The sequence below is a fragment of the Ranitomeya imitator genome, chromosome 1, assembly GCF_032444005.1.
Source record: "Ranitomeya imitator isolate aRanImi1 chromosome 1, aRanImi1.pri, whole genome shotgun sequence".
Taxonomy (NCBI): Eukaryota; Metazoa; Chordata; class Amphibia; order Anura; family Dendrobatidae; genus Ranitomeya; species Ranitomeya imitator.
The window spans coordinates 1,130,902,673-1,131,479,388 of record NC_091282.1 but is presented as its reverse complement, the minus strand read 5'-3'; the positions used below and the strand labels follow the sequence as shown (position 1 = coordinate 1,131,479,388).

Genomic DNA, 576,716 nt, shown 5'->3' with positions numbered 1-576,716 from the left:
TCCCATGCCCATATACTCATCACACATCTTCCATCCCATAGTCCCATGCCCATATACCCATCACCCATCCTCCATCCCATAGACCCATCATCCATATCCTCCATCCCATAGTCCCATGCCCATATACCCATCACACATCCTCTATCCCATAGTTCTGTGCCCATATACCCATTAAGAAATCATCCTCGCCATGTCAACCATTCTGACATCATCGTCGCCATGGCAACCATTATGACACAACCATCACCATTACAACCTATTATAACATCATCATCACCATAGCAACCATTATGACATCACATCACCATTGCAATCTATTATGACATAATCATTGCCATGGCAACCATTATGACATCTTCTCCATGACAACCTTTATGATATAGTCGCCATGGCAACCATTATGACATCATCCTTGATACACAAATACACTCGTTTTTATATACAAGCTTTGTTATACTGAAAATGTCCTTTGTTGCCTATATTAACCAATCAGAGCTCAGATTAATTAACTGGAGGAAAATAGAAGCTGAGCTGTGATTGGTTGCTATTGGCAGCCTGATAAATCCCCAGCCAACAGGAAGCCCCCCCATTGGGAGTATATATTAGCTCACACATACACATAATAGACAGGTCATGTGACTGACAGCTGCCGTATTTCATATATGGTACATTTGTTGTTCTTGTAGTTTGTCTGCTTATTAATCAGATTTTTATTTTTGAAGGATAATACCAGACTTGTGTGTGTTTTAGGGTGAGTTGCGTGTGGCGACATGCATGTAGCGACTTTTCTGAGATGAGTTTTGTGTGGCGACATGCGTGTAGCAACTTTTTGTGTATCAAGTTGCATGTGACAGGTTAGTGTAGCAAGTTGTGTGCAGCAAGTTTTGCGCATGGCGAGTTTTGCGCCTGGCGAGTTTTATGTGTTGGTGCGTTTTGAGTATATGCAAGTTTTGTGTGAGGCAACTTTTGCATGTGGCAATTTTCCATGTGTGCAAGTTTTGCGTGTGGCGAGTTTTCCGTGAGGTGAGTTTTGCACGTGCGGCAAGTTTTGCGTGAGCCTAGTTTTGCATGTGGCGTGTTTTGTATGTGGCAAATTTTGCACGTGGCGAGTTTTGAGTGGCGACTTTTGTGTTTCGACTTTTATGTGGCGAGATTGGTGTATGTGTGGTGAAATGTGTGCTGAGGGTGGTATATGTGTTCAAGCACGTGGTACAACCCCTGGCAAAAATTATGGAATCACCGGCCTTGGAGGCTGTTCATTCAGTTGTTTAATTTTGTAGAAAAAAAGCAGATCACAGACATGGCACAAAACTAAAGTCTTTTCAAATGGCAAATTTCTGGCTTTAAGAAACACTAAAAGAAATCAAAAGCAAAAAATGTGGTAGTCAGTAATGGCTACTTTTTTTAACCAAGCATAGGGGAAAAATTATGGAATCACTCAACTCTGAGGAAAAAATTATGGAATCATGAAAAACAAACAAACAAAAAAACACTCCAACACATCACTAGTGTTTTGTTGCACCACCTCTGGCTTTTATAACCGCTTGCAGTCTCTGAGGCATGGACTTAATGAATGTCAGACAGGACTCTTCATCAATCTGCCTCCAACTTTCTCTGATTGCTGTTGCCAGATCAGCGTTGCAGGTTGGAGCCTTGTCATGGACCATTTTCTTCAACTTCCACCAAAGATTTTCAATTGGATTGAGATCCGGACTATTTGCAGGCCATGACATTGCCCTTATGTGTCTTTTTTTCAATGAATATTTTCACAGTTTTTGCTCTATGGCAGGATGCATTATTATCTTGAAAAATTATTTCATCATCCCCAAACTTCCTTTCAATTGATGGGATAAGAAAAGTGTCCAAAATATCAACATAAACTTGTGCAGTTATTGAAGATGTAATGACAGCCATCTCCCCTGTGGCTTTACCTGACAAGCAGCCCCATATCATCAATGACTGTGGGAATTTGCATATTCTCTTCAGGCAGTCATCTTTATAAATCTCACTGGAACGGCACCAAACAAAAGTTCCAGCATCATCACCTTGCCCAATGCAGATTCGCGATTCATCACTGAATATGACTTTCATCCAGTCATCCACAGTCCACAATTGCTTTTCCTTAGCCCATTGTAACCTTGTTTTTTGTCTGTTTAGGTGTTAATGATGGATTTCGTTTCACTTTTCTGTATGTAAATCCCATTTCCTTTAGGCGGTTTCTTACAGTTCGGTCACAGACGTTGACTCCAGTTTCCACCCATTCGTTCATTTGTTTTGCTGTGCATTTCCTTTTTTGGTGACATATTGCTTTAAGTTTCCGGTCTTGACCCTTTGATGTCTTCCTTGGTCTACCAGTATGTTTGCCTTTAACAACCTTCCCATGTTATTTGTATTTGGTCCAGATTTTAGATACAGCAGACTGTGACATCTTTTGTGACATCTTTTGTGACTGTGACATCTTTTGACCAACATCTTTTGCAACATTGTATGACAATTTACCCTGTTTTAAGAGTTTGATAATCCTCTCCTTTGTTTCAATTGACATCTCTCGTGTTGGAGCCATGATTCATGTCAGTCCACTTGGTGCAACAGCTCTCCAAGGTGTGATCACTCCTTTTTAGATGCAGATTAATGAGCAGATGTAATTTGATGCAGGTGTTATTTTTGGGTATGAAAATTTACAGGCTGATTCCATAATTTTTTTCTCAGAGTTGAGTGATTCCATATTTTTTCCCCTATGCTTGGAAAAAGTAACCATTACTGACTACCACATTTTTTGTTCTTGATTTCTTTTAGTGTTTCTTAAAGCCAGAAAGTTGCCATTTGAAATTACTTTAGTTTTGTGCCATGTCTATGATCTGCTCTTTTTCTACAAAATTAAACAACTGAAAGAACATCCTCCAAGGCCGGTGATTCCATCATTTTTGCCAGGGGTTGTAATGTGTGGCGCATTTTGTGTGTGTGTTCATATCCCCGTATGTGGGGAGTATCACATGTCGGGGCCCCACCTTAGCAACTGTACGGTATATACTCGTTGGCGCCATCGCTCTCATTCTTTAAGTCCCCCTTGTTCACATCTGGCAGCTTTTACTTTCACTTTTTCCCCATTATGTTGATAGGGGCAAAATTGTTTGGTGAATTGAAACGTGCAAGGTTAAAGCTTCACCTCACAACATAGCCTATGACGCTCTCGGGGTCCAGACGTGTGACTTTGCAAAATTTTGTGGCTGTAGCAGTGGCGATGCAGATGCCAATCCCGGACACACACACACACCTTTATATATTAGATATATATAGATACTAGATGGTAGCCCGATTTTAACGCATCGGGTATTCTAGAATATGTATGTAGTTTATTTATGAGGATTTTAGAATAATACATTGAATACACAGGATTCGTCCACAGGATTTCAACCACAGGAAGCGTGGTTGAAATCCCGCGCCAATTCACGGCCGGACTGCGCCTGTCGCTGATTGTTTGCAACCGGCCACGTAGAATATAGCACCGCCACGTAGTATATAACAGCCCACGTAGTATATTGCACAGCCATGTAGTATATTGCACAGCTCACGTAGTATATTGCACAGCCCATGCAATATATTGCACAGCCTATTGCACAGCCCATGTAGTATATTGCAAAGCCCACGTAGTATATTGCACAGCCCACGTAGTATATTGCACAGCCCACATAGCATATTGCACAGCCCAGGTAGTATATTGCCCAGCCAACGCAGTATATTGCACAGCGTATCGCACAGCCCATGTAGTATGTTGCACAGCCCATGTAGTATATTGCACAGCCCACGTAGTATATTGCACAGCCCAGGTAGTATATTGCCCAGCCCACGCAGCCCATGTAATATATTGCACAGCCCACGCAGTATATAGCAATGTGGGCATCATATCCCTGTTAAAAAAAAAGAATTAAAATAAAAAATAGTTATATACTCATCTTCCGTCGGCCCCGGATCATGGCGAAGCAGTTACCGACGCTTCTCGCGCGCTCCGGTCTCAAGATTGCATTGCGGTCTCGCGAGATGATGACGTTGCTGTCTCACGAGACCGCTACGTCATCATCTCGCGAGATCGCAATGCATGGAGCGGTCACCGGAACGTCGTGAGGAGCGGGAAAGGCCTGTTCTGGATCCGAGGGGCCGACGGACGGTGAGTATAAAACGATTTTTTATTTATTATTATTATTTTTAACGTTAGATCTTTTTACTATTGATGCTGCATAGGCAGCATCAATAGTAAAAAGTTGGTCACACAGGGTTAATAGCAGCATTAACGGAGTGCGTAACACCATGGCATAACGTGGTCCGTTAGCGCTGCCATTAACCCTGTGTGAGCGCTGACTGGAGGGGATTATGGAGCGGGCACTGACTGCGGGGAGGAAGGAGCGGCCATTTTGCCGCCGGACTGTGCCCATCGCTGATGGGTCGTGGCTGTTTTGCCGCGACCAATCAGCGACTTGGATTTCCATGACAGACAGAGGCCGCGACCAATGAATATCCGTGACAGACAGACAGACAGAAGGACAAAAAGACGGAAGTGACCCTTAGACAATTATATAGTAGATATATATATATCATATATATAATCGTCTAAGGTCCACTTCCGTCTGTTTGTCTGTTGGCTGTCTGTCTGTCTGTTTCTCTGTCGCGGAAATCCCGCGTCGCTGATTGGTCGCGGCCGGCTGGGCACGGACAGGCCCAGTCTGGCTGCGAATTGGCCCATCCCTACTCCCCTCCAGTCAGTGCCCCCTCCATACTCCCCTCCAGTCAACGCTGTAAGTGTGACCAACTTTTTACTATTGATGCCTATGCAGCATCAATAGTAAAAACATATAATGTTAAAAATAATTTTAAAAAATCATTATATTCTCAACTTCCGGCGTTCGAGGAAGCCTTTCCTGCTCCTCGCGATGCTCCGGTCCCAAGAATGCATTGCGGCAATGACCCCAGATGACGTAGCGGTCTCGCAAGACCGCTACATCATCACGGGTTATTGCCGCAGGCATTACTGGGAACGGAGCGTTGCGAGGAGCATCGCTAAACGCCTGGGCTGGATCCGGGGGTCGCCGAAAAGTGAGTACAGTTAGGGCCAGAAATATTTGGACAGTGACACAAGTTTTGTTATTTTAGCTGTTTACAAAAACATGTTCAGAAATACAATTATATATATAATATGGGCTGAAAGTGCACACTCCCAGCTGCAATATGATAGTTTCCACATCCAAATCGGAGAAAGGGTTTAGGAATCATAGCTCTGTAATGCATAGCGTCCTCTTTTTCAAGGGACCAAAAGTAATTGGACAATGGACTCTAAGGGCTGCAATTAACTCTGAAGGCGTCTCCCTCGTTAACCTGTAATCAATGAAGTAGTTAAAAGGTCAGGGGTGGATTCCAGGTGTGTGGTTTTGCATTTGGAAGCTGTTGCTGTGAGCAGACAACATGCGGTCAAAGGAACTCTCAATTGAGGTGAAGCAGAACATCCTGAGGCTGAAAAAAAAGAAAAAATCCATCAGAGAGATAGCAGACATGCTTGGAGTAGCAAAATCAACAGTTGGGTGCATTCTTAGAAAAAAGGAATTGACTGGTGAGCTTGGGAACTCAAAAAGGCCTGGGCGTCCACAGATGACAACAGTGGTGGATGATCGCCGCATACTTAATTTGGTGAAGAAGAACCCGTTCACAACATCAACTGAAGTCCAGAACACTCTCAGTGAAGTAGGTGTATCTGTCTCTAAGTCAACAGTAAAGAGAAGACTCCATGACAGTAAATACAAAGGGTTCACATCTAGATGCAAACCATTCATCAATACCAAAAATAGACAGGCCAGAGTTAAATTTGCAGAAAAACACCTCAAGAAGCCAGCTCAGTTCTGGAAAAGTATTCTATGGACAGATGAGACAAAGATCAACCTGTACCAGAATGATGGGAAGAAAAAAGTTTGGAGAAGAAAGGGAACGGCACATGATCCAAGGCACACCACATCCTCTGTAAAACATGGTGGAGGCAACGTGATGGCATGGGCATGCATGGCTTTCAATGGCACTGGGTCACTTGTGTTTATTGATGACATAAGAGCAGACAAGAGTAGCCGGATGAATTCTGAAGTGTACCGGGATATACTTTCAGCCCAGATTCAGCCAAATGCTGCAAAGTTGATTGGACGGCGCTTCATAGTACAGATGGACAATGACCCCAAGCATACAGCCAAAGCTACCCAGGAGTTCATGAGTGCTAAAAAGTGGAACATTCTGCAATGGCCAAGTCAATCTCCAGATCTAAACCCAATTGAGCATGCATTTCACTTGCTCAAATCCAGACTTAAGACGGAAAGACCCACAAACAAGCAAGACCTGAAGGCTGCGGCTGTAAAGGCCTGGCAAAGCATTAAGAAGGAGGAAACCCAGCGTTTGGTGATGTCCATGGGTTCCAGACTTAAGGCAGTGATTGCCTCCAAAGGATTTGCAACAAAATATTGAAAATAAAAATATTTTGTTTGGGTTATGTTTATTTGTCCAATTACTTTTGACCTCCTAAAATGTGGAGTGTTTGTAAAGAAATGTGTACAATTCCTACATTTTCTATCAGATATTTTTGTTCAACCCTTCAAATTAAACGTTACAATCTGCACTTGAATTCTGTTGTAGAGGTTTCTTTTGAAATCCAATGTGGTGGCATGCAGAGCCCAACTCGCGAAAATTGTGTCACTGTCCAAATATTTCTGGCCCTAACTGTATATAACTATTTTTTACTTTAATTCTTTAATTCTTAACAGGGATATGGTACCCACAATGCTATATACTATGTGGGCTGTGATATATATTGCGTAGGCTGTGTTATATGCTGCATGGGCTGTGCTATATACTACGTGGCTGTGCTATATACTATGTGGCTGTGCAATATACTACGTGGCTGTGCTATATACTATGTGGCTGTGTTATATACTGCTTGGGCTGTGTTATATACTGCGTGGGCTGTGTTATATACTGTGTGGGCTGTGTTATATATGTCGCTGTGCTATATACTACTTGGGCTGTGCTATATACTACATGGGCTGTTATATACTGTGTGGGCTGTGCTATATACTATGTGGCTGTGCTATTTACTACGTGGCTGTGCAATATACTATGTGGCTGTGCTATATACTACGTGGCTGTGTTATATACTACGTGGCTGTGCGATATACTACGTGGCTGTGCTATATACTACGTGGCTGTGCAATATACTATGTGGCTGTGCTATTTACTACGTGGCTGTTATATACTGTGTGGGCTGTGTTATATACTGTGTGGGCTGTGTTATATACTACGTCACTGTGCTATATACTACGTGGGATGTGCTATATACTACGTGGGCTGTGTTATATACTGCGTGGGCTGTGCTATATACTACATGGCTGTGCTATATACTACGTGGCTGTGCTATATACTACGTAGCTGTGCTATATACTACGTGGCTGTGCAATATACTACGTGGCTGTGCTATATACTACGTGGCTGTGCTATATACTACGTAGCTGTGCTATATACTACGTGGCTGTGCAATATACTATGTGGCTGTGCTATATACTACGTGGCTGTGTTATATACTGCTTGGGCTGTGTTATATACTGCGTGGGCTGTGTTATATATGTCGCTGTGCTATATACTACTTGGGCTGTGCTATATACTACATGGGCTGTTATATACTGTGTGGGCTGTGCTATATACTATGTTGCTGTGCTATATACTACGTGGCTGTGCAATATACTATGTGGCTGTGCTATATACTACGTGGCTTTGTTATATACTATGTGGCTGTGCGATATACTACATGGCTGTGCTATATACTACGTGGCTGTGCAATATACTATGTGGCTGTGCTATATACTACGTGGCTGTTATATACTGTGTGGGCTGTGTTATATACTGTGTGGGCTGTGTTATATACTACGTCACTGTGCTATATACTACGTGGGCTGTGCTATATACTACGTGGGTTGTGTTATATACTGCGTGGGCTGTGCTATATACTACATGGCTGTGCTATATACTATGTTACTATGTGGCTGTGCAATATACTACGTGGCTGTGCTATCTACTACGTGGCTGTGCAATATACTATGTGGCTGTACTATATACTACGTGGCTGTTATATACTGTGTGGGCTGTGTTATATACTGCGTGGGCTGTGCTATATACTACATGGCTGTGCTATATACTAGGTAGCTGTGCAATATACTACGTGGCTGTGCTACATACTACGTGGCTGTGCTATATACTGTGTAGCTGTGCTATATACTACGTGGCTGTGCTATATACTACGTTGGCTGTGAGACTCTTTCGCTCGGGGCCCTCATAAACCTGGAGCTCGCCCTGGCTTCACTGATTGATTGTGCAAACAATCAGTGACAGACACAGTCCGGAAGCGAATTGGCATGGGATTTGAACCACGCTTCGCTAATTGGTCACGACCGGCCGGCCGAATCCTGTGTATTCATTGCATTATTCTGAAATCTTCATAAATAAACTACATACATATTCTAGAATACCCGATACATTACAATCGGGCCACCATCTGGTATATATATATATATATTTATATATATATATATACTAGCTGAAGAGCCCAGCGTTGCCTGGGCATAGTAAATATCTGTGGTTAGTTATAGCACCTCACTTCTCTTATTTTCCCATCACAACTTTCATTTTCCCTCTCACATCTCTCATTTTCTCCCTCACACCTCTCATTTTCCCCTCACTCCTCTTATTTTCCCCCTCACTCCTCTCATTCCCCCCTAACACTTGTCATTTCGACCTCACATCTGTCATTTTGCACTCACACCTTTTCATTTTCACCTCACACCTCTCATTTTCACCTCAGTATATACATGTTTGTCGTCTCCCTTATATATAGTATTCAAGATTCAAAGAAGCTTTAATGGCAGGACCAAATACTCATAAGTTTTGCCAAAGCAAGTGTATAAAGGCAATAGGGATAGGTGTTGTGAATTCTGTTGTCGGGCTCCCTCCTGTGGTCATGAATGGTACTTCGGCTGGTTCTGTCCATGGACTTCCTCTGGTGAGTGTTTCTGAGTTTCACAGGTGACTAGGTTAATTCGTTAGCTGCTGCTCTATTTAACTCCACTTAGATCTTTGCTCTATGCCACCTGTCAATGTTCCAGTATTGGTCTAGTTCACTCCTGGATCGTTCTTGTGACCTGTCTTCCCATCAGAAGCTAAGTTCCAGCTTGTATTTCTTTGGTTTACTATTTTTCTGTCCAGCTTGCTATTTAATTTGTTGTCTGGCTTGCTGGAAGCTCTGGGACGCAGAGGGAGCGCCTCCGCACCGTGAGTCGGTGCGGAGGGTCTTTTTGCGCCCTCTGCGTGGTCTTTTAGTAGGTTTTTGTGCTGACCGCAAAGTAACCTTTCCTATCCTCGGTCTGTTCAGTAAGTCGGGCCTCACTTTGCTAAATCTATTTCATCTCTGTGTTTGTATTTTCATCTTTACTCACAGTCATTATATGTGGGGGGCTGCCTTTTCCTTTGGGGAATTTCTCTGAGGCAAGGTAGGCTTTATTTTTCTATCTTCAGGGCTAGCTAGTTTCTTAGGCTGTGCCGAGTTGCATAGGGAGCGTTAGGCGCAATCCACGGCTATTTCTAGTGTGTTTGATAGGTTTAGGGATTGCGGTCAGCAGAGTTCCCACGTCCCAGAGCTCGTCCTTATTATCAGTAACTATCAGGTCATTCCGTGTGCTCTTAACCACCAGGTCCATTATTGTCCTGACCACCAGGTCATAACAGTACAGGTGGCCCAAAGTACTAATGCATCTCAATAGAGGGATAAGAGAAGTTCTGAGACCATTTTTTTTTCTTTGCAGTGTGTTTTGTCTCTATTTTCCCCTTTACCTCTGGGTGGTTCAGGACACTGGTGTAAACATGGACATTCAAGGTCTGTCCTCTTGGATGGATAATCTCACTACAAGGATACAAAACATTCAAGATTTTGTGGTTCAGAATCCGATGTCAGAGCCTAGGATTCCAATTCCTGATTTGTTTTTTTGGTGATAGATCTAAGTTCTTGAATTTCAAAAATAATTGCAAATTGTTTCTTGCCTTGAAACCTCGCTCCTCAGGTGACCCTGTTCAACAAGTAAAGATCATTATTTCTTTGTTACGTGGTGACCCTCAAGACTGGGCATTTTCCCTTGCGCCAGGAGATCCGGCATTGCGTGATGTTGATGCGTTTTTCCTGGCGCTTGGATTGCTTTATGACGAACCTAATTCAGTGGATCAGGCAGAGAAAATCTTGCTGGCTCTGTGTCAGGGTCAGGATGAAGCGGAGATATATTGTCAGAAGTTTAGAAAGTGGTCTGTGCTCACTCAGTGGAATGAATGTGCCCTGGCAGCAATCTTCAGAAAGGGTCTCTCTGAAGCCCTTAGGGATGTCATTGTGGGGTTTCCCATGCCTGCTGGTCTGAATGAGTCTATATCCTTGGCCATTCAGATCGATCGACGCTTGCGTGAGCGTAAAGCTGTGCACCATTTGGCAGTACTATCTGAGCATGGGCCTGAGCCTATGCAATGTGATAGGACTTTGACCAGAGCTGAACGGCAAGAACACAGACGTCGGAATGGGCTATGTTTTTACTGTGGTGATTCCACTCATGCTATCTCCGATTGTCCTAAGCGCACTAAGCGGTTCGCTAGGTCTGCCACCATTGGTACGGTACAGTCTAAATTTCTATTGTCTGTTACTCTGATTTGCTCTTTGTCATCCTATTCTGTTATGGCATTTGTGGATTCAGGCGCTGCCCTGAATTTGATGGACTTGGAGTATGCTAGGCGCTGTGGTTTTTTCTTGTAGCCCTTGCAGTATCCTATTCCATTGAGAGGAATTGATGCTACGCCTTTGGCCAAGAATAAGCCTCAGTATTGGACCCAAATGACCATGTGCATGGCTCCTGCACATCAGGAGGATATCCGCTTTCTGGTGTTGCATAATCTGCATGATGTGGTCGTTTTGGGGTTGCCATGGCTACAGGTTCATAATCCAGTATTGGACTGGAAATCTATGTCTGTGTCCAGCTGGGGTTGTCAGGGGGTACATGGTGATGTTCCATTTTTGTCTATTTCGTCTTCCACTCCTTCTGAAGTTCCAGAGTTTTTGTCGGATTATCGTGATGTATTTGATGAGCCCAAAGTCAGTGCCCTACCTCCTCATAGGGATTGCGATTGTGCAATTAATTTGATTCCTGGTAGTAAGTTTCCTAAGGGCCGATTGTTCAATTTATCTGTGCCAGAACATGCCGCTATGCGGAGTTATATAAAGGAATCCTTGGAGAAAGGCCATATTCGCCTGTCGTCATCACCGTTAGGAGCAGGGTTCTTTTTTGTGGCCAAGAAGGATGGTTCTTTGAGACCTTGTATTGATTACCGCCTTCTTAATAAAATTACAGTCAAATTTCAGTATCCTTTGCCGCTGCTGTCTGATTTGTTTGCTCGGATTAAGGGGGCTAGTTGGTTCACCAAGATAGATCTTCGAGGGGCGTATAATCTTGTGCGTATTAAACAAGGCGATGAATAGAAAACCAAAGAAATACAAGCTGGAACTTAGCTTCTGATGGGAAGACAGGTCACAAGAACGATCCAGGAGTGAACTAGACCAATACTGGAACATTGACAGGTGGCATAGAGCAAAGATCTAAGTGGAGTTAAATAGAGCAGCAGCTAACGAATTAACCTAGTCACCTGTGAAACTCAGAAACACCCACCAGAGGAAGTCCATGGACAGAACCAGCCGAAGTACCATTCATGACCACAGGAGGGAGCCCGACAACAGAATTCACACCAGTACCCCCCCCCCTTGAGGAGGGGTCATCGAACCCTCACCAGAGCCCCCAGGCCGACCAGGATGAGCCAAATGAAAGGCACGAACCAGATCGAACCATAATGTGTTCCATAGGTCGTTATTGCGGAGATACGTGGCGCCTGTGGTTCCATCCGTTGATCCTCCTGCCCCGGTGTTAGTTGAGGGGGAGTTGGAGTATGTGGTGGAGAAGATTTTGGATTCTCGTGTTTTGAGACGGAAACTCCAGTACCTGGTCAAGTGGAAGGGTTATGGTCAAGAAGATAATTCCTGGGTTTTTGCCTCTGATGTTCATGCTGCCGATCTGGTTCGTGCCTTTCATTTGGCTCATCCTGGTCGGCCTGGGGGCTCTGGTGAGGGTTCAGTGACCCCTCCTCAAGGGGGGGGGTACTGTTGTGAATTCTGTTGTCGGGCTCCCTCCTGTGGTCATGAATGGTACTTCGGCTGGTTCTGTCCATGGACTTCCTCTGGTGGGTGTTTCTGAGTTTCACAGGTGACTAGGTTAATTCGTTAGCTGCTGCTCTATTTAACTCCACTTAGATCTTTGCTCTATGCCACCTGTCAATGTTCCAGTATTGGTCTAGTTCACTCCTGGATCGTTCTTGTGACCTGTCTTCCCATCAGAAGCTAAGTTCCAGCTTGTATTTCTTTGGTTTTCTATTTTTGTGTCCAGCTTGCTATTTAATTTGTTGTCTTGCTTGCTGGAAGCTCTGGGACGCAGAGGGAGCGCCTCCTCACCGTGAGTCGGTGCGGAGGGTCTTTTTGCGCCCTCTGCGTGGTCTTTTTGTAGGTTTTTGTGCTGACCGCAAAGTAACCTTTCCTATCCTCGGTCTGTTCAGTAAGTCGGGCCTCACTTTGCTAAATCTATTTCATCTCTGTGTTTGTATTTTCATCTTTACTCACAGTCATTATATGTGGGGGGCTGCCTTTTCCTTTGGGGAATTTCTCTGAGGCAAGGTAGGCTTTATTTTTCTATCTTCAGGGCTAGCTAGTTTCTTAGGCTGTGCCGAGTTGCATAGGGAGCGTTAGGCGCAATCCACGGCTATTTCTAGTGTGTTTGATAGGTTTAGGGATTGCGGTCAGCAGAGTTCCCACGTCCCAGAGCTCGTCCTTATTATCAGTAACTATCAGGTCATTCCGTGTGCTCTTAACCACCAGGTCCATTATTGTCCTGACCACCAGGTCATAACAGATAGGGACTGTGGGGATGTTGGGTAGGAGCTGTAGGGAGGGTGGATGGGGGCAGATCCATTGTGGGGGCTATAGTCCATGACATAGGGGAGGTGGATGGGGCAGATCCAGGGTGGGGGCTATAGTCCATGGCATAGGGGAGGTGGATGGGGCAGATCCAGGGTGGGGGCTATAGTCCATGGCATAGGGGAGGTGGATGGGGCAGATTCAGGGTGGGGGCTATAGTCCATGGCATCATAGTTCTCTTTCTCACAGAATACAGTATACACCTGTATGTCATCTCCTGTATATAGTATATACTATATGTCATCTCCCCTGTATATAGTATATACCTGCTGTGTGTCATCTCCCCTATATATATATATCTGTATGTCATCGCCTCCTATATATAGTATATACCTGTATGTCATCTCCTCCTGTATACAGTATATACCTGTGTCATCTCCCCTGTATATAGTATATATCTGTGTGTCATCTCCTCCTGTATATAGTATATACCTGTATGTCATCTACTCCTATATATAGCATATACCTGTATGTCATCTCCTCCTGCATATAGTATATACCTGTAGGTCATCTGCTCCTGTATATAGTATATACCTGTGTGTCATCTCCTCCTGTATATATATATACTTGTATGTCATCTCCTCCTGTATATAGTATGTACCTGTATGTCATCTCCTCCTCTATATAGTATATACCTGTGTGTCATCTCTCCTGTATATAGTATATACCTGTGTGATATCTCCCCTGTACATAGTATATATCTGTATGTCATCTCCTCCTGTATTAGACCTCGTTCACACGTTATTTGGTCAGTATTTTTACCTCAGTATTTGTAAGCTAAATTGGCAGCCTGATAAGTCCCCAGCCAACAGGAAGCCCTCCCCCTGGCAGAATATATTAGCTCACACATTCATATAATTGACAGGTCATGTGACTGACAGCTGCCGTATTTCCTATATGGTACATTTATTGCTCTTGCAGTTTGTCTGCTTATTAATCAGATTTTTATTTTTGAAGGATAATACCAGACTTGTGTGTGTTTTAAGGCGAGTTTCGTGTGTCAAGTTGTGTGTGTTGAGTTGCGTGTGGCGACATGCATATAGCGACTTTTGTGAGATGAGCTTTGTGTGGCGACATGCCTGTAGCAACTTTTTGTGTGTCGAGTTGCATGTGACAGGTTAGTGTAGCAAGTTGTGTGCAGCAAGTTTTGCGCATGGCGAGTTTTGCGCGTGGCGAGTTTTATGTGTGGTGCCTTTTGAGTATGTGCAAGTTTTGTGTGAGACAACTTTTGCATGTGTTGCAACTTTTGTGCATGTGGCAATTTTTCCGCGGGTGCAAGTTTTGCGTGTGGCGAGTTTTCCCATGAGGTGAGTTTTGCACGTGTGGCGAGTTATGCGTGAGCCTAGTTTTGCATGTGGCGAGTATTACGCGTGGCGAGTTTTGAGCGGCGACTTTTGTGTTTCGACTTTTATGTGGTGAGGTTCGTGTGTGTGTGGTTAAATGTGTGCTGAGGGTGGTATATGTGTTCAAGCACGTGGCAGTGTGTGGCGCATTTTGTGTGCATGTTTATATCCCCGTGTGTGGTGAGTATCCCATGTCGGGGCCCCTCCTTAGCAACTGTACGGTATATACTCTTTGTCGCCATCGCTCTCACTCTTTAAGTCCCCCTTGTTCACATCTGGCAGCTGTCAATTTGCCTCCAACACTTTTCCTTTCACTTTTTCCCCATTATGTAGATAGGGGCAAAATTGTTTGGTGAATTGGAAAGCGCAGGGTTAAAATTTCACCTCACAACATAGCCTATGACGCCAGGGCTGCCACTAGAAATTTCGGGGCCCCATACTGGCAAAATTTTCGGGGCCCCCTTGAAACTCCGCCCAGGCTCTACCCCAGCCCCGCCTCCAGGCTCCACCCCACGAACTGTCCACAGTCCCACCACTCTCTCTTGGAAAATCTCCACTTCTCACCTATCACACATTGACAGTTCCCATCACCAGATCACACATATAGCCGGCAGCTTTTGTTTTGGCCAAAAGATTTTTTAAGCCGCCACCACAACAAGGTAGACACTTTTGGCCGGGCCCTACTCTACTGTAACCTACTAAATATTTGTTAAAATATGCAATACAATTTAGGTATATTTTTATTTATTTTTCAATTTTTAAAATGACCTATAATACTACATACAAGGAACAAATACCACAACACTATGACCAGATGACATATTACCACCACAGTGATCGAATAATATAAAATACAAGGAACAAATACCGCTACACCATGACCAGACCACATATTACCTCCACATCATGACCAGACCACATATTACCAACAATGACTGAATACTACAATACTGATCAGTAATACAAAAAAACCCACAATACTATCACCATCAGTGCCATTATGCACAGGAGATCTGTAATTAGTAAGCAGTGTCTGTGTACAGGTAATACAGTGATCACTGGTGACATTACACACAGGAGCTCTGTATATAATGTATAGATAATACAGTGATCACTGGTGACATTGTACACAGGACCTCTGTATATAGTATACAGTGTATAGTGTAAGTGTATAGGTAACACTGACTCACCAGTGACGTCTCTAGGTGAAGTCCTTCATCTTTCATCCAGCACAGACCGCCATCACTTTATCCAGCCAGGACTCGTCTCTGCAGGAAATAAAACAGTTATCTCGAGTTCCGCTTGTAGAACACATTACTTAATTTTCCCAACTTCTACATTACACCACATGAAGAAGGCAACATAGTATCACTCTACACAGTAACAGGACCGCCCCCCCCATTTAAAACAGTATACTCAAAAAATAAAATAAATACATCACTGCAATAATAATATCCCTTAATTAGCCCCTATGGTAATATTCGCCATCCTGGCCACCGTGTGTCTCATTTCAGGCTCCAGCCATATGTTCTCTCATCCTGCCCTCATGAGTATCCATTCTACCCCATATGATCTCCCCATCCTGCCCCATCTGTCTCCATCGTATCCATCCTGCCCCATCTGTTTCCAATCCTGCACCATCTCTGTCCAGCACTCTGCCCCATCTCTGTCCAGCACTCTGCCCCATCTCTGTCCAGCACTCTGCCCCATCTCTGTCCAGCACTCTGCCCCATCTCTGTCCAGCACTCTGCCCCATCTCTGTCCAGCACTCTGCCCCATCTCTGTCCAGCACTCTGCCCCATCTCTGTCCAGCACTCTGCCCCATCTCTGTCCAGCACTCTGCCCAGCACTCTGCCCCATCTCTGCCCAGCACTCTGCCCCATCTCTGTCCAGCACTCTGCCCCATCTCTGTCCAGCACTCTGCCCCATCTCTGTCCAGCACTCTGCCCCATCTCTGTCCAGCACTCTGCCCCATCTCTGTCCAGCACTCTGCCCCATCTCTGTCCAGCACTCTGCCCCGTGTCCAGCTTTCTGCCCCCCATGTGTCCAGCTTTCTGCCCCCCATGTGTCCAGCTTTCTGCCCCCCATGTGTCCAGCTTTCTGCCCCCCATGTGTCCAGCTTTCTGCCCCCCCCCGTGTCCAGCTTTCTGCCCCGCCCCCCCGTCCAGCTTTCTGCCCCCCCCCCCCGTGTCCAGCTTTCTGCCCCCCCCCGTGTCCAGCTTTCTGCCCCCCCCGTGTCCAGCTTTCTGCCCCCCCGTGTCCAGCTTTCTGCCCCCCCCGTGTCCAGCTTTCTGCCCCCCCCCGTGTCCAGCTTTACTGCCCCCTCTGTGTCCAGATTTACTGCCCCCTCTGTGTCCAGATTTACTGCCCCCTCTGTGTCCAGATTTACTGCCCCCTCTGTGTCCAGATTTACTGCCCCCTCTGTGTCCAGATTTACTGCCCCCTCTGTGTCCAGATTTACTGCCCCCTCTGTGTCCAGATTTACTGCCCCCTCTGTGTCCAGATTTACTGCCCCCTCTGTGTCCAGATTTACTGCCCCCTCTGTGTCCAGATTTACTGCCCTCTCTGTGTCCAGATTTACTGCCCCCTCTGTGTCCAGATTTACTGCCCCCTCTGTGTCCAGCTTTACTGCCCCCTCTGTGTCCAGCTTTACTGCCCCCTCTGTGTCCAGCTTTACTGCCCCCTCTGTGTCCAGCCTTCTGCCCCCCCTGTGTCCAGCTTTACTGCCCCCCTGTGTCCAGCCTTCTGCCCCCCGTGTCCAGCCTTCTGCCCCCCGTGTCCAGCTTTACTGCCCTTCTGTGTCCAGCGGTCTTCTGCCCCCCCCCCCCCCCCCCGTGTCCAGCTTTACTGCCCCCGTGTCCAGCGGCCTTCTGCCCCCTCTGTGTCCAGCTGCCTTCTGCCCCCTCTGTGTCCAGCTGCCTTCTGCCCCCTCTGTGTCCAGCTGCCTTCTGCCCGCTCTGTGTCCAGCTGCCTTCTGCCCCCGTGTCCAGCTGCCTTCTGCCCCCCTGTGTCCAGCTGCCTTCTGCCCCCTCTGTGTCCAGCTGCCTTTTGCCCCCCTGTGTCCAGCTGCCTTCTGCCCCCGTGTCCAGCTGCCTTCTGCCCCCGTGTCCAGCTGCCTTCTGCCCCCTCTGTGTCCAGCTGCCTTCTGCCCCCTCTGTGTCCAGCTTTACTGCCCCCGTGTCCAGCTGCCTTCTGCCCCCCTGTGTCCAGCTGCCTTCTGCCCCCCTGTGTCCAGCTGCCTTCTGCCCCCTCTGTGTCCAGCTGCCTTCTGCCCCCTTGTGTCCAGCTGCCTTCTGCCCCCTCTGTGTCCAGCTGCCTTCTGCCCCCCTGTGTCCAGCTGCCTTCTGCCCCCTCTGTGTCCAGCTGCCTTCTGCCCCCCTGTGTCCAGCTTTACTGCCCCCCTGTGTCCAGCTGCCTTCTGCCCCCGTGTCCAGCTGCCTTCTGCCCCCTCTGTGTCCAGCTGCCTTCTGCCCCCCTGTGTCCAGCTGCCTTCTGCCCCCCTGTGTCCAGCGGCCTTCTGCCCCCCTGTGTCCAGCGGCCTTCTGCCCCCTCTGTGTCCAGCGGCCTTCTGCCCCCTCTGTGTCCAGCCTTCTGCCCAAACCCCCCCCCCCCCCCGATCGCCGCTCTCCGCTCTCCATAGAAAAAAAAAAAAGTTCTACTTACCTGCCGCGCTCCTCTCTCCACGCAGCTGCACTGTGCACTCGCCGGCGACTGACAATGACGTCAGACGCCGGCGACCTGCACGCTGCGGCTGGCGGCTGTTAACTATTGACGTGCGGGCGCGGGCCCGCATGTCAATAGCGTACAGCTGCAGCGCCGGCCGCCGCTAAGGGCCCGGTTCAGCCTGCGGCTGCCGGTAGGGGCCCGGTGAGCAGGTAAGAGGGGGCCCGATGCGGGCCCCCTCTGCTCACCGGGCCCCTTACGCCAGTCACGGCTGTAATGCCCTGATGGCGGCCCTGTATGACGCTCTCGGGGTCCAGACGTGTGACTGTGCAAAATTTTGTGGCTGTAGCTGCGACGCCTCCAACACTTTTCCTTTCACTTTTTCCCCATTATGTAGATAGGGGCAAAATTGTTTGGTGAATTGGAAAGCGCGGGGTTAAAATTTCACCTCACAACATAGCCTATGATGCCCTCAGGGTCCAGACGTGTGACTGTGCAAAATTTTGTGGCTGTAGCTGCGACGGTGCAGATGCCAATCCCGGACATACAAACACACACATACACACATTCAGCTTTATATAATATATATATATCTATATATATAATTGCCTAAGGGTTTTTCCGTCTGTCTGTCTGTCTGTCTGTCTGTCTGTCTGTCTTTCTGTCTGTCTGTCTGTCTGTCTGTCTGTCCTGGAAATCCCGGCTCTCTGATTGGTCGAGGCCGCCAGGCCTCGACCAATCAGAGACCGGCACAGCATCGACGTAGAAATCCCGCGACTCTGATTGGTCGAGGCCGCCACTTCTGTATTGATCAGTCCTCCTGACACTTCTGTATTGATCAGTCCTCCTGACACTTCTATATTGATCAGTCCTCCTGATACCTCTATATTGATCAGTCCTCCTGACACTTCTATATTGATCAGTCCTCCTGACACCTCTATATTGATCAGTCCTCCTGACACTTCTATATTGATCAGTCCTCCTGATACCTCTATATTGATCAGTCCTCCTGACACTTCTATATTGATCAGTCCTCCTGACACTTCAATATTGATCAGTCCTCCTGACACTTCTATATTGATCAGTCCTCCTGACACTTCTATATTGATCTGTCCTCCTGACACTTCTATATTGATCAGTCCTCCTGACACTTCTATATTGATCAGTCCTCCTGACACTTCTATATTGATCAGTCCTCCTGACACTTCTATATTGATCTGTCCTCCTGACACTTCAATATTGATCAGTCCTCCTGACACTTCTATATTGATCAGTCCTCCTGATACCTCTATATTGATCAGTCCTCCGGACATTCTATATTGAACAGTCCTCCTGATACCTCTATATTGATCAGTCCTCCTGACACTTCTATATTGATCAGTCCTCCTGACACTTCTATATTGATCAGTCCTCCTGTCACTTCTATATTGATCAGTCCTCCTGACACTTCTATATTGATCAGTCCTCCAGACACTTCTATATTGATCAGTCCTCCTGACACTTCTATATTGATCAGTCCTCCTGATACCTCTATATTGATCAGTCCTCCTGACACTTCTATATTGATCAGTCCTCCTGATACCTCTATATTGATCAGTCCTCCTGACATTCTATATTGATCAGTCCTCCTGACACTTCTATATTGATCAGTCCTCCTGATACCTCTATATTGATCAGTCCTCCTGACACTTCTATATTGATCAGTCCTCCTGACACTTCTATATTGATCAGTCCTCCTGACACTTCTATATTGATCAGTCCTCCTGATACCTCTATATTGATCAGTCCTCCTGACACTTCTATATTGATCAGTCCTCCTGACACTTCTATATTGATCAGTCCTCCTGACACTTCAATATTGATCAGTCCTCCTGACACTTCAATATTGATCAGTCCTCCTGACACTTCTATATTGATCAGTCCTCCTGACACTTCTATATTGATCAGTCCTCCTGACACTTCTATATTGATCAGTCCTCCTGACACTTCTATATTGATCAGTCCTCCTGACACTTCTATATTGATCAGTCCTCCTGATACCTCTATATTGATCAGTCCTCCTGACACTTCTATATTGATCAGTCCTCCTGATACCTCTATATTGATCAGTCCTCCTGACATTCTATATTGATCAGTCCTCCTGACACTTCTATATTGATCAGTCCTCCTGATACCTCTATATTGATCAGTCCTCCTGACACCTCTATATTGATCAGTCCTCCTGACACTTCTATATTGATCAGTCCTCCTGATACCTCTATATTGATCAGTCCTCCTGACACTTCTATATTGATCAGTCCTCCTGACACTTCTATATAATAATAATAATAATAATTTTTATTTATATAGCGCCAACACTATATTGATCAGTCCTCCTGACACTTCTATATTGATCAGTCCTCCTGATACCTCTATATTGATCAGTCCTCCTGACAGTTTTCCTGACACTTCTATATTGATCAGTCCTCCTGACACTTCAATATTGATCAGTCCTCCTGACACTTCTATATTGATCAGTCCTCCTGACACTTCTATATTGATCAGTCCTCCTGACACTTCTATATTGATCAGTCCTCCTGACACTTCAATATTGATCAGTCCTCCTGACACTTCTATATTGATCAGTCCTCCTGACACTTCTATATTGATCTGTCCTCCTGACACTTCAATATTGATCAGTCCTCCTGACACTTCTATATTGATTAGTCCTCCTGACACTTCTATATTGATCAGTCTTCCTGACACTTCTATATTGATCAGTCCTCCTGACACTTCTATATTGATCAGTCCTCCTGATACCTCTATATTGATCAGTCCTCCTGACACTTCTATATTGATCAGTCCTCCTGATACCTCTATATTGATCAGTCCTCCTGACATTCTATATTGATCAGTCCTCCTGATACCTCTATATTGATCAGTCCTCCTGACACTTCTATATTGATCAGTCCTCCTGACACTTCTATATTGATCAGTCCTCCTGACACTTCAATATTGATCAGTCCTCCTGACACTTCTATATTGATCAGTCCTCCTGACACTTCTATATTGATCAGTCCTCCTGACACTTCTATATTGATCAGTCCTCCTGACACTTCTATATTGAACAGTCCTCCTGATACCTCTATATTGATCAGTCCTCCTGACACTTCTATATTGATCAGTCCTCCTGATACCTCTATATTGATCAGTCCTCCTGATACCTCTATATTGATCAGTCCTCCTGACACTTCTATATTGATCAGTCCTCCTGACACTTCTATATTGATCAGTCCTCCTGACACTCCTATATTGATCAGTCCTCCTGACACTTCTATATTGATCAGTCCTCCTGACACTTCTATATTGATCAGTCCTCCTGACACTTCTATATTGATCAGTCCTCCTGACACTTCTATATTGATCAGTCCTCCTGACACTTCTATATTGAACAGTCCTCCTGATACCTCTATATTGATCAGTCCTCCTGACACTTCTATATTGATCAGTCCTCCTGATACCTCTATATTGATCAGTCCTCCTGACACTTCTATATTGATCAGTCCTCCTGACACTTCTATATTGATCAGTCCTCCTGACACTTCTATATTGATCAGTCCTCCTGATACCTCTATATTGATCTGTCCTCCTGACACTTCAATATTGATCAGTCCTCCTGACACTTCTATATTGATTAGTCCTCCTGACACTTCTATATTGATCAGTCTTCCTGACACTTCTATATTGATCAGTCCTCCTGATACCTCTATATTGATCAGTCCTCCTGACACTTCTATATTGATCAGTCCTCCTGATACCTCTATATTGATCAGTCCTCCTGACATTCTATATTGATCAGTCCTCCTGATACCTCTATATTGATCAGTCCTCCTGACACTTCTATATTGATCAGTCCTCCTGACACTTCTATATTGATCAGTCCTCCTGACACTCCTATATTGATCAGTCCTCCTGACACTTCTATATTGATCAGTCCTCCTGACACTTCTATATTGATCTGTCCTCCTGACACTTCAATATTGATCAGTCCTCCTGACACTTCTATATTGATCAGTCCTCCTGACACTTCTATATTGAACAGTCCTCCTGATACCTCTATATTGATCAGTCCTCCTGACACTTCTATATTGATCAGTCCTCCTGATACCTCTATATTGATCAGTCCTCCTGACACTTCAATATTGATCAGTCCTCCTGACACTTCTATATTGATTAGTCCTCCTGACACTTCTATATTGATCAGTCTTCCTGACACTTCTATATTGATCAGTCCTCCTGACACTTCTATATTGATCAGTCCTCCTGATACCTCTATATTGATCAGTCCTCCTGACACTTCTATATTGATCAGTCCTCCTGATACCTCTATATTGATCAGTCCTCCTGACACTTCTATATTGATCAGTCCTCCTGACATTCTATATTGATCAGTCCTCCTGACACTTCTATATTGATCAGTCCTCCTGACACTTCTATATTGATCAGTCCTCCTGACACTTCTATATTGATCAGTCCTCCTGATACCTCTATACTGATCAGTCCTCCTGACACTTCTATATTGATTAGTCCTCCTGATACCTCTATATTGATCAGTCCTCCTGACAGTCCTCCTGACACTTCTATATTGATCAGTCCTCCTGACACTTCTATATTGATCAGTCCTCCTGACACTTCTATATTGATCAGTCCTCCTGACACTTCTATATTGATCAGTCCTCCTGACACTTCTATATTGATCAGTCCTCCTGACACTTCAATATTGATCAGTCCTCCTGACACTTCTATATTGATCAGTCCTCCTGACACTTCTATATTGATCAGTCCTCCTGACACTTCAATATTGATCAGTCCTCCTGACACTTCTATATTGATCATTCCTCCTGACACTTCTATATTGATCAGTCCTCCTGACACATCTATATTGATCAGTCCTCCTGACACTTCTATATTGATCAGTCCTCCTGATACCTCTATATTGATCAGTCCTCCTGACACTTCTATATTGATCAGTCCTCCTGACACTTCTATATTGACTAAGGGTTTTTCCATCTGTCTGTCTTTCTGTCTGTCTGTGTTGGAAATCCCACGTCTCTGATTAGTCGAGGCCGCCAGGCCTCGACCAATCAGCGACGGGCACAGCATCGACGTAGAAATCCTGCGTCTCTGATTGACACTTCTATATTGATCAGTCCTCCTGACACTTCTGTATTGATCAGTCCTCCTGACACTTCTATATTGATCAGTCCTCCTGATACTTCTATATTGATCAGTCCTCCTGACACTTCTATATTGATCAGTCCTCCTGACACTTCTATATTGATCAGTCCTCCTGACACTTCTATATTGATCAGTCCTCCTGATACTTCTATATTGATCAGTCCTCCTGACACCTCTATATTGATAAATCCTCCTGACACTTCTATATTGATCAGTCCTCCTGACACTTCTATATTGATCAGTCCTCCTGATACTTCTATATTGATCAGTCCTCCTGACACCTCTATATTGATAAATCCTCCTGACACTTCTATATTGATCAGTCCTCCTGACACTTCTATATTGATCATTCCTCCTGACACTTCTGTATTGATCATTCCTCCTGACACTTCTGTATTGATCATTCCTCCTGACACTTCTATATTGATCAGTCCTCCTGATACCTCTATATTGATCAGTCCTCCTGACACTTCTATATTGATCAGTCCTCCTGACACCTCTATATTGATCAGTCCTCCTGACACTTCTATATTGATCAGTCCTCCTGACTCCTCTATATTGATCAGTCCTCCTGACACCTCTATATTGATCAGTCCTCCTGACACTTCTATATTGATCAGTCCTCCTGACACTTCTATATTGATCAGTCCTCCTGACACTTCTATATTGATCAGTCCTCCTGACACTTCTATATTGATCAGTCCTCCTGACATTCTATATTGATCAGTCCTCCTGACACTTCTATATTGATCAGTCCTCCTCGACCAATTAGCGACGGGCACAGCAACGATGATGTCATAAAGGACGTAGAAATCCCACGTTTCTGATTCAGCGACGGGCACAGTATCGACGTAGATGTCATAATGGTTGCCATGGCGACGATGATGTCATAAAGGTTGCTTCGACCAATCAGGGACGGGAACAGTCTGACGCGAATTCTGGAATCCTCATTGTCCATATACTACGGGGACATGCATATTCTAGAATACCCGATGCGTTAGAATCGGGCCACAATCTAGCCCTGGCGGCCTCGACCAATCAGCAACGGGCACAGTATCGACGTAAATGTCATAATGGTTGCCATGGCGACGATGATGTCATAAAGGTTGCCTCGACCAATCAGCGTATCAGTGTATATATGTATATAGTCAGTATATATGATGTATACAGCTGAGGACACCACGGATAGTGTATATATGTATATAGTCAGTATATATGATGTGTACAGCTGAGGACACTATGGATAGTGTATCTATCTATATATATAATTGTCTAAGGGTTTTTCCGTCTGTCTGTCTGTCTGTCTGTCTGTCTGTCCTGGAAATCCCGGGTCTCTGATTGGTCGAGGCCGCCAGGCTCAGCAACGGGCACAGTATCGATGTAGATGTCATAATGGTTGCCATGGCGACGATGATGTCATAAAGGTTGCCTCGACCAATCAGCGACGGGCACAGTCTGCCGCGAATTCTGGAATCATCATTGTCCATATACTACGGGGACATGCATATTCTAGAATACCCGATGCGTTAGAATCGGGCCACAATCTAGTATATATATATATATATATATACATATACATACATATACACTGTGTTCAGAATTATTAGGCAAGTTGTATTTTAGAGGATTATTTTTATTATTGATCAACAACTATGTTCTCAATCAACCCAAAAGACTCATGAATATCAAAGCTTAATATTTTTGGAAGTTGGAGTGTTTTTTTTTTAGATTTGGCTATCTTAGGAGGATATCTGTTTGTGCAGGTAACTATTACTGTGCATATTAGGCAACTTATTAAAAACCAAATACCGTATATTCCCATCTCACTTGTTTATTTTCACCAGGTAAACCAAAAACATGCAAAAACAAAACCCCCCCAAAATTAGTGACCAATATAGCCACCTTTCTTTATGATGACACTCAACAGCCATCCATCCATAGATTCTGTCACTTGCTTGATCTGTTTACGATCAACATTGTGTGCAGCAGCCACCACAGCCTCCCAGACACTGTTCCGAGAGGTGGACTGTTTTCCCTCCCTGTAGAACTTACATTTTATGAGGGACCACAGGTTCTCTATGGGGTTCAGATCAGGTGAACAAGGGGGCCATGTCATTATTTTTTTTAGACCTTTACTGGACAGCCACGCTGTGGAGTAGTTGGAGGCATGTGATGGAGCATTGTCCTGCATGAAAATCATGTTTTTCTTGAATGATACCGACTTCTTCCTGTACCACTGCTTGAAGAAGTTGTCTTCCAGAAACTGGCAGTAGGTCTGGGAGTTGAGCTTCACACCATCCTCAACCCGAAAAGGTCCCACAAGTTCATCTTTAATGATACCAGCCCATACCAGTACCCCACCCCCACCTTCCTGGTGTCTGAGTCGAAGTGGAGCTCTCTACCCTTTACAGATCCAGCCTCTGGCCCATCCATCTGGCCCATCAAGAGTCACTCTCAATTCATCAGTCCATAAAACCTTTGAAAAGTCAGTCTTAAGATACTTCTTGGCCCAGTCTTGACGTTTTATCTTATGTTTCTTGTTCAAATGTGGTCGTTTTTCAGCCTTCCTTCCTTCCTTACCTTTCAGCCTTCCTTTTTGTTACTCCAGTAATGTTGCAGCTCTGAAATATGGCAAAACTGGTGGCAAATGGCATCTTGGCAGCTTCACGCTTGATTTTCCTCAATTCATGGGCAGTTATTTTGCGCCTTTTTGCCCAACACGCTTCTTGTCACCCTGTTGGCTATTTGCCATGAAACGCTTGATTGTTCAGTGATCACGCTTCAAAAGTTTGGCAATTTCAAGACTGCTGCATCCCTCTGCAAGACATCTCACAATTTTGGACCTTTCAGAGCCCGTCAAATCTCTCTTCTGACCCATTTTGCCAAAGGAAAGAAAGTTGCCTAATAATTAAGCACACCTTGTATAGGGTTTTGATGTAATTAGACAACACCCCTCCTCATTACAGAGATGCACATCACCTGATTTACTTAATTGGTAGTTGGCTCTCAAGCCTGAACAGCTTGGAGTAGGACAACATGTATAAAAAGTATCATGTGATCAAAATACAACTTGCCTAATAATTCTGCACACAGTGTATATATACCTAAAACAGAACGGAAATGTGTCATCTTCAACTTTAGGGCATTCAGAGACCAATAACAGTTAGGACAACAGGGTTGTCCTAACTTTTACATGCCACTGTATATATAATTAGCTAGACAGCAACATTGATTGTGTACAGTATATATATATATATATATATATATATATATATATATATATATATACTAGATGGTGGCCCGATTCTAACGCATCGGGTATTCTAGAATATGCATGTCCACGTAATATATTGCCCAGCGACGTAGTATATTGCCCAGCGACATAGTATATTGCCCAGCGACTTAGTATATTGCCCAGCCCACGTAATATATTGCCAGGCCCACGTAGTATATTGGCCAGTGACGTAGTATATTGCCCAGCCCATGTAATATATTGCCCAGCCACGTAGTATATTGCCCAGTGACGTAATATATTGCCCAGCGATGCAGTATATTGCCCAGCGACATAGTATATTGCCCAGCGACGTAGTATATTGCCCAGCCCACGTAATATATTGCCCAGCCACGTAGTATATTGGCCAGCGACGTAGTATATTGCCCAGCCCACGTAATATATTGCCCAGCCACGTAGTATATTGCCCAGTGACGTAGTATATTGCCCAGTGATGCAGTATATAGCCCAGCCACGTAGTATATTGCCCAGCCACGTATATTGTGCAGCCACGTAGTATATTGCCCAGTGACGTAGTATATTGCACAGCCCACGTAGTATACAGCACAGAGCCACGTAGTATATTGCACAGCGACATAGTATACAGCACAGAGCCACGTAGTATATTGCAAAGTGACATAGTATACAGCACAGAGCCACGTAGTATATTGCCCAGCGACATAGTATATTGCCCAGCGACTTAGTATATTGCCCAGCCCATGTAATATATTGCCAGGCCCACGTAGTATATTGGCCAGCGACGTAGTATATTGCCCAGCCCATGTAATATATTGCCCAGCCACGTAGTATATTGCCCAGTGATGTAATATATTGCCCAGCGACGCAGTATATTGCCCAGCGACATAGTATATTGCCCAGCGATGTAGTATATTGCCCAGCCCACGTAATATATTGCCCAGCCACGTAGTATATTGGCCAGCGACGTAGTATATTGCCCAGCCCACCTAATATATTGCCCAGCCACGTAGTATATTGCCCAGTGACGTAGTATATTGCCCAGTGATGTAGTATATAGCCCAGCCACGTAGTATATTGCCCAGCCACGTATATTGTGCAGCCACGTAGTATATTGCCCAGTGACGTAGTATATTGCACAGCCCACGTAATATATTGCCCAGCCACGTAGTATATTGGCCAGCGACGTAGTATATTGCCCAGCCCACGTAATATATTGCCCAGCCACATAGTATATTGCCCAGTGACGTAGTATATTGCCCAGTGATGTAGTATATAGCCCAGCCACGTAGCATATTGCCCAGCCACGTATATTGTGCAGCCACGTAGTATATTGCCCAGTGACGTAGTATATTGCACAGCCCACGTAATATATTGCCCAGCCACCTAGTATATTGGCCAGCGACGTAGTATATTGCCCAGCCCACGTAATATATTGCCCAGCCACGTAGTATATTGCCCAGTGACGTAGTATATTGCCCAGTGATGTAGTATATAGCCCAGCCACGTAGTATATTGCCCAGCCACGTATATTGTGCAGCCACGTAGTATATTGCCCAGTGACATAGTATATTGCACAGCCCACGTAGTATACAGCACAGAGCCACGTAGTATATTGCACAGTGACATAGTATACAGCACAGAGCCACGTAGTATATTGCAAAGCGACATAGTATACAGCACAGAGCCACGTAGTATATTGCCCAGTGACGTAGTATATTGCCCAGTCACGTAGTATATTGCCCAGCGACGTAGTATATTGCCCAGTGACGTAGTATATTGGCCAGCCACGTAGTATATTGCCCAGCGACGTAGTATATTGCCCAGTGACGTAGTATATTGGCCAGCCACGTAGTATATTGCCCAGCCACGTAGTATATTGCCCAGTCACGTAGTACACAGCACAGAGCCACGTAGTATATTGCCCAGCCACGTAGTATATTGCCCAGCCACGTAGTATATGGCCCAGCCACGTAGTATATTGCCCAGTTACGTAGTATATTGCCTAGTTATGTAGTATACAGCACAGAGCCACGTAGTATATTGCCCAGCCAAGTAGTATATTGCCCAGTTACGTAGTATACAGCACACAGCCACGTAGTATATTGCCCAGTGACGTAGTATATTGCACAGCGACGTAGCATATTGCCCAGCCACGTAGTATATTGCCCAGCAACGTAGTATACAGCACAGAGCCACGTAGTATATTGCCCAGTGACGTAGTATATTGCCCAGCTACGTATGTTACAGGTTAAAAAATAAAAAATAAACATACTCACCTAACAATCCGATGGCCCCTTGTAGTTTAACATACTCACCATTCTTGTCTCTGCTCCTCAGCGTCCGGTCTCTCCGCCTCCTTGGATCCAACGGCGCTGTGTCAATGGGCTGCCGCCATCTTCCGTTCCCAGGATGCATTGCAAAATTACCTAGATGACTTTGCAGTCTCGCGAGACCGCTAGGTCTTCTGGGTAATTTCGCAAAGCGTCGCTGGGAAAGGAAGATGGCGGCAGGCGCGAGCGGACAACGGAGGGTGAGTATAGCAGGTTTTTTGTTTTTTTACTATTTTTAATATTACTTTTTTTACTATTGATGCCGCATAGGCAGCATCAATAGTAAAAGGTTGGGGACACACAGGGGTAATAGCGGCGGTAACGGAGTGCGTTACCCGCGGCATAATGCGGTCCGTTACCGCCGGCATTAACCCTGTGTTAGCGGTGACCGGAGGGGAGTATGGAGCGGGCGCCGGGGACAGTGACTGCCGGAAGCATGGAGCAGAGCGCCGGGGACACTGCGGGGAGTATGGACCAGAGCGTTGGGGACAGTGACTGCGGGAAGCATGGAGCGGAGCGCCAGGGACACTGCGGGGAGTATGGACTAGAGCGTTGGGGACAGTGACTGCGGGAAGCATGGAGCGGAGCGTCGGGGACACTGCGGGGAGTATGGTGCGGAGCGCCAGGGACACTGGTTGCGGGGAGTATGGAGCGGAGCGCCGGGGACACTGACTGCGAGGAGTAAGGAGCGGCCATTTTCTTCCGGACTGTGCCCGTCGCTGATTGGTCATGGCAGCCATGACAGGCAGCTGGCGAGACCAATCAGCGAATTAATAACCATGACAGGAGGACAGACAGACGGAAATGACCCTTAGACAATTATATAGTAGATAGATTTAACTAATGCATTATCTATATTCTCTGATGATTCCCCAGTGAACCATGAAAGCCATTATCATCAAATGGAAAGAACATGGCACCACAACAAACTTGCCAAAAGAGAGCCTCCCACCACAACTCTTAGCCTGGGCAAGGAGGGGGCATTAATCAGAGAGGCAGCACAGAGACCAAAGGTAACCCTGAAGGAGAGGCTGAATTCCCAAGCAGAGACTAGATTAATGATAGAGATGACATTTATGGAAGAGTGGATAGAAAAAAGCCTTTATTTACACACAAAAATTGTATGGCTCATTTTGAGTTTCCCAAAAAATGTGAGACTCCTCAAATATATGGAGGATGGTGCTGTGGTCAGATGAGACTAAAATTTAACATTTTGGCTACCAGGGTAAACGCCATATGTGGTGCTAAACCAACACAGGTCATTACCCCAAGAACACCATCCCTGCAGTGAAACATGGTGATGGCAGCATCATGCTGTGGGGATGTTTTTTGGCAGCAGGGACAGGGTAAATGGTGTAAATCAAGGGGAAGATGGATGGTGCGAAATACAAGGATATTCTTGAGCAAAACCTGTTTCAATCTGTCAGTGATTTGAGACTGGGGCAGAAGTCCACCTTCCAACAAGACAATGACCCAAAGCACACTGCTAAAGCAACATTTAAGTGGTTAAAGGGGGACGTGAAAATGTTTTGGTGTGGCCTAGTCAAATCTCAGACCTTAATCCAATTGAGAATTTGTGGTGAAATATGAAGATTGGTGTTCAACAGTGGAAACCATCTAACTTGAAGGAGTTGAAACAGTTTTGCCTTGACGAAAGGGTAAAATCCCATTCCTATGATGTGGAAAGCTCAGAGATTTATCCAAAGCGATTTGCAGCTGTAATTGCCATAAAAGGAGTCTCTACAAGGGACTGACTTTTTAGGGGTGAATAGTTATGCACACTGAAGTTTTCAGTTACTTTGTCTGATTTGTTGTTTGCTTCACAATAAAAAGAAAACCAAATTTTCACAGTTGTAGGCATGTTCATTACATGAACTGATGCAAACCCTCAAAAAAAAAAAAAACTGTGAAATTCCAGGTTGGGAGGTGGCAAAACATGAAAAATGCCTAGGGGATGAATACTTTAGCAAGCCAGTGTATAAACATACAGTTGTGGCCAAAGGTATTGACACCCTTGCAATTCTGTCAGATAATACTCAGTTTCTTCCTGAAAATGATTGCAAACACAAATTCTTTGTTATTATTATCTTCATTTAATTTGTCTTAAATGAAAAAACACAAAAAGAATTGTCCCAAAGCCAAATTGGATATAATTCCACACCAAACATAAAAAAGGGGGTGGACAAAAGTATTGGCACTGTTCGAAAAATCATGTGATGCTTCTCCAATTTGTGTAATTAACAGCACCTGTAACTTACCTGTGGCACCTAACAGGTGTTGGCAATAACGAAATCACACTTGCAGCCAGTTGACATGGATTAAAGTTGACTCAACCTCTGTCCTGTGTCCTTGTGTGTACCACATTGAGCATCGAGAAAAGAAAGAAGACCAAAGAACTGTCTGAGGACTTGAGAAACCAAATTGTGAGGACGCATGAGTGATCTCAAGGCTACAAGTCCATCTCCAAAGACCTGAATGTTCCTGTGTCTACCGTGCACAGTGTCATCAAGAAGTTTAAAGCCCATGGCACTGTGGCTAACCTCCCTAGATGTGGACGGAAAATAAATATTGACAAGAGATTTCAACGCAAGATTGTGTGGATGTTGGGTAAAGAACATCGACTAACATCCAAACAAGTTCAAGCTGCCCTGCAGTCTGAGGGTACAACAGTGTCAACCCGTACTATCCGTCGGCGTCTGAATGAAAAGGGACTGTATGGTAGGTGACCCAGGAAGACCCCACTTCTTACCCCGAGACATAAAAAAGCCAGGCTGGAGTTTGCCAAAACTTACCTGAAAAAGCCTAAAACGTTTTGGAAGAATGTTCTCTGGTCAGATGAGACAAAAGTAGAGCTTTTGGGGCAAAGGCATCAGCATAGAGTTTACAGGAGAAAAAAAGAGGCATTCAAAGAAAAGAACACGGTCCCTACAGTCAAACATGGCGGAGGTTCCCTGATGTTTTGGGGTTGCTTTGCTGCCTCTGGCACTGGACTGCTTGACCGTGTGCATGGCTTTAGTCTGAAGTCTAAAGACTACCAACAAATTTTGCAGCATAATATAGGACCCAGTGTGAGAAAGCTGGATCTCCCTCAGAGGTCATGGGTCTTCCAGCAGGACAATGACCCAAAACACACTTCAAAAAGCACTAGAAAATGGTTTGAGTGAAAGCACTGGAGACTTCTAAGGTGGCCAGCAATGAGTCCAGACCTGAATCCCATAGAACACCTGTGGAGAGATCTAAAAATGGCAGTTTGGAGAAAGCACCCTTCAAATATCAGGGACCTGGAGCAGTTTGCCAAAGAAGAATGGTCTTAAGTTCCAGCAGAGCATTGTAAGAAACTCATTGATGGTTACCGGAAGCGGTTGGTCACAGTTATTGTGGCTAAAGGTTGTGCAACCAAGTATTAGGCTGAGGGTGCCAATACTTTTGTCTGGCCCATTTTTGGAGTTTTGTGTGAAATGATCAATGTTTTGCTTTTTGCTTCATTCTCTTTTGTGTTTTTTCATTTAAAGGGAACCTGTCACCCCGTTTTTTCAGATTGAGATAAAAATACCGTTAAATAGGGCCTGAGCTGTGTGTTACAATAGTGTATTTTGTGTACCCTGATTCCCCACCTATGCTGCCGAAATACCTTACCAAAGTCGCCGTTTTCGCCTGTCAATCAGGCTGGTCTGGTTGAATGGGCGTGGTGACATTGCTGTTTCTTCCCCCAGATCTTGCTCATCTTTCCGTTGGTGGCGTAGTGGTTTGCGCATGCCCAACTGCCAAATCCACTGCGCAAGTGAAGAATCTGCGCTATTCCCCTGGTTATCGGTGGGGGCGGCCATCTTCCTGAGGCCATGCGTGCGCAGATGGAGTGCTCTGCTGCCCGGGGCTTCAGGAAAATGGCCACGGGATGCCGCGCGTGCGCAGATGGAGATCGCGGCGGCCATTTTTCTGAAGCCGAGTTCGCATCTCGGCCGCCCCCACCGATAACCAGGGGAATAGCGCAGATCGTGCTGTTTTTCTTCACCTGCGAAATACTTGTATGATCTGTGTTGTAACCCAACCTAAGTGAATTACACTGAATCCTGTCCAGACAAGATCATGTATTGTAGTGACATAAGAAGCTGACACAGGATTGTGGTTAGTGGGGACATTAACTTTTGGGAAGGGGCTGTAGACCAGCATGTCATGTCACCCCCACCACCAGAGAACCAACCACATCAGGTAGTGTAAGACAGATACAGGAGTATTATCCCTGGAAGCCCTCTGACTAGCTAGCTACGCTAAAACAATTGGCTGACCCTGAGAACAAACCTTTCCCATTTTACAGACAAAGACAATATGCTGGACGTATAAGTGCACCTGAGCAGACCTAGAGAGTTGGTGAGCACCAAAGCAGGTGACGTACTAGGATGCAAATTAAGACTTTTACAGATGTGGCAAAAGGAGAGAGTTTAGAGATGTACTCTGGACGATTACAGCTGAAATGGGTAGACATGGGGTACAGTCCAGTAAACCCACTCGATGTTAAAATATTGGTAAATACATTAATTGACGGTATGACAAAAGGCTTACGAGACGCAGTTGAAGAAACTAGGACAATAAGACGACGTGTCATGTATGCTGGAGCACAAGGAAAACAGTAGAGACGTAGTAAGGGACCTAAGGACTTAGAAACAGTGAAGTGCTGGAATTGTGGAGAAAATGGACACTCAGACCAATCTTCCACCTCCTTCACCTTCAGACTAGGAAACTGACAACCCAGTGACAAATGTGTGCCCTGTTCTTGTCCCCTCCGGACCTGGTCCTGCCTTGATGACCACCATACCAATGCTGGGAGGGAAATAGAATTCTTGACCGACACTGGGGCAGCAGGGACTAGTACACAAAGACTTGATACTGCCAGACATGATTACTGACGAGACTGTGGAATACATGAGGGTAGGGGGACAAGCGACTGAAGCCCCTATGACTAAACAAGAAAAGACTAGAGTCACGAGACAGCCAAGAGGTGCTTACAAACTTAGTGTTAGTGACAATACCCCTATGAATTTGCTGGGAGCAGAGTTGAGTGCTGTCTAGGCACTATACAGTGCTCTCCTGAGGGTATTACAGTCACAAGTCCCCTTTTCATATAAACACTTGTGGCAGAGGGACGCCAGGGTCTTCCACGTGCACATTATACCACAGGTAAATCATGCCCTATTACACTTAATTCCATTCATTTGCCAGTTTTAGTAGTTTCCTTACACAAGATGGTATAGTTACTGTGTATTTCTAGGTTGTCTTCATATGATATATAGTTTTTTAGCCATTCATTATATTGGCTCAAACCATAGTCACTGTTTATTTGTCTTTTCCAGTTCTTATACCTTATCGCAAGCAACTGGCATTGATATTTGGCATTTTTCAAATCCCTTCTTTTTGTAATTGGAACTGTTAGTTATGGATTTATATAGGGCTGCTACTTTCTTAGAATAAGCTTGTGCTTTGCTGTGGCCTATGGCATTGTGCTCCCCCATTTTATGACTCAGTATCTTTCGTAATTATATGTATAATTTTCTTTTGGTAACATTTTGTGAATCAAATTTAGTTTTTTTAAGGGATACTCTACCCAATCAAATACGGGTATAAATATTCGGACATTAATGTGTGACTTATATAAACACTTGTGTAATATTGCAGAAATGGTGTATATGGCAAGAGTAGTGAAAGTAACACCTGACACCAGAATGTCTGAGGACAGGGAAAAGAGTCAGGTACGAGACACCGTTTGGGCAAGGGGAAAATCTGATATGGGTCGGCTGCCCATTCCCCCTGTCATGATAAATCACGAGAAGTAATCACTCCTCTTTGGTTAAGGCAATACCCCTTAAGTCTAGTCAAATCAATGGCCCTGAGCAGGAATATTAAAGAGTATGTTAAGGCAGGGGTTCTAGTGCAGAGATATTCCCCCTGCAACACCCCTTTGTATCCCATTAAGAAAAAAACAAAGACCCAAGGGTTCCCCTGACACTTACAGAATAGTTCATGACTAACGAGCTATTAATGAGGTTACAGAGAGTATGACCTTAATTGTCCCTAACCCACACACCTTACTGTCCCAGATTCCAGCAACGTCAAAATGTTTCACAGTTATTGATTTGGCAAATGCATTCTTCTCTGTACCACTGCACTTTGACTGTCAGTATCTTTTGTCTTTCACTCATGAAGGTAAACAATACTGTTGGACGGTCCTCCCACAAAGGGGGAAAGAACTCCCCAACCATCTATTCAACAGCGATGGTAGGGATTCTTGAGCAGTGGCAACCACCTCATCCACAGATTGTACTATTACAGTACGTGGATGACCTCTTGCTCTGCTGCCCGGACCAGATGTCCGGAAGCTACAGTTTCCTTGCTGTGTTTTTTTTTTTTGGCAGAAAAGGGTTGCAGAGTCTCACGTGACAAATTACAGTATTGCAAACAAAAGGTGACATTTTTAGGACATTGTATTGCTGAAGGTACAAGACACCTGACTGAAGACAGAAAACAGGCAATACAAATCTCCCTTTACCCAGGTCACACCAGTATCTACGCACTTTTCTAGGTTTGGTGACCTACTGTAGGCCTTGGATAAGGTCTGCTTCACAAATGATGCACCCACTCTATGACTGTTTGCCATCAGAACCCTACAATCTCACTCAAGAAGCAATTGACTCCTTCCACTCTCTCAAGCTGCTCATTGTGTCAGACATTCCAAACTAGGATCAGCCGTTTTTCTTATTTTTCACAGAGCAGGGTGGACATGCTACCGCAGTACTGACACTACAACATGGAAAGAAACAGAGACCGATAGCTTACTAGCACAATTAGACCCAGTGATTAGAGGCTCTCCTACATGAGTCTGTGCTGTAGGAGCTGCTGTATTACTGAAAGGCATGTGAGATCACACTGACTTTTTCTTTTTGACAATTTGTTCCCCACGTGACATTAATGCCATACTCGTACAAGTTCAACCAAAACACCTGTCTATGGATAGACAGATCAGACTTGAATGTGCTCTAATACTAATCCCTGAATATGTCACCCTCAAAAGACATAATGTTCTGAATCCAGCCACTCATCTGCCTGTGGATTCAGAAAAGGGGGAATTGGTGACAGCATTGGCAGTTGGGAAAGAGAACATGACATGACGTTGACATGACGCACGAACATGACTGCATAGGAACTGATGAGTCAGGAGACAGTGGGTTTTAGATATGTTCGTGGGAAGAAAAAAAACCTGTTCCTAATGCATATTTTGAGGTTTTTTATTTTTGTAGATGGCTCCAGATACCACCAGAATGAGCGACTCTACATTGGATATGCAGTAGTATCCTCACATGAGGTAATCCGAGCTGAACCACTCGCTCCTCACATGTCGGTGCAGGAGGCAGAGTTGAAGGCACTCACTGAGGCGTGTAGAGTTGCTGCAGGTAAAGTCGCTAACAGTTACACAGATTCGAATTGTGCATGGGGAATATCCCATGATTATTGCCCTATCTGGAGAAGCAGAGCGTTTCTTACATCAGCCGGTAAGCCCATTAAAAACGTAGAGCTGGTGAAACAATTAGTGGAGGCATTGACGTTATCAGTCCAGGTTGGCATCGTCAAGGTAAAAAGCACACACGGACGGTGACTCTGTGGAGGAAAAGGGCAACAGAAGGACAGACGAGGCTGCTAAAGTAGCAGCAAGGTGGCCTAGGGAGCAGTGGACGGTGGCGGGGAGTCAGCGTATTCCAGCCACACTGAGCCTAGATGTCCTGAAATCCCTCCAGCTGCCCAAACAGAGAAGGGACACTGGGAGAATGGGAGCTGAGCTGAACTCAGAAAGAGTATGGGAGAATCAGGATAAATCGTATATACCAAGGTCCCTGCTCCCAATCATGGCGCAAGCAACACAAGATGCCTTCTGGATCGCTGCTGGTTTCAGTTACGCAGCCACAAAGCTCGTACAGTCATGCCTCATCTGTGCACAGCACAACCCAGGTAAAACAGTAAAAATCCCTAAGAAAGCGACACCCAGGCCTCTCTACCCGCTTCAGAGACTGCAGACTGGCTACATACAGCTACCCAAGGTAGGAGTGTGTGAAAAATATCCTAGTATGTGTAGATCTCTTCTCTGGTTGGCTGGAAGCCTATCTGGTAAAATGTGCAAATACTAAAGCGACTGCAGACAAACTGATAAAAAAACTGATCTGCAGGTAGGGTGTCCTAGAAACCATAGACAGCGATAGGGACACACACTTCACAGGAGAAATAATGAGGGAAGTCATGCAGGTCCTGGGAGTACAGCAAGCATATCATGCACCATATAGACCACAAAGTAGTGGGAAAGTGGAGAGACTAAACGGGACACTTAAACTGGAAAATCAAAGGCCATTGCAGACAAAGGAAAGAGCGGGGTAGAGTGCTTGTCTCTTGCACTCTTTTCAGTCACACACACTCCAAATAGAAAGACAGGCTTGTGTCCTTTTGAAGTCCTGTTTAGTAGTTTGCCAGAGGCTGGTCTGTACTTCCCACAGGTGCTACAAAAGCAACACGGTGCTATGACAGCCCATGTCCAGGCCTTACAGAAAAGACTTAATGTGGTGCATAAACATGTGTTTTCATCCATTCCAGATCCTAATGCCAGTGCAGATGTACATCAGCTGAATCCAGGTGATTGCTGGTCATACACAGACACGTGAGAAGGAGCCTAGATCCACGGTTTGACGGCCTGTTTTAAAGTCCAGCTGACCACATTCACCTCAGGGAAACTTGAGGGAAAGCACACCTGGATCCATGCCAGTCACTGCAAAAAGATCTTTTCACCAGCAGAATGACTGTTGTCCTAATCACCTTGCTGGCAGTGGTAGGATGTTTGCGCCTTACAGAGACACTGGATAAACAAACTTATTCAACATCTTGCTTTTCTTATAAAAGACGCGGAAGGACAAAAACTGCTGGACTGTTGGATCTGTGCACACAGCCCAGTATCTGCAAGGACTATGCTGTGCTTAGCCTTACCCCAGGACCCAAGGAAGGTATTAACACCACACTGCATGCACAAGTGAGACTTGGACTCAGATTTTCGTGGTTCCTTAAGGCTCTTAATGAGACTAATACAATATAGAGACTCCTTTTTAAATCCAGCCAATTGGCTTAGCGGCCTAGCGGGATGGATTATTTTTGGTGTTTTACAGACTTGTATGCAAATTTTGTTGCTTTGCTTATCCTTTTATGTAGCCGTAAAAGCGCTAATATATGTATTACCTAAGCTATGGAATAATGTAGGTGTAGAAAAAACCCTAAGGCTGAACCTTCTGTAGTGTATCATAGGCCCCGTATGGCCACTGTTGACGGGGGAGGTGAGTGTCCACACTGAGGGTGGATGGGTGAAGCAAGTAGGAAGTCCCCTTGTGGGTATTAGACCCATGAGACAGGAGCTCCTTTGTGGATATCAGATGACCCCGTGACAGAGGTTATACCATTTACAAAAGGGGGAAATTGATATAGAAGGGTTAATAGTTTGCCTTTAAGTGCCTCTTGCCTTTAATTGTTAGAATTACTAGAATCTGTTGATGCAGTAGTCTTAGTGTCTCCGCTTCAAGGAGACCATACTTCTTATCATGTATGTTCCCAATAGTCAGTCACAACATGTTCCGGGTACGTGAGAGAATAAAGGTCAGTATGACCCTGGGTGATGGTGGGGGCTGCATGAATTGCATTGAGAATTACATTTGTTGTAAATGGTATAAAATATTGCTTCTTGCTGTATTACTTCAGATAAAAGTGACTTGCTCACAGGATAAGTGTGAGGTGTCTTTTTGTCTCCAAGCGCGCTTGTAAAATGACGGGCGTAACTCCACAATTTGGTCTCACTGGTGATCTGTAAGCTGACATTTGGGTCAGAATGGAAAACAGCTACAACAAGATAAAAATACCGTTAAATAGGGCCTGAGCTGTGTGTTACAATAGTGTATTTTGTGTACCCTGATTCCCCACCTAGGCTGCCGAAATACCTTACCAAAGTCGCCGTTTTCGCCTGTCAATCAGGCTGGTCTGGTTGAATGGGCGTGGTGACATTGCTGTTTCTTCCCCCAGATCTTGCTCATCTTTCCGTTGGTGGCGTAGTGGTTTGCGCATGCCCAACTGCCAAATCCACTGCGCAGGTGAAGAATCTGCGCTATTCCCCTGGTTATCGGTGGGGGCGGCCATCTTCCTGAGGCCACGCATGCGCAGATGGAGTGCTCTGCTGCCCGGGGCTTTAGGAAAATGGCCACGGGATGCCGCGCGTGCGCAGATGGAGATCGCGGCGGCCATTTTTCTGAAGCCGAGTTCGCATCTCGGCCGCCCCCACCGATAACCAGGGGAATAGCGCAGATTGTGCTGTTTTTCTTCACCTGCGCAGTGGATTCGGCAGTTGGGCATGCGCAAACCACTACGCCACCAACGGAAAGATGAGCAAGATCTGGGGGAAGAAACAGCGACTTTGGTAAGGTATTTCGGCAGCATAGGTGGGGAATCAGGGTACACAAAATACACCATTGTAACACACAGCTCAGGCCCTATTTAATTGTATTTTTATCTCAATCTGAAAAAACGGGGTGACAGGTTCCCTTTAAGACAAATTAAATGAAGATAATAGCAAAGAATTTATGTTTGCAATCATTTTCAGGAAGAAACTGAGTATTATCTGACAGAATTGCAGGGATGTCAATACTTTTGGCCACAACTGTACGTATAGTGCATCTCCCAGTACTAGTTGTACTAAAATCTAGCTGTTAATATTACCTGTAGGCTGGAACAACTTCTTCCTTTCTAATAATACTAATTTATTTCTGACAATACTTATCAGGGTGGGATGCATAACAGTTCTGATAAACAAATTCATCTTTTGGTACCTGTGAATGAAAAGCATGACCCCAGGAATCATTAGTTGCCTGAAATCCTGTCCCTTCTATTTGTGCTCATGCATCGGAGATAAATGACAAGGAAACACAGATGGGACTTAACTCCATCACTTACACCAGCTCCACAGATGACACACTGACAGCACTTGCTGCATTACAAAGCTAGAACATTTATTTCATGGGGTTATTTTACTACAGAACAATTTTCTGCTGTCATATTTCTGGAGATTAACTGGCCTCTGTTTGTCGGAATCTTCCTATTATCCCTGTCAGTGCTAAACTACATTCAAGTCTCTCCACATCAGCTGATAATCAAATTTTAATTTTACAATTTAAATACAGAGGATCAGAGGAAGCGCGTCCGTCTGTAACCAAACATGGCCGATTCGTTTTAATTTTTAGTAAATATTGTAGGCATCAGTGTCCAGACAGGACGCATCATCAATAAGTTATTTGTGAAGTCAGGCACAGGAAGCTCTGACCATATCAATGAGAACATTTTAACCACTTAATGACAGTGTCAATTTTGACCTTCCTGATCAGGTCAAATTTTACAATTCTGGCCAGTGTCAGAATGTAATTTCAATGTATCCCACTGACTCTGAGATTATTTTTGACAAATTGTACTTCATGATAGTGGTAAAATTTCAATATGACTTGCATTTATTTGTTAAAAATGTTTGCAATTTTCAAAATTTTAATCTTTATGCCCTTAAATCGACAGTTATGTTGCACAAAATAATTAGCAAATAACATTTCACACATGTCCACTTTACATCAGCACAATTTTTGAAACATATTTTTTTTGTTAGGAATTTATAAGGGTTAACTGTTGACCAGCAATTTCTCTTTTTCCCAACAAAATTTACAAAACCATTTTTTTTAGAGACCCCATCACATTTGAAGTGACTTTGAGGGGCCTATATGAGAGAAAATACCCAACAGTGACACCATTCTACAAACTGCACCCCTCAAGCTGCTCAAAACCACATTCAATCAGGTACTTCACAGGAACTCTAGCAATGTGGAACGAAAACATTAACATTTACCGTATATAAACGAGTATAAGCCGACCCAAGTATAAGCCGACCCCCCTAATTTTGCCACAAAAAACTGGGAAAACTTATTGACTCGAGTATAAGCTTAGGGTGGGAAATGCAGCAGCTACCGGTGAATTTCAAAAATAAAAATAGATGCTCCATACCGTTCATTATTGCCCCATAGATGCTCCATAGAAAGCTATGCCACATATAATGCTCTGCACCGTTCATTATGGCCCCATAGATGCTCCATAGAAAGCTGTGCCATATAGAATGCTCTGCACCGTTCATTATGGCCCCATAGATGCTCCACATAAAGCTGTGCCATATACAATGCTCTGCACTGTTCATTATGGCCCCATAGATGCTCCATAGAAAGCTGTGCCATATATAATGATCTGCACCGTTCATTATGGCTCCATAGATGCTCCATATAAAGCTGTGCCACATATAATGCTCTGCACCGTTCATTATGGCCCCATAGATGCTCCATAGAAATCTGCGCCATATAAAATGCTCTGCACCGTTCATTATTGCCCCATAGATGCTCCATAGAAAGCTGTGCCCCATATATATTGCTCTGCACCGTTGTTATGGCCCCATAGATGCTCCATATATAATGCTGCTGCAATAAAAAAAAAATCACATACTCACCTCTCTTCGCTAAGGACGCCGGTGCTTTCAATATTTACCTGCTCCTCGTGTGGCTCTGTCTCCAGCACTGACGCTCAGCAGAGGGCGCGCACTGACTACGTCACCGTGCCCTCTAACCTGAGCGTCACTGCTAGAGGACGCTGCAGACAGAGCCGCACCGGAGCGAGGAGCAGGTAAATATCGCGCAGCGCTCCCCTCCTCGTATACTTACCTGCTCCCGGCGTAGTCCCTGCTTCTCCCGGCGCTGCATCTTCTTCCTGTATTGAGCGGTCACAGTTACCGCTCATTTACAGCAATGAATATGTGGCTCCACCCCTATGGGAGGTGGAGCCGCATATTCATTGCTGTAATGAGCGGTACCATGTGACCACTCAGTACATGAAGAAGCTGCAGCGTCGGGAGAAGCAGGGACCGCAGGGACCGCGCCGGGAGTAGGTAAGTATAACTAGACAGCCCCCGCTCCCCCTCCCCTGCTGACCCCCGGGTATGACTTGACTATAAGCCGAGAGGGGGACTTTCAGCCCCCAAAAATGGGCTGAAAATCTTGGCTTATACTCGAGTATATATGGTAATTTTTGTTCACAACAAATTTACTTTAGACCCCAACTTTTTTATTTTCACAAGGGTAACAGTAGAAAATAGACCCCAAAATGTTGCAATTTCTCCTAAATACGCTGATACGCACGGCAGGGCTCAAAAAGGAAGGACTGCCGTTTAACTTTTTGAATGTAAAATTTGCTGGAATAATTAGCGGCTGCCATGTCGCGTTTAGAGACCCCCTGATGTGCCTAAACAGTGGAAACCTCCATCAAGTGACCCAATTTTGGAAACCACACACCCATCAAGGATTTTATCCAGTGGCATAGTGAGCATTTTGAACATACAGGTACAAAACAGAATTTGATAATATTAGGATGTCATATTGAATATGTCGTCATTAGTGCTGAGTGAAAGTGGGCTACTCCAGTTTGCATCGGGTACTCGTGTATGCACCGAATATCTCGGGTGCTCGAGTGACATGCTCAAGTCCCTGCCCCGCATGTTTTGCGACTGTAGACACCCTAAAAAAAAACCGAGGGAATCCATGATACGCCATGCATACCCGAGCACCCGATGTAAACTCGAGTAGCAAGCACTTGCACTCAACACTATTTTATAATTTTTATCTAACTAAGAAATTGACAAAGGGGGATTTGATTTACTATTTTCTTTTCATTTTGACCACTGTGATAAGGTCTAGCACAGTGATCAAAAGTAACCAATGGGAAACATTTCCTATTGTTGCCAGGTTCTGGCCGGCAGATCTCGACAGGCGCACTGTGCATGTACCTGCCATTTTTGTTCCCAGGAAGTTGACGCCAGGCTGGTTGACTGCTCAAGAGGGCCCGGGGATGGCGGGGGAAGGGTACCGGGAGTTATCAGGGGGAATCATTTCTCTCTCCTCTGACATGTATGTCATGTCAGAGGAGAGAGAAATCATTAAACAGTGGGCACACTTTTTTGTGATCACCGTTATTCGCTGAAAAACAGCGATCATGTGATGGGGAACTGACGATCCGGCCCTGATTATGTTCTCTGGGGTCTCAGCTAAGATCCAGCCCTGATCATGTTCTCCAAAGTCTCAGCTACCCCCAGTAGCCGAGACAACGGAGATTTTCAGACTCTGGGGGACACTACAGCCTTATTAATAAGTACCTTTAGCGGCCACCGCTTTAATGCTTATCGACAGTCGCTAAGGGGTTAATTATGACATCAAGGCTGCAGCCTGAAAACAAAGACCAGAGCATGTACAGACACATACACACATATACTATGTATACACATGCACATTAACATACTACAGTATATATATTGTAGTGCAGCGGAAGCACACTATGCAGTGATGAGGCAGTGACCCAGCAAAGTTCAAAGCAAAACGTCTCTTTAACATTCAACTCAGCAAAATACAGCACATGATATCCTCCGGTTCGCAGCCGGGAACCATATCCTCCAGTTTACAGTCACTAAACGCACCAGTCTTCCACTGACCAGTTACCGTTTGCGAATGCACCGCTGTGTACATTGTGGGTGCCAGGCTTGTCAGCTACCTTGGCTGTTTGGCTCCACTGGCCTGTGCTGCCTCACACAGGTGGAGCTCTGCAAGAGCCTTCTGCTCTGTACTCCTCCAAACACTAGACAGACACTGACCCTGAACCTGACATACCCAAACCCTATACTGCAGGGTTTTTAACTAGAAACCTGTGGCCTTCAGCCACATGGAAAACCCATCCAGGAGTGAAATAGACTGCATCACTACCATCTGCAGTCTGTTTCAAACACAAAAGCCCAGAGCAAGTTTTCCCTAAATCTGCCTTGGACAACTATCATGTCCAAGATCTATCCTCACTTTAGTCTGCATTGCAATCACAGCTACGCCTGTGGCTGCAGTGCCCTCTCATGGCTTATACACCTCCGTGCACATCCTGGGGGGATCATACAGTGACACTCACATTTAACACCAGTCACTGCCTCACACATATATATATATATATACTGCTGAAAAAAATAAAGGGAACACTAAAATCCCACGTCCTAGATATCACTGAACGAAATATTCCAGTTGTAAATCTTTATTCATTACATAGTGGAATGTGTTGAGAACAATAAACCTAAAAATAATCAATGTAAATCACAACTAACGTCTGGAGTTGGAATGATGCTCAAAATCAAAATGAAATGAAGTTACAGGCTGATCCAACTTCAGTGGAAATGCCTCAAGACAAGCAAATGATGCTCAGTAGTGTGTGTGGCCTCCACGTGCCTGTATGATCTCCCTACAATGGCTGGGCATGCTCCTATTCAGGCAGCGGATGTTCTCCTGAGGGATCTCCTCCCAGACCTGGACTAAAGCATCCGCCAACTTCTGGACAGTCTGTGGTGCATCGTGACGGTGGATGGTGCGAGACATGATGTCCCAGATGTGTTCAATCGGATTCAGGTCTGGGGAATGGGGGGCCAGTCCATAGCTTCAATGCCTTCATCTTGCAGGAACTGCTGACACACTCCAGTCACATGAAGTCTGGCGTTCTCCTGCATTAGGAGGAATCCAGGGCCAACCGCATCAGCATATGGTCTCACAAGGGGTCTGAGGATCTCATCTCGGTACCTAATGGCAGTCAGGCTACCTCTGGCGAGTACATGGAGGGCTGTGCGGCCCTCCAAAGAAATGCCACCCCACACTATTACTGACCCACTGCCAAACTGGTCAAGCTGAAGAATGTTACAGGCAGCAGATTGCTGTCCACGGCGTCTCTAGACTCTGTCATGTCTGTCACATGTGCTCAGTGTGAACCTGCTTTCATCTGTGAAGAGCACAGGGCGCCAGTGACGAATTTGCCAATACTGGTGTTCTGTGGCAAATTCCAAGCGTGCACATGGAAAGAAGAATCCAGCTCCAGGAATAAAAAGTATCAAAAATTTATTTAAACATATTAAAATATGGAAAACTGCTGACAAGTGAAAAATTACATCATTTGGATGGAAGCTACCATGTAGTCGCTGGACGCGTTTCGAGCACAAACGGCGCTCTTAAGACTTCAGCATAAGACTAAACAGACGAACCCAATATATAACCAGTAAAAACAGGTGAAAATAATTCAGCTAAGTACTTTGGATCACTACCATGCCAACTTTGCGGGAGGGAAAGAACCAAAGCAAAAACTGCAATGACAACAAGACATGTAAAATATTCATGAAAGAAAAAACACATAACAGGCAAAAAATAAAAAAATAAAAATAAAAAAAATGAATAACTGAATACGAAGTGCGGGATAAACACAAAAACACAAGTATGAGTTAATAATGCAACATAGCTTCTTTTCTGAGATTTAACCCTGATGGAACACGAGTATTTAGCAAATAGATCCAGAATGCTTATCTGTCACGTAGTTTTTTCTCTCTATCTCCCCCCCTGATATCTTGGTATATCTCTTAAAAAAGTTGTTTGTCTGTTATGTATTCTGATAAAGTGATTAGAAATGTTGGAAACGTGTCTGACTGTTGGTTGCAATATGTCATGAAGATGTTCATGGAAACGATCTTTTAATCTTCTTATAGTGGATCCGACATAAAAAAGTTTGCAATCTGTGCACTCAGTGATATAAATTACGTAATTTGTATTGCAATTCAAAAAACTCTTAATAAAAAATGTTTTCTGATTTTCAGAACAGGAGAAATTAGCGCTTTTTTTTAGTCTAGGGACAGGTTGTACAAGGGTGTGACCCGCATTTAAAAAACCCTTTAGTGGATAACCATCCAGTTGGATTCCTGGCACTCATAGAATCTAAATAACTAGGGGATAAAACATTACCCAAAGTGGGAGCACGTCTTGATTCTATTTTTATACCATCCTGGAGAATAGTATCCATAATATGGTCGTCCCTTAATATGTTAAGATTTTTATGAACAATATTAGATAAAGATTTTAAAAAAAGTACTATATAGGTTAGTAACAAAACTGGTTGATCACTAGAATTTTTATTAGTGATGTTTTGTTTTTTTAGAAATGGAATTAATATTGATAAGGTCCGATCTGTGTTTAGTGTCAGCAATATCAAAAGCACGTTTAATGCTCCAATTGGGATAATGTCTGGTGGTCAAACGTTTTTTAATGATGTTTTTTTCACGATTAAAAGCTGAATTATTGCTTCAGTATCTCTTGGCTCTGAGTACTTCGCCCAATGGAATAGATTGTATAGTATGAGGCGGGTGGAAGCTCTGAGCGTATAAGATTGTATTGCCTGCGGGTTTTTTACAATAAGTTTGACTTTGAATGATTTGCTCCTGAGTACCTGTAAGAGTCAGATCCAAAAAATTTATGCATCTATCATTGTGAGTATAAGTAAATTTTAAGTTGAACAGATTATTATTAATGTAAAAAATAAAATGTGATAAAGAAATATGATCACCAGACCAGACAATGAGTAAATCATCAATATATCTGGAATAATATTTTATATGTTCAAAAAAAGGGTTATTAGTAGAATATATGTAACTTTCTTCCCACCAAGCCATCACCCAATTAGCTACAGAAGGGGTAAATTTGGCCCCCATAGAAACTCCCCTGCTCTGAATGAAAAACTTTTTGTCAAATATAAAATAAAAATGCCAAGCATCCTGCATGGTGTTGGGCGGTGAGATCGTCGGGCACTCAGACCATCCTCATGAGTCGGTTTCTAACTGTTTGTGCAGACACATGCACATTTGTGACCTGCTAGAGGTCATTTTGCAGGGCTCTGGCAGTGCTCCTCCTGTTCCTCCTTGCACAAAGGCTGAGGTAGCGGTCCTGCTGCTGGGTTGTTGCCCTCCTACGGCCCCCTTTTGTCTCCTGGTGTACTGGCCTCTCTTCTGGTAGCGCCTCCAGCCTCTGGATGCTATGCTAACAGACACAGCAAATCTTCTTGCCACAGCTCTCATTGATGTGCCATCCTGGATGAGCTGCACTACCTGACAGGGCTGCCAGTAGAAATTTCGGAGCCCCATACTGGCAAATTTTTCAGGGCCCTCTTGAGACTCTGCCCATGCCCCACCCCAGCCCCAACTCAATGCTCCACCCCTCGAACTGTGCACAGTCCCACCGCTCTCTCTTGGAAAAACTTCACTTCTCACCTAACACACATTAACAGTTCCCATCACCAGATCACACATATAGCCGGCAGCTTTTGTTTTGGCCAAAAGATTTTTTAAGCCGCCACCATAACACGGTAGACACTTTTGGCCGGGCCCTACTCTACTGTAGCCTACTAAATATTTGTTAAAATGTGCAGTACAATTTAGGTATATTTTTATCCATTTTTCAATTTTTAAAATGACAAATAATCTCACATACAAGGAACAAATACCACCACACCATGTCCAGACCACATATTACCACCAGTGACCGAATAATATTACATACAAAGAACAAATACCACCGCACCATAACCAGACCACATACAGTTAGGTCCATATATATTTGGACAGAGACAACATTTTTCTAATTTTTGTTATAGACATTACCACAATGAATTTTAAACAAAACAATTCAGATGCAGTTGAAGTTCAGACTTTCAGCTTTCATTTGTGGGTATCCACATTAAAATTGGATGAAGGGTTTAGGAGTTGCAGCTCCTTAACATGTGCCACCCTGTTTTTAAAGGGACCAAAAGTAATTGGACAGATTCAATAATTTTAAATAAAACGTTCATTTTTAGTACTTGGTTGAAAACCCCTTGTGGGCAATGACTGCCTGAAGTCTTGAACTCATGGACATCACCAAAAGCTGTGTTTCCTCCTTTTTGATGCTCTGCCAGGCCTTCACTGTGGTGGTTTTCAGTTGCTGTTTGTTTGTGGGCCTTTCTGTCTGAAGTTTAGTCTTTAACAAGTGAAATACATGCTAAATTGGGTTGAGATCAGGTGACTGACTTGGCTATTCAAGAATATTCCACTTCTTTGCTTTAATAAACTCCTGGGTTGCTTTGGCTTTATGTTTTGGGTCATGGTCCATCTGTAGTATGAAACGACGACCAATCAGTTTGGCTACATTTGGCTGGATCTGAGCCCTCAGTATGGCTCTGAATACCTCAGAATTCATTCGGCTGCTTCTGTCCTGTGTCACATCATCAATAAACACTAGTGACCCAGTGCCACTGGCAGCCATGTATGCCCAAGCCATCACACTGCCTCTGCCATGTTTTACAGATGATGTGGTATGCTTTGGATCATGAGCTGTACCACACCTTTGCCGTAATTTTCACTTTCCATCATTCTGGTAGAGGTTGATCTTGGTTTCATCTGTCCAAAGAATGTTCTTCCAGAACTGTGCTGGCTTTTTTAGATGTTTTTTTAGCAAAGTTTAGTCTAGCCTTTTTATTCTTGATGCTTATGAGTGGCTTGCACCATGCAGTGAACCCTCTGTATTTACTTTCATGCAGTCTTCTCTTTATGGTAGATTTGGATATTGATACGCCTACCTCCTGGAGAGTGTTGGTCACTTGGTTGGCTGTTGTGAAGGGGTTTCTCTTCACCATGGAGATTATTCTGCGATCATCCACCACTGTTGTCTTCCGTGGGCGCCCAGGTCTTTTTGCATTGATGAATTCACCAGTGCTTTCTTTCTTTCTCAGGATGTACCAAACTGTAGATTTTGCCACTCCTAATATTGTAGCAATTTCTCGGATGGGTTTTTTCTGTTTTCGCAGCTTTAGGATGGCTTGTTTCACCTGCATGGAGAGCTCCTTTGACCGCATGTTTACTTCACAGCAAAACCTTCCAAATGCAAGCACCACACCTCAAATCAACTCCAGGCCTTTTATTTGCTTAATTGAGAATGACATAACGAAGGTATTGCCCACACCTGTCCATGAAATAGCCTTGGAGTCAATTGTCCAATTACTTTTGGTCCCTTTAAAAACAGGGTGGCACATGTTAAGGAGTTGAAACTCCTAAACCCTTCATCCAATTTTAATGTGGATACCCACAAATGAAAGCTAAAAGTCTGAACTTCAACTGTATCTGAATTGTTTTGTTTAAAATTCATTGTGGTAATGTCTATGACCAAAATTAGAAAAATGTTGTCTCTGTCCAAATATATATGGACCTAACTGTATTACCACCAGTGACCGAATAATATCACATACAAAGAACAAATACCACCGCACCATAACCAGACCACATATTACCACCAGTGACCGAATAATATCACATACAAAGAACAAATACCACCGCACCATGACCAGACCACATATTACCACCACAGTGATCGAATGATATCACATACAAGGAACAAGTACCGCTACACCATGACCAGACCACATATTACCACCACAAAGTAACCAAATAGAACATACAAGGGACAAATACCGCAACACCATGTCCAGACCACATATTACCACCACATAGTGACTGAATACTACAATACTGATCAGTAATAAAAAAAACACAATACTATCACCATAAGTGCCATTATACACAGGAGATCTGTACTTAGTATGCAGTGTCTGTGTACAGGTAATACAGTGATCACTGGTGACATTATACACAGGAGCGCTGTATATAGTATACAGTAAAACTCAATTCCACTAGGGAACAATGATGTACTAGTCCAACAGTCAATTTAATATACAAACTTTATTGAAAACATTAAAAATACAGCATAACCAGGTGTGTATAAATCACAGCTTGAGACAATATATGCCTACGACCCCACACTCCCCATTAATAACCCCTACAAAAAGTAGGTGCACCCTGTCGAAGGAAGGACCGAAACGCACGTTGGGGTGGGCACACACTCCCCAGGTACCCCAAGTTTGCTGCGCACTCTGCACTTTGTTGTGAGTATACAAGAACTCTTGATTTTGATATGAGGTCTTATATTGGGATGTATTGCAGCGAGTTATATATGTGACAGACATTCGGTGTAGGTGTACTACTACTCGGGCTGATACCCTGCAGTTGTACATAATAGAATAGTCTGTTATAGCACTTTTTGTAGGGGTTATTATTGTGGAGTGTGGGGCCGTAGGCATATATTGTCTCAAGCTGTGATTTATACACACCTGGTTATGCTGTATTTTTAATGTTTTCAATAAAGATTTGTATATTAAATAGACTGTTGGCCTAGTACATCATTGTTCCCTAGTGGAATTGAGTTTTATGCAAACAGATGTGTCCTTAGGATAAAGTATCCACATGGGGTTTTACAATTTACAATAATTATGTTGAATAATCTACTATCCCCTGGAATATGTGGTGGCGTTGTTTGTTTGTGAGTTATATAGTATACAGTGTATAGTGTCAGTGTATAGGTAACACACTGACTCACCAGTGACATCTCTAGGTGAAGGCCTTCATCTTTCAACTTTCATCCAGCACAGACCGCCGTCACGTCTTCCAGCCAGGGCTTGTGTCTGCAGGAAATAACACAGTTATCTCAAGCTCTGCTTGCAGAACACATTACTTAATTTTTCCCAACCTATACATTACACCACATGAAGAAAAAAAGGCGACATAGTAACACTCTACACAGTAACAGGACCGCCGCCCCCCCCCCCCCCCCCCATTTAAAAGAGTATCCTCAAAAAATAAAAAAATACATCCCTGCAGTAATAATATCCCTTTAATTAGCCCCTATGGTAACAATATTCCCCATCCTGGCCCCCGTGTGTCTCATTTCTGGCTCCAGCCATATGTTATCACATCCTGCCCTCATGAGTATCCATTCTGCCCCATATGATCTCCCCATCCTGCCCCATATGATCTCCCCATCCTGACCCATCTGTCTCCATCATAGCCATCCTGCCCCATGATCCTGCACGATCTGTCTCCAATCATGCCCCCATGTCTTTCATCCTGCCCCGCATCTCCATTCTGCCCCGTATCTCTATTCTGCCCCCAGTGTCTCCAGCATTCTGCCCCCAGTGTCTCCAGCATTCTGCCCCCAGTGTCTCCAGCATTCTGCCCCCAGTGTCTCCAGAATTCTGCCCCCAGTGTCTCCAGGATTCTGCCCCCAGTGTCTCCAGGATTTTGCCCCCAGTGTCTCCAGGATTCTGCCCCTCTGTCTCCAGCATTCTTCCCCCAGTGTGTCAAGCATTCTGCCCCCAGTGTCTCCAGCATTCTGCCCCCAGTGTCTCCAGCATTCTGCCCCCTGTGTCTCCAGCATTCTGCCCCCTGTGTCTCCAGCATTCTGCCCCCAGTGTCTCCAGCATTCTGCCCTCAGTGTCTCCAGCTGCCCCAGGGCCCCCTGGATCGCCGCGATCAAAAAAAAAAAACATGAGGTGTTCTTACCTGGCCGCGCTCCTGCGGCGGGTGAAGCTCCCAAGTCCATGCAGCTGAAGCGCGCTGCAGCTGAAGTCAGCTGCTAGCCTCCAATTGGCTGGCGGCTCTTAACGATTGACATGCGGGCGCGGGCCGGCACCCGCATGTCAATAATGTTAAACTGCTGCAGCGCCTGTAGGGGGGGGACCGGTGAGCAGATGAGACGGGGCCCCCTCTGCCCACTGGGCCCCATACACCAGTCAGGGCAGTAATGCCCTGATGGCGGCCTTGCTGCCTGAGCCACTTGTGTGGGTTGTAGAGCCCGTCTTATGCTACCACGAGTGTGCAAGCACAACCAACATTAAAAAGTGACTAAAACATCAGCCAGAAAGCATTGGTACTGAGATGTGGTCTGTGGTCCCCACCTGCAGAACCACTCCTTTATTGTGTCTTGATAATTGCCAATAATTTCCATCTATTGTCTATTCCATTTGCATAACAGCATGAGAAATTGATTGACAGCGTTGCTTCCTAAGTGGACAGTTTGATTTCACAGAAGTTTAATTTACTTGGAGTTATATTCTGTTGTTTAACATAGTTACATAGTTATTAAGGTTGAAGGAAGACTATAAGTCCATCTAGTTCAACCCATAGCCTAACCTAACATGCCCTAACATGTTGATCCAGAGGAAGGCAAAAAAAACGCATGTGGCAAAGAGTAAGCTCCACATTGGGGAAAAAAATTCCCTCCCGACTCCACATACGGCAATCAGACTAGTTCCCTGGAACAACGCCCTATCAAGGAATCTAGTATATATACCTTGTAACATTATACTTTTCAAGAAAGGTATCCAAAATACCCAAGTGTGACACCATTCTAAAAACTGCACCCCTCATGGTGCTCAAAACCACATTCAAGAAGTTTATTAACCCTTCAGGTGTTTCACAGGAATATTTGGAATGTTTAAAAAAAAAATGAACATTTAACTTTTTTTCACAAAAAATTTACTTCTTATCCAATTTGTTTTATTTTACCAAGAGTAACAATTGGACCCCAAAAGTTGATCACATCGCATTGCTCCGAGGGTCTCAGGGAAGCATGCAGGGAGCCCCCTCCCTGCGCGATGCTTCCCTATGCCGCCGGAACGCTGTGGTCATGTTTGAATGCAGTGTTCCGGGGGTTAATGTGCCAGGAGTGGTCCGTGACCGTTCCTGGCAAATAGTGCCGGATATTAGCTGTGATAGTCAGCTGACACCCGGCCGCAATCGGCTGATCGCATTAGACATATAATCCCATCGGTGGTCATACGGGCCCATACCACCTCGATGGGATAGTACGTCTAATGTCAGAAAGGGGTTAAACCTTCTTTCCTCCAGACGTAGAGAATGTTCTCTTGTCCCTGTATCAGGTCTATGAGTAAAAAGATCATCAGAAAGGTCTTTGTACTGTCCCTTCATATATTTATACATTAAAATAAGATCACCTCTTAGTCTTCGTTTTTCCAAACTAAATAGCCCCAAGTGTAATAACCTCTCTTGGTATTGCAGACCCCCCAGTCCTCTACTAACCTTGGTCGCTCTTCTCTGGACCGGCTCTAGTTCAGCTATGTCTTTCCTATACACCGGAGACCAGAACTGTACACAGTATTCTAAGTGTGGTCGCACTAGTGACTTGTATAGAGGTAAAATTATGTTCTCCTCATGAGCATCTATGCCTCTTTTAATGCATCCCATTATTTTATTTGCCTTTGTAGCAGCTGCCTGACATTGGCCACTAAATGTGAGTTTGTCATCCACCCATACCCCCAGGTCTTTTTCAGTGACGATTTTGCCCAGAGTTTTACAATTAAGCGCATAGATATACATCTTATTTGCTCTACCCAAGTGCATGACCTTGCATTTATCCCCATTAAAGCTCATTTGCCATTTATCAGCCCAAGCTTCTAGTTTACATAAATCCTCCTGTAATATAAAATTGTCCTCCTCTGTATTGATTATCCTGCAGAGTTTAGTGTCATCTACAAATATTTAAATTCTACTCTGTATGCCCCCTACAATGTCATTAAAAAATATGTTATAAAGAAGCGGGCATAATACTGACCCCTGTGATACCCAACTGTTAACTGTGACCCAGTCCTAGTGTGCTCCATTAATAACCACCCCTTGTTTCCTATCCCTGAGCCAGCTCTTAACCCACTTACACATATTTTCCCCTATCCCCATTGTTCTCATTTGATGTATCAACCTTTAAGCGTTTGTGGAGTTTGGTCAGTAGTTGGACCGATGCTTCATTAAAGGGGTCCCCTGGGGGATGTTGCGGCAGCACAGATGTTACACTTCCCACAGGTGAAGCGGGGTCCCCAGGGGTCCTATGGTGTAGGGCATGGATGGTATAGTCAGTGAAAAAAAGAGAGGGGATAAGTTGTAAGTCTTTACCTGGTTTACTATGGGTGACAGACCACAGTCCAGGGCACCGGCAACAGGTGAATTAGGAGTCCAGGCAGTCCAGAGACAAGCGGAATCCCCTTGACAGGTCAGGTAGATGCCTTCCACTCTGCTCTTGCTGTAACTGAGGTCCCTGCTGCCACTAAGTGTTCCCAGCAAAGTCCTAATTCGTTCCCCTGTCCTGGGACAGGTACCTGTATGGTAGGCAGCTTGAGCAGTGCTTACTAAGGTCTTTTCACGGAGACTCCAGGCTCCAAGGTGCTGCTGTACCACAGCTGCATATGTGCAAAATCCATGTAATCCTCTGCCCTCCAGTTCTGCTCTGTGTCCTGTTGTGAGTTCTGTTTTTGGGCTCCCTCTGGTGGTTACTTATGGTACTGGGTGACTTGTCTTTCCTGGGTTTCTGGGTTCCACCTGTTCCATCAGCTTATGGGAGTTTCCTATTTAACCTGGCTTTGCTGGCATTTCCTCGCCGGTTATCAATGTATCCAGTGTGTCTTGTTACCTCTGCTCCCTGCTCCTAGAACCTTCTGGACAAGCTAAGTTTGGATTTTCCTGTTTTGTGTTTTGCTTAATTTGGTTTTTAGTCCAGCCTGCAGTTATGTGATTCTCTGCTGCTGGTTGCTCTAGTGGGCTGAAATTGCTTTTCATGTACCATGAGTTGGCACATGAGTTCAAGTAATTTCAGGATGGTTTTTTGAAGGGTTTTTCGCTGACCGCGCAGTTCACTTTTGTATCCTCTGCTATCTAGCTTTAGCGGGCCTCATTTTGCTGAAACTGTTTTCATACTACGTATGTGCTTTCCTCTCATTTCACCGTCATTATATGTGGGGGGCTGCTATTTGCTGTGGGGTATTTCTCTGGAGGCAAGAGAGGTCTGTGTATCTTCTGATAGGGGAAGTTAGATCTTCGGCTGGAGCGAGACGTCTAGGATCATCGTAGGCACGTTCCCCGGCTACTTTTATTTGTGTGTTAGGTTTAGGGTCGCGGTCAGCTCAGGTTCCATCGCCCTAGAGCTTGTTTGTATCTGTGCTTGTCATTTTTGTGATCCCCTGCCATTGGGATCATGACAGTATAACTGGCCCACAAAGTGTTAATTGTATTGGCTGAAGTAGGAGGATAAGTAGTCTGAGGAAGTTTTTTTTTTTTTTTTTCCCCTTTCCCTCAGAGTTTGCTGCCTAGCCTTATTGCAGCCTGGCTACTTCCTCCTCCTCTTAATCTTTGAATGGCTCTGATCTCAGCTGTTTATCATGGACGTCCAGAGTTTGGCTTCCAGCCTGAATAATCTTGCCGCTAAGGTTCAAGATATACAGGATTTTGTTGTACATGCTCCTATGTCTGAACCTAGAATTCCTGTCCCAGAGTTTTTTTCTGGAGATAGATCTCGTTTTCTGAATTTTAGGAACAATTGCAAGTTGTTTCTTTCTTTGAAATCTCGCTCCTCTGGAGACCCTGCTCAGCAAGTCAAGATAATTATATATTTCCTGCGGGGTGACCCTCAGGATTGGGCATTTGCATTGGCACCAGGGGACCCTGCGTTGCTTAATGCGGATGCGTTTTTTCTGGCATTGGGTTTGCTCTATGAGGAACCTAACCAAGAGATTCAGGCTGAAAAAGCTTTGTTGGCCCTCTCTCAGGGGCAAGATGAAGCAGAAATTTATTGTCAAAAATTTCGGAAGTGGTCGGTACTTACTCAGTGGAATGAGTGCGCTCTGGCTGCAAAGTTTAGAGATGGCCTTTCTGAGGCCATTAAAGATGTTATGGTGGGGTTCCCTGCGCCTGCTGGTCTGAATGAGTCTATGACTATGGCTGTTCAGATTGATCGGCGTTTACGGGAGCGCAAACCTGTGCATCATTTGGCGGTGTCGTCTGAACCGTCACCTGAGATAATGCAATGTGATAGAATTCAGTCCAGAAGTGAACGGCAAAAGTATAGGCGGAAAAAAGGGTTGTGCTTTTATTGTGGTGATTCAGCTCATGTTATATCAGCATGCTCTAAACGCACAACAAAGGTTGATAAGTCTGTTGCCATTAGTACTTTACAGTCTAAGTTCATTCTGTCTGTGACTCTGATTTGTTCATTATCATCCATTTCCGTCGATGCCTATGTGGATTCAGGCGCTGCCCTGAGTCTTATGGATTGGTCATTTGCCAATCGCTGTGGGTTTAGTCTGGAGCCTCTGGAAGTCCCTATTCCTTTGAAGGGAATTGACTCTACACCTTTGGCTATGAATAAACCTCAGTACTGGACACAAGTGACCATGCGTATGACTCCCGTTCATCAGGAGGTGATTCGCTTCCTGGTACTGTATAATTTGCATGATGTTCTAGTACTTGGTCTGCCATGGTTACAAACTCATAATCCAGTCCTTGACTGGAAATCAATGTCTGTGTTAAGCTGGGGTTGTCAGGGGGTTCATGATGATGCACCTCCGATTTCTATCGCTTCATCTACTCCTTCTGAGATTCCTGTGTTTTTGTCTGACTATCGGGATGTTTTTGAGGAGCCTAAGCTCAGTTCGCTTCCTCCTCACAGGGATTGCGATTGTGCTATAAATTTAATTCCAGGCAGTAAATTTCCTAAAGGTCGTTTGTTCAATCTGTCAGTGCCAGAGCATACTGCTATGCGGGATTATGTTAAGGAGTCCTTGGAAAAGGGACATATCCGTCCATCTTTGTCCCCTTTGGGAGCAGGTTTTTTTTTCGTGGCCAAAAAAGATGGTTCCTTGAGGCCTTGTATAGATTATCGTCTTTTGAATAAGATTACCGTAAAATATCAGTATCCTTTGCCATTGTTGACTGATTTGTTTGCTCGCATTAAGGGGGCTAAATGGTTCACTAAGATTGATCTTCGGGGTGCGTATAATCTTATATGAATAAAGCAAGGTGATGAGTGGAAAACCGAATTTAATACGCCTGAGGGCCATTTTGAGTATTTGGTAATGCCTTTTGGACTTTCTAATGCTCCTTCAGTCTTCCAGTCCTTTATGCACGATATTTTCCGTGAATATCTGGATAAATTTATGATTGTGTATTTGGATGATATTTTGGTTTTTTCTGATGACTGGGAGTCTCATGTTCAGCAGGTCAGGAAGGTGTTTCAGGTCCTGCGGGCCAATTCCTTGTTTGTAAAAGGCTCAAAGTGTCTCTTTGGAGTCCAGAAGATTTCTTTCTTGGGGTATATTTTTTCCCCTTCTACTATTGAGATGGATCCCGTCAAGGTTCAGGCTATTTGTGACTGGACGCAGCCTACATCTCTTAAGAGTCTACAGTAATTCTTGGGTGGTTGCCTCGGATGTTCATGCTGATGATTTGGTTCGCGCTTTTCATAGGGCTCATCCTGGTCGCCCTGGTGGTTCTCGTGAGGGTTCGGTGACCCCTCCTCAAGGGGGGGGTACTGTTGTGAGTTCTGTTTTTGGGCTCCCTCTGGTGGTTACTTATGGTACTGGGTGACTTGTCTTTCCTGGGTTTCTGGGTTCCACCTGTTCCATCAGCTTATGGGAGTTTCCTATTTAACCTGGCTTTGCTGGCATTTCCTCGCCGGTTATCAATGTATCCAGTGTGTCTTGTTACCTCTGCTCCCTGCTCCTAGAACCTTCTGGACAAGCTAAGTTTGGATTTTCCTGTTTTGTGTTTTGCTTAATTTGGTTTTTAGTCCAGCCTGCAGTTATGTGATTCTCTGCTGCTGGTTGCTCTAGTGGGCTGAAATTGCTTTTCATGTACCATGAGTTGGCACATGAGTTCAAGTAATTTCAGGATGGTTTTTTGAAGGGTTTTTCGCTGACCGCGCAGTTCACTTTTGTATCCTCTGCTATCTAGCTTTAGCGGGCCTCATTTTGCTGAAACTGTTTTCATACTACGTATGTGCTTTCCTCTCATTTCACCGTCATTATATGTGGGGGGCTGCTATTTGCTGTGGGGTATTTCTCTGGAGGCAAGAGAGGTCTGTGTATCTTCTGATAGGGGAAGTTAGATCTTCGGCTGGAGCGAGACGTCTAGGATCATCGTAGGCACGTTCCCCGGCTACTTTTATTTGTGTGTTAGGTTTAGGGTCGCGGTCAGCTCAGGTTCCATCGCCCTAGAGCTTGTTTGTATCTGTGCTTGTCATTTTTGTGATCCCCTGCCATTGGGATCATGACAGTGTCCTATAGTTCCACAAAACTGAGGGTGCCCGGTCACAGTTCCCCTCTGAGCCCTGTTCCTCTCCTGTGCTCCTTCCCTTCCGGCTACTCCACATTCAACCCTTCAGGTCTTCCTCCTTCCAGAGGCTGCAGCTCCCTCGTGGCTGCCAGGCCTCTCTGTCTCAACTCAGTTCCAGACTTTCTTCTACTTCTGTGTCTCTCCCAGACTAACCTAGCTCCTCTTCCAGGTCAGGATACATATACCATAGGGAAGCTCCCCTGAATCTGGGTCTTGAGCTCCCCCTCCTGGCCTGGATTTGGAATATGTTGTGTGTGGGTGCCTTACCTGGTGAAGAGAACTCCATTGCCTCTGAGCATGACATTACCCTCCCCGAAGGAAAAGCAACATCACTGCAGCAACCGGTCACCTGGGGTGCTGTATATGTATGTATATATATATATATATATATATATATATATATATATATATATATATATAGTGGCGAAAAAAAATTTAGTCAGCCACCAATTGTGCAAGTTCTCCCGCTTAAACAGATGAGAGAGGCCTGTAATTGACATCATAGGTAGACCACAACTATGAGAGTCAAAATGAAAAAAACAAATCAAGAAAATCACCTTGTCTGATTTGGCAGGATTTATTTTGCAAATTATGTTGGAAAATAAGTATTTGGTCATTAACAAAAGTTAATCTCAATATTTTGTTATATATACTAATTTTTGACAATGACAGAGGTCAAACTTTTTCTGTAAGTCTCCACAAGGTTGACACACACTGTTGGCAATTTGACCCATTCCTCCATGCAGAATTCCTCTAGGGCAGTGATGTTTTGGGTCTGTCGCTGGGCAACACGGACTTTCAAATCTTTCAAAAGGTTTTCTATGGGGTTGAGATCTGGAAACTGGCTAGGCCACTCCACAACCTTCATATGCTTTTTATGAAGCCACTCCTTCGTTACCCTGGCGGTGTGTTTGGGAACATTATCATGCTGAAATACCCATCCATGTTTCAACTTCAATGCCCTTGCTGATGGAAGGAGTTTGCACTCAAAATCTCATGATTCATCCTTTCATGTACATGGATCAGTCGTCCTGGTCCCTTTGCAGACAAACAGCCCCAAAGCATGATGTTGCCACCCCCATGTTTCACAGTAGGTATGGTGTTTTTTTGGATGCAACTCAGCATTCTGTCTCCTCCAAACACGACAAGTTTTGTTTCTACCAAACAGTTCTACTTTGGTTTCATCAGACCATATGACATTCTCCCAATACTTTTCTGGATAATCCAAATGCATTAGTGCTCAGTTCATACCAGTTCATAGCACTACATAGTACACGGCCTTATATGTTGCAGACACTACACACGTAAGTCCTCCTCTGACTAGTTTCCGTGGGTGTCCTGCACTGCTGTATCACAGTCTCTTTACTCACACAGCCGTACACAGTCCAGGATATCCTCCGGATCGCAGATGGGCACCATATCCAGCTGTTTGCAATCGTTAAACACGCCAGTCCTCCTTCAGGCACAGGACATCCACCTCTGGGCACAGGACATCCACCTCCGTGACCAGTTATCGTGGACGACTTGCATAGCTGTGTATGCTGCGGGTGCCAGTCCTATTGGCTCCGCTTTCAGGCCGTGCTCCGCAACACCAACTGCTCTGCACAGTAGCATGCACCATCTCACTCTGGCCCTGACACACCTGAGACTCCTCAGACTCACTAAGACCTCACTAACCCTTTCCTGCAGGGATTTTAACATAGAAACCTGTGGCTTCCTGCCACATGGAAAACCCGGACCGGAGATGAAACAGACTGCACCATTAACATACTGCAGTCAGTTTCATAGCACAAAGCCCAGAGCCAGTTTTTTCTTCATCTGTCTTGGACAAACAGTATGTCCAAGACTAACCTTATTTATTATTACATTTAACCTGCATTGCAGTCACCGCTACGCAAGTGACTGCCATGCACTCCTATAGACTTCATATGTCTCCATACACAACCTGGGGAGAGCACACAGCGACCCCTACCTGTGACATTGGTCACTGCTTCACCATTGCAATCACAGCTACACCTGTGACTGCAATACCCCCTCATGGCCTCAATACGCCTCCGTGTGCATTCTGGGGAGCACAAACAGTGACCCTAGCCACTTCCTTGGCCGGTGCCAGAAGGTTCCCCGTGCGTATGTCCCCAGTCACCTCGGTGACCACACACTCCCAGTTCTTCCCAGCGTTCTTTCTATTTGCACGTTTCTTATACCTGCATCTGTGTGGGACCCTGGATCTGAGCTGTCCCGAACTTACCAGGGAACACCTCCAGTTCTGGGGTCAGTGGGGTCCCCATGACCTGTACTGCCACAACCTCTAGGGGGAGCATATCGGGGTTACACTCTATCCCTAAATTGGGGACTCCTGTGGCAGACATCTTAGCATCTTCGGGTTCTACACCCAAAACAACATTTTCAGTTTCTCCTGCCATTACCTCTAGGGGGAGCCTATCAGGATTACACTCTGACCCTAGGTTGGCGACCCCTATGGCAGGTATCTCACCATCTTTGGGTTCTGCACCCGGCACAACATTTTCCGTGAGAGGGTTCACCCTGGTCTCCCACAGGGACCAAAACGGGCAAGTCTCTGAGTCGCCCTCCAGGGCCGTGGGGTACTCGATACCGGGTCCAGTACTCAAAGGAGGATGTCACGGTGGTGGTGACCCGGTCCGTGGCCCTGAGCGCTCATGTAAAAGGGAAAGTCTTTAAAGGGGTTTTGAATACAGTTTCTGTTCATGACGCCACTTGTGGTATTCGATCTGAGGGGACCGACGCTGCTTAAAGGAGTCCGCTGGGGTGAGGTTATGGCAGCTAGATGGTATAACTTCCCACAGGTGAAGTAGGTCTCCAGGGCTTCCGGTGTATAGATGAGGATGGTGAGTGGTGCAGTAAAGAACAGAGGACACAGGTTTGCAGTCTCTTTACCTGGTTTACTGAAGACTTCAGGCAGCCACAGTCCAGGGCACCAGATCACAGGTACAGGCAGGGTCCTGCCGGCTTGGAAGCAAATTCAGAGTCCCCTTTACCAGGTGGAGTTAAAAGCCTTCCTCATGGCGCGGTGGTATTGTAATCCCTTACTGCCTATGGCTTCTGGCAAGGTCCTCATAGTTCTCTCTGTCCTCGATAAGGGTGGGACACAAAACTGTATGACAGGTGGTTCGAGCCTTTTTACAGGGTCTCTATCATGACCGGGGCTCTATGTGCCACTGTGCCTCCTAGGTATTATGGCAGACAGGTAATGTGTAATCCAGCTGTCCTGCCGGTTTCTGATGTGGCTTCTAGAGTTTGATACAACCTCGGTCTTCAGGCTACCAGATCTGCGCTCGCAGATGTCCTCCCCAAATGTCATTCTCCTGTGCTTCGCTCTCCTGCATGCTCACTAAACACTGTTTTTCCTTCTGTATTCTCTCAATCCTGGAACTGCAGCACCTCTGGCTGCACGGCCCCACACAAGTCTCTCTGCCTCAGACTGCTCCAGTCTGCTGTCTGGCACTAACTAACTTTCCCTCCAGACCATAATTTATATATATAGGGGAGCCACCCATAAGCTGGATAAGAGCTTCCCCTTCTGGCCTGGAGTGTGAACATGTTGTGTGCATTTCGATTACCCGATAAAAGGAATCCTTCATTGTTTCCAAGCGTGACATCACTCTTCCCGTGAGGAAAGTAATGCCACTGTGACAACCAGGACCCTGGGGCATCACATCTCTCCCCAACACAGTCCCATATGGAAGGGTCTTTTCCACTCCCACCACCTGTTTACAGTCCCCACATGATGTGGAAAAATTAACCTCTGTGATTGGGTACTACCGGATATCCCCATGGACACCCATCACCTCCAATTTCCGTTGTTTGGGGTTGTCCCCGGCAACAAGAGACATATGGACCAAAGTAACATTGCTCTACGTGTCCAGGAGAGCCTCTGTTTGGTACCCATTCACGAGTACCTAGCACAACAGTGGTTTGTTGCCAAAAGTGCCCATAGTAATGGTACATACTGGCTGGTCATACATAGACTCAGTGTTCCCGCAGACCTTGGGCTTAGATGTCACCGAACAGTTACTAATCCCATGCCTGGGCTCTGGTACAACGTCCTGAGAGAGTTTATACTGCTCATTCAACTCTATCAGCAGTTCCCGGGTGCCTAGGTCCCTTAGCCCGACCAAACGCTGCATGATGGCCGGCAGAGCCCGCACCATCAGATCAACCATGATTCTCTCCATCATCTCGTATGGGGAAAAAAACTCAGGCTGGAGCCATTCCTCCACCAACTGCATTAAGTCATTTGCCTGAGACCTGGTGGTTCGAGACTCTACATAGGACCACTGGTACACCCAATGATCGCCCTTACCTTTGGGGTCTCTTCATGACTCTGCTGATCACCCCATTAACATACTGCAGTCAGTTTCACAGCACAAAACCCAGAGCCAGTTTTTCCTACATCTGTCTTGGACAAACAGTATGTCCAAGACTAACCTTATTTATTATTACATTTAACCTGCATTGCAGTCACCGCTACGCAAGTGACTGCCATGCACTCCTATAGACTTCATACGTCTCCATGCACAACCTGGGGAGAACACACAGGGATCCCTACCTGTGACATTGGTCACTGCTTCACCATTGCAATCACAGCTACACCTGCAACTGCAATAGCCCCTCATGGCCTCACAAACAGTGCCCCCTAGCTGTAACAGGGGTCACTGCCTCAACATGTTTATTTTCTTTGTGTGTATTGGAACAACACAAAAAGAAACAGAGAAAAAAAGGCAAAATTAGACATAATTTCACACAAAACCCCTAAAATGGACTGGACATAATTGTTGCCACCTTCCCAAAATTGTGGGTAAACAACTTTGTTCCATGCATGTGATGCTCGTTCAAACTCACCTGTAGCAAGTAACAGGTTTGGGCAATATGAAAACTACACCTGAAACCAGATAAAAAAGGGAACAGTTGATTCAATCTATGCATTGTGCGTCTGTGTGTGCTACACTAAGCATAAGGAACAGAAAGAGGAAAAGAGAAATGTCTGATAATTTCAGAACCAAAATTGTAGAAAAATATCAACAATTTCAAGGTTCCAAGTTCATCTCCCGAGATCTTGATGTTCTTTCGTCCATGGTGTGCAACATAGTCAAGAAGTTTACAACCTATGGCACTGTCCCTGGACATGGACGGCAGAGAAAAAGTGATGAAAACATACACAGAAGGAAAGTCTGGATGGTGGATAAGCAGCCCCAATCAAGTTCAACAGAAATTCAAGATGTCCTGCAGGATCAGGGTTCATCAAAAATGGGCCGGACAAAATTGTTGCCACCCTCAACTTAATATTTGGTTGCACAGCCTTTTGGAATAAATAACTGCTATCAATTGCTTAATGTAACCATCCACAAGATTCTTACACCGCTCAATTGGAATTTTGGACCACTCTTCTTTTGAAAACTGCTCCAGGTCTCTCATATTGGAAAGCAGTTTTAAGATCTCTCCACAGCTGTTCAATGGGATTTAGATCTGGTCTCATTGCTGACACTTCAGCAATGAGACCAGATTTAAAGAGCTTTGTTTCCATCCATTTCTGGGTGCTTCTAAAAGTATGTTTGGAGTCATTGTCTTGCTGGAAGACACATGACCTAGGACACAAACCCAGTTTTCTGACACTGAGCACTACATTATGATACAAAATCCTTTGGTAATCTTCAGATTGCGTGATACCTTGAACACAGTCAAAACACCCATGCCAGAGGCAATGAAACAACCCCAACCTTTGAACCTCCACCATATTTGACTGTAGGTACTGTGTTCTTTTCTTTGTAGGCCTGATTCCATTTTTGGTAAACAGTAGAATGATGTTCCTTACCAAACAGTTCTATCTTGGTCTCATCTGTGCACAAGAGGCTTTGCCAGAAGGATTTTGGCTTACTCATATACATTTTAGCAACCTGCAGTCTAGATTTTTTATGTCTATGTGTCAGCAGTGGGGTCCTCCTGCATCTCTTATCATAGCATTTAATTTCATTCAAATGTTGCTGGATAGTTTGTGCTGATGCACCCTGATTCTGCAGGACAGCTTGAATTTTTTGTAACTTGATTGGGGTTGCTGTTGTGAATTCTGTTGTCAAGCTCCCTCCTGTGGTCATGAATGGTACTTCGGCTGGTTCTGTCCATGGGCTTCCTCTGGTGGCTGTGAGTGGAGCTGCTGCTTCTGAGTTTCCTTCCACAGGTGACGAGGTTAATTCGTTAGCTGGCTGCTCTATTTAACTCCACTTAGATCATTGCTCCATGCCACCTGTCAATGTTCCAGTATTGGTCTAGTTCACTCCTGGATCGTTCTTGTGACCTGTCTTCCCAGCAGAAGCTAAGTTCCTGCTTGTTTTTCTTTAGTTTGCTATTTTTCTGTCCAGCTTGCTATTTTGATTTTTGTCTTGCTTGCTGGAAGCTCTGGGACGCAGAGGGAGCGCCTCCGCACCGTGAGTCGGTGCGGAGGGTCTTTTGCGCCCTCTGCGTGGTCTTTTTGTAGTTTTTTGTGCTGACCGCAAAGTTACCTTTCCTATCCTCAGTCTGTTCAGTAAGTCGGGCCTCACTTTGCTAAATCTATTTAATCTCTGTGTTTGTATTTTCATCTTTACTCACAGTCATTATATGTGGGGGGCTGCCTTTTCCTTTGGGGAATTTCTCTGAGGCTAGGTAGGCTTTATTTTTCTATCTTCAGGGCTAGCTAGTTCCTTAGGCTGTGTCGAGTTGCATAGGGAGCGTTAGGAGCAATCCACGGCTATTTCTAGTGTGTGTGATAGGATTAGGGATTGCGGTCAGCAGAGTTCCCACGTCTCAGAGCTTGTCCTATATTATTTGTAACTATCAGGTCATTCCGTGTGCTCTTAACCACCAGGTCCATTATTGTCCTTACCACCAGGTCATAACAGTACAGGTGGCCCAAAGTATTAATGCATCTCAATAGAGGGATAAGAGAAGTTCTGAGACCATTTTTTTTCTTTGCAGTGTGTTTTGTCTCTCTTTTCCCCTTTACCTCTGGGTGGTTCAGGATACAGGTGTAGATATGGACATTCAAGGTCTGTCCTCTTGTATGAATAATCTCACTGCAAGGGTACAAAACATTCAAGATTTTGTGGTTCAGAATCCGATGTTAGAGCCTAGGATTCCTATTCCTGATTTGTTTTTTGGGGATAGATCTAAGTTTCTGAATTTCAAAAATAATTGTAAATTGTTTCTTGCTTTGAAACCTCGCTCAACAGGTGACCCTGTTCAACAAGTGAAATTCATTATTTCTTTGTTACGTGGCGACCCTCAAGACTGGGCATTTTCCCTTGTGCCAGGAGATCCGGCATTGCGTGATGTTGATGCGTTTTTTCTGGCGCTCGGATTGCTTTATGATGAACCAAATTCAGTGGATCAGGCAGAGAAAATCTTGCTGGCTCTGTGTCAAGGTCAGGATGAGGTAGAGATATATTGTCAGAAGTTTAGGAAGTGGTCTGTACTCACTCAGTGGAATGAATGTGCCCTGGCAGCAATTTTCAGAAAGGGTCTCTCTGAAGCCCTTAAGGATGTCATGGTGGGATTTCCCATGCCTGCTGGTCTGAATGAGTCTATGTCTTTGGCCATTCAGATCGATCGACGCTTGCGTGAGTGTAAAGCTGTGCACCATTTGGCGGTATTATCTGAGCATAGACCTGAGCCTATGCAATGTGATAGGACTTTGACCAGAGCTGAACGGCAAGAACACAGACGTCGGAATGGGCTGTGTTTTTACTGTGGTGATTCCACTCATGCTATCTCCGATTGTCCTAAGCGCACTAAGCGTTTCGCTAGGTCTGCCACCATTGGTACGGTACAGTCGAAATTTCTTTTGTCCGTTACTCTGATTTGCTCTTTGTCATCCTATTCTGTTATGGCATTTGTGGATTCAGGCGCTGCCCTGAATTTGATGGACTTGGAGTTTGCTTGGCGCTGTGGTTTTTTCTTGGAGCCCTTGCAGTATCCTATTCCATTGAGAGGAATTGATGCTACGCCTTTGGCCAAGAATAAGCCTCAGTACTGGACCCAATTGACCATGTGCATGGCTCCTGCACATCAGGAGGATATTCGCTTTTTGGTGTTGCATAATCTGCATGATGTGGTCGTTTTGGGGTTGCCATGGCTACAGGTCCATAATCCAGTATTGGATTGGAAATCAATGTCTGTGTCCAGCTGGGGTTGTCAGGGGGTACATGGTGATGTTCCATTTTTGTCTATTTCGTCATCCACCCCTTCTGAAGTCCCGGAGTTTTTGTCGGATTACCGGGATGTATTTGATGAGCCCAAATCCAGTGCCCTACCTCCTCATAGGGATTGCGATTATGCTATCAATTCGATTCCTGGTAGTAAGTTTCCTAAGGGCCGACTGTTCAATTTATCTGTGCCAGAGCACGCAGCTATGCAGAGTTATGTAAAGGAATCCTTGGAGAAGGGTCATATTCGCCCGTCGTCGTCACCATTGGGAGCAGGGTTCTTTTTTGTGGCCAAAAAGGATGGTTCTTTGAGACCTTGTATTGATTACCGCCTTCTTAATAAGATCACAGTCAAATTTCAGTATCCTTTGCCGCTGCTGTCTGATTTATTTGCTCGGATTAAGGGGGCTTGTTGGTTCACCAAGATAGATCTTCGTGGTGCGTATAATCTTGTGCGTATTAAACAGGGCGATGAATGGAAAACAGCATTTAATACGCCCGAGGGCCATTTTGAGTACCTGGTTATGCCATTCGGGCTTTCCAATGCTTTATCAGTATTTCAGTCCTTTATGCATGACATCTTCCGAGAGTACCTGATTGTATATTTGGATGATATTTTGGTCTTTTCGGATGATTGGGAGTCTCACGTGAAGCAGGTCAGAATGGTGTTCCAGGTCCTTCGTGTGAATTCTTTGTTTGTGAAGGGGTCAAAGTGTCTCTTTGGAGTTCAGAAGGTTTCATTTTTGGGTTTCATTTTTTCCCCTTCTACTATCGAGATGGATCCTGTTAAAGTCCAGGCCATTTATGATTGGACTCAGCCGACATCTGTGAAGAGTCTGCAAAAGTTCCTGGGCTTTGCTAATTGTTATCGTCGCTTCATCAGTAATTTTTCTAGTGTTGCTAAACCGTTGACTGATTTGACCAAGAAGGGTGCTGATGTGGTCAATTGGTCTTCTGCAGCTGTGGAAGCTTTTCAGGAGTTAAAGCGTCGTTTTTCTTCTGCCCCTGTGTTGTGCCAGCCAGATGTTTCGCTCCCGTTTCAGGTCGAGGTTGATGCTTCTGAGATTGGAGCAGGGGCTGTTTTGTCGCAAAGAAGTTCTGATGGCTCGGTGATGAAACCGTGTGCCTTCTTTTCTAGAAAGTTTTCGCCTGCTGAGCGCAATTATGATGTTGGCAATTGAGAGTTGTTGGCCATGAAGTGGGCATTCGAGGAGTGGTGTCATTGGCTTGAAGGAGCCAAGCATCGCGTCGTGGTCTTGACGGATCACAAGAATTTGACTTATCTCGAGTCTGCCAAACGGTTGAATCCTAGACAGGCTCGTTGGTCGCTATTTTTCTCCCGCTTTGATTTTGTGGTTTCGTACCTTCCAGGCTCTAAGAATGTGAAGGCTGATGCCCTGTCAAGGAGTTTTGTGCCCGACTCTCCGGGTGTTCCTGAGCCGGCGGGTATTCTCAAAGAGGGGGTAATTTTGTCTGCCATCTCCCCTGATTTGCGGCGGGTGCTGCAAAAATTTCAGGCTGATAGACCTGACCGTTGCCCAGCGGAGAAACTGTTTGTCCCTGATAAATGGACTAGTAGAGTTATCTCTGAGGTTCATTGTTCGGTGTTGGCTGGTCATCCTGGAATCTTTGGTACCAGAGATTTGGTGGCTAGATCCTTTTGGTGGCCGTCTTTGTCGCGGGATGTGCGTTCTTTTGTGCAGTCCTGTGGGACTTGTGCTCGGGCTAAGCCCTGCTGTTCTTGTGCCAGTGGGTTGATTTTGCCCTTGCCGGTCCCGAAGAGGCCTGGACGCATATCTCTATGGATTTTATTTCGGATCTCCCTGTCTCTCAAAAGATGTCGGTCATTTGGGTGGTTTGTGATCGCTTCTCTAAGATGGTCCATTTGGTACCCTTGTCTAAATTGCCTTCCTCCTCTGATTTGGTGCTATTGTTTTTCCAGCATGTGGTTCGTTTACATGGCATTCCGGAGAACATCGTTTCGGACAGAGGTTCCCAGTTTGTTTCGAGGTTTTGGCAAGCCTTTTGTGCTAGGATGGGCATTGATTTGTCTTTTTCCTCGGCTTTCCATCCTCAGACAAATGGCCAAACCGAACGAACTAATCAGACTTTGGAAACATATCTGAGATGCTTTGTTTCTGCTGATCAGGATGATTGGGTGTCCTTTTTGCCTTTGGCTGAGTTCGTCCTTAATAATCGGGCCAGCTCGGCTACTTTGGTTTCGCCGTTTTTCTGCAATTCTGGTTTCCATCCTCGTTTCTCTTCAGGGCAGGTTGAGTCTTCGGACTGTCCTGGTGTAGATAATGTGGTGGATAGGTTGCAGCAGATTTGGACTCATGTGGTGGACAATTTAACATTGTCCCAGGAGAAGGCTCAACGTTTCGCTAACCGCCGGCGCTGTGTGGGTCCCCGACTTCGTGTTGGGGATTTGGTTTGGTTGTCGTCTCGTTTTGTTCCTACGAAGGTTTCCTCTCCTAAGTTTAAGCCTCGTTTCATTGGTCCGTATAAGATTTCTGAGGTTCTCAATCCTGTGTCGTTTCGTTTGACCCTTCCAGCTTCTTTTGCCATCCATAATGTATTCCATAGGTCGTTGCTGCGGAGATACGTGGCGCCTGTGGTTCCATCTGTTGATCCTCCTGCCCCGGTGTTGGTTGAGGGGGAGTTGAAGTATGTGGTGGAGAAGATTTTGGATTCTCGTATTTCGAGACGGAAACTCCAGTACCTGGTCAAGTGGAAGGGTTATGGTCAGGAAGATAATTCCTGGGTCTTTGCCTCCGATGTTCATGCTGCCGATCTGGTTCGTGCCTTTCATTTGGCTCGTCCTGGTCGGCCTGGGGGCTCTGGTGAGGGTTCGGTGACCCCTCCTCAAGGGGTGGGTACTGTTGTGAATTCTGTTGTCAAGCTCCCTCCTGTGGTCATGAATGGTACTTCGGCTGGTTCTGTCCATGGGCTTCCTCTGGTGGCTGTGAGTGGAGCTGCTGCTTTTGAGTTTCCTTCCACAGGTGACGAGGTTAATTCGTTAGCTGGCTGCTCTATTTAACTCCACTTAGATCATTGCTCCATGCCACCTGTCAATGTTCCAGTATTGGTCTAGTTCACTCCTGGATCGTTCTTGTGACCTGTCTTCCCAGCAGAAGCTAAGTTCCTGCTTGTTTTTCTTTAGTTTGCTATTTTTCTGTCCAGCTTGCTATTTTGATTTTTGTCTTGCTTGCTGGAAGCTCTGGGACGCAGAGGGAGCGCCTCCGCACCGTGAGTCGGTGCAGAGGGTCTTTTGCGCCCTCTGCGTGGTCTTTTTGTAGTTTTTTGTGCTGACCGCAAAGTTACCTTTCCTATCCTCAGTCTGTTCAGTAAGTCGGGCCTCACTTTGCTAAATCTATTTAATCTCTGTGTTTGTATTTTCATCTTTACTCACAGTCATTATTTGTGGGGGGCTGCCTTTTCCTTTGGGGAATTTCTCTGAGGCAAGGTAGGCTTTATTTTTCTATCTTCAGGGCTAGCTAGTTCCTTAGGCTGTGTCGAGTTGCATAGGGAGCGTTAGGAGCAATCCACGGCTATTTCTAGTGTGTGTGATAGGATTAGGGATTGCGGTCAGCAGAGTTCCCACGTCTCAGAGCTTGTCCTATATTATTTGTAACTATCAGGTCATTCCGTGTGCTCTTAACCACCAGGTCCATTATTGTCCTTACCACCAGGTCATAACAGGTTGCTTATCCACTATCCGGACTATCTTGCGTTGCAACCTTTCTTCAATTTTTCTCTGCCGTTCACGTTCAGTGAGATTAGCTACAGTGCCATGGGTTGTAAACTTCTTTATTATGGACTGTGGACAAAGGAACATCAAGATCTTTGGAGATAGACTTGTAATCTTGAAATTGTTGATATTTTTCAACAATTTTGGTTCTCAAGTCCTCAGACAGTTCTCTCCCCTTTCTATTCTCCATGCTTAGTGTGGCACACACAGACACCCAATGCAAATATTAAGTCAACTTTTTGCCTAGTTTCAGGTGTGATTTTCATTTTACAATACCAGCAAAATCTATGAGATTTCACAAATTTCATGCACATAGCTTGTTTTTTTGTCCTCAGTGTGCTTTCCTGGTGTTTGCAGAATAGAGCATGTCAATTCTTTCAGTGTTTTTCAGCGTTTTTTGTGGGAACTGCCATCAAACACATCCATAAGGAAATATCCTTATTAGCCCACTGCATGCCAAACCTTATGGCCTTTTTCAGCCTAAACTGCTCATTGTATCTTAGCCATGTCATGCCACTGTAAACCCTGTTGCCTCCCCTATCGCATCCCCTCCAATCACATTTGCTAAAATTGTGAACGCCTATAATCAATTTGGAAATGTCCTCAGAATTAACTGATACCTACACTTCTCTTCAACATCCTTTCCTTTTTTGAATCACTAGACTTAACATTATCCAAATTGAATTTTTCTCGCAGAAGTAAAGAGTATTTTTTTACATACTCCCCTTTCCAAATCTTTTTCTTAACCTCTTTCTTCAAGTGTGCCTCCAATGGACCTTCAAAGTATGCATAGACCTCACTCATGGACCTATTGTCCAAAGGCACAACCTCATCTTCCTTCTCCTTTTCACAAGAATTTTTTTCCGACACTACACTAAAAATATTTGCATGACTACCACAACCTTTCCAACTCCCAACCCATAACCCACAGGGTCCCCGAAACCACGGATCATTAACTACAGCCCACTGTGATGCTAAACCCTGCAACACCCTAGTATCCCAAAAACTATCCCCGCAAATCAGGCACTCCCATTTTTAACCCTTGACTATCTCTAGCAACTACCCCAACATTACTAACACATTACCAAAGCCCCCCACAAGTAAATTAGCAAAAATCGACTTCTCACCAGGCTGCCACCAAGAAATCTCAAACCAGCCGCGACACCTCCCGATGGGACTCGATCATGCTGTGATGTTCCTGGAGAAATCTTGCCTTCTTCCTGACTGGACTCAGCGTGCTCTACAATGTCGTCAGGCCTCAATAAGGTCACAGGAGGAACCGCCCGGAACCATCTATGCTCCTCTATGGTCATCATGCCTTGCTCCTCTTCCACTCTCTGTTTTCTTCTCCTGGCCGATCAACTGCAAACGACTCCATGGGACTGGCTGCCCTCGTGGGTACCGGCTAGATCTAAGGACCCGTGGAACTTCGCTCTCACCTCTGGCCGGCTGCTGGTTCAAACCACCCCTACTGTCTGCAAGAGAGAAATTCACAGCCCTCTGGACGTCTGGTTCGACCCTCAGTTGATACCTCGGCACTTGACCCGGCCCTTCTCTGTTGAGGCCTAGCAAGCTGCAACCCTCCCTGCAGTCAACCTCCTGATCCCTCAAGCTTTGGGTTTAACTCTCAACTATACCCTCCAGCAAGCCACACTCCAGAGGAGGGCCTCAACCCCTCCTTGCGGGCCACAAGGGATCTGACCACCGCTCTCCCGCCCCTAGGTTCAGCCCCCAGTCGGGACATCACCAGGGGCCACCACCATAACACAGATTCGGGACCTGGCTGGCTGCGAACCAGGAGTAGACTGCAACTCAGGAACTCCCACTTCCAATAGGCAGTGGCTACGATGAGAATTCCTCCTGGGGAACGGAGAAGGAGCCACAGACTCGAACTGCTCACACGGCCCACGAAGGTTGCATAGGGGGATCCTGGAGTGTCTTCTGTGCTGTCTCTCATCTCTCATCTTTAGGTGAATAATGCTCCGGCGGCCGGGACCGCTGAGGATACGCTCTGGACCCAGGTGGACACAGAGGCGTAGCTAGAGCTTTTGCCGCCCGGGGCTGTTCCCGAGTTTGGCGCCCCCCCCCCCCCCCCCCCAGCTCAATACACACAAAGGTTACCAAAAATGGTTTTCCTGTTTTGTAGAACTGAAACTGGGCCTAATGGTGTCACCCCCACATGCCACACCTGTGACTTAATACCACCACACCATGACCAGGCCACATAGTGACCGAATAATACTACATACAAGGGACAAATACCACCGCACCATTTCCAGACCACATATTACCACCACATAGTGACTGAATACTACAATACTGATCAGTAATAAAAAAAAAAACCACAATACTATCACCATAAGTGCCAGTATTCACAGGAGATCTGTACTTAGTATGCAGTGTCTGTGTAGAGGTAATACAGAGATCACTGGTGACATTATACACAGGACCTCTATATAGTATACAGTGTATAGTGTCAGTGTATAGGTAACACTGACTCACCAGTGACGTCTCTAGGTGAAGTCCTTCATCTTTTATCCAGCACAGACCGCCATCATTCCTTCCAGCCAGGACTCGTTTCTGCAGGAAATAACACAGTTATCTCGAGCTCCGCTTGCAGAACACATTACTTAATTTTTCACAACTTCTACATTACACCACATGAAGAAAAAAAGGTGATATAGTGTCACTCTGCACAGTAACAGGACCGCCCCCCCATTTAAAACAGTATACTCAAAAAATAAAATAAATACATCACTGCAGTAACAATATCCCTTAATTATCCCCTATGGTAATAATATTCCCCACCCTGGCCCCGTTTATCTCATTCCTGGCTCCAGCCATATGTTGTCGTATCCTGCCCTCATGAGTAGCCATTCTACCCCATATGATCTCCCCATCCTGCCCCACCAGCCTCCATCGTATCCGTCCTGCCCCATGATCCAATCCTGCCCCGTGTCTCCAATCATGCCCCGTATCTACATTCTGCCCATGCCTCAAGTCCTGCCCCCAGTGTGTCCAGCATATTACCCCCATGTTGTCCAGCAATCTGCCCCAGTGTGTCCAGCATATTACCCCCATGTTGTCCAGCAATCTGCCCCAGTGTGTCCAGCATATTACCCCCAGTGTGTCCAGCAATCTGCCCCAGTATGTCCAGCATATTACCCCCAGTGTGTCCAGCAATCTGCCCTCAGTGTGTCCAGCAATCTGCCCCAGTGTCCAGCCTTTCCCCAGTGTGTCCAGCAGTCTGCCCCAGTGTCCAGCATTGCCCCAGTGTGTCCAGTATATTACCCCCAGTGTGTCCAGCAATCTGCCCCAGTGTCCAGCATTGCCCCAGTGTGTCCAGAAGTCTGCCCCAGGGTCTCCAGCATTGCCTCAATGTGTCCAGAAATCTGCCCCAGGGTCTCCAGTATTGCCCCAGTGTGTCCAGCAATCTGCCCCAGGGTCTCCAGTATTGCCCCAGTGTGTCCAGCATTCTGCCCCATAGTCTCCTGTACTGCCCCAGTGTGTCCAGCATTCTGCCCCATGGTCTCCAGTATTGCCCCAGTGTGTCCAGCAATCTGCCCCATGGTCTCCTGTATTGCCCCAGTGTGTCCAGCATTCTGCCCCATGGTCTCCAGTATTGCCCCGGTGTGTCCAGCAATCTGCCCCATGGTCTCCAGTATTGCCCCAGTATGTCCAGAAGTCTGCCCCAGGGTCTCCAGCATTGCCTCAATGTGTCCTGAGATCTGCCCCATGGTCTCCAGTATTCAGAGTGTCCAGCATTCTGCCCCATAGTCTCCTGTACTGCCCCAGTGTGTCCAGCATTCTGCCCCATGGTCTCCAGTATTGCCCCAGTGTGTCCAGCATTCTGCCCCATGGTCTCCAGTATTGCCCCAGTGTGTCCAGCATTCTGCCCCATGGTCTCCAGTATTGCCCCAGTGTGTCCAGCAATCTGCCCCATGGTCTCCTGTATTGCCCCAGTGTGTCCAGCATTCTGCCCCATGGTCTCCAGTATTGCCCCGGTGTGTCCAGCAATCTGCCCCATGGTCTCCAGTATTGCCCCAGTGTGTCCAGCATTCTGCCCCATGGTCTCCAGTATTGCTCCAGTGTGTCCAGCATTCTGCCCCATGGTCTCCAGTATTGCCCCAGTGTGTCCAGCATTCTGCCCCATGGTCTCCAGTATTGCCCCAGTGTGTCCAGCAATCTGCCCCATAGTCTCCTGTATTGCCTCAGTGTGTCCAGCAATCTGCCCCATGGTCTCCTGTATTGCCCCAGTGTGTCCAGCATTCTGCCCCATGGTCTCCAGCATTGCCCCAGTGTGTCCAGCAATCTGCCCCATGGTCTCCAGTATTGCCCCAGTGTGTCCAGCATTGCCCCAGCCCCAGACAGTCAGAAATAAAGAAAAAAAAAAAAGTAAAATCCTCACCTCTCCCGTTCCCAGCGCAGGTCCGGTGCAGTCAGCGTCTCTCCGGCTCTGCGACGCTCAGGACAGAGAGGCAGAGCGGCGCGCACAGTAGTGACGTCATCGCGCCCTCTGCTCTGAGACGTCGCAGAGTCAGAGGAGGCTGCAGCTGCCGGCGCCGCAGGAACCAGGAGAGGTGAGTATAGAGCGGGGGGCGGGGGCGGGGGCGGGACCCGGGGGTGGGGGGAGATGGCCCTGGTCGTGGCGGCGGACGGCGCCGCCCGAACATTTAAAGGGGCGTCTTTTTTTTTTTTTTTTTTTTTTAATCTTCTTCTGCAGCGCCGGCCGCCCCCAGCATTGTGCCGCCCGGGGCGGACCGCCCCCCCCGCACCCCCCTTCCTACGCCACTGGGTGGACACGTCTCTGCAGGTGGCGATGTGCAGGCTGCTTGAAGCTGCGCCTGCACCAGCCTGGAACAGTGGATCACTGTGGCAGTCCTCACCAAATCCATCAAGACGGCAAGGACAATCATGGCTCCTCATCCTGTTCTCATGGACCTGCAGCTGTGTCTGAGAAGGTAACCATCTCATTCATCTGGCTCCCAAAACTTCTCATCCAATCATAAACCCCCACGCATATTTATACTATCCAATTCAAATTCCTTAAAGAAGTTGTCCACTACTATAACTTTTTTTTCATAAATCTTGCTATTATGTGCCCCTGAAAACATCCACTGTGTTTATTTTAGCAATATTACTTTTTATCATGCTGTAGCAGCACATCTTCAGTGCTGGATCCAGCTCTCATGGAGTTAATCGACAACTTCCTTTCTCCTGACTTATTGTGCTCTAATACTACAAGTTCCATGATGCATTGCACTGGCCTGTAAGCCCGAACCCTAGCACACCCACTCCAAAACACACCCAAACCCCTCCCTCCTTTCCCTCCTCTCTTCAAAAAGATTTGTGATGTCATTTTTGTCCAACCTCTTTTTTACATTTGTCCAACCCACACTCCATTACACACAGATGGATGGATGGATAGATAGATAGATAGATAGATAGATAGATAGATAGATAGATAGATAGATATGGGATAGATAGATAGATAGCTAGATAGATAGATAGATAATAGATAGATATGGGATGGATAGATAGATACATACAGAGATATATCTATATATACAGTATATATCTATTTCCATAGATATGTCCATATCCATGTTTCTTAACCCCTTCACCCATGGAGCTTTTTTCCAGAGCCATAATGTTTCCGTCAATATGGCCATGTGGGGGCTTATCTTTTGCGGGACAAGTTCTACTTTTAGTTCTACTTCTACTAGAGAGGGTACAAAGGAGGGCAACAAAATTAATAAAGGGGATGGGAGAACTACAATGCCCAGATAGATTAGCGAAATTAGGATTATTTAGTCTAGAAAAAAGACGACTGAGGGGCGATCTAATAACCATGTATAAGTATATAAGGGGACAATACAAATATCTCGCTGAGGATCTGTTTATACCAAGGAAGGTGACGGGCACAAGGGGGCATTCTTTGCGTCTAGAGGAGAGAAGGTTTTTCCACCAACATAGAAGAGGATTCTTTACTGTTAGGGCAGTGAGAATCTGGAATTGCTTGCCTGAGGAGGTGGTGATGGCGAACTCAGTCGAGGGGTTCAAGAGAGGCCTGGATGTCTTCCTGGAGCAGAACAATATTGTATCATACAATTATTAGGTTCTGTAGAAGGACGTAGATCTGGGGATTTATTATGATGGAATATAGGCTGAACTGGATGGACAAATGTCTTTTTTCGGCCTTACTAACTGTGTTACTATGTTACTATGTTACTTTTGAACGACACCATTGGTTTTACCATGTTGTGTAACAGAAAATTTGAAAGAAATTCAAACTGCGATGAAATTGCAAAAAAGTGCAATCCCATACTTGTTTTTAGCTTGGCTTTTTTGCTAGGTTCACTAAATGCTAAGGCTGTGTGCACACGTTGCGGATTTGATTGCAGATCCGCAGTGTTTTTTGCCGCGCGGAATTGCATCAAATCCGCAGTGTAGTGCACAACTAATGTAAGTCTATGGGAGCCACAGACTTGTTGTGCACATGCTGCGGAAAAAGCTGCACCGAAACGCAGCTTTTTTTTCCCCGCAGCATGTCACTTCTTTTGTGCGGAACTGCAGCGTTTCTGCACCCATAGACTTGCATTGAGTCGGGCACCGCAGATGTGTGAAAGATCTGCAGTTTTGCTGCTGATGTGGGTCTGAGAAACGCTGCTGTTCGGGAGGAGGGAAGTGTGTGGGCGGTGACCGTGCGATTGTATGTGTGTGCGGGCGGGGTCTGTGGGCTGTTCGGGTGTGTGTGGGACTGTTCAGGTGTGTGTGGGACTGTTCGGGTGTGTGCGGGACTGTTCGGGTGTGTGCGGGCGGGGTCTGCGGGCTGATCGGATGTGTGCGGCGCTGTGCGGGACTGTTCGGGTGTGTGCGGGGTCTGCGGGCTGTTCAGATGTGTACGGTGCTGTGCGGGGCTGTAAGGGTGTGTGCGGGGCTGTCAGGGTGTGTGCGCAGTATCCAATCTGCAGCTAATCCGGATGTAATTCGGACAGTGGACACACACTTTACACTATCCATACATCTATCAATAGATATATCTATCCATAAATATATCTATCCAGATATATCTATATATCTATAGATAGAAAGATATATGAATAGATCGATGTATGCATCTTTAGTTCTATCTATATGTAGATCTATCTATCCATCTCATCTATCATCTATCTGTCTATCTGTGTGTGTAAGGCCTGTCCCACACGTCCAGATAATTCCGGTACCAGAAAAATCAGTACCGGAATTATCCGTGTGTCCGTGTGCTTACGTAGCACATCAGTGTGGCACACGTGCGGCAGCCGTGTGCCGCCCTTGTGCCGACTGAGAACCACACGGACCATGCAGGAGACAGCGCTACAGTTAAGCAATGTCCCCTGCGTGCGGTGCTGAACCCGGTATTCATCCCTTCTCTTCCCTTCTTCCCAGCAGCGTTCGCTGGAGAGAAGGAATAAAAAATCTTTTTTTTTCTTTTCCCTTAAAAATAAAGTTGGTGCGTCCCCTCCCGCCTCACATCCCCTGTGCGCCCCCCCCCCCCCCCCCGTTGATGGCTAGGAAATACTCACCGACACACAGCTCCAGCGATGTCTCCTCTCAGCGCCGGCAGCAGGCCCTGTGTGAGCGGTCACGTGGTCCCGCTCATTACAGTGAGGAATATACGCACAGGCTGCCGGCGCTGAGAGGAGTCATCACTGGAGCTGGGTGTCGGTGAGTATTTCCTGGCAAGCGGGGGGGCGCACAGGGGATGGGAGGCGGGAGGGGACACACAAACTTTATTTTTAAGGGAAAAGAAAAAAAAAGATTTTTCATTCCTTCTCTCCAGCGAACGCTGCTGGGAAGAAGGAATGAGTTCCGGCTTCAGCACCACACGTGGGGGGGACAGCGCTTAGTGTAGCGCTGTCTCTCCTGCGGGCAGTACGTGCACACGGAGGAGAGTGTACACTGTTCTCCGCGTGCACGTGTGCGGGACGCTTTGCGGACCGTGCTGCCGGAGAAAAATGGCTATATAAAAATAAAGATTATTATTAAAACAGCTGACATGTTGCGGCTTTGAAGTGGGCTCACCGCCGGAGCCCACCTCAAAGCGGGGGATCCTGCCAGCTGACATACTATTCTGTCAGCTGGCAGAAAGGGGTTAATGAACAATATGTTTCAATTAAAAAAAATGAAGAAAAAAAAAATGCTCCCACACAATTTTCTGCGCCAGAAGGGGAAAGCCGACGGCCAGGGGCCAATATTTGTAGCCTAGTAAGGGGGTAATACCCATGGCCCCTCCAAGGCTATGAAGATCAGCCGGCAGCTGTCTGCATTGCCCTTACTGGCTATTAAACTAGGGGGACCCGCCAAAAAAATGATGTGGGGTCCCCCTATATTTTATAGCCAGAAGGGCAACGCAGACAGCTGCGGGCTGATATTCATAGCCTAGAGAGGGGCCACAGATATTGCCCCCCCCCCCCCGGCTACAAGTACCAGCACCCAGCCGCCCCAGAAATGGCGCATCTGTAAGATGCTCCAATTGCGGCACTTAGCCCCTCTCTTCCCACTCTCGAGTAGCGGTGGGATATGGGGTAATAAGGGATTAATGTAAGGTGACATTAAGACCGGTTAATCATGGATAGGCGTCTATCCATTATTAACTCTAGAGTAGTAAAAGGGTTAAAAAATATATAGACACAGCCATAAAAAAGTATATTAATATTCTTAATTTAACCCCTTTACCCCCAAGGGTGATTTGCACGTTATAGACCGGGCCAATTTTTACATTTCTGACCACAGTCCCTTTATGAGGTTATAACTCTGGAACGATTCAACAGATCCCGGTGATTCTGACATTGTTTTCTCGAGACATATTGTACTTCATGACAGTGGTAACATTTCTTTGATATTACTTGCGTTTATTTGTGAAAAAAATGGAAATTTGGCGAAAATTTTGAAAATTTCGCAATTTTCCAACTTTGAATTTTTATGCCCTTAAATCACAGAGATATGTCACACAAAATACTTAATAAGTAACATTTCCCACATGTCTACTTTACATCAACACCATTTTGGAAACAAACATTTTTTTTGTTAGGGACTTATAAGGGTTAAAAGTTGACCAGCAATTTCTCATTTTTACAACACTTTTTTTTAGGGACCACATCACATTTGAAGTCATTTTGAGGGGTCTATATGATTGAAAATACTCAAGTGTGACACCATTCTAAAAAACTTCACCCCTCATGGTGCTCAAAACCAGATTCAAGAAGTTTATTGACCCTTCTGGTGCTTTACAGGAATTTTTGGAATGTTTAAAAAAAAACATTTATTTTTTTTTTTCACAAAAAATTTAATTCAGCTCCAATTTGTTTTATTTTAACAAGGGTAACAGGAGAAAATGGACACCAAAAGTTGTTATACAATTTGTTCTGAGTACCCCGATACCCCATATGTGGGGTAAACCACTGTTTGGGCGCATGGCAGAGCTCGGAAGGGAAGGAGCGCCGTTTGACTTTTCAATGCAAAATTGACTGGAATTGAGATGGGACGCCATGTTGCTTTTGGAGAGCCACTAATGTGCCTAAACATTGAAACCCCCACAAGTGAAACCATTTTGGAAAGTAGACCCCTAAGGAACTCATCTAGATGTGATGTGAGAGCTTTGAACCCCCAAGTGTTTCACTACAGTTTATGACGCAGAGCCGTGAAAATAAAAATTCTTTTTTTTCCACAAAAATTATTTTTTAGCCCCCAGTTTTGTATTTTTTCAAGGGCTACAGGAGAAATTGGACCACAAAAGTTGTTGTCCAATTTGTCCTGAGTAGGCTGATACCCCATATGTGGGGGGAACCACCGTTTGGGTGCATGGCAGAGCTCAGAAGGGAAGGAGCGCAATTTAGATGGAATGGTCTGCAGGCGTCACGTTGCATTTGCAGAGCCCCTGATGTACCTAAACAGTAGAAACCCCCCACAAATGACACCATATTGGAACCTAGACCCCCAAGGAACTTATCTAGATGTGTTGTGAGAACTTTGAACCCCCAAGTATTTCACTATAGTTTATAACGCAGAGCCGTGAAAATAAAAAATAATTTTTTTCCTACAAAAATGTTTTTTTAGCCCCACAAATTTTTATTTTCCCAAGGTTAACAAGAGAAATTGGACCCCAGAAGTTGTTGTCCAATTTGTCCTGAGTACGCTGATACCCCATATGTTGAGGTAAACCCCTGTTTGGGAGCATGGGAGAGCTCGGAAGGGAAGGAGCACTGTTTTATTTTTTCAACGTAGAATTGGCTGGAATTGAGATCGGACGCCTTGTCGCGTTTGGAGAGCCCTGATGTGCCTAAACAGTGGAAACCCCCAATTCTAACTGAAACCCTTAACCAAACACACCCCTAACCCTAATCCCAACCACACCCCTAACCCCAACTCCAACACACCCATAACCCTAACCACACCCCTAACCTTGACACACCCCTAACCGTAATCCCAACCGTAAATGTAATCCAAACCCTAGCCCTAACCCTAGCCCTAACCCTAACCGTAACGCTAGCCCTAACCCTAACGCTAACCCTTACCCTAGCCCAAACCCTAGCCCTAACCCTAGCCCTAACCCTAATGGAAAAATGGAAATAAATACATTTTTTCCCCTAACTAAGGGGGTGATGAAGGGGGGTTTGATTTACTTTTATAGCGGGTTTTTTTAGTGGATTTTTATGATTGGCAGCTGTCACACACTAAAAGACGCTTTTTATTGCAAAAAATATTTTTTGGCGTTACCACATTTTGAGAGCTATAATTTTTGCCATATTTTGGTCCACAGAGTCATGTGAGGTCTTGTTTTTTGCGGGACGAGTTGACGTTTTTATTGGTAACATTTTCGGGCACGTGACATTTTTTAATCGCTTTTTATTCTGATTTTTGTAAGGCAGTATGACCCAAAAACAGCTATTCATGAATTCATGAATTTCTTTTTTGGGGGGGATGGGGGGGATGGGGGTGGGGGGAGGGCGTTTATACCGTTCCGCGTTTGGTAAAATGGATAAAGCAATTTTATTCTTCGGGTCAGTACGATTACAGCGATACCTCATTTATATCATTTTTTTATGTTTTGGCGCTTTTATACGATAAAAACTTTTATAGAAAAAATAATTATTTTTACATCGCTTCATTCTGAGGACTATAACTTTTCTATTTTTTTGCTGATGATGCTGTATGGCAGCTCGTTTTTTGCGGGACAAGATGACATTTTCAGCGGTACCATGGTTATTTGTATCTGTCTTTTTGATCGCGTGCTATTCCACTTTTTGTTTGGCGGTATGATAATAAAGCGTTGTTTTTTGCCTTGTTTTGTTACGGTGTTTACTGAAAGGGTTAACTAGTGGCATTGTTTTATAGGTTGGGTCATTACGGACGTGGCGATAGTAAATATGTATACTTTTATTGTTTTTTTTTATTTAGATAAAGGAATGTATTTATTGGAACAATATTTTTTTATCGTGGTTGTTCCTTCCCGGGGAAAGGGGGAAAGGCCTGGCTATTCATTGCTTGCGTCGAGAAACACGTGATGGTGTCTCCGCAGCTTCTTTACATGCATCTGCATATTTCCCATAAGGGATGGGGGCAGTGTTCTGGAATCACTGCGTTGAGAAACACGTGATGGTGTCTCCGCAGTGTTGGATGTTTTGGTCTCCCCGAGGCCAATCATCTGTGCCTTTATAGCCTTTTTACTAGGCACTGCTCCTAATAGCCAGATTCCTACTCCACACTGATGAGGGGCAAAAACCCTTAAGCAGCTGTCTGTGGATGGATACCATGCTTGGCATAGGTGGCTTTCCTTCATAGGATGCTGCCCTTCCCGGGGAAAGGCCTGGCTATTCACTGCTTGCGTCGAGAAACACGTGATGGTGTCTCCGCAGCTTCTTTACATGCATCTGCATATTTCCCATAAGGGATGGGGGCAGTGTTCTGGAATCACTGCGTTGAGAAACACGTGATGGTGTCTCCCCGAGGCCAATCATCTGTGCCTTTATAGCCTTTTTACTAGGCACTGCTCCTAATAGCTAGATTCCTACTCCACACTGATGAGGGGCAAAAACCCCGAAACAGCTGTCTGTGGATGGATACCATGCTTGGCATAGGTGGCTTTCCTTCATAGGATGCTGCCCTTCCCGTGGTTGTTCCTTCCCGGGGAAAGGCCTGGCTATTCACTGCTTGCGTCGAGAAACACGTGATGGTGTCTCCGCAGCTTCTTTACATGCATCTGCATATTTCCCATAAGGGATGGGGGCAGCGTTCTGGAATCACTGCGTTGAGAAACACGTGATGGTGTCTCCGCAGTGTTGGATGTTTTGGTCTCCCTGACGCCAATCATCTGTGCCTTTATAGCCTTTTTACTAGGCACTGCTCCTAATAGCCAGATTCCTACTCCACACTGATGAGGGTCAAACACCCCGAAACAGCTGTCAGGAGTGAGGTTTTCTGGAGGAATCCAGACTCTTTTGCAGAGAATTCTGTTTTTTTTGTGGTAGTTTATACCGACAGCTTTGAAGATGAGTTATGTGAAGAACACCATCCGAGTGACGTTGGAGCCATCTATCCGGGCAAGGAACAGCGTGGTCTTTATCGTTCGTGACGTTTCCTGGAGGAAAACGGGAGAACATCTATAGTATCAATGAGTTCCCTAATCAAGGTAACTACGATGTTACTTTTATGTCGGAGCATTATTGCCTGAATGTCTATGAGTGGTTTCGGAATCATGCCGGAGATCCCTGTTTGAAGGGAGTCAAATGTGAACCACTGTTTGGTCTTCAGGAAAGGCAGGTGACTATCACTGTCTATAACCCCTTTACTGAACCTGCATTGTTGGAGAGCTTTCTCTCACAGTACTGTGACTTTGTTTCAAAGGGAGAGAAGCAAGTGAACTGCTTAGGAATCTTCAATTGTCGATACAAGTATCGTGTAAGGTTTAGTAGAGATCCTGGCAGTGTGGGTGGGTTCAGACACCCTCCGGCGAACTTCTCTGTGGCAGGGCATAGGGGTTTTCTCACGTACCCTGGGCAGCCTCTGTTTTGCAGGAGATGTTTCTCTTTTGGACATGTCCAGGCAGACTGCCAGAAGGGGCAGTGTTGCCGAAACTGCAAGAAGGAGGGGCATATGGCTGGTGATTGCCCGATGGCTAAGACCTGTGACGTGTGTGGTAGTAGTGACCACATGTATAAGGATTGTCCGCGGAGGGCGCCTAGACGCTCAGAGAGTGAATGGAGAGAGGAGGAGGAGAGAAGGAGGAGGTTGAGGATTATCAGAAAGGAATCTGAAAGAATGGAGAGAGAAGAAAGGAGGGGGAGGGAGAGGGAAAGACGCTCTGTGACTCCAGATGACATTGTGCTAGCACCCCGTGGTGCTATGAGTGATGCACAGAAGGAAGATAAGGAGTTTTGGTTGGAGGCAAAAAAAGTAGAGAAGGGGTTTAATAAGGAAGATCAGGAAGAAGATGAGGAAGAAGATGATGACTCTACTGTGCCTGAAATGTTTTCTCTTGAGGAAGCAATGGATGCAATGGAGGAAAACGTGCGTATTTCTGAAGCTGAGAGCCCTGTGCACCCCTCAGATCCTCAGAATATTGGAGGGCTTTCTTCAGATGAGGACAGGGGTGGGAATAAGTGTCAGAGGGAGAAGGATGGGGAAAGTGATGAGGCATGCAGTAGTATGCCTAAGAGGAAAATTGTGCCAGTTAAAAAAAAATGGAGTGAGCACAAAGGGGTTAGTGGTTCAGAGACTTGCTGTTCAGTCCGAATGGCAGAGGAGGACAATGGTGACACTGGGTAAAATGAAAGCTTAGTGGATCTGTTGTTTTTTTTCTCTCCTTTCTGTGAGTCTTGACCTTTGTCAAGGGCTTTTTGTGTAATGTGTGTAATTTTGTGGTAATTTTTGCATTGTGTTTTTTGTTTTTGCAGTATGGGTTTTTCTATAGTTTCTCAAAATGTGAGAGTTTTTAAGAAAGCGAGGAGGAGAGCAGCAATTTTGGATTTTTTAGCTATGCAGAGTGCATCTATTTTTTGTTTGCAAGAATGTGGGATTGTGGATGGTGTGAAAGGGGATGAGTGGTCTTATGGTGCGTCTGTATGGTCTGGTAGTGCAAATAATAGAAATGATGGTGTGGGTATTTTAGTTAAGGGGCAGGAGGTTGTTTTGAATAATTATTTGGTGGTGGAGGTGGGGAGGTGTATCTTAGCAAATTTTGAATATAAAAATGTTAAGTTTTGTGTTATCAATATTTATGCGCCAGTAGAAAAAAATGAGCGTAAGTTATTATTTGAAAAAGTGAAGCTTTTTGTTCCAGGAAGAGTGCCTGTGGTGATTGTGGGTGATATGAATTGTGATGTGGGGGGAGTGAATGTGGATGTGTCTGGAAAAGTTTTGCTGGAGTTAAGGTACCTTCACACATAACGATATTGTTAACGATATCGTTGCTATTTGTGACGTAGCAACGATATCGTTAATGAAATCGTTATGTGTGACAGCGACCAACGATCAGGCCCCTGCTGGGAGATCGTTGGTCGCTGAATAAAGTCCAGAACTTTATTTCGTCGCTGGACTCCCTGGAGACATCGCTGGATCGGCGTGTGTGACACCGATCCAGCGATGTCTTCACTGGTAACCAGGGTAAACATCGGGTAACTAAGCGCAGGGCCGCGCTTAGTAACCCGATGTTTACCCTGGTTACCATGCTAAAAGTGAAAAAAAACAAACACTAGATACTTACCTACAGCTGTCTGTCCTCCAGCGCTGCGCTCTGCACTCCTCCTGTACTGGCTGTGAGCCGGAAAGCAGAGCGGTGACGTCACCGCTCTGCTTTCCGGCTCCCAGACAGTACAGGAGGAGAGCAGAGAAGCAGAGCGCAGCGCTGGAGGACAGACAGCTGTAGGTAAGTATGTAGTGTTTGTTTTTTTTTACTTTTAGCATGGTAACCAGGGTAAACATCGGGTTACTAAGCGCGGCCCTGCGCTTAGTTACCCGATGTTTACCCTGGTTACCGGCATCGTTGGTCGCTGGAGAGCTGTCTGTGTGACAGCTCTCCAGCGACCAAACAGCGACGCTGCAGCGATCCGGATCGTTGTCGGTATCGCTGCAGCGTCGCTAAATGTGAAGGGGCCTTAAGTTACTGACTTTGATTTGAGTGATATGCAGCGTGTGTGTAAGGTTAACCCCTTGTTAGATACCTTTTTTTCTGATAGTGGAAGAGCACAGTCCAGGTTGGATTATTGTTTTATTTCTAAAAACATTATTCCTGGATATAAGCAGGATAGGGTCGTGTATGAACAGTGGTGTAAAAGTAAGGAAAGTTTTGGGAATGTTTGTGAGTGGTGGGATTGGGTTAAGAGGCAGACAAAAAAGTTTTTTAAAAGTGTGGGGTATGAATTTGCGGCAATTAAGAGGGGAAAGTTTGTTAAGCTGAATGCCCGTTTATGTTTATTGTATAAATTGAGGGAAGGAGGAATGGAGGTGGAGGAGGGGATAAAAAAGGTTAAAAAAGAAATTAAAGAGTTTTTGGAAGAGAAAGGGAAGAGTATTATTTTTAGGGCAAAAATTGATAGAATGGAGCAAGATGAAAGGTGTTCGAGGTTTTTCTTTAAAAAGGTTTTTGGGAAAAAGCAGAGTATGGGTGTTTTGAATGCAGTGGATGGAAGAGAGGTAAGTGGGGAGGATATGTGTGAACATGTGGCTAAGTTTTATGAGGAGCTGTATGCAGTGAAGTGGAGGGATGAGGCTTTGGAGGAGGATGTACTAAGTGTATTAGAAAATAAATTGAGTGAGATGGAGAGAGAGAGAGTGATGGGTCAGGTGACAGGTGATGAGGTATGGAAGGTAATGAATAGCATGGCGTTAAATAAGACTCCAGGAGAGGATGGTCTTCCTATAGAGTTTTATAGGGCGATGTGGCATGTGATTGGTAAGGATTTTGTGGATGTGTGTAAGTATATGTGGTCTAGTATGGAGGTGGCTGAGAGTATGCGTGCAGGGATGGTTGTGTTAATACCTAAAAAAGGAGATTTGAAGAGTTTAAAAAATTGGAGACCGATAACGTTGTTGAATTGCGATTATAAGATCTATGCGAAAGTAATAACATAGTAACATAGTAACATAGTTAGTAAGGCCGAAAAAAGACATTTGTCCATCCAGTTCAGCCTATATTCCATCATAATAAATCCCCAGATCTACGTCCTTCTACAGAACCTAATTGTATGATACAATATTGTTCTGCTCCAGGAAGACATCCAGGCCTCTCTTGAACCCCTCGACTGAGTTCGCCATCACCACCTCCTCAGGCAAGCAATTCCAGATTCTCACTGCCCTAACAGTAAAGAATCCTCTTCTATGTTGGTGGAAAAACCTTCTCTCCTCCAGACGCAAAGAATGCCCCCTTGTGCCCGTCACCTTCCTTGGTATAAACAGATCCTCAGCGAGATATTTGTATTGTCCCCTTATATACTTATACATGGTTATTAGATCGCCCCTCAGTCGTCTTTTTTCTAGACTAAATAATCCTAATTTTGCTAATCTATCTGGGTATTGTAGTTCTCCCATCCCCTTTATTAATTTTGTTGCCCTCCTTTGTACTCTCTCTAGTTCCATTATATCCTTCCTGAGCACCGGTGACCAAAACTGGACACAGTACTCCATGTGCGGTCTAACTAGGGATTTGTACAGAGGCAGTATAATGCTCTCATCATGTGTATCCAGACCTCTTTTAATGCACCCCATGATCCTGTTTGCCTTGGCAGCTGCTGCCTGGCACTGGCTGCTCCAGGTAAGTTTATCATTAACTAGGATCCCCAAGTCCTTCTCCCTGTCAGATTTACCCAGTGGTTTCCCATTCAGTGTGTAATGGTGATATTGATTCCTTCTTCCCATGTGTATAACCTTACATTTATCATTGTTAAACCTCATCTGCCACCTTTCAGCCCAAGTTTCCAACTTATCCAGATCCATCTGTAGCAGAATACTATCTTCTCTTGTATTAACTGCTTTACATAGTTTTGTATCATCTGCAAATATCGATATTTTACTGTGTAAACCTTCTACCAGATCATTAATGAATATGTTGAAGAGAACAGGTCCCAATACTGACCCCTGCGGTACCCCACTGGTCACAGCGACCCAGTTAGAGACTATACCATTTATAACCACCCTCTGCTTTCTATCACTAAGCCAGTTACTAACCCATTTACACACATTTTCCCCCAGACCAAGCATTCTCATTTTGTGTACCAACCTCTTGTGCGGCACGGTATCAAACGCTTTGGAAAAATCGAGATATACCACGTCCAATGACTCACCGTGGTCCAGCCTATAGCTTACCTCTTCATAAAAACTGATTAGATTGGTTTGACAGGAGCGATTTCTCATAAACCCATGCTGATATGGAGTTAAACAGTTATTCTCATTGAGATAATCCAGAATAACATCCCTCAGAAACCCTTCAAATATTTTACCAACAATAGAGGTTAGACTTACTGGCCTATAATTTCCAGGTTCACTTTTAGAGCCCTTTTTGAATATTGGCACCACATTTGCTATGCGCCAATCCTGCGGAACAGACCCTGTCGCTATAGAGTCCCTAAAAATAAGAAATAATGGTTTATCTATTACATTACTTAGTTCTGTTAGTACTCGTATGGCGAATAGGATGCGTGATGTGATAGAGTGTGATTGGGGATGATGTTATGAACAGGTGATTCAGAACCACAATGGACCTAGTGGTTAAGAGCACACAAAGTGACCTGATAGTTACTAACATAGGACGAGCTCTGAGACGTGGAAACTCTGCTGACCGCAATCCCTAATCCTATCATACCACACTAGAGGTAGCCGTGGATTGCGCCTAACGCTCCCTATGCAACTCGGCACAGCCTGAGAAACTAACTAGCCCTGAAGATAGAAAAATTAGCCTACCTTGCCTCAGAGAAATTCCCCAAAGGAAAAGGCAGCCCCCCACATATAATGACTGTGAGTTAAGATGAAAATACAAACACAGAGATGAAATAGATTTTAGCAAAGTGAGGCCCGACTTACTGAATAGACCGAGGATAGGAAAGATAGCTTTGCGGTCAGCACAAAAACCTACAAACAACCACGCAGAGGGCGCAAAAAGACCCTCCGCACCGACTAACGGTACGGAGGTGCTCCCTCTGCGTCTCAGAGCTTCCAGCAAGCAAGATAAACCAATATAGCAAGCTGGACAGAAAATATAGCAAACAAAAGTAACACAAGCAAAACTTAGCTTATGCAGGGCAGACATGCCACAAGAACGATCCAGGAGAAAGCAAGACCAATACTGGAACATTGACTGGAGGCCAGGAACAAAGAACTAGGTGGAGTTAAATAGAGCAGCACCTAACGACTTAACCTCGTCACCTGAGGAAGGAAACTCAGAAACCGCAGCCCCACTCACATCCACCAGAGGAAGCTCATAGACAGAATCAGCCGAAGTACCACTCATGACCACAGGAGGGAGCTTGACCACAGAATTCACAACAGGATGAACAGTGTTGTGCAGTGCCTGGGAGACGTATACATGAGTGTGTGTGTATGTTGAGAGATTGTTTGTGGAACTGTATGAGTCGGAAGAAGAGTGTATTTGTTTTGAGTTTGGACTTTGAAAAGGCGTATGATCGGTTAGCACATAGTTTTTTGTTCCGGGTATTATTGAGAATGTGGTTTCCGCCTGATTTTGTTCGGAGGGTCAGGAGCTTATATAAAGACATTTATAGTTGTGTTTTGATGAATGGTTCTGTGGGTAGAAGAGTGAATGTTTTTTCAGGTGTGCGACAAGGTTGTCCTTTGTCTCCTGTGGTTTTTATTTGTGTGATTGAACCGTTGCTTTGTATGTTGAGGAAAGATAAAATGATTAGAGGTGTACAAGTGCCAGGAGGTGGAGGGAGGGAATGGAAGGTTAGTGCTTATATGGATGACGTGTGTGTGTTGTGTGATTCAGAGTATTCTGTGAGGCGGGTGAAGTCATTAGCGTCTATTTTTTGTGGTGCGTCAGCATTTAAGGTGAATTTGGAGGAGAGTGAGTGTAAGGTTTTTGGGGGAGGGGTTTTAAGCAAGGATGTAGGAGTGAATGAGGTGACTGGGTCTATTAAGGTTTTGGGTGTAAAATTTTCAGAGAGTTTGGATGGGAAAGAAAGTTGGGATGATGCGAAAGGAAAGGTTGAGCGGAAGTTATGTTTTTGGAAGATGAGAAGTCTTTCGTTTTTTGGAAAAATATTAGTTATTAAAAGTGTGATTTTGCCTATTTTCTTATATATTGCAGTGGTGTTTCCGCCGGGGTATATGTGTATGAGAGGGTTAAATAGAATTCTGTTTGTGTTTTTGTGGAATTCTAGAATGGAGAGGGCTAGGAGGGAGGTTTTGGTGAAACGTTTAGAAAAAGGTGGGTTGGGTTTTCCAAACCTTGAGGTGTTTTTTGGTGTAAATATTGTGATTTTTGTGTTGAGGGTGATTAGGATGGATGGGAAGTTTTCTTGTCTGTGTAGGTTTTTGTTTGGGGCGTATTTATTTCGTTTGAGGTGGCGAGAGAGGGATCTGAGGTATCCGGTTGCTTTTGACGTGCCTAGATGGTATGTGTGGGTTTATAAATTTTTGGTGAAGTATGAGTTGTGTGATGTGGATGTTAGGTTGTTGAGTAATAAGAAGGCTGTGTATAGGATGATTGAATGTAGAGAGACAGAGTGTGGAATAAACATGGTTAGAGGGAATGATATAGAAAAAGTATGGAAGAAAGTGCGGTTGGACGGTATGACGAATAGGCAGAGTGAGATTGTGTGGCAGTCTTTGCATGGAGTGTTACCAGTTAGAGAATTTCAGAAGAATCGTGGGTTGGGGAGAAGTGATAGATGTCCGAGAGGTGGGTGTGGTGGAAGGGAAAGTGTAATACATGTGTTTTGGAATTGTCATTATGCTAGGGAGGTGATTGGAAGAATGGGACCGTTGTGTAAAGAATTGTGTGGTGTGAGCTTGTTATCATTCGAGTTGTTCATGTTTGGCTTGGGAATGTGTGATGGAGTGAAGGAGAGAGTGTTGTGGGTAATAGTTGAATGTATAAAGGAAGTATTATGGGATGTGAGGAATGTGTATGTTTTTAAGAGAAAGGAAATTGTAGTAAAGAATAGTCTAAAAGTGATTTTGGGGAAGATGTATGTGTGTTTTCTATGGGATAAAAGAAGGGGGGAGGTGGAAGGTGAAGAAGTGGAGATACCTTGTAAATATGTCTTTTTTCTGATGTTGTAGTAAACTGAAATTTTCCGATGATGATGGGAACAGCTTTTGTGTTTTGGATTTGACGCAGCTGTTTGGGATTTTTCTTTGGTCTTGGATTTCTGGACCGTGGATTTTCCCATCTGAGGAAAAAAAAAAAAAAAAAAAAAGAAACAGCTGTCTGTGGATGGATACCATGCTTGGCATAGGTGGCTTTCCTTCACAGGATGCTGCCCTTCCCGTGGTTGTTCCTTCCCGGGGAAAGGCCTGGCTATTCACTGCTTGCGTCGAGAAACACGTGATGGTGTCTCCGCAGCTTCTTTACATGCATCTGCATATTTCCCATAAGGGATGGGGCAGTGTTCTGGAATCACTGCATTGAGAAACACGTGATGGTGTCTCCGCAGTGTTGGATGTTTTGGTCTCCCCGAGGCCAATCATCTGTGCCTTTATAACAATATTTTTTTATTATTATTATTTATTAATTTATTTTTTTTACACATGTAAATATTTTTTTTTTAACTTTTTTACTTTGCCCCAGGGGGGACATCACAGTAAAGTGACAGATCGCTGATCTGACACATTGCTGTGCACTGTGTCAGATCAGCGATCTGACATGCACAGCAGGGAGGCTTCCCGGTTCCTGCTCTGAGCAGGCGCTGGTAAGCCACCTCCCTGCAGGACCCGGATGCAGCCCCGTGGCCATTTTGGATCCGGGGCCTGCAGGGATAAGAAGGTAGGAGACCCTTGGAGCAACGCGGTCACATTGCAGTGGCCACTGCTGCTAGTTCACAACTATATACCTTTGCATATTTTTCCTTTTGTACTTTAGATCCTAAACCTTTTTTGCTGCTAGTCTTATTGCAATATGCATAGTTGTACAACACGGAGCACTTTATATAGTGCCGGTTGCCATTGCTGCTAGTTTACAACTATATACCCCTTTTTTTGCACAGCACTATGCACTTCATATTCACTATTTTAGAATATATATAGCTTTTTGCGTTGCAAATATCATTTAGGCTAAAAGGAAATATCTATTGGTAGTCGGCAATTTTCCTTCTGTCTTGCCCTCTATATAATTAATTTTTTTGCATTATGCATTATATTCAATGGGCGTTATAGACTTTACATGGTGTATTAGTTATATGTATATATTTATTTATAATGATATATTTTTCTGTAATTGTTTTTGATTGTATATTCCCAGAGTAGCCAATTCTTGCACATGTGACCATCAGTTATTTCAATTTTGAAACTTCCTTGTCTTGTTTTTATGTGAGATTTTATATTATAAATTTTCGTTAATAAAAGTATATATATTTTATTTATCTGTGCCGAAGCCTTTGTGTTTTGCCAGTTATCTACCTGGCAAATATGAGTTGAGTAAGATAATTTACTGATAACATCACACAAAATACAGAAAAAGACACTTGGAGAGATGATGGGGTCCACCAACTAGGAGCATTAATTGGATGATAATATCATGCAGCACACAGGTCCATGACGTACCCTGGAATAATAATTGATCTATAAATACGATGCTTTCATTCATCACAAAGCAGGAAGATAATGGACCCAAGAAGAACATGCTGCATAAGGAAATGAAAACGTATTGAAATAATCAGATAAAAGCAAATCAAATGAGAACACAAGAAGATATATAAGCAGAGAACTGTGATCAGCCATAAATTAAAGATTCAGACTTGGAAAATAAAACAATTGCGTCCTTCAACTATTGTGACAATATCTGTTTGGTGATTGTATTAACTATTTTCATTGACTGGTTTCTATTTGGTTGGTTAGGCAACATGATACAATGGTGACCCCAGGAGTTACTGTCATGACCTGGCTGACTTCAAGAATGATCCATCAATGTAGACCTGTGAGGGACAAGAGAAAAAAGGGCCAAAGATTGCTGCCGATCATGAAATTCAATAACTATCCTTATTAATATAGACATCTTAAATTATGATAAAAAAATGCAATTGTCTTATTAAATTACTATGATTTATTCTGCTGAAAAAATTGACAAAGCACTTTTTTTAAAAACACTGACAAGTGAAGGTATTAGAATTGATTATCCTGCTACAATGGCAGCTGAAAAGATGTGGAATATGTTAGGCAGCATGTACTCCGTTATGGAAGGATGTTGGCTGTCCGTTTTTTTACGTACTGGTGTCCTTTGAAAAGCCGGTAATTCATATCTCGCTACTGTAAAAATCACACGGACAGGTTATAATAGAAAAGATAGAATAGATATACACACATAGAATACATATGAAAATGAACTGGTATTTTCCCACGCTCCCAGTTCAGGCTGTGAGGGAGCGCAGCTTCAGTGACGTCACCGCTAATCACTGAAGCTGCCGCTTGAAGCCATGCTGAACTGAGATGACCTCTGGAGGGTGGGAAAATGCCAGTTCATTTTCCCACGCTCAGGAGTTCACCGCCAGTCAAGCTGTGAGTCAGCGCAGCATCAGTGACGTCAGCGCTAGTCACTGATGCTGCCGCCGGCAGCTTCTCATTCATTCATCAGTGGATTACAGCCGGGGCGGTCGCATTAGCACCGCTCCCAGTTGTAAATTGTATATCCCCTAAATATGTATTACGGCGTGGTACTGAACGCCGGACAGGTATGGTATATTGTTGGTGTTATTTTTTCATTTATTACAGGAGATCAAGGGTGTCGCATGGATTAGCAGTAACAATAAAATGGCCAAACTGCATTTAGTGTTTTATTTCATTAAAAAACGTTATTCTGGCTGTGCCTTTATTTAACCCTTTACCAACTATATGATTAGTAATGGATAGGTGTCTTATTGACACCTCTCCATTACTTAGTTGGCTTGATGTCACCTTACAATACAAAGGTGACATTAACCCCACAACTATTACCCCACTTGCCACTGCTACAGGGCAAGTGGGAAGAGCAAGGCTAAGTGCCTGAATTTTCAGGGGTGGCTGAGTGCTGATGTTTTTAGCCGGGGAGGGGTAATATCCATGGTCCCTTCCTAGGCTATTAATATCAGCCCGAAGCTGTCTGCATAGCCTTTGCTGGTTAATTACAGGTGGACCCCACGTAATTTTTTTTGGGGGGTTAGCTATTTTAATAGCCAGTAAATGCTAAGTATACAGCTGTGAGCTGATATTAATAGACTATCTATCTATCTATCTATCTATCTATCTATCAATTATAGATATATGTGTGTGTGTTTTGACTAATATTTCCTTTGAAAACGATGTGTAAATGACAGAGAACTGCTGTATGTAAAAGCTCATGTTAAAATCGCATTGCAATCGGATAGCAATCGCAATGCACTCGGGTGTAAATCAGATGCTAGGTGTGAAAATCGCATTTTACTCGCATTGCACTCGCATGACACTCGCATAGCACTCGTCCGTTTTTTCAGGACCGTTTTTTTCCTCGCAAATAGGTATGAGCCCTTACACTGCTGCTCGCTCACTACTTCCGTTTTTTTCCTGTTCATCTTAAGAAAGCGATTACGCAGTATCCCAATTGCATCCACCGAATGGCTGCTGGGCTCACGTGGCATAACAACATCACGCGAGCATCGGGAGACCCAGAGCCGGTGAGGGAGATGAGTATATTCTATTTTTATTTTACAAGGAGGACTATTTTATTTAAAAAGGGTTGTCCAGGTACTTGGCAGCCCTTTTAATATTGAATGAGATTTTCCCCCTTAGGCCTCATTCGTCTTTTTTTTTCTGTACAAGAAAACCCAAAAACTTTTTCATCAGTGTGCTAGATCCAATTTTCATTCAATTTTTCATCCTTTTTTTTTCTAATAAACAATAAAAATAAAATCAATATTTTTTTTCCCATTAAACAGTGATGACACAAAGCATCCATATGATGTACGATTTTTTTTCACAGAACCATTGATTTGTAAGGGCGAGTTTGATGTGCGACTTTGATTAAACTACACATATATGAAAAATGGATGTCTGAATGAGGCCTTACTGTTTAAAAAGAAGTTCTAAGCTGGCAAAATAATTATTATAAGTAGAAATGAGCAAATTTGTTCGGATTCGGTTCCGAATATGATCGGATTCGATTTTTGATGTTGCAATATTTATCGAACACAGCCGAACGTCATTAGAGTCAATGGGAGTAGAAATTGCCGAATATGTTCGGAACCGATCATAAGACATACATTCAGCACGAATAGTGTTCGAATATGGCCCAAATATGTCAAAATCAGATTCGGGGCCAAAATACTAACAAATTTGCTCATCTCTAAAAGGAATAACATTCTGCTTCATGGACAATCATGGTAATGGAATTTCCAATAGTCTTATCATTTATAGTAGGAAGACCATTATTCCATACTATGATTCAATAGTACACAATATTATTACAATTACTATTATTGATGCTGCTGCTGTTATTACATGTATTATGGTGCTTATTAATCATATTTTATTATTACATTTAGCATTATTGTTATTGACATTTTCCAGATATTGTAACATTGTCACGTGGTTTCATAAGTGTAACAGGCTTCCTCAATGAATTGTACAATTTTTTACTTTCATAGGATGGTTACATATTGAATCTTTTCACCATGTAGCATAGAGTATTTTACATGGCCATCACTTCCCTGCTAGCAGGGGTTACTTTGTCTCAGGACCCTTGCAGCTGCTGACAATAGATCACATAGTGAATTGCCACAAGCACAAAGACAAATGACAATAATGTTATTACACTGTGGGGCACTGCCAACATTTATCATATGGGAGTCCCTTTGTTAGGAGCAGGCAGTGCACTGAAGAGGAGACATCAGTCTGAGCAGGAGGTTGACCAGACTGGGATGGACCTTCTCCTGGAGCTGCTGTGAGGAGGGGTGGTGAGAAGGGTGAGGTTGGACGTCTGCATGAGATGTGATAGAGGACATTACTGCCTGGCTGCTGCTTGAAGATGAGATAGGGGCAACCTGCCTCCTCCTTCCTCCTCTTCCCACCTCCTCCTTCTTCACTAATATCAGCTCATTCAGAACCAAAGGGAGGAAAACTGGTTTATAAAATGGCAAACTCAAGTGACAGTTCTCTGGATGGACCTAATTCTACAATATGGAACTTTGGGGAAAACTTCACAGAAGGGTCACTCCTGGATGACACTTATATCTTTGGAGATAGCAGAACAGATCCAAGCATCATGACTGCAATACTTGAAGGGGCTCTTCCTGAGATACCAGCCACCTCTCCACCTTTCTGGGATAGCCCACTGAACCATGGGCTGAGTGTGTTTGTTGGATTGGCTCTGTGTGTCACCATGTTGGGCTTGGGCTGCACTGTGGAAGTAAGTCAGATAGGACAACATCTGAGAAGACCCATTGGGGTCCTCCTGGCTCTCATCAGTCAGTTTGTCCTCATGCCATTGATGGCTTTCCTCCTGGCTTTAATCTTCAAGCTGGATGAAGTAGCAGCTATTGCTGTTCTGCTGTGTGGCTGCTGTCCTGGAGGAAACCTCTCCAATATCATGTCACTTCTTGTGAATGGAGACATGAATCTCAGGTAAGGGACCTCAGCTCTGGGAGATATGGAAGGTATGTGTGTAGGGGGTGTTTAGCACAATGCATAGTCTTTCTATCAAACAGAAATAGTTGCTTATAAGGATGGAAGGCCACCTGTAGCCCTCATCATAGTACTACAACTCTCAGGATGCAATGGGAGAGACACACAGGTCATCCAGTTTGTAGGATGAAATCAAGATATCCAATATTAGAAAGGGACAAAGCATTACACTACAGAAAGCATTGGGGGTCATATTAAATAAATTGCCCAAGAAAAGTGATATACTCTTAATATTGTTCTGTGACATATACAACAAATATACAAAAAAAGATGTCTCCGTGGGGTGCGACTAGGTAACATGCCATTGCCAATCTTGAATGCAGGTTACTAGTGTTATATTTGTCTGTATATTAGTCTGTCTCCAGGCATAAATACATTGATAGAGATGATGAAAATGGGAATAAAAATAATCTTTTGTTAATGATAATGATAAAGGACAAAATGTTTAAAAAGGGGAAAAAATATTAAATACATGGCTGCCATGGAGAATATGTGACTACATAGGACAGAAAGACTATAACAATGTTGGCACGGACATAGTAGATTGACTGTGTGATACAAAGTTAGTCATCATTAGTACTATAGTCTGATTTGGTCACCGAGTTAAATTTTGCCTTAAAGAATTTATGTTTTATATTAAGTATGACAAACAGTGTGCTGATTTATTCATATGATTATCTCATAATTCACTTATATAGAAAGAGGGAAAGATAAATAAGAGTAAGGTGGAAACAGGGATTAGACCACTGTCTTATAGCCAATGAAATGGAAAACAGGTCAGAAGCCAAAAGGGAGAACACAGTCAAGATAGATAAGTATAATAATGTTAAGTCATACAATATATAGCATATATACCCATCTGTGGGAAAACAAACCCAACGCCCGTTTCACTGAGGCTTTGTCTAGGGCCTGTTTTTAGCCTTTTTAAAGTTGTAATTCCATAGGGTGGAGCTATCTAGTTTTTATCACTAATGAGATTTCTTACTATGACCTCTTTGAATGTTTTTCTTTATTCCTATAATATGTTAATATGTTTGTCATCTGAAACATAGAACATTGATTTTACATAGATAAGCTATAAATAAAAAAGTAACAGGATAGAAGTACAGAGAACAAAAACAAGAACATACCTAACAAAATAAAGATGGTGGCTGTGGGGTAGTCAGGAGCTGCGCACCTATTCTTCCAATGTGGAGAAACTGTCCTCGCACACAGCACAAACCACAGATTGCATTTTGGAAAATTCTCATTACAAAACTTCATTGTAAAAGTGGAGGGCTAGACGGAGGCAATTGGGAAGGCAAATAATATATGGCATTTACCAATTTACACTTCACATTATTATCAATATTAAAAATAACCTATACTGTATATTTGATTTCTCAATAGGTTATGTCCATGCTGCCGTCATATAATCCTGCCGATGTACATAGCACTCCGGATATAACGCTGCGTGTCTTCTCAGTCACAGGATCATTGGTCCTGCCCTATACCTGTGCATACTTATTTATGTAGTATGCTTGCTTATATAGGGCCATCATATTCCGCAGCACTTCACTGACATTCTATACCACTGTGGCACATGCCCCTAGTAAATAACGTGCATTATTTGTAATTGGCATACCTGGCAGCTTTTGTGACAGAAAACCAGGGAGATTACAAAAAAGGATGCAGAAAGCAAAATGTTTCTTATGTCCCACTCATTTATAAAGGACATGCCCCCGTCCATGACATTTCATCACTAATAGTACCTACGGCCGCTTCATTATGTGGCAACCTGACGTCGTTCTGTAAAGAAACTTCAGACAGAATAGCCAAGGTAGGTTCCTTATAGATGAGCCTTACTTTTACAGACCATCATGAAGGTTGACTATACGCATTAGGGCTTGTTTTCACTTGCGAGGAACACGTCCGTGTCTCGCATGTGGAAACGAAGCGCTAGCGCCGGCACTCCGGAGCGGAGCGTGCGGCTCCATGTGTTGCTATGCGGCCGCACGCTCCGCTCCACAGTGCCGGCGCCAGAGCTTCGTTTCCACATGCAGGAATCCAGCGACGGGTCCCGTCTTTTCAAACTGAGCATGCGTGGAAGAATTTCCCGTCAGGGAAATTCTCTCTCGCTCGCTCTTTTTCTCTTTTTACTATTGATGCTGCCTATGCAGCATCAATAGTAACAAGATATAATGTTAAAAATAATAATAAAAAAAAAAATCGCAATATTTTCACCTACCGACGTCCCGCGCAGCATCACTGATGCTCCCGGCAGCTAGCATTCCTAGTAATACATTGTGAAATAGATTTCTAGGAACGCTAGCTGCCGGGAGCATCGCTGCGCCGGACGCCGTTAGGTGTGAATACTGCGATTTTGTATTTTTTTTAACCTGGTTTGTGTTGTGTATGCATTTTCGCAGCGGAAAACCGCTGCGAAGACACACAAGAGGTGCACATAGCCTCGATGGGTCTGTCAGAAAGACGGGCCTAGTGCACACGTTTTCCACAATCTGCACAGGATCCGTCATTTCAACGTCTTGACGGATCCTGTGCAGATTTGGAAGACGGAAGTGTGAAAGAAGCCTAAGAGGAACTTGTGTAAAGCTTCAGGCAGCAAGGGACAGAGAGCACAGCGCAAAAGGAAGGCTTCCGCACCCACATGTGCAAGGTGGATCCCAAGAAGTTCCCAGGCTGCCCGGACCCATCAACACCTGTAACCTGTGCTCCGGACTGCACCTGCAATTTCACCAGTAAATGTAAATGAAACTGCAATGCCTGTGTCCTCCAATTATTTCCTGCACCCTCAGTCCTGCACCCCACCATCTTTCATCCCTTACCAACTGCACCGGTAGCCCTGGGGACTAAGCTCCACCTGTGGAGAGCTATACCAACTTTGCTGCAACACCCTCTGCCCCAGTGGTCCTCTTTAAGCAACATTGGCCATCCCTGGCCGAGTACCACAGGTGGCGTCACGAACATTTCTCCATAGACTTTATTTGCCACTACACTTCATCCCCTTTAATTGGACGCCCAGGACTATGGACCGGGTCACCGCTGCTTTGACCTTCCCCTTTAAGTACAACCAGACCTGGCCCGAGTACCCCATGGTCCTAGCGGGCGCTCCAATTACACCATAAGTCTAATCCAGAGTACAGGCCTCAGCCCCTAAACAAATACAGATGAGAATTGGAGAAAGCTGAAATATTGCGCTCCGCCCTTCTTATTGCCCAACATTTTGGGGCACAGTATGTGTAGCACCATGAGTATAATACTGCGATCAAACAATTATTTACTGCCTTATGGTTCAGATGTGGAAAATGTTACATTCTTTATATTTGTAGATGGCCATTAAGAGCACTATAAATCCATTTGTTTCTGAGCCATTATAAAAACGTTAAAAACTTTTCCATAAACAAAGTAAAAATAAGAATAAAGTATAAAAAGAAAAATAAGTTTCACAATTGGATGTGGTAAAAAATGTTCCTGTGCTGAGATAATCTTATACATGTGCCCCTGCTGTGTACTGTGTAATGGCCGTGTCTGACCGTACAGGACAGGACAGTATGGGATCACAGCTGATTCTTTCTGATAGGTAAAACATTTTTTGTCCGTTTTTAAACATGTTTTACCTCACAGAGTCAGCTGTGATCCCACGCAGTCCTGTCTGTATACTCTTTCTTCCTCCCCTGCCCAGGAGCTGTGGTGTGATCAGACCATGTCCCCGTACAGTCAGACACGGCCATTACACAGTACACCGCAGGGGCACATTTATAAGATTTGAAAACCAATTAAGATGCTGCGCTAAGTAATAGATTGGGACTGGTACTGAAAGATAAATGTATAAATACCTCTGTGCAGTGTGGCTGATGTGCAGGAAATGGCATAGGCAAGTGTGTGCCTGAAGTAGTTGTTCTGGTTACAATTGTTCAGTCCGTTCTGTTGAGGAAAATCTAGCGCATGCAGCCCAAAGTAAGGGAGCGTCCTCCCATTAGTAAAAAAATCCCCCACGCGTTCGTAGCTGTGGTGTTCAGCGGTCAGCCTCGGCCGATGTCGCCGCCGTGTAGTAGCGTAACGAGTGGGGGGGTGGTTTAGTGGTGTCGTCACGTGCCCCTGTTAACGGACATACACAGGGCCCAATTCCGATGCGTTTTGAGGGACCCGTCCCTCTTTCTCAAGCTTCCTTCAGGCACGCACTTGCCTATGCCATTTCCTGCACATCAGCCACACTGCACGGAGGTATTTATACATTTATCGTTCAGTACCAGTCTGATACTTAGCACAGCATCTTAATTGATTTTCATGACAACTGTTTTGGTTAGCAGGGATACACACGTTACCTGCCATGGTGCCAGCGGCTTTTTTAATAGAATTTTAGTTAAGCGCCAGTGTGTTCTTGTGTTCGTACATTTATAAGATTATCTCAGCACAGGAACATTTTATTTAAACACATTCAATAGTGGAAATTATTATTATTCCAAGATCTATTGATTAGCATGTACTTTGTTCTTGGAAAACCCCTTTAACCTTTAATTACCATAATAAAAGCTAAATAACAAATAGTGTCCTCTATATTCAATTAATATCCCAGGGATGTATGTTTTAATTAATGAATGTATCACAATGCATCGCTATGTATATGAGTGTATATCTATATATACAGTGGGGCAAAAAAGTATTTAGTCAGTCAGCAATAGTGCAAGTTCCACCACTTAAAAAGATGAGAGGCGTCTGTAATTTACATCATAGGTAGACCTCAACTATGGGAGGCAAACTGAGAAAAAAAAATCCAGAAAATCACATTGTCTGTTTTTTTAACATTTTATTTGCATATTATGGTGGAAAATAAGTATTTGGTCAGAAACAAACAATCAAGATTTCTGGCTCTCACAGACCTGTAACTTCTTCTTTAAGAGTCTCCTCTTTCCTCCACTCATTACCTGTAGTAATGGCACCTGTTTAAACTTGTTATCAGTATAAAAAGACACCTGTGCACACCCTCAAACAGTCTGACTCCAAACTCCACTATGGTGAAGACCAAAGAGCTGTCAAAGGACACCAGAAACAAAATTGTAGCCCTGCACCAGGCTGGGAAGACTGAATCTGCAATAGCCAACCAGCTTGGAGTGAAGAAATCAACAGTGGGAGCAATAATTAGAAGATGGAAGACATACAAGACCACTGATAATCTCCCTCGATCTGGGGCTCCACGCAAAATCCCACCCCGTGGGGTCAGAATGATCACAAGAACGGTGAGCAAAAATCCCAGAACCACGCGGGGGACCTAGTGAATGAACTGCAGAGAGCTGGGACCAATGTAACAAGGCCTACCATAAGTAACACACTACGCCACCATGGACTCAGATCCTGCAGTGCCAGACGTGTCCCACTGCTTAAGCCAGTACATGTCCGGGCCCGTCTGAAGTTTGCTAGAGAGCATTTGGATGATCCAGAGGAGTTTTGGGAGAATGTCCTATGGTCTGATGAAACCAAACTGGAACTGTTTGGTAGAAACACAACTTGTCATGTTTGGAGGAAAAAGAATACTGAGTTGCATCCATCAAACACCATACCTACTGTAAAGCATGGTGGTGGAACCATCATGCTTTGGGGCTGTTTCTCTGCAAAGGGGCCAGGACGACTGATCCGGGTACATGAAAGAATGAATGGGGCCATGTATCGTGAGATTTTGAGTGCAAACCTCCTTCCATCAGCAAGGGCATTGAAGATGAAACGTGGCTGGGTCTTTCAACATGACAATGATCCAAAGCACACCACCAGGGCAACGAAGGAGTGGCTTCGTAAGAAGCATTTCAAGGTCCTGGAGTGGCCTAGCCAGTCTCCAGATCTCAACCCTATAGAAAACCTTTGGAGGGAGTTGAAAGTCCGTGTTGCCAAGCGAAAAGCCAAAAACATCACTGCTCTAGAGGAGATCTGCATGGAGGAATGGGCCAACATACCAACAACAGTGTGTGGCAACCTTGTGAAGACTTACAGAAAACGTTTGACCTCTGTCATTGCCAACAAAGGATATATTACAAAGTATTGAGATGAAATTTTGTTTCTGACCAAATACTTATTTTCCACCATAATATGCAAATAAAATGTTAAAAAAAACAGACAATGTGATTTTCTGGATTTTTTTTTCTCAGTTTGTCTCCCATAGTTGAGGTCTACCTATGATGTAAATTACAGACGCCTCTCATCTTTTTAAGTGGTGGAACTTGCACTATTGCTGACTGACTAAATACTTTTTTGCCCCACTGTATAATTGCCTAAGGGTTTTTCCGTCTGTCTGTCTTTCTGTCTGTCCTGGAAATCCCGCGTCTCTGATTGGTCGAGGCCGCCAGGCGACGGGCACAGCATGGCGACGATGATGTCATAAAGGTTGCCTCGACCAATCAGCGACGGGCACAGTCTGCCGCGAATTCGCCTCGACCAATCAGCGACGGGCACAGTATCGACGTAGATGTCATAATGGTTGCCATGGCGACGATGATGTCATAAAGGTTGCCTCGACCAATCAGCGACGGGCACAGTCTGCCGCGAATTCTGGAATCATCATTGTCCATATACTACGGGGACATACATATTCTAGAATACCCGATGCGTTAGAATCGGGCCACAATCTAGTATATATATATATATATATATATATATATATATATATATATATATATATATATATACACACACAGTATATCTCAATTAATCACACTTTGGACACACTATTCTTCATTTAAAATATAATCAGCCTCTCCAACATGTTTCACCAGAACACTGGCTTTGTCAGGGGACATGAGCCTCTTTTTCCACTGAGACATGATGGGGAGACTAGATATATTTTACATCAAGACTAGCATGCCAAAAATGTCAAATGTCAATTAATTCAGAGAAATGAGCGCAAACCAAAAGACATGTAAAGCAGACTATCTACATGGTTCTCCTTTGCCTATAGTAATAATGATACACGTAATTTAGATTGTGAGCCCCAACAGGGACAGTGATAATAATGTGTGCAAATTGTAAAGCGCTGCGGAATATGTTAGCGCTATATAAAAATAAAGATTATTATTATTATTATTATTGAATCCACAATATATCAACACTTTCTGATACATTCATACACTAATTGTTTCACAAGTCCTTTGGATATTAATTATATAGCGATCCACAATTGATTTGTCATACAGCTTTTATTATGACAATTAACAGCTTTGTTTTATTAACTGTTCTAAAGCAAATGGATTTATTGCGCCCTTTACTGGCATGTAGGAATAAGATAATCATGATATGATCCACACACTTTGCAGGGGAATTTGTCCCCACTAGAGATGCAAGTCACCTGTTTGGAAACATAACGTTGCTACTTCTATTGGAATGGATTCACATGTCTCTATTCCCTTGAGCCCATTTACCTCAGATAGTCAATTGGGACATTTGTCGCCAATTCAGGTGTACGCATTTGTTTAGGCTTCCGGTATGCTCCTGACTGCAGCTTAGCTTTTACTGGTCCACTTGAGCACCTCATTCATTTAGGGGGCAATTATCCCTATCTCTGGCAGTATCGATTGGGCCCTATATTACAGATCCTAACTCTGCACAGACATAGATCCTGGGCAGTCGCTCCTCATCACTACCCGAAAACTATAGAGGACTAATACTGCTTAAAGGGGTTTTACCCAAAATCACAAGATAGGGGATAACTTGCTGATGGTCTAACTGCTAGGTGCCAGCCTTCCTCAGCATGAACCTTCAGAAAGGGCTTCTAGAGCCAGGTCTTCAGTGGAGTAGATGTTCTCGTGTTCTACTTCTTCATTCATTGTCAACAAGGACTGCTGTAAAAAGCAGAGAACATACTCCAACAGTTCTACAGGTGAAGGATAAGTTGCAATTTCGGAAAACCCATTTAATCCCAGAGAGGGAAAACCTTCTATGTACAACATCACCACCATCATATATTTATTTATTTTACTCACTTATATATCGCCATTAAATTCCATAGCACTTTACAGACATCATCATCTCTGTCCCCATTGGCTCTCACTATCTAAATACCAGTGTGTCTTTGGAGTGTGGGAGGAAACCAGAGTACCTGAAGAAAACCCACAGGGAGAACATATAGACTCCTTGAAGACGTTGTCCTTGATGGGATTTGAACCCAGGACCCCAGCCCTGCAAAACAACAATACTACCCACTGAGCCACCATGTTCTAAGCATTAGTGCATCATGTACTGTATATTTCCATTCACACAAGGGATCATACATCTGGAAAAACCCGATATGGAAAATCAGAAGATATAAACTCCTTTCAATTATTGTCGTTGGTGGGATTCTATCACAGGACCCTAGAACTCAAAGATAACAGTGTTGCCTATGGATTTTCCCTGCTGAAAATTTACTTCAGGGCTCCAGCCCTCCCCCCATAGTGTGAATGTCTGTCCAGTAGTCAGCATCATCAGTGGTCTACAGGTTCAATGAAGCTACAGGTTTATTTCTGGCCAAGCCTAACTCTCCCTGTTGCCTGCAGGATGCCCCTTCATTGCTTTCATACTATATATGAATTGTAAAAGACTAGAATATCTGCAACCTCTCAGATCTGATATTTTTACACTGGATAGTTCTTTCGCCTCTTTGGACTTAGTCTGATGCCATCAGCCAGATGAGAAATGAATTTATACATGTCGTCAATCCTTGTCAATCACAGTGGTTGGCCAAAAGGAAAACTCTGCAGAAGAGAATCCAGTGCACAAGCTCCAGATACTCAGCTTCATTAAGTCTCTCGATCTGAATTTATATAAAATCTTCCATCTCACATATTCAATATATTCAATATTCCTTAAGTGATGTGCAGAATAAAGGTACCGTCACACTGAGCGACGCTGCAGCGATACCGACAACGATCCGGATCGCTGCAGCGTCGCTGTTTGGTCGCTGGAGAGCTGTCACACAGACCGCTCTCCAGCGACCAACAATGCCGGTAACCAGGGTGAACATCGGGTTACTAAGCGCAGGGCCGCGCTTAGTAACCCGATGTTTACCCTGGTTACCATCGTAAAAGTTAAAACTACATACTTACCTACCGCTGTCCGTCCCCGGCGCTCTGCTTCTATTCCCCGTACACTCCATAGAGGTGGCCTTTATGGAAAGGTGGGCAGAAAGAAGTCTTTACTTATGTGGGAGACCCCCAAGTATATGGAAGAAGGTGCTGTGGTCAAATGAGACCAAAAGTGAACTTTTTGGCCACCTATTATATGCTCTGTCCTGAGCCAAACCAATGCAACTCATCACCCCAAGAACACCATCCCCACAGTGAAACATGGTGGAGGCAACATCATGCTGTGTTTCGGCAGCAGGTACAGGGAAAATGGTCCAAGTCAAACGAAAGATGGATGGTGCAAAAAACAGGGATATTCTTGAGCAAACCTGTTTCAGTAGTGATTTGAGACTGGGATGGAGGTTCACCTTTCAACAAGACAATGACCCAAAGCATACTGCTAAAGGAACACTCAAGTGGTTTAAGGGGAAACGTGTAAATGTTTTGGAATGGCCTAGTCAAAGCCCAGACCTTAATCCAATTGAGAATCTGTGGTCAAACTTGAAGATTGCTGTTCATCAGAAGAAACCATCTATGTTAAAAGAGCTGAAACAGTTTTGCCTGGATGAATGCCCAAAAATCCCAGTGGCAAGATGTGGAAAGCTCATATAGAGACTTATCCCAAGCCACTTGTAGCTGTTATTGCAGCAAAAGGAGGTACTGACTTTAGGAGATGAATAGTTCTGCACACCAAAGTTTTCAGTTATTTTGTCCTATTTGTTGTTTACTTCACAATAAAAAGAAAACCAAATGTTCATGGTTGTAGACATGTTTTTACATGAACTGATGCAAACCCTCAACATAAACAGTGAAATTCCATGTTATAAGGTAGCAAAGCATGAAAAAGTGGTTACTAGTTTTGCAAGCCACTGTAGGTCCACGGCGGCTTCTCCCTGCTGCTTAGCTAGGCTTATATGTGTGTATATGAAGAGACCTAAGGAGAATATGTCAGCCTGGATGAGCGGATGGGGCGAAGCTGCCAGGACCCTCCTGTTGGACTAGTCATTTAGTCTCCAGCCATACTTTCTATTATAATTTTTCTTTGTACGCCACAGCATTTCAGACTAAAGCATGCAGGTTTGGAAAGCAGGAGCTGATCTCAGATTTATGACTTCTGTGGTTTGGGCAGACTGAATCATGTCACAGGTTTCCTTTAAGCCGCCTTAACGTTCACTAAAATATTTGCATTACTTATTGTTATACTAATAATGGCAATCTGTTTTAATCTACTCCCAGCATCATCATGACCACATCCTCTACACTCCTGGCACTACTGTTGATGCCGCTCTGCCTGTGGATTTACAGTCGCCCATGGATTAACACTCCACTTGTACAGTTTTTACCTCTCGGTGCTGTCACCCTCACCCTCTGTAGTACCCTACTGCCTATTGGTCTGGGGGTGTTTGTACGTTACCGCTACAGCAGGATTGCAGATATTCTACTTAAGGTAAGTAGATGGCAATTCATTTTAAGATAGTGACAAAATCTATGGGGCATCGCTGCTGTCACTCACCCTGCTTCTATCACCATCCCCTGATAATGTTTTGTTTCAGTAAGTGAGGCGATAGGCACAAAAGAAGTGTGGACTGAAGATGTGGTGTGGCGGGGACAGAAGAAGTGTAGCAGAGGATGCAATCACTTCTCAATCACCACTACTGGAACAGGACGCCTAATTTAAGGGTGGAAAAGAAAGGAATGGGAGTGATAGCAGCCTCAGTCTCCGATGACAATCAGTTTCAGAATCCCCAGTGCATGCTGAAAGACTCAAATAAATGATCATCGGAAGAAAAACAAAGACAGAAATGATATTAGAAAAATGGGTAGATTATTAAATTAAAGAGAACCTGTCATCAGGATAATACATGTTAAACTAAAAGTATGGGCATAAAATATCTTCATACTATTAAAAATTTCGGTGGGCTTCAGGAAAATGGTGCCGGTGTCTGCTGGATCCGTTTTTTTTAAATTAAAGTCTGTGGATCCGTTAAATAGCCATCCATTTTTCTTTCATTTGTAACAGATTCATATTTTGCTTACTGGATCCAGTAAGCAAAAAATGGATTCATTACAAATGAAAAAAAAATAAAAGCGGATGGCTAATTAATGGATCAATTTTCCATAGACTTCATTGTTAAAAAAGACGTATGTAGCAGTGATCAGTTAATTAAAAACGGACTAAAAAGTTGTGTTTGCACAACTTTTTTGCCAACGGATTTCTGCTGGATCCGTTCTAACTGATCACAACTGGACATGTGAACATAGCCTAACTCTTCAGCATATAAGAGGGAGATAAGGGATGGGGAGGGAGGTGAGCAGCTCACTGCTGTATAGAAATAAGTGGACTACAGAGAGCTGACTGGGATGTTGAGACTTAATCCCTCTTCTGTAATGTAACTACTGCACACTAGGCAGGGCACTAGAGGTCGTGCTCCATGGAAACAAGCTGTACGCTAGAAAAGATAAAAAGCTCTCATTGCAGTGAAGGACAGCACATGGAAAAAGCAAGTCAATTGCAGACTTGCTTATTTTAATGCTGTCTAACAAATGAAAGCAATTTAAGAACTTCCCTTAAAAAGCTGTTTCTGTTAAAAGATTAAGGAGATTGAGATTGTGTAGCAAATTAAAGCTGGCCATACACATCAGAAAACTGTCATTCGGCTGACAGCCATCTCTCCCAGCTTCCCACACACGGGAGAACTCAACTCAGCCAAGCGTTCTTGTATTCTTCATGGGAACAGCCACTGCCAGATTCATATTGTTCGCATGCAGGTCAAAGTGATCGAGCAATTGAATTCCAACTGTCCGATCCCTATCTCCTCCAACATAACATTTCAGTGTAGGGTCAGGAGACCCCCAATACACATTAGATTGACAGCTTGTCTTGCCTGTCAACCAACTTTTGTCTATAGGTGAGGGCCTTAAGACCTTCTTTAGTAGATACATTGTGTAGTCATGTATTGCATTGTTATAGGCGGACTCCAATCATCCCCATTTATATCTGACTGGGATAATGTATTATTGGTAAGTGCAGCTGCAGCCATATCCCTCACTTGTCAGTAAGAGACACTCCCTGATTTATAGATAGCAGACATAGAACAGGCACGTCTATGAGTAATGGAACTCCCTGCTCTCTATATGGCGATGTGATATATCCATCCTCTCTTCTGCCAATTTACTGAGAGCACAGACACTCTCCGTGTCACAGCCAATAACACATAACCCACCAGTCCTGTAATCAATGAATAGCATCATCACAGAATTCTCCTTATTTTTCTCTACTGAAATAATAATTGTATAGAGTTTATATTGCACCATCTAGTGTAAGACTCTGATTTATCATTCTTTTTGCACCTTTTTACAGTTTGAATTTTAGGCATTTTTATCTTGTGTTAAATTCATACCGAATTTTATGCCATGTTTATGCTAGTTTTTTAAATCCTAAACAGCAAGAGCACAAGAAGAGGATTCAGAGATCCTCCAAAAATTAGAAAAAACAGCAAAACGAGGCAGACATGCTTACCTGCCTATGCCTCTAAACAAATGCACTATCAGGATGCAGTGGACCCATGTGGTTAAGATGGAGACTACACAGGTGCAGCATAACCGATGAGGCAGTCACTCTCAACCTACCAAACTAATGGAGGGGGTGGCTGCTTGGCACATTACTGCACATAAAAGACTTGTATGCGGCGCTGTTCACACAATGGAGATGCACAGCATCCAGGCAGGCCTAGTAGTGACACCCTTCTATTAGATCAGGCGGGCCTGCCCAGCGCTATCCAAATGCACCCCATGTGAACAGACACCACAGTTTACGAGACAAAAATGGGCCCAACTGCACCCCGAAAAAAAGTGCAAAAAACACAAAAAAAATATAAAAATTTTTTGTCTTGTAAACTGTGGTGTCTGTTCACATGGGGTGCATTTGGATAGCGCTGGGCAGGCCCACCTGATCTAATAGAAGGGTGTCACTACTAGGCCTGCCTGGATGCTGTGCATCTCCATTGTGTGAACAGCGCCACATACAAGTCTTTTATGTGCAGTAATGTGCCAAGCAGCCACCCCCTCCATTAGTTTGGTAGGTTGAGAGTGACTGCCTCATCGGTTATGCTGCACCTGTGTAGTCTCTATCTTAACCACATGGGTCCACTGCATCCTGATAGTGCATTTGTTTAGAGGCCTAGGCAGGTAAGCATGTCTGCCTCGTTTTGCTGTTTTTTTCTAGTTTTTTAAATCCTCAAAATTTTGGGATGTTTGCTTAGAAATTTTGGTTTTTATTATCCAGATTTTTTGGGCGAATTCATAATTTGTAACTTTCCATAATGCTTGAACAAAATCACAAAGCCTGAGTACATGTGGGGGTTGCCTGGTTGCTAGGGAATCCCCACATGTAATCAAGCAGGCTAATAGCTGTAAATCATTCAGCTGCCGTAATGAAAACTAAATCTCGAACACTAACAAATACTCGGAGATCACCCGAGCGTGCTCTGGAAAACCCGAGCAATGAGTATATTCGCTCATCACTATTTTTAATCCGTGGATTGGGGTCGTGGGAAAAGTGCATGCCACCGCAAGGTCCACTGTAGCCCGTCAGCTATGGACCAGGGAGTCAGAGCACAGTTCACGGTCACGTGCTCTTTGGGGTGGTACGAGCGTGACACAAATAGGTCCACAGTGTTCGGCACTCGGTTTTGAGAGAGCCAGCGGAGGCACTCCAAGTCTCTGCCCACTGTCTCCGCGGGTGGCCGAGGGGATTCTTGGGCGTGGGACTCCGCTGCTCCAGTACTGCAGGGACGAAGCACTCACTTCTCTCTGCTCTCTGTTCCTGCCAAGACTGACTGTCTTTGCGCACACTCCACTCTCCCTGAGCTAACCACGCCCCCTGCTACTAGGTGCAAAGGTCAGTCCGGTTGCTTAAGCTTTCCCCTGGACAACAGAGGAGACAGTCCTGACAGTTCCGGCCCCAGCGCAAGAAAGGTACCCCCAGCCCGCTCCTTCTGCTTACAAAACCACATGGACATTAGAAAACTTAGTATGACCTAGAATTAAAGGAATGTCCTGTCTGTTCCGCAGGACTGGCGCATAGCAAATGTGGTGCCAATATTCAAAAAGGGCTCTAAAAGTGAACCTGGAAATTATAGGCCAGTAAGTCTAACCTCTATTGTTGGTAAAATATTTGAAGGGTTTCTGAGGGATGTTATTCTGGATTATCTCAATGAGAATAACTGTTTAACTCCATATCAGCATGGGTTTATGAGAAATCGCTCCTGTCAAACCAATCTAATCAGTTTTTATGAAGAGGTAAGCTATAGACTGGACCACGGTGAGTCATTGGACGTGGTATATCTCGATTTTTCCAAAGCGTTTGATACCGTGCCGCACAAGAGGTTGGTACACAAAATGAGAATGCTTGGTCTGGGGGAAAATGTGTGTAAATGGGTTAGTAACTGGCTTAGTGATAGAAAGCAGAGGGTGGTTATAAATGGTATAGTCTCTAACTGGGTCGCTGTGACCAGTGGGGTACCGCAGGGGTCAGTATTGGGACCTGTTCTCTTCAACATATTCATTAATGATCTGGTAGAAGGTTTACACAGTAAAATATCAATATTTGCAGATGATACAAAACTATGTAAAGCAGTTAATACAAGAGAAGATAGTATTCTGCTACAGATGGATCTGGATAAGTTGGAAACTTGGGCTGAAAGGTGGCAGATGAGGTTTAACAATGATAAATGTAAGGTTATACACATGGGAAGAGGGAATCAATATCACCATTACAAACTGAACGGGAAACCACTGGGTAAATCTGACAGGGAGAAGGACTTGGGGATCCTAGTTAATGATAAACTTACCTGGAGCAGCCAGTGCCAGGCAGCAGCTGCCAAGGCAAACAGGATCATGGGGTGCATTAAAAGAGGTCTGGATACACATGATGAGAGCATTATACTGCCTCTGTACAAATCCCTAGTTAGACCGCACATGGAGTACTGTGTCCAGTTTTGGGCACCGGTGCTCAGGAAGGATATAATGGAACTAGAGAGAGTACAAAGGAGGGCAACAAAATTAATAAAGGGGATGGGAGAACTACAATACCCAGATAGATTAGCGAAATTAGGATTATTTAGTCTAGAAAAAAGACGACTGAGGGGCGATCTAATAACCATGTATAAGTATATAAGGGGACAATACAAATATCTCGCTGAGGATCTGTTTATACCAAGGAAGGTGACGGGCACAAGGGGGCATTCTTTGCGTCTGGAGGAGAGAAGGTTTTTCCACCAACATAGAAGAGGATTCTTTACTGTTAGGGCAGTGAGAATCTGGAATTGCTTGCCTGAGGAGGTGGTGATGGCGAACTCAGTCGAGGGGTTCAAGAGAGGCCTGGATGTCTTCCTGGAGCAGAACAATATTGTATCATACAATTATTAGGTTCTGTAGAAGGACGTAGATCTGGGGATTTATTATGATGGAATATAGGCTGAACTGGATGGACAAATGTCTTTTTTCGGCCTTACTAACTATGTTACTATGTTACTATGTTACTATGAATGAATAGATATCATGTAATAGGTAAGTAAATAGTAGTCATTTATGTAAAAAAAATAGGGTACTTAACTATCACCTTTTTTATAAAAAAAAAAGCATAAAAGTCCCACCACGACAAGGTGTATCTAAGTAGGAAGGTCCCTAACTCTAGTATCTCACCTCTCCATGTGCCAGCAGGCCTCAAAAGAGAAGGACCTAGATCTGACTGCTCACCTTGTCTATTTAGCTTTCCACAAGCAGGTGTAAGACAGAGTCCGGTCCAGGTTCTGCTCTGTCCCTGTCTGTTTTGAGGTCAGCTGGCACATAGTCTGGTGAGTTACTAAAATTAGGGACCATCCACATTTGGTACAACTTGTCATAGTGGGATGGATTTTACACTTAAAAAAAAAAAGTCAACTAAGTATCCTATGTTGTTTTACTACTCTTTATTCAATTACGGCAGGGAACACGTTAACTGTTATTATACTAGGTTAGATTTGTCTGTTAATTGTTACAGTGTGAATGTGAACCAACATATTACACTTATTCCAACAGGTGTGCTCACCCATGTTTTTGGTTTTGCATAAAAAAGCTTAGCCAGACTTTTACGAGAGTGTTGTAGGCATAGTCTGTGACATGAGAAGAGGTGTGCAGGAAGGAGGAGGAGGTGGACTGCATCCAGCGTCGGACTGGAGCACCTTGGGCCCACCAGAGAAAATCATTCTTGGGGCCCACTATGTAGCTACATAGAAATAGATGCAAGACCAATTGTGCAGTAAAAAGCGCTAATATCAGGGTATAATGTAAGGTAGTTCCCTTCTTAATTATGTAGCAAGGGTTGGGGTAGCCCCCTCACAGAATATAATGTAGCCCCTTCATAAAATATAATGCAGTCCCCTCTCATAGAATATAATGTAGCACCCCACAAAATATAATGCAACCCCCCCAGGTATAGCGCAGTCCCCACCATAGAATATAATGTATCACCATCATACGGTATAATGCAGCCCCCCTCATTTAGTATAATGCAGCCACCACAGAATATAATGTAGTCAACTGAGAGAATGCAGCCCCACCACAGAATATAATGCAGCCCCCCTCATAAAGTATAATGCAGCCCCTCTCCACCCCATCATTGTCCTCATCACCACCTTCATCATTGCCTTCTCCCGCACCACCCCTATCATTCTCCCCCACCACCTCCATCACTGCCCATTCCACCACCTGCATAATTGCTTCCTCCCCACCATCATTGTCCATTTCATCACCTCCATCATCACCTCCATCATTGCCTCCCCCCACCAACATCATTGCCCATCACCTCCATCATTGCCTCCCCCCGCCACCATTATTGCCCATTTCATCACTTCCATCACTGCCTCCCACCACCAGCATTGCCCATCACCTCCATCATTGCCTCCCCCACCACCATCATTGCCCATCACCTCCATCATTGCCTCCCCTGTTATGATCCGGTGACCTTGGAGCTGCATGGGAACTTTCACTGGAGAAAGTGGCCACTATACTGACCGCAAACCTGAACTTAACACCGCAACTAGAAGTAGTCGTGGAGTGTACCTAAAACACCTAGACACCTCGTCACAGCCGGAGGACTAAATACCCCTAAAGATGGAAATCGGAATACTGTCTTGCCTCAGAGAAAATCCCCAAAGGATAGACAGCCCTCCACAAATATTGGCGGTGAGTCGGAGAGGAAAAAACATACACAGGCAGAAAAAACAGGATTTAGCACAGGAGGCCACTCTAGCTAGATATGACAGGATAGGACAGAGTTCTGTGCGGTCAGTATTAAAACCCTTCAAAAAATCCACAGCAGAATATACAAAAAACTTCCTACATCTACTAAAAGATGTAGGAGCGTAAATCTGCAACTCCAGTGAAACCAACCAGACTGAGAAAACACAGACACAGTCTAATCTGGACGAAAGAAAAACAAACGAACAGTACTGAAAATAAGCACACTGCATGTGTGCCACAGGAAAAGAAACAGACACTTATCTTTGCTGAACTGGCAGATAAGCAGGAGAGGCCAGGCAGAGATCCAACACTTCCAGAGAAACATTGCCAACTGGCAGGGCTAAAGGATCCTGCGCACCTAAATATCCCAGTCAGAATTGTAATTATTCGATACACCTGGCCAGAACTGCGAGTCAGAGACAACTGCATTCCCACCAACAACCACTGGAGGGAACCCAAGAGCAGAATTCACAACAGTACCCCCCCCTTGAGGAGGGGTCACCGAACCCTCACCAGGGCCCCCAGGACGATCAGGATGAGCCAGATGAAAGGCACGGACCAAATCAGCAGCATGGATATCAGAGGCAAAAACCCAAGAATTATCCTCCTGGCCATAACCCTTCAATTTGACCAGGTACTAAAGCTTCCGCCTCGAAAAACGGGAATCCAAAATCTTCTCAACAACATATTCCAACTCCCCATCAACCAACACAGGGGCCGGAGGATCAGCAGAGGGAACAACGGGCTCCACATATTTCCGCAACAAAGATCTATTGAAGACATTATGGATAGCAAAAGAGGCCGGAAGCGCCAGTCGAAAAGACACCGGATTAATAATCTCAGAAATCCTATGAGGACCAATAAACCGAGGTTTAAACTTAGGAGAAGAAACCTTCATAGGAACATGACGGGAAGACAACCAGACCAGATCCCCAACCCGAAGCCGGGAACCAACACACCGACGACAATTAGCAAAACGTTGAGCCTCCTCTTGAGACAACACCAACTTGTCCACCACATGAGCCCAAATCTGCTGCAATCTGTCCACCACAGAATCCACACCAGGACAGTCAGAAGGCTCAACCTGCCCAGAAGAAAAACGAGGATGAAAACCAAAATTACAAAAGAAAGGCGAAACCAAGGTAGCAGAACTAGCCCGATTATTAAGGGCAAACTCGGCCAATGGCAAGAAGGCCACCCAATCATCCTGATCAGCAGACACAAAGCATCTCAAATAAGTCTCCAAGGTCTGATTAGTACGCTCGGTCTGGCCATTTGTCTGAGGATGAAATGCAGAAGAAAAAGACAAATCAATGCCCAGCCTAGCACAAAAGGCCCGCCAAAACCTAGAAACAAACCGGGAACCTCTGTCGGAAACAATATTCTCCGGAATACCATGCAAACGAACCACATGCTGAAAGAACAACGGAACCAAATCAGAAGAGGAAGGCAATTTAGGTAAGGGCACCAAATGAACCATCTTAGAGAACCGGTCACAAACAACCCAGATAACAGACATCCTCTGGGAGACAGGAAGATCAGAAATAAAATCCATCGAAATATGTGTCCAGGGCCTCTTAGGGACTGGCAATGGCAAAAGCAACCCACTAGCACGGGAGCAACAAGGCTTGGCCCGCGCACATGTCCCACAGGACTGCACAAAAGAACGCACATCACGTGACAATGAAGGCCACCAAAAGGACCTACCAACCAAATCTCTGGTGCCAAAAATGCCAGGATGACCGGCCAACACGGAACAGTGAACCTCAGAAATCACTACTAGTCCATCTGTCAGGAACAAACAATTTCCCCACAGGACAGCGGTCAGGTTTGTCAACCTGAAATTCCTGAAGAACCCGTTGTAAATCAGGGGAAATGGCAGAAAGGACCACCCCCTCTTTCAGAATACCGACCGGCTCTGAGACCTCAGGAGAATCAGGCAAAAAACTCCTAGAGAGGGCATCAGCCTTAATATTCTTAGAACCCAGAAGGTACGAGACCACGAAATCAAAACGGGAAAAAAACAAGGACCATCGAGCCTGTCTAGGATTCAGCCGTTAACAGACTCGAGGTAAATCAAATTCTTATGATCGGTCAAGACCACAATACGGTGCTTAGCTCCCTCAAGCCAATGTCGCCACTCCTCAAATGCCCACTTCATAGCCAACAACTCCTGATTGCCGACATGATAATTGCGTTCAGCAGGCGAAAACTTACGGGAAAAGAAGGCACACGGTTTCATTAAGGAACCAACAGGATCCTTCTGAGACAAAACGGCCCCTGCCCCAATCTCAGAAGCGTCAACCTCAACCTGAAACGGAAGAGAAACATCCGGTTGGCGCAACACTGGAGCAGAAGTAAATCAACGTTTAAGCTCCTGAAAGGCAGAGACAGCCGCAGAGGACCAATTTGCCACATCAGCGCCCTTCTTCGTCAAATTGGTCAAGGGTTTAACCACGCTGGAAAAATTAGCAATGAAACGGCGATTAAAATTTGCAAAACCCAAAAATTTCTGAAGGCTCTTCATGGATGTGGGCTGAATCCAATCATGAATGGCCTGAACCTTAACCAGATCCATCTCTATAGACGAAGGAGAAAAAATGAAGCCCAAAAAGAGACTTTCTGCACCCCAAAGAGACACTTAGACCCTTTCACAGACAGGGCATTGTCACGAAGGATCTGAAATACCATCCTGACCTGTTGCACATGAGACTCCCAATCATCGGAAAAAATCAAAATATCGTCCAAATATACAATCAAGAATTTATCAAGATAAGTCCGGAAGATATCATGCATGAAGGACTGAAAACAGATGGAGCATTAGAGAGTCCGAATGGCATCACAAGGTATTCAAAATGGCCTTCGGGCGTGTTAAACGCAGTTTTCCATTCATCACCCTGCTTAATACGAACAAGATTATATGCCCCTTGAAGGTCAATCTTGGTAAACCAACTAGCTCCCTTAATCCTAGCAAATAAATCGGAAAGCAAAGGTAACGGGTATTGAAACTTGACCGTGATTTTATTCAAGAGGCGATAATCTATACAGGGTCTCAAGGAACCATCTTTTTTAGCAACAAAAAAGAACCCCGCTCCCAACGGTGAAGAAGATGGCCGAATATGCTCTTTCTCCAAAGACTGCTTAATATAGCTCCGCATGGCGGTATGTTCAGGCACAGATAGATTAAAAAGTCGACCCATAGGAAACTTACAGCCTGGAATCAAGTCAATAGCACAATCACAGTCCCTGTGCGGTGGAAGGGAACTGGACTTGGGCTCATCGAATACATCCTGAAAATCAGACAAAAACTCTGGAATTTCAGAAAGTGAAGAAGAGGAGATTGACATCAAAGGAACATCATTATGAACCCCCTGACAACCCCAACTAGTCACAGACATGGACTTCCAGTCCAACACAGGATTATGTACCTGCAACCATGGAAAACCCAGCACGATAACATCATGCAAGTTATGCAACACCAGAAATCGACAATCTTCCTGATGGGCTGGCGCCATGCGCATGGTTACCTGTGTCCAAAACTGGGGCTTATTTCTAGCCAAGGGTGTAGCATCAATGCCCCTCAAAGGAATAGGGTTCTGCAAAGGCTGCAAGGGAAAACCACAACGCTTGGCAAACTCAAAATTCATTAAATTCAAGGCGGCGCCTGAATCCACAAACGCCATGACAGAAAATGATGACAATGAGCAGATCAAGGACACAGATAACAGAAATTTAGGTTGTACAGTACTGATGGTAATTGAACTGGCGATCCTCTTTGTTCGCTTAGGGCAGACAGAAATGACATGAGAAGCGTCGCCACAATAATAACACAACCTATTTTGACGTCTGAAACCTTGTCGTTCCGTTCTAGACAGAATTCTATCACATTGCATAGGCTCAGAAATTTGCTCTGAGGATAACACCACAGCGCGCACAGTTCTGCTCTCCCGCAGGCGTCGGTCAATCTGAATGGCTAGAGACATAGAATCACTCAGACCGGAAGGCGTGGGAAACCCCACCATAACATCTTTAACGGATTCAGAAAGCCCCCTTCTGAAAATTGCCGCCAAAGCATCATTATTCCATTTAGTCAATACAGACCATTTTCTGAATTTCTGACAATAAAATTCTGCCGCCTCTTGACCCTGAGACAGGGCCAACAAGGTCTTCTCAGCTTGATCCACAGAATTAGGTTCATCATATAATAGTCCTAAAGCCTGAAAAGAGTCAATATTAAGCAAAGCCGGATTCCCAGATTCCAGGGAAAACGCCCAATCCTGCGGGTCGCCACGCAGCAGGGAGATTACGATTTTTACCTGCTGAATGGAATCACCAGAGGATCAAGGTATCAGGTCAAAAAAACAGTTTACAGTTGATTTTAAAACTCAAAAATTTAGACCTGTCACCAGAAAACAAATCAGGAGTAGGAATCTTCGGTTCTAAAGCAGGAGTCTGAACAATATAATAAAAAATACCTTGCACCCTAGCAGCAAGCTAGTCTACACGAGAAGCTAATTCCTGAACATTCATGCTTGCACCAGGCTCCTCAGCCACCCAGATATTAAGAGGGAAGAGAACACAAAACAGACTGGAGAAAAAAAAATGGCTCAAGAGCTTCCTTCCCTTCTTCTGAGATGCATTTAACTCATTGTTGGCCAGTTGTACTGTTATGATCCGGTGACCTTGGAGCTGCATGAGAACTTTCACTGGAGAAAGTGGCCACTATACTGACCGCAAACCTGAACTTAACACCGCAACTAGAAGTAGCCGTGGAGTGTACCTAAAACACCTAGACACCTCGTCACAGCCGGAGGACTAAATACCCCTAAAGATGGAAATCGGAATACTGTCTTGCCTCAGAGAAAATCCCCAAAGGATAGACAGCCCCCCACAAATATTGGCGGTGAGTCGGAGAGGAAAAAACATACACAGGCAGAAAAAACAGGATTTAGCACAGGAGGCCACTCTAGCTAGATATGACAGGATAGGACAGAGTTCTGTGCGGTCAGTATTAAAACCCTTCAAAAAATCCACAGCAGAATATACAAAAAACTTCCTACATCTACTAAAAGATGTAGGAGCGTAAATCTGCAACTCCAGTGAAACCAACCAGACTGAGAAAACACAGACACAGTCTAATCTGGACAAAAGAAAAACAAACGAACAGTACTGAAAATAAGCACACTGCATGTGTGCCACAGGAAAAGAAACAGACACTTATCTTTGCTGAATTGGCAGATAAGCAGGAGAGGCCAGGCAGAGATCCAACACTTCCAGAGAAACATTGCCAACTGGCAGGGCTAAAGGATCCTGCACACCTAAATATCCCAGTCAGAATTGTAATTATTCGATACACCTGGCCAGGACTGCGAGTCAGAGACAACTGCATTCCCACCAACAACCACTGGAGGGAACCCAAGAGCAGAATTCACAACACTCCCCCACCACCATCATTGCCCATTTCATAACCTCCATCATTGCCTCCCACCACTACCATTGCCCATCACCTCCATCATTGCCTCCCCCACCACCATCATTGCCCATCAACTCCATCATTGTCTCCCTCCACCAATGTCATTGTCCTTCACCACACACACACAGCTCACCGCAGCAGCTCATCACACACACACACGCAGGTGCGCGCACACACACACGCAGGCACACACACACGCAGGCGCGCGCACACACACTCAGGCTCGCACACACACACACACGCAGGCTCACACACACACACGCAAGCGCACACTCACACACGCAGTCACACACATGCAGGCGCACACACAGCACAGCTCACCTCCCCACAGCAGCAGCTCATCCCAGCAGCCTCTTACTCGCTGGATTCCTGGAAGCTTTCTGACTGAGACAGCAGCACGCTGAATGATGATGTCATCCAGCTGGGCTGTCTCAGACAGGAAGCAGGATGCGGGAGGTGAGCTGCTCTGTGAGTCTGTGTGCCTGCATGTGTGTGTATGTGTGCAGTGCAGTGCTGTGTGTGTGTAGGTGTGCGGTGCTTTGTTAGTGTGTGTGTGTGTGTGTGTATGGTGGGGCTTTGGCTTTACATGCGGGCAGTGTTAGCTGCACCCTACAGCTAACGCTACCCGCTATTAAAAAGAAATGGTATTCACACCTCTCCACGCCCATAGTGGCATGGGGAAGCGTGAATATTCATTTTACTTTAGCAGCGGGGACAGGATCCTGTCTCCAGTTGCTGCTACTGGCACAGGGCGAGCCCCCTTTACTCAGGGGCCCTATAGCCACTGGCAAGGAGCCCCTGGAGCAGTGGAGCCCTAGGCAGCTGCTAGCCAGTATGCCAGCAGGTGTCAGTGCCTGGGCCTACCGGAGAATCCTCCGGTTCTCCGGTGGGCCAGTCCGAGCCTGGCTGCACCTACTGTCAATAGTGGATCCCATATTTTCTACCTCCTCCTATGTAATAAAGGTGTTATTTTTATTGTAATACTACCTAGGATGAACATGAAGTTGATGTAGAGAGGGGATCTCTAAAGAATAGCAAGTGTCAGTCTATTGCAAAGAGCAGTCTTTAGAGTGAAAACTGCAAGATTTCAGGATGTACAAAATAGGTAATTTTCTAATTATACATTCCTTTTCACATACCTGATGTTTTCAAGCTAAGTGGTCTGTTTGACAATTATAATCTCCCTACAGGTTGTGATGTCCTTGGTGAGGTTATTTGGGAATTTCTGTTCCCTTTTGTCTTGTTTGTGTTGATTCTGGGGTATATTTTGAGTTGTGCATTAGGGGCACTGCCTCTGTGCCAACACATTTCTATCTATGACCGTTCTTGCCCAGAATATATTTCCAATATTTGCAGAATGTCATTGTCGTCTCTTGTTCTTTTCCTTCAGGTGTCTCTTTGGTCTCTCCTGGTCACCTTGGTCCTTCTGTTTATTCTTACTGGGGCAATGCTGGGACCAGAACTACTGGCTACTATACCCCCCTCTGTGTATATTGTGGCAGTGATCATGCCCATGATAGGCTATTCAATGGGATATGGGCTAGCCACTCTATTCAAACTGCCCCCCAACTGCAGGAGAACGGTGTCTCTGGAGACCGGGTGTCAGAATGTCCAGCTATGCACAGCGCTCCTGAAGCTTGCCTTCCCAGCACATCTCATAGGAAGCATGTACATGTTTCCACTGCTGTACGCACTATTCCAGGCCGCCGAGGCAGGGATATATGTCCTAGTATATAAACTGTACCGGAAGGAAGTTCTTCACAAGCCAGAACCTATGGACGAAGATGACGACACGGATATTTCTTATAAAAAGCTGAAAGAGGAAGAAATTAATGAAGTGTCCTATGGGACAGTGACATCAGAAGACCAAAATGCTGTACCCTCGGAGCCTCCATCACATCCGCACTAGTCCTGTGTGACCCTTTACATGTCTATAGTCAAGTTTACATGAAAGTTCTCATTGCCAAGACATTCATCAGTAGCTATGAATATATATATATACAGACATACAGTATATAGTACAATTCCTTTAATTCAGCATCAATAGGATCCTTTATGTGCCAATTTATCAGATATTCCAAATTATTAGAGAGGTGGCAGAATTGTATGCAAAACTCATTTGTATTCTCACTGCTCATTCTTCTGCTACAGGTGCCAGATTATCAGAATATCTGGATTATATGGTGCTGCATGAAACGAATTTCACGGTATGCTTACCTTAGATGTACGGTATATCTAAATGGTCATATATAAACAGACTGACAGCTTTGTCTGCTTTAGAAAGAACGGTCACCTCCAAAATGCAAATTAAACATTTATATAGTGGCCATGGCCTCTATCAAAATAATACCAGCTGTGTACAATCCTGTGTTTAAGTGTCAGAATTCAACTTTTCTTATGGAAATGAAGGCGCTTTGGTGCCGCTATGGTGGGATCCAGGTCTCAGTGCAATCAGCATATCGATCTTGATTGACGGCAATCGCTTGCCCAGAGCAAGCTCTACTTGAACTCAGTCTCCAATTCTGTGCATTTACACTGACACTTTAGGAGCCTAATGGTGCACACTCGGTGCAGGGTTGCTCTGATTTCTCTCCCCATCTGAGAATTGATTTCTCCACCATTAAATCTCTAAAATGTACAAATGCTAGTGCTATTTTTTATAGGGGCTAAGTTCCCTTTCTAAATGTTTAAATTGTTTAATTTTCATTTTGGGGGCGACAGAGTCCTTTTAAGAGCAATTTACCCAAATGCCATAAATCACTCGCGTCTTCTTCTATCAAATGTTAAAAAGGTTTTCCAACCCCATTAAAATGACATACCAATTGTTTATGATGATATTAAATAATCACTTTATCAAGCTCCTCAAGTGTAGGAAAGCCGGAAACACTGCTATAGAAGTAGTCATGCTCGACGGAAGGACAATAGTCCTATAATACTGTAGCAAAGACCTTAGCACCAAAATATATTGGGTGTACTTGGCCACGCTCTCTCCAACCCAACATTTCCACTTTTTAAAAACTCGGCAGCGTTGCCCAGGACTAATGTAAAACGCAATAAGTCACAACATTTTTGCAAAATTAGGAGTTGTACAATTGTTATATTTCAAGCAGTTTTACACTATAAAATTAATGTAAACTACTTGATGAATCGGCCCCAAAGTATTTACAAAGTTTCCTAAAGGGATTTTCCAAGTTCATAAAAAATGTGGCCAAAGGAGGCAGCATAAGATGATAACCCGAAAAAGCGTATATATTCCCCCGTGAGATCACTCGCTACTGTGGCACGGGTTCTCAGGTGAGAGTCCATATTTGTTTACCAAGTTGGCTGCAGTGAAGCTGCGCCCATCTACTGATGTGACCGCTGCTGCCAATCACTGGCCCTGGCTGCTTCCCACTACTCATGTGATCGGCCGATCGGCGCATCTCACTCCAGCGCACACTTCAACAAGACTGAGGTACAAAACGCCAGCCTTGGTGATTTGGGGCTTTGTGTTCCTTGAACTGATATGAAGCAACGGGTTATTTTCCTTTTTCAGTCACATATAAATGAAAAAGTCCTGCTTTTCCTTTATAGGAATCTGTATGTCGTTACCCATGATCCCCAGAAACTCATGTGACTACACATCTGAGCTTTAAGGGATTTATCGCTTGCGTATTTTTGGCTTGTAATTATTACCATTCTTTTTGTGCCAAATTGTTCAAAATTGTGAATCATGAATTTTCAGCTACCGTAAATTAAAAAAAGTCATTCTTTTTGTCTTTTACTACTTTTTAGAGCAAAAACTAAAAAGTTGCTTGCTCTGATAAAACGTCTCTAGCACTTGTGGAAAAATTTCTGGTGTACAAGAAAAAAAATCACTCTGTGGGAGTGGTGTACCGGAGAACATTCACACAAAAAATTTGTAATGAAGTTGCAAATTATGAATCGGACACAAATATTTGGATTACAAAATCCATGCCCACAATGGCACACAGGTAAAAAACAGACAAAAAGAACAAGAAAGAAAGTACTGAAAAAAAAAAAGACAATATGGGTGCAACTTAAAATTTGGCAAAAATAGGAATAAGTGAAATGTTTAACTGCCATTTAATCTTTGCCAACTGTCCTGGATTTCCCAAAACACCTGGGTTGAAGCTTGGGTATGGTTTAAGGAAACATGTCCCAAAAGTCAGTCTTCCAGGGCGGGTCTGTGATGTTCCCGGAAGGGGTAGGACACTACTGAGAAAGTCGGGAAGGTTGGGGCAGGATTTACATGACTCCTGAAATGTTTGCAACTATTGCACCCACGATCCACTACTCTCTGGTTAAAGATGTGTGACCCCCCAAAATAAAACTAATCTGACAGTATAAACCAACATAAAATTATACTTATCTTCACAAATATGTTGTGTGAAAGTGGAGTTTGCGTAAAATATGGAGAAGGGGACGAGTGACATTATTTTTCGTACCAAGTTATGTATTGAAGATTGGAGATTTTTGGGGACAATTTCTGGATTCAATTGGCATCGGTGTATGACTAAAATGTGACTAGTGCTGTATATATGAGGTGGTCTGACTACGTGACAGAACGCAGTATTACCTGCACTCGCTAAGCCTAGTGCGGAGAACAATGTCAATGTTGAATTATCAAATCAAAACTGTACCATTACTGACTGTCGTGTGTAAGCGGGGGACGCGCTGCTCCAGGAGGTTAATGTTATTCGGTCTGCATGCTTCAGTCACCACCCAGAATCCCGAGCTGCCCAGGTTGTACACTGAGTGACGGGTTTGTGTAGAGGTGACAGACGTGTCTCCAGCATGCGAATGTGACCATAAATATCTTGAATCATGTCTGCACTCAGACGAGGGATGGTGTCATTTATTTCTCTAAAATGCCATCTTTTATTGAATTTGGGATAATATGAGTCCATTACTGCACACTACAGCCACAGAGTACTAATTCTGGTATTTATGGGAGTCTGTCATCTTTAAGCCACGTAGTATATTGCCCAGCCACATAGTATATTGCCCAGCCATATAGCATATTGTCCAGTCACGTACTATATTGCCCAGTCACGTACTATACTGCCCAACCACATAGTATATTGCCCAGTCACGTACTATATTGCCCAGTCACATAGTATATTGCCCAGTCACGTAGTATATTGCACAGCCCGCGTAGTATATTGCACAGCCCGCGTAGTATATTGCCCAGCCCGCGTAGTATATTGCCCAGCCCGCGTAGTATATTGCCCAGCCCGCGTAGTATACTGCCCAGCCCGCGTAGTATACTGCCCAGGCCGCGTAGTATACTGCCCAGCCCGCGTAGTATACTGCCCAGCCCGCGTAGTATATTGCCCAGCGCGAGTAGTACATTGCACAGCCCGCGTAGTACATTGCACAGCCCGTGTAGTACATTGCCCAGCCCGCGTAGTACATTGTCCAGCCCGCGTAGTACATTGCCCAGCCCGTGTAGTATATTGCAATGTGGGCATCATATCCCTGTTAAAAAAAATAATTAAAATAAAAAATAGTTATATACTCACCTTCCGTTGGCCTCTGGATCCAGGAAGCGTTTACCGACACTCCTCGCGTGCTGTGGTCTCAAGAGTGCATTGCGGTCTCATGAGATGATGACGTAGCGGTCTCGCGAGACCGCTACGTCATCATCTCGCGAGATCGCAATGCATGGACCGTTCCCAGGAGCGTCACGAGGAGCGGGAAAGGTGCTGGAAGGTGAGTATATGATGATTTTTTATTTTTTAAATTATTTTTAACATTATATCTTTTTACTATTGATGCTGCATAGGCAGCATCAATAGTAAAAAAGTTGGTCACACAGGGTTAATAGCTGCGGTTACGGAGTGCGTTACACCGCGGCATAACGCGGTCCGTTACCACCGGCATTAACCCTGTGTGAATGGTGACTGGAGGGGAGTATGGAGCGGGTACTAACTGTGGGGAGGAAGGAGCGGCCATGTTGCCATCGGACTTCGCCCGTCGCTGATTGGTCGTGGCAATGGTCGTGGGCGTTTTGCCACGACCAATCAGCGACTTGGATTCCATGACAGACAAAGGCCACGACCAATGAATATCCGTGACAGAAAGACAGAAGGACAAACAGAAGGACAGACAGAAAGATGGAAGTGACCCTTAGACAATTATATAGTAGATTTTTATAGTGCCATTTATTCCATGGCGCTTTACTGTACATGTGAAAAAAACTGGATTACTTACTGGTAATGCACTTTAATAGAGTCCACGACTGCACCCACTGAGAGAGGGGATCTGCCCCTAGGAACAGGAAACCTACAGAGAGATAAAAGGGGCGGCCCCCCTCGCTCAGTTGGATTACAGAGAATGAGAGGAACCGCCACACAAGCATTAGTCAATTGCTCCGCAAGTCATTTAAAGTATGAACCTATTTACATCTCTAGATATGCACAAACTGTATATCCTTTTCTATATACAACTAATCCATCACCAATCGGAGAAACCCATGTGAAACCACAACCTAAGGGAGGGAAGTGAGTGGATGCTGTCATGGACTCAATAAAAGAGCATTACCGGTAAATAATCCGTTTTTTTCTCTTCGCCACGACAGCACCCACTGAGAGATTTTCAGAGACAATCACCTGGGAGGGACCACCGTGTCAAGGATTGATCTACCAAAGGTTAAGTCTGAAGAAGACAAGTCAAGCCTGTAGTGACTGCAGAAGGTGGAGACCAGGTGGCAGCCTTACATATAAGGTCAATCGGGACGTATGCTCTCTAAAGGTACCGTCACACTACGCGACGCTGCAGCGATACCGACAACGATGTCGATCGCTGCAGCGTTGTTGTTTGGTCGCTGGAGAGCTGTCACACAGACAGCTCTCCAGCGACCAACGATCCTGAAGTCCCCGGGTAACCAGGGTAAACATTGGGTTACTAAGTGCAGGGCCGCGCTTAGTAACCCGATGTTTACCCTGGTTACCGTTGTAAATGTAAAAAAACAAACACTACATACTTACATTCCGGTGTCTGGTCATGTCCCTCGCCTTCAGCTTCCAGCACTGACTGAGCGCTGGCCGTAAAGTATAGCGGTGACGTCATATTTTACTTCATTAGATTATTTTCACAAGTATAGGGTGCAAATCTGTCAAAAACCTGTGTGAGTTTTGCTTTGAGACTTGTCACCGCACAATATATATTGATGTGTATGCAATCTCAGGATATGTTTATGCACTCTAGTTTGGTGCAGTTTGGGGTTGCCATCTAAAAAATAATAAAATAAAAATATCAGTCTAGTTTTGATGCGTGGATTCTCATGGCTGTCTGGACATTCTGAATTATTTGTCGAAAATTATTACAATTTTCTTAAAGGGGCTGTCCAACCTAGAATGAAAAGTCTGCAGTCATTCTATGTGATTCTTGCAGTCACGTGTCAACTAGACTCATCAGTTCTCTTCTACCGAGAGAAGCTGGATGAGTCTTATTGGCATTTTTCATTTCAGCCCAGACATCCCCTTTAAGGAAGGGGAGACCTTGGTAATATAGAATAAAAAGGTGTGCATTTTATAATTATGATTTTCAATCACATTCAGTTCTCAATTGTACAGAATCTCCTTTTATTTTTACAAACTGCATTTAAAGATTTGGAACAGAAATGTCTTCAACAAATGCTGCATGTGAATATCACCTTATAATTGCAGTCACTTGTTGCATCTGTCCATTATCAGCACTAACAGCGTCCATGGTCATGTCACCTGTGTATTAGTTACATTCTCATTCTACAGGGGCCATTGATGTACTATAACCGTTTCCTCGCTGCCGGCTAGTGATGGTGAAGTGCATCAACAAGAAGCGGTTCTTTTAGGATATGTTCACACAATGTTTTGTACATGGGCAAAACTAACAAAGTTTTCAAGCAGAAACCTCCTTCAGGTAACACTCAGGGTGTTTTTTCCTGCGTTTTTTGCACTTTTTCAGGCATTTCCTAAAGTGATTTGTACACACTTTTTAAGCATTTTCTTCAATATTTTTAAGTTGTTCCTTGAGAGTTTTTTTTTGTGTCATTTTTGCAGCTTTTCGTGGGCATTCTTTTAAAGGGAACCTGTCACCTGAATTTGGCGGGACTGGTTTTGGGTCATATGGGCGGAGTTTTTGGGTGTATGATTCACCCTTTCCTTACCCGCTGGCTGCATGCTGGCTGCAATATTGGATTGAAGTTTATTCTCTGTCCTCCATAGTACACGCCTGCACAAGGCAAGATTGCTTTGCGCAGGCATGTACTACGGAGGACAGAGAATGAACTTCAATCCAATATTGCAGCCAGCATGCAGCCAGCGGGTAAGGAAAGGGTGAATCAAACACCCAAAAACTCCGCCCATATGACCCAAAACCAGTCCCGCCAAATTCAGGTGACAGAGTCCCTTTAAGTTCATTTAGCACATTCAGTATTTAGTCTTTTTTTTTACCTCAGTATTTGAAAGCCAAAACCAGGAGTGGAACAATCAGAGGAAAAGTATAAGGCCAGAGTCAAACATGCGAGAAACACGTCCGTGTCTCGCATGTGAAAAGCAAGCTCTGGCGCCGGCACTTGGGAATGGAGCGTGCGGCTCCATGTGTTGCTGTGCGGCCGCACGCGCCGCTCCACAGTGCCGGCGCCAGAGCTTGCTTTTCACATGCGAGACACGGACGTGTTTCTCGCATGTGTGACTCCGGCCTAATAGAAACACATAATCATTTCTGCATTTATCACAGACTCCTGGTTTTAGATTACAAATATTGTGGTAAAAGACTCACCAAATACTCAATGTGTGTACATGGCCTAAAATTTGAGCATTTTTGAAGGTAAAAATGCTCAAAAAATGTTCCCAAAGTAAAGTACGGAGCCGCTTCTTAGCAGAAAATGTCTGAAGAATGGACCGGTCGCATCAAGGTTTCTTTTCAGGAGTTTTTGGAGCAGAAACTCATGGTTTTTTGAGCGTTGTTTCTGCAAATGCTGAAAAACAAAAATCAGTGTGAACATACTCTTATGCCATGTTCACACAGTTGTTAGAGCCTCTCCAAAATCCTCATTAAAAACTGCTTAAAAAAATCTTGAAAAACTCTCCCAATTCATTTCGAACACATGTGCACACACAGTCTTTTAAGAAGCTTGAGAACCCACCAAGTTTTTCAAGGTGAAGAAGCTTCAAGAAAAACTCACGTGGTCTTTTTCTCTGAAGCATCTTCTCTCTTTTCTTTTCAGTTGTTTTTTTTTACTGATGGCTCCACCACTTTGTTTTATAATTTAATCAATAAATAGCAAGTTGCTTCCAAGTGGAAATAACCTGAAGAATATCTGGTTACTTCTTCTAGCCACTCCAAAAGCCATTTAAAGCCATTTAAAGAAGCTCCACAAGACTGAACACAAGTGCACAGAAAGTCTTTTTCACGCGGCTGTGTATTATGTTCTCTGTAATGGTTCTTTTTCTAGCCGGTTTCAAGCTAAATCCACCTGAAAAACACATTGTGTGCACATACCCGAAGGGACATCCATCCACCTTGCTGTTCGCATGAGAATTTTTTTTTTAAGCTTTTTTTTTTCCCTGCAGAGATTTAAAAAAATACCTGATGGGAAAAAGAAAGTGCACATCAATTCTTTGAAGCGGATCTTGAACAAAACCTCTCCAAACCAGGCAATGTTCAGTCAAAAGGCTAAAAAGAACCCTTCAGGAAAAAAAAACCCTTAAAAAATGCTGTAAAACTGAAAACAAAAAACTTCTTCCTGATGCGGTTTTTGCTTATAAATCTCAATTTTAAATGGCCCCAAAACTCTGTAGAAATAGATCTTAGCAGGAAAGATCAGGCTCTCTCTATTGTTGGCCATTCTTATACTCAGCACTCGCTCTATAAATCCATTTGCTCAAGCCCTATTGTGTAACATTTAATAGAAAATGGTGGAAAGTGGTCTTATGGGAAATACTAAAAAATCGCCACATGACGGTACAATTCTCGCTGGTTACCTCCTGGATTTATTGTTATGGCGGAGGTACGTAGCTAAGGCTACTTTCACACTAGCGTCGGAATCTGCCCGTCGCAATGCGTCGGGCCGAGATTCCGACGCTAGCGTTTGATGCGCCGCACAACAGGTGCAGCAGATGCATTTCTCCGGCGCATCCGCTGCCCCATTGTGAGGTGCGGGGAGTTGGGGGCGGAGTTCTGGCCGCGCATGTGCAGTCGGAAAAAGCGGTCCGTCGGCAGCAAAAACGTTAATTTAACGTTTTTTCTCCCGGCGGTCCACCACAACACGGCGCAACCATCGCACGACGGTTGCTACGTGTGGCAATGCATCGCTAATGTTAATCTATGGGGCAAAAACGCATCCTGCAAACAACTATGCAGGATGCGTTTTTTTGCCATAACCGACGCATCGCGACGTATTGCAAAAAAACGCCAGTGTGAAAGTAGCCTGACTTTCCTTGGATATTTGTATGTTGAACTCCATCAGCTGCGTCCAATCCACAGATTCATGGCCAATCAAGTCAAACACTATTTAAGCCACCACCTGGAGCTGAGCTGTTGGCCAGACATTATGGCTAGCTTCACAGATGAGGCAATGGATAACTACATGTATTCCACATACAATCCTTACTCCTTCAGGTATCTTAATCCTAAAAATAAAGGGATGAGCTGGAGGCAGAAGAACTACCTGTCCAACTATGGTGACACTGGAGAATATTTTGATAACTACCAAAGAGCTCAGTTAAAGGCTATCCTGTCTCAGGTGAATCCCAACCTTACCCCAAGACTAAGGAAAGCCAATACCAGAGATGTGGGCATCCAGGTGAACCCCAGACAGGATGTGTCTGTCCAGTGCTCCCTGGGCCCCAGAACACTAATCAGGAGGAGGCCAGGAACCCTCAAAAAACCTCAGCAAGTTCTGTCTGACCAGGAAAGTCCTGCATCTCCCACTAAGACTGTACGCTTCCCCAGAACAATAGCGGTGTACTCTCCTGTTGCCGCTGCTGGAAGACTGCCATCTTTCCAAGAGGAGGATGAAGAAGCCCAGCAGAAAACTGGAGAGGCTACGAAAGATGATGTACCTTCAACTGCAAGTGATAAAGAGGGCAAAAAAACGGCTACTGAAGGCAAGGAAGCCAAAAAAGCGGATGAGAATGAGACCCAATCCGCCCCTTCACCTGGGCAGACAAGACTAAGATTCCAGGTAAGCGGCTTCTCCTTACAAGATCACTGTAACCTACATAACACTTGGGGCTTATTCACACGCAATTTTTTTTTTTTTTTTTTGCTGAAAAATGCATTGTCTGGTGCCAGCAAAGTAATTGAAACTTCTGCAATCTCTTGCTTGCAGACTTGAACCATCAATGTATGGGTTGCCATGTATATTTTATCTGCGGCATGTCAATGCTTTCAATTTTTCGTGCATTTAATTGAGACAGTAGAGAGGGAGGCGCAAGGGAGAAACTAGTTCACTTTCCCTGCCAATACTTTAGCTTCTGGTGCTGTAAAAATGCAATGTGTGAACATGCCCTTATACACTAAAGGTTATAGCTGTGCTGCCATGTGCACAAGTTTTTCTTATATTTTTCCCTAAGCATAAACTGCTTTAAAAACTGCATATCCAGTGTCTAACTGCACAGGGGGCATGTGTCCAAGAAATCGCATCCACTGTGCTTGAACTGTTAAAGTAGACTTCTACACACAAGTGCAGTGCTTGTGCTAGGTGGGGATTATGTCCTGGGTCGGGGGGATGACACATGAACCTACCTGAAACTTTACAAAGGATCCACACATCTACAGTGTTTTTCGGGAAGTGTTGCACTTCCATGTCTCCAAATTCACATGTACAAACTTGGTTGTTTTTGAAGCCATGCAATGTCATGATGTGACTGGCTTTGACAATTTTCTTGATTGTTGCTTATGTCATGATGCACTAATTCTTCTTGGGTAAATTAACAATTACTCTCCTTCCAATTAAAAAATAACGTACAGGTGCACGAGCTTGGATTAGGCTTGCTAGACACTACATTGGCACAGGTCTGTGAAACCTACATGATTTGGTGTTTTTTATTGCGTTAAAAAAAAAAACCCCAAAATAAATATATTAATTTTTAAAGCCCATTTGGCAGTAGATATAGGCAAGGGGAAATATATATATATATATAATTTTTTTTTTTTTTTAGTTCCTAGAACAAAAGTATGGCTATTACCACTGTAAAGACTGCAACATCCGCTGGGAAAGTGCCTATGTTTGGTGTGTGCAGGGGACCAACAAGGTGAGTGGCATTTAGTGCACGGTGTGGGGGGCGCACTGTGGCAGCATGGTGGGGTGATGCAAGCGGTAGGACATCTCACTAACTTTTGCTTCTGTTAGGTGTATTTCAAACAGTTCTGCAGAACTTGTCAGAAGTCCTTTAACCCTTATCGAGTGGAGGACATCATGTGCCAGGTAAGTGCCTGCCCCAATAATTCTGTTCACCTAATTAGGGCACCTTTTGGCTGGGCTCACACCAACCCCATTTATGACTCTATAGGTCTCACACCCTCCCCCTCTGGAGAAAGTGATTAGGACAGTTTCCAACAGAGCCATTGACTTCAGACCACACAATAGTGTGGTCAACTACACTATTGTCTGGCTAAAAAGAGACATGGCGTCAGACGTCTCATGTTCTTGTCAGTTTTCCTCATTGGAGTCAATGGCGATATCGGAATACTGTTCTTTGGATATTTTGACAACACTCAAGAGTCCCAAAAAGACAAAGACCTCTACAGCTGTAGGCTGTATTATGCATTTGGTTAAAGTGGATGTATAATGTGTCTGGTATTGAAGTGGAATTCATGTGATTACATCAATTTCAGATCCACTTTCCTGATGAGGATGGTTCACTTTCTAGAATAAAAGCAACCATGTTTTGTTTTCTATGTTTTTGGGGCTCGTGCACGTGACCAAATCATCATGGTCTGCTACAATTTGTTGTATGTAGGCAAAATTAATTTAGATCTAGGAGTTCTTCATTAAACTTTGTATTTGGGATGTTTTCTCTCCTATGGTTCAGTTGGCATGAATCCATACATGTAAAAGGCATGGTTCTGGTCAGGAAATCTGGAGTTGGGCTCTAACAAGTCCTGTAAAGGCTCCCTAGTGTGGACGGTGACGCCTGCACTTCTCCTGTACCCAAACTGAACAGAATCCTATTTGCCTGGGAGAGTTCTTAAAAGTGTAATAAGCCAAGTAACAGTGGTTTTATCTCAGGGTTATAATCAGTTATATTTAAATCCAGATTTATTCACAGAAAACTGTTGGGAAACATAACTCTTGTATCTGTAACAATCTTTTTGCAGAGCTGCAAACAGACAAGGTGCATCTGTCCTGTGAAAGAGCGTCATGTAGACCCTAAAAGACCCCACCGGCAAGACCTGTGTGGAAGATGCAAGGGCAAGAGGCTCTCCTGTGACAGTACCTTCAGCTTCAAGTACATCATTTAGTTCAGTCTTATTCCCCACCATTAGGCAAGATATGTGCAGGTTTTTGTTTTCTTTTTGGCGTCATTAAACATACAGCATGTAATGCAATAAAAATCCACACAGCACAACGGTCATTATACTGAATAAAATATCTGGGTTAAGAGAAAGTTGTTCGACTGACTTTGTGTGCATTGGATTACACCTCTCAGCCAACTTTTTAAAGCCCTGCCATCAACATGTTTATTTTCTTCCCCCTAAACTTGTGTATATCTAGTGGTCAATTCAGTATCTTGAGTGACCTCACCACTCCTCAGTCTCTGGGTCACACAATGATCTGTTTGATCCAGAAGCAGCTTTTAGAATGAAAGTCTATGGAGGCAGAATGTCGCTCTGTAGGTCTACATTGTGGTGGAAAATAAACTTCAGGCTCAAAGCATTTGTCACTTAAGGTACAGTCACACTCAGCGACGCTGCAGCGATATAGACAAGTCGACCTAAACTAGATCGCTGCAGCGTCGCTGTAGAGACGTCAAATACAGCAACTCCAGAACGATGCAGGAGCGATCCAGTGACGTAACGGCGACTCGCTTCTCGTTCTCGCTGGTTGTTAGCTCCATGTAAAACGTTGCTGGCATCGTTGCTTTTGATGTCAAACATGACGATACATGCCGACCTGACGACCAAATAAAGTTCTGGACTTCTAGCTCCGACCAGCGATGGCACAGCGGGATCCAGATCGCTGCTGCGTGTCAAACACAACGAGATCGCTATCCAGGACGCTGCAATGTCACGGATTGTTGTCGTTCTCTTTGCAAAGTTGCTGAGTGTGACGGTACCTTAAGGGGAACTGAACTGTGTGGGACACCAGAGAAGATGGCAGTAGGTAAGTATATCAACCAGAGCCGGCTCCAAGTTTCTGTGGGCCCCTTTAACACACAAAAATTTATGATGAACAGATATGGCAAAGAAATATAGGTATAGCACAATGCCAAACATTTGACATTTCCATTCTCCCATGACCGCACCACCTGAAGGTATCTGCCCATTAAGGACAAGAAACCTACTGAAAAAAGGTTGTACCTCTTCTGCATCAGTTGGATTCCTGTCCTTATTTCACTTATCACTTAGGTAATGTAAGTAGTATTTATTGTAAAGTCCACAATACATCCATATGGTAGAATGTCCATGCCACAGTCCTCCATATGATAAAATGCCTAACATGTAATTGCTGATTAGAAAATAACTCTCCTTCTATCCACTTCCCTGCCACAGTGCCCTCTTCTGAAGCTTGCAGCTGACTGCAGCAGGCAAGTGATGGAAGTGCATAAAGTTGCTGCCATGCACTTCTGTTCATATCCAGTTGGATGTCAGCTGCAGGCCTCGGATTGGCCAGCAGGGTGTATTGCTGCTCTTGGATCTGATTGGTCTGTGTGCTGCAATATACTTCAACTGAATGTGTCTGAGGACTCATCCATTTAGTATTTGCTGGCATCAGCGGGCCCCTCACCAGCCAGGCCCAGAGGGTTGTTACCGTAGTTATGCCCCTGCTGACAGAGTTGGCTCCTCATTTGTACAGAGCCCCAGCACTTGCCCGCAGGCACTGATATCCATATACATAGGTTTAGGGAGGGGAAGAGCTTACTTAAATACAAAATGTTAGCTGCTGCAGCCTCTATGCATCACTGTACATGGCAAAACTCAATGGTATTAGTTAAAGGGACACTCACCTGAATTTGGAGGGAACAATCTTCAGCCATGGAGGCGGAGTTTTTGATTCACCCTTTCCTTTCCCGCTGGCTGCAATATTGGATTGAAGTTCATTCTCTGTCCTCCATAGTACATGCCTGCACAAGGCAATCTTCCCTTGCGCAGGCGTGTACTATGGAGTACAGAGAATGAACTTCAATCCAATATTGCAGCCAGCGGGTAAGGAAAGGGTGAATCAAAAACCCCGCCTCCATGGCTGAAGATTATTCCCTCCAAATTCAGGTGACCGTGTCCCTTTAACAGTTCACTCTTCTCCTAAGGCCTGTGCACATGAGTGAGTTTTTTAACTTCAGTATGTATATGCCAAAGCCAGCAGGGGTGCACATGTTTATATTCTGAGCTCTTGCTACAATTTCCCTCCAATCCATGCTGAACACAGGAGCAAGGGTTTTATATCTGTCCAGCTGCTGCACTGATGCCACTTCCCTGTGCCAGTCATTGCACTGGTTGAATCCACTCCAGACTACAATATAAACATCTCCCTCATCCACAAGGCTCTCCAGTTTTGAAACACTATATCTCCAGCATCCTACCCTCCATTCTGCAACTTATGTATGACTAACATCCTCCAGAAGTCAAACCTCTTAATTTTGCCTCCAATACTTCTCTCGTGCTGTGCCAGTTATCTGGAATACACTTCCCCCAAATAATCCGATTAATACCTAGTCCACAACATTACTATGCATGTTTTAAAAACATTTAGTCCAGCCTATCACCTCATTTCACTAATCAACTTTTCCCTGTTGACACTTTCTAAGTTTCCCACAGAATAAGGTCCCTTCTATTCATCAGTCTAAACATACACCCAATAACTCTACTTGGATACTGGCTGATGACCAAATCATGCAGCTTTATCATAACCCATATTTGTTGGCTAGGCCATAAAATGGCAAGAGTCCCCCCATTTCCTCATAGTGCGAGCATGGCCCTTATTGCTCCTGTAACTGCTGAATTGTTACTCTGTATTTATCTGTACAAGTCCCCACTTAAATGTAAAAGTGTTGCAGAATATGTTGGCGCTATATAAAATTATTTGAAAAGTTGCAAATGTTGGTGGAACTTAGAGATTTTCCAACAATTTATATCTTTTGGCCATTTCATGCCAGTTTCTATCAGCTGCAACAAAATAAGCAGAGTTGGAGGGCCAAGAAAGCCAATCATGAATTAGACTGGAGTGAGGTTTCTGGCAAGGCTTTAATTCATGGAGTGTGAACCCCCAGCACACATCAGTCTTGATGAGTCAAACCTACAGTTTATACTAAACTGCACCAGAACTGTAGGCTAGTAAAGAAAACTAAAAGACATGCTACGCTCATAAGGTGCACACCTCTTCATGAGTGACATATCTTACTCCAGTGCATTGTTCCTCAGCACTGCCATGCAAAATTTCAGTCTCGATAATTTGGGCCTTTAGGTTTGTAAATTTGCTCAGTAGATGAGATACAGCCCTGTAGAATGTAAGTCCGCAAGGGCAGGGTCCTCCCCCCTCTGTACCAGTCTGTCATTGTTAGTTTGTTTACTGTTAGTGATATTTGTATTTTGATGTAACCCCATCTAATGTACAGCACCATGGGATTAATGATGCCAAATAATTAAAACCCAGACAGTGAGCTCAGAAGCAAACAGTCAAAAGTTTAATTGACTAGTGTTTTGTTTAATGCCATAGCTAAATGTTTGCTAAAATTATTGTGTAGAATAGGCAAAATAAAGTCTTTGCTAAATTGAATATAGGCCTCTAAATTTGCTGCATCGTTTTGGTGTTGTGCCACTGCAAGACATGTAGCCCTGTGTTGGTATTTGTAGAGAACACACTCTTGGATAGACTACACTCTTATAGGGGCGCGCTGGCACCAGATACTTCCACAGCTGGAGGAGGAGTGATGATTCCATGAATGGCAGCCTGGTCTTATGAATAAATCAGGTCCAGTACACCCGGCCGGCACCTGTTGATCTGTGCCAATGCAGAATCTTTAAGACCTGGTTGGACCTAGTGTCATTGTGCCAATTTATTTCTGTAGGGTACAATCCAGTCAAATATGGAGTAAGGTCTTAAAATACACAAGTACTAAATGGAGTGTGTCAGCACAAAGTGACAGTTCATATCAAACTCCACCACCAAATACATCTTTCCACAGACTTGTTTTGTCATTTGAGAGCAGTCTAATTTTTTACACGAACTCATTGACTTACATGGCAGAGTGCGATCCAAATATTGGATGGAAATGATGCATTTTTCCCTTGGTCAGACTTTCACTGCAGAAAAAAATGGACACGTGAACGACTCCAAAGTAATCCTACTGGATTGCACTTTGAAAATCACGCAGGTAAACATGACCGTATTTTTGGTCAGAGTTTGATCCGATAAAACACTGGATCACACTCGGACCAATGTTAGTCTATGGGGCTGTGCACCTGTCCGATATTTTCCTCGTGAAGAGAAAAAAAAATCACAGCATGCCCGAGTTTCATCCAATATTTGGATCCCAATCTGCCATGGAAATCAATTAATCTGTGGAAAACAGACTGCAGTCGAATGTCATCTGAATGCAGTCCACTGGAGACATCTTATCTCCATCTTCTCCCCATCCAAGTTTGATCAGTGTCATTTGCATAATTGGTTAATTCACTCAAATGAATGCATCTACACCTGAAATTGGTCAGAAATTTAGTGCTAAAGAATTTATTCTGACCAGAAGACACCAAAGGAAAAAACTCTTGGGATTCTGGTTCCGGTGCTTGTCCCAAGAACTCGAGCTGCGATGTCTTGCGATCCATTGAGCGGCCGGATAAATAAATGTCCTCACTATTTTCTTTCTAGGGGATGGTGACGATGCAATAGGAATTCACGCTTTATGACCTTCACAATAACAGACAAACAAGGTTGTAACATTATACAGTCTTTTATTTAACAAAAAAAGAAACGGCTGGTAGGATGTAAGGAATAATGCACTGCTAAATAAAACTACTCGTCCCCGGTAAGTATGTCTTAAATTAGGGAAATCGATAAGATCATCTAAAGTACCACATGCCCTTCTGGGGGAAAATAAAATAGTGATTGCTTAGTACTAATGTGCCATGATGACGGGTCAGATTGGCCGCTCCGCTGGGGTCCTGTGGCTATTCAGGAGACCGCTCCGCTGGGGTCCTGTGGCTATTCAGGAGACCGCTCCACTGGGGTCCTGTGGCTATTCAGGTGACATGGATCCCTCTTACAGGTTCATACCTGCAGTCTTTTAGAGTGCAGACAGTTTAACCTCTTCAAAGCCAGGGCACCTACGGTACATAGGTCAGCCGGTTCCAAGTGTTAAACAGTTAATATATACAGAACTTAATTTTGTTTTTCGGCAGTCCAATGAAAAGGTGATGCCAAGTAATGCGTCCTCTATAAAGAATACATATCCTCGCGTACAGAAATAAATATATACTTTCTGTTTTCTTTCTTTTAATCACAGTGGGTAAAAGGCGTATAAAAATTGCAGAGTATTCCTTCTTCGTCAGGAATCATGGGGCTACATTCATTTCTTTTTACAAAATATGTAATCAGTATATATAGACACCTGTAATCTTGGTTGTGCTGAAGAACGTGTCCTTTATATGCATTTCTTTTGTACAGTGAATGTAGATTTTTGGTAGCTTTTCCCATTTAGTCTTTTCTAGATCAGTTTCCTAGTAGAATAATTTATGGATGACAGCAAGGAACTGTCAATATATTCTTGGCTACCTGACGCGTTCGCCGATGCGTGGCCCTTCCAGAATTCACTATGTACATAGACCACCCTAATAGACTAAATTGCACACATTTACAAAGAAAAAAATATATATATATACAGAATAAAATAAGTTATCTGGTCTGTCGAAGGTTGCTGTTGGCAGCAAATATCTAAATATACATTATTAAAGTCTCTGCAGGCAGCTACTTTTTTGGTTAGTTATCGATATTTATACCATAAGCACTGGTCAGAGAACTGAGCAGCAATCTAATAAAATTAAGATATATTATTTCTTTTAGAAACCCTGGGGAAAGCCCAGTTTAAAATAATTAGAGGCCCTAACATTTACAAGCTATGATATGTTAGATCTAATAAAATAAAAATTTATCCAAAAATAATGTCATAGTACTCTTCTTTGAGGCATGCGTGAAGACTATGTACAAACATTCATACCATTAGATACAACCATGCGTTCCTTCGGTCACCCATCATGTCAGGCCAAAAAAATAAACACAAAACAAAGACACCAAGAACAAAAATGGCGACATAATAAAAGTTCAATGGTTTCCAAAGTCTTTATAGGTCATCTCCTGCCAATGCCGTGGGGCATTCATCAGTCATATTGACTCTCGTGTGACTAGGAACCAAAGGCGGTCCTTTGGGCGAGTCACTACAGTCCATCATCAGACCGCTCTGGTTCTTGCCGTCTCCAAGGCAGAGGGGCCGTATTGCAACTGTACATCACGCTAGCCCTTTAGCTTTTCGGTGGTACAAATATAACAAAGAAAAAGAAAACGACTTTCACTCTTAAATCTACTGTACAGAACTAAAGTCCATTTTCTCAACTTCTCAATCTGGGCTCTGAATGTCCCATTTCCTGGAGCTCAGACTTACGAATCAAGAAAAGAAAAGAAAAAAAAAAAGGCTGCAGCTCGAAGGTATTTTACAGTAATAATGGAAGGTGCTTCATAAGATCAATAGACGTCCAGTGCTTCAAGTCTGAGGCCTACTCAGCAGCCGGGCTCAGAACTCCGTGCTCACCAGACCAGCGCCAGGCTTGGCTTTAGATAAGAGCTGGTATGACTGCACCAGGCGCAGCGACATGCGGATTTCTAGGTTTAGCTCCATCAGCTTAGAGCTGGCTTTAGACATGTCCTGCTTGCAGCCAACAATGGCAAAGCTGCCAGTCTGGCCCAGAGTCTGATGTCGGAAATATATGTGCAACAGGGTTTGGATGGGATCGTCTTCTGAGCTGCCAAATATCTCATTGGGCCAGATAGTCCTAGAAAGCAAAAAGCAGAGTATACAATTAAACACACCAGCGTTACAGAAAGAGTTAGACATTAGATCACAATATTTCTTATTAAACAATGTTTCTAATCCCAGACATCTTGATTTATTTCCCTCCCTTTATGAAACAATACCACCCTTGTCCGCAGATTGCATCTTTTTGTTTTTACTGTAATCATGTATTTGGGGTCATAAAATACATTTTGCTACCAAGTTTCATTAAAACGTTTGTACAGTGTTTCCTTCTATAGCCTATTGCAGGCTGCAGAATGAGTTCACTGAGAAAATGTCGGTGAGCTTGGTCTGAGTGTTTGTCTTTTCCTGCGCTCGTCTCAGCTCATTTATAGCCACAGACCGAAGCAAAGTCTGTAAAAGACACAGTGCAAAATTTTTAATGACACCCAATTGAAAAATTCTTGTAAGCCCCATAGTTTAAGAACAAACCCTCTAACCATAGTGCCGAAACACCTGACAGCACAGGCAATGCTATGAAGTTACTATGAAAATGCACATACCAGCTGCTAGTGTAAACAACCCTCGTTTTGTTAGGATTTGTTGAGACCACCATAGACAGCTTTCATTACATTTAGGATGGATTTTGGACAGTGATTGTCTAGAATCATTCCTAAAGCTTTAGTCACCCACATGCCCCCCGCTCACACGTTACCTGAATGCCTTGACCTGAGTTATGGCAGACACAAACTCTTTTCCTCTCAGGGCTTCGATGAGCGAGTGGACAGCAACATCTGTGCTTGCTTGGTAGAATTCAGAGAAGTCGCAGTCCTCGATGCCGATGCTAGACGTGGCCTCTGCCTCCTTCAGGGAGGCCTCCAGCTGGCACAGCTCATCTGACATGTTTATGACCTAAAGACATGGACTTCATTACAGCTCCAGTCACTACTCCGAATATTACCACACTGTACAGTGGTGGGGACATGGGAGATCATGGAACGGCCGCTTATCCAGTGCCGTAATAGATTAGGATACCCTCCTCCAATATGGATTCCCATCGTGAGCACAGGGCTATATGGGACATGGCTGATGAGGGAGCACAGAACCATTTCATCCAGGTCTGCTTATGTGTGAAAGAATTCACAGAACTGGGTGCAGCTGGCAGGGTGGGTAATGGTAGTAGTGGCGGGACCAGTAATGGTACATACGGGAGAGGTGGCTGGACCAGTAATTGTACACACGGGAGCGGTGGCGGGACCAGTAATGGTACATACAGGAGAGGTGGCGGGACCAGTAATGGCACATTAGGGAGCGGTGGCGGGACCAGTAATTGTACACACGGGAGCGGTGGCGGGACCAGTAATGGCACATTAGGGAGCGGTGGCGGGACCAGTAATGGTACATACGGGAGCGGTGGCGGGACCAGTAATGGCACATTAGGGAGCGGTGGCGGGACCAGTAATTGTACACACGGGAGCGGTGGCGGGACCAGTAATGGCACATTAGAGAGCGGTGGCGGGACCAGTAATGGTACATACGGGAGCGGTGGCGGGACCAGTAATGGCACATTAGGGAAAGGTGGCGGGACCAGTAATGGTACATACGGGAGCGGTGGCGGGACCAGTAATGGTACATACGGGAGCGGTGGCGAGACCAGTAATGGCACATTAGGGAGCGGTGGCGGGACCAGTAATGGTACATACGGGAGCGGTGGCGGGACCAGTAATGGCACATTAGGGAGCGGTGGCGGGACCAGTAATGGTACATACGGGAGCGGTGGCGGGACCAGTAATGGTACATACGGGAGCGGTGGCGGGACCAGTAATGGTGCATACGGGAGCGGTGGCGGGACCAGTAATGGTACATACGGGAGCGGTGGCGGGACCAGTAATGGCACATTAGGGAGCGGTGGCGGGACCAGTAATGGCATATACAGGAGCTCGCGGTGGCTGGACCAGTAATGGTACATTCGGGAGCGGTGGCGGGACCAGTAATGGCACATTAGGGAGCGGTGGCGGGACCAGTAATGGTACACACGGGAGCGGTGGCGGGACCAGTAATGGCATATACGGGAGCGGTGGCGGGACCAGTAATGGTACACACGGGAGCGGTGGCTGGACCAGTAATGGTACACACGGGAGCGGTGGCTGGACCAGTAATGGCACATTAGGGAGCGGTGGTGGGACCAGTAATGGTACACACAGGAGCGGTGGCGGGACCAGTAATGGCACATTAGGGAGCGGTGGCGGGACCAGTAATGGTACATACGGGAGCGGTGGCGGGACAAGTAATGCTACATACGGGAATGGTGGTAGGACCAGTAATGCTACATACGGGAGCGGTGGCGGGACCAGTAATGCTACATACGGGAGCGGTGGCGAGACCAGTAATGCTACATACGGGAGTGGTCGCGGGACCAGTAATGGTACATATGGGAGCGGTGGCAGACTTCTGGAATATATAGGGCACCTAGCAATGAGTCCCTCTCATTCCGCCATACATCGGATGGTGCTCGGTGTACTGTACCTCCGCCTGCTTCTTTATCGTATCCACTTGACTGATGAGCTTGCAGTAGGCCTGGAAGAGCAGAAGAAGCTGGAAGTGAAGCTTGTAAAGCCTCCGACAAAGCTCCAGCTCCTGTAAAAAAAATAAAAATAAAAAATCACATGGCATGAACCAAGGTAGCAGCGTCCATACAACACCTTGTGCAATCGTATGGGTTACTGGTTTAGTACAGGAAAGGAAGGTCAGGCTTCTATTAACTACACACTGGCGAGAATGGTGTTAAATGGTAAACATGGAGGACGCAATCACACGTGCTACTTAGAAACAAGCAGCCCAGAAAATTCATTTTAAGAAGGAAATAGCAAGCAAACAATCTAGAGATATCGATCTTTCTGGGAGAATGTCTGCTCTACTAGATGGGGAACAATGCTAGACATAAGAGATGTGTGGACTGCCTGCCGGTAGGCTCACCGGTACTTATCACACAATGCTAAGCACACAGAGAGGAGCCACCTATCATAGATCCTTACGGAATGATCCTCCATGCGGCCCCTCACACATGCTAATGGTTGGGACAATTATTGAGGTTTTCACAAGGGGCACATGTATGACCGTGGCTGTGGATCATGGACACCAAATCTGCTATGTGTCTGAAAACAGCTATTAATATACAGTGGGGCTTACAAGTCCAGAAACGCTGCTTACCTGGAGAAATAGGGTTAATCTGCAGGTAAATATCACTTGAATCCTGTGTGGCTGACTTACTGTAGCAGTGGCTACAGGGAGAAATAAAGTTTTATCTCCCTGCAGCCACTTGTTTCTAGTCATCAGGAAGGGAGCTGTTACAGTCATCACTCCCGGCACTATGATTGACAGCCTGTTCTTCAGCGTGTGTGCAGAGCAGGCTGTCAAAGTGCTAGAGAGTGAGTTAGTCCCAAGCACCTCCACAATGACCGGAAGCAAGCGGCAGCACGGAGAATAAAACTTCATTTTCTCCCTGTAGCCGCTGTTCCAGTTAGCAGGGTACACAGTATTTATCTACGGATTACCCCAATATCTGCAGGTAAGTAGCATTCCTGGACGTGACAGATTCACTTAGGACAGCATCAAGGATGGTTGAAAAATTTGGTGCAAGCTGCTGTTCAGAAAGACAGGCCTCATTCAGACTAATATAATATGTCACTTTTATGTCTGCAAGTCCCAGAAGGTTCAAGCAAACCAAACTCAGGTCATCATAGTGTTCAATGCGACTTGTGGCCAAAATATGGACCCTAAAGCCACACCGCATTGCTGCCATCTCAATGAGGTCTTCTAGATTTAAAAAAAGCTCTTGCTGCTGGGAACATCTGGGCACTGCTTGAAGGAACTAGAAGGTGAAGACCCCGGCATTACCCCTACAATCCCATTCTGTAAGTACTGGTGCCAGTTCCTTCCCACCAAGCAAATACATGCAAAGTTTCTATTATTATACTTCAGTTTTCTCCCACGCTCAAATGGTTACCATGATATTTGCCCGGGAATGTCTGGTGTGATGAGGACTGAAAGCTCCATGGAAGGAAAGGACGAATGTAAAGAAATACAACCAGGGGGGACATGTAGGGGTCTTACATATATTGGATGTTAAATAAAAATGTCCTAAAATGATGTATCGATGAATTTGTTGCTATGAAGTGTCACCTGGTGCTTTTCTATTACTGGCAAATCCCGTACACTTGTACATGGACATGAGAGGAGTGTCAGTATCCGGCCATGGACTGTTTTGTGGACACTAAGACTTTGGAAACACAAACTGCTCAGTATGACATTTCTATCTTCCATCCTTCCTAGTGAAATCATATTTCACGGATTCTATGTTCTTCAGACAAGTGATCTGACGGTAAGGGAATGGCACGATTACACTAATATACACCCAGTAATTCCCGAGCTACAACATATTAACGAGCGGTCACCAGTTCATGGACAAACGCTACGTGGAGCCAGCGCACACTGTAATCTTACAACGGCAGCACACTGCGAGCTCAACAACCGGACAAGACAGGTGAAAGCCAGAGGCTTGGATCTGACATGTTTAGTATTGGAGAAATCAAGAACCATCACTTACTGCTAGAACTTCCATTTGCTAAGCAAGAAGGTGAGCAGGTCACAAAAACAAAGGAAGAAAAAGATGGAAAGTTAGTTATAGACCAAGTTCTGTAAAACCTCAGGCAAACAGTCACAATGACCTGACTCAGGTTCACTTTAGAGCATCATTTTCCTCCTGGATTTAGGTTAATGCACTTTTGCTTTCCTAATCTCACATGACCTGGAATTGATCTGGTCGCTGTCAGTCGGCAGACACATCCCTGTAGCTGAGCTGTGTGGCACAATGCTCTGTACTGCGCTCATCTTCTCTGCAGCACATTGACCACGTTCACTTCTGAGTTGGGTTTGCACTTTTTTTCATTATCAAAACAGAAACACAGAATTCATGCATTGGACGTATCAATCAAATGACAACCACCAGTGGCATCAGTAAGGAGCCCACTGACTGATGTCGGTGGCAGAGGGATACGGTATTACATCAGGTCTGAATAAAGACGGAAATGAGAACAATAAGCCGTGCTACAACAAAGGATAGTTAAGTAAATCACACTACATGTAACCTTCCTTAGCTTACTATTCACACTGAATGAAGTTGTCATCTGTCACATCATGTAGCCCTGTAAGGGCGAGAAACATCCCTGGCCAGTGTGTTACATAGGACTGCGGTAATAGCTCACCAGGCCACGTATGATAAGCAGACAACTACAGCACAAGTTTTGCTGAACTCCATAGCATGCAGTAAAAAATGCACATATTTTATGCAAGGTTTTTCCTGCCAAGAGATGCAGAAATTCCTGCGCCAAATACCTAACGTGTGCACATACCCAACACAAGCAATATGTCGCCACTTTCTATGGTCGTAATTCCCCTTTAAAATTTTTAAATAAGCTACAGTAAAAGGAGTTGTTCCAAGAGCATTAAGCGCTCTAAGAGTAGGGAAAACAGCAAACATGGACGACATCAATAATGCTACTGCGTCATATGAGGCGTAGAAGCATCGGCTATAATTGGGGGAAAGAATCATGGTGGGAAACTAACTACAATAGTGTGTGGCAAATGTGCTTTGTGGCAGGATTATTGCTCTCGCGCCTGAAGCCGGCACACATTAGTAGTAGTGTACGAGGAGCGTGCAGCAGCTCGCGGAGGCGCTCGGACACTATATGCCATATTCCTATAGGTTTGTTATGGGCTGGCTGGGTTATTACAGGTCATTGCACATCTAAGCATGGCATATCCTGGCCTTACTCCAGGGGTATTACACACACACCCAGCCTGCGGAGAATGCAGCGCATTAGAAAGTATTTAAAAGCTTCATTACAGTAACATTGTTATAGCAGGTGACGTCCGGGTAATTAGATTACATCTTATCAGCTGGCAATACTTATTAAATCTTCAGTCACTGTGAATTCATTTTTCTGGTAGTCTGTTCATCATCATGTGGGCACAATCTACTGGAAAGATGTACAGTATATACAGAGCGGAGGACTGGAGGGCATTTACCTGGGCTTCAAAATTCTGTGCATGACGGCCGTCTCCAGAACTGAAGGTTTTCTTGCAGTTGTCCAACCACTGTGATTGAAAAAAAGCACACAAAATGATAAGGATAGGAGAATACCGATAGTCACTTCTACAGCTCATCAATTCCTCAATAGCTACAGGGTGCAGTCCGAGCGCCACATAAATAAAAGCCGTCTACACCATGGTGGCCATTTTACAACCCCTGGCAAAAATTATGGAATCACCGACCTTGGAGGATGTTCATTCAGTTGTTTAATTTTGTAGAAAAAAAGCAGATCAAAGACGTGGCACAAAAATACAGTCATTTCAAATGGCAACTTTCTGGCTTTAAGAAACACTACAAGAAATCAAGGACAAAAAAATGTGGTAGTCAGTAATGGTTACTTTTTTAAACCAAGCAAAAACTATGAAATCACCCTGTAAATTTTATACCCAAATATAACACCTGCATCAAATTAGATCTGCTCGTTAGTTTGCATCTAAAAAGGAGTGATCACACCTTGGAGAGCTGTTGCACCATGTGGACTGACATGAATCATGGCTCCAACATGAGAGATGTCAATTGAAACAAAGGATTATCAAACTCTTAAAAAAGGGTAAATTGTCACACAATGTTGCAAAAGATGTTGGTTGTTCACAGTCAGTCTAAAATCTGGACCAAATACAAACAAAAAGCGAAGGTTGTTAAAGGCAAACATACTGGTAGACCAAGGAAGACATCAAAGCTCAAGACCGGAAACTCAAAGCAATATGTCTCCAAAACAGGAAATGTACAACAAAACAAATGAGGAACAAATGGGTGGAAACTGGAGTCAACGTCTGTGACCGAACTGTAAGAAACCGCCTAAAGGAAATGGGATTAACATACAGAAGAGCTAAATGAAAGCCATCATTAACACCTAAACAGAAAAAAAACAAGGTTACAATGGGCTAAGGAAAAGCAATTGTGGACTGTGGATGACTGGATGAAAGTCATATTCAGTGATGAATCACGAATCTTCATTGGGCAAGGTGATGATGCTGGAACTTTTGTTTGGTGCCGTTCCAGTGAGATTTATAAAGATGGCAGCCTGAAGAGAATATGTAAATTTCCACAGTCATTGATGATATGGGGCTGCATTTCAGGTAAAGGCACTGGGGAGATAGCTGTCATTACATCTTCAATAAATGCACAAGTTTATGTTGATATTTTGGACACTTTTCTTATCCCATCAATTGAAAGGATGTTTGGGGATGATGAAATCATTTTTCAAGATGATAATGCATCCTGCCATAGTGCAAAAACTGTGCAAATATTCCTTGAAAAAAGACACATAAGGTCAATGTCATGGCCTGCAAGTAGTCCGGATCTCAATCCAATTGAAAATCTTTGGTGGAAGTTGAAGAAAATGGTCCATGACAAGGCTCCAACCTGCAAAGCTGATCTGTCAATCAACAACAATCAGAGAAAGTTGGAGCAAGACTGATGAAGAATACTGTTAGACACTCATAGTCCTCATAGTCCATGCCTCAGACTGCAAGCTGTTATAAAAGCCAGAGGTGGTGCAACAAAATAATAGTGATGTTTTGGAGTGTTTTTTTGTTTGTTTGTGTTTTAGGATTCCTTATTTTCCTCAGAATTGAGTAATTCCATATTTTTTCCCCCCCCGCTTGGTTAAAAAAATGTAACCATTACTGACTACCACATTTTTTGTTCTTGATTTCATTTAGTGTTTCTTGAAGCCAGAAATTTGCCATTTGAAATGACTGTAGTTTTGTGCCATGTCTGTGATCTGCTTTTTTTCTACAAAATTAAACAACTGAATGAACATCCTCCAAGGCCGGTGATTCCATAGCTTTTGCCAGGGGTTGTACTACATGCCGATCCAGATAACACATGGGCGGTCAGATCCATAAAATAGGGAGACGCTCCTTGTTTGCAGCCATCTTCAGCTCATGGAGGGGTTTCCTTCTACGACATCTAGGTGTTGGATATATAGGGCATATGGAAGTAGGTTGTCATAATCAGAACTACTAATGTATGCACATGCTTCTATAGAATACATAGCAAACAGATGTTGAAAACCATGAAGTGAGAGTATACTAGAGAGGCGCAAAACCTCATATTGCAAAAATTAAGGGGAATGTCACCAGGTTCTACCACCTATTTTGAGACCATCATGATTTAGGGATTGAGACCCCGATTCCAGTGATGTATCACTTACAGGGCTATTAAACCTGGTGCCAGGTAGTCAGCCACACTCATGGGTTGTGTCTAACCCCAGCATAAGCTCAGCATTCAGAGATCTGCAGCAGAGAAAACAGGGATTTTTATCAAAACTGCACCAAGCAGCCCAGTAAGTGATACATCGTTGGAATCAGGGTCTCTGTCTTTATATTTCACTGCTCTGGGAAGCGGCAGCAAAAACCAGCTGATGGATTCCCTCTATGCTTTGCTCACATAGGCCCGGATGTATACATTAGTGCACATGGCAGGTTTCCACAGGGTGGATGCACGCTGCGTGCACGCCAGGGTGCTGTAGGCAGTAAGTGCTGCAGTGCGTGTCTTACAGGAGGACGAGATGCTTTATAAGAAAGCAGTTACGTCCATTCATTTCCAGCTATTTATAGACTCCTTGTAGTAATCAGTATAACCTCTGGCCAACCTTCAAGTGCAGCAACAATGAGGAAAGAAGAATGTGTTTGCCTGGCCGGCTCAATTTAATAAAGGCTACTCAGTGAATTAACTGTAGCGATCTGCATTAGCGAGACGGGGGTGGGGAGGAAAGGCTCTCTGAGGAATACAGTGCCAGATTCAATTAGTGACATGGACCCAATGTCCACTGTAAATCTGATTTTCCACTGACAGTCGTGGCTGCAGGATAACCTGTTTGCGGCAGAACGTTCCGTGCTTGCAAAACAACAAAATTCTGTAATAAAAAGTTACTAAATGACAATCCCAGGTTACAGCGATACTTTACTCAGTAAAAACATATTGCACTGGTTTATTAGGTGTAATCTAGAGAATGCAGCCTAGAAAAAATGGGAAACCAGTTCATATATTAAGCACTTGCACAGTCAGTAACTAGAAGAGCAGGGTGCTTGAGGGAAACGGGGAATCCTGATGGGGGCACAATCACACCAGAATCGCAAGGCTGACTGCAAAGTATACTGTTTTATACACACAGGATAACTGGCTCAATGTTTGTCACTCTGTGCCTATTCACTGATTCACTGGCACAAGATGGACCAACTCTGAAAGTCTATAGAGCAAGGGGTTGACTCATGACAGACAAGAGTGAACTATCCCATTGCAGTGCATGAAGAGAACGGCATATTCGCAGCCACCTGTCCTGTCACTGCACCAGGGCACCAGTCACAATGGTGTTTGGGGGATTTCTGTTCTAAGAGACATACTCATAGGGAATTTCGATTGTGAGCCCCATCGGGGACAGCGATGATAATGCCTGTAAAACGCTGCGGAATTTGTTGGTGCTATATAAATAAAGAGATTATTATTTATTAAGAGATACATCTATATGTTATGCCATTATCCAAGTGTCTGTCATGAGACTACCCCTTTCAGAAATTAAGTTTAAAATCAGAAGTAATCGATCCACCTCAAAAATACTCCATATTGGTAGGTAAATATATAACTAGCCCACTAGAGATCACACCATGGTATCTATAACCCCCGACACTTTGGCACAGTGTGGATATTAATTGTAATAGCAATTTATGATCAAATTGAAGGATACAGGACACCATATCTGACTACGAAAACATCCCATGCACTAATATTACCAAACTACACAGCTAATGGACAGCCGATGTGCATGTGAATCACTACAGTGTAATATTATACAAGAGGCCGGAAAGGAAGAAGGACTGCAGGCCAGAATGACTGTGGACATTAGGACTTTCCATGCCACTGGCTGCACCTTGACTCTTCTCCTCCTGCTCTCATTGCTTTGTATGATCACGTGTGAAATTCTAATAGTCTCCATAGTTCCCCATGATCTCCTATACTATACCTAGTCTACAAGGGGCCATGTAGTAATAAGACAAAAAGAAGCCGTAAAGTCGTCACACATACTATGACCATTGCCCTAAACCTGACAATTTCGGACAATCACAATGTAAATGTGGGTTTCCCCAACTCTCAATCATCATAAAATGGAGAAAAGAAGGGATGGGACTTTTGGATTACAATATGCCCATTTCCTTGTTCTAAGGGAAGATAATAGCATAAACTTGGCACTTAGGTACAGTAAAAGCGAAAACAGATTTATTTGCAATCCATATATATATATAAACGTATCGGTCTATTCAGACTTTCATCGGAAACGATTGTCGCCTGTAAAGTTCTTAGAATATGTAGATAGCTCTGTCTCAAATACGATCTGCGTCTCTGCGATCTGGCGCTAGTGTCATGTTTCTGCTATTATTGGACTACGGGTTGGAACCCTACTTGGGCACCTTATCCTCTCACCTGGAGTGCCATACATCCTTCTTCAACATCTAAAGGGAGATAAGTCACCGCCATGAGTGTCTGACATCAGCTTATTCTCTATGGCCACCTCAATTCAACGGTTTATGGAGATTACCTGCTCTGCTGCCTCCCGCTTGGAGTTATACGTGTCCAGATGTTCCTGCAGTTCTAGCACACTGAATTTCAGGGTCTCCAACAAGCCACTCGACATGAGCTGCAGACAGAAGACACTTTTTGATGTTGGTGACATAATATAATGGCTCAAATAAGGAAAAAAAATACAGCACCTAATGAAAAACATCTACAGATAGCCACAGTAGTAAGCCATTGAAGTTTTCATGTCATGTTAAAAGCCAGGAAGAGAATGGCAGATAGTGAGGAATTAGGCAAGTCTTCAACTTACTTGCTGCTTTTAGCTTTTTTTCCCCAAACGCTCACTGCTGCCGACTAGTAGAGGTGCTGAGCACCCGCACTTCTTGCAAGTTCCTCTCTACTGAGCTTGTGGTTCCCTGAAGCCGGCGAGGATGGCTGGAGCACAAGGCCAGCATCTACTGATGGGCAGCTTCAGCCTTACAACTCTTCTGATATGGCAGCCCTGGAGTGCACAGTTCACACCAGCTACGTGACAATATTCCCACCTGATCTTTCTATTCAAGGAGTTTCTGAATTGAAATGTTGTTGTCACCCTATTCAGTTACCGTTCACAAAAAAAATATACAGACTCTTGCCAAGAAGGTAAAGCGGACTTCTCCATGTCACACAACCAATGCTGCTTAGTGCGAGTCATAATATCCGGCAATGCTCAGTACATACAGCAAGGAGGGGACATGGGAAAAGCTCTGAACACCCCTCACCGTATCTGCATCCACAAAGACTGTGGGGCACTCCGAGCACGCCATCATCACCTCCAGGGAACTGCTGAACTTTAGGCCTATTCTCTGCAGGCTTTCTCCCAGGAAAGTGATGGAATCGTTCGTTATCGTCCCAAACTTTCTTTGAATACTCTAAAAAACAAAACAACCAAGTATTAGGACAGCTGACAAATAATATCCATTATCTGTCCCCTAATCAGCCCCATCCTACAGTGCCTGGCCGAATTTCCACCCATAATTTGTCATTGAGGAGACCAATGGTCCAATCATCTGTGACGTTAATATAAAACGTCCATTAAAGGGACTCTGTCACCTGAATTTGGCGGGACTGGTTTTGGGTCATATGGGCGGAGTTTTTGGGTGTTTGATTCACCCTTTCCTTACCCGCTGGCTGCATGCTGGCTGCAATATTGGATTGAAGTTCATTCTCTGCCCTCCATAGTACACGCCTGTGCAAGGCAATCAAGGACTAGAACTCTAGTAGCAATCCTAACAGTCAATGTCAACCCTTTAACAAGCCTTGCAATATGACTTAGAATAAAAGCCAAACCAGAATCTCAATTTTTAGACACTGTTTCGAGCCACTGCCCCTCGTCAGTACAATGGTTTAGCATTGCAGATTTAAGTCTCCTCATCTCAGCATGCTTAACATGTCACTCTCCGCAAGAAGAAATGTTACTTTTTGGTCAGACGCCATCACCCAGCTAAATCACATCTCACACTTTGCACTGACGAGGGGTAGTATCTTGAAACACTGTTTCTGCAAATTGAGATTCTGGTTTTGGCTTTTATCCCAAGTCATGTGACAAGGCTCGTTAAAGGGTCGACATTGACTGTTCGGATGGCTTTGTCCTATAGGTGGCACTAGAGTTCTAAAAACCCAGCAGTTCTGATTTTTTTTCTTTTTTAGTCTATTTAGCGTTTACTGTGCATTAAAAATGACAAGTTGATTCTGTAAGTTATCAGTATGATTACAGAGTTAGCAAATGCATTAATTTTTTTATGATTTACTCAACATTAATTTTTACCAATTGAGCTGAATGAGAGCTTGTTTTTTTCCAGGACAAGCTGAAGTTTTCATTGGTACTATTTTGGGAGTGCATATTTTGTAGTAAAAATTTTTTTGGGGAAGTGAGATGTACATAAAGGGTTTAGTGTTAATATGCATTTCACATGTGAGATAAGCGACATGTTAAGGGCACAGACTGTATTACTTGTGCAAGGATCGCATTGCAATGCTCGGACTGGCCACCGGCTCGCCTGACCTGAGTGTGACAGCTGCATAGAAATCCAAGCTGTCACGCTTGTGTCTGGAGAGTCAGCGGCCAGTCCGATCATTGAAATGCGATGCTCACGAGTACTGTGGCTGTCTGACTGTGCCCTAATAGCTCGGATCTTCAGGAATTATGCCAATTATGATTACTTACATTTTTTGTATTTTTATGTAACCAATAGTAAAAAGCAAGGAAGGGAGGAGGTGAGGGTAAGCCATTACATTTTGGGCTTTTACCTTTTCTGAATATTGAACATTTTTTTATTTTACATTTTCTTTTAGTTAAGGATAGTTTAATCATTGATACAATACATAGAAATACTTCTGCATTGCGGAGCCGTTCGTGTTCTTCTACCAAGTCCTACTTCATAGGACATTGGGGCCTTACATACTGTGATCAACAGCGATCACAGCATCTAAGTGGTTAAACTGCGGGAATCGCTCATCTCTGATCCTAGCAGTTGCAGGCGGGAATTAGCAGACACCGCCAGAGCCCATCACGCCAAACTTCCCGTCCGCATATACTTTGCATTAAGGAGTCAACCATACCAAATGTATCCCACTGGTCCATATAAAAGGGTTCTGCGATCTGATCCAAGGGGTTCTCCGCTTCTGATCAACCCCTTATTAATGGCACCAGTGTGTTGTATATATTAAAAAAATATCCCTATCCTTACCTTCCAGGTCAGCTCTGCTACTCTGCTCTCAGCCATGTGCCCCATTGTTGAGTGACCGCTGCAGCCAATCAGCGGTCGCTGATAGACTGCAGACCTTCACTTTTTCATAAACTTTCAAGAGCTGTTCTTCCACTGGTTTAGAATTGTGAAGGCTGCAGCGGATTAGTGACTGCTGATCGACTGTAGCGGTCATATGACATTAGTTTAGGACCCCGATGGATGACACAGGGTCGGAAACAGAGGAGCATCGCCACTTCTGGAGGAAACTATAGTTTATTTTATGTAGAACCTTGGGACCATTAAAATGCTATGATTTTAAACAACCAAGCCCACCTTAGTTCAGATTAAACGATCGGTGACTTTTTTTTTTTTCTTATAGTGACTGCTACAATGAATAATCCCTACTTAGCTCATATTAAAGCGTGGACTGACCTGAAACAGCCGGGAGAAGATATGAAAGGTATTGACAGCACACGAGCCATCTGTCTCAGACAACATCTGATTGACGTGACAGCGCCAGGCTTCCTCCTCATCCTCATAGGCCACTGGCTGGAAGGCAGCTAGTATAGCAGAGAGAAAGGGGGATGGTGGAGGAGAAGCCTGGGCCTCTGCATAGCCATCCGGTTCCCCATCATCTTGGCTACAAATAAAGCACAAGGTGTGATTATCAGCATGGATCGCACAGAGCACCTGGAACACACCCAGAAATAACCAGCATTGCCTCCATCGCTTACTTACAGGCTCAGATCCCCAAACAACCTCACCACACAGGCCGAATAGAGAAACTTCAATGCTTTCTTGCTTATCAAAAAGGAAGACGGCATCTCCATAGAGGAAGTAAGACATCGCACTGCTAAGTGCCATCTACACGCTATCTTCTTGGTAGGCTGATCTCCAGGACATGCGAGCAGAATACACAATGACTTGCTGGAGATCGGCCAAGGGGTGGCTGCTGCAGACACACTTTTTTAATTATCTAAAGTAATATCTGTGTATAGAGTAGAGAAGAAAAAGCCTAAAGAGCATTCATTTCTAGGGCGATCAATTTAATGATCTGTACAGCGTGTTTTCTGCCAAAAGAGCGGACGGACACGTGATGCGGCAGCTCAGCAGACAAATGAATCAAAGCCTTCACCCATCTACAGCAGGAATCCTGGGACACGCGACGAGCAGCATCTGCTTAATGCAACGCAGGCGCTAAGTGCGGGCTACGGAGATCCGCTGGGAGGGAACCTGTACAACAGGAGCCTCTTATAACAGCGCACTGCTGCCCTAGCTATTAACCCCGCTATTCTAGGAGAAGTACATGCAGTCTGCACTACAGATCTGGAAACAGAGTTCAGGAGACATCACAGGAAGCCAGATTCTGCGCAAGTCACAAACAGCCACTCCAAAATGTAGTGTTGTCCACTATTGCAAAACCCCTCATCAATAGCAACAGAGTGGTGGGTACAGTAATAATAATAAAAAAAAATTTATACCTCTCAGAACAGCACCGATGCAAAGCAGTTTCATCAACTGAATAGCAGCCGGGATCTGCACATCGACTCCCTGTGCCGCGGCCACTATTCAGCTGAAGCTGTGCAGCTCCGCAAGCAGCGCTTCCAGCCACCAGCAGCACAAAAACAGCTGATTAGAGGGGGTGACAGATGTCATGCTCCCACCGATCATAGGCCAACATTGTAAAAGTCCCAGACAACCCCTATAACAGAACGCAAAGTAAGCATTTTTGTGTACTCACCGTAAAATCCTTTTCTCCAAGCTATTAATTGGGGACACAGACCGTGTGTGTATGCTGCTGCCAATAGGAGGCTGACACTAAAGGTACCTTCACACTGAGCGACTTAACAACGATATCGCTAGCGATCCGTGACGTTGCATCGTCCTGGATAGCGATATCGTTGTGTTTGACACGCAGCAGCGATCTGGATCCTGCTGTGACATCGTTGGTCGGAGCAGAAAGGCCAGAACTGTATTTTGTCGCTGGATCTCCCGCAGACATCGCTGAATCGGCGTGTGTGACGCCGATTCAGCGATGTCTTCACTGGTAACCAGGGTAAACATCGGGTTACTAAGCGCAGGGCCGCGCTTAGTAACCCGATATTTACCCTGGTTACCATTGTAAATGTAAAAAAACAAACAAACACTACATACTTACATTCCGGTGTCTGTCCCCTCGCCATCAGCTTCCCGCCCTGACTGTGAGCGCCGTCCGTCCGTAAAGCACAGCGGTGACGCCACCGCTCTGCTTTACGGCCGGCTGGCGCTGAGATAGTGCAGGGAAGCTGAGGCCGGGGGACAGACACCGGAATGTAAGTATGTAGTGTTTGTTTTTTTTACATTTACAATGGTAACCAGGGTAAACATTGGGTTACTAAGCGCGGCCCTGCGCTTAGTAACCCGATGTTTACCCTGGTTACCAGGGTACTTCGGCATCGTTGGTCGCTGGAGAGCGACCACACAACGACGAAACAGCGACGCTGCAGCGATCGGCATCATTGCCTATATCGCTGCAGCGTCGCTTAATGTGACGGTACCTTAAGTGATACAAAAAAGTTAACTCCTCCCCAGCAGTATACACCTTCCTGCTGGCTCTCAGCTAACCAGTTCGGTGCAAAAGCAGTAGGAGATCAATAACAATATATGAGAGTATAGTATGTCAAATTACAAAACAAGCAGAAGCTAATAACAGGGTGGGAGATGTGTCCCCCCAATGAATGGCTCGGAGAAAATGATTTTACGGTGAGTACACAAAAATAGGGATTTTTGTGTACTCACCGTAAAATCATTTTCTCCGAGCCATTCATTGGGGGACACAGACCGTGGGGTGTATGCTGCTGCCAATAGGAGGCTGACACTAAGTGATACAAAAAAAGTTAGCTCCTCCCCTGCAGTATATACCCTCCTGCTGGCTCTCAGCTAACCAGTTCGGTGCAAAAGCAGTAGGAGATCAATAACAATATATGAGCGTATAGCATGTCATATTCTAAAAAAACAAGCATAAGCTAATAACAGGGTGGGAGCGGTGTCCCCCAATGAATGGCTCGGAGAAAAGGGTTTTACGGTGAGTACACAAAAATCCCTATTTCTCCTTCGCCTCATTGGGGGACACAGACCGTGGGACGTCCCAAAGCAGTCCCTGGGTGGGGACAACAATAGATCAGGCCCTGTGTAACCGCTACTTACAAGTGCGTCACCGCGGCCTGCAGAGTCCGCCTGCCCAGACTCACATCTGTGGAAGTGTGGGAATTCTAGTGCTTCAAGAATGCATGCGGACTAGACGAATCCGCAAGCTTGCAGGCGTGCCTTGCTGACGCCTGGTGCCTAGAACCCTTGATAGACAGGGGGGATAGGCTGACATCTAGCACGGAAGGACTCCTGGATGGTGAAAAGAATTCACCATGTTATCATGGTCGATGAAACGGCTAAACCCTTCCTGAAAATGTCAGGAAGCCTTCCTCTACAGTCAGGAAGCCCAAATAAAATGTCCAACCTTCAGAAGGAAGCTGTCCTCAAGACGTACCTACTCAGAGCACTCACTTCGTCCAGAATATGGGGGATCTTATTCCATTTTGTGGACTGGAGCCAAAAGAGATGAGGGAAGAACTATGCCCTCATAACAGTGGTAATACAGTACCACCTTGGTAACAAGGGATGGAGATGGCCTGAGGACAACCTTGCCTCGAAGGTAATAAGGGAAAAAAGTCTGATAGAGCAGAGAAGCTAGCTCCGAAGACTCGTCAGAGTGAGAATATCGCAGAGGAGAACGGGACGACTTTCCCTGATAGTAAAGTCTGCCCGGATGAAAAAGGAGCCTACTGTAAGGCTCCTAGGAATAATAAGGTCCCAATGATCTAACGGTATGCGATAGGGAAGAACTTCGTGTGAAAACTCCCTGTGAGAAAGTCCCTACTTGCAGTTGTGCTGCGATAAGGCGTGAAGATACTAGCTCCGCAAACAAAAAAACGGACGTGGTCAGTGCGGATCTCTGAGGATCACTGGGGCCCCTTTCTGCTTCTGAAAGGCTTTCGAAAGCAGTGGAAGGGGAGAAATGGAAACTGGTACCACGGCAGAACCAGAGCATGGAGAGCGATGGCTCTTGGATCTCGAGGCCGAACCACGAACTCGAGTACATTGGCCTTCAGTCTGGATGTCATCCCACCTACAACTGGAGAGCTCCAGTAAGGACAGATCTGATGGAAGACTTCGGGGTGAAGTTCCCACTGACTTGAGGCGGAACCCTGACGGCTGAATTTGTTTGCCGTTCAGAGTTCTACTTCTGGGATATATACTGCCGAGATCACCGAAAAATAGACTTCGGCCCATCAGAGAAAGTGAGGTACCTCGGTCATGGCGCCTGATCGTGGGTACCTGCTAGATGACTGACGTAAGGCACCGCCGTGGCATTATCCAATTGAATTCGGATAGGGTGACCCGCCAGAAGGCAGTGGACCTGATGTAAGACTACCGTTCGGATCTCCAGAACAATGATGGGGAGAAGAAGACTGGCATTGGTAGTTACTAATAACCATTGAACCGGGAGAAAGGGCCTGGATAAAGAAGGAGCTCAGAGACTATTGTCTGAAAGGCTATTTGACTTGCTGAAAACGAGCGGAGCAAAGGAAACCGCTTCCATTGTCATCACCATTTTTCCTCAGAACTCTCTTAGCAAATCGAATGAAATGAGGGGTGAGTAATCAAGTCCTCAGAACTCTCCTTGCGCGAGCTCCCTGTTGAAGGGCCATGACCTTGTCTCGAGGAAGAATTACCATCCTTCTAGAAGTGTGCAGGATCATCCTCAAAAAGGATATCTGCTGGGCTGGAAATGAGGAGAACTTGTCTAAGTGTAGCTGCCAGCCCAGGAGAGAAGGTATCGCAAGAGATATAGACGACTCAGCGTAGTCCTGGAAGGGCGGCTAGACAGACCAAACAGGGCAGGACGAGCACGCCTCTAGAGTGCAAGAGAAACATGACATCCGCCATGACCCGAGCGAACACTCTGGGTGCGAAAGCAAGGCCAAAGGACAAGGTTGTGACATGAAAATGCTGTTGACGAATGGAAAGGCGAAGGAATTTTTGCAGAGGGCAAGCAACCCGAATGTCGATGGATGCCGGAAACTGCACCTTTTTCTGTTGAAGTAATGGCTGAGCGGAGGAACTCCATCCAAAGAAGGAGGACCATGTCAAAGGTTGTTAAAAGTTTGAGGTCCAGGGTCGATCTTACTTTTCGTTCCCCTGTTTGGAACCAAGATCCCTTAGATCTAGACTGTGCTGGACAATCCTTATACAATCCTTTGTCAGTCTCCCGCTCAAAGGATTTGATTGGCCAGTTGTTGCTGGTGTGAATCAAGGTAGTTAAGGTCTCCAGCCAGGAGACCATTGCTCTAGCAATCCATACGGCCGCTAGGGAGGATAGAGCGCTGGACTCGAAGCCGCAACAAACCAGATTTGCTATCTGACAGTCCGTGGTATTTTTAATTGATGACCCATCAGGTAGGGATACTGGTAGGAATACCACAGGAGATTCTACCCGGTTAATCTGCCCCATGGCAGAATGTGCGGCTGCATCCAGCAGGTCATAGTCTCTTGCCATCTCCTCTTTTCACGGTGCAGAGATAAAAATTAGGAACCCTCGATCCATCAACCACTTAACAGGGAAGTGGAGAGGAATTGTCCGCCTTCTTGCATCATCCACTAAATAGTGGTGATGCAGAGGGGGGAGCTCGTACGCCAAAAAAGGGTGCCTCTATATGTCCACAGAGTACAGGTCTCCAGGTGGACAGGACAGGTTGTCTGGCGTTAGGCCTGGATGCAGAAGAGGAAACATGGAGACGACACTCCGTGTGCTCGTCTGTTGATGGTGTGGGGAGATCGGAGCCCTTTAAAGGACCCGTCGCCCTTAAAAAACAGGCCAGGCAAGGCATCCCACGTAGAGGCTTCTGTCCAGTGAATCGCTTCTCCGAATTGAATGGCAAATGCTCTCGAGGGAGTTTAGTCTCTGAAGCTCTGGCAATATCCAATCCATATTCCTTGTTGTCATCAAATCATTGGTGAGGGAGCAGGAAACGAAAAACTTCAGTTTTCTAGATGCCTGTATGTTTCTAGACACCTGCACGTTTCTAGAATACTTGCGGCCCCTGCTAGCCGATGGCTCCCATGTAGGATAGGGACCATGTATATTGGTCCTGCGAGCACTCCAAACACAGAGGGTACACAGAGGGATTCAATCTCTTGGTCAGAGAACCATGGATTTGTCAGTGAAGAAGTCCACTGAGGGGAGCTAGAGAATAAAGCTGGGGTCGGCGGCGGAGGGCTCCTCGGACTGATCAAGCGCCTTTAAGACCAGGAAATATTGGTCATACGCCTTTAAGACCAGGGAATACTGGTCATGCGCCTTTAAGAACAGAATACTGGTCATGCGCCTTTAAGACCAGGGAATACTGGTCATGCGCCTTTAAGACCAGAGCATACTGGTCATGCGCCTTTAAGACCAGAGAATACTGGTCATGCGCCTTTAAGACCAGAGCATACTGGTCATGCGCCTTTAAGACCAGAGAATACTGGTCATGCACCTTTAAGACCAGAGCATACTGGTCATGCACCTTTAAGACCAGAGAATACTGGTCGTGCACCTTTAAGACCAGAGAATACTGGTCATGCGCCTTTAAGACCAGGTACTTCCTTACCTGGGTACTGATGTAGAGTCGATGTGCCCCTTTAATGCAAAAATACTGTCACCCCAGTGTGAGCTGGCCGGGTGGACCAAGATGGCCACCGGGAGCTGCAGAGTTGATAAAATCTCGCAGAGAGCGAGAAGCGCCAATTTGGGGGGCGGAGCCACAGACACGATGTTGAATAGGCCCAAGCCGGGGCCTAAATTTCTGTAGCCGGCGGGCGACACCAGCGGGGCGTTCCAGGCAAGACTTCCAGGATGCGGCCTACAAATCGGCCGAAGCCGGGGACTAAATTTTTTGCAGCCATCCAGAGCGTTACCTCAGAGAGGTGGGCCACAGGGAAGTGGCTGAGGCGGCCTGTCAGAATACTTCCTCCTACAGACACTAAGCAAGAACTGGTTAGCTGAGAGCCAGCAGGAGGGTATATACTGCAGGGGAGGAGCTAACTTTTTTTGTATCACTTAGTGTCAGCCTCCTATTGGCAGCAGCATACACCCCACGGTCTGTGTCCCCCAATGAGGAGAAGGAGAAATCCCTATTTCTCCTTCTCATTGAGGGACACAGACCGTGGGACATCCCAAAGCAGTCCCTGGGTGGGGACATCATCAGATTAGGCCCTGTGTAACTGCCACTTACAATAGCGCCACCGCAGCCTGCAAGTCCGCTTGCCCAGACTCACAACAGTAGAAGTCTGAGAATTATAGTGATTCATGGCTGCATGCGGACTGGACGAGCTCGCAAGCGTGCTTTATTGACGCCTGGTGCCTAGAGCCCAAGAAACCTCGATCGACAAAGTGAAGTGGCGTTAGGCTGACGTCTAACCCAGAAAGACTCCTGGATGGTGTAACGAATCCACCAGGCTAACATGACCGATGAAATGGCTAAACCCTTCCTGTAACCGTCAGGAAGCACTCCTCTGACAGTCAGGAAGCCCAAATAAGGTGTCCAACCTTCAGAAGGATGCCGTGCTCAATACGTACCTACTCAGAGCACTTACTTCGTCCAGAATATGGAGAACCCATCCCCCTTTTTGTGGACTGTTAACAAGGGACGGGGATGACCTGAGACAACCTTGCCTTGATGGTAATAAGAAAAAAAGTCTGAAGAACAGAGCGTCTAGTTCCGAAGACTTGTCAGCATGACGAGATCGCAGAGAAAAAAAGAAGAGACATTCCCTGATATTAAAGTCTGTCCGGATCAAAAAGGAGTCTACTGTAAGACTCCCAAGACCATTAAGGACCCAAAGATCTAATGGTATGCGAAAGGGAAGGACCACATGTGAAAACTCCCTGCGAGAAAGACCCTACTCGCAGTTTCGTTGGAATAAGACGGAAAAGTCCTAGTTCCGCAAACCAAAAAACCTAACGTGGTCCGAGCGGATCTCTCAGGACCACTGGGGGCCTTCCCACTTCCAAACAGCTCTTGGAGGTAGTGGAAAGGGGGTTACGGAAACTGGTACCACGGAAGAACCAGAGCATTCACTGCAACGGTTTTTGGATCTCGAGGCCGAAATATGAACTTGAGTACATTGGCGTTCAGTCTGGACGTCATCCGATCTACATCTGGAGTTCCCCAGAGAAGGCAGATCTGATAGAAGACTTCCGAGAAAGGTTCCCACTCACTTGAGGCGGGACCCTGACAGCTGAAGAAGTCTGCTGTCTAGAGGTCTACTTCTGGGATGTGTACTGCCGAGATAACCGAATGATAAATCTCGGCCCATCAAAGAATGTGAGGCACCTCGTCCATGATGTCTGACCGTGGGTACCTGCTAGAAGATTGAAGTTTGGGACAGCCGTGGCATTATCAGATTGAATTCTGATGGGAAACCCACCAGAAAGCAGAGGACCTGCTGTAGGACTAGTCATATCGTTCGGACCCCCAGAACAACAATCGGGAGAAGAAGGCTGTCAACGGCAGTTACTAATAATCATTGAACCGGAAGGAACTCCCCCCGATGAGGAAGGAGCTCAGAGACTACCCTCTGAAAGCCTGTTTGACCTACAGAAAACGAGCAGAGCGAAGGAAAACAGCTTCCATTGCTGTCACCATTTTTCCTCATGACCCTCCCAGCAATCGAAAGGAATGAGGGAATGAGAGGTCAAGTAAGAGTTCTGAGTTGGAGAGCCACGACCTTGTCTCAAGGGAGAATTACCAAGCCCCTGGAAGTGTCCAGGATCATTCTCAAAAAGGATAACTGCTGGGCTGGAAAGGAGGAAAAACTTGTGTAGACGAAGCTGCCAATCCAGGTGAGAGCGGGTATAGACGACTCAGCGTAGTCCTGGAAGAGCGGCTAGAAAGTCGACCGGACAGGGCAGGACGACCACGCCTCTAGGGTGCAAGAGGAACATGACAGCCGTCATGACCTTTACGAACACTCAGGGTGCGGTAGCAAGGCCGAAAGACCAGGTTGTGACTTGAAAATGCGAATGGAAAAGCGAAATGGTAACGTGAAAGTAAGCATCCCCAATGTTGGCGGATGCCAGAAACTCCACCCTTTTCCGTTGAAAAAATAGCTGAGCAGAGAAACGCCATCCGAAGAAGGAGGACCTTGTTAAGCTTGGTAGAAGTTTGAGGTCCAGGATTAGTCTTACTTTTCAGTCCCTCTTTTTTTTTTGAACCAAGATCCCTTAGATCTAGACCGTCCTGGACACTTTTTGGAAGTGCATTTGAACAGCAAGGTGGATTGCTGTGAGGGGAACTAGAGAAAAAAAAAATCTATAAATCTTCAGCATAGGGAGTGTGAGCTGAGTGTAAGTGTGAACGGCGGTAAGTGTGACTTGTGATTCAGTGACTTTGGATTCAGGGAGTTTCCAAGGGAGGAATTACTGAATTGCTGTCTGTAGTTAATTAATACTTTGTATTTATTTTTTGTTTTTTATTTAACTTTTCTGTCTGGTGCAATCCCCATTAGGAAACGTGCTCCACTATTGTTAATGCCATCCAGTGCACATCTTGCCACATGTATGCAATCCTTGAGCAGCCGATCGAGGGTGCATACTGCTGTGCGAGATGTGAGCACGTTGTGCATTTGGAAACCCAGATTCTGAATCTAAATGTGCAGCTGGCAACACTGAGATCCATAGACAATATGGAGAGGAGTCTTCTGCTCACTGCTCACTGAGCAGACGCTCAATGGGATAGATGAGGGGGGGGGATGGTAGGATGGAGCTGCAGGACGGTGAAGTAGCAAGCTGGGTGACAGTTAGGAAGCGGGGTAGAGGGAAGAGTGCCAGGGAGACTAGTCCTGATCTGACACACCCCAATAAGTTTGCTAAGTTGGCGGATGAGGGGGGGTGCCAGTACAGGGATAGCACTGCTGCAGCCAGGCATGTCCTCTGAAAGCCGGAGGAGTGACTGCTCCAGTAAGGAGGGAAATAGGAGAACAGGGCAGGCCAGACAGGTGCTGGTAGTGGGCGACTCAATTATTAGGGGAACAGATAGGGCAATCTGTCACAAAGACAGGGATCGTCGAACGGTGTGCTGCCTACCTGGCGCTCGAGTCCGACACATCGCTGATCGGGTGGACAGATTACTGGGAGGGGCTGGTGAGGACCCAGCTGTCATGGTGCACATTGGCACAAATGACAAAGTTAGAGGTAGGTGGAAGGTCCTTAAAGATGATTTCAGGGAATTAGGCTGCAAGCTGAAAGCAAGGACCTCCAACGTGGTATTTTCCGAAATACTGCCTGTACCACGTGCCACGCCAGAGAGGCAAAGGGAGATTAGGGAGGTTAATAAGTGGCTCAAGAATTGGTGTAGGAAGGAGGGGTTTGGGTTCCTGCAGAACTGGGGCGACTTCTCAGTTGGCTACAGGCTCTACGCTAGGGATGGGCTGCACCTCAATGGGGAAGGTGCAGCTGTGCTTGGGGAGAAAATGGCTAGAAGGTTCGAGGAGTGTTTAAACTAGGAATTGGGGGGGAGGGTATTCATTTTATAGGAGGGGAAGATAGTGCAGATAGAGACCTGGGCACAAATAAGGAAGTTGGGGGTGGCGGCGGCATGGGGGGTGGGGTTAGAACAGTTAATAATTTAAGAAAGAATAGAGGTACAGAGAGGAACATCAAGTGCATGTATACTAATGCCAGAAGCCTCGCCAACAAAATGGACGAATTAGAACTAATGTTGTTGGAGCATAATTATGACACGGTGGGGATATCTGAAACATGGCTGGATGAGAGCTATGACTGGGCTGTTAACTTGCAGGGCTATAGTCTGTTCAGAAATGACCGTACAGATAAGCGAGGGGGTGGGGTGTGTCTATACGTAAAATCGTCCTTAAAACCCATCCTGCGTGATAATATAGGTGAATTTAATGAAAATGTAGAATCCCTGTGGGTGGAGATAAGGGGAGGGGGAAAAATAATAAATTACTGATAGGGGTTTGTTATAAATCTCCAAAAATAATGGAAGCAATGGAGAATATCCGCGTAAAGCAAATAGATGAAGCTGCGACTCAAGGAGAAGTCATTGTTATGGGGGACTTCAACTACCCTGAAATAGATTGGGGAACAGAAACCTGCAGTTCCAGCAAAGATAATCTGTTTTTGACAACTATGAGAGACAATTACCTTTCACAACTGGTTCAGGACCCAACAAGGAGAGGGGCACTGCTAGACCTAATATTAACCAACAGGCCAGACCGCATATCAAATATAAGGGTTGGGGGTCACTTGGGAAATAGCGATCACAAAATAATAAGTTTTCATGTATCCTTTAAAAAGATGTGTAATAGAGGGGTTACAAGGACACTAAATTTCAGGAGGGCAAATTTCCAATGGATGAGAGAGGATCTTGGTGCAATTAACTGGGACGATATCCTGAGACATAAAAATACACAAAGAAAATGGGAGACGTTTATTAGCATCCTGGATAGGACCTGTGCACAGTATATACCGTATGGGAATAAACATACCAGAAATAGGAGGAAACCAATATGGCTAAATAGAGCAATAAGTGACAAAAAGAAAGCATTTACAGAATTAAAGGAAGTAGGTAGTGATGAGGCATTAAATAAATACAGAAAATTAAATTAATTCTGTAAAAAGCAAATCAAGGCAGCAAAGATTGAGACAGAGAGACTCATTGCCAGAGAGAGTAAAAATAATCCCAAAATATTCTTTAACTACATAAATAGTAAGAAACTAAAAAATGATAGTGTTGGCCCCCTTAAAAATAGTCTGGGTGAAATGGTGGATGAGGATGAGGAAAAAGCCAATATGCTAAATGACTTTTTTTCATCAGTATTTACAAAAGAAAATAGCATGGCAGACAAAATGACTAGTGATAAAAATTCCCAATTAAATGTCACCTGCTTAACCCAGCAGGAAGTGCGGCGGCGTCTAAAAAAAAATCACTAAAATTGACAAGTCTCCGGGCCCGGATGGGATACACCCTCGAGTGCTGCAGGAACTAAGTAAAGTCATTGATAGACCATTATTTTTAATCTTTAAAGACTCCATAATAACAGGGTCTGTACCACAGGACTGGCGTATAGCAAATGTGGTGCCAATATTCAAAAAGGGGACAAAAACTGAACTCGGAAATTAGAGGCCAGTAAGCTTAACCTCTACTGTGGGTAAAATCCTGGAGGGCATTCTAAGGGATGCTATACTTCAAAAGCTTTTGATACGGTGCCACACAAAAGGTTGATACATAAAATGAGAATAATGGGGATAGGGGAAAATATGTGTAAGTGGGTTGAGAGCTGGCTCAGAGATAGGAAACAAAGGGTGGTTATTAATGGAGCACACTCGGACTGGGTAGCGGTTAGCAGTGGGGTACCACAGGGGTCAGTATTGGGCCCTCTTCTTTTTAACATATTTATTAATGACCTTGTAGGGGGCATTCAGAGTAGAACTTCAATATTTGCAGATGACACTAAACTCTGCAGGGTAATCAATACAGAGGAGGACAATTTTATATTACAGGATGATTTATGTAAACTAGAAGCTTGGGCTGATAAATGGCAAATGAGCTTTAATGGGGATACATGTAAGGTCATGCACTTGGGTAGAAGTAATAAGATGTATAATTATGTGCTTAATTCTAAAACTCTGGGCAAAACCGTCAATGAAAAAGACCTGGGTGTATGGGTGGATGACAAACTCATTCAGTGGCCAGTGTCAGGCAGCTGCTACAAAGGCAAATAAAATAATGGGATGCATTAAAAGAGGCATAGATGCTCATGAGGAGAACATAATTTTACCTCTATACAAGTCACTAGTTCGACCACACTTAGAATACTGTGCACAGTTCTGGTCTCCGGTGTATAAGAAAGACATAGCTGAACTGGAGTGGGTGCAGAGAAGAGCGACCAAGGTTATTAGAGGACTGGGGGGTCTGCAATACCAAGATAGGTTATTACACTTGGGGCTATTTAGTTTGGAAAAACGAAGACTAAGGGGTGATCTTATTTTAATGTATAAATATATGAGGGGACAATACAAAGACCTTTCTGGTGATCTTTTTAAGCATAGACCTGAAACAGGGACAAGGGGGCATCCTCTACGTCTGGAGGAATGAAGGTTTAAGCATAATAACAGACGCGGGTTCTTTACTGTAAGAGCAGTGAGACTATGGAACTCTCTGCCGTATGATGTTGTAATGAGTGATTCATTACTTAAATTTAAGAGGGGACTGGATATATTTCTGGAAAAGTATAATGTTACAGGGTATATACACTAGATTCCTTGATAGGGCGTTGATCCAGGGAACTAGTCTGATTGCCGTATGTGGAGTCGGGAAGGAATATTTTTCCCTAAGGTGGAGCTTACTCTTTGCCACATGGGTTTTTTTGGATCAACATGTTAGGGCATGTTAGGTTAGGCTATGGGTTGAACTAGATGGACTTATAGTCTTCCTTCAACCTTAATAACTATGTAACTCTTCCACTGCTGGTTGGGTCTATAGGAAACATGTGATCCCAGGGAGTGATGTCAGAGGTTTTTTGAACGCAGAGTACGCTTCCATTCTCTGAGCTATAATACCCTTCTGGATGTAATGGTATTTGCTGCTGACAGCGCCGCGCAACTAGCTGCATCCGAGAGGCGTGAACCGGCTAGTCTCCTGCTCAAGAAATTCAATTGACCAGCTGTACCGTCTTCAGGAAAAGGTTACGGTTGTGAATCAAAGTAGTAAAGGTCTTCGACCAGGAGACCATTGCGCTAGCAAACCAAGGGGTGGTTAAGGAGAGCACTAAACCCGAGGCTGCAAGACGGAACGAATCAGATCTGCTATCTGATAGTCCGTAGTAATTTTAATTGATAACCCCTCGGGCAGAAATGCTGGTAGATATGCCACAGGAGATTTTCCCCCGGTTAATCTGCCAAGTGGCAGAAAGCGCGGCTGCATACAGAAGGTCAGAAAAAGCAGTCTCTTGCAACCTCCGCTCTCTTTTGACGGTGCGGAATTAAAATGATGAACCCTTGATCCACCACCCTCTTAACAGGGAAGTGGAGAAAGATCGTCTGCCTTCTTGCCTCCTCTGCTAAATAGTGGTTATGCAGAGGGGAGTGCTTGGATGCCAAAAAAGGGGTGTCATTGTACATCCACAGAGTTAAGGTCTCCGGGTGGACAGGGCTGGTTCCGGTGTTACGCCTGGCTACATGGAGGAGATACTCCATGAGCTCGTCTATTGATGGTGTGGGGAGATCGGTGGCCTTTAAAAGTACCTGTTGCCCTAAGAATCAGACCAGGTATGGCATCTCACGTTGAAGGGAGGTATACGTGGTGCGGATACCCCACATGTTTGCATATTGGCTGAAAAAAAAAAAAAAAGCATATGTTGGTGTCGACTTGAGCCTGCCTCCAGATATTTGGCCGAAAATCTGTGGGACTTAGATCCCCCTGATTTAGGCTGTTGGAACTGCGTTTTTCCCAATGGGTTGTCTCTGTAAGAGATCTAACGATCTCTGTCCTGATTAGGTCGACCTGGGCCAGTGTGGTTTGCCGCTGTGGTCCACCCGAAAAGACTTAAAACGTGCCTGAAACTGGCGATGAAATGCTGCCTAAACCTTTGCTGTGGTAGAAAATTACTTTCCCCTCCTGTGCTATCAGAAATGAGCTGATCCAATTTTTCGCCAAATAATCAGCCGCTCTGAGAGCCAAGCAGTAAGAGACTTCATCCAAGAACGCATTAATCAGATAGTTACCTGCTAAGGCGACCTGATTCGAAATCTCGCTCATTTCTGATGGCAGATCCCTATACTGTTGAGCTCTCTTCAAAGACTGATCAGGATATGGCCTTGGCCACCCAAGACGCCGCAAAAGAGAGCGAGAGGGTTGAGCCTGAGGCTTCAAATACTGAACGCTCCAGGCCTTCTATAAGTCGATCGGTTGGTTCCCTAATAGAAGAACCATTGGGAATGGATAATAACGTCTTTAGAAGCCAAACGAGGTACGGGAGGGTCTACCGAAGGGGATTCCGCCCACTTCTTACGGAACTCCATGGTGAAAGTATATCTTGCATTTAGAGCCCTCTGCCCCGAGAACGCCTATCCGGCCGCTCCCAGAGACGCTGTACTAAATCCTCAAACTCAGGATGAGAACAAAAAAACTCTATGGGGCTGTTTGGTCCGCTTGAAAGACACCTTATGACCGGAAGCCAAGGTGGATACGTCCTCTACCCCCAGGTTTTACTTGACGGCTTCAATTATGCCATCTACTGACTCCTGGTAATCAGACGCCTCTAAATTGAGGGACCCTTCGGAATCGTACTCCGAACCATGTTCACTAATCTCCGCTGGTGAGGTGAACGAGAGACGGAACTCAAGGATGCAGGTGGAGTGGGTTTGTTTCCCCCGCGTCTGCCTAGTGAGAGAGCGGCCCCTGCAGGCCGGAGGCTCCTGTGAGTCGGGGGACCTCTCCAGGACAGGCGAACTGCTGCCCCTGGACCCAGATGGGGTCTGAAGGGACTCGATTGCCTTTGTTAGGGACTCCATAGATTGCGACAAAGAAAAAGCCCATTCCGGGGGGAAGACCACGCTTTCTACTCCTGACACACTGGGCTGAGTCGCAGGGGAGGGCTCCTGAGCGTGCTCCGAACTGCAGGCCTCACAGAGACGAGCACTCTGGGCAAGCGGAAAAGCGGTATATAGAACCGTATAAGCCTTGGTCCTTCTAGACATGCTGAACTACCTGCCGGTATAATTTTTGCATAAAAGGCAGGTAAAAGCAAGAGTATCAGCCAGGCTACAGGAAGTAGCACTTACCCCAGACCTGAAAACCCAGACCGGCCTATTGAACACGCCCCAGAGCGCAGCAGGAGACTTTTCCTGACACAGGCTACAAAAAAGCGCGCCCTCCTGAAGGGGCGGATCCGCTGACACAAGTATGTGGGCGGAGATTCTGAGGCCAAATGAAGCAGACCCCAAACCCTCCTCCCCCCGGCGTTAGCCCAATAGTAGAAGGCTGCAGAACCGCCGGAAGATGACACGGCGAGGAGGGCGGGGTTTCCGCCTGAGGCCTAGCGCCCCAGAATCCAGGGGCTAAATTTACCAGCGTCCGTCCGCAGATAGGGAGAGCTGATGCGGCGAGTCTAACCTTCCGGAGCCCGCCCGAACTTACTGGAGCGGGGCCGGAGATACCGCTAGAGAGCCGCAGATCCAGAAGCCTGGAGCAGGTGAAGCGCTGCGGCAGGAGCCCTCCCAGCCCCATGATCCAAGGTTAGCAGGGGGGCTATAATACAGGACGGCGCAGGCATCCTAACTCCACCATCCCTTCAGGAGATGAGGAGAAGGACCGTCCGCCTCCTTCCATCACCGCAGTCTCAGCATTGGTGATGCAGTGGGGGCCGCACAGACTCCCATACGAACCTGTACAGCCTAGGGTTTCACTACCTTAGGGTGGTCAGAGCTGAGTCTGGCATAGTATCCCACGTTGTGGGAGAGGATACGTGGAGGCGACACTCCACGTGCTTGCCCGTTGATGGTTTGGGGAGATCGGACCCTTCAAACGGGTCAGTCGCCCCTGTCTCATCTTCATAGTAAAAAAAAAAAAGAATCTGGGGAAAACCCAGAGATGTGCCTCCTACGGACACAAAGCATGAACTGGTTAGCTGAGAGCCAGCAGGAGGTGTATACTGCTGGGGAAGGAGCTAACTGTTTTTGTATCACTTAAGGTACCTTCACACTAAACGACGCTGCAGCGATCCAGACAACGATCCGGATCGCTGCAGCGTCGCTGTTTGGTCGCTGGAGAGCTGTCACACAGACTACTCTCCAGCGACCAACGATGCTGGTAACCAGGGTAAACATCGGGTTACTAAGCGCAGGGCCGCGCTTAGTAACCCGATGTTTACCCTGGTTACCATCCTAAAAGTAAAAAAAACAAACGCTTCATACTTACCTTCCCCTGTCTGTCCCCGGCGCTGTGCTTCTCTGTACTGGCTGTGAGCACAGCGGCCGGAAAGCACAGCGGTGACGTCACCGCTCTGCTTTCCGGCCGCTGTGCTCACAGTGAGTGCAGGAAAGCACAGCGCCGGGGACAGACAGGGGAAGGTAAGTATGAAGCGTTTGTTTTTTTTTTACTTTTAGGATGGTATCCAGGGTAAACATCGGGTTACTAAGCGCGGCCCTGCGCTTAGTAACCCGATGTTTACCCTGGTTACCAGCGAAGACATCGCTGAATCGGTGTCACACACGCCGATTCAGCGATGTCAGCGAGAGAGCCAGCGACCAAAGAAAGTGCTGGCCCTCTAGCCCCGACCAGAGACATCACAGCAGGATTCTGATCGCTGCTGCGTGTCACACTGAACGATATCGCTAGCCAGGACGCTGCAACGTCACGGATCGCTAGCGATATCGTTTAGTGTGAAGGTACCTTTAGTGTCAGCCTCCTAGTGACAGCAGCATACACCCACGGTCTGTGTCCCCCAATGAGGCGAAGGAGAAAAGAGAAATCTTAATGAAACTAATATGTGGTGTGACCGCCATCATATAATACTATCAGGGAGGCGTATGTTTGGCTCCATATTTATTCTGCAGCAGTAAAATGACCCCAAACATACTACCAATGTCATTAAGAACTATCTGTGCGTAAAGAACAAAGAGCCCTGGAAGTGATGATATGGCCCCCACAGAGCCCTGATCTCAACATCATGGAGTCTACGTGGCATTACATGCAGGAACAGAAGGATTTGCACAGTCCTACATTCACAGATCTGTGGTTAGTTCTCCAAGATGTTTGGAACAACCTCCCTGCCGAGATCCTTCAAAACCTGTGTACATGTGTACCTAGATTCTAGGGGAGGGGAATCTTTTTTCTGACAAGGGCCATTTGGATATTTATACCGCCCTTCGGGGGCCGTACAAATTACTTGCTAACTCTGCCCACAAAGTACGTCCTGCCGATGGCACTGGTGTCAGGACGTAATTTTTCATTGCACGTGCCTCATTGTTCAGTAGTGAATACTGTGTGTGCGTGCTCACAGAGCAAGAAGAAATTAATGGGCCAGCGGATCTCAAAATACAGCTCTCGGCCCAAGCACTGCGGTTCCCGGGGCCAGATAAAAGGTAATCAAGGGCTATAAATGGCCCGCGGCCCGGAGGTTCCCCAGCCTGACCTAGTATAATTGATGCTTTTATGAAGGAAGGGGCGATCACACCAAATGTTGATTTGATTTAGATTTCTCTTTTGTTCATTCACTTTGCATCCTGTTACCGGTTAATGAATCACTTGTTGCATTTTGACGCTAACCTTGATAAATAAGAGAAGTCAGCTTCTTCTTCCTCACAGCGCTCATCAAGCTCCTTTAAAGCCAGCGTGACATCATCTTCACAGACAGAGTCTGGGGGGCTGTCGGGAACGGTCGCCTCCTGTAGATCACATGGCTCTTCCACTTCTAGGGGCTCTTGACAAATCAGCGCTTCATGCTGGTCTGGTGCCACGTAGGAGCCGGTGTCTTCACTCGCTGTGCTCAACTGTTCATCTCTTACAGCTGTGCTGCCATCCTGTGAGCAAACAGGCTCAATCAACACTGTACACACACAATGAACGAGACTGTCCCTAATAAGGCGAATAATGAAGACGGTAATTACTGCAAATGCCGGGCGGCTGTCCAACATATCAACACAACTCAACACTGCAGAGAAGGACTGCTGTGCACCCAGCCCGGGAATCGGTGAATTCACTTAATTTGTCGGACTCTGCCGAGCCTGCCTGCACCTAGACACTCTTACCTTTATATTCCACCATGCTTACAAATCTAATACTAGTTATTAATTAACATCATTCTCTTGAAAGAAAATAAGAAAACTTATGAAAACTGTTTTACTAAATAATACAAGGCTTGTCAGGCTTTGTAAAAGCAGCCTGATGTAGAGGCAGAAACCCTGAATCCAGTGACGTATCACTTAGTTTACTGGGTGCAGCAGTTGTGACAGAGTTTTTAGATGTAGCAAGTAGCAGAGTTCAGAAAGCTAACACCCCCCACACCTAAGCTTTCTGTGTACACTGTCAGTACTGGAGCAGAGATAGACCAGGTCTCACATGGTCACTATTCTGTTTATTGATGATTTCATGTTGATAAAACACTCATTGTATTGAAACAGCACAAAGCCTAATAAGTGACACATCCCTGAAATCAGGCTCTCAGCTCCTACATCATGCTGCCCTCAGATTACATAGTAAAAACCTGCTGACTGATTCCTTTTAAGCATTGAGTGCACTGACAGCTGGTTGTTAGCACACCAAGAGAAGCCCCTCCAACTTTGGACTTTGGTGCAGTATTTAATATGGGGTACTTCTTGTCATACCGCAATACCTGTGCAAAGGATTTGTATAGAGGAAACCGGAAGACAAGGAACACAAGTCACTTACTTGTCTGGATTGCTTTGAAAAGTCTTGAGAATTGGAATCTCCCAAACTAATCAGGTTTATCCATTAAAATCTAAAGTTTACAGGGAGCTGGTGGGTCACAAGGATCATAAGAAGCAGATCCCGAACAGAGGATTAATCCGGACTTTATTTCTCAAAAAAGGTCAGGTCCCCACATAGGAGAAGCATGAGCGCACCTTACATGGTGGAGATCAGGAGAGTGAGATCTTTCAGTAATCGGCAAGAAACAGAGCGATATAAGAGCAATGCTGCCTTGTACGTTACTGAATACGGGGTATCTAAAGGTAGCTTACATGTATTCATACATAGCGGTGAGGAGCAGGGTGGTACAAGACAGATCTAAGCGGTGTCCACATCTGTGGGGGAGTCGCGGGGTCTCATACACAGGTCACAGATGCAGAATGACAACCTCTGAGCCAACACTACAGTAATTACTGGCTCTAGATTTCTGGTGGGAAGATATAAACAAAATACAAAGCAAAACCCCTTCCACATGCATTACAACATGTCTACACCAACCTCAGTGTATGTGGTGGATTTTATAGACCCTATTGTATATTATATCATTTTGTGCTGACAGCTCCTCTGCAGACTGATGAGTCGCTATGGTTACAGACTACAGACAAAGCCTCAGCCGCCTGATCCTGCAGCCATGTTCCCCTAAGTAGTAAGGTATGGCTACAAGATCAGAGTACATAAGTCTGTCCAGGAGCTGTACACACAAAGCAGGAGGACATTTTTACATTAAGATTTCTGACCAGGCTGCCTCCACTCTCTAAACCGCGGTCAGCCCATTGTGGGGAGAGTTAGGCTATGTTCACATGCAGCGTTTTTGCTGCGATTTTTTTTTCTGCAGCCAAAATCAGCTCTCGTCAGTAAAAATGCTGTGCTCAAACGCAAGTTTTGATAGTGTTTTTTCAGCTGCTTTTTGTTTGTCCACAATACATGTTTAATAATGTTTTAATCACCATAAATGCAGTAAAACCGTTAGTGGCATTTTTTTCGTACCGTTTTTCCATTCTCTTTGCTTTCTATGGGAGGAAAATGCTGCAGGAATAGATGTGCTGCAGAAGTCAAAACCGCTGCAGTTCTCAAACTCATGGACACATTCTCTGGAGCAAAGATCCATTTCCAGAGTAAAGAACAGAACCGATAAATAAAACCAATCAACTCTTTACTGAAAAAAATAGAGTAAAAAATGAGATTAAAAATTGTATCAGAATGCCCAGTCAGGGGGACACCACGGCATCAATAGTACCACACTGCTATATCAACAGAATATCAGTACACTAGGAAAATGCAGAATCTGATTGATAATATACAGTACAGACCAAAAGTTTGGACACACCTTCTCATTTAAAGATTTTTCTGTATTTTCCTGACTATGAAAATTGTACATTCACACTGAAGGCATCAAAACTATGAATTAACACATGTGGAATTATATACTTGACAAAAAAGTGTGAAACTGAAATTACGTCTTATATTCTAGGTTCTTCAAAGTAGCCACCTTTTACTTTAATGACTGCTTTGCACACTCTTGGCATTCTCTTGATAAGCTTCAAGACGTAGTCACAGGGAATGGTTTTCACTTCACAGGTGTGCCCTGTCAGGTTTAATAAGTGGGATTTCTTACCTTATAAATGATGTTGGGACCATCAGTTGTGTTGTGCAGAAGTCTGGTAGATACACAGCTGATAGTCCTACTGAATAGACTGTTAGAATTTGTATTATGGCAAGAAAAAAGCAGCAAAGAAAAACGAGTGGCCATCATTACTTTAAGAAATGAAGGTCAGTCAGTCTGAAAAATTGGGAAAACTTTGAAAGTGTCCCCAAGTGCAGTGGCAAAAACCATTAAGAGCTACAAAGAAACTGGCTCACATGAGGACCGCCCCAGGAAAGGAAGACCAAGAGTCACCTCTGCTTCTGAGGATAAGTTTATCCGAGTCACCAGCCTCAGAAATCGCAGGTTAACAGCAGTTCAGATTAGAGACCAGGTCAATACCACACAGAGTTCTAGCAGCAGACACATCTCTACAACAACTGTTAAGAGGAGACTTTGTGCAGCAGGCCTTCATGGTAAAATAGCCGCTAGGAAACCACTGCTAAGGACAGGCAACAAGCAGAAGAGACTTGTTTGGGCTAAAGAACACAAGGAATGGACATTAGACTAGTGGGAATCTGTGCTTTGGTCTGATGAATCCAAATTTGAGATCTTTCTTTCCAACCACCGTGTCTTTATGCGACGCAGAAAAGGTGAACGGATGGACTCTACATGCCTGGTTCCCACCGTGAAGCATGGAGGAGGAGGTGTGATGGTGTGGGGGTGCTTTGCTGGTGACACTGTTGGGGATTTATTCAAAATTGAAGGCATACTGAACCAGCATGTCTACCACAGCATCTTGCAGCGGCATGCTATTCCATCCGGTTTGCGTTTAGTTGGACCATCATTTATTTTTCAACAGGACAATGACCCCAAACACACCTCCAGGCTGTGTAAGGGCTATTTGACCAAGAAGGAGAGTGATGGGGTGCTACGCCAGATGACCTGGCCTCCACAGTCACCAGACCTGAACCCAATCGAGATGGTTTGGGGTGAACTGGACCGCAGAGTGAAGGCAAAAGGGCCAACAAGTGCAAAGCATCTCTGGGAACTCCTTAAAGATTGTTGGAAGACCATTTCCGGTGACTACCTCTTGAAGCTCATCAAGAGAATGCCAAGAGTGTGCAAAGCAGTCATCAAAGCAAAAGGTGGATACTTTGAAGAACCTGGAATATAAGACATAATTTCACTTGTTTCACACTTTTTTTGTTAAGTATATAATTCCGCATGTGTTAATTCATAGTTTTGATGCCTTCAGTGTGAATTAACAATTTTCTTAGTCATGAAAATACAGAAAAATCTTTAAATGAGAAGGTGTGTCCAAAGTTTTGGTTTCTACTGTATCTAGTTGATCACATGGAACACGGCACTGAATGGCCCAAAGCATAGACCCCTACAAAGATGATATATCACACAATTGAATTATGAAAAAACCCTTCCACTTTAGCAGTGTAGACTGACACCAAAAAGAGGCTCACAATAGAATATACAACACAAGTTAAATCTAGCAGAACGGACCAATAATCTTTATGAAATATATACAGGGATAATCATGAGTAATCCAACTCTAAGATAAAATCATAACCCAATAGGTAAGTGATTCATGCAGGTGATACACGAGTCTATAACGCTGTGGACCATGCATAAGGGGTAAATACCTGAAAATATAATACCAGAGGAGCAGGTAAGGCAAGGCAGGATGCAGGTGGCGTACCCCTCACCCTGATGCGCGTTTCGCAACGTTGGAGTGGGCTCCTCCGATATTATATTTTTCAGGTATTTACCCCTTATTTATGGTCCATGGCTTTATATAGACGCGTGTGTAACCTGCATGAATCACTTACCTATTGGGTTATGATTTCCTCTTAGAGTCCTTATTCCATATGATCAGCTAGATATATCATTAATCAAATTCTGCCTTTTTCTAGTGTACTGACATTCTGTCGATATAGCAGTGTGGTACTATTGATGCTGTGCTGTCCCCCTGACTGGGAAAAAATTTTAATCTCATTTTTTGGTCTATTTTTTTCAATAAAGAGTTGATTGCTTTTATTTAATGGTTCAACTTCTCTTTACTCTGGAAATGGACCTTTGCTCCATAGTATGTGTTCATAGTCTTGTCTGAAGTGCCGTTGACATAATTCGGACACCTTCTGAGGATAGTTCTCAAATTCATTCAGAAAAAAAAACACAACAATCGTATACATGAGATTTCTTTGGCCGTTAATCTAAAATCGGCTTATTTGCATAAAAATCACTACAAAAAATGAATGCTCCATGTGAGCACAGCCTGCGAACACATGAGACTAGGTATACACTTCACTTTGTAGTAGGTTCTATTATTTTTATGGTGGTGAAAAAAAAAATCAGCCTGCTGCACCATTTTTTCTGCTAAGGTGACAGCCTCCCATACTGTAACTAAATGGATCCTATGGTAGTTATAGAGGACTGTCTTAAGTCGTTTGGGAAAAAGAAGTGAAGGATGAAGGCTCTCCGCCCCTCGATCTACTATGATCCATAGAACATAAGCCGTGATCACAGTCTGGGACAGACCAAACCATAGGCCGCGCTTCCTATTCCCACATGCTGACTTATAAATACAACTTAAAATGCACATTTTCGCAAGTGCCGTGGTATTTTGCGCTATTCTAGGCAATTATGGTACTTGAGTTTTTGGTGAAAAGTAAAAACCATACAGAAGAGAAACAGAAGTACTTACAAATGTTTGGTCGCCCATTAGCTGCCTTCTCACATCCACATAGTCCCTTTAACACTGAGATCCTGAGTTTGGCTTCTGAGCGCTCACCATTGATACTAGCAGAGCTGGCCTGAGGTCCTAACCCCAATTACAGCCCAATCACACAGACTGAAAGCCAATCAACTACAAAGCATCACCAAAAGGACAACACATTGTTCTAGAATCAAATCAACCATGCCCACAATTATAGAAGAAAAAATAAAAATCACCCAATTCACCAAAAACAGGAACAATATTTGTAACCTTTGGGGTGTAGGCTTTTTTTTGTACAAATAATACTGCAGATAAGGGACCCAAAAAAGGTTAGAAATATTAATATGGAACAGAAAAAAAACAAACAAATCACAATCTGATGTAGAAGTCATCTGCCCTGAAATCAAAACATTCATCTACGAGACAGAATTAAAAAGATCCCAGATCAGCCATGCACCAGCCCAGATTTCTCCCCACCTCAGGCAGCTGACTGTTAGCGCTATCTGGAGGAGTCACCTCCACACTTGGGGTCTCAGATCTGGTGTGTAACACTTCCTCTGGCAGAGTGCTACCAATGGAGTCTTGAGACTGGAGGAAGTGGTCCACGTGGTCAGCCATGTTGTCCTCCACTGCAGAGTCATTCTGAAGCTACAAAAAAAAAAAAGCAAAAGCAAAGCGTATTATCAATAGTCATCCACTAGTGGCGCTACCTTAGTGACTATCAGTAGGTATATAGCAGGACATCTAGAAGATGGAGCAACACTGGAGGAGAGCACCCGACTGACGCACTGTGGGAGCAACGTCCTGCACCCAATTCAGGGAGCGGTGCGTCGGCTTTGAACCCTTTCTGGGCCCCTTATGAATGCCACTGAAGTGCCACTGTCTGGTGACAATAGATGTTGCACATGCATTTTAATAATACTGAGCATCAGAAATAAGGAAAAACAAAGAAAAGAAGGCCGACCTTGAAGTCCATGCGTAGTTTATTAAAATGACTTTACATCAGGTGAAAATGACAGAAAGAACACATCAAGGTACAGTACAGACCAAAAGTTTGGACACACCTTCTCATTTAAAGATGTTTCTGTATTTTCATGACTATGAAAATTGTACATTCACACTGAAGCCATCAAAACTATGAATTAACACATGTGGAATTATATACTTAACAAAAAAGTGTGAAACAACTGAAACCTAGAATATAAGACATAATTTCAGTAGTTTCACACTTTTTTTGTTAAGTATATAATTCCATATGTGTTAATTCATAGTTTTGATGCCTTCAGTGTGAATGTACAATTTTCATAGTCATGAAAATACAGAAACATCTTTAAATGAGAAGGTGTGTCCAAACTTTTGGTCTGTACTGTACACAAAAAGTTAAAAACAGGGCCGGATGGCGTCCACCTCAACGCGCCTTTCGGCACGATGCCTTTCGAAGGCCGCATGCCGAAATGCGCGTTGGGGTGGGCGTCATCCAGGAGAGGGAGCTGCACACTATTGTTGTGAGTACCATTATTTCTTCATTTCTGACCTTAGGCTATGTGCACACGTAGGAAATGTGGTGCAGAATTTTCTGCACTAAATCTGCATCTGCAGATTTTATGCAGTTTCTGTGCAGTACAATGTAAATCAATGTGAAAAGAAAAAAGCTGTGCACATGGTGCAGAAAAATCTGCGCAGAAATGCACAAAAGAAGCGACGTGCACTTCTTTGAAATCTGCAGCGTTTCTGCGCAGATTTTTCTGCACCATGTGCACAGCTTTTTTCTTTTCACATTGATTTACATTGTACTGTAAATCACAGTGCAGTTCTGCAGCGTTTCTGCTGCAGTTCTGCACTAAATCTGCATCGTGTGCACATACCCTTACACTATTACATGGCTCTTCCTTTATTATTTCTTGAATACACAGCTAATATGTTGTCTCATTGTGCCCTAACAATATGATTATATACAGCAATACCATGGATCTATAGTGACCCCTACTGGAGCGGTCTTAAACTGGCACTTTATTATTACTTATAACACTGGGTACAGCTGCTATATATAATCTTTGGTCTCGTTATACACTTGTATCCTTGTAGATTTATTGAATTATTCGCAGTAATTGGCACTCAGCATTTAGCCCTTTCTCTCCCTCTTGACTACGGTCATCCTCATGTCTGGTGTGCGGCCCTGTTTTTAACTTTTTGTGCACATTGATGTGTTCTGTTATTTCCACCTGATGTAATATAATTTAATAAACTACCATTTTTTTTTTTTAACACATTACACATGGACTTTAAGGTTGGTCTTCTTCTTTTCGTTATCCCTTAGTGCATTTCCGACTGTCCATATATTTCCACTTACATCAGTTTTTTGGTTGCAGGATTATTATTTTCACGTGATTTTTTTCACTTATTAGAACAAGGGCACCCTGCTACCGTGAATATTCCTTTGTGTAATGTACGTCCCCTGCGTTTTTTGTCCAGCTCCACGGTAAAGCAACAAGCTGCTGATTTCCGGCAGTCTTCAGTCTGGGAAGGTAGCCTTGGGGAGTATGCATTTCCGATGAGGCTAGCTCTGCAGCAGACCATTAGTGAATTTATATTCAAGAAATGCGCTAATCCTTGCAGAGATGAAACTATGCACTTATTACAGGGCATCTACAGTATAAAAAGAAAGTTTCCATTCTAATTATTTATTAGGGGCTTTTTGGATAACAGAATGAAACCTTCTGCAGGTTGGGAGTTTTCAGCAGCTGAATATCAGCAGGTCTTCTGCCGTCACTGAGCGGTGATGCCGGGAGCACGGGATGTGGCCACTAAGGCCCTGGACTGGCTGCACTGGAAATGCTGGCAGCACGGAGCGCTCGAGCGTCAGTGAGTGGGGTTTATTTCTTCAGAGTGTTTGTGGCTCCTCTTTCATCTCTAAGGAACCGGACAGCCCCTTTAACACTATACATTCTTATAAACTCAAAATTAGCAGCAATAATGTATTGACCAAGCAAGAAAAAATATCAATACTAATCTGATCAGCTCATGTGTCGAAATCCATAAAGATTATCTGGCTGTGGTCTTAGCAGCCATGTTTCTATGCACAGATGTGAACCCCAGACAGAAGGACGCCATACCATGTTTGAGCGGGACAAGATCTGGCTGACTGTCAGCGCTTCTTCCTCCGAGGACTCGTCCGTGTCTTCCTGGTTGGTTAGGTTCAGGCTGGGGGTGCTCCCGGAGTACTGGCATTCTTGCAGAGATGGGGTGTCCCCTTTGTCAATACTGTCCAATGAACGTCGGCGGACTCCCCAATTAAAGTTATCAACGCTCTCACCCTAAACGGGGAGAAAAAAAAAAAGTAAGCAAAATATGTAGGACTCGTCTCTAGAAATCAGAAGTCAATGCAGATCCACACTAGAGGATTATTCTTATACACAGAGGGAACAGCGCATGTCACTGGGTACAGGAATACAACATGGGACAGACTGGGCCACCATACAACCATTACTGAGACCTTACAGGGGTTATGTACGGCACGCACACATCACAAGGGCTGAGGGGAACATGCCTCTCCACCAGGCTGCAACTTACCTGCAGCTCCTGGTTAGCAAAAAGGAAAACACAAATCATCATAAGTAACGAGGACAAACACAGAGGCAGGAGAAAACATACAACCGTGTCACATTTACATTACAGTGTAAAGATATGGACCACGAGGTGTAGATGGGGGAGCCGAAGAAGATGTGGTACAAACAACCCAGAGTAACAAACGCTCCATCAGAAAAAACCTCAACTAAAGGGGAGAATGTGATACGACACGGAGGCGCAGCACGGAGGCGCAGCAGGGAGGCGCAGCACGGAGGCGCAGCAGGGAGGCGCAGCACGGAGGCGCAGCAGGGAGGCGCAGCACGGAGGCGCAGCACGGAGGCGCAGCACGGTGGCGCAGCACGGAGGCGCAGCAGGGAGGCGCAGCACGGAGGCGCAGCACAGAGGCGCAGCACAGAGGCGCAGCACAGAGGCGCATCGTAAAGAGCACATCTACAGATAAATATTGTGAAGATACGCTGTGCAATGCTAAGTATCAGTTACAATTACGGTACAGAACTCACTCCATGGACGCACGATTTGTTATGTGCACCGTTATATATACCAGATCCCTGAAAAACCGGGTGAATATATCACCCTGGCACATAGCACAGAGACTTAATATATTTTGGAGTTTATGGACAAGTAAGGGTGAAAAGATAAGGCACAAGATCTATCAAGACTAGAGTAAGAATAAAATTAATGACTGGGTTAAAGATAAAATACGTACAAGCGTACAGTCAGAAAAAACCACTGGGTGTGTTATAAACGCCGGTTGTGTCCGGTCCCTTTGGCATGCTATAATGGGCTGCACAAAAATACTGCAGTTCATTGCGGCAAACTGGATTGAACTGAGATCAGTAGTTTTGCGCATGTACGTGGTAAACCTCAAACATCATAGCTGCAGTCTAAACATACGTTTAGGCTGGGATCCCAAATTTTGGGTTTGTTACATATTTTCTGAATGTAAAACCTGCTGCAATTTGCAGTGTCAGCAAAGTTGGAGGAGTTTAAATTTAAAGGGGTTGTCTGGTATATCCATAAGATAGGCAATAACTTGTTAATCGGTGGCGGTCCAACCGCTTGGGCCTGCATTAAAATCGGCAAAATGGAAAAATATTATCCCCATTAGAATGGAGTGCGCATGTGTGGTGTGTGCTGCAGTCACTGCTGACAGGCCTGCCGAGCGCCACACACTGCGTTTCCCATAGACAATGAATGGAGTTGAAGTCAGGCGTTCAACCCATTCTGTAAGGAAGATAAACGGCGATAACTGGTTTTCACTGGATAATCTCATCCACATGCTGGGTTTTGTTTTATTTTGATGAAGAATCACAGCTTTTGCTGTGTTTTACTATATCCACACCATGGCAATTTCTGTTGTGGAAGCAATCTTTTTAATAAGATTTTCCTTTTTTTTGTATTTTATTTTACATATTCATTTTGATGGGGGCCCCAACTCAACAAACTAAACAGCTAGTCTGGTATTGTTTCGATTCAGTTCTAATAATCCCCCTAAAAAACATATATAATTGTGGAAAACGTGCAGATTTTGTTGCGTAACCGCTGCAGATTTCAGTTTTGAAATCCACAAGTAAAATCATCACCAAATCGGTACTGTGTGCATAAGCCAAAGGTTGATCATACTTTCGTTCTGAAATGTTATATCTGTCGCTAGGAGTCAATCAACAAGATACATTTTGCTTCTACAGAACAAGAAATTGTACAAGCACTAAATTTCGCAAAAACAAGTGATGGACTTAGATGCTGATTGAAAACTGTTCAACGAGGAGAGCCTGAGAGCCAACAGGAAAGCAGGATCTCAAAGTCAGAAAAGTTCAGGTCATATCAATGTTGTGTTACACAGTCACGGGTTTTGATAGGAGGCGGACTGCAGTTTTAGCTTTGGCATTTTTGGAGACATAATTACTGTTGTAATTTTCAATTGTCATTAACAGTCCTGTTCTAGTGTCTACACTTGGGAGACGTTCTGTGAGACGATTGGCGGACATTAAGACTTAGACACAGGGGTCTCACCTCAGCATCTTCCAGCTCAACATCCAAAAAGTCAAAGTCCTTGAAAACACCAAACTGCTGTTCGCTGCCAGTGTCCTCCACAGCGACCTCCTCCTCTTGAATGGCCTCCTCTGTGCTGGAAATAAGACTGGTTTGCTGATCTCCAACTTCAAGATCTTCATTTGATGAGAAGACCACCTGTAGTGGGAAGAAATTGGAAGAGAAACCATCTAAACACTCACATTCTCCGTGTGGGGTCAGCTCGGCGCAATTATCAGACGCTGACAAGTGTTTAACAAGCCAGAGCAGAAACGTAAAAAAAATTATTAAATGGTTCATCAATGTCTCGGGGGGTGGGGAGAACAAGGTGCACTTACGGATGGATTTTTGGGAAGACCAGAGTCAGGGCCACACAGAGAAAGGACATTCATCAGCTTCTCCCGTGTCCTCCGCTGAAACAGAAAAGGTCACAGAAAAAGGTTAAATTTCTGGAAATGGTAAATGGCTATTCTGCGAACATGAGAAGCAAAGGGACAAAGCATGGATACGGGATCACATCCTTCAATTCTAAACATATGAGGTTTGTGTGCATGAATGCAGAGACTAACGCTAGGATATGATGTACGAGTGCGGGGTCGTCAGGTAAGACTGGCAACATCCCGTGTCCACACCGGCCCTGACCTGATTAAGCAGGATATTACATCAATCAACAAGAGCAGAACAACTGTACAAAACGTCAGGAGGGCGTCATCCAGACTGTCAGGAAAAGCACCCCCTGCATCAGACACCCCAAGAAAAATGGCTAATTATTGCCGGCTTTTCCAAATAACTTCATTTTGTGAAGAAGAAAAATGTGAAATGAGACAAAATTGAGATATATACATAAAATGTTCTGGGAATAAAGTATTACAGTACACATGACTGCCGTAAATGTAGCAGCTTGTGAACAAAGTTGTGACATCACCAGACGGACAGCCCAAAAACACTTTGAAAAAAAGAAAAAAAAAGAAAAATGCTTTAATACTTTTGTGGCTGCAAAGTACAAACCGCTGGGTGTACCCTTCTGTCAATTTCAAGGATATGTCCACTTTTAACAACATTTGACGTTTATCCCCTTCCTACTGAAGACTGTTTTCATATTCCTGACCAGGTAACATTTTTCAAATCTGACGTGAGTCACTTTATGCGGTAATAACTCTGGGACGCTTCGTCCCATCCCCATGATTTTGTGACACATTGTACTCTATGTTAGTGGTAAATGTAGGACGATATGATTCGCAATTATCCAAAAATCTGAAATTTAATGAAAATTTTGCAGCGATTTTTAAGTGGGTCTCTATCAGAACCCCCCCCCCCCCAAAAAAAAAAGCCCCACTCTTCAGTATTCAAAACCACATTCTAGAAGTTTTTAACTCAAAGTGCTTCACAACAATAACAAAGTGGAATGAAATTTTTTTTTCTAATAAAATGTGCCTCAAACCTACATTACTCATCTTCACAAGGGATAGGAGAAAATGGGATGCCAACGTATGTTACCCAATTTCTTCTTAATGTAGCAATACCCCACATGTGATAGGAAACTGTTTGAACACATGGCAGGTCTCCTGCTATACGACTTTTGGAGCGCAAATTTGGTTAAAATATACACCATGTCTCATTTCAGAGCCCCAAATCATTAAAGATTTATGTTTTGAGGGCAAATGGCGGTCACACCAATATTCAGTTGATTTAGGCTAAGTTCACATGATGATTGCGTATCATCTGCATACACAAACACAGGCCAAAATGCATGCAAACGCATGTTTATGCTGCGTTTTTGTCTGAATCAGCTTACGCATGACGGAAAAAAACGCTGCATGTGCATGTGGTTTTTATGCGCATGCGTTTGATATTTCCAGGAGGGCGCGTCTCAATCAGTTTCTGGACATGCGCAGTCCGAAGTACGCAAGCGCATTGAGCGCATGTGTACACAAAGACATGCGTACGCATGTGTTGTCATAGACAGTATTGCGTTTTTAACGCACTCATCCACATGCGCATGCCTGCGCATATTTGATGCCTCCAAAAATGCAACATGTTGCGTTCACCGGACCCCACCACACACCGCGAAACGACGCATGCGTACGCAGAAGTGTGCGAACATATGTCCATCCGTACACCATGTATATATATATATATATATATGTATATATATATATATATATACACACTCATGACTCATGCGGATCTACGAGGATCAAACGCTGCGCGAACAGACACAAATGTGAAACCAGCCTTAGATTTCAGTTTTGTTCACTCACTTTGCATTTTATTAACTGTTAAAAAAAAAACTATTAAATATTAGTAATGAGCGAACGTGCTGGGACAAGGTGTTATCGGAGCATGCTTGGGTGCCTTCTACATGCTCTAATACTATGTTCAAGTCCCTGCGGCTGCATGTCTCCCAGCTGCTCAACATGCAGCCGCGGGGACTCAAACATATAATTCGAGCACATAGAAAACACTCGGATAGCACCCGAGAATGGTGGGATAACACCTTATCCAAGCACATTCGCTCATCACTATTAAATACCTGTTTCTCTGAAAGCCTAAAACTTTTTCACTGTAGGTTATCAATTAAAACTATGGCCCAATCAGGTTCCCATCATACAAGTAAATAAACATAAGAAAAAAATGGATTCTAGGAATAGAATGCAATTTTACGTTACAGGATTCTGGTACCTGCGATAGCTGCGGCCTCTTCCAGCTGACAGGGACCAGCGCATTGGAGTTGGATCCAGAAGACGTCGATGATGTGCTGCGAGTCACAGCGATGACTTTTGGCTTTCCATTTCTTCCAGCTGCACTATGCTGGTCTCCATATTTTTGCCCGATTATGGGTGTCTACATTGAAAAACAGGAATGTATAAGAACAATATCACCTAGAGGAATGTGGGGAAAAGTCTTTATCGATGGGTGATCTGGGAGAACCTAATACTCTCCGAAATCATTGCATGAAATATTCATCATCTAACATCGTATGAGCATAGGGAAATGGAAAAATAGCCCAATATATTTCCAGTGCTCCAGGTAAGGGCTCCCTTAATCATTAGGGCTCAATAGTCATTCCCACAATCACATAGGGTTCCAATAATCATTAGGGCTCAAAAGTCATTTCCACAATCACATAGGGTTCCCATAATCATTAGGGCTCAATAGTTGTTCTCACAATCACATAGGGTTTCCATAATCATTAGGGCTCAAAAGTCATTTCCACAATCAAATAGGGTTCCCATAATCATTAGGGCTCAATAGTTGTTCTCACAATCACATAGGGTTTCCATAATCATTAGGGCTCAAAAGTCATTTCCACAATCAAATAGGGTTCCCATAATCATTAGGGCTCAATAGTTGTTCTCACAATCAAATAGGGTTCCCATAATAATTAGGGCTCAATAGTCATTCCCACAATCACATAGGGTTCCCATAATCATTAGGGCTCAATAGTCATTCCCACAATCATTAGGGCTCAAAAGTCATTTCCACAATCAAATAGGGTTCTCATAATCATTAGGGCTCAAAAGTCATTTCCACAATCAAATAGGGTTCCCATAATCATTAGGGCTCAATAATCATTCCCACAATCACATAGGGTTCCCATAATCATTAGGGCTCAATAGTCGTTCCCACAATCACATAGGGTTCCCATAATCATTAGGGCTCAATAGTCGTTCCCACAATCACATAGGGTTCCCATAATCATTAGGGCTCAATAGCACAGGTCTGCGACTAAAAAGCTGTTTGATTATTTTCATCTAATTTCCATGTATTTTGGTGTGCTGAAAACGAAAAAAAATATTGAAAAAAATCCTGGACGTCAGGATTTGCCACAAAATGCAAAATTCTCTTCAAATTTTGTATATTTTCCTCAATTTTTGGTATTTTTTTTATCTTAGGGTTTTGAAAGTCAAAATTACTATTAATTAATTCACATCAATGCATTGAAGATATACAATGCCAAAAAAATATAACTTTCAAAGAAAAGAACTTTCAGAGTGAGCTAATGAAACCAGCATCAACGTGTTGCAAGCTGAACGAGCAGGCTATGACATGCTCGGGCTTGATTCAATGGTTTTATCGTGGTTCTCGCCTGTTCACACTTTTTCATCTCAGTTCGTGTTAGCTCGTCATATTCAACCGTGTTTCCCAAAATTAGCATTATGGCTCAGCGGAAGTGTATTAATTCGCCTGACAGTTTCTGTTACATTTGTGTTGAATATCCTCAGAAAGAAGGGTGGTTTGCATTTAAAGAGGTCGTAGAGAAATTTTTAGGCAATAAAGACTGACTACAAAAAAATCGTCAAACGAATGCTGAAAGCATTTGAAGCTTTAGGTTGCCTGATGAGTTTGAAAGTGCATTTCCTCCATTCCCACCTTGACAACTTTCCTGAGAAGTTGGGAGCTGTGAGTGAAGAGCAGGGTGAACGATTCCACCAGGACGTTAGAGATGGAAAGAAGATACCAGGGAAGATGGAGCGTTACAATGATGGCAGACTACTGTTTGACGCTTCAGAGAGACATTCCAGATGCTACTCACAAGCGTAAATGTAACAAGAGAAGCCTCACAGGGAAGAAGAATCCATTTTTGTGTGTGTTAGTGAGCTCATTGCAGTTAAAAAATGATTTTCATGAAACATTTGTAATGAAAAATTAAATTTATGAGTCTATTTTCATTTATTTTGAGGTATTGTCTTATTTAACATAGTTACTTAAATTGTCAGAAAACGTGATGTCCTATGACAAAACGGAGGTCATTTTCGGATTCAGCGCACTTAAAAACAAAGATTACGTGGAATAACCAAAACAGCATTTGAAGACATTTTTTTTGCAGACCGGTGTAGTCGTTCCCACAATCACATAGGGTTCCCATAATCATTAGGGCTTAATAACCGGCAATAAGCACACGCTGTATGAGCGGTTATAATTTACAGCAATTTGCAGCTCTCGATCTGACCACTGACCAGTAAAATATTTCTCACCTCCGATATGTCAAAATGAAAATCCAGTGTTTTTCCTGGAAGTTCCTTTGAGGCGCAGTTAAATATTTTTGCAAAAGAGATTTCGGGCGAGCCTAAATCTCCATAGGATTTAGGGGCATCATTTGGCACAACCAGGCTGGCAGAGCGAGACACCACAAGTTTTAGGATATTCAGTGCTTCTCTCCAATACGCACTCTGTTGGGGAACACAAAAGGTATTAATACAAAAAAATCAAAAATCAAATGTCAACTAGAATGCTATACATGAAGAAAAATATACACTAGCCAATGGCAGCACCAATAAGGGGAAAAAAGCCACAAGCATGATTAAGGCTCAGTAAACCAAGCAAATTTCTGCCCGTAAATGAGCAATTATCGACTACATATATTGCGGCCCATTTATATGCACTCACATATCTATATGGGGACAGAAAAATCTTTACTATGATCCTTCTTTCCCCATACAGCATTCATATTACTGGAAGTGCCGTTTACATGGGGAGATGTGCTCTCGAAAACGATAATGTCATCAAGAATTATAATCCAATCAGAGCTTTGCTCGTACGTAATGGTTACACGGGCTTAAGATGGGGAATGAGCTTTTTCTGAATGCCTGACGGCCATTTATAGGGGCATTTATACAACAGGCTGGATGAGACGGCAGGCATAAACTGGCAATGTTTTTTATTTTTAACTTGCGCATGCTCCAGGAATTCTTTTCCCCATGGCTCCATGTAAAACCCTTCGGGCCGGTTCACACCGTGTTTGGCAATGCGTTAATCTCTCCGTCTGCGGCTTCTTTTTGAATTCCAAAAAATGGGATTCAGGCATTTCCTTAATGGAGCCATTAAAAAGAATAGTCTACACTGCCAGAAAGGAGCAAAGATTCAGGCTTTGTGCTGAATTCGGGTTTTCAGGCAGAAGGCCAGAATGGAGCCATTAATACCCTGCCGAATGCCGTGTGAGCAGGTCTAAGGCAGCAAAGACATGAGTGTTGTTACGGTCATTCCTCTCACTATTTCACACATTCTCAGTCTCTGTGTGAACCGTGGCTGTCAGGCATTTTTGCCAGATGAGGCTGCACGAAGGCATACAGTCGAATAGTGTCGCTGGCACGGCTATGCTGGCCCGACTTTCCTTTTAGTATTCCTAGCCCAGCATAAAGACAAGTCGGATGCATGCTGCAGGCCATCCCATAAAGGTTTCAGATCCATAATGCAGGTTTTTTTTTTCCATCAACCCAAAAAAGAAACATTGCTGTTAAAGCAGGAAATTGGAATGCAAAAATAAGTCATAAAAAGTCTGGCTTTTATGGAAGAAGTAATAAAGTGAACACTCGGCACATTGGGTACAGAAAGTAAATGACAATGAAATCTGACACAAACCAGCTCCTCACTCAGGGGCCGAGGTCTCTGTCCTAAGGAGGAAACATGAATTACAGGGAGCAGCTGTTCAGCATCACATAGGTGAGGTAGGAGTACGGAGCGGACAATACGGAGAATCACAGGAATGGTAAGTGCAATGGGGACGTACTGTGCAGTGAACCACGTTACACCCACAAACGTAAGCTGACACTAGCCCAAAAAGAGCATTCACACGGCAGTCACAAAGCTTCCCGTGAATCCACAGTGGAATGCGGATTTTGTTCTACATGAAGACTAATTATATGTGACCATTGACGAGGAAAGGACAGCGCGAAGGACTGCGATGATAGAAGGATGGCACGAAGGACTGCGATGAGAGAAGGACGGCACAGACGACTGCGATGAGAAAAGGACGGCACAGATGACTGCGACGAGAAAAGGATGGCACAGACGACTGCGACGAGAGAAGGACTGCACAGACGACTGCGACGAGAGAAGGACGGCACAGAGGACTGCGACAAGAGAAAGACGGCACAGAGGACTACGACAAGAGAAGGATTGCACAGAGGACTGTGATGAGAGAAGGACGGCACAGACGACTGCAACGAGAGGACGGCACAGAGGACTGTGATGAGAGAAGGACGGCACTAACGACTGCAACAAGAGAAGGACGGCACAGAGGACTGCGACGAGAGAAGGACGGCACAGAGGACTGTGATGAGAGAAGGATGGCACAGAGGACTGCAACGAGAGGATGGCACAGAGGACTGTGATGAGAGAAGGACGGCACAGAAGACTGCGACGAGAGAAGGACGGCAAAGGACTGCGACGAGAGAAGGACGGCACAGAGGACTGCGACGAGAGAAGGACGGCACAGAGGACTACGACAAGAGAAGGATTGCACAGAGGACTGTGATGAGAGAAGGACGGCACAGACGACTGCAATGAGAGGACGGCACAGAGGACTGTGATGAGAGAAGGACGGCACTAACGACTGCAACAAGAGAAGGACGGCACAGAGGACTGCGACGAGAGAAGGACGGCACAGAGGACTGTGATGAGAGAAGGATGGCACAGAGGACTGCAACGAGAGGACGGCACAGAGGACTGTGATGAGAGAAGGACGGCACAGAAGACTGCGACGAGAGAAGGACGGCAAAGGACTGCGACGAGAGAAGGACGGCACAGAGGACTGCGACGAGAGAAGGACGGCACAGAGGACTGCGACGAGAGAAGGACGGCACAGAGGACTGTGAGCAGAGAAGGATGGCATGGAGGACTGCAAGAGCCAAGGATGGCACGGAGGACTGTGAAGGACCACCCAGAAGACTGCGACGAGACAAAGACTGCATGAAGGACTGCGACGAGGCAAGGACTACACCGAGGAGTGTGATGAGTCAAGGATGCAGAGAGGACTGCGACGAGCCTCGGACTGCAACAAGCCAAGGACTACACAGAGGATTGCGACGAGCCAAGGTCTACACAGAGGCTTGCGACGAGCCAAGGACTATACAGAGGCTTGCGACGAGCCAAGGACTACACAGAGGCTTGCGACGAGCCAAGGACTACACAGAGGCTTGCGACGAGCGAAGCACTGCTCACCTGCACATATTTCCCTATGATTTTTATGATTTCCAGGTTAAACTGCTTTACTGGAGCAGCCGAGAGGTCGATGTGGCTGAGCAGGCTGTAGATGATCTGCAGCAGTGACTGCTGCATGCTGGCCAGGCCTTTCTCCAGGAGCTGGAACAACAGAGAGATGTAGTGATCGAAAAGGCAAAGCCACATATTAGTCTCTAATACTAGGTAGACAGGAAACCATACCAAATTACTAATTCTAATACAATGAATCTCATTAGAAAATACTTCTACATTAACATTCTGATCCAGCCAACAGCCAAATTACCAACAGGACAGTGACCCTATAACTATCCCGGCTGTTTAGACCCTCATTACCCGACTGCTACCCTGAAAGCAAAAGACATTGGCACAAGTGCTCAGATGAGCATGAATTTGTGGATATTCACAAGTCCACACTAAGGGTTAGCATCCTGCACTGCACACTCATGAGGTTGTGAAGCTACAACTCCCAGCACGCCCTGATTTTTGCAGGCTTCCGATGCATACTGGTATTTGTAGTCTTACAAGAGCTGGAGTGCTGCAGGTCGCTTGCCCCAGCTCTACAGGCTGAAGCCAATGTCCCTAAGACTATGTGCACAAAGTGTTTTTGCTGAAACTAAAGCAGAAACTAAAATTTTATGAGGATTTTTACATTTTTGAGGAAAATTTTAATTGCAAATTCCACTTGAGTTTCTGCTCAAAAAACTCCTTGAAAATCTGTGTGAACATGGCCAAAATGGCCCCAGAAGTACGGACGAAACCAAGTACATCAAACACTTAGTAATAATCACATGCATCCACAGAGTGCAAAGAAACGTAGCAGTTCATACTTCAATATATTCAACTGTTCGTTTTTTCCCCCACTTTTTTGTGAATTCTAACAGTAATAATAAAAAATGGATATTACCGAAAAAGAAAAGTTACATTTCAAGGGGTAGTGAAACTGGCCGAATCCTTCAAAGCAGTGCTGAAAACCTCTAAAGCAATGAGCATGTAAGTGCTGCGCTCCTTGCCTAGGTGACTGGCCACCACTACAACTACAGAGGTGGTCGGTAACCTAGTTATCAAAACAAAAAAATAACACCCTCCATTCTTCATACGGAGAGGATTTTTGGAAATCGTAAATCACAAAGATGCTTGTTTTTACCATTTGCAATTTTAACAATTTATAATGAAACAAAGCCTTTATTAACGGTAATATTATGTGGGTCTCACTCACCTCAGCAAGATAGGTGACCAGACTGAAGGTGATATCTGAAAAGGAGTCATGTAGGTAGCGGCATACAACATTAATCCAATTGGAGCAGTCTCGGGAGTAGCTGTGCGTGCTGTACAGACTCATCATATGTGCCAGGTTGGTTAATGTGGCCGACTTCTCCTCGGCACAAACCTACAACACAAGAATGATGCATTCATTTATTAGGACCATGAGGACAGTGAGCAGATCATGACATGGGAGCTCATTTTACAAGTTTCTACCACATAATTTAAGTGAATTATGAAACACTAGATTGTGGCCCGATTCTAACACATCGGGTATTCTAGAATATACATGTCCCCGTAGTATATGGACAATGATGATTCCAGAATTCGCGGCAGACTGTGCCCGTCGCTGATTGGTCGAGGCAACCTTTATGACATCATTGTCGTCATGGCAACCATTATGACATCTACGTCGATACTGTGCCCGTCGCTGATTGGTCGAGGCCTGGCGGCTTCGACCAATCAGAGAAGCGGGATGTCTACGTCCTTTATGACATCATCGTCGCTGTGCCCGTTGCTGATTGGTCGAGGCCTGGCGGCCTCGACCACTCAGAGGGTCGGGATTTCCAGGACAGACAGACAGACAGACAGAAAGACAGACAGAAAAACCCTTAGACAATTATATATATAGATGGTTGTCTGTTGTGCGACCTTTATGACATCATCGTCGCCATGGCAACCATTATGACATCATCGTCGCTGTGCCCGTTGCTGATTGGTCGAGGCCTGGCGGCCTCGACCAATCAGAGAAGCGGGATGTCTACGTCCTTTATGACATCATCGTCGCTGTGCCCGTTGCTGATTGGTCGAGGCCTGGCGGCCTCGACCAATCAGACACGGGATATCTACGTCCTTTATGACATCATCGTCGCTGTGCTCGTCGCTGATTGGTCGAGGCCTGGCGGCCTCGACCAATCAGAGACGCGGGATTTCTACGTCGATGCTGTGCCGGTCTCTGATTGGTCGAGGCCTGGCGGCCTCGACCAATCAGAGAGCCGGGATTTCCAGGACAGACAGACAGACAGACGGAAAAACCCTTAGACAATTATATATATAGATAAGTGATTTTGGGCAGTATGGTGCCCCTGATCCTACAAAAGGGAAACCTCAAAGCCAAAATACGCAGTTCTAAAAGATGTTACCCTAACGCTTCTTTCACACCTCCATCTTCCACATCTACACAGGATCCGTCAAGACGTTGAAATGACGGATCTTGTGCAAATTGTGGAAAACGTGTGCACTGAGCCCATCTTTATGACGGACCCGTCGAGGCTATGTGCACCTGTTGTGTATGAGTCTTCGCAGCGGTCTTCAAAAACGCATACACAACACAAACCAGGTTAAAAAAATAAATAAAAAAAATCGTAGTATTCTAACCTACCGACGTCTCGTGAGATTTCTCAATGTATTACTAGGAACGCTAGCTGCCGGGAGCATCGGTGACCCTGCGCGGAAACGCCGGTGGGTGAGAATATTGCGATTTTTTCATTATTTTTAACATTACCGTATTTTTCGGACTATAAGACGCACCGGACCATAAGACGCACCCCAAATTTGGGGTGAAAATTGCAGAAAAAAAGATTTTCTTATAAGATGGGGGTCCGTCTTATTGTCTGAATTTACAGTATCTTACCTGAGGGCTGGTGGTGGCATAGCAGGGTCACAGGAGGCATGGTGTCGGCAGAGGTGCAGTGTTGCGGTGGGCAATATGGCGTGCACCTGAGCAGGGTCCCTTCCTGTTTAGGTGGGCGACGCCACGGCCTGGTGTCCATAGGGGGTTGCCGCAGTGCTGTGGCGGCGGAAGAGGTGCAGGGATGATGAGGCGCAGTGAGCGGTATGGCATGAGCAGGGTCCCTTCCAAAGGTGAGGTGACGCAGCGGCCCCGGTAAGCAGCAGAGCCGGGTGAATCATGGCTTTATCGCTGGCGGCGGCCATCTTCCTGAGGCCGCGCGTGCACAGATGAAGTGCTCTGCTTCCCGGGGCTTCAGGAAAATGGCCATGGGAGGCCGCGCGTGCGCAGATGGAGATTGCGGCGGCCATTTTCCTGAAGCCGAGTTCGCAGCTTTAGATCTCGGCTTCAGGAAAATGGCCGCCGCGGCCTCCCACGGCCATTTTCCTGAAGCCCCGGGAAGCAGAGCACTCCATCTGCGCACGCGCGGCCTCAGGAAGATGGCCGACGCCACCGATAAAGCCATGATTCACCCGGCTCTGCTGCTTACCGGGGCCGCTGCGTCACCTCACCTGTGGAAGGGACCCCGCTCACTGCGCCTCATCATCCCAGCACCTCTGCCGCAGCCACACCTCTGCCGGTAAGCCTGCACCCCAACTATAAGACGCACCCCCCCAATCCCCCTCCCCTTTTTTGGGGGAAAAAGTGCGTCTTGTAGTCCGAAAAATATGGTATATCTTGTTACTATTGATGCTGCATAGGCAGCATCAATAGAAAAAAAGAAAGGGAGCAAGTGAGAGAGAATTTCCCTGACGGGAAATTCTTCCACGCATGCTCAGTTTGAAAAGACGGCATCCGTCGCTGGATTCCTGCTTTTCACAGTCAGCAACTACAGATTTTCCGTCGTGCAGAAAACACGTTCCTCTGAACGTTTTCTCTGCTTGACGGACCGTTTTTTTTTACGCAGGATCCAGTGCACGACAGATGAAACGGATGGCCATCCATAACAATCCGTCGCTAATACAAGTCTATGAGAAAATGCAGGATCCTGCATTCTCAAAAATCGACGGATTGTGACGGGAGCTGAAAGATGGAAGTGTGAAAGAGGCCTAATGCGTATAGTCAACCTTCATGATGGTCTGTAAAAGTAAGGCTCATCTAGAAGGAACCTACCTTGGCTATTCTGTCTGCAGTTTCTTTACAGAACGACGTCGGGTTGTCAAAGTGTTGAATTAGATGAGGCAATAAGCACAAGATGTTTAGAGGAAACCCTGTAAGTAAAAAGCAGATAAATTTTACTTTCAACACAAATAAAGCAAAAAGCTTGAAGAAACTTCATTTTTATTATTACCATGAACTATATCAAAAGGAATAAGCCTTCCTGGCTCCTGCCCACAAGAGCATGCTGTAACCTGGGTGTTATAGCGCCTACAGTTGTCAGCAAGCTTCCCGATGACGTTACGGCACAGATATAGGCACGATATAGATGCCAAGTGATTAGTGAACGTACTCGGGTAAGGTGTTAAGGCGTCATGCTCATGTGTTAACCGCGTGACTTCGGCGTGTTCGAAAAATATGTTTGAGTCCCCGCGGCTTCATGTAGGAATGCTCGGACCTGACACCTAAGATGGTGCACCACCACATTATGGGTGTCAGGTCTGAGCATTCCAACATGAAGAGTTTCCTGGAAAGTGGATTGGTCGTCGTGGGCCAGTTGAATGGCCACCAAGGTCTAGCGATCTGACCCCTTAGACTTATCTTTGGGGTCATCTGAAGGCAATTGTCTATGCTGTGAAGATACGAGATGTGCAGCATCTGAAACAATGATACTGGAAGCCTGTGCTAGCATTTCTTCTGCGGTGTTACTATCAGTGTGTCAAGAGTGGGAGAAGAGGGTTGCATTGACAATCCAACACAATGGTCAGCACTTTGATCACATTTTATAAGTGGTTATAAACTTGTAAATAACTCATGAAAGAATAAAGTTACGTTAAAACCAAGCACACCATTGTTTTTCTTGTGAAATTCTCAATAAGTTTGATGTGTCACATGACTCTCTTTCCTTTGAAAAAAATAAAGTTGGATCCAAAATGGCCAACTTCAAAATGGCCGTCATGGTCACCACCCATGTTGAAAAGTTTTACCCCTCCCATATACGAATGCGCCATGAACAGGAAGTTGATATCACCAACCATTCCCATTTTATTTAGGTGTATCCATATACATGGCCCACCCTGTAATTTCTGTGGCTTTCATTTATTTCCTTCCCTTTTCCCAAGAGCCATCACTTTAGTATTTTTTCAGTATGGCCATATGAAGATTTGTTAATTTTTTCCCAGATGAGTTGTAGTTTTAAATGGCACTATTCATTTTAACAGATGAGGTGCCAAAAAATGTGAAAACAAAATCAAAGTGAAGTAAAATGGTAAAAGAAAAATTAAAATCCAATTCTGCCAATGTTTATCTGGATTAGTTTTTATGATGGCCATTGTGTGGTATAAATGACCTGGCAATATGATTTCTCCAGGTTAGTACAATTAACACAATAACAAACCCGAGTTTGTTATTTTTTTCATTGCTGGAGCTCGTTTTTTGTGTGGCAAGATGTAGTTTTTATTGGTACCATTTACGGTATATATAGAATTTAATCATCTTTTTCCCATTTTTTGGGGATATGAGATGACAAAAAAAATGCAAGTTCCAGTAATTACTGTATGGGTTAATTCATTTTATGTCCTCATGTAAAATTAATTAGCGTTGATTTAGTTCCACTATCGGACCTGAACCTGCAACGGACTGCTAATACTACATACTGCTGTACTTCAGTATTGCACTATATTGTAACAATAATCCTTAGGCAGGGTTTCATTAGAATACAAAGATGGTAGCCCATCGGCACACTGGGATCATGTTCGGACATGCACTAGTAAAGGAACCGTTTAAATGGCGCAGCTAGAGACTGACAGCAGCATCTAAGCTGGTAATCGCCAAAGCTGAGCGCTAGCTCCGGTTACTGCTGGCTGTATAATACCGCCGACACTCATACACACATACCAATACATGAAACTGTGTGTGTGTGTGTGTGTGTGTGTGCGCGTGTATCAGCTGTTATTTTTTTTGGGGGGGGGCATGGGGAGCTCTGTAAAGAAACCTGGATTGAATAGTGTTTTAATAATGGGTCAGAAAGAGCATTTCAAAAAAAGTGCACAGATTTTTTTTGTTTCTGACACAGATTACGCAAATTATGACTGCACCTTAGAATATCCGTTTGAAGTATTTTCTACACCGTGGACTGTAACTATAACGAGGCAGAAGGTTTCCACCCGAATGTACAAGTCGTATCTTTACTGCAAGAGCAGTGAGATTATGAAAGTCTTTGTTGGGAAAGGTGGTCAGGATAATTCACAAAATTATAAGAAAGGATCTGAATGCCTTCCATAAGTATAATAGCAATAATCCTGGATCACTAGATATGTGTCGTTCATCCAGGGACTGATGTGGATTTTGTAATCCATGCAGTACTACTTACTTTTCACATTGCTATAATCATCTATTAAATTCGCCCTGCAATGTGTATATACTATAAACTGTGCACTCCAGATAAGTGAGAAATTTGCCCCTTACCGGCCAGCATGGCAGGGTCCACCAGTGTATGTTTGGAGATGGTGATGAGTTTGCTGAGGAGATGCACAGTCATTTCCTGGGTGGACACAGAGGTAAAACCCTTCAAGAAGAGCTGCTGAAGACCCGGAAAGTTATTCCATTTGAGTTTGTCCTGCACAGTCTCAATCTTCTCTCGGCTCTCAGATTTATCCAGAGGCATGTGAGTAAGCAGCTTGTTGAGTAGCTTCAATGCAAGTAAGTACTCATACTCGTAGTCCGATTCCAGCAAGGACGCGGCTATCCAGAAAATGGTGGCCATTAGGTTGGTTGGATCAGTAGTTGGCTGCAGATCATGCACTCCTCCCTCTCGAAGAGAGGAAAGGCTTCTAGTCCTTGCTAGGCTGCCTCCGTGATTTATCCTGCCATCCATTATATCCAGTGTGTTACTTCGACGCCGGTCTCCTCTACGGTCAGCCATTAAGCTTAGCCGCAAAGAATTGCTTCTTGTGTTGTTGCAATAAGCCATAAAGTTCCCACTACTTAAAGGACTTGTGCTTAGGTTCAGCTGGCCGGTGCTCTTCCGGTTCAGAGCATTCTTATTGCCCATCATCGGTTCATGGTTGGATGTCCTAAAATGCAATATATTAAATACATGTATGAATCGAAATGGCCTTTATTATAGATAAATAGGACTTAAAATCATAATCTGAAAAGCAATATAAAAATAAATCCAGACTTACTGAGCAAGGACAGACAGGAGGTCATAATGCTTCATGCTTTCCGACAGTGTGTCTATGGCTGACTCCAGTGTTAGGAGAAGCTCAATGACAAAACCCTGGAAAAAATTATAAAATAATACAAATTTAACAAACCGTTCTATCTAAACCAAATTTCATTAGTTGCACTAACTTCTGAGGCAGTATTCAGAATAAACTTGTACACAGAGTATAATGACCGTTCTTTAGAAGCACGGTATCTAGTGTGACTACAGATCAGGACAAGATAAGAACTTTACTAAAGGTACCGTCACACTAAGCGACGCTGCAGCGATACCGACAACGATGTCGATCGCTGCAGCGTCGTTGTTTGGTCGCTGGAGAGCTGTCACACAGACAGCTCTCCAGCGACCAACGATCCCGAGGTCCCCGGTAACCAGGGTAAACATCGGGTTACTAAGCGCAGGGCCGCGCTTAGTAACCCGATGTTTACCCTGGTTACCAGCGTAAACGTTAAAAAAACAAACACTACATACTTACCTTCAGCTGTCTGTCCTCCGGCGCTCTGCTTTCCTCTGCACTGTCAGCGCCGGTCAGCCGGAAAGCAGAGCGGTGACGTCACCGCTGTGCTTTCCGGCTGGCCGGCGCTGACACAGGATGCAGGAGGAGTGCAGAGAAGCACAGCGCCGAGGACAGACAGCTGAAGGTAAGTATGTAGTGTTTGTTTTTTTAACGTTTACGCTGGTAACCAGGGTAAACATCGGGTTACTAAGCGCGGCCCTGCGCTTAGTAACCCGATGTTTACCCTGGTTACCAGTGAAGACATCGCTGGATCGGTGTCACACACGCCGATTCAGCGATGTCAGCGGGAAGTCCAGCGACGAAATAAAGTTCCTGACTTTCCCCAGCGACCAACGATCTCCCAGCAGGGGCCTGATCGTTGGTCGCTGTCACACATAACGATTTCCTTAACGAGATCGTTGCTACGTCACAAAAAACAGGATTTTTGGTTGCTTACCGTAAAATCTGTTTCTCGGAGCCTTCATTGGGGGACACAGGAACCATGGGTGTATGCTGCTGCCACTAGGAGGCTGACACTATGCAAATAAAAAAGTTAGCTCCTCCTCTGCAGTATACACCCTACCGACAGGAAGTAGGATATTCAGTTAGTGAGAAAGCAGTAGGAGAAGCAACGTGTAAAAGAGGAATAATAATAATAATAAACTTTATTTACATAGCGCCAACAAATTCTACGGCGCTCCATAGATTAACAGTTTCAAACACTCGAAGAGTGTTCAAAGAACTCAAACGTATACAGTAAACAGAGCTGTTCAACTTGGGAGGGTGCTGTGTCCCCCAATGAAGGCTCCGAGAAACAGATTTTACGGTAAGCAACCAAAAATCCTGTTTTCTCTATCGCCTTTCATTGGGGGACACAGGAACCATGGGACGTCCCAAAGCAGTCCCTGGGGTGGGAAAAACAGACTTCCATCAAGTCCGAGGACTCACCACTGCCGCCTGCAGGATCCTTCTGCCCAGGCTGGAGTCCGCCGTAGTTCGGCGAAACGTGTGAATGGAAGACCAGGTGCCGCTTGCAAAGCCGTCAGCGATAACCCTGTGACGTACCGCACTGGAAGCGCCGACTGCCCGGGTAGAGTGAGCCTTTATCTCAGGAGGGGGCACTCTTGTTCTTGACCCGGTAAAGCTTCCAAAATTGCCGATCTGATAGAGCGAGCAATAGTCGCCATTGCCGATCTGATAGAGCGAGCAATAGTCGCCTTGGAAGTCGGCAGGCCTCTACGCACGCCATCAGGGATGGCGAAAAGAGAATCCATCTTTCGGAAAGCGGCTGTGCTAGCTAGGGAGATCCTCACTGCCCTGACGAGGCCCAGCCTGTTCAACGATCACTCCAGAGGATGAATCGGAGCTGGACAAAAGGAAAGGTATAACGATGTCCTCGTTGAGGTGGAAAGATGAAAACCACCTCGAGAAAGGAAGGAAGGCAGAGGCCTGGGACCACCTTGTCCTGGTTTACAATAAAAAAAGGAGGTCGGCAAGAAGCGGCCGCCAACTCAAAAACGCGGCGGATCAAAAAGATGGACCTGAGAAAAGCCACCTTCCGAGATAGAACTGACAGGGAAAACTCCCTGAGAGGCTCAAAGGGGGGAACCCCTAAGCACAACCAATCCAACCTTTAAATCTCATGAATCCACAGAGGCCCTGTACGGAGGGACAGCGTGGGCTACTCCTTGAAGGGAGGTCTTAACCTGTGGCTGAGAAGATAACGTCTTCTGAAAGGGAAGAAGAGCGCAGGAACCTGGTCCTTTAGGGAACTAAGAGCGAAGCCCGAATCCAGCCCTGCCTGAAGGAAAACCAAATGGAAGGCAGGGAAAAAGGACATAGGTGAAAAGTGGTTGGACTCGCATAAACGAAAGTAAGCCTTCCAGGTACGATAGTAGATCCTGGAAGACAAAGGCTTCCCAGCCTGGATTATAGAGTGACTCATCTGGGCCGAAAGGCCGGACGCTCTTAGAACTGTGGAGTCCACAGCCACGCCGTTAAACTGAGCGACCGATAATTCGGGTGGCAGATCGGACCCTGAGACAGCAGATCGGGTCCGCCCGGAAGACACCAGGGGTGTCCGCGGAAGATTGGCGATGTCTGCAAACTAAGACCTCCTGGGCCAATCCGGGACGATCAGAATGACCGGCACCCATCCAGCCTTGATATTTTTCGACAGCTTGGAAAGCAAGGGAAGGCGTGGGAACCGATAGGGGAGCCCGAACTGCGACCGAGGAATGGCCAGAGTGACAACACCACTGTGAGAGGATCACGGGACCCTGGGCCGACCCGAGGGACCTCCTGTTCAATGGGGACGCCATGAGGTCCACCTCTGGAGTCCCCCATCGAAGAGCAATCCGATAGGAAACCTCCTGAAGTACCATTCCCCTGCCGCGAGGCCCTCGCGGCCGAGGAAGTCGGCGGCCTAAATGTCCACGCCGGGGACATGCACTGCGGAGCTCACCAGGACCGTTGCCTCTGTCCAAAGGAGGGTCCTGGAATCTCGGCCGAGGCCAGCGAACGCCGAGTCCACCCCTGGTGGTAGACATATGCACTGCTGTGTCATTGTCTGTCTGGATTCGAATTGGCAGGCTGCTGAGAATCCTTACCCAGTGAAGGAAAGACAGAAAAGATGATCCGGGACTCGAGGACATTGATCGGCAAAGGAGGCTCCTGCACCGACCAACAACCCTGAAAAAACAGGAGACAAAGCCCCGTGCCTCCGCGAGCGGACGGGCGTCCGTAGTCACCACCTGCCAGGGAACTGGAAGGAAGGATATGCTGTGAAGGATCTACTCTGGGATAAGAGAAGTGACCTCGGCCACCAGTCGAGGAACCATTTGACCTGGGAGAAAGCCGGATCGGACGATGCAGGGAGAAGACAGACCTGTACCCTGCGATAAAATAGCCTGCTGAAGAAGTCTTGAAAGAAACGGGCGAAGGGCAAACTGCTTCCGATGTTGCAACCAAACCTCCTTAGGGCCGAGAACCCTGGAGCAAGCGAACTTCCTGACAAAGGAGGGATATCCTGTCCTCGGGAAGGAAGACTCTGGTCCGACAAGTGTCGAAGAACATGCCCAGAGATACGAGACGCTGAACAAGACGGAACATCTTCCTGTTGATGAGCCACCCGCAACGGTTAGAATGTCGGAAAAGATGGATAGACTTTCGGGAGCCTGAAACCGAAATTCCTGAGCCTCCATGAAAGTGATTACTGAACGAGGGAATATCATCCTGAAGTGTCTCCGACGAAACTTCCTGTACAGCAAATGGAGATCCGGACTGGGACGAACCTTGCTGTCCTCTGTCAGTACAGAAAGATTCGAAGAGAAGCCTGTGAACCGATGAACCATTCCTGTTCTGGGACGGGAACGTTTACCCCAGATTTAAGGAGGGAAACAATGGCTGTAGAGAAACCCGGGACTAGAGCGGGGTCTCTTGGAGGTTGGGATTTGAAGAAAACGATCCCAGGACCGTGAAATGAAGATTTTGTATCTAGAGGATACAAGTGCCCTGGCCCATGCGCCCTCCACTGAGGAGACCCAGACGTCCCTGAGGAACAGGAGACGGTTGCCCGGTCTGAGAAACGGGCTGGGGTCTAGTCGTGGGTCATGCCTAGGTGGAACTTCCAGTCCTGGACCTGGAGAATCCACCTTAGGAGTAGCAGGCACGCCAGGAAAGAGTGAGTCGAAGAATACCTTCTTCTATCTAACGTGCCAGTGGCCTCTGCTGTTACGAAGAGGAATCTGATGCCGCAAAACTACGAAAAAGGTCAAAAAGACCGAAGTAGCCGCCTAAGGGGAAGTAGGCGAGGTCTGGAGAAGGGGACTGGTGCCGCCAGTGTTGTCCTTAATAAATTTGGTCCAGCTTGGAACCGAAAAGGACGTGAACCCTGAAAAGGCAGGCTCGTAAGGGACTTCTTTGATGACTCTTGAGCCAAACAGTGCGACAGCTGGCAACAACATTACTGGGCGCCTGTGCGGCAGAAGACGCGACGTCCAGGGCACAAATTATTCCCCGGCGTGAGAAATCTGGGAGGCAAGTTCCGCCAGCCGACCTGATGGAGCTCCAGCTTGAATGCCCCAACGGAGTTGTTTAGCCCCTCGGATACAGACTTCGAAACCCAAGTGGAAGCCCAAGCTGGGCATTGGGATGATGCGGCAGTTTTGAGAGCCGACTTCACGAAGGATTCCATGATCCTATCGATGGAATCTTTCAGAGCCGCCCACCGGACAGCGTAAGGACTGTGTTGGTGGCAAGTTTAGCAGTTCTCTAACGCCTCTCATTCCGGTTGGCAATGAGATCCGGAGGAAAGAGATATGAGACTCCAAGACGCTTGTCTCTTTGAGAACGTCTGGTCGAATTCGCTCTTTCTCTGGACAGAAGCTCCTTGAATTCAGGATGAGGAGCAAATACCTTGGGAGGTAGCTTGGACCGTCTAAACGAAACCGCCTGATCTGCGGGTTTCGTAGAGGAATCTTTGATGCCACAGGTCTGATTGGTCGCTCCAATGAGGCTTTGAACCATATCCCTCATGTTAGCGATTTGGTTCGAATCCGGCCCCAAATTATCCTCCGAAGGCGTATCAGAGAAAGCCTCGCCTGACTCAGGGGAGGAGGATCGGGAGGACGCCGACTGCAGAGGAGGACCGAGTGTCGAGATGGAGCGAGAAAAGGACTCAGACTGGCATTCCTGTCTGGACCTTTTTCAGCTAGCCTTGGAGGGCTCGGACGGAGCTTCCTGCGACCCGATGGCTACTGCGGGGGTCTGCAGGGGTAACCGATCCAGCACGGACACCAGGGTTAAGACACCCGTGTTAGATTGGCCACCGATTGAGACGGAGAGGAGGCCCAGCCTGGGACTGGGGAATCACTCTCGGGCGGATCGGCCGGGGGATCCTGGGCGGTGGGCACAATCGGGTTGCTGCAGGAGTAGGAAGACGAGAATGGCCCCCTTTTTTGCCCGAGTGGATAGAGGGCGGGGGGGGGGGGGGGATCCGGAGGACGCTGTTCGGCTTGATAGGATGGGCCTCCGGTAAGAAGTCGTCTTTTAGGCAGGAGGGTGATGTGAGCTCCTGCCGCAAATTGGACCGATCTGCGGATGTGACCGCGGTATGGGCTCCTGAGATGTGGCGACGGATGTCTGTCATGGAGGAGAGGTGCATGTAAAGGAGTCCCAAGATGGCGCCAGTGGGCGGAGAGAAGGCGGGCCGCAGTGAAAATGTCGGGCGGGAGAAAAGCCCGCCCGATGAGAGAAGAAAGGGGGCGGAGTCCGGCACCGGAAGTAGGCCCAGGCAGAAGCCGGGGCCTAAATTAGCGATCGGTGCCGGCATGGAAGGGCCGCAGCGGTGAACAGTGCGCCGCAGAAAGCGATAGGTGAGCGGCCGCCTACAGCGGCGGGAGTAGCGCAGCCGCTGGTCCAAAGCGGTGAGGCGGTCTGGCAAGCCGCCACGCTGAGGGAGGATGCGCGGCGCTGTAGGCGGCCAGAGGGACGCAGCTGCAGGGGGCCCGATTAGCGATGCGGCGGCCGCGCTGAAAAGAAATGAACAGCCGCATACAGCGGCCGGAGCAGGGAAGCCGCAGCGATGCGGCGGCTGGTAAGCCGCCGCGCTGAAAGGAAATGAACGGCCGCATACAGCGGCCGGAGCAGGGGAGCCACTGAGGGCCGCGCTGAAGCTGGGGCTGGATAGAGGGCGGGGGGTGGGGGGTGGGGTGTGGTAAGCCTGCAGGACCCGAGGCGGGAATGTCCCCCCCTGAGCACGGCCACGCAGATAGCGTGCCCGGACAAGAAGCGGCGCGGTGTTCCATAAAGGCAGCCGCGCCGGAACAGGGGACAGGGAGGCCGCATCCACGGAAGTGGCGCGGCTGAAAAGAGATGCGATTCGCATCAGAAAACCCCTAAATAGGAACCCCCTTTTTAGGATCCAGGGAAGCCACAGGGTGGGGAGGGAAAATACTCACCTAAACATCCCCCGCCGGTACTAACCTGGAAGGAATGAGACGTCCACGGAGCTGATGGACGTCCTCGTCTCCTCCGACCGACAGGCACTGGTGGGCGAGTGGGTGGGGGACGGAGCCAGGACCGGACTTCTAAGCACGCTTGTGTGCTAGGATCTTGGTCCTGGTGAGGGATCTATGAGGATACGGGGTGGCAGTACACGCCGTACTCATAGTCCACATTGTGGGACTACAGGTGTGACTGTTCACCCTGTATCCCTCCGGAAAAACCTGAAAGGAAACGACGCACATTGAGCTAGATAAGGGTCTAATGAAAGACCCGTGTCCACCTCCTACTGACACTAAGCTAAACTGAATATCCTACTTCCTGTCGGTAGGGTGTATACTGCAGAGGAGGAGCTAACTTATTTATTTGCATAGTGTCAGCCTCCTAGTGGCAGCAGCATACACCCATGGTTCCTGTGTCCCCCAATGAAAGGCGATAGAGAAAGCAACGATATCGTTAACGATATCGTTATGTGTGACGGTACCTTAAGTTACAAAAGTTTGGATTTAGATTAAAAAGAAGGATGTTCAGGATTAGGGTACCAGAGACATCCTTAAGATAGATCAATTTTAGATCTGTAAGGGTCCAACTGCTGGCCAGTCTTGTGGCTGCAGAAGTGCACATAATACATAAAAAAAACAATGCAGATCCCTATGCTGAGTAGTAGCTGTTCCCAAATCACATTTTAAGGACCTGAGCTACATAACCTGAGAGCGGACAGTACACCGTGCATGGAGCTCTGATGTTCCAGCTCTGCGCACTGATTACATCTGGGGGCCACCAGACCCTCTAATAGATGATCAGTGGGAGAACCAGCAGTCGGACCCCTGCAGATCTGATATTGATGACCTATCCCAGCGACAGGTTATCTAGATCAATAGTCCTAAACAGCATTTTTAATTCTTATTGTAAACTGAAAAGTGGTGCTGATCACCACACAATGATAAATTCTCCTCTGACCCATATAAAATATTGGTTTTCATTACAAATCATAGTAACATAGTAACATAGTTAGTAAGGCTGAAAAAAGACATTTGTCCATCCAGTTCAGCCTATATTCCATCATAATAAATCCCCAGATCTACGTCCTTCTACAGAACCTAATAATTGTATGATACAATATTGTTCTGCTTCAGGAAGACATCCAGGCCTCTCTTGAACCCCTCGACTGAGTTCGCCATCACCACCTCCTCAGGCAAGCAATTCCAGATTCTCACTGCCCTAACAGTAAAGAATCCTCTTCTATGTTGGTGGAAAAACCTTCTCTCCTCCAGACGCAAAGAATGCCCCCTTGTGCCCGTCACCTTCCTTGGTATAAACAGATCCTCAGCGAGATATTTGTATTGTCCCCTTTATATATATATATATATATATATATATATATATATATATATATATATATATATATATATTAGATAGCTACAAGATGAAGCCCCATGTACATACCATGGTTGCATAGTACAGAAAACTAAATGTATCACAAAAATAATTAAAAAAAATTAAATACAAGTTACCTGAGCCTCCTCCCCTGCGTCCCCTACAGTTTCTACCAATCTGGAAAGGACATCTGAAAGTGTTTGTGCAGAAAGAGGCTGCTTGAGGGCACGGAAAATCTGGAAGGACCTTCCAGCATAGTGGCGAGATGAGCAAGACAGCGCCGTCTGCAGGGACACCTCACTCAGATGTTGTTCTAGCTGGAAACCTGAAAGGAAATAAAATAAGAAGCGATACCCCCATCCATGTAATAACTGCAGCACCCCGGTATCACGGACGAAGGGCAGGGAATGATTCCGGTGTCTTCCAATACTAGATACTATAGAAAAAGTCCCGACACTGGACTGATACTATGGTGGGGAAAATAAATATTTGATACACTGCCGATTTTGCAAGTTTTCCCACCTACAAAGAATGAAGAGGTCAGTAATTTTTATTATAAGTACACTTTAACTGTGAGAGACTGAATATAAAGAAAAAAAACCCCAGAAAATCACATTGTATGATGCACACTAGTGCATGCCCTTATCATTTCCCGCCTTGACTACTGCAACCACCTACTCTCTGGCCTCCCCTCTAACACTCTGGCACCACTCCAATCCATCCTACACTCTGCTGCACAACTAATCTACCTGTCTTCTCGCTACTCCCCAGCCTCTCCCCTATGCCAAGCCCTTCACTGTCTTCTAATCACCCAGAGACTCCAGTTCAAAACCTTTACAGTGACATACAAAGCCATCCACAACCTGTCTCCTCCTTACATCTGTGACATGGTCTCCCGGTTCCTACCTACACGCAGCCTCCGATCCTCTCAAGACCTCCTTCTGTACTCCCCTCTCATCTCTTATTCCCACAACCGCATCCAAGACTTCTCCCGTGCTTCCCCCATACTCTGGAACTCTCTACCACAACACATCAGACTCTCGCCTATCATTGAAACCTTCAAAAGGAACCTGAAGACCCACCTCTTCTGAGAAGCCTACAGCCTGCAGTGATCCTCAGCTTACTGAACCGTCGCACAACCAGCTCTACCCTCTCCTCGTGTATCCTCACCCACCCCCTGCAGACTGTGAGCCCTCACGGGCAGGGTCCTCCCTCCTCCTGTACCTGTATGCCTTGTTTTTCTGCTCATGTTTAATTGTATGTCTATATTTGTTCCCTTTTCATATAAAAATGTATAATAATAATACTAATATATAAATTAATTTGCATTTTATTCCATGAAATAAGTATTTGATCACCTACCAACCAACAAAAATTCTGGCTCTCACAGACTTGTTCGTTTTTCTTTAAGAAGCCCTCCTACTCTGCACTCATTACCTGTATTAACCTGTTTGAACTCGTTACTTGTATAAAAAACACCTGTCCACACACACAGTCAATCACACTCCAACCTCTCCACCATGGCCAAGACCAAAGAGCCGTCTACGGACACAAGGGACACAATTTTAGACCTGCACAAGGCTGGAATGGGCTACTGACCAATCGGCAAGCAGCTTGGTGATAAGGCAGCAACACTTGGCATAATTATTAGAAAATGGAATAAACACAAGATGACTGTCAATCTTCCTCGGTCTGGGGTTCCATGCAAGATCTCACCTTGTGGGGTAAGGGTGATTCTGAGAAAGGTCATGAATCAGCCCAGAACTACATGGGAGGACCTGGTCAATGACCTGAAGAGAGCTGGGACCACAATCTCAAAATTGCAAAATCGGCATTGCATCAAATACTTATTTTCCCCACTCTGTAATTTACTGAAAACAAAACAAAACAAAAAAAATCAGGAAAGCCTAGATACCACCCCCAGGTTAGACACATACCTGACCTACAGTGCTTGAAGACAGTGACCACATGTTTTAAAAATGCAGTCAGTTGCTCTGCACTTTTAATTGTTGGATTTTTCGCAGAAACATCTTCATGGTTCCATAGAGGTCCTCGTTTCCTAAAATGCAAATAGTAAAAATAATAAGTGCTTTAACCCTTAAACACAATTACTTATGTCATTAATATGTTCCTGGTCAGGGTGCTTGTACACAATACAAGATTTTCCTGGAGCATCAAACAAACATTAAAGGACGGATCGCCCATCAGTCATTTAACACAAGGTGCGTCTTGGTAGAGAAATGGGTGTTTCTTTGAGGTTCTGGGGCTTTTAATATACTGGACTCATATTTTTGTGTGTAAAATTACAAAGCCCTGAACCCATTATACATTAGAAGCAGATTTTTAAATTGCACTACTTAAACACTAAGCATATTTATACCTTCCAACTCTTCCCTCGCACCACCGCTGCCGCCAATCAGTGGCTCGTGGTATCTATATTAATAAGGTCCCTGAGATCACTGATTGTTTTAGCGGTGATGTCCACTGTAGTTGTGATGTCACTGCCGAAGCCTAAATATAGGACCTGGAGCAACTTGAAGCTTTCGTTGGGCCCATAGAGGGCGAGTACTATTGGTCTGCCATTTTATGTGATTCCAGTCCTTTTGGGGACCACGTTTTAGAAAGTGAAAACTCTCTTTAAAAGGCCCCCCAAATATATAAGGTAATTTACTAAACATGGCTATACTAGTGTGCAAAATGAGAAGATGCATACCTTGATGTAATGAACTCGATGAGCGTTTTGACTTTCTCATCCTGCTCCACGGAGAGATCTGTCTCGTTGAGGATGCTCGTATGCAAGTGAGGAACAGCAGAGCTTGTATTCCCCAAGCTGATGCTAGAAGAGGTAGAACTTGAGCTGAGCCCTGAGTCCGTCATGGGGGAAGGCTGGTATTCAGGAATAAAGTCATTAATACCTGAAAAAGCAAACAAAATAAGAGAGATGGCTCAAAATTGTGCAACTGAACGCGTCCTGCTGGTGCCGTGCACGATACCGGACACGTATGTATTGCTTTACACAAAGGATGGCGACTTACCGGTGCAGGAGAATTCTAGATGGGCATTGCTTTTTACCGTCAGCACCCGAGGTTCATTGCACTCCCTATTCCTGAGGAGGATGGAGGCCACACTCTGCACGCTGCTATTAGATCCCACCACAATCAGCAAGTGTAAAAGCAGACGCTTGCAATGTTCGTACACTTCTGGGTGGTAGTGGTCGAAACCTAATAATGATAAAATCGCAAACACATCAGAAACTAGCAGTGATAATTATAGGTTTCTCTTCACCCTAGTCTAATCAGCAACTAAAATCTACACCCTAAAAGCACAAAAAGCCCCTCCATGCATCTAGCATAAGAGGAGCTTGGAGAAAGCCCCCGTTAATGGCTTGAGATTATGCAGTTTGAGGTGCACAGGAGCCTGTTATTAGGTTTTTGGAATGGAAGAATTAAATGAAGGCCTGATACTTCTCCTTCCTGCTGGTTATCGCCCGATAATCACTATGTGATGTTCCAGTCTAAATGGCCATTTACACTGCACGAATATCACAACAGAGCTCTTAACCTCTTCCCGACCTGTGACGCCACGTAGGCGTCATGAAAGTCTGTGCCAATCCGACCTGTGACGCCTATGTGGCGTCATGGAGGGATCGCGTCCCTGTAGATCGGGTGAAAGGGTTAACTCAAATTTCACCCAATCTGCAGGGACAGGGGGAGTAGCACTTCAGCCTAGGGGGGAGGCTTCAACCCCTCCCCCTCCCCCCGTAGCTACGATCGCTCTGATTGGCTGTTGAAAATGAAACTGCCAATCAGAGCGTTTTGTAATATTTCACCTATGAAAACTGGTGAAATATTACAATCCAGCCATGGCCGCTGCTGCAATATCATCGGCCATGACTGGAAACCCTGATCTGCCACCGCCACCGATCTCTTCCCCAGTCCTCCGTCCTGTGCTCCGCTCCCCTCCGTCCTCCTGTCCGCTCCCCCGTCCTCCTGTCTACTCCCCCCTGTGCTCCGATCCCCCTCCCTCATACTTACCGAGCCTCCCGATGTCCGTCCGTCTTCTCCATGGGCGCCGCTATCTTCCAAAATGGCGGGCGCATGCGCAGTGCGCCCGCCAAATCTGCCGGCAGGCAGATTCGTTCCAGGTACATTTTGATCACTGTGATAAAACCTATCACAGTGATCAAAGTAAAAAAAAAAAGTAAATGAACCCACCCTCATAGGTAGGAACAATAATAAAATAAAGAAAATATATTTACTTTTATTTTTCCACTAGGGTTAGGGTTAGAACTAGGGTTAGAATTAGGCTATGTGCACACGGTGCGGATTTGGCTGCGGGTCCGCGGCAGATTGGCCGCTGCGGATTCGTAGCAGTTTTCCATCAGGTTTACAGTACCATGTAAACCTATGGAAAACCAAATCCGCTGTGCGCATGGTGTGGAAAATACCACACGGAAACGCTGCATTGTATTTTCCGCATCATGTCAATTCTTTGTGCGGATTCCACAGCGTTTTACACCTGTTCCTCAATAGGAATCCGCAGGTGAAATCCACACAAAAAACACTGGAAAACCGCGGTAAATGCACAGGTAAAACGTAGTGCCTTTTACTTGTGGATTTTTTAAAAATGGTGCGGAAAAATCTCACACAAATCCGTAACGTGGGCTCATAGCCTTGGGGTTGGAATTAGAGTTAGGGTTGGAATTAAGCCTAGGGTTGGAAATAGGGTTAAGATTAGGCTTGTGGTTAGGGTTATGGTTAGGGGTGTGTTGGGGTTAGGGTTGGGATTAGGGGTGTGTCGAGGTTAGGGGTGTGTTGGGGTCAAGGTTGTGATTAGGGTTATGGCTAGAGTTGGGATTAGGGTTAGGGGTGTGTTGGGGATAGTGTTGGAGTTAGAATTGAGGGGTTTCCACTGTTTAGGCACATCAGGGGTCTGCCAACGCAACATGGCGCCACCACTGATTCCAGACAATCTTGCGTTCAAAAAGTCAAATGGTGCTCCCTCCCTTCCGAGCCCTGACGTGCACCCAAACAGTGGTTTACCCCCACATATGGGGTACCAGCATACTCAGGACAAAATTAGCAGCAACTATTGGGGTCCAATTTCTCCTGTTACCCTTGCGAAAATAAAAAATTGCTTGCTAAAGCATAATTTTTGAGGAAAGAAAAATGATTTTTTATTTTCACGGCTCTGCATATAAACTTCTGTGAAGCACTTGGGGGTTCAAAGTGCTCACCACACATCTAGATAATTTCCCTGGGAGGTCTAGTTTCCAAAACGGGGTCACTTGTGGGGGGTTTCTACTGTTTAGGCACATCAGGGTCTCTGCAAACGCAACGTGACGCCCGCAGACCATTCCATCAAAGTCTGCATTTCAAAACATCACTACTTCCCTTCCGAGCCCCGACGTGTGCTCAAGCAGTAGTTTACCCCCACATATGGGGTATCAGTGTACTCAGTACAAGCTGGGCAACAAATATTGGGGTCCACTTCTCCTGTTACCCTTGTGAAAATAAAAAATTGCTTACTAAAACAATTTTTGAGGAAAGAAAAATGATTTTTTTATTTTCACGGCTCTGCGTTATAAACTTCTGTGAAGCACTTGGGGGTTCAAAGTGCTCACCACACATGTAGATAAGATCCTTGGGGGGGGGGGGGGGGGTGTCTAGTTTCCAAAATGGGGTCACTTGTGGGGGGGTTTCTACTGTTTAGGCACATCAGGGGCTCTGCAAACGTAACATGATGCCCGCAGACCATTCCATCAAAGTCTGCATTCCAAAACGTCACCACTTCCCTTCCGAGCCCCGATGTGTGCCCAAACAGTGGTTCCCCCCCACATATGGGGTATCAGCATACTCAGAACAAACTGGACGACAACTTTTGGGGTCCAATTTCTCCTGTTACTCTTGAAAATAAAAATTGCGGGCTAAAAAATAATTTTTGAGGAAAGAAAAATGATTTTTTTTTATTTTCACAGCTCTGCATTATAAACTTCTGTGAAGCACTTGGGGGTTTAAAGTGGTCACCGCACATCTAGATTAGTTTCCTGGGGGGTCTAGTTTCCAAAATGGGGCACTTGTAAAGGTACCGTCACACTAAGCGACGCTGCAGCAATACCGACAACGATCCGGATCGCTGCAGCGTCGCTGTTTGGTCGCTGGAGAGCTGTCACACAGACAGCTATCCAGCGACAAACGATCCCGAGGTCCCCGGTAACCAGGGTAAACATCGGGTTACTAAGCGCAGGGCCACGCTTAGTAACCCGATGTTTACCCTGGTTACCAGCGTAAAAGTAAAAAAAAAAAACACTACATACTTACCTTCTGCTGTCTGTCCCCGGCGCTGTGCTTTCCTGCACTGACTGTGAGCACAGCGGCCGGAAAGCAGAGCGGTGACGTCACCGCTCTGCTTTCCGGCCGCTGTGCTTACACAGGGCAGAGGAGCAGAGCGCCGAGGGACAGACAGCGGAAGGTAAGTATGTAGTGTTTTTTTTTTTTTTTTAAACTTTTACGCTGGTAACCAGGGTAAACATCGGGTTACTAAGCGTGGCCCTGCGCTTAGTAACCCGATGTTTACCCTGGTTACCAGCGAAGACATCGCTGAATCGGCGTCACACACGCCGATTCAGCGATGTCAGCAGGAAGTCCAGCGACGAAATAAAGTGCTGGACTTTCTGCAGCGACCAACGACATCACAGCAGGATTCTGATCGCTGCTGTGTGTCAAACTGAACGATATCGCTAGCCAGGACGCTGCAACGTCACGGATCGCTAGCGATATCGTTTAGTGTGACGGTACCTTAAGGGAGCTCCAATCTTTAGGTACACATGGGTTCTCCAAACGCGACATGGTGTCCGCTAACGATTGGAGCTAATTTTTCATTCAAAAGTCAAATGGCCCTCCTTCCCTTCCGAGCCTTGCCATGTGCCCATACAGTGGTTTACCCCCACATGTGAGGTATCGGAGTACTCAGGAGAAATAGCCCAACACATTTTAGGATCCATTTTATCCTGTTGCCCATGTGAAAATGAAAAAATTGAGGCTAAAAGATTTTTTTTGTGAAAAAAAAAGTACTTTTTCATTTTTACGGATCAATTTGTGAAGCACCTGGTGGTTCAAATTGCTCACTATGCATCTAGATAAGCTCCTTGGGAGGTCTAGTTTCCAAAATGGGGTCACTTGTGTGGGAGCTCCAATGTTTAGGCACACAGGGTCTCTCCAAACGCGACTTGGTGTCCGCTAAAGATTAAAGCCAATTTTTCATTGAAAAAGTCAAATGGCGCTCCTTCCCTTCTGAGCCCTGTCGTGCGCCCAAACAGTGGTTCCCCCCCACATATGGGGTATCGGCGTACTTAGTACAAATTGTACAATAACTTTTGGGGTCCAGTTTCTCTTTTTATCCTTGGGAAAATAAAAAAAATTGTTGCTGAAAGATCATTTTTGTGGCTAAAAAAGTTAAGTGTTCATTTTTTCCTTCCATGTTGCTTCTGCTGCTGTGAAGCACCTGAAGGGTTAATAAACTTTTTGAATGTGGTTTTGAGCACCTTGAGGGGTGCAGTTTTTAGAATGGTTTCACTTTTGGGTATTCAAATGTGAGGAGGTCCCTAAAAAAATGGTTTTGTAAATTTCATTGTAAAAATGAGAAATCGCTGGTCAAATTTTAACCCTTATAACTTCCTGGCAAAAAAAATTTTGTTTCCAAAATTGTGCTGATGTAAAGTAGACATGTGAGTAATGTTATTTATTAACTATTTTGTGTCACAAAAATTATCGACCTAAATTTACCACTAACATGAAGCCCAATATGTCACGAAAAAGCTATCTCAGAACCGCTAGGATCCGTTGAAGCGTTCCTGAGTTATTACCTCATAAAGGGACACTGGTCAGAATTGCAAAAAACGGCCAGGTCATGAAGGTCAAAATAGGTTGGGTCATGAAGGGGTTAATAGCGCTCACTTCCTGACAATCATGCATTGTAAACAGTTTACCCAATGAATAAGTAAAACTGGTTTGTTGGGCAAAATGACATTTTGTACTGCACAACAAAAAATCAGCATTCTCGCGAAGCCAACGCATCGTCTTGTGTAGGCAGGATTCACGATTCTGAGAAGAATGGCATCCTATGTGCGCATCAGAAGTGCGGTCTACCTGAGTAAACTGGCTTCTAATACCTGCTGACTGGCAAGCAAGTCGCTGGTCGGCATCCATTTAACATTGCACATCGCGCAGTGCAAGCAAACCGTAACATTTCGCAAAGAGCGGTCAAAAAATTGCTAAAATTTCACTACTGGATCACTCCAGACCATAAATATGAGAGAAGCCAGTAATTAGAATATGTGGGAATTATCTTTGCTTAATTGCAAGCCTAAGTGGTTCTTCTCATGATAGCGGGTCAGTAGCGCACAGCTCCTTTGCCTCCAGCTTGCCGGGGGCTATACGCTCCAGAATGACTGACAGTTCAGGTCGGCGGCATGGCTGAAGTGCTGGCCTGAATGATGCAATCTCCCATAACTGCAAGTAGAGGCAACGTGGCCTCTTCAACATCAGAGAAGGATAGGGGCACTGAAGCAGGCAGGATTTAGTTATCCAACTAGCTTCAGAATAGCACTTGCACGCTCTATAGCAAAGTGAATGCAAGTGCATGATTTTTGCCTAGGAGACTGGCCACTGCTGATAAGCCTGCAGAGGTGATCGGTGGCCTAGGCAATGATCAATTCACTACAGAATTAAAAGTGACTATTCTTGACGACAGAGGATTTTTAATAAGAGGTAAATTGGAAAACAGCTTACTGATTTATGATCACGAGAAACTTCCCTTCAAATTCACAGCTGACAATTCCAAAATTAAAGACAACCACCGATGTCAGCAAAATATAATAAAATCAACATCGATGTTACATAGGGATTTTTGTGTACTCACCGTAAAATCCTTTTCTCCGAGCCATTCATTGGGGGACACAGACCGTTGGTGTATGCTGCTGCCACTAGGAGGCTGACACTAAGTGATACAAAAAAAGTTTGCTCCTTCCCTGCAGTATACACCCTCCTGCTGGCTCTCAACTAACCAGTTCGGTGCAAAAGCAGTAGGAGATCAATAACAACATATGAGCATATAGCATGTGAGATTATATATGAGAGTATAGCATGTCAAATTATAAAAACAAGCACAAGCTAATAACGGGGTGGGAGCTGTGTCCCCAATGAATGGCTCGGAGAAAAGGATTTTACGGTGAGTACACAAAAATCCCTATTTCTCCTTCGCCTCATTGGGGGACACAGACTGTGGGACGTCCCAAAGCAGTCCCTGGGTGGGGACAACAATAGATCAGGCCCTGTGAAACCGCTACTTACAAGTGCGCCACCACGGCCTGCAGAGTCCACCTGCCCAGACTCACATCTGTGGAAGTGTGGTAATTATAGTGCATCAAGAATGCATGCGGACTGGACGAATCCACAAGCTTGCAGCCGTGCTTGCCGACGTCTGGTGCCTAGAGCCCTCAGACAGGGAGATAGGCTGACATCTAGCACGGAAGGGCTCCTGGATGGTGAAACGAATGCACCAGGCTAGCATGTCTGATGAAACGGCTAAACCCTTCCTGTGATAGTTAGGAAGCCTTTTTCTTACCGTCGGGAAGCCAAAATAAAGTGTCCAACCTTCGGAAGGACGCCGTCCTCGATACGTACCTACTCGGGAGCACTCACTTCGTCCAGATTATGGAGAACCCATTCTGTTTTGTGGACTGGAACCGAAAGAGATGAGAGAAGGACGATGCCCCTGTAACAGTGGGAATATGATACCACCTTGGTAACAAGGGAAGGGGATGGCCTGAGGGCAACCTTGCCTTGATGGTAATAAGGAAAAAAATCTGAAAGAACAGAGCGGCAAGCTCTGAAGACTCATCAGGATGACAAGAACGCAGAGAAAAAAGGGAGCGACTTTCCCCTGATAGTAAAGTCTGTCCGGATCAAAAAAGGAGTCTACTGTAAGATCCCCAGGACGATTAAGGTCCCAAAGACCTAACGGTATGCGGTAGGGAAGAACCACAGGTGAAGACTCCCTGCGAGGAAGTCCATATTTGCAGTTTTGTTGCAATAAGACGGAAAAATACTAGTACTACAAGCAAGAAATTCTGAAATGGTCAGTGTGGGTCTCCGGGGATCACTGGGGCCCTTCCTGCTTCCAAAAGATCTCGGAAGTAGTGGAAGAGGGGTTATGGAAATTGGTTCCATGCACTGCGATGCTCTTGCATCTCGAGGGCGAACCATGAACTCGAGTACATTGGCGTTCAGTTTGGACGCCATCTGACCTACATCTGGAGTGCTCCAGTGAAGGCAGATCTGATGGAAGACTTCCGGATGAAGTTCCCACTCACTTGAGGAGAAACCCTGATGGCTGAATATGCCAGCCGCCCAGTGTTCTACTCCAGGGATATGTACTGTTGAGATCACCGAATGATAGATCTCGGCCCATCAGAAAGTGTGAGGTACCTCGGCCATGGCGCTTAACTGTGGGTACCTGCTAGATGATTGACGTATGGCACAGCTGTGGCATAATCCAATTGAAGACGGATGGGGTGACCCGCCTGAAGGCAGTGGAGCTGCTGTATGATTAGCCGAACCGTTCGGATCCCCAGAGCAATGATCAGGAGAAGAAGACTGGCATTGGTATTCACTAATAACCATTGGACTAGGAGAAGGCCCTGGATGAGGAAGGAGCTCAGAGACTACCGTTTGAAAGCCTGACTGACTTGCTGAAAAGGAGCAGAGGGAAGGAAACTGCTTCCATTGTCGTCACCATTTTTCCTCAGAACCCTCCTAGCGAATCGAATGAACTGAGGGGATAAATGATCAAGTGCGCGAGCTCCCTGTTGAAGGGCACCGACCTTGACTCGAGAGAGAAAGAATTACCATTCTTCTTGTGCAGGATCATCCTCAAAAAGGATCTGCTGGGCTGGAAATTAGGAAAACTTGTCTAAGTTTATCTGCCAGCCCAGGTGAGAGGGTATCGCAAGTGATATAGAGGACTCAGCGTAGTCCTGGAAGAGCGGCTAGAAAGTCGACCAAATAGGGCAGGACGACCATGCTTCTAGGGTGCAAGAAGAACATGGCAACCGCCATGACCCTTGCGAACACTCTGGGTGCGGTAGCCAGGCTTAAGGGCACGATCGTGACTTGAAAATGCTGTTCGCGAACGGAAAAGCTAAGTGATTACTGTAGAGGGGAAAAATAGGAATGTGAGGGTAAGAATCCCTAATGTCGATGGATGCCAGAAACTCCACCTTTTTCTGTTGAAGTAATGGCTGAGCGGAGGAACTCCATCCGAAAAAGGAGGACCTTGTCAGAGGTTGTTAAAAGTTTGAGGTCCAGAATTGGTCTTACTTTTCATTCTCCCTTTTTGGAACCAAGATCCCTTAGATCTAGACTGTCCTGGACAATACTTCCACTGCTGGTTGGGTCTGTAGAAAAGATACGATCCCTTGTTAGTCTCCCGCTCAGAAGATTTGATTGGCCAGCTGTACTGTCTTGGGGAAAGGTTACTTGTGTGAATCGAAGTAGTTAAAGGTCTCTGACCAGGAGACTATTGCTCAAGCAACCCACAAGACGGAACGAACCAGATTTGCTATCCGACCGTCTGTGGTATTTTAATTGATGATAAATCGGGCAGGGATACTGGTAAGTATACCACAAGAAATTCTACCCGGTTAGTCTGCCAAGTGGGAGAATGCGGGGCTGCATCCAGCAGGTCAGGAAAAAAAAACGTCTCTTGCCATCGTCGTGCAGAGTAGAAAATTAGGAACCCTCGAGGGTCCTTAATGGAAAGGAATCGTCCGCCTTCTTGCATCATCCGCTAAATAGTGGTGATGCAAAGAGGGGTGCTCAGATGCCAAAAAGGGGTGCCTTTGTACATCCCCAGAGTTGAGGTCCCCGACTGGACAGGGCAGGTTGTCTGGCGTTAGGCCTGGATGCAGAAGAGGATACATGGAGGCGACACTCCAATGTGCTCGTCTGTAGATGGTGTGGGGAGATCGGTGCCCTTTAAAGGACCCGTCACCCTTAAAAATCAGACCAGGTATGGCATCCCATGTAGAGGCTTCTGTCCAGTGAATAGCTCGTCAATTTGGTTGATGATATAAATAAGCGAGTCCATCCTTTTCTGAAGCTCTGGCAATCCAAGGCAATATCCAATCCATATTCAGAGCCTTGTTCTCAGCAAATCATTGGGGAGAGATCACGAAATGAAACTTCCGTTTTCTAGATGCCTGTACGATTCTAGACGCCTGTACGTTTCTACAATACTTGCGGCCCCTGCTACACGACGGCTCCCATGTAGGAGAGGGACCATGTGTATATCGGTCCTGCGAACACTCCGAGCCACAGAGGGTTCACGGAGGGGTTCAATCTCTTGGTCAGAGAAACCATGGATTGCGGTTAGTGACAAAGTCCACTGAAGGGGACTAGGTACTCTGGGATAAACTGGGATTAGCGGCGGAGGGCTCCTGAGCTCATTAAGGGTGACCAGCTTCGGATTGATCATGTGCCCTTAAGACCAGTGAATACTGGTCATGTGCCTTTAAGACCAGGGAATACGGTCGTGCGCCTTTAAGACTAGGGAATACTGGTCGTGCGCCTTTAAGAAGAGGGCATACTGTTCATGTGCCTTTAAGAGCAGGGCATACTGGTAATGTTAAAAACCAGGGCATACTGGTCATGTGCCTTTAAGACTAGTGCATACTGGTCATGTGCCTTTAAGACCAGGGCATACTGGTCTTGTGCGTTTAGGACCAGGGCATGCTGGTCATATGCCTTTAAGACCAGGGCATACTGGGGAAGCTCCTTTAAGACCAGGGCATGCTGGTCATGTGCGTTTAGGACCAGGGCATGCTGGTCATATGCCTTTAAGACCAGGGCATACTGGTGAAGCTCCTTTAAGACCAGGGCATGCTGGTCATGTGCCTTTAAGACCAGGGCATACTGGTCAGGTACTTCCCTACCCGGGTACTGATGCCCTGAGTCGTTGTGCCCTTTTAATGCAAAAACCGTCGCCCCTGTGTGAGCCGCCCGGGTGGACCAAGATGGCCACCGGGAGTTGCAGAGGTGGTAAAAACTCGCAGAGAGCGAGAAGCGCAAATTCGGGGGCGGAGCCAGACAAGATGTGGGCGGAGCCTCAAGACTTCCATGAATAGGCCCAAGCCAGGGTCTAAATTTATGCAGCTGGCGGGCGGTAGAAGTGAGGGGAGTTGTAGTGGCCGAGAAAATTGAGTGTTCCCGTGGCAGGCGAGAAGCGCCAGAAAAGCAGGCGGAGCCACCTTAGCGCACCATAGTGCGGGCGCGGCTTCCGGGTGAGGTCGGTGCCTTTCAAGGGACCCGTCGCCCCTAAGAATCAGCCCAGGCCTGGCATCCCACATCGCAGGAGAGGGTACGGAGAGGCGACACACTCCGTGCTCGCCTGTTGATAGTTTGGGGAGATCGGAACCTTTAAAGGATCAGTCGCCCCATTCGTTTGCGGCCTACACATTGTCTGAAGCCGGGGGCTAAATTTTTGCAGCCAGCCGGAGCGTTACCTCAGGGGAGGTGGGCCACAGGGCAGCTGAGGCTGCCTGTCAGCATGTGAATATCCCACTGCAGAGGCCCATCGCTGACTGGATCCACTCACCATCGGTGCGCGTCCCGGCATGGAGCCGCCGCGGATGACTGGGTATTAGCGCCGAGGAAAGCGCTCTCTATTGTTCTGCTGCAAGTCAGGTATTGCAGCGTGGACGGTGCAGGGATAAAGGTGTAAGCCTCAATCGACCATCCCTTTGTTAGGGAGGTGGAGAGGAACCGTCCGCCTCCTTGTGCCATCCGCTTTCAGTGGTGGAACAGTGGGGGCTGCTCGGACGCCATAGAGGGGCCTCTGTACATCCACGGAGTTCAGCCCACGGGTGGATAGGGCCAGTTGTCCGGCATTAGGCCTGGCTGGGGAAGAGGGTACGTGGAGGCGACACTCCATGTGCCCGTCCGTTCAGGTTGCGGGGAGATCGGTGCCCTTGAAGGGACCCGTCGCCCCTAAGAATCAGCCCAGGTTTGGCATCCCACGTCGCAGGAGAGGGTACGGAGAGGCGACACTCCGTGCTCGCCTGTTGATGGTTCGGGGAGTTCGGAACCTTGAAAGGATCCGTCGCCCCATTCGTCTGTGGAAAAAATAAAATCTAAAATAAAAAATGTAAAAGATAAAAATAAAATAATAAAGAGTTTTGGGTCTGAATAGCAGACCTGTCCGTGTCTGAGAGCCAGCAGGAGGTGTATACTTAAGGGGAGGAGCGAACTTTCTTTGTATCACTTAGTGTCAGCCTCCTAGTGGCAGCAGCATACACCCACGGTCTGTGTCCCCCAATGAGGCGAAGGAGAAATATTTGTCGCCCACTGATTTAAATAACATAATATTAATCGAGCACAACCAGTGAAAGGAGTGGAATTCCATGTTGGTAAAAACAAGCAGTTACCTATAAAGATGGCATGGAGTAAGAGATGTAGGTAGCTGCCCCACTCCACCTTCACACTATGGTCAGTGATCAGATCGGTCAGGAGGATCACAGCTATGTTGCACCTGCAAAATATTTTAGGTAGTTAAAGTAAAACAAAATCCCTCAGCCATAGATTCAGACTGGGACCCAACAACAGTACAGTCTACAACTAATGTAAGAATACAGAACATATGACTGGTAAAGCTGGGACTAGTACCGATGCAGTGATGTGCCAGGGCACGGTCTACAACTAACTAATATAAGAATACAGAACATATGACTGGTAAGGCTGGGACTAGTACCGATGCAGCGAAGTGCCAGGGCACGGTCTACAAATGACTAAAGTAAGACTACAGAACATATGACTGGTAAGGCTGGGACTAGTACCGATGCAGCGATGTGCCAGGGCACGGTCTACAAATGACTAATGTAAGACTACAGAACATATGACTGGTAAGGCTGGGACTAGTACGGCTGCAGTGATGTGCCAGGGCACGGTCTACAACTAACTAATATAAGAATACAGAACATATGACTGGTAAGGCTGGGACTAGTACCGATGCAGTGATGTGCCAGGGCACGGTCTACAACTAATATAAGAATACAGAACATATGACTGGTAAGGCTGCGACTAGTACCGGTGCAGTGATGTGCCAGGGCACAGTCTACAACTAACTAATATAAGAATACAGAACATATGACTGGTAAGGCTGGGACTAGTACGGCTGCAGTGATGTGCCAGGGCACGGTCTACAACTAATATAAGAATACAGAACATATGACTGGTAAGGCTGCGACTAGTACCGGTGCAGTGATGTGCCAGGGCACAGTCTACAACTAACTAATATAAGAATACAGAACATATGACTGGTAAGGCTGCGACTAGTACGGCTGCAGTGATGTGCCAGGGCACGGTCTACAACTAATATAAGAATACAGAACATATGACTGGTAAGGCTGCGACTAGTACCGGTGCAGTGATGTGCCAGGGCACAGTCTACAACTAACTAATATAAGAATACAGAACATATGACTGGTAAGGCTGGGACTAGTACGGGTGCAGTGATGTGCCAGGGCACGGTCTACAACTAACTAATATAAGAATACAGAACATATGACTGGTAAGGCTGGGACTAGTACCGGTGCAGTGATGTGCCAGGGGATGTCGTCTCTGGCAAATAATCCACAAGGGGTGACCAGCAGCCTCCAGTGGGAGGGAAGGGCAGCGGCTCGGCTCGGTTGTGTTCCATCACTTTTAGGCGCCAGCTGGAGAACAGTGGCATGGAGTCACCTGCAAAACAAAGGGGGAACCCAACTAAAGTGATGAATGGATCTGACGGACGCATCCAATCCTGGCTTCCAGAAAGTAAAGGCACTGCAGTAGATTTTCTTTGCCATAAGTGCTCTATAGAAGCTTTTTTTCCTGGAACATTTTGAGTAGATTTAGTCATATTTGTTATCGAAATTTTTGCATCTGGGATCAACACTATAGGACTGTAAAAAAAAGGCATGTATTAACCAGAAAGTAAGTGGCATAATTACTTTTCTCCTCCTCATAAGACCCCCCAGAACTGCTGCTGTATCGCGACTCCAGTCTGTGATGCTGGCGGTTTAGGTTGCTGTTCACACCACTGTAGATATCAAGATGGGCATAGCTGTAAAAAAAAAAAAGGAAGCAAGAACGCAGTGTAAGACTTCAGCCACACAAATAAGAAAAAAGGAGATGATAATCAAAAACTAACACCATCATATACTACACCTTCCATGGAAACACCAGCCATTTACAGATTTTCAGATATGTGATCCTTGATCTGCTCTTCCTCTGAACACATATTATCGCCATTCCCAAGACTTGTGTAATTCCCAAACTGCATAAACATCTTGCCTTGTAGCTGAGTCTCCGCCTTGCGATGGCAGGTAGTTTACTTCGGCTTCCAGTGACATCACATCGACAGAGCAGCTCCTTCTTCCCTGATCTGTCGATGGGGTGTTACTGCTGACATCAAGCTGATTTGAGGCTATCCAGTGCCTATCAGCATGACATCAACAGTGACACCTCATTGACAGAGCACAGCAGAAGAGAAGCTCTGTCAGTCACCAGAAGTAGAAGAAACACCAGCTGATTGATAGCCGGCTCCCCGCTGCCTATCAGCAGGACGTCTGCAGTGATACCCCATCAAGAGACCACAGCGGAAGAGAAAGAACTGCTCTGCTGAGGTGAGGTCAAATGAAGCCAGAGATTCACCTCCTGAACCGGGAGAGATGTCACAGAACAGAAAGGTAGACAGCAACTGCCTGATGGTAAATTCTTAGTTGCATCACAAAAAAAATAAAAAGTCCCGGATAACACCTTTAATGTCAGTTCACATGGTGGTATCTCAAGAAAACCTGATCAGAGGTGAACACGGCATACACATATATACTGATATATGAGAGTGCAATGCTTACTTCTCCTCTACGCCATCCCTTGCATGCTTGTTCTCGTGACTGCCGTCAGTGGGGGCCACCATAGTATTGCTGCTGGACGTGGTTCCTGCCAGGACACAATTTACAAGAACTGAAGACTATGAATGCATCATAAGAAACAACTGCGTTCGGATCAGATCTCCTGCCCAGGACCTGTGTATAAGAGGAGCTCCGACCCCACAGCTAACAGACTGTTAGGTTGTGGAAATACATAGATGGTGGGGTTCATTTGTGCAAGATATTTACTATGCAAGTAACCAGAAGTCTAACATTTATTATTTATCTAAATGAATATTAAATCACTTCGTATTGTAGGTTCTTTATAGCGGGTGGTCCATTGGGGTCTGCTCACCTGAGGTGACTGAGGGTATTTTATAGCTTGATGTGATGCGGTAATATGGAGGACTGTCCATGTGTGTTACTCCAGAACTCACGGGGTCTGTAAGCTGCAGCTCACTGACCAGCTCCTCCAGAAGCTGCATGGTCTTATCTCTGCCCAGATACACAATAACCTTCTTCACCTGAATGGCAAGGAAATTTGTTAGTGCACAAGGTTAAAATCAACATTCTGCAAAGTCCAAGGGTTGGGTGTTTATAATAAGATTGGGCTGAATATACTCAGTATGTCCAATCTATATTTGTCAACTGAACTTCAAATTAGGGCAGATAAAAGAGTGTATCATCTGACAATTATCTACTGATTAAATCACGTCTTTAGGGCTAATGGAACTGTACAACGAGGTCAACCATCAGCACTCAGACAGGGGATGCACGCTCCAAAATCCAAGGATCCAATCGGACAAAACGCATATAAAGAAGAAAGAGCAGCATCCATACCAGGTGATGTTAATCCAAAAAAGTTCTTTATTCCGCCATGATAAAAATACAACGTTTCGGCCTGGTTGGCCTTTGTCAAGTATACACATTGTCCAAAGTAGCCATCTTAAATAGTGTGAAACCCACATGAGCTCCAATCACCATCAAGGGGCGGCCTTTATTAAATATACATTTAATGTGCTTAAATATCAAATACTATACATATATCTACTAAGTAATAGCTAAACATTTTAAATATCAATAAGAAAAAAAACTTGCAATTTTCACACTGGCCACCATGCCCAAGGATGTCTTCACACTGCTTTTTGTCTATGTCTGGATTTCAATGTATGCACCGACGGGTGCCATAGACTATAAAGGTGCCGACAGAGTGAATCATTTTCAGGCTCATGTGCAGATGTCTGGGTGTCCACCTTCAGTAGGCAAACATGCCCGAAAATGATGCTCGTCAGAGCACACGTTGTCCCTGTGAGCACCATTATAGTCTATAGCCCCATCGGTGCATATATATGTACACAGTACAGACCAAAATTTGGACACACCTTCTCATTTAAAGATTTTTCTGTATTTTCATGACTATGAAAATTGTAAATTCACACTGAAGGCATCAAAACTATGAATGAACACTTGTGGAATTATATACTTAACAAAAAAGTGTGAAACAACTGAAATTATGTCTTATATTCTAGTTTCTTCAAAGTAGACACCTTTTGCTTTGATGACTGCTTTGCACACTCTTGGCATTCTCTTGATGAGCTTCAAGAGGTAGTCACCGGAAATGGTCTTCCAACAATCTTGAAGGAGTTCCCAGAGTTGCTTAGCACTTGTTGGCCCTTTTGCCTTCACTCTGCGGTCCAGCTCACCCCAAACCATCTCGATTGGGTTCAGGTCTGGTGACTGTGGAGGCCAGGTCATCTGGTGTAGCACCCCATCACTCTCCTTCTTGGTCAAATAGCCCTTACACAGCCTGGAGGTGTTTGGGGTCATTGTCCTTTTGAAAATAAATGATGTTCCAACTAAACGCAAACCGGATGGAATAGCATGCCGCTGCAAGATGCTGTGGTAGCCATGCTGGTTCAGTATGCCTTCAATCTTGAAAAAATCCCCAACAGTGTGACCAGCAAAGCACCCCCAAAGCATCACACCTCCTCCTCTATGCTTCACGGTGGGAACCAGGCATGTAGAGTCCATTCGTTCACCTTTTCTGCGTCGCACAAAGACACGGTGGTTGGAACCAAAGATCTCAAATTTGGACTCATCAGACCAAAGCACAGATTTCCACTGGTCTAATGTCCATTCCTTGTGTTCTTTAGCCAAAACAAGTCTCTTCTGCTTGTTGCCTGTCCTTAGCAGTGGTTTCCTAGCAGCTATTTTACCATGAAGGCCTGCTGCACAAAGTCTCCTCTTAACAGTTGTTGTAGAGATGTGTCTGTTGCTAGAACTCTGTGTGGCATTGACCTCGTCTCTAATCTGAGCTGCTGTTAACCTGCGATTTCTGAGGCTGCTGACTGGGATAAACTTATCCTCAGAAGCAGAGGTGACTCTTGGTCTTCCTTTCCTGGGGCGGTCCTCATGTGAGACAGTTTCTTTGTAGCGCTTGATGGTTTTTGCAACTGCACTTGGGGACACTCTCAAAGTTTTCCCAATTTTTCGGAATGACTGACCTTCATTTCTTAAAGTAATGATGGCCACTCGTTTTTCTTTACTTAGCTGCTTTTTTCTTGCCATAATACAAATTCTAACAGTCTATTCAGTAGGACTATCAGCTGTGTATCCACCAGACTTCTGCACAACACAACTGATGGTCCCAACATCATTTATAAGGCAAAAAATCCCACTTATTAAACCTGACAGGGCACACCTGTGAAGTGAAAACCATTCCTGGTGATTACCTCTTGAAGCTCATCAAGAGAATGCCAAGAGTGTGCAAAGCAGTCATCAAAGCAAAAGGAGGCTACTTTGAAGAACCTAGAATATAAGACATATTTTCAGTTGTTTCAAACTTTTTTGTTAAGTATATAATTCCACATGTGTCAATTCATAGTTTTGATGCCTTCAGTGTGATTTTACAATTTTCATAGTCATGAAAATACAGAAAAATCTTTAAATGAGAAGGTGTGTCGAAACTTTTGGTCTCTACTGTATAGATAGATAACCAATTCTCCTGCGTTACAATCATTTTACGGCATAAGCTGGAGTTACAATTTAATGACTGCCATAAATAGTAAATCGGCAGTCATTAAAGCTTTGCAAAAAATAAAAATAAAATCAATGATTTTGATGAATAAAAAGGAGCCGGGTTCTGTGCAGATACTCACATACGGTAAGAGGCTGGGCTCACTGTTCACACCACAAATGCTTATTAGGAAGTGCAAAATAATTTTTAAATTCTTTGGCCAGCCATCTGCGAGAGTGGTCCACACGTTTTCAATTTCTGACCATGCCACTTCATCGCCATACTGGAAAATAGTTAACACATTCAGGTGAAGGTCATACTCGGAAAATATTAATTCTTGGCATATTTAAGCAGTCCATATTTTTTTTTTTTTTTTTTTTATAGACCAACCTTTTGAAGGATTATTATCTACACATTATATCATGTCTGGCTTGAAAGGCAAATGTAAAGGTAATTGTATGAATATTAATGAATTTTGTGATCTAATTCACGCAACTTTTTGTGTGATATTGTGTGCCAACGTCTGTGCGACGTACAGCCGTGTCCCAGTGTAGGACTGTGCGACGTACAGCCGTGTCCCCGCGTAGGACAGTGCGACGTACAGCAGCGTCCCCGCGTAGGATGCTAATGACTGTGCGACGTACAGCCGAGTCCCCGCGTAGGACTGTGTGACGTACAGCCGAGTCCCTGCATAGGAATGTGCGACTTACAGCCGTGTCCCCGCGTAGGACTGTGCGACGTACAGCAGCGTCCCCGCGTAGGACTGTGCGACGTATAGCCGTGTCCCGTGTAGGACTGTGCGATGTACAGCCGTGTCCCGTGTAGGACTGTGCGACGTACAGCCGTGTCCCGTGTAGGACTGTGCGACGTACAGCTGTGTCCCGTGTAGGACTGTGCGACGTACAGCAGTGTCCCGTATAGGACTGTGCGACGTACAGCCGTGTCCTGTATAGGACTGTGCGACGTACAGCCGTGTCCTGTATAGCAGGGGTCCCCAACTCCAGTCCTCAAGGCCCACCAACAGGTCATGTTTTCAGGATTTCCTTTGCATTGCACAGGTGATGCAATTATTACCTGGGCAAGACTAAGGAAATCCTGAAAACATGACATGTTGGTGGGCCTTGAGGACTGGAGTTGGGGACCCCTGCTGTATAGGACTGTGCGACGTACAGCCGTGTCCCGTGTAGGACTGTGCGACGTACAGCCGTGTCCCATGTAGGACTGTGCGATGTACAGCCGTGTCCCGTGTAGGACTGTGCGACGTACAGCCGTGTCCCGTGTAGGACTGTGCGACGTACAGCCGTGTCCCGTATAGGACTGTGCGACGTACAGCCGTGTCCCGTGTAGGACTGTGCGACGTACAGCCGTGTCCCGTGTAGACCGTGATCTGAAAGTTCCATCAATACTTGATGTTAATTGTGTAGACTGCTAAAAAAAAAAAAATACTGGTGAAATGAGAAACTGTTCTCACGCCTCAACAGCTACCACGTCATCATTATTAATCCATGGTGGCAAATGTGTTACCTTAGCTGTCATGTACAGCAAGTTATTCAAGACCATTGCTGTAGCTTGCGGTGAGCCCCATCCCTCTCCTCTCAGCCAGCGCCTGCTGTTCACCATCACGTCTCGGTCTCGCAGCGACTCCTCTTCGTCCTCATGTCGGCGGACTGTCGGCAAAGGCTTCATATCTACCAGCTCAATGTTGTTCATCCAGGGGAGTAAATAGTGCAACATCACCTGGCGGCCAGCAGGGTGCGCCGTCTGTATTCGCTGACTGATTTCTGCCAAAAAAGAATGTAGAAAAACTTACAAAGAAATACAACAATCACATTGGGGTCTTACTCCTACATCTAGGTTATTGATGTCTCATATAACCCCAATTGGTGGCTCTAACTAAGATTAAATAACCTGTTTGTACTATGGAGAGGTTCCATAGCTCTTTATTTGACTATCTTCCTGATATGCTTAGTTTCATGGGTCCCGCGCCATGGTCACGTGTTCTATAAAAAAATCGATTTTTCTTGCAAAGAAAAGAAAAACAGAACTTGACTATAATTCATTATCTCCACATTCATTTCCTTGCCACATTGAGACTTCCAACCTAACAGACTGCATAGTACACTGAAAACACTTGACCAGACAGAAGGCATAGAAAAAGCTCAAGCTGTTATCCAAAGGTGAGGGGTAACAGGCCAAGAAAGGGGGATCAAGTCACTGACGGGCATATCATAGAGGGTTTTAGGTGTTGCCCCAGAATGCATGTCAGCACTCAGCCCGAGGATGGGAGATAAAGGTCTGACCACTGAGGAACACGCAGCTGGACCCTCGCGGATCACTAGAATGGGGGGTTCAGAGACCTCCATATCTCCTGACTGCACACGCAGATTCACAGGAGCAGTGGTAACGTGCGCCCTGCCGCTATATCCAATGTCTAGGGACAACGACAGCTGTAATCAGATGCACTGTATCAAGGTGCCATGCAAGTTACAGTCCTGTATCTTCTGGGTAAGTCAGACATGTCAGCTATACTAAATACCTGAGAAAATGGCAAGGGTTAGCTCTGGGTAGGTGCGAGCCAATTCTTCAGAGAGCTGGTAGTAAGATACGGAGTACAGATGTGGTAATGGGGACGGGTGACCTAATATTCCATCCGTTCTGTGCACCTCCAATTTATGAGCATAGCGAAACATCTTCGGTTCCAGAATCTGCAGTCAACGAAGAGAACTATTAGCATCCAGTGTAAGCTCAGATATTACCGATTCACACACGTAACTACTGTACTAAACCAGCCAAAAATCGCTTCTGTGACGTCCCTATATTAAGAGAAAGACTAAACACCACTTCACACCTAAGGGTTATTGGGCTATTTAATTAATAAAAAGTAGCAAAAATGTGTTAAAGTGTATTTGTCTCCAGACTTAACAATGCAGCTAACGTAACCAGGTTATGCTGGTGTACTTACTGTGAAAATTCATGTAAAAATAAGTGTCCCCCCCCCCACTAAATCTCCAGCCACTCAGCCTGATGGATAATTCCTCAGTGTCCCTCCTCCCTGCTACAGCTAAACTCTCACAATGCTCAGTGCAGGCTGCAGCGGTCACTCATTGCCTATCTAACCCTTCAGCTGAACTCAATAAAGGTTCATTTTATTATCAGGATTGTAAAGTCACTCTGATGTGTATAGTGAGTACATCAAACTCATCGGGTTTAAGTGACACATTTATAATATGAGCAGTTTACGTTAAAATTTATTGAAAAATCCACTTTAAAAGGAGGAGTGCCGACAGGGGGCAGAATATTAATCAGAACTGAAGTCTTTACATTTCAATGTAAGGTTGTTATTTTATTACTTGCAGAATCAGTGCTACGGCTAGCAAAAGATGACATGGAGAAGAGCCCAACTAAATATAGGTCCCATACAGCAGTCTTTTTATTCCCTTAACGAAAAATAACCTGTAACCTTACTGTAAGGTATTGTATCACTATCCGTTTTATGAGCGGGATCACGCCATACAGCAAGGTCGCAGCGATACGCTTTCCTGAGAATACCGTGAATGGAAGGCAGTCCTTCGGGAATTCTAGAAACTGCTCATTGCTTTCATATTGGACTTTACACTTATATAATCCAAACATACAAAGTGCACAAACCTGCAATAACTGCATAGCAACTTCATAGATATCCCTGGCGGAGTCAGCAGCCTTAAACAGGATGAGATTAAGGAGGGTAACGGTGTCACACTGGTAATCCCTGGGGACAGATGACAGAGATTGCACTGATCATCATGATCACAGCATACATTGACGTGCCCGCTCTGTACTACGGGTACACACAGCTACGCACACAGATGATCACAGCAGAGGCCGTACGAACTCTGCACACAGTGTGACATGTCCGCTCTGTACTACGGGTACACACAGCTACGCACACAGATGACCACAGCCCACACTGACATGCCCGCTCTGTACCACGGGTACACACAGCTACGCACACAGATGATCACAGCACACACTGACATTCCTGCTCTGTACCACGGGTACACACAGCTACGCACACAGATGACCACAGCCCACACTGACATGCCCGCTCTGTACCACGGGTACACACAGCTACGCACACAGATGATCACAGCAGAGGCCGTACGAACTCTGCACACAGTGCGACATGTCCGCTCTGTACTACGGGTACACACAGCTACGCATACAGATGACCACAGCACACACTGACATGCCCGCTCTGTAATATGGGTACACACAGCTACGCACACAGATGATCACAGCACACAGTGTGACATGCCCGCTCTGTACTACGGGTACACACAGCTACGCACACAGATGATCACAGCAGAGGCTGTACGAGCTCTGGACGCACTGACATGCCCGCTCTGTACTACGGGTACACACAGCTACGCATACAGATGACCACAGCACACACTGACATGCCCGCTCTGTAATATGGGTACACACAGCTACGCACACAGATGATCACAGCACACAGTGTGACATGCCCGCTCTGTATTACGGGTACACACAGCTACGCACACAGATGATCACAGCACACAGTGTGACATGCCCGCTCTGTATTACGGGTACACACAGCTACGCACACAGATGATCACAGCACACAGTGTGACATGCCCGCTCTGTATTACGGGTACACACAGCTACGCACATAGATGATCACAGCACACAGTGTGACATGCCCGCTCTGTACTACGGGTACACACAGCTACGCACATAGATGATCACAGCACACAGTGTGACATGCCCGCTCTGTACTACGGGTGCACACAGCCATGCACACAGAACATCGGGGATACCTGTTCTGGAAAACACTGGCTATGGCTTTGAAGCAGCCGGAAGCCACTCTCTTGGAGCCAGTATAGCAGCGGTCCACCGCCCAGTACATGAGGTTGCTCTGGTCTGGATTCAGTTCTAGTAAAAGCATGACAGCTTCACACCCTAACTGATGGACCTGAAAAGACAAAGCCAGTAACATACTACCCTTTCTCATGCATCTCTAAGAACTACATTCGGAGAGACACAATGTGCGGAGACAAGACCTCAGGGGGGCACACTAGGCTTTTTTTCTTACTTCATTTTTACAAAAAAATTGAGCAACAGTGTTCATTTCCTTCATGCACAAAAGAAGCCATATAGTGCTGAACACAGATAAGCTCCATTGTGGTGGTAATCATGGACAGATCCCACCGACACTCCTATAACACAGCGGGATTGTCGGGCGTATAACACTGCACACAGCTGAACAGCACTGCTCCATACAACATTTAGAGGCTGAGAATCGGTGCTGGGTGTCAGACGTCCACCAATCTGATATTGAGGACGTATCCCACGGAGGACAAACCTGAACATCACAGCTGATCTAGTGCCCTCAGTTGTGCCAATAAACCCTGAACACAGTTGTGCTGTTCAGCTCCTTTCACGCTTACATGCGTATGCTGCTAGAGGAGGTGCAGGGTGTCAGACCTTCACAGACCAGACAGACGATTTACCCCTTCAAGGTGCCACCTGGCCAACTAACTTATGTGTATGGGAGTGTGCACACTGTTCCCTGACAGATACTGTCGGGGCAAGAAAGGATCAGGGATGTTATATATGCCCGGTCCTCCGTGCGGATAAGGTCTCTGGTAGCAGCTTCTTCTCTAGTCATCGAGAATACAGGTAAACTCAACCAAGACAAGTGTACGGAGGGTCAGGAGACATAGCTGTCGGGTGCCGGAGCATTCAGACAGCAGCTATGGAATGGACATAGCCACCGTAAGTGACTGGAGAAAGGGCTGCTCAGAGAGTTCAGCTCTGGGCTACAATTCAGGCTCTAGTAAAAGAAGATGACAAACAAGAATGGCAGTGTAGTTTACAGGGTAACTTGTTAAGCAACTAGATTCTGTATGTGAACTGGGAAAATATGCCCTAAGGTGCACCTCATGGAGGGAAACTACCAGTGACCCCATAAATGTTAATATGGTGGGTCACCTGGTGAGAAGGATGTGGAGTTTACGCTGTGTATTAAAGAAATTCTCATGAAGAAAAGCACCCCATGTGTGAAAAAAAAGCCGCTCTCATCTTGGCAATTCATGGATTACAGGACACCTAATACTACATTTGAAATGTAGCCAGACAATACTTTCTGGAGCCCCCCGAGGGTCCCCAGTTATCGCTGAGGCAGCTGTTTGCAGTGAAGCCATTGTCTGGATGAAACAACCTACTGAAGATGTAGACCACGGGGAGTAGTGGAAGAAATGCAAGAAGAGCAGCTGCACAAACAGCCTTTAAGCAAGCAATGTACATTACCTTTTTGTCATGAGAATCCAGGATGTTATCCAGCCATTTATACAGATAACCATCTGATGAAAGCCCCACATTATCTGCAACGGGGCCGCAGCAGAGGACAGCCGACATTGCCTGCAAAGAAGGTAATCACAAGTCAGAGCTCGTCCTACGCTTCAGGCCGCCTCATGGCTAATCAGCGGAGAGGAACGGATGGATATACAGATCACCGGCCAGCCTCAAGGTCCGCGGCAGCTAGACGAGAGGCCCACAAATCTCTTCTGGACTGGCTGCCGATCAGCCAAGGTTGGTCAGACATCATCTTTCGATAATGTCCCTCTGCCAGACTGACATATCGAATGCCACGCCAGGGTCTCTGACCAGTAAAGAGATCTGAGAGTCTCTCGTTTAGATGCCACTGACTTGGACGCTGGACTGGAGTCCTGCAAATCCATCCGCTCATCTCTACTAGTCAGTGTTTTACAATTATGCTTATAGATTTTTAGATCATATTATTGCGCTGCTTTTCTCACACAGATTGTCTCTATTTGAAATATTTTCTACAGTGAAGGAAATAAGTATTTGATCCCTTGCTGATTTTGTAAGTTTGCCCACTGACAAAGACATAAAGCAGTCTATAATTGTAAGGGTAGGTTAATTTAACATTGAGAGATAGAATAGCAAAAATAAAATACAGAAAATCTCATTGTATAAATTATATAAATTTATTTACATTTTGCAGTGAGAAATAAGTATTGGATCCCCTACCAACCATTAAGAGTTCTGGCTCCTACAGACCAGTGAGCTCCTAATCAACCCATTACCTGCATTAAAGACAGCCGTCTTACATAGTCACCTTTATAAAAGACTCCTGTCCACAGACTCAGTCAGACTCTAACCTCTACAACATGGGCAATACCAAAGAGCTTTATAAGGATGTGAGGGACAAGATAATAGGCCTGCACAAAGCTGGAATGGGCTACAAAACCATAAGTAAGACGCTGGGTGAGAAGGAGACAACTGTTGGTGAAATAGGAATAAAATGGAAGAAATACAAAACGACTGTCAATCGATCTGAAGCACCATGCAAAATCTCACCTTGTCAGGTATCCTTGATCATGAGGAAGGCGAGAAATAAATGAAAGGGTGAGTTGCCAGTGTGAGACATGTAGATCAGCAGAGTGGACTGTCAGTCATTACATGTCTCACACTTGTGATGCCTCCTTTCATTAATAATAATAATCTCTGGAGGCAGATTCTCAGTGAGATCTATGTCCGGCCCATAGATCTTAACAGCTCATTTACATATTAAGAAAAACGTGGGTTTATTGGGAATAAGACAATGAATCGCAAATATCAACGTACTGTATCATTTTATTGAGCTTTCTATAACCGGCATGTCATTATCGCCCGTTATCACAACTCCCATGCACTTCAATAGAGGGTCACTGCTCTATTTGGTTTCCTACAGTATGTGGCCACATCAGCTTAAAAAAAAGGAACTGAGGGACCCCCCCAATCCACAAACAGGCTAAGATAAGATAATTATAAGAAAAGTAATAATGTCATTATCCCCATTTTAGGACACTGCATGTACATTTTGTCACATTCCTTTTACTTCCCTAGAGCCATCACATAGACACATCCCCACAGTGTGATACTGCCCCCGCAATGCCTTGCGATGGGGAATGAGCGTCTTTTGCGCGCTTCCAAAAATAAAATCAGTTTTAGTCTAATCAGAAAGAAATCTTTGCCATTAAGATTCATGGATTCGCATGGCTCCGCGCAAACTGCAGCTGAGACGTCAGAAGAGACAGTCGCTGTCTGATAAAGTAGGCTATGGGCATAGTGAGCAGAGCCAGGTATATTCCAGCTTATAAAACACCCCGTCAATGGGCCATAAACAGATTGGAACACACGAGGACACTTTAGGACAGTTTTCACTACATTTACCTAAAATAATGACCTATCAAGTGCATCCAAGCACAGCCAATCTATGGTATAATGTCAGACACTTACACCTCTAGGGAAGGAGCAGCAGGCACATTACACAATGTATTAACATTCACTGCAAGAGACGCTGATCGGCCAGGAAGCCATAGTTATAGGACGATCCTGCTCCACTTTTTATTCAATACATTAAAATACATGGGGCTTCAGAGTTGCAAACCAGGTAACAACAAAGCTCAGCCATTTTTCTGAGAGTTGAGGGAAAGTCATAGCAGGTATAAATGGAAGCCATCATTATATGCATGCTGCTCGACCACAGGCAGCAGGAATCGGAGCCTGGCTGCATGACTGCCACAGCGTGTCAGGGAAAATAAAGAGAGAATCCAGCCGGAAATACATAGAGAGATACAAGACTAGTCCAATGGCTTCTCCCAGCAACACTGCAGATGATCGGCACCGCTCTCCCCACGTACAAACATGGGAAAGCCCTGTCAATCAACTTGAGTGGTGCAGGGAGAAGCCGGCCGGGGACATCATGAGACGGCCAGGTATTCAAATGAGATTTTCTCTGAAACGTCCCAGCATAAAGGATAAAGCATACCTGGCTGCAATTGTGCAGCTGGGGTCCTGTTCATGCTGCCCAAGGGTCGCTCTTTACAAAGAGCCAATATCACTACTGCCTCATGTGACCATATAAATTAGCCTACCTCCACTAAAATTGTAAAAGCTGGCCGCAGACATACTATAGCTGATGACAGACCATTCCGCTATCTCTCCTGACTCCCCCATACACACGAACATTTGGCTTGGACAAGTATTCATGCGTTTTCAAAGGGGAGAACGTAGAAAGCCACTGCCAGACACCACTAACATGGTCTTATCTCCTGGAGCACATAAGAGTCGGGTGTTAAAAAGCAAATGTGCCCTGTTTGCATCTCCTGCAACATCATCTGTCAGTCGGGAGACGGCCACACATTGGATTTTCTGCTGATCATGGAGATATTAGCGGGTTTGGCCGACTTTAGTATAGTGTGTATGGGAGGCTTTAAAGAGAACAGGTCATCAGGATTCTACTTCTCAAACAAATTGGCACATATGAAAAAAGGGCAGAAAATAGGTAGAGAGGCAGGAGAGTTGTCAGTAAGACAGGAAACAGGCAGTAGTCAGGAAGTATGTAGAGAGGCAGGAGAGTTGTCAGTAAGACAGGAAACAGGCAGTAGTCAGGGAATAGGTAGAGAGGCAGGAGAGTTGTCAGTAAGACAGGAAACAGGCAGTAGTCAGGAAGTATGTAGAGAGGCAGGAGAGTTGTCAGTAAGACAGGAAACAGGCAGTAGTCAGGAAGTATGTAGAGAGGCAGGAGAGTTGTCAGACAGGAAACAGGCAGTAGTCAGGGAATAGGTAGAGAGGCAGGAGAGTTGTCAGTAAGACAGGAAACAGGCAGTAGTCAGGAAGTATGTAGAGAGGCAGGAGAGTTGTCAGACAGGAAACAGGCAGTAGTCAGGGAATAGGTAGAGAGGCAGGACAGTTGTCAGTACGACAGGAAACAGGCAGTGGTCAGGGAATAGGAAGAGAGGCAGGAGAGTTGTCAGTAAGACAGGAAACAGGCAGTAGTCAGGGAATAGGTAGAGAGGCAGGAGAGTTGTCAGTAAGACAGGAAACAGGCAGTAGTCAGGAAGTATGTAGAGAGGCAGGACAGTTGTCAGTCAGACAGGAGGCAGGCAATGGTCAGGGAATAGGAAGAGAGGCAGGAGAGTTGTCAGTAAGACAGGAAACAGGCAGTAGTCAGGGAATAGGTAGAGAGGCAGGAGAGTTGTCAGTAAGACAGGAAACAGGCAGTAGTCAGGAAGTATGTAGAGAGGCAGGACAGTTGTCAGTCAGACAGGAGGCAGGCAGTAGTCAGGAAGTATGTAGAGAGGCAGGAGAGTTGTCAGTAAGACAGGAAACAGGCAGTAGTCAGGAAGTATGTAGAGAGGCAGGACAGTTGTCAGTCAGACAGGAGGCAGGCAGTAGTCAGGAAGTATGTAGAGAGGCAGGAGAGTTGTCAGTAAGACAGGAAACAGGCAGTAGTCAGGAAGTATGTAGAGAGGCAGGATAGTTGTCAGTCAGACAGGAGACAGGCAATGGTCAGGGAATAGGAAGAGAGGCAGGAGAGTTGTCAGTAAGACAGGAAACAGGCAGTAGTCAGAGAATAGGAAGAGAGGCAGGAGAGTTGTCAGTAAGACAGGAAACAGGCAGTAGTCAGGGAATAGGAAGAGAGGCAGGAGAGTTGTCAGTAAGACAGGAAACAGGCAGTAGTCAGAGAATAAGTAGAGAGGCAGGAGAGTTGTCAGTAAGACAGGAAACAGGCAGTAGTCAGGAAGTATGTAGAGAGGCAGGAGAGTTGTCAGTCAGACAGGAAACAGGCAGTAGTCAGGAAGTATGTAGAGAGGCAGGAGAGTTGTCAGTCAGACAGGAAACAGGCAGTAGTCAGGGAATAGGAAGAGAGGCAGGAGAGTTGTCAGTAAGACAGGAAACAGGCAGTAGTCAGAGAATAGGTAGAGAGGCAGGAGAGTTGTCAGTAAGACAGGAAACAGGCAGTAGTCAGGAAGTATGTAGAGAGGCAGGATAGTTGTCAGTCAGACAGGAAACAGGCAGTGGTCAGGGAATAGGTAGAGAGGCAGGAGAGTTGTCAGTAAGACAGGAAATAGGCAGTAGTCAGGAAGTATGTAGAGAGGCAGGATAGTTGTCAGACAGGAGGCAGCCAGTATTCCGGGAGTATGTAGAGAGGCAGGAGAGCTGTAAGTCCAGTGTGAGCTGTCAGTCAGACAGGAGGCAGTGGTCAGGGAATAGGTAGAGGCAGGAGAGCTGTATGTGTAGTGTGAGCTGTCAGTCAGACAGGAGGCAGGCAGTGGTCAGGGAATAGGTAGGGAGACAGGAGAGCTGTAAGTGCAGTGTGACCTGTCAGTCATAAAGGAGACAGGCAATAGGAAGTGAGGCAGGAGAGCTGTAAATACAGGCCCCGCCCACTGAACTTGAAACTCATTAGCATAAAACAACTATGGATTTCTATAAAACAGCAGAACTGATTTTTACAAGAAAGGTAAGGAATTACTCCTCATTAAACCGCCTACACATAAATGCCATTAGGTTGGGGTATAAAACTGTGATGACCGGTTCTCTTTAAAGAGGATTTCTGACATTTAGCCACCAGTATTTAAGTTGTACACCAATAGGAAAAAATAATTCAAATATTTAACAAAACACATGAATCGTGTATATATAAACACTTAATAGCCTAGCGCTGGCTCCATCTGCAATGGCGGACTGTGCGGAAGCCCAGAGGGTAATAAAGGAAGCAATCTGTTGTGTCCAACTAAAGAGAAGTCGATGTGTTCAGGGTTATAAATACAGAGAGATTATCTTCTGCAGAAAACAAGATCCGTGCGGTTGTGATCCAGGCACCTATTATGGTTATTCTGAGCAATGACCTAGAAACAGATGTGCTCCTACAATTTATCTACTTAATCCTCTCTCGGGTGGAAAAGCTTTTCACATTGGTCAGCAGCATATATAACAGGGCAAAAGGGAAGACGACTGAAAGCTGGAGCTCGTAAAAAATCTACTGACTCAGACCAGATCTATTTGCATGACCCCATTTGTACAAGTAGGAAGTCTGTGCTATCAGACTGGTGGGAATCCAGCTACTCGCCAAGTAACTAGAGCAATGTAACCGATGAAGAGGCGGCGTGCTAATCGTGGGACCACACTGCGCGGATGCTGATGGTGTACCCAAACTATAGGACATCAATATTCTCATTAATGCTCACAGTAGGTGAAGGGCTCTGTTCACACTGGCATGATTTCTGATGTTACAGGATTACTGGAGCTCATGATGGATCTGTTATACTCTGCCATGATGAGTCTGACGGCTGCGCTGTGATCAGTCGATCTTTTATTCTATTTCCATTAATCTGACAAGGAGTCTGGCAGGTTTCAATGATCTACCTTTTTTTTTTTACCTTAAATGCCACATCATGCTACATTATTCTGACCTTCAAAAAGTAAAAAATACTACATTTAAAATGCCCAAAGAAGAGTGCATTGATGCCAGCTCCTGGAATAACGCACTCTTCAGTCTGGGGTATTGGAGCATTCTGACATGGGCGTGATGGTGGAGGGCATGGGGCTGAAGCATGATGGAAACCAGTCATTGCCGTGCAGCATTAACATACAGAACATCAGATTCACATGTAGCGGATTGTATCCTCTTCTACGGCTATGATGGCGGTATATAATATAATGGAGCCGATTACATTCAGAGCACAGTACTGATGGCGGTATATAATATGATGGAGCTGATTACATTCAGAGCACAGTACTGATGGCGGTATATAATATGATGGAGCCGATTACCTTCAGAGCACAGTACTGATGGCGGTATATAATATGATGGAGCTGATTACATTCAGAGCACAGTACTGATGGCGGTATATAATATGATGGAGCTGATTACATTCAGAGCACAGTACTGATGGCGGTATATAATATAATGGAGCTGATTACCTTCAGAGCACAGTACTGATGGCGGTATATAATATAATGGAGCTGATTACCTTCAGAGCACAGTACTGATGGTGGTATATAATATGATGGAGCTGATTACATTCAGAGCACAGTACTGATGGCGGTATATAATATAATGGAGCTGATTACCTTCAGAGCACAGTACTGATGGTGGTATATAATATGATGGAGCTGATTACATTCAGAGCACAGTACTGATGGCGGTATATAATATGATGGAGCTGATTACATTCAGAGCACAGTACTGATGGTGGTATATAATATGATGGAGCCGATTACCTTCAGAGCACAGTACTGATGGCGGTATATAACATGATGGAGCCGATTACCTTCAGAGCACAGTACTGATGGCGGTATATAACATGATGGAGCTGATTACCTTCAGAGCACAGTACTGATGGCGGTATATAATATGATGGAGCTGATTACCTTCAGAGCACAGTACTGATGGCGGTATATAATATGATGGAGCTGATTACCTTCAGAGCACAGTACTGATGGCGGTATATAATATGATGGAGCTGATTACCTTCAGAGCACAGTACTGATGGCGGTATATAATATGATGGAGCTGATTACCTTCAGAGCACAGTACTGATGGCGGTATATAATATGATGGAGCTGATTACCTTCAGAGCACAGTACTGATGGCGGAATATAATATGATGGAGCTGATTACCTTCAGAGCACAGTACTGATGGCGGTATATAATATGATGGAGCTGATTATCTCCAGAGCACAGTACTGATGGCGGTATATAATATGATGGAGCTGATAACCTTCAGAGCACAGTACTGATGGCGGTATCTATAATATAACGCTGGGAGCGTCACTCTGTCCGAAGCCTCTATAGACTGCGCAAGCGCCGGCGCAGTCTGGGTCTCACAGAGCGACGCTCCCGGGAGATCGCGGTGTGCGTTCACACTGAACACACACCGAGATCTCCACCGCATAAGCAGGGACCGCCAGGAGGGTGAGTATCGGCCTATATTCACCTGTCCCCGTTCCATCGCTGAGCGGCGCCATCTTCCCGGTCTTCGGTCTGTGGCCTTCAGTTCAGAGGGCGCGATGACGCGCTTAATGCGCGCCGGCGCCGCCCTCTGACTGAACAGTCACAGCCAGGAGACCGGGAAGATGGCGGCGCTCAGCGATGGAACGCCGGACAGGTGAGTATAGTAAGTGCTGGGGGGGCCTGAGCTGGCGGCGATACCGGCACCTGACCCCCACAGCGCGCCGGTGTCCCCGCCTGCTCAGGCCCCCCAGCACTCGGCGCCGAGCGGATCAGAGGCAGTATGGGGACGCAGGATGGAGCAGCACATAAGGATGGGGACGCAGGATGCAGCATGAACATAAGGATGGGGACGCAGGATGCAGCAGCACATAAGGATGGGGACGCAGGATGCAGCATGAACATAAGGATGGGGACGCAGGATGGGAGCAGCACATAAGGATGGGGACGCAGGATGCAGCAGCACATAAGGATGGGGACGCAGGATGCAGCATGAACATAAGGATGGGGACGCAGGATGGGAGCAGCACATAAGGATGGGGACGCAGGATGCAGCAGCACATAAGGATGGGGACGCAGGATGAAGCAGCACATAAGGATGGGGACGCAGGATGGAGCAGCACATAAGGATGGGGACGCAAAATGCAGCATGAACATAAGGATGGGGACGCAGGATGCAGCATGAACATAAGGATGGGGACGCAGGATGCAGCAGCACATAAGGATGGGGACGCAGGATGCAGCAGTACATAAGGATGGGGACGCAGGATGCAGCAGCACATAAGGATGGGGACGCAGGATGCAGCATGAACATAAGGATGGGGACGCAGGATGCAGCAGCACATAAGGATGGGGACGCAGGATGCAGCAGTACATAAGGATGGGGACGCAGGATGGAGCAGCACATAAGGATGGGGACGCAGGATGCAGCAGCACATAAGGATGGGGACGCAGGATGCAGCAGCACATAAGGATGGGGACGCAGGATGCAGCAGCACATAAGGATGGGGACGCAGGATGCAGCAGCACATAAGGATGGGGACGCAGGATGGAGCAGCACATAAGGATGGGGACGCAGGATGGGAGCAGCACATAAGGATGGGGACGCAGGATGGAGCAGCACATAAAAATGGGGACGCAGGATGCAGCAGCACATAAGGATGGGGACGCAGGATGGAGCAGCGCATGACAGGATGGGGACGCATGATGGAGCAGCGCATGACAGGATGGGGACGCAGGATGGAGCAGCACATGACAGGATGGGGACGCAGGATGGGTGCAGCGCATCACAGGATGGGAGCAGCGCATCACAGGATGGGGACGCAGGATGGGAGCAGCGCATGACAGGATGGGGACGCAGGATGGAGCAGCACATGACAGGATGGGGACGCAGGATGGAGCAGCGCATGACAGGATGGGGACGCAGGATGGAGCAGCACATGACAGGATGGGGACGCAGGATGGAGCAGCGCATGACAGGATGGGGACGCAGGATGGAGCAGCACATACCATGATGGAGACAATATACCAATATAAATGCTCGCCACCCGGGCGTAGAACGGGTTCAATAGCTAGTATAATATGATGGACCTGATTACCTTCAGAGCACAGTACTGATGGCGGTATATAATATGATGGAGCTGATTACCTTCAGAGCACAGTACTGATGGTGGTATATAATATGATGGAGCCGATTACCTTCAGAGCACAGTACTGATGGCGGTATATAATATGATGGAGCTGATTACCTTCAGAGCACAGTACTGATGGCGGTATATAATATGATCGAGCTGATTACCTTCAGAGCGCAGTACTGATGGCGGTTTATCTGCATATTCCGATCACTGTATCTGTCCAGCGGGGTGAACATTATGCTGAACGGTCCGGCCCAATGACTGAACAACATGAAGAGGCTATGGCGCAGGCTCTGCTGAGGAAAGATGCTCCTCCTCTGGTGCACTAGAGAGAAACACAACATGTCCTAGAGTATCCTTCACATCAGCATCTCAGCCAGCACAAGATGGCTCCACAAGAGGTCAAGGAACTAGTTGTATAGGAGGCTAGAGAACTAGTTATATATGAGGAGGGCAGGGAACTAGTAATATATGAGGAGGGCAGGGAACTAGCTATATATGAGGAGGGCAGGGAACTAGCTATATATGAGGAGGGCAGGGAACTAGTTATATATGAGGAGGGCAGGGAACTAGCTATATATGAGGAGGGCAGGGAACTAGCTATATATGAGGAGGGCAGGGAACTAGCTATATATGAGGAGGGCAGGGAACTAGCTATATATGAGGAGGGCAGGGAACTAGCTATATATGAGGAGGGCAGGGAACTAGTTATATATGAGGAGGGCAGGGAACTAGTAATATATGAGGAGGGCAGGGAACTAGTTATATATGAGGAGGGCAGGGAACTAGCTATATATGAGGAGGGCAGGGAACTAGCTATATATGAGGAGGGCAGGGAACTAGCTATATATGAGGAGGGCAGGGAACTAGCTATATATGAGGAGGGCAGGGAACTAGCTATATTTGGAGGAGGGCAGGGAACTAGCTATATATGAGGAGGGCAGGGGACTAGTTATATATGAGGAGGGCAGGGGACTAGTTATATATGAGGAGGGCAGGGAACTAGTTATATATGAGGAGGGCAGGGAACTAGTTATATATGAGGAGGGCAGGGAACTAGTTATATATGAGGAGGGCAGGGAACTAGTTATATATGAGGAGGGCAGGGAACTAGTTATATATGAGGAGGGCAGGGAACTAGTTATATATGAGGAGGGCAGGGAACTAGTTATATATGTGGAGGGCAGGGAACTAGTTATATGTGAGGAGGGCAGGGAACTAGTTATATGTGAGGAGGACAGGGAACTAGTTATATATGAGGAGGGCAGGGAACTAGTTATATATGAGGAGGGCAGGGAACTAGTTATATATGAGGAGGGCAGGGAACTAGTTATATATGAGGAGGGCAGGGAACTAGTTATATTTGGAGGAGGGAAGGGAACTAGTTATATGTAAGGAGGGCAGGGAACTAGTTATATATGAGAAGAGCAGGGAACTAGTTACAGTCATGGCCAAAAGTATTGACACCCCTGCAATTCTGTCAGATAATACTCAGTTTCTTCCTGAAAATGATTGCAAACAAATTCTTTGGTATTATTATCTTCATTTAATTTGTCTTAAATGAAAAAACACAAAAGAGAATGAAGCAAAAAGCAAAACATTGATCATTTCACACAAAGCTCCAAAAATGGGCCAAACAAAAGTATTGGCACCCTCAGCCTAATACTTGGTTGCACAACCTTTAGCCAAAATAACTGCGACCAACCGCTTCCGGTAACCATCAATGAGTTTCTTACAATGCTCTGCTGGAATTTTAGACCATTTTTCTTTGGCAAACTGCTCCAGGTCCCTGATATTTGAAGGGTGCCTTCTCCAAACTGCCATTTTTAGATCTCTCCACAGGTGTTCTATGGGATTCAGGTCTGGACTCATTGCTGGCCACCTTAGAAGTCTCCAGTGCTTTCTCTCAAACCATTTTGTAGTGCTTTTTGAAGTGTGTTTTGGGTCATTGTCCTGCTGGAAGACCCATGACCTCTGAGGGAGACCCAGATTTCTCACACTGGGCCCTACATTATGCTGCAAAATTTGTTGGTAGTCTTCAGACTTCATAATGCCATGCACACGGTCAAGCAGTCCAGTGCCAGAGGCAGCAAAGCAACCCCAAAACATCAGGGAACCTCCGCCATGTTTGACTGTAGGGACCGTGTTCTTTTCTTTGAATGTCTCTTTTTTTCTCCTGTAAACTCTATGTTGATGACCTTGCCCAAAAAGCTCTACTTTTGTCTCATCTGACCAGAGAACATTCTTCCAAAACGTTTTAGGCTTTTTCAGGTAAGTTTTGGCAAACTCCAGCCTAGCTTTTTTATGTCTCGGGGTAAGAAATGGGGTCTTCCTGGGTCTCCTACCATACAGTCCCTTTTCATTCAGACGCCGACTGATAGTACGGGTTGACACTCTGTATCATCGGACTGCAGGGCAGCTTGAACTTGTTCGGATGTTAGTCGAGGTTCTTTATCCAACATCTGCACAATCTTGCGCTGAAATCTCTTGTCAATTTTACTTTTCCATTAACATCTGGTTAGGTTAGCCAGAGTGCCATGGGCTTTAAAGTTCTTGATGACACTGCACACGGTAGACACAGGAACATTCAGGTCTTTGGAGATGGATTTGTAGCCTTGAGATTGCTCATGCTTCCTCACAATTTGGTTTCTCAAGTCCTCAGACAGTTCTTTGGTCTTCTTTCTTTTCTCCATGCTCAATGTGGTACACACAAGGACACAGGACAGCGGTTGAGTCAACTTTAATCCATGTCAACTGGCTGCAAGTGTGATTTAGTTATTGCCAACACCTGTTAGGTGCCACAGGTAAGTTACAGGTGCTGTAAATTACACTAATTAGAGAAGCATCACATGATTTTTCGAATGGTGCTAATACTTTTGTCCACCCCCCTTTTTTATGTTTGGTGTGGAATTATATCCAATTTGGCTTTAGGACAATTCTTTTTGTGTTTTTTAATTTAAGACAAATTAAATGAAGATAATACCAAATAATTTGTGATTGCAATCATTTTCAGGAAGAAACTGAGTATTATCTGACAGAATTGCAGGGGTGTTAATACTTTTGGCCATGACTGTATATATGAGGAGGGCAGGGAACTAGTTATATGAGGAGGGCAGGGAATACCTGGAACGTTCTGAATGATATTCGCCACTAAGGCACTAAAATGGCACCGGATGTCTTTCAGTGTGTCCGAGTCCTTCTCGTTCTCCGCTTCCAGTAACTGTCGGGTTAGGTCCACGTATTCCAGCAGAGTATTATTCAGGGAATGGGTCTCATTATCAAGGCCTCCGCTTGCACTAGGAGAGAAAGCAAAGATGTGACTCCTGCGGCGCATACGACCGTGCTGCATGTAACATACTGTATGTAGATTAATTCTACCAGTCACTAACGTGGAGTCCACACAACAGTAAAGCAAAGTTCTCAAAGTTATTACTGCTTTGCATTCATACTAGGCTCCACTTTATGCATGAACCCCAATACAGATGGCATCCATGTGCTGCCATACTGACTCTGGGCTCTAGGGTAGAACACCTTCATACATAAGCAGGATGTCACGTACCCGCTTTTCAGCACGTGACTAGGGGTTGCGCCTGCAAGAGTTATTCTAGCTCCTCTCACTCAGTCCAGCATTCAACCTCTGTCCTATGCTGCAATGGGAGCATAAATCACACCCCGACACAGACCGCGCACCCCGTTTCACACATGCTGTCACCCTTCACCGAACATACGGGCGATGAGTCCCGGAAATACTACTACTACTGTCTGCCAATCAGCAGGGTCACTCTAATGCTATGGATTCTTTTAGAGCATACAAGGTTCAAACTCATTAAAGTATTAAGCTTTAATAGAAAAGGTACAGTACTTACAATAAAAGAATATAAAAATATGGAATTTAAAGTGACATAAATATGCAAAACAGTTATAAAATGAAAGGGAGAAACTTACAGAAATATCTAAACTTTGCAGTCTGGTATTCTGTTCTCTGAGGGTGGGGGATATGAAATGGATCACATCAGCTTAGCTGCCCTCAATCTGTCAACTACTTTCTTTATGGAGCGCCCAATTTATATGCTTAGCCTGGAGATCAGGTCTGTAGACCAGCCTCTCTTGTTAATATTCCAATTCTTGGTTTGTGACTGTACCATGGCTACTTCACCAATGATTACATTATTTTTCCTAAACGCTCTTTGTCTTAACCCTTCTTTCCCATAGTAAATAGAAAGTGTCAGGCTGCAACTAGGACACATTTGGTGTCTCTCTTCAAAGGCATCAGAGGTGTGAAATGGTTCCAATTCTGTGCGTTCTCAGGAAAGCACCCTGGGGTCTGAGACCAGGAAAGCTACCTTTGCGATAGATAACATATGCTGCAGCTCTTCACAAAGGTCATAATCTAAGAACAGATGCTAATTTACTGCCTGTCATACATCGTCTACAAATACATATTTTCACTACACATTCTTTTTTGTTTGATTTCAGCAGAATAAATTTTCACGTGAAATCTGAATCAAAGATTCAATAAGAGCGTCATAGTTGTCATATTGGGAGCACCTGCACTCGTCCTGATCATCTTGCATCTTTCTATACATTATTCATAAATAAAATTACTGCGATTACTAATCTAAAAGGACTCGGCAGCACACAGAAGCTAATGGGTAGGACATTGGTAACACTGGCACAGGACTGCTAAGGAAAAGGTTACTTCACATTTTTACGTACAACAATATTTTGTTTATGAAAGAACATTTTCATTTTTGAGTGAAAATTAAATTAAATGTCTGAATCTGGTAGTCTAATCCATTTCTAGCCGACATTGTGCCACATGTATTGGCTTTAAAGGGTTTGTCCTGACCTGCTATAAGCTGAAGAAGTTATAAAAAAAAAAAAAAAACAACCTGTTCAAGCATTAATTAACCTCTCTGGGTCTTCACCACTGCCCCACTCTCTGTCTGCAGCGCTGATGTCACGTCAACAGTGCTGCAGCCAATCACTAAACCCAGCATCGAATATCATTCCCGAGCGACTCACTGAGCTCATCGATCGGCTGCAGTGCTGTTGACACGACGTCTGCGCCACAAGAAATAGAGACTAGAGCAGTGGCAAAGACTCAGTGCTGGACCCCTGTAGGGTGAGTAATACTCCGTTGATTTTTTTTTTTTTAAATAATCACTGTAGCTTATAGCAGAAAGTTCTTAGAAAATGGACAACCCTTTTAAATAACAAACCTTTTGTATAGAGCTTTAGTGACATCATTGATTGTCTCATCAACACAATAAATCGTGTAAGGTAAAGCAAATCCATCAATATGAAGGCATCAGCATGAGAAAATACAGACCCCAATTACAGGTGAATAGGGTCCTCCGTAAAACCTACCTGTGACTAATGACACCAGCATCTGCCAGCAGTTCAAATATACGGACCAGCTGCACTCGTAAAATATCTCGACGCCTGCGCCGCTTCATATTCTGTTGAAATAAAAAGATTCATTAACAGGGAAACAACATCTTGTTAAATATTTAAAGGGATTTTCCAGAACTGTAACATGGATGACAAATCAAATCAGTAGTGGTCCAAGCCCAGTGAGCACTGAGCCCAGTTCATTGCGTACCAGGCATAGCACCAATCACTACTGGGAGCGGATGAGTCTGGTATAAACTATAAACTATTTTTTTGGACAATAGTTAGTCTTCAAAAAGAAGGATATCAGTGAAATAATTTAATTAACTAAAGGTGCAATTTTTTTTTTATCAGTTATAGGCTCACCATACAACTTTTTTCATCATACTAGGTTATTATATTCAGTATTCATTCATTTGGCTTGTAAAACAGGGGAGAAATAAAAAAGTAATACAACAGTGAAATATAATTACCTCTGGCCTCCTATCAAGTGCTTCTTTAATGATGGGGTGCAACTCCTCAATTAATTCCCTGGATACAAACAACATACAGTCGCATTAGACACGTGTTGTGAAAACAGCTGGTGCGGCAGTGACGCTCGAGTTTACCCACAATCTACTCTCCATTGTAACAAATCAAAGGGAAAGTTTACAACCAGACTTGTCATTATGAGTGATTTTAGGCATATAAAAATGTCATTGAAGAGACGGCTGTGCAGCAAAATCCATTCCTGTCTTGGCGTTTCACTAACGCGTTTCGCATAGTAATTTCCCTTCAGAGACTCTACACATACCATTATAGGCTTGTTTTTCTCCAACTCTCTAGTTCATGGGCTGTGTTTGGTATTGTAGTGGAATCTTTTCAATGTGAATGGTGATATCCTTCAGCACCACAAACAGCCCATAGAAAAGAGTGGCATTGTTTGTGATAATATGGGGAAACACAGGAACTTTCATTCAGATCCAGCATTATCCCTTGGAGCCCAACACAAGGAAACATCACGAGAATGAAACAAGAAGCCACTGGAATACATACTGGATTGGGTAGACGTTCACCTTACCTAAAGGCTCCCGGGTTGGTCCTGCCAAGGCCCAGGACAAGAGATTCTGTGATTTCCATGCTCTCAGAACGCATCATTGGTACGATGTGCTTGAATAGGGATGAGGGGGACGGACTGCCGATGATCTGTAACATACAACCAGTTGTATCACTTTAGTAGGTGACGGTAGAAACCTCCAAATAAGCTCAGAAGACTTGATATACAGGGTAATGGTACCAAATGCAAGAGATGAGTTTTCTTCTTTTTAGCCAGTACTCAAGCAACCCTGTTGGTTCTCCCTTACCAAGACCCCCTTACACAGCCCGGGAGTTGAACCAACATTATTAACCTGTGTGAACAATTCCAACAATCAGGTCACATTGCGGAGAGTGACATGATAAGCATGTCGAGGTGAGGAGACTTAAAGCCGCAATGCTCCTCTGGGAAATATGCAAATTATCTCTTCAGAGAGGAAGAGGACTAGAACTCTAGTGCCACCTATTGGAAGTCGCAATCCTAACAGTCAATGTCAACCCTTTAACGAGCCTTGTCACATAACGTAGGATAAAAGCCAAACCAGAATCTCAATTTGCAGACACTGTTTCGGGGTACTGCCCCTCGTCAGTGCAAAGTGGAGATCTGGTTTGGCTGATTGAGAGGCGTCTGACCGGGATCCAAGAAGTATCGTTTCTCCTTGCGGAGAGTGACATGATAAGCATGGTTTGGCTATTATCCTAAGTCATGTGACAAGGCTAGTTAAAGGGTCGACATTGACTGTTAGGATTGCTACTTCCAATAGGTGGCACTAGAGTTCTAGTCCTCTTCCTCTCTGAATAGACAATTTGCATATTTCCCAGAGAAGCATTGCGGCTTTAAAGGGAACATGTCACCTGAATTTGGCAGGACTGGTTTTCGGTCATATGGGCGGAGTTTTTGGGTGTTTGATTCACCCTTTCCTTAAAAACCGGTCCCGCCAAATTCAGGTGACAGGTTCCCTTTAAGGCTATGTGCACACGTTCAAGATTTCTCTCAGAAAATTCTTGAGAAAAACCTGAAATTTTCTGCAAGAAATATGCGTGCGTTTTTGCCGCGTTTTTTTCCGGACATTTCCCAATGCATTTTGTAGTGGGAAATCCGCAAAAAAACTGCAAAATTAATGAACATGCTGCGTTTTTCTTTTACCGCAATGCGTTTTTTCACAGAAAAAAAACGCATCATGTGCACAAAACATGCGGAATTCATTCTAAATGATGGGATGCTTATTGTATGCTTTTTTGCAGTTTTCTAGCGTTTTTATCGCGAAAAAAAAAAACCGCGAAAAAACAGCAACGTGTGCACACACCCTAAGTCTCCTCACCTCGACATGCTTATGTCACTCTCCGCATACTTGGCCTGCTGCAAAAACTACTTTTAAGTTGACCTTATACAAAAAAAAAAAAAAAACCCCAAAAAGTACCTGTATACACTTTGATAATAGAAGGGAATTTTAACGCTGGGCAAATTCTCAAGCAAAAAGAACAAGTGTAGGATGGCTGTACACGGAAGCAAGAAACTCTGTGCACCATGGCGTGGCCATTTATTATACACACCTTCCCACCTACTTGTTTTCCATCCATCCCCGGCTTTCTCTGGCTCCAAGAAGTTGGAATTGTCAATCAGAGGAGTGGTGGAAAGAAAACAAGCAGATGGGAAGGTGTATATAAATGACTGGCCACACCAAGGATGCGCCGAGGGCCTATAATTGGTGTGACAGTCATTCGGTGCGGACAGAGTTACTTTCAACAAGTGAATATTGGCAGCAAAACAGTTTTCAATTCAGGTTGTTCTACAACTTTTTTTGGCAAACTAATTGTGGAAAACCAAGATCAAGACTCCATTAACAACGGCAGAAGTCCCCTTGTGACATTAGCCTTCATGGACGACTTACTTTAGAATCGATGCAATATCCACTGTCAGGGGTAGACGCCAGCGTCTCTGGAGGGGAACATCGAACAGAACCAGCAGAGGCTGAAGAACCGGTGGATGTTGCTGCACTGCAGCAAAGAATCAAGTAGTTTCTCCAAAGGCCGATATAAGAATCGCTGCCGGTGACTGCAGTCACCTTCTTTGCATTAATGGGACTACTGCAAAAATGAATAAAGGCGTAACCTAAATTAAAAGTGGACTTCCCTATATGTACAGGATGGAAATCTATAAATACCAAGTTTATAACATGCATTATATTCCCCGTATTTACTGCACAGAATATCTTACTTTATATCAACTTGTGGTGAAAGCAGCTGAAGGCGGGTGTATGAAAACATCCAGGCATAGCTGACAGCTGTGGGGCAGTACTTGGGCAGGTTCTCCTGTTTCATGAAGCTGGACAGGCTTATTATCCAAGGATCCTGGCCCTGAGTGACATGTGCAAAGATCCAGATGTGGGATGGACTGACGACATCAAACTGATGGCTGATGGGAGATGAACTCCACTCTGCGAGTGTCTGAAGATCTATTGAGCTAGGACAGTACAGCAAAGTGGTCTACAGAAAAGAAACAACAATCAGACCAGACCTAGAAGGATCATCTACAGAGAAAGATCCACAAATGGACAACAAAATATAGGATTACTCCGTAAACTGAGAACGGTGCACAGATTAAGAAATAATAACACACACACACTTTATGCCAACATGAATCAATAGTAAGCAAGCCCTAGTTACAGAGAGGGCCAGAGTTAGGGGAGGGGAGTGGTATTCGGGCAATTGCCCAGGGCCCCCAGTTTTAAAAGACTTTTGGTGACATCATGGTCATGTAACTATGATGTCACTAAATGTACTTTAAATGTGGGAGTGTAGAGGAGCCAAAGAGGAGACGGGCTGGTATGTATGTGCAGTAAATGTATATACAAGTGTATGTTTGTGCAGTATCTGTATGTACAAGTGCAGTGTGTCTATATATGTGTGTGTATCAATACAGGTGTATATGCAGTGTGTGCGATAACAGGATTATACTTGAAAAAAATGTAGATTTTTTTGATCAAGAATAAATGTGGATTTGTTTTTCAATGGAAGAAAAAAAATAAGACATCCCCTGAAAATAAGCCCTAACCCATCTTTCAGAGCAAAAAATATTATAAAGACCCGGTCTTATTTTCGGGCAAACACGGTACTTGCTTTCCAATCAATCAAGGAAGAAGCAGGGGAGATAGATGCTAAGAAAGTAATTGGGAAAGTGCACTAAGCAAATTGGCCACACCAAGGGTACAAAAAGCGCCTCTGCTTGGCTTGAACATTCATTTTGCGCTCAGACTCCCTTTAAGCTAGGGCCAAATTGGTCTATGACCATAGGCGTAATACGGCTGCATCTCTCATTGATGCTCTCCTTGTTTGGGATGTCAGTTTTGGTGGACGTCCATGTCTTGGTAGATTTGCAGTTGTGCCATACTCCTTAAATTTTTGTATGATGGATTAAACTGTGCTCCGAGATGTTCAGATCTTGGGCTTTGTTTTCTTTCTTATAACCTAAACCTCCTTTACTCTCTTCTACAGCTTTATCCCTGACCCGTCTGGTGTGTTCCTTGGGTTTTCATGATGCTGTTTGATCCCGAATGTTCTTAAACATCTGAGTCCTTCACAGAACAGTCATAGTGATACTGAGAATAAACTACATGCAGGACGACTCAATTTACTAATTAAAATAAAGGAGAAAATTGGAAGCTATATGCCATAAAATTTTTTTCAATTTTATTGATATAAATTAAAACAATGGAGATAAACATAAGATATGGTCCAGATAGGGACAACAGTGCAAAAATTAGCCACATTAAGGAATAAGGTGCCACAACAGTAAACATAAAATGAAACTTAAGTGGTTCCGCTACTACAGGTATGAGGGTTTATGTATCATAGTAATTAAGGAGCAAAACAGCTTCCAAAAATGATTTGTAGTATATCCCCAGTCCAAAAAGTAATAGGATTATCCATGTCACATGCAGTGGGTAAAGAAGTGAATTTCCTTGTACCCAGGTCAGTGTAAATATTAACAGTTTAAGTGCTTAAAGTTGTTATCCTGAGAGAAAGCAAGTCATGTAGTAGAAGAGTCAGGCAATAAAGCTAAGAAAAAAAATGATGATTGTTAGTGGTATATGGGTACTGTACCTTTAGGTAGGGCTGACAATTTTCTCCTTTATTTTGATGCATGAACTTTATGGAAGCGCCATTTTGACAGTTTAATATTTTTGATGATTACTAATTATGTGATTTCTGGAGGCAATCAATCACTCATGATTTTACTTAGCGGTATCAGACTACAGTGGGCTGATCATCTTCAGATCAATATTTTTAAAATAGTTAAAAAAAACTATGTATCCTTTCATTTACCCTTCACAAATTCTCCCCACTTTGTGTTGGTATATCATATAAGATCCCAATAAAATACAATGACTTTTCTTGGTGCATCATGAAAAATGTGGAAAAGTTCATGGAGTATGAATACTTTTTAAGACCCGGTAACGATGGACTCATGGCTGTAGATAAAAGCAGCACATTGCACCTCCTATACGCAATGGTGATATATGACAGAGGTGATAATGATACCATGCCTGCAGCACTATCTCACTACAGATATGATTTCCTCTGCAAAATGTAGATACCCATGTAGTGCGCAGCCTTTGACCCCTGTCTAGGATGTATTGGGTAACTGATAGCTGTACCTGATCTGCTCCGGTGAGGTGTATGAAGCTTTCCAGAATGGACGGACTAAGCCTGTCCATGACATCAATAGCCAGCTCCTCTTCACCCTACAGCGGAGAAACAACGCAAGGAAAACAAATTAAGAAACTGCGACATTCCAGAATTCTTGTAACCCAAATGTGATCTAGACAGAAACATGATTGATGACACACACTAAGTGATATTAAAGCACAATCGAGAAACTACTCACTCACCTTTGAAATTTCAAGGACCGTAAAGAGAGCGCGTATCTCACGGAGGACGTTGACAGCTAACCTCCTAGTGGACGATCGGCTGTTACACAAAATCACCAGTGCAAACCCTTCTACTACATGGAAAACACTAGAGACCGGACTTCTTTCCAGAGGGAGCGTATGGGAGGCTCCATTGTGCATACCCCGCTGCAGAAAGTAAAAAAAAATATATAAATCACCAGACATGTAATTAGCGGATATTGCTTCCTCTCCAACGCGATCACTGGGTAAGTATGGTAAATGCCCAGGTAAGAGCGGTTTGGCTTTAATGCAGCATTTTAACCCTTTCTGCGGTTATAAAGATTTGCTGTGAGAATGGCGAGCGGTACACACTGTGCAATTTTATTTTTGCTGCCTTTGATTGATTTAGCTCTATGGGCAACACACATTCTGTGCTTACTTTTCAGAACGGACGTCCTTATTGCCTCACTCTGTATCATATTGTGTTGCGACTAAGAAGACGCCATGTGTGAAACGCGTCAATGTGACTTTTGTATTTTTGCTATGGATTTTAAGTGGATCAATAAAATAATTAAAAAAAATTCTTCAGGACTTTTATTTAGTTTCATTTAATCCAATGCGGGACCGTTCCATAATGTTCTGTACATTGCTTGGTTTGCTGACACAAGGCCGTGTGAACAGAACAAAAATGTGGAGGTGAGCTGGCATTGGTATCTTTTTGGCAATATAAAGAAAGGTCAGCTACCACTTTTAGTCTTTTTCCCCTCCAGATTACCATAGCCATTTTCCAGGAGAAACAGTACGCCATTGCTGACATCTTTCCCCATGGACCCATTTGAAGTCAATGGGTTATACCGTTAGACTTGTGCGACCATCACACTCCAGATTATGGTGGTCACAGTGACTACCAGCAGCGCAGGGTAACCCCAGCAAAACTCCATTGATATACATGATGGAGACTGCAGTTTCTTTCGTTTTCCTCATCTGTGGGGGTCCCAGTGGCCAGATCCCCCACCAATCATAAAGTGACATCATATATATCATCCTGTTATGGGATGGTACACCCCCCTAAGGCTATGTGCACACGTTGCGGTTTTTACCGCGGAACCGCGGCGATTTTGCCGCTGCGGGTCCGCAGCAGTTTCCATTGCGTTTACAGTAACCTGTAAACCCTATGGAAACCGCAAACCGCTGTGCACATGCTGCGGGAAAAACCGCGCAGAAACGCAGCGGTTTATAACCCGCAGCATGTCACTTCTTTGTGCAGAATCGCAGCGATTCTGCACCCATAGGAATGCATTGATCCGCTTACTTCCCGCATGAGGCTGTGCACACCATGCGGGAAGTAAGAGGATAATGTGCGGGTGGTACCCGGGGGGGAGGAGAGGAGAGGAGACTCTCCTCCAGGCCCTGGGAACCATATTTGAGTTAAAAAAAAGAATTAAAATAAAAAATAATGTTATACTCACCCTCGGAAGTCTCAGCGCTGCACGCGGCCGTCCGGTCTCAGGTTTGCTATGCGACCAGGACCTGCGGTGACGTCGCGGTCACATGACCGTGACGTCACGAAGGTCCTTCTCGTACAGCATCTTTGGAACCGGACCGCCGCCTGCAGCGCCGAGGAGATCGGGACGTCGGAGGGTGAGTATATCATTATTTTATTATTTTTAACATTACTGTTGATGCTGCATATTGCTGCATATATAGCATCAATAGTAGGGGTAAAATCCCGCAGCGGAACCCGCAGGACGTGATAAATCTGCAGGGATAACCGCAGCGGGTTTGCCCTGCAGATTTATCAAATCCGCTGCGGGAAAACCCGCAGGGACCCGACAACGTGTGAACATGGCCTAACACAGCCTTACTCAGAGTTTTCTTCATTTACCGGTCCTGTAAAGCACAAGCTGCAGGAATAAAGTAATGATAATGACTGATGTTCCGGTTTCTCCCCAAATCTGGCAGAATTATGGAGGTGGGAATACCTGTGCGTCAGTGGTTTTATTGTGCATTTGAACCGCCTGCTTCCACTGATTTATGAGCTGCACCAGCATCTTCACCGCATTGTCTAGAAGTGATGGGTGCACATCAGTCACTTCCCGCACAATGAAATAAACGAATCCTGAAAGAACATCCTCCCGCCAGTCGGGAAAATCAAGCATCAGTGCCTGTAAGGTATTGAACGCCAGCCCACGCAGCTCTTCATCCATATGAATGGTAAGTCTAAGGAGAGAAAGAGCAGTCAGGTACCACAGCGGGCTGCAGCGAGCACTGCACGTCCTGGTGAAAGGAGCAGGTTAAATGGTTACCAATTACAGCAGGGACCGGTAATATTTATGTCTCCGAATAACTACATATTGCACGTTTCAGAGCGGAGCTGTGCCAGTGTAACATAATACACAGACAGCAGGAGAGATCACACGGCTTCATTCTGCCAGACACATATTTAGAGAGAATATTCTACCACAATGCACTATATACAGAGGAGTTTGGTGTTTTTTTGGACTCGCACTATCCATCAGCTCAATTATTTCAGCATTCATACCTTATTCTTTATCAGGATGCTGGTTGGCATAGAGACATACAATGTCAGATACTGGTCATCACGGGCAAAAATTTTCAAGTGGAAAGCCCTCTGTTAGAAGTATCATTTATGTGTTTTATTGTCTTTGTATAATATAGATCGTTAACCCATAGAATGGGTTCAGATTAACGCTGAAATTATTGGGACAGTCATGCCAAGTACAGCTTTCTGGGCTTGTCTAGCCTGCAGACCGGTGCAGGAACAGCCTGCAGACCGATGCAGGAACAGCCTGCAGACCGGTGCAGGAACAGCCTGCAGACCGGTGCAGGAACAGCCTGCAGACCGGTGCAGGAACAGCCTGCAGACCTGTGCAGGAACAGCCTGCAGACCGGTGCAGGAACAGCCTGCAGACCGGTGCAGGAACAGCCTGCAGACCGGTGCAGGAACAGCCTGCAGACCTGTGCAGGAACAGCCTGCAGACCGGTGCAGGAACAGCCTGCAGACCGGTGCAGGAACAGCCTGCAGACCGGTGCAGGAACAGCCTGCAGACCGGTGCAGGAACAGCCTGCAGACCGGTGCAGGAACAGCCTGTAGACCGGTGCAGGAACAGCCTGCGATTACATGCATACCTGAGGTCCGTGTGGAGAACTGGTAATGTGTACCAGCAGATAAAGTAATGGTACAGTACATGGACAGTGTACTGCCAAAAATATGTTTAATTCAACTGTCCCTTAAGAAGTCCTCCCATGAAGTTTTTTTTTTTAACTAGATCTGTGTATACATGTGTATGGTGCGTGTTAATATACTCACCTATTGCAGTCTTTTGCGGTGTCCAGCACCGTTCTGCTCCTCTCAATGACATCACCGCTCTTCAGACTCTCCTGGTCACACTGTGCTCTGTGTGTGAGCTGCAAGTGTCTTTTACGATGTAGTGCTACGGAGTCTTGTTCTGAGCCTCGTTCCAAAGCTCCATAAGCTTACACTGAAAAAGCCACTTCCAGGTCACAAAGAACAGTGTAATCCAGAGTCTGAAGAGTGGTAACTTCACTGAGAAGAGGGGCGGCGTTAGATACCGGAGAAGACAGTGGTAGGAGAGTACATTAACTCACACACGCTACATTACATACATACAAAAATGTAGCAAAAATATCTTAATGATGAGGGCTTCTTTTTAAAGGGGTTGTCCTATTAAAACAACTTTTTTCCCCCAAGTCACCTATATGGGCAAAATTATGTTTTACAAGGGATTTCTGCTGGGGACTTGACGTACATTAAGTACAGGTGTACCATTTCATTTTAAAAGGAGGTAATAGCCACATATTGCTAGATCAGGACAGTGACCATCTGATCACCATGTATTCGGAGGATGATAAAAAAGAAAACTATCTAGAATACAGATTCATATAAATCATGTCACTGTATTAGATTGATTCACAGTAGATAGACCAATGAGCCACAAACATATCAACAGTGACAAAGCGGGAAGTGCAATTAATGCAGATGTCACAGAGGAAATGTAAACTTTATTCTGGGCACAACATGTCATGTATGGTGTCACAAATACAAATCCCTACTGATTCCCACCGACTATGCTGCCTTCCATCTGGTAACCCCCTACTTATCCTGAGCCACCCTAGGATGTGCCCACAATTTTTCCTTATGATACATAGGACTCATACCAGATCACTAATGCATAATACTGTATAATATCATTTTGTCCCATCAGTCTCTTTATTGGCTTATTCCTGTTGAGGGAGGATCTAAATTGATCCTTCATGGTTGACTCAGTGATTTCCAAATTAATCTACAAGGCGTTGCCGGTAACTGAAAATGACCAGACGGAGACGTATGGGGGTTCGAGCAGATCTCTGGCCCCCGTTTACTGTGTATCACTTTTCATAATCATAGAAATTATACTTCAGCCAATCAACATAAGAACACTCTCACAGTTCTTAACCTATAAGAATGTAGGAAAAACTTAACCCATGAGAATACAGAAAAAACGGAAACTACATATATGGTCGTGTCTTCTTGGCATAGAAAAAGCATACCAAGAGGTGCCTCAGAGTCTTCTATAGCGATACACCCGAGTCCATTATCTGGTTCAAGAGAACACTCTGGCCTTGCAGGACAAACAATAGCCTAGTTGAATAACAGACTTGTGAACAACATGGCAGCTATAACATTTTACCTAATTAAATAACAGAATTTATTTTTAAGCAACAAGAAAATGGAGTTAAAAGCACAAAATGTAGAATCTTTCTTAATTTGTTCCTTCACATCCCTTTTGGCTCACATACATGACATTTAATAGAACACCGAATAGAGGTTAGATTCTAGCGGATTGCGGCTATTGGTTGGGATTGTGATACAGTAACGATATTGTTTCTCTATCGCCTCATTGGGGACACAAGAACCATGGGTGTATGCTGCTGCCACTAGGAAGCTGACACTATGCAAATAAAAAAGTTAGCTCCTCCTCTGCAGTATACACCCTACCGACAGGAAGTAGGATATTCAGTTTAGCTTAGTGTCAGTAGGAGGTGGACACGGGTCTTTTATTAGACCCTTATCTACCTCAATGTGCGTCGTTTTCTTACAGGTTTTCCGGAGGGATACAGGGTGAACAGTCACACCTGTAATCCCACACTACAGACTTTGAGTACGGCGTGAACTGCCACCCCGTATCCTCATAGATCCGACAGCAGGACCATGATCCAAGCACACAAGCGTTCTCAGAAGTCCGGTCCTTGCTCCGTCCCCCACCCACTCGCCCACCAGAGCCTGTCGGTTGGAGGAGACGAGGACATCCACCATCAGCTCCATGGACAACAGACACCTTTCTCAAAAGGTTAGTAACGGACGGCGTGGGAGTTTTTTGAGGTATTTTCCACCCTTCCAAGTTCGGAATTGGGGATCCCTCTGGGCATCTTTATTTTATTAAGGTCTGCAGTACTTGTTTGGCGGGTCCCACGGGGCAGGGATCGTCGCTGCACTGCAACGGCCTTTATGATCGCTTCCCCTCCTTGTTCCATGGGGGGGCTGCTCTATCTTCCTCCAGCTCGGCGTCTTTTTCAGCCACGCTGCCTTTTTATTCTCCCAGCTCTCTCCTGCTCCGGTGGCTTCTATAGGTAGCTCCGCTGCCTACTTTTCCCGGCGGCCACGTTCCTCTCTGGCGCGGCGGCCTTAGCAGGCAGCCGCGCTGTTTTCCCTCAGCGGTCGCCATCTCCTCGCCGGCCGCACTGCTCGTTCCTCCGTGCAGCGGCCATCGCCGGCGGTAGCGGCCTCTAATTTAGGCCCCGGCTTCTGCCCGGGCCTACTTCCGGCAACGCAACTCCGTCCACTTCCGGTTTGCACGGACGCGCTTTTCTCCCGCCCGACAATCTTCCTCCCTGCAGTCTCCGCCCACCAGCGCCATCTTGGTGCTCGGTACATTCCAGCTTGGCGCCACACTTCGCCGCTCCGCTCCTTACATAGCGCGCCTTCTGCTGTCCGGGCGTCCTTCCATACAGCCTTCCTGCCTAAAGGGGATACTTCTCCGGAGGTCCACCGCAACCCGACAGCTTCCTCCATCTGGAGTTCGTTTTTTGTCTGCCGTGAGTAGCTCTGCACTGCCCCTCTGCCCCTGTCCCCTAACCCTCTGGCATTTTCTTCAGGGATCCTTCAAGATGTCTACCTCCAAGGGAGGCCGCTCTCGTCCCCCTACTTCTTCTGCCTTAGTCCACTATGTCAGGCCTGCAGCAACCCCATTGTTCCCACCGCCCAGGATCCACCCTCCGGGGGAGCTAGCCGACCTGATGGACCAGATTTCCTATGCAGGGAAATATTTGGTATCTGCCTCCCTAGATGCTCGGCTTGTGCAGCTCAGGTGTCCAGCAATATGCGTGGACAACTAGGCCGCAGTGTTTTTCTCTGCCGCGAGGACCTTGTGGCAGGAAAATGGTCCCTGCATCAGGAGGTCTTCCTTCAAATTTGCCTTTGATGGGGAACTCTTGGCGTCCCGACTGCTCAGGAAGGTTCCACCGTTTGTTTCCAGGTACACGATCCTCTTGTTGTGGATACCGATGCTTTGGCCATTCCTGGGTCGCAATTTGTATTTCCCTATCTCTTTCCTCCCCTTCCCTTTCTTCCCAGGCTGTTGAAGATCAATACGGAGGGGGTGCCGGTCATTCTGGCAGCACCAGATTGGCCCAGAAGGTTCTGGTTCGCTGAGATCGCCAATCTCCTCGCGGACTCCCACTGGAGGCCCCCAGACAGGCCAGATCTTCTGTACCAAGGACCGATCTGCCACAGAGTTCTTGGTTGCTCAATTTAACACCTTTGCGGTTGAAACCTTCCATTTTGGCTGTTTTCTCAAGGCGGGACTTGATGCTGGCCTTGCCCTTAGTTCTCTGAAGGGTCAGGTAGCAACCCTTTCCATGCTCTTTCTGAAGTCCCTTTCATAAGTCCTTAGCTACTGGCTATCACGGTACAAAGATTTATATCCGTCCCGTTCTCAGATCAGAACTTTCCTTCAAGGAGTAGCCCGTACCAGACTCCCATGGATCCATGGGACCACAATCTTGTTCTGGAGGCTCAGTGGGGTTCCCCCTTGAACCTCCCCATGAGGCCTCACTGTCTGTCCTGTCCTGCAGGGTGGCGTTCATGGTGGCCATCACCTCCATTAGGCGCGCCTCGGAGTTGGTGGCTCTCTCCTGTCGACCCTTTTCTTGGTTTTTCACCAGGATAAGGTAGTTTTACGGCCTTCGTCGCCTTTTCTTCCCAGGGTGGTGTTCTCTTTTTACTTGAATAAGATTGTCCTTCCCACCCTTTGTCCTGCTCCGACCTATTCTCTGGGGCGTTCGCTGAACAGGCTAGACCTGGTCAGGGAGGTGAGGATCTATTTGTGTAGGACCGCCTTCTTTAGGAAGACGGACCATCTATTTGTCATTCCAGACGGTATGCCAGGAGGCCTACCGGCCTCCAAGGTTATGATTGCTCTCTGGACCAGAACTACTATTCTGGAGACTTACTGGGTCAAGAACAGAGTGACTCCTCCTGGGATTAAGACTCACTCTGCCCCGGGCAGTGGGCGCCTCCTGGGCGGTACACCATGGGGCATCCGCCCTACAACATTGCTAGGCGGCAATCTGGTGTTCCATTCACTCATTTGTCAAATGTTATAAGCTCCATATCTACGCTTCGGCAGTTGCCAGCCTAGGCGGAAGGATCTTGCAGGAGGCAGTGGTGAGTCCTCCGACCAGAATGGAGTTTTTCTGCTGTTCCCACCCCAGGGACTGCTTTGGGACGTCCCATGGTTCCGGTGTCCCCCAATGAGGCGATAAAGAAAACAGGATTTTTGGTTGCTTACCGTAAAATCTGTTTTTCGGAGCCATCATTGGGGGACACAGCACCCTCCCAAGTTGAACAGCTCTGTTTTATTGTGTTATATTGTTAGTTTGAGTTTTCTATCTTTTACATGTTGCTTCTTCTACTGCTTTCTCACTAACTGAATATCTTAGTTCCTGTCGGTAGGGTGTATACTGCAGAGGAGGAGCTAACTTTTTTTATTTGCATAGTGTCAGCCTCCTAGTGGCAGCAGAATACACCCCATGGTTCCTGTGTCCCCCAAGGAAGGCTCCGAGAAACAGATTTTACGGTAAGCAACCAAAAATCCTGTTTTCTAATAGAGACCATAAAAAAAATAAGTGTGCAAATAGGTTTACCTGGCAAGCAATTCAATGAGGTCCGCTCTGCTCATGCCATCAGGAATAAGCCTAGGGATAGCAGCGATGCACGTTCTGAACAGGTCAATCTTGGGTTTTCTTTCACCTCTGTTACATGCGAGCAACAAAAAAACAGAAATTGGACATTAGTATCCATACTGTATCTCCATCACTGCATTGCAATGGCTGTCCATGTACATTAGTATCAATAGTGTATCTCCAGTATTGCACTGCATTGCAATGGCTGTCCATGTAGGTCAATAATTAGGAAACAAGTCAATCTTACCTGGAGATATCTACTACACTCATTCAACTAGCAAGGCCATCGCAAAAAGAACTACAGATGAGAGCAAAACATAGGAGGCGCAGAGAGAGTGAAGGATTTATTTTACTTTCCTTTTATACGTAACACATATATTATGTGATAGTCAGTGAAACACCTTTGTTCTTCTAATTTTATTTTGTTTTCGGGTTGTATAACAGAGGTTATCTATTACCTACTGGTATTGTGCTTTTTGCCTCTAGCAATATAACAGAAGTAACCTTTCAGTGTAATTCCTGCCTGTGATAATAATTACACAACTGCTGAGACGTGATCTCCATAAAACAAAAAATGAGGCCTAGTGGACTGTGTGAATTTTTTTTATTACATATTATTAAAAACAAACACAATTTTATAAATTATATTTGACACAAAAGCTGGACTTAAAGACATTGTTTGCTACTATTATATTGATGATCTGTCCTTAAGAAAGGTCATCAATGTTAGATAGGTGGAGGTCTGTCACCTGGCATTCCCAGGATTCAGCGGTTAACATCACCAGACTGGTGTAATCCCTATATGAAGTGGATAAGCGCAGATTGCACACGGTTTATCCACTGCTTCTGGCTATGGCAGATCAGTTCTCTTTAATCCCGACAGTGGCCACTAAACAGATATGGAGATGTAAAGTATCTCGCAGTACACAGTTCAGATCTAACGGCCAATGGGGGTGAAACCAGTTGATTGGTGGAGATGTCACATGTCTCTTTCCACCGATATGATAGTGATAATGCCAAGGTTTGTCGAAGGTATACAAAAGCCTTTATCAATGGAGTGGACAATGAAGGTCGATTCTAAATATTATATTTGTTTGTCAGATTGGGGTTTATCATTCACCAGTACGCAATCATTTGTATTGACATGTTTAAGGCCATCGGTTTACTATCGTTATTGTTCCAAATGATCAAGTCATCAATATATCTTATGTATAGAGTGCGGTACTCAGACCAGAGGTTATCTTGACAGAAGAAAAATTTCTCAAAAAGGCCCATATAACAGATCGGCGAAACTTGGGGCGAATCACATGCCCATTGCAGTGCCCCGAGTCAGCCTGTATATAGTGCCTTTGAAGGTAAAGATGTTGTAGATCAAATTTAATTTCGCTTTTAATTTTAATCTGTAAGTGATAACCTATCCCCAGGGGAAAAATATTAATGTTGTGACTTTAAGGGTCCTTACACAATGCGTTTTTTTCTTTTCATGCCATCGACCTCCAATAGGAATATACAGCCAAAAATGATGGCTGACAGAACAATGTGACTCCATTTACATCACTGTAGTCAATAGCCACATCTGTGTATATGACTGAATCCTGTTTTTCATCGGGAGAAAAGGGGAACGTGGGAAAAAATGCAATGTGAAAGGGTCATAATAGATGTATACATTAACTGGCTGAATCTTATTTTAACAAGAAGTCAGTGTTGGGCAAACTGCACCCCACAATAATGCACATTAATCCTCTACTGTTAGAACACTGGGGCTTTCAATCTAATTAATAACATTGAAAAGCTTTGTGCAGTGCAGTAATTGCCAGCTGACATAAGCTGCTAGAATCATTATTGATCACTGGGTTTAAGTACATCAAACATATTACTATTCACAACTGCAAAAAATGGAGTGAAAATAGATGCATCATCCAAAATGCTACATACGTAATCATATCTTCTGGTTCTTTATTGGACATCTGCACACTTGTCATGCACATTGGCCTGCCAACCTCCTTATCAAGATGCCGAAGTATGCTGTCTAGTGCCTTGCGTACTTGAGGATAGTATACAGACATCCCTGCAACAACATAACAGTAATGTAAGCGCTTTATCAGTATAAAATACACAGACAGCAATAGTAATGAAACGAGAAGGTGGGGTGGTTGTCAAGGCCAGATAGCTCCAATTAAGTGACATGAGCATTGAATTCCCTCGGTGCATAAAATGATGACAATAGTATTACATGATCCATATTATCACGCTGAATTTTTTTATATTGTAACCAGGAATATATTTCTAGAAGTTAGGGAAGGCTGTATCCCACAGCCGACGTGGAAGCTCAATTAATGCTTTTAAAGTCCCTGACAATAATAGTTCACTGATAATAAAGGGGGAAATGCATTTGTTTTTCTTGTAGGAATAAAATTTGATGATATGGGTTCAAATTTATGGTAGGAAACAAAGGGGATTTAGAAGTCTTTATACATAGATAAAATGCCCCCTGGAAGAAGCGTGGCGAAACGGCCTTGTAGGGGTGTAGCTACAAGAACTGCAGACTCCTTCCTACTGATAAGCTGAAAAGCATGACCGAATTTAACACTATGCACAAATACTGAACATATGCAGAAATTATACTCATTTAATCTCCCTGGTACATTCAGCTATAGGCTCCTATATTAGGAATAGGACTTATTTCAGATTGGCACTTGCACTTTAGCCTGGCTTCTATGGGTGGATTCAGTTATCTGCATAAACTTAGCAATTTAGTTATGCATCCTCATGTATGTTTATGGAAGGCATTCCCGGATTATCTTAATTTTAATATTAAAATTATATTTTTATAACATTTGAAGAATATGCATCTTCATGACCTAGGGTTATTCCTCAAGGTAGTGTGTGAATATTGTAATGCTGAAGTGGTATGCTCTTTATGGTGACAAGAATGGTAAATGAGAGAGACAACTGGGCCTCAGTTTTGGTGTTCTGGTACCGGTCAGTGAGTTCCCCTGGCATTAGTATCAGACCAACATCAATATACGGTACATATATAGACCCTCGTCTGATTGTAATGTTGGTACACTGTGGAACCTGGACCAGAGCTCTGCAAACGGCCCACTATTAATCAGAAGAGGATGCCGACAGACTGAAGGAACTTCGCAGAGTTCTGGTCCAGCTGCCACAGAGTACCAACATGGCCAACGGACCAAGGTCCTACAACTCGTGTTACTGAACTCTAGAAAGTTAGCAATGGGAAATAATAAAAAAAAAAGACATGAATCTGTCAGAAGGGGATTATTTTCTGGCCAAAAAAAAACACTGGGGAAAAGTTATTAGTATAGTTACTGACACATCATCACCATCATGGGAATTATTAATTTGCTCTTGGGATAAATGTAAAGAATCCTATTTAATAGGCAATTGTGCAATTACGAACACTGTGTACTGAGCAATTTCTCTTCCAATGGCGGCTTTGCTGTGAAGTATGAATATAGGCCATATAGACGCAGTACTGTTGTGTATGACGCATGTAAATATCGCCGTCACCGCAGACAAGGTGTACAAACCTATGACTTTGGCCTCTTCATCTGTGAGGGTTTTATTCAGAAAGATTTTCTTTACACGTAAAGTGTTTCCTGAGGGGAGGACGACTCCAGTTGTTGGCATAGGGGGCTCGCCGTCTTTTTGTTGCAAGCTGTCGGCTATGACGAGGAAGACTCTGAGCCCTATATTCATTCTCTGCAAGACACAGGACAACCAATGTAAGCGCATGTAGAGTGCTGACACAAAGGGCCATTCATGGCTGCCACACCTGTGAGAACAGCAGGTAATCACTCATGGCTATGCTAGGTCACCAAATACACGTGTGCTATCCACACCCGGCACAGACCAAGCAGAATGTATCAGCACCGAGGCTGGAGCCATCTTAATACTATTCTCACATACTGATATAGCGCCAGCACATGCAGTGACAGACGAACATCCGCCTCAGGGTGGAGTAATGTCATTTTCCCAACTAAAGGCCCTTTTCACGCCGTTAATTCAGTGTGTTCCTTTTTTTTCTGTCAGAATCCCTAAAAAGGGGTTTCAGAAAGAATCCGTGATGGAGGTATAGACTCCACTGACCCAAACTGAGTCTTTTCAGACAGACATGCAGTCTACTAAGCTTTAGTGCCCATCTGTTGGGAAAAAGCATGAACGGAGTCCATGTCATTGCAGTATACGTCTCCGTCTACTGTATTTTGGACAATAACTGGAGACTGGAATATTTGGGGAGAGCCAGAACAAACAGAAGAACACTGAAATGCCAAGCATGACATGCCAGAACTCTAGTGTCACAGAATTGGGAACTTTTCTTCCGGTTAGAATGGAGCGGCACTGCACAAGCTCGACTGCTGCTCCATTCATTCCCTATGGAGCTACCAAGGGTTGAACTTGGCTTTATCAAGCAGCCCAATGGAGAATGAATAGAGAGGGTCAACCTTCAGGGAATATTCTTTCAATGAAAGATCGTTTGTTGATAAAAAATCTGATCTGCTTGTAAGATCTTCTCCGCCCCATAAATGAAAACAAGGTCAACGTTATTTTAGATGACAGTTATCTGTAATCAGACGCCTGATACAATTTTTCTTTCTTAAAGGGGCTGTCGAGCCTTATGGTACGAGTCTGCAGCCACTCTATATGACAGCAGACTTGAGAATCCTCAAATTACACCAATGCGCGATGCGTGAATTCTCTAGTGCCGTTACCGGGCACGTGGCCGCAGGGATGTGATTTGCATACATGCGGTTACGGGATGACCAGATATGCGTAGCCTCTCTCAATGCAAGTGTACTGGGCAAGTCTAGTCAAAATGTGGCAGGAAGTATGCAGGTCACTAACTTGCACGCTCCTGGCGCAGACACTGGAGAATCCTCACAGCACACAGTGTGCATGATGTGAAGATTCTCAAGTCTGCAGTCACATACCGTGACTGTAGATTTGTAGTTTAAGGCTGGACAACCCCTTTAAGTTTTACTCATTTTTTCCCACTAAAGTCTAATGTCTCTGGGCACTTGCAGCTGACGTGTACTGTAGCAGGATTATATGGAGTACACAAGCCTCACTTGTCTTTACCTCTGGGTTGATCGTAAATGTTTTAGATGATTTTCCAACACTCAGGAGGTCAAATATTATTTCTTTCATTGCAAAATCTAAGCGTTCCTATAAAAAAAATTAACAGATATGAATTACATCAAATAAATGAAAAAAATAATTTACATGCAAATCAACAAGATATACATACATATATATATATATATTTTTTTTTTTTTTTACACACACATCATTGATCATTATCAACTAATTAAATACAATATTAATTATGTAAATTACATTAAAAAAAATGGAAAAATGATTTTTGCATAAAAATAATTAAAAAAAATGTTATATACACTAAGGTTCCAAAGTTTAGAGTCACCCAGACAATTTTGTGTTTTCCATGAAAACTCATACTTTTATTAATCAAATGAGTTGGCAAATTAATTGAAAATCTAGTCCAGACATTGACAAGGTTAGAAAAAAAAACCTTTTATTTGAAATAATAATTTTCTCCTTCAAACTTTGCTTTCGTCAGAGAATGCTCCCTTTGCAGCAATTACAGCATTGCAGACCTTAGGTATTCTAGCAGTTAATTTGCTGAGGTAATCTGGAGAAATTTCACCCCATGCTTCCAGAAGCCCCTCCCACAAGTTGGTTTGGCTTGATGGGCACTTTTTGGGTACCATACGGTCACGCTGCTCCCACAACAGCTCAATGGGGTTGAGATCTGGTGACTGCGCTGGCCACTTCATTACAGATAGAATACCAGCTGCCTGCTTCTTCCCTAAATACTTCTTGCATAATTTGGAGGTGTGCTTTGGGTCATTGTCCTGTTGTAGGATGAAAATGGCTCCAATCAAGCGCTGTCCACATGGTATGGCATGGCGATGCAAAATGGAGTGATAGCCTTCTTTATTCAATATCCCTTTTACCTTGTACAAATCTCACACTTTACCAGCACCAAAGCAACCCCAGACCATCACATTACCTCCACCATGCTTGACAGATGGCGTCAGGCACTCTTCCAGCATCTTTTCAGTTGTTCTGCGTCTCACAAATGTTCTTCTGTGTGATCCAAGCACCTCAAACTTGGATTCAACTGTCCATAACACTTTTTTCCAATCTTCCTCTGTCCAATGTTTGTGTTCTTTTGCCCATATTAATCTTTTCCTTTTATTAGCCAGTCTCAGATAAGGCTTTTTCTTTGCCACTCTGCCCTGAAGACCAGCATCCCAGAGTCACCTCTTCACTGTAGATGTTGACACTGGTGTTTTGCGTAAACTATTTAATGAAGCTGCCAGTTGAGGACCTGTGAGGCGTCGATTTCTCAAACTACAGGCTCTAATTGTACTTGTCTTGTTGCTCATTTGTGCAGCGGGCCCTCCCACTTCTATTTCTCTTCTGGTTAGAGCCTGTTTGTGCTCTCCTCTGAAGGGAATAGTACACACCGTTGTAGGAAATCTTCAGTTTCTTGGCAATTTCTCACATGAAATAGCCCTCATTTCTAAGAACAAGAATAGTCTGTAGAGTTTCACATGAAAGTTCTTTTTTTTCTGGCGATTTTGAGAGTTTAATGGAACCAACAAATGTAATGCTTCAGATTTTCAACTAGCTCAAAGGAAGGTCAGGTTTATAGGCTCTCTAATCAGCCAAGCTGTTTTCAGCTGTGCTAACATACTTGCACAAGGGTTTTCAAGGGTATTCTAACCATCCATTAGCCTTCTTATACGGTTAGCAAAACAAAGTACCATAAGAACACTGGAGTGATGGTTGTTGGAAATGGGCCTCTGTACACCTATGAAGATATTGCATTACAAACCAGACATTTGCAGCTAGAATTGTCATTTACCACATTAAGAATGTATAGAGTGTATTTGTGAATCATTTAATGTTCGTTTCATTGGAAAAAAGTGCTTTTCTTTAAAAAATAAGGACATTTTTAAGTGACCCTAAAATTTGGAATGGTAGTACATATACAGTATATATATATATATATATATATATATATATATATATATATATATATATATATATATATATATATATATATATATATATATATATATTAATGATGGCTGCCAGGTTAGGACCCCACCTTTTCTAAGGATGGAGCAGTCTCATCAGTGACATGGTTATATTTGTCTCATACTTGGCCTCGAATATTTTTTTTTTTTTTTATTAATGCTTTTCAACATCGTAACAATAATCTCATTTTTACATGCTCGTTTATGGGGCTGTCTAGGGAGTATATATTTTTATTCATTACAAAATGCTCAAATCTGGGTTTATATGTTTGGATAAACTCTCATTCTGATGCTCTTGTTCCATGCTGGCTGGTCTCTTGCCATTTAATACATCCTTCTGCAAAGATGACATCCAGGCACAGAGATATATCACCACTGCATCTAATCACTGGCTGCAGCGGTAAACAGCTACAGTCAGTGATAAGCTGAAACAGATCAGCCTTATAATAATATGATCAAACCCCACCCCCAAATAACCCCTTTAAAAAAAATCCTGCTTTGGAAAGGATCACACGGAATACTGCTGTAATAAATTAACTAATTGAGGGTGGCAAACTTGGCAGAAGTGCCCCATCCCCGCAGTACGACCACACTACCTTCTCACCAACTTACCTGAGCAATGAACTGAATGATCTTGACAAATATATTAAGAGGTGTATCGCGGGGCACTACACTACGGGAGCCTTTGGGGAAAAGTGCGGATACGATGCTCATAAGGCGGCTGGAAAAAGAATAATCATGAATAAATTATCTGGCCAAACTTTACATTAATATCTTATATTACATATATGCTATGTTTTACATATATTCTCTCTGGCATCGATGGGTGAAAGGTAGAAATTACTACAACAATAAGACGAATTAAAATAAATGCAATGTGAACACAAGAAAAATATACAAAAAAGGTATAAAGAGGAAACTAATAATACAGCAGGGCTTCCAAATAGTGCTTCATTACACATACATTGCTCTGAGACTCGAGGTTTTCCTTCTGTGCTTAACAATGCAGATGATTTTAGTGGCAGCCACATACTGATACTAATTAGGATTATTTCTAGAAGTGATTACACCCCTGGCAGCGAGGACAGCATTAAAGGGATTGTCAGCACAGAATGACTGTTCAAACTAAGCACAGGAGCTTGGTGCATCACTTATGTGCATGTTCCCACCTACTTTCTTTCTTGCCATCTTTGCCCCAATCCTTTAAATCCTAAAACAACCACAATCTAAAATTCAGCTGCTGCGGGTACCCCGCTGCCCAATGCCACATATAAACTACCGGCCGCACTCCTACGCCATGGGCCGTGGTCACTCACCTTTGTGTTACAGTGTTGCTTTCACATTTTATCCTAATAACATAAACCCACAATAATCTATACAGAGATTCCAGTGCAACTCGAGACATTTTAGGGTCCTTATTCTGAAAGAAAGAAAAGTAAGATAAATGGTCTGTGGCGCCAAAGTGTAAAAAAATACTCAATGGACATTTCATTAATAGCACACTGTTCAATATATATAGTACGAATAAAGGCATGTTAAGGCAGGATACTTTGGGTAAGAATTAAGTAGTATCAAAGCTCAAATTGACCTCAAAAAGTGGAATACCTGGCATGTGCTGGGAACAAGGGATGTTAATATTCGTGTAGCACTGATGCTGTGAGGGGGCATACTGCTGTGACTGGAGATACCCAATCTCTAGCTTGCGGACCACAATCCTGATACAGCCAGTATAGGCTTATAGTAAGAGCAGGTTATCAGCGCGAATAGCAAATATGACAAATATCACTGTGTGGCGGGTGTACCAACTGTGTCCCAGCTAGGTATAAGAGCTATACTGGGAGTTCAATGTTCCCTCCAAGGGGATTCTCCTAACCGAGAAGCCTAAAAGGAACCTGTTATATACATGGAAGTGGGTAGCGACTTTCCCTTTTCTCATGACTAGTAGGTAGATAGAAATTCTACAAAGAAAAAAAAAAAAAAAGGAATAATTTTTATTGAGAGGATAAGTGCCTACACCGCTATACCACTACTTCCATGTGTAATAAGGTGCTGGCAGAGTCCTTTAAAAGTAGAAATAAATACACACAGAACATGAATATATGCCACCAAGAATAGAAATTACACAATGAAATTACCAGACTTCAAACCAGAAAAGATAGAGAAGCTGTTTACAGAGGATTATTAATACGAGATATTACCTGTATATAAGCATTCAACACTGGTTCATTTATAAGGTAATAAGCCACAGCTTGTGAGATCCAGAATATATACAGAGAAAAGTGTATGAGTGGTGAGATTATACAGTAATACCGGTCAGCCGGCCCGCTGCCCACGCATGTGATATACAGGTAATGGCACCGGTCAGCCAGCCCGCTCCCCACGTATATGGTATATATATGATGGAACCAGCCAGCAGGCCCGCTCTCTACGCATGTAGTACATATGTGATGGAACCAGTCAGCATTCCTGCTCCCCACGCATGTGATACAAATGTGATGGAACCAGTTAGCAGTCCCGTTCCCCACGTATATGGTACATATGTGATGGAACCAGTCAGCCGGCCTGCTCCGCACGCATGCGGTACATATATGATGGAACCAGTCAACAGATTCTCTCCCCACACATGTGGAACATATGTGATGGAACCAGTCAGCAGTCCCGCTCCCCATGCATGTGGTACATATGTGATGGAACCAGTCAGCAGTCCCGCTCCCCATGCATGTGGAATATATGTGATGGAACCAGTCGGCAGGCCCGCTCCGCACGCATGCGATACATATATGATGGAACCAGTCGGCATGCCAGCTCCGCACACATGCAGTACATATATGATGGAACCAGTCGGCAGGCCCGCTCCCCATGCATGTGGAACATATATGATGGAACCAGTCAACAGACTCGCTCCCCACGCACGTGGAACATATGTGATGGAACCAGTCAGCTGTCCCACTCCCCATGCATGTGGTACATATGTGATGGAACCAGTCAGCAGGCCCGCTCTCCACGCATGTGGTACATATGTGATGGAACCAGTCATCAGGCCCGCTACACACGTAAGTGGTACTGTACATATGTGATGGAACCAGTCAGCACTCCTGCTCCCCATACATGTGGTACATATGTGATGGAACCAGTCATCAGGCCCGCTACACACGTACAAGTGGTACATATGTGATGGAAACAGTCAGCAGTCCCGCTCCCCATGCATATGGTACATATGTAATAGGACACATCACCATACTTTAATTATTGGATACAACTTCATTGAGGTAAAAATGTGTTTGGGGAAAATAAAAGTAGGAATGACACCTTACACCATCTCTGAATCACACAACAAAATGAAATTGTATTGACAGTGGTTACATGTGTCCTGGCATAAATTCTCTCTGATCCAGCATTTCCCGACATGTACGGCCCGAGATGCTTAACAGAAAAAACATAATATATGGAATTAGGACAAATTGTCTAATTTAAAAAGGTTGTCTTGTGAAAACAAGTTGTCAGCCATCCACATGTGGTAACTTGGTGATAAACAGGCCGCCACGGTTGTCAGATAGGGGACCTTTTCTCCCTGTTCGGATGGAGCGCCAATCATTCCCTATGGCTATGCCAAGCGCTGCAATGTGACTTCCTGACAGCCCCAGAGAGTGGGAATGGAGCTGCGGTCAGGAATCTCCTGTGCCATTATGTAATGCAGATAAATGTTCACTGTCGGGGATAAACACTCCCCGATCTGCCGATTACTGCGGGTCCCAACAGTAGGACATCCACGGATCGGCAGGTTATCGCCTATTTTCTGATCAGGTGATAACTTGTACCCACTGGACAACCCCTTTAATGCAATTTAAGAAGCGTTGAGCATGGACACACCTAGATGCACATGAGTGGAGAAGACAACATAAAATAACATGGAAAAAAAACAAAGTAAAGCAAAAAGTATACAAAATTACTGAACTTTTTACTTATATTTCAAGTGGAAAATTATGATCAAAGGTGGAATTTCACTCTACTAATCCTAAGTATTCAGCTTTGGAAGTTGGGCAATGAAGCGTTGGTAGTTTTCTTGACGTACAATGGAGAGATCTGTTCTAGCTTTAGTTAAACAAGAAGTAAGGGTAAACTGCAATTAAAATGCTGAATGCAAATGCGTCCTATCATAGCATTATATAAACTGCACTAATAATCAGAACTTCTTTAGAAATGCCAGGGCGGTGACAGATTGCTTAGGATTTTTAGAGCAATTATTTCTCCAGTATGAGGGAAGATCACAGCCACACTGATTCCATGTTGGATCCTCATTTTCCTATTTCCAGCCTGGGTCACTCCTAGCACCCTATAGGTGAAATGTATACGTCATCTATCAGTATCCGTCATTACGCCTCTGGTGAGGCGCTACCCTTGTCGATATGACATGCACAGCCACGAGCTAAGAAGAACATGGCCAGAACATACTGGACTCCCACACTGCCCGAAAAAAATCCTAGAAAGGAATATGGTTTAGAAAGCACTTGTCTTTTTATATCTATGGATTATCATTCTGTTCAATCAGCTTTAAAAAGATCTCAAGAGAAAAGATGAAAACTGAAGATCCCAGAAAGCCATAAAAATTAAATGTCAGCATTGCATTCTGAAAATTACACGCACCATTTGTAGCCATTTTTTTCCTTTACCTGATTAATCTAAAATGAAAAATATGGCAACTCGGGAAAAAAAGTCATTTATTAGAAATATTCTAAGGTTTCTTGTACACAGCTTCATTGTTAAGATCCAACAAATCTGGCCCTGCAGCCATCAGTTACTGCTTTCTTTGTCCCCTACATTCTACAGGTTTATTAGTAAAGAGCTAAGTATAAAGGGAAGGCTGACTCCAGGATCAGACTACAGAAGGTTTCATGGTAGTCTGTTACCAAGACGACACAGATTTGCATAGGAGCAGTAAGCACAAACTGGTTGGAACAATTCAAAAAGACCATTTACAAAGTTGGTTTATTTTTCATTTTACAGAAACTGGTCCTATAAAAAATGGCTGCAATGGAGTAGACATCCTTTATTGATTTGTTTCCTTGTCTAAACCATGTCCTAAAATTCCAGCAGAAGAAGATGAGGCTTGGACAGAAGACCCTACTGAAGGTCTCCTGCTCTCTTGTCCACCGATATACCGCTCCATGGGGCAGACATGAACTCACCTGAAGAGTTTCTATTTGCTTTCTGATACTGTTGTTAGATGGCATCTAAATAAAGCAACGTGAGACAGCAAAACAAACATGAGAATGGAGCCACATGCATGTTAGATGAAAAAGCACAACACGAACAGCACAAAACTAAAAGAAGCCGGGAGGAGAATGAAGCTATCGTCTCTATGTATTAGAGGGGTTATCCCAGGAATCTTTTTCCCCAAGTTTTGTCATCTATACAATGAATATGATTTTTATTGATTGAACAACACCTTTAAAAAGGAACTTATACAAGGAATTCTCCCTTTAAATAAAATAATCTCTGAGGGTAGATTCTCATGCAGATCAGAGTCCGGCCCATAGTCCTGAACAGCTCTTTTATATATAAGAAAAAATTGGGATTTCTCTGGAACAAGACATTGGATCACAGATATCCATGTATCACTGTATTCAGCTTCCTATGACATGGAAACCTATACAGATGGCTTAGAATGGTTGATTCTACTGATTAAAACAGTTTCCCTAGCAGTAAACATTAATGCAACACTCTTCTAGTGATAAGTGGGGGTCCCAATGGTGGGACACCTATCAATCCCACATTAAGTGATTAATGTCTTTTCTGGAACAATGCCTTTAACTGTAGCTCGCAATAAAGCAAAATCTAAATGTTTAAGGGAACCTGTCACCCCGTTTTTTCAGATTGAGATATAAATACTGTTAAATAGGGCCTGCGCTGTGCGTTACAATAGTGTATGTAGTGTACCCTGATTCCCCACCTATGCTGCGAAATACATTACCAAAGTCGCCGTTTTCGCCTGTCAATCAGGCAGGTCAGGTGGGCGTGGTGACATCGCTGTTTCTTCCCCAGCTTTCCGTTGGTGGCGTAGTGGTGTGCGCATGTCCAAGTGCCGAATCCATTGCGCGGAGGTGAAGAAAGATCTCCATCTGCGCACGCGCGGCATCCCGCAGCCATTTTCCTGAAGCCCCATGCAGCAGAGCACTCCATCTGCGCACGCGCGGCCTCAGGAAGATGGCCGCCCCCACCGATGACAAGGGTAATAGCGCAGATCGCGCGCTTTTTCTTCACCTGCGCGCAGTGGATTCGGCACTTGGACATGCGCACACCACTACGCCACCAACGGAAAGCTGGGGAAGAAACAGCGATGTCACCACGCCCACCCGACCTGACCAGCCTGACTGACAGGCGAAAACGGCAACTTTGGTAATGTATTTCGCAGCATAGGTGAGGAATCAGGGTACACTACATACACTATTGTAACGCACAGCGCAGGCCCTATTTAACAGTATTTTTATCTCAATCTGAAAAAACGGGGTTCCCTTTAAAGCTTACTGGTCAGTTTCTGCAATAGACTACAGAGCTCCATTCCCGTAATCTAGTAAGGTCTTTGCTGTCTCAGATGAACGTTTGTCGATGTGCCAACACTAGTGCCTTTCGCTAATTCCGCATCACTGGTCCGGTGGGCGCTGCTTCAGAGACTAGTCCAGCATCAGATTCTGTACTCACTCCCCCTCGGAAGGGACTGAGGTCCTCGCCACTGCTCAGCAGAGCAGGACTCGCCATCACTGCACCCCTCTGTGCATGCGCCAGGAACATTGTGGTGAGGAGTCCTGCTCGGCCGACCAGTGGTGAGAACATCATTCTCCTCTAAGGGAGCATAAGCGCAGTAGCTGACCCTGGACTAGTCCTAGGGAAGAGATGCACTTTCTAACTAGTCCAAGGTCATCTACAGACAAAAAGCCACACTGTTATAAGTTTCTTAGGCACATGGGGCAGCAAAAACATTCTAAAGATGCAGGAATAGGGCTCTAAAGAGAATTTGTGGTGCTTTGAGGGACTATGGGACCTTTAACTTATTGGTAAACCTCAACTCACCATATTTAACGACTGCAGTATTCGCACTTTCCTTATCTATTTCTCCTTATGTGCATGCTGACCGTGAGCATGGACTTGTAGGCCCCAAATACAGTCATATACAAGAGGCCTACATCTGATCTCTCACAATATGGGGTAATCCCAATATTACAGTGGGGCTGTGGTATACAAAGAAAATACGCTCACGGTAAGAGCCACTTAGGACAACCGATATTTAGGTGCAATATATATTGAATACATGGAGCAACAGCATGTTCCTCCAGCGCCAGTGCTAGAGCACATACACACCTCATCATTAAGTCATCATGCACATGGCAAAGTTGTCAGTCCTTGTGCCAACATTTGTTGCCAGTTTTCTGCCTTACAAGCCAAGCTTCTGGGGAGAATACCACGTGATGGAACATGTCACCAGTATTCCCTCTTTCATGGACCGGACACATTTGTGCAGACACTGCTTTATAGGTCTGTACAACAGTCATCCATGATACGGCTGTGTGCATGAGTCCTTAGGTTCTTATTAGAGGCTTACCATTGCTATGATCTAAGAGACGAAAAAGCTATAGGATTACATAAATCATTATTTAATATGTATTAAAACTAATGTTCAGGGTCACATGCCTTACAAATTTTTTTTCACTCGCATATAAACATTACACTAGTTGTAATATTGAAAGTATGATTTTTCTCAGACTTCATAGAGGGACTACAGCAAGCGATAAGTGAAATTACTATTAGCACAAACGGCAAAGTAAATGCAAATTTGCCTTAAGAAAAAAAAAAAGCAGCGTATTTCAGATATAAGGATGAGACGTGGGAATGAAAAAAAAAAATCAATTCAGTGTGAACGGAATGATAAGCAGTGAAGGAAAAACACAGGAAGGAAATATATGAGCCGGCCATGTATCAGACATGCAGCTAATGATCAGGTGCAGAGTCCTTCTCCGAGTTCATTAAATCTACATTATTACGAGTAGAAAGCAAGAGTGTCAGAGGAATATATGGTAAGATATGTCATACAACATTCAAGAGGACTGTGGTCAACACAGTAATAGGAAGAGCCATACATTTAGGTCAACCGGCACTACGAAGAAAGTCAGGTCCACCCCAACAGGAAGAAAGAAGCAGTAAATACCAGGAATCAATCAGGAAAAGTTTGACATGACAATGGAATTGATTGATTAGTTCCAAAGATGAGCAAAGAAAGTCAGAATAAAACAAAGAGGAATCTTAGGGTAATAAACCGATCTTTGTTCAATCACAACTGCAGTGTCCTCATCACCGATGGTGGACGGGCACCTACCTTCAGATGGGACAGACAGTTCTGTAAGAAGATGTGCCAATTATTGAGGAAAAACTGCTTCTGGCTGACACACAACAAGCAGGTGATCAGGGGATATAATGCCTGGAAAAAAAGAAATCAGCAGGGTCAGAGTTCTTTAGGATACATTCATACGGACTTTCTTCATGTAGATTTTGTAGTAGAAGCGATTAGAAAAAAACAAAAAAAAACAAAAACATTTCAGATACTATAATCTTCCTAGTCATGTCAATGGAAACCCAACACTACTATTCATACAGCGAGTTTTTAATTTTTTTTTTTTTCAGATGAGGTTTTGAAAGGAGAACGCTGACACAGCACCAAATCCGATTACTGAGAGAACTGATCTCTCGACTCATGCCCCACACTGATCTAGGTGGTTGGTGCAGGGCAGGAGAGAAAGCTACTGGAACCTGCATTCCTGAGAAGATAAAGGACCTTCCACCTGACTAGCTCCAGAATTAGAGCTGTGTGTGTCTATAAATGTCCATGTAGCAGAGATGTGTGTGTCTACATGTGCGTATGCCGCAGAGCTGTGTGTATGTAAATGTAGCAGAGCTGTGTGTGCATAATATACAAACTGAAGAGAAGCACCAACATTAAAATCTATCACCTCCCTCAACTAACCGACTGCAAAAAATAGTGATAATGACCCCTCTACTTTACACCGCCAGGGAAGTTCCTCATTTCTGCTGTCTAAACGTGGGGTGCATCCCATAGTCAGGAAATTACAGCAGACATTGCCTCAAAAACTGCACGGCTACCAGACAAGGATTTCTCTTGAAAAACATTTTGGAATTTTCTGCCTCAAAAACTGTGCAAACATACCCCCACAAGTCTTGAATGTATTGTGACTTTGTTTTTCTTGGCATAGATGTCATGACAGCATTGATTATTGTGTGTACGTCTCTGTTATTTAGGATACGGATGATGACTGGGTACACAATATACTTTCATTACCCAAGTGATTGATTAGTATCAAGCGAATTAGTGTTATTCATGTATGTAAGGGCTATCTTCATTTTCAGTACAATACAAGTATAATCAGCAACCATAGCACGTGAGAGTTACTAGTTTATTCTAATACCATTTTTACTTTTGGAAGGATAGCAATTAAAAATGAGCGAAAAAATTTGCACAGATCTGGTCCAGGGGCCACATCAGTTGTGGAACCGCTGGGCAGTCAAGGACTGCGAAATGATCAATGGACCAGAGTCCTGTGAATGGATTTGCACATTTCTAATAGCAATACAATTTATCTCTACAGTGCATGCAATAGTATACTGTGCGCAAGTGCCCCCATCGCCTGATGTACTGAACGCATGCGCCCTCATCGCTCCGGTGTACTGAGCGCATGCACCCTCGTCTGGTGTACTGAGTGCATGTGACCTCGCAGCCCTGTGTACTGAGTGCAAGCGCCCTCATCGCCCGGTGTACAAAGCGCAAGCGCCCTCATCGCCCGATGTACAAAGCGCACGCGCCCTCGTCGCCTGGTGTACTGAGTGCATGTGCCCTTGTCGCCCATTGTACTGAGTGCATGCGCCCTTGTCGCCCGGTGTACTGAGTGCATGTGCCCTTGTCGCCCGGTTTACTGTGTGCATGCGGCCTTGTCACCCAGTGTACTGAGTGCATGGGTTCTCGTTGCCCAATATACTGTGCACATGTGTCCACGTCACCTGGTATACTGTGCATAGAGGAGGTCAATGGACCCATACCCAAAACCCAATTTATAAACAGCTCAGCTTTCCATTTTATACCTCAAACGGTGCGGTTTGATATTTTGATAGGCTACAAATCCATAAAAAATAAATAACCCTGAATAAAGAGGAAGTCCTGGTGCACACTATATCATGACCTAATTACTTAATTTACCTTATCAGATTTCTATTAGCGCTGAGGTCTGGTTGTAGTGATATTTGTGGTCATGTTATTTTATCAAAAAAATTTTTTATAAGGAGGACACATCTTTTGCACTTTTATCTATTTTGACAGTGCAATAAAAAAGGTTGCATGCGGTAATTTGCAAACCTATGCACAAGCTCGGTGGACATAGATAGTATTTCTAATTCTTAGATTGTCAAAGTGTGGAACAGATCAAATCCAGAAGTCCGTAGTATAGCGCCCCGGCCAGCGGCGTTTACTAGAACACTCTGCATAAAAAGACTGTCACTTCATGCAAATGTGACGTCACTTGCCATGTGCTGATAAAAAGTTACCTACGCGTTTCAAATCTATCATCCTCCATGACAGATGAGTCCAAACTATGCAGGGAACCTTCCTAGTGTCATTCATCTATTCCACAAACAGGAAGGCACTGCTGCTTTCTCACGCTTTCTGGTGCATTACGTTTGCATATTCTATTCCTTACATGTTTCATGTCCACCTAGCCTGGGCATAGGTGTGGAAATTAGTACATGTAACCTTTTTTTTTTTTTAGTCTGGCATTTTTTATGCACGTGGGTAGTCTGCTTCATGAGGCTTCTTGCATAACATTGGGATAGTGAAAGAGCTTTTGCAAATTTCATTAAGCATATACCATATATTTCCACAATGGCATATTTGTTTTTTTTTTACCTCCACAGCGACAGACAATGGAGATCACATAGGAAAACTGTGCAGCCCCAAGGCCAACATTTGATGGACAGGCAAACTGTGAAAACAGCTACTTGGAAATCAAAGACATCCACTTAAGTTTATTAAAATATCTCACCAGGGAATGTTTCTTTCTTGAGCTCAAATCAAATGTGTTCTGGTAAAGCATCTCCACAAAATTTTTTAAACATGGCACATTTACTTCGTTTTTTACAGCCTAGGAAGACAAAGGCACATCATATGAATGAACATAAAAAAATAATCAAATTAGTAAGAGAGAATATATAACTACAATCAGTCGCTTCCTATAACCATCAATAAGCTTCTTACACCTCTCAACTGGAATTTTGGACCACTCTTCTTCTGCAAACTGCTCCAGGTCTCTCATATTTGAAGGGTGCCTTCTCCTAACAGAAATTTTAAGATCTCTCCACAGGTGTTCAATGGGATTTAGAGCTGGACTCATTTCAGTCTACTTCAGAACTCTCCAGCGCTTTGTTTCCAACCATTTCTGGGTGCTTCTTGAAGTATGTTTGGGGTCATTGTCCTGCTGGGAGACCCATGACCTAGGATGCAAACCCAGCTTTCTGACACTGGGCAATACATTCCAACCCCCAATTTTTTGGTAATCGTCAAGATTTTATGATGCACTGTACACAGTCAAGGCACCCAGTGCCAGAGGCAGCAAAACAACCTCAAAACATCTTTGAACCTCCACTATATTTGACTGTAGGTACTGTGCTCTTTTCTTTGTAGGCCTCATTCTGTTTTCAGTAAACAGTAGAATGATGTACTTTACCAAAAACCTCTTTCTTGGTATTATCTGTGAACAAGATGCTTTTCCCAGAAGGATTTTTTCTTACGTACATTTTGGCAAACTATAGTCTAGCTTTGTCATGTCCCTGTGTCAGAAGTGGCTTCTTAATTATGTAGCGTTCCATTGACAAAGGGACATTTAGATCTCTGGAGAGGCACATGTAATCTTGAGATTGCTGATATTTTTTCAATAAATTTTGTACCTAAAGTCCTCAGACAGTTCTCTTCTCCAGGCTCAGTGTGGCACACAAAAAGACACAATGGAAATATTGTGTGAACTTCTTCCCTTTTTATTTGGTTTCAGGTGTGATTTTTATATTGCCCACACCTGTTACTTGCCACAGGTGAGTTTGAAAGAGCATCACATGCTTGAAGCAAAGTTGTTTACTTGCATTTTTGAATGTATATGTATATATATATATATATATATATATATATATATATATATATATATATATATATATATATATATATATATATATATAATGAGATATATATATCTCTACACATATACATACACCGTATATACTCGAGTATAAGCCGACCAGAGTATAAGTCGACCCCCTTAATTTTGCCACGAAAAACTGGGTAAAAACTTAATGACTCGAGTATAAGCCTAGGGTGGAAAATGCAGCAGCTACCGGTAAATTTTAGAAATAAAAATAGATATCAATAAAAGTAAAATTAATTTAGACATCAGTAGGTTAAGTGTTTTTGAATATCCATATTGAATCAGGAGCCCCATATAATGCTCCATACAGTTTATGATGGGCTCCATAAGATGCTCCATATTAAAATATGCCCCATATAATGCTGCACAAATGTTGATTATGACCCCATAAGATGCTCCATACAGACATTTGCCCCATACAATGCTGAACAAATGCTGATTATGGCCCCATAAGATGCTCCATAGACACATTTGCCCCGTATAATGCTCCACAAATGCGGATTATGGCCCCATAAGATGTTGCATACAGATATTTGCCCCATATAATGCTGCACATGGCCCCATAAGATGCTCCATAGAGATATTTGCCCCATATAATGCTGTACATGGCCCCATACAGATATTTGCCCCATATAATGCTGCACATGGCCCCATACAGATATTTGCCCCATATAATGCTGCACATGGCCCCATAAGATGCTCCATAGACACATTTGCCCCGTATAATGCTCCACAAATGCGGATTATGGCCCCATAAGATGCTCCATACAGATATTTGCCCCATATAATGCTGCACATGGCCACATAAGATGCTCCATACAGATATTTGCCCCATATAATGCTGCACATGGCCCAATAAGATGCTCCATACAGATATTTGCCCCATATAATGTTGCACATGGCCCCATAAGATGCTTCATACAGATATTTGCCCCATATGCTGTTGCTGCGATTAAAAAAATAAAAAATTACATACTCACCTCTCAGGCCCCCGGCATTTGCTATATTCACCTGCTCCCCGTTCCAGCGCCGCCCATCCTCCGCGCTGACTGTTCAGGCAGAGGGCGGCGTGCACCAATCGCGTCATCGTGCCCTCTGACCTGAGCGTCAGTGCAGAGGACGGGGAAGACGCAGCGGCACCGACGGTGGAACGGGAAGCAGGTGAATATCATGCACTGCACCCAGTCATACTCACCTGCTCCTGGCGCGGTCCCCCTCACACGCAAACACAGGGAGAACATACAAACTCCTTGCAGATGTTGTCCAAGATGGGATTAGAACCCAGGACCCCAGCACTGCAAGGCTACAGTGCTAACCTCTGAGCCACTGTGCTGCCCCTGTCTCATCCTTATATCAAATTAAGCATTAATCAGTATTCCAGCTACATATTACACAGACAGGTAGTCTTCTTATAGTTCTCCAAATTAAAATTATATGTAGACATGTAACCATATAGTCTCTGTGTGCGTCGGCTTCCAAAGAAAGTAATGATAAATCAATGAAACTTTACTTGTAGGATTCAGTAAGTAAATTTGGAGAAGTAGCTATACATGTATGAGGGAGATAGGTTTTCTCCATTGTTGTGGGGGTCCTGCCGCATGACCTGAGGGGGTTGTATTCAGCTCATACAGAGGATTTTCACATAATGCACTTGCAGATATGTATAAATAGCAGAAGGCAAGCGAGTCCAGAACTTCAAGACTTCACCCACACCCATACAGGACAGTACAATTCTTTTTGGGCCAATACCCATGACAGCAAATAATGTGCTCCAACACTCGAGCACTGAAGATTAGACAGTAAAGTATGTTTAAGGGAGGGTTTACAAAGACCATGCGAGTTTACTTGCTTTATCATCCTTGCTACCAAACATGGTGTGATAAGATACCTTGGATCTCCAAGGTTTACAGAGATTGTAGTGAACCTAATAGCAACACCGCAATCATATCTACCATTGATCTTGATACAGATGTACAGAAAATGCTCAGGAGGGAAAGCTGTATTTGACTGAATTATGTACGGTATACTGACAGTAATGATATTTTTTGTGTTGGGCTTTTATATGGAATGTTCTCCTGGTGTTTGCAAGGGTTACTCTAGGCTTTCTGGTTTCTTCCCACACATTGATAAGTGTACACTTTCCGAAGCACAGGCGTTGGACTGCGCTGCAGTATATGTTGCAGCTGTATAGCATCAGAAAAAAGAGCAGAACTTACATTGCATAATACAAGATCTACTTACAGCAGCCACAGGGATGAGAATTTCTACAAACAGACCAGCAAGTGCATGTTTTATGTCCTTGTCTTTCACTTCCAAGAAGTACTGTGCGCATTCCTGTCCAAACACAAAAAGGATCATTCATTACAGTGACAATCTAGATGTGTAAATATTCAGCTTTATTACCATTTAAAAAACAAAAACACACATTTACTTGGCACCGACATCATTATGCACCACAAACTAGGTGTGATCAGCCGCCCACATATGCCTCGGAGAAGGATCGGTTCATAGAAAAGGCTGATCCTTTTTGTTTTCAGGGAAGTCTTGTGGCGAATTACTTTTCTGCCAGAAGAAATCATCTGACCGTTTGGCCAAGCACTCATGTATGGGGGAGTCAAGAGAAGAAACCGACAGTTATCTAACGTCTATGGACAGCTTTAAGGCCGGGTTAAGTCTTAGAGCATTCAGGTTTACTCACCTAGGTAGAACTCATTAGCCATGGGAGAGTTGGGAGGGGTCGGCTGACTTTAACCCCTTTATGACCCAGCCCATTTTGACCTTAATGACCTTGCCATTTTTTGCAATTCTGACCGGTGTCCCTTTAAGAGGTAATAACTCAGGAACGCTTCAACGATCCTAGGGATTCTGAGACGTTTTTTTCGTGACATATTGGGCTTCATGTTAGTGGTAAATTTAGGTCGATAGTTTTTGCGTTTATTTGTGAAAAAAAATCAGAAAATTGGCAAAAATTTCGCAATTTTCAAAGAGTTATGTGACACAAAAAATAGTTAATAATTAACATTACCCACATGTCTACTACTTTACATCAGCACAATTTTGGAAACAATTTTTTTGCTAGGAAGTTATAAGTGCTTTTCTTTTTATTTTACCCCAAAAAAATTTTTAGCCTTAATTTTTTCATTTTCACATGGGCAACAGGATAAAATGGATCCTAAAATTTGTTGGGCAATTTCTCCTGAGTACACCGATACTCATATGTGGTCACAAACCACTGTTTGTGCACACGGCAAGGCTCGGAAGGAAAGGAGCGCCATTTGACTTTTGAATGAAAAAATTAGCTAAAATCGTTAGCGGACACCATGTCGCGTTTGGAGAGCCCCAGTGTGCCTAAACTTTGGAGCTCCCCCTCAAGTGACCCCATTTTGGAAACTAGATCAAAGGAACTAACCTAGATGTGCGATGAGCACTTTGAACCCCCAAGTGCTTCACAGAAGCTTATAACGCAGAATCGTGAAAATAAAAAATAATTTTTCTTTCCTCAAAAATTATTTTTTAGCCAGCAATTTTTAATTTTCACAAGAGTAACAGCAGAAATTGGACCCCAAAAGTTGTTGTTCAGTTTGTCTTGAGTACGCTTATACCCATATGTGGGGGGGAATCACTGTTTGGGCACCTCGGGGCTCAGAAGGGAAGTAGTGACGTTTTGGAATGCAGACTTTGATGGAATGGTTTGCGGGCATCATGTTACGTTTGCAGAGCCTCTGATGTGCCTAAACAGTAGAAACCCCCCAACAAGTGACCCCACTTTGGAAACTAGACCCCCCAAGGAACTTATCTAGATGTGTGGTGAGCACTTTGAACCCCCAAGTGCTTCACAAAAGTTTATAACGCAGAGCCGTGCAAATAAAAAATCATTTTTTTTCCTCAAAAATTATTTTTTAGCCCACAATTTTTTATTTTCCCAAGGGTAACAGGAGAAATTAGACCCCCAAAGTTGTTGTGCAATTTTTCCCGAGTACGCTTATGCCCCATTTGTTTGGGTAAACCACTGTTTGGGCGCACGTCGGGGCTCAGAAGGGAGGGAGCACCATTTGACTTTTTGAACGCAAGATTGGCTAGAATCAATGGTGGCGCCATGTCGCATTTGGAGACCCCTGATGTGCCTAAACAGTGGAAACCCCTCAATTCTAACTCCAACACTAACACCAACACACCCATACCCTAATCCCAACTCTAGCCATAACCCTAATCACAGCCCTAACCCCAACACACCCCTAACCCCAACACACCCCTAACCCTAATCCCAACCCTAACCACAAGCCTAACCCTAACCTTAACCCTATTTCCAACCCTAACCCTAACTCCAACCCTAAGGCTATGTGCCCTTGTTGCGTATTCGTGTGAGGATTATTCCGCACAGTTTTTGAAAAATCCACAGGTAAAATGCACTGCGTTTTACCTGCGGATTTACCGTGGATTTCCAGTGTTTTTTGTGCGGATTTCACCTGCGGATTCCTATTGAGGAACAGGTGTAAAACGCTGCGGAATCCGCTCAAAGAATTGACATGCTGCGGAAAATACAACGCAGCGTTTCTGCGCAGTATTTTCCGCACCATGGGCACAGCGGATTTGGTTTTCCATAGGTTTACATGGTACTGTAAACGTGATTGAAAACTGCTACGAATCCGCAGAGGCCAATTCGCTGCGGATCCACAGCCAAATCCGCACCGTGTGCACATAGCTTAATTCTAACCCCAATTGCAACCCTAACCCTAATTGCAACCCCAATTGCAACCCTAACCCCAATTGCAACCCTAACCTTAATTGCAACCCTAATTGCAACTCTAACCTTAGTTCTAACCCTAGCTCTAACCCTAGCTCTAACCCTAACCCTAGCTCTAACCCTAACCCTAGCTCTAACCCTAACCCTAGCTCTAACCCTAACCCTAGCTCTAACCCTAACTCTAACCCTAACCCTAGCTCTAACCCTAACCCTAGCTCTAACCCTAACCCTAGCTCTAACCCTAACCCTAGCTCTAACCCTAACCCTAGCTCTAACCCTAACTCTAACCCTAACCCTAGTTCTAACCCTAACCCTAGCTCTAACCCTAACCCTAGCTCTAACCCTAACCCTAGCTCTAACCCTAACCCTAGTTCTAACCCTAACCCTAGTTCTAACCCTAACCCTAGTTCTAACCCTTACCCTAGTTCTAACCCTAACCCTAGTTCTAACCCTAACCCTAGTTCTAACCCTAACCCTAGTTCTAACCCTAACCCTAGTTCTAACCATAATCCTAGTGGAAAAATAAAAGTAAATATATTTTCTATATTTTATTAATGTCCGGAATTCTCAGGAATTTTCTGCATGAATTCCTGAACGTGTGCACATAGCCTGAGGATTCTCTGGCACTGGGAGTGACGGTCATGTGACTTCAAGTGTGCGACATGTAACTTCCTGGCCACATCATGACTAGACCATGACCGGCCTTACTCAATACATTGCCACTGAGCAAGGCAGCAACATACAGGTGCTTCTCCCAAAATTAGAATATTATCAAAAAGTTAATTTCAGTTCTTCAATACAAAAAGTGAAACCCATATATTATATAAAGTCATTACAAACAGAGTGATCTATTTCAAGCGTTTATTTCTGTTAATGTTGATGATTATGGCTTACAGCCAATGAAAACCCAAAAGTCATTATCTCAGCAAAATAGATTACTTTATAAAACCAGCTTGAAAAATTATTTAAAAATCTGAAATGTTGTCCTACTGAAATGTATGTTCAGGAAATACACTCAATACTTGGTCGGGGCTCCTTTTGCATCAATTACTGCATCAATGCAGCGTGGCATGGAGGCGATCAGCCTGTGGTACTGCTGAGGTGTTATGGAAGCCCAGGTTGCTTTGATAGCAGCCTTCAGCTCGTCTGCATTGTTGGGTCTGGTGTCTCATCTTCCTCTTGACAATACCCCATAGATTCTCTATGGGGTTAAGGTCAGGCGAGTTTGCTGCCAATCAAGCACAGTGATACTGTTGTTTGTAGACCAGGTATTGGTACTTTTGGCAGTGTGGACAGGTGCCAAGTCCTGCTGGAGAATTACATTTCCATCTCCAAAAAGCTTGTCGGCAGAGGGAAACATGAAGTGCTCTAAAATTTCCTGGTAGACGGCTGTGCTGACTTTGGTCTCGATAAAACACAGTGGACCTACAATAGCACAGATGACATGGCTCACAAACCATCACTAATTGTGGAAACTTCACACTAGACCTCAAGCAGCTTGGATTGTGGCCTTTCCACTCTTCCTCCAGACTTTGGGACCTTGATTTACAAATGAAATGCAAAATTGACTTTCATCTGAAAACAACACCTTGGACCACTGACAACAGTCCAGTTCTTTTTCTCCTTGGCCCAGGTAAGACGCTTCTGGCGTTGTCTATTGGTCATGAGTGGCTTGACACAAGGAATGTGACACTTGTAGCCCATGTCCTGGATACATCTGTGTGGTGGCTCTTGAAGCAGTGACTCCAGCAGCAGTCCACTCCTTGTGAATCTCCCCTAAATTTTTTAATGACCTTTTCTTAATAATTTCAAGGCTGCGGTTATCCCAGTTGCTTCTGCACCTTTTTCTACCACACTTTTTCCTTCCACTCAACTTTCCATTAATGTGCTTGGATACAGCACTCTGTGAACAGCCAGCTTCTTTAGCAATGACCTTTTGTGGCTCACCCTCCTTGTGGAGTGTCACTGGCTGCCTTTTGGACATCTGTCAAGTCAGCAGTCTTCCCCATGATTGTGGAGCCTACTGAAACAGACTCAGAGACCTTTTGTAAATACTTAGGAAACCTTTGCAGGTGTTTTTTGTTAATTATTCTAATTTACTGAGGTAATGACTTTTGAGTTTTCATTGGCTGTAAGCCATAATCATCAACATTAAACGAAAAACACTTGAAACAGATCACTATGTTTTTAATGACGCTATATAATATATGAGTTTCACTTTTTGTATTGAAGAACTAAAATAAATTAACTTTTTGATGATAGTCAGCAGAACAGTGATGTTACTAAGAAGAGAAGACAGGCACTGGATCTAGGAGAGAATGGCTGTAGGTGAGAATATTAATACACTCATACTTCATTACATGCATATAAACACACTTACTTAAAAAAAATATACATGGCAGAGCTTTTTCAAGAAGTCTGTCCCTTTATAGACCACTCCGTAAATACCGTATTTTTCAGACTATAAGACGCACCCCAGGATTAGACCGCAGAAAATAGGAAAAACATTTTTTCCTATTAATTAAAACTTCCCTAGTGGTGTTAAGTGGAAGGGTCATTATCACTAATTTTATTGTAAGAAGGTAGAAAAGCGAGGCAATAAATCTATTGTGTCTCTCTGCAGTGTGTACTATACACACAACACAGCTCTGCTTCTCCTGCATGCACAAATACATACACACACAGCTCTGCTACATGCACACATACATACACACAGCTGATCTGTATGCACATATACACACACACACACACAGAGCTCTGTTGCCTGCACATATACATACACCGCTCTGCTGCAGGCACAAATACATACACAACTTTGCTGCGTGCACATATATATATATATATATACATACATAGCTATGCTGCATGCCCATACAGACATACACAGCTCAACTACATGCCCATATACAGTGCCTACAAGTAGTATTCAACCCCTTGCAGATTTAGCAGGTTTACACATTTGGAATTAACTTGGCATTGTGACATTTGGACTGTAGATCAGCCTGGAAGTGTGAAATGCACTGCAGCAAAAAAGAATGTTATTTCTTTGTTTATTTTTTTTTTAAATTGTGAAAAGTCTTTTCAGAGGGTCATTTATTATTCAACCCCTCAATCCAAGATCGAGATCTTTGGTGCCAACCACACACGTGACGTTTGGAGACTGGATGGCACTGCATACGACCCCAAGAATACCATCCCTACAGTCAAGCATGGTGGTGGCAGCATCATGCTGTGGGGCTGTTTCTCAGCCAAGGGGCCTGGCCATCTAGTCCGCATCCATGGGAAGATGGATAGCACGGCCTACCTGGAGATTTTGGCCAAGAACCTCCGCTCCTCCATCAAGGATCTTAAGAAGGGTCGTCATTTCATCTTCCAACAAGACAACGACCCAAAGCACACAGCCAAGAAAACCAAGGCCTGGTTCAAGAGGCGAAAAATCAATGTGTTGCAGTGGCCTAGTCAGTCTCTTGACCTTAACCCAATTGAAAACTTGTGGAAGGAGCTCAAGATTAAAGTCCACATGAGACACCCAAAGAACCTAGATAACTTGGAGAAGATCTGCATGGAGGAGTGGGCCAAGATAACTCCAGAGACCTGTGCCGGCCTGATCAGGTCTTATAAAAGATGATTATTAGCTGTAATTGCAAACAAAGGTTAGTCCACAAAATATTAAACCTAGGGGTTGAATAATAATTGACCCACACTTTTATGTTTAAAATTTATAAAAATTTAACTGAGCAACAAAACTTTTTGGTTTGTAAGATTTATGCATCTGTTAATAAATCCTGCTCTTGTTTGAAGCTTGAAGGCTCTAACTTATTTGCATCTTATTAAACCTGCTAAATCTGCAGGGGGTTGAATACTACTTGTAGGCATTGTAGACATACACATACACCTATTTGGAGGCTGCAGCAACAGAGCATTTGCAGGACCTTCCACTTGATTAGCTCAAGCACCTTTCAAGTCATATGATCAGCCACATGACCTGAAAGGTCCTGGAAATACTGATGCAGAAGGTCTTGCAGCTTCCTCTCCTGCTCTGCACCAATCACACAGATTAGAGTTAAGGTACCTTCACACTGAGCAACTTTAGAACGATAACGATCCGTGACGTTGCAGCGTCCTGGATAGCGATATCGTTTTGCTTGACACGCAGCAGCGATCAGGATCCTGCTGTGACATCGCTGGTCGGAGCTAGAAGGCCAGAACTTTATTTAGCGATGTGTTCACTTGTAACCAGGGTAAACATCGGGTTACTAAGCGCAGGGCCGCGCTTAGTAACCCGATATTTACCCTGGTTACCATTGTAAATGTAAAAAAAAAAAACCACTACATACTTACATTCCGGTGTCTGTCGCGTCCCCTGACGTCAGCTTCCCTGCACTGTGTCAGCGCCGGCTGGCCGTAAAGCAGAGCACAGCGGTGACGTCACCGCTCTGCTTTACGGCCGGCGCTGACAGTCAGTGCGGGAAGCTGACGCCGGGGGACGCGACAGACACCGGAATGTAAGTATGTAGTGTTTTTTTTTTTTTTTACATTTACAATGGTAACCAGGGTAAACATCGGGTTACTAAGCGCGGCCCTGCGCTTAGTAACCCGATGTTTACCCTGGTTACCCGGGGACTTCGGTATCGTTGGTTGCTGGAGAGCCGTCTGTGTGACAGCTCTCCAGCAACCAAACAGCGACGAAACAGCGACGCTGCAGCGATCGGCATCGTTGTCTATATCGCTGCAGCGTCGCTTAATGTGACGGTACCTTTAGACAAAAGGAAAGACAGCGGCTCTCTCTGTGACCAGGAAGGATGGGGTGTCAGTGTTCTCCTCCATCACAGGATGCTTGCCTTCGGACTAGAAGACGCTCACACTTTTTAACACTTTTTTCTTATTAAAAATTGTGTCCAAAAAAATACGGTAGCTACGTGGACATCTACAATTATATCTATTTTGTCCTTATAGTATAAATATCTATATAAAATAAAAGTTTCCATATGAAAGTTTCCTTTTACCAGTGTTCATATGATTCTTTTTAGATAAAAGTTACGTACTACATACCTGCATAAACTGAAAAGAGGCTTCAAAATCCTCTACCGGATACATTTTGACACGGAAGAATTTCATCCCCATGATCAGGCTGATGATGCTTTGCACCACATGTGGGCTTTGTTCCTTCTGCCGCAGTTCTTTTAATTCTGTGACAAACTTCTTCCTCACAGCCTGAAATCTAAATGATGAGAAGAAAGCAGGAGGAGCTCTAGTTAATCCAAATACACCGCCATGCCGCCGGATATGCTCTACTCTCCCCTGCAGTGTGAACGCATGGGATCCAGGCCATTTACAACCCCCTAGAGATGGCATAAAATTCAACAAAACAAACTTTCTTGACATGCCATAAAAAGGCTAAGAAATTCTTACTTGGATTGTGTAAGGACGCCTATGACTTCTGCATATAAATCTGCAATAATGTGCACGTTCCCAGTGTTGGTTCCTGAATACCTAGACAGAAATATACAGAAAGGATTAAGTAAAGAAATACAGCTCAGTGCTCTGCCAATATTTGCTCAAGTCCTAATTGGATTGCTTGGAGGGGAGAATATATTAAAAATAAACATAACAGCGACATTTTTTTTTATCCTGAAAAGGTAGAGCAGTGACCCATTCATTCTCAGGATCTTTTGGGCACTGCAGAGGTCAGAACTCCACCGATCCCAAAATCGGGTCATAGCTTTACAGGACAGTAATACTGCTTGAAACAAACTCTAGTAACAAAATTTTTCATGACCATGTCCTCCCTTGAAAATGGAGAAGTAATATCTTCACTTTTTGAAGGTGTTGATGGCCCTTTATCAGTATAATGCATGACAGAAGTGGCACTACAAATGGCAGAATAGATCTGAATACAGATACACATTGAAATGGCCGCTACTTAATGTAGCACAGAAGTTCAACCTGATAATATAGCGTGGGGGCAAGTTTTGCCAAATACAAACGTGATGTATTGCCTTTTGAACACCAATGATGAAAACCTTCAGACAATGTTCTGGAACTAGTTTGGATATGGGTTGTGGATTCTCCAATCTCCATCCGCATGTGGCGAAATATATCTGCTCAAAAGTTAAAGAACACTAAGGATTTTTACACTTCAACGGGGCTCATTCTTGTGTGGTGAAACTAAGGATTTTCACCGCATGCAATGCTTAATTGTAAAATCCACAGCTAAATCAATAGACCACAAGTGAATACTGAATATTACCAGCACAGAAGAAGACAACACCCGTGACCACCAAGGACAACCCCTGATAACTATTCTATGTGAAGATAGCTGGACTACATGATGGTCCTCAGGATGCCACGATAGAAAGGACAGGTTATGTTCTGACTGCCCTATTCCATCTTAGAAGTAATAAGAATGTTTTACCGTTCCCTCTTTTTCACTAGTACACATGGACTTTGCAGGTCTTATAAGAAAACCCACCATAAATGACTGTACAGCCCCTCACTACAATAATGAATATACGCGTCCTCAGAAGACATATGTCCACAAACCGATAAGAGCGGATTTCTTCAGTGAAATCCAGTTACATGAGTAAATAAGATAAGGGGAGACAAAGGAGGTTTTCTTTCCTACAACGTGAGAACATATGTTTAGAGGAGGCTAGTACAGGAAACGATAGTACAGGTGTAATGGTTACCAAGGAATAACACTTGTTCAGCGGTGAGCAGACATGTCCTAATCTGAAGCCAAGGGTCTAGTAAGCATCCTGAGTCACCAGTGGGGATGAGTGGACCCGTGGAAGTTCGTGTTCTCGTACAGGACCTGACCTTTATTCCAAAGTTTGGCTCGGGTATTAGAATTGCACCCAAACTTGAACCCCATTGAAAGCAATGGGGAACAGAACTTTTGAGCTGGGAAATTCTTTGTCTCTCTCTGACGTTTAGTGGTACGAGCGCCGAACTTTTAAGTTGAGGTTCACTCATCTCGTCACCAGTCATAGTAATAAAGGGGGCTGGCTGACTGGTTCATTTCAATAGCTAAGTCAATGTTATGCTGAAAAAGAAAAGAGGGACCGACTGAAGTCAGCTGGTCGATGGAGTTACAAAGGTAAAAATCGATCATAGATGGAGACTTACCCTTCTTTGTGTTTAAAGTGCTTAAAAGCCAAGTTGAGAACTTCCTGTATTAGGGGGTCTGGCACGGGGTGAACAGGAATCTGCAGTTTAAGATCACAGCGTTACTAGCAATAAACTGTCATGTACCTATCCGGCGTCCTCTCATCTAGATGATAGCTACTACATAACACAACATACACGAGACCGGAGGGCTCACCTGTTTGAGGACCTCGACCAAAACTAAACAGAAAATAAAGTCGACAGCCAGGTCTCTTCTTTCAAGTAAGTAGTCTCTTTCTCGCTGCTGTTCATCTCTGTAATACAAAGATTACACGTCCTAAACCAAACTGATTTCTAATCAAGGTTAAAGGGTGATGGTCTCATCATAGACCACCCTCTTCAAATTGTGCCTGCCGCTAAGATTAACTGATTATCCCAGGTTCAACCCTGGAAAAAGGGGCATTTTACCAGGAAGAGACTAAGGTAAAGCCTCCACCAATGCAGAACGGCATGGTGGCCATTCGCTATCACAGTGGTTGTGCATTTCAGGGGGATCTTAAAGTATGGCTCGAGACAACTCTTTGTAAAACTGAACAGAATTAGTTAGATAATTTACTAAACATGTTTTGGTAATATAATAAATGAATTACCCTTTAGACTTTGTGCTAGAGCGAGGCCTGTACTCATAGGATTCATCTTCAGTTCCATTTTGGCGTTTATACCAGTCAAACAAGGTGCGGAGTAGTGAGGGGAGACAGTGCTCTGCTACGGAGCTCATGCAGCTTATCACCTGTACAGAGGCAGATCGCAGGTTACAACAACTTGTTATATTCTCACTTCAAATTAAAAAAGCAAAAAAGAATATATTTGTAACATATTCCCATACAAATTGACTGACCCCGATCTTTACCTTTCTTTCCTGTAATCCTACTGTGATGCATACATTATTAAACACTCAAAATTTGGGGTAAAGGACTGACAATTATTTCATACAGGAGGGTTTTGCAAAAGCTAAAATCCTTAAAGAGGATGCACCCGAGTATCTCTACGTTTTTATTATCTAGGCTGGTAAGAAGCTAGAGACAGAAGGTAAGGAGGGGCACACAACATAGAACAAAGTGTACAATACTGGGTGATATTCTAAGACAGACAGGGTGGAGATGAGCGAATTGATTCAAAGCTGCATCTGTGGCCTCCAGACTGGAGACGTGCGAACTACATTCTAAGCTGCTGGAATCTATTGGGGCCTCTGCTAATGACTACGCCCGGTGAGACATCATGTGTGCACAATGCACTGGGCCCACAAATCCGAAGGTGTACCAGGGCTTACAGCTGGTAGCAGGCAGATAACAAGGATCCCATCCAAAGGCCACAGATGTAGCATCTAGATCCGGGCCCTGTAAATTTGCTTATCTCTAGTATAGGGGTATTCTCACTCTCCTTAACATGATATCACTGGAGATGAAGACTGGGCAGTTTGACTCCCCATCCCTTCTAAAATTTGGGAGAAAAGGCACTGCCAGAGCAGTTTGGTAATGGCTCTCTTTACTCTCCTCTTTATTTATTTTACTCATTTATAGTGGGGAAAATAAGTATTTGATACACTGCCGATCTTGCAAGTTTGGAGAGGTCTGTAATTTTTTATTGTAGGTACACTTCAACTATGAGAGCCAAAAATAAAAAACAGAAAATCACATTGTATGATTTTTACATAATTAAACTGCATTTTATTGCATGAAATTGTACCGGTTTGAACTCGTTACCTGTATAAAAGAAACCTGTCCACACAATCGATCACAAAATTGACAAAATTGTAGACATGCACAAAGCTGGGATGGGCTGCGGGACAATAGGCAAGCAGCTTGATGAGAAGGCAACAACTGTTGACACAATTATTAGAAAATAGAGAAAACAAAGATGACTGTCCATGTTCCTCGGTCTGAGGCTTCATGCGAAATCTTACCTTGTGGGGTAAGGGTGATTCTGAGAAAGGTCAGGAATCAGCAAAGAACTACACGGGCGGACCTGGTCAATGACCTGAAGAGAGCTGGGACCACAGTCTCAAACATTACCGTTCGTAACACACTACACTGTCATGGATTAAAATCCTGCAGGGCACATAAGGTCCCCCTGCTCACGTCAGCACATGTCCAGGCTTGTTTGAAGTTCACCAATAATCATCTTGATGATCCAGAGGAGGCATGGGAGAAGGTCATGTGGTCGGATGAGACCAAAATAGACCTTTTTGGTATAAACTCCAGACGCAGCGTTTGGTGCAAGAAGGATGAGTACAACCCCAGTAACATTGTCCCAACTGTGAAGCATGGTGGGATACATCATACTTTAGGGATGCTTTTCTGCAAAGGGGACTGCACCGTATAAAAGGGAGGATGGATGGGTTCATGTATCGCAAGTTATTGGTCAACAGCCTCCTTCCCTTAGTAACAGCATTGAAGATGGGTCGTGGCTAAGTCTTCCAGCATGACAATGACCTGAAACACACAGCCAGGGCAACTAAGGAGTGGCTAAGTAAGAAGAATTTCAAGGTCCTGGAGTGACCTAGCCAGTCTCCAGACCTGAATCCAATAGAAAATCTATGGAGGGAGCTGAAACTCAATGTTGCCCAGAGACAGCTCCGGAACCTGGAAGCCCTGGAGAAGATCTGTATGGAGGGGTGGGTCAAAATCCCTGCTGCAATCTGTGCAAATTTTGTCAAGAACTACAGGAAACATCGGATCTCTGCAAACAAAGGTTTATGTACCAAATATTAAGTTCTGTTTTTCCATTGTATCAAATACTTATTTCATGCACAAAAATACAAATTAATTATGTAAAATTCATACAATGTAATTTTCTGGATTTTTTTTAAGATTCTGTCTCTCACAGTTGAAGTGTACCTACGATAAAAATTACTCCTTTGTAGGTGGGAAAACTTGCAAAATAGTTAGTGTATCAAATACTTATTTCCCCCAAAGTATATATCGCCACTTATTCCCACAACACTTTAAAGACATTAATCAGCACGGACCCCATTGGGGCTAGTGGAAGTGGCATTTTGATGAAATTCTGACATGCCACAGTCAATCAACAGTGGTGATCCAAGGACAATTGTATAACTTTTTCCATTCACTTAATCAAGCAGGAAAAAAAGTTGCAGACTTGAATCATTAACAGTTATATCACTATGTAAAGCCCCTAATCCATCTCATCTATCGCATCCCATTTTTTTAGCTCTGACATAAAGGTCATTTGGGCATGTCCAAATACCCCAGGTGGGGTTACTCCATATTCAGTATTTATGGGGAAAGAAAAGAAAATGTATTAAAGGGGTTTTCCACTTCTGTGGTATTGATGACCTGCCGTAGAATAGATTAATTATAGAAGATCGGTGAAGGTCTGACACCAGGCACCCCACCTGGTGGGGCAGCGGCCAGATAAAACAGGACGATATGAAGTACCTGGGAATGGAGACTACATAGTGTACAGATATCTGCTGCTCCACTCCGTACACGGCTTTCATCTAGCCACTGCCAGCTCTCGTAATAGTTGATCCGTGGGGGTGCCAAGGTTTCACACCACCACCAATCTGATACTGGTGACCTGTCCTAAGGCAAGGTCACCAACATATCAGTGGAAAATACATTTAAGAATTTACAACTAATTATTTTAAAAAAAGTTAAGAAATTTGCAGATACCAACAGCCAGTCGCATTCAGGGAGCCTCGGATTCCAATATAGGCTTTGGTGCATAAAGTTTTTATTTGCGGCTGGCAAATCATTATGTAGTAGATACGCTGACTTTATCAACTGGTAAGAGTTTATCACTAAGTATACATGCTAATATTTAACATTCACTTAGTAGATCTTGTTTCAGATTTACTTTATATTCTAAGGGTTATATTTATGCCAATACCAAATAAGTATTCTTTTATTTTAGATTTTACTGCTGATGCACAAAATATGTATCTTTCATAGAGTAGAAAAAAGACATGTTTCGCATTGCCACACGCATATATCGTACTTGCTTTTTTTGTGACCCGAACATTTTACGTTAACACCAATTTAAGTTGCACAAAGGCTACAGATTGGAAAAAAAGCCAATCTGATGCAGGTTTAACTGAAAGTAAATTTAATTTAAATATTGTTGTTTTTTTTTCAGTGTTCATCATCTAATATATAATTGCCTAGAATACTACTTCCTGCAATTTGTGCCAACTTCCTGTCCGGAGCTAATGTCCGGAGCTAATGTGCGGAGCTAATGTCCGGAGATAAGTGACGTCAACAGTGTCCAGTGTCTGATTGGTTGCCGCCTGCTGCGAGCGACCAATCAGAAACGTGCCGTACTGTGACACACTCCGCCCGCCATTTTGGTGTGATTTTTGAATTTTTACCTCACAGCAAGTTTCTACTGCGTGGAGGCGGGCCCAGTGACGTTGCTCTTCAAGCTCCTGCCGAATTTTGTCAAAAAAATGATAATACCATTTACCAAAACTATATATATTTAGTTGTGAAGTGGTTCAGTGACATTTTCACACCAATTTTGAACTTTTGTTTGGTGTTTTCTCCATATACTGCCTATTATTCACTGACTGTTATACTGAGAGACTGCCGTTTATTAACCTCTTCTTTGCCACATTGGGTATATTGCTCTATTATTTGCCACATAAGGACATTGTCCATTATTGCCCAGCAATTTCTCTGCAATATAAACTGCCTATTTATTAATATCTGCATTCCTGCAAAGAACTATTGCCTATTATTAACTGGCTATTTTCCTACTACCTGACATTGTTCTTAAGCAAAGAACCGTTGTTGTGGCATTTGCCACAACACGCAAAGTTGTCGTCTGATGTCTTTCATCCCTCCCCTCATAAGCATGTTCATGGATCCTGTGTAACTGTACCTTAAATAACAAGAATTGTCAAGAGCTGGTGAGTGCAGCCATTTTTTGTTCTTTCTTACTATTATTTATTAATTGTATTATTTTTACATTTGAATAAATAAAGTATATATGGATTCTAGACTCCCGATTCTTTAGAATCGGGCTGCCATCTAGTGCTATATAAATACAATTTTAACTTTATGTTTTAGTTTACGGATACAACGTACTCACTAAAACATGAATTTCCTAATGAAGAGACTAAAATATGAATTTCCCAATGAAGAGAGGATCACTCTGACTATTCTTATCTCTATAGCCAAACCTACCCCTATCAGAAAAAAAACATAAAAAACAAACATAAACCATTATACTTAACTTTCCTGTGCTCCCTCGCAGCGTCCTGTTCTGATGCCAGCAGCGGATTTGTGATTGGCAGTGTTGTCATGCCTACAAGCAGAGGACAGCTGCCAGAATACACACTGCTCCCTGCACCCGGGACTATGGGTGTCTGGAGCAGTGAATATTCATTGATCTTTAATAGCAGGCTCAGTAGTCGCAGCCACCGGCTTCCTGCAGCTGCCGGATGATCAGGTGTGCCCCCTACTAAAGGGAATGAGTATTCACTGCTCTCTACTCCAATTGGTGTGGAGAGAAGTGAATATTCATTCTCTTTAATAGTGGGCACATGTGATCGCCTGGCGGCTGCAGGAAGCCGGCGGCTGCTGGTACTGTGCCTCCTATTAAAGATCAATTAATATATTCTGCTCTCCCGACTATGGGAGTGAAGAGCAGTGAATATTAATTGCCTTAAGTAACGGACAGACTTCAAAGCCAAGCCGCCACAGGAAGCCGGCGGCTGCAGCTAAGAGTGTTTGCTATTAAAGAGAAATTAATATTCACTGCTCTCCTCACCCATGGGCATACAGAGCAGTAAATATTTCTCTTTAGCAGCGGGCACAGGTGTTAGCTGCAGCCGACTCCTGTCACCTGCTGCTCCACTGTTGCCACTTTCCCACTTCCACATTCACAGTAGGTACATCCAGACTATAAGACACCCCCCCCCCCCATTATCCTCCAAAGTTTTGGAGGAAAAAAGTGAGTCTGAGGGTATGTTTCCATGGTCAGTAAATGCTGCCGGTTGGACACTGCATACAACCGCAGTGTCTAATCCGCAGCGGCCAGATGTTACAGCATAGTGGATGGGATTTTATGAAATCCCATCTCCGCTATGCATGCAGGGACATCTCTGGCTTCCCTGAGGAGACAGACATGTGGTGCGTCTTTCTAGACCGCAGCATGTCAATTTATCTTATTGAGATGCTCAGTCTTCGCAAGATAAATATCACCATCCAATGTATTGGACGCAGTGATTCCACATGGTTCAATGAACACAAAGCTGGCAGCGCTTTGGATGGAGCGGAAATGTGCTGCGTCCAAAGCGCTGCTAATATGGACCATGGAAACATACCCGTATAGCCCGAAAAATACAGTACCTTATTAAAAATGAAGTATATTTAATATATACCAAGAGTGCAGGTCAAATTTCATGTCTTTATAGAAAAATGGATGGCACACCTACAGTGAAACATGGTGGTGGCAGTGTCCTTATGTGGGGTTGCTGGTGTTAGGAGCTACATTTCATTGATGGCATAATGAATTCACAAATGTAGTGCTCCATATTCAAAGAGAAAATGTTCCCAACACTCCGTGCCCTTGGTAGATACTTTTCCAACGTGACTATGACCCAAAAAACACGTCTGTTACATTTCTCAAGAAGAACAGTGTGAAATTGATTCCATGGCTGAGCGTCTCCTGATCTGAGCCCAATCAAGCAGCTATAGGGAATTCTGAAGAGACAGGTTGTCATCACTCTCCACCAGCAGCCAGGTTCTAAAAGAGGTTGTTCTTGAAGACTGGAAAATGATAGATGTTGCAATATGACGCCAACTTGTTCATTACATGCCTAGAAGACTTGCCGCTGTCCTCAAAAAGTCATGGAGGTTATACTTTTTGATGTGGGGTGTACTCATTTTTGCATTAACTTATTTGAGTAAATTTGAAGATTTTGTAATGAAAGTTATATTAACCTTACTATCATGTTAAGGGGTTAAAAAAGTTCTATGCAATTCACTTATTTTTTGGAAATTGTTCTTATTTTCAGCAAGATTGATTCAAATCGTTCTTTTCATTCAAAAACTGCACTTATTATGCTGAGCATATCACATAAATAATTTTTTATTATTGCTCACTTTTTCACTGCAACTGGAGCATCCACAAGAGCTCCAGCTATGAGAAAAAAATAACATCCCTTGCTCTGCCACACGTCACATATAGAGCTATAATGGCTATGATGAGATCCAGCAGCTCCGCTATTCCCAGTAGACATCCCACAATAATGTAAATCTCGGGGTCTAATAAAAACCTCGACAGAGCCCATGCTTTCATTCGCACTGAATGAGTGCCATATAGCCGGCAAAAGAGAAGACAGAAGCAGTGAAAAGCGGCTTCTGTCTTTTGCCTAGGTGTCTTTCACAGCTGGAGACCAGACCTGTGCTTGATAGATTGCAGGAGCTAAAGAGTTAATGCAGTAAAGGGTTAAAGGGAATCGGTCACCCCCAAAATTGAAGATGAGCTAAGCCCAGCAGCATCAGTGGCTTATCTACAGCATTCTGGAGTACTAATTTTTCCTGCAATGCCACCTCGGCCAGGTCCTCCAAAGCAAGTCACATTCTTAGCGACGGCTCACCACCGAGGCTACAAGATGAGGATCATAAACTGAGGATCCCACATATCTGAGTTCCCCAACAGGATATATATAAAAAAAGGGTATTAAACTAAACATCCCCTTTGCAGATGCCTTATAAAACCTAACTTAATTGCCACTGCTGATCCCACTTAATGGTCCACAAAAGGTCCCACACGGACTTCTCCAAGCGGACGCCTTGTGATACTACCATGAGATTGAGACTTGTTGTGAAGAACAGAACATTACACCGCATTAAACGGATGACTAGCAGAGAAGAGTGAAGCCCGGTGCACCGGCAGCTCAGGGACGTCATGTTCTTCCTCACATTCTTCCTTGATTTGTATTTAGGAGCAGAGAAGCGTAAAGGCCGACTGCTGAGTGATGCATTCCAGGCTCGGGCCGCCATACACCCTTACCGCTTCATTACATGGAGGACTGGGCTTATTATCTATACTTACTAGAAGATGCTGGCACTAGTCTAAACAATTGTTTTATTGGCACTCCAAATGTAAAAATGTTTAGGGGAAACCGTTAAGAAACAGAGCCAGCGCTAAGTGGCCGGTCCAACAATGATCCTCCTCATTACCGCAAGCTCAGCTTGGCAAAGTCACAGCTCACAAAGCCACACCAAATAAATCCCGCAGCCGGGACGCCGAGGTTAATTGATAAAATGCAAGCTACATAGTGGAAAAAGGAAAGTAATGACATTCCTGGCCTAACAATTACTGGCTCCTGCAGACTTTATTAATGAACACAAGGCACGCGTCCCCAGCTCCGCATGTAAGGATGGCTCCACGGAGAACACGTAGGCTGCACACCAGCCCTGCAAAAGGTCTACTCATCACCAACTCCTCATTCTAGCTCATTTCTGCACAACTAATAAAAAAATGATTTATTAAGTGGCCATTTTATGATTTGACCATAAGGCTTGGTTCACACCAGCATCCGATTTAAGAAAAGTGAAAGAACTTCTTAAAAACAAAAAAACAAAACAAAAAGAATCTGTCCAATGACGGCTACAAATGGCGCCAAACAAACTATTTCCTATAGTGTTTCCTTTCACGAGAGACCGGTATATTAACAGAAAAATAATGCAGCATTTTTACTTAATGCTTACATTGCACATAGATCATTAATCTTCTTAAAGGGAGCATTTCATCAAATAAAAACATGATTTAAAGAATAGTTTATGTTAAATATATTCTTAAAACCATTGGAGAATATAATATAATAATATATCCCTTTTTTTTTATTTGCATAAAACCAGCTGTATTAAAAAAAAAAAAAGAAGCAGAAAAAAACTAAATAAAAAAAAAAACTGGATAGTAATTTCACACTGGCCACACGGACATGGGCAGTGATACATGGAGTAACTCACTGACCTCAGCAGGAGAGTTATTTAGACATGTTCTGATGTATCTGGGCACATCACCTGTTGAGAATGGCGGATCCTGTGGTATCTACTGTGTATGGAAGTGTTATCTGTCATTGTAATCCTGCCTGTGATGATAATGAGACTGATGAAAAGCTTTCTGTACAGAACAGGGAGTTTGAATCTAGTCTTAAGGTACCGTCACATTTAGCGACGCTGCAGCGATCTAGACAACGATCCCGATCGCTGCAGCGTCGCTGTGTGGTCGCTGGAGAGCTGTCACACAGACAGCTCTCCAGCGACCAACTATGCGAAGTCCCTTGGTAACCAGGGTAAACATCGGGTTACTAAGCGCAGAGCCGCGCTTAGTAACCCGATGTTTACCCTGGTTACCAGCGTAAACGTAAAAAAAAAAAAAAACTACATACTTACATTCTGGTGTCTGTCCCCCGGCGCTGTGCTTCTCTGCACTGACTGTGAGCGCCAGCCGTAAAGCAGAGCGGTGACGTCACCGCTGTGCTCTGCTTTCCGGCCGGCGCTTACACAGTGCAGAGAAGCACAGCGCCGGGGGACAGACGCCGGACTGTAAGTATGTAGTGTTTGTTTTTTTTACGTTTACGCTGGTAACCAGGGTAAACATCGGGTTACTAAGCGCGGCCCTGCGCTTAGTAACCCAATGTTTACCCTGGTTACCAGTGAAGACATCGCTGGATCGGCGTCACATACGCCGATTCAGCGATGTCTGCAGGAGTCCAGCGACGAAATAAAGTTCTGGACTTTCTGCGCCGACCCACTATGTCACAGCAGGATCCTGATCGCTGCTGCGTGTCAAACTCAATGATATCGCTATCCAGGACGCTGCAACGTCACGGATCGCTAGCAATATCGTTCAGTGTGACGGTACCTTTAGGCTTGATGGCCAGTGCAAACATTTATCTATAGATAAAAAAAAATATTAATGATGAAGATATGAAAAAACACCTAATTTAAAAAAAAAAACCCAAAATAAAACAATTTGAAGAAAGTCATATTTATAGGATAGACTGTAATTTGAATTTTTATTTGAAAAATCAGCAGTATGCATGAAAATACGCTTTGTAATCTAGGCTAATCAGAGCAATTCGCTACTTTTTACCCCAGGACCAATTCATTCTCAAAATCCTCAATTCCCAGGTAAAATGTGTATTCAGTAATGACAGATTGTGACATTACTGTGCTAGGAGATGGCAGCTACTACTGATCAGATTCTCAGTAATCCTACAACTGGTCTTCACTAAATACGGATTTTACCTGGGAATTGAGGATTTTCAGTCCTGGTGGAGAAAGAAGTCTCTAATAACAGATTACAAAGTTGCTTATTTCCACGTGTACTATTGGTTTATGAAATAGAAGTTAGAATGACTTATTCTTTTACATAGAGACCTGATTTAAACAATAGGCCATTTTCTGATGACACATTGCAGGTAATATATAGGTTGGCTCAACAAGATGGAGAATGTTCATCGTGATAATTGATAAACTTTCTGGATTTATCTTTCTCTGCACAGGATATAAAAGTTCTTACATTCTGTAAATGAAAGATCTTGTGTCTGGTTGTAATAATACTTGTTGTTAAATGAAAAGTCCGGACTCAAAAAAAATCAAAGTATATCGCAAGTAAGACACAAGTGTATGTCTCACATAGTCCACCTTACAGCAAGCTTCCTCTTGATGAACACCTCTGAGGCCACACAACCCTTCACTGGGCAACGCAGAGCCTCAGGATCACACTTGGCAGGTCTTAACCTCACCTGGTCAAACTGAAGATCTTCACCTCTCTGAAGAGACCTTGACAGGAGCTTCTCCTGTGAAGAGAGACATACGCAGGTATTAGCATGTAGCGTGAATGGGGAGAAAGCACCAACGCTCACTTATCGGAATCATATCTTGCCCACAACATGGCAGAGAAGACCTGGCAGGACAGGGTCCTATCTGCTTATTCATGGTAAAATAGTGCACGCTAGAGAGGACACTCAAATTTAAAGGGGGCTTCTTATCTCCAAGATCCATGGATACCTAAGCCACTACAATGCCCTGCACATGGGGTGAGCGACATAGTGAATCAGAAGAACTATACTACATGTATAATTAATTGGAGGTATTTGCTAGTATTCTCTTATTGCACCTACTACATGTTGGGATAGGTTCTTGGAGATGGAAATATCCCTTTAAACTATGATTTTTACTGTATCAGACGTTCAAAGTCAAATTTAAATCATAATGACCTTGTTTTTATTGTATTTTACACCTGTTGCTCCCCAGAGTATTTTTTTCTAAAATCCATCATAGTTTCAGAGATCTGAGTCTTTTTATTAGGCGCGATTTTTTAAATGTAGTTTTTGCCAAGGGGGCGTGGCTCCCAAAGTAATAATGCAGAGCAGCCCAAAAACACACACCACAGTCCTGTAAACCACAACCCTTTGGAAAACACCGTAAAAAAACACCCACATCTCTAAAGTCAAGGAATCTCGCAGGACTCTGGTCCGGTGGCCGTGGTCTACTGACGTGGCACCTGAACAAGGGTTCAGCAATCTCCTTCCCCAACCCTAGTAGGGAGCATGCCCCGACTTACGCCATCATGCAGCATGTGACTTACCGTACATTGGTCATGATTTATAAAAAGAAAAAAAAAGTAACATTGCAGAAAGTATATCAAGCAAAATATATTTCTTTGAGCTAGATCACGAAAAAAGAAAGTAAACTAGTTACTAAGGTAACTACAATCTTTAATCTCTCCCTTTCCTCTAGTATTTTCCCCTCCTCCTTCAAACTCTATCATTATTCCATTATTAAAAAAACCCTCTCTCGACCCATCCTGCACAAACAACTACAGACCAGTCTCCAACCTGCCCTTCATCTATAAACTCTTGTAGCGCCTGGCCTACCCGTTACCTCTCCACTCACACCCTCCTAGACCCTTCACAGTCTGGCTTCCACCCCCTACATTCTACAGAATCTGCACTCAAAGTGACCAATAACCTTCTGACAGCAAAATGTAATGGTGACGACTCTCTGTTCATTCCTCTCCACCTCTCTGCAGCTTTCGACACTGTTGACCACCCTCTCCTACTCTCTAGGCTCCAGTCACTAGGCATTAAGGACACTGCTCTCTCCTGGTTCTCCTACTATCTTTCTGACCGCTCCTTCAGTGTATCGTTCGCTAGCTCCACTCATCTCCTCTTCTCTCACTGTCGGGGTACCTCAGGGCTCAGTCCTTGGCCCCCTTCTCTTCTCTCTCTGCACGGCCCCAATTGGACAGACCATCAGCAGATTTGGCTTTCAGTACCATCTTTATCTAGATGACACACAACTATACACATCATCCCCTGACCTTACCCCCGCTGTACTACAGAACACCACTGACTGTCTGTCCGCAGTCTCCAACATCATGTCCGCTCTCTATCTGAAACTCAACCTCTCCAAAACTAAACTTCTTCTGCTCTCGCCATCTACTAACCTCCCTAAATCTGACATTTCTCTTTCCGTAGGTGGCACCATAATAACACCCCGGCAGCAGGCGCGCTGTCTGGGTGTTATGTTTGACACCGATCTCTCCTTCACCTCCCATTTACAATCTCTTGCCCCCTCTGCAGGTTACACCAAAAGAACATCTTTAGAATCCGCCCCTTTCTCACCATGGAAACAACAAAGTCCCTCACTGTTGCCCTGATCCACTCCCACCTGGACTACTGTAATGATCTAATAATTGGCCTCCCCCTCACTTGACTTTCCCCTCTCCAGTCTATCCTTAATGCAACAGCCATGGTCGTCCATCTAGCTAATCGGCATTCGGACGCGTCCGCTCTTCGCCATTCGTTATAGGAACCAATTCAAACTGCTTGCTCTCACCCACAAAGCTCTCCACAGTGCGGCACCCCCTACATCTCCTCCCTTATTTCTCTCTATGGGCTTACTCACTCGTTATGCTCTGCAAGTGACTTTCGACTAACCTTTGCACTTATCTGTACCTCCCACTCCCGGCTCCAAGACTTCTCCCACGCTGCACCAATTCTCTGGATTGCTCTACCCCAAGAAATTAGGACCATTCACAATTTATATAGTTTTAGGCGCTCCCTCATAGCACATTGTTCAGAGCGGCCTATCACGTTCCCTAATCAAAGTCATTTTATGTGTGTGTAGCCCATTCACTACCTGAGAATAACCCTCCATCAAACTCCACCGCACCCAACAGCACCACAAATACTGGCTGGTGACCAGCTCATGCCGCCTTTATCTATCCCCCACCCTGTGGTTGGCGTTCATAGCAAGCCTGCAATTCAGTTACATAGGAGCGAACTGATGATCGCTGCTATGTAGCAGCTTCTAGCCTCCCATGGAGGCTACTGAAGCATGGCAAAAGTAAAAAAAAAATAAAAACATAAAAAAAAAGTTAAAATATGAAAAATAAATAAATAAAAGTTTAAATCACCCCCTTTCGCCCCATTCAAAATAAAACAATAAAAATCAAACCTACACATATTTGGTATCACCGTGTTCAGATTCGCCCGATCCATCAATAAAAAAATGGATTGACCTGATCGCTAAACAGCCTAGTGAGAAAAAAATTAGAAATCCCAGAATTACGTTTTTTTGGTCGCCGCGACATAGCATTAAAATGTAATAACAGGCGATCAAAAGAATGTATCTGCACCAAAATGCTATAATTAAAAACGCCAGCTCTGCACGCAAAAAATAAGCCCTCAACCGACCCCAGATCATGAAAAATGGAGACGCTATGGGTATTGGAAAATTGCGCAATTTTTTTTTTCTTTTTAGCAAAGTTTGGAATTTTTTTACCACTTAGATAAAACGTAACCTAGACATGTTAGGTGTCTATGAACTCGTACTGACCTGGCGAATCAAAATGGCAGGTCAGTTTTAGCATTTAGTGAACCTAGCAAAAAAGCCAAACAAAAAACCAGTGTGGGATTGCACTTTTTTTTGCCATTTCACCGCACTTGGAATTTTTTACCCCGTTTTCTAGTACACGACATGCTAAAAACCAATTCTGTTGTTGAAAAGTGCAACTTGTCCCGCAAAAAACAAGCCCTCACATGGCCATATTGATGGAAAAATAAAAAAGTTATGGCTCTGGGAAGGAGGGGAGCGTAAAACGAGAACGCAAAAACGGAAAAGATCAAGGTCGTGAAGGAGTTAATTATTGTATTATTTTGAATGTTGTTACTTATGACTGTTGTGTATGAACTGCTAAACTGTAAAGCGCTGCGGAATATGTTGGTGCTATATAAAGATTATTATTGTTATTACTGATGCACATCACTTCACCGGGTGAATGAGGGTCTATGGCGGCATTTGCCTTATGCATTGGAGAACTTTCACATGACAAGGTGAGAACACGGCAGCAGAACCTACACATAGGGACATTTGTTAGAAAAGAGTACAATAAAAAAAAAAACTGATGTTCTGCGTGATCCAATGAAGTATTTGTATCTTAATTTATGGGACAATTCCTTTAATTCATGTGAACTTTTCTAGAATATTTCTAGAGAAGAAGTGAAGCAAACACGTCGCCTGTAATAATACTGTAACCAGAATATAGCTATAATTTCTATGTAAGGAAATCTTTGTTTCAGGCTCGATTTATAACGGAGCCATAATAACTCTGCAAGTTCCATTTTACAATAAATTCTGAAAAACTCTCGATTTGTAATACGGGCTATTATGGGGTTGTCTGAATATTATTAAAAAGAAAAATAGGCCAATAGTGACAATAAAAAAAAACCCACAGGGCTACCTGCTTCCTCTGCTGACAGGTGACAATAACTGACCACTGCAACCAATTAGCAGCAACTGATTGGCTGCAGCAATTATGTGCCACTCAAGCACTCTTATCTGGCTTGGTAGGCACATGACTGCTGCTGCACTTGACACAGGTCCTCCGGGGTGCTACATGGGCAGCTGCAGAAAGTAACAGCAGATTTACAGAAGGAGAGTATGTGTATAAATACCCCCCATGGGCCATTTTGCTGCCTTATTTCCCATAATACCAAGCCAGAGAACGTACACATTTCAATACATCACAAAGGTGGATGACTTTAATAGAATAATTTCTGCACTTCACTTCTGTGCAGCAAGAAACAAAGTTGATCCTTATTTTTCCCCTATAACTAAGTAGCAAACCCTCGAAGACCACACACTTATCTCAGTGTGAACATACGGGATAACCATATCCCTCTGCCACCACATGACATGGCCTCCCTAAAAACAAACTGCAGAGTAACGCTAAGGACAAGGGACTAGTCCAGATACTGGAGGCATTAAAGGAAAGGAAATATCGGTCAGAGAAGCATGGAAGGCAAGCAGAAGGGAAACCTCGAGAACAGCATGAGTTAGTAACTTAAGAATGGCGACTGATATTCTGGAAAGTTGTATAACGGATCATCAATCCTGATGAGCCGGAGCAGCTTCATGTGATAAGGATTTTACTGGCCCATAAATTAGGCAGGATAACTCAATACCTATCCATGTATGTCCCTTCTATTGTGCTAGATGATGTAGAGCCGCGACTCCTGCTCTCTTCTGAGGACATCGACTGGGTTTATTGGGATGTAACAAATTTACAAGCATTGACCGAAATTGAAAAGAATGTGAATATATGTCCCAGAATGAAAATCAACATGAAATAGTGCTTATTCCCTTCATAATCTCGCAGGCTGGAAATGTAGAGGAATATTATGGACAATCCACTAAAGACAAGCGAGCCAGTAATGTATTCAACTACTACAAGCCACAAACCAGCCCAAAGATATAGTACACCCACTGCGACAGTATACAGATGCTCCATACTGAAATACAGAAACGTGCAGAAAGAAATGTATCATGAATACACACAAGACCATACAGAAAGGAGCACCTAAAATCTCACCATGAACAGGATACCTCTGCAATGGAGGACAGTGAAACGCGCGTCAGGGTGTTTGCTTGCCTTATCTCCCGCTCTTACCTCGCTGTGTCTTCAGGTCTGAATATTTTTTGGGGGTAATATTTATCAAATTACTAGTTAGCAGAATGCTATGTGTAGTGTTTGAGACACTTCACTATCCTTCTTCGGTGCACAAGAATAGCGTAAGTGTACGTGAATTAAAGGAATTTTCCCATCTTCATACATGAGTATTGTTGGATAGTGCTTGTAAATACCAGCATTTTTATAACTCACCGCTTGATAACATTTTCCACCGTTCTTGACATAGCAATACTATTTTTTTGCGGTCACAGCTGACAGTCTACCTCTGCTAGACAGGAGAACATGGGCAGTGCTTACAAGCTCTTTTCTATTGAGATTGTAAGCACCATTTTTAAAGCTCGTCAGAATCGCTGGAGCGCGCATGTTACCTCCTAATCCCAGCGAGCTCCAGCTCAGCGCTTACAAACTGGCGACCTCCCAGGCAAAAGTGTTCATTTCTCAACAACAGCTGCAAATTTTAATAACTTTTGCTTTTTTTTTTTTTTTTACAAGTACTATCTGAAATATCCATGTATATGAGGGATTGTAAGGGAAGTCTAATATTTTTAGATATTTTGCCCGATTTCCAACTCCCCAGCACTGTCCCCAACTGAGCATGTACATAAAGTGCAGCACAGATTCATCCCCACTAAAAGCCGAGATCCTCAGATCAGGAACAGAACAGACATTTATAGGACATTTCATAACTTTCCCAATTTATTAGAAAAACATTTACAGCACATTTTGCATTGTACTGCTGTACCTAATATATTAGACATTTGAGGAGTTGAAGTATTTTATACTGACTTCACCAAAATAGACCGACTCCAACTCGACAGCCATAACACTGGTCTACGGAAAAAAAAAAATTCTGGCATGGACTTTAAGAACGGTTTTAGATTAATTTGAGGGTGCTGAATTCAAATCTGATCTTATAATTTCTCTATCACATCACGTTTTTGCGCTATAGGTATATAGCCCATTTTCATGAATTCCATGATAAATATAAGTAGTGTAGGAAAAGTGCCGGTTTATACGCTTCACTAAGGTAAATTTAGTTTTCATTTAGTCTCCCAATAAATGTGAGAATATCTTTGTTTATTTGAACATGCATAATTCCCATTTGTTATGATAACACCCTTGTTTTCTGTGCTACTGGGACAGTAGAGCTACAGCAGAGCATTGGGTGAAAACTGAATGGCCTCAGCGACAGAGATTAGCATCTGGCGATAAGAATGCCATCCATGATCCTCTAGTGGATAGGAAGGACATTGTCTTTCCTCCCTTACACATAAAACTTGGATTGATGAAGCAGTTCGTCAAAGCTCTCAATCACAGTGGAGAAGGCTTTAACTATAGATGTTCAACTTTTCCTGGTCTTAGTGAAGAGAAGAAAAAGGCTGGAATATTTGATGGACCTCAAATAAGAACACTTATGAGAGACCCAAATTTGATCACATCAATGAATGAGACAGAAGAAAGATCTTGGAATGCATTTTGTAATGTGGTGCAGAATTTTCTAGGGAATAAGAAAGCAGACACCTATGAAGAGATTGTGGCAGAGCTACTAATGAGTCTGCAAAATCTTGGATGTAGAATGAGTATCAAGATTCACTATTTACACAGCCATTTGGACTTTTTTCCAGAGAACCTTGGGGATGTGAGCGAGGAACAAGGGGAGCGTTTTCATCAGGACATTAAAACAATGGAAGAACGGTATTAAGGCCGGTGGGACTCACATATGATGGAGACTATTGCTGGAGCTTGATGAAAGACAACCCAGAAGCTGTACATCACAGATCAGACAAGAAAAGAAAGTTCAAATAACTTCCATTTGCCATTCATCTGTGTGCCATATATATGTGCTTTTATATTTTGTAGTTTAATTCTGTAAGTATGTTTGATTTGCTGTACATAGACTTTGCAATCTTTGTTATTCCTTGATTAAAAATATATAAAATGTAGTATCGAAAATCATGTGTTTATCATAAAACATTAGGAGTAATTTTCATCAAAAATTGAAAATATCTCGAAATCCTGATGTGATAGCGAAAAAGCGGAGTTCATATTCGTAATCAGCAGCCAAAATTGACTTAAAATATGTTTTAAAACCTTTTGCCAGAAAAATTGCGTTTACCAGTGTAATTGATACATGCATTTTATTTGTATGTTTATAAATTTGAATAAAGCATTTTTATATAGTTATAGTGAATTTAATGTGTAATTTGTGTGTTTTTTTTGTCGTATTGGTTGGAAATGTAGTGCAGTCTGTTGGTATACAGATCAGAAGATAAACTATGCAGTTGTGGCCAAAAGTATTGACACCCCTGCAATTCTGTCAGATAATACTCAGTTTCTTCCTGAAAATGATTGCAATCACAAATTCTTTGGTATTATTATCTTCATTTAATTTGTCTTAAATGAAAAAAACACAAAAGAGAATGAAGCAAAAAGCAAAACATTGATCATTTCACACAAAACTCCAAAAATGCGCCAGACAAAAGTATTGGCACCCTCAGCCTAACACTTGGTTGCACAACCTTTAGCCAAAATAACTGTGACCAACCGCTTCCGGTAACCATCAATGAGTTTCTTACAATGCTCTGCTGGAATTTTAGACCATTCTTCTTTGGCAAACTGCTCCAGGTCCCTGATATTTGAAGGCTGCCTTCTCCAAACTGCCATTTTTAGATCTCTCCACAGGTGTTCTATGGGATTCAGGTCTGGACTCATTGCTGGCCACCTTAGAAGTCTACAGTGCTTTCTCTCAAACCATTTTTTAGTGCTTTTTGAAGTGTGTTTTGGGTCATTGTCCTGCTGGAAGACCCATGACCTCTGAGGGAGACCCAGCTTTCTCACACTGGTCCCTACATTATGCTGCAAAATTTGTTGCTAGTCTTCAGACTTCATAATGCCATGCACACGGTCAAGCAGTCCAGTGCCAGAGGCAGCAAAGCAACCCCAAAACATCAGAGAACCTCCGCCATGTTTGACTGTAGGGACCGTGTTCTTTTCTTTGAATGCCTTTTTTTTCTCCTGTAAACTCTACGTTGATGGATTTGCCCAAAAAGCTCTACTTTTGTCTCATCTGACCAGAGAACATTCTTCCAAAACGTTTTAGTCTTTTTCAGGTAAGTTTTGGCAACCTTTTTATGTCTCGGGGTAAGAAATGGTCCCTTTTCATTCAGACGCCGACGTATAGTACGGGTTGACACTGTTGTACCCTCGGACTGCAGGGTAGCTTGAACTTGTTTAGATGTTAGTCGAGGTTCTTTATCCAACATCCGCACAATCTTACGTTGAAATCTCTGGTCAATTTTTCTTTTCCGTCCGACATCGTCCACAGTGCCATGGGCTTTAAACTTCTTGATGACACTGCGCACGGTAGACACAGGAACATTCAGGTCTTTGGAGATGGACTTGTAGCCTTGAGATTGCTCATGCTTCCTCACAATTTGGTTTCTCAAGTCCCCCGACAGTTCTTTGGTCTTCTCTCTTTTCTCCATGCTCAATGTGGTACACACAAGGACACAGAACGGAGGTTGAGACAACTTTAATCCATGTCAACTGGCTGCAAGTGTGATTTAGTTATTGGACCTTTTCTCCTGACCGAAACGTCGCCACAAGGGGCAGAATAAAATGTAAGATTTATCCTTCACCATTTTGTGAGGCGGTGTCTTTTTGATCTTTTTTGACATGGAATACGCTCTGGGATGGACTCCCTGGTCTTGACATGCACTTTTTGTCCTTAGCCCCTTCATGACCGGGGGATTTTTCGTTTTTCCGTGTTCGTTTTTCGCTCCCCTCCTTCCCAGAGCCATAACTTTTTTATTTTTCTGTCAATTTGGCCATGTGAGGGCTTATTTTTTGCAGGACGAGTTGTACTTTTGAACGACATCATTGGTTTTAGCATGTCGTGTACTAGAAAACGGGAAAAAAATTCCAAGTGCGGTGAAATTGCAAAAAAAGTGCAATCCCACATTGGTTTTTTGTTTGGCTTTTTTGCTAGGTTCACTAAATGCTAAAACTGACCTGCCATTATGATTCTCCAGGTCATTACGAGTTCATAGACACCAAACATGACTAGGTTATTTTTTATCTAAGTGGTGAAAAAAAATTCCAAACTTTGCTAAAAAAAAAAAAAAAATTGCGCCATTTTCCGATACTCGTAGCGTCTCCATTTTTCATCATCTGGGGTCGGTTGAGGGCTTATTTTTTGCGTGCCGCGATGACGTTTTTAATGATAGCATTTCGGTGCAGATACGTTCTTTTGATCGCCCGTTATTGCATTTTAATGCAATGTCGCGGCGACCAAAAAAACGTAATTCTGGCGTTTCGAATTTTTTTCCCGCTACGCTGTTTAGCGATCAGGTTAATACTTTTTTTTAATTGATAGATCGGGCGATTCTGAGTGCGGCGATACCAAATATGCGTAGATTTGATATTTTTTTTATTGATTTATTTTGATTGGGGCGAAAGGGGGGTGATTTAAACTTTTATGTTCTTTTTATTTTTTTCACATTTTTTTAAACTTTTTTTTTTAACTTTTGCCATGCTTCAATAGCCTCCATGAGAGGCTAGAAGCAGGCATAGCACGATCGGCTCTGCTACATAGCAGCGATCTGCTGATCGCTGCTATGTAGCAGAATTGCACGTGTGCTGTGAGCGCCGACCACAGGGTGGCGCTCACAGCGACGGGCAATCAGTAACCATAGAGGTCTCAAGGACCTCTATGGCTACAATGGAGACGCATCGCCGACCCCCGGACATGTGACGGGGGTCGGCGATGACGTCATTTCCGGCCGCCCGACCGGAAGCGGTAGTTAGATGCCGCTGTCTGCGTTTGACAGCGGCATTTAACTAGTTAATAGGTGCGGGCAGATCGCGATTCTGCCCGCGCCTATTGCGGGCACATGTCAGCTGTTCAAAACAGCTGACATGTCCCGGCTTTGGTGCGGGCTCACCGCGGAGCCCTGCATCAAAGCAGGGGAGCCGGCATCGGACGGTATAGTACGTCCGATGCCGGTAAGGGGTTAAAGGATATGGCTTTATTGTGGGGTGCGGTTTAACTTTTTTTTTTTTTTTTTTAAGAGCCTGATATGTCACGGATATGTGCTGTACCCCACCCTGGAAACATCCCTATCCCCAGACTAAAGAGCCTGATATATCCTGGACCTCTATATGCCTTCCTACCCCACCCTCCTATTTTCACCATATGCTTTGGCAATGCTAACATGTACTTAGTCCTGCCAATAAAGCTCATTTGTATTTGAATTTGAGAGATAGAGCGAGAGAGTGCAAGACACAGACAGACACAGAGAGAGAGATGGAGACAGAGAGAGAGACAGAGTCCTCCAGAAAAATGCTCGAGTTTCACGTTCACTTCCATTATGCTCGCTACGTCCAAAGTGCACAATTCGAGTAGCGAGCAGTTGCACACTTCACTGCTCTATCAATACTAATCTTTATATCTAATGCTAGTCCTGCTTACATAATTACACAACCTTGGACATCTGAATCAGGAACAAGCCTTAGGACAAAAAGCATCCGTGCCAAGCAAAAGTTCTTCTAAGACCAATGCACACAGAGCAGGAGATTATCACTAAAGGACTAGTAAAACTGCTGCCATGTAGTCCTCCATATTGATGAGCTCTGTGTAATCACACCCCCCATCAATGATTGGCAGCTTTCTGCCTATGCACAGTGTACACCGAAAGCTGCCAATCAATAGAGTGGGCAGAGTTAAACAGAGCTCAGCATTCAGAGAACTGATAGATCTGCAGCAGAGAAGCCAGTGATTTTATCAAAATTACAGCAAGCAGTGAGTAACAGTAAGTGATATATCATTGGAATCAAGGTCTCTGCCCCTACATCATGCTGTTCTCAGATGTGGTAGCAAAAACCTGGTGACAGATTGCCTGTAACAGTGTATATCTCTCTCCTCTGATGTTGGCACTATAAAATATCTGTAGACAAACTAACAATCAAATAGGTGAGAGTCCCTAATATCAAGAAAAAAAAACGCCAAAAAAAGGACCCCTAAAATATAACTTATTTATACAAAGCTGAAATCATGTTTCAAAATATCAATACGGTAAGTAAAAACAATTGGGGAGTGAGTCTTAATAAGGGGAGAAATTACAATAAGATGCATCCTAGTGAGCCCTAACCAGTTACTATGCTGTGCCCTGCCTGGCAGTGGAGGTTGCACCCTTAGTTTCTACAGCATGGCGCCCCCCCTCATCGACGGCTCTCCCTGATGACCCTATTAGGTCCCTACTAAAAAGGAACTGTCCCAAAGCACCCTAATACCCGAGATAATGGTGAGCTGGTGGATAAATAGTCACCAACAATGCTGTGCATCTAGCTGGTAACAAGTGACGATAAAGCCAGCGTCCTGTTCCTGGTTACAATGCTTTGTATATAGAGAACTACGGAATATCCTCACACATGTACTTCTATCCAAACTATAAAGAATCAGAGATCTATTACGTGCAGGGGAAGAAATAACAATAGTCATTAAGGTACAGTCCTAGAAGAAAAATATCAGACATCACCATAAGTAATGCAGGCGATCAGGGCAACGTAATCATGTACTGGTTGTCTTAGTGGGGTCGTCCGCTCACTGGCAGGAATTCCCATCATCAGATCCAAGCTGTAGTCAGGCACAACTTATAGTGAGGTAGCATGTAGCAGCATGCCAAATTAATACCCGACATCTCCCCCCCCAAAAAAAATAAATTGTTCATGAGGGGACCACAGCAGGATAATAATCTTTATAATAATAATAATCTTTAGTTTTATATAGCGCCAACATATTCCGCAGCGCTTTACAGTTTGCACACATTATCATCACTGTCCCAGATGGGGCTCACAATCTATATTCCCTATCAGTATGTCTTTGGAGTGTGGGAGGAAACCGGAGTACCCGGAGGAAACCCACACAAACACGGGGAGAACATACAAACTCTTTGCAGACGTTGTCCTGGGTGGGATTAGAACCCAGGACTCCAGCGCTGCTGTGCTAACCACTGCACCACCGTGCTGCCCGGATAAGGTTGGTGGGAATTCCAGCCGCATTACTTCCAGAATTGTTTTTACTTATCTATATTCTGAAACATGATTTCAGCTTTGTATAATTAAGTTCTATTTTAGGGGTCCATTTTTTGGTGGTTTTGTACCACTCTTAAATATCATAATCTAACTGCCTAGATCACATAATGAGTATCCATGTGTAGGAGGGCCACGTGCGGAGTCCCCCCATCCAGACATATAGGACACGGGCAGGCGCTGAGAGATGACGAAGTTCTTCATGAATCTGACAATTCTATTCAAGTGATGGCTGATCCAGAGCGTGGCACACGGTAATGGCACTGTAGCAGTAGTAAAGTAACACGTAGCGGGCTGTATACAGGGCAGTGGTGGACGGTCGGCACAGGAGGGTGGAGGTCACCGCTGCGCAGCCTGCGGTACATTCTGCTGGCTCCGCACTGCTGCACAGTAACCAGATCATTGCTCCGTGCCAGCACTATAGCTGCAATGCAAACAGGACTAAAAATAAACCCATATTGGATTTTTCTGCTTATACCTTGTGACGTGCACCCGTGAAAGTCTGCATAGCCTGAAGGTTGAAATATTTCCTAGCCCTTGAGAGCAAATGCAAGTGGTTATTAACATTTCACCATTTCCAGGAGGACAGAAAACAATGGAAATACGCAAGCAATCCCACTACCAGAGGGCAGGAGAATATGTTCTGCAGGCTTCAGACACAATCTATCACTGTGATGAGTCCCCACTGATCCCCCAGCCTCACACTGCCGTAACACAAAGGGAGGACACTATGTGCGTCATAGAGAGCATTCATCCGAACGGGCGCTCCTGTGTATGGGAGAGTCGGCTGAGGGGCCGTTGGCCGAGTGATCGACCAAAGCATCTTTGACCAGCAGACATCACACCTAATGCATATGGCTGGTCTTGGAATCATAGCCCTGGTCCAGACTCACTAATCCCGGTATGAACAGCCAACAAGCATTTCAATAAAAAAAAAAGTTATTACACACTGAAACATAAAAAACAAATACTTTTTGCCAATTTGCTCTGGTTGGGTTTTAGGTGTCCTACACATTCAACTTTGATGTGGTCTGTAGTCATTACTCAGCTGAGAGGAGCACAAAAAAGGCTGATCTAGAGTTAGAACCTCTCCCACCAGAGTAAGCAGCTCACTGACAGATTCTCAAATAACTCATTCTGCAGCCAGCAATACACAGTGCAGCACTGAGGCTACAGAAGGCAAAGGGGGCAACGTTGCCAATGGAACCAAATTGGAAAAATTATTTTTAGACTGAAATACATGTAAGAAAAGAAAAATTAAGAAAATTACAATACTCAGCCGGTTCAAAATGCTCAATTGGGAGAGTAAATCGCTGTCATACTCATCTAACATTGGCGTAACGGACTGGAGAACAAAAGAGTTCACACTGCCATATTCTTATGTCCCCGGCATCATCTGTGGGGGGATGGTTGTGAGACCCCCATACACATTAGACAACCAAAAATCGGCAGATTGACCATATAGAATGTCTGCTCATCCTTGTGAGACTCATTTAATGACAATGTATAAATCAAAATGATGCATTTTTTTAACCTGTGGTGCGTTATTTAAAACAAACAGCATGTCAATTTTTCTGTATTTCTTTCGCAGTTTTCCCCATTGAGATCAACATGGCTAAGCAAAAAAACACAAAAAAAACACCAAAAATACGTGTAATTAACGCCTCATTTACAGTCATTTCTTTCTTCAAAAAATAAACACAACAAAAAAAAAGCTACAGTATTCCTGAACATTCCCAAACCGCAGTGTTATTCCTTGGCTGTAATTGGGTGAGGTCCAAGATACACATTAGTATTTACAAGCTTTATCCATGTGCATCTATAGTTATACACGACTCCACCTCACCCATGGATACTAGGTGTGCGAGATAGCCTTGTGCACCTGTGCTGCTGCCGCCGCTGCTTTATCATAGGGTCCGCAAAATCCTGCAGTGCATGCAGGCCCGGACTGGCCCACAGCAGAACAGGACAATTCCCCTGTGGGCCCCACTCCACCTACATGAGAAAAGTCTAGTTGGCACAATATATTTGCTTCACAATGTACAGACTAGGGAAACATCTCATTATTTATTTAACAAACAGGCCCGCTGATTATTAGATTGAAAAGCAGTGGGCCCCCAGAGTCGGTGCTACTGGTGGGCCCCCAGAGTCGGTGCTACTGGTGGGCCCCCCAGAGTCGGTGCTACTGGTGGGCCCCACCGAGAGTCGGTGCTACTGGTGGGCCACCCAGAGTCGGTGCTACTGGTGGGCCCCCAGAGTCGGTGCTACTGGTGGGCCCCCCAGAGTTGGTGCTACTGGTGGGCCCCCAGAGTCGGTGCTACTGGTGGGCCCCCCAGAGTCGGTGCTACTGGTGGGCCCCCAGAGTCGGTGCTACTGGTGGGCCCCCAGAGTCGGTGCTACTGGTGGGCCCCCCAGAGTCGGTGCTACTGGTGGGCCCCCAGAGTCGGTGCTACTGGTGGGCCCCCAGAGTCGGTGCTACTGGTGGGCCCCCAGAGTCGGTGCTACTGGTGGGCCCCCAGAGTCGGTGCTACTGGTGGGCCCCCAGAGTCGGTGCTACTGGTGGGCCCCCAGAGTCGGTGCTACTGGTGGGCCCCCAGAGTCGGTGCTACTGGTGGGCCCCCCAGAGTCGGTGCTACTGGTGGGCCCCCAGAGTCGGTGCTACTGGTGGGCCCCCAGAGTCGGTGCTACTGGTGGGCCCCCAGAGTCGGTGCTACTGGTGGGCCCCCAGAGTCGGTGCTACTGGTGGGCCCCCCAGAGTCTGTGCTACTGGTGGGCCCCCAGAGTCGGTGCTACTGGTGGGCCCCCCAGAGTCGGTGCTACTGGTGGGCCCCCAGAGTCGGTGCTACTGGTGGGCCCCCCAGAGTCGGTGCTACTGGTGGGCCCCCAGAGTCGGTGCTACTGGTGGGCCCCCCAGAGTCGGTGCTACTGGTGGGCCCCCAGAGTCGGTGCTACTGGTGGGCCCCCAGAGTCGGTGCTACTGGTGGGCCCCCAGAGTCGGTGCTACTGGTGGGCCCCCAGAGTCGGTGCTACTGGTGGGCCCCCCAGAGTCTGTGCTACTGGTGGGCCCCCCAGAGTCGGTGCTACTGGTGGGCCCCCCAGAGTCGGTGCTACTGGTGGGCCCCCAGAGTCGGTGCTACTGGTGGGCCCCCAGAGTCGGTGCTACTGGTGGGCCCCCAGAGTCGGTGCTACTGGTGGGCCCCCAGATCCGGTGCTACTGGTGGGCCCCCAGAGTCGGTGCTACTGGTGGGCCCATGGCAGTCCGGCATGGAGGGCATGAGTATTGTGACCAGGTATTGTGGCTTTTTCCGGGATGGTGTTATTCCTTGCCACACACATTGCTCGCTTCTAAACTTCTGAAGGCCATCAATGGGAACAAAGAAAAACCACCAACTCCAACTCGAGATGGACTGATAAATGAGAAATATAACAGGAAGGCTGACATTTCCCTAGAGTTGTCTTTAAGGAAGGGTTGAGATAATGTGCTTGCATCAGAGGAAACAAAGGGCTGCATTACTTGCCTAATGTGCTGTGCGCTGAACACAACCCGCAGCTCAAGGGATCTATTAGGTATTGTTTATACAGCAAGATCAAGCGTGCAGAGCTCAGCTGACGAAAAATACTGCTCGCTATATAATGAACCATTAATGGCCTCTGCACAGCGTAACCTTCCACCTGGATACTTAGCAAACGCATCCATCACCATCGTGTGCTGCTGTAAAATGCACCAGTGTTTTGCTATGATGTCACAGAAATGCACAGGGCAAATTGTTATGGTGTCCATGATAAAAGGCTTTCTGGCTTCACACCTTGGCCACCCTATCACCTAAGGGTCTGAATGGGGACTATGATCTCCTATCTTCTGTGTGACAATTATTTGTGGCCTCATGCTTATGCATTTGCATCTTACCATCACATATATGAGCCCTTTGCTACCCCAGTGACTGTGTTGCTTTTGCCAATTTAAACTGGGGTACTAAATGGAATTGTAACTAGCAATTTTTACAAAACACATCCATGTATGTAATACCATTTTATTATGATGGTAACGGTGCTCTCTTTTTCTTGCAGAGTCGCTTATATTAATTGTGGCAGCACTTCATCCACTTTACGTGGAGACACGCCATACCACTGATAGCCAAGTCACAGGACACAGTGGAATGCACAGCTTTCTCCTGGAAGGCACTATCCTCTGCTGACACCAACACCATCCTCTCCTGGCTACATCACTTCCAGTTACTTGCCCCTGCCACTCATTGGCTCTCAGCCGTTCCCATTCTCGCCCCTTCCTCATCTCTAACCCTGTCCATCACACTTTCCTTTTTACCCCCCCCCCCCCCCCTTTTTTTCCCAACCTCCACTGCCACTATTGCTCCATTTCTCTATTTTTACCGACAGATTTCATTCCACAATCAGCAATTCTGTGGGTCCACTCGCTCCCTCACATTTACCAACTGGTACGTCCATTGCCACTTTCCTAGGCTCCATACTTTCCTTACTTATGCGGTGGTCTAGAATTCTTGTCATAGTCAGCTATTTTCTATTATACTTTAGATTATTGCATTTGACCATTGTTTTCCATTGTATATACTTTTGTTATTTCATGCACATATGCACTTTGTTTATTTTGTTATATTATTTTGTATTTTATTTTTTGACCCGGTAGTGACTGATGAAGGTTCGGATGTAGGACCGAAACGTTTGTTATTTTGTGGACACCATTAAATCACCTGTCTTATGTTCAGTTGAGTGCCGAGTTTTTGCTTTATACCATGATAAAAGTGTGGCCCTCCAACTGAACAGCAAACTATAGGACATCATCAGGTCTACTTACCCTAGATTAACCAAAAACCATTACATGGAAAAGACTAAAAGAAAGGTACCCCGAGAGCGCCACTTCCAGGTCTACTGCACCACCTAAGGCAAGCCTGATGTAAGTGAACAAAGCCAAACAATGACTTGGAAGCTCGGTTTCTGTGTAATCAGACCGCTATGTTGGTTATTAGTACTGTACACTACTGCAGAAACTAACTTGTTGGACAAAGTAAAGGTGTCAAGTCTCTTGATAACCAGGGTAAAGAAGGAAGGAAGGATGTAATGAGACCTACAGGACTCGTCTTATTCTCATGGCTCATTTTGGTGCACTTATCGGTCTACTTTTAAGGACTACCATGGGGAATGAGTTAGCCCGGTCACTAGTAGCAGCTCAGCCCATAGTCCACAGAGACTATTCTTTAGGCTAGCTAGTATGAATTAGTAGACTTGGAGTGGCTTCTCACTGGCAGTAGGTGGTCAATAAATATAAAATATATTTATTTCTGATAACCATGCCCACCTAATGTGATCAATGCCGGTGAGGAGAAGCCTAAAGAATTGCAAGTCTCGGGACGATGGGCTAATCTGCTACGAGTGACCAAGCTAACTCATACCCCATGGTAGTTCCTAAAAGTAGACAGATAAGTGCACCGAAATGAGCCAGAGTAAGGATATGTGCACACGTTGCGGATTTTGTTGCGGATCCGCAGCGGTTTTCCCTGAGTTTACAGTACCATGTAAACCTATGGAAAACAAAATCCGCAGTGCACATCCTGTGGAAAAACTGTGCGGAAAGGTAGCGTTGTTTATTCCGCAGCATGTCAATTCTTTGTGCGTTTTACGCGTGCTCCATAATAGGAATCCGCAGGTGTAAAACCGCATGTGAAATCCGCACAAAAAAGATGTTAATCCGCGGTAATTCCGCAGTGCGGTTTACCTGCGGATTTACCAAAATCAGTCTGGAAAAATCCACAGGACTTTCCGCAACATGTGCACGTAGCCTAAGACAAGTCCTAGGGGTTTCATTACATCCGTCCTTTCCTCTATAGCATGGTTATCAAGAGACTTGTCCTGCAGCATCTTTAACAGCTGTACTTTGTCCAACAAGTTATTTCAGCTCAGAACGTCCACCTAATATGTTCAATTACTCCCACAGAATAAACAGCAAGCGGCGCTATAACAATACTTGAGCATTTAAAAACAAAATGAGTAATGAGCACAAGCTTCTGGGTGACCTTACAAAAACATTTAATTGTGGGTCAACCTCTTTAAAGAGTTGTTTTCCTACTTTTATACTGGTGACCAATCATGTGGACACACAATATCCAGGCCTCTATAAGCTTTGGAGAAAACTGTAGCTTTCTATGAAGGCTTCATACATTAGGAATTAATTAAATAAATGACAATACAATATGCAGTCTAGTTTAAATCTTATATGGAGAGAGCAGAACAAGTATCAATATGAAATTGGTGGATGTCCTACACCCAGGATCTCATACAACCAAGCTCTACCCAGTGCCAACAGAAGCTGGATGGATGTTAGCTGTTGCTGATCCGCTCCTATTCAGACAAGTGCGGATCTGCAATACAAAGTGGAGGCTATTAGATCTAAAAGTCGTCAACCAGAACAGCTGATGTGTGGTGGACAAGGAGAACAGCCGATGTGTGGTGGACAAGGAGAACAGCCAATGTGTGGTGGACAAGGAGAACAGCCAATGTGTGGTGGACAAGGAGAACAGCCAATGTGTGGTGGACAAGGAGAACAGCCAATGTGTGGTGGACAAGGAGAACAGCCAATGTGTGGTGGACAAGGAGAACAGCCAATGTGTGGTGGACAAGGAGAACAGCCGATGGGTGGTGGACAAGGAGAACAGCCAATGTGTGGTGGACAAGGAGAACAGCCAATGTGTGGTGGACAAGGAGAACAGCCAATGTGTGGTGGACAAGGAGAACAGCCAATGTGTGGTGGACAAGGAGAACAGCCAATGTGTGGTGGACAAGGAGAACAGCCGATGGGTGGTGGACAAGGAGAACAGCCAATGTGTGGTGGACAAGGAGAACAGCCAATGTGTGGTGGACAAGGAGAACAGCCAATGTGTGGTGGACAAGGAGAACAGCCAATGTGTGGTGGACAAGGAGATCAGCCGATGTGTGGTGGACAAGGAGATCAGCCGATGTGTGGTGGACAAGGAGAACAGCCGATGGGTGGTGGACAAGGAGAACAGCCGATGGGTGGTGGACAAGGAGAACAGCCAATGTGTGGTGGACAAGGAGAACAGCCAATGTGTGGTGGACAAGGAGATCAGCCAATGTGTGGTGGACAAGGAGATCAGCCAATGTGTGGTGGACAAGGAGATCAGCCAATGTGTGGTGGACAAGGAGATCAGCCAATGTGTGGTGGACAAGGAGATCAGCCAATGTGTGGTGGACAAGGAGATCAGCCGATGTGTGGTAGATAAGGAGATCAGCCAATGTGTGGTGGACAAGGAGAACAGCCGATGGGTGGTGGACAAGGAGAACAACAGATGTGTGGTGGACAAGGAGAACAGCCGATGTGTGGTGGATAAGGAGATCAGCCGATGGGTGGCGGACAAGGAGAACAGCCGATGGGTGGCGGACAAGGAGAACAGCCGATGTGTGGTGGACAAGAAGAACAGCCAATGTGTGGTAGTGCCCAATGTTGGACCCTCATCGGTTAAATATTCATGACCAATACTAAGGCTAGGCAATCAAAAGAAAAGTACTAAAACAAGTGGCCATTAAGTGTCATGACGGTTAAAAGTAGAAAAAAGTCCAATGTGGCAATTGCATAGTTCAGTGAAATAGTAGCTTTAGCACTTGTACGGTGTAAATACAGGCTTTACAGGACAGATAAGGATACATAAACCCAGAAGCATATCACATGCTTCCAAGTAAAGCAGAAAACATAATAAAGCAACCGGCTATAAAACTACAGCATAAATTAAAGTAAATGTTCCAAGGAAAAACCTTGTAGGATTAGCAATACCAGAACATAAACATAACCGCAGAACAGCAAGAATTGTCTGAGGATCAATCAATCCCCTGCAGCTCCTGACACACAGTGAACACATAACAAGCCCCAGCCCAGCGAGCGTGCAGGCTAACCGTTAACAGAGTTTGGAAAATACTTGAGTGCGCTTCACCACATGATGGTTTATAATCCAGGAACAAAGATGCATCCTATTAAGAACATGAAATCGTATGTCTCTCTCCCTGCTCAGGGCCAAATCTCTGCAGGAATTGCACAAAGCATATTTAATTCAATCAAATAAAAGGGGAAAAAATATAGTTTAGAAAATCAACTCGGCCTTTCAATTACCAAGCAAAATATAGTCACCTCGCTTCTACTGAAACTACGAACATCTATGGGACATGGGCTCCCTCTAGTATGGATGTGATGTGACCGTCATCAGGGTCCTTGCAGTACTGCAATAGTCCCGAGTGCAGCCATAGGAGCCACCAGTACAACCAATGATTGGCCAACTGTGATAATGGAGTACCCAGAGTTCCCCAAACTGCTCATTCCCATGTACAGTATATAACTACATATAGGCTATGTACACAATCAATTTATGTAGTCTCAATTACTTTAAAATAATGAAAAAATTGACACAACTTTGCAACAGGTCTTAAAGAAATCAACAATATTCAATACATCTCCATGGTTACCGACCACAACCCTATGCAATCTAACACAGCAGTGATAATGTCTTCCAAGTGTCTATGCCTGCACACTATTAATAGGTCACCAAGTAAAGGACATATAGAAAGGAGCAGGACACCAGGAGTGGTAAATAAAAAGGCTTCGTCCACTACTTGGATAACTCTAAATACTGGCGCTGTTCCAGAATGTCGGCACCTGGTCTCCCTAAAGATCGCGTAACGTTGCAGGAGCCATGCAGGACATCAGCCGTTGCTAGTGAACTGCTGCGCTCTCACTTTCGCGGGTACCGCACTCCGGTGCCTATGCGGCATCAATAGTAAAAAATGTAATGTTAAATATATATATATAAAAAACCTGCTATACTCACCCTCTGTCGTCCGACGATGCGCTCACGCCTGCCGCCATCTTCCGTTCCCGGCAATGCATTGCGAAATTACCCAGAAGACTTAACGGTCTCGCTAACTAAATTTTTTATTTTAATTATTTCCTTTTTTAACAGGGATATGGTGCCCACACTGCTGTATACTACGTGGGCTGTGTTATATACTACGTGGCTGCTATATACTACATAGGCAGTGTTATATACTACGTGGCTGCTATATACTGCGTGGTCAGTGTTATATATTACGTGGCCACTGTTCTATACTGCGTGGGCAGTGTTATATACTACGCGGCTGCTATATACTGTGTGGGCAGTGTTCTATACTACGTGGCTGCTATATACTGCGTGGTCTGAGCTATATATTACGTGGTCAGAGTTATATACTGCGTGGCTGCTATAAACTGCGTGGGCTGTGTTATATCGTATGTGCCTGTGTTATATACTGCGTGGCCACTGTTATATATTGCGTGGCCTGTATAACGCATCGGATATTCTACAATATGTATGTATATAGCAGCCACATAGTATATAGCACAGGCCACGTAGTATTTGTCTGCTATATACTACATGGCTCCTATATACTACGTGGCCTGTGCTATATACTATGTGGCTGCTATATACATAAATACATATTATAGAATATTCTAGAATACCCGATGCATTCGAATCGGGCCACCATCTAGTAAATGCATAACTGAGTAATAAAATGGGCACATCAGAGACTGCCAAAAAGTAAGGAGGTGTCATCTAAGCCTCCTAGGAGCTGCCATAGATTTGCCTCCCAAATTTCTGCCATTTTCTAGCTGCTAATATATCTAAAGTTGTAGGTTTTGCCAGTTTTCCATAGCCAAGTTCACGTTTTGTCACACTTATAAAAACAAGAAAAGTGTCAATTCCCTTTAAGGCTCAGCTCATCCCAAGAACTGGTCGAACCTGAATGAATGGTTGGAGGAGCTTTAAAGAGAACCTGTTAATCTGATCTACCAAGCAAAACCAGGGGCATGTCGCTATACTGCAGGTCACAAAATGCCCCTGGGCCAAGTAGTATAAGAAAAATAGCTTCAAACTTCAGCCATTTGGGATGTGCAGCAGACGGACTAGTCCTGGTCTCCTGCCCGCGAGCACGCCCAACCAGATCTGATGGACACAGCAATACAGATGGATGAAAAACTAGAAACTTTGTGGAAACTGCAATGCACATGGTTATCTGCTGTAAAACATTACTTTTCAAAAGAGTTTAGCCTCATTTCCCAAATTTACACCTCTGTCCATATGCCCTTATTGGGGTGAAGAGATGTCATGGAGGCATGTCCAGAGATTCTGAATGGCTGCCATGTAATATTTTACCTTGCAGAAACCAATGCTGAGAAATAGATACGGCTGCAAGTTTCCTTACTAAAAATCAGCTATTGCCAAGTCTGAGGAAAAAGAAAAATAGAACATTAATAAAATTATATTATAAAATTATATTATATTAATAATACCAATCTACAAGGCCTATTAATTCTTTACTAGTGATGAGCGAATATACTCGTTGCTCGAGATTTCCCGAGTACGCTCAGGTGTCCTCCGAGTATTTTTTAGTGCTCAGAGTTTAATTTTTCTTGCCGCAGCTGAATGACTTACAGTCATGGCCAAAAGTATTGACACCTCTGCAATTCTGTCAGATAACACTCAGCTTCTTCCTGAACATGATTGCAATCACAAATTCTTTGGTATTATCCTCATTTAATTTGTCTTAAATGAAAAAACACAAGAGAGAATGAAGCAAAAAGCAAAACATTGATCATTTCACATAAAACTCCAAAAATGGGCCAGACAAAAGTATTGGCACCCTCAGCCTAATACTTGGTTGCACAACCTTTAGCCAAAATAACTGCGACCAACCGCTTCTGGTAACCATCAATGAGTTTCTTACAATGCTCTGCTGGAATTTTAGACCATTCTTCTTTGGCAAACTGCTCCAGGTCCCTGATATTTGAAGGGTGCCTTCTCCAAAATGCCATTTTTAGATCTCTCCACAGGTGTTCTATGGGATTCAGGTCTGGACTCATTGCTGGCCACCTTAGAAGTCTCCAGTGCTTTCTCTCAAACCATTTTCTAGTGCTTTTTGAAGTGTGTTTTGGGTCATTGTCCTGCTGGAAGACCCATGACCTCTGAGGGAGACCCAGCTTTCTCACACTGGGCCCTACATTATGCTGCAAAATTTGTTGGTAGTCTTCAGACTTCATAATGCCATGCACACGGTCAAGCAGTCCAGTGCCAGAGGCAGCAAAGCAACCCCAAAACATCAGGGAACCTCCGCCATGTTTGTCTGTAGGGACAGTGTTCTTTTCTTTGAATGCCTCTTTTTTTCTCCTGTAAACTATGTTGATGCCTTTGCCCAAAAAGCTCTACTTTTGTCTCATCTGACCACAGAAGATTCTTCCAAAGCGTTTTAGGCTTTTTCAGGTAAGTTGTGGCAAACTCCAGCCTGGCTTTTTTATGTCTCGGGGTAAGAAGTGGGGTCTTCCTGGGTGTCCTACCATACAGTCCCTTTTCATTCAGACGCCGACGGATAGTACGGGTTGACACTGTTGTACCTCGGACTGCAGGGCAGCTTGAACTTGTTTGGATGTTAGTCGAGGTTCTTTATCCAACATCCGTACAATCTTGCGTTGAAATCTCTTGTCAATTTTTCTTTTCCGTCCACATCTAGGGAGGTTAGCCACAGTGCCATGGGCTTTAACCCCTTACCGGCATCGGACGTACTATACCGTCCGATGCCGGCTCCCCTGCTTTGATGCAGGGCTCCGCGGTGAGCCCGCATCAAAGCCGGGACATGTCAGCTGTTTTGAACAGCTGACATGTGCCCGCAATAGGTGCGGGCAGAATCGCGATCTGCCCGCACCTATTAACTAGTTAAATGCCGCTGTCAAACGCAGACAGCGGCATTTAACTACCACTTCCGGACATGATCGGGGGTCGGCGATGCTTGTATATTGTAGCCATAGAGGTCCCAGAGACCTCTATGGTTACTGATTGCCCGTCGCTGTGAGCGCCACCCTGTGGTCGGCGCTCACAACACACCTCCATTTCTGCTACATAGCAGCGATCAGCAGATCGCTGCTATGTAGCAGAGCCGATCGTGCTGTGCCAGCTTCTAGCCTCCCATGGAGGCTATTGAAGCATGGCAAAAGTTAAGAAAAAAAGTTTAACAAAATGTGAAAAAAAAAAAAAAAAAACATAAAAGTTTAAATCACCCCCCTTTCGCCCCAATCAAAATAAATCAATAAAAAAAATATCAAATCTACGCATATTTGGTATCGCCGCGCTCAGAATCGCCCGATCTATCAATTAAAAAAAAGTATTAACCTGATCGCTAAACAGCGTAGTGGGAAAAAAATTGAAACGCCAGAATTACGTTTTTTTGGTCGCCGCGACATTGCATTAAAATGCAATAACGGGCGATCAAAAGAACGTATCTGCACCAAAATGCTATCATTAAAAACGTCATCTCGGCACGCAAAAAATAAGCCCTCAACGACCCCAGATCATGAAAAATGGAGACGCTACGAGTATCGGAAAATGGCGCAATTTTTTTTTTTTTTTTTTAGCAAAGTTTGGAATTTTTTTTCACCACTTAGATAAAAAATAACCTAGTCATGTTAGGTGTCTATGAACTCGTACTGACCTGGAGAATCATAATGGCAGGTCATTTTTAGCATTTAGTGAACCTAGCAAAAAAGCCAAACAAAAAACCAATGTGGGATTGCACTTTTTTTGCAATTTCACCGCACTTGGAATTTTTTTCCCGTTTTCTAGTACACGACATGCTAAAACCAATGATGTCGTTCAAAAGTACAACTCGTCCCGCAAAAAATAAGCCCTCACATGGCCAAATTGACGGAAAAATAAAAAAGTTATGGCTCTGGGAAGGAGGGGAGCGAAAAACGAACACGGAAAAACGAAAAATCCCCCGGTCATGAAGGGGTTAAACTTCTTGATGACACTGCGCACGGTAGACACAGGAACATTCAGGTCTTTGGAGATGGACTTGTAGCCTTGAGATTGCTCATGCTTCCTCACAATTGGGTTTCTCAAGTCCTCAGACAGTTCTTTGGTCTTCTATCTTTTCTTCATGCTCAATGTGGTACACACAAGGACACAGGACAGAGGTTGAGTCAACTTTAATCCATGTCAACTGGCTGAAAGTGTGATTTAGTTATTGCCAACCCCTGTTAGGTGCCACAGGTAAGTTACAGGTGCTGTTAATTACACAAATTAGAGAAGCATCACATGATTTTTCGAACAGTGCCAATACTTTTGTCCACCCCCTTTTTTATGTTTGGTGTGGAATTATATCCAATTTGGCTTTAGGACAATTCTTTTTGTGTTTTTTCATTTAAGACAAATTAAATGAAGATACTAATACCAAATAATTTGTGTTTGCAATCATTTTCAGGAAGAAAATGAGTATTATCTGACAGAATTACAGGGGTGTCAATACTTTTGGCCATGACTGTACATCTGATAGCCAGCATAAGTACATGTGAGGATTCCCTAGCAACCAGGCAACCCCCACATGTACTTATGCTGGCTAACAGATGTAAATTATTCAGCTGCGGCAAGGAAAACTAAATCTCCGAGCACTAAAAAATACTCGGAGGACCCCCGAGCGTACTCGGGAAATCTCGCTCATCACTATTCTTTACAACCAACAGACTCATCTTTAAAACTTTAAGGGACCACGTTTTCTAAAATTAAAAATACATTGAAGGTATAAGAAATTCATCCACTAACAGGAATGTAAACCAGAGGGAATAACCTCTCACTGTAAAGGCACGCCGCGATCTGGCCATAAGACCCTTACAGGGAACATATAGCGCGGATGATACACAGCAGGAAAGCTGAACATGTTGATGTATAAAGTTTGTGGGATAAGATTCAGTATAACTTGCTCCTATTCATCCAAGTCTCCACTCACACTGGGCTTAGTAGGAGTCCAGTGGGCGGCCTTGCTCAGTGACTGACAACCATTTTTGCATCCATTATTTACGGAGACCACCCACTTGACTCCTAACCTTACTAATCAGCAGTGATATCAATCACTAGGTCACAAGTTCTAACAATTCATCTCCCACAAACAATACATCAGTCTATACAGCTCCTCTTGCTCTGTAACAGGACAGATTTTATATGCCGACAGGCTCCCTTTAAAAAGGTGGGATTATGGCATGTCCCAATGTGCAGTACATGTGTTGTGTGACATTGTAGGGCATGAGGTGTGTGTTGAGAATGCATGAACCTGAATAGCTCCTGGAAGAAAGTGACAGACCCTTGTATTCTAAAATTAATTTTAGCAGATATTACAGTACGTGACCAACTGTGTGGAGTTGTATAAGAAATGTTGTAAATCACTAAAGCCCCCAAACACATTAGGCCAACGTCAGCGTAACCTGCTGCTTTCACGTTGTGCTGATCAGAAGAAAAATGGATCAAGCATGCCCAATTGCAACATGCCCAAGCTTTTATTCTCAAGATCCCAAGTTGCAACTGAGAACACATGAACGTGTAGCCAAACCAAGCATGTACCTGTAAGGAGCAGCAGACAGATCATGAAGGTTAGTTCTTTAATGGTCCGTTCGTTGACGGTGGTTTAGCTATGACCTTGGTGGAAGGAGCTTGAGGAGAAAGGAGGAGTGCGGTTGGAGATGGGATAGGCATCTTAAGAATTCTACTAAAATACCCAACAAACAGCGTATTATAATTCACTGAGAACAGTTATAAAGTGGTACAGCATGAAAAGAGGTTCAGTGGCTTCAGTACCTGACAAAGCTCCATTACAGTGATATCACTTACAGTGCATGGTGCTGGATGTAGGAAGACCCTAAACGTCCTGGAACTGAAATTCCAAAATGTACATAACTTACATAAGAACAACTACAAATGTTGGCCTTTCATTCTACTTGGTACTCCATAAATATGGATGGGTGCTCATACTGTGCTAGAAGTCTGCTCCGTAGTACACCTCCAATATTAAAAAAGTTCACTGTGGGGAAACTACACGATATACATCTGTATGAACTTCCTCACGAGCTTCCAGATATTATTCTCTTATATTTTTTCCCCTTTTGTTACTTGTTCTTCAGTAGAGAAATTTATCACCCACCGAGATCGGAGCAAGTAATATTTCTAGCCCTCATTACGGAGAACTCCCCAATCTCAACAAGTCCTGCCCATTTTTTTAGCCTCTTCACGAAAACAATATGATCATGCATAATAAACACTAAAACTATCTAACCACAGATATCTGTATGTTGGGTAATATTGCCAAAACTGAAACCCTAACGACGGAGTAAATGCTAGGGTTACCACCTCGTCAGAAAAAGAGGACTTTGGATCCAGTAATATGATTGCAGCCATAAAAAGACGGGTTGTATAATTTAACAAGAACATTGCTGGATGTAGATGAAAAGTGCACTGGGAAGATAAAGGGGTCCGATATAGAAAAAAATAGCAAAATGATAAGGGCGAAACCCAGCAAGTATCTGAGACTAAAACTCCCAACTTGCCCAAGCCGATGTCTATCCTTCCCACGATCACAGATGTCAGCAATACGCCACTGCACCGGGCAAACAACTGTGATGTACGCTATAACCCTTGTGCCACTAGGATGACACGCTGAATTATCATGACACCACACAAAGCACAGGTTGTAAACTTCTCCGCTTTTTATTGGATTTCAGGTGTGATTTTCATATTGCACACTCCTGTTATTTGCCACAGGCGAGTTTGAACAAGCATCACTTGTTTGAAACAAAGTTGTTAACCCTCAATTTTGGAAAGGTGCCAACAATTTTGTCTGGCCCATTTTTGGGTTTTGAGTGAAATTGTCTCCAATTTACCTTTTTTTTCCCCTCTTTGTTTTTAATGTTGTTCCAATACACAGAAAGGAAATAAACGTGTGCATAACAAAACATGTGTAATTTCAATAAATTTCTGAAATAAATACTTCATTTTCTATAACAATTTCAAGGGTGCCAACACTTTCAGCCATGACTGTATATAACAGACCCTGCAGCCAGTTCCGGATACATTGGTCGATCCAGGGGCGGTATGCATCAGTGCTTAGACTGCCTTTAATTCCAGCTTTGTTTGATACTATCTGTTATTTGACTTTGATAACACTATTGATACAGTCCTGTGCACATTAAATGCCTTTCTAGTGAGTTTCGGCATCAGGTGTGTTTTTTTTTTTAACTGAACATTTTCCGTATTTATTGCAATTCTATCAGAAAAATCCGCACATAAAACTCAGAGTAGCTGCAAGATAAATGTACATCTTGGGAAGTTGAAACATGCAAAGCAGGTTCGATTATTCTGTGTAAAAAAATAAATTAAAAAAAAAAAATCACAGTGCATTTTGGATATCTACAAATTCATCAACTTTGATGGAACTGTAACATTTTCTGAGCAGTTGGACAACCTCTTCTCATACCACACGCTTGGCCCCGATAAAATTAAAAAAGCTTATACTCCCCTCCCGTGCCGATGCCGTTCCTGCGGTTGTCGGCGCTCGCGGTCCTGGGGCTCTCACACAGCTGTTAAGACACGTGGTGCCCAATCAGCGCTGGCGTCACTGTCTCCGCCTTTGTACGAACTGAACATGAAGAAGTGAGAGAGCAGCCGCAGCTCGGACTTCCTCTTCATGTTCAATTAGACAGAAGGCGGGGCCAGCGCTGATTGGACGTCGGACTCATGTCACAACAACCGCATGAGAGCCGCGGGAACGCGAGTGCCGACACAACGGGAAAAGCGCCGGCAACGGAGGGGAGGATAAGCCTTTTTATTCTATGAGGGCCAAACATTTAAAACAAGAAGGTGTTGTCCTAGTAGTGGATGACCTCTTTAACCTTAGGGTATTTGAACACAACATCTTTTTACCACGTTCTGTCTATACACAGCCGCTTCAGAAAAATTATAGCGACCTCGTCCCTGTAGTTCATAATCAATTAGAAACAACAATAAAAATGTTTTTCCTCAGGAAGAGTTCAGAAATCAATATTTTGTGGAATAACTATGATTTTTAATCACAGCTTTCATGCGTCTTGGCATGCTTTCCACCAGTCTTTCGCACTGCTTCTGGCGCAAAAATGTAAGCAGTTCGTCTTTGTTTGATGGCTTGTGAGTATCCATCATCCTCTTGATTACATTCCAGAGGTTTTCAATGGGGTTCAGGTCTGGAGATTGGGCTGCCCATGACAGGGTTTTGGTGTGGTGGTCTCTTCATTTTTGCCAGAGCTGTATGTGAAATATCACCAACGTCTGGATGGAGAGCCATTCACCCGCCATCACTCAGCTTGTCCTGGTCTTACATGGATGTAACATTTATATAAAAAAAGAAAAATAGTAACATTTTGTAGGCTGCGCTAATAACATTTTCAGCCTCATCAATTCCCCAGATACTAATTTTGCAGGATTATATTTTACCCTATATTATAGGCCACTAATATTTCATACTCAAAAACTAAAATCAAGAAGGGAACACCGAACATTAGTCGGAATATCAGTGTGGGACATTGCTTAAGAAATAAAACACCTTTATTAGACAACGGGTGGCAATACATGTAAATAAATAAATGCAGATAAAATGATGGTAAGAGTAAAATAAATGAAAAATAATAATCGAGGGGGACCACAGGGGGGTGATTAGGTAACTGAAGAAAGTCACAAAACTGGTCAAGTATAATCTCAAATAGCAATCAATGTATAATCAATATCCTAGTGGAAAATCAATGGAAGGAGAAACATATTAAACCAGAATAATAAGTCTGTCGCAGCATGTTGCCTGGAAGCTTGCATAGACAAACTGGTGCGATTGGTGCCGACAATCTGATCATATACAAACCGACATTGGAGTCATATGTGGAGGATAGGTGTCACAAGGAGAGTGTAAAAATGATGCTAAAAAAAAAAAAAAAGAGACATGCACTCAGAAGTTTAGTATATACCTGTAAAAACAAGAGTGAGCATGCATATACAGCAAGGGTATATACTTAGTAATAGTGTGTGCAATCAGACTATGTAAATATCCAGGCAGCGGAGGTTGCCTGGTGGGTGGCCCACGGTCCAAGTGCGGTGCACACACCGACGCGCGTTCTGGAACAAGTCCTTCGTTACATGTAGTGCCACCTATTGCCACTAGAGTTGAGCGACCTTGACCTTTTTAGAGTCGAGCCGGGTTTCGCGAAACCCGACTATCTCAAAAGTCGGGTCGAGTGAAATCGGCCGATTATGACGTAAAGTCGGGATCGACCGAAACACGAAACCCAATGCAAGTCAATGGGGCAGCATAGTCGGCAGTGAGTGGGGGCCAGGAAAACACCTAGAGTGCCCATTTTAATGTCAAAACCATCCATTCTTCTTAATGAAGCTTGTCAAGCGTAATTTACCTTATAATAATTGGAAGGCATTTGAAATTGGGGTTCATTTGGCTAAAGTTGTGGTGGGTAGGGCTGGTTCAAGTAATTAGTGGGCCCAGGAAATCTGGACCACGTCACGGCAGTGGAGCAGGGAGAGGTAAGTATTTCAACTTTGCAAGTGCTGTGAACCTGAGCAAGCAGGGGGGGCCCACTCGTTGGCATTGGCACTGGCACAGGGCCCCTCAAAGCACAGCGGTGTGTTTGCACGGCGGGGGCGCCTCCCACCGGCAGCAACACTTTTGCGTACCATGAGAGGCCCTGTGCCAGTGACGTCGCCAACTAGTATTCCTCCCCCCACCTGATGAAGGAACCTGCACTTTCATCTGCACCTTCCTGTTTGTCTCCGTGTAAGGTGGTATGGTATGCGGGAAGGGGGACCTGACTTTCAGAAGGGTCACAATCTTGCAGTGTAGCGTGCACGGGAAATGTTGCGTTATGGGTCAATGTACCAGCAGACTCATCTATCACTGGCTGGGCAATGGGCAGGATGAGGAGGAAACACAGATATAGGCCCAAAGAATAAAGTGGGCTAAATGCAGTTCAAAATTGGTAACACAGGACTAATCAGGGGGCATTGCAGTGGAGGACAACTGGAATGAGAGGCTGACACAGAGAGTAGGCCCAAATCAGTAAGTAGTCGAAATGCAGTTCAAAATTGGCAACAGTAGTAAACAGGCGGCACAGCTTTGTTCAGTGGAGGAGAACAGCAAGGAGTGGCAGACACCGATAGTTGGCCCCAACCAAACTAGTAGGCCAAATGCAGTCTAACATTAACAACTACTTAACGAGCGCCTGAAAACGGAATTTCAGGACAGGAAACCAGGAGAACAGCAAGGAGCGGCAGACACCGATAGTAGGCCCCAAACCAACTAGTACGCCAAATGCAGTTGTTCCGTTTAACCACAATTTAATGAGAGCCTGAAGATAGAAGTTCAGGAAAGGCAACCTGGAGAACACCTTGGAGTGGAACACACCATCTCTCTCCACCCCATACCCAATTTGTAGGCCTAATGCAGCGTAGTTTCCAACAACTACTAAACGAGAGCCGGAAGATCGAAGCTCAGGAAAGGCAACCTGGAGAACACCTTGGAGTGGAACAAACCAGCTCTCTACACCCCATACCCAATTTGTAGGCCTAATGCAGCGTAGTTTCCAACAACTACTAAACGAGAGCCGGAAGATCGAAGTTCAGGAAAGGCAACCTGGAGAACACCTTGGAGTGGAACACACCATCTCTCTCCACCCCATACCCAATTTGTAGGCCTAATGCAGCGTAGTTTCCAACAACTACTAAACGAGAGCATGAAGATCGAAGCAATGGAGAGGAAACCTGGGGAACACCTTGGAGTGGAACACACCATCTCTCTACAGTGGAACACACCATCTCTCTACACCCCATACCCAATTTGTAGGCCTAATGCAGCGTAGTTTCCAACAACTACTAAACGAGAGCCGGAAGATCGAAGCAATGGAGAGGAAACCTGGGGAACACCTTGGAGTGTAACACACCATCTCTCTACACCCCATACCCAATTTGTAGGCCTAATGCAGCGTAGTTTCCAACAACTACTAAACGAGAGCATGATGATCGAAGCATTGGCGAGGAAACCTGGGGAACACCTTGGAGTGGAACACACCATCTCTCTACAGTGGAACACACCATCTCTCTACACCCCATACCCAATTTGTAGGCCTAATGCAGCGTAGTTTCCAACAACTACTAAACGAGAGCCGGAAGATCGAAGCTCAGGAAAGGCAACCTGGGGAACACCTTGGAGTGGAACACACCATCTCTACACCCCATACCCAATTTGTAGGCCCAATGCAGCGTAGTTTCCAACAACTACTAAACGAGAGCCGGAAGATCGAAGCTCAGGAAAGGCAACCTGGGGAACACCTTGGAGTGTAACAAACCCTCTCTCTACACCACGGAAGGGCTGATTCTTAGGAAGGAAGGCTGTCGGAAAGAAGCAGGGCGCGTCCGAGGGTGATTATATTCTTATTAGGTATATACTCACCCTCGGACGCGCCCTGCTTCTTTATTTGTAATGAATGTTTATTTGCAATGTGGTTTTGACTTACTCTATTTTTTTGGTAAATAATGATTTTATTATTTTCATTGTTTTGCATCTTCTTGGCAATAATATAAAGAAGACGCGACAGGACAACACTCGGTGGATGCCATATCTGTGTTTAAAATTGAAAAAACCTTTCAGTTAACTACTTGCAGGAGAAAGTTATTGTAGCTGGTGGCCATTTTTTAGTACTGTACCAGATTTTTGTTGTATGTGTTTGTTTTTAATGTTAAAATGTCTGCATTTGATATCTCTCCAGTATTTTCTTTTTTATAAGCAAAATACTTATTTTTATATTTTCTGATGTTGGTTCCAGGGGTACACGGGCAGCAGTGGTGTGGTCAGTGGAGGCCTAGTGGAAGGAGTGACCACAGACAGGCATCGAAGGCCTAAAATAATAACACATGGCTGTAGGCAATTTTAAATTGGTTCCAGGGGTACACGGGCAGCAGTGGTGTGGTCAGTGGAGGCCTAGTGGAAGGAGTGACCGCAGACAGGCATCGAAGGCCTAAAATAATAACACATGGCTGTAGGCAATTTTAAATTGGTTCCAGGGGTACACGGGCAGCAGTGGTGTGGTCAGTGGAGGCCTAGTGGAAGGAGTGACCGCAGACAGGCATCGAAGGCCTAAAATAATAACACATGGCTGTAGGCAATTTTAAATTGGTTCCAGGGGTACACGGGCAGCAGTGGTGTGGTCAGTGGAGGCCTAGTGGAAGGAGTGACCGCAGACAGGCATCGAAGGCCTAAAATAATAACACATGGCTGTAGGCAATTTTAAATTGGTTCCAGGGGTACACGGGCAGCAGTGGTGTGGTCAGTGGAGGCCTAGTGGAAGGAGTGACCGCAGACAGGCATCGAAGGCCTAAAATAATAACACATGGCTGTAGGCAATTTTAAATTGGTTCCAGGGGTACACGGGCAGCAGTGGTGTGGTCAGTGGAGGCCTAGTGGAAGGAGTGACCGCAGACAGGCATCGAAGGCCTAAAATAATAACACATGGCTGTAGGCAATTTTAAATTGGTTCCAGGGGTACACGGGCAGCAGTGGTGTGGTCAGTGGAGGCCTAGTGGAAGGAGTGACCGCAGACAGGCATCGAAGGCCTAAAATAATAACACATGGCTGTAGGCAATTTTAAATTGGTTCCAGGGGTACACGGGCAGCAGTGGTGTGGTCAGTGGAGGCCTAGTGGAAGGAGTGACCGCAGACAGGCATCGAAGGCCTAAAATAATAACACATGGCTGTAGGCAATTTTAAATTGGTTCCAGGGGTACACGGGCAGCAGTGGTGTGGTCAGTGGAGGCCTAGTGGAAGGAGTGACCGCAGACAGGCATCGAAGGCCTAAAATAATAACACATGGCTGTAGGCAATTTTAAATTGGTTCCAGGGGTACACGGGCAGCAGTGGTGTGGTCAGTGGAGGCCTAGTGGAAGGAGTGACCGCAGACAGGCATCGAAGGCCTAAAATAATAACACATGGCTGTAGGCAATTTTAAATTGGTTCCAGGGGTATACGGGCAGCAGTGGTGTGGTCAGTGGAGGCCTAGTGGAAGGAGTGACCGCAGACAGGCATCGAAGGCCTAAAATAATAACACATGGCTGTAGGCAATTTTAAATTGGTTCCAGGGGTACACGGGCAGCAGTGGTGTGGTCAGTGGAGGCCTAGTGGAAGGAGTGACCACAGACAGGCATCGAAGGCCTAACATAACAAAAATGTCAATACAATGGTATTGTCAGTGGCAGGCATTGAAGGATGTCAGCGCATAGACTAAACATTGGTGGAGCTGTGAGATAATTTTGCAAGTGGTAGAGCACTGTTTGAGCTGGGGGGGGGGGGAACTGTCTTGTGGCCGGCGGTACAGGCCCAGGGCACCTCATATTACAACGGTGTGTCTGACGTTGGGTGCGCACCACCACTGCCAGAGACACTTTATTGTACTAGGAGGGACCGAGTGGCAGTGCCATCGACCAAAAGCGGGCTCACCCACCTCTTCAGACAAACTGCACTCTCACGGGTGCTGTCGCCAAGTGTCGATACCACGGCCCCGTGTGGGGAGTTTGGCCATTTAGTGAGGTGCAAACATGTCGTATGCTGGACAATCAGGTGCAGAAAATTACGAGATTGGAAAAGGCATTCAGAATAGTCCACAGGCAAGACCTTTTCATAGGAAAGCTAGGTGTCAGCCGGGCAAGGTGGGGCAAAAGATTTCGAAATCCAGTTGTGGTTCATTTTAATGAAGGTTAGATCATCTACATTTTGGGTAGCCAGACGAGTCCTTTTTTCTGTTAGTATTGAACCTGCAGCACTGAATACTCTTTCTGATAGGACACTAGCTGCCGGGCAAGCAAGCTCCTGCAATGCATATTCTGCCAATTCTGGCCAGGTGTCTAATTTTGATGCCCAGTAATCAAATGGGAATGACGGTTGAGGGAGAACATCGATAAGGGATGAAAAATAGTTTGTAACCATACTGGACAAATGTTGTCTCCTGTCACTTTCAATTGATGCTGCAGTACCTGTCCTGTCTGCGGTCATAGCAAAATCACTCCACAACCTGGTCAGAAAACCCCTCTGGCCAACGCCACTTCTGATTTCTGCCCCTCTAACTCCTCTGGTCTGCTGGCCCCTGCAGCTCGTGTGAGAACGATCACGGGCGCTGTGTGCAGGGAATGCCAGAAGCAAACGGTCAACAAGAGTTGATTGTTTGGTTGCTAATATTAGTTCCAAGTTCTCATGTGGCATTATATTTTGCAATTTGCCTTTATAGCGAGGATCAAGGAGGCAGGCCAACCAGTAATCGTCATCATTCATCATTTTAGTTATGCGTGTGTCACTTTTGAGGATACGTAAGGCATAATCCGCCATGTGGGCCAAAGTTCCAGATCTCAAATCTGCGGTTGTGCTTGGTTGAGGGGCAGTTTCAGGCAAATCCACGTCACTTGTGTCCCTCAAAAAACCAGAACCCGGCCTTGCTGCGCCACCAATTTCCAGTGGCCCCGGAAAAGCTTCCTCATTAAAAATATAATCATCCCCATCATCCTCCTCCTCCTCTTCGCCCGCTACCTCGTCCTGTACACTGCCCTGGCCAGACAATGGCTGACTGTCATGAAGGCTTTCCTCTTCCTCAGCTGCAGACGCCTGATCCTTTATGTGCGTCAAACTTTGCATCAGCAGACGCATTAGGGGGATGCTCATGCTTATTATGGCGTTGTCTGCACTAACCAGCCGTGTGCATTCCTCAAAACACTGAAGGACTTGACAAATGTCTTGAATCTTCGACCACTGCACACCTGACAACTCCATGTCTGCCATCCTACTGCCTGCCCGTGTATGTGTATCCTCCCACAAAAACATAACAGCCCGCCTCTGTTCACACAGTCTCTGAAGCATGTGCAGTGTTGAGTTCCACCTTGTTGCAACGTCTATGATTAGGCGATGCTGGGGAAGGTTCAAAGAACGCTGATAGGTCTGCATACGGCTGGGGTGTACGGGCGAACGGCGGATATGTGAGCAAAGTCCACGCACTTTGAGGAGCAGGTCGGATAACCCCGGATAACTTTTCAGGAAGCACTGCACCACCAGGCTTAAGGTGTGAGCCAGGCAAGGAATGTGTTTCAGTTGGGAAAGGGAGATGGCAGCCATGAAATTACTTCCGTTATCACTCACTACCTTGCCTGCCTCAAGATCTACAGTGCCCAGCCACGACTGCGTTTCTTTCTGCAAGAACTCGGACAGAACTTCCGCGGTGTGTCTGTTGTCGCCCAAACACTTCATAGCCAATACAGCCTGCTGACGTTTGCCAGTAGCTGCCCCATAATGGGAGACCTGGTGTGCAACAGTGGCAGCTGCGGATGGAGTGGTTGTGCGACTGCGGTCTGTGGACGAGCTCTCGCTTCTGCAGGAGGACGAAGAGGAGGAGGAGGGGGTGCGAACGGCTACAGCCAATTGTTTCCTAGACCGTGGGCTAGGCAGAACTGTCCCAAACTTGCTGTCCCCTGTGGACCCTGCATCCACCACATTTACCCAGTGTGCCGTGATGAACACGTAACGTCCCTGGCCATGCCTACTGGTCCATGCATCTGTTGTCAGGTGCACCTTTGTGCTCACAGATTGCCTGAGTGCATGGACGATGCGCTCTTTAACATGCTGGTGGAGGGCTGGGATGGCTTTTCTGGAAAAAAAGTGTCGACTGGGTAGCTCGTAGTGTGGTACAGCGTAGTCCATCAGGGCTTTGAAAGCTTTGCTTTCAACTAACCGGTAGGGCATCATCTCTAACGAGATTAGTCTAGCTATGTGTGCGTTCAAACCCTGTGTACGCGGATGCGAGGCTAAGTACTTCCTTTTTCTAACCATAGTCTCATGTAGGGTGAGCTGGACTGGAGAGCTGGAGATCGTAGAACTAGCGGGGGTGCCGGTGGACATGGCAGACTGAGAGACGGTGGGAGATGGTATTGTTGCCGCCGGTGCCCTAGATGCAGTGTTTCCTACTACGAAACTGGTGATTCCCTGACCCTGACTGCTTTGGCCTGGCAAAGAAACCTGCACAGATACTGCAGGTGGTGCGGAAAATGGTGGCCCTACACTGCCGGAAGGGATGTTGCGTTGCTGACTAGCTTCATTGGCCGAGGGTGCTACAACCTTAAGGGACGTTTGGTAGTTAGTCCAGGCTTGCAAATGCATGGTGGTTAAATGTCTATGCATGCAACTTGTATTGAGACTTTTCAGATTCTGTCCTCTGCTTAAGGTAGTTGAACATTTTTGACAGATGACTTTGCGCTGATCAATTGGATGTTGTTTAAAAAAATGCCAGACTGCACTCTTTCTAGCATCGGATACCTTTTCAGGCATTGCAGACTGAGCTTTAACCGGATGGCCACGCTGTCCTCCAACAGGTTTTGGCTTTGCCACGCGTTTTGGGCAAGATACGGGCCCGGCAGATGGAACCTGTTGCGATGTTGATGCCTGCTGCGGCCCCTCCTCCTCCGCTTCAGAACTGCTGCCGCCTGCACCCTGTTCCCCCAATGGCTGCCAATCGGGGTCAAGAACTGGGTCATCTATTACCTCTTCTTGTAGCTCGTGTGCAACTTCGTCTGTGTCACCGTGTCGGTCGGTGGTATAGCGTTCGTGATGGGGCAACATAGTCTCATCAGGGTCTGATTCTTGATCAGCACCCTGCGAGGGCAATGTTGTGGTCTGAGTCAAAGGACCAGCATAGTAGTCTGGCTGTGGCTGTGCATCAGTGCACTCCATGTCAGATTCAACTTGTAATGGGCATGGCCTGTTAACTGCTTCACTTTCTAAGCCAGGGACGGTATGTGTAAAGAGCTCCATGGAGTAACCCGTTGTGTCGCCTGCTGCATTCTTCTCTGTTGTTGTTTTTGCTGAAGAGGACAAGAAGCGACTTGTCCCTGACCGTGAACATCCACTAACGACGCGCTGCTTTGACATTTACCAGTTTCACGAGAGGAGGCAAAAGAGCTAGAGGCTGAGTCAGCAAGATAAGCCAAAACTTGCTCTTGCTGCTCCGGCTTTAAAAGCGGTTTTCTTACTCCCAGAAAAGGGAGCGTTCGAGGCCTTGTGTAGCCTGACGACGAACCTGGCTCCACAGCTCCAGACTTGGGTGCAATATTTTTTTTCCCACGACCAGCTGATGCTCCACCACTACCACTACCCTCATTACCAGCTGACAATGAACGCCCCCGGCCACGACCTCTTCCACCATACTTCCTCATTGTTTTAAAAACGTAAACAAACTAACGGTATTTGTTGCTGTCACACAAATTACACGGTGAGCTATAACTTTAGTATGATTTACCTACCCCTTTACAGGTGAGTGACACCACAACGAAAATCAGGCACAATGTTACACACTCTGTTGTTGGTGGCAACAAATGAGAGAGATGCCACACACGCAGGACTGTCACTGAAGCACAAATGTAAATATTAATCTCCCACTGATTTGATTTTTTTTTTTTTTTTTTTTTCAGGGAGACTTTAGGAAAAAAAAAATAGAATAAAATGATTTTTTCAGGAAGAATTTAGAAACCAAATAAAATAAAATGATTTTTTCAGGGAGAATTTAGAAAACAAATAAAACAAAAAAAGGCATTCTATGGCCCACTGAGTGAGAGATGACGCACACAGGAGTCAGGAGTGGCACACAAGCCCAGAGGCCAATATTTATCTCCCACTGATTGATGTAGTGATTTTTTCAGGTAGATTTTGGAACCCAAATCAAGCTAAAAAAAATAATAGGCTTTCCATGGCCCACAATTGGAGAGAGAGAGAGAGAGAGAGAGAGAGAGAGAGAGATGGCACACCCAGGAGTCAAGACTGGCACACAAGCAGAAAGGGCAATATTAATCTCCCACTGATTTGTTTTTTTTTTTTTTGTTTTTTTTTTCAGGGAGACTTTAGGAAAAAAAAATAATAGAATAAAATGATTTTTTCAGGAAGAATTTAGAAACCAAATAAAATAAAATGATTTTTTCAGGGAGAATTTAGAAAACAAATAAAACAAAAAAAGGCTTTCTATGGCCCACTGAGTGAGAGATGACGCACACAGGAGTCAGGAGTGGCACACAAGCCCAGAGGCCAATATTTATCTCCCACTTTTTTTTTTTTTGTTCCAGGGAAAATTTATAAACCCAATAAAAAAAATAATAAATAGGCTTTCTATGGCCCACTATCTGAGAGACAGAGAGAGATGGCACGCTTAGGACTGGCACACAAGCCCAAAGGCCAATATTAATCTCCCTTTTTTTTTTTAAGGGAGAATTTATAAAACCAAAAAAAATAAAAATAAATAGGCTTTCTATGGCCCACTATCTGAGAGAGAGAGATGGCACGCTTAGGACTGGCACACAAGCCCAAAGGCCAATATTAATCTCCCTTTTTTTTTTTAAGGGAGAATTTATAAAACCAAAAAAAAAAAAAAATAAATAGGCTTTCTATGGCCCACTATCTGAGAGAGAGAGATGGCACGCTTAGGACTGGCACACAAGCCCAAAGGCCAATATTAATCTCCCACTGATTGATTTATTGATTTTTTCAGGTAGAATTTAGAACCCAAATCAAGCAAAAAAATAAATAGGCTTTCTATGGCCCACTATTTGTGAGAGAGATGGCACGCTCAGGACTGGCACACAAGCCCAGAGGCCAATATTAATCTCCCACTTTTTTTTTTTGGTTCCAGGGAAAATTTATAAACCCAATAAAAAAAAAAAAAAATAGGCTTTCTATGGCCCACTATCTGAGAGAGAGAGATGGCACGCTTAGGACTGGCACACAAGCCCAAAGGCCAATATTAATCTCCCACTGATTGATTTATTGATTTTTTCAGGTAGAATTTAGAACCCAAATAAAGCAAAAAAAAAAAAAAAAAAAAAAAGGGCTTTCTATGGCCCACTGAGTGAGTGATGATGCACACAGGAGTCAGGAGTGGCACACAAGCCCTGAGGCCAATATTTTTCTCCCACTGATTGATGTAGTGATTTTTTCAGGTAGATTTTAGAACCAAAATCAAGCAAAAAAATAAATAGGCTTTCTATGGCCCACTGAGTGAGTGATGATGCACACAGGAGTCAAGAGTGGCACACAAGCCCTGAGGCCAATATTTTTCTCCCACTGATTGATGTAGTGATTTTTTCAGGTAGATTTTATAACCCAAATCAAGCAAAAAAATAAATAGGCTTTCTATGGCCCACTGAGTGAGAGATGACACAGACAGGGATGGCACTCTAGCAGAAATGTCAATCTTAATCTCCCACAAAAAAAAAAAAAAACAGGGAGTGTCCTTCAATTACTATCTCCCTGCAGTAATCTCAGCCAGGTATGGCAGGCAGCAATAAGGAGTGGACTGATGCACAAATTAAATAAAAAGTGTGTACAAACAAAAAAGATAGCTGTGCAGAAAGGAAGGAACAAGAGGATTTGTGCTTTGAAAAAAGCAGTTGGTTTGCACAGCGGCGTACACACAGCAATGCAGCTATCAGGGAGCCTTCTAGGGCAGCCCAATGAGCTACAGCGCTGAGGGGGAAAAAAAAAAATGTAGCTTCCACTGTCCCTGCACACCGAGGGTGGTGTTGGACAGTGCAAATCGCTGCAGCACAAGCGGTTTTGTGGTTAATGGACCCTGCCTAACGCTATCCCTGCTTCTGACGAAGCGGCAGCAACCTCTCCCTAAGCTCAGATCAGCAGCAGTAAGATGGCGGTCGGCGGGAACTCCCCTTTATAGCCCCTGTGACGCCGCGGACAGCAAGCCAATCACTGCAATGCCCTTCTCTAAGATGGTGGGGACCAGGACCTATGTCATCACGCTGCCCACACTCTGCGTTTACCTTCATTGGCTGAGAAATGGCGCTTTTCGCGTCATTGAAACGCGACTTTGGCGCGAAAGTCGCGTACCGCATGGCCGACCCAGCACAGGGGTCGGATCGGGTTTCATGAAACCCGACTTTGCCAAAAGTCGGCGACTTTTGAAAATGAACGACCCGTTTCGCTCAACCCTAATTGCCACCCATTGTCTAATAAAGGTGTTTTATTTCCTAAGCAATGTATCACACTAATTTTTTTGACTAATGTTCGGTGTTCTATTCTTGGTTCTTCACACTATCCCGAATGGTCTGCCATTCAGTTCCCCAGCACATATATGTCATCCTTCATTAACATTGATGTGTATAGTATTCCTTAACCTTGTAAACCTGCTTCGTTTGCATTTGTTCAAAAACTAAAACGTGAAGTGGAAAAAAAAAGATCAAACTCACAGCAGGAGAAATAGTTTAATCAAATATATCCTACATGGTACACTGAAACATTCAGATAAATGTCACTCTTGTCTACAGCACATGAGCAGACTACCAGAAACCAAGCAGTATGCTTATATCAGTTTCCTGGTGTAATTGTGTATACTATATTATATACTGGTGTGTGTGTATATATGTGTATGGGTGTGTAAGTGTATACACTGTTCAAAAAAATAAAGGGAACACTTAAAACAACACAATGTAACAAAGTCAATCACACGTCTGTGAAATCAACCTGTCCAGTTATGAAGCAACACTCAACACATCAGCAATCAATTTCTCCTGCTGATGTGCAAATGGAACAGACAACAGGTAGAAATGTTAGGGGTTGTCTTGCTAATTGCTGATAAAGGAGTGGTTCTGGAGGGGGTGACCACAGACCATTTCTTTGTTCTCATCCTTTTTTACATTGATATCACCCTTAGAGGTGTAGTAGCATGAGGCGGTGTCTACAACCCACAGAGGTTGTTCAGGTAGTGATGCTCATCCAGGTTGGCACATCAATGCGAGCTGTGGAAATGACATGGAGGAGATACCAGGAAACAGGCCAGTACACCATGAGTTGTGGAGGGGGCCGTAGGAAAGCAACAAACCAGCAGCAGGACAGCTACCTTGCTCTTTTTACAAGGAGGAACAGGAGGAGCAGCGCCATGAAAAATGACCTCCAGCAGGCCACTAAACTGTCAGAAAGACTCCATGAAGGTGGTACGAGGTCCCAACGTCCACAAGTGGGTATTGAGCATACAGCCCAACACCAGGCAGGGCGATTGCATTTGCCAGAAAACACCAAGATTGGCAGATTCAGAGTTATTATTATTATTCAGAGTTATCTAGAATGTGGTATTTTAGTGCTCCCTTTAATTTATTGAGCAGTGCAATATCTTGTCACCTTTGGTACAATTTTACAATTTCAGCTATAGACTATGGATCAAAAATGTTTTTCTTAAAAAAAAAAAAAGTTATCTTTGTTTTACTGAACTTCCAAGTACATGAAGAGTAGATGGGAATATTTCATAATTCAACGAAATCTGTCAATTCATTTCGCACAGGTTTTATGTGTCTTATTAAATGTAATAAAACAATGGACAAAGTTGGAGGGGGTGGTGGGCGGTAATATTTACTTAGTAACATACGCAGCACTGAGCATGAGACGACGTCAGATCTCCAGAACACTGAGGAGAAGTGGAGGTGTCACTTGCCATTTACATGGTCACCACACTCCTGCTGTCCGGCTGCTCAGAGTCCTGGCTCAGAAGTGGTTGTTTTCAGCAATCAAGCACCACAGTGTGGATTATGCAATGTGGCAGCACTATCGATCCTGCAAACCACTGCAATTGGCAGCAGAACTGCAGGAACCGTGGCCCCACTTCTACATCTGAATTGACCCTGGCAGTGCAGAACATTATGCGGCCCTCTGCATTACTGCAGCTCCTCTTATTGGGGGCACATGCCAAAACTTTTACTGGGTCATTTGAAATCTAGATGTTCAACCAACTGGCAGCCATATAACATGGAGCAGTAAATGTGCACCCTAGTGACGTGCCTGGCACAGCACCCTGCACCCATCTGCCCCCGCAGCCAGCTCAGCCCGGCTTTCATCCACAGCACTAATCATTTTATGGAGTCATTATGCTGAGCAAACAATGGAGGTTTCCGTGCACAGGACCAGACACCTGCCTTTCCCAAACCACCTGCATGTCAGATAACAAGCTCTTTATTACGCAGATCACAGACTAGCGGCCTTTATACAAGCGGAGTCTGTGCCCGATAACGCCAGACAGGTGCTTCATACAAATCACCTCAACTACCAGTCTGTGGAAAGGTCATGAGGCCGACGCTCAGGTCTCCACAACCGACCTCTTTATGGGGATATTAAAAAGACTTAATGTCTTACTACTGAATGTCAGGCATGAAGACGTCCATCATCCAGCACAATTATAGTGATAGGAAAAGGCCAAGACAGGAGCAAATGATGGATGTTCAGAAGTCAGAAGGAACTATTGGGAAGCAGCAGCGCAGCAGACCCTCAGAGGCGCGGTGCCTGCGCCAAGTGCTGCGGGTGCCCCCAGCCTTACACAGCGCAAACTAAACCATCCAACTGAGTGGGAATTACAATCCTTGCAAATGAAGGCATTAATGTCATAGAGCAACTAAGTGTATGTATTTAATTTTAATTAATTACAGATTATTTCACTTCAATGTTATATTATAGAATTATTCTCAAGAGGTGACTTTTCAGGCAGCAGAGAGCCGGCACACTGAGCTGTGCACAGAATGGAAAATAGTGTCCCCAAAAATGTGTGTGATCAAGCACATATGTGTGTTACATGTCAGGAGAGAGAGTCGTGCAATGATTAGGACACCAGGAATAACTATTCTGGGGCACCAATAGCGGAACATAAGTAAACGATCTGCACGCGGCTCCATGCAAGCGACTCTAGGTTCAGCACCTGTTCACACTGAGTCTATGTTTGGATGTGCAGGTCAGGTTTTTGAAATATGTCAGGAGAGAGAGTCGTGCAATGATTAGGACACCAGGAATAACTATTCTGGGGCACCAATAGCGGAACATAAGGAAACGATCTGCACGCAGCTCCATGTAAAAAACGGACACAACGAAAACCAGACAAACCTTATAAGGCTATGTGCACACGTTGCGGATTAGCCTTAGGAATTTCTGGCGCGGATTCTGCCTCTCTTGGCAGAAAACGTTGCTGCGGATTTGTCGCGTTCTTTGTGCGGATCCGCAGCGTTTATGGTGTGGTTTTGTTGCGGATTTTCAGCGTTTTTTTACCCCTGCAGATTTCTATAATGGAATGGGTACAAAAACGCTGCAGATCCGCAAGAAAGAAGTGACATGCTACTTCTTTTAATCCACAGCGTTTCCGCACCTAATTTTCCACACCATCTGCACAGCGTTTTATTTTTCTCATTGATTTACATTGTACTGTAAATCAATTGAGGATCTGCAGCGTTTCTGCACCGCAAAAAAAAAAAAACATCCGCAGGAAATCCGCAACGTGTGCACATACCCTAACCTACTGACAAAGACATGAACAGTCTATAATTTTAAGGGTAGGGTAATTTTAACATTGAGAGATAGAATATCAAAAATAACATCCAAAAAAAAAAATCACATTGTATAAATTATATAAATATATATGCATTTTGTAGTGAGACATAAGTATTTGATCCCTCTGGCAAACAAGACTTAATACTTGGTGGTAAAACCCTTGTTGGCAAGCACAGCAGTCAGACGCTTTTTGTAGTTGATGATGAGGTTTGCGCACATGTCAGGAGGAATTTTGGTCCACTCCTCTTTGCAGATCTTCTCTAAATCCTTATGATTTTGAGGCTGTCGCATGGCGACTCAGAGCTTAATGATGAGGGGATCTGCACGCCATCCTGAAGGCACGTACCCAAATTCCTCTCCATTGACTGTCTATGGGACTGACTGAAAAAGCCAAGCGCTGTGCTCAGCCTTTTCCAGCAGTCTCATCTGATAATGACTGGAGTGGAGATCAAATAGTCTCCCCCCCCCCCCCCATTTGGGAAGGGGCGGCACAGTCCTGTTTTCGGGGTTACAGAGTATACATCTCATTCGGACCCCAAATGATTATCAAGTGATCCCTTATCCTCTGCATAGAGCAAAACTTCCCTTTTGGAATTAACCCTATAATTAAACGTTCACTTTTAAAATGATTTTTTAACATTTACACCGCACCGTACAAAAAAAGGCTTCCTTTATTTTATGGGTAGGTTAGATTACAATAGTATCAAATTTGTCAAATTTTTTTTGCTCTTTACCTTCCCACATTAATGGCATGATGCCCTCCCCTCCCCCCCAAAAAAAACAAAAGGACCGTTTCAAGTGCCGCGTTAGAGGAGCCGTAACATTTTAATTTTTTTCAGTACAAAAAAATTATTTTGGAGGCGCGCGCACACACAATAAATAGTGATGAGCGAGTGTACTCGTTGCTCAGGTTTTCCCGAGCACACTCGGGTGGTCTCCGAGTATTTATGAGTGTTTGGAGATGTTTTCATCGCGGCAGCTGAATGATTTACAGCTGGTAGACAGGCTGAATACATGTGAGGATTCCCTAGCAACCAGGCAACCCCCACATGTACTCAGCCTGGCTAGTAGCTGTAAATCATTCAGCTGCCGAGATGAAAACTAAATCTCCGAGCACTAAAAAATACTCGGAGGTCACCGAGCGTGCTCAGGAAAACCCGAGCAACGAGTACACTCGCTCATCACTAATAATAAACATTAATTATTTTTTCTCCCACTTTTAGGCTATGTGCACACGTTCAGGATTTATTGCAGAAATTTCCTGAGAAAATCCTGAGATTTTCTGCAAGAAATCTGCATGCGTTTTTTGCGCGTTTTTTTGCGGATTTTTCCAGACATTCCCCAATGCATTATATAGTGGGAAATCCGCGAAAAATCCGCAAAATTAAACCCCTTACCGGCATCGGATGTACTATACCGTCCGATGCCGGCTCCCCTGCTTTGATGCAGGGCTCCGCGGTGAGCCCGCACCAAAGCCGGGACATGTCAGCTGTTTTGAACAGCTGACATGTGCCCGTAATAGGCGCGGGCAGAATCGCGATCTGCCCGCACCTATTAACTAGTTAAATACCGCTGTCAAACGCAGACAGCGGCATTTAACTACCGCTTCCAGCCGGGCGGCCGGAAATGACGTCATCGCCGACCCCCGTCACATGTCCGGGGGTCGGCGATGCGTCTCCATTGTAGCCATAGAGGTCCTTGAGACCTCTATGGTTACTGATTGCCCGTCGCTGTGAGCGCCACCCTGTGGTCGGCGCTCACAGCACACGTGCAATTCTGCTACATAGCAGCGATCAGCAGATCGCTGTTATGTAGCAGAGCCGATCGTGCTGTGCCTGCTTCTAGCCTCCCATGGAGGCTATTGAAGCATGGCAAAAGTTAAAAAAAAAAGTTTAAAAAAATGTGGAAAAAAAAAAAAAAACATAAAAGTTTAACCCCTTAGTGACCGCCAATACGCCTTTTAACTGACCTGAGATATAAGAGACTTATATCCCCATACAGGTGACAATCCAGTAGCTGTCTGCTGTCCACTATGGCTGACAACTTGCTGCATCAGCCATGATCAGTGTTTGCACCATCCAAATCTATTTAACCCCTTAGATGCTGCTGTCAGTAGTGACTACATCATTATAAATGGTTAACAGACTGTGGGGGCTTCCTCTTTATCCCAATTGGTGGTCTCAGATCATGATTGCATGGTCCTGATGTTTGTCATGGAAATTCATGACCAAATAGTGGCCTTAGAGTCTGACGGCTGTAGTAACCTGTTCAGAAGTTAGTGACATTTAGGTGATAAAATACACATTTTCATTTTTCTCATGCCACTTTGCATTAATTCCTGAAAATCACCCGAAGGGTTAACAAACGACCTGACTGCAGTTTTCAATATGTCAGGGGGTGCTGTTTTTAAAATGGTATCACTTGTGGGGATTTCCCTATATATAGGACCCCCAAATTCACTTCAAACATGGATAAATTTCCTTGAAAAAAAATTAAATTGTTGCTACATTTTTAATCCTCCTAAAATGCTAACAAAATAAAATAACATTTTGCAAATGGTGCTGTTGTAAAGCTGACATGCGGGAAATGTTATTTATTAATGTTTTGCTGTGGTATGACTATCGGGATTAAAGGGATAATCATTCAAAGTTTGAAAATTGCTAATTTTTTAACATTTTTTTCAAATTTCTGTTATTTTTTATAAATAAACAAAGCATATCAACCTAAATTTACCATTATCATAAAGTATAATGTGTCATGAAAAAACAATCTCAAAATCACTGGGCTTTGTTGAAGCATTCCAGAGTTATTACCACATAAAGTGACACTGGTCAGATTTCAAAAATTTGGCTCCGTCACTAAGGGGTTAAATCACCCCCCTTTCGCCCCAATCAAAATAAATCAATAAAAAAAATATCAAATCTACGCATATTTGGTATCGCCGCGCTCAGAATTGCCCGATCTATCAAATAAAAAAAAGTATTAACCTGATCGCTAAACAGCGTAGCGGGAAAAAAACTCGAAACGCCAGAATTACGTTTTTTTGGTCGCCGCGACATTGCATTAAAATGCAATAACGGGCGATCAAAAGAACGTATCTGCACCGAAATGCTATCATTAAAAACGTCATCTCGGCACGCAAAAAATAAGCCCTCAACCGACCCCAGATCACGAAAAATGGAGACGCTACGAGTATCGGAAAATGGCGCAATTTATTTTTTTTTTTTAGCAAAGTTTGGAATTTTTTTTCACCACCTAGATAAAAAATAACCTAGTCATGTTTGGTGTCTATGAACTCGTAATGACCTGGAGAATCATAATGGCAGGTCATTTTTAGCATTTAGTGAACCTAGCAAAAAAGCCAAACAAAAAACCAATGTGGGATTGCACTTTTTTTGCAATTTCAGCGCACTTGGAATTTTTTTCACGTTTTCTAGTACACGACATGCTAAAACCAATGATGTCGTTCAAAAGTACAACTCGTCCCGCAAAAAATAAGCCCTCACATGGCCAAATTGACGGAAAAATAAAAAAGTTATGGCTCTGGGAAGGAGGGGAGCGAAAAACGAACACGGAAAAACGAAAAATCCCCCGGTCATGAAGGGGTTAATGAACATGCTGCGTTTTTTACCGCGATGCGCTTTTTTCGCAGGAAAAAAAAGCATCATTTGCACAAAAATTGCGGAATTCATTAAAAATGATGGGATGCATAATGTATGCTGTTTTTTTGCGGTTTTATAGCGTTTTTATCGGGAAAAACGCAAAAAAAAGTGAAAAATCAGCAACGTGTGCACACAGCCTAAAGTACAAAGAAAAAGTAACTCCCTCATTCTGAGAACAATGACATTTTTAAACACCTTTGCAAAATACCCCCCCCCCCCTAATACCTGAACAATGAAGAGGCAAAAGGAGCCCTCTTTCTAATCATGTAGATGCTGAAAGGTGGTGATGGTGCATTGCTACACACAAGTGCAGGAAAGGGGAGAACAATTGAAAGTAGGGAGTCATGCAAATATAATGATGACTTAAAGGGGTTAATGTGGCTCGCTTGCCTGCACAACTGGTGGTGTCCTGGATGGATGACATAACATCTACAGATATCTGCTGATTCACATATGTTCCTGTAGACACTAAGGTTTGTATATACAATGTCCATAGACAGTGAGCTGCCTATCACAGGAGAGGGCGTGACTAGTCGGCAATGATAATATTCTAGTGATAAATCCTTCATAGTTAGTAAACCGCAGCACTTTGACAAGTGACACATCTCTGAATTCTATGTTTCAGACTCCATCTCCTGCTGTCTTCAGATTACGAAGCAAAAACCTGCTGACAGATTCCCTTTAACAATTGCCAGAAATCCTCTCATCACACAAAATCAGCAGACAGGACGACATGGTGATCACTTACCAAGGGTTCAGCCATTACGACTTCAATTTTTTTCTCTGCTTGAACAGCGAACTCCGCAAAGAGGCTTTTGATGACATACTCTCCAGGCTTGACATCTGGATCAATAGTGATGTTTGACATTGTGACACTTCTCTTTTCCAAAGTGCAGTGGTTGATGGGGGAGACCCGTTTCTTGTTTACAGTGCTGGCCAGAGCAGAGGCTGCGGAGAGAGAAAACACACATTAAAGACCCCTCTATCACGTACAGGCCATACATTAGCCGGTCAGCACACATATCTGGAAGGGGAGAAAAAAGCAGCCAAAACTTCAGCCAAAGAAAATATTGACAGCTGCCAAGGTAACAGCAGTGATAACGCAGCTTCCTGTGGCTGATGAGAGCAACCATATTGATCGGCCGGAAAGTATGTATCTAGAGATATTTCATTGCTTAGCAGTCAAGTACAACCTTCATGAGATGAATGAATAGGACTCTATAGTCGGCCGTACAAGAGCAATAGTTATTACTTCCATTCTGTAAACATAAATTTGGAGTGCATTAACAATTCAGTATGAAAGACCACCACCAATAAATTGTAAGCTCCTGGGATCCGATGCAAAATCTGTAAGAAGCCGACCCCACCGTCTATGTGCCATATATTCTACTAGTGTCTTGTGCGGAGCCATCATGCTCCTTCTGGCGCTATGGCCTAGATGTGACCGCTACCTTTACGGCCCCCATAACGCCTCTCCTTCTGGCGCTATAGCCTAGATGTGACCGCTACCTTTACTGCCCCCATAACGCCTCTCCTTCTGGCGCTATGGCCTAGATGTGACCGCTACCTTTACGGCCCCCATAACAACGCCTCTCCTTCTGGCGCTATAGCCTAGATGTGACCGCTACCTTTACTGCCCCCATAACGCCTCTCCTTCTGGCGCTATGGCCTAGATGTGACCGCTACCTTTACTGCCCCCATAACGCCTCTCCTTCTGGCGCTATGGCCTAGATGTGACCACTACCTTTACTGCCCCCATAACGCCTCTCCTTCTAGCGCTATGGCCTAGATGTGACCGCTACCTTTACTGCCCCCATAACGCCTCTCCTTCTGGCGCTATAGCCTAGATGTGACCGCTACCTTTACTGCCCCCATAACGCCTCTCCTTCTGGCGCTATAGCCTAGATGTGACCGCTACCTTTACTGCCCCCATAACGCCTCTCCTTCTGGCGCTATAGCCTAGATGTGACCGCTACCTTTACTGCCCCCATAACGCCTCTCCTTCTGGCGCTATAGCCTAGATGTGACCGCTACCTTTACTGCCCCCATAACGCCTCTCCTTCTGGCGCTATGGCCTAGATGTGACCGCTACCTTTACTGCCCCCATAACGCCTCTCCTTCTGGCGCTATGGCCTAGATGTGACCGCTACCTTTACTGCCCCCATAACGCCTCTCCTTCTAGCGCTATGGCCTAGATGTGACCGCTACCTTTACAGCCCCCATAACAACGCCTCTCCTTCTGGCGCTATATATAGCCTAGAAGTGACCGCTACCTTTACAGCCCCCATAACAACGCCTCTCCTTCTGGCGCTATGGCCTAGATGTGACCGCTACCTTTACTGCCCCCATAACGCCTCTCCTTCTGGCGCTATGGCCTAGATGTGACCGCTACCTTTACGGCCCCCATAACAACGCCTCTCCTTCTGGCGCTATGGCCTAGATGTGACCGCTACCTTTACGGCCCCCATAACAACGCCTCTCCTTCTGGCGCTATATATAGCCTAGATGTGACCGCTACCTTTACAGCCCCCATAACGCTTCTCCTTCTGGCGCTATGGCCTAGATGTGACGGCTACCTTTACGGCCCCCATAACAACGCCTCTCCTTCTGGCGCTATGGCCTAGATGTGACCGCTACCTTTACGGCCCCCATAACAACGCCTCTCCTTCTGGCGCTATGGCCTAGATGTGACCGCTATCTTTACGGCCCCCATAACAACGCCTCTCCTTCTGGCGCTATATATAGCCTAGAAGTGACCGCTACCTTTACAGCCCCCATAACAACGCCTCTCCTTCTGGCGCTATGGGCTAGAGGTGACCGCTACCTTTAATGCCCCCATAACAAAGCCTCTGGCTACCTACACCAAGGTCAGCCATGTGTAAGAAGTGATCCAAAAGTTATATCCCCTGACAAAACAGCATTCTGCCATCTATACGGGTATTTCGGTCTCTACTAATCAACTGGAATGAGGTTCATCAAATCGTTCAATCTTTTTTACACTAAAAGAGTCTGGACTGACGACAACAAGAAGATGGTGTCAGAAAAAGACACCGAAATCGAAGATCCTTATCTACAGGGGGCCAGAGATGATGGAACCATGGATCCAGAAATTCCAGGTCAGTCCACAAAAAGAGGTCACCTTTTACCTTGTCTGTAAAAAAGGATGTAAGCTGTCTGTTATGTATTTATTTATTTTTAGCTTGAAGAAACGTACAGATTACTTTGATTGTAAGCATCATCATGTTGCAGATTAAGCAGTTGATGTCTCATCAGAATTATGGGATGTAGACATGGATCACTTAGGACTAGAATGATTTATTATGGTTTTACAATCGGTTCGTAAAAATATTGTCTGACCGTGATTTTTTTTAATTTATTTTATAAGCCACCCAGAAATAATAAATAGGAAAGTTGGCAAACCCTGTCATTGGTTTCTCACTATGTAAAAAAAAAAAAAAAAAAAAAAAAAAAAGGAGGAATCTTCTCCACATTTTAAATCAGAAAACACCAATATGACATGTCTATACAAGCGCATTTACGTGTCCACTATTACCTAATAACAGATACCTAAAGATAGTTAATGTTATTACTGAAATAACCCACAACAGGGTAAGGAAGAAAATACAGAAAAAAAGGCTACTATTTAGAGACTCAGCGCTGACACCCAGGTTTTACTCTGCACCCTTTATATTCCTAGTCCGGGAGCTCCAGGGCAAAGCCAAGTGCATGTGGAGCTGGACACCCCATAACAGCAGAAGCAGTGACAAACCCTCCGTCTTGTTCATAATGTCCGCGAAAAATGGTCCCAAGTTTGATCAACTGAGTTTCATCACTTTTTTCCAAGACGGACAGCACTCAAGTGGCTTCTCAGTGCAGTCCGATTTTATCACGGATCCATAGACTTGCATTGGCGATTTTGATAGCACATGTTTCCGCGAGAAAAAAAAAGGCGGACATGTGAACAACCCAACAGACTAGACTATACTGGGTACAAGCTGTATCAGTCAAACACAGATCACACGCGCAGGCGAAAAACATGTGTAAATGAGACCTTATAAACAGACACAATTAATATGGTCATATGAAGAAATAGAAGTAAAAGTCTGAATGTAGACAAAGTCCTAGATAAATTTCCCATGACGCTGACAATCTTTCACATTCACACAGTAGTTGTGAGGGGCACGACAGCTGCAGCATGGTTCTCGGAAAAGGTCATGAGGACCAAGACGATAAGAAGATGCCAGCATGCCTATCTTGCTTATGGATAACAAATATAATATCGATTTCTAGGATTTAATTTGTAATATGGAAATGGCAAAATAGTAAATCTCTAGATTATGAGGATTAGAGGAGGTCAGTGAAGTCCCCATAAAGCCACATGCATTCTGGTCTGTACAGAAGGACCTGGCAATCCACCCACCATAGTCAGAAGGTGGCCATGAGGATCTACTGGCTAGTGACCTTCCAGACCGACCATGCCCTTCATTCTGCAGCAATATATGACCAGATAACTAGTTACTCCAGGGCTGAACAGGTGTGTGTGAAAAGCTTACATTTCGGAAGACGCAAATGCCCAAACAGCAGGAAGCCATAAAGCTAGAGGCACTTTTAAAGGTCAACTTTCGGCCATGCACAACGACAGGTGGCACAACCATGACAGCACAATGTCATGGATGGTGCACTGTTTCCACATATACTTGGCAAAAAAAAAAAAAAAACATAAATTGAGGTTAGAAACCACCCTGCCCCATGTCAAAATTTTGTGACCTAAAGTATGTCAACGTAACAACTGATATTTCTGATAGTCCGGCAACCAAACACACCAGACACCTCCAAGAACGCCCTCAAATGGGGTTTTCCAAGTATTTTCTATATCTTGTGTAATAGAGCTATACATTAAATGATTCACAAGATAGGCATGTCCTCAGCAAGATCTCCGGTGACGGAGAAGGGCCGCATGAAAACAATGCAGCAGAGCTTGGATCCAAACATCAACCTCCCCTTTCACTCTTTGGGCAACCATCCACTACGCTCATGTGACATACTGACAGGTCGAGACACGGCCATAGCAGGGACCCTCCGGGCACTGTACAGGTGTCCTGTTCATTACACACACAGTAAGGCTATCTATTGCAACAATTTGCTTGCAGACATTTCGGCAAGGTCTCTGCATCTCTCGGCAACAAAAACACTGACTAGAATCTGTATGTATGGTGTAAAAGTCGCCTGACATGCCAAGCCTGGCTGGTCATTCTCCAGAAGGAGAAACGTTACTCATTAGATCACAAATTCCTGGGTAAAATTGGTCTTCAGTGAAGTGCTTATCACAGGAGGGGTTGGAGTCGGACTAGCATGGCTACTGTAGTCACCAGGTGATAAAACCTTCATTGTAAGTAAACAACAGCATATAGTCTGAGATGTGACACATAGTGGAAATCAGTTTCATCCCCCACCTCATGCAGTCCTTAGATAACATAGCAAAAACCTGCTGATCGATTCCCTTTAAGAGTCCATTGGGTGGTCTGATCAGTGATTGAAGTCTTCCCTGTGTAATTAGGGTTATCCGGGGCTTTGTTTTACTTCTTTCCCTTTTATAAGAATTAACCACTGTTAACTACTTGCATGTTCTGCGCTGCGATGATGTGTCCAGCTCAGGCAGCGATTCTCCTGCTTCATTTGCCCTCATGTGAACAGAGAAACATTTCACTGTCGGTCTGTTCTGTCGACAGGACGTCACTGTCACATGCTGATGTCAGGAGAATCGCTGGCAGGATCTGTCTGTGCCCACTCTGAGCCAGCAGAATAGGATGGTAGTGACCAACCACCTACCAACGAGTCCTTACCCTCAGAGCCAAACCAACCCCAAAGTCCCGGGTAACCCCATAAAGCGCATTCCTAATCCCAGGAATTGCAGGAATTTTAGTGATGTAATAAAATAATGACAAACTTTTCTCCAGCACTATAACATAGATCTGCTCAGCACCTCCTGTCGGCCAACATGCTGGACGGCACAGAGAAGGTGGCCAGTTTACACGTGATTTCAGAACGGAAGACATTCTTTTCCATATATTTGTGTTACATCATTCTATGCAGAAATTACTGAAATTTCCACAGAAAAGGAGAAAGTAAAGAACCAGTAAGAGTTTCCACTGTATACAAGAAGGTAATACCTAAAGACAGGTGCTCGGCTGGGCCGCTAACCCTGGAGGTGACAGACATGAACTTTGATGCTGAACCTTACAATGATTGCCACTTATCTAGGACAATGAGGACAGCGGCTCACATGAAAGCACAAATACCGGCCCTCTGCGAGATAGATACAGCTCCGCAAGACCACGGGAACTGCTTGGAATGAGTCCTTCCAACTCTTTCCAAAAATAACATTTTCACAAGGAAAAGTGGCCTTCAGTTTAGATCTTTATCAAAGCACAATCCTCACTGAGCGCCTCTTTAGGAAACCATTAGGCTATGTGCACACGTTCAGGTTTTTTCGCGTTTTTTTCACGGTTTTTCGCGGTAAAAACGCTATAAAAACTCATTAAAACGCATACATTATGCATTCTATCATTTAGAATGCATTCTGTATGTTATGTGCACATGGATGCGTTTTTTTCCGCGAAAAAACCGCATCGCGGTAAAAAAAATGAGCATGTTGATTATTTTTGCGGATTTTCTGCGTTTTTCCCGCAATTATATGCATTTGGGAAAAAACGCACAAAAAACGCACCAAAAACGCGTCAAAATCACGGTAAAATCGCATGCTGATTTCTGGCAGAAATGTCCGGTTTTTGTCAGGAAAATTTCTGCAAGAAATCCTGACGTGTGCACATACCCTTAGACTAATTTGAGGTGCAGAAGAGCACATCATTGCAAAAGTCTAATTAAAAAAGCAATTACATTTGTTTTAACGAAACAATAGTCATAAAAAGTATAGTTCAGTGGGCACAAGTTTAAAACAGTAAGAAAATTATTTATGATGGAAGAATAAATTAAATGCATAGTTAAAGTGGACCTCGTAGTGTATGCCCCCGTAAACTGCTCCATTATGGTTTATGGCCCCATAAGACGCTCCAGTGTGTATGCCCCCGTATGCTGCAGCGATATATATATAAAAAAAAAATACCATACTCACCTATCGTCGCTGGGTGCCGAGTGCTGGGGGGCCTGAGCAGGCGGGGACACCGGCACGCTGTGGGGGTCAGGTGCCGGTATCGCCGCTAGCTCGGGACCCCAGCACTTGCTATATTCACCTGGCCCCGTTCCAGCGCTGCATCCGCTCCGTGTTCCGGCTCCTCTGGCTGTGACTGTTCAGTCAGAGGGCGGCGCCGGCGCGCATTAAGCGCCCTCTGAACTGTGAACGTCACAGCAGAGGACCGGGACACGGAGCCGCACGCAGCGCTGGACAGGTGAATATAATACTCACCCTCCCGGCGTGTCCCTGCTGCTCCGTTGGAGATCGCGGTGTATATATATATATATATATATATATATATATATATATATATATATATATACATACATACATATATACATACATATATACACACACACCTAAAATTATACGCTACACAAAGAAGGAAAAATAAAAAAGAAGAATTCCATTGTTAATCGGAGCACAGTAATTACCTACATAATGTGCTCGGTCTCTGACAGCTAGAAAACAATGTAGAGCTGGAGAAGTTTCCTTTCACACCACAGGGGCTCGCCATCACAGATTTCCCACATAGCAGAGCCACGGATGGAGGACAAACAAACATAGCATTGTTTTCTGGAAATAATGTGCCGCGTGTTCATGGCACTGTGAATGTGCTATTCTGTTTGATTTGTTATTGTCTCTACTCATTGTGAGCACAAGATCTCATTCACCAAAAATGTTGTATTTTTAACTCTTGAGACTTGCGCCAGGTCTCTATTCCCATACTACTGATCATTTATGGCCATGAGGGTGAAAACGATAAACCAGGACCCGTGCTCCTAGTGGCAGTCATTATGAGTAAGGTAATCACAATGTAGTTTGTGTTTCCTGAGTGTTATTTTCAGATACGCCCTTGATCTAGTCACTGCCCTGAGCCTAGGATAACATAGGCACGACCATGAAGGTCTAATGGGAAGAACTGCAAGCAGGAACCAAGAACCATCTTCATAAAGCAGTCTACAAAAGTGACCTCCTACCCGTGACTGAGGGCATGCCTGGGGTCAATGAAAGAGGACCAGTCACCAGGTCAAAAGTGGCTATACTGCATTCTTAACCTGTGAGCAACACCCCCTTTGTAAAGACCATAAAAATTTGCATGAAATAATAAGACCCATATTTTTGGAATTGATTAGTGGATTAAAAAACAAACATAAAATTCTGTGGGGTAGCGGGAAGAAAAGGAGTACAAAAAATGCCTACTTTTGACCAAGCAGGGCTATGGAGTCGGTGTCCATTTTGGTGGAGTCAGAATAAAACGGACAGACTAACTCCTAAAATGTATAATACATTGGGTTCAGTAGTACAATGCAGAATGTGATGTAAAAGGTTTCATAATAAATTGGGAAAGTTATAAAATGTCCTATAAATGTCTGTTCTATTCCTGATCGGAGGAGCTCTGCTTTTAGTGGAGAAGAATCTGTGCTGCATTTTATGTACATGCTCAGTAGTGACCAGTGCTGTGGAGTCGTAGTTGAGATGAATCTGTACTGCACTTTATGTACATGCTCAGTAGTGACCAGTGCTGTGGAGTCGTAGTTGAGATGAATCTGTGCTGCACTTTATGTACATGCTCAGTAGTGATCAGTGCTGTGGAGTCGTAGTGGAGATGACTCTGTGCTGCACTTTATGTACATGCTCAGTAGTGACCAGTGCTGTGGAGTCGTAGTTGAGATGAATCTGTGCTGCACTTTATGTACATGCTCAGTAGTGACCAGTGCTGTGGAGTCGTAGTTGAGATGAATCTGTGCTGCACTTTATGTACATGCTCAGTAGTGATCAGTGCTGTGGAGTCGTAGTGGAGATGACTCTGTGCTGCACTTTATGTACATGCTCAGTAGTGACCAGTGCTGTGGAGTCGTAGTTGAGATGAATCTGTGCTGCACTTTATGTACATGCTCAGTAGTGATCAGTGCTGTGGAGTCGTAGTGGAGATAACTCTGTGCTGCACTTTATGTACATGCCCAGTAGTGACCAGTGCTGTGGAGTCGTACTGGAGATGAATCTGTGCTGCATTTTATGTACATGCTCAGTAGTGACCAGTGCTGTGGGGTCGTAGTGGAGATGAATCTGTGCTGCACTTTATGTACATGCTGAGCAGTGACAAGTGCTGGGGAGTTGTAGTCGGAAGTCAGGGAAATTGAGGATTTGGGAGTCAAGAGTCGGTGGTTTGGATATAGGATATATACGTAGATTGTATTTATATACATACACACACATAGAAATGTGAAAACTCCATTATCTTTAGGGCAAAGGCTAAATATTACTGATATCGGCCATAAATCTAGAATACAAATAAGCCAGCTGAGCATCATGGCACGTAGTTTTCACCACCACCCTACTTGCTACAAACCTACCTTTTTGCATGATCCTATATTTAGGGGGTTATACCAGTGGCCAAGCTGCAGCAAGACTTCTGCACACAGGATTGGACAGTACTCAAAGCAGAAAGTCCGTTTTCATTAGCTTATTTCGTGCACCATCTATCACGTTGAAGTGACATTGAACTAAAATGATCAGCTCCCCATTACAAAAAACACAGCGAAGAGCAGCGCTCTTGCACTGACATTAGTAACATTGCTAAACCCAGCGATCGGCTGCAGCAGTTACGTGTGCTGTAGTTGTGACATTACCGCTGCAGCATGTCAGACGAGAGCAGCAGTGGAATGACGAGGTAAGCAACATTTTGTGTTCTCCATGGTAAACCTATACAGTAAAAAATACAATTCTTGGATCACCCTTGTAAGGCAGCCATACATTTTTCACAGTCAACAATAGTTTGACTCCCTTTCCCCTCTCAAAATTTTTTTGCTTGGACGACATAGTGCAAGTGTGGATGGCATGTTCCTCTTGAGTCTTAATGGCTTCCTGATACAAATAATGTAGAGAATAAACAAAGAAATGTGAAAGCTCAGCGCGCGCTAATACTTCTGCAGACGGCTCGCACCTGTCCTCAATTATGAAGACTACGCCGTTGTGTGCGACTATTTGTTGTGTTCCCATAACTACCTGGTCGCGCTGCCAATTTCCTAAATGTTGTGAAGTTAATTCAATATTAAAACAAATGACTTAGAAGAGGCTTTTTGGGCCTGAAGAAAAAGAAAAAAAACACATGGAAATTGTAATTTGTCACCCACTAAAAATGTCCTGTGCATCATTTAATGTAGAAAACAGGCTGCCACCCACATCACATCCCCATGAAGAAGCACACGGCCAACTTTATAGCTTTAGAATGGGTGGGAACTTGTAAACGGCATGAAGAAATAACGGGATAAATGTCATCACCCCAAAGCCGCCCCGGAAAAATCAGCGTTCTGTACTGAAAATAAATCTTATGCAGACTGTACGTAATACAGACCAAAGGGGTGAAGCGTCAGCCGGGAAATGGGGTTATAAGAAAGACTTTCCAAATCCTGCAGAATGTAAGCCCACAAGGGCAGGGTCCTCTTCCCTCTGTACCAGTCCGTCATTGTTAGTTTTGTTTGCTGTAAGTGATATTTGTATTTTGATGTAACCCCATCTCATGTACAGCACCATGGAATTAATGGTGCTATATAATGATTCATAAACACGTATTGATAGACCCGCGGTACCGGTTGTCTGCAAACAATAACATTACAGCCATCGGGAAACTGTCAGTATTGGAGCGGATACGATCTGCTATATAGCAGGAGAAGGCAGCATGCCAAGCAGATGAAGAAGTGACGTAAAAAAAGTGGTAAGGGCACCAATCACACCTGAAAAGCACAACGACTGTGACCTATGCTGCCTACGAGGCCTCTTTCAGATGTTCATGTTTTCAGTACGTGATGTCCATTCACGGAAACAACACAAACCCATTAGGTAACACAGGGAAACAAGGTTGTTTTATCCGGAAACACATATGAAAAAGGACAATGCAAGTCTAAGGGTCTGTGAAAAGCACCTACAGCACAAGGATGGCATCTATGTGACATCCGTGCTTCACCATGCAAAATATAGGAGAAGCCAATTTTCACTATTTCTCAATACATGAAAACACCAATTACACACGGATGGGAAAAGCAGACGAGTGCTTGGGAAAAGCAGACGAAAGCAGGCGCGACCGTGGGAAAAGCAGACGAAAGCAGGTGCGACCGTGGGAAAAGCAGACGAAAGCAGGCGCGACCGTGGGAAAAGCAGATGTGCAGATGACAACGATGCAAGACAACATTTTTTCACGTACATGTTTAAAATACGGATATGGGAATGCGGTCTTACATATACGGCACTGTGCTAATGGTTACAATTTTAGAGCGTTCTCTGAAGACCCACTAGCAGGGTATGAGCACATGTTTACTATTTGCCGCACATTCTTCTGTTGGCAGGAAAAATGCTGTGTAAGATGCTCACGTTTTTTACATGCATTTTTACCCAATCATTTGATTGGATGAAAAATGCTGCAAAAATGCTATAAAAATTAAAATGCTGCAGATTTATTTTTTGGGCGTTTTTGTGAACAAGGCCTTCGTTTCATTACATTAGCACTTGGATAGCACTGAACCCATTATTAATATTGCACAGGGGCAGTCTTTTCTGTCTAGCTATGCCCACAATGCATGGTCCTGGTAGATATCGCCTCCCAACAACTGGAGCACTACAAGTCTGAGGATGACTGGTATATGCCATGCTGTAGGACATTACTGAACGCCTCCCAGGAATCTATGCTGTCACAGAGAAGGCAACTGCAATAAATGCAATGTGATCGTAATGTGCAGGTCCATAGGTGTGTATTCACACAGAGATTATAACATACAGCTATAGCCATACAGCCACAGCAATGTGTAACCTTCTTCTCACCCCAACCATGACACTGGAAGCCAGGGCCGGGCTCATACGGCCATGTGTGCAGAAACACCTAAAACACCTAAAATCCACTGGAAGAGCGGAATCTAAAGGATTTTGTGGAGGTCGTCAATATTCTGCAATTAGGAACACAATGATTACGGATTAGACCAAATCCTATAACAAAAGGTTGATTGTGAACCATCTTATCTGTGTTACACACCGGCAGGTTGGCCAGCATGGACTGACATTTCAGTGGCCAAATATTGAAGATCTGTCCTATCTAATCTTATAATGAACCTATTCCTTTTGTCCAGGTCTGTAAAGAAGCAGAAGTCATTTTTGGCCATGGAAAATATGCCGAGTGCAGTCTGCACGGAAAGTAATGACTGTGCCCGCACCATGACGGAGATGTGCCACTCGCTACTGTACCAGGGGTAAACACAATCCTATAACACAAGCTGTGGGCATTCCCAGCCATAAGCCACATACACAAGAAAATGTGTATGGTAACGGACAGGAGACATGGCTGCTGCCATTACCAGGACACGAAGCTTATAGGAGCAGGCTGACACCAGAGAACAATAGCCGATTGATTAGAAAGCTCATCATAACACAATCCCTGTATGAGGCCGGCAGCTGGTTAGGACATAACCGACCATGAATGATGGACGTGCCAGTCCGGTGTAAAGCTAGACCAAGCCTGGAAGTACAAACTCTGAATTTCTTGCTGATCTAGATGAGGAGGCATGGTAAGGCCGGAGAATCCTGGATCATAAGAGGTGCGGTGCACGCCTCTATGAATCCGAAGCGTCTGACCAGCGGCATTCGCCTCCATGCACCATGCCAGATGCCTTGGTCGAAGTCTGCATAAGGATGAAACAGCTCATGAATGAGAGTCATAAGTCACTGCAAAAGTCCCCGGCAGGAGGATGAGGAGCAGCAGGGTCAGGAGCTGAAGAGGGAAATGGGTCTGTTTCTACATAGAGCAGAGAAAAGAGAAGAATCAAAAGGGTTGAAGGGCAAAATGAGCAATTGTAAGTACTAAGAGGATAAGTACTTTCATGGGAGAAGGAGTGCTTCTTCCAGTGAATAATGAAGTGCAGCCAGTGTATTCCATGGCAAGAGTGTGCAGGGTCTCCTCCTCTATAGAGCCTCCCATTCTCCAGATACGCCAGAGTCCTGGTAGGGAACCGACATCACTTACACATTTATGCCATATAATGTACTTTTGACAACTCCTAAACCTCTCAAAAAGGTTTTGTTACAAGTGTCCCTTGGAAGTAGTTTAATATGACAATGTAGACCTTGAGCCAGAAAAGATCGAGCGCCCCAGGTTTAAGGAGAGAATATCTCCAAAATTCAACGTTCAATGACACAAGGATCCTTATTTTCTCTTATATTCTGCTTGGATCTATGGAAAAGAAAACATGACAGATGTGGGGGGAATACAGAGGGAACGGTGTCTGTGCTGAGCTGTTTAACAGCTCTGTATAAGACATTAAAGGAGAACTCCCATGTCACATAGTGACTGCATGTCATAAGAGTACGCCGTCACTTTATGATCATTCCCACTGAACACATCTTGAGCTCTGATCCACAAATGTGTCGCCGCAGTGCCAGAGAACACCTTCAACTGGAATCAATATTCTAAGTTTGGGAAGTTTTCTACTGCAGGAGGACACTAGATGACAAGCAGAATGAGGTGCAGAGCGGCAGATAACCTGCACTATATGGCGGTATTCCAGGACAGCTACAAGTAAGAAACTGGAACGCTCAATCTAAATCTGCGCTCATCCACAAGAGCAAGCACAAAGAAAAAAACAGAGATAACCTCAAACGCCAACCAAAGCTCACACAAGTTTAACTGGTTCCCACAAGAAACAGCTCTTTACACAGTGTCTATCAGAGCGGAGATACTTACACACCTGTGATTTACCAGGAACACATAGAAATGAGTCAAGTTGAAGGTATGATGACCATGTGGATTAGGTGGGGCACTGAGGAGATCACTCCTTGACAGCTCCATTATTTATTAAAGGTTACGGTAGATCCCATCATCCACTGACTGCAGCACACACGCTCATCTATCGCCTCCTATGTACCCTTAGGCCACGAGCCTGCCTTCTACATTGTCATGCCTTATGTGTACAGGGCCAATGAAGGCTTTTACAGGAAAATTCTTGCTTTATTGTTTTCATGTGTACATCTGAATATCAGCAAATGTGTATGTCTACCAGAGGAGCTTCACAATAAGACACAATATGTGCAAGACTTAAAGGTGTTTTCCAAAAACAGAGTACATTTAAATGAATAGATTCTAGATTGTGAGCCCCATCGGGGACAGTGATGATAATGTGCAAAACTGTAAAGTGCTGCGGAATATGTTAGCGCTATATAAAAATAAAGATTATAATCTTGGAATAATAATAAGTTCCAAAATCGGAGGTGTTGAAAAAATTGCTCCGGTGTTCAAATAATTTTATAAATGTCTTCTTGGGTATGTACTGTGTAATGACGGTGTCTAACCATACAGAGCTGCTACAGTTCATGGTCGGCACATACCACAACTTCTGGTCAAGAGGGGATGCAAAACTCACTTATAATGAGTGATTATACAGGTGATACAGCAGGGTCTCGAAGCTGCTACGTTCTGAGATTTCCCTGCCTGTTTTATCATAGGAGCGAGTGTTTCTGCCTGAGCCGAGAGGGCTGGAGATTAAGCAGAAACACTGGTTGATGTGTCCGCTCAGGCAGGGAAACGTGTCCCCTCAGGAAAATATTGTGCTGATCATGTGACAGAGCTGCAGCCACGTGCTGATCATGTGACAGAGCTGCAGCCACGTGCTGATCATGTGACAGAGCTGCAGCCACGTGCTGATCATGTGACAGAGCTGCAGCCACGTGCTGTACATGCCCCAATCAGGGCCCAAGTCTGCATGTGTAATGCTTTGTTCTCATGGAGTCTGGCAGCTGCTTATTCCCCTCTCCCCAATGACAATATGCGCATGCTCAGCCGAATGCGCTTGTGCACTGAGGCAGGTTGGAGGAGTGATGTTCGGCCATCAGCGGTGCACGGACAGCTTTATTAGGCTCTCTGTCCATATTGTCTTCCCCTTACCCATAGTCCTGTAGTATTATGCAATTTGTATTGAGTAGTAAGCGGGACAATAATGGCCAATAACTGCTCTTTCCTTACTATCCACCCATCTATCCAGGCCAGCAATCTCCCAACGCGCAAGTAAAGCAATCGCTCATCAGTAGCAGGCTGAAAAATCATTGTTCTTGGCAGCATATCACACTGAACAAACAGGAATTGTGCTGCCGAGAACATGATGTTCTACACATAACGAACAATGATCGTTTGGTGTGTGTACAACGTTCCTTGATCTGTAACTGACCGCTAACTTGCTTGAATGTAGCTGATCAGCGGTCATTGACGACCTGATTTGTTTGTGCAAAATGAGCTTAAGTCGATGGTCCCTTCCCATATTCCCTTGCAATACAGAGTTTACTAACACAACTCATCTGAAATTAACCAGCCTGCAGCGAGATATTCCCATAGGGTCTGACCGCAGATACACATTTGCACTCCTACCCATTTTATACTAGTTTCTGAAAAGCTCAGGAACACTTAAGCACTATAACCCACAAGCCAGTGTATTATCAAATGTTCTGTTCTTTTGGAGGGTTGTCTAAGATTAGAAAAACATGGTTCCATTCTCCAAAGAAGTGCCTTACCTGTCCACAGTTCCCATTTAAGCAATCTGCTCTGAAACAAGAACACACTTTAAGAGGACCTATACCTAAACATAGTTCCTCTTCCAATTGTCACTGCTCCACTGGTTCTGGAACAGGTTTTTTCCTGTGACCCTCTATTGCAAGCTATACCTCCTGGTATAAAGAGTGTTCAATAAGAACATTTCCTTTTAACAAACTGGGCGAATACAAGAGAACGTCTCTGAGCGTTTGCTTTTTCTCCTCTACAAAGCAGACCAATCAAAACAGCCATTTCAAATAAACTTAAGAGAAAAACACTGCTGCACTCTGGCTAACCATCTATTCACGCTGCAGTTGCCATGTTCCTTTTCCTGTGCTCTAGCCCACCAATAGCAAGAAGGAGAGCCAGAGCACAGGAGAACAGCAGTGCTGCAGAGCCAGAGCACAGGAGAACAGCAGCGCTGCAGAGCCAGAGCACAGGAGAACAGCAGCGCTGGTGAGCCGGAGCACAGGACAACAGCAGCGCTGCAGAGCCAGAGCACAGGAGAACAGCAGCGCTGGAGAGCCAGAGCACAGGAGAACAGCAGCGCTGGTGAGCCGGAGCACAGGAGAACAGTAGCGCTGGTGAGCCAGAGCATAGGAGAACAGTAGCGCTGGAGAGCCGGAGCACAGGAGAACAGCAGAGCTGGTGAGCCAGAGCACAGGAGAACAGCAGTGCTGGTGAGCCAGAGCACAGGAGAACAGCAGAGCTGGTGAGCCAGAGCACAGGAGAACAGCAGCGCTGGTGAGCCAGAGCACAGGAGAACAGTAGCGCTGGTGAGCCAGAGCATAGGAGAACAGTAGCGCTGGAGAGCCGGAGCACAGGAGAACAGCAGAGCTGGAGAGCCAGAGCACAGGAGAACAGCAGTGCTGGTGAGCCAGAGCACAGGAGAACAGCAGAGCTGGTGAGCCAGAGCACAGGAGAACAGCAGCGCTGGTGAGCCAGAGCACAGGAGAACAGCAGCGCTGGAGAGCCAGAGCACAGGAGAACAGCAGCGCTGGAGAGCCAGAACAGGAGAACAGCAGCGCTGGAGAGCCAGAGAACAGGAGAACAGCAGCGCTGGAGAGCCAGAGCACAGGAGAACAGCAGCGCTGGAGAGCCAGAGCACAGGAGAACAGCAGCGCTGGAAAGCCAGAGCACAGGAGAACAGCAGCGATGGAGAGCCAGAATACATGAGAACAGCAGCGCTGCAGAGCAGGAGCACAGGAGAACAGCAGCGTTGCAGAGCCAGAGTATAGGAGAACAGCAGCGCTGGAGAGCCAGAGCACAGGAGAACAGCAGTGCTGCAGAGCCAGAGCACAGGAGAACAGCAGCGCTGGAGAGCCAGAGCACAGGAGAACAGCAGCGCTGGAAAGCCAGAGCACAGGAGAACAGCAGCGATGGAGAGCCAGAATACATGAGAACAGCAGCGCTGCAGAGCAGGAGCACAGGAGAACAGCAGCGTTGCAGAGCCAGAGTATAGGAGAACAGCAGCGCTGGAGAGCCAGAGCACAGGAGAACAGCAGCGCTGGAGAGCCAGGGTAAGGGATCACACCGTTACACTGACTGTATGATTTCAGCCAGGTATGTTTGACTTTGCAGTATTTCAGAGCGAAACATGCTTTAAAAGCTACCTATATGTGCATGTTTACAGAGATCTGTCAAAGCAGGGAGGCGGGGACCGACCTGCCTGTTGACTAGCATCCATTGTGGCTCGGTCCCCCATGGTTTGTAAAGTATATTTTTTCCTGAAACACTGCAGCATTTCAGAGTCCCGCATACCTGGCTGACATCACACATCAAGTGTTGGATATATGCTGATGGTGGATGGGGCAGCGCGTATCATCTGTCAGCTTCTCTTTGACTGTATTGGTTTTCTCCTGGGCACTAGCTGTCCAATATCAGGAAGGAGCGCAGTCCAGGCTGCAGCTGTGACCTATGTGGCTTTTTTCCCTGCTACGATGTAGCCATATTTTTATTGGCCAGAGTCATAGAGGGAAAAAAAACAAACGCCCACTGAAAAATTCTGTGGTATACGCCCCGTTGGTTGAAGGAAAAATGTGCACATTGGGCAGGAGACATAACTTTTGAATGGAGGGGCATAGAAAAATCAATTGAAAGGTCTCTTTTTAAGCTTGTAATACACAAGGTATTAATCTGCGTTTGGTTATATACATTGGTGACAATCCCAGAAATTGCTAAAATAATCTAGATTTGCCAATAGACTACAGATTATTCATCGTATGTTATAGATAGACTTATCCCTAATATAATCTTGACAGTGTTACCAGCACAGGAAAGAAAAGTATCCCCACCTGTGCACAAATACATGCAAGAACCAAAGATTCCGGATACAGTTGCTAAGCAACCAAACAATCATACAGTAACTACAAATGTAAGCAAATCAAACAATTCCTGGTCTATATATAAAAAGGTGTAGAGCGTCCTGTGCGGAGCCGCAGAACTGAGCACTGGGCTTGTGTAGGACGTTATTATTAGGACACCAGTGCAATAGTAGTACATGTAACAAAGCTGCATAAAGTGCCCAACAGCAGCCCGGCTGTGTCCTTAAAGGGGTTGTCTGGTCTTCTGATGACCGTCTGCAGTCTCTATGTGACTTCTGAAGGTCTTCACTGGGCGCACCGCACGCTGTCAGGATTCTTTGGTGTTGCAGGTGATAGAGGGCGGTCACGTGATTGAAAGTTGGTGATTCCCATGCATAGGGACAAGCTCGGCTCAGGCAATTCACTTGCATTGGTGAGGTGGCCCACATCTAGCCGCAATGCGGACAGAAGTATGCAAATTACTTACACGTCTCCAGGGGGCTACCCGCCGTACGGGCAACACCGGAGAATCCTAACAGTGTGTAGTGCACACGCTGTAAGGATTCAGAAATCTGCAATCACAGTGACTGCAGACTTTCAGCAGAAGATCACACAACCCCTTTAAGTGGCACAGTCAGTTGACTCATACTGCCCAAACCACAGGCAGCATGAATAAGAGCCTAGCTGAACGATGGAATGTTTTTCTCCAGCCTTGATCCAGCCGGGACTACAGGCAAAGGCCAGATTATTCTGGCGCTGTCCCTTGGTGGTTTCTCCCCGCCCAGGTGATTGACCAGTGTCTCTTATGAGTGCATATAGGAAGACAACTGTCAATCAGTAGAGCGGTGCGATGGGGAGGCTGAAACACGGCAGCATTTCAGGGTAAAACATACCTGCTACAATCATGCTGCCTGTGGTTTGGAATAGACAAGTTACCCATTATACCCCACTTCTAGGAAACTACACTCTACCAATAACCATCCCTGCAGAGCAAAACTGCCAGAGGAGGCGTGACGGGGCAGCAGGGGTCTGATATGGAGCATTGCTTGCCTACAGTTGGGGAGATTGGTATGGGGTAACACGGCATTTTTCTTACTTTTTAGGTGGTTAGTGGCAGCCACTAGGGTTGATGGAATAGCTGCCTCGGTAACCTGGAGCGCTCCTGATGATCAGCTATTCTGTGTCGCGGCTGTGCGAGTCACAACCAATAATACATGCATGGAGAGCCCATGACTGTCACCGAACAGCTGATTATCGGGAGCGCTCCAGGTATCCGGGCTCCCCCTGCAGCTATTAGGATAAGCCCTTATCTGAAGCTATTCGATCAACCTTAAGGTACCTTCACACATAACGATCTCGTTGCAACGCCACTTTTTTTGTGACATAGCAATGATCTCGCTAACGATCTCGTTATGTTTGACAGCGACCAACGATCAGGCCCCTGATGGGAGATCGTCGGTCGCTGGGGAATGATCAGGACCTTTTTTTGGTCGCTGATCACCCGCTTTCATCGCTGGATCGGCGTGTGTGACGCCGATCCAGCGAGGTGTTCACTTGTAACAAGAGTAAATATCGGGTTACTAAGTGCAGGGCCGCGCTTAGTAACCCGATATTTACCCTGGTTAGCATTGTAAAAGTAGTTTAAAAAAAAAAAAAAGAAAAAAAAAAAAAAAGAAAAACCGGTACATACTTACATTCCCATGTCTGTCACGTCCCCCGCCATCAGCTTCCCTGCACTGACTGTCAGTGCCGGCCGGAGAGCAGAGCACAGCGGCCAGGTCGTATCGCTGGTCGTGATCGTTGGTAAGTCGTTTAGTGTAACGGTACCTTTAGTGGCTACCTATATAATCAGGAAGGCTGATGTCTAATTAGTGCCTTGCGCCATACAAAGGCTGCACATTAATGTTTGTATACTAATGAGAACAGGAGGAGCCCTACTCTGATCCAATCATCTGTATCACTGTCTTCGACTGCACAGACCCCAATCTTGCCCACCACATTATTTATGCCTCTCCAATAGAAGCAGGCAGCACTCCATAACACCATGTGAACAGTGGCAACATATTAGCTCAGTAAAACCCATTAAACCTCCGTCAGGGGCAACTGATCTGACAGGCGCAGCTCACTTAGTTTCATTTCTCTATTTTCAGTGGTTTGTCTGGGAAACACCATACTTTTCTGGTTATTAAACATTTTTTTACACCTGATTATGTGTATTCTCATTTATTACATTCCTATTAAGGTAACTGATCACTTTTAGAGCATTGAAATTTTAAAAAAGGGAAAATATAGCCAATTTTCTAGCCTGTGCCGAACATGCGCAATGCCCCTAAACTCGTTATGAAACATATTGCCCCTGACGGAGGGTTAATGACAAAAATATGAACTTTTTTGAATTTACCAAATGACTGCAATGAAACAGAGTGAAAATCGTAAAGGGGTCTGAATACATTCCGTACCCACTGTATAGGGAAACCAAGCAGGTGTGAAGGTGTACATACATGGTTGGCCCCACCATGAAGCACCAAGCGCCTGTACTTGGTTTCAACAGCAAGTTTCTGATATGCAATCTGACAGCAGCATGATGTAGGGACAGAGACCCCGATTCCATCAATGTACTGCTTAGCTGAGCTGTGTATAACTCAGCTCACACCACTGACTGGTAGCTATCTGTGTACATAGTATATGGACAGAAAGCTGCTATCAGTGCTGAGGAACTGGTTGGACCAGGAGGCAAAAGACTCTTAGGGTACCGTCACACAGTGGCATTTTGATCGCTACGACGGCACGATTTGTGACGTTCCAGCGATATATCCGTGACGTTCCAGCGATCTCGCTGTGTCTGACACGCTCCTGCGATCAGGGACCCCGCTGAGAATCGTACGTCGTAGCAGATCGTTTGAAACTTTCTTTCGTCGTCTAGTGTCCCGCTGTGGCGGCATGATCGCATGGTGTAACAAAGGTGTGCACGATATCGTATACGATGTGCGCATAGTAACCAACGGCTTCTACATCGCACATACGTCATGAAATTATCGCTCCAGCGTCGTACATTGCAAAGTGTGACAGCAGTCTACGACGCTGGAGCGATATTGTTACGATGCTGGAGCGTCACGGATCGTGCCGTCGTAGCGATCAAAATGCCACTGTGTGACGGTACCCTTAATCCTGTAGTAATAATCTCCTGCTGATAAAACACTGATTTTGTTGAAACAATTGATTTTATTGAAGCGACACGCTGCCTAGTAGGTTTTCCATAGAATCAGGGTCTCTCAGATTACATAGCAAATCTTATGAACATTACAATGTTAATTACGGCAATCACGCGTAATGTACACTGATGCTATGTATGTAACCCCTTCTCATGTACAGCACCATGGAATCAATGGTGCAATAATATTAATAATAATAATAATAATATTATTATATGTATGGTCCATGATTTTCCTGGACCAATATGGGTCATTATGATTCAGGACCAGAAACAAACAAGACTTCACTTTTTTTTTTATATAGTTGCGGACACCCAAGCCTTAAAAAAAATAAAAAACTGAATAGCACCACTGATTTTAATGGGCACACATTCTATCTGTAAAGTTCACAGATCACGCATGTCTGAATATGGAAAAAAGGTGCATAAAACTGTTACAGAACCAAATAATGGCAAATAAATGCTGATAAAACAACAGGAACAAGTACGGTACACACATAGTTCTAATATCAGAAATACCTAATACTAATGGGGTTTTCCACTTTTAGAAGTGTGGACCCCATCTGGTCAGATAGAAGTATCAAACAGAATATGTCCGCGCCCTCTTAGTCAAGTGTCAACTCCCTGCCACTGCTCTCATGTCTGTTTTGACTACACAAGGTATCACCGCTGCAGCCAATCGCAGGGCTCAGCAGGTGCTTCAGTCAACGTCAGTCAAATTGCTGAGCTCAGCGATTGTCTGCAGCGGTGATGTAGTTGTGATTTACTTGCCAAAATACAGACACAACAGCAGCGGTGGGGAGTTGGCATTAAACAGAGGGAGTGTGAGTACTCTCTCCATTGGCTTTTTTACCTCTATCAAATCAGTTGGAAAATTCCTTTAAAAACAGTAAGATTCCAGATGGCCCCTCATCCATTACACTACAGTCATGGCCAAAAGTATTGACACCCCTGCAATTCTGTCAGATAATACTCAGTTTCTTCCTGAAAATGATTGCAAACACAAATTATTTGGTATTATTATCTTCATTTAACTTGTCTTAAATGAAAAAACACAAAAAAAAATTGTCCTAAAGCCAAATTGGATATAATTCCACACCAAACATTAAAAGGGGGTGGACAAAAGTATTGGCACTGTTCGAAAAATCATGTGATGCTTTTCTAATTTGTGTAATTAACAGCACCTGTAACTTACCTGTGGCACCTAACAGGGGTTGGCAATAACTATGTCAACTGGCTGCAAGTGTGATTTAGATTAAAGTTGACTCAATCTCTGTCCTTGTGTGTACCACATTGAGCATGGAGAAAAGAAAGAAGACCAAAGAACTGTCTGAGGACTTGAGAAACTAAATTGTGAGGAAGCATGAGCAATCTCAAGGCTAAAAGTCCATCTCCAAAGACCTGAATGTTCCTGTGTCTACTGTGCGCAGTGTCATCAAGAAATTTAAAGCCCATGGCACTGTGGCTAACCTCCCTAGATGTGGACGGAAAAGAAAAATTGACAAGAGATTTCAACGCAAGATTGTGCGGATGTTGGATAAAGAATCTCGACTAACATCCAAACAAAGTTCAAGCTGCCCTGCAGTCCGAGGGTACAACAGTGTCAACCCGTACTATCCGTCAGCGTCTGAATGAAAAGGGACTGTATGGTAGGAGCCCCAGGAAGACCCCACTTCTTACCCCGAGACATAAAAAAGCCAGGCTGCAGTTTGCCAAAGCTTACCTGAAAAAGCCTAAAACGTTTTGGAAGAATGTTCACTGGTCAGATGAGACAAAAGTAGAGCTTTTTGGGCAAAGGCATCAACATATAGTTTACAGGAGAAAAAAAAAGGCATTCAAAGAAAATAACACCGTCCCTACAGTCAAACATGGCGGAGGTTCCCTGATGTTTTGGGGTTGCTTTGCTGCCTCTGGCACTGGACTGCTTGACCGTGTGCATGGCATTATGAAGTCTGAAGACTGCCAACATATTTTGCAGCATAATGTAGGGCCCAGTGTGAGAAAGCTGGGTCTCCCTCAGAGGTCATGGGTCTTCCAGCAGGACAATGACCCAAAACACACTTCAAAAAGCACTAGAAAATGGTTTGAGAAAGCACTGGAGACTTCTATGGTGGCCAGCAATGAGTCCAGACCTGAATCCCATAGATCACCTGTGGAGAGATCTAAAAATGGCAGTTTGGAGAAGGCACCCTTCAAATATCAGGGACCTGGAGCAGTTTGCCAAAGAAGAATGGTCTAAAATTCCAGCAGAGCATTGTAAGAAACTCATTGATGGTTACCGGAAGCAGTTGGTCGCAGTTATTTTGGCTAAAGGTTGTGCAACCAAATATTAGGCTGAGGGTGTCAATACTTTTGTCTGGCCCATTTTTGGAGTTTTGTGTGAAATGATCAATGTTTTGCTTTTTGCTTCATTCTCTTTTGTGTTTTTTCATTTAAGACAAATTAAATGAAGATAATAATACCAAAGAATTTGTGATTGCCATCATTTTCAGGAAGAAAGTGAGTATTATCTGACAGAATTGCAGGGGTGTCAATACTTTTGGCCATGACTGTATATACGGTATTTTACATAATCTACATTTGCAATGCTTGTGCCCATTTAATCCAACCCAGCCAAGATGTGTGCAGCCAGTAACCCAGCACCTGCAGCGAGGACAGCACTATTGTATTGTGGAACCGCGCACAGCAGACCGAATGGGGAAATCATCTAAGGATTAACCAGTTTCCTGCCAAGTTTCAATCTCTTGCTTCTAAACAAAGGAGAAAAAATAAAAAGCAGTTCTTCTGTCACGTGTTTCGCCCAATCTAGCGCAATATTTTTTTGGCATGTACGCACGCACATTTTAGTGGATTAAATTCTGTTTGGCGTTAAAGGAGCCGCCCACCTTTGGTGACAATATGTTTCTTTGCTTTTTTATTTTAACATTTATTTTTAGCTAAACATTTTTGTAATGGAGTTTTATTAAAAATGTTGCACAGTTTTCCCTGTATAGACTCTGTACTGATTTCTGAGTTTTCCTTAGCGAGCTCATCCTGACAGTGTAATGTGACAGTTTCCAACTTGTAGCTGTCTTTTCGTTTATCTGCTCGCCACTGATTCACCACCATAGACTGAATATGCAGGGAAGCCGCCTGACAAAAGGCAAAACAGTGAAAACTTTCTTTAAAAAAGAAAATTGCAAATCAGCTATATAGGCATCATTGGTTGGGTGCATTACAGGTCCTTCTCAAAAAATTAGCATATAGTGTTAAATTTCATTATTTACCATAATGTAATGATTACAATTAAACCTTCATATATTATAGATTCATTATCCACCAACTGAAATTTGTCAGGTCTTTTATTGTTTTAATACTGATGATTTTGGCATACAACTCCTGATAACCCAAAAAACCTGTCTCAATAAATTAGCATATCAAGAAAAGGTTCTCTAAACGACCTATTACCCTAATCTTCTGAATCAACTAATTAACTCTAAACACATGCAAAAGATACCTGAGGCTTTTATAAACTCCCTGCCTGGTTCATTACTCAAAACCCCCATCATGGGTAAGACTAGCGACCTGACAGATGTCAAGAAGGCCATCATTGACACCCTCAAGCAAGAGGGTAAGACCCAGAAAGAAATTTCTCAACAAATAGGCTGTTCCCAGAGTGCTGTATCAAGGCACCTCAATGGTAAGTCTGTTGGAAGAAAACAATGTGGCAGAAAACGCTGTACAACGAGAAGAGGAGACCGGACCCTGAGGAAGATTGTGGAGAAGGACCGATTCCAGACCTTGGGGAACCTGAGGAAGCAGTGGACTGAGTCTGGTGTGGAAACATCCAGAGCCACCATGCACAGGCGTGTGCAGGAAATGGGCTACAGGTGCCGCATTCCCCAGGTAAAGCCACTTTTGAACCATAAACAGCGGCAGAGGCGCCTGACCTGGGCTACAGAGAAGCAGCACTGGACTGTTGCTAAGTGGTCCCAAGTACTTTTTTCTGATGAAAGCAAATTTTGCATGTCATTCGGAAATCAAGGTGCCAGAGTCTGGAGGAAGACTGGGGAGAAGGAAATGCCAAAATGCCTGAAGTCCAGTGTCAAGTACCCACAGTCAGTGATGGTGTGGGGTGCCATGTCAGCTGCTGGTGTTGGTCCACTGTGTTTCATCAAGGGCAGGGTCAATGCAGCTAGCTATCAGGAGATTTTGGAGCACTTCATGCTTCCATTGGCTGAAATGCTTTATGGAGATGAAGATTTCATTTTTCAGCACGACCTGGCACCTGCTCACAGTGCCAAAACCACTGGTAAATGGTTTACTGACCATGGTATTACTGTGCTCAATTGGCCTGCCAACTCTCCTGACCTGAACCCCATAGAGAATCTGTGGGATATTGTGAAGAGAAAGTTGAGAGACGCAAGACCCAACACTCTGGATGAGCTTAAGGCCGCTATTGAAGCATCCTGGGCCTCCATAACATCTCAGCAGTGTCACAGGCTGATTGCCTCCATGCCACGCCGCATTGAAGCAGTCATTTCTGCCAAAGGATTCCCAAGTATTGAGTGCATAACTGAACATTATTATTTGATGGTTTTTTGTTTGTTATTAAAAAACACTTTTATTTGATTGGATGGGTGAAATATGCTAATTTATTGAGACAGGTTTTTTGGGTTATCAGGAGTTGTATGCCAAAATCATCAGTATTAAAACAATAAAAGACCTGACAAATTTCAGTTGGTGGATAATGAATCTATAATATATGAAAGTTTAATTGTAATCATTACATTATGGTAAATAATGAAATTTAACACTATAAGCAATTTTTTTGAGAAGGACCTGTATACTCCTATGTGCTGCTGAATTATACTATAGGGAGGACTATGGGGGGTGCATTATACTGTATGGAGGATTATGGGGTGCACTGTACTATAGGGAGGACTATGGGGTTGCATTTTACTATAGGGAGGACTATGAGGGTGCATTTTACTATAGAGAGGACTATGAGGGTGCATTTTACTATAGGGAGGACTAGGAGGGTGCATTTTACTATAGGGAGGACTAGGAGGGTGCATTTTACTATAGGGAGGACTATGAGGGTGCATTTTACTATAGGGAGGACTAGGAGGGTGCATTTTACTATAGGGAGGACTATGAGGGTGCATTTTACTATAGGGAGGACTATGAGGGTGCATTTTACTATAGAGAGGACCATGAGGGTGCATTTTACTATAGGGAGGACCATGAGGGTGCATTTTACTATAGGGAGGACTATGAGGGTGCATTTTACTATAGGGAGGACTATGAGGGTGCATTTTACTATAGGGAGGACTAGGAGGGTGCATTTTACTATAGGGAGGACTAGGAGGGTGCATTTTACTATAGGGAGGACTATGAGGGTGCATTTTACTATAGAGAGGACCATGAGGGTGCATTTTACTATAGGGAGGACTAGGAGGGTGCATTTTACTATAGGGAGGACTATGAGGGTGCATTTTACTATAGGGAGGACTAGAAGGGTGCATTTTACTATAGGGAGGACTATGAGGGTGCATTTTACTATAGGGAGGACTATGAGGGTGCATTTTACTATATGGACGACTATGGGGTGTGCATTCTACTAAACGAGCAAAATGCTGCCTATTCATAGAGTGATTGGATTGTTTATGCCGCAACAAAAATCCTTGTTCTCAGCAGCACATCGCCCAGAGAAAACTGCAGATATGCTGCTGATAACTTGATACTGTATGGGGACAGATTGATCTACTAGTGATCATTCTGTCCCCATCATTTTTCCTCAGTTGGTGTAAAGAGGCCTGGAAACAAGTGTAGTACAATTTCAATATTGTCGATCACACTCGTATAACGGTCTGAATTCAGCGCATCTAAATACAACCTACCTGTTTGTAAGATGGCGCAATATGTGAGCATTTGGGGCCCCACTTTAGACTTTTGCCCAGGGCTCCAGTTTATCTAAAACCATCTCTGTCTGCAGGTTAACAGTGTTATTTCTGGTGACAGGTTCCCTTTAAGTCTGTGTCAATCTAGGAAGTGTGGGGCATAGCAGAGCTGTAGGTGTAGCCTTATTACAGCACAGTGCAGGCTTTGTACACACGGCTTCTCGTCACATAGGCGCCTCCTGTATATTTACCCACATGCCAGCACTATGACGGGCGCAGCGACTGTAGAGGCAACAGTGCAAACCTGCCCGGATGTTTACAGGCAACAGAAGTGTAACAGCAAAGAATTCACATTCATGACGCTGGACGAGGGGGACGTGAGCTGGACATAGAGCATTCTCAGGGAGTTTGGAGGTAGGGGGACAAGTGACGGATTTCATTAGCCATTGTAAAGAGCGACTTCTGCCCTGGACTGAATGTAACAGGACGTGGTGAAATGCTGCTACTGGCTGCAGCATGGTAATCAGGGCTGGCATCCCGCCGCAGGAACTGGCACAGTCAGTAGTTGGCAGACCACACAAAAGATAAGTCACTGCTCCAAATACCATGGTCAAGACAGTGGGCACAGAGCAGCCATGGACGGGGCGGTGTACAAACTGCATGAGCTCTCTAGGAGAATAAGAAGCTCAGATAGTAGGAGAAGGCCGGCCAGGCCGCACAGTGATCAGGAAAACATGCCAGGAAACGCTGCAGTGTAAAGTAATGGGTACAGATTGGACATAGGAAACATGGCCATGAACTGCCATGGCAAACATCAGGACCACACGATCAAGATGTCAGGGTGCCGTGGAGTTGAAGAGGGAGCCCCCACACTCTGTTAACCATTTATATGAGGTATTCACTATTGACAGTAGTATCTAAGGGGTTAAACGGCCATGGACGGTGCCAAGCACTGATCGTGGCCAATGCGGCAAGTTGTCAGCCATCATGTACAGCCGACAGCTGCTGGATTGCCTCCTGTCACAGGGTGCTATTCTCTTATATCTCAGGTCAGTAAAAAAGAGGTGTTGGTGGTTTTTAAGGGGTTAAAGATGGGTTGTTTTTTTGCAGCCTTTTGATTGGACAGTGCCTTGTCAGGAGCGGAGTTCATTGGGGGCCGCTTCAAGCAAGCAAAATAAATGTGCATGCTTCTACAGATCTCTGGAGTAGGACTGTCTCCTGGTCACATGCACCAGGGGAAAAAGAGAAATCATCCTTAGGGTACGGGCACATGTTGAATTTTTGATGGGTTTCTTATTGTGAAAAAAAAAAAACACTATCCAGCGTTTTATAGTACCAGCAGAGTGACTGATTACCGGGGTCTCCTGCACACACTGCCCTTATTCTTCACATCTGGGGCACGGCAATCCTTTCAGGATTTTTCACCCATCCAAATAGATGGAGAAGAAACATCAAAAACACACAAAAGAAGTGCTGATTTTACCAGTTTTAACTTGTGCTTTTTTTTCCTATTCATTTCAATGGGTGAAAAACGCTGCAGAAAGATAAAAGACATTACCTGCTGCAGAACTGGGGAAAAAAAAAAACACGCTTTCATGGTTCAAGTATACAAGCAAAAATGAAGCAGATTGTGCTGAGAATTCAGAAATCTTACTTTGCTGGTACTGGAAAAACACTGCATTTTTTCACCCTTAAACACGCATTAAAACCGCAGAAAGAAAACCGCAGTGTATGAACAAGCCCATTAAATGTCCGAAATCTACTGTAAAATGGTATTCCCTTCACATGTTTCTGTTTCAGTCGGAAGATTTACTGTTGAGGGAAAATGGAGCAATAAGAATGAGCCCAATAGTAATAATCACTTTCCAAGAAACAGATGCAGCATGCAGGGAATCCTGTAGGACACGTGAATTCGGCAAGTCATAGAAGTGTGATCAGATGTATCCAACGGAAATATGGGGGCTCAGTGACCAGACGGCAACTTGTGGGGGGTTCTCTACAGAAATATAGTGACACCACCTCATTGTGAAGACCACACGCTGTGCCGACCACTTCACGGTAATTTGGGATATTAATTTCAAATATAATTAAATTACTATATTACTTATGGGACTCCTAACATTCCCCAGCAGCGGTAACTGACAATAAGTCGCCTGTTAAAGGTAATCTGTCAGCAGCTTTCTGATATGTAATCTGACAGCAGCACGATGATTCCAGTGACGATGTGTCACTTAGATTACTGGGTGCAGCAGTTGTGATAAGAGTCACAGTACTCTCATTGCAGATGTAGCAGAGCTCAGTTGTTGAGTGGTGTACAACCCCGGCCTACACCAGAGCTTCTTGTATACATCGTATAGTGACAGAGAGCTGCTAATCACTGGTGGTGAGGTGGACAGGTGGCACGTAGTGATAATCTCCTGCTGATAAAACACTGATTGTACTGAAACAGCAAAACACAGCCCAGTAAGTGACACATCTCTGTAATCAGACTCTTCCCCTACAACATGGTGCTCTCAGATTATATAGCAAGAGACAGGTTCAGAAATAAAGTTAATTTCCTCCCAGCAGCGGGGCTCCACACGGTGTCAGATGCTACTAACCAGCAGATTAACATACATCTGCAGGTTAATAGTGTGTTATTATACACATCAGGTTCCTTTTAAACAGGACCATGTGCTGACAATAATAATGTTTGTTTTTTTTGGCTGGCATAAACGATCTGATAACCAGAAGAGCGAGCATTGTGCTCATTCCTCGGGTGATTGCCGCCATATATACAGTGACAGATAAGCAGGAACAAGAGTCCAACACGCATGTGTTTGCCAAATAGCTAATACTGTAGATACTCATCACCCCACCTCCACAACCATTTTCTTCCTGGAGGCATAACTTTTTTTATTTTTCTATCAAAATGGCCATGTGAGTGTTTGTTTTATTTGCAGGACGAGTTGCACTTTGGAATGACACCATTGACTACCATATAATGTACTGGAAAACGGGGAAAAAAAATCCAAGTAAAAATCCAAGTGCGGTGAAATTGCAAAAAGAGTAAATTTTAACCATGTTCACTAAGGATAGGTGCACACCATCCGGAACTACCAGCACATTGGGTGCAGAACATGTTCGCTGCGTCCAAAGCGCTGCAGTCTATTTAACGCAGGTGAATCCACATGTGGGCAAGAGAAATTTACACGCTGCAGTCTGGAGAGTCGCGCCGCATATCCGTCTCGGCGAGTGAGCTGAAGCCCCTCTGGACGCATAGTGGACATGCGATTTCTAGAAATCCCGTCATGCTGTAACATCTGGACACTGAAGGTTGGACGCAGCATCCAACCCGCAGCCTTCACTGATCATCTGCACATACCCTAAATGCTAAAACTGAGCTAAGGATATGATTCTCCAGGTCATTACGAGTTTGTAGACACCAAACTTGTCTAGGTTCTTTTTTAAGTGGTGAATAAAAAGTCCAAAGTAAAAAAAAAAAATGGCGCCATTTTCTGAGACCTGTAGCATCTCCATTTTTATGATCTGGGGCTGGGTGAGGGCTTATTTTTTGTACGGCGAGCTGTCGTTTTATCGGTACCATATTGAGGTTGATACAATTATAGACGATCAAAACATTGGATTTTGTTGTAATGTTGCAGCGATTTAAAAAAATTGTAATTCTGGCGTTTAGTTTTTTTTTGTTTGTTTGTTTTTTTAAACACCATTTACTGACTGGATTAATTTTTTTTAGATTTTGATAGATTGGACTTTTCTGAACACGGCGATACCACGTGTTTTTTTAAATTTGTTTTATTTAGAATGGGGCAGACATGACGCTATGACCTATGGACACTTGAAGCTGCGATCTTCTGATCTCTCGTGCTACACACAGCGGAGATGTAGCCCTGTTATGTGTAACAGAAATGCTCATCTACTACGACCACAGGCCATCGGGTGGCGCTCATAGCAGATCTGCAATGACAAGCGTGGGGGTTTCCTGCTACCCTCCCGTTGTCATGCCAAGCCATCGGTGCCGATGTGCGAGGTTAGTCACGCACTTCTGATGCAATAATGTTAAATGCCGCTGTCAAAGATTGGCAGTGGCATTTAACATGTTAACAGCCGCAGGTGGATGGCAATTCCACCCGCAGCTGTTAGGGGCACATGACAGTTGATCAGATCAGCCATCATCTGCTGGAGAACATGCGGGCTCAGTACTGGAGCCCGCATGAAAGGGGGGAGACATGACACAACATACAGTACAGACCAAAAGTTTGGACACACCTTCTCATTTAAAGATTTTCCTACATTTTCATGACTATGAAAATTGTAAATTCACACTGAAGGCATCAAAACTATGAATTAACACATGTGGAATTATATACTGAACAAAAAAGTGTGAAACTGAAAATATGTCTTATATTCTAGGTTCTTCAAAGTAGCCACCTTTTGCTTTGATGACTGCTTTGCACACTCTTGGCATTCTCTTGATGAGCGTCAAGAGGTAGTCACCGGGAATGGTTTTCACTTCACAGGTGTGCCCTGTCAGGTTTAATAAGTGGGATTTCTTGCCTTATAAATGGGGTTGGGACCATCAGTTGTTTTGAGCAGAAGTCTGGTGGATACACAGCTGATAGTCCTACGGAATAGACTGTTAGAATTTGTATTATGGCAAGAAAAAAGCAGCTAAGTAAAGAAAAACGAGTGCCCATCATTACTTTAAGAAATGAAGGTCAGTCAGTCTGAAATATTGGGAAAACTTTGAAAGTGTCCCCAAGTGCAGTGGCAAAAACCATCAAGCGCTACAAAGAAACTGGCTCACATGAAGACCGCCCCAGGAAAGGAAGACCAAGAGTCACCTCTGCTTCTGAGGATAAGTCACCAGCCTCAGAAATCGCAGGTTAACAGCAGCTCAGATTAGAGACCAGGACAATGCCACACAGAGTTCTAGCAGCAGACACATCTCTACAACAACTGTTAAGAGGAGACTTTGTGCAGCAGGCCTTCATGGTAAAATAGCTGCTAGGAAACCACTGCTAAGGACAGGCAACAAGCAGAAGAGACTTGTTTGGGCTAAAGAACACAAGGAATGGACATTAGACCAGTGGAAATCTGTGCTTTGGTCTGATGAGTCCAAATTTGAGATCTTTGGTTCCAACCACCGTGTCTTTGTGCGACGCAGAAAAGGTGAACGGATGGACTCTACATGCCTGGTTCCCACCGTGAAGCATGGAGGAGGTGTGATGGTGTGGGGGTGCTTTGCTGGTGACACTGTTGGGGATTTATTCAAAACTGAAGGCATACTGAACCAGCATAGCAATCACAGCATCTTGCAGTGGCATGCTATTCCATCCAGTTTGCGTTTAGTTGGACCATCATTTATTTTTCAACAGGACAATGACCCCAAACACACCTCCAGGCTGTGTACAAGAAGCAGAGTGATGGGGTGTTACGCCAGATGACATGGCCTCCACAGTCACCAGACCTGAACCCAATTGAGATGGTTTGAGGTGAGCTGGACCGCAGAGTGAAGGCAAAAGGACCAACAAGTGCTAAGCATCTCTGGGAACTCCTTCAAGATTGTTGGAAGACCATTCCCGGTGACTACCTCTTGAAGCTCATCAAGAGAATGCCAAGAGTGTCCAAAGCAGTCAAAGTAAAAGGTGGCTACTTTGAAGAACCTAGAATATAAGACATTTTCAGTTGTTTCACACTATTGTTAAGTATATACTTCCATATGTGTTAATTCATAGTTTTGATGCCTTCAGTGTAAATGTACAATTTTCATAGTTCTGAAAATACAGAAAAATCTTTAAATAAGAAGGTGTGTCCAAACTTTTGGTCTGTACTGTATATATACCGTATATACTCGAGTATAAGCCAAGATTTTCAGCCCACTTTTTTGGGCTGAAAGTCCCCCTCTCGGCTTATACTCGAGTCATACCCAGGGGTCGGCAGGGGAGGGGGGGTGTAATTAATCTCACCTACTCCCGATGCGGTCCCTGCTTCTTCCAGCACTGCAGATTCTTCCTGTACTGAGCGGTCACATGGTACCACTCATTACAGTAATGAATATGCGGCTCCACCTCCCATAGGGTGGAGCCGCATATTCATTTCTGTAATGAGCGGTAATGGTGACCGCTCAATACAGGAAGAAGATGCAGCGGTGGAAGAAGCAGGGACACCGCGCAATGAGCAGGTGAGTATACGGGGAGGGGAGCACAGCGCTGCGCGATATTTACCTCTCCTCGGTCCGGTGCGGCTCAGTCTTCAGGGTCCACTGGCAGTGACGCTCAGGTCAGAGGGCGCGGTGACGTAGTCAGTGCGTGCCCTCTGCTGAACGTCAGTGCCGAAGACGGAGCCGCACGAGGAGCAGGTAACTAGTGAAAGCGCCGGGGATCCTGAGCGAAGAGAGGTGAGTATGTGATTATTATTTTTTTATCGCAGCAAAAGCATATGGGGAAAGTGACTGTACGGAGCATCTTATGGGGCCATAACACTTGTGCAGCACTATAATGGGGCAAGTGACTGTACGGAGCATCTTATGGGGCCATAACACTTGTGCAGCACTATAATGGGGCAAGTGGCTGTATGAAGCATCTTATGGGGCCATAACACTTGTGCAGCACTATAATGGAGCAAGTGGCTGTATGAAGCATCTTATGGGGCCATAACACTTGTGCAGCACTATAATGGGGCAAGTGGCTGTATGGAGCATCTTATGGGGCCATAACACTTGTGCAGCACTATAATGGGGCAAGTGACTATATGGAGCATCTTATGGGGCCATAACACTTGTGCAGCACTATATGGGGCAAGTGACTATATGGAGCATCTTATGGGGCCATAACACTTGTGCAGCACTATATGGGGCAAGTGACTATATGGAGCATATTACAGAACCCTTATTACCCTTTATGCAGGATTATATGGGGCATATTTTAATATGGAGCATCTTATTGGGCCCATCAAACTTTATGGAGTATTATATGGGGCTCCTGATTCAATATGGATATTCAAAAACACAACCTACTGATGTCTCAATTAATATTACTTTTATTGGCATCTATTTTTACTTTTGACATTTATCGGTAGCTGCTGCATTTTCCACCCTAGGCTTATACTCGAGTCATTAAGTTTTCCCAGTTTTTTGTGGCAAAATTAGGGGGGTGGCTTATACTCGGGTACGTCATAGGTCATGAAGGGTTTTAAGCTCCAATACAGGAGCACAATAAACCTACCTGGTTGGGCTGAAACACTGACAAATCGTACAGGCAAATAACCGCTGCAGACAATCATTGGCCTATGTGGTGAGACACCACTGAAAACAGTAAAAGGCTGAAGGAGTCACATATGACCATATTTAAAAAAATACAAAAAAACTTTTTTGTACAAATTTTTAGGGTCATTACACACATCTCTACAAGGAGAACACAACATTGTAACGTGATGCTTCTCACAGCTGACAGTCTGCTACAATGTATCCAGTCTAAGCAACTTTACATGAGCCAATTAGAAGTAAAAACTATAAATCTGGAGTCTGGGAAGTTTCACTACAGTAATGTGTTGACTAGATACACTGTAGCAAACTTTGTGAGAAATACTTAGGCTCTCTGGGATTTCATCATCTGAATGTAAACAGATATGTGTCCATTTACTGACAGCAAATATATCAGAAAAGGAACCAAAACAGAATGAGTAATAATTTTATTTATATAGCGCCAACATATTCTGCAGCGCTGCACTATTAGGCAGTAAAGGACATCCAACTGCGAATCCCCAATCATACATGATAACGGCATCCAAGATCAGGGACTTTATCGATAACTGATGGGTGACTATTGGTACTAAGGTGTGGGGGATTACTATGTATCTGCATTAGTGATCTCATAATGAGGTAAACAACAAAGTACTGGTGCGGCATCCTGTGCACAGGGCACGTGAATGTCACCTCATTGTTATTTGTGAAAGACAAAGCGCTGTAACTGCAATCTCGCGCTGCCCAGCACAGCACCCATATTGTTGGCTAAGCACGCCGGTAAAGCTGGCCGGCATCACTTTTTGTGTTATGGAGGTGGACTCGCTGCCATGAAATTCAGCTGACTTCAAGTTTCCCCCCGGATCTGCGGTGATAATCACAAAACAGATCACATTCATACAGCACTTTATCATTTATCAGATGCAAGCGGAGGGGCTTTACCCTTTATACATCGCTCATGTGACGGAGCACTCCATACATCCCAGGGGATACAGAACAGACCCCGACTAGGCCACACACAAGCGGCTACGGCTATTAGGCCACCTCTACACTGATCGATATCTGTAATCTGATGGTTGGCTAAAATGGTCAAAACGGACTGTCCTGGCCAACTTGTCCATGGTCATCCTTACGGATTGTAGGAAAGTGGGTGCGTTACCCCACAGGGATCCCTGCGACCAAAGCACATCAGCTCCTACATAGACAGACCCATCACTAAACCCTGCGGCCTTCATCACCTTCTAGAAGACCAAAATATCATCACAAGGCAATGTCCGCACCATCACAGGAGCCTCACCGGATCTCATAGTCCGGCCACGAGTCAGTATTTCACATCAGGAGAGGAACAATCAGAGGAAAGTATCAGGCACAGTTCACACATCGCTTTTTGCTGCTTTTTTTATGCCAATTTTCAGCTGCGTTTTACAGTCCCAGCAAAGCCTATGAGGTTTCCGAAATCTGCACACGTCGTCATTTTAATAAGTCATGTACGGTACTGTGGAAAACTGTTGGGTGGGCACCGCTGCCATACAATATTGTGGCCATGACATCGGATTCTGACTGGGGGCATCCCCATCACGGACCCCTGCTCTCCCATGAGTGTGGGGGGATTACGATAGGTTCGCCGGATGATTTCTAAGATGGTCAAAAAAAAAAAATATGGCAAGCAAAAATTACTTCAGAACATGCTTTTCGTGAAGTTTTTCTTTTTTTTGCGGTATGATGTCACACTGTCTTTCTGCTGGGGGTTTGGAGCGGAATCTCCAAGTTTTTGAGAGCAGCAAAAAAGGCTGAGTGTGCACCCACCTTCCCATACTGGGGGCTGGGGGGCTCCATCAGGACCCATGGCAGTGTGACCATCGCTACACATCATGCGGGCGCCATACTGATAGGGCCGGTAATTACTAATGGCAGCTCTCATACAGACACGTATCCGACACAGCCAGGAATCCCGCACACAAGACGCGCCATTAACCTTTCCGTCACCAGTGCGGCACCTGCAGGACTGCTGCAGGCAGAGCGCCCGGTATAACGCTGCCAGCACCGAGCATTAACCCCTCGCCTCCTGCACAGCTGATGGCGGAGAAGGTGACCTGTACTCACAGCTGCTGCTCCATGACTTCAGCAGAGACTTTATACTGATCTCGAAGAACACGGAGTCCTGGAGGCTCAGCATCATGTCTCCGGGGGTCGCTGCTGGGGGTCGTGGTCCGCTCTCCGCCGCAGCTGGGGGTGGTGGTCCGCTGCCTGTCAGCTCCGGTGCTGCGGCTTCATTACACGCAGTGTCAGTGACGCACAGAGACCGGAGAAGCGGTGCAGGACTGGGACCGACGAGGCGGGAGAAGCGGTGCAGGACTGGGACCGACGAGGCGGGAGAAGCGGTGCAGGACTGGGACCGACGAGGCGGGAGAAGCGGTGCAGGACTGGGACCGACGAGGCGGCAGCTCGGGGGAACACTCAAGTTTTGTGCCGGGATGATGTCAAGGACGTGATGTCACCCGGCGGCCGGCATGGCCCTGCAGGCGGGGAGAGAACAGCCGCTGTCCCGGCACCGTCCGCGGCTCCTGCAGAATGTGAGGAGCTCATGTGTCTCCCCCCAGCTGCCGCCTCACACTCGTGCTCCCTCCACACCCGCCACTGACCGAGGCCCGTGTCCTCCAGGACGGGAGGGGGACGTCATGGACGCGGGGCTGCACTAGCGCTCAGCTGCTCTGCCACAGACTAATGTGAGGGCACAAGGAAGACGCCCCCTGACAGGACACAGAGCCCCAAACCCCCCCCCCCCCCCCCCCGACAGGACAGAGCCCCCCACTGCCCTCCGACAGGACAGAGAGCCCCCACCACCACTCAAAAGGACAGATCCGCCCCCTGACAGGACAGAGAGCCCCCCACCGCCCCCCCAAAGGGATAGAGCCCTCGACTGACCGCTGCCCCACCGAACAGAGTCCTCCCCTCCTTCTGGACTACTGCTCCACAGGACAGAGTCCCCCCAGCCGTTGCCTCACAGGACAAAGTCCCCCCCAACCGCTGCCTCACAGGACAGAGTCCCCCCTACAGCTGCCTCACAGGACAGAGTCCCCCCCCCCAACCGCTGCCCCACAGGACAGAGTCCCCCCCCCAACCGCTGCCCCACAGGACGAAGTCCCCCCCAGCCGCTGCCTCACAGGACAGAGTCCCCCCCCCTTACTCCTGTCCTCACTGGACAAAGTCCCCCCAACCGCTGCCCCACAGGACAGAGTCCCCCCAAACCGCTGCCTCACAGGACAGAGTCCCCCCCAACCGCTGCCTCACAGGACAGAGTCCCCCCAAACGCTGCCCCACAGGACAGAGTCCCCCCCCAACCGCTGCCCCACAGGACAGAGTCCCCCCCCCCAACCGCTGCCCCACAGGACGAAGTCCCCCCCAGCTGCTGCCTCACAGGACAGAGTCCCCCCCCCCTACTCCTGTCCTCACTGGACAAAGTCCCCCCAACCGCTGCCCCACAGGACAGAGTCCCCCCAAACCGCTGCCTCACAGGACAGAGTCCCCCCCAACCGCTGCCTCACAGGACAGAGTCCCCCCAACCGCTGCCCCACAGGACAGAGTCCCCCCAAACCGCTGCCTCACAGGACAGAGTCCCCCCCCCCCCAACCGCTGCCCCACTGGACGAAGTCCCCCCCAGCCACTGCCTCACAGGACAGAGTCCCGCCCTACTCCTGCCTCACAGGACAGAGTCCCCCCCTACTCCTGCCTCACAGGACAGAGTCCCCCCAACCGCTGCCTCACAGGACAGAGTCCCCCCAGCCGCTGCCTCACAGGACAGAGTCCCCCCCCCCTACTCCTGTCCTCACTGGACAAAGTCCCCCCAACCGCTGCCTCACAGGACAGAGTCCCCCCAAACCGCTGCCTCACAGGACAGAGTCCCCCCAACCGCTGCCCCACAGGACAGAGTCCCCCCCAAACCGCTGCCTCACAGGACAGAGTCCCCCCCCCCCCCAACCGCTGCCCCACTGGACGAAGTCCCCCCCAGCCACTGCCTCACAGGACAGAGTCCCCCCCTACTCCTGCCTCACAGGACAGAGTCCCCCCCTACTCCTGCCTCACAGGACAGAGCCCCCCCAACCGCTGCCTCACAGGACAGAGTCCCCCCAGCCGCTGCCTCACAGGACAGAGTCCCCCCAACCGCCGCCTCACAGGACAGAGTCCCCCCCAACCGCCGCCTCACAGGACAGAGTCCCCCCCAACCGCCGCCTCACAGGACAGAGTCCCCCCCAACCGCCGCCTCACAGGACAGAGTCCCCCCCAACCGCCGCCTCACAGGACAGAGTCCCCCCCAGCCGCTGGCTCACAGGACACAGTGCCTCACAGGACACAGTCCCCCCCCCAGCCGCTGCCTCACAGGACACAGTCCCCCCCCAGCCGCTGCCTCACAGGACACAGTGCCCCCCCAGCCGCTGCCTCACAGGACACAGTGCCCCCCCAGCCGCTGCCTCACAGGACACAGTGCCTCACAGGACACAGTCCCCCCCCCAGCCGCTGCCTCACAGGACACAGTGCCTCACAGGACACAGTCCCCCCCCCCCAGCCACAGCCTCACAGGACACAGTGCCCCCCCAGCCGCTGCCTCACAGGACACAGTGCCTCACAGGACACAGTCCCCGTCCCCCCCAGCCGCTGCCTCACAGGACACAGTCCCCCCCAGCCGCTGCCTCACAGGACACAGTCCCCCCCAGCCGCTGCCTCACAGGACACAGTCCCCCTCCAGCCGCTGCCTCACAGGACACAGTGCCTCACAGGACACAGTCCCCCCCCAGCCGCTGCCTCACAGGACACAGTCCCCCCCAGCCGCTGCCTCACAGGACACAGTCCCCCCCAACCGCTGCCTCACAGGACAGAGCGCCCCCTCGACCTACCGCTGCCACAGGACAGAGTCCTCCCCCAACCGCTGACCCATAAGACAGAGAGCCCCGACCACTGCCCCACAGGGCAGAGAGCCCTCCCCCAAATCGACTGTTACCTCACAAGACAGATCCCAACCACTGCCCCACTGAACAGAGAGCCCCCATCATTGACCAAAGGTTGCACCACAGGACAGAGAGCTGAACCCCACCACCGCTGCCCCTCAGGACAGGGGGCCCTCACCTGACAAGACAGGGAGCCCCCGAGGACAGAGGACCCCCCCAACCCTCCACTGCTCTGTCTGGAAAGCATTAAGCTACTTACTGGTAGCGGCATTTTTCGGAGGCCCATGACAGCACTACGAGAGAGGGGATCCGCCCTTCAGGAACAGGAAACCTACAGATACAAAAGGGCGGTACCTCTCCCCATGCATCAGTTGTATATTAGAGCCTGAGAGGACTACCGCGGTTAGTAGCACACAAACATACATTATATACAGTTTATGTCCAAAAATAATCATAATGAACTATATACCACACGTGAGATCTATCTATCTCATTATATACATTATGGGAAGTGCAACCCCCACGTGAATAGGGAGGGAACTAAGGGTGCTGTCATGGGCCTCCGAAAAATGCCGCTACCAGTAAGTAGCTTAATGCTTTATTCGGACTCCCATGACAGCACTACGAGAGAATTACAGAGATGTAAACTACCTTAGGGAGGGACTATAGCCTGTAGCACCCTTAACCCGAAGGTGAGATCAGAAGAGAACCCCAAGTCCAACCTATAGTGCTTGAAAAAGGTGGAAGGGGATGACCACGTAGCTGCCTTACATATCTGGTCGATGGAAACTCCAGATCTCTCAGCCCAGGATGCAGCCATGGCCCGAGTGGAATGTGCCCTCAGATTCTGCGGAGCTGGACCTCCACCTGCAGTATAAGCCAGAGAGATAGCCTCCCTAATCCACTTCGCTAGCGTGTACTTCGACACTCTAAGACCTTTCCTGGGACCTTGGAAAGATAGAAACAACGCCTCCTCTCTCTTCCAAGCATCAGTGACTGATATATATTCTAAGAGACATCTCCTAACATCTAACGTATGGAGTAACTCCTCTTTGGAATTAGAAGGATTAGGGAGAAATGATGGTAGAACTATCTCCTGAGATCTATGAAATTCTGAGGCCACTTTTGGTAAGTAAGCTGGATCTGGTCTGAGGACTACTCTGTCCTGTAGAAACTCTGTATAGGGGGACAGCCTAGAAAGAGCCTGTATGTCTCCTACCCTACGAGCAGATGTAATTGCCACCAAAAATGCTGTTTTGAGGGATAGTAATTTAAGTGAGGCTGAATGTAAAGGCTCAAACGGTTCTTTAGTCAAGGCTGAGAGGACTAGGTTAAGATCCCAGGGCATTGACCTATTCCTGTGTATAGGTCTGGATCTACTAGCTGCTTTGATGAACCTTGATACCCAATAATTACCAGCAATGTTGCAAGAAAATAAGGCCCCTAGGGCTGAGACTTGTACTTTTAGCGTACTCGTGGATAGATTTAGCTCTAGCCCTCTCTGCAGGAATTCTAGAATCTGGTTAATTGGTAAACCCTCTTCGATATTAAAATTTGAAGAGGCCAGAAACTTCCTCCAAGTTCTAGAGTAGATCTTAGTTGTTATGAGTTTTCTACTCTTCATAAGGGTATCAATGAGGTTTGGAGAAAATCCTCTGTTTTTTAACAGTGACCTATCAAAGACCAAGCCGTCAAATGTAGACCCTTCACTTGTGGATGGTTGATCGGACCTTGATGAAGTAGGTCCGGGATGTCTGGCAGTACCCAGGGGTCTTCCACCGACATGGTCCTGAGCCAGGAGAACCAAGCCCTTCGGGGCCAGAACGGAGCGATCAGTATGATTCTCGCTTGATCCTCCCTTATCTTTCTGACCACCAGAGGCAACAGGTTTAGCGGGGGAAACGCATAAGCCAACCGGAAATCCCATCTGATCAGGAAGGCATCCACTACCAGCGGATATTCCCTGGGATTCAAGGAACAGAATTTTTTCGTTTTTCTGTTGTCCTTGTTGGCAAATAGGTCCACCTCTGGATGACCCCACCTGCGGACAATCTGGTTGAAGATTTTTGTGTTCAGAGACCACTCTCCTTGTCTTAAGGTGTTTCGACTTAGAAAGTCCGCCTTTATATTTTCCTTCCCTTTTATATGTACTGCGGATAAAGATAGAAAATGTTTTTCCGCTATCTGGAGCAGGCGGTCCGCTATTTCCATCAGGGACTCGGAGCGTGTTCCACCTTGGTGATTCACGTAGGCCACTGCCACCTGATTGTCGGAGAGGATTTTGACATGGTGACCCTGTAGATACACGAGGAGTTCCTTAATTGATAATTCAATCGCCAACAACTCCTTTTGATTAGAAGAGGCTGATGTTTGGGGGTCCCATAGACCCTGGACTACCACGTCACCCATGTGTGCCCCCCACCCTGTGGGGCTGGCGTCCGTCGTAACTACCCGAGTCACTTGAGTCACCCAGGGAACTCCTGCTGACAGATTGTCTTCCCTTAGCCACCATCTAAGAGATGTCAGAACCTCTGGACTCAATGTCATCTGACCCTGCAAGGAACCCTGTAAGACTCTGTCATAATTCAGTACGTCAAACTGTAAAGGTCTGGAGTGGAACTGGGCCCAACGGACGGCGGGAATACAGGAAGTTAGGGAACCTAACAAGGACATAGCCTGTCTAAGAGTCATGGTTGGTTCTTTAATTGCTTTTAATACCTGTTGTTGGATATGGCGCAGTTTATCAGTTGGAAGACAGCATTGTTGGGACTCGGAATCTAACAGCAGACCTAGGAATCTCTGGTTTTTTAGGGGTTGTAATCGGGATTTTTCATAATTCACGATCCAGCCCAGATTCTCTAGCTTAGATATAGCTGTTTTTACCTGAGCAAGGCAATGGTCTGCTGAGTTCCCAACTATCAGGAAATCATCCAGATAAGGAATTATGAGGATATCAGATTCACGTAAATGCGCCATGACCTCCGCAACTACTTTAGTGAATACTCGGGGAGACGTTGAGAGGCCGAAGGGAAGGGCTCTAAATTGAAAATGTCGAACAATACCCTCCATAGACACCGCCACACGTAGAAACCTCTGAAAGTTTTCATGGATAGGAACATGATAATACGCATCTTTTAAGTCCACAACTACCATGAAGCAGTGTTTGAACAACATTTTAATTGCAGAGCTGATTGACTCCATTTTAAATGTGGCTTTAACCAGGTATTCATTCAGGGATTTAAGGTTAATAATAGTCCTAAATGATCTGTCTGGTTTCTGGATCAGAAAAAGGGGAGAGTAGAATCCACTCCCTCTTTCTGACTCTGGAACTTCAATCAGCACGTTTTTGAGGCATAAACTCACAACTTCTGCCTCCAAAGCCGTCTGTTCAATAGTGGAGGAACGTAAGGGGGTTAACAAATTTATCCCGAGGCCAGTGAATAAATTCTAATTTCAGACCTTCTGAAATAATACCTCGGACCCAGTCACTATTTGAGATGTTAGACCATGCGGAAGAGAAGGCTGACAATCTCCCTCCCACAGGGATCGCTAGTCATTGGTCCGGTTTCTTACGTTCTTTTGAGGAACGGCGGAACATGTAACCCGTACCTCTCCTGCGTCTATCCTCCCATCTAAAATTCTCTCTAGCGGGTGAGGATGCGCGCTTCCTTCCGCGACCAAATCTCCTCCTGTTGAATGGACGCCGATAAGAAGATGATGACAAACTCGGGAATTTTTTCTTGTCATCTCCAGCCTTTTCAAGCAGGTCATCCAAGGTTGGTCCGAAGAGGTATTCCCCTTTGCATGGGATAGCGCATAATTTGGACCTTGATTGAATGTCACCCGACCAACATTTCAACCACAGGGCTCTACGAGCCGCGTTGGAGAGTCCTGCTGCTCTGGCCGCCATCCTGACCGAATCGACCGACGCGTCCGACAGGAAAGCCGCAGCATCTTGAATCACCGGAAGCGCACTTAGAATGGAACTTCTGGAAGCACCTTCCTTAAGCTGGGATTCCAACTGTTCCAGCCAGACCATTAGGGATCTGGCTGTACAAGTCGCAGCCACCGCTGGCCTCAATGATCCGGCTGCCATCTCCCAGGTACCTTTAAGGAAGGTATCCGCCTTCCTGTCAAGGGGGTCTTTAAGGGATCCCATATCTTCGAAAGGTAATGCGGCCTTTTTTGATGCCTTTGCTACCGCAGCATCTAATTTAGGGGCCTTGTCCCAGGTATCCACAGTCGTATCCTCAAAGGGATATCTGCGTTTTAAGGCTGGTGGTAATGAGCCTTTCTTCTCCGGTTTCTTCCATTCCCGGAGAATCAGGTCTTGAATTTTATCATTCACCGGGAAGGACCTACGCTTCTTGTGTTCCAAACCACTGAACATTAGTTGCTGACGGGAAAGCGGAGTCTTAGGTTCTTCTAGGCCCATCGTACCTCTGACCGACTTAACTAATTTATCTACCCGGTCCAGAGGCAGACAGAATCGGCCAGATTCCTCTTCTGATGACGAGGAAGAGAGATTTGAGCCATAGGAACCTTCAGCCTTATCTTCCTCTGATGAATCAGAGATCACCGAGGTTCTCTGTTTTGAACTCCCCGCCTGGGACATAGACCGCAGGGATTCCCTTACTTCTGTACGGATCATCTCACGCAGATTAGCCGTAGAAGCAGATTCTTCCGCTACCTAGGGGAGGACAATAAGGGTGATACCATCTATCTAGCCTGATGTCACTCAACCCCTCCACTCCTGTAGACCTCACCGTCTGTTGTATACAGGAGGCGCATAATTTTTTAATATAAGAATCTGGTAACGGGACTTCACACAGGGCACACTCCTTATGTTTCGACTTTGCACTTTTCTTTCCCTAAAATGACAAAGTATAAGGGGCCCGCGTCACTGAGTGAGCATTCACGTAGATCTCTTACCAGTGTACGCCAAAAAAGGTACCGGAACACGAGGGGGTTCTTTGCCAGTCGATGCTCTGGATCCCTGCTTGGACGAGCTTTTACGGCTGGACTGGTCACTTCTGGCATGCTCCTTCTCCGTGGGCTTTTGTCGCACGTCCTCCGGCAACTGAAGCTGCCGCTCACCATCACTCTCCATGATGTGGATGTGACCAAAGGCAGAGCTCTATTCCCAGCTCCTGCTTAAATCCCCCTCAGAACCGGTCAGCAGGCTGCCTGGCGCCACTCCTATTGGTTCCGGCTGATGAGACTACATCTGGGGGGTCAGCGCAGTGTGTGAGGAGACCGGCGTTCAGGATCGATGGGCGCCGCCATCTTGGATGAACTGCGCATGCGCAGTCACCCAGAGACCGGAAACGCCTGCTGACTCCGCCCCCTCGACGTCACTGCACCGGAAACGCTCCAGCTAACGCTGAGAGCGATGCAGGACGCCGAAGAGCACGCAGCAGCGTTCCGGATAGCGTTCCCCTCCTGGCACCGCTACATCACCACCGTGCTGCACCACCACATGGACCGAAGGAGCGATATACTTACCGGCGCCGGCGCTAACGGAGATCAGGAATCCTCTGGACTCTGCTCCCTGCTGTCTACATCACTGACGTGCAGTCCAGCCAGGACCACCGTGATGTCTTCCAGGAGCTTCCGCACCGGTCGAGGTAGGAGACCCCCCCGCTACCTGATTCGACCGGCCGGCCTGGGATCCATTCTACGAGATTCATCTGTAGGATCCTGCCCCTCCAGGAACAGGAAACCAACTGATGCATGGGGAGAGGTACCGCCCTTTTGTTTCTGTAGGTTTCCTGTTCCTGAAGGGCGGATCCCCTCTCTCGTAGTGCTGTCATGGGAGTCCGAATAAATACTTTTCTCATCTCTACAGTTGATCTACTCACAAAGGGAACCTGTCATGTGGTAAATGTTAACTATCTGCAGTCGGATGTTGTAGAGCAGAGGAGTGTGGGAAAAGTGTCAGTAAAAGTTGCATTTTATTCACTGAAATCCCTGGTATTAAATATGCATGAGTCAAGTGGGCGGTTCCTGTAGGACTGTGCATACAGAGACAGCTGTCAATCACTTAGTAGAACCGCCCACTGGACTCATACGCTTTTCTATTCTGTGTGATGCTGACGAGTCAACACACAACAGCCACAGAGACGTTCTGTCGTATACGCCCACATGCCAGAAGAGAAAGTTTGTATCTTTACCTCTGGAATGGAGGGGAAAAGAAAAAACAAAACTTTCACAATTAGTGGAGCAGCAGCCATTGGAGAAGCTATTCAGTTTAAATGGGTATTCCCATCTCCAACAGCCTATCCCAACATGTAGTAGGAGTAATAATATTAGAAAATTGCTCCAATTTGAAATGTGGTATAGTTCTTCTGATTAACTGTTGCCCCAGGTGCAGGGCATTACAGTAGCTTAGGTATCCATGGTTACAACCGTTCAAAGAGTGACATTTGTCGTAACTATGGATACCTAAACTACTGCAATGCAATGCACATGGGGTAATCAACATAGCGAATCAGAAAAACTAGACTACATTTCTAATTGGAGCTATTTGCTAATATTAATTATTATTATACCTGCTACCTATTGAGATAGGATCTTGGAGATGGAAATAAACCTAAATGACGAGAAGTCTATGCAGATACTTGTAGTTCCACAATATATGTAGAGCAATCTACTATATAATTGTCTAAGGGTCACTTCCGTCTTTCTGTCGTCCTTTCTGTCACGGATATTCATTGGTCGTGGCCTCTTTCTGTCATGGAATCCAAGTCACTGATTGGTCTCGCCAGCTGCCTGTCATGGCTGCCACGACCAATCAGCGACGGGCACAGTCCGATTAGTCCCTCCCTACTCCCCTGCAGTCAGTGCCCGGCGCCCGCTCCATACTCCCCGCAGTCACCGCTCACACAGGGTTAATGCCAGCAGTAACGGACCGCGTTATGCCGTGGGTAACTCACTCCGTTACCGCCGCTATTAACCCTGTGTGACCAAGTTTTTACTATTGATGCTGCCAATGCAGCGTCAGTAGTAAAAGGATCTAATGTTAAAAATAATTAAAAAAATAAAAAATTATACTCACCTTCCGCCGCCTTTCCCGCTCCTCGCGACGCTCCGGTAACGGCTCCATGCAAGCGGCAGGTTCTGGTGGCAAGGATGGTATGCGACAAGGACCTGCCATGACGTCACGGTCATGTGACCGCGACATCATCACAGGTCCTGCACGCCTATGCGAGAAGGACCTGCCATGACGTCACAGTCATGTGACCGCAACATCATCACGGGTCCTGCACTACCAACTCTGGGACCGGAAGCTGCCGAGTGCACCGCACACAGGCGACAGGACTACAAGGGGCCCTCGGAAGATGAGTATAGGTTTATTTTTTAACCTGTGACATACGTGGCTGGGCAATATACTACGTGGCTGGGCAATATACTACGTGGGCTGGGCAATATACTACGTGGGCTGGGCAATATACTACGTGGGCTGGGCAATATACTACGTGGCTGGGCAATATACTACGTGGCTGGGCAATATACTACGTGGCTGGGCAATATACTACGTCGCTGGGCAATATACTACTTGGACATGCATATTCTAGAATACCCGATGCGTTAGAATCGGGCCACCATCTAGTACATTATAAAGCTGCAGGCCCAGAGACAGAGGATGTGAGCGATTTATGGGCCGCAGATGTCATCAGCACATGTATGAGGTCCTAATATACGGAAGGAGTGATCATAGGGAGAGACCCTTCCCCTGACCAATACTACCTAAGATCACCACATTCAACTTTCCTCCAAGCAACAATGGCTGCATTTAGGGAACTATAGACTGCACTCTCAAAGTATCCTTAAAGGGGTTGTCCGCCTTTATGAAAAAAAAAAAAATTGTCTGTTTCCTGTGCACAAAAATACCATGTAAACCTGTACACCCCCATCTCCAGCACTCTGCTGATGCCGGATTTGGCTGAAATGTTGAAGTCTCTTTGCTAAGAGGTGACTGCAGCGGCCAATCAGTGGGCTCAGAAGTCTACATCATATTATCATATTATCTATCTCTAAAATCATAATCTTTATTAATAACCTGAACCTACACGTTGGTTCACACCACAAACTTGACCAAAAATACAAAACAAATACTGTGCTCACACAAAAACACGGAATTTAAAAATGGGGTGTACTAGGTATCCCTGGTGAGTACTAAACTCACACCTGCCTGGCTGCGGGGGTTGGCACCCTATAGGGGAAACACTGTGGTGCCCCCACTCCATGGTGGCTATCCCTAGGGGCCCTGTTACGCCCTGTAGCCACTAGGGAGCTCCCACTACCCGCAGTCTAGGGAAACCACTGTAGGCTATACAGAGATATTCCTACACTAAAGGAATCCAGATCCCCAGACATAAAAACAATAATGTATTAGGAACACAGGAGGCAAAATATTGTCCTGATGCGGTGTAAGAGCTATTACACCGCATCAGGACACATCTTATCTATGAATCTAGCCTCCTGAGGAGCCCAATGGGGCGAAACCCGTAGAGGCGCTGTGGTTTTTGGGCAAATGGTGGATGAAGGGAGATAAGTGCTTGGATTGTGCTTTCTATTTTAATGATTATACATTTGAGATTTATGTGGTATATTGTAATAGGCTGATCCATAACAATTGTGATGGACCTATGAATGATTGTGCCAAAAAACTCCCTCAATAGCACGCCAATATTTTTTTCCTTCTGTGTTCCTAATACATTATTGTTTTTATGTGTGGGGATCTAGGATTCCTTTAGTGTAGGAATATCTCTGTATAGCCTACAGTGGTTTCCCTAGACTGCGGGTAGTGGGAGCTCCTTGTGGCTACAGGGCGTAACAGGGCCCCTAGGGATAGCCACCATGGAGTGGGGGCACCACAGTGTTTCCCCTATAGGGTGCCAACACCCGCAGCCAGGCAGGTGTGAGTTTAGTACTCACCAGGGATACCTAGTACACCCCATTTTTAAATTCAGTGTTTTTGTGTGAGCACAGTATTTGTTTTGTATTTTTGGTCAAGTTTGTGGTGTAAACCAACGTGTAGGTTCAGGTTATTAATAAAAATTATGATTTTAGGGATAGATAGAGAATGAACTTCAATCCAATATTGCAGCCAGCGGGTAAGGAAAGGGTGAATCAAACACCCGAAAACCCCGCCCCTACGGCTGAAGATTGTTCCCTCCAAATTCAGGTGACAGAGTCCCTTTAACCCCTTAGTGACAGAGCCAATTTGGTACTTAATGACCGGGCCAATTTTTGCAATTCTGACCACTGTCACTTTATGAGGTTATAACTCTGGAACGCTTCAACGGATCCCGCTGATTCTGAGATTGTTTTTTCGTGACATATTGTACTTCATGTTAGTGGTAACATTTCTTCGATATTACTTGCGCTTTATTTATGAAAAAAACGGAAATATGGCGAAAATTTTTAAAATTTTGCAATTTTCAAACTTTGTATTTTTATGCCCTTAAATCAGAGAGATATGTCATGAAAAATAGTTAATAAATAACATTTCCCACATGTCTACTTTACATCAACACAATTTTGGAAACAAAATTTTTTTTTGTTAGGGAGTTATAAGGGTTAAAAGTTGACCAGCAATTTCTCATTTTTACAACACCATTTTTTTTTAGGGACCACATCACATTTGAAGTCATTTTGAGGGGTCTATATGATAGAAAATAATGAAGTGTGACACCATTCTAAAAACTACACCCCTCAAGGTTCTCAAAACCACATTCAAGAAGTTTATTAACCCTTTACGTGCTTCACAGGAACTGAAACAATGTGGAAGGAAAAAATGAACATTTAACTTTTTTTTGCAAACATCTTAATTCAGAACCATTTTTTTTATTTTCACAAGTGTAAAAACAGAAATGTAACCATAAATTTTGTTATGCAATTTCTCCTGAATACGCCAATACCCCATATGTGTGGGTAAACCACTGTTAGGGCGCACCGCAGAACTTAGAAGTGAAGGAGCGCCGTTTGACTTTTTCAATGCAGAATTGGCTGGAATTGAGATCGGACACCATGTCACATTTAGAGAGCCCCTGATTTACCTAAACAGTGGAAACTCCCCACAAGTGACACCATTTTGGAAACTAGACCCCTTAAGGAACTTATCTAGATGTGTGGTGAGCACTTTGAACCCCCAAGTGCTTCACAGAAGTTTATAACGTAGAGCCGTGAAAATAAAAAATCGCTTTTGTTTACACATAAATGATCTTTTCGCCCACAAATTCTTATTTTCACAAGGGTTAACAGGAGAAATTAGACCACAAAAGTTGTTGAGCAATTTCTCCTGAGTACGCTGATACCCAATATGTGGGGGTAAACAACTGTTAGGGCGCACCGCAGAGCTTGTAAGAGAAGGAGTGCCGTTTTACTTTTTCAATGTAGAATTGGCTGGAATTGAGATTGGACGCCATGTCGCGTTTGGAGAGCCCCTGATGTGCCTAAACAGTGGAAACCCCCCACAAGTGACACCATTTTGGAAACTAGACCCCTTAAGGAACTTATCTAGATGTGTGGCGAGCACTTTGAACCCCCATGTGCTTCACAGAAGTTTATAACGTAGAGCCGTGAAAAAAAAAATTGCATTTTTTCTACAAAAATGATCTTTTTGCCCACAAATTTTTATTTTCACAAGGGTAACAGGAGAAATTAGACCACTAAAGTTGTTGTGCAATTTCTCCTGAGTACGTTGATACCCAATATGTGGGGGTAAACCACTGTTTGGGCGCACCGCAGAGCTTGGAAGAGAAAGAGTGCCGTTTTACTTTTTCAATGTAGAATTGGCTGGAATTGAGATCGGACGCCATGTCGCGTTTGGAGAGCCCCTGATGTGCCTAAACAATAGAAATCCCCCACAAGTGACCCCATTTTGGAAACTAGACCCCCCATGGAACTTATCTAGATGTGTGGTGAGAACCTTGAATGCCCAAGTGCTTCACAGAAGTTTATAATGCAGAGCCGTGAAAATAAAAAATATTTTTTTTTTTCCACAAAAAAGATTTTTTAGCCACCAAATTTTTATTTTCACAAGGGTAACAAGAGAAATTGGACCCAAAAAGTTGTGGTCCAATTTGTCCTGAGTATGCTGGTACCCCATATGTGGGGGTAAACCACTGTTTGGGTGCACGGCAGAGCTCGGAAGGAAGGAGCGCCGTTTTGGAATGCAGACTTTGATAGAATGGTCTGCGGGTATTATGTTGCGTTTGCAGAGCCCCTGATGTACCTAACCAGTAGAAACCCTCCACAAGTGACCCCATTTTGGAAACTAGACCCCCCAAGGAACTTATCTAGATGTGTGGTAAGAACTTTGAATGCCCAAGTGCTTCACAGAAGTTTAGAATGCAGAGTCGTGAAAATAAAAAATATTTTTTTCCACAAAAAAGATATTGTAGCCCCCAAGTTTTTATTTTCACAAGGGTAACAGGAGAAATTGGACTGCAATAGTTGTTGTCCAATTTATCCCGAGTACGCTGATGCGCCATATGTGGGGGTAAACCACTGTTTGGGCGCACGGCAGAGCTCGGAAGGGAAGGAGCGCCTTTTTGGAATGCAGACTTTGATAGAATGGTCTGTGGGCATTATGTTGCGATTGCAGAGCCCCTGATGTACCTAAACTGTAGTAACCCCCCACAAGTGACCCCATTTTGGAAACTAGACCCCCCAAGGAACTTATCTAGATGTGTGGTAAGAACTTTGAATGCCCAAGTGCTTCACAGAAGTTTAGAATGCAGAGTCGTGAAAATAAAAAATATTATTTTTTTCACAAAAAAGATTTTGTAGCCCCCAAGTTTTTATTTTCACAAGGGTAACAAGAGAAATTGGACCCCAGAAGTTGTTGTCCAATTTATCCCGAGTACGCTGATGCCCCATATGTGGGGGTAACCCACTGTTTGGGCGCACGGCAGAGCTCAGAAGGGAGGGAGCACCATTTGACTTTTTGAGCGCAAAATTGGCTGTCGTATTTGGAGACCCCCTGATGTACCTAAACAGTGGAAACCCCCCAATTCTAGCTCCAACCCTAACCCCAACACACCCCTAACCCTAATCCCAACCTCATCCATAATCCTAATCACTAACCCTAACCATAATCACAACCCTTACCCCAAAACAACCCTAATGTCAACCCTAACCATAACCCTAATCAAAACCCTAAATCCAACACACCCCTAATCCTAATCTCAACCCTAACCTCAAACCTAACCCTAATCCCAATACACCCCTAATCACAACCCTAACCTTAACCCTAATCCCAAACCTAACCCTAATCCCAAGCGTAACCCTAATGCCAACCCTAACCCTAATACGAACCCTAATCCAAACCCTAACCCTAATCCCAGCTCTAACCCTAACTTTAGCCCCAACCCTAGCCCTAACTTTAGCCCCAACCCTAACCCTAGTCCTAGGGCTACTTTCACACTTGCGTCGTTTGGCATTCCATCGCAATCCGTCGTTTTGGACAAGAAACGGATCCTGCAAATGTGCCCGCAGGATGCGTTTTTTGCCCATAGACTTGTATTGCCGACGGATCGTGACGGATGGCCACACGTCGCGTCCGTCGTGCACTGGATCAGTTGTGTTTTGGCGGAGCGTCGGCACAAAAAAAGTTCAATGAAACGTTTTTTTGTACGTCGCATCCGCCATTTCTGACCGCGCATGCGTGGCCGTAACTCCGCCCCCTCCTCCCCAGGACATAGATTGGGCAGCGGATGTGTTGAAAAACTACAGCTGCTGCCCACGTTGTGCACAATTTTCACAACGTGCGTCGGTATGTCGGGCCGACGCATTGCGACGGCCCCGTACCGACGTAAGTGTGAAAGAAGCCTAACCCTAAGTTTAGCCCCAACCCGAACCCTAAATTTAGCCCCAACCCTAACCCTAAATTTAGCCCCAACCCTAGCCCTACCCCTAACCTAACCCTACCCCTAACCCTACCCCTAACCTAACCTAACCCTACCCCTAACCCTACCCCTAACCTAACACCTAACCCTACCCCTACCCCTAACCCTAATTTTAGCCCCAACTGCTGTTCTCCTGCCGGCCGGCAGATGGAGACAGATGGCGGGCGCACTGGGCATGCGTCCGCCATGTTCTGCTGCCGGCGGCCAGGAGGAGCAGCAAGAGGATCCAGGGACCTAGGTGAGTATGCTAGGGTCCCCGAATCCCCCTATTTCTCTGTCCTTTGATGTGCGATCACATCAGAGGACAGAGAATTACACTTTACTTTTTTTTTTTTTTTTTTTGCGGTCGCCGGTAAACAGTTAATTACCGGCGATCGCAAAACAGGGGTCGGTAATACTGACCCCGATCGTGCTCTTTGGGGTCTCGGCTACCCCCGGCAGCCGAGACCCCAAAGATTCTCCCGGTGCCGGCCGGCGGGCGCACTGCGCATGCGCCCGCCATTATGAAGATGGCGGCGCCCACCGGGAGACACGATGAGCATCAGGGGAGCTAGGTGAGTATTGTGGGGCCACCTGGGACCCCTTTTCTCTGTCCTCCGATGTGCGATCACATCGGAGGACAGAGAAATTAAAAAGAGATCGTTTTTTTTTTTTTTTTTTTCGATCGCCGGTAAACGGTTAATTACCGGCGATCGCAAATGCGGGGTGGGTTAAAAAAACCCCGAATCATGTTCTCTGGGGTCTCGGCTACCCTCGGCAGCCGAGACCCCGGAGAAAATCGGCCTCTGGGGGGCGCTATGGACTTTTTCCACAGCGCCGTTAATTAACGGCGCTGTGGTTTAAGTACCCTTAGCGGCCGCCGTTAAAAGGCGTATCGGCGGTCGCTAAGGGGTTAAGAGGGGACCTCTCAGTAGGATCAATCTTCCTAAGCCTTCCTAATGGGCATGTAGGTCATAGGAAGTTGAATAAAATGAAACCGTGGTAACTGCAATCCAATGACTTATTCCAGAGAAATCCAGGTTTGTCTTAATATGTAAATGAGCTGTTAAGATCTATGAGTCGGACATAGATTACCAGCGTGAGACATATAATGACTGACAGTCTGATCTCACTGCAGAGCTGTGTGTGATTACAAGTGACAGCAGAGCTGAGCGTTGTCTCATTACAAACACATCTGAAGCTGCAGCTCTCCTCTTCTGCTGTCTTCTGACCACAACTTAAGGTACCGTCACACTCAGCGACGCTGCAGCGATATAGACAACGAGCCGACCTAAACTAGATCGCTGGAGCGTCGCTGTTTAGGTCGCTGTAGAGACGTCAAACACAGCAACTCCAGAACGATGCAGGAGCGATCCAGTGACGTAACGGCGACTCACTTATTGTTCTCGCTGGTTGTTAGCTCCATGTAAAACATTGCTGGCATTGTTGCTTTTGATGTGAAACATGACGATACACGCCGACCTGACGACCAAATAAAGTTCTGGACTTCTAGCTCCGACCAGCGATGGCACAGCGGGATCCTGATCGCTGCTGCGTGTCAAACACAACGAGATCGCTATCCAGGACGCTGCAACGTCACGAATTGTTGTCGTTCTCATTGCAAAGTTGCTGAGTGTGATGGTACCTTTACACTTCTTTAGCGATCATCTCACACAGCCAGTGTGGGGTGAGGGGCAGTACAGCTGAGCTGACAACATTATAACACAACTGCAGCTGTAGATGGGTTTGTAAAGAGACAAAGATCAGTTATGAGTGTGATCATAACTGTCAGTCATTACATGTCTCACACTGGTAACGCTGCCTTTCATTTACAATAGTCTCTGGAGGCAGATTCTCGGGGGGGATCTATGTCCGGCCCATAGATCTTAATAGCTCATTAACATGGATTTCTCTGGAAGAAGACATGAGATCTCAGATATTCAGGTACCACATTATTCAGGTTCCTATGACCTGCATGCCCATATAGACTGGTTAGGAGGGCTACTGATCACACCGACGGATTCCCTTTAAGGCTACATGACAATATTTGTTGCACAACAGCAATTCTCAGAAAAGTCATGCCGCAACAAAAATATCTGTGCAACCTGTCTGTGCCTTGGTGTCGTGCAATCGAGCTCGGATTTTGCTATAAAATAGTCAAACTGCTACAATAGTCCATGAGAAAGGAATCGCTAGCTACAGAAAATCCAGATTATTTCGAAAGATTTGTGACTACGGCAGGTCGTAATGCGGCACTGCAGGAGATCATGAGATGTCAAGTCCTAATGTGACAAATCTTGCCCCCCATCTAGCCCCAGCCTAGCAGGAGCCTGACCACTGCTGCCCGAACCACTGGCAGGATGAATCAGACACTGGATCCAGATCCGCTCTATCCAACCTGCGACTAAACAGAATGGACTTTACCCCACGGAAACCACAGATAGTCACCGTGCCAACTACAGCCAGACGAGTTCGGTAAATCTTAGCGCTGGTATTTGCCCCTCTATCGTCCTCCATAGTGAATAGTGACAATGCCTGGAATGTAACACTACATCATGTACTGGAGTCCATGTGACAGGAAGTAATTGACCGGTTATGTCACCACCCCTGACTAGGGAAAATGACATTTATGCCAAAAATCAGCAAATGGAGACGTGTGATAACAGTCGCTCTCTGCAAGCCTTGGAAACGCATCGTATTAAAGAAAATAACCATTTCCTTATATAACGCGGCTTGTCGTTCAGAAGAGATATTGTCCGGAGCCCATTACATAACGTGCAGGCGCCGAGCCTTCAGATCCAACAGCAAAGACCACACAAAGGATGAACAAACCGAGGAGTCAACGAAAGCTGTGCGAAGCAAACCTGGAGCGCTCACCATGAGCAACCCATCATGTCTTACATGTGCGCATTATAAAATATGAAATGGATTATTAAGGGACAACTTATTTAATTTTCCATTGCATTCATACTCTCAAAACATCTTACATCAATATCGACAAGTTACACCGAGATGTGAATCTTCAAACATCGTCAGCACAACAAAAATGAATGCAGTAATCCTATGGCCGCTCTAGAGGACTAAATCTAGGATCGTACAGCCCATGATTGATAGGAGGGATAATGTGCTGCATGGTTTCCTCCACAATACAGGTATTATGGGGCACCAGTCCACTCATGGTTGGGGACATGTCGATCGAACAGGTCAGATTTTGGGTTGCTGATTGCAGTGGTCTCCCAAAGATAAACCAATACTCGACATGTCAGTCGGTGGCTTTCTCATAGAGAACAAAGGAGCACCCATTTTGTGCCAAAAACAATGGCATGTATCCATCTGTCTAAACGTTGATCTGGTGTGTTGAAATTATTTTCTGGTTGTAGTCACATGCTGCAATTGAAAAGTTGTTCATGGCGGGTGAAAGATTATCATCCCATCAATTTCTGGAAGTCCAGAGCAGGTCACTGATCATGGCAGAGCCAGATCTGAATTGTAGTTTTCATTTATAGTATTGTCGGTCTGGAAACAGTCACCTAAAATCCTTGACATTTGGGTGGCCTCAGTCATGAAATATTGTATAGTCTTTACCATACGACTACAGCCAGGTATGTTATTCTCTGCAATGCATAGTTTAAAGATCTGAGAATAAAGAGATGAGACTAGCCCGAGTGGCCTCTCCCTGCACCACGCTACCTGATTGACAGGTCTGTCCCCATGTACACACATGGGAGAGACCCAGCAACTAGAGCCATGTTGGGAGAAGCCGGCCGGGCAGCACCAGACTAATCACGCCTATCCCCTATGGTCCCTGGCCAGAACCAGGTTCTCTCCGATATGCTGGACCACTTGGCCAGCATGAATAGATGGACCGGTTCCCTTTAATCTGGACTCTTCACTCATTACACAATACTGAATACGAGCCTTGATATGAATAGTAAATGCGTATCTCTCACTTATTACAAGCCATCCGGCACGTCTTCTGCACGCACAGCACGAATCGCACATTCTTAATCATTACAGCAGCGATTGGATGAATGCTCAGACATGTATTCGGATAATTCCAGGAGCTCGAGCCGAACGCCATGATGCTGCCGCTTTATTAGCAGCTGCTGTCCGCCAACTGTCCCGTGCTACATGGATCCGTGTTCTCCTGCCGCTATGACCATACACCATGCTGAAGGGCAGAAAGGAACAATAAACTTCTCTCTCCAGTTACTGTCAGGCGCAGCCGTCCTGAGAAGTAGCCAGGAAGCCGCAGACACATTATGTATAACAACTGGGGGCTACAGAAAGGAAATGCCTCACTCCTCAGCTCTTATGACACATTTGTGGGAAATGTAACTCAGGGCAACAATAGTAAAATAAGAAACTTCTCTATATACAGGTGCATCTCACAAAATTAGAATATCATCAAAAAGTTAATTTATTTCAGTTCCTCAATACAAAAAGTGAAACTCATATAGAGTCATTACAAAATGATCTATTTCTAGTGTTTATTTCTGTGCATGTTGATTATTATGGCTTACAGCCAATAAAAAACCAAAAGTTATTATCTCAGTGAATTAGAATACTTTATAACACCAGCTTGAAAAAATGATTCTAAAATCCGAAATGTTGGCCTACTGAAATGTATGTTCAGTAAATTCACTAGACCTCAAGCAGCTTTGATTGTGGCCTTTCCACTCATCTTCCAGACTCTGGGACCTTGATTTCCAAGGTCTAGTGTGAAGTTTCCACAATCAGTGATGGTTTAGGGAGCCACGTCATTTGCTGGTGTAGGTCCACTGTGTTTTATCAAGACCAAAGTCAGCACAGCCGTCTACTAGGAAATTTTAGAGCACTTCATGCTTCCCTCTGCTGACAAGCTTATAGGAGATGGATATTTCATTCTCCAGCAGGACTTGGCACCTGTTCCCAATGCCAAAAGTACCAATACCTGGTTTACAAACAACAGTATCACAGTGCTTGATTGGCAGCAAACTCGCCTGACCTTAACCCCATAGAGAATCTATGGGGTATTGTCAAGAGGAAGATGAGAAACACCAGACCCAACAACGCAGACGAAATGAAGGCTGCTATCAAAGCAACCTGGGCTTCCATAACTCCTCAGCAGTGCCACAGGCTGATCGCCTCCATGCCACGCTGCATTGATGCAGTAATTGATGCAAAAGGAGCCCCAACCAAGTACTGAGTGCATTTAGGCTATGTTCACACCTTGCGTCGGGTCCCTGCGGGTTCTCCCGCAGCGGATTTGATAAATCTGCAGGGCAAAACAACTGCGGTTCTCCCTGCAGATTTATCTCGGTTTGTTCCGCGTTTTCCGCTGCGGGTTTCCGCCTATACTATTGATGCTGCATATGCAGCAATTTGCAGCATCAATAGTAATGTTAAAAATAATAAAAATTGGTTATACTCACCCTCTGATGTCCAGATCTCCTGGGCGCTGCACCCGGCGGTCCGGTTCCTAAGATGCTGTGGGAGAAGGACCCTTCGTGACGTCACGGTCATGTGACCGCGACGTCACCGCAGGTCCTGGTCGCACAGCAACTCTGACCGGACGGCCGCGTGCAGCGCCCAGGAGCTCCGGACATCAGAGGGTGAGTATAACCAGATTTTTTATTTTTTAACCCCAAATATGGTTCCCAGGGCCTGGAGGTGAGTCTCCTCTCCTCCACCCCGGGTACCACCCGCACATTATCCGCTTACTTCCCGCAACGTGGGCACAGCCCCATGCGGGAAGTAAGCGGTTCAATGTATTCCTATGGGTGCAGAATCGCAGCGATTCTGCACAAAGAAGTGACATGCTGCGGGTTGTAAACCGCTGCGTTCCCGCGCGGTTTTTCCCGCAGCATGTGCACAGCGGTTTGCGGTTTCCATAGGGTTTACATGTTACTGTAAACGCTATGGAAACTGCTGCGGACCCGCAGCATCAAAATCGCGGCGGTTCCGCGGTAAAAACCGCTAAGTGTGAATATAGCCTTACTGAACATACATTTCAGTAGGACAACATTTCGGATTTTACAATCATTTTTCAAGCTGGCGTTATATAGTATTCTAATTTACTGAGATAATGACTTTTGGGTTTTCATTGGCTGTAAGCCATAATCATCAACATTAACAGAAATAAACACGTGAAATAGATCACTGTTTGTAGTGACTATATAATAAAAGGGTTTCACTTTTTGTATTGAAAAACGGAAATAAATTAACTTTCTGATGATATTCTAATTTTGTGAGATGCAGCTGTACTTCTGATTCCCACCCCATTCTATGCTAGGTTTTGCGTCACTCCCCGCTTACAACTGTCCACAATGACATTTTCCAAAATTGCACTTTAACAACGTGAAAACCCTCCTTTAAGCGGACGATCAGCTAAAATGTCCTCCACCAATGTCAACAACGGCATAAAAACACATTGAAATATCTATTTTAAAGAAATGTGATAAACACAAGTAATTTTAAAGTGCAGATGAGGATTTTTGCTATTCTGACGTTTCCTACACAGGCAGGAAAGGTGTGCCTTACGAAGCACACTGCTGGAATGATAATTAAGTCATTTATGAATTGGGCGAGGTGGTAGAAAACTTAACAGATGTCAAATAAACGCTAAAGGGCAAATGTAAAAATAATAGCTTGACTAATAAAACTTAAGACCTTGGGTGCCATGGAGGCCTCCTGTAGAGCATTTTATGATTGATGTTACAAATGTCTAATACAATTTATATGTAAATCCTGTAGATCTTTGGGTCTTGTGATCCTTCTGTTCTGTTAATTCAGTTGAACACACAAGAAGGATCAACATCAAGGTGGCTGAAAAATCCAATCTAAAATCCCATAAGATCTCCAACATCCGACACGGAGAGGCTTCATCAAGAGAGAAGCAATGTCCTCACCATCCACAGGGAATCGACGAGACCCTAATGGAGGCTGCAAATGTTTTAAAACCTCAGAAATGCTGTAAATGAGAAACACTCACCAATACGTAGAAGTCGTCAGTGACCGGAAAGTGCACTGCATACTAGGGGTATTCATATAGGTCTCTGGTAGCCTTGAATAATGTACGTCTCATCCAAGAACATCCATTCTGAACGTTTTCATACCAGCGTCCAATATGTTCCATAGCACACTATACAAATGAGTATAATTACCACTTAGCCGTGAATGATGGTTAATGCAATACCAGCGGATAAGCACGTAACGCTCTGATTGTCTTACAAAGCATTATTAGCGGGAGCAGAACATTTCATACAGTGCTCTTCTCAAAAAGGGAACACGCCATTTACAAAAAGTGTCACAAAAATGTTCAATTCCAACAACAAAGTGAAGTTAGAAATAACAATCAGTCAATTTTAATTTCACAAAAACCCAACTGGGGCCATTAACCCATGAGGGAATACGCTAGAGCTGGTGTGAATCAGTTCACACGTCCTCATCCATCAGTGGTCTGTGGTCGCTGCATGCGAGAAGGAGTACTGCCCTCATCTGCCGGCATCTAGGACTTTCTTGTGATTAGTCGGCCTGGCGTGACATCATCCTTGTGGGGTGACGCAGATATGACACTGGTGCGGCGGACGTTGGCAGGTAAGATGCGGTACACCCTCTCCTGAGAAGAGGCCACAGACCACGGTCATGGCTGATGGAGTAGGACGTGCGATAGATTGGCCCTACCTCCAGTATATGCACATGTTCAGATTACGCTTTATACCAAGATGCAGGGGCGGACTGGGAGTCAAATTCATACCTGGCATTTGTAAGCACATGGGGCCATGTTGTTTCTCCCCCTGATTCTCTGTTTCAACTGTACCCTGATAACGCTTATATGGTTAACAGCACAGCAGACAATGCAGCCCATGACTGGACCAGCCCATCTGGAGTTTGCCAGAATGCGTTAAACCTCCACCTTATCTATCCTCTTTGAATCCATAATTTCACATTGCTTCATGCATGTCCGGAGATGACATTTGGTCGCATTTTTAGACAAGTAGGAAACTGAGCGCTTAATGAACTTGCTTTCAGCTCCCAGGCCCCAGACGCATTAATCCCTGAGCGCCTCTTTATTGATATAGGCCATTTCCTGAAAAGACCCTGAAGACTAAACTGCAGCCTCTGCCCATAGAAAAAGGCAAATATTATGCTGGTGTAACGCAGACAGCAGAGCGTCATCCCACGGCCGGCTCCCTCGCAGCTGACATTTCGTATCATCTGCCAACCTGGTCTGTAACATAATGTTACCGAGGATAATACCATGTGGTAAGAAGCACGATTTCATGCCTGAAAGCCTCTGCCAAGAACAAAAATTCCTCACATTGTCAAGTGTATGAAAGAATAACAGCAGCCAGAAAACGCTATTTAAAGATTGGGAGGCACGGACGGTATAGCGTGGGCGCACAGACAATATTGGGATCTTCCTAAAACCCGCTTTCCACTTGGCTCTTACATGCGGATGTAAATAATCTGGTTATTACCGTTCATCACACTAAAAGAAAGGGGCAATCTAGTTTCAGAACATCGGAGCTATTTTATGTCCAATATGGTTTTGTTGAGGCTGAAGTTATGGCTTTCATTGATAGCGGACCCTTTTCTGCGTCTTGACTTCCGCTATCTAATAGATGCAAATGGCCACTTTTAGACCTGCAGTAACTTCGATGTTGTCAGGGTTCTGGGGTTTTTTCGTTAATAAAAAAAAAAAAAAAAAAGTGTTGAAATTTGCAGAAAAATTAGAATTGGAAGACCTCAATCATGTGTCAACAGGTTCTCAGACTATAGCTCAAACATTTCCTGCGGAGTCTCCTCAGAAACCAATGGTGTGTGTGGTACTCAGACCCTGGAGCCTAGGGGGGCACAAAAGATCCCATTGGCTCAAATGATAAGGCCAATATTAAAGACCCATGATGGCTGGTAACTGTTTTGCAGATTTCGCATTGGGATTCATGACCTCTGAAATGTGTCACAATCAGGGAGAACCAAAACCTCCAATGACTTGACTAAAGCAGGGAGTATTCCACTCAAAACGTCAACTCACTGAGAAAAACTATATCTCACAGGTCAATAACAAGGTTCAAGAGATTTTGCAAGTTCACAGCTAAGGAAGGCTAGCATGTAGCCACTGGCTATCACACACAGTCAAGTGTCAATGGCCACCAATCATTACCACAATCAAAATGAAAAGAGATCTGATCTTAGGATTGCTCAAAGACCGCCATACGCAGATGGTAGACGGCAGATCCTGCTAATATTACAGGGTCAGGCACCAGTCTAACGTATGGAGGGGGCATCCTGACAGATGATGTCGTGTGGAGATGAGGGTTCGGCACATTGAATTTTAACACCGATCCCTTTTGTTATCCATGAGAAAGGTTGCTGCCAGAATCATTTGGCACGGGCATTCTCTGCTCTTTTTTAAAACAGAGGAACGGTCATGTGCATGGAAGAGGCAAGAGAGTTAGCTGATGGCAGACTGAGGGCTTGACCATCAGCTATCATTTATGTGTATATCCACCATTATTCAAGTTAGAAACAAGGCCACAAAAAAAAAAATATTGGGACCAAAAGAGTTTACTTATTTTTTTGGAATGTCGTTTGTGTACCCAACAGTCCTTAATCACTGAGGTGACGCTTCTGCCAACACCACCCCGTGCCAAATACTCCATATTCAGGGACTGGCCATATTGGCAGGGGCATTGGAGCAGCCTCCACCATTCCACCAGCACTTCCTTTGGTCCACAAGCATAGTCCAGTGTAGAAACGCAGCCACTTAGACTGCTGCTTGTATGCCAGAATACGTGTATTTATTTAATGTGATAAGCTTTTGTATAAAATTAGACAGAGGATTAGTTTAGGGTAGGTATTAGCAAACAGTAATAGTATACTTGGCACCGTCTCCGATGGAGGACAAATGGCTTCTCCTACTTTTAACACCTAATCCTCTAGGTTTTGGCATATGAAAGAAAAAAAAGAAAAGCTTTTAGACTTCACAAAAAAAAAACCTGTGCAACTTTATAAATTCAGGCTCTGTAATAGTAGTAAACTTATACATGAAGCCTTAATAAACCGGAAAAGTGGGGGAAAATTTTTTTTTTATGAAACAGATTAATGACTTGAAGGAGACACTGAGCACCATTGCTACCAAACTGGATCTATAGGAGATGGATGTTCTCAACAAACAAAGGATGAGCGATGCATTTTTAGGAACATGGGCACACTGCTGCTGACCATCAGTACCGGCCAAGAAGGAGCTCGGCTGTCATGATGGCTTATTGATGAGATCCTAAATGTCCAGAGGTAACGTGAGGAAACCCTGGGGGTATTCTGGGAAAACAAATTGTTCTGGCTGAGTCAGACATTACTAGGGCAATGGGACAGGGTATGCGTTCCTATGTACTCAACAAAGCTCCCAGTGCCAGGCAGCAGGAGCCAAAGAATTCAGACCCCATCATCACACAGTACGTGTCACGGGTAAAACATTTCCATGATTAGCAAAGATCAAAGACACATTCACAATATAGGCCATGTAATAAGCTGTCTACAGAGCAAGGTCACCAGGTAAATGTCAAAAAAAAATTTGGGATAATACCGGGGGATGGTACAGGACTAGTAGATCCTTGACTAAACCAAGCCTCCTTAAATGACGTTAAAGAAGCTATATTGTTGTGGACATGAAAGAAGATCATAGACCAGATGGACTGATACAACCACAGGAACCGAGAACTCACCACTGACTACACAGAAGACTGAAACACAACACAAGATGTTAATGTCAAAACTAATTTGAAGGAACTTTAGAGGATTGTCTCCTTCAGATCATCACAAATCACACTGACACGTTAGAAGAGCCAAACCCATCCTTGATGCTGGAAATCCCAGCTAATATTTAAAGGAATATTCATTATGGATTCTGGTATTGGTAAATCCGGTTGAACATGACAATTGATATCAATACGCGTCCTTCAAGAGATACCCATGTTCATGGTATATCTTGTTCATTCCAAAGACATACTGATAGGGAATTTAGATTGTGAGCCCAATCGGGGACAGTGATGATAATGTGTGTAAACTGTAAAGCGCTGCGGAATATGTTAGCGCTATATAAAAATAAAGATTATTAATAAAGATTATTATTATGTCCCATAGGTCATATAAAATGGAGTTATCCAAGGTGCTGTTCACATATTTTGTTGACAAGAACATCATTATGCTGCAGAATATGTTGGCTCTATATAAATATTATTACCGTATTATCATTATTATTATTGTCTGCAAGGCTATTCTTGCCATTGGGGAAAGAGAGGCAAACCAAAAGCTGAGGCTTAAATATGGGATTCTGGGTTCTGTAAAGATTTAGGTGATCATATATATTACTTTAAAAAAAAAAAAAAAATTTAAAAACACTGACAAAATATCGGATATTGGAAGCAGAAAGGTTCATTAGAATCGAAAAAGTTTCCGATTGATGATTTGCCAAAAAATCAGAGCACAGCTTATTTACTTATAATAGAAAAGAAGCTAAAAAGGGAAACAGTAGGATCAACCCTCCAAAGCTGTCTATATCAACATGCAGGTCATAGAAAGCTGTATAAAATACCTAGATAGCTGATCTGATGTTCTATTCCAGATAAATCAATTTTTCTTAATATGTGAATGAGCTGTTAAGATCTACGAGATGGACAGGGATCCCCTGAGAATCTGCCTCTAGAGAGTATTATAAATGTAAAGGAGAGTTACCAGTGTGAGACATGTAAAGACTGACAGTCTGCTCTTCTGATCCACATGTGTAAATCTAAAAGTTGGAAACTTTTTAGGGTGATACTCTATGGAGGGAGAGTAGGAGACTGCTGTTTTTTCTCACCTGATTGAGTTGTGACAGGCACAACTCCTCTGGAGGCCTGAAGACAGAATAGCTGCTGCTATACCTCCAGGGGATATTGGATCCAGTTGGATGAACATGCAGGTGGGCTGCGCTGCTGGAATAAATCAATTCTACACAACTGACAAGGAAAAGGCTTTTTATCCACAACGCATCTCAACACCATACCAGCATCTTTTTCAAGAGGAAAAAGCCAAATGAAATTTGTTTTTTTTTTCACTTGAAAAAGACACCGATGCGGCGTTGAAACACATTGTGAATAATAAGCCTTTCCTCGTCATCATTTCTGAAGAACTGATTTGCTCCAGCAGCGCAGCCCACCCACGTATTCATCCAACTGGACCTCCTATCACTTAAAACAAGCTCCGGAGGCAGATTCTCAGGGAGATCTATGCTCTGCCCATAGATCGTAACAGCTCATTTACATATTAAGAAAATGGGGATTTCTCTAGAATACCACACAGGATCAAAAAGGACCCATTTTAGTCAAATTTCTACAACCTGATTACCCATATAGATGAATAAGGAGGGTTGATCCTACTGACAGACGCCCTTAATGATTTATTTGTGCAAATCTGAGATGATCCTCAGTAAACGAGGCACACAGCCATTACTTGTACAATACATGCATTATTTAATGCAGTGCACAACTGTGCTGCCACTATAGGGTAAGTAATCACCTCCTAACAAGCCCGCTGCTTGGCATGTGTAAGCTGGTATCCGTCTATACATCTCCCCGGCGACTGCCTTTGTACCCCAATTCTCACACTTCCTATGTTGGTGCTTGCCTCCATCTGTTCTTTTCCATTGCGTTACTTAAAAAGTAATATAAAAAGCGCTGCCAGACAGGATGATTCAGCCAAGGTCTTGTTCCCAGAGAGCCATCAGAACACAGGGAGTCTCGAGAGCAAGAACATACCGTATAGAGGAAAAAAAAAAAAAAAAAGTATTCCAGCTAACTACGATGTACCATCCCTAAGGGACCAGAAACTCAGAATTTCTGAATCCGAATAAAAGCCAAAAGTAACAAAAACATATTGATAACCCTAAGGTGATTCAATAAACCAAGTGCATAGGAGAAGTAGCAACCAATTAGTCGAAGGATTTCAAGGGCCTTGGACAAACTGCTGGGCTGTAACCTAAATGCTTGCTGCAGGCAACGACTCTTTCCCTTACACCAGCGTTGAAGAATCGTCCTCCATGTGTTTCAGGTTTAGAGGACCTCTCATCTGGTCAAAAGGGACCAGTTTTTGCTCCTATTTTATTTCCCTAAGGCTACTTTCACGCATCAGTTTTTCACCATAAGGCAGGATACGGCTAATTGTTGACAAAACCGATACGTTGCAAATAGTGGAAAACCTATTGCAACGGATCCATTTTTTTTTATAAACTGGGGATGGCGCTAATACAACTATGAGAAAAAACGGATTTAGCGGGGAAAAAAAAGGGGATCCGTTTGTTTTTTTTCAAAACTCGCCGGATTGTGCCTGACGGCAAAAACCTGATGTGTGAAAGTAGCCAGAGTATTTTGTTTTAATTCCTTTATAAAGTCAGAATCACCGGGATATATAGAAACATTCCAGAGTTATTAACGCAAAGCGACAAAATCAGATTTGAAAGAAATTGGCTCGGTGACTAAGGGGTTAAAGTAGTAGTGGATGGAAAGTGAGGTCATGGATTATGGTCTCTTCCCTCATAGGAATGTGTGCTGTGCATGCTGTGAGAGGGGAGGGAGAGCAGCTGAATGGACACAGACCAAGGGTGCAGGCTACACTCAGCAGCTCAGATTGATTGTTCACCTAAAATTTGAATGATTTTTTTTTTATCTATTCTTAACAACAATTATGGATCATCTGAAAAACTGGATGTCGCCAGTAGGGGGCAGCGTCTCTGAACTCTAATACTGTGCAATCAGTGCAGACTGTCAGAATACGATGGGACCCTGCCCAAATGACATCCAATATATTCATACATTTCTGGGAGGAACAACAGAGGAACAGAACAAGGCAGAATTGTACGAAAAGATGTTCCGCAGTTAATATTTCATGGGAAATACTAGTATTTACTACAACAGGAACTAAGGAAAAATGTTAGGTCTTCTAAGACAGGCGATATCTTCTTATTTATTGAACACCACCTTATGATGTTACAGGCTGTAAGAAGTCACTTAAATTGTCAAAACGGGACGACTACTTCATTACAGGGCATGACAAGTAAATTATTGAAGCTAAAAAAAAAAAAAAAAAGCGAATTGAGGATGTAAGTTGGTACAAATCCAGGAAACAAGAAAGAACTCCTCAGTGTTACACAACCTAAACTAAAGTAAGGAATAAACCAGGTGTTCAGCATATAATCCAGTATACCCAGAGGATAAAGATTCCTGGAGGATGGAAAATTACCTTTGCAATCACTGGTACTCAATCAAAGACCATGGTAAATGCTTGTTAACGGCGGAATAATTAGGTCACAGTTTATTAGGAACGGTTCCTGTAATTCTTGCAGTCTGCGGTTTAAATCTATTCAGTTTACAGGAAAATGTAAAAAAAAAAAAACGTGTATGTTGTATGATGACATCTGATTCTGCATCCTTACATTCCAAAGTGGCCGTAAGACTGGCGGACTAATAAACCCTGCCACGGATCAAAGCTTGTGGTCCTAAGTCATTTTTGGGGGTATACTGGTTACACCCACTACAGTGTAGGAATATCCACTTATACAAGAACATCATATTTTGAAGTAATAATGTAACGTTTTGTAATCAAGAAAACTATACAGGAATAAGCAAAAAATCTTATTCCACTCCTGCACTGAATTTTTATTTTTCAGCCTTTTACTATGATGGTAAAAGTAATTAAAAAAAAAAAAAAAAAAAAAAAAGGGCAGCAAATAAATATGACCACCAAGGCCACACTGCTCCTGTAAAAAGTTTTACAAGGGCGCAACTATGTCCCAGTGTGTAAAAAATTAACTTTATGTAACACTACAAAAAAAGGAATGACAATTATAAAAATTATGTCGTAAAACATTTTCATTATCTCACAGCTCCAAACTCATCATATACAGCTGCCCCATAATGGGCCATATGTATGTAACCGGCAGATAATTCATCAATTCACTAATATAAGCCATGTAATAGGCCTCTGAAGCAAACCTACAAGTCCTATGGTGCATGCCATCATCCAAGGTCACTATACAGAAAGCTTACAGGACGGCGGGCCCTATATACTGCTGTAAGTCTTATTACTCCGCTCTACCATTCAGAGCCTGCACTATACAAGGTCAGTGTCTATCTATAAAACTATAGGAAAACTACATACGGTAATAATGCCCTGATGAAGGGGTTAGTTTGATCCTGAAACACGTACATGTAAACATCATAAAGAAAGTCTTATTTATCTCATACATTCTGCAACCGATCATCCTATGTCAGCAACGCAGCTAATTCATGAGCTGTAAACTCTGCCTCAAGACTTCGAGGCCAAAATCAGGCTACGTTCACATTGGCGTTCCGCCAATGTGCGTCGCTGTTGCGCCGGCGACGCAGCGGCGACGCGCCCCTATGTTTAACATAGGGGACGCGTGCGTCGTTTTGGTGGCGTTTTTCGCCACGTGCGTCGTTTCCGACGCTAGCGTCGGACGCAAGAAAACGCTACATGTAGCATTTTCTGTGCGTCCGATTTTCGTCGGAAAACGACGCACGCATCGCAAAACGCGCGCGTTTTTGCGCGCGTTTGCGCGCGTTTTAGCGTGCGTTGCGTCGCCAACGCACGGCGGCGCAACGCTAATGTGAACGTAGCCTTTCACCCTTCTCTTCAGGAATGCAACAGATGTGAGTTGGATCATTGTCATGTTGGAAAAGTGCACGACTACCAAAAGGCACAAACTGATGGTAGCATACTCTTTCAATTCATGATACCATCAATAAAATGAAGCTTCCAACACGAGCAACACTCATGCAGCCCCACATAAGGACGCACCAACCACCATGATCCACTGAAGGCACCAGGCATTTTTCTAAATTCTATTTTTCTAAATGCATGGTGCCTACAGTGAAACATGGTGGTGACAGTGTCCTTTTGTGGTGCTGCATGAGTGCTGCTGGTGTCGGGAGCTACATTTCTTAGATGGTATCACGAGTTCACAGATGTACTGCTCTATATTGAAAGAGAAGACGCTCCCATCATTCCATAAGATTCATGATGCTACGATACGGTAGAGAAATATAGGTATAGTACAATGCTAAAGATTTCACATACTTATTACATGAGTGATATCTATTGTAAATTCTACAATAGCTCAGAAACTGACAAATCCTCGCAGCGCACAATACACTTATCATTTTAGACCGAAAAGTACAGTCCTCCATACAGTATTATGGGCACCACACAGTCCTCAATACAGTATTACAGGCCCCATATATTGCTCCATGTAGTATTATGGACACTTCATATTCCTCCATACAGTATGCGCTCCATTTAATGCTCCATACAGAATGGGCCCCATATAATGCTCCATACATAAAAAATATAAACACTCACCTCGCCACGTTCCTTGGTGGCTGCAGCCAAGGTCTCTTCACGGTCTTCTGACTCTGCACTGCTCAGCGCAGGGGGAGCACTGTAGTGACGTGATCATGGCCTAAAATGCCTTGAGACGTCAGAATCAGAAGATGCGGAAGAGAGCGGATCTGGGAGCAACAGGGAGAGGCAGTAGCGTAGCTACCTGGGGGGGCAGAGGGTGCGAGCGCCCGGGGACCGGAGCACAGAGGGGGTCCACCCGGAGCTACGATACTGTAACTGTATCGGCACGTGCAGCGCGCCAATACAGTTACATTTTGTGGAAGAGCAGGGAGAAGCGATCTCCCTGCTCTGCTGCCTGGCCGCTATGGGGCCCCTGAGCAGGCAGGGGGGCCCCGGTGCCAGTAATGGGCCCCCCGCCCATCACCGCAAGGTCAGCTGTAATCGGCATTTAGCTGATACAGCTGACCACATTGATGAGTGAAGGAGTGTGCAGCGCTCCTCTCCCATCAACCCCCTGTCAGTGTCTGACGTCACCGACGCTGACAGTGGGCGCAGTGACGTCACCACCGGGTGCCCGCTGTCAGATGAGCGGGAGCTCGGAGCACCGCTGGAACAAGGAGGAAGAGAGGTATTTATTGTTTTTTTTTATGGTGGCTGCCTTATCCTACAGGATCTGCCTGTGGGGTGCTGCCTTTTACTACAGGATCTGCCTATGGGGTGCTGCCTTTTACTACAGGGTCTGTCTATGGGGTGCTGCCATTTACTACAGGGTCTGCCTATGGGGTGCTGCCATTTACTACAGGGTCTGCCTATGGGGTGCTGTCTTGTGCTATAGAGTCTGCCTATGGGGAGTGCATTTTACTATATTGAGGACTATCTGGTGCATTATACTATATGGAGGCCATCTAGTGGGCCATCATACAGTGTGGGGATTACAGTGAAGGCGCCATCATACAGTACTGGAGCCATCAAACAGTTTGGAGGCTACTAAGGGGTCAGTATACTGTGTGGGTGGTACTATACAGTGAGGGGGCATTATACTGTGTATAAGAGAACATCATACTTTACACATTATTACAGTACAGCTCCCCTATGCAAAGTGGGCACTTATTGTTATAGGGAACTCAGGTTACGGTGACTATTAAAGGGGCACACAGGGCACTATTACTTTCTAGGGGGCAAAATGTGGGCTCTGTTTTCTAGGGCACTTTCAGCCGGCATTACTATATTATAGAGGGGTGCTTTAAAATTTAGAGGGCACAGAGAATCGCACAGCAGGTGCAGTAATAGGGACACATACGGCAGCAGCGGCTCATTATTGGGGTATCAGGTGGAGTAATAGGGACACATACGGCAGCAGCGGCTCAGTATTGGGGTATCAGGTGGAGTAATAGGGACACATACGGCAGCAGCGGCTCATTATTGGGGTAGCAGGTGCAGTAATGGGGACACATACGGCAGCAGCGGCTCAGTATTGGGGTAGCAGGTGCAGTAATAGGGACACATACGGCAGCAGCGGCTCATTATTGGGGTAGCAGGTGCAGTAATGGGGACACATAAGGCAGCAGTGGCTCAGTATTGGGGTATCAAGGGCAGTAATAGGGACACATAAGGCAGCAGTGGCTCAGTATTGGTGTATCAGGTGTAGTAATAGGGACACATACGGCAGCAGCGGCTCAGTATTGAGATATCAGCAGGATGAGGAGTTTGTGCAGGTTGGAAATAGATGGTGATGGCTGGAATATGAGGCGTGAAATGAGTCTGTTGTATTCTCTGCAGTTGAGTTGTAGCTGGAAGAAGTTGTCATGTCGGTCTGGGCCAGATGGACAAGATGGGAAAAGTGAACGATTCCATCAGAAAGGACGTCAGCGGTAACTCATTATCTGTAACAGTGCTGTGATCTCTTATATGTTCTGTAGGACTGGTATCTACCACTGGCCATATTGCGGTAATATCAATGTTGGTCTTTATATAGAGATTATTTTCAGTAACATCGCTGTCATCTGCTGAGGTTCTCCTCCAATATTCGGGTGCCTCACAGAATTGTAATCACAGTTACCTGGTTAGGGGCCCACTCAGAAGCTTCACTCCCCCTGAACCAAAACCCTAGCTACACCTCTGGGGAGAGGCAAGTATTTCAAACAGTTTAAAGCACGATGAGGGGTGGGAGGTGTCCCCGACTCACAGGTCCCATAGAGTGCCGGTGTCCCCGACAGGACTCGGGTGGTGACGCCGTCACTGGCTGGAGTGGTGTCATTAATATAAGTTCCCTGCCCTAGTACAATAGTCACCAGCCACTGTCTTCAGCTGTTCCCAATGCCGCTCTGGTTCCAATCCGCCATCTTGTGACTGCAGCTTCTGATTGATGGGAAATCAGAGGTAACAGTCACAAGCTCTCAGTGTAAGTCTATGAGAGCCTTGTTCTGGCCTTATTCTAGCTCACACAGACTTAGGCCGGCTTCACACTCAGCATATGAAAATACGGTCCGTATATTACGGCCGTAATACGCTGAAAAGTCCCGAAAATAGTGGTCCGTAGCTCCTCCGTAGGCAGGGTGTGTCAGCGTTTTTTGCGCATGGCATCCTCCGTATGTAATCCGTATGGCATCCGTACTGCGTGGTTTTCTCGCAGGCTTGCAAAACCAACATACCGCTATAGAAGTGATCCATGTGTCCCAAAAAGAAAAAAATATATATATATACTGTCTATATATGTATATATAGATATATCAGTAGACACATATATGTATCTATATTAATATTTTTTCCAGCGCTATACAGCTTGAAAGCCGGTAATTCAATTACCAGCTTTTTCTTTCTCCTTCCTAAAACCCGACATGATTTGAGACATGGTTTACATACAGTAAACCATGTCTTCTCTCCTTTTTTTTTTGCAGATTCCACACTACTAATGTCAGTAGTGTGTATCTGCAAAATTTGGCCGTTCTATCTACTAAATTAAAGGGTTAAATGGCGGAAAAAATTAGCGTGGGCTCCCGCGCAATTTTCTCCGCCAGAGCAGTAAAGCCAGTGACTGAGGGCAGATACTAATAGCCTGGAGAGGGTCCACGGTTATTGGCCCCCCCCCGGCTAAAAACACCTGCCCCCAGCCACCCCAGAAAAGGCACATCTGGAAGATGCGCCTATTCTGGCACTTGGCCACTCTCTTCCCATTCCCGTGTAGCGGTGGGATATGGGGTAATGAAGGGTTAATGCCACCTTGCTATTGTAAGGCGACATTAAGCCAAATTAATAATGGAGAGGCGTCAATTATGACACCTATCCATTATTAATCCAATTGTAGTAAAGGGTTAAATAAAACACAAACACATTATTTAAAATTATTTTAATGAAATAAAAACAATGGTTGTTGGAGTATTTTATTCTACGCCCAATCCAGTCACTGAAGACCCTCGTTCTGTAAGTAAAAAAACATAATAAACCAACAATATCCTTACCTTCCGCAGATCGGTAACGTCCAACGATGTAAATCCATCTGAAGGGGTTAAAATATTTTGCAGCCACGTGCTTTGCTAATGCAATGATGCTCATGGCTGCAAAAACCCCGGAAAACGAAGGTAAAGTAGGTCAATGACCTATATTTAGCTTCATTTGTGGTGAGGCGCCCTCTGCTGGCTGTTCCTAGATCGTGGGAACTTTCCTAGAAAGCTCTCAGGCTTTCTAGGTAAGTTCCCACGATCTATGAACAGCCAGCAGAGGGCGCCTCACCACAAATGAAGCTAAATATAGATCATTGACCTATATTTAGCTTCATTCCCCTGGGTTTTGCAGCAAGGAGCAGCCTGCATTAGCGGAACTCCTTGCTGCAAAATATTTTAACCCCTTCAGATGGATTTACATCGTTGGACTTTACAGATCTGCGGAAGGTAAGTATATTGTTGGTTTATTATGTTTTTTCTTTCACAGAACGAGGGTTTTCAGTGATTGGATTGGGCGTTAAATAAAATATTACAACAACCTTTTTTTTTATTTCATTAAAATAATTTTTAATAATGTGTGTGTTTTTTTTAACCGTTTCATTCAATTGGATTAATAATGGATAGGTGTCATAATTGACGCCTCTCCATTATTAATTAGGCTTAATGTCACCTTACAATAGCATGGTGGCATTAACCCTTCATTACCCGATATCCCACCGCTACACGGGAATGGGAAGAGAGTGGCCAAGTGCCAGAATAGGCGCATCTTCCAGTTGTGCCTTTTCTGGGGTGGCTGGGGGCAGGTGTTTTTAGCCAGGGGGGGGCCAATAACCGTGGACCCTCTCCAGGCTATTAATATCTGCCCTCAGTCACTGGCTTTACTACTCTGGCGGAGAAAATTGCGCAGGAGCCCACGCCAATTTTTTCCGCCAGTTAACACTTTAATTTAGTAGATAGAACGGCCAAATTTTGCAGATACACACTACTGACATTAGTAGTGTGGAATCTGCAAAAAAAATGGAGAGAAGACATGGTTTACTGTATGTAAACCATGTCTCAAATCATGTCGGGTTTTAGGAAGGAGAAAGAAAAAGTTGTTGGTCTTTATATAGAGATTATTTTCAGTAACATCGCTGTCATCTGCTGAGGTTCTCCTCCAATATTCGGGTGCCTCACAGAATTGTAATCACAGTTACCTGGTTAGGGGCCCACTCAGAAGCTTCACTCCCCCTGAACCAAAACCCTAGCTACACCTCTGGGGAGAGGCAAGTATTTCAAACAGTTTAAAGCACGATGAGGGGTGGGAGGTGTCCCCGACTCACAGGTCCCATAGAGTGCCGGTGTCCCCGACAGGACTCGGGTGGTGACGCCGTCACTGGCTGGAGTGGTGTCATTAATATAAGTTCCCTGCCCTAGTACAATAGTCACCAGCCACTGTCTTCAGCTGTTCCCAATGCCGCTCTGGTTCCAATCCGCCATCTTGTGACTGCAGCTTCTGATTGATGGGAAATCAGAGGTAACAGTCACAAGCTCTCAGTGTAAGTCTATGAGAGCCTTGTTCTGGCCTTATTCTAGCTCACACAGACTTAGGCCGGCTTCACACTCAGCATATGAAAATACGGTCCGTATATTACGGCCGTAATACGCTGAAAAGTCCCGAAAATAGTGGTCCGTAGCTCCTCCGTAGGCAGGGTGTGTCAGCGTTTTTTGCGCATGGCATCCTCCGTATGTAATCCGTATGGCATCCGTACTGCGTAGTTTTCTTGCAGGCTTGCAAAACCAACATACCGCTATAGAAATGATCCATGTGTCCCAAAAAGAAAAAAATATATATATATACTGTATATGTATGTATGTATGTATGTATGTATGTATGTATGTATGTATGTATGTATAATATATATATATATATATATATATATCAGTAGACACATATGTATATATATTAATATTTTTTCCAGCGCTATACCGGCTTTTTCTTTCTCCTTCCTAAACCCGACATGATTTGAGACATGGTTTACATACAGTAAACCAGGTCTTCTCTCCTTTTTTTTTTGCAGATTCCACACTACTAATGTCAGTAGTGTGTATCTGCAAAATTTGGCCGTTCTATCTACTAAATTAAAGGGTTAAATGGCGGAAAAAATTGGCGTGGGCTCCCGCACAATTTTCTCTGCCAGAGTAGTAAAGCCAGTGACTGAGGGCAGATATTAATAGCCTGGAGAGGGTCCACGGTTATTGCCCCCCCCCCCGGCTAAAAACACCTGCCCCCAGCCACCCCAGAAAAGGTGAAGCTAAATATAGGTCATTGACCTACTTTACCTTCATTCCCCGGGGTTTTTGCAGCCATGAGCATCATTGCATTAGCAAAGCACGTGGCTGCAAAATATTTTAACCCCTTCAGATGGATTTACATCGTTGGACGTTACAGATCTGCGGAGGGTAAGGATATTGTTGGTTTATTATGTTTTTTTACTTACAGAACGAGGGTCTTCAGTGACTGGATTGGGCGTAGAATAAAATACTCCAACAACCATTGTTTTTATTTCATTAAAATAATTTTAAATAATGTGTTTGTGTTTTATTTAACCCTTTCATTCAATTGGATTAATAATGGATAGGTGTCATAATTGACGCCTCTCCATTATTAATTAGGCTTAATGTCACCTTACAATAGCAAGGTGGCATTAACCTTTCATTACCCCATATCCCACCGCTACACGGGAATGGGAAGAGAGTGGCCAAGTACCAGAATAGGCGCATCTTCCAGATGTGCCTTTTCTGGGGTGGCTGGGGGCAGGTGTTTTTAGCCGGAGGGGGGGGGGGCAATAACCATGGACCCTCTCCAGGCTATCAATATCTGCCCTCAGTCACTGGCTTTACTACTCTGGCGGAGAAAATTATGCGGGAGCCCACGCCAATTTTTTCCGCCATTTAACCCTTTAATTTAGTAGATAGAACGGCCAAATTTTGCAGATACACACTACTAACATTAGTAGTGTGGAATCTGCAAAAAAAAAAAGGAGAGAAGACATGGTTTACTGTATGTAAACCATGTCTCAAATCATGTCGGGTTTAGGAAGGAGAAAGAAAAAGCCGGTAATTGAATTACCGGCTTTCAAGCTGTATAGCGCTGGAATAAATATTAATATATATACATATATGTGTCTCACTGACATTATATATATATATATATATACCTATTCTATGTGTACACATTTATTCTACCTATTGGACTGTAAGCTGTCAGTGTGATTTTACTGTACACCGCACTGAATTGCCGGCTTTTCTCTCTAACAGCGCTGCGTATTTCTCGCAAGTCACACTGCTTGTCCGTGTGTAATCCGTATTTTTCACGCTTCCATAGACTTTCATTGGCGTATTTCTTGCGCAGTACGGTGACAAACGCAGCATGCTGCGATTTTGTACGGCCGTAGAAAGCCGTATAATACTGATCAGTAAAATACGGCAGATAGGAGCAGGGGCCTAGAGAATAATTGTGCCGTATTTTTTGCGAGTTTTACGGACGTAGTTTCTGCGCTCTTACGTCCGTAAAACTCGCAAGTGTGAAGCCGGCCTTAGACTGAGTAGTAACTTCTGGATGGCCCAGCAAACACTCGAGCGATCCGGCAGGTCAGACCGGAGTGGTGCCAGCAACATATGAAGATGGCAGCTGGTGGGTATTATATTAGGGGAAGGGAAATTAGATTAGTGGCACCACTCCAGTGGTAAAATAAAAAAAATAAAAAACACTGGAGTGGTGCTTTAAAAACATAACCAAGGTGTTCTAGTGGTGACAGAAAGCTAGTTGTTGCCTCTCTTGTCCCTTATACTAGAGATCTTAATGAATGCACTAAGAGCCTTACTTATAAATGTCTGGGAATAACATGGGTCATTAGTGATAACCAATCACAAGGAGTCGAAGTGTGGAAAAATAGTGGAGTTGTAGCCTTGGCTCAGCTGCTCGTCAGCCCTGTCAACAAACTCCTTTTGTTTGGAGAATAACCATAAAGGCTAGTGTGAACCAGCCTCTCTCATATACGTGGCTACCTGACCCCCTCAGAACTGAAAAATTCTAGCATCTATGCTCCAAAATATTATATCCTTCTAAAACAGCAATTTGGGACCAATTTTATAATAAAGCGGAGGTCTCATGAAGACAAGCCCTGTCTATATGCCCTACCAGAAGTCACAGAGGGGTCCCCTAGTCAGGATCCATCTGTATGAGCCAGAACGGAGCCTCTAATGGACTTGACCCATCTTTGTATAACCAGATTAGTCAGTGATGTAAGTGAGCGCCACGTTATACCACGTTTTATCTGAAGTGGCCCCTGAAAAGGACATGCCTGGCTGGTAGTGGCTTTACTGGGTAACATTAGTAACTAGAGAGGGATTTCTACATGCTCACAAGATGGTTTTTTGTCGTGCCCTCATACTTTCGGTCATGATGCCCATGGACAGACAGAAGGACAGACAGAAGGACAGATATGCGCACACTGCAATGAATGGCCGCTGATACAAATCTGCGGGTCCAGAACTGAATCTATGTAATCAGCCCGTTCATTTCTTGCTAGATTCGCTTGCTTTGCTCAGCTGCATTTCCAGTTTTCACGTGCACATCACATTCCTAAATTGCATGGGATTAGGATGTTAAGTCTGGATTTCTAAAGTGTAAACAAGCATTTTGTGGATGCAGCTTTTCAGCAAATACATTTATTTTCCATTTTTGAGCCGCTTTTGTAACGCAGGAAGCAGCGGATATTTCTGACATTGCAGGTGGAAATGTGGGACGCCAAGACCAATCAAGGTGATAGACAGGAAGCAACGCACATAGTAAAGAAGTCTCTGCGGTGGGAAAAATGGTCACACCCGAATACATTAGACGATACACATCACACTGATCTGTCGATTTATTTCTGTCAGCTGCTGATACTAAAAAAACCATACTCCAACCAGAAAGGGTCACTTCCGTCCATCTGTCTGTCACGGATATTCATTGGTCGCGGCCTCTGTCTGTCATGGAAATCCAAGTCGCTGATTGGTCGCGACAAAACAGCCACGACCAATCAGCGACTGGCACAGTCCGGAAGAAAATGGCCGTTCCTTCCTCCCCGCAGTCAGCGCCCGGCGCCCGCATACTCCCCTCCGGTCAGCGCTCACACAGGGTTAATGGCAGCGTTGACCGCGGTGTAACGCACTCGGTTAACGCTGCTATTAACCCTGTGTGACCAACTTTTTACTATTCATGCTGCCTATGCAGCATGAATAGTAAAAAGATTTAATGTTAAAAATAATTTAAAAAAATAAAAAATCGTTATATACTCACCGTCCATCGGCCCCTCGGATCCACAACAGGCCTTTCCCGCTTGCGACGCTCCGGTAACCAGTCCATGCTGCGATCTCGCGAGATAATGACGTAGCGGTGTCGCAAGACCGCTACGTCATCATCTCGTGAGACCGCAATGCACTCTTCAGACCGGAGCGCGCGACGAGCGTCGTTAACCGCTTCGATCCGGGGGCCAATGGAGGGTGAGTATATCCCTATTTTTTTATTTTAATTCTTTTTTTTTTTTTTTAACAGGGATATGGTGCCCACAATGCTATAGATTGCGTGGGCTGTGCAATATACTACGTGGGCTGTGCAATATGCTACGTGGCTGGGCAATATGCTACGTGGGCTGGGCAATGTGCTACGTGGGCTGGGCAATATGCTACGGGGGCCGCGCAATATGCTACGCGGGCCGCGCAATGTACTGCGCAGGCCGCGCAATGTACTGCGTGGGCCCAGTATATATATATATATATATATATATATATATATATATATATATATATATATATATATATATATATATATATATATATATATATATATATATGTATATGTATGTGTATGTGTATGTGTATATATATATATATATATATATATATATATATATATATATATATATATATATATATATATATATATATATATATATAGTGCACGTATCAAATCATTATGTAGCAGGTCACTCAATTTTATATAATATATGATACCCACAAGGACTCAATATATATTACAAGACCATATTGCACATATCAAAAAGTGCTTGTGCCAAAAAAATCTAACAAAAAAATCTAATGAACAGTGCATACAATGTGCATCTCATCAACAAAAATCAGGTATCTTAAGAAATCATTAAAGTGCATAATGTGCATAGGTTCCCCCCTGACGAAGGAACAGCGTTTCCGAAACGCGCGTCGGGGTGCACGGTATCAGGCTTTTGGCGGTCCCTGAACAACTCCCCCATTTTCATAAGTAAATGACTTGATGGCATTTACATATAGCACCTTAATATAGCACATTCTTCTATGCACATTATGCACTTTAATGATTTCTTAGGATACCTGATTTTTGTTGATGAGATGCACATTGTATGCACATTGTATGCACTTTTCATTAGATTCTTTGTTAGATGTTTTTGGCACAAGCACTTTTTGATATGTGCAATATGGTCTTGTAATATATATTGAGTCCTTGGGGGTTTCATATATTATATATAAGCTGGAGTGACCTGCTACATAACACACACATTTATGAAATATAATGGTTGTATATTTTAATGGTTTTCTATTGTCACTGAATAAATAAGCATATATATTTTAAATATTTCCTGTTGTGTTGGTCCTGGTCCTGGTTCTGATTGGATTATGGTTCTTTTCATCTCTTCTAGTGGCTTCACTATACTGCGTGCACATAGGGTGATCTCCTGGTATTTTAATAATTTTAATATTTTTATACATACTACGGGAATTTTTTTAATATAATACTGGGGTGTCGCTTCTGTGTTTTATTAACCAGCTGCTGATACTGTATAACGCCAGATCATATTAGCAGTGGGAGAAAATAGAGAATATACGAAAATGCTTCTATTTTTTTACCAATATAAAACCCATGTATTGCTTTCAAAAGTTCCTCACTTCAACAGCCATCTTCACTGATCACTTTCTATGTAAGCTAACCAGATGGCAGCCAGCAGGACTCAGAGCTAAGACCGTCTATGACGGACCCCACTGGTTTTAGGGCCAAGATGACAGTCAAGCTGCTGATACACAATACAGACAGAAAATGGAAATCCAGCAGACCCCATTACAGTGAACGGGGTCTATAAAATATCAGATCTGCTCACTAGATGGTAACATAGTATGAACCTAGACTCTGAAAGGAAGGCCTGAGCCAGCCATACTAAGGCAAGGTAAGCATGTCATCAGTGTTTGGTCAGGGGGTCCGTTCTTACCAGTAGTGTTTGGTCAGGGGGTCCGTTCTTAACATCAGTGTTTGGTCAGGGGGTCTGTTCTTACCATCAGTGTTTGGTCAGGGGGTCTGTTCTTAACATCAGTGTTTGGTCAGGGGGTCTGTTCTTACCATCAGTGTTTGGTCAGGGGGTCTGTTCTTAACATCAGTGTTTGGTCAGGGGGTCTGTTCTTACCATCAGTGTTTGGTCAGGGGGTCTGTTCTTACCATCAGTGTTTGGTCAGGGGGTCTGTTCTTACCATCAGTGTTTGGTCAGGGGGTCAGTTTTTACCATCAGTGTTTGGTCAGGGGGTCAGTTTTTACCATCAGTGTTTGGTCAGGGGGTCCGTTCCTACCATCAGTGTTTGGTCAGGGGGTCTGTTCTTAACATCAGTGTTTGGTCAGGGGGTCTGTTCTTACCATCAGTGTTTGGTCAGGGGGTCTGTTCTTACCATCAGTGTTTGGTCAGGGGGTCAGTTTTTACCATCAGTGTTTGGTCAGGGGGTCTGTTCTTACCATCAGTGTTTGGTCAGGGGGTCTGTTCTTAACATCAGTGTTTGGTCAGGGGGTCTGTTCTTACCATCAGTGTTTGGTCAGGGGGTCTGTTCTTACCATCAGTGTTTGGTCAGGGGGTCTGTTCTTACCATCAGTGTTTGGTCAGGGGGTCAGTTTTTACCATCAGTGTTTGGTCAGGGGGTCCGTTTTTACCATCAGTGTTTGGTCAGGGGGTCCGTTCTTACCATCAGTGTTTGGTCAGGGGGTCTGTTCTTAACATCAGTGTTTGGTCAGGGGGTCTGTTCTTACCATCAGTGTTTGGTCAGGGGGTCAGTTTTTACCATCAGTGTTTTTCACACACACACATACATACATATATATATATATATATATATATATATATATATATATATATATATATATATATATACACACATTACCAAGCTTCTCCTATACATTGCAATGTAAGAAGGTCCGTAAAAAACAGGGGCGTGTGATAAGACCTATAGACTATAGAGGTCTGAATGAGGCCTTAGGCTGCATCCAAGCCAAGGACAGGATGGCATCCAATTGGTACCAGGCTCCTGATGGTATCGTGGTAATCGCGTGTGTACAGAGCCATTATACAGGCACAAAGTGACAGGCAGACGTCACACTATCTTCTTATTGCCCGTTTTATAGAGCAAATGTTAATCTACGAGTCTACTCACATGGGCAAAATAAAAGAAACAGGACAAACTACTTTCATCTGTTTTGTGGATGGAAAATGACAAATGTTGTAGCAGGAGTCACTAAGGGCAGCCTGGCCGCACCCTTCTGCACATGGATGTAGTGGTATAGCGGTGAAAGGGACCGTACCGCAGTAAAAGTCACACCTGTGCACATGGATCACCTCTTCCAAGTGCATGGACACGCCCCCAGTGCATGGACACGCCCCCAGTGCACGGACACGCCCCCAGTGCACGGACACGCCCCCAGTGCACGGACACGCCCCCAGTGCACTGCCAGCCTGATTTGCATGTGGCTCCTACACTACATTTCTCATGATTGGCACATCTGATTTCTACAAACAAACAAAAAAATACCACTACTTTCTTATGTAAAAACCTGCTGACATGTTAATTTAAAATACAAATGTGACCTGCAAGTGTTTCATATTGCATCCCAATATGTAGTAGGTGCAATAATATTAGCAAATGCCTCCAATTAGAAATGTAGTATAGTTCTTCTGATTCACTACGTTACTTACCCCATGTGCAGGGTATTGAAGTAGCATGGGTATCCATGGTTACAACCACTCATAAAGAGACAGTTTGTTGTTAGTGGTCGTAACCATGTATATGTAAGCTACATCAATGACCTGCACATGGGGTAAGAGACATAAGTTATCAGAACTATACCACATTTCTAATTAAGAATATTTGCTATTTGCTAATATTATTATTACTACTATATATTGGGGTAGGATCTTGGAGATGGAAGTACCCCTTTAACCTTTCATAGCAGTAGTCTTGCATAGTTCACTTTCATGCCTAAAAGACAAATACGGCCTGCAAAACACGGTGGGTAAATGCACCCTGGGGTACACATGCAATATCGATCGTATACTGATGAAGCTTACTCTGCAATATGTCAGCACTACAGATCTGTGTACAGAACATTTATTAATACACTTGTGTGAAACAAGGGTGTCTTCCAGAAATAGCGCCACTTTTGTGTATGGGCTGTGTCTGGTACTGCAGTTCATCCCCAATTCACTTGTCACCAAACAAATTACCGTTAATAGCACACTTATTTCTCCTGAAACTGAATTATTATAATCCCACACTGGCTGAATCAATGATAATTGTATTTTTAGCTAATCCATCCCTTTTACTGGCACCAACAGTGATGCAGCCCCTCCTTGTAGTCAATCATCACTGCATTCATTTTGGGCAGTTTAAACAGGAATTGATCATGAACAAACATTTTTTTTTTTTTTAACAATGTCGGTAAAAGTGAAACAATATAAATTTAAAAGAAAAGAAAAAAACAATTACCGTATTAATAACTTGTGGAAAGTTACTAAAAATTCAGCACAAAAAAAAAAAAAACTTTTAGATCACAAAACAAAAAAAAACTTAATATCATTGCTCTCTTCGCTTGAGACTACAAGACACAACCGCATCGTTCTTGGTGATCAACTTCATCTACGGATCCAACAAAAAGAGTCACCATGTTGCTACAGGGGTAAAGGAAGAGCGCATGGCTCCCTCCTTTTGTTCTTTCCACCTGACCATGTGGAAGACGGTTAATGCCTCTTTACTTAGGTCTTGAAGCATGAGCTTAAAAAAAATAAGTAAAATGATTTTTATTTCTTTTGCCAGCTTTCCGGATTGTGTCCACCGGTAGCAGCACATACTATAAACTGGCACAGCCCTTTCTTTTTTTAGAATTTGTAATTTTAGAAAGGAGGTGACAAGTGATCAGCCCGACATTATTTGCAATTTTATAAAAAGATAACAAGGGTGTTAAATGTTCATTTATATCTCAATCTTAAAATCCACCTATAGCAAACACTTCCCTCCCAGAGCCCTGTTTACATACAGCTGATTGACGAGCTTACAAAAGGTGTATTTTTCCTCACTTGCTTAGCATGAGAACATCTCAGTCCGACCTGCGCTCAGTTTTCTGCACGCAAATGATTTATAAGAAAATCTATGGCTGGATACAAAGCGTGCAAAACCACACAAAATAAAACAAAGTGGTGAAAGAGGAAAGTAAAGTTCCTATCAAATTATAAGCAGCCACACACCTTCGCCATCACCCACCCTACACCCCCTTCCATACACCTTCGCCATCACCCTACACCCTTCCATACACCCTCGCCATCACCCTACACCCCCCTTCCTTACACCTTCGCCATCACCCTACAACCCCTTCCATACACCTTCGCCATTACCCTACAACCCCTTCCATACATCCTCGCCATCATCCTACAGCCCCTTCCATACACCTTCGCCATCATCCTACAGCCCCTTCCATACACCTTCGCCATCATCCTACAGCCCCTTCCTTACACCTTCACCATCACCCTACACCCCCTTCCATACACCTTCGCCATCACCCTACAATCCCTTCCTTACACACTCACCATCACCCTACACCCCCTTCCATACACCTTCGCCATCACCCTACACCCCCTTCCTTACACACTCACCATCACCCTACAACCCATTACATACACCTTCGCCATCACCCTACACCCTTCCATACACCGTCGCCATCACCCTACACCCCCTTCCATACACCCTCGCTTTGTTTAGCGTGCTTGTATATGTATTCAAAAGTAGAGAGGGGATTAAGCAGCTGCGGGACCTCTAGAGCAGCGACATATCTCCCAAGAGAGCAAAAGCGTCAAACACCAAACATTCTCCCCCCACCTGTCATAAACCAGTCCGAGACTGTCATACACATTGGATAGTACCAGTAAATTTGGATGACTTTTCTTTTGAAGGGATATTTCCAAAATCTGGGTTTCCAGAACCTCAATGATCAGGATCACAGGGAGGCCTGGTGGTAGGATCCCCAGCAATCAGCAAGTTAATTGATAGAGTGTAGATCTGGGGATCTTGGTCTGATCACAGACTGCAATGTATGGACTGGCCATGGGTCTCCCAACCAGTGCTTGACAGCTACATAGAAACATATCAAGTGGCCATGCTCTGGTCGGGAGACCCATGGCCAGTCCGTGATTAAACAGAGATCCACGGACATGTGCGTGAGCCCTAACTTGTCATTCTGGGAATAAAACTTTAACGTGCACAAGTTCTTTATAGAGTTATTCTGGATCCTCACACTTCTGTATCAGGAGACGAGTGGAGATAGCAATGTTACATCTACCGATAGCTAGGAGAATGCATGTACTATGTACCTATCATATTACAACAGGACAGATGCACTGTTATAAGAAAAAAAAGAAAGAAAATGACGGCATGCCACATTAGAGACCCCAATGGTTGAAGACCGACCAGACCAACTTATGACACCCGGTCAGGTTGTGTAGTCCCTCTGAGAATGTTGCATGTTGCGCTTAACTTCCCGTCTGGAGTCAATCGAATCCTCAAAATCATGAATTTTCAAAGCAATCTGAATAAGTATGGTTCTCCCACATAAATACAATAATTCTGGCATGGTCTCTAAAAGTGGACAAGTAAAACATACCTAGAGGCCTCCTCTTTAGCCTGTTCATGTTCTGCACCTGGAAATGTGTCTCGAAGTCCTCGTCAATGGTCTGTCCTAGAGAAAGCAGGCTCACCCTTCTCATCCTCAGGAGCCTGGGAGCACTTTCACGCAAGGTGCTCCCTACATCCAAGACCACTTCACCCGAAAAGGAGGAGGGTACTACTACCCTTTTTAGGAACTCCATGTCCCATCACATCACTGACAGCTAAAGTACAACGCTCCCGCAGCCAGGGCACGGTTAGGTGTATGCTCAGCTTCCTTGAAATAACATTAAGGTGGACTAACCCGGCTTACTTTACATAGTGATGTCATGTGAACCTGGGTGGTGCCAGACGTGAACAGGTCAACAAGCCAGCTGTTATGGAGCAGATCCTCCACAGTATTTACTGTACAAACTGATAAAAGCCGCAGATAACACACTCATAAAATAACTGCAATGTGCTTCATAAAACACCACAACTCCATAGCTGCCTGTTGCCTCCACACTGTACAAAATAACCAAAATTAGCCGCGCAGATAGGGCAAAGTGCCAGGAGAACTGGAGCTAGATAAGGCCTGAAGGCAGGGAGGAGTAATAGTCTGCAGCAGGAGATAAGTCTTATCACCTCCACACTACCACACAGGGCAAAGAGCTCCTAGGACATGGGTACAGAGCTCCCCCTAAGGCCTCAGAAGATGAAGGAGCACCACGTACCCCAATAATCCACCCAGATAAATCACGTCCAAACCCAAAAACACTCAATGGCAGCAAAGTGTGCGGCTTTGTGGCTGCCATCACATTAGTGTGTAGGCATGATAATAATCACTCATGGAAAAAGCAATACAATATTAGTAGCAAAAAGAAAACATTGTGGCAGGAAGGGAATGTGCAGGCATTGCAGGACCTTAGGTATCCATGGTTACGGCCACTAGCAACTAGCTGTCACTATATCAGTGGTCGTAACTATGGATACCTGAGCTACGGCAATACCTGCACATGAGGAAAGAGAAATAGAGAATCAGAAAAATGATGCTCCATTTGTAATTGGAGGTATTTGCTAATATTATTATTACACCTACTACCGTATATTATTGGGATAGGATCTTGAGATGGGAATACCCCTGTAAAGTTCTATTAAAACATTCACCAGCTCTAAACCCAACAGCTCCTCCAGGGTGCCGGAGTAATAAATGTGGCGCATCTTACAGCAGTCGGGCGGAACCGCAAGAAATGTACCCCAGTAAGGGGTCTTTAATATTTCCAACACTTTGCCCTACTGTGGGGAGAGCCAGGAAAAATATAGGCGCATGGGCACTTGTGTTATAGGCTCTGCCAGCAGTAGGGCCGCTCAAAGTGCGCAGGCGTGACATTTTGCCCGGGTATGTGAATGACGCAGGAGACATCATCCACAACAACCAAAGCCGGAGGACGGCGATCAGAAGGGATAGAGAAGCTGGGAGGTGGGATAGTAGTCTAAGCAAGGACACCTATTGGACCGGACATGCAGGATTTACATAGAGCGCTGAAGTTTCAGAAGATTTTTGGGGGGCATACAGGGGGTTATATACCCCTTTAATCAGCGCGTGTGCTGCATTCCATAAAGGTGCTGGTCTTAGTTCAGACATGAAAAAATTGGTGACAGGTTGGAAACCAGACAAAGGCCATCAGTTAATAGGGTCTGTCAGGTGGCAGCGGTGTACGACATAGAGGGGGTCCGGCATGTGCGTTATATTTGTATTCAATTTCCTACAACAGAGCAGAAATACTGTAATAAAAAAATCCTATGTGAACAGAGACCAAAAGGTGCAATGACCGTTCACCAGAAGATGGATTGTCCAACCACCAATCTCCTCCTGTCTATTGTGAACGGCCACCGTAAAAATATTCACCATAAAACGAATTCAGCAGGGCTGAACAAACACATTGTGCCGCTGTCATCCATCATCATCCTCCCCACTAATGAAATTTCTTAAGCACAGAAATCTTGCATCAATGAAAACATGTTTATTTAGTAAAAGCCTTTGCCCTGCAAGGAGCGGCCCCAGAAGAATGGCTTGGAACAAGAACGTGAAGGCTGGTGTGGAAACCGGCTTCATTAGAACTTCGTGTAGGACAAAAACTACGAAAGACAACTAAAGATGCATGTCAGAGTCCTAAAAATGTTATGTCCTGGAAATGGCCATCTGTAGGTCACCAGTGCCCCCCTCAATGTCCCGTCTTCATAATTCACAGCTCCTTCAGGGTCTAAGCCGCACAGACTACACATAAAAGTAAAAGTTCTCCATTTAAGTTACCAATATGTAATGGTCGGCGAAATTATTACAACTGCGACTGGATGTTGTAGGAAGAATCAGGAGAAACAATACAGTAGGTTGGTCGCATCCATTAATAATATGAGGGGAGAAAAAAAGTAATATCAGCATGTACGTCACCGCCGATTTATTCACCATCTTCTAATATATCCAATACAGATGAATCAGTAACACATGGGTGAAGCCTATTCGGGTGTGCACACAACTTCATTTTCAGGGGGATTTTGCCCTTAACAAAATGCAGAGAAGAATGACCATCTGCAGTGCAATGTCACAATGACTTGCGATTAAATGAAGCTCAGAGAGACATATGCACAGCTTCAGGCTTCGAAAGCCATGAGGCGGCTGAGAACTGACAAGACCCATTCTCCAAACCACAAACTAGTTTATGTAAACAGAAAAAAAAACAAAAAAAACACGTCGGTGACAAAGATGATGCAAGCACGACCAAAAACATATTTCAGGAGAAACACAAGCCGGCGTTTTCCTGTGGCGTCTTCTGTCTAAGAAACACGGCAAAGTACGCCGCCGTGGTCTAAAAGACGCCATATGCACATGCCCCGAGAACTCAGCAATAATCTGTCCAGGATTTTGAAACATTTGGGAACAAACAACAAAAACTGATGCCGATGCTTCATCAATTCTTAGATTTTATCTACTACCATCAACTACATTCACATGATGGCTGCAGACAATCTCTGCCGTGAGCAAGCTTATGTTAGCATCACCACTGGAGGCCAAAGATTGGCTGCAGGGGTCATGTGGATGAAGGTGATGCCATTTTTATATATTATTTCTAAACACTCTCTTTTTCGGTGATTACTTTGTATCTCCCTTCATACTGCACCCACACACAAATGATACACCATTTGAAAGGCAAAATTGCCCCCTTCAGCAAGAAAATAGCCGAACAAACCACACATCCATGATGTGATCACAAAATACAGTTTAAACATTAATTTTCATAAACCTGCAGTAAATAAAAATGATCTGCATGTGGTACCACACTACCACAAAGCCGCTTACAGACATCGCAAACAAATCCTAACATTTGCCTTGAGGGCTTGCCAAACTCCTTGCCCAGCAGATTTCAGGCACATTGGAGGATTGCACACTTCACTGCAGGTGAGTCACATATGCAAACACATTTGTAAAAATGCACTGCCTATTCAATTGCACACTTGCTCCGTTTATACTCCACAGACACACAAATTATACACCATTTCAAAGGTCAAATTACCTGCAGGTGGCATTTGCCTTGGGGTCTTTCCAGCTTGCCTAAGTGCTTGCCCAACCTATTATAGGTAAATTCGAGGATTGCACACTTCACTGCAGGTGAGTCACATATGCAAACACATTTGTAAATATGCACTGCTTTTCCAGTGATTACTTCGCCTCCCCCCCACACAGAAATGGTGAGTCACATATGCAAATATTTGCAAACATGCACTGCTTTTTCGGTGATTACTTCGCCCCACACACACAAATAAAGGTACCGTCACATTTAGCGACGCTGCAGCGATCTAGACAATGATGCCGATCGCTGCAGCGTCGCTGTGTGGTCGCTGGAGAGCTGTCACACAGACAGCTCTCCAGCAACCAACTATGCGAAGTCCCCTGGTAACCAGGGTAAACATCGGGTTACTAAGTGCAGTAGTAACTCGATGTTTACCCTGGTTACCAATGTAAATGTAAAAAACAAACAAACACTACATACTTACATTCCGGTGTCTATCGCGTCCCCCGGCGTTCTGCTTCCTGCACTGTGAGCGCCGGCTGGCCGTAAAGCAGAGCGGTGACGTCACCGCTGTGCTTTACGGCCGACCAGCGCTGACAGTGCAGGGAAGCAGAGCGCCGAGGGACAGACTCTGGAATGTAAGTATGTAGTGTTTGGTTTTTTTTTACATTTACACTGGTAACCAGGGTAAACATCGGGTTACTAAGAGCGGCCCTGAGCTTCGTAATCCGATGTTTACCCTGGTTACCAGTGAAGACATCGCTGAATCGGCGTCACACACGCCGATTCAGCGATGTCTGCGGGAGATCCAGCGACGAAATAAAGTTCTGGCCTTTCTGCTCCGATCAACGATGTCACAGCAGGATCCAGATCGCTGCTATCGCTATCCAGGACGCTGCAACGTCACGGATCGCTAGCGATATCGTTGTTAAATTGTTCAGTGTGAAGGTACCTTAATACACCATTTGAAAGATAAACTTGCCCCCTTCAACAAGAAAAGACACAAACCATCCACACATTTACGATTTGATCAATAAATACAGTTTAAACATTCATTTTCAGAAACCTGCAGGAAAAAAAACAAATAACCTGCAGGTGGCACCACAACCTCGACATTTTTTTAGCCTCTATTTAACATATATAATTACCTCTCTGTGTTCATCATCTCATTAAATATATTAACATTTGACCAGGTTGATTTTCCTGAAATTGCCTGCGCCCCCGACGACCATAGTGCAAATATTTTGCATGGGCCAACTAGTAAGAAATTAAAGCCGGAATGGACAAGAGAGTTGGCAATGATAACTGAACGGGGATCATGCATTTTTTTTCCCCATGCTAAAACACCCCCTATGCTAAAACACCAGACACAGAAATACAGCAATAGGCCCCTAAGATCAGACTCAGGGGCTGACTCATAACATGTGGGAGTTTATGCAGTGCAGGTGCTCTATGGTATGCTCCAGACTTTGGTATGGCGTAACAGATGAAACCCGTCCTCAATTACGTATTCAACAGACTAGTCCGACATTAGCCAAGCTAATTATGAGGGTTCAGTTAGAAAATAACAAGGGGGGGGGATGGGCACGGGTGTGATAAAAAGGACCAGACAATATGGCAATTTTTCATTTACATTCCTGCAACTAATGAAACATACATGAGGCCTGGTGTCATCAGAAGCTTCCACTTTTCCCGTCAAGTCATTAACTCTATTCTCATTGATGAAAGGCTGTATCTAAATCCTCACTAAGGAGGACGCCTCGGAACAATCAAAGCAAAGTCTTCCCTTTTGTCCGATTGTAATTAGCGCAGTATTAGCAAGCAATTCCAGGCAGATCTGAATTTACATTTTTAAAGCCAAAAGAGAAGATGATGAGAACAATGGATAAGTTGATGTTATTAATTGCAATCACCGACTAACTCCCACAAACAGACTGGAAGCTGGGACACCATAATCTGTGCGGCAGACGGTAATTCAGACATAACAAGCTGTTTTACAGTACAGCAAGATGTGCAGCTAAACCAATCTGCTGGTTGCTTCCAAATAGTTATTTGTTAAAGTAGCACTTCCTCAGAATTGGGTATTGTGTATACGCTACATGGATTGAAATATTTACCGATCGCTGTCGTCTCCCGTTCCCAGCGCAGTACCAGTGCTCTTCTGCACCAAGTGACTGCAGCTCTGGCTAGGCGACTCACAGAATCTTCTGTATGGACCAGTAGTGACGTTTTCAATGCAAGTCTATGAGAGCCTCATAACAGTGTCAATAACTAAAAGCCTCCAAATAAAACAATAGATATGGGTAACAATGATCGATCAGACAGCAGACATCTCACCCAAACTCCCCCATACACAGGGCGCTCGGCTAGTTTCTTGTATGCTCTATGCGAAAGCTTCTACCAGACTTCTTTGGCATTCTGGTAGAGGTTTCTGGTTCTGAAGTCTGAAATCGGACTTGCCAGATCTTTCTCTCCACCTACATAATTTGTATGGCTTTAGTAGTGCCATCAAAGGTAATGAATGACAATGGTGTAGCGTTGAATCCCAAACGGTCACGAAAAAAAAAAATATCTACCCAGTTGGATTTTTGGTCACAAGTGACCCGTCTGCAATTAGGCATTTTCACAGAAATGTGACACTAATGCTTCTGTCAGAGAATTACTTTCTCACGACCCGTTCTGCAACTCCAGCCTAATCGTTGCTCGAAACTTTTGAAGTATGCCTTGGTTATTACCCATATTTTCATAGTGTTGAAAGACATTTCCAGATAAAATCTAGAGAGTGTCTGTAGAAGTTTTTGAATATCCCCTTAGGACAAAACCATATCTATATAAAATGTATAAATGAGGCTAAAGTTTTTTTTTTCCTAAAGACAAAATAAATTGACGGTCTACCCCCAGAAGCAGCCAATTCTTGTCTGACTAAAGGTACCTTCACACTAAGCGACGCTGCAGCGATACCGACAACGATGTTGATCGCTGCAGCGTCGCTGTTTGGTCGCTGGAGAGCTGTCACACAGACAGCTCTCCAGCGACCAAAGATGCCGGTAACCAGGGTGAACATCGGGTTACTAAGCGCAGGGCCGCGCTTAGTAACCCGATGTTTACCCTGGTTACCATCGTAAAAGTAAAAAAAACAAACACTACATACTTACCTTCGCTGTATGTCCCCGGCGCTCTGCTTTCCTGCACTGACTGTGAGCACAGCGGCCGGAAAGCAGAGCGGTGACGTCACCGCTGTGCTTTCCGGCTGGCCGGCGCTCACAGCCAGTGCAGAGAAGCAGAGCGCCGGGGACAGACACCGGAATGTAAGTATGTAGTGTTTGTTTTTTTTAAACTTTTACGCTGGTAACCAGGGTAAACATCGGGTTACTAAGCGCGGCATCGTTGGTCGCTGGAGAACTGTCTGTGTGACAGCTCTCCAGCGACCAAACAGCGACGCTGCAGCGATCGACATCGTTGTCGGTATCGCTGCAGCGTCGCTAGTGTGAAGGTACCTTAAGTCAGATGCGACATTCATTGATCATGAGCAGCACAGCAGGGGTAACAGAGGCCCCCTCACCGATTATCACGGTTGCAGATCATACATGGTTGCTGTTGTGCCTAGTACTGCTGATAGCCCTGTTTTCTTGATTAGGGCCAAAGCACAGCTACACATACAGAAAGGCCGCCATGCCTGCATAAGAACAGAGCCTCCGCCACGCCTGCAAAAGAAGAGAGCCGCCGCCAAGCCTATATAAGAGAGCCTCCGCCACGCCTGCATAAGAAGAGAGCCTCCGCCACGCCTGCATAAGAAGAGAGCCTCCGCCACGCCTGCATAAGAAGAGAGCCTCCGCCACGCCTGCATAAGAAGAGAGCCGCCGCCACGCCTATATAAGAGAGCCTCCGCCACGCCTGCATAAGAAGAGAGCCTCCGCCACGCCTGCATAAGAAGAGAGCCTCCACCACACCTGCAAAAGAAGAGAGCCTCCGCCACGCCTGCAAAATAAGAGAGCCTCCGCCACGCCTGCATAAGAAGAGAGCCTCCGCCACGCCTGCATAAGAAAGCCTCCGCCACGCCTGCATAAGAAGAGAGCCTCCGCCACGCCTGCATAAGAAGAGAGCCTCCGCCACGCCTGCATAAGAGAGCCTCCGCCACGCCTGCATAAGAAGAGAGCCTCCGCCACGCCTGCATAAGAAGAGAGATTCTGCCACGCCTGCATAAGAAGAGAGCCTCCGCCACGCCTGCATAAGAAGAGAGCCTCCGCCACGCCTGCATAAGAAGAGCCTCCGCCACGCCTGCATAAGAAGAGAGCCTCCGCCACGCCTGCATAAGAGCCTCCGCCACGCCTGCATAAGAGCCTCCGCCACGCCTGCATAAGAGCCTCCGCCACGCCTGCATAAGAAGAGAGCCTCCGCCACGCCTGCATAAGAGAGCCTCCGCCACACCTACATAAGAGCCGCCGCACGCCTGCATAAGAGCAGCCGCCATGCCTGCATAAGAGCCTCCGCCACGCCTGCGTAAGAAGAGAGCCTCCGCCACACCTGCATAAGAGAGCCTCCGCCACGCCTGCATAAGAGAGCCTCCGCCATGCCTGCATAAGAAGAGAGCCTCCGCCACACCTGCATAAGAGCCTCCGCCACGCCTGCATAAGAGAGCCTCCGCCACACCTACATAAGAGCCGCCGCACGCCTGCATAAGAGAGCTGCCGCCATGCCTGCATAAGAGCCTCCGCCACGCCTGCGTAAGAAGAGAGCCTCCGCCACGCCTGCATAAGAAGAGAGCCTCCACCACACCTGCAAAAGAAGAGAGCCTCCGCCACGCCTGCAAAAGAAGAGAGCCTCCGCCACGCCTGCATAAGAAGAGAGCCTCCGCCACGCCTGCATAAGAAAGCCTCCGCCACGCCTGCATAAGAAGAGAGCCTCCGCCACGCCTGCATAAGAAGAGAGCCTCCGCCACGCCTGCATAAGAGAGCCTCCGCCACGCCTGCATAAGAAGAGAGCCTCCGCCACGCCTGCATAAGAAGAGAGATTCTGCCACGCCTGCATAAGAAGAGAGCCTCCGCCACGCCTGCATAAGAAGAGAGCCTCCGCCACGCCTGCATAAGAAGAGCCTCCGCCACGCCTGCATAAGAAGAGAGCCTCCGCCACGCCTGCATAAGATCCTCCGCCACGCCTGCATAAGAGCCTCCGCCACGCCTGCATAAGAGCCTCCGCCACGCCTGCATAAGAAGAGAGCCTCCGCCACGCCTGCATAAGAGAGCCTCCGCCACACCTACATAAGAGCCGCCGCACGCCTGCATAAGAGCTGCCGCCATGCCTGCATAAGAGCCTCCGCCACGCCTGCGTAAGAAGAGAGCCTCCGCCACACCTGCATAAGAGAGCCTCCGCCACGCCTGCATAAGAGAGCCTCCGCCATGCCTGCATAAGAAGAGAGCCTCCGCCACACCTGCATAAGAGCCTCCGCCACGCCTGCATAAGAGAGCCTCCGCCACACCTACATAAGAGCCGCCGCACGCCTGCATAAGAGCTGCCGCCATGCCTGCATAAGAGCCTCCGCCACGCCTGCGTAAGAAGAGAGCCTCCGCCACACCTGCATAAGAGAGCCTCCGCCACGCCTGCATAAGAGAGCCTCCGCCATGCCTGCATAAGAAGAGAGCCTCCGCCACACCTGCATAAGAGCCTCCGCCACGCCTGCATAAGAGAGCCTCCGCCACACCTACATAAGAGCCGCCGCACGCCTGCATAAGAGAGCTGCCGCCATGCCTGCATAAGAGCCTCCGCCACGCCTGCGTAAGAAGAGAGCCTCCGCCACGCCTGCATAAGAAGAGAGCCTCCGCCACGCCTGCATAAGAAGAGAGCCTCCGCCACGCCTGCATAAGAAGAGAGCCTCCGCCACGCCTGCATAAGAGCCTCCGCCACGCCTGCATAAGAGCCTCCGCCACGCCAGCATAAGAAGAGAGCCTCCGCCACGCCTGCATAAGAGAGCCTCCGCCACACCTACATAAGAGCCGCCGCACGCCTGCATAAGAGCTGCCGCCATGCCTGCATAAGAGCCTCCGCCACGCCTGCGTAAGAAGAGAGCCTCCGCCACACCTGCATAAGAGAGCCTCCGCCACGCCTGCATAAGAGAGCCTCCGCCATGCCTGCATAAGAAGAGAGCCTCCGCCACACCTGCATAAGAGCCTCCGCCACGCCTGCATAAGAGAGCCTCCGCCACACCTACATAAGAGCCGCCGCACGCCTGCATAAGAGCTGCCGCCATGCCTGCATAAGAGCCTCCGCCACGCCTGCGTAAGAAGAGAGCCTCCGCCACACCTGCATAAGAGAGCCTCCGCCACGCCTGCATAAGAGAGCCTCCGCCATGCCTGCATAAGAAGAGAGCCTCCGCCACACCTGCATAAGAGCCTCCGCCACGCCTGCATAAGAGAGCCTCCGCCACACCTACATAAGAGCCGCCGCACGCCTGCATAAGAGAGCTGCCGCCATGCCTGCATAAGAGCCTCCGCCACGCCTGCGTAAGAAGAGAGCCTCCGCCACGCCTGCATAAGAAGAGAGCCTCCGCCACGCCTGCATAAGAAGAGAGCCTCCGCCACGCCTGCATAAGAAGAGAGCCTCCGCCACGCCTGCATAAGAGAGCCTCCGCCACGCCTGCATAAGAAGAGAGCCTCCGCCACGCCTGCATAAGAAGAGCCTCCGCCACGCCTGCATAAGAGAGCCTCCGCCACGCCTGCATAAGAAGAGAGCCGCCGCCACGTCTGCATAAGAAGAGAGCCTCCGCCACGCCTGCATAAGAAGAGCCTCCGCCACGCCTGCATAAGAAGAGCCTCCGCCACGCCTGCATAAGAAGAGAGCTGCCGCCACGCCTGCATAAGAAGAGAGCTACCGCCACGCCTGCATAAGAGCCTCCGCCACGCCTGCATAAGAAGAGAGCCTCCGCCACGCCTGCATAAGAAGAGAGATTCTGCCACGCCTGCATAAGAAGAGAGCCTCCGCCACGCCTGCATAAGAAGAGAGCCTCCGCCACGCCTGCATAAGAAGAGCCTCCGCCACGCCTGCATAAGAAGAGAGCCTCCGCCACGCCTGCATAAGATCCTCCGCCACGCCTGCATAAGAGCCTCCGCCACGCCTGCATAAGAGCCTCCGCCACGCCTGCATAAGAGCCTCCGCCACGCCTGCATAAGAAGAGAGCCTCCGCCACGCCTGCATAAGAGAGCCTCCGCCACACCTACATAAGAGCCGCCGCACGCCTGCATAAGAGCTGCCGCCATGCCTGCATAAGAGCCTCCGCCACGCCTGCGTAAGAAGAGAGCCTCCGCCACACCTGCATAAGAGAGCCTCCGCCACGCCTGCATAAGAGAGCCTCCGCCATGCCTGCATAAGAAGAGAGCCTCCGCCACACCTGCATAAGAGCCTCCGCCACGCCTGCATAAGAGAGCCTCCGCCACACCTACATAAGAGCCGCCGCACGCCTGCATAAGAGAGCTGCCGCCATGCCTGCATAAGAGCCTCCGCCACGCCTGCGTAAGAAGAGAGCCTCCGCCACGCCTGCATAAGAAGAGAGCCTCAGCCACGCCTGCATAAGAAGAGAGCCTCCGCCACGCCTGCATAAGAGAGCCTCCGCCACGCCTGCATAAGAAGAGAGCCTCCGCCACGCCTGCATAAGAAGAGCCTCCGCCACGCCTGCATAAGAAGAGCCTCCGCCACGCCTGCATAAGAAGAGCCTCCGCCACGCCTGCATAAGAGAGCCTCCGCCACGCCTGCATAAGAAGAGAGCCGCCGCCACGTCTGCATAAGAAGAGAGCCTCCGCCACGCCTGCATAAGAAGAGCCTCCGCCACGCCTGCATAAGAAGAGCCTCCGCCACGCCTGCATAAGAAGAGAGCTGCCGCCACGCCTGCATAAGAAGAGAGCTACCGCCACGCCTGCATAAGAAGAGCCTCCGCCACGCCTGCATAAGAGCCTCCGCCACGCCTGCATAAGAAGAGCCTCCGCCACGCCTGCATAAGAAGAGCCTCCGCCACGCCTGCATAAGAAGAGCCTCCGCCACGCCTGCATAAGAAGAGCCTCCGCCACGCCTGCATAAGAAGAGAGCCTCCGCCACGCCTGCATAAGAAGAGAGATTCTGCCACGCCTGCATAAGAAGAGAGCCTCCGCCACGCCTGCATAAGAAGAGAGCCTCCGCCACGCCTGCATAAGAAGAGCCTCCGCCACGCCTGCATAAGAAGAGAGCCTCCGCCACGCCTGCATAAGATCCTCCGCCACGCCTGCATAAGAGCCTCCGCCACGCCTGCATAAGAGCCTCCGCCACGCCTGCATAAGAAGAGAGCCTCCGCCACGCCTGCATAAGAGAGCCTCCGCCACACCTACATAAGAGCCGCCGCACGCCTGCATAAGAGCTGCCGCCATGCCTGCATAAGAGCCTCCGCCACGCCTGCGTAAGAAGAGAGCCTCCGCCACACCTGCATAAGAGAGCCTCCGCCACGCCTGCATAAGAGAGCCTCCGCCATGCCTGCATAAGAAGAGAGCCTCCGCCACACCTGCATAAGAGCCTCCGCCACGCCTGCATAAGAGAGCCTCCGCCACACCTACATAAGAGCCGCCGCACGCCTGCATAAGAGAGCTGCCGCCATGCCTGCATAAGAGCCTCCGCCACGCCTGCGTAAGAAGAGAGCCTCCGCCACGCCTGCATAAGAAGAGAGCCTCAGCCACGCCTGCATAAGAAGAGAGCCTCCGCCACGCCTGCATAAGAGAGCCTCCGCCACGCCTGCATAAGAAGAGAGCCTCCGCCACGCCTGCATAAGAAGAGAGCCTCCGCCACGCCTGCATAAGAAGAGCCTCCGCCACGCCTGCATAAGAAGAGCCTCCGCCACGCCTGCATAAGAGAGCCTCCGCCACGCCTGCATAAGAAGAGAGCCGCCGCCACGTCTGCATAAGAAGAGCCTCCGCCACGCCTGCATAAGAAGAGCCTCCGCCACGCCTGCATAAGAAGAGCCTCCGCCACGCCTGCATAAGAAGAGAGCTGCCGCCACGCCTGCATAAGAAGAGAGCTACCGCCACGCCTGCATAAGAAGAGCCTCCGCCACGCCTGCATAAGAAGAGCCTCCGCCACGCCTGCATAAGAAGAGAGCCTCAGCCACGCCTGCATAAGAACAGAGCCTCAGCCACGCCTGCATAAGAAGAGAGCCTCAGCCACGCCTGCATAAGAAGAGAGCATCCGCCACGCCTGCATAAGAAGAGAGCTACCGCCACGCCTGCATAAGGAGAGATGAACGCAGCGTCAAACCCACAGCGTTTACTGACCATGGAAACATACCCTACTACCCATATACTTTTTGTTTCCATTCCTAAGCATAGTCTAGTTTGCCATTAACTGTCTGTGATTGAAATTCTTGTTTGCTTGTAGAAGAGAAAATCCTGAAAAATCCAATGGCCTAATCCTGTCCTTGGGGGAAAAAAGGTGAGCGCAACCTAGGCAAACCAGTGGGGGAAACAAGGAAATGACCCACTACATTCAACCAACACTGACACAATGTGGCAAACGCTCAGCAGAAGAGGGGTCCCTGCGGTTACCTCTGTACTCCATGACCTAGATGTGCTTCTACAAGCTTTCAGCCTCAGGATAGAATCATGAACACAACAGAAAAGCAAGTTACGGAATCTGAACATTTTGCACAAATGGACAAATAACAAGGTTCATCTTTATTTTTCTAATGTGAAAGTGATGGAGAAGAGTCTGCTTACCTGCTTGCAGTCAGGAGGCGGCGATGTGCTGGAGCTCAGTGCATCGATCTTAATATCGGGAAGCCTGAGCAGTAGAGCTGAGTAGGCAGCCAGGCGAGGAAGCATCAGAGCTCAGCGAGCTGCAGCAGCTGGAAAGGAGAGGAGCACATACATCAATTATTTGGGACACAGACCGTATTCAGGGAGTCAGGTCCAGGGCGAAGCCACAGTACGATATTCCACAATCTATAGATGTCTACTCTACAAGCAAAGCTCCGCATCTACATGAGCCGCACCTGCTGCTGCGCAGATTTGCAGATACTTTGCTCTACTTTTTATTGTAGTGATGTTCTGTTTCATTAGGTCTTACAGCCTATGTACATTAAACGGTGCATTCAGAGCTGCCGGCAGTAGGACATAATCCATCAGCATTATGGGGGTACACACAAGATTATCTAAAGTCCTAGCATGATTATCTAAAGTCTCTACACTCCTGTACAGTGCTGCGGTAAACACCACATATCCGCAGAAACAGAGCACCAATCTGGGTGGGATACACGTGATGTGGGCAGGCAGCGCACTCCTGGAGGAGTCACGGCATGTGTCTGGAGTAGGAGACATGATGCAACTCCAGATCTGTACCACAAGTACAGGAAAGTATGTGCAAAGTTACTCAACCAAGCTCTCTAGTTCCCATCTACAAGCCACACATCCTGTCTAAAGTGATGTCACACCTTAATGAGGGGCCGGGCGCCACTCCTTATTCAATAACAGTTGTGTGTTGTGGTTGCTCCGCTGTTATTCCTCCTAGAAATGTATTAATACATTAAGACGGCGTTACCATTTCCCCTTACCCAAGAGGCGTGATGGCCCAGGTTGAGCCAATGTCGCACCCCGGCTTGTATCAGTCACCTGTCACATTATTCATACAATTCCAGGAAGGATAACCAAGAAACAAGGCAGAGAGAAGATGCTCCAGAATAATTCTATTATGGGTAAAGACGTTATTTACTATAACAGACACATCAGGAAAGGTGACACGATGGGAATGATTGGAAACTAACTATTAAAGCAGAGTATGAGATATTAATATCATAATGTAGAAAAAGAAGCAGCATCCATTCCAGGTGAAAGGTATAAAGTCTTTATTCCACCACCATCATACAACGTTTCGGCCTGACATGGCCATGATATTACTATCATATGACAGGGTGATTGATAGAAGATACACCCCATACGCTGATGACATCTAAAGCTCTGTCCCAAATACAAATACACTTTTACGACTTGGTTTCCTTTTTAAAATAATAAGAAAAAAAATAATCAGCCGATTCACGAAACCATGTACAGTGGGTATGGAAAGTATTCGGAAAATTCAAAAAAGTTCATTTTTTTCCTCATTAATGTACATGCTTGCACCCCATCTTGACTGGAAAAAAAACAAATGTCGAAATGTTTGCAAATTAAGAAAAACTGAAATATCACATGGTCATAAGTATTCAGACCCTTTGCTCAGACACTCATATTTAAGTCACATGCGGTCCATTTCCTTGTGATCCTCCTTGAGATGGTTCTACTCCTTCATTGGAGTCCAGCTGTGTTTAATTAAACTAATAGGCCTTGATTTGGAAAGGTGCACACCTGTCTATATAAGACCTCCCAGCTCACAGTGCATGTAACACCAAATGAGAATCATGAGGGCAAAGGAACTGGCCAAGGAGCTCAGAGACAGAATTGTGGCAAGGCACAGATCTGGCCAAGGTTACAACAGAGTTTCTGCAGTACTCAAGGTACTTAAGAGCACAGTGGCCTCCATAATCCTTAAATGGAAGAAGTTTGAGACCACCAGAAGTCTTCCTAGACCTGGCCGTCCAGCCAAACTGAGCAATTGTGGGAGAAGAGCCTTGGTGAGAGAGAGGTAAAGAAGAACCCCAAGATCACCGTGGCTGAGTTCCAGAGATGCAGTAGGGAGATGGGAGAAAGTTCCACAAAGTCAACTATCACTGCAGCCCTTCATCAGTCGGGCCTTTATAGCAGAGTGGCCCGACGGAAGCCTCTCCTCCGTGCAAGACATATGAAAGCCCACATAGAGTTTGCTAAAAAACACACGAAGGACTCCCAGACTATCAGAAATAAGATTCTCTGGTCTGATGTAACGAAGATAGACCTTTTTGGTGATGATTCTAAGCTGTATGTGTGGAGAAAACCAGGCACTGCTCATCACCTGCCCAATACAATCCCACCAGTGAAACATGGTGGTGGCAGCATTATGCTATGGGGGTGTTTTACAGCCGCAGAGACAGGATGACTGGTTGCGGACAGGACGACTGGTTGTCATTGAAGGAAACATGAATGCGGCCAAGTACAGAGATATCCTGGATGAAAACCTCTTCCATAGTGCTCTGGACCGCAGACTTGGCCAAAGGTTCACCCTCCTACAAGACAATGGCCCTAAGCACACAGCTAAAATAACAAAGAAGTGGTTTCAGAACAGCTCTGTGACCATTCTTGACTGGCCCAGCCAGAGCACTGACCTAAACCCAATTGAGCATCTCTGGAGAGACCTGAAAATGGCTGTCCACCAACGTTCACCATCCAACCTGACGGAACTGGAGAGGATGTGCAGGAAGAATGGCAGAGGATCCCCAAATCCAGGTGTGAAAAACTTGTTGCATCATTCCCAAGAAGACTCATGGCTGTACTAGCTCAAAAGGTGCTTCTACTCAATACTGAGCAAAGGGTCTGAATACTTATGACCATGTGATATTTCAGTTTTTCTTCTTTAATAAATTTGCAAACATTTCTACATTTCTGATTTTTTTCAGTCAAGATGGGGCGCAGAGTGTACATTAACGTGAAAAAAAAAAAAAAGAACTTTGTTTCATTGCAGGCATTTGGTAAATTCAAAATAGAGTGAACATGTAAAGGGGTCTGAATACTTTTTGTACCCACTGTATATAGAGTAAATACAGTTTGAAGATCCGGGCAGAAACTAAAGGAAGAGATGAGACTATCCCAGAGCAGTCATTGCCGGTCTCTCCCCGCACCAATCTATTTGATTAACAGGTTATTCCCATATATGCGAATAGGAAGATCTACGTCAATCACCTGGAGCCGCGGAGGGAAAAGCCGACCGGGGCGGATCTTCAGACTGTTTTCTCTGAAACACCTGTGATTTTAGCAGCATGATTCGACTGACAGCTTCCCTTTACATTGTTCAATAGTTCATTCAGTGCAATTGAACTCGCTTCACTCATGTCTCGAGTTGTCAGAGCACCGGTTTGCTCACATAGGACCTCACATTTCCTGCAGGATTCCACCATCAGAGGGAACCATTCATCAGTCTCATGCCGCCCAAACCATGGTGGCATCAACCCCAATCGAGTCCCTTGAGTCTGGAAGAATGTGACCGATATTTACATGTAAAGTACAGCTAGCTACAGCGATTCCGACAGACTATATATTCAACGACCATGAATTTTTAGAAATATATATATTTTTAATCAAATGTGTAGAAATCAGAAATCTCGATGTTCTGTCGGCATACGGTGTTTGGCATATTGCGTATGTCGCACTCCTTGGAAGTGTTGAAATTACACAAACAACTACACCAGTGTCAGAAATGTACAGAACCAAAGAGCTGCCCCAAGGGCTGTAATGTGTAATGCGTTTGTCAGGGCATGTACATGCATTTGTCGTTTGTAAGTAACCACCGTAATTTATTAATGGACTGAAATTTCCCAATCCTACTACGTACATTATATACACACACAACTAAAACTATAAACGTAGTGATGAGTTAATTAAACAACAGCCTGGTAAGAAAGTGCAAGATTAACAAGGCAAGTTCTGCCAGAAAGAAACAATCAGGCTTCTTTATAATAATAAAAAAAATAAAAAAAAATCTGTCACCAGATTTCACAATATAAACTGTATACATTATACAACAAAAGATCTGTTAGACCTGATGAGGCTGCTATGCTGCCTTTGAAAATTTAGGTCAGAGTTACGGTATAATATGGATATTGAGATGAGCATTTTACCAGGAGGTAGACTCAAAATACGAAGTTTAGAATTAGTCACGGACGTTTACATAAAGGATTATACATCCCTTATGGCATGGATTTTCAAAGTAAGTACATTAGAATCATCAGGTCTAAGAATATTTAACTAGTTCTGTATTGTGCAATCTGGTGACAAATCCATTAAGTGTCAATTTATGATATATTCAACTTATAAAAATGATTGTCTACTACTGGACAACCCACTCATCCATGGGCCCAGGAAGGTGAAAAAAAAAAAAATTGTATTCACCTTCCGGAATCAGCACATTCTACCATCCTGCTTGGTTCGGACAAACTGTGACCACTGCTGCCAATCAGTGACTGCAGAAATCAGGCGATGCCAATGCTAGATGTTCATAGCTGCAGACAGGCAGAGGATGCCGTGCTGACTACAGAGGAGCAGGGCCGATTTGGGAAGAGAGAATCATTCTACTTTTCTATACCCATTACGAAGGGTGGTCCAGTAGTAGACAACCCCTTTAAGTCATTTTTCAGCCTCCTGTATTTATTAGTGGACTATGCACCACATTTATCAATGTTTGATGAATTTGATACAAATTAAAAATGGCTTTTTCTTTTGATTGCGGAATCCTTTCAATAGGGTTTAGGCCATGTTCACACAATCCTTTTTTTAATGCGGAACCGCCGCGATTTTGCCGCTGCGGGTCCGCAGCTGTTTTCCATGCAGGGTACATTACAATGTACCCTATGGGAAACTGGAACTGCTGTGCCCACATTGCGGAAAATCCCGAAAAAAGCCGCGCTGAATAGCTGCGGTAAAAAAGTACCACCATGTCACTTCTTTTTGCGGAACTGCAGCGGTTCTGCACCCATTGACCTCCATTGTGAGGTCAAACCCACAGTAAAACCCGCAGACGAAAAAAATATCTGCGGGTTTTCTGCGGTTTGTGGTGCAGAACCGCTGCAGCAGGAAGTGCGTGGGCGGAGTGTGGCTGCCCCCCCGTGCCCCAATCCCACCCCCCCATGCTCCAATCTCCCCCCCTTATACTTACCGGGCCTCCCGGTGTCCGGCCGGCCGTCTTCTCCCTGGGTGCCGCCATCTTCCAAAATGTTCCAGGCACATTTTGATCACTGTGATAACCTCACAGTGATCAAAATAAAAAAAGGTAAATGCCCCACCCCCCCCCCTTTATCACCCCCATAGGTAGTAACAATAATAAAATAAAGAATTTATTTATTTTTTTTTTTCCCCCACTACAGTTAGAACTAGGGTTAGGGGTAGGGTTAGGGGTAGGGTTAGGGTATTTTCAGCCATTTTAACCCTAAAAAAAACTTCCTAGAAAACACACAGACTCTGCAGAGAAAACTGCATAAAAAAACTGCACTAAAAACCGCATCAAAAAACGCACCAAAAAACGCACCTGCGTTTTCTGCCAAGAGTTTTTTGTGCAGAAAAAACAGCAGGGAAATCAGGAACGTGTGAACATGGCCTTAAAATGTTGCATGTTATCAACTGCTCAAAGGGGAAGGAAAAAAGTGCATTCCAGGAAAGTAACGAAGTATTACTGTGCAAATGATAAAAAAAAAAAAAAAAAAAATAGTACAAAATCTAGTGTAAGGGTAAGTTCACACAGGGCGTTATTTTAAATGTTTTTTTTTTATGCCAATTTTCAGCTGCTTTTAACAATACCAGCAAAGCCTATGAGATTTCAGAAATCTCATGCACACACATTGGGTTTTTAGTGATCAGTATTTTGTGCTTTTCTGTGTTTTTTCGACATAGAGCATGTCACTTCTTTCAGCGTTTGTGCTGCGTTTTTTCACCCATTGACTTGAATGGGTGTTGAAAAAAAAACGCAGGTATCATTATCATAAACAAAGAGAAAAAAAACGCACCAAAACCTGCGTTTTTGACGCAGCTTCTTTCCTGCCAAGAAGATCAGGTTTTGCTGCAGAAAAAAAAAAAAGCAGCAAAAACGCCCTGTGTGAACTTACCCTAAGAATGGTGCAAGAGCCATAAAACAAAAAATAAAAAATTCAAAAAACTTACCTCTCAAAAAAGTGTGGCAAAAAGAATAATGAATCGGGACAGATTTTATTTTCTATGGGTTGTTCCCCCTATTGAAGAGATCTGACAAACAGCATTACAATGGGATATTGTCTGACTATTCCAGTCTCAGAAAGTGAAGAATGATATAAGACTGACAACAACTCCCCCTGCAGGTCATGTGCGTCTGTGCAGAGGGGATGAGTGCCAGCCGCAGGGTACATGCCCATACATTCATCACCGCACTTATTCCGGGAACATCTGCGGATATACACACTGCACACATGGACTGTACACCACACAGCTGAGGAAGAAGGACCCCATATCATATAGGGTTTGCTTTTACCCTAACATGCCCCTATAGAAAAAATAATGTCATCAGATCCCAGTTGTCATAGTTCTATTCCATGGCTAGACTATTGATAAGTATATTGGCAGCAGACGATCACTGAAGACCACATTGTTGTGCAATGTATAGTAATTGCTGCCACTTATTTGCAACATAATACAAAAAACCCTACAGCTCAGCTATGGCTTTACTCCAAATTTTGTATTTATTTTTTTAAAGCCGATATAAGACACGCAAATATATAGGCTTACCTACCACACATAGAATCAAAGATCCATACCTAGGCATAGCACATTACAATTACTGGGGTACACAGCAGAGAGGGGCAGCCACAAACCACAAAATCCGCAACATAGTTCGTAGCATATGTGCATTTTGCAGGGACTGAGCCCCTTAACATGGCCAAGACAATTTTTACAATTCTGACAACTGTCACTTTATTAGGTTACTAGCTGAAGAGCCCGGCGTTGCCTGGGCATAGTAAATATCTGTGGTTAGTTATAGCACGTCACTTCTCTTATTTTCCCATCACGCCTCTCATTTTCCCCATCACATCTTTCATTTTCCCCCCTCACTCCTCTCATTCCCCCCTAACACTTTTCATTTCGACCTCACATATGTCATTTTCTGATCACTCCTCTCATTTTGGACTCACACCTTTTCATTTTCACCTCACACCTCATTTTCACATCAGTATATACAGGTTTGTCATCTCCCTTATATATAGTATACACCTGTATGTCATCTCCCCTGTATATAGTATATACCTGCTGTGTGTCATCTCCCCTGTATATAGTATATACCTGTATGTCATCTCCTCCTATATATAGTATATACCTGTATGTCATCTCCTCCTGTATATAGTATATACCTGTGTGTCATCTCATCCTGTATATAGTATATACCTGTGTGTCATCTCCTGTAAATAGTATATACCTGTGTGTCATCTCCTCCTGTATATAGTATATACCTGTATGTCATCTCCTCCTGTATATAGTATATACCTGTGTGTCATCTCCCCTGTATATAGTATATACCTGTGTGTCATCTCCTCCTGTATATAGTATATACCTGTATGTCATCTCCTCCTGTATATAGTATATACCTGTAGGTCATCTGCTCCTGTATATAGTATATACCTGTGTGTCATCTCCTCCTGTATATAGTATATACCTGTATGTCATCTCCTCCTGTATATAGGATGCACCTGTATCTCATCTCCTCCTCTATATAGTATATACCTGTGTGTCATCTCTCCTGCATATAGTATATACCTGTGTATTATCTCCCCTGTACATAGTATATATCTGTATGTCATTTCCTCCTGTATTAGACCTCGTTCACACGTTATTTGGTCAATATTTTTACCTCAGTATTTGTAAGCTAAATTGGCAGCCTGATAAATGCCCAGCCAACAGGAAGCCCTCCCCCTGGCAGTATATATTAGCTCACACATACACATAATAGACAGGTCATGTGACTGACAGCTGCCATATTTCCTATATGGTACATTTGTTGCTCTTGTAGTTTGTCTGCTTATTAATCAGATTTTTATTTTTGAAGGATAATACCAGACTTGTGAGTTTCGTGTGTCAAGTTGTGTGTGCTGAGCTGCGTGTGGCGACATGCATGTAGCGACTTTTGTGAGCTGAGTTTTTTGTGGTGACATGCGTGTAGCAACTTTTTGTGTGTCGAGTTGCATGTTACAGGTTAGTGTAGCAAGTTGTGTGCAGCAAGTTTTGCGCATGACGAGTTTTGCGCGTGGCGAGTTTTATGTGTGGTGCATTTTGATTATGTGCAAGTTTTGTGTGAGGCAACTTTTGCATGTGTTGCAACTTTTGTGCATGTGGCAATTTTTCCGCGGGTGCAAGTTTTGCGTGTGGCGCGTTTTCCCATGAGGTGAGATTTGCACGTGTGGCGAGTTTTGCATGAGCCTAGTTTTGCATGTGGTGAATTTTGCGCATGGCGAGTTTTGAGCGGCGACTTTTGTGTTTCGACTTTTATGTGGTGAGGTTGGTGTATGTGTGGTGAAATGTGTGCTGAGGGTGATATGTGTTCAAGAACGTGGTAGTGTGTGGCGCATTTTGTGTGTGTTCATATCCCTGTGTGTGGTGAGTATCCCATGTCGGGGCCCCACCTTAGCAACTGTACGGTATATACTCTTTGGCGCCATCGCTCTCATTCTTTAAGTCCCCCTTGTTCACATCTGGCAGCTGTCAATTTGCCTCCAACACTTTTCCTTTCACTTTTTCCCCCCATTATGTAGATAGGGGCAAAATTGTTTGGTGAATTGGAAAGCGCGGGGGTAAAATTTCGCCTCACAACATAGCCTATGACGCTCTCGGGGTCCAGACGTGTGAGTGTGCAAAATTTTGTGACATATTGTACTTCATTTTATTTGAAAAAATTTCTTCGATATGACTTGCGTTTATGAAGAAAAAAAACCGATTTCTCATTTTTCCAACAAAATTTACAAAAACTTATTTTTTAGAGACCACCTCACATTTGAAGTGAGTTTGGGGGATCAATATAGCAGAAAATACCCAAAAGTGACACCATTCTGAAAACTGCACCCCTTAAGGTGCTCAAAACCACATTCAATAAGTTTATTAACCCTTCAAGGGAACTAAAGCAAATGTGGAAGGGAAAAAAAGGAACATTTTACTTTTTTCACAAAAAATTTACTTTAGACCCAAAGTTTTTTTTATTTTCACAAGGGTAACAAGAAAATGGACCACAAAAATGTTTTATGCAATTTCTCTTGAGTAAACCGATACCCCGTATGTGGGGGAAAGCCACCGTCTGGGCGCATGGCAGGGCTCAGAAGGGAGGGAGCACCGTTTGATGTTTTGAATGCAAAATTGGCTGGAATCAATGGCAGGAACCACGGCGCGTTTGAAGACCCCCTGATGTACCTAAACAGTGGAAACCCCCCCCCCCAATTCAAACTCCAGCCCTAGCACAGCCCTGACCACAACACACCTCTAACCCTAATCCCAATCCAAACTACAACCCTAACCCCATCACCACCCTATCCCGAACACAACCCTAACTCTAGCTCTAACTCTAGCCCCAATCTTAACCCCAAACCTAACCCTAGCCCCAACCCTAGCTCTAACCCTAGCCCTAACCCTAGATCGCTCTAACCCTAACCCCAACCTTAACCCTATCCCAACCTTACCCCCTACCCAAATGGGAAAAAAAACCTTTTATTTTTACCTAACTAAGGGGGTGATAAAATTGTTGCCGGGTGCTGGATGGCAGTTCTTGGCAGGCGCACTGCGCATGTGCCCGCCATGTTCTTCCTGGAAGACGACGCTGAGGGCCAGGAGACAAAGCCCGAGGGTGCAGGGACACCGGTGGTACTTGAGGGGCTCCAGGGACCCCATTTCTCTCAACTCTGGTATGCTAGATCATATCAGAGGAGAGAGAAATAAATGGGAAAGCTGACATTTTTGTGGTCGCCGTTATTCGGTGAATAACAGTGATCGCAACACTGGGGACAGTAAAAACCGACCCTAATAATGTTCTTCAAGGTTTCAGCTACCCCCAGTAGCAGAGACCCCAGAGATTTTCCGAAGCTGGGGAGTGCTATACCGTTTTTTCTCAGTGCCGTTAAAAAGTGGGGCTGAGGAATAAGTACCCTTAACTGCTGCCGTTAAAAGGTGTATCGGCGGTCATTAAGGGGTTAAGATATAAATTCCCATGTTAGAGCTGCAATGTTTTCCTTGTTCGTATATGTGCACAATATGGAATCAGACGGAAGGCAGCAAAACCACGAGGCATACACATGGAAACAAGGAATAAAAAAAATAAAAGTGTGAAACCTTAGACTACGCCAAGTAATTCCCCTTTTACTCTAACAGCTTCAGTAAAATGGCATCGGTGGTGGAGAATGTGCAGAATGAGATCACGACTCATCATTGAACCATCAGACGTCTCAGGTGCCATTTTTATGAAGCCTGGCACCAGATTAATATGGGTAAGCGCCGCCAGTAGCTAGGACAGCAACAGCACAAAATATAAATGTGGAAGGAGATAAAGATACCACAGTCCGCCCCGATGCATGAAGAGTTTAGGAATCCCAAACTTCTAATGATTATTAGGCTGCAGATTTCTACACTGAAGGCATCTATTAAATCAGTATGACCGCGCCATTATGATTAACATGGATAATCCTCAATCCTGATGACAGCTTCTCTTTAAAACCACTTCAAACTGGTACCCAGTATGTGAGTTTATATCAGTGGCCACTGGCAAACAGCAAATACAGTCAGCAGAAGTGCACTTGAGCGTTTTCCCAGGACTTTAGCACTAATGGGCTATACCTGGGACAATCCGTTCAGTGTGGACCCCATCGATCAATGTGGACCCCATCGATCAGTGAGGACCCCATCGATCAGCTGACTGAAGGAGCAGCAGCCCCCTGAATCTGACACCTCTGTACATTATGTGGTGGCCCTGAAGTCCTAAACCATGCACTGTAACTAGGTCCGCAATAACAAAAAAAAAAAAAAAGTCCAGGAACACCATTTGAGGATTTAAAAGTAAAAATTTAGAAATCTTGCAATTTTCACACTAACCAACCAGGGTTATTTTTTTTTTAAGACTATAACTTCAACTAATACGCAAGTATGCAGTGTCCAACCCGGCGCATTTACAGACTGTGTGCACGTACCCCAACAGTTCAAAAAATGTGCGACTTTTGGCATTTTCACACCAGTTTGAAACCGCTCAGGAAAATAGGCAGAGCCAATGCATAGCCACATCCACCCATTAAATTCAGCAAAAGTGGCGGAGGCAGAGCACGTGCACCCTCCTTCATTCAAGCCGGAGGTCTACAATGTCCTGTTCCGAGGGTTTTGGAGCCCAGTTCTTGGGATTGCTGGAAATCCCAGTGGTTGGTTCCCCCAGTGACCAGTAACGTATCCTCTATTCTGTGGGGATAATTTGTTATTTTGGGAAAACCCCTTCAATTTTAGTATGGCATTGTTCACATTAACAAAAGGCACTCTACAGTGCTGAAGCCATTACATAATACATCCATGTACAGTGGGTACGGAAAGTATTCAGACCCTTTAAATTCTTCACTCTGTTTCATTGCAGCCATTTGGTAAATTCAAAGGTTCATATTTTTCTCAGTAATGTACACTCTACACCTCAGCTTAACTGAAAAAATAAAAAAACAGAAATGTAGAAATTTTTGCAAATTTATTTAAGAAAAACTGAAATATCTCATGGTCATAAGTATTCAGACGCTTTGCTCATTATAGAGTAGATGCACTTTTGAGCCAGTACAGCCAGGAGTCGTCTTGGTGCCTTGCGGATCCTCTCCAGTTCCGTCAGGTTGGATGGTGGGATCTACTTTGGTTTTATCAGATTGTCTGCACTCTCTTATTCAGAAGTAACAGAGAAGTTATGATAAACTACCAAACATCCAGTGTGAACAGAGCTGATGCACATGTTATAAATGATTGATATCAAATATCTTTATAGAAGACACAGATCCATCACACCACCACAATGCACTCAGATTTACAGATCACAATTGTTAGAGATTTAATACTTTATTTCCAGTATTATTTTTCCCGATTATTTAAAGTTTATAGAAACAAAGCCAACAAAAGATTGAAGAAAAAAAGTCCCATCCTACTTAAGGCATAGTGCAATAGGTAGAAGTGTCCGGCCTGGGAACATTCCTCCCCACTCGGAGAACACGTGGGACAATAATGTGGAAACAACACATTTGTCACTTAAGGTTCAGCTGTAAACAGCAATTATCCCAAACAAGTGTGCTCCGTAGCGTCACCGATGTGAGCGACTTCCTGGAAAATCCAGACCCAAAACACAACCTTGTATGGTCAAATCATTAATGCTCAGCTTCCAAAACAATGCACAACAATATGCCACATACGAAGCACTAAACTAACGACTTGCGCCTTGAGGTGGCCATTCAGCGTATGTAACCATACATACATATATAGTGTAGTGGCCCCTGCAAGCAGAGCAGGCCATGGAGAATGTTAGGCAGATTCCATAACAAAGGAGCTTTCATCACAGACAACTCCTTGAAAGGGGTATTCCCATCCAGTATGTAGTAGGTGTAATTATATTAGCAGATACCTCCAATTAGAAATGTAGTCTAGTTCTTCTGCTAGGTCGCTTACCCCATGTGCAGGGCATTGCTTAGGTATCCATGGTTATGACCACTCGTGCTGACAGTTAGTTGTTAGTAGCCGTAACCATGGATACTTAAGCTACTGCAACGCCCTGCACATAGGGTAAGTGACATAACGAATCAGAAGAACTACATTACATTTTTAATTGGAGGCATCTGCTAATATTATTACACCTGCTACATATTGGGATAGGACCTTGGAAATGGGAATACCCTTTTAAGGCAATTTCAGATTGTAATCAGATAAGTTTTTGGGATAAACACAAACAAAAGCCTGCGTCACTATAGAGGTAACCGGCCACCTCGCTCTCCTGAAGGTGCAATATCATCAGATGGCCTCGGCGGCTGCGGGCCCATTTCGGAAGCTTTGGCCTGGTAGCTGATGAGCCTATTCAATGGTACCAGAGCTGAACCAGCAAAATCTTCTCAGAGTGAAAATGCTGAATATGTTGGAAAGGACGAGGACGGAGTCACAAAGGCTGATTTTTACTTCAGAAGAATATGCATAATCAGTAATACAGGACTTCGCACCACGGAAAATTACAGGGCGCACAGCGCTCTCCAATCTTGGACAATAGAAGGGGAACCGACCCGCTGGAAGCAGAGCGATACACATTCACCCTCTCATTGCGGATTTATCTTTCCGTACTCATTCATGCTCACCCTCCATGATGGCCAGTCACTCGCAGGTTGTGGCTTGTTCCTCTACATTGCCATCTCCATCCCCTTCACAATCATTCAGCCAACAGCCATTGCTCCTTCACAGAAACTTACAAGCCCGACACAATCATTTCTGTAGCCGACAAAATACAAAATAATACAATAATAATATACGGGGACCATAACGAGGAGCTTAGATGTCAGTATAGACCAAGAACTTCCATGTGATGGCTGGAGCCGTGGATACAGGGGATCACTAAGGATTTCTTTTTCTTGTTTACTAACCATCAGCTATTCTTCAAAATCCACAGCAAAACTCTGCCCAATTTGGTGATCTGAGCGGAGATTTTACGGTGATTGAAGTGTAGGATTTACATGAACTTACTCTAAATTTAGTAGAAAACTTACCCTGAGGCATTGATTGGAGCTGGTCTGCTTTAATGCTTAATATCCAACACTTATCAGGCTTGTCTCCAGCTGGTAAAGAAAAAAAAAAACAAATCAGAAAACACATCTAGTTCTTGCGTATGAGAGAAACTCAAGTAAATGGATGACTACAGAACTTTCACATTAAGGCCACAGTCACGCTTTTGGAATTTGAGACCGTATTTGTAGGTCAATATATATATATATATATATATATATATATATATATATATATATATATATATATATATATATATATATATATATATATATATATATATATATATATATATATAAATACATATACATATATATATACACACACACACACACACCCCAATTGGATTATAAATGGAGAGCACAATATTGCTGTGTGAACAGGGCCCCAAGTTCATGGACCACTGTGGCGCTGGCAGCAGTACAACAACAACTCCCGTTATCCAGTTCACATGTCGTGATGCATAGGATGACGAGGTTTATTACGGCAGATTATTGGAATATACCATAAGTTTCTCCTTCTATATGGTGATACCGACTCATGATAGTCAAATCATTTACTACTGAACAACTAGTAAAAGGGATTTTCCATTTTCAATCTTCTTCGGCCCCATAGGCTTGCATTAGCGAACAGTAATAAAATGGTTTCAGGCCTCATTCACAAGTCAACGATTTTTCTCATACGCAAAGAAGGTCCAAGTTCCATCAGTTTTTGGTCAGTGTGTCAGTTTTTCATCAGTTTTTCTTGGATGAAAACAAAATATAAAAGTTTCTTAAACTTCTATCATACCGCTCATGGAAACACGGACCACTCGGACCCATAGACCTACATTGACGAGAGTTGGATCAAAATCGCCGACATATCTGATTTTGTGCAAACCTCTTGTTCTACAAAAATGCGTGGACATGTGAACAGTCCCAAAGAACTCGTACATTTTATTTATCTATGGGACTGTTCACATGTCCATGCATATTTAAAGAACAAGAGGTCCACACAAAACCAAAGGAGAAGTCCGATTTTGATCCAAATCTCGTCAATGCAGGTCTGTGGGTCGGAGCGGTCAGTTTTTCCATTAACTGTTTGATAGGAGAAGCTTATGAAACTTATTGATTTTCAGCCAGGAAAACTGATTAAACTGATGGTAGAAACTGACCAAACACTGATGGAACTCAGACATTTTATAGTCTGTGAAAAACATGGATAGGACTTGTATGATAAAAAGGTACATCTGAATGAGGCCTTAGGCTACTTTCACACTAGCGTCGGTACGGGGCCGTCACGCTGCATCGGCCCGACGCATACTGTGCAAGCGCCGCACAACGGGGGCAGCGGATGCATTTTTCCAGCGCATCCGCTGCCCCATTGAGAGTTGCGGGGAGGTGGGGGCGGAGTTCCGGCCGTGCATGCGCGGTCGGAAATGGCGGACACAATGCAGCAAAAAACGTTACATGTAACGTTTTTTGCTGCCGACGGTCCGCCACAACACGACGTAACCGTCGCACGACGGTTGCGACGTGTGTCAATGCATCACAATGCATCGCTAATGTTAGTCTATGGGGAAAAAACGCATCCTGCAGACAACTTTGCAGGATGCGTTTTTTACCCTAAACGACGCATTGCGATGTAATCAAAACGACGCTAGTGTGAAAGTAGCCTTAGTCACCTTCCCCTGTTACAGTGGTTACTGCAAGAGATCACATGACAGCTGCAACCAATTACTGGGCTTAGTAGGTTTGCAGTCATAGGCCATACAAGCCACTGAGCCTAGTGATTGGCTACAGCAGTCAGCTGAGCTGTAGCTTGTAACCAATCACCAAGACCAGCTGAGAGCTGGCGCTGCAGTAGGGGAAGGTGAGTAATACAAACAATTCATTTTAGCTAGTGCAAGCCCACAAGCTGGAAAAAAATGAGATAGAAGACCCCTTTAATATTTAAAAAAATAAAAAAAGGACATTTCTAATGCTCAACACTAGAAATAAGAGACAATGCCAAATAATTAATAGTCCATATCTGACATCAGGGCAATCTGGAAGGGTTTGGGTTTTCTCCTCTGATGGCCATGTAAGCATATTTTTTGGCAATGAAGTGGGCTACAAGAGACTTCACAGGACAAAAAAAAAAAAAAAAAAAAAGTGTTCTATAGATCAGAAATTAGACAAAATAAGAAGCTGTGCTGAAACGTCTAGTGCATCACTCGCCTCAAAACTAGTTTATAATCCATGACTGTGGAGATGATGGTCCTGTGTGTAATGTGTTCATGGAGAGTGTCAGGTCAGTAGATTCCTTCTTGGCCCTGGTCTCAGAAGTCACCAAGAGCATCTACTGAAATGAACTGCCAAAGTGATCAAGAGGAATCAATATGGACATTCAGGTTCAGTAAGTTATTAATCTGCATATAAAAGACTATTCTTTGATATTTCAAGACATTTGCACAAGGAAGCCAAAACCTTAATGAAACCTGCCAATGTCTTGGAAATGGCTGGAGGAAAAATGGCACGGGTTAAAGCTGCCCTAAGAAGATACATTGAGGCTTTACCAATGTTTATTGCCTATCGGCTACATCTAATGGAGGCCAATTAACATTCTGTGTACGAAAATTCCGTTGGCATATAAAGCTAGATACTGATGAAAGGCCTGGATGGGGCACGTCAGAACAGTCCCCATACAGGTTCCCCAGCAGTGCCGGTACAATGGTTCAGACCGAGCCGTGTCCTTGTAGTAGAAGCCACCAGAAGAGCCCAAGGCCTTTTTATACTCGCACAAGTCTCTCACCTCAATACCCGGCACTGCCGCCAGCACTCGGGAGCGGCTGTATATATTTCTATGCTGGTCCGAGTGCCGGCGGCAGTGCCGGGTATGGAGGCAAGAGACTTGTGTGAGTTTCTCGCATTGCACATGCGAGCGTGACCTCGGCCTTACAATCATTCTTGCGTCCACCATCCCGGGGACCTTACAAGGTTCTCCTGAACCAGACTTGGATCAGAACAGGGCTCTATGGTGATTACACATTGTACTTGTAAGTACAATGCATGTAGTTTTGTTCCGCAAATAAATTTTATAAAAAAAACAAAAACACTACACCCAACAGGGTTTTTTTGGTTGATGAAAACCCACGTGCAGTTTGAATTGAAAAAAAAACTACAAACAAAATGTGATTTACTCCCCGTTCCCGAGTCCAGCGCGGAGTCTCCACCGATGCTTGCCATTATCTGCAATCACATCGACAGCACTGCAGCCAATCGCAGCTCTGACTGGCTTGTGTGAACCACGGCAGAGCCGGTGAGCGCACACATTGTCTGCAACGCTGTTAACGTATTGGTGGTGCTGCCGGCCATGACAGACTTTGGGAGCAGCGGTACAGACTCAAGGGATTTTCGAAACAAGCAAATCCCCAGGATGTATGCCCACGATGTCTTTTCTGGCAGCAGAGCCAACACATTTTTATAGGTGAAGCCGCTATAGGAAAACAGTCTTTTTCCTGAAGGACCTTCACTGGCGACTTTGCCGTCATTTTTCGGTGGCAATACCGCCAACATCTTTACTCTGTACTTTCCACTATAGCGGTGAGCAGCGTCTTAGAGAAAGCCACCTGAAGAGTTGATAAGAAGTAGTAAAAAGAAGGATCATCAGCCTAGACATGTACACCGTAACCTTGTTGTTACATTTCGCAGCACATATTTCCTAGTAAATCCTTATTATTTCCTGAGCGATCACATGTCTCATTCCCGCACAAGAACATGCTCAGGCCTCACCAGACGTCTTATGTAACGACAGAATAGGGGAAGTCGGCTGCTCAGATCTGCGCGGTGACTGGTCTGAAGCACAATGCAGCCGGAAAGGGGACATTGTAAGGAAGGGGAGATGGAGAGCACTCAGTCACAGCCTCATGCCCAGACATGTAGCCCCAGCAGCCGGCATCTGCCCACTCCTCTTCCCACAGACATTCCTGGATGGCCATACAAACCCCATACAGCTCCCTCCAAGGCGCGCTTTATCTATAGTCTGTGCTTACAAGAAGTAACAGGCTTCCTCTCACTGGAGAACAATGGGAAGCCAGTCATGTATGGGAAACACACTCCCTGTACAAACAAGTTACCAAATTAATACACAATTGATCCGGCTTTTTAATTATCGCTGCCCGGCTGAGAGGGGGGATGATAAAATCTACCATAACACAATCAAAATTTGGAAGTCACTGTTCCCAGAAAACAAAATAACAAGTCATTACTAAGGAATCAGCAGAGAGAGGAAAAGAAAATGCAGAAATGGAAACTTCCATTTCAATATGAAGTTTAGTAGTTAGATCGAACTGGGGGCAAATAAGGTGCAGTTGAATTAGGGTCTTCAGGGGAGTCAAAAATAAAACCTTTCAATCTGCTATATAATTGTCTAAGGGTCACTTCCGTCTGCCCTTCTGTCTTTCTTTCTGTCTGTCTGGCTCGGATATTCATTGGTTGCGGCCTGTCTGTCTGTCATGGAAATGCAAGTCACTGATTGGTCTCGCCAGCTGCCTGTCATTGCTGCCGCGACCAATCAGCGACGGCCAGTCCAATTAGTCCCTCTCTACTCCCCTGCAGTCAGTGCCCGACGCCCGCTCCATACTCCCCGCAGTCAGCGCCCGCTCCATACTCCCCTCCAGTCACCGCTCACACAGGGTTAATGCCAGCGGTAACGGGCCGCAATATGCCGCAGGTAACTCTCTCCGTTACCACAGCTATTAATCCTGTGTGACCAAGTTTTTACTATTGATGCTGTGTATGCAGCATCAATAGTAAAAATATCTAATGTTACAAATAATAATAATTAAAAAAAAACGTTATTCTCACCCTCTGATGTGCGCCTTCTCCTCGGCAGTGCAAGCAGCAGGTTCCGGTGCCAAAGATGCTATGTGAGAAGGACCTGCCATGATGTCACGGTCATGTGACCGCGACGTTATCACAGGTCCTGAGCTCATACCAACCCTGGGACCGGAAGCTGCCGCGTGCACCGCACACAGGCCACAGGACTACAAGGGGCCTTCAGAAGGTGAGTATATGTTTATTTTTTATTGTAAGTCTTTTTTAACCTGTTACATACGTGGTTGGGAAAAAGCAAAGTCTATATACTCATCTCTTCAGGAAAGCCTACAGCCTGCACTGACACCGCTGCTGCCTCATCACCAACGAAGCTACCGCCTCACCAACACCGGAGCTACCGCCTCACCAACACCGGAGCTACCGCCTCACCAACACCGGAGCTACCGCCTCACCAACACCGGAGCTCCTGCAACCCTCAACCTACTGTCTCCTTCCCCATAATCCTGTAGAATGTAAGCCCGCAAGGGCAGGGTCCTCACCCCTCTGTATCAGTCCGTCATTGTTAGTTTGTTTACTGTATGTGATATTTGTAACTTGTATGTAACCCCTTCTCATGTACAGCACCATGGAATCAATGGTGCTATATAAATAAATAATAATAATAATATACTGACTGCAGGTCACATAGACGGTACCACTATAAATAATATATATAACAAAGCATAAGTGGAAAAAATAAAACGTAACTTTTATTGTAACTAAAGCCACACAAAAACTAAACCAAACACCCAAGTGAATAAAAACTGGGGCACAGTCTCAACCATATGGTATGGTGACCACAGAGACTAGTTATCCCCAAATAGGACTAAATGATTTCCTCTATCAGATGTTAGAGAAATCAAATTGGACTAGGTTATGACCTATGAAGAGGCTGGAGTCGGAATCACATCCACAACACTCAGCGTCAAACCTAGTTGCATGAACAAACAATAAAAATACCAACAATAGTAGCATGTGGTATGAGCAGTGCTACTGGTGGCTATATAAATAATGTAAAAGGAACAATCTCACCGGTTCCAAGATGTGGTCACAGGAGCACCGGATAGTCTCTGGTCAGAGGATGATCCGGAAAAAAGAGGAGACGACAGTCCCTATGTCAGTCCCTATGGGGCTATCAGTAAGCTATCCCCAAAGCTCCTGCCCTTACAAGGGCAGTCCACAGCTACCCCTGTATAAACATGCCCTGCACTCTCCCTGTATAGTCTGTCCCGACGCGTTTCATCCAAGCCAATTCTTCAGGGGACTTGCTTGTGCATGGAGATAGAGTGCCTATATGCTAAAAAGGAGGGACACAAAGTCCTGCCACCAGGGTCGGCTCCAGGTTTTTGAGGGCCCCGGGCGAAAGAGTCTCAGTGGGCCCCCCCTTTAACACATACCCCGATTCATGATCGCATATAAACACAGCCATGTAGTATATAACACTGCCCACGTAGTATATAGCAGCCCATGTAGTATATAGCAGCGCAGCCCACGTAGTATATAGCAGCGCCACTCACTCAGGCACTGGTAGGACTAGGAGCTCCTCCTGAATCTGCCTCATAACTTCAGCAGCAGGGCAGCCAGCCAGGGGCGGAGAGCAGAGCAGAGAACGTGCTCTTTCCGCCCACAAACAGTGTCACACTGGCTGCCTTCTCTTAACCCCTATGTGTGCCTGCCTGGCTGCACTGACTGAGTGAGAAGATGCTTGTGTCAGAGCTGGCACATAGGGGTTAAGAGAACGCAGCCAGCAGTGACTTTGTGGGCGGAGAGAGCATGTTATCTCCTGCTCTGCTCTCCCAGCTGTATCTATGACAGCGTGAGTGGGCCCCGGCATTTGCCCGGTGCGCCGGGTGCTGACGCCGGCCCTGCCTGCCACCCTCTATGCTGTCTTGCAGAGAGTGGTCAAGGCAAAGGGCTTGTGCTTAAATAACGGAAGGGGGAGGTGGAAAACAAATGCTTGCATGACCACTCCCCTTAGGGGAATCAAATGGAAGCTGAGAGTAACCATGGCGATGAAGCAAACAAAATAAAACCATGTGGGAGACCCACTGTGTACTATCATACATCATACCAAGAGCGCACGTGGTAGACCGCATTCATATTGTGTTAGTGATGCGGATAACGTACCTAGCCAGGGGCCAGAAGGTTAACGACCCTGGTTTATATGAGTTAAGGCACTTACTGTCCTGAGCGCTTGTACCGGCGCTGGGAGATCCCAAGTGAGAAAGCACCGCACTTACTGTAAATGGCGCCGCCAGTACTTCCTGTTAGAGCGCACACCGGAAGTTGCGGTTGCCGAGCGACAAGTAAGACGCTAGGCAATGGAACCAAATGCCGGCGCTGGCGGTGCCTCAGTAACAGGGACACCGCGCCGAACACTAATGGCGCTACTCCTACTTCCTGTTGTGTGCACGTGGACCGGAAGTTATCGTTGCCATGCGACAGTGAAACGCTAGACAATACCCCTAATAGCCGACGCTCGCGTACCTCAGTAACCGGGACGCAAATAGCCATACTGGCTTCTATTATCAGCTCATTCCGGGCATAGGTGAGCTCAGTATGGCTTCTATTATTCATTCTGGGCATAGCTGAGCTCAATATGGCTTCTATTATTCACTAGATGGTGGCCCGATTCTAACGCATCGGGTATTCTAGAATATGCATGTCCACATAGTATATTGCACAGCCCACATAGTATATTGCCCAGCCACGTACTATATTGCCCAGCCACGTACTATATTGCCCAGCCACGTACTATATTGCCCAGCCACGTACTATATTGCCCAGCCACGTAGTATACAGCACAGAGCCACGTAGTATACAGCAGACACGTAGTATACAGCAGACACGTAGTATACTGCCCAGCCACGTAGTATACAGCACAGAGCCACGTAGTATACAGCAGACACGTAGTATACAGCAGACACGTAGTATACTGCCCAGCCACGTAGTATATTGCCCAGCCACGTATGTAACAGGTAAAAAAATAAAAAAAAACATATATTCACCCTCCGAAGGCCCCTTGTAGTCCTGTCGCCTGTGTGCGGTGCACGCGGCAGCTTCCGATCCTAGGGTTGGTAGGTGCGCAGGACCTGTGATGACGTCGCGGTCACATGACTGTGACATCATGGCAGGTCCTTCTCGCATTGCATCCTTAGCACCAGAACCTGCCGCTTGCACTGCCAAGGACAGCGCCACGTCGGAGGGTGAGAATAACATTTTTGGTTTTTTTTTTTGTAACATTAGATCTTTTTACTGTTGATGCTGCATACGCAGCATCAATAGTAAAAACTTGGTCACACATGGTTAATAGCAGCGGTTACCGAGTGCGGTACCAGCGGCCCGTTACCACTGGCATTAACCCTGTGTGAGCAGTGAGTGGAGGGGAGTATGCGGGCGCCGGGCACTGACTGCAGGGGAGTAGGGAGGGACTATTCGGACTGTGCCCGTCACGGATTGGTCGCGGCACCCATGACAGGCAGCTGGCGAGACCAATCAGCGACGCGGGATTTCCGTTACGGAAGTTGCAGAGAGAAAGACAGACAGACAGACGGAAGTACCCCTTAGACAATAATATATATAGATTCTGGGCATAGGTGAGCTCAGTATGGCTTCTACTATCAACTCATTCTGGGCATAGGTGAGCTCATTCCGGGCATAGGTGAGCTCAGTATGGCTTCTATTATCAACTCATTCCGGGCATAGGTGAGCTCAGTATGGCTTCTAATATCAACTCATTCTGGGCATAGGTGAGCTCAGTATGGCTTCTATTATCAGCTCATTCCGGGCATAGGTGAGCTCAGTATGGCTTCTATTATCAACTCTGTGGTAAAATATGTGTATATATATATATCTATATGTGTGTAGTGACATGTCTAGGGTTATATGTGTGACTAGTGATAATGTAACATCTGTCCTGAAGGCAAGTCGCACCTAGGTGTTAATAGGTACTTCCTTGGGACTAGTAGAAATTGTGTCTCCATATCTCACCAGGAGGTCTTGCTAAGGCCAAGAAGAAAGGAACACTTTACACCCCCTAGTGCTTGGAGGGGAGGTGCTAATTGCGGCCTGAGGGTTAGCTATTCCTGGGAACCATCTCACAAGTGTCTCCAGAAGAAAATAATATAAATTCATTAGTAGAGCGGCCGTGCCCAATCAAACAGACCGCAATTATGATATTAACGTGGGGGGCCGGTCTAGAAACCTGACCTCAGACCAAAGTTATAAATTTAGGCTGCAGACAGAATTGTGCTCACACGTTGGGGGCAGCCTGAGAAGCTGGTGTGATCCAATCCCATTCTTCCTACCCTCAGGGAGCAGAAAGCAACTACCAGTTAGATAATTTCTGTAAGTTTTCTCCTGTTTATTTTGACACTGTTCTGCATAATTTGTATGTCTTTCTATTATCATATTTTTATACCTTTTTCTTATTGTATGCATTGAACCTTTTGTTATTGAAGTATAAAACTTTAACAAGTTGAACCTTGAATGTTCTAAAAGAATCCATAGCCTAAGGTGTGTGAGCCTTATGAGTGCTAGACATATTTTTATTACTATTATTAGTTCCGGGACTCATCGCCCGTGTATTCGATGAGTGGTGGCAGCGTGTATGAGCGGGTGTGTGGCCTGGCTCAGTGTGTGATTTATGCTCCCATTACAGCATAGGACAGAGGTTGAATGCTGGACTTAGATTAACCCTTGCAGGCACAACCCCAAGTCACGTGTGAGAGTGGGCACGTGACGAATAAGGCTACGTTCACATTTGCGTTGTGCGCCGGCGACGCAACGCACAACGCAAATGAAAACGCACCAAAACACGCTGCGTTTTGCGACGCATGCGTCCTTTTTTGCCGAAATTTGGACGCAAGAAAAATGCAACTTGTTGCGTTTTCTGCGCCCGACGCTTGCGGCAAAAAAAACGCATGCGTCGCACAACGCAGCACAACGCATGTCCATGCGTCCCCCATGTTAAATATAGGGGCGCATGACGCATGCGTCGCCGCTGCGTCGCCCGACGCAAACACGCAAAACGCTAATGTAAACGTAGCCTAAGCGACACCACGGAGTAGGGGTCTGTGACAAACTCATTCTGGGCATAGGTGAGCTCAGTATGGCTTGTATTACATTCTGGGCATAGCTGAGCTCAGTATGGCTTCTATTATTAATTCATTCTGGGCATAGGTGAGCTCAGTATGGCTTCTATTATCAACTCATTCTGGGCATAGGTGAGCTCAGTATGGCTTCTATTATCAACTCATTCTGGGCATAGGTGAGCTCAGTATGGCTTCTATTATCAACTCATTCTGGGCATAGGTGAGCTCAGTATGGCTTCTATTACATTATGGGCATAGGTAAGCTCAGTATGGCTTCTATTATTAATTAATTCCGGGCATAGGTGAGCTCAGTATGGCTTCTATTATCAGCTCATTCCGGGCATAGGTGAGCTCAGTATGGCTTCTATTATCAGCTCATTCAAGGCATAGGTGAGCTCAGTATGGCTTCTATTATTAACTCATTCTGGGCATAGGTGAGCTCAGTATGAGCTCACCTATGCCCAGAATGAGCTGATAATAGAAGCCATACTGAGCTCACCTATGCCCGGAATGAGCTGATCATAGAATCCATACTGAGCTCACCTATGCCCGGAATGAGCTGATCATAGAATCCATACTGAGCTCACCTATGCCCGGAATGAGCTGATCATAGAAGCCATACTGAGCTCACCTATGCCCAGAATGAGCTGATCATAGAAGCCATACTGAGCTCACCTATGCCCAGAATGAGCTGATCATAGAAGCCATACTGAGCTCACCTATGCCCGGAATGAGTTGATAATAGAAGCCATACTGAGCTCACCTATGCCCAGAATGAGCTGATAATAGAATCCATACTGAGCTCACCTATGCCCGGAATGAGCTGATCATAGAAGCCATACTGAGCTCACCTATCTTGCCGGTCTCGGCTTCCTCCTGTAGTAAGGACGTCCTGACACACCAACATGTGACTACTGCCTCCAATAAATTGGCCAGATTGGTGACGCAACAGCCAAAAACTGATGGCAGCAGCCTATGTCGCTGTGTCAGGATGTCCAGAAGTAGAGGCTGGAAGGGACTTTAGGCAGCATCAGAATGGCAGCACTGGTCAGGCAAACTGTTTTTTTTTTGTTTGTTTGTTTGTTTTTTTAAACCATTTGGATCCTAAATTTTAGCATGAGTATTCTGCATGACAAGGATGTGGATGGCTGTATAGCTGGATTACAAAAATGTAGACATGAACTCCTCCAGCACATCAGGTGGATGTTAGAGATGAAGGTTTAATTTTTTTCCAAAGGTGACTTTCTTACTATATCCTAATCCCAGCACCAATTATAAGTCATTTATGTTGTATGAAATGTCAGACTATGTGCACATGTTGCAGATTGTATTCGGTTTTGCCACGTTTCTTCGCCGTGAAATTGCATGCACAACACAATCCATCGAATACAATGGGATTCCGCAATGCTGTGCTAATGCTGCATATTTTTAAGCGGCCGAATCACATCGCGGAAAAATACGCAGCATGCTCATTCTTTGTGCGGAATCGCAGCGATTCCGCACACATAGGAGTGCTTTAATCCACTTACTTTCTGCATGGGGCTATGCCCACCATGCGCAAAGTAAGCGGATCATGTGCGGATGGTACCCAGAGTGGAGGAGACTCTCCTCCAGGCCCTTAAAAAAAAAGATTAAAATAAAACAGTTATATACTCACCTTCCGACAGCCCCCGGATCCAGCCCAGGCCTTAGCGATGCTCCCGTTCCCAGTGATGCTTTGCGACAATGACCTGTGATGACGTAGCGGTCTCGCGTGATGCCACGTTATCTGGGGTCATTGTCGCAAGGCATCGCTGGGAATGGGAGTTGCCGGGAGCATCGCAAGGATCGGGAAGGCTGCGGGGGCCGCCGGAAGGTGAGAATATCACGATTTTTTTAATTTATTTTTTTATATTTTTAACAATCTTTTTACTATTGATGCTGCATAGACAGCATCCATAGTAAAAAGTTGGTCACACTTGTCAAACACTATGTTTGGCAAGTGTGACCAAGCTGTCAATCATTTTTCCAAGCGATGCTACAGATCGCTTGGAAAATGCTAGCATTCTGCAAGCAAAACGCTAGTGTTTAACGGGAATGCGCATGCCAATTCCGCATGTGTATTTCCCGCGGCAGGGAGTTGTGGAATTGCAGCGTAAATTTTGCAAGGTGTGCACATAGCCTCAGGCTTCGATGACCCTTCTGCTAGGACATGGTTGGTCTGTTCAGTCTTGAAGAACAGATAATTAGAATTAAAGGGAATATTCACACTTTGGCATGGCGACTGAGCAGTTCGCACAAATTGCACACAATTTCCAATGCTGCTAACAGACACCAGCCAAGCGGCTCTGAAGATGGCAGCTCCAGAGATCTAACCAGCTTTAGAGCAGCACTTGCAAAATTTCTTACCTAGGAAAATGGCCAGTGCCGCTAAACTACTCCAACTAGGAAATTAAACATCCCGCTGCAGTTGAGAACAGGGAAATAGATTGCAAATGTTTCTACATATGTAACTATTAACAATCATGAGACAACCCCCGTAATGTATTGGCTGCATAACTGACGTAAGCAGGAGCAGAGGGGGTCCCCATTATATGAGCTCCTCCCGGCTTCTGTTATGGGTCTGATTTTAGAATAGGAAAATAAAGTATCACGTCAAACTTTTTGTACCGCCATTCTAACAGGCACAGATGGGCCCCATAATAGTCAATAAGGCCCCTCAGCATCCACTGGCATCAGTTTTGTGACAGATCTGTTTGGAGATTCCATTTGTCTGTTCTGTTTCATTGTCAAAAATAGAATTGTGAACGTAGATTAACGCATGGCGCCATTTTCCCTAATCGGTCCCGTCACATTTTTTTTCCCCGTGTTGCGTCCATGCATCTATAACTAATCGCAATAGGATAAAAAGTCAGCAAACTTCCAGCACTTCACAAATTCTTGATAGCTGCTGGACCGCTCCTTGAGATGATGAGGAAGAGATCAGATGTGCACAATCTTATTGTAAAGATGGGAAGGTTTACAAGCCACGATCAGCTGATCACAATCTCACTATAGGAGGAATCCAAGCTACGGGAAAGGGCACATGTAGGAGAGTCATAAGTAGCAGGAGCAACATGGAGGAAGGGTCAAAACCAAATGTCAGAACCACAAGTTAGTACGGTAGATTCATTCGCTAATACATAACACTACTACTACATAACATTGATTACAATAGCATGTAGTAATAGCTTATAATAACTTTATATTATAGTGTAATGCCACCAGCAGGGATACAGGACAAGCACACCGTGACTTACCCTCTTCTGCACACATATTGTCCAAATCTGGAGCATCGGGATCATCATACACACAGGTATGGCAGTGCCCCCAAATACAGACACGTGATACGAGCAGAAAACTGCAGCTTATACCTTCACTAGAATCCGCTGGGTGAAACAGTAAATTATTCACACAATGGACAAAAAGCCGGGATAATGCCATGTCTGTGCAGCATCCAATACTCTGCATACTCCAGATTCTCTGCCCACACCCAGTGTTGCAGGGCAGAGCGCTCACAAGGACAAAAACCACTTAAATTGTTTCACATGCTTTTCCATCATCCCCACATGCCGTGTACGTTGGTGCTAAATCATTGCTGATGAGCCGTTAGGGCAGTCAGTTTGCCAAACAAGACCCTTGTAAAAAAACGGGAAAGAAAACAGGATACATGGTTTAATAGACAATTAGGGAATAAATATGAAATACCAAATTATTTAATATTTCCACAGACCAGATGCATCACCCATAGGGCGTAATTTCAACCGCAGCACTTTCCATGGTATCCAGCATCCCACACCCCATCTGTAAATTATTTTGGATTAATGAATAAGCTGAATACAAGTACGAAGTGTTCAGACTCTTTATATTCAGTCTGAATAACTCAGTCATTCTAAAAACTAGCAGACATCACCCACAAAATATTGGAAAACCCAATTTTAAATTACCAGAACAGGTCTCCAGACTCCCCCCTAAAAGCGGGGCACAGTTCAGCTGAGTGCTCCTATGTTCTCTATGAGACAGCCGCTGCCAGACTCCCCTGGTATGGGCTTATCTCTGTGCTCAGTGCTCTTATGTTCTCTATGAGAGAGCCGCTGCCTGACTCCCCTGGTATGGGCTTATCTCTGTGTTCAGTGCTCCTATGTTCTCCATGAGAGAGCCGCTGCCAGACTCCCGTGGTATGGGCTTATCTCTGTGCTCAGTGCTCCCATGTTCTCTATGAGAGAGCCGCTGCCTGACTCCCGTGGTATGGGCTTATCTCTGTGTTCAGTGCTCCTATGTTCTCCATGAGAGAGGCACTACCTGACTCCCGTGGTATGGGCTTATCTCTGTGCTCCTATGTTCTCTATGAGAGAGGCGCTGCCTGACTCCCGTGGTATGGGCTTGTCTCTGTGCTCAGTGCTCCTATGTTCTTCATGAGAGAGCCGCTGCCTGACTCCCCTGGTATGGGCTTATCTCTGTGCTCAGTGCTCCTATGTTCTCCATGAGAGAGCAGCTGCCAGACTCCCCTGGTATGGGCTTATCTCTGTGCTCAGTGCTCTTATGTTCTCTATGAGAGAGCCGCTGCCTGACTCCCCTGGTATGGGCTTATCTCTGTGCTCCTATGTTCTCTGTGAGAGCCGCTGCCAGACTCCCCTGGTATGGGCTTATCTCTGCTCAGTGCTCTTATGTTCTCTATGAGAGAGCCGCTGCCTGACTCCCGTGGTATGGGCTTATCTCTGTGCTCAGTGCTCTTATGTTCTCTATGAGAGAGCCGCTGCCTGACTCCCCTGGTATGGGCTTATGTCTGTGCTCCTATGTTCTCTATGAGAGAGGCACTGCCTGACTCCCCTGGTATGGGCTTATCTCTGTGCTCAGTGCTCCTATGTTCTCCATGAGAGAGCAGCTGCCAGACTCCCCTGGTATGGGCTTATCTCTGTGCTCAGTGCTCTTATGTTCTCTATGAGAGAGCCGCTGCCTGACTCCCCTGGTATGGGCTTATCTCTGTGCTCCTATGTTCTCTATGAGAGAGGCACTGCCTGACTCCCCTGGTATGGGCTTATCTCTGTGCTCAGTGCTCCTATGTTCTCCATGAGAGAGCCGCTGCCTGACTCCCGTGGAATGGGCTTATCTCTGTGCTCAGTGCTCCCATGTTCTCCGTGAGAGAGCCGCTGCCTGACTCCCGTGGTATGGGCTTATCTCTGTGCTCAGTGCTCCTATGTTCTCCATGAGAGAGTCGCTGCCAGACTCCCCTGGTATGGGCTTATCTCTGTGCTCAGTGCTCTTATGTTCTCTATGAGAGAGCCGCTGCCTGACTCCCGTGGTATGGGCTTATCTCTGTGCTCCTATGTTCTCTATGAGAGAGGCACTGCCTGACTCCCCTGGTATGGGCTTATCTCTGTGCTCAGTGCTCCTATGTTCTCCGTGAGAGCCGCTGCCAGACTCCCCTGGTATGGTCTTATCTCTGTGCTCCTATGTTCTCCATGAGAGAGTTGCTGCCAGACTCCCCTGGTATGGGTTTATCTCTGTGCTCTTATGTTCTCTATGTGGGAGCCGCTGCCAGACTCCCTCCAGTATGGGCTTATCTCTGTGCTCCTATGTTTTCTATGAGAGAGCCACTGCCAGACTCCCCTGGTATGGGCATATGTCTGTGCTCCTATGTTCTCTATGAGAGAGTTGCTGCCAGACTCCCCTGGTATGGGCTTATCTCTGCTCAGTGCTCCTATGTTCTCCATGAGAGAGCAGCTGCCAGACTCCCCTGGTATGGGCTTATCTCTGTGCTCCTATGTTCTCTATGAGAGAGGCACTGCCTGACTCCTCTGGTATGGGCTTATCTCTGTGCTCAGTGCTCCTTTGTTCTCCATGAGAGAGCAGCTGCCAGACTCCCCTGGTATGGGCTTATCTCTGTGCTCAGTGCTCCTATGTTCTCCATGAGAGAGCAGCTGCCAGACTCCCCTGGTATGGGCTTATATCTGTGCTCAGTGCTCCTATGTTCTCTATGAGAGAGCTGCTGCCAGACTTCCCAGGTATGGGCTTACAGCCAGGTGATTCTCACAAAATTAGAATATCATCAACAAGTTAACTCATATTATACAAAGTCATTACAGAGTGATCTATTTCAAGTGTTTATTTCTGTTAATGTTGATGATTATGGCTTACAGCCAATGAAAACCCACAAGTCATTATCTCAGTAAATTAGAATACTTTATAACACCAGCTTAAAAAATGATTTTAAAATCCGAAATGTTGGCCTACGGAAATGTATGTTCAGTAAATGCACTCAATACTTGGTCGGGGCTCCTTTTGCATCAATTACAAAACAGTAACTCTTAATTTAAAGGGAACCTGTCACCCCGTTTTTTGAGATTGAGATATAAATACTGTTAAATAGGGCCTGCGCTGTGCGTTACTATAGTGTATGTAGTGTACCCTGATTCCCCATGTATGCCGAGAAATACATTACCAAAGTCGGCGTTTTCGCCTGTCAATCAGGCTGGTCTGGTCAGGTGGGCGTGTTCACAGCGTTCTTTTCTTCCCCAGGTTTCCGTTGGTGGCGTAGTGGTGTGCGCATGTCCAAGGTCCGGATTCCCTGTGCCCACGTGAAGACACAGCGCGCGATCTGCGCTGTCATTCCTTTCATCGGTGCGGGCGGCCATCTTCCTGGGACCGCGCGTGCGCAGATGTAGTGCTCTGCTGCACGGGGCTTCAGGAAAATGGCCGCGGGATGCCGCGCGTGCGCAGAAGAGATCGCGGCGGCCATTTTCCCAAAGCCGAGTTTGCATCTCGGCTTTGGGAAAATGGCCGCCGCGATCTCTTCTGCGCACGCGCGGCATCCCGCGGCCATTTTCCTGAAGCCCCGTGCAGCAGAGCACTACATCTGCGCACGCGCGGCCCCAGGAAGCTGGCCGCCCGCACCGATGAAAGGAATGACAGCGCAGATCGCGCGCTGTGTCTTCACGTGGGCACAGGGAATCCGGACCTTGGACATGCGCACACCACTACGCCACCAACGGAAACCTGGGGAAGAAAAGAACGCTGTGAACACGCCCACCTGACCAGACCAGCCTGATTGACAGGCGAAAACGGCGACTTTGGTAATGTATTTCTCGGCATACATGGGGAATCAGGGTACACTACATACACTATAGTAACGCACAGCACAGGCCCTATTTAACAGTATTTATATCTCAATCTCAAAAAACGGGGTGACAGGTTCCCTTTAAAGAAAAAAAAAATATGAAAAAAAATAAATTGCGTGGGCTCCTGCGCAATTTTCATAATATGTTAATATTCTGGGAAGGAGACAATAGCCATGAAGATTTCCAGGCTACTAATATCAGCTAAGAGTGGTTTGCTTAGACTTTACTGGCTATTTTACAGAGGGACCCCAGAGAAAAAATTGACATAGGGTCCCCTTATAAAATCTAACCAGCAAAGGCTAGGCAGACAGCTGCGGGCTGATTATAATAGCCTAGGAAGGGGCCATGGATATTGGCCCAATCCAGGCTAAAAAAACATCGGCTCTCAGTCGCCCCAGAAAAGGTGCATCTATAAGAAGCGCCAAATCTGTCACTTAGACTCGCTCTTCCCACTTGCCCTGTAGTGGTGGCAAGTCGGGTGATGGTTGGGGGGGTTGATGTCACCTTTGTATTATCAGGTGACATCAAGCCCACAGGTTAGTAATGGAGAGGCGTCAATAAGACACCCCCATTACTAACCCCATAGTCACATTTTATGAACACACAGACACCCAGAATAAAGTCCTTTATTTGAAATAATGACACAGACTTCTTTATTGAGTCTAAATTAAACAATACTCACCGAACGCGTAATCCACTGACGCAATAGTCTCCTGCAACAAAAATAAAATAAACCACAATATTCCTCATCTGTCTGCAGAGAAGATAATCCATAATGTCCCACGACCTTTATCACAGAGAGGTCACTAATGTGACTGCTCTCAAAGACAGCCGGTGATACACTGTGGGAGCGATTACCTCCTGCCAGTGTAGCACTGAGCTGCGGTGAGAGAGGTCACCAGAGTTCATCAGCTGATCAGCCCCAGTGCTCTCACCTATGCACCACCGCTGTGTGAGAATTTTCTAACTCAGCAGAGGTGCTGTAAGGGAGATCACCGAAGCTGATCAGCTGATGAACTCCGGTCACCTTTCTCACGGCAACTCAGTGATACACAGCATGAGCGACTACCTCCTGTCAGTGTATCACTGGCAGCTGAGTAGAGCAGTCACATCCCTCGATGTATGTTCAACACGCAAGACTGCCGTAGGACACTCGGAATTACGTGGACTACGGCAGACAGGTGAGTCGGTTTATTATTTTACATTTTTTCAAGGAGACGAGGGCATCAGGGATTTGGTGTTAGATGAGTAATGTTTTTTTTTTTTTATTTGAATATGTATGTAATTATTTTACATGTAGTCTATTTTTTTTTTTTTTAAAGTGTGAGCACAGGCGCCAGCTGATGAGACCATGTCTGCCATCAGCAGCAGCTCCTGCCATTACTATTATCAGTGACAGCAGGCACAGCCTGATGGGAGCAGTAGTCTCTGCCAACGCCTGCTGACCTGCAGTAAGCGTTTTACCGCAGGTAACCGCTGCGGGTCACCGTGCCTCTGAGGGGTCATGCTGACATCTGACAGCATGATCCCGCAGCGCTCTGACCAGACGGTCTTAGCAGTGGTAGCATTACCACCAATAAGAACCACCGTGCCAGTGTTTCCCACGCTGTCAGACAAATTAAAGCGTGGGAAACACCATGGGAAGCTGGTAAAAAGCAAACAGCAGCTCAGCAAACTTGCATCAACGCCACAAATATTTTTATACCTGCGTTTTTGCTGCAGATTTGATTGACTTAATCAAGTCAATGTGTGGAAAAACACTACAAATCCGCACCCAAGTATTGACATGCTGCAGAAAAAAAAAAACACACTGCAAATACTCTTAAGAAATTTACCGATCATGTGCACAACACGTCGGGATTGTCATTGAATTAGCTTGCATACGGATTCAATAGCATTTTTGGCCCATTTCCGCGCAGAGAAAACGCATAAAAAATGCACCGTGTGCACATAACCTAAATGCTATTAACAAGCTCAGGCAAGATGGTCGATTTATCATTAAGAGCAGAAAATAGAATAGAAAAATAAGTTACTATCAGAAAATAAAAAGGATAAGTTTTACAGTCAGCTATTAATTTTAAAACACACGTGCACGTACGCCCTTAAGGGCACAATGACTTGTTTATTACAGTCATGTTCACTTTTGCATAATCCAAAGTTCCTCAATTTATGTTTTTTTTTTCCATTTCAGGCAGTTGCGGTTTTCTATTTAATGTTGTTTATGTATCTTTGTTCAGATGAAAAAAAGAAACAAAAAAACTAAAAGTTGCTGATAGAACATTCAGGCAGCTTCTGAAAACATGCATGGAACAAGATGAAAGGCACTTAAATGATCCCTGTTAATTCCCCCACCCCACAGTGAAGACATTGGGCAGAATGCAATCACATTTGAAAGAAAAAGCCTGCAGCTTATTCCAGTTCTTTTAAGGCCAGAACATCAGCAGATACAAATGGGATTAATGGGGGCAATGACACTATGAAAAACCTAACTAGAAAATAGTGATCACCACAAGGGTAGATTCACACCAAATTATACAGCTCTGGCAAAAATTAAGAGTCAACCACATCAAAACCCTGTCATGGGCAGCCCAATCTCCAGACCTCCATTGAAAACCTCTGGAATGTAATCAAGAGGATGATGGATAGTCACGACTCACAAGCCATCAAAGAAAGAAGAACTGCTTACATTTTTGGGCCAGAAGCAGTGTGAAAGACTGGTGGAAAGCATGCCAAGACGCATGAAAGCTATGATTAAAAATCCTGGTTATTCCACAAAAAATGGCTTGCGCTGAGTGTACCGTTATTGCTTCTGGTGGAGACTCCCCTTTGGTCAAATATGCCAAGCTGATCGCAGCCCTTATCCACCGAGCGATAGTGATCTTTGTGACGCTCAACCCCTTCTTTTGACTCTGAAAGGAGACAAATAGCGCCCTACTCTGCCTCCAAGCTTGAGTCCTTTCCAAGTACTCCAGTATCGCTCTTTAATGTCCAAAGTATGGAATTTTCACTCTTCTAGTGTAGCAGGACTATCATAAAAGGACGGTAACTAGATCTCCTGGATCCTATGAATTTTGAAGCGACTTTAGGCAAATACGCTGGGTCAGGTCTTAAAAAAAGGGAGCATCCACTGACAATGCCTGAATATCACCGACCCGCCTTGCAGAAGTTAGGGCTACAAACAAGAGTCTTAAGGGACAGAATTTTAGCCGAGTCTAAGTTCGAAGGGGGGACCCATCAAAGCGCCCACAGTAGAAGGTTTAAATCCCAAGGAGACAATCTAGCAATACGCACCGGGTTACTGCGCTCACAGGATTTTATGAATCTAGACACCCACCTGTGCCCCGCTACATTATGGTTATATAATGCCCCCAGTGCCTATACTTGTACCCCAAGGGTATTGACAGATAATCCCAATTCTCGGCCCTTCTGCAAGAACTCCAGAACAACCGGAATCAAAACTGGGTCTGACAGGGGAGCTGAGTAAAATGACAAAAAAAAATTTCAAAAGTTTTACAATACATTTTCGTGGTAATCTCCTTCCTACTTGTTAGTAAAGTAGCGATTAGGGCTTATGAAAACCCTCTACGCCTCAGCAGCCCCCTCTCAAATTCCACGCCGTCAAGTGGAGACTGTTTGTGGATGACGGAATGGGTCTTGAGAGAGAAGCCCTGGCCTCGTTGGTAGCACCCAAGGGTCGGTTACGGACATTTCCCTCAACCAGGAAAACCAAGGCCTCATGGGCCAGAAGGGGGCAATTAGTATCACTCTCGCTCTCTCTTCCCTGACCTTCCTGAGGACTAACGGAATCAGACACAACGGGGGAAACACATAGGCCAGGGTATAGTCCCACCGGACCTGGAGTGAGTCTACTATAACTGGCAGGTTTGATGCCCGTAGTGACACGAACCTCCTGACTTGCGTGTTCTCTCTTGTGGCAAAAAGGTCTATTTCCGGGAGGCCACATAAGGGTACGCTCTGCCTGAAAACCTGATGGTCCATGGACAATTCCCCTTGATGCAAGGAATGACAACCGAGATAGTTCGCCTGAATATTGTGCTCCCCCCTGATGTGAAGTGCCAACAGGGAGAGGAGGTTATCTTCGGCTAACGCTAGTATGTCGCGTACGGTCGACATCAGTGACTGATCTAGTTCCCCCTTGATGGTTTAAATAGGCTACCACCATAGTGTTGTCGGTCTGTATCCGCATGTGTGAATTTCGAGAGCCGGTAGCAACTCTAACAGAGCATACTTCACCGCCTTGAGCTCTTTCAAGTTTGAGGAACACTTCCTCCCGGGATGTCCACATCCCTTAGGCTAGTCTGTCTCCTATGTGAGCTGCCCACCCCAAGGGACTGGCGTCAGTGGTGACTATATTGTCGGGTACTATACCCAACAGCACCCCTTTGGATAGATGTACTGGGTCCAGCCACCAGGATAGGCTGCTGACCGTGGCGACAGACAACCGCAATCTCCCTCCAAAGTGGCCTCGCAGCTTCCTTTCTGCCTTGAGCACTTCGCTCTGCAGTGTTCTGGTGTGAAAACGAGCCCACTGCACAGTAGACATGCAAGCTGTCAGAGAACCAAGCAGGGACATTGCGTTTCTCAAGGATAGACCTAGGCCGTCCATTACCCTTCTGATCTTGGGGAAGATGCCTAAATTTTTGTCCTCCGGAAGAAAACAATGCTAAGCCACTGAGTCCAAGAGGATGCCGAGGAATTTTTGACAGGTCGAGAGAACTACCCTCAATTTCTTTAGATTGACTAGCCAACCCAGATCCTGTAGAGATGATATTATATGGTTCAGCCGAGTACTACACTGTGCGGCTGACCCTCCCACTATCAGGAAAACATCTAGGTGTGGTATAACCAAGGTATCCTGGTCTCTTAAATGGGCCATCACCTCTGCGATCACCCGAGGTGCCACGGAGAGACCAAATGGCATGGTGGTAAACAAAGTGTCTAACCTGATTGCCCAGTCATACCACCACTCTGAGGTATTGCTGGTGGTCTTAATGTATTGGATGATGGTAATAGGCATCCTTTAGGTCCAGGACCGTCATAAAACACCTGGGAAACAGAAGTTTGGTTGCAGACCTGATGGACTCTATCTTAAAAGGTATGACACTGCAGAAACGTATTCAGCTTCCGTAAATTAATGATGGCTCTAAAAGAACCATTTGGTTTGGAAATCTGGAAAAGTTTTTCCCTTAACTGTAGGATCTCGATTTCCAGGGTCCGGTGCTGGTCAGTGGAGTTCCTTAAAGTTATTAACTGGAAGGCGTCTGGGGGAATTCTTCGAAACTCTAATCTCAGCCCCGAGGAAATTATACTGAGGACCCAGGAGCTGGATGTTATACTGAGCCATTTATTATAGAAATAGGACAATCTACCGCCCACCGGGAGATCAGGGCGATAGTTGCGCCTTCGTTTAGAGGGCGAGGCTGCGCCGAAGTAGGCACCGTTCTGCTTCGGCTCCGCTGGTTCCCAGTCCCGGTTTCTAAACCTCTTCTGGAAGGACTCTCTTTTCCTAAGGGTATTCCTAAAAGTAGGGGTGAACAGTTTAGGAAACCCCTTCTTCCTGTCGCATGCCTTTGTGAGGATTTCATCAAGCATGGAGCCAAACAAGTACTCACCCCGGCATGGCATAGCACATAATTTCGCCTTATCCTGGGTGTCCCCCTTCCACTCTTTTAGCCAGAGTGCTCGGCGGGCAGCATTTGACAGGCTAGCAGACCTGGCAGCTAGCCTTAAGGAATCAACTGATGCATCTGCTAGGTAAGCTGTCCCTTCACAGATTTGTGAGGAGTCCAGCAAACTGTCTCTAGGTATACCAGCTCGTATCTGATCCTCCAGCTGGTCCAGCCAGACTAACATAGACCTGGCAGTACAGGTACTTGCAATTGCTGGTTTAAAATGACCCAGCCGCCGACTCCCATACTCGAGGAGCATGTCTGCTTTTCTATCAGACGGATCATTTAGGGGCAACGTTGACCTCTTAGATGAGTAGGCCATAGCCGCATCATCCTTAGGGATTTTAACCCACTCCGCAGGCACTTAGTCTTCAAATGGGTATCTCCGTTTTGAGGCGGATGGTAGGAATGAACGGTTATCCTGCCTATCCCAATCCCTTTTTACCAGGTCAATCAGGGAGTTATTCACTTGGAAGGACTTACGACTCCTCTGACAATCCCGCAAACATTAGGTCCTGAATAGAGATGAGCGAATATACTCGTTACTCGAGATTTCCCGAGCACACTCGGGTGACCTCCAAGTAGTTTTTAGTGCTCGGAGATTTAGTTTTCATCGCCGCAGCTGAATGATTTACATCTGTTAGCCAGCATAAGTACATGTGGGGGTTGCCTGGTTGCTAGGGAATCCCCACATGTAATCAAGCTGGCTAAGAGATGTAAATCATTCAGCTGAGGTGAGGAAAACTAAATCTCCGAGCACTAAAAAATACTCGGAGGTCACCCGAGCGTGCTCGGGAAATCTCGAGTAACGAGTATATTCGCTCATCACTAGTCCTGAACAGACTTGGGCTCCTTACTATCTGCGACTCCCATGGTGGCTCGCATTGACCTAACTAAAGCGTCCACATTCTCAACTGGGAAGCACGGCCTTCCCTACTCGTCCGAAGAGGATGACGAGGAGGATTCTGAGGACTCACTCTGCTGTTTCCTTATTGACGGACTAGATTCTGGGCTGGACTCGATAATGTTAGCCTTTCTTCTCCGGCCCTTCCCCTTAAGGAAGCTCCCAACTTCGTCCCTGATTAATGATCTTAGATCCGATGCACGTACAGTGGCCTCTTCCGCCAGGGTCTGGCATACGCGTGATTGACATAGCCTTTTAGCATAACTGTCGGGAAGGGGTACTGTGCATAAGGCACGCTGCCTGTGCTTAGTTTTTGCCACTTTTTTAACCTAGGAACACAGAGCACAAAAAGGGGGGATTCCGCTATCAGGTGACCCTACATGCACTCACCATTTAATCTGTGTCTCAGCAGGATACCGGTTCCGGAGATGGAGATCCCGCAAGCGACGTAGGGGTCCTAGAAGGTTGATGCCCCCATCCACTTCGGCTGTCAGTGGTCCCGCTCCCCCTGGAGCGACCGCTGCCCTTGCCATTCTTCCGATGGTCCGGCGATACCACCACTGGCGGTAAGTGCTCCTCCATGTCTACAGAAGACATACTTGCAGCACGCTGTCTGCTGCACGCTGCCGGCCATAAGAAGGCCGAGCCCCGCCTCCTGTGACACACCTCCCCGGTCCCACCTGGAAGCTGTAATCCATCACTTCCGGGTCACAGGCGCTTTACTTCACATACCGCCACCAGAACCCGTACGGTGCCAGTCGGCACTCTCAGATGAACGCAGGGAGCCTCACCCCCACCTGCGCTGCGCCCCTGCGACCCAGGGCGGCCTTACCTGGACCCTGGGTTCGCGACATTCAGCTCAGACGAGGAGGGGTCTGCGTGCATTACACCCCCGACGCTGCTTACGGTGCCCCAGGCTCTGCCGCTCTCTACGGCAGCTGCACAGAGGCTGGCTGGACCCTGGTTAAGCTTCTGCTGGTTCCTACCAGGACAGGAACCCAACTGAGGAGAATAGGGGATCGCCCCCTTTTTAATCTGCAGGTTCCTGTCCTGATGGTGGACGGATCCCCTCTCTCGGTGGGTGCTGTCGTGGCAATAGGAAAACAACAATTTACATTTTACTCAAAAATATACCTATAAAGTGAAAAATCAGACAAACTGAACATTTTGCAGTGGTCTCTTAATTTTTGCCAGAGCTGTACAAAGCTTCATCCAGAAATGTGGGTTGATTTTCTTCTCACTTGTCATCTCTGTGCTGTCTGTATATGATCCGTATTTTTTTTGTTTTTTTTTACAGCAGCAGCTATTAATCATTTACGGCTTCCCATGGCTAAATTGTGCAGTGTTTACATTGAACATTTTTAAGACTAATTTGCAGTGTGGGTTTTTTTTCTGTATTGGAAAAGTAGATCCTGAAATCCTGCTATTTTCACCGAGCCCAATAATAGGCTGACCATTCCTGTTCTGTAGAGATCACATGTCAGCAGTCATCTAAACACAAGGGGGACTACCATGACAATGGTTTACAGCAGCCCTATCAATGACAGACAACAACAGTCTGCAAACGTTCATTGCCTGCCATGTTGCATGACTTATGCCGAGAGACATTGTGCAGGAAGAGGGAGAAAGCGAGCTGTGACCAATCCTATATTGTGAGGAGACGATCACAACATTTACATGTTATTTTCTAAATGCTTTCAAATTGCAGCTCAGAAGATGGCTGTCCTCATACTCCTGAGCAGAATGAAAAGTAAAAATAAAAGTATATTAGAAGAAAAAAAAAATAAAGTATTACCATCTGGTTTTAATAGGTAAAAAAAAAATATAAGCGATACATTCCCTTAAACAGGCACTCTCCAAGATCATGATGATTAAGTTCATAGACTGAAGCAGAAAAAAATTACGGATATATATGACATGGCACAATCAGATTCCTTCTTCCTGATCGCAGACCCCGCTGGGCTTCTTAATATACAAAAGAACAAAGCACAGGGTGATAAGATGGAAGAACCTTGTATAATATGATCGCACACAGTGCCTTCATCTACCGCCATCGCAGATCACAGGGCAAGAAATCCAAGGCACATGCTCAGGTGGGATTATTATAGTATTACCCCACAGTCTTTTAATGCTTCCAGATTTACGGTAGTTGAAAATCCAGATTGCATGATAAAGGTTCCTCTACACGGGCAACAGAGCACGCGCCAACCAACATCTTACATCACCAATCGGTACATTTTTTTGGCAGCTGATTGATGACTCAGAAAGACTATCAGTGCACGTTTACTCTGATCAAACACATTAATTCACTTTCGATTATCCTTATTAGCAGCACATTACTATGATAAAAAAAGAATAAATTATTGCTGGGCACTCACTGACTATGTTGTGGGAATGATCGTTTGACCAACGTACAGGGGAATCTGGCAGCAGGATTTTCCCCCTAGACATTTTACATATGTGTGTACTTCTTTCAAGGACAAGTTTAGCAATACCTTTATATGGCCACAGAAATCCGCCATTACTGAGAAATCAGGGTTAGATTTGATATAAAATGAGCCGGAAGGGCTATGGTAGATCTGAAGCCTCTGTCACTCCAGCTCTGTCCCTCGCCCAGCACCACCTGCTCTTCCTCCTCCTGATTGTCTAATCACCTCTATTGTGTGTAACTTCAGGCAAAAAAACAGCTGTTTCAAATGTAAAAAGGACCGCTGGTGTCCATGCATGGTCCAGGATTTTCATGGACCCAACGACTTAGGCTCAAAAACTGACATGTCTCAACTTTTTTTTTGCAGACAAAAACAAAAAGAAACCTCACACACAGGACATGTGAACAACACTAGGGTATGATACAACCTCTATATGAAAGAAGGGACATTGTCTGAACCGAGACCCAAAACACAGACACATCCATGAAATGAATGTCCATATGACCGTCTGTAGTGTGCCCCTGCATAAAGACGGTTTTTATCCTCGGAGACACTTATCTGGTTGCAGCCTCAGCCAGGACTCCTCAGGGACAAACATCAGCTGTCTGACTACCTGCAACAACCATGGCCGCTCCCTGCCTCATACACATAATACACAGACATGGATGCAGGCACGTACAGTCCTCCTAATAAGCATCCAGTGTCAGAGCTACCATTGTGGTATATAAAAAAATATTGCAGAAAACTTTCACATTAAAAACAAGGCAGATACCACAAGTGCCGGAGCATAATAGGTGGGACACCCACGGAGCCAACACCCCAAGAAAGACAACAAGTAGAGTATGCCATAAAATAAAATAATAAGTCAGATGTTAAATATAATAGTATTAACAAAGACACAACAATAATAATTTGCCTACCATATGCAAGCAGGGACAGCTGAGGTACAAAATGATTAATTAAAGTAATCAATCTAGAATGTATGGATAGCTAATAAGGAGGTCAAGTGAAATATGTATAAACATACACAGTTACAAATATATCTAACCTCCAAATATGTCCGTGTTCGCACAGGGAAGGCGGAAAGTAAAACAATAACTGTGTCTATCAATCACCACTCATTAACTTAGGCATACAAAACAATGTTAATATAAATCAGGCATAGTTACCAAGGGGGAATGCCAGGGGAACCCACCACACCCGACGCGCGTTTCGCACTGAAATGCACTGGATGACGGGACGTGCGTAGACTGAAAATCCTGACGCTTGTTCTCTGCAGAGGCCCCACAAGGGAGCCCAACCTGGACCCTGCTATTCACCATGGTGGGATAAAGGAGAAACTGGGCCTTGTTCAGACATCCTTTTTTTCCCCACTTACATGAGGTCATCAGTGTTTAACAGACCCACGGAGAATGCACACATCTATGCGAAGGAGGGGGTGCTGCCTGATTTTTATCAACCCACTGAACATCACGTCGGATCCGGATAGGAGACCCTCCGAGTCTCACAGATCTCATTCCCAGGTCACAGATGTGTGAATGGACCTGAGGCACTATACAAGTCTATGGGTGCCATTTCCCACAAATATGGCAGCATGTCCTAGTCTGGTGTAAGGACCAAACCAGTGCATGGAAATAACAGGACCCCCCAGCACCTCCAACCATTTAGGCGAACACGCGCCACTACACGCAGATCCAGTCACATCTGTAATTTGGGAATGCGACTGGTCCATAAGGGTCAGTGCTCATCTGGATGTATCCCAAGTCCACATTCAGACGTGTTTTTTTACATACATGTACTATCAGGGTTCTTTACTAGTGATGAGCAAATATACTCGTTACTCGAGATTTCCTGATCACGCTCGAGGGTCCTCAGAGTATTTTTTAGTGCTCGGAAATTAAGTTTTCATCGCCTCAGCTGAATGATTTACAGCTATTAGCCATGCTAAGTATATGTCGTGGTTGCCTGGCTGCTAGGGAATCCTCACATGTAATCAAGCTGGCTAATAGCTGTAAATCATTCAGCTGCGGAGAAGAAAAACTCCGAGCACTAAAAAATACTCGGAGGACCCCCGAGCGTGATCGGGAAATCTCGAATCACTATTCTATACCAATAGAACAAGTACCCATTATAGCCTATGATCTGACCACCAAATGTCTGCAAATATAATCAAGGAGACATATCGGTCACTGTATGGGAGAAACCGCATATGTCGTGTGTTTGGAATCACCCGCCCATACGACTGTGGGGGGCTATTTTACCAGTTTTACACAACCCCTGTCTCGGGGCTGCACGTATCCCCCTTACCTGGATCAAGTACTGTGTCTCTGCTGATGACCCTGGTGTGTTATTGTCTGCAGCGCTGATGTCACATCAACAGCGCTGCAGCTAATCAGTGTGCTCAGTGGCTCATGCAGTCAATTGAGAGCCGCTGCAGCACTGTTGATGTGACTTCAGCGCTGCAGACAATAACAGACACCAGGGGGGCAAAGGCAGAGGAGAGTCAGCGATAGGCCTGGGGAGAGTGAGTAAGGAGTAAACCACAGCTGAGGGAAACAGGCTTTCCCCGACACCAGAAAAACGTTTTAATAAAGCCAGAGAACTCTCTTACCCTTGGAATTCCAATACTTTACCATAGATAATAACTTGCACTTTTCCAGGAAACGTATTCCCATTTTAAGAAGAACATGGAGCTGGGCTGCAATGCAACATTAAATAAGCCAGCTCTCAATAATCAATTCACATTGTGATCCAAAAATATATCTGCAATGTGCACAATCGGTAATTATGAGATAATCTGGTTTCTTCCCTACTGCGAGAGGCAATGAAGCAGGGGTGAGAATGTAGGAATTGTGCTTTTTTTTCCTTGCATTTCTAATTTTACATCAAAGACTCGAAAAATGTCTTTGAACGGCAGTGAAATGCGCCCGGTTATAGATGCAAATCAGAAAGCTGATTGGAATGCGGTAAATAATGAGCAGAGACAGTGCAAGTCAATCATCAGATCCAGAGAAGACTGACGCTGCCTGGGGAGCCCCATCTGTCTGAGAACTAGAAGTTCCAGCTGTCCATGTATGCCTCGAGATCAGGGAAAACGGGGGGAGGAATACAAAAGGATAAAACAAAAAAAAAAAAAAGCTCGGATATGCATGTTTGGGAACAAAAAAAAAAAAAAAAAAAATAATCACACCTTTTTTTCCCTCAAGGTTATATTTATTAAGGGGAACCGGTCACTAGTCCCGATATACCTTTCAGCCCCATGGGACAGCATTCTATAGTGCTGCACCTATGACTCCAATTCACCCTGCGAGGCAATAAAAAGACCCTTTATTATACTCCCCTACGGGGCGGTTGGGTGCGTTGGGTGGCACTGGTCATGGTGAGGTGCCTTTTCTCTTCTTGTGATGCTGTCCTCCTCATGTGTATGACGCGTCCTACATCATCCACACAGTGGTCCTCTTCGCGCTTCTGCACAGGCGCACTTCTCTGTGCTGCTGAGGGCAGAGCAAACTACTGCAGTTCACATGCGTCGGGAAAGGTAGGAAGAGCCTTATGTCCTTATTGCTCAGCACTGGTTTCCGTTTTGGAACTCTGCCATGCAGGCCATTTTTGGCCAGTCCCTTTCTTATGGTGGAGTTATGAGCACTGACCTTAACGGAGGCCTTAAGATTCATGGATGTTGTTGTAGGTCTTTTGTGACCTCATGGATGAGTCATTGCTGCGCTCTTGGGGTAATTTTGGTGGGTCGGCCACTCCTAGGGATGTTTACTACTGGTCCATGTTTTTGCCATTTGTGGATAATGACTCTCACTGTAGTTTGCTGGAGTCCCGAAGCTTTAGAAATGGCTTTATAACCTTTTCCAGACTAATAGATCTCAATTACTTTGTTTCAGAATTTCTTTGGATTGCGGCATGTCTAGCTTTTGAGGATCTTTCGGTCTACTTCACTTTTTCAGGCAGGTGCTATTTAAGTGATTTCTTAATTGAGAACAGGTGTGGCAGTAATCAGGCCTGGGTGTGACTAGGGAATTTGAACTCAGCTTCCCAAAGATGCAGAAAGTAAAAAAATAAATATATATTTGCTTCAAAAAAGTTGATGGGGAACGATGGGGATGCCGATCAGACCCACACTGATCGAAGATTAATTTTTTTAAAAGACTGCATAACCTCTTTAACCATTTCATAACTCGACAGAAGTCTGTAACTCACTGGCGGGAACAACTCGTAAAACTCCGTCAGACTTACAATGTTTGCTTCTGTGTACAGACGATGAGCTGTAGGCAGGTAACAGCTGGAAGCAATAATGCAGGGGACAGGAGGACCCTTAAAGTGGTGAGAACATGCAGCATCCTGCTCAGTAACAAAACTGTAGGAAGACATCATCAAAATGTCATATCCACAATAAATCAAACGGATTCCAGATCTGGAGGTCTCGTCCTCTTTACTGCTGTATTCTGCATACACAACATTTGGGAGGAGATCAGACCATGGCGGCGTCAGATGAAGCACTTGACATGTCTAGACTGTGGTCTCCATCCAGTCTTCAGTGCAATTAAGAGCACTAATAGAGTCTAGACCGCCGCGCTCAAGTGCTTGCTTTCTTCTCGGACATCTGGCACATGATAATAAGGTGTGCTGCTCCATGCCAAGTTCTACCTGACAGCTCGATTGATGGAACCAAATATCGGAGCAGGGTATATATTTAAGTAAAAAAATATATATATATTTATATCTGGGAGTCTGGCAGGGAATCATGGAACTAGTCTACGAGTACGTTCACACGTTCTGTAAATGATTTTCCTTCTGGGATTGACTTTGGGAAATCCACAGCATATTTCCGTAGCAGCAACACGGATGACAAACTAAGAAATAAATATCTGTGCAAATATCTAGGCGAAAATTGAGGCAAATATGCAGAAAAAATAGAAAACAAGCAAATTTTCAGGTGAAATCCGAAAGGATTGTGTCTGACCCAATTAAGAGTCCACACTAACTACCGCACCTTATAGGGGACATAGCCATAAACACTTAACCCTTCAGTGGTCTACTCCGTTGTCTAAAGTATTTCCGGATTCAAATATGCTAATGAGGAGCTCGGTGCACCCTTGGCATGGCGGAGTAGTTCAGTGGCCCTGCCCACCTACTTGTAATACCGGCATCTCAGCCCCACTGTTTCCTGACAGCGTGGACTCGTGTAAAGTTCCCATGTACAAGTAAGTGGGGCGGTGAACTGTTCCACTTGGCCATGACAGTGGGTGAAGTTAGCACCTACATCAACAGCATAAACTGACAAGCTGCGGATATTAAACGGTACTTCCAGTCAATATACGCTGGCGATAAAATTTTGCACCATGTGTATGAGACTTCTTAAGGGAAGCGGTCACGGTCCCAAACTCTATTAACCTGTAGATGTAGGGTTAGTCTGCAGATGGAAAGTATCACAATGCTGTCCGGCCTCCTTGATACCAGAGAGATGGAGCTGTCCATCACGAAGCACGCCGGACACCATGACAGGTCACTCGGCAGCACATCTGTGGACAGCAAGATGTCAATCAAACCACCGGTGCAGATTCATGGCCGCCGCTCACAATGGGAGCGATATGTGAAGCAGCTCCATGTACGCCTCCTGGGAGGAGTAAAGTTCATTTTCTCGGGGTTTCTGTGCTTTCAGTACAGCAGCCAGGGAGCACTGCAACGCTATTAACCCTTTATGATCTGGGGATGTGTATGCTGCTTTTACTGGAAAACCCAAAAGATTTTCCACAAGCGAATATACAGCAAAAATCCAATGAGTTTAAACCCATGTGCCAGGAAACAATGTCATCATCACATAAATGGAAGGTACAGTAGTAAGCTTTCCCAGATCCCAGTTCACACTGGGTGCACATTTTACGTGTATAGTAGCAGATGTGTAAATGAGATTTTAATACTGGCGTCGGCAGTCGGGTGTCATTACGCATCATTGCTGGAGCGAACGAGTCTGGTAGACAACCAGTGTACTTTCATTTGGGCCATTAAACCACCAGTATAGATTTATGTTCCAAACACGCCATATCATAACCTGGCATTTCAGGACTAGGGAGCAGGAGAGCCTATAAGTTACCCTGAGACGAGTCCGAGACCCCTCCAGCGACTGAGCAGATCAAGCTACCAACATACACTGCACATAGCAACCAATCAGAGACCAGCTTTCACTCACTATAGTGCTCGTGAAAAATGAAAGCCGCATAGTGATTGGTGGGCAACAAAGACTTTTTTTTTTTTGCATCCAGATATAAAGGGCCAATACAAGTCTATGGGTCCGTGATAAACTCGTACAGCACATGGAAGGCATCGGTGTGTAGTCCTGTGCTGTCCGTGTCTAACACTGCAAAGTACAGGAGAAGCTTGGTCATTTATCTATCCATGAAAAACACTGATGACACTGATGGTAAAAACAGACACACGGACGACACGGTACCATTTTTCAAGTACGAGTTTAAACATGGACACGTAAATGAGGCCCGATGGAGATGATGAACATTGGATAAAACTAAAAATAAATGTCTGATTTCAACCACAGATACTCATCATTGGGGTTTGGGAATCTTCATTTTGAACGGCCGATGGACATTTGTAATAAATCAAAACTCTGTTCGGGCTTCTAGGATGATGAGCAACAACGACATCGGCTGAAAAAAAAAATCCAATATTGGCCAATGTAGTCTGATGTGCTTGAGGCCATCAGCGAACTATCGGCAGTCAGGGCCATCAACAAACGATCGGCAGGAGGGGCCATCAACTAACGAGTGGCAGTCAGAGACATCAGCGAACTATCGGCAGTCAGGGCCATCAGCGAACGATCAGTACTCAGACCATTTCTCCCTAATGTACATGGGGCACTTACAGTGGAAGTTCATTCCCAACATTACGCCGGTGTGAATATATGAATGAATATCTATATCTATATCTCCAAATGTGAATGTATAACTTTGGCTGATCGCTGGCATTTTTAAAAGTTAGGAATTATCTTCCACTCTAAATGCCTCATAAGGACCCACAATTACCCACAAATACTCCCAGCCATAATCTGACTAGATGGGTGCAGCCTCACTCAATGCAAGTGTGCTGAATGAGACGTGAAACAGTCTAAGGGCTGAAACAGTGGCCCACGGGCCGCACAGTGCTCTCCCCCGCCTGCTGTAACTGCTCTTCACATCCTGGGGAGGCTATGTGGGGGCTCCCACTATATACAGGCGGCTATGTGGGGGCTCACACTGTACACAGGAGGCTATGTGGGGGCTCACACTGTACACAGGAGGCTATGTGGGGGCTCCCACTATATACAGGAGGCTATGTGAGGGCTCCCACTATATACAGAAGGCTATGTGAGGGCTCCCACTATATACAGGCGGCTATGTGGGGGCTCCCACTATATACAGGCGGCTATGTGGGGGCTCACACTGTACACAGGAGGCTATGTGGGGGCTCAACCTGTATACAGAAGGCTATGTGGGGGCTCACGCTACATACAGGAAGCTATGTGGGGCTTATACTATACATAGGGGTTCATACTGTATATAGGAGGCTATGTGGTGTCTTAAGGTATATAGGGGGCTGTGTGCAGGCAGAGTAATACAGTATATAGGGGGATGTCCACATAGATAATTCTGCCCAATATTAAGATACAACATTAATATTAAATAGTTATAATTAATATGCTATATGTTAGACTTTTATAGTGTTTTGTACTTTTAGAGTGCACAACCCCTTTAAGCGCTCTGATCATGCCCAGAGCAATTAATTCCCTCATGTGCATATACAATAAAAATGCTAACTTCTCAGGAATGCAGCCACAGATTGAAGTGTAAAGCCATCAACATCTTTAGATCTTCTAAGACCTGCCAATATATGAGGTTGGGAATATGGGTTTAACCTTAGGCTAGGTTCCCATTGCGTTAATGGGAACGCGCTAACGGACAGCGTTGCACGGCGAAATTAACGCCGTGCAATGCGTCTGTTAGCGCGCCCATTCACGGCAATGGGAACGCGCAGCACTAGCGCGTGCCATGTTCGGCACGCGCTAGCGACGCGCCGGTGTTTTGTGGCGCGCCGCGGACGCTGCTTGCAGCGTCCGAGGCGCGCCCGCGGTCCGTTCCCTGCTCTCGCAGATCGGGGAGCGCTAAACGGATTGCACTAACGCAATGTGACTCTAGCCTTACTGACAGATTCCCTTTAAACAAAGATTAATAAAAGCACTCAGAGTATTTATCCTCTTTGTACCGTATACTGCAGTCATCATATTATATAGCACTATTTACTTACAATTGCTCATTTTCCTTGCTACCCAGCTAATTCTTCTCTTCTCTATGTAGAAACACAAAGTCTCCTGCCCCTACATTTATTATTCCCCTCTAACTCCTGACCCAGCTGCTCCCTCCTCCCCTGCCGGGGACATTTGCAGTGATGACTCCTGAAGGAAAGAGACTTCCTCTTTCTACACAGAGCTTAGGCTACGTTCACATTTGCGCTGTTGGGCGCAGCGTCAGACGCATACCGACGCATGCATCATGCGCCCCTATCTAACATGGGGGGGCGCACGGACATGCGCCGGTATGCGTTGTATTGCGTTTTACAACGCATGTGTCGGTTTGACGCAGCAGACAGGGCGCGGAGAACGCTACTTGTAGCGTTTTCCCTGCGCCAAAATTCGGGAACATTACAAGTTTATGTCAACGCAGCGTTGTCTATTGCGTTGTTGGTTGCTTCGACGACGCTGCGCCCAACAAAGCAAATGTGAACGTTACCTTAGAAGGATTCAGCTAGTCAGTTATTAGTCATGTAATGTCATAGACCTAATGGAAAACAGAAGAATTAGCTGGGTATAAAGGCAAAATGAGCAATTGTAAGTGCACAGTGCTATATAATATGATGAGTGCAATATAATAGGATAACAATTTTGATGGAAGGAGGAGGAGGAGGAGTGCTTCTTTAAGTGCTTTCTTATAGTCCCAGGCTGCACATGCCTCTGAATGTGCTCAGACATGGACATATGCAAGACGAAGCAGTGATGGGGAAAACATTAGTTGTACTTCCTGACAGTAATACCAATAAAGAATACAACAGTCTGCCCTGTCGGCTTTATATGGCTGATAACAGAGAACAATAGATTGTGTTTAAAGATCAGGCCCAGAAAAGCATGAAGGCGTTTGCATGCTGGTGGCCTGTGAAGCCGCTGCCTGCATTGCTTGCTCAGATACAAGTGTCTGTGCACAGCAGTCATGGTAACAGGTCACACTCTTTCACAAGTCCCCATGGCAGGCAGCTGCAGATATACGTGTGTGCAAAGTCAATGTACAGGAGCTGAAAAGTGGCTTTTATTACAGGCCTGGACTCTTCTCACAGTGGCAGACTAATGGCGGTTACGTGCTGCGCCCCCTCTCCGCCACCTGATGAGAGGACACTAAAACACAGCGAATAAACAAGAACCCATTTCATTGTTTTAGGGAGATTAGTCACTCACTAAAAGCACTGATCCCCTCTCAGAGATGGCGCAGACCCCTCATCCTGGGGGAAGCCAGATGCAGGATGACAGATTAATGCTGCGTCGCCATAAGCTTCTATAAAGCAGCGTCCATGAGCTTCCTACAAACCGCCATAGAAAATAGGGCCACGTCTGGCAGTCCTACCCTGACAGACTTACAGATAAGACCCGGCAGTACGAGCGTCTCATACACCGGCCGTGCACGCTCTCACTCTGGTAAATCCGGCCTAAATCATAGAGCAAGCCTTTAATCAAGAGAATGATGAACAACTGCTTTCATTAAGACGGAAAAGCCGGCATTATGTGTAAGAAATCCTCACTGCTGGCAAGGACGCGGCACCGCAGCCAACTGGCGTTATCACCGGCCATCACCGTGGTCTAAAAACACAGAAGCCACACCGGACGACGACCAAAACACAAGGCCAACAACTGACATAGGAGACCAATATGGCCTACATTTATCACTAGCTCATGAAATGACGGCCCTTCACTAGGCTCAACCTCTGGGACCCCCACTGATCCTGAGAATGAAGGGCCTCAGGGCTGGCTGAATGTGATGTAACACTACATCTGTGTCGCCTGTACAATGGCGCCCTGACTATCCAGCATGGCCCCAGAGCCAGCCATATACCACAATATCATGGGATTGGATGGGAAAGCCACTCTATGGGGCTATCTGCTAGGTAGAGGTTCTCCTCAGAATACGTGACTGGTGGGGGCCAACCACTGACACCTCCACAAATCATATTTATCTCTATCACAATGGCAGTGAGCACACTGCACCGCCGCTCAATTCATTCTCTATGGGGCCGCAGGAGCGCCGTACCCCGCTTTCTCCGGCAGCCCGACAGAAAATGAATGAAGTGACGATGGAGCATGTACGTTGCCGCCCCATTCTAATTGGGATAAATGTGCCGCATTTTGGTGATCCATGTGGTCCCAGCAGTCAAACCCCACTGGTTTATAGGTTATTGCCTGGCCTATTGATAGACGATAACTTCTACCTACTGGAATACCCCTTTAAGCAGCGTAAACCTAGTATCACAAATGACGACAGGAACATTTGCAACTTCTCTCGTTAAGGCTATGTGCACACGTTCAGGATTTCTTGCAGAAATTTCCTGAGCAAAACCGGACATTTTCTGCAAGAAATCCGCATGCGTTTTTTTCGCGTTTTTGACGCGTTTATTTCCGGAGCTTCCTAATGCATTAAACAGCGGGAAAAATGCGAAAAATCCGCAAAATTAATGAACATGCTGCGTTTTTTACCGCAATGCATTTTTTTACGGAAAAAAAACCGCATCATGTGCACAAACATTGCGGAATGCATTCTAAATGATGGGATGCATAATCTATGCTTTTTTAATGCGTTTATAGAAAAAACACGAAAAATCCGCAACGTGTGCACACAGCCTCAAGGCTGGTTTTACATTTGCGGTTGAGTCCGCAGCATATCATCCGCAACCGCAAACGCATGATAGCGCAGCGTTTTTTTTTATCTGCATCAGCTTATGCATGATGGCAAAAAAATGCAGCATTTGCGTGCGATTTTGCATGAGTTTGCACTTTTTATGCGCATGCGTTTGATATTTCCAGGAGGGCGTGTCTCAATGGGCGTATCTAAATCAGTTCCTGGACATGCGCAGTCCAAAGTACGCAAGCGCATCGAACGCATGCGTTCCCATACAGTAACGCAGGTGTTTCTACGCACTCATCCACATGCCTGCACATATTTGACAAATTTGCAGCCTCAAAAATTGCAACATGGTGCGTTAGCTGTGCGCCGCCGCACACTGTGAAAAAAATGCATGCGTAAGCAAGCGCGGACGAACGCATGCACCTGCGTCTACAATATTAAAGATAGGAAATCAAGACGCATGCGGATGTATGCGTCAAACGCTGCAGACACAACTAAAAATGTGAAACCAGCCTTAGAAAAGTGAAGTTATCCCCGAAGGTATATTTTGTTAATGGGGGTAATTCCACAAACAATTCATATCACCTATCCGGAGGATGATGATCTGGGGCAGTATGACTTCTAGGACTCCAGTCATTCATAATAATAATAATAATAATAATAATAATAATTTTATTTCTATAGTGCCGACATATTCCACAGCACTTTACATTTTAGAGGGGACTTATACAGACAATAGACATTACAGCATAACAATAAACACATAGATCAAAACAGATACCAAGAGGAGTGAGGGCCCTGCTCGCAAGCTTACAATCTATGAGGAAAAGGGGGGACACGAAAGGTGAGAATTGTGGTCCGGTGTGCCTCAGGTAAATGGAGCAGTGTTCGGCAAGCCAGACCACTGCTCCAATCACTATCAATGGAACTGACCATCACACATGCCCAGTACATCCAGAGAAGTGAGTACACCATTGGTCACGCGTGCTCAATACACCCACAGTACAGAATATACCAGTGGTCACGCATGCCCAATACACCCACAGTAGAGAATATACCAGTGTTCATGTGTGTCCAATACACCTACAGTAGAGAATAAGAATATAGCAGTGGTCACGCATGTCCAATACACCCACAGTAGAGAATATAGCAGTGGTCATGTGTGTCCAATACACCCACAGTAGAGAATATACCAGTGGTCACGCGTGTCCAATACACCCACAGTAGAGAATATAGCAGTGGTCACACGTGTCCAATACACCCACAGTAGAGAATATACCAGTGGTCACGCGTGTCCAATACACCCACAGTAGAGAATATAGCAGTGGTCACGCGTGTCCAATACACCCACAGTAGAGAATATACCAGTGGTCACGCGTGTCCAATACACCCACAGTAGAGAATATAGCAGTGGTCACACGTGTCCAATACACCCACAGTAGAGAATATACCAGTGGTCACGCGTGTCCAATACACCCACAGTAGAGAATATAGCAGTGGTCATACGTGTCCAATACACCCACAGTAGAGAATATAGCAGTAGCCACACGTGTCCAATACACTCACAGTAGAGAATATACCAGTGGTCACGCATGCCCAATACACCCTCAGTAGAGAATATAGCAGTGGTCATGTGTGTCCAATACACCCACAGTAGAGAATATAGCAGTGGTCATGTGTGTCCAATACACCCACAGTAGAGAATATACCAGTAGCCACACATGTCCAATACACTCACAGTAGAGAATATACCAGTGGTCACGCATGCCCAATACACCCTCAGTAGAGAATATAGCAGTGGTCATGTGTGTCCAATACACCCACAGTAGAGAATATACCAGTGGTCACGCATGCCCAATACACTCACAGTAGTGTTGTGAATTCTGTGGCAGAGCTCCTTCCTGTGGTCACAAGTGGTACTTCGGCTGATTCTCTCTGTGAGCTTCCGTTGGTGGAGGAGAGTGGTACTGCGGCTTCTGAGTTTCCTTCCTCAGGTGATGTGGTGAAGTCGTTAGGTGCTGCTCTATTTAACTCCACCTAGTGCTTTGATCCTGGCCTCCAGTCAATGTTCTAGTATTGGACCTGTTTCCTCCTGGATCGTTCCTGTGGCCTGCTGCTCTGCATAGCTAAGTTCCACTCTTGCTATTTGTTTGCTGTTTTTTTCTGTCCAGCTTGCTTATTTGTTTTTTCTTGCTTGCTGAAAGCTCTGGGACGCAGAGGGTGTACCTCCGTGCCGTGAGTTAGCCACACATGTCCAATACACTCACAGTAGAGAATATACCAGTGGTCACGCATGCCCAATACACCCACAGTAGAGAATATACCAGTGTTCATGTGTGTCCAATACACCTACAGTAGAGAATAAGAATATAGCAGTGGTCACGCATGTCCAATACACCCACAGTAGAGAATATAGCAGTGGTCATGTGTGTCCAATACACCCACAGTAGAGAATATACCAGTGGTCACGCGTGTCCAATACACCCACAGTAGAGAATATAGCAGTGGTCACACGTGTCCAATACACCCACAGTAGAGAATATACCAGTGGTCACGCGTGTCCAATACACCCACAGTAGAGAATATAGCAGTGGTCACGCGTGTCCAATACACCCACAGTAGAGAATATACCAGTGGTCACGCGTGTCCAATACACCCACAGTAGAGAATATAGCAGTGGTCACACGTGTCCAATACACCCACAGTAGAGAATATACCAGTGGTCACGCGTGTCCAATACACCCACAGTAGAGAATATAGCAGTGGTCATACGTGTCCAATACACCCACAGTAGAGAATATAGCAGTAGCCACACGTGTCCAATACACTCACAGTAGAGAATATACCAGTGGTCACGCATGCCCAATACACCCTCAGTAGAGAATATAGCAGTGGTCATGTGTGTCCAATACACCCACAGTAGAGAATATAGCAGTGGTCATGTGTGTCCAATACACCCACAGTAGAGAATATACCAGTAGCCACACATGTCCAATACACTCACAGTAGAGAATATACCAGTGGTCACGCATGCCCAATACACCCTCAGTAGAGAATATAGCAGTGGTCATGTGTGTCCAATACACCCACAGTAGAGAATATACCAGTGGTCACGCATGCCCAATACACTCACAGTAGTGTTGTGAATTCTGTGGCAGAGCTCCTTCCTGTGGTCACAAGTGGTACTTCGGCTGATTCTCTCTGTGAGCTTCCGTTGGTGGAGGAGAGTGGTACTGCGGCTTCTGAGTTTCCTTCCTCAGGTGATGTGGTGAAGTCGTTAGGTGCTGCTCTATTTAACTCCACCTAGTGCTTTGATCCTGGCCTCCAGTCAATGTTCTAGTATTGGACCTGTTTCCTCCTGGATCGTTCCTGTGGCCTGCTGCTCTGCATAGCTAAGTTCCACTCTTGCTATTTGTTTGCTGTTTTTTTCTGTCCAGCTTGCTTATTTGTTTTTTCTTGCTTGCTGAAAGCTCTGGGACGCAGAGGGTGTACCTCCGTGCCGTGAGTTAGCCACACATGTCCAATACACTCACAGTAGAGAATATACCAGTGGTCACGCATGCCCAATACACCCTCAGTAGAGAATATAGCAGTGGTCACGTGTGTCCAATACACCCACAGTAGAGAATATAGCAGTGGTCATGTGTGTCCAATACACCCACAGTAGAGAATATAGCAGTAGTCATGTGTGTCCAATACACCCACAGTAGAGTGGTCACACTTGTCCAATACACTCACAGTAGAGAATACACCAGTGGTCACTCGTGTCCAATACACCCACAGTAGAGAATGAAGTGACCAATAGTGATGAGCGAACGTGCTGGGATAAGGCGTTATCCGGCATACTCGGGTGCTAACCAAGTGTCTTTGGCGTGCTCGACAAATATGTTTGAGTCCCCGTGTCTGCATGTCTCGCAGCTGTTTGACAGCCACAACTCATGCAGGTATTGCTTGTTCGTTAGGCAATCCCCATGTGTTGCAGCTGTCTAACAGCCGGGAGACATGGAGACGGGGGGACTCAAACATATTTGTCGAGCACGCTGAAGACACTTGGTTAGCGCCCGAGTATGCCGGATAACACCTTATCCCAGCACGTTCGCTCATCACTACTGGTTACACATGCCCACTAAAAACTCGATACACACTGCACTTTGGAAGGACCATTCTCAAGATAGGTGGGGCCGGGCGTCCCAGAGGTACATTTATTCCAAAAGAACAAAAAAAAAAAAAAAAAAAAAAAAAAAAAAAACAGTTTTAGTAAATGCAGATCACAACAGTCAAAACAATCTGTATTGTGTGTCTGCACTGGCCCAGAGGTGGGACCTGCATCTATTAGACATTTATGTCATATGCAGTGGACAGACCATAAATAAGCAAGGTGGGAATATAATGCCATCGTGTGAACGAGGCCTTAGAGAAATTCACTGAGCAGAAACAGAAGAATGTAGACATAATCCAGTAACTTAGCAATGAATTCCACCTTGTGAGTCGCTATCCTGTCACGTACCTCCCGCGGCTGCAATCTGCTCCAGAAACCTGACAACTACTAGAAAGCACATATGACAGAAAAACAGCAGCATGCCCACAGCCAATGTCCCACCGAGCCGACAGACATGTGTGGCAGACCCCAGAAAGAAAAGGTTGTTGTGTCTGTACCTACAATCCAACACTAAATATCAAATATGCTTGTCGGAAATCAGTACAAACACTGTCACCTCCACACGTAACCTCCCGAAACCTTTGCCAGGCCACAGGACAGAAATAGCAGCAGACATGTCACAGTGCTGTAACACCAGGGGTTAAGCGCGCACACAGGAAGTCCTGGGCCGCAAACAAAACCTTACAGGAGAGGAGCGGAAGAAGCTGTAGAACAAGGGTTTGTCTGCTGGGTCTGGCCAGGATGATACAAGTACGGTGGGCCCAGAGAGAACCCTGGAAATTACATCCCCTAAAGGGGCTGACCCACCAACAAAGTGAGGGCATTTTAATCACTAGATCTTGGAATAATAATAACTTCAACAATTAGATGTTTTTAAATACAATGTTCCTTTGCGGAGATAATCTTATAAATGTGCCCCTTCTGTGTACTGTGTAATGGCCGTGTCTGACCGTGCAGGAGCATGGACCTGTCCAGGGGAGGAAACAAAAGAGTATACAGACAGGACAGCAGGGATCACAGCTGACTGAGGTCAAATGTTTCTCTGCCTGTTTTTAAGCAATGTTTTACGTCAAATAAAGAATCTGTATCCTTTCTTTTTGTTCCTCCCTTGCCCAGGAGCTGTGGTATGATCAGACCATGTTCCTGCACGGTCAGACACGGCCATTACACAGTACACAGCATGGGCACATTTATAAGATTATCTCCGCACAGGAACATTTTATTTAAACGCATCCAATTGTAGAAATTATTATTATTCCAAGATCTAGTGATTAAAGTAAGCTTTGTTCGTGTGAAAATCCCTTTGAAAGAAGACCTGCCACCAGGTAAAAAGTTGCCAGTTTCTGCTCTTATTTAAATTCCTACTGCTCCCCTATTTGATTTTTTGTTTTATTTTAAAACCACTATACCATTCCAATATTTATGGGTCTTTCTATTTAGTGCTACTTTTTATGGTCTTTACCGAGAGGACGTGTCTTTCCAAGAGCAGCCTAGAGACACGCCTCAGAATTCAGTGAGCAACTCTTCCTTGCCATAATTATGAAGGACCATGGTCTGGCTCTAGAGGGCAGATTAAAAAAGGAAAAGAAAAAAAAAAAAAGAGGAAATAAAATAACAGAAAAAACGGCCTACTTCATACCTGAACCAATAGGTCATACAAGTCGTTAATATAATCAGGTAGTAAACATTAACAGTTTTGCTTATTTGGATCAGTGGTAATATGAAAAAGAAGAACACCTATAAAGGGAACGTCATCAGATTTTATCAAACGGTCACCACCATGCTCCAAAACCTCTTATCAGTTCTGCTGATTACGATGCCGGGCATAACTCGCAAAATAACCTTTGAGCATCTCCCGCACCATATGCCGAGCGGTGCAAAGAACATGTCTGAACCATCCCGGGCTCCGATTAGATCATGGGCCGTACATAGACAAGCATGGAAGGAAAGATAACTTGTGGTCTACCGGCTGCAGGTGCTGTTAAATCGGTGGAAAGTAGTGATGAGCGAACGTGCTTGGATAAGGTGCCATCAAGCAGGCTAACCAACAGACAATCGCGGCTTGTGTTGCGGCTATCTAACACCCGGGAGACATGCAGCCGCGGGGACTCGGACATAGTATTCGAGCATGCTGAAATACTCATTAGCACCCGAGCATGGTCGGACGACACCTTATCTGAGCACATTCATTAGTAGAAAGTAACTTATTCAGGAGACAATACAGGAGAACACTTCGATATGCAATACGTATGGTTACCAAGTAAAACATTGCCAATGTCATGTGTCTTTACCATCGAAATACCACTCAAGAAAACGGACGTAAAACACACCGCCATCTTCACCAAAAATTCACTATCCCCCTGAAGTATTGCTTTTACGATGCAATTAGAGGTGCTTGAGCCATCATAGTGCCCCTACCCATGGGTAAGAAGAGGTCAGCCCATCTGCAATAAGACCCCATGTATGGAGTCCTGGGGTACATGCCTGAGGAGAAACAAAATGCTCCACCAAGACGAACACTGAATAAATGGCCTGAAGTGTTCATTCCCATTTCACAGTAACTGCTGCCATAATATTTCACATTTGGCAAAGCCAAAATGTCACGATGACTGAATGTAAATAGGAAGTCAGTCATCCGTGAGGCCGGGCCTAGTCTCTGCTGTCAGCCTGCACTAAAGGTACCGTCACATTTAGCGACGCTGCAGCGATCTAGACAACGATGCCGATCGCTGCAGCGTCGCTGTTTGGTCGCTGGAGAGCTGTCACACAGACAGCTCTCCAGCGACCTACTATGCGAAGTCCCCTGGTAACCAGGGTAAACATCGGGTTACTAAGCGCAGGGCCGCACTTAGTAACCAGATGTTTACCCTGGTTACCAGTGTAAATGTAAAAAAAAACCAAACACTACATACTTACATTCCGGTGTCTGTCCCCCGGCGCTCTGCTTCCTGCACCGACTGTGAGCGCCGGCTGGCCGTAAAGCAGAGCGGTGACGTCACCGCTGTGCTTTACGGCTGGCCGGCGCTGACAGTGCAGGGAAGCAGAACGCCGGGGGATGCGACAGATACCGGAATGTAAGTATGTAGTGTTTTTAGTGTTTTTTTTTTACATTTACACTGGTAACCAGGGTAAACATCGGGTTACTAAGCGCGGCCCTGCGCTTAGTAACCCGATGTTTACCCTGGTTACCAGTGAAGACCTCGCTGAATCGGCATCACACACGCCGATTCAGCGATGTCAGCGGGTGATCCAGCGACGAAATAAAGTTCTGGCCTTTCTGTTCCGACCAACGATGTCACAGCAGGATCCAGATCGCTGCTGCGTGTCAAACACAACGATATCGCTATCCAGGACGCTGCAACGTCACGGATCGCTAGAGATATCGTTGTTAAATTGTTCAGTGTGAAGGTACCTTTAGTATTAGTCAAAAAAAACATGTAAATGCTCCATGTACAATCCTAGTAATAAAGTCACGGCTTGTAACGAAGCGCGGCCTTAGAAGAGCGCCGATTGTACTGTGCTCGCAGCCTCCGGGAGCGCACCAATTATAATCATTGGTGGGAGCGGCGATTAGTGGAAAGGTGCTTCATCCGTAATCTTATATTCTGACAACTATGTGACCTGTAGTGCTTCCGTATAACGTTTCAATCAGTCCTTTACTGTGGGTCTTTCTATGAGGGCATGTTCACACAATTTTTGGCTGAAAAAAATTCTCCTCCAAAAGCTGAATAAGGCTATGTGCACACGTCAGGATTTTATGCGGAAATTTCCTGAGCAAAACCGGAGATTTTCTGCATAAAATCCGCATGCTTTTCTTGCGGTTTTGTTGTGTTTTTTTGTGCGGATTTTTCATGTTTTTTTCCCGGAGCTTCCCAAGTCAATAACAGTGAGAAATCCCGAAAATTAATGAACACGCTGCGTATTTTTCCGCATGCGTTTTTTTTTTGTGGAAAAATCCGCAACATGTGCACAAAAATTGCGGAATTCATTGGAAATGATGGGATGCATAATGTATGCGTTTTTGCAGTGGAATACCACCGAAAAAAACGCGCGAAAAATCCACGAATAATCCGGAACGTGTGCACATAGCCTAAAAAACCCTTTTTTGGGAGCACTTCTGCACCTTTTTCTACTTGAGATGATTCAGTAGTCAAATTTTGGGCGTTTTCAAGCAGAATAGTCTTAAGTACACACGTCACTTCGATTGTGTTCATATACCATCATACTATAGCCCTGCCTAAAGAAGCATCTCCAAAGATCTGCAGTCCGGGATATAATTACAGCTAAAGGGTAATTTGTACCACTGAAATTATTTCCCAAAGTATCGAAAATAAAAGAGGAACAAATGTGCAAATAGGTGACTGAAAATCTACTATTTTGGGTATACAGCTCTTCTGCGCACCTATATGTCACCAAGGTAACAATCATGGAAGAGACAAAAGCAGGAAAGGCTAAAAAGTTCAAATAGGGCCTTATTTGGGATAAACAGTAATAAAAGAACATGCATAGTGGCCGTGGTATTTAAAGAATACAAGCAATATGGAAATCACGAAAAATCGTGTCTTACGTTTGGTTGAATGTTTATTCTTTATTGTTTATTTTACTTTCAACCAAATGTAATGAGTCTTTTTCTTGATTTCCATATTGTTTGTATTTTCACAATTTTATTATTCTACTTACAACTGGCAATGGTTACATGTTACTGAGTGGTCATAGGATCCTTTTTGACCCCGCTTTACATGTATTTAGGCTACGTTCACATTTGCGTTGCTGGGCGTTGCGTCGGTGACGCACCGCACGCAAAACGCATTGTTTTGTGACGCATGCGTCCATTTTTAGCATGATTTTTGGCGCAAAAAAATGCAACATGCACCGTCCTCTGTGCCCTGACGCTTGCGCCAAAAAAGACGCATGCGTCACAAAACGCAATACAACGCATGTCCATGTGCCCCCCCCCCCATGTTAAATATAGGGGCGCAAATGTGAACGTAGCCTTATTTGAATGCCTTGTCTATTCATTTTTGCTGGTGCCAATTGTGGCTTTATCCTGGTTTGTCCTGATGAAAAAGTTGTAAAACTTTGAAACGTACTGACGAGTAAACAGATACAGGCCATGTTCACACGTTGCATTTGTGCGGGGGGGGGGGGGGTTATGCCAGTTTCGACGGCGTTTCACACTACCGGCAAAATATGAGATTTCAGAAACAAACGTTTTTGCAAAATGCAGCTCGTCACTTTCAGCGTGCAAAAAACGCAGCAAAAACTAAGAAAAACCTGTTCTTTGTAAGCAGCAGCTTAAACTTAACATAAAAAAAACGCAGCAAAAACATAACGTGTGAATACAGCCTGCAGTACTTTGCTCTGCCCTCAACAGGGCAGATAAAGTACGCCTGCGCCGCAGCCACGGCAGGAAGCAAAGAAGAGGTCATGGTATGAAGATGGGAGGCTCCGGGCCCGGACCGTGACGCCCATCGGACCAGACCGCCCCTGGGTGAGTATAATCTAACTTGTTTTTCTTATCTTTCAGGTAACATCGGGGGAGGGGGTATCTACATTACAGAATGTTGTAGATAAGCCTCTGATGGCGGTGGCCGCAACTTATAGGCAACAAATGGGGTGACAGATTCCCTTTAAGGCTGCGTTCACACATGCTCATGTCCTAAAACCGCAGCAGTCTCAACCACTAACTCCTCATTTAAGGATCCCTTAATATTGCAGGGAAATAGAGGTTTTGTTCCCAAATCTGCTCAATAGATGTTATAAGTAGTGATGAGCGAGTGTACTCATTGCTCAGGTTTTCCCGAGCACGCTCGGGTGGTCTCCGAGTATTTGTTAGTGTTCGGAGATTTAGTATTCATCGCCTCAGCTGAATGATTTACAGCTACTACCCAGGCTGAGTACATGTGGGGGTTGCCTGGTACTAGGGAATCCCACATGTGCTCAGCCTGTCTAGTAGCCGCAAATCATGCTGAAAACTTAATCTCCGAGCAGTTACAAATACTCGGGAGACCACCAGAGCGTGCTCGGGAAAACCCGAGCAACGAGTACACTCGCTCATCACTAGTTATGAGTCCACACGATTTTACAGGTGAAACCGCTGTTCTGCAAAATTAAGTGATGTTATGTGTGAACACAACCCAATACTGCAGTCACACTCTCTTACCTTAATGCCAATATCAAGTCACCACGGGACATGCGAGTGTAACGCTCTATGCTCCCTGTTACTCAGCCATATGCTTAAAGGGTTATTCCTAAAATAACACGTTCTCCCCCTTACACAGGATTGGAGATAACATGCTCCTTATCAGCAGCGGTTCGCCCTCTGGGACCCTCCCAATTGTGATACTAGGAACCTAAAAATTGGCTCTTCAGTGCTAGGTCCTGAATTGAGTTAAGGCGCACATGCTCGAGCTCCACTGTCACACACAGTGTAGAAAATACTACGTGCAAAATGAAGGGATGAGGGGAAGGGAGCCCAAGACTATGGAAGGGGAGAGTGGAGACCCCTAGGCAGATCTAAAGTCACCCTGTCTGCCCTAAACATCCCTATATAGGTTCTGCACCTAATCCCGGCCTGACCCAATCCCGGCCTGACCCTGGCGATAAGCCCTACTTAGGCAATGACAAGGTGATATTAGCCAATCCTCACTAACACTAAAGACAGCTGGGATAAATGAACAAGGGGAACACTTATCTTGAGTAAACTCAGATGTAGCACAGACGTACTCCAGCAAAACCAAAGAGGAAGATAGCCAACTGCTATAGCTCCAACCTTCAACAGGGGAAAATGGAAATATCACAGACGATTCCCAGCAGCAGGCTAGGAGTCTATAAACACCCAGGTCCAGGTGTGTCAACTAGAGCTGGAGAATGGTTGCCACCGGGTCAAAGAGTCAGAAGGATTAAAGAAGTTATCTGCAAGGGCAAACGCAGAGACATTCTGCAGATAGATGCAGTGCAACTGTCTGCAGCCTCTGACACACCCGTAACATCTACAGTTGTGGCCAAAAGTATTGACACCCCTGAAATTATGTCAGATAACACTCAGTTTCTTCCTGAAAATGATTTCAAAAACAAATTCTTTGTTATTATCTTCATTTAATTTATCTTAAATGAGAAAACACAAAAAGAATTGTCCTAAAGCCAAATTGGATATAATTCCACACCAAACATAAAAAAGGGGGTGGACAAAAGTATTGGCACTGTTTGAAAAATCATGTGATGCTTCTCTAATTTGTGTAATTAATCGCAACTGTAACTTACCTGTGGCACCTAACAGGTGTTGGCAATAACTACATCACACTTGCAGCCAGTTGTCATGGATTAAAGTTGACTCAACCTCTGTCCTGTGTCCTTGTGTGTACCACATTGAGCTTGGAGAAAAGAAAGAAGACCAAAGAACTGTCCGAGGACTTGAGAAACCAAATTGTGAGGAAGCATGAGCAATCTCCAGGCTACAAATCCATCTCCAAAGACCTGAATGTTCCTGTGTCTACCGTGCGCAGTGTCATCAAGAAGTTTACAGCCCATGGCACTGTGGCTAACCTCCCTAGATGTGGACGGAAAAGAAAAATTGACAAGAGATTTCAACGCAAGATTGTACGGATGTTGGATAAAGAACCTCGACTAACATCCAAACAAGTTCAAGCTGCCCTGCAGTCCGAGGTACAACAGTGTCAACCCGTACTATCCGTCGGTGTCTGAATAAAAAGGGACTGTATGGTAGGAGACCCAGGAAGACCCCACCTCTTACCCCGAGACATAAAAAAGCCAGGCTGGAGCTTGCCAAAACTTACCTGAAAAAGACTAAAACGTTTTGGAAGAATGTTCTCTGGTCAGATGAGACAATAGTAGAGCTTTTTGGGCAAAGGCATCAACATAGAGTTTACAGGAGAAAAAAAGAGGCATTCAAAGAAAACACGGTCCCTACAGTCAAACATAGCGGAGGTTCCCTGATGTTTTGGGGTTGCTTTGCTGCCTCTGGCACTGGATTGCTTGACCGTGTGCATGGCATTATGAAGTCTGAAGACTACCAACAAATTTTGCAGCATAATGTAGGGCCCAGTGTGAGAAAGCTGGGTCTCCCTCAGAGATCATGGGTCTTCCAGCAGGACAATGACCCAAAACACTTCAAAAAGCACTAGAAAATGGTTTGAGAGCAAGCACTGGAGACTTCTAAGGTGGCCAGCAATGAGTCCAGACCTGAATCCCATAGATCACCTGTGGAGAGATCTAAAAATGGCAGTTTGGAGAAGGCACCCTTCAAATATCAGGGACATGGAGCAGTTTGCCAAAGAAGAATGGTCTAAAATTCCAGCAGAGCATTGTAAGAAACTCATTGATGGTTACCGGAAGCTGTTGGTCGCAGTTATTTTGGCTAAAGGTTGTGCAACCAAGTATTAGGCTGAGGGTGCCAATACTTTTGTCTGGCCCATTTTTGGAGTTTTGTGTGAAATGATCAATGTTTTGCTTTTTGCTTCATTCTCTTTTGTGTTTTTTCATTTAAGACAAATTAAATGAAGATAATAATAACAAAGAATTTGTGATTGCAATCATTTTCAGGAAGAAACTGAGTATTATCTGACAGAATTGCAGGGGTGTCAATACTTTTGGCCACAACTGTACTCCATTCACTATCAATGGGAGTGCTGGAAATAGCCAAGTACTACGCTCTGCTTTCTCAGTCAGTCCCATAGACAATGAATCCAAGAGGGAAAAAAAAAAAAGATCATATACCATGCGGCAAGTAAATAACATAGGGTGCTTAGTTAATACTATTTTGATCAGAAAAGCATAAAAGCCATCCTACCGTGACAAGGTGACCCACTGGGATGGCTCTAACCTGTCTCTAGTATACTTATGTTTGACACAAGATGAGGTTTTAAGACTAGAGACAGGTTAGGACCATCCCGATGGGTCACCTTGTCACTGTAGGATGGCTTTTATGACTTTCTTATAATAATAGCGTTAACTAAGTATTCTATGCTATTTACATGTAGTATTAGTATTTACTTGCTGTAGGGTATATGCTCGTTTTTTTTCTTTGTAGGTTTTGTTTGTGAAATGGCCACAATGTGAACAACTTCTTACGCTCTGCATGTATACCAACCTATAGTCTAGCTCAGTATTTTTGTTTTTACCATAGACAACGAATGAAGCAGAAGTCGGGCATTTGCACCTTTGCTCTGTCAGGATGGGGCTGCAGATGCCCGTACGGGGAGGGGTCCCAAAGACCCAATCTCAGGATCGCTGAGGCTTCTCAATGGTCAGACCCCCAGTGATCAACACTATCTCCAATATCATGTATTGCGGATAGCTTTTGCTTTTTGGGAATAAGCCTGTCAGATAAATTAGAAATGTTGCCAGCTTAGGCTACGTTCACATTTGCGTTGTGCGATGTTGCATCGGCGACGCAACGCACAACGCAAACAAAAACGCACACTAAAACGCATAGTTTTGCGACGCATGCCTCCTTTTTTGCCGAATTTTGGACGCAAAAAAATGCATCTTGCTGCGTCCTCTGCGCCCTAACGCTTGCGGTGCAAAAAAAAAACGCATGCATCGCAAAACGCATGCAAACGCATGTCCATGCGCCCCCCATGTTAAATATAGGGGCGCAAGGCGCATTCGTCGCCGCAGCTGTGCCCGACGCAGCCCGGCAGAACACAAATGTGAACGTAGCCTTATACACTACATGTACCCTTCACCTAAGGGGGGCCAGTAGAGTGTTGTTAGGCCATTGCCATGCTGATAGATGGCAGTATACCTTTTTTCTGAGATTTAAAAAAAAAAATAAAACTATAGAAAGGGGGTAATCACAAAGTAGAATACTGTTTGGGATACATTTTTTCACAAGATTAATACATCATGAGCGTACACCTTGAACGCGGTGTATACACAGCCTATAACTGCAGGATCAGCCTGGAGGTGCCCAGCAGACATTACACTGGAGATCTTCATGAAACTGCCAAGATCAGTCACTTTTTAAAACTTCAATAGATTCTAGCAATAAAAAAAATAATAAAATAATGCAATTTCCCAGTAATTCTGCACTTTCCCTCCAGGGATCGTTAGCATTACATACACACAGGCTATATGATATCTGCACGGACACAGAATCCAGGCGTTGGTATATGGCAGCCTGTACTCCGCTCCTGCAGAGAAGGTTCTGAGGCTGTGTAAGTCCTCGCAGTCCTGCATGGTTTTATTCCATTCAATCTCACATCTAATAAACTCTGATGAGAACTTATTTAGGAATAGTCTTCACAATTGGAGGGAGGGGGGAGTGAGTGCCCTTATTAAATATTCTCTCTTTTAACTTACCGTAAATATCCGTGTCTACAAATATCTGGGAATGTGTCCGCAGTGCTGGATTACGGATCTTCACAGCATTTGTCACAGTTTGTGATTATATTGATCGCTATCCTCCGGTTGTCAGCGAGGCTTCAACGCAAGTGTTAAATGTCAGCGTGACTTGTATCTCGCTACCTTCTTATGTACCGACCGTGTTCTGCCAGAGTAAAGATGTCACTGAGCGCAGCTCCGCAGGAAGCCGCAGACTTCTACTATACAAAGATTTCAGGGGTGCTTTCTGTGTGGCAACTATGGAGAAGACGCCAGTAGTTGCCATTTTTTGCAAGTTTACTTATAAACTGAACATACAGATTTATCCAATCTTAGTAAATCAGATAGTTGCTTAAATCTAAAAAAAAAAAAAAAAAAAAATACTAATTTCAATCCAATGATAAAATACTCAATCCTTTATTCTGTCCCTCCGAATTGCCCTGCAGATCTATCAGACAACGGCATATTTCAATCTCTGGTGGAAAAGCTCTTCTGTCTGACTGGTGTATAGGACACAGGGCTCACATAACAGAGCCCATAGAAAGCCTCAGCCTCCGAGACCACCAGACCATGGTGCAAGAGGGGCTCATGACGGCAGCGCTATGGCCGGATTATGTCCATGAAGACTTGTGCTCACAGATCGGCTGCTACAGACAACCATGCCTGCAAGCTTCGGTGTCAGATCCGCACATGAGCACTTCATTTTTCTGTGATACGTCAGAAGTTGGACACCATTAAGTACCAGTAGTTGTACAGTCCACATCTGGCTCCATTCAAAATCCATGGAGGACTGCGAAAATAAAAGGACACCCTGTTCTTTATCTTTGTTGCAAATGTCAGAAGTTGTGATCCGTGAGGGCCCGAATGCTTAAAAAAAAAAAAAAAAAAGGGTTGTGCTGCCAAATCCATTCAGGTCAACTTTCCTAAAATGAAGATTATGGGCAAAGTAAGACCAGTACCTTATATTTAGGAGGCCTGGAAAAAGTGAATGGAAGCAAACATGGGGCCTGAAGCAGCACAAGGCTGAAGCACATTCTTCTTTAGTAGTACAACCTACTGCACTTAAAGGGAATCCGCATCAAGTTTATGCCATGTAATCTGACAGCAGTATAACAGAGACCCTGATCCCTCACTTACTGGGCTGCTTCGTGTACTTTTGATAATTTCCTGCTGATAAAACAGTGACTACCGCTACAAGACTAGCAAACCTGCTGCTTGTAGTCATCCATACTGATGAGCTCTGTATAACTGCCTCTACCACTGACTGTACAGAACCCAGCATTCATAGCACTGCTAGATCTGCAGCAGAGAAAACCCTGATCTTATGAAAATGACAGCAAGCAGCCCAGTAAGTGATACAGCATTGGAATGAGGGTCTCTTCCCCAACATTATGATGCTCTTAATAGCAAAAGCCTGGTGAAAGATATTGAATGAGGCTAAGGTGCAATACCAGATACAGGCAAGGGTGGCGCTGTTCCGATCAACAACAAAAAAAAAAGACAAAACTATAAGTGCAAATATTGATCAATGGCATGCTTCATTTTTAGTGTAATGTAGACAACAATGGCTGGCCAGGGAGTTATGGGCAATGAGTTTGTGTAGGACAGTGCAGTTTAGGAAGCTGCCATGTCAGGAGTAGGTTATACAGTGACCCTTTAAAGGACAATTCAATAGAAGTTGACTTTTAATGACAAGACGTGATTTTGTTGATGTTTTATTCCCTCCATTTATTATGTATCCAAAACCCTCGGTTATTAACAGACATAATAAAAAGGGAGCAGGCGGCCATGTATCTCAAAGTCGCAGGATCAAAAGAAAAACACCAGATCAGGAAAAACACACTTAGATCAGGTAACTTTTTTTTTTTACATATTTTAGGCAAGTTGTAGCCCTCAAAGTCCGGCCGAATGTTGCTGAAGCTGCAGGGAGAGCGCACAATGGCATTAGGGCACCGATTAGGCCACATTCACACGTTCAGTATTTGGTCAGTATTTTACCTCAGTATTTATAATCAAAACCAAGAGTAGGACAATCAGAGGAAAAGTATAATAGAAACATATGCACCACTTCTACATTTATCACCCACTCTTGGCTTTGGCTTATAAATACTGAGGTAAAAAACTCACTAAATACTCACCGTGTGAGCGTGGGCTTATTGTCACATGCATTCAGTGCTGAAGCAGCAAAATAAAGGACAGTTTTTGAGGCTGGCATGGACATGCTCGGGCCTGGAGGACGTGTGCTGCCCTGTACTGCAGTCTTTTTGTTGTGTGCCTATACAACACTCCATAATTACTCCTCAATCAAGCTGGTAATCCGGGGAGCGGCAGCAAGGGCCAGTTCATTAGTGGGAACCCGAATATGCAACTCTACATGAAGATCAGTTCCCTTGAAAAAGTTATTTTTTTAGGCTACGCCTCCACAATCAGGATGCAGCAGTGTTTATAGACACTTCCCCGAAACGCAGCTATATCCTGATCGTGGGCACACAGCCTAAGGGTTTTTTTCATTTGCATAACAGGATCCAATTCTGTTTTTCTATGCTAAAAACAGGGGATGACACAAGTAGAAGTATAGGAGCGACATGACAACATCGAATCCAATGCAGAAACAGAGAAAAAGGGATATCCCTGGTAAAATGATAGACATGATTGTTAAAGGATGAGTCAGGGCAGTCTCACGCCATCACTTACAGATGTCAGATTGGTCCAAAAGGAAGAAAGTGGCTGCTGATCGTCACGTGTGCCCTGCAGCCAATCTGCAGCCATAATATCAAGAGAGCAGGTGCCTACATTGCTACAACTGCATCCGTACTATAGGTGAATATAGCTCCTATTATTACACATGGGGGAGCTATAGTGATTAAGAGTGGTCCCAGCAGTGGAGAACCCCTTCACTGATCCATTCCAATGTGCTTACATGAGAAAAATTCAGCAGAGCTAACAAGCTCTTTTCAGTAGAGCTTGTAAGTGCCGCTCTGACACTGGTTATGGTAGCCAACATGCACTTTTAGCTTCTGACCCCAAATTGCTTCCATGCTCCTCCAATACTGCAGAAAGCATATAGGCGGATCGAAGAGCGCACAGTGATGCTGTTGCTTCATCTGTCAATCAGGTAGGACCCCCCTCCCCTGCAACCAGAAAGCGGCGCGCTCCTGCAGAAGATCATACATATCTAGAAGGGCAGGTTCTACCTATAACGAGCTCCAATCGATGTGCTTGATCATTTTTCAACTGACCACTGCCATGTGGATGCAGGCCATTGATTTGCAATAAGTGTTTTTAAAGGGAACCTGTTACCAGAAAAAAACGCTATTAACCTGCTGATTAACCCCATATCTGCAGGTAGTACTTTTTCTAGTCTTTATCCAAGACGCTGTCCAGGTCGGGTCAGAAGAGCGGTGGCCAGTCTGGGCATTCTGGTCCAATCTCCGATTTTCATGGACATCTGAATGAGCCTGATGTAGATTTGTTCGGTGAATTTTCTGGCCCATGAGAAAGCACCTTTAAAGGAGCACTCCCAGCTACTTTTTTTTTTTTTCTTCTTCTTATTGCCCCATCCACTATTATTAAAGTGTGTACACTATAATACTAACACACCACCGTCTTCCACAGTTTCCAACACTGCCCGCGTCCACTACTGCACACGTAACTGTGGCTGTGACCAGACGGCTCACGCGGCATCTTCAGTGTGAAATCTAAATCACTTCTTCAATATAGGTCTAGAAGACTCCGTACATGGCTCTCATAGGCTTACATTAAGAATTAAGGCACAGGGTGAACAGGCAAGAAAAAGCTGTGGTCAAAAGATGCAGCAGAGGACCAGAGCAGTGCTGGAAACGGCAGAGAGTGAAGGGTATGTATTTTTATGCACACACATCGCTAACAGAAGGGGCACTAGGAAGGCTTGTTCCATGCGCATCTAAGCAGGATAGTGATCTGTGAATTATCCACAACACATAGTCCTCTAAACAGGTGAGGAGCTGTAACATGATATTCTATGTACACACACACACAACTGTACTGACAAAAATTCTCTGCTCATAGAATTCCGGTTCACCCATCTAAACAAGCCATCATGTCATGTAATGGCCACGGAGGGCTGGTTTAAATGGCCACTAATGTAGTTGTCTCAGTGGACGGCGCTGTAGAGCGCACATTTCAGCCGTTATCTTATCACCAGTGACAGTATGTGATGGAGACAGCTCTGCAGCTTCTCACCCTACATGTCACAGCACACTCCCCCCTCCTTAAAAGTGGCCGATGTGCTACAGTTGGCGCTATATAAATAAAAATTATTATTATTATTACTACAGTCAATCAGCGGATTTCTATCTGGGAGGTACTTTACACTATCGTTGGAGATTTCCTAAGAACGCCTATTTTTCACCAATGGTGCAGTGCAAACAGGCTGACGATCAGTTGACGAACGATGTTTTCGTTCTGTCGGGGTGGAAAGGATTTTTAGCTCTCATACAAATCATCGTTCTCGGCAGCACATCGTCCTGTGGAAATAGGACCTGTGCTGCTGAGAACAGCGAGTCTGTACGTAGAAGGATCTACTGATGGCTCAGTGCGCGTCTCATGGGCGACTACTTCTCTAAACGGGCTATTAGGCAACCGATCTTGTTGGGCGAGTACTACATTTTTCTTGCACCTGCCTATTGTAAAGCAACGAGGTAGTTTGATAAAAAAAAAAAAGGAAATTAGATAAAAATAAAACAAATTTGTAAGGTGATACAATAACAATCAGTTTCACTGGAAAAAAAAAATAAGATGACAACCACTAAAAGAAAAAAAAAAAGAATGCTGCCAACTTCAATACAAGCAAAAAAAAAAAAAAATTGTGCAAATACACACAAAAAAAAGTTTTTTAGTCTTTGAGATTCAGTTGATGCACTATGTGAGACAGGTGTGTACGGAGGCGAGCGTACAGTGTGCCGGTGACCTCCACACATCTGGTTACTGTCACAGAGGCGTTAACACCGCGTCCATTCTGATATATGGGGAAATGGAGTTTACAATGTCTAATCTCCACAAGTGTACACACAGAAGAGCATAAATGCCCCCATCAGGCACATCCCTAACATCATGTCATACGCAAAGGGATTTGCTGCGGATTTTACCCACTGGGAATCTGCACACAGACGAACAATAAACAAGAATAAAAATTTACAGATGTTTAAAACTTAAAAAGGAGTTTTCCAGCTTGGAAAAACCCGTTCCCCAGCAAAAGTTTTTTTTTTAGAAAAAAAAAAAAAAAGGCATTAATCACCCTCCCTGGGTCCAGTGCAGAGTCTGCACCGCTGAACCCGGTGTCTGTTATTGTTTACAGCCGGTAACAGTTCTGCAGCTCGCACCGTTAACTCAGGCAGAGCTGCCGACGTCAGTCACCGGCCACAGAGCCGCCGACAAGGCGTGAACCCTACAGACAATAGCGGGCACTGGAGACTCAGTGCTGGACCTGGGGAAAAACCTTGAGTGGGGGTTGTTCTGGAGCAGCCAAAAACAGCCACCACATGGGGGTGTTCTGGCTCTATAGACAGGTAACTTCCAGCACTACAAAACCTGCCATCATCTAATTAGTGGGGGTCTGACATCTGCAGCCCCACCAATCGTTGACCCATCAGTAATAAGTTTTGGACGAGCCCTTTAAGATGCGCTACATTCATCGCAGTTGCTGATTGCGGATGATATCTTGTGTATCCTTAAATTGTCTAATCTAAACATACACCACCTATTAGTAGCTTTACTTTTAAAATTATCTTGAAAAGCAGGAACATTTTGAAAAATGGAGCAGATCAATGTCAAATGTGGTGATTTTACATTTAAACACACAATTCATAGAAGTGTCATAGAAGTGGGGCCCAAAGTGTCCAAACCCGTCACACACTAAAAGTAAGCCAGAATTCTGCTCAGTAAATCAGACTCAGGATATATTGTATACAGAGCAGCAACATAACTACAATGTCTGCCGCAGCTGGTAAAAGATGGATACGATTCTCCCAAAATATAAATGACAGCGGTTGTCCACTCAGAAAGGATTGATGACCTATTAATTGGAGAAGTCATCGATGTATCACATTGGGGGCTGCCCTATAGATCAGCCATTACAAACACAAGGAACAAACTGCACAACTCCATTCTGTGTAGTGGTCGCTGCCAAGTGCTGCAGAACGCGCAGATATTGGTGATCTGATATCTAAATCAATATATTCTGACTGTTCCACCCAGTGCAAGTAAATAAGGATTGTAACAATACAGAAAATGTCCGTGGAATTTAAGGCCATGTTGTGAATATTTACATTTGTAGGATACCCAATGTGCCAGATTTCTACTTCAAAATCAGACATCCAGATTTTCATACATGCGGCCCCCAAACATCTGGACACAATCGCTTGTCTGTACGTGGCTGCTCAGATACACAGATAAATGGCGCTCAGCTCTGGGGTGAGGACACGTGTTGCACTATGTGGCCATCTCTTGGGCAACTATACATCAGGGGAACAGGATCCCTTAATCCCAGTTTGAAACTCAGGAAAGGAGTGTATAGGAGTTAAAGGGAATCCGTCAGCAGGTTTTACTATGTAATCTGTGAGTAGTCTGGTGTAGGGACAGAGCTGGATTCAACTCACATACAGTGCCTCGCGAAAGTATTCGGCTAACTGGAACTTTTCAACCTTTTCCAACAAATCATGCTTCAAACATAAAGATACCAAATGTAAATTTTTGGTGAAAAAACAAGTGGAACACAATTGTGAAGTTGAACGAAATTTATTGGTTATTTTACATTTTTCTGGAAATTCAAAAACTGAAAAGTGGGGTGTGCAATATTATTCGGCCCCTTTACTTTCAGTGCAGCAAACTCACTCCAGAAGTTCATTGTGGATCTCTGAATGATCCAATGTTGTCCTAAATGCCTAATGATGATAAATATAATCCACCTGTGTGTAATCAAGTCTCCGTATAAATGCACCTGCTCTGTGATAGTCTCAGGGTTCTGTTTGAAGCACAGAGAGCATCATGAAGATCAAGGAACACAACAGGCAGGTCCGTGATACTGTTGTGGAGACGTTTAAAGCCGGATTTGGATACAAAATGATTTTTTTTAAAATTAACCCCTTAAGCCCCGAGGGTGGTTTGCACGTTAATGACCGGGCCAATTTTTACAATTCTGACCACTGTCCCTTTATGAGGTTATAATTCTGGAACGCTTCAACGGATCCCAGTGATTCTGACATTGTTTTCTCGGGACATATTGTACTTCATGATAGTGGTAAAAATTCTTTGATAGTACCTGCGTTTGTTTGTGAAAAGAACGGAAATTTGGCAAAAATTATGAAAATTTCGCAATTTTCCAACTTTGAATTTTTATGCAATTAAATCACAGAGATATGTCACACAAAATACTTAATACGTAACAATTCCCACATGTTTACTTTACATCAGCACAATTTTGGAACCAAAATTTTTTTTTGTTAGGGAGTTAAGGATTAAAAGTTGACCAGCAATTTCTCGTTTTTACAACACCATTTTTTTTTAAGGGACCACATCTCATTTGAAGTCATTTTGAGGGGTCTATATGATAGAAAATACCCAAGTGTGACACCTTTCTAAAAACTGCACCCCTCAAGGTGCTCAAAACCACATTCAAGAAGTTTAATTAACCCTTCTGGTGCTTCACAGGAATTTTTGGAATGTTTAAATAAAAATGAACATTTAACTTTTTTTTCACAAAAAATTTACTTCAGCTCCAATTTGTTTTATTTTACCAAGGGTAATTGTTGTACAATTTGTCCTGAGTACACAGATACCCCATATGTGGGGGTAAACCACTGTTTGGGCGCATGACAGAGCTCGGAAGCGAAGGAGCGCCGTTTGACTTTTCAATGCAAAATTGACAGGAATTGAGATGGGACGCCATGTTACATTTGGAGAGCCACTGATGTGCCTAAACATTGAAACCCCCCACAAGTGACACCATTTTGGAAAGTAGACCCCCTAAGGAATTTATCTAGATGTGTTTTGAGCGCTTTGACCCACCAAGGGCTTCACAGAAGTTTATAATGCAGAGCCGTAAAAATAAAATAAAAATTTTTTCCCACAAAAATTATTTTTTAGCCCCCAGTTTTGTATTTTCCCGAGGATAACAGGAGAAATTCGACCCCAAAGTTGTTGTCCAATTTGTCCTGAGTGCAGATACCCCATATGTGGGGGGGAACCACTGTTTGGGCGCATGGGAGGGCTCGGAAGGGAAGGAGCTCCATTTGGAATGCAGACTTAGATGGAATGGTCTGCAGGTGTCACATTGCGTTTGCAGAGCCCCTAATGTACCTAAACACTAGAAACCCCCCACAAGTGACCCCATATTGGAAACTAGACCCCCCAGGGAACTCATCTAGATGTGTTGTGTGAACTTTGAAGCCCCAAGTGTTTCACTACAGTTTATAACGCAGAGCCGTGAAAATAAAAAATCTTTTTCCAACAAAAATTATTTTTTAGCCCGCAGTTTTGTATTTTCCCAAGGGTAACAGGAGAAATTGGACCCCAAACGTTGTTGTCCTATTTGTCCTGAGTACGCTGATACCCCATATGTTGGGGTAAACCCCTGTTTGGGCACACGGGAGAGCTCGGAAGGGAAGGAGCACTGTTTTACTTTTTCAACGCAGAATTGGCTGGAATTGAGATCGGACGCCATGTCGCGTTTGGAGAGGCCCTGATGTACCTAAACAGTGGAAACCCCTCAATTATAACTGAAACCCTAATCCAAACACACCCCTAACCCTAATCCCAACAGTAACCCTAACCACACCTCTAACCCTGACACACCCCTAACCCTAATCCCAACCCTATTCCCAACTGTAAATGTAATCTAAACCCTAACCCTAACTTTAGCCCCAACCCTAACCCTAACTTTAGCCCCAACCCTAACTGTAGCGCCAACCCTAACCGTAGCCCTAACCGTAGCCCTAACCCTAACCCTAACCCTAGCCCTAACCCTAACCCTAGCCCTAACCCTAGCCCTAACCCTAGCCCTAACCCTAGCCCTAACCCTAGCGGGAAAATGGAAATAAATACATTTAATAAATTTTTCCCTAACTAAGGGTGTGATGAAGGGGGGTTTGATTTACTTTTATAGCGGGTTTTTTAGCGGATTTTTATGATTGGCAGCCATCACACACAAAGACGCTTTTTATTGCAAAAAATATTTTTTGCGTTACCACATTTTGAGAGCTATAATTTTTCCATATTTTGGTCCACAGAGTCATGTGAGGTCTTTTTTTTTGCGGGACGAGTTGACGTTTTTATTGGTAACATTTTCGGGCACGTGACATTTTTAGATCGCTTTTTATTACGATTTTTGTGAGGCAGAATGACCAAAAACCAGCTATTCATGAATTTCTTTTGGGGGAGGCGTTTATACCGTTCCGCGTTTGGTAAAATTGATAAAGCAGTTTTATTCTTCGGGTCAGTACGATTACAGCGACACCTCATTCATATCATTTTTTTATGTTTTGGCGCTTTTATACGATAAAAACTTTTATAGAAAAAAATAATTATTTTTGCATCGCTTTATTCTCAGGATTATAACTGAGAATAAAGGCGGCTTGTTTTTTGCGGAACAAGATGTCGCTTTCAGCGGTACCATGGTTATTTATATCTGTCTTTTTGATCGTGTGTTATTCCACTTTTTGTTCGGCGGTATGCTAATAAAGCGTTGTTTTTTTGCCTCTTTTTTTTTCTTACGGTGTTTACTGAAGGGGTTAACTAGTGGGCCAGTTTTATAGGTCGGGTTGTTACGGACGCGGCGATACTAAATATGTGTACTTTTATTGTTTGTTTTTTATTAAATAATAATAATCTTTATTTTTATATAGCGCTAACATTCCGCAGCGCTTTACAGGTTGCACACATTATCATCACTGTCCCTGATGGGGCTCACAATCTAGAATCCCTATCAGTATGTCTTTGGAATGTGGGAGGAAACCGGAGTGCCCGGAGGAAACCCACGCAAACACGGAGAGAACATACAAACTCTTTGCAGATGTTGTCCTGGGTGGGATTAGAACCCAGGACCCCAGCGCTGCAAGGCTGCAGTGCTAACCACTGCGCCACCGTGCTGCCCATTATTATTTAGATAAAGAAATGTATTTATGGGAATAATATTTTTTTTTTTTCATTATTTAGGAATATTTTTTTTTTTTTTTTTTTTTTTTTTTTTTTTTTTACACATTTGGAAAAAAAATTTTTTAACTTTTTTTACTTTGTCCCAGGAAGGGGACATCACAGATCGATGATCTGACAGTTTGCACAGCACTCTGTCAGATCACCGATCTCACTTACAGCACTGCAGGCCACCTCCCTCTCTGCAGGACCCGGATGCCGCGGCCATCTTGGATCCGGGTCCAGCAAGGAGGTAGGAGACACTCGCAGCTACGCGATCACATCGCGTTGCTGCGGGGGGCTCAGGGAGCCCCCTCCCTGCGCGATGCTTCCCTATACCGCCGGCACATCGCGATCATGTTTGATCGCGGTGTGCCGGGGGTTAATGTGCCGGGGGCGGTCCGTGACCGCTCCTGGCACATAGTGCCAGATGTCAGCTGCGATAGTCAACTGACAACTGGCCGCGATCGGCCGCGCTCCCCCCGTGACCGCGGCCGATCGCATATGACGTACTAATAATAATAATAATAATAATAATAATAATTTTATTTATATAGCGCCAACATATTCCGCAGCGCTTTACAAATTATAGAGGGGACTTGTACAGACAATAGACATTACAGCATAACAGAAATACAGTTCAAAACAGATACCAGGAGGAGTGAGGGCCCTGCTCGCAAGCTTACAAACTATGGGGAAAAGGGGAGACACGAGAGGTGGATGGTAACAATTGCTTTAGTTATTCGGACCAGCTATAGTGTAAGGCTCAGGTGTTCATGTAAAGCTGCATGAACCAGTTATCAGCCTAAGTATGTAGCAGTACAGACACAGAGGGCTAATACTGCATATCCCGTCGGTGGGAATTAAAGCCCACCCCACCTCGATGGGATAGTACGTCATATGGGATTATGGGGTTAAACATCCCAAGGAGCACTGTGCAAGCGATCATATTGAAATGGAAGGAGTATCATACCACTGCAAATCTACCAAGACCCACCCGTCCCTCTAAACTTTCATCTCAAACAAGGAGAAGACTGATCAGAGATGCAGCCAAGAGGCCCATGATCACTCTGGATGAACTGCAGAGATCTACAGCTGAGGTGGGACAGTCTGTCCATAGGACAACAATCAGTCCTACACTGCACAAATCTCGCCTTTATGGAAGAGTGGCAAGAAGAAAGCCATTTCTCAAAGATATCAATAAAAAATGTTCTTTAAAGTTTGCAACAAGCCACCTGGGAGACACACCAAACATGTGGAAGAAGGTGCCCTGGTCAGATGAAACCAAAATCGAACGTTTTGGCAACAATGCCAAACGATATGTTTTGCATAAAGGCAACACAGCTCATCACCCTGAACACACCATCCCCACTGTCAAACATGGTGGTGGCAGTATCATGGTTTGGGCCTGCTTTTCTTTAGCAGGGACAGGGAAGATGGTTAAAATTGATGGAAAGATGGATGGAGCCAAATACAGGACCATTCTTGAAGAAAACCTATTGGAGTCTGCAAAAGACCTGACACTGGGACGGAGATTTGTCTTCTAACACGATAATGATCTCAAACAAAGCAAAATCTAGAATGGAATGGTTCACAAATAAACGTATCCAGGTGTTAGAATGGCCAAGTCAAAGTCCAGACCTCAATCCAATCGAGAATCTGTGGAAAGAGCTGAAAACTGCTGTTCACAAACGATCTCCATCAAACCTCACTGAGCTCGAGCTGTTTGCCAAGGAAGAATGGGCAAGAATTTCAGTCTCTCGATGTAAAAAACTGATAGAGACATACCCCAAGCGACTTGCAGCTGTAATCACAGTAAAAGGTGGCGCAACAAAGTATTAAGCTAAAGGGGCCGAATAATATTGCACACCCCACTTTTCAGTTTTTTACATTTTTAAGGAAATTCAAATAGCCAATACATTTCATTCAACTTCACAATTGTGTTCCACTGGTTGTTGATTCTTCACCAAAAAGTTACTTTTGGTATCTTTATGTTTGAAGCATGATATGTGGGAAAAGGTTGAAAAGTTCCAGGGAGCCGAATACTTTCTCAAGGCACTATCTCTTAATTGACTGCTTGGTGCAGTTTTGATAGAATCCCTGTTTTCTCTGATGTGGCAGTGCTCTGAATGCTGAGATGTGTATAACCCCACCTACGCCATTGATTGGCAGCTATCTGTGTACACTGGACACTGTCAGCTAGCTGCTAATCAGTGGCGAGAGTGGGGTTACACTGATTAGCCAGACTACCTGGCATAAATCTTGTAGCCCTGTGTTGATAATTTCCTCTGGATAAAACTGATTGTTGAAACTACAGAACACAGTCCGATAGGCGACATTCATGGAATCAGGCTCTCTGCCCTTACATTATGCTACTCTCAGATTACCGTAAGTAGTAGAAACCTGCTTACAGATTCCCTTTAAGCGGGTCATAAACGTTAGATAACTGTCGGCCAATAACACGGTCTATCAACCTCCATCGCACAGACATGATGAACCTAGAGGAGCATGAATGTGTTCTCAGTAGGTAGAGGGGAGAAGCTCCTACTGCTGGAGAGATCTGATAATCCCTGAGGACAAAAGGATCGGCCAGATGAAATGACGCATACCCCGATTCTCATCTCCTCAGGGGAGAGCCCCCATTCACGCTAGACAGGGGGGCTCAGCAGACAAACATCTAATGTCATTAGCTTTGGTAGCCATCTATGCATTCTGCACTGTCCAATGTGGCCTATAAGAATTGTGAGAACACCCATGGTCTTCGGTGGAGACCCCCATGCCGTGACTGGGCTCCTCATTGCTGGCAATGCTAACTGTAGGAGAAGAGGACCCCTGATCTCCAGATTGTGGCACCTGAGAAGTCATTGAGTCTAATGAGGCAAACTCAGTCCAAAGTATTTGGAGCCGGGTCCTGGAGCCCAGAGAAGCAACAAAGGTCCCGCTGCCCCATATGAGAAGACCAGGACTTTTAAAGACCCTTGATGTTGGGACTCTGTTGTAGATTTGGGGCCCACGAGTTGCACGTTACGCAGTTGCCATCAGTCATGGAGATTACCTGTGCTGTGAATGAGGCCGGACAGGAAAGCTCCACATCTCTACGGTTACTCAGTACTAAACATTAGTCACGGAAGTCACAGTCCAAATAAGAAAGGTTCAGCCACCACTGCAGTCAGACAGGACCCCGGAGGCAACAAGTCATTACTAACAAGTCAATAACCGGAAACCAGGAGGACAATGTGATCAGTGTGAGGAGCACAAGCCAGATAATGATTATAGGGAGCAGGATACCGGGACGTGACCAGAGTCTGAGGAAAGTCTGCTCAGCCTCGCTGTAGGCCGCAAGGCATCACTCATGGTGTCCACCATGGGCTCCTCTCGCCAAGAAATAGCTCCAAACCTGGACCCCCAACAATTCTACTGACATCACCATCAGACTACAGGCCAATGCCCATCACAGCCGCCCGATGCAAGCGTTACTCCGCCAGACAGCTAACTCGCACATAATATGGGTTCACCGTCCACTTCAGATGGACCCAGCAGGAGAAGCGACGAGAACATTGGAGGAGTCAGAGCGGTCCGTCTGTTTACTGCTGCTAAATCTGTGGATTAATATTGTACGTGTCCAGACGACCAGCGGTGGACCACGTGTGAGGCGCCATGCATATGCTCCATTGTACCTGAACCAGGCAAGCCCAAGCCTAGCTACAGGATGTGTGGGCATCCACAGCATCTCAGACCACACCACAATAAATAGGGGTAGGGTCACAGGGTTAAGGCGATGTCCTCAGCTGGGGGATCATAAGACTTGTCAGACCCCACAATGGAGGCCAAGTGTAGTGACAGCACTGCATGGGGCCGTGTAAGCGCTAACAGGCGGCACTTTTGCTGGCGTTGTTAGCGGTCGTACTGTAGTGGGCCCGCCGCGATATTTAGGAACCGAGCAGCACAATTCAGACGGACTTCCTAAGTCACAACGGACATTTCTAGTTTACTATGTTAAAAATGTATAAGAGTAGAGCGCGGCGGATCAGGGAGGTCAGACGCAAAAGGAAGCAGCCGAAACACCTAGAAGAAGACGACCACCAGGAATGGGAGATCACCTTATGAATATAGGGGAAGCCCACCCTACTCCAGCTACTGGAGCACAGAAAGACCAGCATGTGGGAGAAAAGCAAAAGGGGGTCCGACAAAACCTTACTCCACTGGGGGGAGAGCTCCTCCATAGATGTCTGATCCTGCAGACCAGGGTGGAGGAGGAGGTGGCGGGGGTCTCTGGCAGATCAGCAATGCAGCCGGCAATGATCATGGTCCAGGATCTCCATCCAGTCACTATGGGGCAGTATGTGTGGATTTAGCGCAGGTGTGCCCTCCTCTGCTGGTGGCAGGTCACACACAGGTAGTTATCAGTGACCACAGGTAGTTATCAGCATTAGTGTGCGAGCTCCTGGGACCGGTGACCGCTGTACCGTGTGCTCAGTGCTGCCCCCTGTGCTGGTGGCAGGTCACATACAGGTAGTTATCAGTGACCCCCGCCTGCAGCATTAGTGTGCGAGCTCCTGGGACCGGTGACCACTGTACCGTGTGCTCAGTGCTGCCCTCTGTGCTGGTGGCAGGTCACACACAGGTAGTTATCAGTGACCCCCGCCTGCAGCATTAGTGTGCGAGCTCCTGGGACCGGTGACAGCTGTACCGTGTGCTCAGTGCTGCCCCCTGTGCTGGTGGCAGGTCACATACAGGTAGTTATCAGTGACCCCCGCCTGCAGCATTAGTGTGCGAGCTCCTGGGACCGGTGACCACTGTACCGTGTGCTCAGTGCTGCCCCCTGTGCTGGTGGCAGGTCACATACAGGTAGTTATCAGTGACCCCCGCCTGCAGCATTAGTGTGCGAGCTCCGGGGACCAGTGACCGCTGTACCGTGTGCTCAGTGCTGCCCCCTGTGCTGGTGGCAGGTCACATACAGGTAGTTATCAGTGACCCCCGCCTGCAGCATTAGTGTGCGAGCTCCTGGGACCGGTGACGGCTGTACCGTGTGCTCAGTGCTGCCCCCTGTGCTGGTGGCAGGTCACATACAGGTAGTTAACAGTGACCACCGCCTGCAGCATTAGTGTGCGAGCTCCTGGGACCGGTGACCGCTGTACAGTGTGCTCAGTGCTGCCCCCTGTGCTGGTGGCAGGTCACACACAGGTAGTTATCAGTGACCCCCGCCTGCAGCATTAGGCCGGCTTCACACTTGTGAGTTTTACGGACGTAAGAGCGCAGAAACTACGTCCGTAAAACTCGCAAAAAATACGGCACAATTATTCTCTATGCCCCTGCTCCTATCTGCCGTATTTTACTGATCAGTATTATACGGCTGTCTACGGCCGTACAAAATCGCAGCATGCTGCGTTTTTCACCGTACTGCGCAAGAAATACGCCAATGAAAGTCTATGGAAGCGTGAAAAATACGGATTACACACGGACAAGCAGTGTGACTTGCGAGAAATACGCAGCGGTGTTAGAGAGAAAAGCCGGCAATTCAGTGCGGTGTACAGTAAAATCACACTGACAGCTTACAGTAGAATAGGTAGAATAAATGTGTACACATAGAATAGGTATATATATATATATATATATATATATATATATATATATATATATATATATATATATATATATATGTGTCAGTGAGACACATATATGTATATATATTAATATTTATTCCAGCGCTATACAGCTTAAAAGCCGGTAATTCAATTACCGGCTTTTTCTTTCTCCTTCCTAAAACCCGACATGATTTGAGACATGGTTTACATACAGTAAACCATGTCTTCTCTCCATTTTTTTTGCAGATTCCACACTACTAATGTCAGTAGTGTGTATCTGCAAAATTTGGCCGTTCTATCTACTAAATTAAAGTGTTAACTGGCGGAAAAAAATTGGCGTGGGCTCCTGCGCAATTTTCTCCGCCAGAGTAGTAAAGCCAGTGACTGAGGGCAGATATTAATAGCCTGGAGAGGGTCCATGGTTATTGGCCCCCCCCCCCTGGCTAAAAACACCTGCCCCCAGCCACCCCAGAAAAGGCACATCTGGAAGATGCGCCTATTCTGGCACTTGGCCACTCTCTTCCCATTCCCGTGTAGCGGTGGGATATCGGGTAATGAAGGGTTAATGCCACCTTGCTATTGTAAGGTGACATTAAGCCTAATTAATAATGGAGAGGCGTCAATTATGACACCTATCCATTATTAATCCAATTGAATGAAAGGGTTAAAAAAAAAACACACATTATTAAAAATTATTTTAATGAAATAAAAAAAAAGGTTGTTGTAATATTTTATTTAACGCCCAATCCAATCACTGAAGACCCTCGTTCTGTGAAAGAAAAAAACATAATAAACCAACAATATACTTACCTTCCGCAGATCTGTAAAGTCCAACGATGTAAATCCATCTGAAGGGGTTAAAATATTTTGCAGCAAGGAGTTCCGCTAATGCAGGCTGCTCCTTGCTGCAAAACCCAGGGGAATGAAGCTAAATATAGGTCAATGATCTATATTTAGCTTCATTTGTGGTGAGGCGCCCTCTGCTGGCTGTTCATAGATCGTGGGAACTTACCTAGAAAGCCTGAGAGCTTTCTAGGAAAGTTCCCACGATCTAGGAACAGCCAGCAGAGGGCGCCTCACCACAAATGAAGCTAAATATAGGTCATTGACCTACTTTACCTTCATTTTCCGGGGTTTTTGCAGCCATGAGCATCATTGCATTAGCAAAGCTCGTGGCTGCAAAATATTTTAACCCCTTCAGATGGATTTACATCGTTGGACGTTACCGATCTGCGGAAGGTAAGGATATTGTTGGTTTATTATGTTTTTTTACTTACAGAACGAGGGTCTTCAGTGACTGGATTGGGCGTAGAATAAAATACTCCAACAACCATTGTTTTTATTTCATTAAAATAATTTTAAATAATGTGTTTGTTTTATTTAACCCTTTACTACAATTGGATTAATAATGGATAGGTGTCATAATTGACGCCTCTCCATTATTAATTTGGCTTAATGTCGCCTTACAATAGCAAGGTGGCATTAACCCTTCATTACCCCATATCCCACCGCTACACGGGAATGGGAAGAGAGTGGCCAAGTGCCAGAATAGGCGCATCTTCCAGATGTGCCTTTTCTGGGGTGGCTGGGGGCAGGTGTTTTTAGCCGGGGGGGGGGCCAATAACCGTGGACCCTCTCCAGGCTATTAGTATCTGCCCTCAGTCACTGGCTTTACTGCTCTGGCGGAGAAAATTGCGCGGGAGCCCACGCCAATTTTTTCCGCCATTTAACCCTTTAATTTAGTAGATAGAACGGCCAAATTTTGCAGATACACACTACTGACATTAGTAGTGTGGAATCTGCAAAAAAAAAAAGGAGAGAAGACATGGTTTACTGTATGTAAACCATGTCTCAAATCATGTCGGGTATTAGGAAGGAGAAAGAAAAAGCTGGTAATTGAATTACCGGCTTTCAAGCTGTATAGCGCTGGAAAAAATATTAATATAGATACATATATGTGTCTACTGATATCTATATATACATATATAGACAGTATATATATATATATTTTTTTCTTTTTGGGACACATGGATCACTTCTATAGCGGTATGTTGGTTTTGCAAGCCTGCGAGAAAACCACGCAGTACGGATGCCATACGGATTACATACGGAGGATGCCATGCGCAAAAAACGCTTACACACCCTGCCTACGGAGGAGCTACGGACCACTATTTTCGGGACTTTTCAGCGTATTACGGCCGTAATATACGGACCGTATTTTCATACGCTGAGTGTGAAGCCGGCCTTAGTGTGCGAGCTCCTGGGACCGGTGACTGCTGTACCGTGTGCTCAGTGCTGCCCCCTGTGCTAGTGGCAGGTCACACACAGGTAGTTATCAGTGACCCCCGCCTGCAGCATTAGTGTGCGAGCTCCTGGGACCGGTGACCGCTGTACCGTGTGCTCAGTGCTGCCCCCTGTGCTGGTGGCAGGTCACATACAGGTAGTTATCAGTGACCCCCGCCTGCAGCATTAGTGTGCGAGCTCCTGGGACCGGTGACGGCTGTACCGTGTGCTCAGTGCTGCCCCCTGTGCTGGTGGCAGGTCACACACAGGTAGTTATCAGTGACCCCCGCCTGCAGCATTAGTGTGCGAGCTCCTGGACCGGTGACCGCTGTACCGTGTGCTCAGTGCTGCCCCCTGTGCTGGTGGCGGGTCACACACAGGTAGTTATCAGTGACCCCCGCCTGCAGCATTAGTGTGCGAGCTCCTGGACCGGTGACCGCTGTACCGTGTGCTCAGTGCTGCCCCCTGTGCTGGTGGCAGGTCACACACAGGTAGTTATCAGTGACCCCCGCCTGCAGCATTAGTGTGCGAGCTCCTGGACCGGTGACCGCTGTACCGTGTGCTCAGTGCTGCCCCCTGTGCTGGTGGCAGGTCACACACAGGTAGTTATCAGTGACCCCCGCCTGCAGCATTAGTGTGCGAGCTCCTGGACCGGTGACCGCTGTACCGTGTGCTCAGTGCTGCCCCCTGTGCTGGTGGCGGGTCACACACAGGTAGTTATCAGTGACCCCCGCCTGCAGCATTAGTGTGCGAGCTCCTGGACCGGTGACCGCTGTACCGTGTGCTCAGTGCTGCCCCCTGTGCTGGTGGCAGGTCACACACAGGTAGTTATCAGTGACCCCCGCCTGCAGCATTAGTGTGCGAGCTCCTGGACCGGTGACCGCTGTACCGTGTGCTCAGTGCTGCCCCCTGTGCTGGTGGCAGGTCACACACAGGTAGTTATCAGTGACCCCCGCCTGCAGCATTAGTGTGCGAGCTCCGGGGACCAGTGACCGCTGTACTGTGTGCTCAGTGCTGCCCCCTGTGCTGGTGGCAGGTCACACACAGGTAGTTATCAGTGACCCCCGCCTGCAGCATTAGTGTGCGAGCTCCTGGACCGGTGACCGCTGTACCGTGTGCTCAGTGCTGCCCCCTGTGCTGGTGGCAGGTCACATACAGGTAGTTATCAGTGACCCCCGCCTGCAGCATTAGTGTGCGAGCTCCGGGGACCGGTGACCGCTGTACTGTGTGCTCAGTGCTGCCCCCTGTGCTGGTGGCAGGTCACACACAGGTAGTTATCAGTGACCCCCGCCTGCAGCATTAGTGTGCGAGCTCCGGGGACCGGTGACCGCTGTACCGTGTGCTCAGTGCTGCCCCCTGTGCTGGTGGCAGGTCACACACAGGTAGTTATCAGTGACCCCCGCCTGCAGCATTAGTGTGCGAGCTCCGGGACCGGTGACCGCTGTACCGTGTGCTCAGTGCTGCCCCCGGTGCTGGTGGCAGGTCACACACAGGTAGTTATCAGTGACCACCGCCTGCAGCATTAGTGTGCGAGCTCCTGGGACCGGTGACCGCTGTACCGTGTGCTCAGTGCTGCCCCCTGTGCTGGTGGCAGGTCACATACAGGTAGTTATCAGTGACCCCCGCCTGCAGCATTAGTGTGCGAGCTCCTGGGACCGGTGACGGCTGTACCGTGTGCTCAGTGCTGCCCCCTGTGCTGGTGGCGGGTCACACACAGGTAGTTATCAGTGACCCCCGCCTGCAGCATTAGTGTGCGAGCTCCGGGGACCGGTGACCGCTGTACTGTGTGCTCAGTGCTGCCCCCTGTGCTGGTGGCAGGTCACACACAGGTAGTTATCAGTGACCCCCGCCTGCAGCATTAGTGTGCGAGCTCCGGGGACCGGTGACCGCTGTACTGTGTGCTCAGTGCTGCCCCCTGTGCTGGTGGCAGGTCACATACAGGTAGTTATCAGTGACCCCCGCCTGCAGCATTAGTGTGCGAGCTCCGGGGACCGGTGACTGCTGTACCGTGTGCTCAGTGCTGCCCCCCTGTGCTGGTGGCAGGTCACATACAGGTAGTTATCAGTGACCCCCGCCTGCAGCATTAGTGTGCGAGCTCCTGGACCGGTGACTGCTGTACCGTGTGCTCAGTGCTGCCCCCGATGCTGGTGGCAGGTCACACACAGGTAGTTATCAGTGACCACCGCCTGCAGCATTAGTGTGCGAGCTCCTGGGACCGGTGACCGCTGTACCGTGTGCTCAGTGCTGCCCCCTGTGCTGGTGGCAGGTCACATACAGGTAGTTATCAGTGACCCCCGCCTGCAGCATTAGTGTGCGAGCTCCTGGGACCGGTGACGGCTGTACCGTGTGCTCAGTGCTGCCCCCTGTGCTGGTGGCGGGTCACACACAGGTAGTTATCAGTGACCCCCGCCTGCAGCATTAGTGTGCGAGCTCCTGGGACCGGTGACCGCTGTACCCTGTGCTCAGTGCTGCCCCCTGTGCTGGTGGCAGGTCACACACAGGTAGTTATCAGTGACCCCCGCCTGCAGCATTAGTGTGCGAGATTCGGGGACCGGTGACCGCTGTACCGTGTGCTCAGTGCTGCCCCCTGTGCTGGTGGCAGGTCACGTACAGGTAGTTATCAGTGACCCCCGCCTGCAGCATTAGTGTGCGAGCTCCTGGACCGGTGACCGCTGTACTGTGTGCTCAGTGCTGCCCCCTGTGCTGGTGGCAGGTCACGTACAGGTAGTTATCAGTGACCCCCGCCTGCAGCATTAGTGTGCGAGCTCCTGGACCGGTGACCACTGTACTGGGTGCTCAGTGCTGCCCCCTGTGCTGGTGGCAGGTCACATACAGGTAGTTATCAGTGACCCCCGCCTGCAGCATTAGTGTGCGAGCTCCTGGGACCGGTGACCACTGTACTGTGTGCTCAGTGCTGCCCCCTGTGCTGGTGGCAGGTCACATACAGGTAGTTATCAGTGACCCCCGCCTGCAGCATTAGTGTGCGAGCTCCGGGGACCGGTGACCACTGTACCGTGTGCTCAGTGCTGCCCCCTGTGCTGGTGGCAGGTCACACACAGGTAGTTATCAGTGACCCCCGCCTGCAGCATTAGTGTGCGAGCTCCTGGGACCAGTGACGGCTGTACCGTGTGCTCAGTGCTGCCCCCTGTGCTGGTGGCAGGTCACACACAGGTAGTTATCAGTGACCCCCGCCTGCAGCATTAGTGTGCGAGCTCCTGGGACCGGTGACGGCTGTACCGTGTGCTCAGTGCTGCCCCCTGTGCTGGTGGCAGGTCACACACAGGTAGTTATCAGTGACCCCCGCCTGCAGCATTAGTGTGCGAGCTCCGGGGACCGGTGACCGCTGTACTGTGTGCTCAGTGCTGCCCCCTGTGCTGGTGGCAGGTCACATACAGGTAGTTATCAGTGACCCCCGCCTGCAGCATTAGTGTGCGAGCTCCTGGACCGGTGACTGCTGTACCGTGTGCTCAGTGCTGCCCCCGGTGCTGGTGGCAGGTCACACACAGGTAGTTATCAGTGACCACCGCCTGCAGCATTAGTGTGCGAGCTCCTGGGACCGGTGACCGCTGTACCGTGTGCTCAGTGCTGCCCCCTGTGCTGGTGGCAGGTCACATACAGGTAGTTATCAGTGACCCCCGCCTGCAGCATTAGTGTGCGAGCTCCTGGGACCGGTGACGGCTGTACCGTGTGCTCAGTGCTGCCCCCTGTGCTGGTGGCGGGTCACACACAGGTAGTTATCAGTGACCCCCGCCTGCAGCATTAGTGTGCGAGCTCCTGGGACCGGTGACCGCTGTACCCTGTGCTCAGTGCTGCCCCCTGTGCTGGTGGCAGGTCACACACAGGTAGTTATCAGTGACCCCCGCCTGCAGCATTAGTGTGCGAGATTCGGGGACCGGTGACCGCTGTACCGTGTGCTCAATGCTGCCCCCTGTGCTGGTGGCAGGTCACATACAGGTAGTTATCAGTGACCCCCGCCTGCAGCATTAGTGTGCGAGCTCCTGGACCGGTGACCGCTGTACTGTGTGCTCAGTGCTGCCCCCTGTGCTGGTGGCAGGTCACGTACAGGTAGTTATCAGTGACCCCCGCCTGCAGCATTAGTGTGCGAGCTCCTGGACCGGTGACCACTGTACTGGGTGCTCAGTGCTGCCCCCTGTGCTGGTGGCAGGTCACATACAGGTAGTTATCAGTGACCCCCGCCTGCAGCATTAGTGTGCGAGCTCCTGGACCGGTGACCACTGTACTGTGTGCTCAGTGCTGCCCCCTGTGCTGGTGGCAGGTCACATACAGGTAGTTATCAGTGACCCCCGCCTGCAGCATTAGTGTGCGAGCTCCGGGGACCGGTGACCACTGTACCGTGTGCTCAGTGCTGCCCCCTGTGCTGGTGGCAGGTCACACACAGGTAGTTATCAGTGACCCCCGCCTGCAGCATTAGTGTGCGAGCTCCTGGGACCGGTGACCACTGTACTGTGTGCTCAGTGCTGCCCCCTGTGCTGGTGGCAGGTCACATACAGGTAGTTATCAGTGACCCCCGCCTGCAGCATTAGTGTGCGAGCTCCGGGGACCGGTGACCACTGTACCGTGTGCTCAGTGCTGCCCCCTGTGCTGGTGGCAGGTCACATACAGGTAGTTATCAGTGACCCCCGCCTGCAGCATTAGTGTGCGAGCTCCTGGGACCGGTGACCACTGTACTGTGTGCTCAGTGCTGCCCCCTGTGCTGGTGGCAGGTCACATACAGGTAGTTATCAGTGACCCCCGCCTGCAGCATTAGTGTGCGAGCTCCGGGGACCGGTGACCACTGTACCGTGTGCTCAGTGCTGCCCCCTGTGCTGGTGGCAGGTCACACACAGGTAGTTATCAGTGACCCCCGCCTGCAGCATTAGTGTGCGAGCTCCTGGGACCAGTGACGGCTGTACCGTGTGCTCAGTGCTGCCCCCTGTGCTGGTGGCAGGTCACACACAGGTAGTTATCAGTGACCCCCGCCTGCAGCATTAGTGTGCGAGCTCCGGGGACCGGTGACGGCTGTACCGTGTGCTCAGTGCTGCCCCCTGTGCTGGTGGCGGGTCACATACAGGTAGTTATCAGTGACCCCCGCCTGCAGCATTAGTGTGCGAGCTCCTGGGACCAGTGACGGCTGTACCGTGTGCTCAGTGCTGCCCCCTGTGCTGGTGGCAGGTCACACACAGGTAGTTATCAGTGACCCCCGCCTGCAGCATTAGTGTGCGAGCTCCTGGGACCGGTGACCGCTGTACCGTGTGCTCAGTGCTGCCCCCTGTGCTGGTGGCGGGTCACATACAGGTAGTTATCAGTGACCCCCGCCTGCAGCATTAGTGTGCGAGCTCCTGGGACCAGTGACGGCTGTACCGTGTGCTCAGTGCTGCCCCCTGTGCTGGTGGCGGGTCACATACAGGTAGTTATCAGTGACCCCCGCCTGCAGCATTAGTGTGCGAGCTCCTGGGACCAGTGACGGCTGTACCGTGTGCTTAGTGCTGCCCCCTGTGCTGGTGGCAGGTCACATACAGGTAGTTATCAGTGACCCCCGCCTGCAGCATTAGTGTGCGAGCTCCTGGGACCGGTGACTGCTGTACCGTGTGCTCAGTGCTGCCCCCTGTGCTGGTGGCAGGTCACATACAGGTAGTTATCAGTGACCCCCGCCTGCAGCATTAGTGTGCGAGCTCCTGGGGCCGGTGACAGCTGTACCGTGTGCTCAGTGCTGCCCCCTGTGCTGGTGGCAGGTCACACACAGGTAGTTATCAGTGACCCCCGCCTGCAGCATTAGTGTGCGAGCTCCTGGGGCCGGTGACAGCTGTACCGTGTGCTCAGTGCTGCCCCCTGTGCTGGTGGCGGGTCACACACAGGTAGTTATCAGTGACCCCCGCATTAGTGTGCGAGCTCCTGGGACCGGTGACCACTGAACTGTGTGCTCAGTGCTGCCCCCTGTGCTGGTGGCAGGTCACACACAGGTAGTTATCAGTGACCCCCGCCTGCAGCATTAGTGTGCGAGCTCCTGGGACCGGTGACCGCTGTACTGTGTGCTCAGTGCTGCCCCCTGTGCTGGTGGCAGGTCACACACAGGTAGTTATCAGTGACCCCCGCCTGCAGCATTAGTGTGCGAGCTCCGGGGACCAGTGACCGCTGTACCGTGTGCTCAGTGCTGCCCCCTGTGCTGGTGGCGGGTCACACACAGGTAGTTATCAGTGACCCCCGCCTGCAGCATTAGTGTGCGAGCTCCTGGGACCGGTGACCGCTGTACCGTGTGCTCAGTGCTGCCCCCTGTGCTGGTGGCAGGTCACACACAGGTAGTTATCAGTGACCCCCGCCTGCAGCATTAGTGTGCGAGCTCCTGGGACCGGTGACCGCTGTACTGTGTGCTCAGTGCTGCCCCCCTGTGCTGGTGGCAGGTCACACACAGGTAGTTATCAGTGACCCCCGCCTGCAGCATTAGTGTGCGAGCGCCTGGGACCGGTGACCGCTGTACCGTGTGCTCAGTGCTGCCCCCTGTGCTGGTGGCAGGTCACACACAGGTAGTTATCAGTGACCCCCGCCTGCAGCATTAGTGTGCGAGCTCCTGGGACCGGTGACCGCTGTACTGTGTGCTCAGTGCTGCCCCCCTGTGCTGGTGGCAGGTCACACACAGGTAGTTATCAGTGACCCCCGCCTGCAGCATTAGTGTGCGAGCGCCTGGGACCGGTGACTGCTGTACTGTGTGCTCAGTGCTGCCCCCTGTGCTGGTGGCGGGTCACACACAGGTAGTTATCAGTGACCCCCGCCTGCAGCATTAGTGTGCGAGCTCCTGGGACCGGTGACCACTGTACTGTGTGCTCAGTGCTGCCCCCTGTGCTGGTGGCGGGTCACATACAGGTAGTTATCAGTGACCCCCGCCTGCAGCATTAGTGTGCGAGCGCCTGGGACCAGTGACCGCTGTACCGTGTGCTCAGTGCTGCCCCCTGTGCTGGTGGCAGGTCACACACAGGTAGTTATCAGTGACCCCCGCCTGCAGCATTAGTGTGCGAGCGCCTGGGACCGGTGACCGCTGTACTGTGTGCTCAGTGCTGCCCCCTGTGCTGGTGGCGGGTCACACACAGGTAGTTATCAGTGACCCCCGCATGTGCGAGCTCCGCGGACCGGTGACCGCTGTACCGTGTGCTCAGTGCTGCCCCCTGTGCTGGTGGCGGGTCACATACAGGTAGTTATCAGTGACCCCCGCCTGCAGCATTAGTGTGCGAGCTCCTGGGACCAGTGACGGCTGTACCGTGTGCTCAGTGCTGCCCCCTGTGCTGGTGGCAGGTCACACACAGGTAGTTATCAGTGACCCCCGCCTGCAGCATTAGTGTGCGAGCTCCTGGGACCAGTGACGGCTGTACCGTGTGCTCAGTGCTGCCCCCTGTGCTGGTGGCAGGTCACATACAGGTAGTTATCAGTGACCCCCGCCTGCAGCATTAGTGTGCGAGCTCCTGGGACCGGTGACCGCTGTACCGTGTGCTCAGTGCTGCCCCCCTGTGCTGGTGGCAGGTCACACACAGGTAGTTATCAGTGACCCCCGCCTGCAGCATTAGTGTGCGAGCTCCTGGACCGGTGACTGCTGTACCGTGTGCTCAGTGCTGCCCCCTGTGCTGGTGGCAGGTCACACACAGGTAGTTATCAGTGACCCCCGCCTGCAGCATTAGTGTGCGAGCTCCTGGGACCAGTGACGGCTGTACCGTGTGCTCAGTGCTGCCCCCTGTGCTGGTGGCAGGTCACATACAGGTAGTTATCAGTGACCCCCGCCTGCAGCATTAGTGTGCGAGCTCCTGGGACCGGTGACCGCTGTACCGTGTGCTCAGTGCTGCCCCCCTGTGCTGGTGGCAGGTCACACACAGGTAGTTATCAGTGACCCCCGCCTGCAGCATTAGTGTGCGAGCTCCTGGACCGGTGACTGCTGTACCGTGTGCTCAGTGCTGCCCCCTGTGCTGGTGGCAGGTCACACACAGGTAGTTATCAGTGACCCCCGCCTGCAGCATTAGTGTGCGAGCTCCTGGACCGGTGACTGCTGTACCGTGTGCTCAGTGCTGCCCCCGGTGCTGGTGGCGGGTCACACACAGGTAGTTATCAGTGACCCCCGCCTGCAGCATTAGTGTGCGAGCTCCTGGGACCGGTGACCGCTGTACTGTGTGCCCAGTGCTGCCCCCTGTGCTGGCGGCAGGTCACATACAGGTAGTTATCAGTGACCCCCGCCTGCAGCATTAGTGTGCGAGCTCCTGGACCGGTGACTGCTGTACCGTGTGCTCAGTGCTGCCCCCTGTGCTGGTGGCAGGTCACACACAGGTAGTTATCAGTGACCCCCGCCTGCAGCATTAGTGTGCGAGCTCCTGGACCGGTGACTGCTGTACCGTGTGCTCAGTGCTGCCCCCGGTGCTGGTGGCGGGTCACACACAGGTAGTTATCAGTGACCCCCGCCTGCAGCATTAGTGTGCGAGCTCCGGGGACCGGTGACTGCTGTACCGTGTGCTCAGTGCTGCCCCCGGTGCTGGTGGCAGGTCACACACAGGTAGTTATCAGTGACCCCCGCCTGCAGCATTAGTGTGCGAGCTCCTGGACCGGTGACTGCTGTACCGTGTGCTCAGTGCTGCCCCCGGTGCTGGTGGCGGGTCACACACAGGTAGTTATCAGTGACCCCCGCCTGCAGCATTAGTGTGCGAGCTCCGGGGACCGGTGACCGCTGTACCGTGTGCTCAGTGCTGCCCCCGGTGCTGGTGGCAGGTCACACACAGGTAGTTATCAGTGACCCCCGCCTGCAGCATTAGTGTGCGAGCTCCTGGGACCAGTGACGGCTGTACCGTGTGCTCAGTGCTGCCCCCGGTGCTGGTGGCGGGTCACACACAGGTAGTTATCAGTGACCCCCGCCTGCAGCATTAGTGTGCGAGCTCCTGGACCGGTGACTGCTGTACCGTGTGCTCAGTGCTGCCCCCTGTGCTGGCGGCAGGTCACATACAGGTAGTTATCAGTGACCCCCGCCTGCAGCATTAGTGTGCGAGCTCCTGGACCGGTGACTGCTGTACCGTGTGCTCAGTGCTGCCCCCTGTGCTGGTGGCGGGTCACACACAGGTAGTTATCAGTGACCCCCGCCTGCAGCATTAGTGTGCGAGCTCCTGGGACCAGTGACGGCTGTACCGTGTGCTCAGTGCTGCCCCCGGTGCTGGTGGCGGGTCACACACAGGTAGTTATCAGTGACCCCCGCCTGCAGCATTAGTGTGCGAGCTCCTGGACCGGTGACCGCTGTACCGTGTGCTCAGTGCTGCCCCCTGTGCTGGTGGCGGGTCACACACAGGTAGTTATCAGTGACCCCCGCCTGCAGCATTAGTGTGCGAGCTCCGGGGACCGGTGACCGCTGTACCGTGTGCTCAGTGCTGCCCCCTGTGCTGGTGGCAGGTCACACACAGGTAGTTATCAGTGACCCCCGCCTGCAGCATTAGTGTGCGAGCTCCTGGGACCAGTGACCGCTGTACCGTGTGCTCAGTGCTGCCCCCTGTGCTGGTGGCAGGTCACACACAGGTAGTTATCAGTGACCCCCGCCTGCAGCATTAGTGTGCGAGCTCCTGGGACCAGTGACCGCTGTACCGTGTGCTCAGTGCTGCCCCCTGTGCTGGTGGCAGGTCACACACAGGTAGTTATCAGTGACCCCCGCCTGCAGCATTAGTGTGCGAGCTCCTGGGACCAGTGACCGCTGTACCGTGTGCTCAGTGCTGCCCCCTGTGCTGGTGGCAGGTCACACACAGGTAGTTATCAGTGACCCCCGCCTGCAGCATTAGTGTGCGAGCTCCGGGGACCGGTGACCGCTGTACCGTGTGCTCAGTGCTGCCCCCTGTGCTGGTGGCAGGTCACACACAGGTAGTTATCAGTGACCCCCGCCTGCAGCATTAGTGTGCGAGCTCCTGGGACCGGTGACCGCTGTACCGTGTGCTCAGTGCTGCCCCCTGTGCTGGTGGCAGGTCACACACAGGTAGTTATCAGTGACCCCCGCCTGCAGCATTAGTGTGCGAGCTCCTGGGACCGGTGACTGCTGTACCGTGTGCTCAGTGCTGCCCCCTGTGCTGGTGGCGGGTCACACACAGGTAGTTATCAGTGACCCCCGCCTGCAGCATTAGTGTGCGAGCTCCTGGGACCAGTGACCTCTGTACCGTGTGCTCAGTGCTGCCCCCTGTGCTGGTGGCGGGTCACACACAGGTAGTTATCAGTGACCCCCGCCTGCAGCATTAGTGTGCGAGCTCCTGGGACCGGTGACCGCTGTACCGTGTGCTCAGTGCTGCCCCCTGTGCTGGTGGCAGGTCACACACAGGTAGTTATCAGTGACCCCCGCCTGCAGCATTAGTGTGCGAGCTCCTGGGACCAGTGACGGCTGTACCGTGTGCTCAGTGCTGCCCCCTGTGCTGGTGGCAGGTCACACACAGGTAGTTATCAGTGACCCCCGCCTGCAGCATTAGTGTGCGAGCTCCTGGGACCGGTGACCGCTGTACCGTGTGCTCAGTGCTGCCCCCTGTGCTGGTGGCGGGTCACATACAGGTAGTTATCAGTGACCCCCGCCTGCAGCATTAGTGTGCGAGCTCCTGGGACCAGTGACGGCTGTACCGTGTGCTCAGTGCTGCCCCCTGTGCTGGTGGCGGGTCACATACAGGTAGTTATCAGTGACCCCCGCCTGCAGCATTAGTGTGCGAGCTCCTGGGACCAGTGACGGCTGTACCGTGTGCTTAGTGCTGCCCCCTGTGCTGGTGGCAGGTCACATACAGGTAGTTATCAGTGACCCCCGCCTGCAGCATTAGTGTGCGAGCTCCTGGGACCGGTGACTGCTGTACCGTGTGCTCAGTGCTGCCCCCTGTGCTGGTGGCAGGTCACATACAGGTAGTTATCAGTGACCCCCGCCTGCAGCATTAGTGTGCGAGCTCCTGGGGCCGGTGACAGCTGTACCGTGTGCTCAGTGCTGCCCCCTGTGCTGGTGGCGGGTCACACACAGGTAGTTATCAGTGACCCCCGCCTGCAGCATTAGTGTGCGAGCTCCTGGGACCGGTGACCGCTGTACCGTGTGCTCAGTGCTGCCCCCTGTGCTGGTGGCAGGTCACACACAGGTAGTTATCAGTGACCCCCGCCTGCAGCATTAGTGTGCGAGCTCCTGGGGCCGGTGACAGCTGTACCGTGTGCTCAGTGCTGCCCCCTGTGCTGGTGGCGGGTCACACACAGGTAGTTATCAGTGACCCCCGCCTGCAGCATTAGTGTGCGAGCTCCGGGGACCAGTGACCGCTGTACTGTGTGCTCAGTGCTGCCCCCTGTGCTGGTGGCGGGTCACACACAGGTAGTTATCAGTGACCCCCGCCTGCAGCATTAGTGTGCGAGCTCCTGGGACCGGTGACCGCTGTACCGTGTGCTCAGTGCTGCCCCCTGTGCTGGTGGCAGGTCACACACAGGTAGTTATCAGTGACCCCCGCCTGCAGCATTAGTGTGCGAGCTCCTGGGACCGGTGACCGCTGTACTGTGTGCTCAGTGCTGCCCCCCTGTGCTGGTGGCAGGTCACACACAGGTAGTTATCAGTGACCCCCGCCTGCAGCATTAGTGTGCGAGCGCCTGGGACCAGTGACCGCTGTACCGTGTGCTCAGTGCTGCCCCCTGTGCTGGTGGCAGGTCACACACAGGTAGTTATCAGTGACCCCCGCCTGCAGCATTAGTGTGCGAGCTCCTGGGACCGGTGACCGCTGTACCGTGTGCTCAGTGCTGCCCCCTGTGCTGGTGGCAGGTCACACACAGGTAGTTATCAGTGACCCCCGCCTGCAGCATTAGTGTGCGAGCTCCTGGGACCGGTGACCGCTGTACTGTGTGCTCAGTGCTGCCCCCTGTGCTGGTGGCGGGTCACATACAGGTAGTTATCAGTGACCCCCGCCTGCAGCATTAGTGTGCGAGCGCCTGGGACCAGTGACCGCTGTACCGTGTGCTCAGTGCTGCCCCCTGTGCTGGTGGCAGGTCACACACAGGTAGTTATCAGTGACCCCCGCCTGCAGCATTAGTGTGCGAGCGCCTGGGACCGGTGACCGCTGTACTGTGTGCTCAGTGCTGCCCCCTGTGCTGGTGGCGGGTCACACACAGGTAGTTATCAGTGACCCCCGCATGTGCGAGCTCCGCGGACCGGTGACCGCTGTACCGTGTGCTCAGTGCTGCCCCCTGTGCTGGTGGCGGGTCACATACAGGTAGTTATCAGTGACCCCCGCCTGCAGCATTAGTGTGCGAGCTCCTGGGACCAGTGACGGCTGTACCGTGTGCTCAGTGCTGCCCCCTGTGCTGGTGGCAGGTCACACACAGGTAGTTATCAGTGACCCCCGCCTGCAGCATTAGTGTGCGAGCTCCTGGGACCAGTGACGGCTGTACCGTGTGCTCAGTGCTGCCCCCTGTGCTGGTGGCAGGTCACATACAGGTAGTTATCAGTGACCCCCGCCTGCAGCATTAGTGTGCGAGCTCCTGGGACCGGTGACCGCTGTACCGTGTGCTCAGTGCTGCCCCCCTGTGCTGGTGGCAGGTCACACACAGGTAGTTATCAGTGACCCCCGCCTGCAGCATTAGTGTGCGAGCTCCTGGACCGGTGACTGCTGTACCGTGTGCTCAGTGCTGCCCCCTGTGCTGGTGGCAGGTCACACACAGGTAGTTATCAGTGACCCCCGCCTGCAGCATTAGTGTGCGAGCTCCTGGGACCAGTGACGGCTGTACCGTGTGCTCAGTGCTGCCCCCTGTGCTGGTGGCAGGTCACATACAGGTAGTTATCAGTGACCCCCGCCTGCAGCATTAGTGTGCGAGCTCCTGGGACCGGTGACCGCTGTACCGTGTGCTCAGTGCTGCCCCCCTGTGCTGGTGGCAGGTCACACACAGGTAGTTATCAGTGACCCCCGCCTGCAGCATTAGTGTGCGAGCTCCTGGACCGGTGACTGCTGTACCGTGTGCTCAGTGCTGCCCCCTGTGCTGGTGGCAGGTCACACACAGGTAGTTATCAGTGACCCCCGCCTGCAGCATTAGTGTGCGAGCTCCTGGACCGGTGACTGCTGTACCGTGTGCTCAGTGCTGCCCCCGGTGCTGGTGGCGGGTCACACACAGGTAGTTATCAGTGACCCCCGCCTGCAGCATTAGTGTGCGAGCTCCTGGGACCGGTGACCGCTGTACTGTGTGCTCAGTGCTGCCCCCTGTGCTGGTGGCAGGTCACATACAGGTAGTTATCAGTGACCCCCGCCTGCAGCATTAGTGTGCGAGCTCCTGGGACCGGTGACTGCTGTACCGTGTGCTCAGTGCTGCCCCCGGTGCTGGCGGCAGGTCACATACAGGTAGTTATCAGTGACCCCCGCCTGCAGCATTAGTGTGCGAGCTCCTGGACCGGTGACTGCTGTACCGTGTGCTCAGTGCTGCCCCCTGTGCTGGTGGCAGGTCACACACAGGTAGTTATCAGTGACCCCCGCCTGCAGCATTAGTGTGCGAGCTCCTGGACCGGTGACTGCTGTACCGTGTGCTCAGTGCTGCCCCCGGTGCTGGTGGCGGGTCACACACAGGTAGTTATCAGTGACCCCCGCCTGCAGCATTAGTGTGCGAGCTCCGGGGACCGGTGACTGCTGTACCGTGTGCTCAGTGCTGCCCCCGGTGCTGGTGGCAGGTCACACACAGGTAGTTATCAGTGACCCCCGCCTGCAGCATTAGTGTGCGAGCTCCTGGACCGGTGACTGCTGTACCGTGTGCTCAGTGCTGCCCCCGGTGCTGGTGGCGGGTCACACACAGGTAGTTATCAGTGACCCCCGCCTGCAGCATTAGTGTGCGAGCTCCGGGGACCGGTGACCGCTGTACCGTGTGCTCAGTGCTGCCCCCGGTGCTGGTGGCAGGTCACACACAGGTAGTTATCAGTGACCCCCGCCTGCAGCATTAGTGTGCGAGCTCCTGGGACCAGTGACGGCTGTACCGTGTGCTCAGTGCTGCCCCCGGTGCTGGTGGCGGGTCACACACAGGTAGTTATCAGTGACCCCCGCCTGCAGCATTAGTGTGCGAGCTCCTGGACCGGTGACTGCTGTACCGTGTGCTCAGTGCTGCCCCCTGTGCTGGCGGCAGGTCACACACAGGTAGTTATCAGTGACCCCCGCCTGCAGCATTAGTGTGCGAGCTCCTGGACCGGTGACTGCTGTACCGTGTGCTCAGTGCTGCCCCCTGTGCTGGTGGCGGGTCACACACAGGTAGTTATCAGTGACCCCCGCCTGCAGCATTAGTGTGCGAGCTCCTGGGACCAGTGACGGCTGTACCGTGTGCTCAGTGCTGCCCCCGGTGCTGGTGGCGGGTCACACACAGGTAGTTATCAGTGACCCCCGCCTGCAGCATTAGTGTGCGAGCTCCTGGACCGGTGACTGCTGTACCGTGTGCTCAGTGCTGCCCCCTGTGCTGGTGGCGGGTCACACACAGGTAGTTATCAGTGACCCCCGCCTGCAGCATTAGTGTGCGAGCTCCGGGGACCGGTGACCGCTGTACCGTGTGCTCAGTGCTGCCCCCTGTGCTGGTGGCAGGTCACACACAGGTAGTTATCAGTGACCCCCGCCTGCAGCATTAGTGTGCGAGCTCCTGGGACCAGTGACCGCTGTACCGTGTGCTCAGTGCTGCCCCCTGTGCTGGTGGCAGGTCACACACAGGTAGTTATCAGTGACCCCCGCCTGCAGCATTAGTGTGCGAGCTCCTGGGACCAGTGACCGCTGTACCGTGTGCTCAGTGCTGCCCCCTGTGCTGGTGGCAGGTCACACACAGGTAGTTATCAGTGACCCCCGCCTGCAGCATTAGTGTGCGAGCTCCGGGACCGGTGACCGCTGTACCGTGTGCTCAGTGCTGCCCCCTGTGCTGGTGGCAGGTCACACACAGGTAGTTATCAGTGACCCCCGCCTGCAGCATTAGTGTGCGAGCTCCGGGGACCGGTGACCGCTGTACCGTGTGCTCAGTGCTGCCCCCTGTGCTGGTGGCAGGTCACACACAGGTAGTTATCAGTGACCCCCGCCTGCAGCATTAGTGTGCGAGCTCCTGGGACCGGTGACCGCTGTACCGTGTGCTCAGTGCTGCCCCCTGTGCTGGTGGCAGGTCACACACAGGTAGTTATCAGTGACCCCCGCCTGCAGCATTAGTGTGCGAGCTCCTGGGACCGGTGACTGCTGTACCGTGTGCTCAGTGCTGCCCCCTGTGCTGGTGGCGGGTCACACACAGGTAGTTATCAGTGACCCCCGCCTGCAGCATTAGTGTGCGAGCTCCTGGGACCGGTGACCGCTGTACCCTGTGCTCAGTGCTGCCCCCGGTGCTGGTGGCGGGTCACACACAGGTAGTTATCAGTGACCCCCGCCTGCAGCATTAGTGTGCGAGCTCCTGGGACCGGTGACCGCTGTACCGTGTGCTCAGTGCTGCCCCCTGTGCTGGTGGCAGGTCACACACAGGTAGTTATCAGTGACCCCCGCCTGCAGCATTAGTGTGCGAGCTCCTGGGACCGGTGACTGCTGTACCGTGTGCTCAGTGCTGCCCCCTGTGCTGGTGGCAGGTCACACACAGGTAGTTATCAGTGACCCCCGCCTGCAGCATTAGTGTGCGAGCTCCTGGGACCGGTGACTGCTGTACCGTGTGCTCAGTGCTGCCCCCTGTGCTGGTGGCAGGTCACATACAGGTAGTTATCAGTGACCCCCGCATGTGCGAGCTCCGCGGACCGCTGTACCGTGCAGGCTGCGCTGCCCCCCGCTGTGTGCACTCACCGGGCCGGAGAAGACCGCGGGGCTCCGGATCCGATCTCCTCTCTACGTCCGCTGCCTTTTAACCGCTGTCGCCTCCGGTTCACACCCTGCGCCGCTATCGGTGATATTTCCATCCGAGTCCAGTTCCCACCCGCTCCCGCAAAACGTCCAGATTCTTTCTTTCACACTCTCAGCCTCTCTATTCTTTTCTCTTCCCCCTCGATTCTCCGACGTTAGTTACACGCTAAACGCTCATTGGCTCGCAGGATGCGGAAGGTGGGCGTGGACATAAAAACCGGAAAGCTTATTGGATGGCGGAGGTGTCAATATTACTAGGAGAGAGTCACCGCCTCCTTCTTGTCTAAGCTCACAGCATGTCGACAGACATCAGCCTGTCAATCACACAGCGATGTCTCCAATAACGCGTGGGATTGGCTGAAGGGGTAGAGAGGTAATGCCTCTCCAAGCAGAGAGGCAATGATCTGATTGGCTTACTGCTGAAAACATGACCCCGCCCACAGGGTATTGCATGAATATGATTGGGTCAGAATATTAGTTTACTTGCCACACCTTTTTATTGATTGGCTGGGCGCGGTGTCAATATAACGCAGACTTCAGACATGTTCTACACATGTTGCTGCAGTGTTTGTGCTTCGGAGCGCTGCAGGCGGTCACCAGACCGGAGTCTGCGCACTACAGACAGCCGTACAGGGTCCGTGGGATAATGCTGGAGGTGTATGTGATGGGGGGCAGCCATTGTGGAGCCCCTCTGGACGGTGTCATCAGGTTTCGGGAGACAGAAACACATGGGCTACTTGCACAGTGAACAAGTCTGTATGATCATGTTCACACACCACCAAGAAACCTGAAGACACAAAAGAGAATAGTAAAACCAAAAACACTCAGTTTGAAAAAAATGTTGCAGTAATCCGCAAGTGCTAGTAAAAGATGTAAAAAACAGGGTATTTGGTTGATACGTTTTTTGCAAAAAATGTATACTAAGCTGCTCTACCAATCTTCACGGTATACCCTTATCAGAGCAGTCCTAACTAATGTATGCAATCCCTATCTGATGTATTTAAAAACCTGATCATCTGTATATAACCTGTGTGAACAGGGTTCAGAGAGGAAAAATCCATGTGTGCATACAGGGTAGAACAGCTTTTGTGCAGATAGCCCAAGAGGAGTGGTGGAACTCCCCAGTCTTGTAGACACAAGAGAACAATTATGGAAACAGAAACACATGGGCTACTTGCACAGTGAACAAGTCTGTATGATCATGTTCACACACCACCAAGAAACCTGAAGACACAAAAGAGAATAGTAAAACCAAAAACACTCAGTTTGAAAAAAATGTTGCAGTAATCCGCAAGTGCTAGTAAAAGATGTAAAAAACAGGGTATTTGGTTGATACTTGTTCACTGTGCAAGTAGCCCATGTGTTTCTGTTTCCATAATTGTTCTCTTGTGTCTACAAGACTGGGGAGTTCCACCACTCCTCTTGGGCTATCTGCACAATAGCTGTTCTACCCTGTATGCACACATGGATTTTTTCCTCTCTGAACCCTGTTCACACAGGTTATATACAGATGATCAGGTTTTTAAATACATCAGATAGGGATTGCATACATTAGTTAGGACTGCTCTGATAAGGGTATACCGTGAAGATTGGTAGAGCAGCTTAGTATACATTTTTTGCAAAAAACGTATCAACCAAATACCCTGTTTTTTACATCTTTTACTAGCACTTGCGGATTACTGCAACATTTTTTTCAAACTGAGTGTTTTTGGTTTTACTATTCTCTTTTGTGTCTTCAGGTTTCGGGAGACATTTGGCTTGATAATTTACTTCTTGCTCCGTAGATGTTTTGCGCCACTTTTTCATTTGTCTTCTTTTTTTTTTTTCACTATCTCCTAAAAAAACCTTTTTTTTTTATCTAAATGTTTGTCAGATTCCTAAAATGCATATTTTTCCCAAATGTCGCATATTTTGGACGCATCTCAAACTTACACCCCCTTCCCCGCCACCCGCTGTAAGGTTTCTGCGACTATTTAAAGGGATCCTGACACCATTTTTTGGCTTATGAACCCTGCACATTATCCGTAAGATGATAAGAATGGGGTTCTCCTCAGTCGCGCCCCCGCAGACCTCCTAATAAGGGTGTGATACTTGTCCCGCATTGTATGCAGATTGTGCGGTCCGATCGGTGTCGCCCCGTTCCCTTCACAACAGGCGCCCCGAGGCCTCCAGCGCAGCGGAATCGGAGGCCAACCAGGCGCGAGACGTCATCCACTTCCATGCACTTATAAGAGGCGACGTCAAAGGGATCGGGGCGGCGCTGATCACAATGTGAATTCGCCTATCGGACCGGGCCGCACAATTTACTCACAGCGCAGGGCAAGGATAAAACCCTTTTTCTAAGGTATGCAGGGGCACGTCTAGTCTGAGGACATAAAGGGGTTGCAGGAACCGCATTCGTATGATCTTCAAGCTGATGAGCAGGGTTTATAAGCCAGAAATCTGGTGACGGGTTCCCTTTAAAGTATTTGTCATTTCTGGTGCTGAAAAATAGCAATTTGACTTTGCATCCAGCTCATGAACCATGAGTGCCATTTTCAAGAACTTTGAGCAAAAAATGTCAGCGAATGCTACAAGACCAAAAAAAAGTGGCTTCAAGAAATCGCAAATTGTGAATGGGAGCAGTAAAAGGATGTAAGTGACTTTAAAGGGAACCTGTCACCCCCCCCCCCCCCCCCCCGCCCCAGGTGAGTATAATCTAACCTCTTTTTCTCATCTTTCAGTATACATCGGGGGCTTATCTACAGCATTACAGAATGCTGTAGATTAGCCCCTGATGCCGGTGGGCTTACCTCACCTTTGATTTTGGGGGTGACAGGTTCCCTTTAAAGGTGTTTATGATGGGCACTTCTGATAGTGATGTCCTGTCATCAGGATGGGCTATCATTATCAGGTCAGTAAGGATCCGACACCTCCACCGATCAGCCGTTCTCAGCTCCAGCAGAAGTCAGATGTGATCAGTGGGATAGTGCTGCTCTACGCTGCAGCCATTTCTAAGAAATGCTACTTGGCACCTAGTCACTTCTATGGGATCAGAGCTGCAGTTCTCAAAAACTTCCATTACACATTGAGTGACACTGGGCGATTTACATCTTTCTACTACCAGGAGCTAATAACACCCAATCAGTGAGGGTACCTCCTCTCATCAGTATTATCAGCCTGAGCAGCCCTTTTAAAGGGAATCTGTCACCAGGTTTTTGTCACGTAATCTGGGAGAAGCATAATGTCGGGCAGAGACACTGATTCCAGCACTGTGTCACTTTCATTTTGTCATGCCAACAGTAAAGCATCCTGATACCAGTCATGTGGGGTTTTTTTGTAGTCCACGGAGAAGGCTCATGTACAGTTCTGCCTAAGATCACTGCCATGAATAGAAGAATGGAGCATAGGTCATGGAAAAAACAAAAGGGTTGATTCTGCGCTGCTATAGGAGGAAGAATAGCAGATGCCAATCTAAATAGTAAGTGGTTTATTGCTCCCTTATTCTTGCGATGCTGTCCTCCTCCGGTTCTTTGTGTGGATGACATGTCCTACGTCACCCACACAGTCTCCTCGGCACCGCGCTCCCACACAGGCGTATTTCTCTGCCCTGACAATGGCAGAGCAAAGTAATGCAGTGCGCATGTGCTGGGGCTCCGTGAGGGCCAGCAGAAGTGGCGAACAATCAGTTCAGTAAACTTGTGTAAGCGTACATGGCAGGCCAACTTGGATTCGTGTCCCAAGGGCAGAATTCTCCTAGGTCTTTCCCGGAGGAATGTCTTTTAAAAGAACAGGAGCTGCTTCAACAACCTTAGCCGGGTTAGGCTAGGTTCACACTAGCGTTGCGCCGCCCTGCGTTGGCGACGCAACGCGCGACGCACGTGCAAACGCGCGCAAAAACGCGTGCGTTTTGCGACGCGTGCGTCGTTTTTGACGAAAATCGGACGCACAGAAAATGCTACAATGTAGCGTTTTCTTGCGTCCGACGCTAGCGTCGGAAACGACGGACGTGGCAAAAACGCCACCAAAACAACGCACGCGTCCCCTATGTTAAACATAGGGGCGCGTCGCCGCTGCGTCGCCGGCGCAACAGCGACGCACATTGGCGGAACACCAATGTGAACGTAGCCTTAATGATGTGATTCCTCCTCAGAACCGGTCATGTCAAAGGATCGAGACAAGGCTTTAGTCGTCCTATTGTATCCTATGTGATGTATACAGCAGTCTCATTGTATCCTATGTGATGTATACAGCAGTCTCATTGTATCCTATGTGATGTACACAGCAGTTCCATTGTATCCTATGTGATGTACACAGCAGTTCCATTGTATCCTATGTGATGCATACAGCAGTCCCATTGTATCCTATGTGATGTATACCGCAGTCCCATTGTATCCTATCTGATGTACACAGCAGTCCCATTGTATCCTATGTGATGTATACCGCAGTCCCATTGTATCCTATGTGATGTACACAGCAGTCCCATTGTATCCTATGTGATGTACACAGCAGTCCCATTGTATCCTATCTGATGTATACAGCAGTCCCATTGTATCCTATGTGATGTACACAGCAGTCCCATTGCATCTTATGTGATGCATACAGCAGTCCCATTGCATCCTATATGATGCATACAGCAGTCCCATTGCATCCTATGTGATGTACACAGCAATTCCATTGTATCCTATGTGATGCATACAGCAGTCCCTGTTGTGAATTCTGCTTTTGGGCTCCCTCCGGTGGTTGTAGGTGGTAATGCAGTTGTCTCTGGGCTGCAGTCCTGGACAGGTGTATCTGCTGATTGCAGTTCTGACTGGGGTATTTAAGTTTGCAGGACTCATTAGTCCTTTCCAGTTGTCAATGTTTCTTGGGAAGTGTTGGACCTCTGTCTGGCTTCTCCTGCTTAGCTGCCAATTCAGCAAATATAAGTTCTGTTTCTTTTTCTATGGCACACAAGCTGTGTGCTTGTTTTTTTATTGTATTCCTGCTCTGAGTTTAGTAGTCTCTGGAGTGGCAGATATACGTTTCACGTCTTTAGTTAGATGGAGAAATTTTTGTATAATCTGCTGTGGATATTTTTGGAAGGGTTTTAATATTGACCGCATAGTACGCTGTCCTATCCTTTCCTATTTTAGCTAGAGTGGCCTCTTGTGCTAAATCCTGTTTTCTGCCTGTGTGTGTCTTTCCTCTACTACTCACAGCCAATATTTGAGGGGGGCTGCCTATCCTTTGGGGTTCTGCTCTGAGGCAAGGTAGTATTCCTATTTCCATCTTTAGGGGTATTTAGTCCTCCGGCTGTGACGAGGTGTCTAGGGCTTGTTAGGTACACCCCACGGCTACTTCTAGTTGCGGTGTTAAGATCAGGATTTGCGGTCAGTATAGTTACCACCTACTCCAGTGAAAGTTATTCATGCTGCTCCAAGGTCACCGGATCATAACAAGTCCCATTGTACACAGCAGTTCCATTGTATCCTATGTGATGCATACCGCAGTCCCATTGTATCCTATGTGATGTATACCGCAGTCCCATTGTATCCTATGTGATGTACACAGCAGTTACATTGTATCCTATGTGATGCATACAGCAGTCCCATTGTATACAGCAGTCCCGTTGTATCCTATGTGATGCATACAGCAGTCCCGTTGAATCCTATGTGATGCATACAGCAGTCCCGTTGAATCCTATGTGATGCATACAGCAGTCCCGTTGAATCCTATGTGATGCATACAGCAGTCCCGTTGAATCCTATGTGATGCATACAGCAGTCCCGTTGAATCCTATGTGATGCATACAGCAGTCCCGTTGAATCCTATGTGATGTATGTACAGTTAAGTCCACCCAAAAAGTACGTTGTGACACTGGAACTGATGTCAGAATGTGATCTTTCATTGCATGTGCCTCAGCTTTCAGTAGTGAACACTGCGTGTGTCTGCTCATAGGGCAATAAGAAATTTAAAGGGCTGGTGGCCGTCAAAACACATCTACCGGGACAAGAACTGTAGTCACTGGAAATCTGCCCAAGGGCCCGCAGAAGAGGCCATTTACGGCCCACGAGCCTGAGGTTCCCCACCCCTGCTATAGTTTGATGATGGATATGTTCTGTAGACTGCATGTCTTGGTCTTTCAACATTTGTCAATTCATTGACTGATAAAGATGAAGGCTGAGCACAGTAGTCTGATGTCATGTGTATCGGCTACTGCTGCTGCCACAGATGGGTCTGCAGCGTTTCCTATTACAGTTATCCTATTAAGTCCAGCCTGTGGCTGAGTTTCATAGGAGGACTAATATGGCAGTTACAGGATTCTTAGCAGGCCCCTGAATGCTATGGTGACCCTTCGGTTCCATCGGATCATGTCACGGAGGGGCTGATGGGAGCTAGGGTGCGCATGCGCCAGTAATGATGTCATTTAAATGCCGCTGTCAGAGGTGAACAGTAGTACTTAAATCGTTAAACTGCAGCGATCAGAGCAAGTTCCAGTCACTGCAGATGTCAGCTATGTGACACAGCCGGTATCTGCCTAGTATGAAGCAGGATCAGCTCCTGAGCCGACCATACATTGCTTAGCAACAAATGACAAACATGTACGTCATAGATCATTAAGGAGTTAGTAAGTTATACATTATACTGAATTTTTTTCCTTAACATTACAGTATATACTGGTCTGTTCCCTTATTCCTGGCATGTATGTTCAGTGTGACAGGATACCCCTAAAAATTAATAAAAATCTACATATGTGTTCATCCGTTTTCATGTTTCTCATCATCCTGGTGACATTAGATCCGTGTATCACAGTATTTGGATATTTGATGCTACATGTACTGAAATGGAGTGGTCAGCAAGACGTGCACTGTATCATTTTGTCAAAATTACCCCTAGTACGTCTATAATTGCCAGCCATCATCGGGCACAGATCTTGCCTAAAACAACTGCAAAAGCCACATTTTCGATATTATTATAGTTCATATGTGCCACACCTCTGCCGGGCTGGGCAGGAACTAAAGAGCGAGCCTGCCGGGTAAACCGCACTAACCCATAATGATGTGTGCTAAAAAAAGATCTCTAACGCAGCAACGGCAGTCCTTCTAGTTATAAAAGAACATAAAGCGAATCTGTCAGTAGGATCAACCTCCTAAGCCCTCTATATGGGCATGTAGGTCATAGGAAGCTGAATACAATGATAACTCTATCTGCGGCAAATGTGAAATCCACATTTTTCTTCTATGCAAATGAGCTGTTGAGATCTATGGACTGAACATAAATCCTCTGGAGAATCTGCCTCCAGAGATAAGTATAAATGAAAGGAGGGAGTTACCAGTGTGAGACATGTAGATCAGGAGAGCAGACTGTCAGTCAGTACATGACTCGCACTGGCAACTCCCCTTTTGATTTGAACCTTGTATCTAGAGTATTGAAAATAGCTGAAGTCAAACCTGGACATCAGGGTGAGAGACAAAATCAGCAGGTATAAAAAGAGTTAAACTGTTCAAAGTCAAGTCCAGAAACCAATCCAAGGGTCAGGGCACAGGTTCTCAGGTTTGTTAAGGAATATAACACTTTAAATGTCCAAGATTGAAACAAGGTGACAAGCATTGGCCGCAAAACTAGCCTTGTAAGTTATTGTACTGCCCGGCCAGAAGAAATGAACACATACTTCACTAGTAGTGCAGGCTGGATACAGGTCATCCTGTCCTGTAGAAGGAGATAATAGGACTTGGTAGGACAAATGCACAGAAAACATTACTGATGAGCGTGGCGGTGAGGGAACTGCCTGGCCTTACCATTGGCGTCTCCACCCAAACCTAGACTAAGATGGTACAGGAATAGGACTAAGCGAGCATGTCTCCTATTGTTTGTCAACTGTGTTTTGTTTGTTTTTTACATTTGACATGATATCACCTGCATTGGGGAATAGTAACGTTTTGTCTTCCTTCTTGCAGCCACTACCATCAGAGGGATCTTAGGAGTGTACTTGATACTTTTATCATTTACTCTGTGCTGTACAACCCCTGGCAAAAATGATGGAATCACCGGCCTTGGAGGATGTTCATGCAGTTGTTTAATTTTGTAGAAAAAAAGCAGATCACAGACATGGCACAAAACTAAAGTCATCTCAAATGGCAACTTTCTGGCTTTAAGAAACACTAAAAGAAATCAAGAACAAAAAATGTGGTAGTCAGTAATGGTTACTTTTTTTAACCAAGCACAGGGGGAAAATTATGGAATCACTCAATTCTGAGGAAAAAATTATGGAATCACCCTGTAAATTTTCATACCTAAAAATAACACCTGCATCAAATTAGATCTCATTAGTCTGCATCTAAAAAGCAGTGATCACACCGTGGAGAGCGGTTGCATCAAGTGGACTGACATGAATCATGGCTCCAACACGAGAGATGTCAATTGAAATAAAGGAGAGGATTATCAAATTCTTAAAAGAGGGTAAATCATCACGCAATGTTGCAAAATATGTTGGTCGTTCACAGTCAGCTGTGTCTAAAATCTGGACCAAATACAAACAACATGGGAATGTTGTTAAAGGGAACCTGTCACCCCGTTTTTTCAGATTGAGATATAAATACTGTTAAATAGGGCCGAGATGCAAACTTGGCTTTGGGAAAATGGCCGCCGCGATCTCTTGTGCGCACGCGCGGCATCCCGCGGCCATTTTCCTGAAGCCCGTGCAGCAGAGCACTCCATCTGCGCACGCGCGGCCCCAGGAAGATGGCCGCCCCACCGATGACAGGGGGTGATAGCGCAGATCGCGCGCTCCTTGTTCACGTGCCCACAGTGGATTAGTCACCTCAACATGCGCACACCACTATGCCACCAACGTAAAGCTGAGAAAGAAACAGCGCTGTGAACACGCCCTCCCGACCTGACCAGCCTGATTGACAGGCGAAAACGGCGACTTTGGTAATGTATTTCTCAGCATAGGTGGGGAATCATGGTACACTACATACACTATAGTAACGCACAGCGCAGGCCCTATTTAACAGTATTTATATCTCAATCTCAAAAAAACGGGGTGACAGGTTCCCTTTAAAGGCAAACATACTGGTGGACCAAGGAAGACATCAAAGGGTCAAGACCGGAAACTTAAAGCAATATGTCTCCAAAACAGGAAATGCACAACAAAACAAATGAGGAAACTGGAGTCAACGTCTGTGACCGAACTGTAAGAAACCGCCTATAGGAAATGGGATTTACATACAGAAAAGCTAAACGAAACCCATCATTAACACCTGAACAGAAAAAAACACGGTTACAATGGGCTAAGGAAAAGCAATCGTGGACTGTGGATGACTGGATGAAAGTCGTATTCAGTGATGAATCGCGAATCTGCATTGGGCAAGGTGATGATGCTGGAACTTTTGTTTGGTGTTGTTCCAGTGAGATTTATAATGATGGCAGCCTGAAGAGAACATGCAAATTTCCAAAGTCATTGATGATATGGGGCTGCTTGTCAGGTAAAGGCACTGGGGAGATGGCTGTCATTACATCTTCAATAACTGCACAAGTTTATGTTGATATTTTGGACACTTTTCTTATCCCATCAATTGAAAGGATGTTTGGGGATGATGAAATCATTTCTCAAGATGATAATGCATCCTGCCATAGAGCAAAAACTGTGCAAACATTCCTTGAAAAAAGACATAAGAGCCTGCAAGCTGTTATAAAAGCCAGAGGTGGCGCAACAAAATACTAGTGATGCGTTGGAAAGGGTATTGGGGGGGGGGGGGTTTATGATTTCATAATTTTTTCCTCAGAATTGAGTGACTCCACAATTTTTTTCCTATGCTTGGTTACTTTTTTTTAACCATTAGTGACTACCACATTTTTTGCTCTTGATTTCTTTTAGTGTTTCTTAACCCCTTCATGACCAGGGGATTTTTCGTTTTTCCGTGTTCGTTTTTCGCTCCCCTCCTTCCCAGAGCCATAACTTTTTTATTTTTCCGTCAATTTGGCCATGTGAGGGCTTATTTTTTGCGGGACGAGTTGTACTTTTGAACGACATCATTGGTTTTAGCATGTCGTGTACTAGAAAACGGGAAAAAAATTCCAAGTGCGGTGAAATTGCAAAAAAAGTGCAATCCCACATTGGTTTTTTGTTTGGCTTTTTTGCTAGGTTCACTAAATGCTAAAAATGACCTGCCATTATGATTCTCCAGGTCATTACGAGTTCATAGACACCAAACATGACTAGGTTATTTTTTATCTAAGTGGTGAAAAAAAATTCCAAACTTTGCTAAAAAAAAAAAAAAAAAATTGCGCCATTTTCCGATACTCGTAACGTCTCCATTTTTCGTGATCTGGGGTCGGTTGAGGGCTTATTTTTTGCGTGCCAAGATGACGTTTTCAATGATAGCATTTCGGTGCAGATACGTTCTTTTGATCGCCCGTTATTGCATTTTAATGCAATGTCGCGGCGACCAAAAAAACATAATTCTGGCGTTTCGAGTTTTTTTCCCGCTACGCTGTTTAGCGATCAGGTTAATACTTTTTTTTAGTTGATAGATCGGGCAATTCTGAGCGCGGCGATACCAAATATGCGTAGATTTGATATTTTTTTTATTGATTTATTTTGATTGGGGCGAAAGGGGGGTGATTTAAACTTTTATGTTTTTTTTATTTTTTTCACATTTTTTTAAACTTTTTTTTTTAACTTTTGCCATGCTTCAATAGCCTCCATGGGAGGCTAGAAGCAGGCACAGCACGATCAGCTCTGCTACATAGCAGCGATCTGCTGATCGCTGCTATGTAGCAGAATTGCACGTGTGCTGTGAGCGCCGACCACAGGGTGGCGCTCACAGCGACGGGCAATCAGTAACCATAGAGGTCTCAAGGACCTCTATGGCTACAATGGAGACGCATCGCCGACCCCCGGACATGTGACGGGGGTCGGCGATGACGTCATTTCCGGCCGCCCGGCCGGAAGCGGTAGTTAAATGCCGCTGTCTGCGTTTGACAGCGGCATTTAACTAGTTAATAGGTGCGGGCAGATCACGATTCTGCCCGCGCCTATTACGGGCACATGTCAGCTGTTCAAAACAGCTGACATGTCCCGGCTTTGGTGCGGGCTCACCGCGGAGCCCTGCATCAAAGCAGGGGAGCCGGCATCGGACGGTATAGTACGTCCGATGCCGGTAAGGGGTTAAAGCCAGAAAGTTGCCACTTGAAATGACTTTAGTTTTGTGCCATGTCTGTGATCTGCTTTTTTTCTATTAATTTAAACAACTGAATGAACATCCTCCAAGGCCGGTGATTCCATAATTTTTGCCAGGGGTTGTATATCACCGCAATTGTGACTTTCCTGCTCACTATGTGCTATGCTGACAGCGTGACCTGGACAGTCTGCAGAGCGGTGACAACACTGAGAAGCAGAGAAGACCACCCTGGACCCTGGAGAAAGTGGCGGTAGGGGAATATATTAATACACTCACACTACATTACATGCGCATACACACATTTAATGAAAAAAAAATGTATTGGGAGTGCTTCTCTAACACAAAAATCCTGCAAACTAGACCACAAAAGAGGCAGAGTTTAGCAAAAACATTAAAAATGGTTGGGTTGGAGAGTTCCGGGAGTTGGGGTTTAGTTTTCTATTATTCGACTTTCAAAATGTTATGGATGGGGTAGAATGATAGGTTGCTGTTTGCTTGCTGCATCCACTAGGGGGAGCTCACTACAAAGGCATTTATACTGAGCTCACTATTCAGATTCAGTGAGCGCCCCCTGCTGGTGGCAGAAATAACTAGCTTTTATCTGAATGCTTTCTTCTGAATTTCTCAGACTCTGGGTTTCCTTTTCTCAGGAAACCTCTCTACAGCGCCAGTAACACCTCCATAGCTGTGTGTGAACGGTGACAGGTGAACTGCAATTATCAGGTGTTCCAAGCCCCCAGATCTCTTCTACCATAATGATGAAGTTTATATTCACGGAGAGGCTAAAATAAGCCTCGTCCCTGCGTGACATTCTGTCCCTTTGAACGACCTTCACCTCTCAGGATGGACACATTCTTTCATGCAGTTTGTCACAGAGGAATTTCATATTGGCAGCTACATTTTGTTGTTCTTCCTGCGTTTCACAGACACCTCCCTAAAGATAATCCGTGATAACATATGTTCTAATATTTAAAAGGCACTGAAACATTAGTGACAAGGCAAGGAAGATTTTGGGATGCTGTAGTCCTCTATGAGAATATTGCAGACTTATTAATACGTTTTTAGGGGTTTTCTATTGCAATAAGGGTTTGTTCCCACAATTAATTTGTTGATTTTTTTTTTACACTGTATATTTTTGAAAAAAGGCAAGTAACCTATTAGGCTATGTGCACACTTTGCAGATTCCACTGCGGATTTTTCCGCAGCGGAATTGCAAAATCCGCAGTGAAAACCCATCGCGGTTTTTTAGTGCGGATTTATCGCGGTTTTTACTGCGTTTTCTTCTGCGGATTTTCAACTGCAGTTTTCTATTGGAGCAGCTGAAAATCCGCAGAAAAGAAGTGACATGCTGCGGAATGTAATCCGCAGCGTTTCCGCGCGGATTTTTCTGCAGCATGTGCACAGCGTTTTTTGTTTCCCATAGGTTTACATTGAAATGTAAACTCATGGGAAACTGCTGCGGATCCGCAGCGGTCAAATCCGCTGCGGATCCGCAGCAAAATCCGCAAAGTGTGAATATAGCCTTATACATAATGGGTGCAGAAAATCTGCAACATCAAAACCTCATTGTGGGAACGGAGCCTAACCCATTTTGTACCAATTATTTAGCTACTGGAGGTGAGATACTGACTCCACCAAAGCTGCGATCGGATTGTCACAGAGGTCAAGATGTATAATCTTGGGGAGCCATCCCTGGTGTTCATCATTTAACTCTTAAGGCACATTCACACTATAGTATGTCTCCTCTGTTGGTTTTCCATTGTAAAAACAGCACACAGACCCATATAATTTTAAAGAAATTATTCACACTTCATATTTTCAACAGATCGGTGTGTCCGTTCATTAAACGCAGTTCATGTTCTATTGGACCCATTTTTGCTGACCAGATTTGACCATGCAGGTCTATGAGTATCCATAGAGGCGCAGTCAGATGCCTCCAGAAAAAGAAAAAAAATAAATTCAAAATAAATAAATATCCAAAAAACAGGAGCAGCACACTGTGGTCAGTGAAAAAAGGAGCTATTTTTATTTAGCTCATGACAGCGACATTTCGATCCAAGAATGTGAACTTTTTTCAAGTGTGTGTGTGTGTGTGTGTATGTAGAAAAGATTCATCGGGTTTCGAAGAGGTATATTTCAAAATGTATTACCTGCACAATAGTGAATGGCACAAGTATAAACTCTCCAAGTTTAGCACATAATGTTTACAAATGTTCTATGTCTCCTCCTTTTGTCACACGACGTAATCCAGTTCAACCCAAACACACTGCAGCATGTCCCCGTCGATGGTCATCCTCGAACCCTCTCCACTGTATCGCTTGGTCGTCAGGGGCTTTTACGTTTACACGAGCATCCGGTGTCCTTAACCAGGTGGGTGATTTTCATACTGTCTTCAGAACGCTCGCTGCACGGTAACAATTTACATCTGATCTGATGCCACCCTGCCACCTGATAAGTCACAAGCAAGTCTCCACGCTCGAGTTACAAACTCTGAGATGCGTCCTTTTAATACATTATTACAAACTGGTGAAATTTATATCTTTGCTGTATTATGAATGCAAAACCCAATTAATCATTTATAATCACCCAGTGTGTGTATATTTATATACACTGCTCAAAAAAATAAAAGGAACACTAAAATGCCACATCCTAGATATCACTGAATGAAATATTCCAGTTGCAAATCTTTATTCATATTATAGTGGAATGCGTTGAGAACAAGGAAACATAAAAATGATCAATGTAAATCAATATGAATATCCCATGGAGGTCTGGATTTGGAATGATACTCAAAATCAAATTACAGCCTGATCCAACTTCAGTGGAAATGCCTCAAGACAAAAAAATGATGCTCAGTAGTGTGTGTGGCCTCCACGTGCCTGTATGACCTCCCTACAAGGCCTGGGCATGCTCCTGATGAGACGGCGGATGGGCTCCTGAGGGATCTCCTCCCCGACCTGGATTAAAGCATCACTCAACTCCTGGACAGTCTGTGGTGCAACGTGACATTGGTGGATGGTGCGAGACATGATGTCCCAGATGTGCTTGATTAGATTCAGGTCAGGGGAAGAGGCGGGCCAGGTCATAGTGCAGCGCCCCAGAGACCTGGTCGTTGCAGTATGGCCCCAAGGAGAGTAGCGGTACGTCCGATGGCACTAAAGAGTTATCCTGACCAGGTATCACCAGAACACATTACACTTCACACTCGGCCACTAGGGGGAGAAAAAGGCTTTATTTATTGGGCCACTCCTCACACTGGTAAAACTAGGGGCTGGGGAGGAAGTTAGTCAGAAGCTGACTGGGTTGGAACCAGGCAACATCCCGTGGCAGGGGGTGTTGCGGGGAGAAGACACAGGGGGGTCCCTGTCAGGCGTGTGAACCTGGCAGGTGCCTAGTGACAGAACAGAACGTAACGGAACCGCGCCTGCACACCTTGCGGCGGTATCCTAAGGAAGAGACAAGAGGGGAAGAATATTGTGGAACAGTGTAAACAAGATCAGCACAAAGGAGAGCCAGTAAGAGTCGTGCCGAGAGAGGAAGGCAACATCTTACTGAGGCGCGTAGTCGGTGGCCGGATCACCGTAGGAGTAACTTACTTCAGGCCTTACTTCAAATTCCGCTGGACAGTTGATTATAGGTTGGCTGTCTACCTTTTACACCTACGAAGACATAGGGGGTAACATTGGGAGAGGGGCGTCTCTAGGGTCCCGGAAGACCTCCAAGCCTTCCCATCAAACAGGTGGCGTCCTAGCCATAACATATCTGGGGGGACGTTAGAAACTAGCAACATATGGAACCAAAGAACGAGAAAGAGAGAGAGAAAGCTGTAGAGAATGAACGAAGGAGAACAGCAGTTGTGAGGACTATTCCGAATGCTCAGCAGGGTAGGACTACAACACACAGGCGCTATTGGTAGGCAACGATTTCCATCTGCGAGGGAAACTCTGGATATGCCCATCGGACCGGCCGGTCTCTGATAGCCCGGTTGAACGTGCTCTGGACTGAGTGTACTGAAGCCTTCAGTAAAAGGTAAAGAGACTGCAGCCCTGTGTCCTTGTTATTGCCTGCACCTCACACCATCTCCATCCACACTACTGGGAAGCCCTGGGGATATACTTCACCTGTGGGAAGGTATACCATCCGGCTGCTATTCCATCACCCCAGCGGACCCCGCAGCAGCGTCGGTCATCCTGACCGAACACCACAGGTGGCGTCACGAACCACCGACAGACTGTACTACCACTTTCATTGGACGCCCCTTAGCAGGGTCACAACCGGGTCCAGCCACCGTGACAACTGCAGAACCGAAGGAGAAGGGACCGGTACTGAGTGACTTGTGGCCCTGTGTCTGGGGGCGCTCCAATAGCATAAATGCCTTCATCATGCAGGAACTACTGACACACTTCAGCCACGTGAGGCTTAGCATTGTCATGCATCAGAAGGAACCCAGGGCCCAGTGCACCTCCATATGGTCTCACAAGGGGTCTGAAGATCTCATCCCGGTATCTAGTGACAGTCAGGGTACCTCTTTCTAGCATATGGAGGGCTGTGTGACTCTCCAAAGAAATGCCTCCCCACACCATTACTGACCCGCTGCCAAACTGGTGATGCTGTAAGATGTTGCAGGCAGCAGAACATTCGCCACTCCGTCTCCAGACTCTGTCACATGTGCTCATTGTGAACCTGCTCTCATCCGTGAAGTGTACAGGGTGTCAATGCGAATCTGTCAACCATGGTGTTCTCTGGCAAATACCAATCGCCGTGCATGGTATTGGGCTGTAAGCAAAACACCCATCTGTGGACGTCAGATTCTCATACACCCTCAAGAGTCTGTTTCTTGACAGTTTGAGCAGACACCTAGATATTAGAGGCCTCCTGGAGGTCATTTTGCAGGGCTGTGGCAGTGCTCCTGCTGTTCCTCCTTGCAGAAAGGAGAAGGTAGTGGTCCTTCTGCTGGGTTGTTGCCCTTCTACGGCTGCCTTCACATCTAGCTTACTGGCCTGTCTCCTGGTATCTGCTCCATGCTCTGGACACATGGCTGACAGACACAGCTACCCGTCTTGCCACAGCTTGCATTGATGTAACATCCTGGATGAGCTGCACTACCTGAACAACTTCTGTGTGTTGTAGACACCTCCTCATGCTACTGTACCTTTAGGGGTGAGAGCAATGACAAAATGCAAAAGTGACCAAAACAGCCAAAAAGGATGAGTGGAGAAAAATGGTCTGTGGTCAACATTTGCAGAACCACTCTTTGCTAACTGCTTATCATTTCTACCTGTTGTCTTTTCCATTTGCACAACAGCAGGAGAAATTGATTGTTGTTGCTACATAACTGGACAGGTTGATTTTACAGAAGTGAGACTGACTTGGAGTTACATTGTGCTGTTTAAGTGTTCCCCCTATTTTTTTTCTTAAACAGGCCCCATGCACATTGTAATAAAGTTGTCTGAACCTGCCGATATCGGTGGGATCGGCTAAGGTGCATGGGGCCTCCAGATGAGGGGAGAGGAGGATAAAGCACATTGGATTTTGCACTACCTTTTATTTTCCAGGAGATAACCGGCTATCAGAGAAGTAAGGCAGCAGTTCTCTGAGCAGACCATTCCAGAATATGAAGGGCTCTGGAGAAATAACTGTTGGCTAAAATATACAGGTCCTTCTCAAAAAATTAGCATATAGTGTTAAATTTCATTATTTACCATAATGTAATGATTACAATTAAACTTTCATATATTATAGATTCATTATCCACCAACTGAAATTTGTCAGGTCTTTTATTGTTTTAATACTGATGATTTTGGCATACAACTCCTGATAACCCAAAAAACCTGTCTCAATAAATTAGCATATCAAGAAAAGGTTCTCTAAACGACCTATTACCCTAATCTTCTGAATCAACTAATTAACTCTAAACACATGCAAAAGATACCTGAGGCTTTTATAAACTCCCTGCCTGGTTCATTACTCAAAACCCCCATCATGGGTAAGGGTACCGTCACACTATACGATTTACCTACGATCACGACCAGCGATATGACCTGGCCGTGATCGTAGGTAAATCGTAGTGTGGTCGCTGGGGAGCTGTCACACAGACCGCTCTCCAGCGACCAAGGATGCCGAGGTCCCTGGGTAACCAGGTTAAACATCGGGTAACTAAGCGCAGGACCGCGCTTAGTTACCCGATGTTTACCCTGGTTACAAGCGTTAAACTAACTTACATTCTGATGTCCGTCAGGTCCCTTGCCGTCTGCTTCCCGCACTCAGTGACTGCTGGCCGTAAAGTGAAAGTGAAAGCACAGCCGCTGTGCTCTGCTTTCACTTTACGGCCGGCAGTCACAGTGCGGGAAGCAGAGACGGCAAGGGACCTGACGGACACCAGAATGTAAGTATGTGCTGTTTGTTTTTTTTTAGTTTAACGCTTGTAACCAGGGTAAACATCGGGTAACTAAGCGCGGTCCTGCGCTTAGTTACCCGATGTTTACCCTGGTTACAAGCGAACGCATCGCTGGATCGCATCGCTAGATCGGTGTCACGCACACCGATCTAGCGATGACAGCGGGAGATCCAGCGATGAAAGAAAGTTCCATACGATCTGCTACGACGTACGATTCTCAGCAGGATCCCTGATCGCTGCTGCGTGTCAGACACAGCGATATCGTAACGATATCGCTGGAACGTCACGAATCGTACCGTCGTAGCGATCGAAATGTTATAGTGTGACGGTACCCTAAGACTAGCGACCTGACAGATGTCAAGAAGGCCATCATTGACACCCTCAAGCAAGAGGGTAAGACCCAGAAAGAAATTTCTCAACAAATAGGCTGTTCCCAGAGTGCTGTATCAAGGCACCTCAATGGTAAGTCTGTTGGAAGGAAACAATGTGGCAGAAAACGCTGTACAACGAGAAGAGGAGACCGGACCCTGAGGAAGATTGTGGAGAAGGACCGATTCCAGACCTTGGGGAACCTGAGGAAAGAGCCACCGTGCACAGGCGTGTGCAGGAAATGGGCTACAGGTGCCGCATTCCCCAGGTAAAGCCACTTTTGAACCATAAACAGCGGCAGAGGCGCCTGACCTGGGCTACAGAGAAGCAGCACTGGACTGTTGCTAAGTGGTCCCAAGTACTTTTTTCTGATGAAAGCAAATTTTGCATGTCATTCGGAAATCAAGGTGCCAGAGTCTGGAGGAAGACTGGGGAGAAGGAAATGCCAAAATGCCTGAAGTCCAGTGTCAAGTACCCACAGTCAGTGATGGTGTGGGGTGCCATGTCATCTGCTGGTGTTGGTCCACTGTGTTTCATCAAGGGCAGGGTCAATGCAGCTAGCTATCAGGAAATTTTGAAGCACTTCATGCTTCCATCGGCTGAAATGCTTTATGGAGATGAAGATTTCATTTTTCAGCACGACCTGGCACCTGCTCACAGTGCCAAAACCACTGGTAAATGGTTTACTGACCATGGTATTACTGTGCTCAATTGGCCTGCCAACTCTCCTGACCTGAACCCCATAGAGAATCTGTGGGATATTGTGAAGAGAAAGTTGAGAGACGCAAGACCCAACACTCTGGATGAGCTTAAGGCCGCTATTGAAGCATCCTGGGCCTCCATAACATCTCAGCAGTGTCACAGGCTGATTGCCTCCATGCCACGCCGCATTGAAGCAGTCATTTCTGCCAAAGGATTCCCGACCAAGTATTGAGTGCATAACTGAACATTATTATTTGATGGTTTTTTTGTTTGTTATTAAAAAACACTTTTATTTGATTGGATGGGTGAAATATGCTAATTTATTGAGACAGGTTTTTTGGGTTATCAGGAGTTGTATGCCAAAATCATCAGTATTAAAACAATAAAGGACCTGACAAGTTTCAGTTGGTGGATAATGAATCTATAATATATGAAAGTTTAATTGTAATCATTACATTATGGTAAATAATTAAATTTAACACTATATGCTAATTTTTTGAGAAGGACCTGTAGTTCAGGGAACAACTATATAATCTGTATGAGGGGCTTAAGCAGGAGGACAATGGAAGAGTTAGGAATACTAGCGAATTAATAGGAGCCAGTGAAGATTTGCACCTTATTCACCAGGAGATGTCCAGCTACACAGCGCTGCTTAAAATGGACCAAAACTAATGAGGAAGGTTTTAGCTGGGTACTGAGTAGCTGGAGAGGGGATAAAAGAATACGTTTCACGGTGGCCAATGTGACCATTTCCCAGGTCATCTGTCAGAAGTCAGGCGCTGGGGTGGAACCAGTCACAGTAGCACTGTAACAAACAAACTTGCTGCGCTTGTTCTGCGGAGCTAGACATTTTTTTCCAACAGGTTGTACTTTGGAGGACCAGATACAGGAACGCAATAGAATCAATTGCCCACAGCCTCCGACACTAAGTTCCTTACAGAACATTACCTTTTCACAACTGGAAGTTTTATAAAATGTCAGTTTTATTTATTACTAAGGGACCATTGACATGGACAGAACCTGCCCTTGGTAGTTAGGAGCACAGGTAATACCTTGCCACAGTCTATATTTGCATAGCCACACTCTTCATATTCATGAGCAGACCTACAAATGTGAATCTTATGACTAGAGCCACCTCCAGGTAGCTCAGCCTCCACCTATACTGCCTCACACCCTACACCACCGGCACTTTTTGGGCGACTAAGAACCTGATGTTGGAATGAATATGACACATTTACAGCTAAGTGAATGGTCCTACACAGGGTTTCGCCAAGACAACCCCTTTTAGGCCCTTTTTGGCATGTTAATTAGATATTAAAAATATTATTAGTGTGAATTGTACCTCTAGGACAAGCACAGTTGCTTGGAACGAGGGACCCTGATTTCTCATTCACTACTGCAGATAGAAGTGAATGCTATTACGCAACAATTTCCAAGAATCCCATTTATTTCTATTGGGAGACACAACCGACCCTTCAGCTAGAAATGGAGACTTGAGGCTTCTTATTCTCAGTAATAGCAGGGTCCCAGGGATTCATTGTAATTGTTATAATTAACAAGTATTGAAGTGGTTGGTGTTCTCTCCATCAATAAGTAAGAGTGTGACATTTGGTACCTCCACCCATCAGCTGAATAAGGCGCTGGGGCTTTGGCTATCATCCTATTCGATAGAGATGAGCAGATCAATTCCAGAAGGATCGAGTTCAAGTCGAATTTCTTGAAATTCGAGGGTTTATGCAAATTCAACAATTTTGAGATTCAATTTACAAGAAAAAGAACTTTTCCAACACAATGAGTGTAAGATTTTAGGGTCCTTTCTCTCCTCTCATCCATGACCAATTAAAAGCTTTCCGGTACTGAAATTTACACAAATTTATTCTCTGCAAATCAAGTTTGGGGGGAAAATTTGGCAGATTCGATTAATTCAAATTTCAAAAGAGTTGCTCCTCTCTACTATTCAAGCGAATAGGAATGAGCCGCAGAAACAGCTACACAACAAGCGGGTCAGACATGATATATTGGTGGCCTGTGTGACATTCTGTGCAATTTCATACACACTTTTTTTTATATATTTTTTTATTATAGGATTGATATGTATTATTATGACAAAAATTATTGCTCATGCAACGTTTATCAATAAAATATGTTCATGATTGATAACCTGCTTTATGTTACAGAGGCCGAGACTATATGATAAGAGGACTATGGCTGCTCAGTGTCTACAGGAAGGATAAATTCACCACCTAGTGGATGTTCATGGTACTGCAGTATTTAAAAAAAAAAAATTAAAATGTTATTGCTTTACAAAAATCAAAAACTGTTTTGGCCCCCTGCTGCTCCTCGCTTTGCCTTTTTTTCCCCACTTGTATGGCATTTTCAATAACATAGTAACATAGTAACATAGTTAGTAAGGCCGAAAAAAGACATTTGTCCATCCAGTTCAGCCTATATTCCATCATAATAAATACCCAGATCTACGTCCTTCTACAGAACCTAATAATTGTATGATACAATATTGTTCTGCTCCAGGAAGACATCCAGGCCTCTCTTGAACCCCTCGACTGAGTTCGCCATCACCACCTCCTCAGGCAAGCAATTCCAGATTCTCACTGCCCTAACAGTAAAGAATCCTCTTCTATGTTGGTGGAAAAACCTTCTCTCCTCCAGACGCAAAGAATGCCCCCTTGTGCCCGTCACCTTCCTTGGTATAAACAGATCCTCAGCGAGATATTTGTATTGTCCCCTTATATACTTATACATGGTTATTAGATCGCCCCTCAGTCGTCTTTTTTCTAGACTAAATAATCCTAATTTCGCTAATCTATCTGGGTATTGTAGTTCTCCCATCCCCTTTATTAATTTTGTTGCCCTCCTTTGTACTCTCTCTAGTTCCATTATATCCTTCCTGAGCACCGGTGCCCAAAACTGGACACAGTACTCCATGTGCGGTCTAACTAGGGATTTGTACAGAGGCAGTATAATGCTCTCATCATGTGTATCCAGACCTCTTTTAATGCACCCCATGATCCTGTTTGCCTTGGCAGCTGCTGCCTGGCACTGGCTGCTCCAGGTAAGTTTATCATTAACTAGGATCCCCAAGTCCTTCTCCCTGTCAGATTTACCCAGTGGTTTCCCGTTCAGTGTGTAATGGTGATATTGATTCCCTCTTCCCATGTGTATAACCTTACATTTATCATTTTAAACCTCATCTGCCACCTTTCAGCCCAAGTTTCCAACTTATCCAGATCCATCTGTAGCAGAATACTATCTTCTCTTGTATTAACTGCTTTACATAGTTTTGTATCATCTGCAAATATCGATATTTTACTGTGTAAACCTTCTACCAGATCATTAATGAATATGTTGAAGAGAACAGGTCCCAATACTGACCCCTGCGGTACCCCACTGGTCACAGCGACCCAGTTAGAGACTATACCATTTATAACCACCCTCTGCTTTCTATCACTAAGCCAGTTACTAACCCATTTACACACATTTTCCCCCAGACCAAGCATTCTCATTTTGTGTACCAACCTCTTGTGCGGCACGGTATCAAACGCTTTGGAAAAATCGAGATATACCACGTCCAATGACTCACCGTGGTCCAGCCTATAGCTTACCTCTTCATAAAAACTGATTAGATTGGTTTGACAGGAGCGATTTCTCATAAACCCATGCTGATATGGAGTTAAACAGTTATTCTCATTGAGATAATCCAGAACAATCATTTTAATTATTACACAGGTATCCTCTAATAACGACAGTGAAATTATCTCTAGGGCGATAGGTATTACAGTGCCTCATTGACACTCTATATGCCTGCACTGTTGTGAATTCTGTGGCAGAGCTCCCTCCTGTGGTCACAAGTGGTACTTCGGCTGATTCTCTCTGTGAGCTTCCGTTGGTGGAGGGAAGTGGTACTGCGGCTTCTGAGTTTCCTCCCTCAGGTGATGTGGTGAGGTCGTTAGGTGCTGCTCTACTTAACTCCACCTAGTGCTATGATCCTGGCTTCCTGTCAATGTTCCAGTATTGGACTTGTTTTCCTCCTGGATCGTTCCTGTGGCCTGCTGCTCTGCATAGCTAAGTTTTCTTTGCTATTTTGTTTGCTTTTCTTCTGTCCAGCTTATCTATTTGTTTGCTGGAAGCTCTGGGACGCAGAGGGTGTACCTCCGTGCCGTTAGTTCGGTACGGAGGGTTTTTTTGCCCCCTTTGCGTGGTTTTTAGGGTTTTGTGTTGACCGCAAAGTTACCTTTTCTATCCTCGCTCTGTTCAGAAAGTCGGGCCTCACTTTGCTAAATCTATTTCATCTCTACATTTGTCTTTTCATCTTAACTCACAGTCATTATATGTGGGGGGCTGCCTTTTCCTTTGGGGTATTTCTCTGAGGCAAGGTAGGCTTATTTTCTATCTTCAGGCTAGCTAGTTTCTCAGGTTGTGCCGAGTTGCATAAGTAGCGTTAGGCGCAATCCACGGCTGCCTCTAGTGTTGTTGGAGAGGATCAGGGATTGCGGTCAACAGAGTTCCCACGTCTCAGAGCTCGTTCTATGTTTTTGGATTATTGTCAGATCACTGTGTGTGCTCTGACCTCTATGTTCACTGTGGTACTGAATTGCCTAATCATAACAGTACAGGAAGCCAAAAGTACTAATGATTCTCAATAGAGGGAAAGAAGAAGTTCTGAGACCATTTTTTTTTTCTCTGCACTGTGTTTTGCCTTTTTTTTCCCCTAGACATTTGGGTGGTTCAGGACACAGGTGTAGCAATGGACATTAGAAGTCTGTCTTCATGTGTGGATCAGCTCTCGGCAAGAGTACAAAAGATTCAAGACACTATTGATCAGAAATCTATGTTAGAACCAAGAATCCCTATTCCTGATTTGTTTTTTGGTGATAGAACTAAGTTTCTGAGTTTCAAAAATAATTGTAAACTATTTCTGGCCTTGAAACCTCGCTCCTCTGGTGATCCAGTTCAACAGGTTTTGATCATTATTTCTTTTTTGCGTGGCGACCCTCAGGACTGGGCATTTTCTCTTGCGCCAGGAGATCCTGCATTAAGTAATATCGATGCGTTTTTCCTGGCTCTCGGATTGCTGTACGATGAACCTAATTCAGTGGATCAGGCAGAAAAAAATTTGCTGGCTTTGTCAGGGTCAGGATGAGATAGAGTTATATTGTCAGAAATTTAGAAAGTGGTCCGTGCTCACTCTATGGAATGAATCTGCGCTGGCAGCTATGTTCAGAAAGGGTCTCTCTGAAGCCCTTAAGGATGTCATGGTGGGATTTCCTATGCCTGCTGGTTTGAATGAGTCTATGTCTTTGGCCATTCAGATTGGTCGACGCTTGCGTGAGCGTAAATCTGTGCACCATTTGGCGGTATTACCTGAGCTTAAACCTGAGCCTATGCAGTGCGATAGGACTTTGACCAGAGTTGAACGGCAAGAACACAGACGTCTGAATGGGCTGTGTTTCTACTGTGGTGATTCCACTCATGCTATCTCTGATTGTCCTAAGCGCACTAAGCGGTTCGCTAGGTTTGACACCATTGGTACAGTACAGTCAAAATTTCTTCTGTCCGATACCTTGATCTGCTCTTTGTCATCGTATTCTGTCATGGCATTTGTGGATTCAGGCGCTGCCCTGAATTTGATGGACTTGGAGTATGCTAAGCGTTGTGGGTTTTTCTTGGAGCCCTTGCAGTGTCCTATTCCATTGAGAGGAATTGATGCTACGCCTTTGGCCAAGAATAAGCCTCAGTACTGGACCCAGCTGACCATGTGCATGGCTCCTGCACATCAGGAGGTTATTCGCTTTCTGGTGTTGCATAATCTGCATGATGTGGTCGTGTTGGGGTTGCCATGGCTACAAGTCCATAATCCAGTATTAGATTGGAAATCCATGTCGGTGTCCAGCTGGGGTTGTCAGGGGGTACATGGTGATGTTCCATTTCTGTCAATTTCGTCATCCACCCCTTCTGAGGTTCCAGAGTTCTTGTCTGATTACCGGGATGTATTTGATGAGCCCAAGTCCGATGCCCTACCTCCGCATAGGGATTGTGATTGTGCTATCAATTTGATTCCTGGTAGTAAGTTCCCAAAAGGCCGATTGTTTAATTTATCTGTGCCTGAGCACGCCGCTATGCGCAGTTATGTGAAGGAGTCCCTGGAAAAGGGGCATATTCGCCCGTCATCGTCGCCATTAGGAGCAGGGTTCTTTTTTGTAGCCAAGAAGGATGGTTCGCTGAGACCTTGTATAGATTACCGCCTTCTAAATAAGATCACGGTTAAATTTCAGTACCCCTTGCCGTTGTTATCTGATTTGTTTGCTCGGATTAAGGGGGCTAGTTGGTTCACCAAGATAGATCTTCGTGGTGCGTATAATCTTGTGCGAATTAAGCGAGGCGATGAATGGAAAACTGCATTTAATACGCCCGAGGGTCATTTTGAGTATCTAGTAATGCCATTCGGACTTGCCAATGCTCCATCAGTGTTTCAGTCCTTTATGCATGACATCTTCCGAGAGTACCTGGATAAATTCCTGATTGTGTACTTGGATGACATTTTGATCTTCTCGGATGATTGGTAGTCTCATGTGAAGCAGGTCAGAACGGTTTTTCAGGTCCTGCGTGCTAATTCTTTGTTTGTGAAGGGATCAAAGTGTCTCTTTGGTGTGCAGAAGGTTTCATTTTTGGGGTTTATCTTTTCCCCTTCTACTATCGAGATGGATCCTGTTAAGGTCCAAGCCATCCATGATTGGACTCAGCCGACATCTCTGAAAAGTCTGCAAAAGTTCCTGGGCTTTGCTAATTTTTATCGTCGCTTCATCTGCAATTTTTCTAGTATTGCTAAACCATTGACCGATTTGACCAAGAAGGGTGCTGATGTGGTCAATTGGTCTTCTGCTGCTGTGGAAGCTTTTCAAGAGTTGAAGCGTCGTTTTTCTTCTGCCCCTGTGTTGTCAACCAGATATTTCGCTTCCGTTTCAGGTCGAGGTTGATGCTTCTGAGATTGGAGCAGGGGCTGTTTTGTCGCAGAGAGGTTCTGATTGCTCAGTGATGAAACCGTGCGCCTTCTTTTCCAGGAAGTTTTCGCCTGCTGAGCGAAATTATGATGTGGGCAACCGAGAGTTGCTGGCCATGAAGTGGGCAATCGAGGAGTGGCGTCATTGGCTTGAAGGAGCTAAGCATCGCGTGGTGGTATTGACTGATCATAAGAACTTGACTTATCTCGAGTCTGCCAAGCGGTTGAATCCTAGACAGGCTCGTTGGTCGCTGTTTTTTGCCCGTTTTGACTTTGTGATTTCGTACCTTCCGGGCTCTAAAAATGTGAAGGCGGATGCTCTGTCTAGGAGTTTTGTGCCCGACTCTCCGGGTTTATCTGAGCCGGCGGGTATCCTCAAGGATGGAGTAATTGTGTCTGCCATCTCCCCTGATTTGCGGCGAGTGCTGCAAAAATTTCAGGCTAATAAACCTGATCGTTGTCCAGCGGAGAAACTGTTTGTCCCTGATAGGTGGACGAATAAAGTTATCTCTGAGGTTCATTGTTCGGTGTTGGCTGGTCATCCTGGAATCTTTGGTACCAGAGAGTTAGTGGCTAGATCCTTTTGGTGGCCATCTCTGTCGCGGGATGTGCGTACTTTTGTGCAGTCCTGTGGGATTTGTGCTCGGGCTAAGCCCTGCTGTTCTCGTGCCAGTGGGTTGCTTTTGCCCTTGCCAGTCCCGAAGAGGCCTTGGACACATATCTCTATGGATTTTATTTCAGATCTTCCCGTTTCTCAAAAGATGTCAGTCATTTGGGTGGTCTGTGATCGCTTTTCTAAGATGGTCCATTTGGTACCCTTGTCTAAATTGCCTTCCTCCTCTGATTTGGTGCCATTGTTCTTCCAGCATGTGGTTCGTTTACATGGCATTCCAGAGAATATCGTTTCTGACAGAGGTTCCCAGTTTGTTTCGAGGTTTTGGCGAGCTTTTTGTGGTAGGATGGGCATTGACTTGTCTTTTTCCTCGGCTTTCCATCCTCAGACTAATGGCCAGACCGAACGAACCAATCAGACCTTGGAAACATATCTGAGATGTTTTGTTTCTGCTGATCAGGATGACTGGGTGTCCTTTTTGCCTTTGGCTGAGTTCGTCCTTAATAATCGGGCCAGCTCGGCTACCTTGGTTTCGCCATTTTTCTGCAACTCTGGGTTCCATCCTCGTTTCTCGTCAGGACAGGTTGAGTCTTCGGACTGTCCTGGTGTGGATACTGTGGTGGACAGGTTGCAGCAGATTTGGACTCAGGTAGTGGACAATTTGACCTTGTCCCAGGAGAAGGCTCAACGTTTTGCTAATCGCAGACGCTGTGTGGGTCCCCGACTTCGTGTTGGGGATCTGGTTTGGTTATCTTCTCGTCATATTCCTATGAAGGTTTCCTCTCCTAAGTTTAAACCTCGTTTCATTGGTCCGTATAGGATTTCTGAGGTTCTTAATCCTGTGTCTTTTCGTCTGACCCTTCCAGATTCTTTTTCCATACATAACGTATTCCATAGGTCATTGTTGCGGAGATACGTGGCACCTGTGGTTCCATCTGTTGACCCTCCTGCCCCGGTTTTGGTGGAGGGGGAGTTGGAGTATATTGTGGAGAAGATTTTGGATTCTCGTGTTTCAAGACGGAAACTCCAGTATCTGGTTAAGTGGAAGGGTTATGCTCAGGAAGATAATTCCTGGGTCTTTGCCTCTGATGTCTATGCTCCCGATCTTGTTCGTGCCTTTCATGTGGCTCATCCTGGTCGGCCTGGTGGCTCTGGTGAGGGTTCGGTGACCCCTCCTCAAGGGGGAGTACTGTTGTGAATTCTGTGGCAGAGCTCCCTCCTGTGGTCACAAGTGGTACTTCGGCTGATTCTCTCTGTGAGCTTCCGTTGGTGGAGGGAAGTGGTACTGCGGCTTCTGAGTTTCCTCCCTCAGGTGATGTGGTGAGGTCATTAGGTGCTGCTCTACTTAACTCCACCTAGTGCTTTGATCCTGGCTTCCTGTCAATGTTCCAGTATTGGACTTGTTTTCCTCCTGGATCGTTCCTGTGGCCTGCTGCTCTGCATAGCTAAGTTTTCTTTGCTATTTTGTTTGCTTTTCTTCTGTCCAGCTTATCTATTTGTTTGCTGGAAGCTCTGGGACGCAGAGGGTGTACCTCCGTGCCGTTAGTTCGGTACGGAGGGTCTTTTTGCCCCCTTTGCGTGGTTTTTAGGGTTTTGTGTTGACCGCAAAGTTACCTTTTCTATCCTCGCTCTGTTCAGAAAGTCGGGCCTCACTTTGCTAAATCTATTTCATCTCTACATTTGTCTTTTCATCTTAACTCACAGTCATTATATGTGGGGGGCTGCCTTTTCCTTTGGGGTATTTCTCTGAGGCAAGGTAGGCTTATTTTCTATCTTCAGGCTAGCTAGTTTCTCAGGCTGTGCCGAGTTGCATAGGTAGCGTTAGGCGCAATCCACGGCTGCCTCTAGTGTTGTTGGAGAGGATCAGGGATTGCGGTCAACAGAGTTCCCACGTCTCAGAGCTCGTTCTATGTTTTTGGATTATTGTCAGATCACTGTGTGTGCTCTGACCTCTATGTTCACTGTGGTACTGAATTGCCTAATCATAACACTGCACACAGAGTACCTATAGGTCCGCAGTGGAAACTTGTATAGATTTCATGCATAGCCATACAGGTTTTGTTTTCTTGATGCAGATACAGTTTTTTTTTTTTTTTTTTTACTCCTGTAGTGCACGAATTCCTCAGCGCTTTACAGACATCATCAGCACTGTCCTCGATGGGGCTCACAATCTAAATTCCCTATCAGTATGTCTTTGGAGTGTGGGAGGAAACCGGAGAACCCGGAGGAAACCCACACAAACACGGGGAGAAAATACAAACTCCTTGCAGGTTTTGTCCTTGGTGAGATTTGAACCCAGGACCCCAGCGCTGCAAGGCTGCAGTGCTATCCACCAGTGGCATAACTACAACAGGTGCAGGGGTTGCAATCACACCCGGGACCTAGAGCCTAGGGGGCCCTAAAAGTCCCTTTGGCCTATAGAAAAAGACTATTGCTATTAAAGAGTTAAAATATTTGTGGGCCCCGTTGGAGCTTTCGCATCGGGGCCCATGAGTTTCAAGTTATGCCACTGCTAACCAGTAAGTTGAATACAATGGTGGAGCCTCTGTCAGATCACGACTGATGTGCCAAATCATACCTAGCACAGATCGGAGAAGCTCATTGTGGGAACAGGCTAGGGAGGGCAGAGTAGCGGCATTGTACTATGGGGGGCACTGTGGGATATCATATAATGGCGTGAACTGATTGGGCATCATAGTGTGTGGGCGTACAGGGGGGGGGACAGCATATTGTGTGGAATCCCTGTGGGGCTACATACTTTGTGGGGGAAATACAATGTAGGGGGCACTGTATGTGTGTTTGCGGGGGCATCTTACGATGTGGGGGTGTCATACTGCATGGGGGAATACATTTTGGGGACATCATACTGCGCATTTGGAAGTATTTTTAAGGTGTCACATTCTGAGGGACATAAAAGGGGTATTGTAGTGTGTGGGGTCGCTAAGGGGCTTTAATAGGTGCATTATTGGATGGGTAAAAAGGACTTGGACAGAGATATTGGTGTTGCATAGTGAGTCACCCGGCCAGGGCCGTGGGGTACTCAGTACCGGGTCCTGCGTTCACAGGGGGATGTCACGGTGGCGACCCGGTCTGTGGCCCTGGGCGCCCATGTAAAAGGGAAAGGTCTTTAAAGGGAATAAAGTTTATGCTAGATGGTATAACTTCCCACAGGTGTGGTGTTTCCCCAGGGCTCCCGGTGTGTGGATGGTAGATGGTGAATGGCGCAGTAAAGAACGAGGACACAAGTTTGCAGTCTCTTTAACTGGTTTACTGTCGACTTCAGGCAGCCACAGTCCAGAGCACCAGATCACAGGCCAGGCAGGGTCCGGCCGGCTTGGAGGCAAGTTAGGAGTCCCCTTATCCAGGTGGAAATCAAAGCCTTCCTCTAGCTCCGTGGTGGTGTAGTCCCTTACTGCCTATGGCTTCACATAAGGTCCTCACAGATGTTATCTCTCTCTCTGTACCCCGGATAGGATAGGACACAACCCGTATGACTGGTGGCTTGAGGCGGTTTATAGGGACTCTAGCACGCCCCAGCCTCTGAGGGATGCCACCGTGCCTCCTGGATGCTGGGTCGAACAGGTAACTTGGAGTTCAGATGTCCTGCCAGTCTCTGATGTAAGTTGTAGAGGTCCTTACAACCTCGGTGTTTCGGCTACAGGTCTCTGCACCTCAGAAGGAGGCAGCCTGCTAGGGGCTGATCTTCCCCTGATATCCTCTCCTGTGCTTTGCTCTCCTGCAAATTCTCTGCAATCAATTCGGCTTTCTGAAGGTCTCTTTCTGGGAACTGCTGCACTGCGGCTACACAGCTCAGTAAAACCCTCCTCTGCCTCAGACTGATGCAGTCTGTCTCCTGGCACGAACTGACTTAGCTCTCACTCCCACCTTCCCTCCAAAACTACCTTATATATGGGGAGTCACCTAGTAAATAGGATCAAAAGATCCCCCTGGTGGACTGGAGTGTGAATGTGTTGCATGCTTGTGTTACCTGGTTACAGTTATCCCTTCTTGCCTTCAAGCGTAACATCACTCTCCCTGTGAGGAAAGCAATGTCACTGTGACGACCAGGACCCTGGGGTACCACATAAAGCG

At 45.5% G+C, this 576,716-nt stretch overlaps 3 protein-coding genes across 10 annotated transcripts; 2 read left to right on the top strand and 1 right to left on the bottom strand.

Annotated features, from left to right (window-relative positions):
• The first annotated feature begins 94,945 nt into the window (after positions 1–94,945).
• On the top strand, positions 94,946–122,332 carry SLC10A4 (solute carrier family 10 member 4). The gene is made up of 3 exons (XM_069744498.1): positions 94,946–95,677; positions 106,057–106,267; positions 119,967–122,332. The coding sequence occupies exons 1-3, from the start codon at positions 95,187–95,189 to the stop codon at positions 120,483–120,485; spliced, it is 1,221 nt and encodes a 406-aa protein (XP_069600599.1). The 5' UTR covers positions 94,946–95,186; the 3' UTR covers positions 120,486–122,332.
• A 6,730-nt stretch (positions 122,333–129,062) lies between these two features.
• On the top strand, positions 129,063–132,158 carry ZAR1 (zygote arrest 1). The gene is made up of 4 exons (XM_069745785.1): positions 129,063–129,749; positions 130,729–130,821; positions 130,920–130,994; positions 131,888–132,158. Exons 1-4 carry the CDS (start codon positions 129,117–129,119, stop codon positions 132,029–132,031), a joined length of 945 nt encoding a protein of 314 aa, XP_069601886.1. The 5' UTR covers positions 129,063–129,116; the 3' UTR covers positions 132,032–132,158.
• A 4,500-nt stretch (positions 132,159–136,658) lies between these two features.
• Positions 136,659–546,542, bottom strand: FRYL (FRY like transcription coactivator). Of its 8 annotated transcripts, XM_069744494.1 has the most exons (65): positions 546,325–546,542; positions 460,992–461,060; positions 447,346–447,473; positions 350,795–350,994; positions 301,767–301,820; positions 291,628–291,767; positions 291,195–291,291; positions 290,999–291,078; positions 289,283–289,363; positions 288,923–289,091; positions 281,368–281,460; positions 277,978–278,076; positions 275,250–275,351; positions 272,068–272,112; positions 268,198–268,301; positions 267,494–267,602; positions 264,894–264,980; positions 263,345–263,516; positions 261,726–261,858; positions 259,752–259,859; positions 253,508–253,745; positions 251,526–251,711; positions 251,292–251,378; positions 248,852–249,120; positions 248,526–248,721; positions 246,620–246,744; positions 246,033–246,090; positions 245,536–245,627; positions 243,289–243,461; positions 240,330–240,490; positions 231,034–231,144; positions 229,542–229,696; positions 228,373–228,472; positions 227,261–227,429; positions 226,249–226,505; positions 224,867–225,007; positions 222,064–222,232; positions 221,694–221,778; positions 220,788–220,900; positions 220,386–220,536; positions 219,225–219,328; positions 207,778–207,963; positions 207,456–207,657; positions 206,680–206,801; positions 204,880–205,067; positions 196,826–196,920; positions 196,107–196,714; positions 193,656–193,753; positions 190,770–190,940; positions 189,533–189,673; positions 186,568–186,762; positions 184,271–184,432; positions 181,927–182,001; positions 181,571–181,747; positions 179,083–179,283; positions 176,447–176,617; positions 170,496–170,749; positions 152,560–152,767; positions 150,160–150,309; positions 149,421–149,519; positions 144,817–144,885; positions 143,336–143,353; positions 141,256–141,366; positions 139,445–139,641; positions 136,659–138,769 (listed from the first exon to the last, which is right to left on the bottom strand). In XM_069744494.1, the coding sequence occupies exons 4-65, from the start codon at positions 350,912–350,914 to the stop codon at positions 138,511–138,513; spliced, it is 9,090 nt and encodes a 3,029-aa protein (XP_069600595.1). In that variant the 5' UTR covers positions 350,915–350,994; positions 447,346–447,473; positions 460,992–461,060; positions 546,325–546,542; the 3' UTR covers positions 136,659–138,510. The 8 variants fall into 8 exon arrangements, with proteins under 8 accessions (XP_069600595.1, XP_069600596.1, XP_069600590.1 ...); XM_069744495.1 differs by lacking the exon at positions 272,068–272,112; XM_069744489.1 differs by lacking the exons at positions 447,346–447,473; positions 460,992–461,060; positions 546,325–546,542 and adding an exon at positions 434,074–434,304.
• Positions 546,543–576,716: the final 30,174 nt, after the last annotated feature.

Bases quoted from the DNA above. Each gene is read 5' to 3' on its own strand.
- FRYL (XM_069744489.1), bottom strand. From the start codon at position 434,278: ATGGAGTTCCTAAAAAGGGTAGTAGTACCCTCCTCCTTTTCGGGTGAA. The intron at 248,722-248,851 runs GTAAGATATTCT...TCATTTTTGCAG, and splicing joins TCACCACAAGTTGATATAAA to TAGTCCCATTAATGCAAAGA. The intron at 196,715-196,825 runs GTAAGTCTGGAT...ATTGCATTTTAG, and splicing joins CTCCTGTCTGTCCTTGCTCA to GACATCCAACCATGAACCGA.
- ZAR1 (XM_069745785.1), top strand. From the start codon at position 129,117: ATGGCTAGCTTCACAGATGAGGCAATGGATAACTACATGTATTCCACA. The intron at 129,750-130,728 runs GTAAGCGGCTTC...TTTTTTTTTTAG, and splicing joins AGACAAGACTAAGATTCCAG to TTCCTAGAACAAAAGTATGG. The intron at 130,822-130,919 runs GTGAGTGGCATT...TGCTTCTGTTAG, and splicing joins GTGTGCAGGGGACCAACAAG to GTGTATTTCAAACAGTTCTG.
- SLC10A4 (XM_069744498.1), top strand. From the start codon at position 95,187: ATGGCAAACTCAAGTGACAGTTCTCTGGATGGACCTAATTCTACAATA. The intron at 95,678-106,056 runs GTAAGGGACCTC...ATCTACTCCCAG, and splicing joins AATGGAGACATGAATCTCAG to CATCATCATGACCACATCCT. The intron at 106,268-119,966 runs GTAAGTAGATGG...CTTTTCCTTCAG, and splicing joins TTGCAGATATTCTACTTAAG to GTGTCTCTTTGGTCTCTCCT.